At 46.3% G+C, this 573,481-nt stretch overlaps 2 protein-coding genes across 3 annotated transcripts in view; both read right to left on the reverse strand.

Moving 5' to 3' along the window:
* FBXW10B (F-box and WD repeat domain containing 10B) overlaps positions 1–48,064 on the reverse strand; it is a 322,682-nt gene extending 274,618 nt beyond the window's left edge. The window contains exons 1-4 of the mRNA XM_069654556.1: positions 47,262–48,064; positions 28,313–28,513; positions 2,172–2,363; positions 1,618–1,745 (exon numbers count right to left, since the gene is read on the reverse strand). Coding sequence (XP_069510657.1) covers positions 1,618–1,745; positions 2,172–2,363; positions 28,313–28,513; positions 47,262–47,802 — 1,062 coding nt within the window. The 5' untranslated portion in view covers positions 47,803–48,064. The remainder of the gene's footprint in view (positions 1–1,617; positions 1,746–2,171; positions 2,364–28,312; positions 28,514–47,261) is intronic.
* A 96,880-nt stretch (positions 48,065–144,944) lies between these two features.
* LOC138582867 (cytochrome P450 2B19-like) lies at positions 144,945–441,078 on the reverse strand. Of its 2 annotated transcripts, none has more exons than XM_069654557.1 (9): positions 440,831–441,078; positions 346,130–346,292; positions 330,804–330,953; positions 309,512–309,672; positions 308,717–308,893; positions 290,978–291,119; positions 220,261–220,448; positions 197,101–197,242; positions 144,945–146,853 (listed from the first exon to the last, which is right to left on the reverse strand). In XM_069654557.1, exons 1-9 carry the CDS (start codon positions 440,993–440,995, stop codon positions 146,672–146,674), a joined length of 1,470 nt encoding a protein of 489 aa, XP_069510658.1. In that variant the 5' UTR covers positions 440,996–441,078; the 3' UTR covers positions 144,945–146,671. The 2 variants fall into 2 exon arrangements, with proteins under 2 accessions (XP_069510658.1, XP_069510660.1); XM_069654559.1 differs by having other exon boundaries at positions 145,146–146,853; positions 309,512–309,651; positions 440,831–441,062.
* Between the last annotated feature and the right edge of the window lie 132,403 nt (positions 441,079–573,481).

A 573,481-nucleotide genomic window follows, 5' to 3' on the forward strand; every position in this document is an offset into this window, starting at 1 on the left:
AAAGAGATAGATATGTTTACAAAACATTAAAATGAGCAAAAGGTTCCTCTGATATGAAGGTTATAAGACACTGAATCCAATAATTATAGGTTTTCCTATTAGATTATAAAACGTTCAGTATTATGATTAGTAATTTTCTACTTATGAATTTGGTTTGAACTTTCTAAATAATATAAAAAGTAGGTTAATGTAATTATTATTGAAATTCCCATTGAATTACACTGTATATTCCATTACTCGTGTAGATTGGAAAATATGTGTTTTTCTAATTATATCAGTGTTTTTCACAAGTCTGTTATTTCTCCTGAACTGAAAGGATTATTTAAATGTGACTGAACAATGCAGGTCAAATGAGCGCAAAGGCACTGCAAACCTTGAGCAAAGACTTAATTGACATTCTACTGGAGTGGATATTCTATTACACACATACATGTGTTTAACAATTGATGATTCCAGGGACATATGCTGAATCCTTCTGCTTTTTCTTGCTATGAAATGTTTTGCTAATTGAGGACCAGGGGAATTACCTATGAATTTGGTGCAGAACCTCCTCTTCATTGCATTTCAGAAGAAGAGTTATCTAAAATCTTGATTGAAGACCTCACCCCCTGAATTACTGGAAAGACCAGCAACATCATTATAGAGTGCAACCAGCTCATTCGAGGCCACCCATGAAATTAGCAAAAACAACAACATTTACGAAAAGGAAAAGGCCAGTGAAGTGCTGCCCACTTGTGCTGCTATAGATATCACAAGGCATATTTGTAAAAAAGGGGACCCCCATATAATTCAAAAGACGCAACTTAAAAGCCATAAAAAAGTTGCTATTGTTTGAATGCAAGGAAAGGTGAGACATATAGCCGAGCCCACAATGCTAATGACAAGGTGAATGAAAAAGAAAAGAACAATGCATACAGAAATAATCATGTTATATGTTGACATGGAAAATGAAGACTTGTGAATTTCGGCAGACTGTATGCAGAAGCCAGCTTCAGAAACTGTGAACCTCTTAGCAATAATAATGAGAGTTGGCATGTCTCCATAGTGTCTGCCCTAGCTAGTAAAGAGCGCACTCGGATATCAAAGCGTGCAACAGCCAATGTAAATGCTGTCCTCAACCTTATCCACGTCACTGCTTTTATGTAATGTGAGAGAGACACTGCTGATCTGTTATGTCACGCGGGACTTGATGAGCGCACCTGTAATGCATGAAATTATACAACTGAAAGTTCGTTTCTGCCCACATTGGATTTAGCAAGGGTCTCAAATTCAGCCCAGTGAGCTCACCCTTCCCTTGTCCCAGGCCCCAGGCAGGGTCATGTTGACAACTTGGTCTTAGTGATAGCTTCCGCACTTGAATCAGAAGTGTATATTTTACCCAACTCAAAGGTACGCTTTACCAAACTCAGAGACAAAGTCTGGAGTAACTTTGTTGGGACTTGGACAGTGACAAGTGGGTTACACATGGCACTCTGTAGGCCACAGCTGTAAATATCTATAGTGGGTGTTTAAACCAGTGGGCTTGTGGTGAGTGGCCTACTCGCATCTACCTGCTGACAAATTAGGACATGTAGCAGCAGCCAGAGCAGTGGCTAATAGGAGTCTGGGCCGAAGTACCTGCAAGATCATAGCCTCATCCTGGATTGAACTTTGAACCTGTTTATCGCCCTTGACCTCTTCTGCCAAGTACCGCCAGTGCTGACTCACTTTGAAACAACACAGGAGAGATTTCGCATCCAGGAGTCCTGAATGAAACAAAACACAAGTTGTGTATTTATACCAGCATGCATGCATATCAAATAAGATAGCGTTTCAAATGGGAGAAACACTGATTTCACAACGGAGGTGCTAAAGATTAAGTCAACAAGAAAGAGAAAAAGGAGCACACATTTTGCTTTCCTTTCTAAATAAATGTATACATTTAGTTATTAATATATTAAGTTGAATAAGTATAAGGGGAACCAGGATGCAAATATAGCACAACTTAATAGTTGAAAACATTCATGAAAGGAGGGGGAGTATCTAGAGGACTTGGCAGGAGAAAGGGTGCATGAAGTGTGTATGCGTAATCGGCATGCATAGGCAAAACAAAGCGTTGGATAAGTGAGCTTGTGTGTGCAAAAGAGTTCTCTGCACTAGGCACTGGATGTTGAAACGTAGTAGGAACTCACCCAGGATGCGCTTGGATAGATGAACAGGGAGGCCGCGAATGAAGTCCTTGTGCTTGCTGACACCCGACAGGGACTGGAATGAGGTTGGAACGAGCATCAGGGCAGGGTCATCCAAGGAGGGCCCACTATCCACATTGGCCAACTTCTCTTGCGGGCCGGACCAGAAGTGCTCCTGCTGGGACCTGGAGATATCTGAGACAAAGCAGAATCATCAGCTAAACACTAATCCAGGTACAGGTTCACTATGAAGCGAGCATCACTAATAGATACCATTTCTGAATATATCCAGCATCTTCTGGCCCGCAGTCCTATGAATAAGCCCGCTGGCTCAGGGGGTTCCTTAGTACATTGGGACATTGCAAGCTACTCCAACAGAACGAGCACAACTGACCCCCACAGGCTCCACTGCTTGCCTGGACACCTCCACGCTCTGATGGATGTACCCACAAGTTTTTACCCCTGTTCTCTGCGCAGGGTCTGCAGGAAATTTTCGATTTTAGATTTAGAATGGTTTGATTGCCAATGTATTGAACATTTTAATTGCCCAGGTAGAGGAGAATTGATTAATTATGCAATGAGGTCCTGTTTTTCAGAGAGTCTTTACCTACATTTCTTTTGCCGAAAATGTGTTCAAACCCGTTAACACAATTTGAAAGCATGATTTCATTTTCTATGGTGAATGATATTTTCTGACTAGATGTAGCTTGCACAACATACATTTTCCACTTTTACCTGCAGCCTGGAAGATTTTGGCTTTAGAATCAGATGAATGACTGATCAAACTACTGGCCTGTGCACTAAATGGCAATATTTCACATTCGGATCCAGACTACCTGAAAATCTAGTTTACATCCGTGTAAAACTGGCCCGGCTGTTGTTTCGTCCCCGTCTGACTCAGATGCATGTGAAATCTTCACAACAAACGTGGGCACTTGGTATACCTTTGCTATGAAGTGGCTCGATTTCTAGTCCGATAAGAAACATATTAATAGAAAGACGATGGGAAACTTGCAGATGATAATGATAATGTTAGATTATCATACAATACGAACTGGTAAATGATCACTCAAAAGAAGACAAAGTGCACAGAGCATATAAATATGGATTCCATTAGGATATTTCTGATATGGGTTTTTTAATTTTGTTTTCATTTTCTGTGCAAAAGGATTTAAAGAGAACAATAGAATGGTGGATTCCTAGTGGATCTCTTTTACATTTATAGTTATATAGACTTTTGCTTGTAAATGGTTTTCCAGCAATATGATAACATGCCTACTCATTTTTGTGCATTGGAGAGAAATTGAACAGAAAAACAAAGCCTAAAATCACACATGTTTTGATAGGTTATTTATAATGCGCTCAATAGACAGAGGTTTCTAAGCGCGGACCTGGGGATCAAACCTTTGTTGCTCCGTGTCGTCTTGCTTCCAAGGCGAGCACGTTGCCCCTATGCTATCCTCCAGAGACTCTGGTGAGACACATGCTGTGAGATACAGAAGCTTTGCTAACTGTGGATAAGGTGAAAAAAGGAATTAGCAAGTTTTTAATTACTAAATTACAGCTGTACTAATTGTTGTAGGTAGCACCCTTTACTTGATTCGCAAATGAAGCAAACAGATGATACACAGCACATACACTTTTGAGTCCTTTCTTATGATGAAATATAGGACTCCTCCAGGTTCTTTCTTCAGATGGAATATATAAAGATATAGTGTTGTCTCTAAAGCATCTTTGCTTCATCATATTTATGCTCACCTTGAGGGTCAAATAAATTCCACCATTGCCACAGCGTGGGAAAACAACGTTTTTTTTTTTATCATAGAAGCAAGCAATCACTATGAAGATGAACGTGTGGTACTTCTCTTCTGCAATCCTGTAAATGAGGATTTTTAAAAATGACGTTTGAAAGAAAGTTTCAAGTTTCAGAAACTATTACATACTGAGTTTCCAATTCCCGTTTTCCGCAGAATGAACTCGATTTCTCCGCTGTAATCACAGTCAATTACTCCTGCCCCCACCTCCAGGCAATATTTATGGGTCAACCCTGATTTTGGAGCCAGTCTTCCATAGGTTCCCTCTAATAATTCTAGCTCCAGTCCAGTCTGAACCATGACTTGGTGTAATGGTGACTTCCTTGTCCCTATATAGGTTGTATCCCTCAGCTCTGGCTGTGATTCAGGGAGGAAACCAAGCAGAGTTGGTTATTCTCATCACCCTCAACATTTTGGATGGCGTTGGGAACTCTCTATCAGGATCTGGCGCATCCCACAATGACACCACCTGTCACAGATGGCACTGCGACTCTTGCAGATAGATCACGTTTTTAAATAAATATTGTGTGGGGACTAGGGCCGTCCCTCTCTCTCGCCTTCCAGGAAACTCTTCCTTAACCCAGGTGTCGGGGCCCCCTGGTGAGTTCTGCCAAGTAAAAAACCCTTTCTCTGTGTGTTCTTTTGCTTATATTAGCAGTGTTCTCCCTAAATGCAGGACATGTTAACTCCCTCATGGACTTCCTAAGTTTCCCTACTCTCACAAGAGGTTAGTGTTCTAGTGGGAGTTTGGATGGGCCTTGCACTTGCTCTGTGGTAATCAGGCTAGATCAGTCACGCACAAGTTACTCCACCCTCTAATCCTTCATCCCTCTGATGTTTCAATCATCCTTCTCCTCACCTCCTCCCTTTGATGTAACCACTCCTTCTATTCCACTGTTACATATCTTTCCACTACTACCCACCTTCCTCCCACTACTCCACTCTTCCTCCCATTACCCCACTTCTCCTCCCACTACTACACTCCCCTTTTCAACTACATAGACACCTAAATTCCACCCAGAACCAGTCCCTTCAAATTCACTCCTTACACGGACATTCTACTCACGTCACACAAACATGCACACTCAAATTTCAGAACTACCGTAACTCCTACACCAATACCTTACCTTCTCCAACAATCTTCATAGCAATCTGCCGCTTCTTCCTTACCCCTGCTGGTCTCTTGGTCGTCCCCCATCTCCACCTCCAACCTCACCTGATAAATCCACACTTCCTGATCCTCCTTTAAATCCCCCTTCATACTTTGGTATTGGTTCCGTTAGGGCAAGGGTTCCCTTGCCCTAACTGATCCAGGCTGCTCTACCCTCTCCAGGATGAGTATGTGTATGAAAATACTTTAAAACAGGGTCTAAGCCTTGCCTATTTTCTGTGCACAGATTTGCAACATGCTGTCCATAGCAGCGTTCCAAGTCCACAATGTTAGTTTATGATCCTGGTTTGTGATTGAAGAAGGATGGGCATGGGGTAAATGGTTTTAGTCCTTAGTTAATCCCTGGTGGTTTCGGGGGTCCGTTTTAGTGCATGGGACTGCACCGGTGCTTCCTGGTGATCCTGCTCCAGCTCTGACTGTCGTGCAAGCCTGCAGCATTCTCTGGTGGCTTACTCTCTCTCTCTCATTCGGCAGGCTGCTTTGTGCTGGCTCTATGGAGGGTTTCTATCATGTGGGTGGGTAGTTTCAGCTCTTTGGATGTTTTTGTACCATTTGACTGATGGTCTTAACTGGCGTCTGATCAGTGAGCTAAAAAGAAATACCGGCGAGCATTTTGGCAACGCGGCATGGCTTAAGATAAGGGTCTGCAGAGATACACAGGGGACCTTTCACTGCCAGCATCTACCTAAGGGGTAGGACTGGCTCTAGATGGCTCTGTGGTAGGTGTCCCTCTCCCGGCTCAAATGGGTTCCCATCCCTTCTTGACAAGGCCAGTTCACTCACCTCTGCTCTCACTGCCACTACCTCCACCTTACTCCATCCTCGAATCCTTTGTCCCTCTGATGTTTCACTCCACTCGGATGTTTCACTCCTTTCTGATGTTTCACTCCTCCCGTTCCTTGCCTTTGCACTTTGACGTAACCACTCCTCCCACTCCACTCTTCTATTTCTTCCCATTACTATCCCCCTTCCTCCCACAACTGCACTCCCCTTCTCACAACTACACTCCTCTGCCCACTGCCACACTCCTCCTCCCACTGCCACACTCCTCCTCCCACTACATGTCGCCTCCATCTACTCCCTCCTCCCCCACTACTACACTCCTCCCTTCAACTACACAGACACCTGTACTAATACCAGTCACTTCATATTCATTCCTTGCACTGACATCTACACACACCACACAAACACACACATACTCAATGTGCAGGACCACTTTCACCCCTACACCAATACCTCACCTCCTCCAACAATCCACTCCACAATCCACTGTTCCTTCCTTCTGCTGGTCTTTGGTACTTGCATGAATAAATATAAGGTATGACTACCTTTTTTTGGTGGAATTCCTCTAATCCCAGTGCCTCTCAAATTGCGTTTAATTTATCACAGACACTACTTTATTGCTATTTCAAGAGATAATGTCACCTTTGCGGGTGGACGGGAAATGACAAGTAGGATGCCTGCTGTTTCTTACCAGTGGGATGAATCAAAGATGATTCTCCCAGAAGCCCTGGCCAGGAACCCTTCTCATTTGGGCAGGGAAAGGCACACGCTTCCTGATCCCAACCCTGGGGATGGTGTTCTGTTGGAGTACCACATTAGAGGTGAATAGGGTAAGGAGAACTAGGAGAACCCCTTCACTAACTTCCCTAGAGACCCTACAATCGTAATGGCCTATTGTAGAATTGTAACATGTGAAGAAAAAGATAATTAGGACATTGGGGACTTCAAGTCCCACAATGCCCCATGTACTGGGACGTGGAAGAGGCACGCAGAGGCACTAAACTGCAAGATGCAGTCTAGTGGTTCTGATGACCCACACCTAAGCGGGACAGTTTAATATGAATAGAGAAGCAGCCAAGAAGAGCCAGTAACGAACCTTGTGATGAATCTCTCCGATGTTGAATTAAATCAGGATGAAATCAGTTTGCTAAATAAAGGATTATCATTTGCTCCTACGTCATACATGGAACCCATGCAAACACACAGATCTTTTCAAGTTTATACGTAAACTTAAACTTAAAAAAAATGTTGCTACCCAAATCACAACTGGCAAACAAAAAGTATACCAAGCAACAGAAAGTTAAGTTACAATAGAGGAACTAGGAAATATTCATCTCATAAGATCATTGCAAGAACCAGAATCCTTTCCAATTCATCAAACCATGCAAGAACTAACAATTACACCAATCAGCTTAATCAAGAAGGAATTGAGACCAACCTCCACATTTTTACCCCAATTTCCTACAGACAACATGATTGACGCTTTTTACAAATTAGTAACGAAAGACCTATATGAAATAGAAGACCGACAGAGAAAACTGGGGATAATGAGAAAACCGGAAAATCTGACAAATCTTGAGAAGAATGCTCTTAACAAACTGGAAAGAAGTCGTGCAATTGTTATCAAGGAGGCGGATAAGGGCGGAAATATAGTGATTATGAACCGTCCTGACTACATTAAGATGGCTCTTAACCATCTTAATACTCCTAATTGCTATGATAGACTATTAAAGAATCCTAAGGAGGAAATTATTCAGGATCTTGGAAATGCAATAGATGGATGGTACAGGCAAGGCCTCATAACTGATGAGGAGAAGAAATATCTCTTCATTCCAAACCGATTCTACCAGCTATTTATTTTCTCCCGAAAATATACAAACAATTTTCAACAATTCCAGAAGGCAGACCAATACTGAGCGGAATAGGCTGAGCCACGGAACACATTTCGGAATATATTGACAACCTATTAAGACCGAAAGTTACAAATGTACAAGCTTACTTGAAGGATTCAACCTCAGAAATAAACATTATTGAGATTATTCCATGGCATCCGACTTATTTACTGGCAACCTGGGATGTGAAGGCGCTTTACACGCCTATAAGCCACTACCTTGCATTAGATGCAATTGACCATACCTTTAAAAATAAATCAGCATCCTATCTGCCATTTGTCTGCATGCTCAAAGAAATGCTTATGGCTACTCTAGACAACAGCATCTTTATGTTCGACAATAGTTTTTACAAACAAAAACGCGGTGTAGCTATGGGAGTAAAATATGCACCGGCCTTAGCGAACCTAGTAATGGGCATGTTTGAAGATCTTAGGATTTACACAACCGAGACATTCAGCCAACATGTTGTAAAATGGACCAGGTACATTGACGATGTTTTTCTAATATGGCAAGGAACACCACAACAATTAGAGCTTTTTCGACAGGAAATAAATGCCAATGATTTGGGTATTGAGTTTACAGGAGAACACAGTAATACTGAAATTAACTTCTTAGACTTAACAATCTATGTATCAGGCAACAGTCTGCAGACTCGAACATATCGCAAGAGCACAGAAGTAAATTCTACATTACATGCCACCAGCTGTCATTATGCACCTGTTATTCGTAACATTCCCAAGGGCGAATATATTAGAGCTAGAAGGAACTGCTGTGAACAAACAGACTTTGAGAAGGAATGTGAAATTCTGTCTACTAGATTCAAAGCTAGGGGCTATCCGAGAACAAGCATCAAAACTGCTTACAAAAAAGTGCATCAAATGACAAGACTTCAAACACTCACACATCGTAACAAACCAGTTCAAGGCAAGGAGGTACAATTTATTACCACCTTTTGTACTAATAACCAGTTGATGAAAAAAACCCTCAGAAGACACTGGGGCCTGCTTAAATTGGACCCACATATTGGACCACAAATACAAGATTACCCTTCGATAGTGTATCGACGGGCGAGAACATTAAAACTGAGCCTTAGCCCATCACTATTACCTGACGATAAGGAGGAAACAAAAGCGAACTGGTTACAACCCAAATTAGGGTTCAGAAAATGTGGAACATGCACCATGTGTAGGCATGCGGTTTCCATGACTGACCATTTTGAGAACAAAGATGGCATCAAAATGAAAATACGTGAGCAGAATAACTGCCGTACAAAGTACGTGATCTATGCGATTATATGCACTTGCAGCAAAATCTACATAAGAAGCACGATCCGAGAAATACGCACGAGAATTCGTGAGCACTTGGCAGTGATTGGAAGTCAAGACAAAAATCTACCATTGGCGGAACACTGGCAGAGACATCATCAGATGGATTGCAAACAAGACATTAAATTCATTGGTCTAAGAAAGGTGTCCTTGGGATGCCGAGGTGGAAATCAAGAACTAATCGTATTTTAGATGTATTGAAACAGGTTTAAACACAGACAATGAGATGTCCAGTTTTAAGGAAAAAATTGTGTGCACCAAAATGGACCTATGCCACAATATGATTATATATGAGATTTTGACATGCATTTGATATATTTTATGTATCCTCAAAACTAATGTTACTATTGAATCATATGTCATTATTGTGTCTATATATAGGCAATTATTTTATGTATCTACTCGCATGAAATTTGATAATTGTTTAGATTTTCATGATATCAGGAATGTTCGGAAGAAAAATGGTAACTTTCAACTTATATTTGGTAACTAAATGTAAAACCAACACATATATAGCCAACTGATTGACTTAAATATTTCTTGAACACAATAGGAACTACAGCTCCCATAACGCTTTGCGAGAATCAGACACACATGACATCGCTATATGTTAAAAAAAAAGATATGTTTTATTTCCACATAAGTGAGAACAGGAGTACCTGTTTTTCAAACACATGTTCAAACCGCAATATTCAAAAGCAACACATACATAGCTAATAGATTGCCTCAAATATTTCTTGAATACAGTAGGAACTACAGCTCCCATGAGGCTTTGTGAGAATTAGACATACGTGACATTGCTATATAAAAACCAAAATATGTTTTATTTCCACACGTGCAAAAACAAGAGCACCCGTTTCCCAAATACATGTTCAAACCGAAATAGGAAAAAATGTGTCCATATAAATGCATTAGAAAATGAGAATGGAACTTTGAAAACAACACGATACAGATCTGTAAAGTCAAAGTATCCCAAAGTATGGCGGACGGCAGGAAGAATATGGAAAGCAAAGTAGGACAAACAGGATTGCCTTAGCAACAGAATACATACTCCCCATTTCGAATGAGGCGGACGCCTAGTAGGACACGACACTTGATGCCGGTACTGTGACTTTGCAGGTAAGCCCTAACAGAGCATGAGACCACCCATTGCCATTTCCTATCCGGATTTGATCCGCCAAAAAAGACGAGACGGTCAGAACGGGCCGCATTGTTTCTTGAATGACAAGTTATTTGTGAAATGAACCGCTGTTAGGAAGCACAAGGGTTTATGTGTGAAAGAAGGAAGCGGCCATAGCAGGCCCCTATTTTTTTACAAGATGCATTAGGCATGTAGAATATATAGTAAAATGAAATGAAAAGACTAGATTAAATTCAATGTTGCATTCTATTTTATATAGAATCGTAAAACAAAGCAAATGCATATATCGCCTAGTTTCAAATTTCTATCTATAGGAAAAAAGCAATGTTGTGAGCGCCAAGATGAGGGAACTAATATATTCCCAATACTATCTTTCTTTATCCGACTAGGACGTACATCGTCCATGAGTCTGACGGGACTCCTTATGCTCTACACACGTTATTAGTGAGACCATGAACACCAAAGATTGGTAAGCTCCATTTTAAACAACACTTGCACCTAATAGACAAATGGAACCTTAGAAGACAAATAGCACTAATTCCATTGTTATATTTTGTTGTTTTTCTCTCCTCTCGTGCTATTTATTATTTCTTTTTCCTTTCATTTTATTACCCTAGCCCCCCACACCCTCCTGTTTCTCTCTCCTTTCACCTCCTTCGGAATACTAAACTATTACATATGTATCAACCCTGCAACTGGACAATACTATGGTATGTGGTATTTTTGCTTTGCATTATGATATGTTTCAAAATAATGTCATTGAAAATTATTAATTTTTGTTTTTTTTATTTTTCTTTTAAATAATCATGTAAATTGGTTTTTCTTGATGAATGTGGATATTATTATTTTTGTATAGTAAGTTATTGCCCAGATTTGAGAAAGGCAAATGAGTGCCGAAACACGTGTCATCAACATGGGCTACAACCAAAAATAAAAAAGCATACGAAACAATGCTTTATATAAAAAAATCAAACTAAACTGGTCTCGAACAATATTTCTTGTGGCGCAGTAATGGATGCGTGTGGAATTTTCTAGTTTCACTTTAAACAAACGAAGTGGGGGAACTCTGGGTCTTCGTTTTCTACACACATCATTGCGACACGTTTAAGCTGTTATTTAAGGATAATAGTCGCGGAGGTTTAAGAGTGCGGTTAGAAAAGCTCCCCAAGTTTGTATACGTTTAATATGTAAGGCCCCCTCGGGTGCAGGCCATGAGAACCAGAAGGTGGGGTTGTAAAAACCACCTGTCGCAGTTGCAGCCACAGACGAAGGAAGAAAATGCAGCCGCCGGAGCCACTGCTACCTATGAAGTGGATTACTGTCCTGAGAGGGTCTCCAAGATTGAAGAAGCTAATTGCAGTGGTTGCGTAGTGGGAAGCAGCGTTGCAGCAAGCTTTCCCCCTGGAGAGAGAAGCTCTTCGGTTTGCATGCACTGGTCTGCGGTCCCAGTGGCCAGCATGCACTGGTGTACAGTAGGCGCGAGGAAAACTCCTTTCCTGTTCAGCACAGCCTCGGGAAATCAGAAGCAGCTTGCAGTGCCGGAGGTTGGAGAGGAAACAGAACAAGCAGTTTACCATGGTTGGGTAATCCCTGTACGATCCGTAATCGACCGCTGGGTACTGATAATAATTAAGCAATATGACCCGAGCAGCGGGGGCATTACCTGAGTCGGTAATGCCCCTGCCGCGAGGGTCATATTGCTATTAGTACCCATGCCCGCAATATATGCCTGACCGGGGCCCTAAAAGCCATTTTTTCTTTCCCGAAACACTGCAGCGTTTTGGGACAGAAAAAAAAAACAACGACCAAGAAAATGGCCGCCAGGAAAGGGAAAACGGAATCCGTTTTGCCTTTCCATGGCGGCCATCGGAAGTGTTCCCAGCGCTCCCAGTTCCCGGAATAAAAAGAAGCAGAAGGTAAGTGGGGTTGAGAGGGTGGAAGGTAGGGAGGGAGGGAGGGAATACGTACCTGCTGATGGCCCCGCTCCGAGTCTCCACACTGCTGGAGCCTGCCATCGTCCCCCAGCAGGGACGCAGGAGCAAGAAGGTAAGTGGAGTGGAGAGGGCAGGGAGGACGGAGGTCGGGAGGGAGGAAAGGGGGAAAAAAGTTTACCCGAGTCCCCGGCGGGGGGCAAAGGCAGCCTCTCAGCCATGGGGAGGCTCGGAGCAGGGATGGCCCCACTTTGACCCTCCTCATTGACTGAGGGGCAGCCACGCCCCCGCCGAGGACAAGGCAGCTGGAATCCCGGCCGAGAATCGAAGGATTCTCGCCGGGTAAGGACCCGGCGAGAGCCAATCAGAATGCTTGTTGCATTCTGCTTGACTCTTGCTGGGTACTAATTATGAATATCGAACTAACGTTGGCATATTACGAACTTTGTACAAAGACCAGAACAGAAGGGTTACAATTAGTGCTATCGAAACCAACAATATTGCCGAAGTGAAGATTGGGCAATACTGAAGCAAGCTAACCATAACCATCACTGCCAAAGTAAAGAGAGAGCAATACCTCACAAAACATCTAAATCCCAGTGGCAAAATAACAAGACAACATTATTGCAGAGAGAATGCAACCATTATAGCCAGAGAGTGGAAGAGGCAATATTTAAGCCTGATATTAACAAGCATTGCCCAAGGCAAAGAGGGGCAAGTGTAATAAAGAACGTTTTCAGCAGTTATTTAATGTGATGCTGGAAAAACAACAGTTGCAGTAGAGAAGCCCTCCTGATAATGTCAAGGAGGAAAGAGGCATAACCTGCATTGTGAGTGGCAAATACAACAGTGGAACAAACAGCACCAATGTGTAACATGTTTTCCTAAAAGCAGTTGGGAATTTTGAAGTTGATAAAAGTCAAAGACGTTTCCAAAAAGGTCTGAAGTAAACATTACCACCAATTACTTGTAGTAGTGTTAGGAGCTTGTTGTTTTCATTGGTAGTCCTGGCAGGTTAGTGGACCAGGAAGAAATCATTGAGGTTCTGTGTTGTGGTTAAAGGTTGTTGAGAAAAAGAAGTGGCAAGACCACTGAAGTGTTTCATGAATGGTTGTGGAATCATCCTGACAAAACATTGTTGTTGACACATCGAAGTGTGTTGAACTCTTTGCAGCAAGTGGAAAGTGTTGCTGAATTATCTCCAGAGGAATTGTGAAAGTGTTTTGTTTTTTAAGAAGAAGTTATGTTGAACTCTTTGCTCCAATTGGAGAGATAAAGACTTGTCGTTTAGTTGAACTGTTAGTTAAAGTCCCACTGAAAGAATTTTGGAGCAAGAAGAACTTTATGATCAGAACTTGGTTACAAACAGAACTTTCTTATTTGAACTTTTGATTGCAAATCCTGTTTTGAATCTGGGGAAGGGGGTACAACCCAGGCTGCAAGGATACACAGTTACCATGTTTATTTTGATCATAACGGTTATTTTTGTTATATTTAAATTGCCATATATTCCCATTATTAGTTTGATGTATGCATAATTGTGAGGGACAGATTTATTTTGTTAGATTGTTTCCTTTAATTTATTGTGATAGACGGGTAAATACTCTTCAGGTTAGGGATAGTGAGGTGTTTGTCAAACTCTTTTGAGTTAATAAAATGGCATCTTGTGAAAAACCTTTACCAAGTTGTCCGCCTCTCATTTCTGCACCCTCAGACCAGTTAGGAGTTGTATTGTTTCTTTTATGGAAGGAAATGTTTGATCCATGGATTGAATCATATAATATCATACTGGTTAGGGTTTTTATTTCTTTTTGACACCATTTCAGCGCAATGCATGAGCGGATTAGCTGTATTCCTTGATCATTAGAGATAACTGAACATGTCTTATCTCATTACTGCAGATACAAGAACTTTGTGTTTATTTAAATATGTCGGATTCAGAACAACATAATAGTTTTATTGTCTCCCTGTTCCTGTGCTTTAAAAAATTGTGTTTATGGCCTACCAAGGCTGGCAGTGCAAAACATGTATTTCTTCGAACATGGTATTGCGAATATGAATGTGGTAACAAAAAAATAAAAAAATAAATACACACCTTTCTTTTCTTATTCATGGTAACACATATCAGTGCAATGGATACCCTATATTTAACCCCTTACGTTCATCCTGAATTACATAGGAAATCACATCAAGCCCCAACCATTCTTACACTTAAGAGGTTATTTTTCTCCACTACAAAATGACAGACTCCAATCACAACACTGGTGACCTTATGTACAATAAATTTAGATTACCATTGTAGAACACATCAAGAACTGTTGTTTTTATACAGAACATTTCCAGCAAGCAGCCAACAGGGGCTACATATTTGTTTACTTTGCTTTTACTGAATAACAAGGGCATCAGTACGAGGACAGTGATGAGGTGGTGATTGAATTACTACCACTTTATCCATTGTATTACCACAATGCTGCACTATGCGTTTTGGAGGTGAAGTGGAGGATCTACCTTCTGCCTTTTTATGATGGTCGATCCTCAAATTTACCCCCAGAAATCCCCAGAATTACTCTGGCGGAATTAGCCGAAAGCTAATTCGGAAAAAATCCCCATGGACCCTTATGGACTCACACGGCTTCCCGTTGTGAGAGCGGTCTCTGGGAGAGATGGATATTGCAAGCAAAGCAATAAAGGAACTGGGTGTTCCAGCTTAGTCGCATCACGATCCATTGGAAAGGGAATATTGGGTTCGATGGAAATGAAGATGTCCACCCTGATACCATCTAGGTGGTCAAATTGAGGAACATAACTAGCAAAATCCATGTGAAAGAGAGTGGGGCTCAAGATTGGTTCATAACAAAGAAAAACGTTTGATGCATGGCCTATCCCAAGGAGACAACGCCTAAATATCAACACAAAATGAAGGCCTCTTTCTAAATAATCTCTGCCTGCTAACCACGTTCTGTGATGGAAATGTGAAAACACACAAGAACAATAATGGTTGACTACTTGACAAATGAATTGCACATACCCCACGTCGAGTTATCTACAAACTTTGTTCTCTTTTATCTACATGTCCTGAAGAGGTGCACTTGTTGGAAATGTCTAAACTAACTAGTTGTCTGAAAATCAGAGTCGACACAATCATAGTTCTATCTCCACACAGGAGTGTGTTTTTCACACAAAAACATAGTGGCAATTGAGTATATTCTAAGCAATTTGAAAATATATACTACGTCTAGAATATGTGTTGATGCACTTGTTTGGATGACAAATACTGTCCAGCATCTCAAGGTCTATGGGATAGACCATTTGTTCTTATTTTTGAACAGACACTAGGCATTGCGTTGTTTGCACAAGTATGAATGGTATTGGTACGAATGGGGATGAAAGAGTATGAGATCAATGCATTGACATATGAGGTCACGGGTTGATGTGGTATTTTTTCTACAATCAGTTTTTCACTGCTGTTAATGATCGACTGTCTTTGTTAGTACACATTTTTTAGGATGATGATGGTTACATTATATAAATATGAAAAATCAGAAAATAATAAACATTTTTTTAAAATAATTTTTATTGAATATTCAAACAACCAAGACAAACCAAACTTGCAGTATATGCAATGACATTTCAAATATACATTCAACAATCACTTTAACTGCATCCCTTAACCCACCCCCGTTACAAGCCCATTTCTACTGCTGATCTATTCTTGCATCTTGCGATAGTGTTTGTTGCCGAGGATTCTGATGGGTCTTCCACTGACCCGAATAGTTCTGCTATCAGTAGTCTCCAGGCCATCAAGTTCTCAGCCTCCTCCTTCCCCCCCGACGCTGCTGGCCTCTTGCCATACCATGGTCTCCGCCTTCGCCCATTTCTGTAGATCCTTCCACCATACCTCCAAACGTGGTTTGTGGCACGTCTTCCATCCCATAGCAATTCTCCTTTTCGCAAGCACATATGCTAGAGCTTTCAGTTTACTCACATGCCCCAGTTTACGCGGCCCAGGGACCCCCCTAACAGGCAGACCCACACTGTGTGCACTGCAATCTTAATACCCTGTTCCGCAGGTTTATGTGCTACCTCTCCCCAGAAGCTCTCAATAATCGGGCATGACCAGAACATATCCACCATGCCCGCATTCTCCTCATCACATTTAGGTCATGTCTGCCGCCCTGCATTTTGAAATTTAGCAATTCTCTGGGGTGTCAAGTACGCCCTGTGCGTAACATATAGTTGCACCTGTTTAAGTCTTGCATTCCTTGAGACCTTCTTGTGATACCTCAAATGCCTAACGAAAACCCTCACTTGGTAGCAAGGTTAAGAAGAAGAGCTTAGCATAAGGAGGTCAGGGGTTTGGTTTTAAGGGTTATTGAGATACATAACATATTGTCAAGCAACAGATTGTCCATAGAGGTACATATAAAAACGTTCCCATTTATTCAGCACAGATGTTTTAATCTAGGACACTATAGGAAACAATGATCATCCTATATAATAAAAGGCAAGATGTATGTCTGTCCAAAGCCGCCCTGCCCGCTTCGGCTGTTATCACCACTAGAGGGAGCGGTTGCCTTACGCATCCAGCAATTAGACCTCAAGTTGATCTTCCAGGCGAACAAAATGTGTATTTCAACATACAGGGATACCACTTCAACAGCATATTTCAAGTTGCATATACTAAGAAGATATATAATTAAAAAAAAAAACATATACACAGAAATTAATTGGATAGCACACTATTTCTCTAACAAAATAAATTACTTTTTTCTCAATGCTCTTGTATTATGTATTATGTAATTAATTATTGTACTATTTCTTGGTATTTATTATTATAGCACTAATATTATGCGTTTTAAACTTTGACTTCAATTTACTTTATTTTATGATCTCATGTCAACTTCGAATCATGATGCACGTGAATTGTACTACTCTGACATTCCTCAACATCATATATTTGAGTCCAAAACCCGTAAGTGGAATCCAAGACAATTAGGAGCAGACAACAATTGGCCCTATGTACTATGTTGAACTTGCAATGGATTCTGAGATTTTATTTCAGATTACTATTCCTCGACGTAAAAGGAGCAAGATCCTTTACACATTTCTTTTTTCTGTTAACATAAATTATGTTAAAATATACCGCATAATATATTTACACTCTGAAAATGTCTTCCTTTACGCACATTAGCGCACGTACATGGGCTTTTCCACTAGTACATGTGTACAAACACAGATTGGTGTCAAATTGGGACACACCCCAAAATGTTGTCATTTCCGAAAGTGGGAAGGAAAGATGTTAAAACAAGTTATCACATGCCTTATAAAAAGATTTTAAGGCATCACCAGATCACAGTAACTAAAATTAGTAATTGCACCCCTACACCCCTAACCTAAGAACAAGTGTTCAACAGCATTCAAGTTAAGTAACCAAATGTTGCCTACTTTTGGTGCAGTTTTAAACGTCTTTCAGACTTCTCCCATAGGAAGTGTGATGAATCTGGTCAATTCCTCCCTTCTGCCTAGAAAGGAGCAAGCCCCTGTGAGGCTAGAGAGGTGAGCCTGCTCCACAAGACCCTTCCTATTGGTCTGGGCAAGTGAGACCTCACTGGGAGTGACTCCCTGCTCTGGGACAAGGAATCCAGTACGATAAGGATCTCCCTGACCGGACTACATTTTCTGCATTCATGGGACTTGTACAACCTACTTTTATTTCTGCTCCTGCTTGGACTACCCCAACACATTTCAAATCTGCCATCCTGTTTTCTTATGGCAATGTATTTCATCTGAACGCCAAAGACATGGAAGAAGGACACACCTTTGCTGTTCGTGATGCTGTACTTAAGCAGGAGAAGAACTTTGAATGGCGGGAAGGAAATCCTACACAGAGGCAAGCCCTCTGGAGAAGATGTCCTGAAGGGGCAAAGCCACACTGGGCTGCAGCGCCTGCTGTAGCATGGGGAGGGAGGCAAACGTTAGCTGGAAGCTGAAATGCTGGCATTTGTTCTGACCATGATGTCCAGGTTGGGAGAAGGAAGCGGAAACAGAAAATCTCGGATTTCTCTTGGCGGCGTGACCACGGAAAGGTTGTTGTGGGCTTGGAGCCCAGCAACTGACACCGATACCAGCTCGCTGGGGAAAGTGCGAATCCAAGAGCTCTATGCCTGAAGGACATCCGTTGCAGTGACCAGCAGCAACTGGAAGGCGAATGCTCCCATGGAAAGAGAACCGCTAAGGGCTAGGAATACTGCATATCCAGGTGGAAAGAGCCTAGTAGTTTGCTGGAACCTGAGAAACTCGAGCTGGCGGGTGCCCCATGACCCTCAGAACAAAAGATGTACGAATACTTCACATCCAGACTGGGAGAGCCAGGAAGGTTACGGGAGCCTACGAAACCCAAGAGGGCGAGCACCCCATGTGCCTCAGAAAGAAAGAGGCATGACTACTTTACATCTGGCCTGGGAGGGCCAGGAAGTATACGGGAACCTGAGAAACCCAAGCACCCCATGCGCCTCAGGACGAAAGAGGTACAAATATTTTACATACAGGCTGGGAGAGCCAGGAAGGTTACGAGAGCTGGAGAAAGCCGAGCAGGCTAGTACCCTGCGTGAACCAGAGTGAAAGATATATGAACATTGTGAGTCAAGGTTTGGAAAAACCGAAGGGATTACGGGAGCCTGAGAAATCCCGAGTGGGCAAGAGCTCTATGTGAATTATGTGAAGTGAGAGAATACAAGTATATTAGAATGCCATAGGATTTTGGGGAGTCCAGAGGCATAGAACTGTGATAAAGAGAACTGTGGCAAAAAGGCCCCGGAGAGGTCTTGCGGAAACCCTTGCTTTCCCGATGAAGAGGGAATCCCAAAGATGAACTTTCTATTTATATCATGAAAGTCTACGAGACAGATATGAACGTAGTTTTAGATTGATGCCAATGAACTTTGAACATTAAACAGAACATCCAAGGGATTGGGCCAGGCAGAAGCTGAAGGAAAGATGTAATTGCTTTGGCCTCTCTTTTAGTTAATCTTTTTCTAACTCGTAGAGTCAGGGTAGTTGGTTAGGATTTTGGACCAAGGACTGTTTTCTTTTGATGAGCATCATTAGTTTTAATTTTAGGTAGGGAAATTCCCTCAAAGAAATAGGGCCAGTTAGGAGTTCTTTTTTACTTTTAAATAAAGAGCTTAATAATATTTCAGTCAGTGGTCTGAGTCCTTCTTCTGGTTTGTCACATAATCAATGGGCCCAATAAGGTAATTGGTACTTTAAACAGTGACAACATTTACAAGTAGTGTACTTGCAAATGAGGGGCAGCTATCAATCCTGTAATATAGGAGGACCACAAACAGAAATCCTATGCCCAGTTTCCACCACCAAAGGCAAGAAGAGGATAGTTGTATAAAAGGATTTTACATCCAATGTTAGTGAATGGATATCAGGGGGGCGCCTTCAGAACACATACAGAAATCATCTCCCAATCTATGCAAAATCCAGGGTTGGGTCAACTGAGCCCCCCTATCAGGGAGACAAAAAATTCAAACTCTGCGTGCTTGTCAGATCAGGTAGAGTCCTGACCTCCTAAAAGGTTTTGGGATATATATGGGGGATGCATGCTGTCCCTTACACAGCTCAAGCTGGTTTCAAGCACACAAAGGCTGCTTCCCAGGCATAGGCCAGATTCCATGAAGAGAAATGGCCATATATGCCCATTTGCTAGACCTGCGCATTAGGCAGGAGATAAGCCAAAGACTAGGCTTAAACAACATGGCCAGCTATTTTAAGCACTGTAATTCATAAAAGGCTGTCATGTGATACAACATTAATCCTGCACAGGAGTGCTCTCAAGAAAGGGTCAAATAAAAAGGTACCACTACCACCAACCTGTCTGGGCTTCACCAAGAAATGCCCAGACAGTCAACAGAAAGAGTAACCTTGGTTCCCCAGAACTACTCTCCTAAATAGAGTTAGTAGTCCTACAGAAGTGCCTTAAATCGGAGACTGGTTCCCGCTGCAGTGGTAATCTTATATACTATACACCACAATATGAGGGCACTTCCAGGGAATAAAGTTACCTTCCCAACCTGTAACTGTCAATCTGTAACACAACTCGGGTGAGTAGCTGCACAATGTTTACATTAAAAAAAAATGTTTTAAAGAAGCAGCACCACAAAAAGGCTAACTTGCACTTGTGTGCACTCCAAGTCCATAGCCAGGTGATTGTGAAACCTATCTATAGGGGATAACAGTGGGAAATGTAAAAGTGGACACAGTGACACATCTGCCACTGTGTTAAAGACACGTTCTCAACAAAAACTAAATAGAATAAGCATACTTCTTGATCCTATAAAGCCTTTGGGAACCTAATTTGACTTTATTCCACTACCCAAGAGTGTGTGTAGGTTGGAAATGTTGTTTCTAAGATTTCTATGGCACAGTCAAATTGATTAAATTATGAATTTCCCTTAATATGCTGACCAGTTTCTGGAAATATATTATTTCTTGCATTCATCAGGATACAACACTTAAATAGATAATCTATGATTTTCCTGCCAAAAGACTATTACTTCAACACATAGGGTAAACCCAAAACCGATCAATAAAAAATCACTCCACAAGGGGTCAAAAATCAGTGCACCATTAGCAAGGAAAAACAAAGTTTTATTGTACACAAATTCGGTTGGGAGTGTCAGTCAATCCCATAGAACTGAAAACTGAAACCACTCTCAATTCGCCCATTTCAAATGACTTCTTTTATAATGGAAAACCGCACATTAGCATAAGCAAAACATATCAGACACGATATAATCCCACGTTCCCCATTGGCTAACACCTATACAAAAATCTAAACTTCCCCTATAGTGCATCGCCCTTTTGATCAAGCATATCTAAATACAACTCCTTGCAAAATGACCTAATTGTGCAGTCAGCAGAAAACACTGTGATGTGATTGGTTCATTATACTCAGATAAATCGTTGCAATACTGTACTCTCCTTATTGTTCAAAACATGATGTGCATATCCTCAAGAGGACCCAATCACAGAGATAGTGTAAATAATGAGGTCAACCCTGCCAGGGACTTCAATGGCTTCCTCATAAGACCACAGAATTCGGCACTCCCAAATGGCTTCTTTAACCTTGCAGCTATACTCTTTTGGCATCATCTCTAGTGACTCCCAGCTGAGAACAAGTTGCACCCCTAGAAGGCCTCTTACTCGCCCTCTCTTGGGAACTGGGTGCTTATAAAAAAACATAGTCGAGGCACCGTTCTTGGGAAAGAATTTCTTATATTTATTCACTCTATTTGTTTAAACACCTGCAGGTCAAATGGACCAGCCCCTTCTCAATGGGGGCAGTAGCATTCCAAAATCTGGCTCTACACCCTTGCAGTGCCCAATATTAGACCCTGTTCTTATAACATTCATCCTTCACAGATGCAGCACTAATCTAATTGTCTGAAACCAACATTCCATTACGAGCTCTGGTGCGCTGCTTAACCTGACACAATTAACTTGCTATCTGCACTATGTGTCTCTCTTCTTTCCTCAATCTTCACTGTCTGATCATTTGCTAGGGGGGGGATGCATAAACTCTAAATAAACAAAGCAAAAGCTCCAATGGCTGACCTAATTCTCTAACTACTGTAAGAAACCTCAAGGTGTCTCACTTACTAGTCCCCGGGGATCTTTCAGGTGGCCTGGACACGGCTATCGCTATTGGATCCAGTTCCTGGGGGTAGATCAGTGGGGGAGGATCGCCTGGATGAGGGGTCTTCAGGGAGTAGAAGTGGTACACCGACAGGTGAGACACGGTACCCCATTCCTTGTAACTCCTTTGCCCATCCTACCCTGTAGGATATTTAGTAGATCTAACCTCCCTCACTCCTCCTTCTCCGACACAAACACTTTCTTACGCAGAGAACGACGATGGGCTAACACCAAAGCCGTTTACCTGACATGTCCCACTACAAAGGTCAGGCAGAGTCAGGCAATTGACAGTAACCACGTACACCAGACGGCTCTTTACCTTCCCCACAGGGATAAAAGGCAGAGCACAAGGGCACACTAAGAGAAAGGCCGAATGCACAAGGAAACAGCTATACCGGACCGGCAGTTCAAGTGGAGGAGAAAGGCGGTGAGACGTGAAAGGATGACGATGAGGGAATTGCCTTTGCCATTTTCAATTCAGACCTCCGAAGCATCTCAAATGGAAATCATAAGACCAGGAGTTACAGCTGGTGTGTGGAGGAACAGATTTCAACAGTGCACAGGGGCCTCCCCCATTGATAGCACAGGCGTGGAGGCACGCTGGCTACCGTGGTACTGTTCTTGACTCCAGAAGCAAGACAAGTTAACGGGCTCAACACAGTCGGTCAGTCGGAGGAAGCGGATAGCAAACCGAACGGTGCTGAGCCCAAGATTGCAATTGGCAACATTTTATGAACGCAAGGAACTTGAGAAGAAAAAACGTGTGTGTAGTTGAACTTTTGGGAAAGCCCAGAAAAGAGCCAGCTTCAGAGTGGTCAGGCGCCGCAGGAGTGCTCATTCGAAGGACTCTCTCTGGCCCCTTTTGTTTTGTTTTGAAACAGCGAGTACCAGAAGGCCCTGGGAAAGGGCAGCATGAGGTGTCAGAGTGGTCCTACAAGGGTCACGTCAAATCGCTTGTACAATCGAAAGTCTCTGACACATGGCCGAGAGAAAGCTAGAGAAAGTGAACCCCACTTTTTAATAAGATTGTGAATATTGTGGAATAAGGCAAGTGTGAACCTGATAGAGGGATGCCTAAAGAAAGCTAGGAGAAGGGAACCCATGCTTTCTGATGAAAATGAGCAAATCATGAACTGTGTTAGAAATTCATGAACTGTCTTAAAGATGGCTATGTGAACGCGACGGAGGGATTCCAAGGGGAAGGCTACTAAGAGTGAATCCTGCATTGAGGTAAAGCAAAGTGAACTGTATATTTGGCAAATGTGAACCCGGCTGAGGGATGCCTGCGAGTTGGGGTGAAGGGTAATACACCCGTGAACATTGTGTTGACAACTGTTAACCCGGATGAGGGTTGCCCACAGTAATGGTTGTTTAAAAATACATTAAGGCTCTTGAATGTTACAAGCTGTATTTGAAAGGCTGTAGTGAACCCGATGGAGGGAGGCCCACTTTGCAAGGAGGATCCGAGCACGGCGCAGGGAGATCCTAGGGGCAAAGTGCATATGCCCAAGGTGCAAGAACACCGAAGAAACTTTTGTTTGTTGTTTTGATCTAGCAGGCCTTCAAAGGCAAGAGACTTTGAACAAAAGAGAATTGGCCCCTGAAGGTTCTGGTATCGTTGAAAGGAATTGCGAACCTCGTATTGAAGAGGCTCAGGAGTGTGCTCTGCTCAGGCGTTCCGCCTTGTCCCGTGCTTAAAACGTGGGGAAGAGAGACCCAGCCATACAATCCTGACTCATCATTTTGAGAATACTTCTTTCTTTTCTGGAGAACATTAACCCATACTCTTTTTGTAACTTAGTGTTAAGAATTGGCAATAGTTTTTTTTTTAGTATAGGCCCTTTTTATTTGACAAGACGCTACTAGGACTGCCTTATTATTATTTGATGTTTGTAGCTTGCTCCCATCTTAGCTTTAGGTGTAGATTAGGCATTTTTCTCACCCATGCATACAGTTTAAAAAAAACACCCTTGAACTGTGATCACTTTTGCCTGTATTTACTGTTGCCATTATGAGTTCCTTACACTACCAAAAGCTGCTATTCCGATCAAGGCCTAATCCAAAATGGCGGAAATCTTGCTCACAGGCAGCAAGCCCTCGATTTCCTACAACACAACCCGTACGCTACATTACTGCTAAAAATCAAAACATTCTAAACTCTCCTTGCCGCAACCAAAACACAATTTCAATTACTACCACTACTGCCTAAAAAACCATTGAACACGCCCTAGCTCTAACCTCTAAAATTATAAGCAACATTATTACATTTGTTGCTCCTTCTTTCATTGTGTAAGGCTATGTGATGTTCTCTAAAAGTGTGTCAACGCTAACTACAAATAACACGTGTGCAGAACAGCCAACCCAAATATACTGACACTAAAGGAACAGCTCTCTTTGCTAATATAATTTTTTACTCAGCCTAAATCTTGCTCTATGGATGCACCATTGCACTTGCATCCCAACAAACATCAGAAGTGAAAAGGAAATCAATTCAGCTCAACATTAGTTTCAAAGTTCAATTCAAATAGACTCCAGGATACTTAGTCTTGCATAGTATATTTGTCAACGAGGCAGATGTCTGCATCTGATTACAACAAGTTAGGCATTATCCGGCACTCATAAATTGGGATTAATCCCATAGCTTGGCGGCATCCTCATGGAGAACTCACTATTTACACTAAAGGACCAACCAGTGACACAAAATGAATTGAGTTATGCAAAACAGTGAGGTTAAAATAGACCATACCCTGAAGAATCAGATCAGGTCTTGAAACAGTCAGCAGATATGCTGGGGGTCCCCTTAAAGAAGATGGGAAAGCCACAAAAAGAAAAAAGATATTGTAAGAGGGATTAGTGGTACAGGTAATCAGAGCAGTGAATCTTGCAGGACAGGGTGAGTACAACCAAAGACAACCCAACTGAGGAGTAATAGCACAAGGGATCATCTCAGTTATCCCTCATTGTAAGAATGCACATGGCTTTACAAACCCAGTGAGGAACAGGTTGGATTAAGTCCTTGGCTGTATATATTACAATAATTAAATTAAATAATACAATAATTAAATTAGTGGTAAAATGGTGTGTTAGTGGTTTAGCTAGGGCTCGTTTTGGTATGTTATTTTATGCTTGTATTCTGGCTTCAGTTTTTTTGTATTTCTATTTTTAGTACTTGTATTTATTTATAAAGCACTCAATCCTAAATTCTGTACATAGGTAAATACAATCATAGTTATGATGACAAGGTAACAGAAAAACAGAATGGCAAGACGAAAAGGCAAAAGAAAACTATATAGACGAAATGTAAATGTAAACCAATAAAACTGTACAGATGATGGTCCAGCAAATGCATTCATTTGTAAGACAAATGGCCTTAAAAACACAAAAGGCTAAAAAAGCAGGATAATGGAGAGGTCCTTTGGAATTTGGATGGTCCATGAGGGAGGAAAGCATGCAATACAGCCAAATACATATGACGTTAACCACTGTCAATGTGAGGCAGTAAAGGTGTACCAGCAACAGGTAACCGAAGTTACTACAGCACAGAATAAAAGGTATTCGAAACTGGTCAGCCACTCCACTAAATGGCTACAGGTGAACAAAAGTCGCGCTCAGGTGGCTAAAAAACACAACCAGTAAACAAACTGACCAGTCAACTGCCTTCAATAATTATATGTCCCAAAGCACAGCAGCAACATAGAGACAAAAGCCACTCTGCTCAGCTCACCTAAACCACCAGTTTTGCTAGTTCCAAACAATCTTTCAGAATACAGAGCTAGAGTAGTTAACCAAATTTGAGAAGAAGACAGAATGAGGGTATTACCCAAATTGACCTTTTATAATTGACCTTTTGTCCTAATTGACCTAATGATAGTGGTCCTAATTGACCTTCTGCACAATTGACCTTTACCTTTATTTTATTTTATATATATGTGTGTGGGGTGGGTTTGGGGTAATAAATAATATAATGGGATTGGGTATGGGGTTGCGGGGATTTTGGATTGAGTGGGAGGTTGTGGGGGGATTCCCCCTGCATATATGTCCTAATGGACCTTCATTTCATGATCAATTGTGAAAAGGTCCATTCTTCCGCGATTAATTGTGAAAGAATGAGGCTTCAGGATTGCAGAAAGGACTCTGGCAAATAAGAAACACATGTTGCCAAAGAATCCCTGTCATACTCTAAGGGGCTTCTAGACAATGCAGGAACCCAGGAGGGATCGCCCGGTAGTGAGCTGGGAAGTATATCTAATTTAATGGATAGATACAGCTCCTTATTGATCTTTTCTTTGAATTCTACCCAGTGGATGAGCCAGATAAATATGGGACGAATATGGTGTGTTTGGGGATTTTCTCCAATCCTGTTTTCCACTGCTTACCACCTGGGACAATGATGGGTTGCCAGTGCTAGAGAGGCTGGAGATTGGGGAGGAATAGTACTTCCTGCAGTTGTCAATCACTGAACCTCACACCGACTTCCTCCACTTTTGAGAATCTGTTCAATAACCGAAAATGGGGGTCTCCATCTGATGTGTCTAGCTTTCTTCTCCCACTACCTATGCACTCAGCAGGATATTATTTGCAGCTCTCAGAAGGAGGGCACACTTCTCAGTCAATGTATACAGAGCTTTCTCATCATAAATTCAGCACTGCTCTGGATACAGGTGTTTCATTCAGACTCAACTAGAAAGCCCGATTTCAAGAGGTAAACCAGATCCGGCCGGTTTACTTGAGGAATCCTTGCTCTCTGTGTAGGCCCAAATATGGCCATCAAATGACCCACTGGGATTGCATATAATGGCAGCGAGCAAGAGAATTAGAGAGTGAGAGGTTAAGGATAAGAAGGGCTGTAACATATAAGCATAGCAGTTGATAGCACATGATGCAGATCCCACTTCTGTTATCATACATTCCCAAAGCATCATCAGCTACTCTTCCGTAATGTTGATTCCACTCTCGCCCTGATATTCGCAACCTCCAAATTCTGTTAGACGATTGATACTGGGCAAAAATATTTATATAAGTTATATGGCGTTCATGTGTTAATTCCATTGCACAATATCTGTTTGGCTGTTTGCGTGTTTATTTTCTTTTTTGGTTTGCTGGTGTTCTTTTATGGAGCATGTTCTGTATTTCTCACTGTTTCACACCCAGCAATTTAAGGATTCTTTCTTACCTTTAGCCCCTTTCATTCCCATGTTTTTCTAGCTCTCCTCCAGGAACCTCTCTTCCACTATCTGTTTTCCCTTTTATTTCTGTGGTGTTAAGACCTGATCCGGCTGGACGGATCGGGTGTTAAGACCATTAGCAGCCGGGTTACCAATTTGGCAACCCGGGGTGCTAACAAAAAAAGGTTAAAAAAAGGATTTCCTTCCTACAACGGGACCCACTAGGCATCCTGTTGTAGGAAGGAAAATCCTTTACGAACATGGCCACCATGGAAAGGGAAGCGTGGCTCCATACAGAGACCTTCTTCCCTCTCCATGGCGGCCCTTCTGTACAAAGAGGAAGGTGCGGCTGCGGCAGCAAGTATCGCAACCGCCGCAAAATATTTAAGTTAGGGGCGGGGCGGGATTACAAATTCAAAAGGGGACAGTCGTTGGGGGGAAGGTGGCTTGGAATGCGTGCTTACTCTGGCGGTTCAAGCCTGCGTTTCTAGCCAGCTGATTGGCTTGCTACCCCTGCCCGGGTGCTAATAGTATATATGACCCCTCTAATCTTCTTTTCTGGGTGGGAGAGCCTACATAGTCCTTTTTCCCTCTCTTCCCCGGGAATGACTTTCCTGCTTCACCATTATTAAAAAATGTTATATGACTGAAGGGTTAACAGCCCCAGATTTCCCTGACACACCCCTATTTTCTTTGTCCTTCGCATTTCCCTTACTGTCCCCACCCTCGTCCTCCCTTAGCTTTTGCCTTGCTGTACTAGAAATTTGCAAGGTTGCTTTCTTTACTAGGTGCAGCCCCTTTCATTACTCAATGCCTTTCTTTGCATGAATAATAAAGTTTACACTAGTTTGCAAGTCGTCAAATTTTGTTTTGGAAACGTGGATTCCAGGAGTGGGGTATTGGGAAGCAGATATAATGCAGATGGTTATATTACTGTTACTATTCAGATCACACTGTATTGCTGGATCCATCTTTCCCAATATATGATTACAAAAATAAAAATGGGAATGGTAGCAAGTAATAATAGCCATTTGATGTGAATTCTTAGATGGATACAACATTTTAACAGGGAGTGAAAACAGTAAGAGGTGGCACTTGAAATACTTAGTGCAGGGACAACCCGGGAGGATTCCAATATGGAGAAAGGAGAAAGAAACATGGATATTACAGAAGCAAAAAAGACAAAAGAAATGCTCCACACCAGACCTATGTTGTACCTGGAGAACGAATGACCTCCTTTCTGCTGACTTTCTCCTCTGCCGCCAAACCTGAAAGATGCTCCAAGACAGGGTCTGATGTTATCTCTTGATATTCGGGGCAGGCTTGCACGAGCATTTCCAGCTCCGGGTGTTCCTCCGTCCTGTAAGTGTAGTGAGACTCTGGGATTGAGACATTGTCATCTTCCGTGAACGGTTTCTCTGAAATCATGAAGTATGGTACTCTAGTAAATACAGGTAATTCTATTATCTTATTACACATTTCAAAAAAAGCACAGATACTCTGAACTCAAATAGTAGAATGTCTTATCACAGTTTGAAAAAATCTGCCACATTTTCATGGACCTACTCTGTACTACATTTACAACTGATGAAGCAACCGCTTATATTCATCCTTCTTCTGAGGCAGCTGCGACTGAAACTAAGGTAGTAGCTAGTCTGAGAGGCTGGCTGGTACCCCAGTAAAGCTAATAGGACTAGCTGAGTCACGTGGAAGGCGAGCCTGGCTGAATAATCAATGGCATTTTTAGTGACTTTGCAAAGTTATGATCCTAGTACGTCATTGCAATTGCATTCTCTGCCCCCTACCCGCCTCCCCTGCTCCCCACTGGCCACTCCTCACAAACAAATCAAAAATTCCCTCAATATCACTAAATACTCAAATAATCAATATTTATTTCATTGAGAGCATGTGTGCTGCTTCTGAAGCGATTCAAATGCACTTTGGCCAAAATTCAGAAAAGTCAGCTTGGAATGTGCAGTACTTGCCAATTTCCCCCAGAAAATAACAACATTCAACTTATGGTAAAAAGTATTTGAGAAAGAGGAACCATCCCATGTAGAAGAAAATCTGAATACTGGAATACAGGTAGGTGTTGGGTGTCTGGTCATGTTCCCTTGCATAGGTAGTGCAATCGAAATGTCAGGTCACTTGGACCATCATCGAGGAATAGATCCAGGTGGCTATATGAATGAAGGAATGAATGAATGAATGGAACTGATGGTGCAGCTCTGCAACCTGAATCGCCGTAAGGCAACTGAACGTGCTGTTTTTGTTAAAAATGTAAGCTATATTTCGCAGGTTTCTTTTAACATCTACATGAATGAAGCAAAATACACCCATCTATTTAGGCTGAATCTACCTGCCCAGATGTTCCTGCATGTCCCCCATTTAATGGATTGAGTCAGTGAACTGATAGAAAGTCATTTTTGTTTGTACCAGATCATAATTCGGACACAAAGTCATTGGGCCCTCTTTACCACGGGCCCATACATTACTGTTCATAAAGTTAACAAGGAAACAATGTCTGACAAGTTATCTTCTCTTTCTCTCAACCTCTAATTTGTCCTCTCTTTCTCCTACCCATGAAAAGCCTACCTTACTGAAAAGGGTGCTGGAGGAATGCTAACACTGTCTGAACGTACGCCGCTTGCTGTTTCTCCATACAGTAGTGCCTTGTAAAAGTATGCAGCACTGACCACGTAGCTTCTTGACAAATGTCTGTGATGGAGGCACCCGCTCACAACTGTCAGAGACTGCGTTGGTCCTCGTGGAATGAGCATAGGACAAATCGGCTAATGGTTTCCAACAGACCAATGGCAGAAGGATATTACTGATGAGCTCCATACAGAAATGCCCTGCTTAGAGTTTTTACTTTCTTAGTTGGGCCTTATGCTTGGTCCTGTTGATGTAGTATTTAATGGCCCTTTTACATCTAGAGAGTGCAGAGTTACCTCTGCCAGAAAAGTAGCCTTTTGGAAGAAGACCAGTAAAGCAATGGTAGCGTTCTTATGAAAGTCTGTTGAGATTTTGGGAATTAATCGTGGATTTGTCATAAGCAGAACCTTGCCCTTAAGATGCCATAGATACGGTTTGTTTACTGCTAGGACCTGTATTTCTGACACTCTTCTATCTGAAGCGATGGCCACAAAGAATGCCACCTTCCAAGAGACGTATTCGAGTTGGGTAGTAGCCAGCGGCTCAAACAGCTTCTTCATGACACTCGCCAAAACCGTATTGAGGCTCCAATCTGTTGGGGTTCTCCTTGTTGGTGGGAAAGCTCTGACCAGACCATTGAGAAAGTGTTTAACCACTCTGTTGCTAAATAACTGTAGGTCCTTTATCTTGCTGGTGTATCCCGCGATCGCCTCCAGGTGTACTCGTATGGATGCATGAGCTTGACCTTGTTTAGCTAAGTAAAGTAAATTGTAAATTGTAATTGTTTATTTGTACAGCACTTATACACAAGTGAAGTGCTTCAAAGCGCTTCAAGGAGGGAAGGGGACAAGGGAATACAGTAGTCATTCTTAGGCCTTGAAGTTTCCAAATGTTCTAACAAAAATGTACTAGCGTACTAGGCCTCTCAGTATTTCTCCTAGTGCAAGTGCATGAAAGTGCAACATGCGCAAACAGATAAGGGAGGGGAGATAAAGGGGGGACAAGACAGACCTTGCTAGGCCTGGTAAATTCAGGCCCTGCAAGTGTACAGACAGAGGTGTAAGGGAATGGCGAGAGGGAACAAGTGCATCCAGTCCAGTAGGGCCCAGGTTTAAGTGCAGAGAGTTAACCCATCTCATGGTGCGTATGCTGAAAGTGCAGCAGTGCTGTGCATAGTGCAGAGGCCCAGAGGCAAGTGCAAAGACTGGCGGAGGAGCATAGGACCTGTGAGGTTCTGGAGGTGACACAGGCGACCAATCAGCAAAGCTGAACAGAGTTAGGGAGAGATGTAGGAGTGTAGCTAGAGAGAGAAAGAGAAAGGAGGTTAGCAAGAGAGAGGGAGGGAGAAAGAAGAAGAGGAAGGTCTTGAGGAGTTTATGGAACATAAGGAGCTCCGGCTCAAGGCGGAGAGAGGCACCTGCAGAGGATGAAGATCTATCACATATCTCTGCTTGGAAAATGGCTCGCACGCAAAGAGTTGGAGGAGGCCGAGTGGAGGACTCTAGATGGAGAGTATTTAGGAAGAGAGCGTTGCAGATACTGTGTTGCAAGTAGATACGGAAGCAGCTGTTCCGGTTGCACCTGGAGTGGGTGGACACCCATTTTTTCCATGAAGCACAGAACCTTTTCCACTTGAGGTTATATGATTTATTAGTGGAAGATCGCTAGTTGTCCAAATTCTGCGATGTCAGGTGCCACGCTGTCAACTTTAGAGACGGCGGGTCGTGATGCAAGATTTTTCCATGGTCTTGTGATATGATGTCCAGGTGATCGCACAGTTGTATTGGTTGAACCGCCAAGAGTTGAAGCAGGACCAAGTACCACCTGTGGCATGGCCAGTTGGGAGTGATGAGGATCACACAGCAGGAATGCGCCCTAATCATTTGTATTACACAGCGTATGACTGGTAATGGAGGAAATGCATAGGCAAATATTTTACCCATGGGAAGGAGAACACATCCCCCAATGGCCCCTGCTGTGGAGTCCTGCTGGCAAATCATGTGCACTTTTGGTTGTGACTCGGGACCAGCAAACATCCCAAGGGAACGAGCACTTTTCAGGACTCGGTTCCTTACACAAAAGATCATGATGTCAAAGTAGGAGGAAAGGTCGTACTGGCTCCCCTCCTCTACTTTGAGAGTTCTCCTGGCAACTTGCTCGTTAGGGAACTGCTTAGCAAGTTGAACATGACAATTCCATGCACAGACAGAGGAATCGACTGTGCTATACCTGGCATGTGCTCCCTAAGGGCAATGCTAGTGATACATGCCGTGGTGAGTGGCGTGGCAGTGAGAGGTATCTCTTTCAACCCTGACATGTTTAATAATGGCATTAAAGTACTCACACGAGCTGTCCCTCAGATTACGAGAAAGTGCTGGGGAGAGCCCACTGCCTTAATGTTTTGACCTGTAGTACTCCCCGAGTTGGTTGCTGGCACAATACTATCATTAGACGCATAAGGGCTACTAGTGTTTGCAAAAAGGATTGTGGTGCTGGGTACTGACGCCCACGGGTGCCAATGGCGCACTGTGTTGTGCATGGATTCCAATATACCCCTAAGAGAACTGACTGATGGAGAACTCTTTGAGGACGACAAAAATGATGGGGAAATAATACTCGAGATTTGTATAACCTGTGAGATCACGGTGCAATACATGAAAGTTCAGAGCCCCATCATAGCTTTAGCCAGGCAGACATGCAGTACATCCCCACACATTTATGGACAACAAACCCACACGATGTAGGGATGCTGAAAGAAGTGACCCCTGTAAAAATCACAATCAAACCAGGGGCGGTGCTCCTGCAGGTTAATCAATACCCGCTGTTCAGGAAAGCAGAGGAGGGGTCAAGGAGACACTACAGGCCCTGTTACAACAAGGGATCATAGTACCCTCAACTTCACCATGCAATACATCCATATACCCCATTAAAAAGGCGAAAGGGGCAGTTGGAGGATGATCCAGGATCTCCACCCCCTTAATGACTTAGTACAGAAGGAGTTTCCACTTGTCCCCAAACCGGCATCCATCTTGTGCAGAATCCCCAAGGAAGCGTCCCATTTCACTGTAGTGGATTTGAAAAACATCTTCTTCCGAGTATCCCTTCACCCAGACTCCCAGTACCTCACAGCCTTTAACCTGGGTGGAAAGCACTACAAACACACTTGTTTGCCCCCACGGGTACTGTGAGAGCCCCAGCTTTTTCAACAGGATACTACATGAAGATTTAGGGAACATTCAAGTACCCAGCATGATAATTCAATACGTAGATGACCTACTGTACTGCAGCAACAGCGAACAGGGCTGTCAAAGGGACTCTATAGCATTACTGCAGATGCTAGCAAGGAAAGGGTACAAAGTGGACAAGGGAAAGCTCCAGTACTGCCAAATGGAGGTACTTTACGACAACTAATTTTCAAAGACGGAAAAAGAATCATCCCAGACAGCGGAGCAACAGTGCGTGCCACTCCAAACCACTCACAGTAAAAGACATGCACAAATTCCTAGGGTTGTGCAATTATTGCAGAGCTTGCTTTCTAGATGATTATGCAGCATACACAAGGCCTCTCCTACAAGGACTCAAGGAAGCACAAAAAGAGAACAACAAAATACAGTGGACCCCACAGACGATAACAAGTTTCAATTACGTAAAAGAAGTAATCTCAATAGCACCTGTCCTTGCCACCCCAGATTACACACAGGAGTTTTATATTTTCTCGCACTCAAATGGTACACTCATGACAGCAGTACTCAGGCAGAAGAGCACAATGGGCCATAAGCCACTAGCCAATTACAGTGGCACACTCGATTCTGTCATGCAGGGACAATTTGCATGCAAACAAACTCTTACAGCTGCAGCCTTTGCAATTGAAAAGAGCTCCACCATTGTCATGGGGTGTTCAGTAATGTTGTATGTGGAGCACTCACATTTTTGCGATTCTGGATCACTCAAAGTCCACACTCACCACACAGAGAGCATCAGCATACGAAATCATATAATCAAGCACCCACATCCATGTTGTAAGATGCAAGACAGCGAACCCAGCCACGTTCCTCACACAACCGAAGATTTGCAACACCATGACTGTGCACCTTATGAAGGGGAAGATGATGATATCCAAAAGCAAAAGATAACCCCCCTAGAAGATGGAGAGATCCTCTTCATTGATGGGTCAGCATAAATTGATCGAGAGACAGGTAAAAGATATGTTGGGGCCACAGTGGTGCACCTAGAGGAAGGAGAATATGAAACACTGGTAATGAGGAGGTTTCCCATACATTATTCCGCTCAAGCAGTCGAACAGGTAGCACTGATTGAAACCCTATGGGCCTCTAAAGGGGACCATCTACTCAGACTCTGCCTATGTCACCACACGGTGCACGCAGGTCTGTCGCATTAGAGAAGAAGGGGTTTTAGGTGAGCAAATGGCTCACCAGTGCAACATGCCACCCTGCTCAACACACAGATTTCTGCCCTCGCAGAAACCTCTGTGGTGGCGGTCGTTAAATATGCAGTACATACACACAATACTGATGGAATATCTTTAGGAAATGCAGCTGCCGACACAGCAGCAAAGTCTGCAGCATATTTCCCTGTGCCGACATATGCTGAATATGTTGTAACCACAGTAAACGCCAGGACAGATCTAGAGGCATACAGAGCTCTCCCTATCTTACAGATAATGAAGCTGCAGCAGAAGAACAGGACATGTGGCACAAAAGTGGGTGCGTGCAATCCCCCATGGTCCTCTTATGGAGACAACAAAGTACAGGAAAAGCAGTGATGCCTGTGAAATTATTACACACAGCTTTTGAGAAATTGCATTACCCGTATAATAGCTCTAAGCAAACATTGCAGCAGACATTCAAGAAGACTAGTTTTTCCCAATTTGCATGAACACCTCTCAACTATGGACATTCAATGTACTGCCTGCCAAATGTTTAGTACAGGAATGACCCTCAGAACATTGCGAGGAACTCTGCCCCGCCCCGTCTGTCCATTTCATGAGCTGCACATTGACTATGCAGACATGGGGGAACAATGTAATGGGGCACGATATTTGATTATGGTGGTGTGTCCGTTCTCAAGATGGGTTGAAGCTGGTCCATGTACCCACCTAGATATTGATATTGATATTTTATTTCTATCGCGCTCGTACACAAGTGTTTCAGAGTGCAACAAGGCAAGGGAGGGGGACAGGGGAGAACAAAACAGCGATCTTACTAGGCCCAGTGACATTGCAAACGCGCAAGTGCATGGGATAGGGGGAGGGGAAAAGTGCATGGAAGGGGGGAGAAGTGGAAAGTGCGCAGCAAAGGAGAAGCAGATAAATAACAATAAATAAATAATAAAGGCAACAAACCGTGGTAGTGCAGCCAGCAATTTGCAAGTGCTAGGTTTAAGTGCTAGGTTTAGGTTTAAAATGACAAGTATGCCACAAAATTCCTCATCAGAGAGGTCTTCCACCGCTGAGGAGTGTGTGACGTTTTAAGATCAGATAATGGCACCCATTTTTTCAATTAGCTTTTCAACGAAATAACCACACTTTTAGGGATCAAACATCACATGTGTTCAATTTACCACCCACAAGCAAACGGACTGGTAAAAAGAATAAATGGCTTTCTTAAGAGCAGACTCCCCAAGTTATGTAACACCCTAAAAAAGAACTTGGTGAATTGCCTGCCCTGCACTGTTTCATCTGTGCACACAGCCCAGTAAGGACCACCACATGTCCCCCCACGAAACAGTGACTAGCAGGCATATGCAGACACCTCTATCGCTTGTGAGGAGAGCATCAGATGCCAAAAGAGCAGCAGCAATCCTGGGCGAAGAATTTGAACAATATCTGTCCCAGCTGGCACATGCAATAAGATCTATCGCAAAACATATATCTCTGCCAAACACAGAAAATGCACAAACATCAACTGCCCCACAGACTGACACCACACCCATGCAACTACTGTTGCCGGGTGAATTGGTCTATGTCAGAAGCTTTGTGCGAAAATGGACAACCCCAGGTTCCATGGGCCTTACAAGGTCATGTTCTCCACCCCCCTCGCAATGAAGGTGAAGGGGTTGAGCTATTTGATACACCTCTCAGACATTTGCATGTCCTCACCCGTCTCGACACCAAGTGTTCATAATCAAGACAAGACTACTACCTCAGTTTGCGTAGCTTCTTGCTGATCATATGAGTGCATGCAAAACAGTTCAAAATACATGCATTGCTGCTAGAGCACCAGCTGTGTGAACTAAAGATCTCTCTCTATATCTGTCTCTCTCCTCCTTCCCTTCCCTTGTCTCCTGCCCACCTCGTTTTTCCCTCCCGTCCCCTTTTTTTACAAAACCACAGGCATACCAACGATGGAAATGACGACACCTAGATGTTGTTCAACTATACATAGACACAGTATTAGTAGTACCAGAATTTACAGTTATGATTGTGGCCTCCATTTTGTGGCCATTTTGTTTACAATAATGATGTTTTTATTAGGGATTTATTGAGGAACGTCTTTTATCTGGGCTGGCCATCTTAAAGAAGGCGGTGGGGGCACTTCGGGACATGGAACATGAGTATACCTTCCAACGTCACTGAATTAACTCCAATGAACATGAGTGTATCGTCCAATGTTACTGCATCTTCTTCCATACCAGCCACTGTAACCTCTACCCTTATATACTCAGTTGCAACCACACTGCATTCCAGCCCAAACATGAATCAAAGGATGAATGAAAGTGTAATATTTAATCCCACTGAACCAAACAACATAACAACAACCATACATAATATGACCCCGCAAATAGTAGCAGCTCCCATACAACTGTATGCACAGGCAAAATGTTTCAAATTCTAATACCAAATGAAAAAACTACTTTCTTAATGGAAGCAGTAATGTAAGTAGGACCAGCAGAATAAGTAAAGTTGAGAAAAGACACACGCTCCGTAAAAGCAGAAGTTAAAGAAAAGTGCGCCAGCATAAATATGATGCATACCATGGTTTAGGCCTAGATGCAGTTGAAGATATTCGTCGTGCTGAGCACTCGAACAGTTGGTACTCCGACATGAGTGTAATGGGAAGACGAGCTAAAAATGGGAGTTGCTACATCTGTTTCGTTATACGGCATGCATCTGGGGCACCGAAGGTTTTAGTACCGCAGGAAGCACCGATGATAGAGACACAATTCCTAATTCATCTTGCGCTATGTAGGACCCAGGCACGCAACATCCACCTAAAACTCGTTAATCCAGATACTTGAAAATGCAAAACTAGTTCCACCAACCCCAACTGTTTTAAAGAACCTTACTTGGTGATCAAAGGGGCAAAGTACACTAACAATAAATGGCAAGAAACAACTCTCACTTGTAAAGCGGAAGGACTTGTAGGGTTCCGAGAAAAATGAATAGCTCTCGCATAACGAGCATGTGCACAAGTATGGACAGAACACATCACCAAATTGACCTGGATCGCAGACATTGAAAAGCCGGTAAAAGTGCACCAAGAAGAAAGTTATGAACTATGTTTTTACAGTAAAGGAACTGTTTCTGTCGGATCAAATGAGGGTTGTAACAGAACAATCCTGACTCCGGACATCAGAAAGGGCACCGCAGCGCTGATGTACTATTACTGGATCTGCATCCAGCAAGCGCACTTATACGTCCCACCTTCTTGGAGGGGATATTGTTCGCTAGCTATGCTGTACTCTGCCCTGTTAGTAGTACCAGAAGAACACCTGAAAGAGGATCCCTTTCTGATGAAGTGTCCACAGTGCCCCCAAGAATCGAAGCCCAGCACACAATGCCACCACCAGACTTTCACATCCTCCCTGAGAAAGAGCCCTATGACCAGTTGCAAAGAAGAAAAAGATCCTCAAATTACATATCAACAGACTCATCTGAACTTCTTACGCAAATACCTGATGAATACAAGCTCTACAATTCCGAGGAGACATTTTTTGCATATCTAATACCCAGCATTCAGATGTGAGCCAATGCAAAATGGCTCCAGATTGTACGATGGGAGTTAATCCAGCTGGCGAACGATACTGAACAAGGGTTCAATACCATAAGAGTGGAGCTGAGGGCCCTTAGACTAATGGCAATGCAAAATAGGTGCGTCTTGGATCTCCCGACAGCCATGGAAGGCAGTGTTTGCAAAAAGATCGGGAGTTCATGTTGCAGATTTGTACCTTTCGAAGATGCTGAAAATGGGACATTGTCACACGTCATTGCAGCAGTGCATGAATTAGGGGTGAAGATGAAAAAAGAAGCTGGCGTTACAGAAGAAGACTGGTTCACAATGGCCTTCAGCTGGGTCCCATCATGGATTGGAACATTGGTGAAAATGATGGTGCCCATCATTGCGTTTGTCTTGGTGATTTTCTGCACGTGCCAATTGCGCCTCCGGTTGTTATGCCAAAGCAGTACCTAATAACACAATGATGATGGTTTCTATAGGTAATACTAAAATGCCTCGTGATACACAGGAAATAGAAATACAGACTGACCACCCCGTTCACCACATGGTCCCGATCCCTGTCAGAGATATAGTTGATAACCTATACCACTCAACAATTGTTCCTCCCCCTGACCCAGAGAATTACAAAGAAGTGTGGTTAGACTTGGCTGGAGGTGGGGGATGCATTTACATGACGTGTACACCTGAGCAATAAGTGCAAGCAGGGCAAAGCTTAAGACATGTGTGTAGGGCCTGGATGTCGATAAAAGGAACACCTGCATGGGATGAAGCAGAAAGGCGAGCCATTGAGTGTAAGTATCCAGTTGGAGAATGTGTTACTGTAGAAGTAACGAAAGGGGGTAATGTTGGGATGGAAATTAGTATATCCCACCCACCTAAGCACTTTCAGGTTAGGCAAATCCCCTGTGAAGTAGTGTAGTGTATAAAGGGGGAGAGAACCAAGCTATGGAACTGAGTGCCGAGGTAATATGGCGTGAACAACAGATGCATGGCATTAGGAGACACATAGAAAGAAACACCATTTTATAGTTTTGGCAAACACACAGGCTTGCTTCACCACGCTGCATTAGCCAAGCTCCATGGAAAGATTCATTAGGCCCAACATTATTAATGCAGAATGGATCCGCACCACCAGTTATCATGGAAGTCCACTTCCCCCATGTCCCTTCACTGTTGCAAACATTTAGTATAGTTCAGAGAAATTCGCCCTGCAAGAGCGTGAGACAACACCAGGCTCTGCGCAGTGTCCAATCATCCCAGTGAGCTTCCAGCAGGCCTCTAACCCCCACCCAGCCAGCCCAAAGCCAGCCGCACACCACTGACCCGACCCCCACACCCATGCATTCCAGGATAAGCGAGCGACCCCCCTGTCCGAGTGTAGACCAAGTGACCATAAAAGATCTATGCATGCATGACTGTTTGACCCCTCAGCATAAAATACATCCTTTGTAACACGAGGTACAGGAGGGATACATTATAGATCAAAACCCAGGTGGAGACCGTGGGTGTGAGAGGAGCTGTATCAACGAAACCCAGAATGTGTGGGTCAGTGTGACTGTATTTCATCCTCCATTCCCCCTGGCACCACTCCCCGAGCCGCCCATGTGCATGCCACAGTGATGTAGTAGTAGGCTTAGCATGTTAGTTTAGATGTAAAACTGTATTTGATGAGCAAACTGACCTTCACCAGACAACAAGATGGGCCCAGCTGACCCACGTGGAGTCTGACTGATGGCAGAAGAACCAACCAATTTTAGCTTGGCATCCCATATGGAGCAGGATTATGTATACTGCCCACCCAATGAATTGTGCTAATTTAGACCCTATACGTGATGTCATCTATGACAATATGGTCGCTCATAAAGCTCTGTCATGTATTTTGGAGTCAGAACATTCTCAATCAGCAGATTACTTTCCTGATATTTTGTATTCTGTACAATTAAACCTTGTTATCCTTGAAAGCTATCTCTTGGCCTATTAACCTGGAGGGTTGTATTTAATCTTCCGTGAGTATTGACAGGGACTTGCCTTTAGTATTCGCTTCCCAATCCCCCGTGACCCTCCACTCAGGTGATCCACCCTCACGACAGCCGTAATACTCATAGTAGTGTTATAATTGGCACATAGTTTAATCAGGGAAGATTCACACCTTTCAAGAGTGGTACGGTTGAGTGTGTGTATGTTTAGAAAATCTTGCATAATAAACGCAACACCTCTGCCTCTTCCCTCAGCGCGGTCTGTTCTGATCATTTTATAGCCAGGAGGAATAGCCAGCAGAGCTGCATGATTTGTAGTCTCTGATAACCAGGTTGAAGTTAAACAGGTGATGTCCAAATCATGTGTAATTATTAAATCAGCCACCTCAGTGGCGTGTTCGACTAATGATTGGGTGTTTAAGAGAGATCATTTTAATCTATCACAATTAATTTGATCTGTTTGCAAAGTAGGAACTATATTAGTGTCCATAGAAGGTGAAATGCCTACAGAGTATGGAGCAGTGGAAATAAGAGGCTCTAAAGATAGTGTTTTAGTAAGAGCAATGTGCTGCGTATGTGATTGAAGATCTATTATTGGTGTGTATGGCAGTTCTGAGAGGATCACGTTGCACAGCTCCTGCTGCACCTCTATCGCAGCAGGTATAATACCTTAAACCTTAACTTCTAAGGAAGTGGCACCAATAATATTATTAAATGTCATAGGACGGTTAGAGGTTAGATCATTATTTGCCATATTGTGAGCAATTATATTGGTATGGTGTTGCATGTACAAGGAGGACTAATCATGGATAAGTCATTACCCAAGTTTCATTTCGCTAGCTGTATTGCCTCGAGAAGGTGCATGATCGTAACAAGCCAAATACCGATGCAGCACAGTTTACTAAACACTGTCAATTAATGTACTTACTAGAGGTTGCAGCGAAAAAGGGTGAACACTCAAACACGGACCATCACAGACCGGCTCACCGCTGATGCGCCGCAGGAGCAAAATATGTAGCGGTGCAGAGTGCTGGGAAATGCAAGTCAGGAGGAACTACAGAAAAACGTTATGCAGACACTTAAAAAGATATTGCACTCTAACGGGGCTGTGGGCACACTCAATCTGTCTGACAGATAGTTTTAGCCATATTAAAACCGTATATTCACTAAAATCAGAATTTTATCCAAACATTTCTCTAAATACGAGAAAACACTGTTAGACAAAATATAAACACTAAAAGAAAGCTTGGAATGCATGTGTCTTGTGTGAATGCCCAATACCTGTACGGTCTGATCCTTCCGCTGTGCACTAAACCCAATGTGTGCAACTCAGTTGCGAATCCAACTTTGCTTCTGACTCTCAGCTTTCCTAGCACAGCAGCTGTAGTAAGCTTTGTTTCCTCCATCTATGTGTGGATACTTCCCTAACCCAGTCTCTGAAAAAAAGCTGACTGCTGTGTATTCTGGATAACATAACTGGGGTATGTGCTGTGGCATAAAGCACAGTCATCTAAGTATAGATTTGGCCAACAGTGATAGGTGTTTCTGAAATGTCTGTAACGGAGGAGGATGAAGCTTGTATGACTACACTCAAAGCTCTAAGTAGACACAGTTATGAGCCTGACCAGCTCTGCATGGTATGGCTTGGGACTGATAGAGAGGGGTATAGACATGGTTCTGCAATAAGCCATGCCATGTCCAGCCTCTAGGAGAATGGGTTCAGGTCAGTCTAGAGGAAGTCCAGATCACTTTACGCATACACACTACTCGTCCAAAGCATGCAGGTTTCTGGATAAATGGCACGATTATACGCAGGACAATTCACCTAGATACTTCCCTCAGGGAGGCACATTTTACCTGGATAACATTTCAGCACTGCGGAAAGCCCTGGAGAAGAAGGGGGCTGAGGTGCACCGGCAACAATGGGGTAGCTATTTAGACTGGTTCTCCGAGGCAACAAAGAGACAGGCAGAATCGCAAAATCAGAGCCCTGGAAGACACCCAGGAGAAACTACAAGAGCAAGTCAAAACACTAAAAGGGTGAAGACTAGCTGTTGACCAGCCTCTTTGCCTTTTAAGCTATGAGTCTTTGCTTTTGTCTATCTCCCTGTTGCGCCTGTGCATAACCCAAGATCCTAATTACTGTACTGTATCTCCATGGTGTGCTACTCAACTATAATACATTCACTCCTGTTCCTCCTGCTGTTCCTACTACTTACCTCTCTCTATGCGTTCTCCAATCATGCTACAACTTCCACCTTTCCTATCCCTTTTATAAAACTCACAACTCGAAACTCCCACTACTCCACCTCTCTTTCACCTCCTTCCAACAAAGCCAATAAGCTAACCATAACTCCTCAAACACCCACCCACCTCCCCGCTCTTCCTCTGAGACTCAACTTCTCTACTCTTCCTTACCTTATTAACTGAGCATTGCACTCTGGAATGCTCCGACTGTATGCAACAAAACATAATTTATCGCTGACTACTTTCACTCCAGCTCTCATCCACTAGACCTTTTTGCTATCACTGAAACCCGGATTTCTTCATCTGACTCTGCCACTCTGGCAGCCCTACATGACTCCAAACCATACTTCATTCTCTCTCCTCGACTGACTAGCAGAGATGGAGGGGTCGGACCTACTCTCTTCCTGTCTTAATGCCTCACAAATCTTCAATGCCACGTCCTCTCCTACCTCTTTTGAATTCACCATCTCTACTATTGCTCTGCCTCACTCAGTTCACATCATCTCCATCTATCACCCTCCTGGTGCCACTGGACCATTCTTTGATGATCCTGGGCAACTCCTTGATTCTCTTTCCACTAAACATCACTCTCTTAGGTCACTTTAACCTTTCCTCTCCAGCCACTCCTCAGAAATCTGAACTTCAGTCTTTTCTTAGTGACCATGCTCCCCACTCTATCCATAACATACCTACCCACACAGAGACTAAATCTTTGGACCCCTTATTCATCTCCACCTCTCTCTCAACCACTAATACTACTGTCACACCAGCCATATCTGATCACTCAATTGTTTCCACCACTATCGCCTATCCACACTCTGACCTTTCCTCGCCACTTGCTTCACCTATTACTAAAAGGAAAATGTACATATTCTGTCATTCCACCCTTTATCTCTGACCTTCAGTTCTCACTATCCTCCTTCACACCCGTAGCCTCTTCCAACAACATTCCACATTCCAATACCTACTACATGACTCACTCTCACTTCCCACTGCTTACTTTCACTCTCCCTTTTGAAGGGAACTTAGTGCGCTCCTAATTGTAAGTGTAACTATTGAATGATCACTGTTCTCAAAATGTTAAATGTCAGATTTGTGTGCTTTATCATAATTTTTGACAGCCGTAAAAAGTAAAGCAATGTTACTACCTTATTGCCCATGGACCAAGTTGTTTTCCCTGAGATATCATATTGTGTTCTACCGTTTAGCATGCATAAGGTGTGACTAGACATGAAATTCATCCATCTCAACACTGTATTTCATATTTGGACATGTCAATATTAACTGCAGATAAATTCCCTACTGTTTTCACATAATTATCCTTAGCCTCATCACAGTGTGCATTAAGATCGCCTGCTACAATAGGGATTACGTGTTAGGCCCCATGACAAGCCTAGTTAAATATTTCACCAATATAGCACATTATTTCCGTTGTGTATCGTCCTGAGGAGGGTTTTAAACTTTCAACAGCAACAGTTGCTCTTTGTTCACTAACGAAATTGGATAGCAATTATGTTACTGTGAATAATGTCCAGGATTATTTATTTTACCAAATATGTATAGGCTACACCAATTTTTAATCCACTAATGGACGACCAGCAGGTCCTTTTTTTGCCTTACTAGTAAAGGTGGTGTAACCATCAAAATAAATGTTTTGTGTGTTGGTAAACTTTCTTGGGTCATAAATATGTTCCAAACTTCTGACCAAGTAAGCCATTTTGTATTGCTGGTTAAATGCTTAAAAAGTTTTGTATTCCAGGATTTGATCTCTAACGTGTCAGGTCTTTTGTCGGGGTCCCTTTATCAAGGTTTGTTTAAGCAGTTGGTCGATGTCTCAACTTTTATTTTTTTGACACTGTACCTGTCCTTTCAAATCACTGTCCTACCATTCCCATTACACACTTAGGATTGCTGAATCACCAATTCCCTCATCTAAAGAACTTGTAAAATCGTTGGTGCCCAGAAACACTATTTTGTTGCATAGGCACCTAACAAATGCTCAATAAATAAATAAATACCCATTTTTAGAAAGTCTGGGCATATTGCATAATTTGATTTAACACAACCATTGATTTACAATGAACTTAAGACGTCATTGATCGACTCTACTGAAGTATTTCGACCCAATCCATATTGCTTGAGGTAGTAAATCTTAATGGTGGCACAATGCCAAATAAAGTCAATATAGAGGCTACATTTCATGGACCACTATTATGAGCTGGAAACAACTTGTGCACTATACGAACTGGAAAGTTGTTCGCTGGGTATTCATATGTGGTTTTTTAGGATATTCCCCATCCCTTTTCATTTCTGGATCACGTCCACCATGTTTCCTTTAATCTTTGGGGGTAAAAGACTGTGTAGAGTTCTTTTCAGAATCAATTACTGGATCACATCCTCTAAATTGCCTTTTGACTGCAGAAATCAAATCCAGCATAGAGTTCCTTTCACCCTTGCTTTCACAATTACATTCCTCTATGCCCTCTCTGAGTTATGATGCGGTTTGTTAATCATCATCTATGTTTCCATCCTCCCCGGTATTAGGTTGTTTTATGACCCAATCGTCCAAGTTATTAACGGAAATGTTTTCCCTCTTCGATTTCTTCTTCTTTTTGAGGTTGACTTCATCACTATTTTCAATGTAGGTAATGGAATATGTATGTGCCGTCTCTTGTAACTCATACTTAACCGCCTCTTTGACACTTTGACTTCTCGGCCCTGCATGTTTTAAATTATTTTAAACATTTTTGTTTCATATCATCCTGTTCATGACTTTCCGAGATAGGCGTGGGTTCAGAAGAGGGATGAACTAGCTGATTAGGTTGCAGTGAATTTGTTAAAAATATCTAATACAAAATGAACGTGTACTTTATTTGCACTGGTGCAAATTCAGTTATATATATAGCTTTGGTATACCATCGTTTCATCGACAGCCATTTTTATGACAGCCTTTTTTACGTGGACACTATTACGAACAAGTCATCGAAACATATCTTCAGTCCCCACTTGTTAGACAATCCTGGCTGCGCCTCTGGGTATATGCAAAATGTATGTGTGCATGCCCAATTGTACCATAATCCATAGAATTAAAGTCAGCAGCTGAGAATCTATCTGCATGTTAGCACCTATGTCCGAACAGGGTGCAAACTTAACCTCCTACGTTGAGCGTCTGAAAATGTCCTTTGAAATAAATGACGGGCCACATATTGGTTTATTTTCATTAAGCCGGGTGAAGAGTAGCTGTACACCAGCATACAAGGCTTTAATTAAAGGATTTAAAGGTTCACTTCTAAGGGGCATTTTTGAAGGCAGTGGGCCTCATTCAAGTCTAGCGGTTATCCGGCCGGTGCTAATGGCGGGTTGCTGCCGGACCTGCAAGATTTCCTGGTGCCTGGCTTGCCAGTAACACTGGGGGATTACAACCCCGGCGGTCCGGGAAGTCAGGCGCCAGTAAATTGTAAATCCCCATTACCATTTTTGGGAATGGGGACCACGGAAGCGGTTCTGTTAACAACAGTGCCGGTGCTTCCATGAAACTCTGCAGGCGGGACGGCACCCACCTGCAGAGTCATACTGTGCGGTCCGGTAACAACGGTGCTGGTACGCTTACCAGCACCGTTGTTGCCGGACCAGCACAATCATAATGAGGCCCAGTGTCTTACACTGTACTAGTAAGTTTCCTCTACATGTCATCAACCGAAGCATACATTTCCCCTATGAAACAGATTTAGGACGACAAATTGGAACTGATAAGATTGGTTTTCGTTCCAAGTGGTGCATTGGGGTGTACTGTCCACACAATCCTTTTACTAAAAAAAATATACTGCATATGGCTGCACCTGTATCATCTCAGTCATTAGAGGGAGGGACATCCCACCAAGTATTGGCCATCATGCCCTTTCCCCCGCTCACACACGATACTTTCGCGTCAATCTACAATTCACACATGAGAATGCCCACACTCCACTCAGCCTTTCCCACTTACCAAACGGAGTAAATGAGTATCGATGAGTGTGGATAAGAATATTTGTAATGTTTAATTGCCAGCATGTAAAGGTACACTTGTGTATACAATGCATTTACTATGTTGCTATCTTCGCAATCTTGACATACAAGGAAGTGAACTGAGTCGCAGAGGGTGCACGGTGTAACCTGATGGGCAAGATTGGGTCCAAGCAAGCACAGACCAGCTGTGAGCCACTTGTGTATGAACAATCTAGTAAGCTTTCTTTACATTCATTACAGGTCGATCTGTCTCAGGCTCCCAGCTAATACACTCAGAACCCTGGCCAGCAAGCACTCATCAACATTCTCCTGAGCTGCCATTCACTCCAAGCATCAACATTCTCTCAGCTTACATAGATGGCAAGCAGAACAGGACAACAATAATATTTCACAACAGTGCAATAATGTATCCGAAAATATCAGACTCCCTCAGTGTCAGTCCTTTTTCAAACAAACGAGTTGGGGGTAGATCTCTGTCTTCGTCTGGGGCCTCCCTCTGGAAGAGCCTCCTTGCCACTCTAAAACTTGAGGAGAACCATCTCTTGTTCCGGAAGCACCTCAAGACCTTCCTCTTTTCTTCTGCCTTCGCTCCCCCTCTCCCCTGCTGATCTGTTCTCTCTCAGCACCATGCACCTAGCCACCCTCTATCCTTCAGGCCCAGGTACCTGCTCACCCTGCCGCACTGCCTTCGGGCCACCCCTTGCACTGGGATCTGTATATGTACCCATACAGTCCCCCCCTCCTTTTTTCTTCCTGCACTTATTGGACCTACCCGGTCTGCTGCCTTAAACCCAGCACTTGCCACTTGCTGGCTGCACTACCACTGTTTGTTGCCTTTGTTATTTATTTATTATTATTTTTCTATTTCTCATTTGTTCTGCATTTTCCACTTCTCCCCCTTCCATGCACTTTTCCCCTTTTCCCTTTCCATGCACTTTTCCCCTCTCCCTCTCCCGTGCACTTGCGAGTTCTGAATGTCACTGGGCCTAGCAAGATCGTTTGTTTTGTTCTCCCCTGTCCCCCTCCCTTGGCTTGTCGTGCTCTGAAACACTTGTGTACGAGCACGATAGAAATACGATATCAATTCAATTCAAAATACACACAATGGGTGCCGTTTCCTAGTTCCACGGTCAAATATATTCACTAGAATCAAACACCAGCAATAATACCGTGGCAGCAAGAGGTACATAAATGACGTTAATGTCATTCTGAAGGGGCGAAAATACCCGAAAATGACTTCTTGGAGTTTCACCACAGAATTTCGAAAGTTAGGCAGTCATTTGGAGGGCCGGCGCGGGCGGTCTTACCTGAAGCCTTGGCCCGGTTGGCATGCACCTTCCGGGCCAGCAGCACCCGCATCAGGTTGGCTAGGATACAGAGCAGGTCGGGCTCGCAGAGTTGGAGCACGAGCAGCACATAGTTTGCCTTGGTCCAGTAGGAGCCGGCTCGGAACCAGTCCCAGGTATCGGACATAAAGCGCTCCAGGCGGCCTCGGTCGAGCGCTCGGTCGGAGCTGGCGCTTCCCGAGTCGCCCCGCAGGCTGGGGTTAATGCGAGACCGCGAGTACGTGAAGTCCTTGGCCAGGGTGGGCTGCAGCAGCTGCTCCGCGTAGGCCAGCAGGGCGGCGCTGTCCAGGCGCCGCAGCAGCCCGGCTGCGAAGCGCCTAAGCGACACCTCCCCGGCTCTCAGCATCCACTCCCGGGCTAGTGCCACCCTGCTGGACAGTACGCAGGCTTCGCACGCCTGGCAAAGTCCGAGCGGCGCCCCCGGGCCTCGACAGCGCAGGTCAGGTGCCGAGTTCAGCCGGAACTCCAGGCTCTCCGTGGCGCCCGCCGAATCGTTCCTCATAGCGGGAGGAGGCGCTATGCGAACCAGTACAGACTGGGAGAAGACTCATATGCCCAGACCAACGCCGCTGGGGGTCCAGCAGCGTGAGAGGGAGGATGGCACCATGGACAGTTCAGGCAATTTTGGATTTTGAGGGAAAAGTGGGGATTGCCTTCCATTAAGCGGCAGCATGAATAGTGGGCTCCTGTGTGAGCGCAGCCTACTTCAGTGCTATTAGAAGTCCAACAAGAGCATGCTTCTCGGCGCAGTAATAGCTCTGACTGCTTCTGTTAGTGGAACTCCGGCTTTATTGTATCTAACTCCTAGGAGACCGCAGATGCTACCACCAACAACATAAAAAACGCGCACTCTAACTGCGCGGAGGCAGTACCGTAAGTATTAGAATACGACCGTAATTAACTGCAGCTAAAATACAGTGGGCTTGTCCATACAGACCTTGCTACTGGTGAAAATGCATCGCAACCTGTTTCACAATTGTAATAGTTCACAACCTGTTGCACTACAGTGCCAGCTCATATGTTAAAGAGATCAGAGAAAAAGCGGTACCGGGAAATGATTTAAAGAGTAACCATTATTAAGCTATGGAAAAGATACAATTAAGAATTATAATTATAATTTTTTTTATGACACGCTTAATACCGGAGACCAGTTTCTAAGCACGAGACTGTGATTCGAACCCGTGCAAACGTTGCGCATGAGGTATCCTCCAGGCCTTAGCATATTCATTAGGAGCTTAATAGCTCAGTGAGATAACGTGCATGCTGCAGAGATTGACATGTTTGCAGATCGAAACCTTTTTTTTTTTTTAACATCAGAGCTGGGCTGTTGGGTACTCATTTCAACATGTTGGGGGGTGGGGTTAGAGTTGCCACCTGCCAGGAGTTCGTCCCGACTGACTGTATTTTTCAAACTTTGTCTTGTTTACATGAAAAACATCCGATTGCATCTGTCTCCTGGAGCAGCAGTTTCAGTTTCTGACTCTGAAGCCAAGGAAGTTTCAGCAGAAGCGACCTGCAGTCTTTTAAGGCGTGCCAACCAACGCTGAATGGGCCTCCTGCAGTGTTCCTTGGAGCTGTGATTTACAGCTCTGTAGGTCAGGTAAGGGCTGCAGTACCCAACAATTAATGGAAACGGGGCCATGTTGGCAAGTTCACCTTCAATGACACTTTCATGTGCAAAATACCAACTCTCCATACAAAGTGCTCATGTTGGGGCTGCCACCTTTCATGGGCCTTCTGCATTTTCAAGGCACGTTCATACAACAGGGCTCCCAAACTATTTGGTTTATTTGCCAAAGAAGAGGTCAGTTGTATATGTATAGAAATACATAAGCCTTGCTGCTTGTAAGAAAGTGCAAAAAAATTACTTTTTTTCAAAACTGCATTTTGTATGTACACTTTTGCAAAATGATATACTGGATGCCTGTTTTAAAAAGGAAATACGCAAGCAACGTTTATTAATTACACAACCAACCCACAGCACACTTCAGACACCCCCTTGTAGATCTGCATTTCCTTTGGGGGGAAGTGAATTTCAGAATGGTAAAAAAAAAAACGGAGCAAGATGTCTATAATATTGCTCTATGATATTCTTAACAAGTGTAACAATAAAGATAAAATGAGGAGATTTCATAACAAGCCATTTTCGGTGAAAGGCTGGGAGGAACGGCGAAAAGTCTGTCCCAAGTCAGAATCTAATCTCACCTCTCAAAATGAATATGCTTCTAGTGGAAAGCATTATCTGGAAGGATTTTATGATTGGCCTATGCCTCTAAAAGGTTGGTGGGGATTGAGAATAGTCAGATTAATATTAGATGTGCCTAAATCTGCTTTCTTGCTCCTATAAAATGAATTTGGTTGGGCAATAGTTTTTAAAAATGTCAGACCTTTCTGTTATTGGTCTGCACTTTTTAAAATGGTTGAAGAATCACTTTCACCTTTTCTCCTTGTGTATTGCTTTTTGAATGTTGACTTGGTGGGTCAACACGCCAACTGAGGTGGTCCATGTGAAACCTGCAGCTAGATCTCTGCTGCAGGTTCTTCACCCACTGAGCTATTAAAATAATCCAGGGACTCCCAGAGCTTAAACTAAAGCTCATAGGAAGTATTTTAGAGTTGCTTCAAAACTAATAACATTTTTAAAGAAATGAAATGATTCGTGTAATGCACATCTTCATGAAATCTGAACAGCTTGATGTAGACCTGCCTAACCTCTAGGATTGGCCTGGAGACTGTTTTTATTTCTCGAGACTTTCTCTGGGGAAACAGAAAGACCTACAGATTTCTGGTGTGCACAGCTGTCTCAGTGGGGGCAGGGGAAGAAAGCTATAAAGCTTGTATCCCCAACCGAGTAGCGAACCTGTCCAACGCACTCAGTGAGATTAATGTTGCTAACCCACACGTACAATGTGCGGTAAATTCCCTAAGTGGTGACGTGTTCTAAAATCCTAGCCTCATTTTTTAACTCGTGTGTGATCCTGGGCAGATCAACATATCCTTCTTTGCTGTATCTCTGGCACTTATAATGAGAACTACATAGGCTCTGCGTTTGAATCAAATAGAGGACGATTGAATATATAGACATTTAGATTGGCCCAGATGAAATGAAATACAAGTGATTGTAAGTAATCATTATTACTTTTTTTAAAAATAGTTATGAGTGTGTGTGTGTGTTATCATACCCACCCCTTTTTGACCCTGAGATAAGAGAATGGCAGAATTTCTAATAGGAGCAGTGTTAGGTGCACGCCGAAATAGCAGACATAATTGGATACATTTTTGTCAAAACCAGCTCAGCTTTTCATCGTTCCAAGGTAAATAAAATGGTACATCATTTTGTGAAATGTCATTTCAACCTTAAATCATTCGTTTTTATTTTTAGAATGCATATCGCTTTTTAAAAAAAATGAATATGGGTCCGTTTAAAAAAATGACTGCAAGCATGAGTTTTTCTTTTGCCTTACTATTGTACTACAGTATTTGACTCTGAAAGGGGTTTGTCAAAGGGGCGGGGCTTCTAAAATGTGGGCATAGCCCCAAGTCCAGTTTTTGCTGGAAACAAAGTTGCCAACTCTATTGGGGTCCCTCTCTTGACCCCAGCTGGAAAATCAGCCCGAGCCACTAACGGGGTGCTTAAAATTCAATGCACTCAAAAGAATGCAGTGGGTTGGCAGCAGGGGCACAACGAAACCTACATTTCTGTAGAGGGGGGCGGATGGAGGGGGGGGCGTTAACTGGTAATGGAACGGCCCACTTCAGAAAGAAACCTACATTTCTGGAGGGGGGTTTAACTGGTAATGGGACGGCCCATTTCCAAAACTGGGTAGGGCAAACTTGGAGGTTACGAACCTTCTGTTCAATACCAAGGGTTGTCTGGTGTGGGGGACCAAGCACTTTTAAACCACAGTATGTCAGTGAGAATGACCAAAGAATTGGATTTAAAGATAACATACACATTTTGTTGACTTCATAATTTTTATATCTAAGGCCTAGATATCCGATCAGGCATCAGCCTTTAAGCAAAAGCTTCCACCAGAGGACCAGGTGGTAGTACAGTGTGCCACAAATTCAACGTCCACATGAGATACAAGCCACATGTTTCTGTTCGTTATGCCATTATATTAATGTATTTCTTGGGTATTTATAGTGAGCCTATACAGCAAATGGTGTTTCAAAGCGCAACAAGACAAAAGAGGGTATTGGGGGACAGAGATGAAGAAAAACAAAAATGGTCCTACTAGGCCTTGTGTCATTCGGATCGTGCACATGCAGTAACAAGAAGTGCAGAGGGGAGTGCTGGTCAGAGCTGAATGCACTAATGTTAAGAAGCGAAAGGAAGCGCATGTCAGAGTGGCGAGTGCGCAATTGCTGGGGTGTGGGAGAGGAAAACTGGGGAAGAGGCCCCAACGGCTAGGCGAGTGCTAAGGGGAGGCCAGGTGGACAAGTGCCAAGGGAAAGCAGAGCTTGCAGGGGCAATAAAGTCCACATGCTCAGTGCGAGGACGGAGCTGGATGGACTCAAAAGGGGCGCAGGCCCAGCTAGGCTAGTGCAGGAGGAGGGAGCCCGGAAGGGCCAGTGCAGGTTAGGGGGTGGAGGGGTCAGGGGAGACCAAGTGCTGGGGCAGTCTGGTCAAGGAGGGCCTGATGCCCTGTAAGAATCAGAAGGAGCCAGGCAGCTAGTCAAAATGAGGCAGAGAGGGACATTAGCAGGGGAGAAAAGGAGGGTCTTGAGAATCTTCCAGGACTTAAGGAGATCCAGCTCAAGTCTGATAAGAGCAGGGAGGCCAATCCAGAGGGAGGCACCTGCAAAAGAAGAGATCTACCCCCCCACAATCTGCTTGGAAAACCGTCTGATCTGCAGAGCGATGAAGCTAGACGACTGAAGGGCTCTAGCAGGCAGGTATTTAGGGAGAGAGAGAGTTGGATGCAGCGGGTCCCAGCCCCCAGAAAGCCTTGTGGATGATGCAGAGGGTCTTGAACGTGATCCTCGCAGCAACCGGGAGCCAGTGGAGAGATTTTAGGGATGGAGAGATGCAGTCCCTGGCCTTGAGGCCGAGGATAGGACTCTCACTCCTATACTCCTATTCTGGATTAGTTAAAGGGCGCGAAGGGGGGATTTAGGCAGATTGAGGATGAGGCTGTTACAGTAGTCCAGCCTAGAGAGGACCAGAGCTCTGGGGACATTCAGTTTCTGGGGAAAGGTGAGGAAAGGGAGAATGCCTCTGAGGCGGTGCAGCTGGAAGTTGGCGTTCTTGGCAAGGTCCATGATGTGAGGAGAGAAGGAGCGAGAGTAGTCGAATATGACACCAAGGTTTTTTGCCTCACAAGAGGGTGAGGGGAGGGGGCCATTGAGGGCAGCCAGATAATAGGGGGCAAGGAGGGAGCTAGGGTCCCAAAGAGAAAGATCACAGTCTTACTGGCATTAAGGAAGAAATCGTTAGCAGCACACCATGCCCGAATAGCAGTCAGACAGTCAGGAATAAGAGAAGAAGAGGAGGCGGCAGTGCAGGGAGCTTGAAGGAGAGCTGCATGTCGTCCGCATAACACTGGAAGTGAAGAGAGAAGGCAGAGATCAAATTGGCTATAGGGGGCAAGGTTGATGTTTAAGAGCCACAACAAGAGGATAGAGCTCCGAGGGACGCCGCAGGTGGAGAGTGGGATGGAGGAATGAAAAGGGCCCAGTTGAACCTCAGTCACAGAGGAAGGAGGTCAACCAGTCCAGTGCCAGGTGTGTGAGGCAAAGGGTATCTGAGACTGGTCATGGATACAGAAAAGCCCAAAAGAATTGAAGACCTGACGGCACCAGCAAAGGCAACCTGTAGCTGTGACAGATTACCATCTGGCAAGAGTGTAGAAGCTCTGGCTTTTTTGATTTGTATTAATTTAATTAAATTATGTGTGTAATTCCATCTCTGAAAGGGTAATCGGCTGATCAGATTCCCCTTTCATAAGCTCCATGCTAAAAGGTCCAGGTCAGCTGTGGAAGGGGTACGTGTATTCTACCCAGACAGGCTGGTGATTGCCTCTATTTGTTCCTGTGTAAAGGCAGTTAAAGGAATGGTTTGGTCAAACATTTTTATTGCCCCTACGGGTCGGCCATGTGTTTTTAAGCCCAAGTCACTCGATTTTAGAAAAATCTCCTGTGGACCTTACCCGAGTTTTCATCCATTAAATGCATGCGAAAACAGGCACCAGGGAGCTGCCATTTTGTGATAATCCTATAATTTCCCCCATCGCCCTGGCTGACCTGCTTTTGCGGCACTAATTTATATCCCCCGCCCCTGAGCCTGTCATCAGCAGACGTGCACCGCCCATTTCACAACGCCAAAGCACGTCTCGTGTCAACATTCGCTGCGCTTCAGCTAATGACGTGTCGCCATGGAAATGGCAGGACGCCTATTTCCTCAATAAGTATAAACAGACTATTTCACAACGCACAACAGCAGATTTTCGATTCCATTCCTCTCTCTGTGCTACTTTGAGTATTCTGTGACTCGTTTCTGTGCTCTGGTCAGCAACCTTCGTTGCTTGTAGCCCGTGTGAACAGATACCAGTACCACCGCTATCAATTATTTTAGTTTGTGCAACACACAATGGATACAATAATGCCCTATATGTACAAGCCCGAGTATACCGAGGAGGAACTACTGGAAAGGTAAACACGCGAAAACGATGGGTCTTCGGACGGCAGTTGGGAGGACGATTCAACAGCTGAAGAGCCTGGACCTAGTCGCATGGACGGTGTTTCCACCTGGTGCACATGCAATCGGTGCGAGCTAATGCCAACCGAGGAGGAGCACTGCTGCTGCTGTGAAAACTCGGGATGCGTGGCCTACATTTCGGAAGGCGAGCCACGACCGCAATGCCTCACCGAGCTACCAGACTTCAGGGCAGCCTGCCTCACACGGTCCGTGTTGAGGATAATGATGGTGCTTTTGCACAAACTTCGCGCAACTGTTCTTCCTCGTAATCCGAGTAACGAGTAAGTATACTCTGCTTGTCATGCCACTCCTATTTCATGGTCTTCTACTATATCCAAAATTACATCTACATATCATTGTAACGCATGAAAGTCGTTCAATCGTGTGCAGTGTCTAGATAGCATTTGTCCGAGCAGAATGCCATTAGTTACAAGAATTGTCATTGACAATAAACGTTTATTAAACTTATCTTGGTCATTTAAAAACAGTTTGTTTCATTCCTTTTCATAGGTGGTACAGTCTGGTGGCCTATCGTTCCTTTACATGGTGGCTTCACGGGAGGCTTGGACACCGCGTTCGAAGAGTGATACCCGCATGTGCCGTTCATGCCATAAGAGAAACGTTCCCGAGTGACAGCGGTCAGTACAGGGGATTTTCTCTCGCTGTGCTGCAACCTGAACTGTACAATGTGTAAAGTTTGTATTTTTGTGTCATCAAAATAAGCTACAAAATAAAACACCACATATATTTTAACAACGGTTGTTTCGATTTTTTAAATCAATCAAGTGTGTCTCCATTCAAGGATGGACGTCAGATATCTGTGCTCGGAATGGGTGAAGTTCAGGTCGCTGTGAAGCGGGGTGGTCACTATCTAAGCTAACATAATATATTATCAATAATGCATGCACTAAATAATACTTGTTCAAAGTCTTTCAGTCAGTTATGTCTCTATAAAAGTCACACATATATCAATACTATCAATTAACATTGGATTATACAGGCCTTAGGTCAAGGTTCTTGACCACTATAATACACTGTTTGAAGTGTGGGTCTGTGCTCACAAGAATCTCCGATATGTGGCATTTGTTATTGATAGGCAACGATATACTGCAGTAGGGGTCTAATGTTAGTTGGGGATTTGCTAGGTGGGCATCATGGCGTGGTCAGTGGTCTGGCACATGAAGAGAATACCTTGCAGGGACACAGGGTCAGAATGGCAGTAACTTTCCACTGGCGAGGGTGCGTGGGCAAGGACACGTTTGTGGAGATGAACGAGCCATGTGCTTGGTTCAGGCCGGTTCACATGCAGGACCGTGATCTCAGAGAGTGATGTGTTACATTTATTAGCTGTTGCAAATACCTCTGGAGTTTTCCAGTCAGAGTGGGAAAGAGGCTGTGGGCCATGTGCTCTGCGCGTTGTACTATCGCAGTGAGGCCTGGTCACCAAAATGGAGTGGAAAGGGGGTACAAAAATGGATGCCCCGTGTCCTGCTCAGTGTTCCCATCTACGCGAATGTCATGCAAAGTTAACATCACATAAGGGCAAGGGACGGGCGCAAACAGCCAAGGTGCCAAACAGCATGTACACTTCAAAAGGTATCCCACGCCCAGGGGCCATCGCTCACATGGCCTCCTCAGACCCCGTGTCTCCAGGCAGGCCTCCCCTGAGGCAGGCCGCCCCCCTGCAATCCACATAAGTGTGTCTCCATTCAGCAGTCTTCCTGTGCCTTATCTGCACGCCCCAGGCCCATCCATCCCACCCCCTCTATCAAAGGCGGTTCGCACCCGGGGATGAGCGCTGGCATGGGGGGCTGTGATGGGCGCAAACGGCCAAGGTGCCAAACAGCATGTACACTTCAAAAGGTATCCACGCCCAGGGGCCATCGCTCACATGGCCTCCTCAGACCCTGTGTCTCCAGGCAGGCCTCCCCTCAGGCAGGCCGCCCCCCCCTGCAATCCACATAAGTGTGGCTCCATTCAGCAGTCTTCCTGTGCCTTATCTGCATGCCCCAAGCCCATCCATCCCACCCCCTCTATCAAAGGCGGTTCACATCCGGGGATGAGCGCTGGCATGGGGGGCTGTGACGGGCGCAAACGGCCAAAGTGCCAAACAGCATGTACACTTCAAAAGGTATCCCACACCCAGGGGCCATCGCTCATATGGCCTCCTCAGACCCTGAGTCCCTGAGGCAGTCCGCCCCCCTGCAATAAACATAATACCACGACATACACATGTCATTCCTTCACAAACACACCCCTGTTTCTAATACTTTATAAACCACTTGATATGTCTCATGAGAACTTCTTTGTGCTTTGCAAGTCAACTCCTGAACCTTCTACCTGAGAAGCACTGAGATCTATGCTAATCTGCTCGTCGCCGTGCTATCTGTGACTGCTTCGAGCAAACTCATCCGTGTGCTACCTGTGGCCATCTACCTGTTCTCCTGCAACATACTGCTCGGCCTGCTGAATCCAACTGTTTGTTGGTCAAGGTAAGGCCATGTATCCTAGTCATATTTCGGTCATTTTTACATTTCAATCTATTTGCTATTACAGTACCCAATAGAGCTATGGTCATTGGTCTCATTGCTATTGACATCGAATTGCATCCTTCTGGGGTCCAGTCTATAATGTAAGCATGGTTCCTTTTCGTGCAAGACAAAACAGACATTTCTGTAACTTATGCAAATACTAAGCCGCACATGATGAACTGGTATAGTTCCGGCGACCAAAACAAACCTTGCATTGAGCATGGTATGGTTCATTTACTTTTTTTATGACATTTTTATTCATCAAGGTTTTATAATAATCTTGATATTTACTTTTCAGAATTTTCAACATTGCCTGCCTGTTCGATTAGCGGTTGCCCTTCGAAGACCCATGCTAAATCTTAAGGCACTACAATGCATGTATTCCCGAAAACTGTTGATCGAATAAGAGAATGGGTCAGACATTGCAGATATCCACTGGATGAGCTGGAAAGTAGAGTCCAACAAGTCTTTGAGGACAAGAGGGGTGATCAATACCGCATCTGCAGCCAGCACTTTCCCTCGAACATGTCCACCACATCTTGGGTAACAAAGAAGAATAAACGGCGATCGACACTAAAATTGCTCGCAAACGCTATTCCCACTCTATTCACCCACAATCCGCCACTGGTAAGTCAAGTGTCAGTTTTTAGCTTTAGGCCTTGCGGTAGTGTGTAGGTAGCCGAATGGATTCATTGATATTTTAGGTGTTGTTTCCAATTTGTAATACTTTCGACATTGATATGAGTGTATAGCTTTTTGAATAATGAAATTTATCAATATATTATTTTTAAATTTCATAACCCAAAAACAAAATCTATATATGGGCACAGGGAACTGTGCTATATTGCGCATTACTCAAGTATTCTGTCTCCTTACATGGCAATTTTAAATATTGGCATTTCATTATCAAAGAATAATTTTCCTTTACAACTTCTTGACTATCCCTTGAATCTGAAGCAAGAACATTCTACTTCCGTCACGTGCTCGCAGTTATCAACCACTTCTAGCGCGTATCAGGTAATCATACTTGGCTATTCCGCTACAGACTTGTTTTATGCATGTCAAGTAATAGTTTGTATGTATCGTGTGATTATTTTACCAATTGTTTGGTTAGTGCTTTCCAATTGATATACACCTTAGTTGTCGTCCCTTGGTGTTTGTTTTCAGTTATAATTAGTGTTATCCATACTAATGCAAGTACTGTCTTTCACGGAGATGCTGAAGCCTCCACCACATTGACAACAGCCCTAGATGTTCTTCAGCAGCCCGAGGTATGGATACTGACAGCTCAACTGATTGTGATCATCAGGACTGGAACACTTGTCGTTTGATTGTTCTACACCATGTTTCATTTGTGGTTAGCCGTTGATATGTACCTGTGCGGTCGACCCCAAGCGTGTGTTGTGTTTTCAATATTGTAATCCTTACTAATGCAAATACTATGTTTCAGGCAGTTGTTGAATCGTCAACCCACGCACTTGATGCGGAGCCCGACATTCAAGTAATTCCGGTGGAAGCGGGATCATGCGGATACGAATCGGCGCAACAGCTTTCGGAAGTGCGCACCACGTTGACAACAGCTCTAGATATTCTTCAGCAGCATGAGGTATGGATACTGACAGCTCCATCGAGCATGATCATATAACGTGATTCCATTTGCTATACTTTCTTCCCTATTAACGCAAGTACTGTGTTTCAGGGAGATGATGGAGCTTCCACTACAATCACAAGATCCCATTTAGATGATGCAGATGTAAAGAAATCGTAGAAATAAGTCGATTAAATCTGATCATTTTAAAATATTCCTTGATTCTTTTAGACAATGCAACATTTGTGGTTATCTCTTTATGTGTACCTGTGCCATCGACCCCAAGTGTGTGTTATGTTTACGATATTGAAAACCATACTAACGCAAGTACTGTGTTTCAGGGAGTTGCTGATGCCTCCTCTTCAATACAATCATTCGTGGCAGTCCATGTAGAGCCAGAGGTATGGATACTGACATCTCCATCGAACTAGGTCATCAGAGCTCGAATACTTGTCGTTTGATTGTTCCACACAATGTTTAAATCGTGTTTGGCTATTGAGATGTACATGTGTGTCCGTCCTCACGTACGTTTTATGCTAACAATATTTTGATACACAGTAATGAAAATACTATGTTTCAGGGAGTCGATGGAGCCTCATTCCGTGCTGTCTATGCGGATACAGAAAATATAGTTGTTGCAGCCCAAGAGGAAGGGGAGACATGCTGATACGTATCGGAGCAACAGCGTGCAGATGTTGAAGGTCGAAAAAGTTGCAAAGAAAAGAAACAAAAATAAGGTTAGTTACAAACAGTTCATAACTTTAGAAATTATTTTGTGCTGGGGACTATTTTATGTTTTTTTCCAGTCAATTGTACTATACTTTATCTTGTGTCTAAACTGAACATCCCTTTTCCAATCTGTCCTCTAGTTACCCGTGGGTCTACGAACTATACACAGACAGTGAAGCGAATGAGAGATGTTGCTTGCCAGACCATTTACACTATGGAGGAACTATTAATTCAGACGCGGTATGTTGAGACTCGGGATGCTCATGTCCAATGGCCAGAACATGAAATGAATGTGTCCGGAGAATCCAGCAAAGTTGTATTGGACCATTGCTACAGTACGACCGCACCGCCGCAACAACATGATACTGGATGTGTGATCGGAGAGATGTGGACGGCATGAAAGGGAAGAGGCGAGAGGAGGGACCACATGAGAGAGAGCACCCGGTCGAAGGAAGGCCACCTGAGAGGGGGTACCAACCAGCCAAGCTGCGAGGTCGGGAGAGCACAGTCCAGATAATTAACAGTCTTGGGACCCCGGAAGACAGCATTAAGAGAGACATGGATGAAAGGACTACGGCTGACACCGCTTACATGAGTATAGGATACGTGGAAAGAGTTTGTTTCAGCGAACTGAAAAACCAGAACGGAGGCGATTGGGCCGTCCTTCCCGGACAACCGCTGGCTTACCGGGGCGGGGTTCCGCTCCGAGTGCAGCATAGACTGTGGCAAGCCGAACGCCTTCACAGGCAGAAGCCGGCTTCCCACACGGATACTTTCACAACACGGTCAAGGCCGTATCCAGTGACACGGAAGGCAGAGACCTGCTTCCGAGTTCACCGCCAACACTCGCCTTCAGAAAGCGTCACAGAGACCTCGAGGGTGCCAGACCTCTTCAAGACGGGGGTTCCTCGCGGGGACCCGGACTTGGCGGGCCAGGCAGGCAATCCTCCTTCAAACCAAGAGAAAGGGGGCGGGGCTTACGGGGATATTTATAGAGAACCAAGCCAAGTCTATGCTGATTGGCTACCTAGACCCCAACCCCTATATAAGGTAAAACCAAAGATGGACTGGGTGTCTCCTTGCCATTCTCTTCTAGGACTTCGAGAGAGAGAGAGCTGTGCCTGAGACACTGTGGGCTTACGAGGACTAGCTGCAAGGTCGAGAAGCCACATCCATATTCCAAGAAAAAGAAGAAGCATTCTTGAACTTTTTGTTCCTTTTTTTAGTTCCTGTATCCTGAATAAAGGTTTTACTTAAGTTCCACTCCTGGCTGCCTGTCCCTCATTCACAGGATGTATTGAAGATAGCTCTGAAGTAGTCGCAGATCAATTCACACAATCTACACCCGCCAAAAAATTGCCACCAAAAAAGCTGTCAACATTGTTGTGTTCTCCCATCAATGTTGAGGTAGCAGATGTTGAAATGACAGAGAATGAACCAGCAGCAGCATTCACCGACGCATCAGAACTTGATAGCAGCGATATTTCTTTCAAATGTGGTGATATGTCCTCAACATCACAGGCCGAAACAACTTTGACGCAGGATGACAGTCTAATGAAAGAGGGCAAATACATAGTATTCGACAGTTGTTTGATGGATATTATAAGTATACTGAAATGTGGGCATTCCATCAGAGGGAAAGTATGTGGGAAGCCATTGATTCATGTGACTCGTCAAAAACAAGGCAGTAACGTCACAATACATGCCGCCTGTAGATTACATCATACGTTCTCATGGTCTGCACAACCGATGCTGGGGAAACTGCCAGCAGGCAATCTACTGTGTGCAGCTGCATCACTTTTTAGTGGCTCCAGTTTTAGAAAATTAGAATCTTTCTTTCAGTTTGTGGGACTCCATTTCATTTAAAAAACACAGTGCTACAAATACCAACATGATTATCTGTTTCCAGCCATTAGTGATGCTTGGAAAATTGAACAATTGTCTCTAGCAAGTACATTTGAAGGCAAACATTTCAGGGCAGCTGGCGATGGACAGTGCGACAGCCCTGGATTTTCTGCCTAGTACTGCAACTACCACTTTCAGGACATGGATAGTAAGAAAATTGTGAGTTTGGTGGTCGTGCAGGTAACACAATGTACATCCTGAGTGGCCATGGAGAAACTAGGATTTATAAAATCAATGGAATATCTACAATCGAGGGGAATGCACATCGACCTCATAGCCACGGACAGACACGTTTCAATTGCCAAGACAATGAGAGAGCAGTTCCCACATATTAAACATCAATTTGACGTATGGCATCTTGCTAAATCAATTAATAAGAAAATCTCGGCTGCAGGGGAAAAAAAAGGTTTGGAAAGTATTTCAGAGTGGTCCCAGTCTATCAGCAGCCATCTTTGGTGGAGCTCCAAAACTTGTGCAGGGTCAGTGGAAATACTACTTGAAAAATGGCGGTCACTGATGCACCACTGTACCAATGTGCACCACTGGTCAGAAAACATACATTTCCACCAATGTGAACATGGCCCTTTATCCCCAGTGGAGGCAAGAAAGAAGAAGTGGTTCAATCCATCTTCACCGACACACAAAGCCATTGAGAAGATTGTTTTCGATAAAACTCTATCAAGAGATTTGAGGGGACTGACATAATTCTGTCACACAGGAGGTTTGGAGGTGTTCCACAATATGTGCCTAAAGTACAGGCCTAAGCGCTTGCATTTCAGCATACAGGGCATGAGACATAGGACTCTACTTGCCGTCTTGGCCCATAATGAGAATCTCGGCTGTGAACAATCTAGGACTAAGGGTAATGTAAGGATGCCTCGCTACACTAAGGCCTTTTCAAAAAGAAGTAAGCAATGGGTGATCAAACCAGTCTATGAGGGAATGGAGTTCGACTTTGTCAAACGCCTTATTGTTGCTGTATAAGAGAAGCACAGATATGGAATTTTTAATGTTTCTGTGCAGAGCACTGATCCATTGCCACCCAACATTGCCACTATGCCATGTCCACCCAAAGGAGAGGTGGTTGTGAAGTACAAATCCTGGTTTAAATAATTGTAATACGATTGTCTTTTTGTAAATAAATTTTATTGTACAGTGTGCATACAAAGTATGCTAACCCTAACCCCTACCTTCACCATCCTGGGTGCCGAACTACCTGGGTGTCACCTTTGAATTCTCCCTCTATTCACCTCATATTGCTGACCTTGTCTATATGTGTATGTATATATTTTTGTTGATGTAACTAATTTTCGCAATCTCTTATAAATGCTGGGCACTGTTAGACGAGGGGAGGCTTGCGCATTGCAAATAATAAAACAAACAAACAATAAATCTCACTTTGAACTCAACTCCTCGGATACTTTATACTTTCCCTGACCTTCCCCAAAAAATTAAAAGTCTCAATAGTTATGGTTCTTTGGGGCTTCAAAGCTCGCAGACAACGAGGACAAAATTGGGACCTTAGAACGCGCCAAGCGAGCCTTTGCAGATGGGAGAGAAGCCAGTTCGCATTTGCACATTGAGGCGCACTACATAGATGGATTCGAAACTTCAAGTTCTCACAGTTGGCTTTACTACGTGATGTTGCAAAGAAAGAATGTATGCTCATTTCTAGTGAAGGTCAGCGGCTTTGATTTTCAGCTTGCACCCTGAAGAGGCCCACAACTCGCACTGGCAGTATAAGGGTCTATTGTTTTTTGACCTTGAGAGACAGGGACCATGCAGAAAGAACTTCATTTGAAGGGGGGGTTAGGGGGTGCAATAACGTAAGAGACGATAAGGCAGAAAATTCTTAAACGAGACCGAGTTTCATGTTAGATCAGTATACGAAAAATCGTTGTCAAGAGCATAGTGGGATTTACGGATTGCATTACGCAGCGACACAATGGAAATTGCAAATATAATGTAAGTAACTCTTTAGACGCTTTCATACCAGAATGAAGAATTAATGAATGGATGCATGAATAAATTAATGAATGAAAAGCTTTGAAAAGGTTTGTGGGATCATCCTTGTAGTGGGCACATGGGCATGCAGGTCCACATTCCACACGCATGTAGACAAAAAGTCGTTTCTCATTGTGTACTAACCTCGTTTTATTTTGTTAGTTTTCGCATTGATTTTAGAGCCGAATATACTCCATTGCACTATCCTTGAAAGCAAATAGTTTCAGCTCGGCCGTAATAAATAAAATGAATAATATTAATAAAGATGGGCTGGCGAGACTAATTATAAATTTTATGTTTTCAAAATAGGTATTTCCTTCCCTTTTGCCCCTGCCACCAGTTTCAGACACCGGCAGATGGTTTCTTCAGCCGCCATCTGCAGCTTAATGTAAACAACTGCACCATTCTGATGATCTTATGGGACGATCGCCAAGGGCCCATATGCCCTTACGCGGTACTACCGGCTAGAAGCAACATATCAACCTTTACGCTGGCCTAGTGCCTACTTGATGGAACAGCCTTGCGGTTCAACGTGCGACAAAAGTGCTTCTTTGAACGAAAACCAACACCCTGTGTACCATAAAGGAACAGCGCGTGACTCACGCTAAAATTTTACGGATTTGCGGATAGAGATAAAAGAAAATAAATGACTTTCGGAGTTCATATGGCAATTGCAGAATATTCTATAAACATTTAATGTCAAATAAATGTACTTTACCAAATTTACTGTGTTGCTGTTTGATTTTAAAGTACAGTTTCATATTCCGAATTGTGGCACGCTGTGTTGTGAGCTGATCTGTGTTGGTTTCCGGGTTCTGTGTGAAGTCGTGTAGAAGACGACTGGGCGCGTTTGCAGCACAGTAACGTCACGGAGAGAGGCGTGGAATAGGAATGTTTTGATAATGTCAGGCTCAGGGGCGGGGGATATGCTTTAGTGCCGCAAAAGCAGGTCAGCCAGGGCGATGGGGGAAATGATAGGATTATCACAAAATGGCAGCTCCCTGGTGCCTGCTTTCGCGTGCGTTTAATGGACGAAAACTCGGGTAAGGTCCATAGGAACATTTTCTAAAATCGAGCGACTTAGGCTTAAAAACACTTGGCCGACCCGTAGGGGCAATAAAACGTTTTGACCGAACCATTCCTTCAACACCCTTTTCCACGGACAGCCACTTCATAGGTGGCGGCCTAAGAACAGTATTCGAAGGGCACACCCATTCACAAAAGGCTTGGCCGGCCGCCAGGGTGCTGCATATCTAAAGGCCTTAGATAAGAGACGCAAGTAAAGTTGAACTGCTGATGAGTGATTGAACTTTAAAAGCAAGATACCATACTTGACAGAGTGGTCCGGCACTGTGTGGGTGCTCAATCAAAGGTCTCGATTCAGAAAATACGACAGAGGGAACCCTTACCCCGGCAGAAGACATAGCCATCCTGACAGCCATCGTGGCCCAGCTGGCCACCCATCAGATTCAGGCTAAAGCTCGCGCTCAAGAGAATTTAACTAAATTGTTTGAATTACAGGCAAGACCCCTACTACCTCAAGGGATACTACAACCATACCAAGAGGGCGAAGACCTAGGGAATTTCTTTTTGAATTTCGAGCGATTAGCTGAGCAATTAGGATGGAAAGAAAATCTTTTTTTAAAAAAAAAATGGCGTCTGCTGAAAGGTGAGCTACAGACCTCCTACCAGCTACTTAACGTTGCCCAGAGGGCTACCTTCTTATCAACAAAAGAGAGGCTTCGAAAAAGAGTAGGGCAAATCTGTAACTTCTATTGGCAAAAATTAAGGTCCATTAGAGTCAACCCCGGGGAATCCTCCCTTGAATTAGGAGAACAAATAAAAAATACAATCGCCCTGTGAATTAACAACAAAACAATGGAAGAATTGGTAGAAATTATTTGTCTAGCGCAATTCTCCAATTCTTTACCACCCGTAAGTCAGGTACTACAACTGAATTCGATCTACCCTAATCATGGCTATTGAGACTACCCAAAACCACTTGGATGCAATCAAACACTTCCACTCGATAAATCGAAGTGAAGAGCGGAAGGATCACAAACTTATTCACCGCTCCCAACCCCAGGTGCTAGATAGAGGGGGGAGGATCCTATAAATACAAGGAATGGATAGCAAAATAAATAATGGAACTTTAAAGAACTCACCAAAGGGGTAGAGAGGAAAGTAAAAGAGAAGATCCTAAAGAAATCAAACCCTCTCCTCCTATCTGCTTTTCGTGTAGAGAAATTGGCCATCTGGCCAAAAACTGTCCTAAAAATCTAAAAGAAGAACCAACAGAAATAGGCTGTCAAAAGGGGAAGAGTGGGAAGAACCCAAAGAAGATCTGGAAACCTTTACTATATGTTTGTGTCAATCTTCCGCTGACTTTATGTATGAAAAGGCAATGGTAAATGGAAAATAAGTAAAGGCATTAATCAACTCAGGTAGCAAACAGACCGCTATAAGAGACGATTTGGTTACAACAACATACCTCGAGAATGCAACCCTAGTTAACATGTGTACACAGGAATAACGAAAATACCCCAAAATACATGTGCACATAAACATCAAGGGAGAGTCATATTTGGTATTGTCTGCCATCATTCCTGGGCTCCCCAAAGAAGTCATTGTGGGAAGGGACTTCCCTTCATTCTCCACTCTCTTGAAGGAACTTTCAACTCCCCATAGGGAATTTATATCCCAAGACATTTGGCATGCAAACTGTTACTCCCAAACCTTTTCTGTGTGGGAGTGGACGGAGAAAGAACCCCTTGAGCCTACCATTCACCAAAAGCCATCCACGAAATATGGAGAGCACCTAATTCCAGAGTCAAGCCCTCGATGCCAGGTTATGGGATGCATTCGGGAAACAAATGTGAAAATCTCACCTCTACCAGAACGGAGGAAAAGAAACCCGTCGACTATGCGAGAGTCCTTGGATATATTTCCCTCTTGTTCTATCCAGGATCTTCAAATCGAAGAACCTAGGAAAGGACCAAGTATATCCACCTCACATAGGGGAAGGGTATGTGAGAAACCAGAAGGTGTCTCACCCACTAGCCTACCAGGTAGGATATTTAGGAACTCTACCCCCCACCTTTTACAACACAAACACTTTCACTTGGACAGCCGCTATGAGAGAAAACAGACTAACACCCGAGCAGTATACCTGATGTGTCCCAATATAATGGTTAGGCGAGGTCAGGCAATTACTGACCCTCACACACACAAACACGTGACTTCCATTAAGCTTACCACATGGATAAAAGGCGGGGCACGAGAGCACATTCTGAGTGAGGCAAATGTGAAAAACCTGAAGGTGTCTCACCCGCTAGTCCCTGGGGATCTGTTGTCCAGGAGGCCAGTACACGGCCATCACTATTGGACCTGGTTCCTGGGAGTGGACCAGTGCCGGAGGATCACATGGATGGGGTCTTCGGATAGTGGAGGTGGGACGCTGGATGGCGAGATGCAGTATCCCCTTCCCTGTAACACCTCAACCCCATACTACCCAGTAGGATACTTGGGAATTGAGCCCCCCCCCCTTTTCCAACACAAACACTTTCCCACGGACAACTCACTGTAAAAGAAAACATACTAACACCCCAGCCGTATACCTGACGTTTCCCACTACAATGGTCAGGCAGGGTCAGGCAATTACTGATCATCACACACACATCTGACTTCCATCACACCTCCCCACACAGATAAAAGGCAGAGCAAGAAAGCACACTCTGAGCAAGGCAAAGCGCATGAGGAAGCAGCAGTTCCGAGATGGCAGTTTAATACAAGGCGGAAGACGGCAAGACCGAAGAGGATTGCAAGGAGGGAATTGCCCTTGACCCTTTCCCCGAAAGCCTGTATCTTTCATGAGCCTTCGAGAATAGGAAACGTAAGACCTGGAATCAAAGGTGAAAACTCTTGCATTGAGTGTTAGAAGTACTCGGGGCTCTCCCGCGTCGGCAGTCAAGGCAGAAATAATTGATTGCTGCTGTGGTACTGTCCTTGGCTCCTACAACATAGCAACACCAGTGAAGTCAGCACAGCCAGTGAGTCTAGGAGACTGATACCAAACCGGTCTATGTGTAAACCAAGGTTGCATGCAGAAACATTGTATAAAGATTATTGAAGAAAACAGTGCATGAAACGTGTGTGGCGAGAAATGCAAATATAATCAAAACAGCCGATAAGTGATGGAACTTTGAAGCTAAGATACGATACCATAGACGGAGTGGTCCGGCACCATGTGGGTGCTCATTTGAAAGTCTCTGTTAGGTATCCAAGGAAAAGGTGAAATGTTAAAAACAAGAGGAATTGAGAAATTGAAGTGTTCCTGCAATGAGTCAAACCAAACTCTGCGCACATTCAAAAGCCCGGCTGAGGTGTTGAACCGCGAGTCGCCCCAGAAAAGAATATACTACGAACATTTTGTCAAAGGGATCTGAGCCCGGATGAGGGGGATGTAAGGTGACAAACATTGTGGAAAAGGGATCTGAGCCCAGCTGAGGTGGCTCCAGGGTGAATGGTGAATCACCTGAAGTGAATACTTGTGCAAATCGAAGGAGGAAAAGGACTTGTTGTTTGGTTAATCGTATCAGGCCCTCTGAGTGAAGAGACATTTAAAAATCAAGGAGACTTGTGCATTCAAAGGTTGCAATGCCTATGATTTGAACTGTATCCTCATGCTAAAGAAGCCAAATACTGTGCTACGCTTGAGTGAACCACCTTGTTCAGCTGAAAATGTGGGGAAGGGAGGCATACGGCCTGAACAACATGACATATCATTTTGAACACTTCTTTCTTTTCATAACATTGTTTGCCACACTATTTGTATTTAGAGATAAGGATTGGCAATGTTTTTTTTTAGTATAGGCCTTTTAATTTTGACAAAGACACCACTAGGACTGCGTTATTATTGTTTGATGGTCATAGCTTACTCCCATTGGTAGATTAAGGCTTAGATAGGCGTTTATCAAACCCTCTTTGAAGTTCAATAAACACCCATGTACTGTGGTCACTTGTGTCTGTTTGACTGTTGATGCCAAGGCTTCCTTACACAAAGCACACGAGGAAACAGCAGTTTTGCGATGGCAGCTGAGCGAGACAAGAAAGACAGCAGACCAAAACAATAGGGGATCGGAACGAGGGAAGTTCCCTTGACCTTTTTGACAAGGAACTGTTACTTTCCAGAAACCTCGAGAATAGAAAGTGCAAGACCAGGAAATCAGGCTGAAGGATCCTGCATTGTGTGTCGGGGATACCCGTGGCCCTCCAGCATCAATAATCAAGGTGGGGAGAAGTGCCAGCCTCCGTGGTACCGTTCTTGGCTCCAAGAACAAAGCAGCCAGTGAGTGGGGAGACCGATACAAGACCGGTCTGTAGTTGTCACGATCTGAGGTCCACAATGATTATAGTACCTCTGTCCCCAAGAACCAGTCAGAGAAGAGCAATCAACTCGCTGACCGATTATTGATTATATGTGGTTAGCAGGAACAGGAAACACTGGGTCCCGGATGACTGTAAGGGAGAGAGAAGGGTTAGCATGCAGGTACAAGGAAAATACTATAGGCACCAAAATGGTAGACAGAAAGAACACCTACCCTAGGGATATTCAGTGACAGCTTGAAACCTAAGTGTTCCTCTGAAGGAGTGGAGACCAAGGTAGTAGGGTCCTCAGAGATGGGAAGTACCACCTAGGAGGTAATACTGGGTGAGATAGGAAACAAGGCAGTCCAGTAGCAATCCAGAGGCCTTGAACAGATCAAATGAGGCAGTCCATAATAACCAAATCCAGAGGGCAAAACCAAAGGCTGTCCAAGAAGCAATCCAAAGGTCTATTTCAGTTCCAGTATACAGAGTTCCAAGGGACGAATCCAATATGAAGGTCCAGAAGCAAAACAAGGTCAAGAATCCAGGAAATCCAAAAACAGGAGTACGAGGAGCACAGAAACGCTACTAGCCGAAGGAACAGCTGAGAAGCACTGACTGAGAGGGCTGGAGCATGCTTATAGGGTTCTTCCGAGTCACATGACTGTCCTCCTGGTCACGTGACCGCTAATCGGTTCACACGACCTTCTCTTGCGAGGCGCCATGCCCAATGAGCTCCTATGATGACTGAAAGAGCTTCTGCATACCAGCAGACACCAGGGTAAACACCAGCGTGATTGGGGAAGCAGGCGCCAAGGACGCCATGGCATAGTCATGCTCGAGGATGCCGGGCGGGCACAGGAGCGGATGTGAACCGCGATCAGCGCTGCCGCCGAGACACTGCCGAACCAGGTGATTGGGAGGAGTTCCAGGGTCCAGGCTGTTTCAAGGAATTCATGACAGAGTTGAAGCCAAGGTTGCAAGAAGCAACATTGTATGGTGAGTGCTCTAACGAACATTGTTAAAATGCGTGTGATAAGAGACACAAGTAAAGTTGAACTGCTGATGAGTGATTGAACTTTAAAAGCAAGATACAATACCTTTGACAGAGTGGTCCGGCATCACGTGGGTGCTCAATCGAAGGTCTCTGTAAGGTATCCAGCTGAGAAGTGGCAAAAGAGAAAGTGAGGAATAGGTTATATCAAGAAGAGAACAAGTAATTGTGGATCGAAGAGGTCCTCTGATGGGTCGGGAAAAAATCCTCCGCACAGTCAAAGGTCTTCGATTTTTACTAAGCAGAGAACATTTGGAAAAGTAGATAAATTTGGTCCGAGCCCGGTGAAGGGAGACCAATTGAAGGTTTGGTAAATCACTGAGAAGAAAAGAACTTTAATGTTTGTCGAGTTGCATTAGGCCCTCTGAAATAAGAGACTTTGAATGGCAAAGAGTCTTTGGCACAGAAGGCCCTGATGTTAAGGTTTTGAACTGCATCCACATGTTAGTTAAGCCAGAGAGTGTGCTAAGCTTGAGTGTGCCACCTTGTCCTGGGCTGAAAACGCCGGGAAGGGAAGCCAAAGCTTGAATATCCCGAGATATCATTTCTTGAACATTTTTCTGTTGCATAAAATTGTTTCCCACACTATTTGTATTTAGAAGTAAGGATTGGCAATAGGTTTATTAGTATAGGCCCTTTTATTTTGACAGACTCAAATAGGACTGCATTATTATTTAATGTTCATAGCTTGCTCCCATCTTTAGATTTAGGATTAGATAGGTGTTTTTCAAGTCCAATTGAAGTTCAATAAACACCCTTGAACTGTGAAAACCTGTGTTACTGTATAATACCATGCCTTCCTTACAGCTCTCTCCTTCCTTGGACCACCGCCTCATGTGCTAATCTGATTGCCGCCTGCACGCACTAGTTGATAAGAGTCATTGCCTCGGCTTGAACTTCTTTATTGCATCTGCCGCTTTCACACCGCCACTCGAAATGCTAGCATCTTCGGTGTCAATCGCCAGTCAAACCGACCCTTGTGGTACATCGAGCCATGATCATTGAACGCTGCATCGTCCCGCTGGAGTCGAACTGTGTATCCTGCCTCCAGTATCTTTGCTGTCCAGCTGACTGTCAAACTGACCCTGGGGCCTTACGATCCGCATCTCCTCAAGGGCTTCATCAAACTGATCCAGTGGAACCACATTCCAGTCTATAGAATCATTGCAATGAAACCAACTAACAAACCAACTCTGTGGCACTTATAATTCGCCTGTTTCAAACGTTTATTTCAAAACGCAAGCCCCGCTTCAAACCCAGCTCTATTCTTTATAACAGCGTGACTGCTGTTCCCAAACTGCTGTACTGCCCCTTCAAACCAGTTTGCTGAAGCAATGCACGTTGTTACCTCAGCTGCTCATTGCTGTATCGACTGTCTTTGTACTGCCTCTTTGAACCGCAAGCATCTTCGCTGCAGACAGTCATCAGCAGTCGGCCAGACCCTGGAGGAGTCTTTGCACTACAATGTTCGAACACCGCACTCAAACAGTTTGACTCAAACTACAAATCCAGTCGCCAGCCTCTTCACTTTTGAACACCTCCTGATTCACACCGATTTAGAACTGCAACAAACTTCAGCTCAACCCCATCTCAATGCATGCTCCGCATCTGGAACAACCCAGCTTAAACAGCCAAACCAGATGTGAACTGCTGGAACAGTACCAACACGTCCGGTCTGATACTGTCGAACCGCCAAGAACCCTAAGAAGGTACTATTGACTATTACCTGCACCCTTGTCCAGTTTTGGACCCTAGAGGCTGGTTAGGGCAATACTTCCTTTTTGTATCCAAGAAATATTGTGGTTTTCACTTGCCTTACACCACTGATTCAGTGCTGCATCGTATTATCTTTGCTTATTATCTGTTATTTCCTCAGGGGTGGGTTTTGTGTAGTGGTTTTCTATTCTGTTGTTTTACAGATGGTATGTTTTATTAAAGCATATGAACCTTGGTTGGACATTCCCTTTATTTTTGGACTGTTATGCTTTGCTGTTCGGATTAATTGTAAGGCAAGACCTCCAGACAATAAAAAACACTCCTCTAGTGAAAAGGGCTTGGTGCACCACTTTGCAAGGAAAACAAAAAGTATTTTGTATAAAAAAAGGAAAAAAAAGGTATCAGAAGTTCCGGCAGACAAAGAGCTCACTGCTAGTTCAACGTAAGTACAAGGTTTTTAGGGAAAGAAATCATCACTCATGACATGAACAATATACAGTGTTATTCCCTCACCCTTATTGGCTACTACCTATATATATACTACTAGTCCCATGACCGATTGGCCACATCCTATTCTACCTCAACCCTCTAACACGTGCTTCCCCTAGTCTGTCACCTTGTTTTCCAGCTTCTAGATTGGCAAATTACCTGGAATATTACCCGCCCCACCGGCCTAGTTACGTGGTGTGCACCTGGTCATGAGCATGAGCTCAGTGGACAACTCCAAGTTAAAAATGGGCCTTTGAAATAATAGTGCGCTTTTCTTCATAACAGATACGCAGGCTCCCCAGTCATACCTCCCCAGCTTTGGACTAGATTTGTTGGCATCACCTCTTGCTCTTCGTATCACAAATCACAATGTTCTGCTCCTCGCTACCCCTCAGTTGCCCACCCGTGGTACACCACCTTGCTTTCTCAAGGACCGCATTAATCAGCCCAATTCTGATGTATTTACGTACTCTATTTCCAGCCGCCTGGCAGTTAAAAAAGGACAGCCATTGTCCTGGGGGTGCTAGTACCCTAAATCTAAACCAAGCATTTTGGCAGCTTGAGACCTCTAACTTGGCTCCCATGGATTTGTCCTTCGGGATGGGCGCAGCCCAACCAACACACGTTTGCATTCCAATCGTGTTCCACCTGCCTAAAGCCTGATACAATTAAACAATGCCGCTATTCTTAGCTTCACTCCAGGGGGCTTTGGAAGGGGAACATTATTCAAACTCTTCATTATGCCTTGCTACTACACCTCCAACAGGGAAAACAAAATGCTAGGCCTCACTTCCAATATGGCTATGCTTCAGTATTTCCTGCACCCCGGCCCTGTGTCTACATCGTCATCATTACACATTATATTTCACTAATGCTACAAAATATCACCTGTGCCCTATACCTGGGCCTACCCAAGCCTCTATCTACTTTATGAATAGATTTATTTGTGCCAACTGTGCTCCCCACCCCCCGCAGTTGCACACCTTTCTCATGCGCTAATAGATTAATCATCATCCCTAGGCACCCATACCTTGCACACATGACGTAAACTTCCCCCATATTGAGCATATTTTTCTGGGGTACAGGTAAGGTAAAGAGAATTGCTATCCCCAGCTAAGTCGACCCAGTGCTCCACATAATTTTTCGGGTCTGAAGGGCGAAGTTAATTTCCCCAGAGGATCTATACAATGCCCATCTGCACTGTCTGTTTGTGTATACTGGTGTTTTGTGATAGAAGGAGTTCCACCTGCCTGCATCGGTACCATCATCATGGTACTGTTTGGAATATTCTTGATGCAACATCAAAGCCCATATGGCGTTTGCAGAAAATTAGCAGTAGAAAAACTATGACAGGAATCAATATTTTCACCGGTAGTCCTAGCTAAGTTGGGGCCATGGATAACATGATGTCGAACCAATCATCAAGGTCCACTCCCTCTTCTGTCTCCATTTTTCTCTACGGCTTGTATAGGGCCCCTATTATGTGGGACAAAGACCCATTGTCTGCATCATTTGGTGGGATATATACGGGCAACATGACAACCCTTTTTTTTTCACAGAACCCCCCTTCCAAGGCCATCAAAAAGTGCAAGATATACCTATTCTAAAGGGTCATCAGCCATATTGCTTGCAGCTTGCTCTTTATCAAATTCAGACCCTGCTCTGTATTGTTTGTCAACTGGATCATTTCCCACCGTACTATCTGCAACCATTTGGCATTGGCAACACCCTGGATACCTGGCACCAAAATGGAGGCAAATAACGTTTCTGTCTTCATATAGAGGCGATATTTGTTTGGGCTTGCTTTAAAAAGTTTGGAAGATTCCTGGGACAGCTAAGTAGATCATTTCTGGTGGCTTCTTCTGATTGAGCATGTCTTTCGCCTCGCTTGCGGGGGTTGGGATGACTCTGGTCTTGGCATTTTTATATGAGACAAGTATGCATCAGGAACCGCTAAGACAGCTGAATAGAGGGTAGTTAGTGAGCAAGTGCCTCTCCATGATAGCGGGAGATGCATATAGTGGTGTTGGCCGCAAACCCAGAATTTGTCCATTAGAGCAGCTGTTCCTTTGCTAAGATCAGGGTTGAATACTGTTTTGTTGCACTTGCGGTTAGTTCCCACAGGAATGGTGGCAGTTGCTTGAAAGCAAAACGCATATTCTGCTACTGTCTGTACCCTGACTGGAGTCTCTTTTGCTTTAATCCATGTTAACTTTGACACGTATGTTCCCCATATGGCAATACAGTTCTTGCTCACGTTCCATATTACTTGTTCATCAAATCCTGCCAAACCTCCTGCTGCTGACTCCCATTTGTTGGCCACAAACAGTACTACTCCTTCCATCTTTAGCAATGGGCGTGTCTTGCACCGTGGGTCCTTTTCTTTCATTGCACATTCTCTATCATCTCTGTCCATCAGTACAACCTGTACTTCATGCCCTTGGAACATGCTTCATACCCGACACAGTGCTAAATGGACTAAACACTGTGCTATCAGAGGTGGCATCTCTTGAGGTATTGCCGGCTTGGGCGCCCCTGAGGTATGAGGGAACAAACATAACAGCTCCCATTTGACCTCTCATTCCCCACTGAGTACATGTGACTACCATATATTACTGAATTCTGGATGGTGCACGTCAGCCACTGTATCCAACATTGCCCCTTTGTATTGGGCATATTCCCTATCTTTTTCAGCCTCCCGGCTTACGGGTTGTTTTATGAACCAAGTATTGCTGTCTATTATTCTATTTCTTTTCATAGAAACTATATCAAAATATCACCTCCAGAATTCCGACTGCCAAAAATTCTGACTTTTTTCTTTTTTTCTCTGATCCCCCTTACACCACATATATATGTGGGGATATGGGATATAATACAAATATGGGGTGCTGCAGGGGGTCTCCCCCCGCATATGTATGTAGTGTAAAGCAGGTTGAAGAAAACCTTTTTTCTTTTTTAAAGCCGCCATTTCGGCCGTCATTCTTCTGAGGGTTGCAACAATCACACAGATCCCTTTTCCTATGGCCAATATCATTTTGAAACATTTAAGAAAGTTTGATTTGTAGCAAGACTAAGCTCAACCTTGGCGACATCCATTTTTTTGTTAAAGTAAATGTTTCTTGTTACTCAAAATGCAAAGTTATCAGCATGAGTTTTTCCCATAAATTTGTGTGGCTACTACACAAGCTAAATGCATTAATTGATTGATATGCGAAAAATGTCACTCCAATGCGCCAACTCCTTCAATGATTAAATGGAAAATCTCTGTTTGGTGAGTCAAATCAAATTTATTGACATAGTATTATTTTCACACTGATCAAATTGTAGCTTTAAACTCTTTTTCCAGAGTCAAATTGTGTTTATTTTCTCAACACGTGTTTCCCCATTGCCAATTGCAATGGTTCATCAGTAGAAAAAGAAATGATTGTGGTCTGTAGAAAATAGAGAAGGGAAAGAAAAAAGAAAAAAAGGAAACAGATATGAAGTTAACGTTTCCCCTATCCTTTTTGTCAAAGTTAGTAAGAACCAAATACTTTATAATTGTGATTAATCAAATCATGTTGAAGTTTGCTGACTCACCCTATTTGTGTGTCTGTTTATAATTAATTTCCTTGAACCAGTATCCTTACCCAGGAAAGTGTAAATTAGTCAAGTAATTTCTGATAAACAAAGCTTGATTGGATAACCAGTTTCTTATGACTATGGGAAAGAGGAAAAAACAAAAGAAAAAGAAAAAAATTAAGAATAAATTATTTGGTTTGTGGAACTAGGGAAAAAAACACTTTTGAAACATTCTGTGCACACACTCTACCCTCCCCGTTTATATGTCCCCACATATAAACTTACCCAAAGTATATACACAATACCCTTTAACAAAACCTAAAGTTATATACACTATTGACACTATTACACAACATTTATGGTGTGAAACCTGCAGAGAACGAGAAGGAGACAACCATGCAGTGATCACAGTATTCATTGTGCTTCTTTCCACTAGAACTAATGTGTTACACAAATGAATAAACACATCCCTGAAAAAAGAGCACATTCTATACTTTAAATGCTTGCTTTTAAAACATCAATTGCTGGCAATCGTACTTAAACAGTTATATCGTTATTCTGGAAGTTGCTGTGGACCTGGCAAAGGTGGAGCTGTATGAGGTGCCTTCCGGACATCAGAAAGGTGAACCCAATACTGCAACTCCTTTACCTTGATGGTGAATGGTGTTGCATATACAACAGTGTAGGGCCCGTTAAATTTTGGTTGGCTAACGCTAGAAGAAGTTCCTCTTGTAGATGATGTCTCCAGGAAGGAGCTGTAGGGGTGATAATATTACATTCTTGGGCACCATGCCGTCCTCCAATTCTTCTCTTTTTGGTGTGATTTGATAAGAGCGATCTTATATGCATCTGGTTAACTGACGCAAACACCCTGTGAACTTCTCCCCCAGAATACTCTCAGACCTGTGAGCATCCGATAGACTACATGTAGGTGAAAGTGATGTGTGAATTCTCCTCCCTGTCACAATTTCATGAGGCGAAAGGTGATGATCATTGCAGGGTTGCGTTCTCAAACTGAACAAGGCCAGGGGCACGCAGTGGGCCCAGTTCTTGTTGAGGGTCATACATAATTTGGACTTCCCCTTGAAAAGTGTGTTCATTCGTTCAACAATCCAGTTGGCTTGAGGATGGTAATTGGAGCACATCTTATGCAGAGTTCCTAACAATTCAGCTATCTCTTTGAATAGCTCAATGAAGAAGTGAGTGCCATTATCAGATTTAAGTACTTTATACACTCACCAGTGGGGGAACACTTCTTGAACTAGAAATGTTTGCGCTGATTTAGCCTCTAGATGTGCGCCTGTCTCAACCCACTGAGAGAGCGGGCACACAATAACAATGAGGCATCTGTAGGTGTTGCATCTTTCCCCCATATCAGCAAAATCTATATGGAGCTCACAAAACAGTCTACTGGGGCGATGTAATGTGCCACGCTGCATCCTTAATGTTTGCCCCGTGTTAAACATGTGGCATGCAGTACAATTAGCTACAAAAACATTCAGTAATTCTTGCAGGTTCAGAACAAACCCATCCTCCTGAATGTCTGTGGCAATATGCTGATTAGACACGTGCGCTGGATGATGCAGTTGCTCAAAAGCAACCATTACCAACTCTTTGGGCATTACTACTTTACCTGTGATGACATGTCTCCAGATAAGACCGTTATGCAATTGCATGCATCCCCATTTTTGCCATTATTCTTTCTCTTCCTGGGGTGCCTGTCCCTGTAGTTCAATCATCTGAGTGACTGGTACAGCAGTATATGCACTTGTAAACTTGCTACTCTTTAGGCCGCAATGCCGGCACTGGGAGATCAGCTGCTGTTTTGGCTGCCTGATCTGCCACCTCGTTGCTGAGGGAAACTGGGTCTGTGTTGTTGGTATGGGCAGCTCACTTGACCACTGCGACAAGTGTGGGCCGCGAGAGGGCATGAATCAGTCTGTATAGTAGTGCTGCAGGTTGCACGGGGGACCAGTCAGCCCTGCGAAACCCTCTCCTTTTCCATCGAGATAATCCTGAGTGCACATTGGTTGTGGCACACGCTGAATCAGAGTATATTGTATGTGATGAAAGTTTTTCAACAAATGTCATTTTATTATAGTAAAAGATTGGATAAACACCTCACTATCCCTACCCTGACAAGGATTTCCCTGCCTAAAGTAAACTGAAGGAAAACACCCTAACTTTCTGGTGCACTAATAGATTTTTCTTAGCCTGAACCGTTTAGCCGTGTATGGGGGCTGTACGTGCACCCAAACACTATTGAATCACTTTCATACCTCTCTCATAACCTTCCAGACGCCCCCGTTACCATAAAAGGCAAAGCAGCAGTGGCAGAGCCAGGTGTGGGGGGCAAAAGGGGCACTTGCCCCCCCTGGCTCCTCCCTGGTGCCCGGTGGTGCACCCTTTCGGCTCCCGCTCAGCCTGGGCTGCCATGCCATTAATTTGAATTCGGGGCTGGCCACGCACGCACACTCGCACGGCACACTGTCTGGTGCTGCAGGCAGCTCTGAGCTGAGCTGCTGGGCCCAGCCCCTCCTCCCTTCGCTTGCCTCTGTCAGCCAGCCTGATGATTGATCCAGTCCATTTGGCAAAACGGATGGAATCATTATCTTGCAGCAGCAGTAAATGTAAAATGTAACATTGATTGATGTTAGGATGGAAGGTCGGGTGCCATTGCTGGCCGGCAGCCCCAGGCACAGACAGGTGCCATAATTTCCTGCATGATTTCAAACCATAGCAGGAACAACAGTACAGGCATGGGAAAACTACCGTCAGCTCGGCAACTGTAATTAGGTCCCATGTGCCATGTGTTTAATCTCAATAGTGCACTACAATGGTAAAGCTCAAACAAGATTATTTTAGGCTCACGTTGTAATGCAAGGATTTGTAGGTTTCTATCTGGTGTGGGGGACAAATAAAGCTTCAAAAACATACTCTTTAATTTTGCTCATGTTACTATTACGATAGAATGTCATGTAGTTTGGTTTGTTATATCACTTACTGTCAAAAGCAGCAGCAATAACGCTTTTTGCAAAAAATCCAGGGGGAGACAACTTTATTTGAAAAACAGAAGAATTTGGTTTTGTTTACAACATTCTTTGCCCACGTTGCTGTTGCATATTTCTTTAATCAAAACTGTACTTGGGACACACACAATGTGTGTGGCTAGGTAGATCTGATGATCTACAAAAAGGGCAAGACTCAATCACTCCCCAAGCTTGGCTAAAAATTCAGGACCTAAAATAGAAACTTTAAATGTGTCAGTCAGTCATCGCTCTCTGTGTGCATAGTCTCGGAGCGTATATTATGCCTCAGTCAGCTTCTTGATATATGACGGAGGGACCAAGGGTACTGGAGGACTTAGCCTGTGTCAAGTGTAGTTGTACCAGTAGGTTTTCATGTTGTCGCTCCCCAGCTGTGCCCAGTGGTGACCCGACTCTGAAGTAAGGGGGCTGATCAGCTGATGCATTGCCTGCAGGGCAGGTAGCCAGCCTGGTGTCATTGCTTATGCAATGAAAATCACACTATGGTGGCTGGTGCATCAGGTGCGATAATCCACAGCGTTGCATGCATTTCCTGCAGGGCTAGCCTGCTCGCCTCATGCAATGAAACTATGCCACTATGGTGTGATAAAATTACACATTGCCACGCATTAGTCTACTCTAGTTTCAATTTCCCCCTCCCACGGGCAGGCCCAACCCAAGCCAGACTATCTGGGGCCAGGACTGACTCAGCCAGAGCACATTTGCTACACATGTAGCAAACATCCGTGACTAGCCCAGAAAGAAGTGCGTGCCTTCGTTGTAGTCGACGTCAACCGGTCCACGCACACACTTCAGTCAGCCAGCCAGAGTCAGCCTCTGCCTCCTGCCGCTCCTGGACATGGGACATGTGCACGTTGTTCACTTCAGACACACACACACACAGTGTCTGACTGCTGCTGGTGCTGGCCTGCTGCTGTTCCCCCACACGCCCCCTAACTGGCATGCTGCTGCCCCCTTGCTGGAGTTTGAAGTGGACCCATACTGGTGTCAACACTCGAGTTCTGTATGCCTTGTCCTACATTTCAAGTAGTATTTTGACGTATAGCCAAATGGCCCTTGTCCCACGGATATTTTGATGTCCTGGATTTTGCACCAAAAGCACTATGCAGACATGGGATTCCATTGTTCCCAGTACAGGCTTTCAAGTACAAGCTTGCAAAGTTCTTCTGCTGACTAAGTAGTCACTAGCCAAGCCAGGGATGAATGAACATGACTCTTTGACAATGGGATCAATTGGTAGCTATGCTTTGTTTGTCATGAGCTTTCCAATTGATACATTGGCGGCTTTGAGTATCCCTTTATTTCCCAGCCCCCCCCTTACACCTCCCACCTTTTTCGATTCATGGTGGGGTTGAGGCGCACACTGTGTTATGCAGCATGTGGCTGTCGCCTATTCTCTCTCACTGGCGTATTGTAGGGAGGCTGACTGCCTCCCCATGCGGGCAGCTGCAATAATGCAAATGGCAATTCATTCCTTTTTGTGGAAGACTGTTTGAATGGTACCCAAGGGGGAGGTTTTTGATAAACTGTGATGCAAATTTTGCATTTTAAAGAATATTCAGTAATACTTGTCAAAACTACTAGCCACAGGGTGAAATAACTTATCAAACTGGCCCACAAATAAGTGCCCTCACTTTAACCCTAAAAACTGGTTCACACTGACATTGTGCGTTTTTTGGTGCAGGCATTGCCCTAATGCCCTATAGGCCACTCCATTGCAACCAAATGCAAAAAAAAAAATCCATTGCAGTCTATGGTTTTATATCGTTTGGCCTGGTTACCACCAGCACGGTACGGCATATTGGTTGCTTGCAAATGTTTGTTGAATTGTTCTGTTTTGCCTTGTGATGGATCTGATTCAGATCTTTAGATTTCATTGTAAAATTCAAATTACATTTTCATTGGACGTTGCCTCCATAACAAACGTGTTGTGTGTAGCTGATAATAGATGTGGCTTGTAGAAGTGTAAGGTTTTATAAATTAAATATACCAGTTTTGCCTTGAATTTTAAGCATTCCAATTAGCAGTTTGCATTGCAGACAGTGAAGGAGAAAAATAATGCTGAAACATACAAATTAAAGCAATTGTTTTAATTTATAATTGAAAACCAAATAAATACTGCAAAATACAGATGTAATGCACGAAATAATGTACCTCCCTATGAACAGTTCCTAGTTATACCTGGAACATTAACGAAACGGTAGTGACCCCGGTTCCCCAACGCCTCTCTGACCCAACCACCGTGGCACCACCCTGAGGAGCACTTTGCATCCCCTGGCACCAAAAGCTGACGCCGCCACTGCAAAGGAGATATATCCAACTGTGCACGTTTTACCTTTATGATTGACTTTTAGCTCCTACTCATCCTTATATTTGCGGTATCACTACATATTATTCCCCCCAAAAATATCTCTGTATATATGGTCGTTTCGAACGGCCATAGGTGATATTTTTGGGGGGATCATTTTTGGGGTTTCTGGGAGCAGGGGTTGCGGGGGTGTCCCCCGCAGGTTCCATGCATTAATTTTGCCGATATTTTTGTATGCCGATATTTTTGCTGGGATATTAACACATGGAACCATATTTGCTGGGAAGAATCCAAAAGGGCACAGTGTGTGTGTGCTGTACATTTCATTACTAATGCAGAGGAAATCAGAATAAGAAGGCGACTAGGTGAGAAAAGCCCTGGTGGATAATGAAGAGCCCCGGGAAGTGACGGCCTGAAAAATGCATTTTAACATGATGTCTAGCGTCCTAAATTAAAGGTTTGTGTTACTGTGTCAGAAGACTGCAAACAGGGGCCAGCTGCCCCCCTGCCACAGGAACAACTAAAAGGCCCTGACAAAGTCACTTTTTGTCTAGTTCGTGTTACATATAGAACCATAGTTCTATCAAATTTCATAAAGATAAATGGAGCGGGTAATTTTAGTATATGTTTACAATAATTGTAAGTAGCTGATTGGGTTAAACTATTTACAGACCAGGAATGCGAGTACCCCGCAGGTCAAAGGGTTGAAACCCATTGAGATCATCAGGCCCAGCGTCAGGGCCTTTCAATTTTTCAAATGAAATGCATTACCATACAGTGGGGGATGAGGGGACCTACAGAACTCAGTGAATTTTTAGCAACTGCGTGAATGGAATCCAGTCATTTGTATCTGTCTGCTCCGTTTTATGCTTTACATCCAAATGGCACAAATAGCAGCTAATACCTGTACACCAGAACCATTGGGTTTTCGAGTTAGTACCCAATTAGTTTCATCGCACACGAGGCTTGGAATCAGTTCCTTCTTAGCGTCGAGGAAGACGTAGTGTCCCTCGAGGGGACTACGGGGCTTATGATGAAACCTCAGAGCTGTCTAAGGCAATTCCCCAGACTGCCCAGCTCAGCTGAGGTCCTGGAGGCTACAAGGAAATCGAAGTTAAATCAGCCACCAGGGGATGTGGAACGGTCTGGCCTGGCTTTTCAGTGACATCGCCTAGCAACAGTGTCCTCAACCAAATACTTCCTGCAGCATGTTGGGTACATGGCAGTGCTCACAGAGAGAGGGAAGTGGAGGGAGATTCTACAACAAAGATTCCACTTTAGCCTAGAAAATAGACAATGGGCCTCATTACGAGGTTGGAGGGAGCCATGGAGCTAATAGCTCCATGGCTGCCTCCAAAACCCTTCCGACTCCGCCCTGGTGAATGGAGCAATTACCGGTCCATTCCGAGGTCGGAGGGACCAGTAATTCCCCATTCACCAGGGCCATTCCCCATTCCCATTTGAGCCCCCATAGGGCTCAATGGGAATGGGGAAGGCGCTAATAACGGTACTGCAAATTGCGGTACCGTTATTAGCTCTAGAGTCCCTTTGCGGGTCCCGTCCTTAACTCCTGCAAAAACCAGGCGTTAAGGAAGGACCCGCAAAGGGAACTCGTAGTAGGGAGGTAAGGGAATACCGGCACCGATGCCCTTACCGGTGCCAGTAATCCCTTACCTCCCACCTCGTAATGAGGCCCAAATGTATTTTGTGCTTTATCACAACGCAACCCTTCACTGTTTAAAGTTCTGGACCACACTCTGCTTTTACTTTATTGTTTGAAGAGCAGACCTAGTCGAGAGCGGCGGAGCACTGTGCAGGGTGTGGGTAGCTAGAGTTTGGGCTGGCATCTTTGACCAGAAGAGTATTACTGTGATTTGCAGTCTGTGCGTCGTTATGAGCGTTCACTTGCTCAGGTGTTGTTGAAAAGCCACATTTTGAGAGATTTGTGAAACTGGAGAATTGTGAGAGCATTCCGTGTACAGGGATCTAGTTCCAGAGGGTGGATGCAAGAGAAGCTTGGACGCATAACTAGTGTTGGATAGTTCCCCAATCACAGACCAGCCCACAGCCTCTTGTGGAAAAGTCCTGGTTACATTATTATACACTATATGCAGGCCCCAGAAAGTCTTCTTCTGTGCTCCAATGAGACCACCTTCAGGCCATCTTAACCCACTTCAGCTGAGGCCCAACTGACTCTCTCAGAACACTCACACAAATCATGCACTCAAAAGTCTCCTGAGCGGTCATTCATTCGGCATGCTCCAATATACCACCAGCATCCATGGATGGCCAGGAGTCCAACCACATGGTTGCAAACCAAGCAACAAACAGAGGTTGAAGTGGGAGGGAACTAAAGGTTCCACCAGTGATCCCTTACTTTCTGTCACTGGGCACCATTCCAGGACATTGGGGAAAGGTGTTTTCTGATTAATATTTTTAATTGTCACCTACCAGGGGTTCGAACCTGGGACCTGCTAGTAACAACATAGTATCTTACTGAGCCATCTAATCCACTAGATTGCTTTTTAATATTTGAATAGATTGAAAGGGGCATAACCCCAAGCACCACACAGCCCTGCTGGGCACTGATCTGCAGGTGTCCTCCGCAATTAAGCATGCATTGCTGCAGGCATAGCTGCCTGTACAGCTAATGGGAGGATTGGGTGTGTGGCTATAGTCCTGGGCATGTCCATTAGGTTGTGTGAATAGTGGGTGATTGGAAAGGGCAGGGTGCTTAAAGCGTCATGCTGTGGTGGACAATGACTGAGAATAATGGTGGTCATTTAAATGCATTTCCTTTCGCTTTTGTCTTCAGTCTTGATAATGTTGTAAGGTTGTGGGGTGGAGGAAAGGCAGTATCCAGGTATGGGGTTTGAATTAAAGGGGAGTGAGCATGGGATCAGTGGGGAGCAAGGGGAGAAGAGGGCAGTGCAGAGGGGGACATCGTTACACTACTTTTAACACTTTGACTCCTGTATACAACCACATTTTTGTCATAAGCCAAACTCAACAATTGATGTTATTGTTAAGCCAGCGAGTGGTACAGTAATGCTGGGTGAAACTGAATTGAGTCCACGCTACGAGAGGTTCCTGGAGAACTAAAGCACCAAACCTCTATAATAGGGAGCAAATGTACATTTGGCAGGCCAGGGGTCAAGTCCTAAAAATTAAAGTGGGGGGGGACTCATCAACAAACACAATGGGATGTGAGGTCACCAGAAATGATCATATCAAGATGAAATATGCACATTTCATTAAATTGGCTTTGCATAACCACCCAAATTGCACAGGACGAATGGCATTTGCCTTTCATAAAATCAAGACACACACACAAATCCAAGAGAGGATATTTTCTTCTAATAGTGTTTTTGAAAACGTTAAGAGGTGTTTTAAACTCCAAGAACCAATGCATTTGTTTTCCCTGGGACTTGCAGTACCAAAATGAGACATTTCACTTTAGTTGTTTGGTATTTTTCATCAGGTTATGTAGTGCAGTGGTGAATTGTCCTGCTTACAAACCTGACAACTGCGTTTATAATTCGTAAATTCAAATAGGACATTCAATGTTTCTCATTTTACCTGGGGGGACTGAGTCCCCCCTCTGAAAAAGTGAGTGGACTCCGTCCCCCCGACTTGAGCCCTGTGGCAGGCACAGGAAGGTAATCAGGAACAAGGGGCCTCTTCCAACTGCATGGATGCTCGCACATACCTACCAATATGCTGACTCTCTCCTCTGCAACATAAAACAATATAATGCGGCTATCCCCAGAACTAATTTCGGCCTAGCTGCACACATAATTATACCCCACCATACACAACTCAACGATCTTTAGAATGCAGCTACATCCCGAGAAGAAAATCAGCCTAGCTGCACGCATAATCTCACAAACTAGCACCACCTCTGCTAGAATGCAGCTATCCCAAGACAATTCAGGCGTGGTGAACACAATATTACTGGTTTCACACAACCTTTACACTACTCCTAGCACTAGAATGCAGCTACCCACCAGGGAATTCGGTCAAGTTGCACAAATACTGAGTGCACACACATACTACTTACTAGCCTACTTTCTCCACCGACTGGGCTACGGTCCCCGAGGACGGTCAACCCACAACACGTTGAGATCATGCCAATGGCAATAGGTGCTATACAAGTGCCCAATAAGATAACAATGCATAAACATACTGTTCTTGAAAACAGCTTCCTACAAGTAGCACGAACTGGAAGGGGCCTTTAGAAGCAAACATTGCAATAAATCGTGATAGGGATGCTCCTTTCATGTATGTGCATGCCATGCAGTCCGGCATTCTTTCCTTGGAATATGGGGCTGGCTGAATTTCTCATGAGAGCTCTGAATATCTTCACTTATCTTTCTTTTTTCAGAGCGCTGGGCAGTGTGATCATTTTGCAAGCACCACTCTTTACTGTACAGGAAGTGATCTTAACCTACCCAGAGGTCCTCCCTAGCCTCACCACAAGCATCCATTGGCCCTGCATATGCATGAGCTTAACACTGGGGAATGTTCATGTTGCTCTGTAACCTAACCAGTGCTGTAGATGGAAGACATTTACTGTGGGAACTCAGTCTATGGAGCTAGGGATTTGCCTTGAGCAATACGGGAAGCAACTGAGGGGCAGACGTAAGGTGGGGTCATGGAAGGCCAGCCTCGAGACCGCACAAAACAAAGGACTTTTTAACCAGTCTGCTTGACAGATCGAAAAACCAATTTCAGCCTGGTTAAGCCCACCATTGTTGAGTTGGTCTATGTTTCACCTCAAGGCAAAGGAATGAAGCTGGCTGAATGCTGCCTCAATCCAAAGTGTTCACAGAATGGGACTGGGGAAACTGCACTGGCCACACGCTTCCCTGTATGAAAGCCATTTGTAGGTTACACCAACATCCTGCCACCAGCGGCGACATTGTCCATTTCCCTTCCTGCCCACTTAGACTGCCACTATGTCTATGCCCCCGAGACTGATGGAGGGCAGCACAGTTTTTAGAACTATATACCCCAAAGCAAAATACTAAAATTCCCTGGACCCTTACAGAGTATACGTCATCCAAATATTATAAATTCAATGCAATAGAAATTCAAATAGGTTTATGAGCTTCATGTTCTGTTCATTCATTAAGGAACGCTCTCCTAGATTGCACTGTAGTCAAAGCTTTCACTGCTGCTCAGTGGTGGCAGGTGAGCACAGGAGAGCCTTAGGAGCACGGGACACTCCTGCTTTGTTCAGTGCGGGCGCTGGAAAACTAAGCGATGCAGTTTTCCCCAATTCCCAGAGAAGAAGAAGCCAGAAACCTGAGAGCAGTGAGTTCACTATTGGGTTGTGACCCCGGAGCGCTCCAAAACCACCCGCTGGCTCAAAGCAGGGATTTTGAATATCAAACTCATATAAAAGAAGTCAAGTGGCAAAAATCTCACTATGAAGCATGTCGAACTGGTGTAAAACATAAAGATGATTCTTTTGAATACCCAGAGAATGTGAAGTGGCGAAAGTGGAAGAATAAAAGTTTGGCAAGCAGACCAGCCGAATGCTACTGTGAATTTAAATGCCAGAACCTCTACCATCAACACACGCGGGTAATCTTATTATATCAGACATAAACAACCATTGTCAAAGCCAAGAGGGAACATCTAAGATACCAGTTGGTAGTAAACCCTATTGTCAGAGGAAGAGAGAGGCAATAAAGGGGACTGACCTAATAAGTGTTGTTTAAGCCAACAAAGAGCAGAAGTGAGAAGAAGCCATTATAATAACCTGTTTAATGAAATAAGGGGAAAACAAGAGTGGCGGGAAGGCTGCCTTTCTGACCCACAGTACATCAAAGGAGAGGCACATAACCTGCATAGCATGTGGTAAACAAAGGTATGAAGCAAAATAGCACCAATGTGTTTTCTGTTTTTCCCAAAGAAGTAGTTCAAATTATTGTTGAATCAACGTTAAAAGGGCAAACCAGAGTGGTAGGTCGGCTGCCCTTAAGACCAGAGGTGTACATAATGAGAGGAGCATAACCTGCAGTGCATGTGGCAAATAAAAGTATTAACCAAACAGCAGCAATGTGTTTTCTGTTTTCCCCAACAAAGTGTTTTTGATCCAATTATAAAAACCTTCTGAGTGTATGAAGATAAACACTACCACAAGAGTACTTCAAGAAGTAGTAGTAGATTTACTAGTCCTGGCAGGGGAATACACCAGCACAAGAGAACCGGTGATAGAGGCCTGGCAGGTGAGTGGACCAGGCAGAAATTGTTGAAGTACTGTGGTGTGTTTAAAAGTCTTGAAGCAGTAGTGGCGGAACTATTAAAATATTTTGTTGAACTGTTACAGAGGCATCCTGACCAATTACTAACACTGAAACAAGTGTTTTATGAACGTTTGCAGAATCCTTTAACACTGTTATACAAGTGTTGTGAAAGCTTTTGCATAATTATCCTGACAAAGACGTTTTGGTTGAACCTAAGAAATCATGGAAGTATTCTTAGTTTTGGAGAAGAAATTATTTTGAGCTCTTTGTCACAAGTGGAAAGAAGAAAACCTTTGTGGATTTATTTGAAATGTTGGTTGAATTCAAACTAGAGCTTTTGTTGTCAAGTTGGAACCAAAAGAACTGGAGTTGAGCTTTGGACCAAGACAGGATTTCCTTATCTTTTTGGAACTGTTAAACAGAATCCTGCTTGCATCTGGGGAAGGGGAGACATTTACCAGATTGTGAACATAATTGTTATTTATTACATTTATAGCAGCGCACAAAGTCCATCTAGGCACTAGTTACAATTACAAGAGGTTACAAGTTGCATGTTATGAATTACAAGATGGCATGATTATATTTTCAGAGTTGAGTTTATAGTTTTGAACTGCAATGGAACATATGCATCTATTTTTGAGGGTGTGTGTCTAATATGTGGACCAGGCATTTTTACTTGTTTGTACTAGATTTGCAGATGGTCGTCTTCTCCATTATGCAAGTCACTTTAAGCAACTTCCTATTCTTGACCCTCCTTTTCAACCCAATAAAGGAGGACTTTATTCTAGAGAGTAGGGTCATAGGTGGGAATGAATGCTCGTGTGTCGACAGTTGGGGGCGTGGATCGTGCAGGGAGCCCCCAGCACTCCAAGGAATCATTTGGCTGGCGTTACCTGGAGTATTCATCTACTTTGTCAATTGTCTGCATTAAGACAAGATCACGTTCATCCGATGTCATCCTGTTTAAGCATATCCTGTGTGCCAGGTGCTTCTGCGACTGACGCAGGTGAGATTTCCGTCTCCACCTCAGTCGTTTGGCCTTCGACCTGCAAGCCAACTGCCTGGACAGTGTATTTTCTTGCAGTTTTGTACAGCTTCACAAACTCCAAATGCATCTTCACGAGACACCCATAGCGGTCCAGGTTCTATGAGACCTCAGTGTGCATGTTTTTTCCGAAGCATAGCCGCCTATTTTCTGATATCAGCATCCATCATAGAGACTCTACCCATTGCAACAGCATGGTACAGCAAGTCGTGATCTCCATACCGGCTTGGAACAATGGCCCCATTTTTGTCCACCAAGTGAAACTGTCCCTTGTATGCAGTTTCTTTCCCTTTCAATTGATCCTTGACTTTTGTGGTGCATTATTTCCTCACCTTGTCCTGCTTCCTTACAGTCTACTCAGCCGGAGGGTGATGACCATGGTGCTGGGGTCCTTGCTGGGGTAGTGCTTGGTGCAATGAGTCTTCTGATTCTCGTCCACCATGATTACCTTGACGCCTTTCCTCTCCAGAAGTTTATTCTTGGTGATAATGATCAGGTCCACCTCTGTGTAGTGGCGTAACAAGATCTGGGGACCCCCCTGAGAGCCACGCTGAGGGGGCCCCCCCATCAACTCGGCAACAAATCGCAAGTCGCGCCACACACTGGCCCGGCCTAGAATACCACGCTTGCGCAATACGCACAAACTTGTTGCTGAAGGGGTATGCCACACACTGCACTCTGAGAAAGATATAAATATGTGTTTTAATGCAATATACAACACACTTTCTGAGAAAAATTGGCTAAAAAGCCACAGTGTTTGCTATTGTGGTGTAGGGTAACACCAATCCAATACATGCAAGTCACCAACAGTGCACATGAACATTAATGCTTTGCTATTAAAAATGCCATGCCACAGTGAAAACATGTCCAACTGGCTGCACAATGTAGACCAGTGTAGACACATTATAACATTACAGTAAAGCATGCCAGGCTGTATTAAGACATACCTAGGCTGGTTGCACCAAAATGCCAGTCGAAGTATTGAGACTCATCAAGAAGCAAGCACACATTCATGCCTGCATCTAACAACACAGCCAAACTCTTTAAAATCTGCAAGGAACTGGCCAATCCTTTTGTGGTTTCTACCTCTCCTGTTCCCTCAACAGGCCCTCTGTATGTTGGCCTCTCGCTTCTCTGCTAACACTCAGGACATCCTGTCCACTATTTCCTCTTTCTCTCCCTCTTCCTCTCTCGGCCCCCTTTGGCCATCTGGCCATCTCTCCCTCTCCTCCTCCTTTCTCCTCTTTCTCTCGAACACCGGACGAGGTTTCTGGACAAGTCCCATCTATGGAAGTGTCATCGAAACAGGTGCTCGCCTGCTCCTCCAGAACCATCAAGGACCACATTGACACCCTTGATCCAGCCTTGGCCAATTTCTGTAATCATTCTTTTGCCACTGGAACTTTCCCCTCTCCCAAACTCTTGGAAAAGGTGTCCAACTGCCAGCTTACTCTCCACACTGAATCTGTTGGTTGTCTCCATGACCATCAGTCTGGCTTAAGAGCTGCCAGAGGCATGGAAACTGCTCTCCTAAACACCTGTGAAGATCTGATCTCTAACCTTGATTCCAGCATTCCTTCTGTCCTCATCCTCCAGGAACTTTCCTCTGCTTTCGACACGGTCAACCACGCCATCCTGATCAATTGACTCCATGAGAACCTGGGCATCCTGGATCAGGCCCTGGAGTGGCTGACCTCCTTCTCCTTGGACTGCCCCTCCCAGGTCCAACTTGGTCCTTTCACTCCGCCACCTCTCTCTACATGTGGCGTTCTCCAGGGCTCTATCCTCTCAGCTGGTTTTTCAACCTAACTTGGCCCCTTTGGCCCACCTGATCTCTACCTTCTCCTCTAACTTACAGGGTTATACGGATGACATCCAGCTTTCCTTCAGGCTCCCCTCAGCCTACTCTCCTCCATCGCTCATTCCTAGTGTCATCTTCAACTCCACTCTCTCTTTCTCTCCTCACATCTCGGACATCGCCAAGAAGTCCCACTACCAGCTGCACCTCCTCAACTGGACTCTTCCCTTTCTTACTTTCCCCCAGAACCTCACTGTCTCCAGAGCTCTGGTTCTCTCTAGGCTGCACTACTGCAACAGGCACTTTCTCAATCTGCCTTCCTCTACTCTCCGCACTCTGCAACTCATACAAAACAGTACTGCAAGACTTATCATTGGCCTCAAGCCCAGGGATCGTATCTCTCCAGCCATGAAATCTCTCCACTGGCTCTTGGTGGCTGCAAGGATCAAGTTCAAGACCCTTTGCATTGTCCACAAGGCTTTCTGGCGGTGGGATCTGCAGTACATCCAACGCTCTCTTCCAAAATACCTTCCTTCTCGAGCCTTCAGGGTTAGATGCTTCTCCAGGCAGAGAGTGGGGGGTGTAGATCCTTCTCCCCTGCAGGTGCCTCCCTCTGGAATGGCCTCTCTGCCCCTCCCAAACTTGAGCCGGACCACCTGAAGTTCTGGAAGCAGCTCAAAATGTTCCTCTTCTCCTCTGCTTTCTCTCTTTCCCTCCCCTGCTGACATACCTGTCCGCGATACCAACTGGTTGCTTGGCTACCCTCAGTCTCACTGAGTCCAGGATGTTTCTTGATCAGTCACCCTTGCACTGCCTCTGGGCCTACCACGCAGTTAGGGGCTGTAACTGCAACCCTACAGTCCCTTGTTCTCCTTGCACTACCCAGCGCCGCGCTGCCCTGGCTGCACTTAGTCAGAGCATTGCTGCCCTGTTTTCCCCTCCCCTCTCCCTTGCACTCCCCCCCCCCTCCCTTTCCCCTTGCACGTCTCGTTCTCACACTTGCACAATCTGATTGACACAAGGCTTAGTGAGATCATTTGTCTTGTCCTCCCTCTGTTTCCTTCCCTTGTCTTGTGCCTAAAAACACTTGTGTGCAGGTGCGTATCATATAATTTTTTCACAGATGCCCAGAAAAATATACAGTGCCACAGTAAGAAACGGCTAGACTGGCAGAACCCAAATGCCAGTCTAGCCAGGTAATTACACTTAGCAGGACTGCTTTATCAGAAATGCCCAGTTATAAAAATTCATACCAAACTGAAGAATGACTAGACTGGCTGCACCAAAATGCCTCTCTAGCCACTAATACCACCTATCATGCCTGCTTAGCATGGACATGTACGACCATTATGATTTATTGCACAACCCCACCCCCCACACACATCCCTTCTCCCTCCCATTCCCTACACCAACCTCCAAAATCAGCTCATTGGCCCACAATTACCACCACGTCCCTCTTTCTTGTCCCAGTGCTTACGTATGAGGCTCCTTGCCTCACTGGTAAGTACTGGGATGAGAAAGAGTGGGACTAGGAGTAATTAATTTTACATGTAGCTAAATTAGGCATTACCTTCATGTACTCTACCTTATCCCAATACTTGTGTATGAGGCATATTGCCTCATACACAAGTACTGTCCTATACACCAGTACTGGGATGAGGAAGAATAGGGCGAGGTGGAATGAAGATTACCAATCATTAATCAAGGCATTAAACACAAGTAGTGGTGCAACACCATTGAGCTGACTGGGCTTCAGCGACCCCCCCACCCCCACTGAAATTGTGGGCCATGTTGACTTGACCTGGCTGACCTACAGAGCAGTTGCCGGACAGAAAAGGACAGAGATGTTAAACGGCACCTGGGTTTCGCTGTTAACAATGGCGCGGCCCAGCAATTACTAATGTACAGAATTTATTTCACTGTTGGTACCTGCATTCAAATGCTCAATTTTCTAAGCAATGGGAATTGTGATGTGGGTTTAGTACATGCATGCCAGGGGAGTGGTTGGAAGGGTAGAGAGGGAAGAGGAGACCAGTCATTCTCACAGCAGTCCATAAGTGGGTGCTTTCAGACTTAAAGGAGAGAGTGAACTGCTTGTAACATTGAAGCTGCACTAGCATAGTCTCATTAAAATGCGTAAAGAAGTTAGGTGCCCCCACACAAATATGTTTGCTCCTCCCCACCACCCGTGAAGTTAGCGCCTCACTGAAGGGTTAGCCCCCTGAAATGTAGGTTTTGTATTTCCCCTGAACACAACCACACACACCATTCACCATATATACACATGCACACCCAGCCATCCACATATTTAAGAGTGCACTCTTTCACCATACAGGCACACACATGCAGCCACCCATACATTTAAGTATGCACCCTTCTACCATACCGGCACACCCATACATTTAAGTGTGCATCCTTTCACCATACACGCACACCCAGCCACCCATACATTTGTGTGCACCATACACTCACACAGGCAGCCACCTATACATTTAAGTGTGGACACTTTCACCATACAGGCACACCCAGGCAGCCACCGATACATTTAAGTGTGCATCCTTTCACCGTACACTTACAAACGCATACCCAGCCACCCATACATTTGTGTGCACCCTTTCACCATACCCTCACACAGACAGTCACATATACATTTAAGTGTGGACACTTTCACCATACAGGCACAGCCAGGCAGCCACCGATACATTTAAGTGTGCATCCTTTCACCGTACACTTACAAACGCATACCCAGCCACCCATACATTTGTGTGCACTCTTTCACCATACACTCACACACTTCACAAAGTGGTCTGCTTCTATTTTTTGACCCCTGGCAGTGCACATGGCTTAAATATAAATCTTTGACAACAGGTCAATCCCTTCATTTTTTGTTAACGAGGAGCTTGTATCAAAACAGGGATTTAACATATAACGCTACAAACGCCACAAGCTACCCCCTCCACCTTTTTCACAATTACATAGCTTATGAATCAATATGCAGCCAACACTTCAATAACTGAATAGGACTGTCCCACACTTATATGAAAATATAAAAATCACAATGTATTCTTTTTAACCAAGAGAGGTCTCATCTTGCAATTTCTCATCTAATAGAATAACTCACAAGCCATATATATTCAACATTTAAACGTGCAATAGTGTAAAGCAGGGATATTTTAAAGTGTCATTTGTGCAAATCCAGTAAAATTTCAATTAATTTGTATTCATGCTAGCACATGATCACACAGGGATCGTGGTGGTTTTCTCAACAGTAGTGAGTTTTAAGTTTTTGAAGAGAAACGGTTTTTGAACAAACTGCATCCTACAACAGCAGCATTCTACATCCTACCAAAAATACACAAATATAATGTCCACCAACCAGACAGACCAATTGTTTTCGCAATAGGTTCCATATTAGAGCCCATGTCAAAATACACCGATTTTTTTTCTGAGACCTTTCGTAGCAAAAATAAGATCTTACACAAGAGACACCAGTGAATGAATACCAACTCTTGCTGATTTCAGTATAGAACAGCAGGACATCTTAGTAAGTCTAGACATAGAAGTGCTTTATACAAGTAAACTCCAGAATGTCAGTATTGAGGTTGTGAGGCTATATTTAGACACACAACCTGACTCAGAGGGGATAGTGCCCACGGAATTCATCCTCGAGTGCATCCAGTTGGCACTTACCGAGAATATACTCTTGTTTGGAGAGAAGATGTATCAACAAGTGCATGGAACGAGGATGGGTGCGATATTTGCGCCGGATATCACAAATCTATACATGGATCATTTTGCATCGAGCCAACTGTATGGTGACCAGAACCCTTTTGCAATACACATAAAACACTGGCATCGATATATTGATGATATTTTGCTAATTTAGACAAGCACCATCGAAGAACTAGATTAGTTTAAGAATGTCTAAATAATTGTGATCCTTTCATCAAATATACCATGATGTGCGACATGCAAGCTGTGGCCTTTTTAGACCCGACCATAAGCAAAATTGACAATAGCATGATAGACACATTACACCGTAAACCAACAGATAAAAATACCCTCCTACATTTCAGCAGCTATCACCCATTGAATCGGAAAACAAAACTACCATATGGTCAGTTTTTGAAGATCAGAAAAAATTGCTCTTCTATAGGCTAGTTCAATTATCACTCGGATTGAGGCACATCTAAAACAAAGAGGCTACCGATGGAGAGCGATAAGAGATGCTAGAAAGAGAACAAAAAATACTCATCAGGATATTTGCCTCACAAAATGCAATATACCAGCCGACAAAAGGATTACACGTGTTACCACATTTAGTCCTATAAGTAATGCCCTGAAAAAAGTGATTCTAAAAAACTGGGCCATTATCCAGTATTTTGATTTTCACCCAAGCAAAGCACATTTTGCTTTCAAGAAATCGCAAAACTTGAAACAGATGTTCCACACGTATGATTACAAACAACCCAAAAACCCGACAGTAGCAAGCCTATAGGGTTTGGCACCTGTTGTGGGCCACCGTAAGTGCGGACAATACTCAATGTGTGGACTGACTGTCTCGGGAGGATAACTCAGGGGCAACGTGTTCGCCTTGGAAGCAAGACGATATGGAGCAACGCAGGTTCGATCCCCGGGTCCGCGCTTAGAAACCTCTGGATATTAAGCATGTTATAAATAATCAATCATATCATAACATGAAAAATGTCATTCTCAACGGTATTACATGGGAGAAGAGAGAATTTACAAACTGTAAAACCACATGGGCAGTGTATGGACTCAAGTGGCCATTTGGCCTCCTGTATATTGGGAAAACAAAAAGAGAAATAAGGCCAGAAAAAAACGATGGTGGAACATTTCTCCAAAGAGAAACAGACACACAGGCCCTCATTACGACCCTGGCGGAAATCGAAAAACGATGGCGGAAATGCAATACCGCCATCGAATAGCGCTCGGTGCGACTATGACCCGTCACCGCAAAGTACGAAGCCATTAGCGACACCGTAGTGAACGCCAACGCTAACTGCACCAAGCACGCGCGCGCGCGCCATGCCAAACCGCAAACACCACCATGGTGCAACGGTACGCCAATTCCGACCCTAGCGGACATGCACCTAACGCCATCAGGCATGGCGTAATGTACCATTCCGCCATGGCGAGAAGTACGGCATCGCGAATCAACCGTAAACGGCCCCACTGAGTGCCTGTACACCGCTCCCTGCCCACAAAGTACAACTCCCCGTAGGTGCAATGAAGCCACAATGCAACCATTGAAATGTACAAGTCACCCATGCATGCCAACGAACAAAAGAAACACAACAGGGGCCAATGGGAGCTGCAGGGCACAGATGGCACGAATACAGAAGCCATCCCAATGGACATGACCACAGTCCCCCACCAAGAAACGCACGCAAACACAGGCACCTGTGACCAGCAATATTCCGAAAATCACATCATTCCACCAGTCCACCTGGCTGACCGGCATCTGTTACACAAAACCCAATCCCCCGCCCCTGAGCATGACAACATTCAAACTGTCATATTGGCAGCCCCCATCCCTGACCTCACTGGGCTTCGTAGGCAAACGCGCCCAGTACAGTACCACGCAACTAAACCCCGAAGCCGGAACCCGATGCAGATCTCCTCACAATACATCGCCCCCCAAATTGGCATATGCCACATCACTTGCAAAGAAAAACGCTACACGGGCCAAATCCGAATAGAAATTTAATGCACATCAAAATCACCAAGCCCATACAGCCATCAGGCCATGAACTCCAAAACACCAATCACCATTGTGGGCTGCTTCCGCAAGAAATGACCAGCCACTACCTGTGTGTCGCCCTGTTCCCCCATGGTACACAGAGCCACAATCACGTACGAAAAGGCAACATGGAAGCGCACAGAACCGCAGGCCCGTCCCAATGGGGAGGCACTAGTCCAGCTGAAAGGCCGAAATGTTGCTCCGAGCCACCAGTACTGCGTAAGGGCATGTGGCCCATTGGCGATCGTCCCATAAGATCATAATGCTGCTCCACTGATTAACACGAAGCAGCAGGTGTCGGGAGTAAAATCCATCTGCAGGAGTGGCATACAGATGGCAGTGGCAAAAGGGGAGGAGATACCTGTCAACCAAAAGAAAAGAAAAAGAACAGAATGGCCATCAGAACTACATTCCAACTACTCACTTCAATGATCACACGAAATCCACAGCCATATGCATGCTAGCCCAACCAAAAGGATCATCACCACCCCAAAACCACTTGCGACTCATAACCATCTATATCGAGGTGCAAACACCATCACAAACGAGTGTACCTGTGCATGCGTCTGTCAAAACAGATTCCATCAGATGGGAATGTTAACGTGCATGGACACAAGTGTCTGAGGGCGCCTCGAGACAGGGAGGGCTCAACAAGGCCAGATGGACGATGGTCCCACAATGGCAGCCCTGCATCACATAGCGTAGGGGAGGCGGATAGATCCCAAGAAGCCCTGTACATGGCAAACTCTGTATCAAATCACCTGCCCATGCATCCATCCATCATTCCCTCATCCCGGGATCAAAATGTCTGATTAATTACTCACATAACATTAGAAACATCCATTGAGTCCGTGCGTTATGCAGCCTGCTAAATCCACAGTGCCCCAGCCCGTAATTCCAGTGTTGTGAAGTAACATGTTTTTGGGAACGGACGGCCTCATCGCCCACGTAGCTATTGCGCATCCCAAACTATTCATATCAATCATTGCTCCCTCGCCATGGGCCCTGTCTCAAGGACATAGAACAATAGAACGTTACATTTGCAGTCAGACCTGTGGGCATCTCCTCGCCGCTAGCTGGAAACCGAAAGCGCCGCCCCTCGAATTCCTCATTTGCAACATCACGTCGAAAAGGCATCTGTGGCCGTTTGAAATCACTAATTATTCCATCGAGTGCGGCTGTGTGTGAAAATGGCAACTGCCTTCACCCACGAATGGGACGCCCCGCCCGTCGTTGAACCTCGGTGCAGTGATGCATGAGGGTCCACCGTTACTCGAGTACTACGTTCCACTGACCCCTCACAAGTCAGTTCGCGACTGCACAGATAGTATGTGAAACAATGGGACCACAGCAGAATGAACATATCAACCAATCTTACACGGCCATCGGGTACAAATACATGATTGCAATAGCAAGATACAATTCCCCGAATTGCAGCGTTGTGCGCGGGACGTGCTCGGCCAAAGGGGAGAGCAGTTTGCACAGGTGGAATCAATCACCACAGGTGGAGGCCATACAGCCTGAAAACACATAAATTGCACAGCCAGTCTCCTCCCACAACCACACCCACTCCGAAATGCTACCGGCAGGACTCGCGATATTGGCCCTGGGGGACCTGATAGCACTGCAAGCGCTCCGACTCCAAGAAGAAGACGAACACCAACTACAACCAGCCGCACGGAGGAGACGCAGGAGGAGGAGGAGGCCAAGGCAGGGCCAGCAAGGGCTGCCAGCACAGCCACTACCACCACGCAGGCAGCCCGCAATCCCACGCCTCCGAGCACATCCGTTCAACCTCACTGATGAGCAGATCCACACCCTCTACCGTCTGGACCGGGACACCATAACCGCCATTGTGGACATGACACAGGCTGACCTTGTCAGCATGATAGATAGCCCAACCGCCATCCCACCCCTACTGAAGGTGGTGTCTGTACTCCACTTCCTGGCCACAGGCACCTACCAGCACACAGTCGGACAGTTGCATGGCATTTCTCAGCCACTGTTCTCACGGACACTATTGCAAGTGCTCGATGCCCTCCTGAAGCACGCAGACGACTACATCTCTCTACCACGCTCGGAGCAGGAAATAACCAACACAAAAGTGGGATTCCATGCACTTGCCGGCATACCGGGTTGCATTGGTGCCATCGACTGCACCCATGTTGAATTGGTCGTCCCACATGCCATGGAGGCCCAGTACCGCAACCGAAAACAATTTCATTCCCTGAATGTACAGATGGTGTGTGACTCCAACAGGATCATTACACATTGTTGTGCCCGATTCCCTGGATCAACCCATGATTCGATGGTCCTGAGGAACTCTACAATACCACGCTACATGGAGCGACACGCAGGGAACAGATCCTGGCTACTCGGTGAGTCTCATTACATGCATGATGATGTGGGGTATGTGAATTGGCATTGACCTGCCAGGAAGGGGGGGGGGGTGTGTGTACGTATCAATGGCATTCCACATCATACGTTTCTCGTCCACATACAGGTGATGCTGGATATCCACTGAAGAGATGGCTCCTCACACCAGTCCGGAACCCACGGGACCAGCATGAGGAGGACTACAACCATGCCCACTCACGTACCCGTGTAGTCATTGAACAGGCATTCGGCCTACTGAAGACCCGTTTCCGCTGCCTCAGCAGGTCTGGCGGGGCACTCCTGTACCGCCATGAGAAGGTTGCAAAGATGGTGATGGCATGTGTCATGCTCCACAACATGTGCGTACGTAGAAATGTGCCCATGCCCCCTGACGCAGAACTGCAAGCACCTGATGATGGTCATGATGAGGGTGGGGATGTGGCAGCACCTCATGGAGTCTGCGAGGCACCGGAGGCCCGTGACATTCGTCAGCATCTCATTGATGTATGCTTCTAGCACTCACGCCTGGTGGCTGATACATGGACACGGGACTCGTGGCACTGTGTGTGTCTGGGACATGCACAATATGGACTGTACGCCTATGATGGCCTAGTACACAAAGATCAATGTCCACACATCTCATTGGTTGATCGTGCATTGTTTATGGCATATGTGATATCATGTTGAACACCCTATCGACCCGCCACCCAAGTGAGCCCAACACACCCCCTCCACCCTCCTACCTCCCCCCCGAACACCAGTGTCCAAAGATGCTCATTGTCAGTGGCCAGACGCTATTGCAAGCCCCCTCTCCGGGTATCAGGGGCACCCCTGCCTGTGGAGCGCAGGTTCCTCCCAGATCTACGTTGGGGGCTGCCCTGGACGGAACTTGCAACGGATGATGTGTCTGCCTGCTCACGTCCATGCATGTCCCTAAGGGTTTGCGAGAGCTCAGTGAGCACACGGCGCACTGCGGCAAGTTCGGCACATACGTCTTTGGACGTCGCATGCAGTTCCCCCCTCAGGCTCTCGGTGCTTCTCTCCATTTGGACTCTCAGGCTCTCGGTGCTACTCTCCATTTGGACTCTCAGGCTCTCGGTGCTACTCTCCATTTGGACTCTCAGGCTCTCGGTGCTACTCTCCATTTGTGCCCTTAGCGTCTCTGTACCTCTCTCCATTTCTGCCCTAAGTGTCTCAGTTGATGTTTCTATGTCTGCCTTAGTGCCCCCACATTCATCGGCATGGTCCTTGAGGAGTGTGGCCAGTTGCTGCTGTTGTTCGATCAACTGGTCGAGGGACTGTTGCCTCTGCTGGGCCATGGCCATTTGCGGGGGTGTCACAGAGGGGCTGTTGTCCTCATGTTGCCTTGCCACAGGGCTTGTGGGGGATGGCCAGTCGTCGTCTGGTGGGTGCCCCTGCGTGGTATCCTCATGTTGTACGGGATGGAACAGACAGGGGGATTGGGACAGGTCATGGATGGATCTGACTTCGGCATCCCCGTTTTCTGTGTCCGAGCATGCTGCCATCAATGGGGTGTCACCTATGGTGCTGCTGCCACCAGAGGCAGTGCCTTCTGTGGCATCCATTGGGGGGACCTGTGGTGGTGGTGTTGTGGGCATGCTGGCTGCTGGGGTGCCTGTTGATGTTCCCTCCTCTGTGCTGCCACCTGATTTGTGCTGCTGCCGTGTCTTGATGCGTGCAGCTGAGGTGGAGGGTCTCTGGCCGTTGGTCTTGGCCCTCTTTGCAGGTGTGCTGGTAGGGGTGTCCTGTAGCTCGTCGTTTGGATCGGACCCTGTGGTGGAGTAAAGGAGGGCGAGGGTTATTGATGGGTCTGTGGGAATTGGAATGGCATTGTATCACATGCATTGGGGTGGTACCTGAGGGTGATTTGGGTCGGGGCCTTGGAGGTGCTTTGATTTGTGTGTGGAGTGAGGGTGCAGTTGTCTGGCAGCCTGCAGTTAGGGTGTGCCTGCTGCACGTGTAGTGCGTGTATTAGGGGTTTTTAATTATTTATGTATTTATTGTGGGTTTTAACGTGCGCTTGCAGGCCGATGTGTGTGGACGTTCTCCTGGACATGTGTTTCTGTTGCACTATGTGGACGCATGGTACTTCACATGGATGGACTGTGTGGATTTGGCATTGTTTTATCTGGCCCACCTACCTGAATCTTCGGATGTCTGCACTCCTTTCTCCATCCCTCCGACTCCCTCTATGCTCTCCATTCCGATGGTGGAGGCACAGATTTCTTCCCAGGGGGTCAACTTGATGGGTGATTCAGGACCTCCCCCGGTGGCTGTGGCAATGTTGCGGTTGGCAGAGAGTATGCTGCGGACGCGTATCCGCAGGTCGTCCCATCGCTTGCGGCATTGCTGTGGGGTGCGGGGTGCGGTCCCCACCGCACTTACCCGCTGTGCCACCAGAGCCCATATGGCCTTCTTGTTTGCAAGTGCCGTTCTGGTCATTTGCGTGGAGAAGACGACGGCAGCATTCTCCTGGAGGGTCTCTGTTAGCACGGTGAGTTCCTCACGGGAGAAGTGGACCTGCCGCTTGCGGTCGCACGCTTTCTTCGCTGCTTTTCCCATTTTTCTTGGTTTCGCTAGGGTGGTTGACGGGTTGGGGTGTGTTTCAGGGTAGTGATTTTAGTGGTTGTGTGGTTTTAGTGTATTTATAGGTGTACGCCGGGATGTTTCCCGTTCCGGGCCCATGTTTTAACTTCCGTTTCCGTATATTTCCGGCCACCGTACTTTCCGGTAGGCGCACACTGCGGTGACCGCTAAGAGGGGTGGCGGTATTGCACCTAGGGCGCCGTACGGCGGCGGTGTGGGCCGTTTTGGGGTCATTTCCGCCATCGCGGACTTTGCACTTCCGCCATGCCGTGGTGCTCGTGCCCGATGGGTCGGAATGGGCCGCACTTTGCTCCTTCGTGCAATGGCGGAAACGCTATTTACGCTGTGGCGCTCCGGTCAGTCGCTTTCCGCCAGGGTCGTAATGAGGGCCACAGTCATATTTTGGTTCATTATACAGATGGTAAAACCACTACCACAAGGCAGATCTAGCTTTGCGAAAACTTGAGCAGAAATGGATACAGTGTTTAGGTTCGGTAAGATCAGGTTTTAACACAAGTATAGAATAGGGGTGTTATTCTAATAAATATCCAGGTGCACCCAGAGATAAGATGCATTAACATCAATAGTCCAGGTATTTGTGGTGATAGATCATCTGAACATGCTGACGGAGTGATCTAGCCAAAAAGTAGACTGGCCGGAACTTAGTAACACAGCAACAGTGGGTACTTTTACATACTCAACCTAACACGGTGGTGCAGCATTTTGTTGCACCCTGTCTATCCCTTTATATAAGGAGAAATACAGTATAATAATAGACTATGAAACGTAAGCAGCACACAAATCAGGTGTGCACATCTGATGCTTTAACAGCAAAGATATACATTTAGGGCCCGATTCATGGAATAAATCTTTGCCGAAAACGGGGCACATGCGTGCAAAACGCCTGCAAGCACCCGTTTTCCAGTTCATGGAACACATTGCGTGTGGTTTACCTGAGACCTGCGTTGAATCTGTGAGGGTCCAACACGTCAGTGCGATGTCACGAAAGCCTTGCGCGAGACGCACACACCTAAAAAGGTGGTGGAACACGTGGAATGGGGAACAACAAGCGTAAATGTGGGCGTTATGTGGGAAGTATCACAGTAAAATACACGCACCGCCCACATGTGTGCTAATAACACGTATTCGTGGAATTGAACAGGGCTCTTCTGCGTGCGGGAAAAGACACGCTAATACAGAAACATGTCCGCCAAGCGAAAGCAGGCATAAGCATCACCACGCACCTAAAACAATGCATAAAAAGCGCAAGTGAATACAAACGCGCATATACAGCTACGATGAATGTACCATCCCTCGCAGCAGTCATCGTGGGACACCACAGGAGGAGGAGGAGGATGATAGCCAGGCCCCGTGTTTTTTTTACCCAGGACAAGCCTTTTTGGGGATGTCCGATGACCAGGTCTATTGCAGGTATAGGCTTCCACCTCATATCATCCTAGACTTGGTCACTGAGTGGGAGGATGACCTCACACCACCCACCCTGTGCTCCCAAGCACTGAGCCCCTTGGAAAAGGGGCTCAATATACTGCATTTTTTGGCCACTGGGTCATTTCAGCGGACAAGTGCCATAGTTGGTGGTGTTTCACAGCCCAAGCAGTCACGCTGCCTACACAGAGTGTTGGTAATAATGACTGCACGCCCCTCAGTCTGCAGGCACAAATACATGCCCAGGACACCCGCAGAAAGGCAGGCCATGGTCCAGTACTTTTATGGGGTGGCACACTTCCCCAAAGTGCTTGGTGCCATTGATTGCGCCCATGTGGCCCTATGTCCACCTAGGGCCACAGAGCACATCTATTGGAATCACAAGCACTGGCATTCCATCAACGTGCACGTTGTATGTGATGCCAAGGGAATCATCACCTCTGTATATGCCAACTATCCAGGGTCCACCCATGATAGTTTCATATTCAGAATGTCACCCTTACAGCGGGACCTGGAAGCTAGGAGGCATGGCAACACATGGCTCATTGGTGAGTATAAATGCCTGTGCACATGCATGCATGTTAGACACAGACAAATAGATGAAGCCAACTAATGACAACCATTTCCACCTCCCCAGGGGACAGTGCCTACCCTCTGAGCAGCTACATGATGACACCAATACGGAACCCCACCACACCACCCCAGCTAAGATACCATGCAGCCCATATTGCAACTAGGGCCATAGTGGAGCGTACATTCGGTTTGCTAAAGTCACGCTTCCACTCCCTTGATCACTCCGTTAGACAGCTACAATATGCACCACCAGTAATGTGCAGGATCAATGTGGCAGCATGTGTCCTGCACAACATTGCAACATGGCACAGCGTACCGGCGAACATTGTGGTGCACCCACATCCCCAACCACATGCACGCCAAATGCGCATGGGAGCGGAAAGGGTACATGGCGAGGCAGCCCGTACCCACCTTGTGGCGCAATTTTTCACCTAAAATCCCACCCCAGCGGAGTGAACACAGCCCCGGCACATTCAACGTGACAATCGATGATGACAAAGGGACAATCAACTCTCCCAACTTTACCTCCCTGAGAATGTGTCCTTGGAAGTACTACATTGTGTGCATCCCTAGCTACTTAAACTAACCCAATCCCGTGTGAACAAAAGGCACACATTGAAGATGCAGGATGCCACCAACCCCATGGAAAACAGCACATCTAAATCCTGGTTTGTCACCTAAACCCTCCCAAACGTCATGTCACCCGGTTGCCACACCATGCCATGGCATGCAAAGTAAAAAGTGACTAATAAATGGCCAACACAATGCTCCTGTCACAAAGTGCAGGTCGACAAATGGAACTAGGTCAGAAATAACTCACTCTGACACATCAAAATGAATCGTACACAGGAACATCCATCTTCCAGCATAACATATCATAAACACAGGACCCAACAGTGATAATGTCAGACAGTGACCAATCACAATAGCACAAGTGCCTGGAAGCAACAAAGCTACCACAAGGAGCCCTTCTATCTTGAGTGTGCTAGCTAAAGGGGGCAGGGTAACGCATACAGTAGGAAGGGCATAAATAATGGAGACAGTCAAGGTAATACATGAAGATGTAACATGAAAAAAGGCACATTAACCAATGTCCAAAGATAAAGGTATGCTAACCATGCACTGGACAAACAATCATGAATCCCCACTAGGGGTGTATAAACAGGTTGGACTTCAGGCCGGCCACAGAACTGATGGAAGGCCAATGTCTCTATGTAAGTTACTTTCACACGCTGCCCTCCTTGCAAGCCCATGGAAATGGAAGCAGGAAGGGCATATGTGCCTGGACCCTAAGGCACAAACAAGGAGTGTACCAACACGAGACAAGCCAGTATGGGCCCAGCTGGAACACACGGTGGGTGCCTTTGGATGCCACACAAAGCAACACACCATCGCATGAATGCACAATAGACAAAAAAAATTTTAAAAAATTTAAAAATGGCCATGGACCACCAGCTGGCACCCAGCTGGCACCCATGAGGGAGTAGGTGCAGGGTGCACCTCAACGCCCACATGTGTGGATGTTGAGAAGAAAAAAAAACCTCCATGGGTTCATGACCTGCACGGTTAGCATAGAGTGGGAGAGCTGTTGATGTTGTCATCACCCTCTGGTGTGACATTAGGGGGTGTGCATGGTAAAGGAGGCTGACCACATATAGCCCTGGTCTGCTCCTCAATGGCAGTGAGCATGCGGGCCCGAAAGGTTTGATTCTGCATCATGATGGCCAGGAGATCCACATGCAGCACCTCACGTGATGCATGGAGTTCCGCCTGCAAGAGGTCACGGGATGCACGGATCTCTGCCCACAAGACCTCACGGGTTGCACAGAGTTCTACAGAGATGTTGTGCATCACCTGCTCCATCTGCTGTTCTGCCAATCTACTGTGGGCCAACTCGAGTCCAGCCAGAGTAGATCTGAGGGCGGTATTCTCTTCCCTCAGGGCAGCCTTGTGGGCCTCAGCCTCAGCAGCTATGGCTGTGCGCAGAGCCCCCAGTTCAGCCTGTGGGTCCTGTCCAGCCTGTGTGAGCGGCATGTGGACTCTAATGCCTGCTGCTGGAGCTCCATCTGTCTTTCCGGGGGAGCATGGAATTGGCCACCCTATCCATGCCCTGTGCCAACATCTCACATGATGCCCCTATTGCTGTGCAATAGTATACATGGATTGCACCCACACAGTATTTCCGGATGGCACATGGCCACCATGCTGCTGGACCCCACACCTGCCGGACCCAAGGATACCTGGCCCTTGCTGCGCTGGCGCTGCCTGTGGCTGCAGGACTGCATTTGTCCCTTGATCAGCTGCCGCAGGAACAGCAGCCAATACTGTGGAGCGTGACCCTGCAGCTGTAACCACCACAGATGGACATACCAACATTGACTGGCCCCATGAGGGTCTACCCCTCCTGCAGGTGTTTGGGACAGAACAGCATCCATAGCAGAATCACTCACCTGCGACAGCAATTAGGGTTCCATGTCCGATTCAGCACCAGAGGCTTAGGCGTCCTCAGAGGCGGACTCAGAGACACCCCTGTCTTGGATGGTCTGTAGCACCAATTGATTCTCATGGGCTACGACACCACGTCCTCCACTGGTGCCTGCTTGGGGCTAAGTATACATTTCCTCCTCCACCATCTCCTCCTCCTCCTCGACTTCTTCCTCCACTGCATCCAGTGCCTCATCACCTGCAGAAATGGAAAAAAGAGACATGAATACACATGTTAATAGCATAGGCCACACGCATAGGCATTACAATGTTGTTAGCCAACACATGAACCTGCGATGTCACACATGACAAAAACTCAGGCATGCATGCAGTGTCAATGAAATGGAAGGGGAACCTGAAAGCAGACATGGGTGTGTGTCAAAGTACAAAAAAACACATGTACTGCATGGAGCATAGCACCTGCATCACACACAAACTTGTCACTGGTATAGTCCTTCCACAAAGATGACTGATTCCAATAAACAGATGGCACGTATCATAGCCATGCCAGAACGGTCATGCAGCCTCAGATGGAAGTTGAACACTACTGTCCATGAGCCATGTACAATGCAGGTCAGACCGTGTTGTAGCCCACAGTGTGGGCAGGTGGCAAGTGCATTGTCTCAGTCATCTGGGACTACAGCAGAGGAGAGGAGGTCAGAAAGCCCAACACATGAGGAAGCATCAGAAGTGCCTCCAGACCCGGAGAAGCTACACTTCCAGTTACATAGAGGCAGGGAGGCTGTACCAGAGGGAGGGCCCAGCTCAACACAGACGAGAACCACAAACTCATTTCCATGAGGAGCAACTAACCCTGAGGAGGCATTAAAGGGATGATGAAAGACCATCAGAAGGAAGTAAATACTTGAGATGGAGTAGAAGGAATTGCTGGCCCAGGACCCATAGGGACTTGCTGAGAATGCACAGGGTTCAGGAATGAACACTCATAGCCACTGTGAGGCTGTGCCATCATGACAGTCCTAGGCAGATACCTTGCACCAAGCCCAAAAGACTTTCCACACAGTCCAGGTCGGGCAGAGTTGCAGAGGGAAGAGTGTAGAATCTCAGAAATCCTGGTAAAGCCCATTGCAGTAGTCCAACATAGGAATTAGCAGTCCTCTGGAGACAGTGAGCTGCTGGGGGATGGAGAGGAAACGAAGAATGCCTCTGAGGAGGAGCAGCTTGCAGGGTGACCTCACAGAGACGTTAGTCATGTAATGATAGAAGACGAGTGATGAGTGGAATATCATCACAGGCTATACACGACCACAGGTTGGAGCAAGAATAGGGCCAAGAGAGGCTGGACAGAGAGTGTCATGGAAGGAGGGAGCAGGTGTGGTGATGAGGATGATTGCCTCTGTGTGCAGCACATGGTTTGTATGCAGTCTGCATGACAAGCACGTATCAGTCCAACATCAGATGGGTCACACATGGCAGTCATGTCAATGTAGCCTGAACTGGCAGACAATCATAACACATCACCCAAGCAAAATACACATGGCCTGGACACACATGCATCACCACTCATCGGACATTGGCTCATACATTGGCAGGTCTCTCATGCCTTGGACCTGCTCCACTGCAATGAAATCACTAGCGATCTCCTCATGTCCAGTGAGTTCATCATCGTCTGGTGCTGACCTACAACCAGTCACCTGAATAGAGGCAAACTTGGCAGCCAGCTTGTCTTTTGTTCGGCACCGTAGGTCATTCCAGTGCTTCACGACATCACCAGTTGTGCGCCTGTCATGGCCCAAGGTGCTAATACAAAGCGAGGCACTGCCAGTGGGCCATACGCTGAGCAGGCGTATGTGTGCTCCCTGCCTGCACCAGCATGTCATGGCCGTGATCCAACACGTAGTCCACGAGCGTGTCCAGTTCCTCATTACAAAAACTGCTCTTTCTCGATGTGTGGGATTCCTGTGCCGTGTCTGGGGTCCCAGCATGTACCACTGGAGCACGCTTCTGCCTCTTGCGAGGTAGTGCAGACCCCGAGTGGCTTGTACTGCTCTGGTCAGTAGGGGTTTGAGTACAGGTGGACTGGCCTATGGAACCAGGCACTGATGTTAGTACAGAAGGTCGGCTTGCAGGTATTGGTAGCTGGGTGCTGTTGCCAGGACCATGCACCACATGTGACCTGGCCTTCGGGACATGGAAATCGGTCATTGAGTCACCCTGTGCCTGGGCTGCGAGCACTACAGTCTGGGCTGGCTGACCCTGAGCCTGGGTGGTGGTAGCCGCAGCTACCCCTGCAGCTTCCACACCCTGGCTGCTCTGGGCAGCAGATGGCACAGATTGTCCGAGACCATGGGTGCTGGGGATGTCTGCAGCAGCTGCATCTCCCAGCCCTGGTTGGGTTGGGGGCGGGGGGTAATAGCTATCCCTGAATGGGCCTGGACACCTTACCCACGTGGACCACCTTGGCCAGCTTGACCACCCTGGCCATGTTGCCTACCTTGGCCAGCTTGACCACCCTGACCACGTCGCCCACCTTGGCCAGCTTGACCACCCTGACCACGTCGCCCACCTTGGCCAGCTTGACTTCCCGGGTCACGTCACCCACTTTGGCCAGCTTGACCACCCTGGCCACGTTGCCACCTTGGCCATGACACCCACCTTGGCAGGTTGCCCAACTTTGCCTCCCTTCCCTCTTGTTGCCCTCCCAGTCATGGCACTGATGGACTAGCGCAATTGGAGGTGCAGCCAACAATTGTCCTGGGCAATTTGAGTGAGGGGGCAGGGTACATGATGGAAAACGTACCACTGTGCTCCAGCAAGGCTCTATGTGACCCCTGGGGAAAAAATAACGGGTCACGCAACACTCATCCACCGCAAAAACAAAAATCAATGTGTACGCAACCCCTCGGCCATGTGCAAGTAAAAAACATCCTGCAGCACACTGTGGCACCCAGCAACACAAAAAATGCATACGCGAGGAACACGTAGGCTACTATAACCTCTAAAATGGGGTACTCAACACACAGGGGCAACCACAGTGGGAAAAATGCATTCACGACTCACTGTCTGCCTTGTAGTAAGAAAAAAAGAAATCACACGGGTGTGCGTGAAGGAAACTCCACCTCCAAAACAAGAAGTACACACTGCCACAGCATGTGAACCCACAAAAATATGAAATTCACACGTCCGTCCCCACCAAAAGCATGTACATTGCACTGTCGTCCTACGCGCACCTTTATCCCATACTGAACGGCAACACCCAACGTCCAGCGTGCGTCACGTAACTTATGCGCTTAGGGCCTTTCCTCGGATTACACGCTTACGCGCTATTTCCGCATGTGTGGAGTCACTCTGTTTCCGGCTGGCCACGCTAAAGAACACGGAAGACCCAAGCTTCTGCCTACAAGGCCATTTACCTGCCTCCAACTGCCCTGAGCTGCCTCCTACAGCCATCTGCTGCTGCCAGCCCACTCTGTGTGCCTGCTGCCCACGTGCACTGCATTCTGGTGCCTGCCCATCAGCCATTGTCAGTGATCCTGTTGCTGTGACCACCTCTGCTGATCCAGAAGACTCCCGACTGCCATACCAGCGCTCCACAGCCCAGCCCCAGGACCACCTTTCCCACCCACACCTGCCTCGGGGGGTGCCATGTCTGAACCACACCATCAGAGGCAAGTGGCAACCCCCGGCTGCGAGACAGAGGGCTGTCAGCTTCAGTACCAATGAAGTTGACATCCTGGTAGAGCAAGTCCTGGGGATTTATGATGCCCTCTTCCATGGACCATTGCGACTCGACAAGGAAGGACGGAGGAAGATCTGGGTGGACATCATGGGTGCCATCAACGCGGAGGGGGTGGCACCCCGCGACTACCGACATGTCCATAAGCGCTGGGAGGACTACAGGTCCAGGACCCTCAATAAGACCCGGTGCCTCCTCCAGCCTGGGGCTGTCCGAGTGGGGTGCCGGGGCCGGATGACCACCGATGAAGAGGGTCCTGGAGTGCATCGACCCAGCGCTGCACACGCAGGTCTTGGAGTTGGGCTCCATCCGGAGTCGACTGGTAAGTGTCCATGTCTTCTTGTCCACCATAGTGCATGTGCATGTACACGTGTGGTTGGTGTGTGCACCCTGCTGTTATGTTTGGCATGCCTTCTGTACAGATGTCCGTGTGCATGTCCCAGGCACTGCTGCATGTGAGTTCATTGATGCATGTGCAACATCAATGGTGTCTGTGTGGTAATGCGCGATGAGCACGTGTGTCACAAAGTGCACATGTTTGCATCCCTGTGTGTGGATTGTGTCATGCCAGAAGTGTGACACATGTGTGCATTGGGCAACATCATCGACATGCATGGTGTACATGTGTATGAGTGTGTGAGTGGCAAACACTCCAGGATGTCTGTGAGTCTGCTTTTGCATGTGTGATTGCCTCATACTGCCAATTTGACCTCAAGTGCCCTCTGACGTGATGGATCCATGACCTGATTCATGACTGTCAAATGATGTGTGTGAGTGAGGTGTGTATGTGCCATGATGCGTGTGAGGTGCATGCACAATTCGGATGTGCTGGCAGTGCCTTGTCCAAGGATGTGAATGTCTGGTGTGAATGACAGACATGATTGTGCATGTGTGTGAATGGCACTTCCCTGTGTGTAGTGGACAGTGATGATGGTTGTGACCTTTGACAGTGGCAATTATGTACTTTTGCATTGTGCCAAGCACCCATATGGCCAGTACCCTGATGTATGTGTTCTATGTTTCCCTATCTACAGTGACGATGGTAGAAGAGGGCGGAGACGGCACTGAGGAGCCTGGCAGCCGGGATGCCTCCAGTAGGCGTAGACACAGGGTACAGTCATCCTCCCAGGGGCCGTCATCTTCCAGGAGTGAGGAGACTGGGTCCGCGACAATGGCTGCAGCTGCTGAGGGGAGACCCAAGAGCGCAAATTTGGTCATGGGCTCCTCGGCAGTGGGAGGGACAGGTGAGACCGCACAGGGGCAATCCGATTCATAAGACAGTGGGGAGTCATCCAGGTTGGTGGTGGTGGAGGAGGAGGAGGAGGACCAGGCCACAGCAGCCCAGCCTATGGGGCACAGCGGGAGTGATGAGGTAGGTGTGACTGCTGCAGTCCAGGGTCAGGTGCCAGAGGCAGTGCAGGTAGCCGCGGAGGCGCCCGTGCCTAATCCTGTCCCTGGTACTGTGACATCAGCAGTATGCACCTGCAGGCATGCCCCATGCTGTACCCGTCCACAGGTGGAGGGGGTATCCACAGATACGGATCTCCCACTACGTGCGGATGAGGCAATTCGTGACAGGGTGGAACCGTTGCTAGCCGGTATTGCGAGGCGTACAGCCAGCATTCGTGATGAGGTGTAGGCTTCCAATCGGGGGCCTGCATATCAACACGATGAGGTCTGTCGCCTCATAAACTGGCTAGCTCCGTTCCTGGTCAAGAATTTCCTACATGTGCTGGCCACTGCTGCAACCCCCTCCTCCTCTTCCTCCTCAGTGCGCCAGTCGTCCTCCCTGCCGTCTTCCGGCCCTGATACCACCAGGGCCCCCTGTGAACCTGTCCTAACCCCAGCGGCCAGCCTGATGGAGACCACATCCCTGCCACAGTCGGGAGTCGAAGGAGGATCAGCACGGGTCGTCACCCCAGCAACAGGACCAATGGCAATGGAGGAAGTACAGGCAACAAGCAGCATGGCACGTGCAAGACAGCCCCGGGGGTTGTCATCATCCTGGAGGCTATCCCGGAAGCGCAGGCACCAGACTTTTCGGCGGCGGCAGGCTCGACGTAAGAGGCGTCAGGACTCGGGGCTCTCAACATCAGAGAGGCAGGTATCGGCCATCGGGCAGGAGGGCAACGTGGACCTTACAACAAGGATGTCTTCCGTGTTGGAGCAAATGGGCCAGCAGATCGGAGCAGAGCGGCAGCGGGCACAGGGGGCATGACTCACCATCTCCAGGGCAGAGAACATCCTGCATCGGGCAGAGAGGCAGGCCAAGTTCCTCGAGGTGTCTCGCAGGGAGTTTGAGAGGAGCACGATGGAGTCCCTGCAGGCCCTCGAGGGAGAGCACAAACCCGCCTCAGGGAAATTGACGCATAGTTCGATGATGCCGTGGGGGAAATGGTGAGTCATAGGACTAGCCCGCTGCCTATGTATATAGTTCTTTAGGGGTAGGTTTATTTTTTTATTTTTAGTTCCTAGGCTTTGCTCCACATCTTGTATATAGGTATTTTTTATAGTACTTTTAGGATGTTCTGGCATTTTTTGGGATCATGGACCTGGGATCTTTGTATATAGTTAGAAAAGTTAATTTTTAAATTACATTTTTTTTTCACCATGGAGCAATGGTTTCATTATAGTTTGGGTTTACAATTTCAGATGCAACAATGGATATGGACCAGACTTGAGTTTTTCATTTTTTGCACTCACATTGTTTTTCATCTTCGATGTACTTTTATTTTCATTTTTAATAATGATGATTTCACTGTTTTTATTTTGATGTTTGACATTTTAATACATGTTCATGGATACATTTGTACACGTTTGAATCCAAGTGGTGTCTGCTCTCAATGGTTTGGTGCATGTTTCAATCTTCCATGACTGCATTACGTGTCCCTGCTGTTGAGCAATGTTGTTTGTTTGTTTTATTATTTATAATGCGCGAACGTACCCGGGGGCATCGGGGCGCAGCCTTTACAAGAATTTTCAAAGCTTGGTTACAGTACATAAAGAATATACAAAATACAAGAATAAAATACACCAATCTTATATACATGGCAACAGTGAATTCAGCAGGCCGTTATTTACATAAAACAAGAAGGCGCACATAGTTAGAGAGTGTGCGGGTGGTGCTCGGCACTTTGTTGTCTTAATGGGCCTCCAATTTCAGCCAAGTGACTACCTTGGAACAGAAATTCTGATAGGGCAGGTCCACTCTGAGGTTTGGAGGCAGGGAATTCCACAGTGTGGCTGCTTTTACCTGGAAGCTGTTGCCCCCTATAGTGGCGCGTTTGTAGTGGAGAACAACTAAACGGTCTTTGTAAGCTGTTCTGACGGGTTTTATGGAAGACAATCTGTTAATCAGGTAGGTTGGTGCAGCATTGTTAAGATACTTGTGGGTGAGTCATGCTGTTTTTAGGAGAATTTTATCTCTGTTGGAGAGCCAGTTGTTCTGTTGGCTAAGTTTTGTGATGTGTTCTCTTCTGGAGATGCCCAGAGCGGCTCTGAGAGTGTTATTCTGGAGGGTTTGCAGTTTTATGGTGGTGGCCTTGGAGGATCCCAGGTAAAGCGCGTTACAGTAATGTAGGCGAGACAATATGAGGGCTCTGGCGAGTGTCAGGCAACTACTGTCTGACAGGAAAGGTTTACCTGTGCGGATTAATTTGCACGTATAGGCCGTGGAAGATGCAAGAGAGCTCACTTGTTTTTTGAAGGAGAAGTTGGCGTCTAGGTAGAATCCCAGTGTTTTGCCCTCCTGACCGACTTTGATGTTGTTCCAGTCAATCATGAAGGAATTGTAGAGCGGGCCAAGTTTCTTTAGGCTGAAACTGGTACCTATGATGATGAGTTCTGTTTTATCATCATTCAGGCATAGTCCATGCTTGGCCATCCATGCCTGGATGATGATGTACACCCTATTTAGCAAGGCCAAATCCTTTCCATAATCTCCAGAAAGCGGAAGGAGGATCTGGGTATCATCTGCATAGTTAGTGTAGGTGATACCGAGATGATCCAAATCATCAAAAAGGGGCTTGGTAAATATGTTGTATAGTGTAGGGGAGACACAGGAGCCCTGAGGTACGCCACAGGAGATGGGTATGGGGTCAGCTGCCGCTGTGGGAGAGAAGACCCTCATGGTTCTACCGTTAAGGAAGGATCTGATCCAGGTGATGGCCTCAGTGGTGAAGTGAGCTGAGGTGTGGAGGTGTGAGCATAGGACAGAATGATCGACCAGATCGAAAGCTGCAGATAAGTCGAGGAGGAGGAGTAGGGATAGCCTGCCCAACATCTCTAAGCGTGTCGATCTGCGCTTTCAAGTCGGTTTCGGTCCCGTGTTGGGGATGGAACCCGGATTCTATGTCAAGACGGAGGCGAGCATTAAGCTTTCTCTTCTCTTTAATTTACTCTCCAGCAGTTTCAACAAATAGATCATATTTCGTGAAAACAACATTTTTTTTTATTTTTATTTTTTCAAAAAACTTCAAGTCCCATCATTCCCTCTTCTTTTCCTGCTCTCCAGATAAGTACACGTTATTACCAGAGCTCCGTGAATTGTATATTTCTAGAAGTAGGATTGCAGTTTAATGTTTATGACGAGATCTAAAGTTATGGGGTTCATTGGGGGACCCAGCGAGAGCGCAGTGTGCGGAGTAAAAGTAATTTGTATTCACTGAGGAGAATCGGAGGCCCCGTGCCGCACTACCCGGCACATCAGGGGCCTGCCGATCCCCTCATTTAAGTCCACAGCGCGTCTCAGCGCGGACGAGCGCGAGCGGCCCCCACCCTTGGGGGGTGGAGCAAGCGGCACGAGCGAGAAACTTTTGCTTTCCCGCTCGCGCTAGGCATAGAATAGCCCCCACCCTTGTGTGGGTGGAGCGGCCATCCATGCCTGGATGATGATGTACACCCTATTTAGCAAGGCCAAATCCTTTCCATAATCTCCAGAAAGCGGAAGGAGGATCTGGGTATCACGCACAGAAGCTTGCACTCCCAAGGGGAGAGGGCCCCCTCCTTTGCGAGGGAGGAGCGCTGCTCCCGAGCGATTAAGCCAGTAAGAGCGCGAGTGCTCGGCTTGAGAAGCCCCCCCGCCCTTGGGGGGCAGAGCCAATTCACACGGCATGGAGAAATCTTCAATTTGAAGGGATTTCGCCGCGCAGTGTGTTACAGAGCGTTAATAAGCTCAGTGGATTAATGTTACGTGGCTGACACGAATATTGTCTCATAAGGCATATAGCTTCACACACAGGGCAGAGAGCCTAGCCCTAAAGAACCCTGCATAGCAAGAAATAGTGCAGGCAGTTGCAGCCTCATAGAGTGGAGCAGTGGACGTGCCCCTACACCTGGAAAGGTATTTGAAAGGCACCTATACAGCACAACTATGTCTAACTTTGAGTGGAGTGATGAGGAGCAAGAGGTGATCTATCCAGAGGATTTAGCCTACAGCTTTAAGGAAGTGCTGGGAGACTCGCTCACAGAGGCAGTAGCGCAGGGTGCGAGACCCCTGCAAGACAGGCTACACACCATAGAATTACACCTGAGCACAAATGGTAAATGCACCGAAGATAGCACGTCCACCAGGGTCGCAGCAAAGGACCCCAAGGGGTGTACCAAGGCCCGGAAGAGCAAGGACTCTTCTGACCCCCTGGGCCAAACTGAGGGGGCAAGTAATGAGGCCCCGGAGGCTTTAGACGCTTTTAGTAAACTAAGAGAAGCGTTCATAAATAAATCGCAGGTGCCGAGCCTCGAGACCCCCTACCCAGTGGAGGATAATATGGGCAACATAGAAGGATGTTTCCCCGAAGAGGAAATTCCAGAATCCCCTACCTCCTCACAAGAAGATGCAGACAACGAAGGAGACGAGAGCAGCCAACCTCCGCCGAGGAAGAGGCTCAGAAAGCTCAACAATTTAGAGGAGGAAGAGACCTCCGACATGTTTAATCCGGAAGATATCAGGAACCCAAGATCATCAGAATGGGTACCATCGCCAAGAGTGGCGAAATACATGATGCAGAGATTGCGAAAAGCGTTAGAGAAAGAGGTCAGGCAGATGATGAGGGCAGAATGCCCGAAACCGGAGTTACCAGGCAAGGTAGCAGAGGCTCCGGAGCTTGACCCGAAAATGTTATCATTTGTCTCAAAATCGAACAAGGATCCAAGAAAAGGCATTGATCGCTCTTGGAAAAGCTGTCAGGAGAAACTTCTTGACATTGCGGGACCATTAGCGAAGATCATGGATCTGGCCGAACGTGCGAAGGACACGGGGGGAGGAGTGGACCCGGGAGTCCTAGAAAACTGGGCCCAGAGGGCAGTGTGCCTTTTAGGCAATGCGAACTGCGCAATTTCTTATGAGCGCAGGAAAGGACTTCTACTTAAGATTGATCAGAAGTTAGGAGACCTATCATCCTATGAAGCGGGCGAAGCCGCTCATGGTCTTCTATTCGGAGAAACCTTCGGCAAAGAAATGGGGAAGTTTGTAGGAACATACACCTCCCTGGAAAAGGCCCAAGCATCCATGAAAAAGATTTTTCCGGGACACATTTTTGGAGGGACCGGTCGGTCTAGAGGCCGAGCGGCCGGTCGATACCAGGCATTCAGGAGGCCTCAAGGAAACAGAAGTAATTACTGGGAAAAACTGACAGCCAGACGCATTCTTCCCACCCAGGGGTCGCTTCCCGAGAGGAAGACGTGGCAGAGGACAAGGGAGAGGACACAACTTCCCCAGAGGTGAGAGTCCAAAATTATCCACCAGTTGGGGGGAGAACAGCAATATTCTGGGCGAACTGGCATGCGCTTTCCAGAAATGCCTGGGTTCTACAGACAGCAAAAGGCATGCACATCGAGTTTATAGAGACTCCCACTCAAAGTCAGGGACCACATCCTCTAACAAAAGCACAAATAGAGATAGATCTTTTACACGCAGAGCTACAGAAGTTAGCGGAGAAGCAGGCGATAGAGCCTTGCGAGACCTCTCCCAAATTTGTGAGCAACATGTTCTTAGTCCATCGAAAGGACAAAGTGAGGCCCGTAATAAACCTGAAAGACATGAACAGATGGGTAACGTACAACCATTTCAAAATGGAAGGAACTCATCATCTCAGAGACACACTCAGACAAGACGATTGGTTAGTGAGGATAGACCTCAAAGATGCTTATTTGACAATACCCGTTCAAAAAGATTTTTGTCCATTCCTAGCATTTTACTGGGGCGAGCAGTTATGGCAGTTTGCTACCATGCCGTTTGGCCTGGCGTCAGCACCGTGGGCTTTCACGAAGATTATGAAACCAGTAGCAGCAGCGATCAGGGAGAAGGGGAGCCATATGATTATATACCTAGACGATATCCTTCTGATGGCCGGCTTCAGGGAGACGCTCCGCTACCAGTCCAGCTGGGTAGTGAATCTCCTGACGTCACTGGGATTCCTAGTGAACCGAGAAAAATCGGAAATGAAACCAGCCAAGAGAATAGAATTTCTATGTTTCATTATAGACACCAGGTCAGCGACTATAGAACTTCTAAACAGGAAAATAAGAGACATAAAAAGGGAGATAAGAGCATGTCTCAGCAAAGCAGTCATATTGCTACGCACGATAGCACGAGTGGTGGGCCTCCTGGCAGCCTCCATACAAGCAATATTCCCAGGACCGCTACACTATTGAGCCCTACAAAGGCTAAAGATAAGACACCTGCAGCAGGGTCTGCAATATCAGCAGCTAGTCCACATCGACCAGGAAGCCAGAACAGAACTGGAGTGGTGGCTAGCAAACATGGAAGCATGGAACGGGAGAGCCATTTTCGGCGATCGTCCAGACCTGGTTATAGAGTCGGACGCCAGCAGAGCAGGCTGGGGAGCCCGTTGCAGAGACCTTCAGACAGGAGGGAAGTGGAGTTCGGAAGAACTCAAACTTCACATCAACTGTCTAGAATTACTAGCCGGATCATTTGCGATCAAGGCATTTACGAAAGGGAAAGTGAACTCCTGTATTCTGTTGAAAATGGACAAAATTTCAGCAGTAAAATACATCAATCACCTAGGAGGGACGAGATCCAAACTCCTAGCGGAAATAGCCAAAGATTTCTGGCACTCCTGCCTGGAATCAGGGATCTCGGTAGTAGCAGAATACCTGTCAGGATTACAGAATGTGATAGCAGACTGGAACTCCAGGTACCTTTCGGACTCAAGCGACTGGAAGCTGGACCGGCAGGTTTTCCGATAGCTGGAAGAACGTTGGGGTCCGGTCCATACAAATCTGTTTGCATCCAGACTGAACGCACAGAAGGAGAGGTTCTTCAGCTGGAGGTTAGACCCAGCAGCTGCTGGAGTGGTTGCTTTCCTGCAGGACTGGAGAGAACAGATTCTGTACGCTTTCCCGCCCTTCCTAATGCTGAGCAGAGTCCTGGCGGAAGCTCGCAGAGAAGCAGCGAATATGATATTAATAGTTCCAATATGGAAGTCACAAGTTTGGTTTCCAGCACTCATAGAAATGTTAGTAGACTTTCCGAGAAGGTTACCCCAAGGAGTGAGCCTGCTCACGGACCCAGTTGGGTCATTTCACCCTCTGAGAGTGAAGGGGACGCTGCCATTGATGGCGTGCAGGATAGCAGGGGACACTGGAACCTCCCAGGCATTTCGGCGCAGGCTGCAAGTCTCATCGCCGAGTCATGGGCACCGTCAACCAGAAGGAGTTACGACGCAGCTTGGAATAAGTGGTTGTCATGGTGCAGAAGGAGAGATATTCATCCCGTTTCTGCACCTTTAGTCGAAGTACTGAATTTTCTGGCAGAACTTCTGCAGGATGGCAAAGCATATAGAACCATAGGAGTCTACAGATCTGCGATTTCAGCATGTCATATACCCCCTGATGGTACACCAGTGGGGGAGAACATAGCAGTGATTAGACTCCTGAAAGGAATAAGATTTAGGAAACCGCCACAGCCTAAGTACAAAGTGCTATGGGACATATCAGTGGTGCTGAAACTGCTAGCAGACTGGCCTAGCAACAGATATCTGTCTCTAGAACAACTATCAGGGAAACTAGCCATGTTACTGTGTATGGTATCATGCAGGAGAGTGGCAGACGTGAAGGCACTGGAGATAGATAGAAAGACATATGGACCGGAAGGAGTAACTTTTAACCTGGCAAAGAGAACTAAAACGGATTCGTCTACAATCACATACCCATACATGCAGGACCATCCGAAATGGTGCGTGGCCTCATGTATTAAAGAGTACGAGAGTAGGACAGCGGAAATGAGACCAGTAGGAACTACCCAACTACTTATAGAGCGTAGAAAACCACACAAAGGCGTAGCATCAGCCACAATAGCGAGATGGATCAGAGACATCATGGGCCTAGAGGGCATTGATTTATCTACATTTGGAGCGCACTCAGTCAGAAAAAAGAAATGTTGTTTCCACGAAATATGATCTATTTGTTGAAACTGCTGGAGAGTAAATTAAAGAGAAGAGAAAGCTTAATGCTCGCCTCCTAGTCTTTAATAGAATCAAGAGCTCCCTGCGCTATTAGCAGGGGGAATCTTCATTGTCTAGATCCTAAGAGGTTATGTTCTTCTAGGTGTTACTGTATTTGTACATAGGCAACCTTATCCAGAATTTTTTTTAAGAAGGGAACAAACATATTAATGTGTGTGCAAACATACATGCATGTGTGAGCTTGCGATTACCATGCCATGGGGCATGTAATGGGGAGCAGGACCAATGGATGTTGAGGTGCATCGTGGGGTGGGATTTTAGTGGACATATGCTACATAATTGCATGGTGGACAAATGTGGGGGGGACATGAGTCGGGGCCTGCCTGCAGGTTGCCGTCACTGGTGGGGGTGGGGATATATGAGTCAGGGCCTGCCTGCAGGTTGCCGTCACTGGTGGGGGGACATGAGTCAGGGCCTCCCTGCAGGTTGCCATCACTGGTGGGGGTGGGGGGACATGAGTCGGGGCCTGCCTGCAGGTTGCCGTCACTGGTGGGGGTGGGGAGATATGAGTCAGGGCCTGCCTGCAGGTTGCCGTCACTGGTGGGGGGACATGAGTCAGGGCCTCCCTGCAGGTTGCCATCACTGGTGGGGGTGGGGGGACATGAGTCGGGTCCTGCCTGCAGGTTGCCGTCACTGGTAGGGGACATGAGTCAGGGCCTGCCTGCAGGTTGCCGTCACTGGTGGGGGTGGGGGGAACATGAGTCGGGGCCTGCCTGCAGGTTGCCGTCACTGGTGGGGGGATATGAGTGGGGGCCTGCCTGCAGGTTGCTGTCACTAGTGGGGGGGCATGAGTCGGGGCCTGCCTGCAGGGTCCCATGTGGGCTGCCTGTGGGGTATGGACATGGGTGTTGGGGGGGGTCCCATGTGGTGTGGGCTGCCTGAGGGGTATGGTCACGGGTGTTGGGGGGCCCTTGTGGTGTGGGTTACCTGAGGGGTATGGTCACGGGTGTTGGGGGGGCCCTTGTGGTGTGGGCTTCCTTACGGATATGGTCACAGGTGATGGGGAGGTCCCATGTGGTGTGGTCTGCCTACAGGAGTTGGTCACAGGTGTTGGGGGGGGTACCGTGTGGTGTGGGCTGCCTGCGGGGTATGGTCACAGGTGATGGGGGGGTCCCATGTGGAGTGGGCTGCCACAAGGGTATAGTCACATGTGTTGGGGTCGCCCTTGTGGTGTGGGCTGCCTGCAGGGTATGGTCACGGGTGGTGGGGGGGTCCCATGTGGCGGGGGCTGCCTGCGGGGTATGGTCCCATGTGGGATGCTTGCGGGGTACCGTCACGGGTGTTGGGGTGGGGTCCCATGTGGTGTGGGCTGCCTGCGGGGTATGGGCCCATGTGAGCTGCCTGCGGGTATGGTCACGGGTGTTGGGGGGGCCCTTGTGGTGTGGGCTGACTGCGGGGTATGGTCACGGGTGATGGGGGGGCCTTTGTGGTGTGGGCTGCCTGCGGGGTATGGTCACAGGTGATAGGGTGGTCCCATGTGGTGTGGGCTGCCTGCGGGGTGCGTTTGCGGCCGATGGCAGCACACGCTGCCCTTTCCACATGATTTGGCTGGTGCGAGCAGGGTACGCATGGCCCTTTCCACGCGATTTTGCTGGTGCAAGCAGGGTACGCGATTTCGCTGGAGTACGTGCAGCCCTTTCCACGCGATTTGGCTGGCGTGAGCAGGGTATGCGATTTCTCTGGGGTGTGGACAGGGTACGCGCGGGCCTTCCCACACGATTTGGCTGACGCTAGCGGGGTACGCGATTTTGCTGGGGTACGCGCAGCCCTTTCCACACAAATTCGCTGGGGTGTGGACGGGGTACGTGTAGGCCTTTCCACACGATTTGGTTGGGGTGTGGACGGGGTACGTGCAGGCCTTTCCACACGATTTGGTTGGTGCGAGCCTGGTACGAGATTTCTCTGGGGTACGTGCAGCCCTTTCCATGCGATTTGGCTGCTGCGAGCGGGGTACACAATTTCACTGGGGTGCTGATGGGGTAGGCGTGGCCTTTCCACACGTTTTGGCTGGTGCGAGCGGGGTGAGCGATTTTGCGGGGGTACACGCAGCCCTTTCCACACGTTTTGGCTGGAGCAAGCGGGGTATGCTCTGATTATTCACGTGATTACAATGGGGGGGTGGGAGTCTGTGTGCTGGGCCATGGATGGCTCGGGGCCTTGCGCCGTATTGGCCATTTCACTGGCTTTTTCATGCGCACAGGGCGGTGTTGGGGGGCGTTACTGGAACTGCTTGATGTTCATTGCGCCACGGGTACTGATGCCTCGGAAAATCCATGAATACTTGTTCCTTCGTGGCGCGCGGCGCTTGCGCTGCTTCTGCGCTCGATTTTATTAATCGGGCAGTTAAAATAGACCTACATCATGAGAGGATCAACATGTTATAACACCAGTAACACCCTCTGTGATACAACTCCGTCACTGAAGCCGAGGTCAGAGTATATAAAACTAACCTTGCAATATTCTATTGCACTTTGAAATGTTGCGAGTTATTTTATTAGATGAGTTGTTACAAGATGAGACATATTTGTCTTGGTTAAAAGAATACATTGTGGATTATTTTCATACAAGAGTGCGAGACTCGCATGCAGTTATTGAAGTGCTGGCTGCATATCGATTCATAATCTGCGTAATTGAGAAAGAATTAGGCGGGGTTAGCTCGTGACGTTTGTAGCGTATGCATATTAACCTTACACATATATCATCTTAACATTTAATGCAATCATTTGGCGTTAGAAATAAGTTCTCCCTTTGCACGGTAAACCCTCATGCGACTTTGATCCTAGGTTGTGTTGCTGAAGTGTTCTCGAACGCCGGCCCCACACCAAATTCCACCCAACTCCGGTCTGGAGGGTGCTCTGTGCGGTCCGTAAAGCTCTAAAAAAGCGTATAGGTGGCGCGGCGCCTCTACTTTCTTTCAATTATTGTAGTTGTGTAGCGTGCTGCAGTTAAATAGTCACTGGGATTGCGGCCTGTATTATGTGGCGCTTTGCTTTGCCGCACGGGCAACCACAGGAGAGGCGTCTAAGGTATCGGAAAGGGAAAGTTCAGCGTGAAAGGTGGAAAGTAGCCGAGCTGTCACCCTGAGGGCAAGAACCGGAGAGTTGTGCAGTGTAACCCGACGCCTTAACCATTTATCCCGGCACTCACAGGGCGGATCACATTCCCTGAGCTTTAACAGTTCACTGCCTCGTTCCACATCCATGGCGGGCACTGCAGGGAGTTCCGGCATTTGGTTTCTCGACGGGTCGTGACCTCCCCCCAACCCCCGCCGAAAGCCCCCGCGGGGAAAACAAATAGTATATGCAGCTGACCATGGTCATTATCCCTCTTATCATGTCTATGTCGATGGGGATTTCAGGGCGTGGCCTAGACCACCAGGAGCATAACAGTATGGTGGCAGTGAGAGGGGTGAGCTATGGGGGACATGAGATGAGCGGAGAAGGGGGGGATGGGGGAAGTGAGAAAAGAGGGGGATGGGGAAGCGAGAGGCGAGCCAGATGGGGAAGTGAGAGGTGAGGGGATGGGAAGTGAGAGGAGAGTGAGATGGGGAAGCCAGATGAGGAGGTGTGGGGATGGGAAGTCAGAGGAGCAGGAGATGGGGGAAGTCAGAGGAGAGGGAGATGGGGAAGTGAGGAAGTGAGAGGAGAGGGGAATTTAGGAAGTGAAGGGAGAGTGAGATGGAGGAGTGAGAGAAGAGGGAGAAGGGGAAGCGAGAGCAGAGGGAGATGGGGGCAGTGAGATGGGTGGGAGATGGGAAAGTGAGTGGCATGGGAGATGTGGAAGTGAGAGGCGCGGGAGAAGCAGACGAAGGAGTAGATGAAGAAGGGGAAGTGTGAGGAGAGGGAGATGTGGAAGTGAGAAGGGGGAAGTGAGATGAGAGGGAGATGGGGGAGCAAGAGGAGAGCCGGATGGGGAAGTGAGAGGTGATGGAGATGGAGGGGGGGGGGTTGAGGTGATGATGGGGTGAGCTGAGGGGCGTGGGGAAGTGAGAGGGGAGGGGGATGGGGAACTGAGAGGAGAGGGGGATGGTGGCAATGAGAGGGGTAGGAGATGGGGAAGTGAGATGAGGGGAAGTGAGATGTGAAGAGAGGGAGATGGGGTGGATCAAGGAGAGCCAGATGGGGAAGTGAGAGGTGAGTGAGATGGGGGACGTGAGAAGCAAGGCCGATAGGTGAGGTGAGGTAAGGGGGATGTAAAAGTGAGAGGAGAGGTAGATGGGGGAAGTGAGTATTACAGGCTTGTCCTGCTCCCCACAATACCAGTGCTCATCCAGCTCCCCCACAACACCTCAGGCATTCCAGGCACTCGGCCCTTGGACACCAACAATACACAGGAAACCAGAAGTAGAGAGAAATGGGCTGTAAAGCAAAACACACCAGTGCATTGGAGGGCTGTGTATTGTTTCTGCCCCTCCCCTCCCCCATGCAATCATTCATCCTTATATACAAACCGAGTGGTTAAATCCATTCTCCACCCATGAAATGGTACATATAATAACAAAAAGGTCAATTTTAGAGAAAAGTAGGAAGGAAGCCTGCAGTTGGAAATGCACTGTTATTGTCAATTCTGCAAGGCAGCCTCTGGCAGCCTTGGGCTTTGAGCCAGCAGCGTCATTGTTGTGTGCATTCTCAGCAGGGGCCTGAACTGGCCATGGCAACCTGAGGCATCACGCATTACACAGCGCAGCTCTGCAACCTTGCTTGGCATGGGTGTTCAGCGGTTAAGCCAGTCTGTAGGCCAGTCTCATTGCCTCAAAGAAACCAAAAGAAAACGCAGTATCTGAGTTGGTAACAGGGAAGAGAGGGAGATAAGAGAGGGAGATGGGGGCGTGAGATGAGAGGGAGTTGGGGGAAGTGAGGGATATGGGGAAGTGAGATGAGAAGGAGATGAGGGAAGGAAAAAGGACACAGGTAGTGTTATATATTGTGTTTGTGTCAGTGGGTTTGGACACAGTTCTAGAAAGGATTGTGACTAAGGTGATCATCCATTGCAATTTAACACATTTCAGTACAGCACACATTAGTGGGGGATGTAGGAAATGAGGGTGAAATATTGCAAACAGGTTTTCCTGGTGACCTCATTACTGCGAAATTCAGGCGCGTAAGTACAGGGTTAAAGGCCATTGTTAAGGTTTTATATAATTCAGTTCCTTGTATCAGGGACCTAATTGAAGGAGGGGAAGGTGTGCACTTTTATTTTACCCTACCCCTGTCTTAATCTGATACGTTTAAGAATTAGGCAGTTCTGTGGTCAAGCACATTTGGGATTAAACTCCAAAATAAGCTCTCCCGTTAAGGTAGAACTTTATAGATTGTGCAAACGGATTTTTCCATGAATTCCTTCAGAGGAGACTTTAACGGGGTTTGGGGCCCTGCTTAATTCCAAAGCAGACTATGCCAATGGCCTTTTGACAACAGGTTTACCAGATTAATCAACTACAAAAGGCACAAAAGGCAGCCGTTAACCTAGATTTGGTATAGTTGATAACCATCAGCATATTTTATACTCGCTACCAGGATAGACTTCAAGATCCTGTGTACAATGTTCAAGTGTCTGCCCGGTTTAGCCCCACTATATCTGCCTGAAAATAAACTGCTATACACTTCTATTAGAGCACTACGGTGCTCAAATCTGAACCTCTTCATTATCCCCCCTCCATATTTATATATGGGGCTGGCAGGAGATTCTCCTTGGTTGGACTGATGCTTTGGAATGCTGCACCAACTCAATTACATACTATGGGGGTGATTACGAGTTTGGAGGCAGCCATGGCGCTATTAGCGCTGCCTCCAAACCTGGGTTCGGTCTGACTGAATGGGGATTTACCGGGACATTCCGACCTACGCGGACCCGGTAAGTCCCCATTCAGTTAACCATTTCCCATTCCCATTTGAGCCCCCATAGGGCCAAATGGGAATGCGGAAGGCGGTAATAACAGGCCCGCAATTAGCTCCAATGTCCCTTCACGGGTCCCACAGAGAACGGCTGATCAGACCAGCCATTCCTGCTGGGACCCGCTAAAGGACCTCGGAATAGGGCGGTAAGGGTTTACCGGCATCCTTAACGGTGTCGGTAAACCCTTTCCACCCAACTCGTAATGTCCCCATATGTCTGAATCTCCGCCCTTTCCGAAAAGAGTTAAACACGTATCTTTTCTGGTAAATCTCTATTGATCGCCATTCACAGGCCATTAGATTTTGATGTTTTCTCTAGCTGTGCCTACATGTGGTAGGCAATGCCCAGTGCTCATTATGAATACTTCAAATAAAATCACTGCATTCCATATTAATTGACTAGAGATGCTCATGACCAATTCCTCTCTGAAATCTATGGCTTAGACCTCCAGTAGTCACCATTGATTATGAGATGGAGGGCTACTCGTCTCCAATTCTCTGTGGTCGCCTGGACGTCAAAGGCTATAAGCGTGCAAAATCTAGTGTTAAGTTAATCTGAGTATCCAAATTCTTAGGTTAAGCAGGATGAAGAGCACTTACACTATTTGGTAGATCATTTGGGTTGGAAAGACTATGTCAAAGGTCATTCTCAGGGGTGCAGTCTTGTGGTCCATGTAGGAAATGGCTGAAGAGGACATGCTGTCAGTAAACATATACTCGACTACATAGGTCTAATTCCATTAAGGGGCTAGCCCGCGGGATGGCTCCAAGCAAAAGAAGAATGTCACATGTCGATATATTTACCCAGGGATTAATGGAAACTATCAAAGAGGAGGCTGACTAACTACGTAGATGAGGAGACATTTGTTCAGGAGAACAGTGCTCCATCCAGTCCCCTTACTTTCACACCTCAGGTGACCAGCCCACACCTGCTAGGTTCCTATTTGGTGCTCTGACAGAAGATGGCCCGGGGCAGTAAATACAGAGTTACTTGACTCGGTGCAAAATGCAGTTTACGAAGAGCAGGAGGAAATGTGTGCAGTTGGTGGCCACTTCCAGCGGTAGCCAGGCAGCTGGTTGCTGGAGTAGAGCTGCCTGACCCCTTGAATTGGATGTCCCAGGCCCAAGTTACCCCGCCTCCAGCTTGGGAAATATAGGCTCACAGGAAGCTACGGGTCAGCGTCTATGCAGTACAGCCCATGACAGAGTGTTCTGCTGGGCTCCTACCCGTGGAAGAGCAGAACAACCTACATTGGGAAAGTTCTGCTGCTTGCCTGGCTGGACCAGGATTGGAGAGACTTTGCTGGTCTGGCCGTGCACCTTGTGGGGGCTCTGGCATCACCACTGATTATGTGGGATGCTGGCACAACAACATCATTGCTCCGGCTTCCTGGAACGATGGGACTGCAGATGGAACTGGACACCCCATCCTCCGATGGCCACCTCCGTTGGCCCAAGCACACACTCCTGAGGGCCAGATGCCCTGGCCTTTGTGAGCATTTACCAGTAAGCAACTTCCAAACACCACAGTCGTAACAAGGCAATGCCAGTTGCCTACCTCACTGGAACCCCACAAGGAACCCAACACAGCACGCTGCCTCCATTCCATCTCACCCCCCGCCCCCTCCTTCATCAGGGAAACTGAAGGTTCCTGGATGACCTGCAGCTCTTGCCGCCTGGGACATCTCCTGCTTTGTTGTCACAGGATGGATCACGTGACTGCACACAGTACTTACTGCTTCCTTTTGCCCCGATCTCATTCCATCCTGGCCCCTCTGCTCTTGACTTGCAGCTCCTGCCACTTGGCACGTCCCCCTGCTTCACCTTTTAGACACTACTACCCAACAGCCAGCATGCCCACGTGACCACAGTACTTACTAGGGCACCTTGAGCTAAGCGAGACCCCTATACGGGCATTGTCCCTCCCAGTTTGCCCCTGTTCGTGCCTGGAGCACACCTACTGCCATTTCTTGTTTCTTGTCCTCTCTCAAGCTGGCTTATTTGTTCTAGTTTCTACTGCTCAACTACACTCATATCTATTCGAATGACAAGTCAGCAGCTCCTCCTTTTCTGTGCGCTCATATTTCCCCTACGTTCCATTACTCATCCCTTGTTCTCTTATCTCTTCTTTTGAAGCTAATGACTTTCTCCATACCTGTTCGCATGGACCCCTACCAATCCCACTCCTTGTAATCGTAAACCAACCAACCTTGTATACCCTAACATCTCTATCTCCCCCTCTTTCCTCTCGCTCCATTTGTAATAAATCACATGCTACCGTGGACCTGTTTTTTCACTTTACCTTCATTTCCTCTGCATCTGTAACGCTCACCTGATTCTCGCAGAGGCGCCGGTCTTGACTGGGCGACTACCGTATCTTCAAAGGTGATGTGCAGCACCCGGTTGGCTCTTTGGGCTGGACCTCTGTGCCCTGTATGCCTGACGTGCAGAGTAAGATGTCTGCAGATAGAAAATACGGGGTTAATGAACTGGGGTTATTGGGGTGTCCCTATCTCTTTCCTCTTCTCCTCTCCTGTAGACCCCCACAGGTTAACGCTCTCACCTTAGGTAAGTGAATGCCGAGCTCTCCATCTGCCTCGGGGCAGGGTGCTGTAACCAGTTTCTTCACTGGATAGGTAGCGCAGGCCTCTTGACTTCAGAGCACTGCTGTCCGTCGTTTACTGCACGAACGGTAAGTTTCGAGCAACTCAAATGTCTTTAAAGTCTTTAATAATGATGTCTCTTGTTTTGCAGGGTTCCGGCGATGGCGGATGACGGGCTGAAGTGAGTTGAAGATGGAGCCCGTGTGATGAATAGAAGCGCCTGGAAGCACGTAAGTAAGCGCTTGTTGCCAGCTTCACGATGCGCTCTAACTGTCTCTTTATTTTGCAGGTACAAGTTCGGAGCGGCTGCAGGGTGCCGGGATACCCACTGGGTTAGATGTGGAAAGGAGTAATGGCACGTGAGTATTAAAGTTCCCCAATGTCTTTAAACGCACCTTGTTTTGTCTTTCAGATGCGGGATGCAGCGCCGACGGCCTCCGGAGCGTGCGAAGAGTTGGTAAGCTTTTGTCTTTCACATGCCGGAATGCAGTGTGAAGACCTCCGGAGCGCACGAAGAGTAGGTAAGCCTTTGCCTTTCAGATGCCGGAATGCTAACCTGTTCTTTCTTGTCTTTATAGGTGTTGCTGAAGACTGGATTCAGGATGGTAAGCCTTTTTCCTTAGGCCCAGGACCGGATGCAGAAGACACGATGAGCGTTCTGCTGCAGAGGGTGCAGAATAACGCAAAGCAAGATTCATCCACCGGGTGTGGTTTAAATAGCCTCCTGTAGTGCTTAGGTGTCTCCTTCCACAGCCACGCCTAAGTAAGAAAAGAGTTCCTGGTAAGAAAAGAGTTCCTGCCTTCCAGAAGAGTTCCAGTGTTCTGAATCTAGGGAGTGGCTCCAGCCCCACCCAACAGGAAAAGTAGTTCCAAACAGAAGAGGATCAGAGGCTCAACTGGCAGGCAAGTAAGCAGCATGGTCTGCTGCAGGTAAGTCCACCCAAGCATTATGAGCCCGGCGCTTCCAGCGCTGGGACTGGGCACATTTATGAGCCTGGTGCCACTGGCGCCAGGACTGGGTCCAAAAGGTCCCAATTGGGACTGGTTGGCACTCGGAACCTGGGTTATGGATCTGCTTCCAAGGGAGTTGGGAAAACCCTGACCTTTTGGAAGCAGAGATCATGACAGCATCACAGAAATCTGGATCGCATCCTTTATCACAAGTACCCCTGCCGTTATTTCTTCCTCCGTGTATATACTGAAGGGGTATTACTGTCCTTCTGCTCTCTATATGGTTGGGACAGAGGTACAGAGCACCCCAGCCAAGGCTCTCAATTGGTAACGCTGGACAAGCAGCCAGGCTTAAGCCCTCAGGAGGTGATGCAGGCTGGTTCTTTTTTTTTTTAACTTTGTCTATTTTAAATCAAGGCAGGTTGACAAATACATAGCATATTAAGCAAAAACATAGGCGTGTTGTACCCCAGACATTTTCTCACAAGTCTCTTCCCCCCACCTCCCATTCCCCCGGCCAAGTCCCACCTTCCCAGGCCGTCTGCCTTGTGTGCCATTGTCTATGTGTCAGGTTCGGGGTTTTCCAGGTCCTTCAGAGTCCACCGAGCTTTAATGGGTTTGTAGGTCAGGGCGGGGAAACGCAGGTCATACTCTAAAACTGGGGCCCAGATGTTCTGGAATCGGTGGAGGACTCCTGCTCTTGCTGCCGTCACCTTTTCTGCGATCAGTATGTCCCAGAGCTTTGTCCACCACTGGGCCATAAGGGGTCCTTCTGTGGACTTCCAAGAGCGGGCCAGCACCGTTTTCCCGGCCAGCAAGCATTGGGTCAGTAACTTTGCCCTCTTTCCAGCGCGTGGGTAGATACCGGGCACCGGCACTCCCAAAAGGACTGGCTCTGGTTCCAGCAGAATCGCTGGTCCGGTGATTTCTGCGATAGTTCCCAGGCATAGTTTCCAGAACTGCTGGATCTTCGGACATGTCCACCACATGTGGAAGAATGAGCCGGGTGACCGCATCCTCTCCAGCAAGAGTGGTCCAATTGGGGATTCATGTGATGGAATCTAAGGGGAGGTGGTAGTACCACCATAGCATAATTTTGTATGCACATTCCCTGTTAGTGATGCAGGTGGACGAGGTATGTGTTCGGGGCCAGATGTCCCTCCAGGTCTGGTCTTCTATCGGGTGTCCTAAGTCCGCCTCCCACTGGGCCATGCAGTGAGTCCTCGTGCTTAGAAAGTCGCCCAAGAAGCGCCTGTATAGGGTGGACACTCTCCTCCGAGCCGGAAGGTCCTTGAGTGTCAGTTCCAGGGCGGTGGAGGGGGGCGCGTTGTCGCCTGCAAGGTTTGGGGGTGTGAGCACCAGTGGCGCAATTGGCTATAGGTAAATCTGCCCCTTTCCTGGAGTTGGAACTTTATTTTACATTGCTCAAATGTGAGGGGTACCTCTCCCTCATATAGCTGGTCTATAGTCTCCAGGCCGCCCCTTATCCAGGTTTGGAAATTGTGGGGGTTTGCTCCAGGTGAGAAGGCCGGGTTGTGGAAGATCGGGGATTGAGGGCTTAGACCTCTCGGCACTCCCTTTCGTTTCAGGGCCCAGTCCCAGGAGCTTAGAGTATGTTTACTTGCCAGGAGGAGGTCTCCCCAGTGCGTTCTGAGAGGGGGTGGGATGTGTGGCAGGAATCGTAGGGGTAAAGGCACTTGTGCCTGCTCCAGTTCTACCCATCTAGGGCGGTTTGTGACCGTTTGCCATGTGTGGATCTGTGCTAGTTGGGCCGCCACTCTGTAGGCCTGTAGGTCTGGGACCCCTAGCCCTCCCAATTTGGAGCTCCCCAGAAGTGTCTTGAGGGGGATTCGCGCCTTCTTACCTCTCCAGATAAATTTCAGCATCTTCCTCTGTAGGTCTGGAAGGGTTGGGGCGGGGTTTGCCACTGGGAGGGAGGCACAGGCGTAGAGGAACCTCGGGAGGAGGTTCATCTTAAAAGCTGTTATGCATCCCAGTAACAAAATCTCTTGGGTCACCCAATGTTTTAAGTCGCCTTCCAGTTCTTTAAACAACCGGGGAAAGTTAGCTTTATATGTGTCTTTCGGGTCTGCCGGGATGTAGACCCCCAGGTATGAGATCGCCTTCTTTTCCCACTTGATTGGGCATATTTTGGCTAGAGGTTCCTGTTCTCCCAGAGTGAGGCCGATGCTTAAGGCCGTTGATTTAGTGAAGTTTACTGAGAAGCCGGACACCTCACTGTAGCTAGCTATTTCTCCCAGTGTATGGGGACAAGGGACAAGCGAGCCTCCGAGATCATGAGCAGAACATCATCGGTGTATAGGGCAATTGTGTGTTGTGAAGGGCCGCCTTGCGGGCCTTTGATCTGCTCATTTTGCCTAATTCTCTGGACAAAGGGCTCCATGGTGAGTGCGAAGAGAAGAGGTGACAATGGGCAGCCCTGCCTAGTTCCACATGACAGGGGGATCAGAGCCGAGCTGTATCCGTTCATCCTTAGGAGGGTCTTCGGTCCCTTATAATTGGCCAGGACCATTGTTTGGAAGGCTGTTCCGAAACCAAAGGCCCCCAGAGTATGTTTCAAGAAAGCCCAGTCCACCCTGTCAAATGCCTTGGCCGCATCCAGGGCCATTAGAAACAGTTTCTGGGAGTTCCGGGAGGCGAGGTCCACCAAGTTTAGGGTTCTCCGGATGTTATCAACTGCTGCCCGGTGTAGGATGAAGCCTGCCTGATCTGGCTGAATGATCTTCGGTAGGACGCAGCCCAGACGATTCGCCAAGATTTTCGAGTATAGGTTCGCGTCTATGTTTAGTAGTGCGATTGGTCTATATGAGGCCAGGTCTCTTGGATCTTTCCCTGGCTTGGGCAGGAGGATGGTAGTTGATTCCTGCATAGAGGGGTTTACCGAGCCTGTCTCCCTGAAGGAGTTGAAGAGTGTTACCAGGGGAGGAGTCAGCTGGGGTCTGAATAGTTTATAGAACCTGGCCGAGAAACGTCCGGGCCCGGAGCCTGTGTCTTGAGTGACTTAATGGCATCTTCTATCTCTTCCCCTGTAATGGGTGCCTCCAATTTTTCACGTGCTATGTCAGGGAGTTGGGGCAGTGCTGCCTTTTGCAAGTGATACATTTGCTGCGGTAAGATCCGTGGGGTAGCTGTCATGACCTGGGTGAGGTGGTCCACTGCTAGTTGTTTTTTGAGTTCTGAGTATTGAATGACCCCGTTGGGGTCACGCAGGCCAGCGATCGTGTTAGTTTGCCGCAGTTTGGCCATTTTGGCCACCAGGATTTTATTTGCCTTGTTCTTTTCATAGTATGATTGTTTGGCCTTAGCCAGGAGCAGTGCTGTTTGTTCCACATAGTGAGCTTCCAACTTCTTTCTTGCTGTGCGTATGGCTCGCTGTGTCCTGGGGGACCAGCCCTTTTTCTTGTGGACCTCCTCCGCCGCCCTAAACTCCTCTTCTAAGGTTATCCGGGTCTGCCGCCTGTTCCGGTGATAGGCTGCTCCTTGGGCAATCAAGGTGCCTCTGATCACTGCCTTCATAGCGTCCCAATTGTTCGCTACCGAGGTGTCTGAAGCTTGATTTTCTTCGAAGAAATCTCTGATTGCCCTTGCGATCTTGTCCCTGGTTGCCATGTCATTGAGAATTGGGTCATATAAAGTCCATCTACGTAGGTTGCTGGGTTTAGGGTTCTGTGCCCGAATCTCCAGGACTACCGGGGCATGGTCAGCGAGGGCTCTTGTGCCAATGGACACCTCCTTGACGAAGGCCAGGGTTTGAGGGGAGGTCAGGAGGAGGTCAATCCTTGAAAACGTTCGGTGGACGTATGAATAAAAGGAATAGTCTGTTTCGGTTGGGTGGAGCACCCGCCAGGCGTCTACCACCTCCATGGATCTGAACAGCTGGAGGAGGCTTCGCGCCTGGGTGAAGTCGCTCGGGGTCGGGGGTGAGATTTGTCTCTTGTGGGGGCTGGCACCTTATTAAAATCTCCTCCGATTATCGTTTGGCCTTCCACGAAGCACGACAGCGAGGAGCCCAGGGAATTATAGAAATTCGATTGGCTAGAGTTGGGAGCGTATACCGAGACGAAGGTGTACAGATCTCCCAGTAGGAGGCATTTGACTGCTACGAATCGGCCTTCTGGGCATGTTTTCGTTTCTAGTATTTGTGGGTTAAGATCCTTCCTGAAGAGGATCGCTGTGCCTCCTTTCTTGGTTCCTCCTGAGGCAAAGAATTGGAGTGGGAATAAACGAGAGCGGAGTCGGCTAGCGTCCGCAGATAACAGGTGGGTCTCCTGGAGCATGGCTACCGCAGCTTCCTCATCTTGGAGTTTTAATAGGACCGCCTTTTGTTTATTGGGAGAGTGCAGCCCATTGACATTTAGAGAGAGGAGTCTTAGGGTTTGGTAGTCTGGTGCCAGGTCACTCCCCGTCATTTGCATTGGGGGGGGGGGTCGAAAAAGGGTGGGTCAACCGCCATTTCCGGTGTGAGCTAGGGGTCTGTCATCCTGCACCTGAGGTTTTAAAACGCACCTCCAACGGGAGGTCGTAACTTTAACTAGAGAGTGGGCCGACATTGTGTGTGCGGACGCACCCTTGGCCAACTGGGCCAACTAGTAACTCGAAGGTTGTGTACTGTAGGTTTCCAAGGACCTCGGGGTGAAACTGTCCTTGCCGTGGGTATGAGCCGTGGGCATGGCCCGCCACCACCGTCGTTGTGCTTCGTTTATTTAGCGATGAGCTGGTAGTTCCTTATTTGGGGGAAGTTGGAGGGTCCGAGGCCACTGTAGAGTAAGTTCGTGAGACGTAGGTCCGCCTCTGGTTACCTTCTCCTATTGTTCCGCTGTATCTTGGACCATGAGGAGTGCCTGGGCTTCGGGGGGGGGGGCTCGTAGTCTCCAGCCGCCTCTGGATTCGGTGAGGAGGCCTCCCTGGGTGGGGTTGGGTGCGTAATTTTATTTGCGTCTTCTATGTGACTAATTCGTCGTATAGTGCCTTTGAATGAGAATGGCAGCGCTGTTGGGAATAGCCACCTATATCGCACTTGTTGATCCTGGAGGAAGAGTGCCAGGGGTCATAGAGCTCTTCTTTTCTGAAGGGTGAGTAAGGAGAGTTCTTGATAAATCTGAAGCGGTGTGCCCTGAAAGGAGAGCTTGTCTCCTGTACGGCTAATCGCTGAGATGGCCTATTTGGTCGTTAAGGAATGGACTCTGGTAATGACATCGGGGGGAGGTCTGGGTCCAACCCTGGCGTGGGCGCAGTCTGTGGGTTCGGTCTAATAAGAGCTGGGATTTGTCTAGATCTGGGAGTAAAGCTTGGAAGAAGTTCCCAATGTATTCCGGTAGTTTTTTTTTTTTAATCGGGGATGGAGGACGGAACGCCTCGGATCCGGAGGTTGTTACGACGCGCCCTGTTTTCCAGGTCCTCTTGTTTGAACTCTAAGATCTCATGTTTGTCTTGTAGGGCATGAATGGAACACTGGATTTCCCCTAGGGCGGTCGTGTGATCTTGTGAACGTTCCTCGATCTCCCCTAGCCTCTGCTCCACCTCCGTTACTCTCTGGTCTGTCTGTTCTACCTTGGTAGTGAGTTCCGATAGGCAGGAGTGAAATTTTGATTTAATGTCTGCCATGAATGCCACTAGGTCCCCTCTGTTAGCTGGGGCATCTTTTTCCTCTTGCTGTTTTTGTGGAGTGAGTTTAGGGGGGTCTTGCTTCTTGCTTTTGTCTGATGCGGTGAACATAGTGGCTATGTCCGAGCCTTTGCTGGCTTTTGTTTGTCTGGACATGGTGGCCATGCAGGGGGCCAGATCCGGGGGGGGTCGAGGGGTATTCCAGGGGGCACTTGGTTTGGTGAGTCAGATCCGGCGTGGTCTTGGCTATTGCTGGGCCGGTCGGTAATGCACCTCCAAGGATAGATATCGTGGGGCCGAGGGTCAGCTCTGTTGCACCCAGCCAGAATGGCCTGCTGAGTGGGTGTGTGGGCCGGGGCACCCCAGGAAGCTTGCGGGGGAAGGGGGGGGATCATGTTTGGTTGGGCCTCAGCTGGTAGAGCCGGCTGTGTGGCACATTGGGCCGGATGAGCGTGGGTTCGTTGTGGTTTGTTATGGGCGTGTGCTGGCAATCCTCTGTGGACTTCTGCAATGGGGAAGGATCCTGCGGGTATGATGATGGTCTGTGCCAGTGGGGCCGGTTCCTGCGATATTAATGGTAGTCTTCAGAGGCAGGGGGGGTCCGTAAGTGTGGCTGGTGCGCCTTGGCAATGGGAGCAGTGTGGGTCTCCAGCGGGGGCACCCGGCAGATTGGGGGGAGCTGGGGCTGTTGTAGGTGTTGGTAGCCCCCGCCCAAGATGCAGGCTATGTCCGGCCCACTGCGCCTGGTTATTTTAGTGGGGTTGCCCACGCCTCACGAGGCTCTTGAGGCCATGGGCAGGCTGTGGGCCAGGAGAGAGCGGGGAGGTTTCCTTCAAGGCCTCTCACCCCCGATGTTGCAATGCTTGCTCCCCTCCTGGGGTACTCCGGAGTCAAGTGCCGGGAGTAGCGCCCATGCTTTTCCGTGGGGCGGGTTGAAAAAAAGGGGGGGGGAACACCCACCTCGTTGGTGCTGTTCCGAAGGAATGTGGGCACCCACACCAGGGCCTCCGCCGAGACGGGCTCACAAGCCGATGAAGTCCAGTGAGCCTGGGGATCGAGGGGGGGGGAGGGGTTATGAGGCCAGCCGCTTCGTATGGCTCTCTCCTGCCGGTGTCCAGATCCTGTGTGGGGCCTGGCCTCCCGTGGTTGTAGGCGTTATGCGACCCGAGCAGGAGCGGAGGCTGGATTCTCCACGAGGGCCACTCCCCCACTCTGGGTCGTTAAGCGCCGCTTGGCTGTCTGGTCCGGGGACACCTGATGGCGGTCTGCTCCTCTGCGCTCCAGCGCGCCTCCCTCGTAGGGCTTCAGGTCAGTTCGGGGAAAGAGGTGGGAGGAGGGAGCCATCCGCCCCGTGTCTTCCGTACACGCTGGGGTCCGGAACCTGAGCGGAGCCCGACGGGAGCCCCCACCGCGGCTATAGCTGGTGTGTGCGCCGGGCGGGGTCCGAAGCGGGGCTGCTTGATGCCGACAGGTCCGGGGGTGTTGAGGCAGTGGCGGCGTTGGACAGCAGTCCACTCCTCCTCCTCGGCCCCCACAGCGCTCGCACTCCCGAGCTCCTATACGGCCGCCATCTTGCTTCTCCCGGCTGACGCTGGGTGCCAGCTTCAGTGGCTGATTTCGGGCCCAACGCTCCTGCGTTAGATAGTCATCTTCGAGCTAGACGTGCTCTAGCAGTTCCGATTGCCTTGGATGGGATCGGTTGTCCGTTGGGCTCAAAGTAACCGCCTAATTTTAACGGCGGCGGCGGGTATCCCACGGGCGGCTTCAAGGGAGCGACCACATAGATGGCGCTCCAAGCCACGCCCCCCTGCAGGCTGGTTCTTAAGTACAGTGATTCCCCAAGCCCCCACAAAGGAATGTACACACACAATGTTAAGTGATAACACAGCTCTTTACTACCATTGTCAAGGATGGCACTCTATTAAGAGTGGCACAGGACACCCAGGAAAGGTTTGGGTGGTTGTGCCAAAGTAAAGTGGACAGATAAGTACACACACAGCTGAAAGAAAGGAGAACGAAGAGTAGGCAAGTGTACTAAGGAAAAAGGTACAGAATGGATTCCCTCTTGGGGTGTATGCGGATATAGGAAAAGAGTATTCCACGAACCTTAGGAAAACTCTAGCCTTCTGCACAGTTTGCTATAACACAGGCCCATCCTGTTTGCTCATGGCTTGGAACAACAGCTATGGGAGTCTTTAACGTAGAAACTAGACAAGGGAAGGGGCAGAGGTTGCCTGACGGAAACCAACAGACAAGCTCTGTACAAGGGGTCTATAAATAGTACAAGAGAAGACACTAACAGATAAATCCAGGGACAAGGAAGTCGAATAGCAAACTAGCAGAAGGAAATGAAGTGAAAGCTGTATAACAGGATTGGATAGGGAGAAAGAACTGAGGGTTGAAAACAAAGAAGAAAGCAAGGGAGCAGCAATCAGGAAACAGGGGAACTGCAATAACTGAAAGTAAATAATGAAGGTAAACTGATGTGGATAGCAGAGGACGGTAGGGTACAAGGTAGAAAGCTCATAAAAGCAGGGAAGCAATGGGCAAGCCCAAAAGGAGCAGGGCTGTAAGGAAGGAAGATCCGAGGGAAAGGGTTTAGGGCAGCGGAGTGAAGCAGGCTGCACGGCAAGGATCCCAGAAGTGCTGGGCAGCAAGGAGAGAGCCCAGAGGAGTAGGGCCGCTGACTGTAAAAGGCTGCAGGAGGACTGTAGAAGGCTGCTAGACTGGAAGCCCAGCGGACGAAGATTGTAGGTTGAAGGCAGTGGAGCATGATCTGCTGTAAGGCAGGAGCCTGGGAGGCAATGGCGGAAGGTAGCAACCAAGCGTGATCGGCTGCAAGGCAGGAGCCTGGAAGGCAATGGCGGAAGGTAGCAGCGGTGCCTGATCGGCTGCTTGGCTGGAGCCTGGAAGGCAAGGACGGAAGGTAGCAGCGGAGCGTGATCGGCTGCAAGGCTGAATCCTGGAAGGCAAGGACGGAAGGTAGCAGCGGAGCATGATCGGCTGCTAGGCTGGATCCTGGAAGGCAAGGACGGAAGGTAGCAGTGGAGCGTGATCGGCTGCAAGGCTGGATTCTGGAAGGCAAGGACGGAAGGTAGCAGCGGAGCTTGATCGGCTGCAAGGCTGGATCCTGGAAGGCAAGGACGGAAGGTAGCAGCGGAGAGTGATCGGCTGCTATGCAGAGGAACCGCATACAAAGATGTGTAGCTCGAAGCAAAAAGGTGCTGGAAGGACTCTTAATGCAAGAGATTGAGCCCCTGCAGGCAGCAGCTTTTATACTACCCAGCCCAGCACAGAGGCAGGCTAATTGGTCGCACCTGGATCAGTACACCTGCAAACAATCTGCCTTCTCCCTCTCTGTTCCTGAGCTGGTGGGAGCAGCGCTGATTCCTAGGGCTTCTGCGGATTGTAGTTCTGATGATGGCCAATAGGAATAGCCAGGAATAGATGGTTATAGCCAGGTGCATTGTGGTAAGTGAAGTTTGTTGGAAATAATAGAAACGTATCAAAGACTCGAAAATGGGGAATAAGGTCCATATTGATCGCCAATGTATGCGCCCATGGCGCAGGCATGACAACCATCATGATTTACATAAATAAGGGTCAAGTAAATCCACACATATAATTAATAACACTTTGTACTTTGTCAATTCTATTCAAATAATGGCAACATGATATAAACTATGTGGTACCACAAAAAAAACCTACATTCATAAAAAATGCACCAACTGCTGACAGTCTTTAAAAAAAAACATGTGAATGACCAAGCATGGGGTGACTGCAAAGATTACGGAAGAAAGGCCGGTTTGTGTCAGAACATAGGCAGTATACTTTCTGTAGACTTAAATAATAGTGTAGACTTAATGTGGGAAGATCACCGCTACCTGGGGAACCTGTAAAGGAAAAGTCAAGGTGTACTTTATCTTGTCTATTACAGTCCAGGCCAAATAAGTGCAATAATGCTCTGTTTTCGTTTTCTATGTTCCACCACCCGAAAGAAGTTCCTGACATGCCACAGGAGAACAGGATCCACATCGAATCTGGGATCCCTTGATGATTTCTGAGGCTGAAAGACACTCTTCTTGTTACAGTACTTCTGGTACCTTGGCATGCAGAGTGGCTCAGTTTCTTGGCTTTACTCGATAGGACCCCTGAAGGATGGATCCCCTCTGCAAGAAGGATTCACTGGGATGCTGAGGCGAAGAGAAAATTAGGCATCAGACAGTGTCGGAAAGGCAGAACTTTGCGGTGGTCTCAGTTGGTGGGTCGTTACTCCGGCTGTGGATGTCCCACCACACTGCTTGCTGTGGACTACAAAAATGCCTGGCTCAAGAAGAGAAGACCCAGGGGGACCTTGGATGCCTTTTGGTGGTGATGGGGGTAGTGGCAGAGGTAAGAGTTGGGTTTCAGGATTTTGCGGTTCACTGTCTTTTGGATTGGCAGTGCTGCAGCCGCAGCACGGACGTCTGGATGGCTTCTGGAGATCTGGACCCGACCACTAGATTGTACCATGGACCCTCACCAAGGCTGGACCCTCGGGACGTCTTATTTGGATTTTGGTGGCTGGAAAACTACCAGCGGATCTTCGTCTGCAGACCGCGAACTGGAATCTTCTTTGGTGGGAAAAAGTGGTCAATGGCATGTTAGGGATGTGCCTTGAAGGATTCTCTGATCAGGTAGAACCTTTGCAGTTCTGGGTGTCAAGCAGCACTATGCCTGGGTACCCCCTCTTCTGGGAGGTAGACCGAAATCTGCCTTCGAGCAGTCACAGACCTTGGGCGACACAACTGGACTTCTTCGACTCAAGATGACCAATCACTCCTCTTCTGGACTCACGAAGACCACTTCTCCGGATGGCAGGCACACAGGACTGGCTTACAGGGTACTTCTGATGAAGAGTAGCAGGTGCACAATATGCTAGTTTATTTCTTTTATATAGCGCCTATACACAATGTGTTTCAAAGCCCTTCAAGGCAAGGGAGGGAACAAGGGAAAATAGAATGACATTCTTAGAGGCCATGAACAGTATGGATGTGAAATTAACTATTGTACTCGGCCTGATGAAATTTCAGATAGTGCAAGGTAAGACATAGATAAGGAAGGGAAGGGGAGAGTGTGAAGGAAATTTAAACAGACATGCGACTACCATACTAAGCCTGACAACATTTCTGGTAGAGCCAGAGAAAACAAAAGGTGAGGGAGAGGGGTGCAGAAAGGGAGGGGAGGAACAAAACAAGCAACTATTGTACTAGGCCTGTCAACATTTCAGATAGTGCTGGGGGAGTGAGGGGCAAGTAAGTGGTGGGGAGAGAAGACAGATGAGGTTGCTATCATACTAGGTCCAGGTACAATTCTGATACAGTAAGTGCATAGAAGTAAGTAAGGGGAGGAGGGGAGGAGATAGGAAAAGGGAGAAAGGGAGAGGAGAGAACAGAGAGTAAACAGTCAAAAAGAGTGGAGAAGCAAGAGGGGAGAGCAAATACAATTGCAGAAGTCAGTAGTAACACATAATGTTGCAAGCCTGGATACAAGATGAAGATGGGAACAGCATAATTCAGGGCCACCATGAGAAAGGACGACACATCGTGACTCAATGAAGTCCATAAATGTCAAATCCAGCATTGGCCACAAGACGGTGATGGTGAAACCAGAATGTGACTCCTGCAGAAGTAGGCTGGAGGGGGTGAGGGGAAGCAGGGTAGAAGAATAAAGCAAAACAGGCAACACCTGTGTGCGAGAAGGGGGGGCACAAAGGAACATCACAGGGGGACCAGAGGGTTGGGGATGGCCTGTGGGGACAGAGGGAGTAAACACATATTGGTGCATGCTTACCTGCTGTCTGAGCAGGGGTTCGGGCCCTGGATCCCCCTGGTTCGAAGAGGTCCAAACAGGAATTGCCCTTTTCTTTCTTTGCCCTTCGGTTCGGACGCCTGGGCTTGAGATACTATTGATATAAGAGTTAAGATCAGGAAGGAAGAGGCAGGGCTAAGAAGGTGGGTGGTGCTTAGGCCAGGTGACCAAGATCCACTTGCACCTGTTCCCCCGTCTGCAAAGCAAAAGGGACTGGAGGGTGCCTTAAGTAGGGAAAAAGAGCGGCAACCAGGAAGGCACCAGGTGGGCGGGGCTTGCTAAGTGGGGGAAAACAGCGGCAAATAGGAAGGCACCAGGTGGGCAGGCCTTAGGCCGGGTGACCAAGATCCGCTTGCACCTGTTGCCCATCTGCAAAGGAAAAGAGGCTGGAGGGCTCCTCAAGTAGGGAAAAAGAGCGGCAACCAGGAAGGGACCAGGTGGGCGGGGCTTGCTAAGTGGGGGAAAAGAGCAGCAACCAGGAAGGCACCAGGTGGGCAGGGCTTAGGCAGGTGACCAAGAGCCAATTGTACCTGCTCCCCTTCTGATAGTCCCTCCTAGCTCAGGAAGAGGTCTCCTATCCAGGTCCTCTCTTGGATCCGTCCTTGGAAGAACACGTAAAGTTTCGGATTTCATGAAGAAAATGCCTAACGGACTTCTTCTTCCATCTGGGTTTCCAGGGAACAGCTTCTTCTTGCTTCAGCTTCAATCTCAGCTTCTGAACAAATTGGTGAGTGAGAGGTCCCTAGTTATACACATTTGTTCCCCATTCACTCAGGCTGAGCCAGGCTCAGGCAGCCAATCATTCATGAGTGCATTCATGCAGGCAGCCAGCCAATCAGGCCACAGGCATTTTGACCATTTACTCTACCCAGACACCCATAACACAACGTGGATTGGAGTAAGCACCCAGCTTTTCAGAACACTACACCGATTCCTATGGCAGGACCTTGGTGTCCCAAAAATCGAAGACACCAAGAGCCACTGCCAAATCAGCATGTAGCTGCCACCAGCCCATACCCTGCTCCGTGGGTAACACACAGATGCCCAAAAACACAAAATGGGGTACAAGGTTGTACCCACACCCATGGGTGCCATAAGGGTATCCCATGGGTGTTCACTAAAAGGAAGAATGAAGAGCTGCACTGCCAGAGGTCCAGGCTGGACCTCAGTGGCAAAATACACACACAGAGAAGTGGTAGGACAATGACAAGGAGGCCCTGTCCCTCCAAAAGGCATGTCCAGCATCTCACACTCACACACATATTTCTAATACACACTGCCAACGCGATAAAGGTGCAGGCGCTGGTATTCTCCATCCATCCTCTGGTCTCCGGTTACACCCTTACATCAACTACATTATTTTTGTCCTCTGAATATCACCTCTTTCTCTAAACCGCTTTCCCTCTCACTTCCTTTTTTCATTTTTTTATGAAGACCTCGACTCTGTGCCTTTCTACTTCTTAGCAACTTTAATCTTCATCTTTCCTCAAACTACTCCTTCGGCCCTCTACTTTCCCTTCTTGACTCCTATCAACTCACTCAAATGTCCACCGTGCCCTCATCATACCTCCGGATCATCTTGACTTAATCCTTTCATCTTTCTCACCAGAGACTGTGGTTTCCACTTTTCTGTATATTTGTCTGATCACTCTTTGCTTTCATTCTGCCCTATCCTTCATGCTACTCTGCCCCTTACCCCTAACCCCATTGCATTCTCTCTTCATGACCTGTGTTCTTTCAAAGCCTTTTCTTTTCTTATAGAACTCAGCTTCATTCTCCCATCCATTGACCCTTACTCTACTTACACACCGGATCAGAATACTGATATCTTCCATGCTAATCTCTTATCTACTCTCGACTCTCAATATCCTTTTTGCCCCTCATCTCCTTCACATTGACCTCAGATCTTCTCTATGGAAGGCCGAATTAAAGTGGAAAAAAATCCAACTCCACTACTGATTTACACCCTCTCTTCTCTGCATTCCTCCCATGACATTCTTCTACTCGATGCCAGAAAATGCAATTTTTCAACTTTGACTGCTACCCTCTCCCATTATCCACACCGACTTTCAATTTCTTTCACATTTCCTTTGTCCAAAGCTCTTTGATCCCATTATTTATCCTTATCTTCTATCATATTTTACCAGTCTCTTTAATTTCTCTATTTCTCCAGCACCTTGTACCCTCCTCTTTAAAGAATGCTATTGTTATTCCAATTTTGAAAAGAAATGTTCTTTAGACCGTACTTCATGTGCGAAATACCACCTTTCCTTTATTTCCTAACTATTGGAAAGGATCGCCTATTCCCAAGTCTCCTCTAAATCTTCACTCCCCAATCTATTGAAACCCCAAAAAAAGGGATTTTAAAAAATCAGCAGAGTGCCACGTTCCAGTCCCAGGAGCAGTTTCTTTTCAGCAAGGAGTTTTGCCTCCAATTTATTTATTTATTGCCACATTACTTCAATGGTCATATTTCTCAATAAGGTGTGTGGACATGATACATTGAATACCATCATTCGTTTAGAAAGGAAAAAGAAGTTCATCTTAGCCTGTTGACCATAGTGAATACCCATATAGGCCTGAATGTTGGCGTAGATACAGACTATATACACTCAGTGTGTACACTGTGATAGATGAGTGCTAAGACATCATTGCTGTTTATCAAGTTGTAACTTCAGTGACAGAATCACCATACTTTACATTGTACCTGTATTATAATCCAGCAGACGTTGAGTTCATGTCTGTTTTACGTGTAGTGGTGTCATGACACTGCTACTCGAAAGTCACAGTGATGGTTGCTCATCAAGATGCTTGGTTCAGTCCATTCGTTTCCCATTGATATAACATTAGTTTTGCAAAATGTTACATTTCAAACCATCCTCCATCTTGGAAACACCTACGACCAAAGCCGTTCATCCACTGTGTTTTTCTATTTGTATTTTTGAGATTCTGCCCAATTATGTCTAACCTAGTGGCATAGTCACATTTTAACCATTTTACCATTGTCATCCATCTGCAAGTACATTTCAAATGCGTGTATGATGCCAAGGGTGTTTTAGCTATCGTTACTTGATGAGTGAGTGTTTAGAAAACCTGAGTTCAGGGCATCTTGTGTTTACAGGGCTGGGTGACAAGATTACAAATGACAGATTGATTAACAGGAGTCCTAAATGCCCTCAAGTATTCTGAAATGAAAGAGATGGTAGGACAGGCAGTTGAGGGGCTACAAACCCTTCCCTGATAGTTCATTTGGGACAGCTTGGGGGGACACCCAACTAAGCTTGGGGAAGTTGGTAGTCGAAAGGCATTCCAAGTGCAGATTCAGCCACAGATAGCACCTAGTTGCATGCCTCAAACAGCCCTGCACACTTGCCTCCACATTTCCTTCAGCAACTTTACCAAAAACCACCCAGAAGATAATACAGTGGACCAACGAGCCACAAGGCAAATTGCACACACCACGCAATAATGCGCCCATGCACAAGCCAAGTGGCAGCCTACTCATGCCTGCAGCATTTGGGTAGTGTTGGGGGTCCACAGAGATGAATGGGGTGGTAGGACAGATCAACATGTATGTTTCTCCTCCTCTTCTACTGTATTTCCCGGTGAGCAAAATCAGCTGTGACCACCTCCACTCTTCCCCCCTCTTGCGCGATCCTCCTTGACTCTTCAATATTTACGTTTCCCCTCTTGCTCACCGATCTCCTCTTTATCCCCTAATTTCCAGTGTTATGTCGATGACACACAGATTTCCTTCAAACTTCCTTCTACTTCCCCCTTCTTCCGCCTCTCTCATTCCCTACTGTCTGTCCGCCATTCAGGCATGGTGTGCAGCAAACTATCTCTGTCTCAATGCCAGTAAGATGGAGATCCTGATCATTGGGACACCTGTACCCTCTTTTCCCCCTACCCTCTGGTCACCCTCTTCGGGCCCTCTACCACCACCAAGTTGTGAGGCCAAACACCTTGGGGTAATCTTCGAATCCGCTCTCCCCTTCACCCTTCACATCATGGACCTTACCAAAAAGTCCAATTTCCAGCTCCACCTTCTCAGAGGCATCCTTCCTTTTCTCACCTTCCCCCAGAAGCTTAATGTCTCCAGAGCTCTGGTCCTCTCCAGACAGGACTACTGCAACAGCCTCTTTCTCAATCTCCCTCTCCTCCCTTCGCCCCCGCCAGCTAATCCAGAATAGGGCTACAAAGCTAATCCTTGGCCTCAAGCCCAGAGACTGCATCTCTCCAGCCCTAAAATCTCTCCACTGGCTTGTGGTAGCTGCAAGGATCAAATTCAAGACCTGCTGCATTATCCACAAGGCCTTCTGGGGCCTGGGACCACGTTATCTCCGACTTTCCCTCCCTAAATACTCCCTACTAGAGCACTACACTCTTCTAATTCCAACTCTGTCTAACACTTCTCCAAGCAGAAGTGGGCGGGGGGGAGGGGGTCTCTCTCCTCGGCTGGCGCCAACCCCTGGAACAGCCTCCCTACCCCTCTGAGCCAGATCTCCTAAAGTTCCGGAAACTACTCAAAACTCTGCTCTTCTCTACCTCTTTTCCTTTCTTCCTTCCTTGCTAATCATCCCACTGCTGCTGTGACCGGTGGCCTGATTCTCATGAACCACACAGGAGCTCATGCCCTCCCTACCAGTCAATACCAGCATTCCTGCCCCTCACTGAACTGTCCTGTCTGGTGGCTCCACATACCACCCTTGAGAGTTGCCTGTTCTAGCACTTAGCCTGAGGTTCTCCTCCTGGCTCCCCTTAGCACTTCCCTCATGGGCCCTCCTCAAGCACTTGTCCACTCCTCTGCTCCCCCTTCAACACCCCCTCTGCACTTCACTTCAATACACTTGCACGGTCGAATGCCACAAGGCCAAGCAGGACCACTATTGTATATCTATTACTGTTGTTTGTGCCACTTATTATTTACAGTTCCCTTCCAAAGTTAGCCTTGTGGTGCTTTGAAACACAATTCTGTTGTATAAAGTGCCTTACAAATGCTCAATAAAATAAATCTCATTAGTACCCGGCGACGGCTCAATCAGAATGAAACAAGCATTCTGATTGGCCCTTGCCGGGGCATTACCCGACCGGGAACCCATCGGCCATTGTTCCCGGCGGGTGCGTGGCAGCCCCTCAGCCAATGAGAAGGCTTGAAGCGGGGATATCCCGCTCTGAGCCTCCACAAGGCTGAGAAGCTGCCTTCGCCCCCGCCGGGGACTCAGGTATGTGATTTCTTTTTCCTTTCCTCCCACCTCCCCACCCCACCCCACTTACCTTCTGCCTCCTTTGTCCACGGCGGGCGGCATGGCAACCTCCAGCCAGGCAGAGGCTCGGAGCGGGGCCATCCCTGCTCCGAGCCTCCACATGGCTGGAGGCTGCCTTCGTCCCCTGCCAGGGATTCAGGTACATCTATTTATTTTTTCTTTGCCTTTCCCTCCCTCACTTCTCCCGCCCTCCGAACCCCACTCTGTCGTCTTGCGGGAGCAAACACGCTGGGAACACTTTTGTTCCTTGCGCGTCCGCTCCCGATGGCCGGCATGGAAAGGGTTAACGGACTCCGTTTTCCTTTCCCGGTGGCCATTTTCTTGGTCAGATCTTGCGGGCTGGGATACTAATAGCAATATGCCCCTCGAGGTGGAAGCATTACAGAGTCAGTTTATGCCCTGGGGCCTTCGTTATAACTATGGGCCCCGGGGCATTACCTAACTCGGTAATGCCGCCGCCGCTCGGGGCAAGTTGCTTAATTAATGCCCACAGGAAGTCATTTAAAGCACAACCCATGGTTGATGCCTAAAAGATTAACTTTTGCAAACAAAAACAACTTTCTTTTTCTGAACCTGACCATTTGATGGCAGGATTATACACAACACATGTCTCTATATTATATCTAGCTACAAAACCATAGTCTAAACGTTTGTTGATGGCCTTCAATTAAATACTTTCATGAATTCAAGCATTGGGGTGAAAGGTAAAGCTGAAGCGAGCGCCTCAACAGCAGTAGCTCCCATGATTCAGTCCGAATTGAGAGCCAAGCACTAAGGGGTTTTCTACATACCGATCAAGCCCAATTTGCCACAAATCTAAACTTTAAAACACACTCATTCTTACCTATTTCGCTGCTTCTTTGTAACACAGAACTGAAGATTTTGGGTGTTCACGCTTTTTCAGTGACTTGGTAATGTCCTTGATGTTTTGTTTAGCAATTTAACTTTTATTCATTACACTCATTTGAAGACACTGCAATTTCTTTTCTTACAAATATTAAAAAAAACTAACATTTCTACAATTCTATTGCAATTAAATCATGGCAATCTTTTTAAATGGCAATAAAAATGTGGTCTTAAAGTAGCAGTCTATTTCAAATTATATAAGAAATTTAAAATGCTTTTACACTCTATCCTAAGAGCTTTAATGAGAAATGTTGGTTTTCAAAAATATTTCCACATTATTTTATTTTTATTGTTTAAAGCGTGGATCTAGCTTAAGAGCTGCAGAACGCTGTAAATAGTGTGGGTAACCAGCATTTGGGCTTCCATTTTTAAACAGTAGCGCAGTACTGCGAGGTCTGTGCGTTGGTACGTGTGTCCATTGGAACTATCCATTAGATAACAAATGTAGCACAAAACAGAATGCATTGACCAGATGCGTTGAAGCCCCAGTCAGTATTGGAAAGTATGTCACTATTGGTTTAGGAGAAGGCAGTTTCACTTATTCAAAACTCCATATTATGAGGGTAATTTCTGTATATACCCCATCCTCGCGCTCTCTCCTCAATGCACAATAAGTAGCACAATACTGCAACAACAGTCAAATGAAGTGCAAATGAATATGAAACATGACTTAATTTGATACATTTAGTAATGTTTAAAGGTGGGTTGAAATCCCCAGGTTTAGTTGAAAGTACTCTCAACACTAATATAGTGTGATGTGGGGTGATGTTAGTGGCGCGTCACTGGTGATTACAGTGATGATCTTAAATGATCCTTAGAAACAAGCATGTGCCATTCTCTTTCGATGTGTAGGTTGTGATACCCATACAATGAGAATTTGATATAGAGTAAGAACTTTGCACGACATACCCTACCACATTTTAGCTCCTGAGGATTGTCCAGCATATTGCAGCAGGGGCAGAAACATGTTGAGCTAGATATAAAGAACATTGTATTACTACATAACTGTATATCAGAATACATATGGTCATTTGACTGGGGGGTGTCCGTTTTTTGGAGGCGGTCCGTTGGAATTGATACTGCATCTTTGTATAGCGGTTGTTTATTTGCACACTGTTTGTATATGTGTAGATTTAAATATGTATATTGGGTATTAATTAATGTTTACTTTTAAAAACAGTGTAAACCAAATTTGTTCATGACCAAGTGTTTACATACCTATGTGGATGACACATTATGTTGACTGAGGAGTATATGGATTGTGTACCTTCCTTTTATATGTAATACGTTGAAATCCTACATTTCACTATGTCAATACATGACATCATATATTTCAATTATGAGCAATAGTGTAGGATATAGTGAAACAAGAGATGGTCAGGCACAATAAGTTCTACCCACGCACACAATAAAACAAATTTAGCAAGAAGTTTGATAAACTGGGAAATTGGGATAGACCATTAACTCTGAAAGGTCGCTAGAGCTGGGGCAGTTTTAGCAACATCTGGAGGGAGCCAGATACATGACTGAATCTGCAACAGCCCAAAAGCCTTTTGGATGAAAGACCTGCCAAATATGCTTGCAATCCCCCATTGGGCTATTTTACCTTTGATGTGTAAACACGGTTTCCATTCTTCAGGCCCCAAACAGAATGTTACACATTGCATTGCCCTTTGGCATGAATGACACTTTTCCAGTGTGGGGGATGAGTGGAGGGGAGTGTGTGGTTGTCACAAAATTGCTCCATTTATTGGACCCTATCCAGGGCACACACAGTGAATGGCTTGGGTGCCCGAGTGCCTCCCCCGGCCAGTTCGATCTTGCCGCTTTCCCCCTCCGGAACGTTGAGGGAGAAGTTCTGCAGCATGGTGACGAAGAAAATGAAGATTTCCTTCCGGGCGAGGGACTCCCCAATACACGATCGCTTTCCTGAAAAGAAACAGACATGCCCTTTAATGGTAGGAGGCCACATCACAATGCAGCCAAATTAGCATGTTCAACACATGTTGATGAAAGTGATGTGCTCACTTACTTTCTCTGGGATTCTCAGATCATTGAGGCAAAGATGCCTCACCCCCCCCCCCAACCACTTTGGCATGTATAAGACTTCTTCAATGGATATTTCTGATTTATAACAATTTAGTGATCGATATAAACAGACGCACACCGGACTGAATGATGTAGGTTTGGACACAAGGTTGTTGTTGTGCATAAATGGGCGCTTTGAAAAATTTCTCAGGGGATTACAGGGCATTCAAAAAAAACACGTGTTCTTGAAAATGAATAGGTTAATTGTTGTAATGTGACCTGGATAGAATCAATTGATGTCACATTTAGATTTCGGGTTTATTGTTCTATTGAGGTCAAGCATTCTTGTTTACTTTCAGAGGATTCCATTGTAGTCAGTTAGAGAGTTTCTGTGTGGTCTCTGGATGCCCTGGTCCTGCTGGGGGTCTTTATACCATATGACTTTATAAATAAATGACATTATAGATGACCGGGTGTGTTGCAGCCTACATCCTAACATTGGCAACGAGGTTAAAAGAAGCGGACCCCCAGCAGCACTGAAGCCGCTCCGCTCTGCAACAGGCGTAGTAGCGGCCAACGTGGATTGGGCAGTTTGTGGCCCAGACATACTCCAAGGTCAGAAGTAAGTGGGTCCCTGCCCCTCGTCCCAAAACCCTTCGTTACATGTTTTAGCAGCCGTGGAAGACTTGTGAAGGGAGCCGCGGCTGCTGAAGATCCAGCCTGAGCCTGTGCTTCCAAGTACCGGGCCTTACCGTATTTAGCACTGCAGAGGCGTACTCAAATTAGTACGAAAACGAACAGTTAAGAGTGCAGTGCTGTATGCGTCACCTAGCAAAGGGGCCAGACATAGGAGTCAAGACGTTGTAAGGAGAAGGGAAAAGAAGAGGAAAGGGCACAGTCAAAAGGCCAAAAAGAGGGACACATTTAATAAAAAAGAAGGTCAGAAGTCACAGCACTATTTAGCGTGAAGCTTAATTAAGGAGAAGCAGATTTCAAGAATACAGAGCACAAGTTCAAAGTGTCAAGGTACACAGAACAGAAAGAGATTATATATATATAGGGAGCAGAGACATTAAGTCCAGAATAGGCATCCAGAAGAAGGGCAGTGCCTCACCAGCATTATATATGTATTGAATATTATCTTGCAAAGCGAGAAAATGCACAAAGACTGTTAATTGTGTTTGGTCCACCAAGGTCAAATAAACCACTGTCAGTTGTGGTGAAGTAGTAAAGAGTCAACCAAAATGGCTATGCCGGGTATAGCCGGCCCCCATCTTCATGCCCACTCCGGGTCCAGTGAAAATACTGTGGGCTCAGTGGCGTAAAGGTTTCATGCATTATGTTAAAGCGGCTGGTGGCAATTCATACTCCAATGAGAGAAAACTTGCCTTGTTATTACACTTCTTGGGGTATGAGGGGAAAAGGATTTTTGAAACTCTTCCACAGCCAACCGGAGATGGGAGTGGTGATGCAATGAATGAATTTGATGCCGCTCTTCTCAAGTTGGATTTACACTTCAATCCCAAGACAAGCACGATATTAGAACGCTTTAATTATGTATGCGAGTCCAGGATCAAGGGGAGTCAGTGGAAGAATACGTGACGACGCTACAGCATTTGGAATTGTCATGTACATTTCAGGGGTCATTCAATGAGCATATAAGGGACCAATTTATGACCCATTGCAATTCGATGACCCATTGCAATTCGAATAAAATTTGTGAAGAGTTATGGTTGAGGGATGAACCCACCCTTGATGAGGTATTGGATATAGCAAGATGGGTGGAGCATTCCTTGGTGTGTGCGGCAAAACTCGCGAGGAAAGAAACCAACGAGACAAAGGAAGCGAAAGTGGAAATATTGAATGTTGTTGACTCCAAGGGTAAGAAAAAAGGGAAGGACAGACAAGCAACACGTGGAGTTATGGAAGACAAAAAGAGACAAGGAACTTATCAGTATGTAGAGAAAAGGGAGGAAGACCTTTATCGATGTGCGAGCAGCAGTCATTTCGCGGCATCGGTAGTGTGTCCCGGGCGAAGAGCTATTTGTGCCAGATGCAAGAGAAAGGGACATTTCGCAAACTGTTGTAAGAACTATCAGATGGGTCAGTTTAAATCAAAGAAGGGTATTATATGTCAACAAAGAAGATGAGGCGAGATAGTCTGATGAAGATGTGACATTACCCTTGCAGAATATTACTGTCAACACTATAAATGTGGTGTGGAATAATGAGGATAAGTGGGTGTTCACAGCTACGAGTACAATGTGGTGATTGGGTGGGGGTCAAGAAAGGTGTGGTTAAGAGAAAGGGAAACTCCTTATATTCCGAACCAGTGAAAGTGGTTGCTGTTTTGAAGGGAGCAGTACGGGTGATGGGTGGTCAGGTTTGGAATAAGGATAGAATTGCGATGGTGAGAAGGAGTGGTATTTTGATGTGATTTTGTTGGAGTAATGTGTTATCACTTTGACATTCGCCGTTGTTTGTGGGTATGCATATATGAAAGGGTGGAGATGTGTTTTAATGTGACTTGGATAGAATCAATTGATGTCACATTTAGATTTATGATTTATTGTTCTATTGAGGTCAAGCATTCTTGTTTACTTTCAGAGGATTCAATTGTGGTCAGTTAGAGAGTTTCTGTGTTGTCTCTGGATGCCCTGGTCCTGCTGGGGGTCTTTATACCATATGACTTTATAAATAAACATCATTATAGACAACCGAGTGTGTTGTAGCCTACATCTTAACAGTTATGGATTGGAAAGTGTGGGTATTCAGATGTACTTGAGCTCCCCCACTTGTGGGTTGTGATGCAGTATAAAGTAGGGCAACAAAGGTCTGCTTCATTCGGCAGTCAGTATCATTTCTTTCCCTCGAAAATTCGAGCACATTACCCCATTGTATTCCCTTCAACAGTCTCCCATTTCACTTTCGTGCACTTTTCTGCTGCATTACTTTACATATAAAGCCACAGTCATGGGTCAGCCCACCTACCTGGCCTCCAAATTACAGAATTCTGGTGGGTCACATCCACACCAAGTCGGGATGTGACTACACTAACAGTCCTATATATTTCATGCACTCTCAATATGGCCACTTTGTGGCTACAAATTGTGCATGGAATTTCCCACTTCCTGCTCGTCCCCTGCCCTCCTTGTTAGGCTTTCTTTGAAGGCTCTTAAGACTCACTTATTTTCTCTGCCTTTTCCTTAAAAATGTTTTCGATGAATGTTCCTTATAGTTAATGATGCATTACAGCCCTGCTGAAGCAGGCTATAACTGGTGTTACTGGCACACTAGAGTTATGGGTCCAAGGTGAAGCCAAGTGTGCATATCGAGCGTAAGGGACGAGAACACCTGCTGCAGCACTCCCTCCCACTGTTATATAATAATGGCACAACAATATGGCAAAGATGACAAAAACAGTTTAGAAACAAAGAAAACAGAAAGATGCTCAGAATCCTGCAATGAGCATTATGGTTTTGGAATGTTGATCGTTGAAGCAAACTGTTGGGAGACAAACATGCATATTACAGTGCTTTAGACCTTCGACAGACTCATTGTTTATAATGGCTCGCCAAAATTTCAATGTTATAAGTTTGTTTTGGATTGTTTTCATGCAAAGTGCTCAGTTTTATATTGCATATTTATTTTAAGATATACAGCACAACGTCACCATTGGGTTAGGTTGCAGTGTATACATTTTATAAATAAATAAAAACACAAATGTAGCGGGATAGGATTTAAAGTGCCCCCACAAAGCCCAGGTGCATAATTGATTCTGTGGTAGTGGGGAGGGGTGTGGAAAGGACGTCAATTGCTGGGAGTATAAACCGTGTTGTAAATTAAAGAGAAAAGGACTCTGGGAACAAGAGCTACAGTTTGGTCTCTGTAAGGCCCTTACTTGTAGCGGGCTACTCTAATGGGAACAAAGATTTAAAGGGTTTGTGATGGCCAACTCCGTTAGCGGAGCCTGACCCTTAAATTAGACATGTCCACCCAATGGCTTCAACTGACATTTATTCTTACAGCATTCTCCTGACCTCTTGATCACTCTCGGCTGTCCTCAACTTGTGCATCTCGTGTGGTATTCTTGTGCGTAGGGAGCATCCACGCATTCATTCTGCAGGGCATATCCCTGTGGAGCTATGTGGAGTGTTTCGAAAGTCATGCAAGAGCTGATAACCGTCGGCTCTATAGGTTTGCGCATAATGTTTGCCACTCTTACTGCTCTCTTGATGTTCACCATGAAACGTTCCACAGCCCATTTGCATGAGGCCACAACAGGGTAATTCTCCTGTGGGGGAATCCCATGTAATTTGGAAAGTCACTGAAATCATGGACTGTGAATGGGGGCCATCGACTTTACCACCTATGAGATCCCATATGTTGAGAAAATCACATCTACTGCAGGTATTACTGAAGTGGCTGTGGTGGACTGCAGGATTTGGATCTCCGGGTATCTGGAGCACGCATCGAATACTGCCAAGATGTAAATGACTGACTGGAGGAGGCAGAAAAAATCTAATCCTACTTCCTCCCAGACTTGATCTGGTAACTGAGTCATTTGCAGGGGTTCCAGGAACGTGTCGTGATCTCAATGGCCAATGAGGGTAAGCCGGCTCAGAACCGCCAACAACCGTGGACCGAAGACAGAAAAACCTTTCTCCCAAGAGCGCGGCCTGCAGGGTAGTAAAAGTACCTGCCAGACCAGGGGCTTGAGCGAAAAGTCAAGGAGCAGCAACAGTGCTAGAGGGAAGAAAAACAATAGCACAGCATAAATACCAAAATACACCGGTCCAACACTCTGCAACTCCCCCAAGTGACCCCACTCTTACCTGCTGTGTTGGAAGATATTGCGGTGAACCTACGTGTCTTGTGAGTAGAAGTTGCAGTAAAGAAGAACCAAGTTCCAAGAAGGCGTGTTCCCAGTGCAGATGTCCCAGAAAGCCTAACCCGAACGGCACGAGGGCGCGTCTAAGAAGTCCAAATATAAATCCACGTGTAGTAGAAGCCAGGAAGTCCAAATGGGCTGCCGAGTAGTGACCCAGAAGAAAAAGCAGCAGAGCGTCCAAGGGTCACCTCAGTTCCTTGTGGCAGCAGGCGGGTAACCAGTGGAGAGTACAGCAGAGCGTCCTAAGGTTACCGTTTGATGTTATATGCCACAGTTGAATCAGTCGGCGTGGAGGGTAGCAGATCGTCCAGCGGAAGGAAAGAAGAGTACACCAAGGTAAGTGAGAACAGAGACTCTTTGTCTGAACGCAGTGGTGATTCCCAAACAGGTGCCGTAGACAAGTCTTGAAGGGGGAGAAAGGAAAGGAGGGAAGGACTGCACACAAGGCGAGTGGAATTCAGGTAGGAATCGTGTTGAAATAGGTGAGTAAAAGTTAAAGCATAAACAGCAAGGAAGCAGGTACTAGAGTATCTTGATGCAATGAGCAAAATCCCCGGAGGGGGGCAAGCAGTAAAGCGGTGTCAGGTTGAAGTCCAGAGGTTCGGTAACCAAGGATGTCAGCCAGAGGGAAAGGGGAACCAGGCGTCAGAAATCAAACAGGGAACAGACGTAAATCAATCCTTAAGCAATTCCAAAAAAATCGAAATACCAGGAGTTCAAGAGTAAGTGCGACTTAACAAGACAAGAGTAACTCAGTTAAGGAGCACCGAAGGAGCGTTTCTCGCTGTTACAAGTAGTGTTCGTGGCTGGAGGCCGGGAGGTACGTCGCTTCCGTATCAAGTGACCGTGTACAGGTAGGGAATACTGGATGCTGTAGTTCTTTTGCGCTTTCCGTTGTAACAAGCGCCATGGCAGTCTCAATTTGTGTTTGTCCCCACGGCTATGCGAGGAAAACAAACACCGGGGCATGACAGAACGTGTGGGGTTGCAGGCTGAGACAGGTATGGCAGGATTGGAGTGTGCTCTCCATTATGCTGGCCACACCTGGGAACCACATCTTTTGCCTTAACATTCTTTTGGTACATAAGATTTCACTGTGGCCCTCATGAGTTACATCCATTACCTGCTGGACTATCCTGTTCATTTTTAGAGTGATGCTGGAAAGGGAAATAGAGAGCTCATCTTTCAGTCTAGTTGGTGTTCTCAGGAGTTTTGTTTCTTTCGCTGCATTGGAGCACACTGCCTGAAGGGCTAGTAGGCCCGCCTCTATCTTTCATCTTGTATTTGTACTTCATTCCGTTGGCCCCTTCCTGTTGCACTGTGGGCGCTTTGAAACACAATTGACTTGATGTATAAATGCCTTACAAATGCACAATAAAATAAGAAATAAAAAAATGTTGCCACTGTTGTCATCTCCCATTCCGAATGCAGGACGCAATGAGTTCTAGTGTTGTGTCTTCTACAGTCCTTCATGTGAGGTTCTCCAGTGAATCTTATGTGACCAGGCATGGTGTACGATGTAACTGACGTACTCTTCCACCCAATCACTAGCCGTCTGTGAGCACACTAGCGAGACAAGAAGTCTGCTTGGTTAGCTTCCTTTCCTGGCTTGTGGAGGATGTTAAACATGTATTCTTGCAGGCTGAGGCTCGATCGGGCAATGCTGGGCGGCATCTGGGCCGTTGGTTTTCCATAGATGGTGATGAGTGCCTGATGGTCCATAATGATGGTGAAAGACATGCCATAGAGAAAAAGATGAACATGTTTGCATGCTCACACGACCAAGGCTTTCTTTCTCTGCCTTGGATTAGTGGTCTGCCTCTTAGACTTTTACTGGCGTACAACACTCTTCTTCTTGGGTAGTGGTCGCTTCCAGAGTGTTGGGCCAAGATAGCCGCTAACCTTACAGGGCTTGCGTCCACTGTCACTTCGGTGTGCAGGTTGGGGTTGAAGTACGACATGCACACGGCTGATGCAATTTCCCTCCTGGTTTTGCCAAACGCCTCTTGGCATGTCGGTACCCACGTGAACTTGAGGTCTTTTTTTGTTAAGTTCCTTAGCAGGGAGCTGATGGAGGCGAACTCAGGAAGGTATTGTGTGCAGTAGCTTGCTACTCCTAGGAATGAGTGGAATTGTGTCACGTTTGATGGGCGTGGGGGCTTCTGTCAGGGCCTTTATTTTGTCTGGGCAGGTTCTATTCCTTTTTCCCAAAAAATGTGGTCAAAGAATTTCAATGCGGATTTGCTGAACACACATTTCTCTTTGTTAAGTGTCAAGTTAGCATTTTCTACAGCTTTGCATACTCTCATCAGGGTGGCATCATTAGTTTCCATTGACCTGCCATATATGAGGATGTCAGCACTGTAGTTTATGCAGTGGTATGTAACCAATAACCTTTCTGATTTCGTCCTGGAAAACGTCCACTGCTTGGGATATACAGTCAGTCTTCTCTCTGTGCATGTACGAAGTGGTGAATGCTACTGGCATCATAGGCATAAATGTCTACTTGAGCTTTCTTAAGGCGAGGTGTCGGCTCCACGTTCTCGAATTCTTCTTGCGGCATAACATTTACTGTGACCCCAGAGTCTATCAAGAAGTTAAATCAAATTTTTTGAATTGGGAGCGGTAGTGAAGGGCTGTGTGCCATGACATGACTCCCAACTTCCACCTAGAGGGGTGAGGGCAGGAGCCCTCCCAGCCCCCCAGCCCAGCAGAGGACCCGAGGAGGATCCGAGGAGGAAAGAGGATCCAGGAAGCGAGCGTGCCATCGGAACAGGGCCTGCCTGACCCCGTCCCCACAAGTGCCTGACTCGCTTATGCCGGGCGCATCGCGGCACGAAATCGAGGCTAAACCTCGATTTCACTCGAAGGAACCGCCGGCAGGCGGATCGCCGGCCAATCCAAAGGCCATTCTAAGGCCTGTTGTGTGCCTGTTAGGAGCCAGGGGCCACAAACTCTGCCCGTGCTGCTCCAGACGCCTGAGAGGGCAGGAGCCCCTCACTGTGCACCCGATGCACCTCTGCTATCCTGCCGACCTACATCAACACGGTCTGCTGGAGCAGCCGTGCATCATCTGTAGCCCTCCTTCTGCCCATTGCAGGTGAGCCTGAAGCCCACCGGCGGTGCGCTCCACCCCGCGCATCCGCCTAGCAGGCACCCGATCCTAAGATGGCCGCCGCCATCATTATTTATCGCGTTGCCTAGCAACACGTTCATTTGGCCCAGAAGGCTCGAGGAAGGCCCCTTCCTGTTTGACCCTGTTCGCCTCTGGAGCCGTGGAACCAGTACTCTTTACCTGCATTGTCTGGACTCAACCCACTGTGAGTAAAGCATAATACCCTTAGTCGCCTAGTCTACCCACGGTCCTCATGGGAATGTCTACTGCTTATTGCTAGCATAAACACACAAATTTGGCGAATTCACTCTTGCTAACTTTTGTTGCTCATGTGTATGGTGCGATTGCTACCGCTCTTATGCGCCATATCGCGCTGCACTTCATTAATGCCGTTGCAACCGTGTTGTGCCCTTTGGTCGCTCATAGACCACAGCAATTGTGTTGTGCCCTTTGGTCGCTCTTAGACCACAGCAATTGTGTTGTGCCCTTTGGTCGCTCATAGACCACAGTAATTGTGCTGTGCCCTTTGGTCGCTCATAGACCACAGTAATTGTGCTGTACCCTTGGTCGCTCATAGACCACAGTAATTGTGCTGTGCCCTTTGGTCGCTCATAGACCACAGTAATTGTGCTGTACCCTTGGTCGCTCATAGACCACAGTAATTGTGCTGTGCCCTCTGGTCGCTCATAGACCACAGTAATTGTGTTGTGCCCTCTGGTCGCTTTTAGACCACAGTAATTGTGTTGTGCCCTTTGGTCGCTCATAGCCCACAGTAATTGTGCTGTGCCCTTTGGTCGCTCATAGACCACAGTAATTGTGTTGTGCCCTTTGGTCGCTCATAGACCACAGTAATTGTATTGTGCCCTTTGGTCGCTCATAGACCACAGTAATTGTGTCGTGCCCTTTGGTCGCTCATAGACCACAGTAATTGTGTTGTGCCCTCTGGTCGCTCATAGACCACAGTAATTGTGCTGTGCCCTTTGGTCGCTCATAGACCACAGTAATTGTGTTGTGCCCTTTGGTCGCTCATAGACCACAGTAATTGTGTTGTGCCCTCTGGTCGCTCTTAGACCACAGTAATTGTGTTGTGCCCTTTGGTCGCTCAACACAGCAGACTTAGCAGCTACTCTGCCTGCACACTACCCAAAACTAGAACTCTAGCCGTCCATCTAGATACAGGACTCTCACACATTATACAATGCTCCTTATACTATCCTATCTAGTATACCTGGCCTCCTCACTCGCCCTACTGGAACGACTCATCATGTCGCCTCTTATAGCAACCACAATACAACAATCCACCATACAATGTAACATAGCCGACAGAAACCTAAGACTACGAGCAAGACTACCCAGAATCTTTGATCCGCTCATCAAATACGAAACTAACACCATTCGAGCCAAAAAGGAACCCACTCGCAAACCTTTCACCCACAACTACATTAAGCACAACAATTACCAAACAAACAAAGAAACAAATGCCACTCCTAATGCAGCAATAAATACTGTTACACACCCTAACCGCACACCTAAACTTAAAGGAGCCTTAATAAACGCTAGATCCTTAGTCGCCCATGCCATAGAAATATCTGAAGTCATCTCGACAGAAGACTACGACTTCCTAGCCATTACAGAAACTTGGCTGCATGAGGCATCAGGCCCAGCACTATCCCTAGCTGTGCCCAACAATTATACTATCCTCAGAACGGATAGGTGCGGAGCTCGAGGTGGCGGACTAGCCATCATCGTCAAAACTATACTTGGGATGAGACTCACCCCCTCACCAACCATTGAATCTTGTGAGATAATGACTACCAAGACATCAACAGCTAACTCTCAAACTCTTAACCTTCACTTGATATACAGACCTCCAGGTCCTATCAAGAATTTCATAGAAGACTTAACTACCATCCTATCAGAAAACCTCAAAGATACTACTCAATCAATACTACTAGGTGACCTCAATATTGGCTTCAATGACATCAACGACTCACAAGCCACAGCAGCATCCAACACCCTAACAGAACTGGGATACACCCAAAGAGTGTTTGAGCCCACCCATATCAAAGGGAGAACCCTTGATTGGATTGCTGACCACAACTGCAATATATCTACTCTCACCATCTCACCCCAAATCTGGTCAGATCACCATCTTATCTCATTCTCCTTGGACACCGTCACCCCTAAACTGCAACAACTGTGTGCACCACCCGCACTTACCAGAAACAAAAAAAACATGACACTAGACAAACTACTCCCTGGCATCATGCCCACCTTGGACGCTTTACCTGATAACCTTAACCCTAACAGCCTAGTGGAAGAATTTAACAACATCATGAACAAAACCCTTGATGACATCGCACCACTCAAGCTCAGAAACAGCAAACCACAGAGCCACCTGAACAACTGGTTCACCCCTCTCCTAAAAAATCTGAGATTAGAAAAAAGGAAATGGGAAAATACGTGGAAAATTAGCCCCACTCCAGAAAATAAACTAAAACTAGTTAATATCTCCTCTCATTATAAAAAAGAAATCATCTTAGCTAAACAAGAGACCTACAATAACAGAATTACACAAGCTAAATCAAGCACAAAAGAACTGTTCGCCATACTCAGAGAACTGGAAAACCCAATAACACCTCAAGATAACTGTCTTAAAGACAAAAAGTGGTGCTCTGAAATCCAGCAAGCTCTCTCTAACAAAGTCCGAAACCTTCAAAAGAAAATAGAACTAAAACGCGAGACCTTAGCATCCAATATATTACCGCCTACTAAGACACTTGCTAACTTCAAACCCACTACGCAATTCCACTTCTCCAAAGTCTCCATACTAGAAGTAGAAAAAGTAATACTCGGCCTAAAACCGTCCAACTGCAAAGGAGACCCATGTCCAGCACAACTCATCAAAGATGCCGCACGAGATCTAGCACCATTTATCACTAAGTTAATTAATGCCTCCTTTACCACAGGCATTATCCCCAGTAACTTAAAAGAGTCTTGGGTGCTCCCACTCTTAAAAAAGGCTACTTTAGACCCCACTATACCCACCAATTATAGACCCATCACTACGGTACCGTTCCTTTTGAAGATACTGGACAAGGTGGCATATATCCAAATCCAGAATTTCCTGGAACAAAACCAACTATTAGGCTCCCGACAATCTGGCTCCGCCCTCTTCACGGCACAGAAACTGCACTGATTGACCTTAAAGCCCAAATAGACAAAGTACGAGATTCTGGAAAACCAGCACTCCTCCTGCTACTAGACCTATCGGCCGCTTTTGATTTAGTGGACCATAAAGTCCTATGTAACCACCTAGATTCAGCAGCACACTTCTCCACTGAGGCCATAGCATGGATACAATCCTTCCTTAGTGACCGCACCATGAGGGTTTTCTCACCTACAGCAGCTGCAGACCCCATCCCTATTACCTGCGGTGTGCCACAGGGATCGTGCGTTTCACCAACGCTATATAACATATTCACTAAGCCCCTGTTTGATGATTTGGACCATCTGGGTATCACGTATACTAACTACGCTGACGATACCCAGATCCTCCTCCCACTCACGGGGGCTTACGAAAAAGATCTAGCACTGGTGAACAAAATATACAGCATCGTTCAGGCATGGATGGCAACCCACGGCTTATGCCTGAACGATGATAAAACTGAGCTTCTCATCCTAGGCACCACACCCCTCATCAATAAACTAAGCACAAATTACTCTTCCTTTATCATAGATGGGAACTGCATACAAGTTGCTAAAGAAGTTAAAACATTAGGGATCTACCTTGATTCTACCTTATCATTTTCCAAACAGGTAAATTCCCTAGCTTCCTCAACAGCCTACACATGTAAGCTCATTAGAGCAGGAAAACAATTCCTATCCCAGCACAGTTGTTTAACACTAGCCAGAGCCCTTATCATCTCTAAACTAGATTATTGTAACGCACTGTACATAGGAGCCACTAAATCCATCATCAACAAAATCCAGATACAGCAAAACAAGGCCCTCCGAGCGGCTTTGGACATCCCCAGGAGAGAACACATTACAGAAACAAGAAGGAAACACAAATGGCTCTCCACCCATGAGAAAATCAAACTTAAAACTGCATCTCTCACATACAAATCTCTACACAACAAAGCCCCTCAATACCTTAAGGACAGATTCACCAGATCACACTCCACAAGACAAACCAGACTTGCCTACACCAATCGCCTCCAAGTACCTCGCTTTAAACTGACCACCATAGGCGGAGCTAGCTTCCCAGTCAAAGCTGCTCAATTGTGGAACGAATTACCCACTACCGCGAGGCTAGAACATTCTCCTTCCAAATTCAGGCAAATTGTAATTAACTGGCTGACGACAGCTATTGCTAATTGAAATTATGATAATGCTCACGCCTGTTTTGCTACACAGCATCTATACCATATGATTGTAAACTTGTATTGTAAACCTGCATCTGTAACTTGTAATTATCTGTAACATGTAACTGCAACCTGTAATTTATGCTCTAAGCTGTACATCTTCTTACTTCCTGCGCCCTTATACCCCAGGGTCCGGTGCGCATAATAAATACCAAACAAACAAACAAACAAACAAACAGTCAGGTTGCCATGGGCATATAGGTATACTCGTCTCCTTTCCGAGCGCGACATGATTTCTGACTCACTCGTCAACAGTGTCATTTTGCGCAGATTGTGGATGCACCATCGTCCTTTCTGTAGCTTGCCCAGTCGAGGGGAGCACTTTGCCTGGTGCGGTGTCTTTCACGTGTGTGGTATTTCTATCTGACTGATGGTGACACTCAACTCTTGAGCATCTCGACAGGGACATGGTTCTGTGGGACCTGTGCTCCTTATGACTTGTCCTGGGTGTTCTGGGAGCGCAGCAAGAGGATCTGAAATGATTCTCAGCCTCTGCGTGCTGAGCACTCCTGTCCAATTGCTGGGCAACCGCCCTAGTGTGGGATGTCATATCCTCAACGGAAGCATTGGTGCCTTTCGCTCTTCTCTCTCGTCAGCATAGGCTGCGTCCTGATTTTGTGTAGCGATTCTTCTTTAATTGTGGTCACATGCGTGATTTGTAACCTTTAAGGGGTGGGGAGGGGTTTTAGCAGCAGTTTCTTCTTGAAAGTAACTGCTTCACACCCTGTAATGATTTGTGATTTTTATCGCCTACTCATTCGTGCATAAGTGGAAATAGCAGTGTTTCACTTTTGCCCTTACCCATGTCACAAAATTGTCCATGGGTTCTCCCTGTAGCTGCCTGGTGGTGTGGAATACGTAACGTTCATAGTCTACTTTCCTATAAATAGGAAAGTGTTCTCTCAAAATGCGTTTTAGCTGTTATGTGTATTCAACGTCTTTTCGGGCACTTCGAATATAATGTCACCTCTGGGCCTGTCAGCGTCAGAAGCCCTTTCACACGCTTATCGTGGTGTCCACGCGCATCTAAATATAAGTCAACTGGATCATCTGGGCCTCAGGTTGATGGAATCCGTCATGTCGAAAGGAAGTAGATGATATAGGAAAGGATTCTCTCACTTGTGCTAGCGCTGCTGGGGCTGAATCACGTGCCTGGGCCATTAGCGCGCTGGGCTGGATCTTATGCTTGGTCCACCATCTCCCTGTCCTGATGTGCACTTGTGGTCCATGCAAGTCACCACCCTTTGTAGGTACACTTTTTCACACACGTTTCATCTGTGTGAACACTGGCCACTGGCCTCTAGCCTTTGATTTCCTGACTCCCCGTCAGTCTTGGGCCTTCTGGCAGACTGGTCAGCACGTGCCACCATATCTGTACCCTAAGCATCATTTTTGCGGCTAGTGTTTCTGGCCCAGTGTGTTCCTCCTACTTGCCGACTACCTCCATTTGTTATAGAGGCGGCAGTGGTGCATTATTCTGCCTGCACGTAGCATGCTCGCCTTCTTCACTTGGGTGGCTGCGCATGATTGCTCCAGCGATCAGCGCTGTGTGCACTTGCTTGGTGGCACGGCAGGCCGATGTGTGGAAGCCGCTCACCGGAGTAGTCCGTCTTCTCAGGCAAGAGGCCTCTACACCACGCCCTCTACACCACCTCTTGCTGGCACCCGTGATATCAGCTATGGATGGCTGTGTGTGCAGGAGGAAGTCGAGAGGCAGCGTCGTGCTGGGCATGCACAGTCTGGCTCCTTTATCTCTGCTGGCGGGCCCGACCCTTAAATGAGACACATCCACCAAATGTCGAGGTATGACATCAACTGCTGTTTATTCTTACAGCACATTACCTCTTCCACTTCGATTTCCTCTCCCAGCCTGTGTGCCCCGTGGGCCAGTGTCATGTGATGCCTAAGTTGCCGACATTACAGGGTTCAGTACACACTGCTCTTAGCAACCAATGATGGCAGTATTATAGGAACAGCCACTAATAGCAGCAGACTTTCCAGTTCCGGTATCCCTCCCTGCAACGTGTGGCAGGTCCAACAAAATTTCATAAGGTTGTCCGTACCTCAGATGTCAAGCTCTCAGGGACACTATGGCTAAGAAAACTTGCTGACGAGTTATATGACGAGTTATAGACAATCCCAGAATTCAGTGGGTTTCAATACTTCAATGGCTGTTAGGACTTTCAAACCGATTCTCGATGGGCAAGAGCTCCCATTGCCCACTTTCAAAGTCAATTTTCAGTGTGCAGACTTGCAGCCTTTCTCGGGACTCAGAAGGGATATAGGTCGCATTTAGCCAGGACATTGGGGGTAGGGAATGTATTGCCACTAACCATACTAAAAATACACCTTCTCAAACTCTGAGCTAAACACAAACATACCTCTACAGCACCACAAGCCGCACTCACTTCACAATACCATGGCCACCACGAAACAAACCATACACAATCTTACCCAACACCACATGGAGACTACCAACCGAAAAACACACCTACGCTCGATGACCGGTTTCTCTGAACTGAAGCTGCCAACGGCACAGCACTCTCGCTCTTTTTCCTGCTTAGTCCTAACAACCTTCCCCCACCCTCCTTGCATTACAGATCCTCCAGAGCGCCAAGCGACTATGCAGGTGGTAACAGTGCGCAGTACAAGAACCTTTAACATTACATAACACACTGAAGTTGGTGCTCATTTTTTTTTTCACAATGCTCACTCTAAACTTGTAACCATGAACCATATATATACACAATTCAGACCACATTAGAATGTTCAAGTGTTACAACAATCACTCCAACAGGGCCTAAGGTTTGTCCTTATGCGGGCTCAAAAGTCCCAACAGAGCCCACATTTTCAAAGAGGAGACTCTGGGTCTCTAGGTAACGATTCATGTGACAAATTAAAATATAATACCTGGGTTCACCCGGAAAGCCCCTAGCTGCCCATATTGCATATTGGCTTCCTGATTGTCAATTTTGGCTTTAGGTCACGGAACACACTTCCTAGTGGTTTGTGGACCTAGAAATGAACAACCAAATTGGCTAGCTGAAAATCAGCAAATCTGAAAGAAATTCAACTCTCCAAACCAATCAAATGGCAACCAGACACACCCATGCATTCTAGAAGGCTTTTACACACACAGGAAATTGATCCACATTACAGTAGATAGGTATCTGCCTGTCAGAACTGCTTTCAGGCCGACTACAGCCCCAGTCCTTGGATACAAGCATCTAGATGGTCACCTCCCCCACACACCAATAGGAACAAGGGCTAGTGATGGGACCTCTCAGCTCCGAGAGGGAAACAAAGGCAATCTCTATTTTGAGGAATGGAGGTGAGAGTAAAATGGATTACGCAGGTAAAACATCCACCAGCAGCCGGGCCACAGGACTAACAGAGATGGGATGTCTTCTCTATGGAACACCTTTGGGGTACCTTTGCCTTGGGAGATACAAGGACGTAACACACAGAGTCGCACCCTCAGACAGGCTTTGGATTAAGCCTGGCTGATATGGAAATAAAGCCAAAGAGAGTAGGCTGGGAGGTCCGGGTGTATCCCCCAGATGCAAGAAAAAAGGGAGAGAATGCCTTTAGGAGATGAACTCAACATAGCAATACTTTCTGAGCGGTCTCTCTTTGCTCAGTTATGGGGTGACAATGGACAGCTTTTCCTTAGAGTATTGTTGCTCGCCATGGCATTATCTGAGGCAATGAGGACTGAATGCCTGCCAAAGCACATTTTCGCAAAGGTCTTGCACAATGCAATGCACAGTAATCAACATCTGCTAATTTCGAAGTCTCGGCATGCAGTGATTTTAGAAAAGGAGCTTCACAATGAGAATTCTGCCGAGGAAACACTGCATAGTAGGCACATATGACGCATAGTGAAATACACTGTAGGTTAAGCATGTCAGCTTAAAGTCAATCTAGTGCTGTAATGGAAGCTCAACATTTCTGGCTCCCACAACAAGCCTTTGTAGCAGGGGGTTCGTACTACGCACCTTGTTGTGAGACAGATGTAGGTGGGCACACAACATACATATTATGCCTTAACTTCTAACTTGACCAGTTTCTTACCCGTCTCCAAACCCTGCTTACTTGGGTTCAAGATCACCCTAGTGAGCTCTGCTGTGATGTGGAGAAGGGATCGAAAGGCAAAGGTTAGGACAGGATTTCCCCCAAATAACCCACCAGGGGAAAGACACTAGGCTAGAATAATTGGTACACAAATGGACTGTTTAATTAGCTTATACTTGTTCTTCCAGTACATCGCAAGGGTTTCTATATTTCTATAAAAATGGGAAAATATAAGACTATATAAAAACACTATTTACCTAAACCTTTGCATATCTAAAAGACACCTTTCAAAACTATAAAAAAAGAGCATATTAAAACCAGTTCTTTTAAAAATATATAGGCCCTCATTACGACCTCGGCGGTAACCATGCCGCTATTGGCGGCATGGCTGCCGCCGAAATCGCATCCGGGTCCACAGAATGAGGAATTACCGGACCATTCCGAGTTCGGAAGGCCCGGTAATTCCTCCCTCCAAGGACCCGGACCCTCCCCATTTCCATTTCAGCCCCCATAGGGCTGAATGGGAGAGGGAGCAAACAACGGGCCATTACGAGTTGGCCTGTTGTTTGCTCCCTCTCGGGACCCGAGAAGCAAGCCTGGTTTGACCAGGCATTACTTACCGGGTCCCGCGAGGGGACCTCGTAATGAGGCAGTACAGGGTTAACGGCGCCGGCACCTTTTACGGCGCCGTTAACCCCATACCGCCAGGGTCGTAATGAGGCCCATAGTTTTTAAAAAATAAAATATATAGGGCCTCATTACGAGAATGGAGGTAGCCATGGAGCTATTAGCGCCATGGCTGCCTCTGTTCCGGGCTCCATTACCGGCTTCCTGCAATGGGGACTTACCGGGTTACTCCGACATAGGAGGACCCGGTAATTCCTATTTGCAGGAACCCATCCCCAATTCCATTTGAGCCCCAATAGGGCTCAATGGGAATGGGGAGGGAGGTAATAACGGGCAGATTGCATCTGGCCCGTTATTGCCTCCCTCTTCCCCTCGCAGGACCTGGAAAGCACGCCTGGTTTTACCAGGCGTGTGATCCGGGTCCCTCGATGGGAAGCTCGCAATCGGCGCTCCCGGAATGAAGGGGGAACAGTCCCGTACAGGCTCCCTTCATTACGGGAGCACCAGCCTTATAATGAGGCCCATAGTCTTTAAAAAAATATATACAAAGTCCATACACTGCAGTGTACAAATGTATATATTTTTCCTTACTTCAGAGACCACCTTGTCAGGCAGTCTCAAGGTACTTGCTGCTGTTCTTTCTTGATGTTCTTCTGTTGGGGACGATGGTTTTCTGACGAGCAGTTCTTATACATACGGAGTCAGCACGTAGCAGCGGGTGAGGGGCCCAAAGTCTTTTTTGGCTGTGCTGCATATGCTAGGAGCAGCTCAGCAGGTGCAGGCAGTGTGGAGGAGTCCCTTATTTTAAATTGAGCAGGTTGCATGTCAGATGCAGCCCGGTGTTGACTGCAGCATTGGGGGGGCCCACAACACTTCTAAACCTGAGCCAGGTGTGACCCTGGGAGTTCAGGTGGGCTGCCCGTCAGGGGCGGTCACTTTAAGTTTATATGCAGACCAGTAGGACTGTAATGTTGGGAGGTCTCCGCTGAGGGGAGCAGCAGTATATTGGATGGCTCAGCAGTGATGATGTTGGGCGCTCCCCTGCCTATCAGGAGAGCGTCTTTCTAGAGTCCCAGGCAGTGGCAGTGAATATGGCATGGAGCGCCTAACACTACTATTTTTAGAAGGATGAAACCGTTGTGTTCCCTGGAGCTCTACTCATGCTGTTCAAAGTTTTTTTTTTTTTTAGAGTAAAGGATGTGTGGGGGTCCTTTACTCGATTTGTTTCCTTTTTCGGATCCCCGTGTGGCTTCTCGCATGTGGGAATGCGTTTTGATTTATTCGTTTTTTTATATTCCCCACAGCAGGGTTGGGGGAGATTACATGGTTGTCGCATGGACAGTTGCTTTCAGAGGGCACAGAGTCATGATAGGCAGTCCAGCCCAAACAGGGTTCCCAGAATTCATATAAGACAAAGCAAGCAGCAAGTCAGATGAAGGATTAAATGGGTTTTAGAGCAGAAAGCGAATACAGCTGAAAGTGATAACACTTAGCAATCTGCTGGCTATGCAGGTTCATCCAGCACAATTCAAGGATTTGGTCATGGTGGACAAGTTGGAACAATTACCATCCTCATTCAGCTACTGAGTCCACACTTGGAGCAGCAACCTACAGTGCGAGCCAGCAAAAAAAGTTACAAGGTCCTGGAGGAGGTGAATATAGTGAGCTTTCCCATGTTTGAACATGACAGGGAGATGGGCTCTGTGCTTATTGTGAGTGCCCAATCTCCCATTGAAAAAAAGGCAAAACAATACAGCAATTATCATAGGAAATAGAAAAGGGATGATATTTTTTTTGCAGTGGACGAGCAGATTGGAGCACGGCAGCTTGAAGGAGGACACTGAGGAATGAAGTGAAGTTGGATTTGGGGGTTTATGTATAATATGGAATTAAGGAAAAAGGTTTGACCCCCAGTCCGTAGGATCAAAAAAAGATTTTACTTGAGGCACAAATTAACCATACTGGTTTTTTTAACAATGTCTGCTGCATAACAATAACAAATGCAGTAAACCTACTGATTTTTATGTTACACAGCAAGGAACAAGTTACTTACCTGTAACTATTGTTCTCCAGCATGGGTCTGGCATGGATTCTCATGGTCATTCCACGTCGTCAGGCAGGGATTCCTCTAAACCAATCACTGTCCTCTGGGTCATACTGCTCCCATTCAATAACAGTCCTCCCCTTAAGTGTCAGTATGAACAAGAAGAGCCGCAGATGGGTCAGAGGGAGGGTTTGCATGTGAATCCATGCTGGAGAACAATAGTTACAGGTAAGTAACTTGTTCCTTCTCCAGCATGGGCTCTGGCATGGATTCACATGCTAATGAATAACTAATACATAGCAGTACAGCATTACACCACCACAGGAGGTGGCACCGCTCAACCGAAGCAATTAACTCTTACCTCTGGAACAGACTCTCAAGCGAACAGGTTGCACAGCACTGCTTGGCCGACTCTGGACTCCTCCCTGGAATCCCTGTCGATGCAGTAGCACTTAGTGAAGGAATGCGTGGACCTCCACATAGCAGCTCTGCAGATGTCCAGCAGGGGCACACCAGACAGAAACTCCGTTGTCGCAGCGATCGCTCTGGTGGAATGGTCTCTGGGACAGCGTTCGATTCGGCAACCGATGACAGCGTGTGATACAACTGAGATGCAGCCAGAGAGCCACCTTGAGATGGAAGCATTGGACAAGGCCGTCCCATGCTTCTCAGGACCAAAGTTCACAAACAGTTGAGAGGTCTTCCGAAAAATCTTTGTGTCACGTAGAACTTCAGGGCACGAGCAATGTCCAGTGAGTGCAAGGCCCTTTCAGCCAGAGACAAAGGCTTCTAGAAAACTCGGGTAACACCAAAGGCTTGTTGAGGTGGAATTCGATGGAACCTTCGGCTTGAAAGAGGGGGGCATCTGCAGCACCACCCTCAATTCGTATATGGCTGCTTGCAGGATAGCGGCTAGATCTCACCCATTCTCCTGGCAGAGATGGCCACAAGGAAAGACGTTTTCCACGAGAGGAACTGGAGAAAGGCCTGATGCACAGGCTCGAAGGTAGCCCCCATGAGCCTAGTCAGCACCACGTTGAGGTCCCACGCCGGGGCAGGAGCCTTCACTGGTGGGAAAGATCGAAACAGTCCTTTGAGGAAATCCTTGACGGGTCGATGAGACCAAAGTGAAAATATTCCTGTAGACCTGGCATAGCGGGAGAGGGGCGATCTTCTATGACCGGCACCACGTAGCGAAACGCTTCCACTTGTGACCTTAGCACTTAAGAGTTGACGGTGACCTGGCCTTGGCAAGGACCTCCCTCCATTCCGCCGGCACATCATATCCTAGGCTGCAGGAGCCAAGCCGTCAGGTTCAGCGATCCCGGGTTGAGGTGTAGGATTGCGCCTCCTTCTCTGGTGAGAAGATCCGAAACTACTGGCAGCCTGACCAGAGGTGACACAGACCAGTTCCGGTCAGGGCACCAAATCACCCCGGCATGGCCGAGGCAGATGTGCATCATCCTGCATCTGTACTGTTTGAGTGTGTTGAGTCGTACCAGGAGAGGCAACAGAGGGACGCCTACAGAAACAGGCCTTCCCATGAAAAGGAGAACGTGTCCCCCAGGCTCCGCAGTTGGTGGAACCTGCTGGCAAACCTCTGGCATTTGGAGTCTGCGGCTGTCACCAACAGATCGATCAGGGGCCTGCTCCACTGATGCGGTCCACCTGGTCCTGCCGAAGGTCCCACTCTTGGCAGAAGCGCAGTTCCCTGCTGAGGGACTCTGCAATGGTGTCCTTGACTGCCGCCAGATGAAGAGGAATGAGGAACATCTCTTGTCCGATGGCCCAGTGCCACAAGTCTGTGCCTCCTTGGAGAGAGCTGGGGACCGAGTGACCCACTGCTTCCTGATGTAGAACATAGTGGTGGTGTTGTCCATCAAGATCCTCACCACTTTGCCCTTCATAGAAGGAAGGAATGACTTGAGGGCCCAGTACACTGCCCGTAGCAACAGTATGTTGATGTGGAGATCCTTCTCCTCCAGCAACCACAGGCCTCTGGCACGCAGACGTCCAGTGTGGGCTCTCCAGCCTTCCATGGAACCATCCGGGGTGACCGTTTCCTGGTATGGAGGGTTTTGAAACCCTGTGCCCCAGGCGATGTTGGAGTGGATGCCCCACCACCTTATCGCCCGACAAAACTCCTCGCCGAGCACAATCTTGTCTGCAAAGCTTCCAGACACCTGTATCCAGCAACTTCTGAAACGGTCACATCTGTTACCTGCAGTTGCCGGTCTTATTGACAACAGTCATTGCACCTTCCCCCACATTACCGCTACTCTGTTCTCCGAGGGCGATGCTAGGCAGGAGTCTGTATTGAGTCTGGCTCCTAGGAACAGACCTTTCTGCGATGGTGTCAAGCAGGACTTTGGATAATTCATCGAGAACCCCAGATCCGTCAGCAGCTGGACGGTCGTCTGTGTGTCCAACGGCTTTCTCTCACAAGCTGGCGCTGATGAGCCAGTCATCGAGGTACAGGTACACGTGTATCCCCCATAGATGCAGATGACCCACCACCGGTGCCAGGCACTTCGTAAACACCTTGGGTGCCAACTTCAAGCCGAAAGGAAGAGCCTTGAACTGACAGTGCCATCTTTCCCCTATGAAGCGTAGAAACTTTAGTGTTTTCTTGTGAATGGGGACGTGGAAGCGTCCTCCAGGTCCAGCAACATCAAGAAGTCTCCTTCTTCCAGTTGGCTGAGCAAGTGCTGCAACATGACCCTCCTGAATTTCTGGGACTTGAGGTACTTGTTCAGACGTCAAAGGTCTAGAATAGACCTCCAGCCCCCAGCTTTTCTTTTGGCAGAAAAGTATCTGGTATAGACTCCGGAGCCCCAGAGTAATTGGGAACGCCCCTTTTCGCAGCATGGCCTGTACCTCCTACAAGAGCTGAGGGATGTGCTGCTCCTGCCAGGCCACCGGAGGGATCCACAGACATCTGTGCTAAAACTCTCAAGGTATGTCCTTGGGCAAAAGCACATATGTAATCACAAAGCAATTACACCACCAGCTACCTGCCTTCTCCACATAAAGGTTGTATACTAGCACCCTCCCAGGTGCTATTAAGTGCTTGCCAAGTTGTCACACAGCTATATGTATTCACGTAGGCAAGGTGTCAAAAAACGCAAGACATATTTTAATAAATGTAACACATAACAAGTCATAAAAATGCGCACAGATAAACGCTGTACATGAAACAGCACTACTTATAGCAAAAGAGACATATACATCGATTTAAAACAAACATCTGTTGTTGCAAGAAAACCAATAACTGCTATTTCCAGTCAAAAGTGATGTGGCGTTAGTAACATTGGTGATCATTGATAGCCATGTATCTATCACTACAAAGCATGGGGGGCAAAAGCATCCAGCACCCAACTGTCAGTGGTGATCTTTTCCCACAAATTCCATCAGCCGGTGTATGGGAAGACTGGTCCAGGAGACCCCCCCTCCCCTGCCTCTTCTCCCCCAGTGAGGTTCATGGTTCATCAATTGTCCTCCCTGCCACCAGGGCCCAGGTGGTGGGTGGGGCACTGGCTGAAGACATTGACCAAACCTGCTCAATTTAGCTAGGCCCTGGAAGCCATTTTGTCTAAGAAAAATGGCTTGAGCCCTGTGCACCGCAACGCGGCCTCCACCCATGAAGAGTGTCACTTATCCCTGTGGCCACAGCTCCCTGGCAGATCCGCTAAGAGCCCGTTCCCACGAACAGACGGACATGAGCTAGTGTTAGATACCAACACTAACATTTCACCTTCTGAAGTGTATCGTTGTTTCCAGCATGACCTGGCCAGCAGGGCCTGGGTGGAAAAGAACTGTACAATGGTCCCCTGACAAAAGCAAAGTCCCCAAATACTAATGAGCAAACCACCTGTGATGAAAGCGTTCTCTCCACAACCTCTCTGACTAAAAAACCTGTAAAATACATGAAAATGGCATAATGGGTGCTCATATGACATTGGGGATGAAGCACCCACATCCCTGTAGTTATGCGCAAATGGTAAATGCGTCCCGGTGGTTTTTTATGTTATGTGTGTTATCGAGAAGACTGCACCCCACGGTCCCGCGCCAAAACTGAACTAATGCTGCTAGAGTACAAAGGAAGACAAATGCAACCATATTGAGGGCTCATGTAAGGGGTGCACGAAAATGCACCATATGTGTGTCCAAGCCCACTATGTGCCACTGCCGCCAGTCTCAGTGGCGGGTTGTTCCTGCGTGCTCCACCAACCTTACTACTACCTCACTTACCGTGTATGTATAAGCATATAACAAAATGTTGTAGTTGTTAAAAACGTAGTGTACAAGTAATGTGCTCAAATTGGCCATATGGATGGCACCAGCAATGTCAAAAACGTGAGCTTTGGAAAGACTCAATGAGTATTGTATATTATGTGAATGTTTATGTCTCTTCCACCTAAAGTCTGCAAAACACGAGGAAAATACCTTTGTGAGCACACACAAGGCCTTCCCCCTTCTTCCCAGTGAAGCCGGCCAGACGAAAAAGCAGAGGCCTGTGCTGCCCTGCTCCACCTCCCCTAACTCGGCTGGAGCCGCTTCAAGCATTCACATTCCCCCGCAGCACCCAAGGCCACGGCCTGCCACCTGAATTATTTACAACCCAGCAGTAAACCCTGGCCTTAAAACACAGATCCAAAGGCACCCTTTCTTAGGCTCCACGACCCACCGGCTCACCTTAGGTTAATGGCCCCTGTAAAATTAGGACACCCAATATTATGGCAACATTACAGGAACACATCCATAATGACTTCTAACAAGACATGATAACACGGACCGCCTGTCCCATGCCCCGAGACCCAACCCCACGACCTCTGATACCCGGTCAACAGGACGATGGTAACCATGTATTGATGAATCGCCAACAGACCCCACTCTAGATGCATTCCTCCTGTGTTGCGTTAACCTGTAGAATAACCTATTGGAAGATTTACAAGGGAAGATAATAATGCAATGTTGAATGACTGCGGTGTGCGTGGCCCTAGGGCAGAAAGTCAGGAAAGACATTCATCTCTGACACTGATCACGGTTGGCACAACAACACCGCCCGGATGAGCCCAGCTGACCTGCCAGGCCCAGCCCAACCCACAAGGGTAACCAGTGACGTCCTCCAGTCGCGGCAAACCACATCGCAGCAGCACCTATAGCTAGTCGTCGCCACCCAATCCCCACAAACTTGTGCCCCCTATAGCATGTAGGTTCTTATGACGTTTTTTTGTAAATATATACGCCTGTCTTTGCTATTGTCAGACAGAGTGCTCTCGGAGTTTGCAGAGTTCTTTGCATGCCCTATTTTGATTGATAAACTCCCATTTAAGCTCACCCGCACTTTGTCCTGGCCTTATTCCCATCCTGGGAGAGTCCATTATTGTCTCTCATTGTGGGGAGGATCGTGCTATCTGGGGACGCTTGCCTTCACAGGCCTCCCACCGGGGTACACGGGTGGGAGCCTGAAAACCTGGCTGGTTCAGGCCTGCTTTGGCACCGGTGCCCTGCCTTGCGGGTGATGGTGGCGCTGGCCTCCTCCACTGTAGGCCTGGAAATGGCCTCTGTAGGCTTCCTGAGTCGTGGATCTCGAAGTTTGGCGGTACAACTACGAGAAACCTTTTGACGCCCTGCTCGACTTTCCTCTGGAGGAGCAAAAGGAACCGAGCTGCTGCTGGAGCGTGCCCAGGGAACGAGCCATCTCTGTATCCACCTTGATGGCCTGCAGGGACTCTACGACCTTCCCAAAATGGTTATCTCCATTGAACAGCATGTCCAGTACTCTTATCTGGACCTCCTGGCAGCAATTTGGCCTTCAACCAGCCTTGACGGCGAAGGCAGATGCTGTTCCCCATTTGCTGGAACCCTGTGTCAGCAATGTCCAATGCCAGTGTGATGGCGTGATCAGATACAACCTCTCCCTCCTGGAAGAGGGCGATCACTTCCATCCTCTTGTCGTCGGGGAGGATTTCTGGAATCGGAGCCCAGCTTGTACCACAGCACCCTGTTATACCTGGCCAGGATCGCCAGTGTGTTGGCCGCCTTTATGGTGGACGTTGCAGTGAAAATGACCTTCCTTCCCATAGCATCCATATTCTTCCCCTCGCTGTCCGTAGATCGCTTCTTCGCGGCCGCCGAAACCACTGAATCCGGTGATGGTTGCGACCTCAGGCACTTGGGCGTGGATTCCGGCACCGGGTACTCCTTCTCCAGCCTATCCCGTTTGGCTGGAGCTGTGCAAGTGTTCTACAAGAGGGACATGCCCTCCCCCCACAAGTCATCCAGAAGGGGTAAAGCCATGATGGTCTTCCTCTTGGCCTTGCACCTCTGGTACAGGAAACCCTCCTTTGTTTCTTCTGGCACAAGCTAGAAGATCTCGGAGGCTTTGGTTACCATGGAATTGAATGGCCCCACCTCATCCGGTGGGGACGCCCTCGGCTGCGGAGATCCACCGCCCACTGTGATCATATCATCGTCTTAGTCTGTTGTCACCGTTCCCGTACCGTCCCTGTGTCCGGGCCCACCGGGGGTGGGGGGGGGGGGTGAAAGGTGCCTGGCACGGATGTGGAGTCTGAAACAGGGGAATCGTATTGCGCTTCCTCTTCCTTGCCAGAGGCTGATTGGGGGGCTTGGGGCCATAGAAACCGGGCACTGCGGCATCCTCTTCTGGATCTCTGACACCAAAATGTGAAGGGTCGACAGGATGTCCAGAAATACATCCCTCAGCTGAGCGTGCATGATCGGAACACTAGGCTTCGCGCCATCGCCGGCGTTGCCGTCGTCATCCTCCTCCACATCCTCGTGGACCGTGTGTAAGGACTCCAAGTCCTCGTCATCTGGAGGAAAATTCCATGGTCTGCGGCTGGTCTAGGACCTCCTTGGACCCCTCCCCCCTTTTTCCACCCTGAGGGTTCGGAGCCGGGCTTTGCGACAGCATCCTCTTCTCCGGCGTGCCAGCAGGCTTTGCCAAAGTCACTGCGGTGGCTTCTCACCCCGGAGGCAGGGACACCTTCGGCACTGTGGGGGTTACCTTTGCGGGGCCAGCCCCTTTTGCCTTCGCGAAAGCAGCTGACACCAGCCCTATCATCGACAAAGGGCAGGTCGGCAATCTTCTCCTCCGTCCCTGGCTTCTCAGGCAGCTTATCCAGGTTGGACGATTTCCTTTTCGAGGAGGAGCTCGATCTCTGGCTGGCGATGGAGGTGGATGGTAATGTCATTTGCGCCCTGGCCATCGCGGGACCAGCTTGCGCAGCGACCCCAATAGAACCGGACTTGTGATTGGTTTAGAAATACAGTTTCTAAGTGAAAGCTAAACAGTTTTTTCTTTTAACCAGGATTCCCGGACTGACTACGGAGAATGAGCATGTTACTCCATGCCAGACCCCATGCTGGAGAAACATATTACTGATGCATGTCTAATTCAATCTTGGTTGCTAATGATGGACTGCTGACTATTTGCATCTCTATTTTGGTTGCTAGTGGTTAACACTAGCAGCCCCATGCTCTATGTTCCACCCCAGCTGCCCTTAGATCTCGTACTCCTCTCACACCCCATCACAACACCATGTATCATTCGCCCCCATCTACAGTTAATTCTTACTATCTCCATCTTTCGCTGCCTACCTTCCCATTCAGACTTTTTACTCTCCTTTGGGTTCACTGCTATGAAACGCCTCCCACCATTCTCTATTTATCTAACAACACCCGGAACTCCAACTTTTACGATGTCTACCTTCTCTTTGATTGAAGTTCCTGTACTACGCCACAGAGTCTTTAACTTTCCCAAAATGTCCACACCAATAAAAAAAAAAGAATTACTCTACTTGTCAATTATGGACAGAGGTTAAGGAGCAATCAAATTGCTCTTCCCAAGGTAACTCTCTTGACATTATCCTGCCACTTACCATATCTAATAGCACTATTGACCCCTGATCGCTCACTCTTTGAATTCCATATTACTATCTTTTCCCCATTATCCCCCTCCCAAATTCTCAATCTCCAAATTTAAATTCAAACCCAACTCCTCGGCCCTCACCTAGATGAAGACAGGCACACTGGCTGTCAGCTCCCACTATGATAACCACTATTCCTTGTGTACCTTCACTTACTCTGCCCCTCATCCCCAAACCAGGATCACCCCTCAGATCTGTCTGGAGGCCGTGGGGAATTGGATGCGTAATAAATGGCTTAAATTGAACAGCGACACAACTGAGGTATTGGTGGTGGGCCCTCATTCTGCTTCTTTTTGGACCCTCTTCTTTCTGGTCTCGATCCTTAGAATTCTTTGCCTTCTCTTGTTCCTGTAGTTATCTGCCTTAGTCTCAATGGAACCATAAGTTAGTGCAGTATATCAGTGGGGCTATTTTCAATTAAAAATGCTCTGCAATGTCCTCCCTTTTATTCCAGTGCAGCTTCGCGCTCCTCTGGTTTCTGTCCTTGTTGCGTCTTTATTACTGGCTCAACCTGGTTGTCTGTTGCAAAGCCTTCAAGTTCTTCAGATTTGAGCATCGTGTGTGGCTACCTTGACGCCACGTTGTGCTCATATTTCACATGTGCTGCAGAAACTACATTGGTTCCGATTAGCCCAGCGCATTAAATTTAAAGCTTTGTGCTTAGTGCACCGGTCTGGGCTTAGTATCTCCAGGTGAAATTTCATCCATATGTCCCTGATCAAGCAGTGCGCTCTGCGGATGCCTGCCTTGTCCCCGTCCATAGGTTTAAGTGTAGTCGGATGAGTGGACATTCTTTTTCGGTTGTAGTCGCTTCACTGTGGAATTCTTTGCATTGCTGTCTTCGGGCTACACCCAACCATCTCTTTTCATCAGGCTTTGAAAGCGTTTGTTTTAGTAGCCCTTTCCCATTGTCCTGCTGAGTAGCGCCAAGATGCCTTCTCTGGTGAATGTTGCACTTAATAAATAATCATAATAATCATAAAATAACTGATCCACCTCAAGAAAGACATGATCTGACATTTTATTTGCATCGCACTTATACACAAGTGTTTCAGAGCGCGACGAGGCAAGGGAGTGGAACATGGGAGGAAAAAACAACCACCTTACTAGGCCCAGTGAAATTGAGAAAGCCCAAGTGTAGGGGAGAGGAAAGAGGGGAAAGTGCAAAGGAGAGGGGAGACGTGGAAATTGCTGAGCATGAAATGCTTCCTATGCAAGTGATGCAATGACCATAGCCCCCCTCCTTATCTTATCTGTAAGGATGCCCCCTCTATTTCTGCTATTAAGGCCTTAGGCTCTCTGGGGATGGAAGCGAAGAGTAGTAATGATAGTAGTGAAGTAGGATGATTTAGCAAAATCTCCACATTCTTGAATAATCTCCTCTATACTCTCTGCTAATTGCGGTTCTGAATACTTCTCCACCAAGGTCTCCATGATCTGTAACACTCACCACCATGCTCTGTCATAACATGCTTCTTTCTCCCGATACTTCCTCCATTAAACTGGCATACATCCTTAGGACAGCTAACACCCCCTTACACCACCTTGCCATGCAGACTATCAAGGAGCTTGCACCGCTCACCCGTGCCTATATCTCTTCCGACTTAATTTCCTCCTTTCTAATGGGATGGGATCTTTCCTACCTGCTTCAAGGTAGCTAGTACCTTACTGATCCATTCTCAAGAAGCCTTCAGCCGACCGCAATAATACTAACCAACTACCCGTTTCCTTCCACACTGTTCTAAAATCCTGGAGAAGCTCATATTTAACAAGCTCACCACCTTCCTTGATACTAGCAACCTGCGCAGTTCCCTCCAATTCACATTCCGCAGCTGACATTCCCACAGGGATCCATCCTCTCATTCTTCTCAACCTTTACATTGAACCGCTCTGAGCTCTCCTGGCTCACACAACATACATATCAACCAATATGCAGATGACACAGCTCTACTCCAGCATCGCCCCCATTGAAGACATCCACAGGCTCAAGATCTGGCTTACATTGATTCAGCCCTTGATGTCCAGTGCTGACCTAAAGCTCAGTACCTCCAAGATCGAATTCATACTGAAAACCCTGACATTCAGACCTAGCGCTCTGCAATGAACCGGAACAGTTTCACACCTGAACAGGCCACATACACCAAGTCACATCACTCAGGAATGCGGAGAGGGTAGGAGCCCTTTCCCTACATTCTCGGCGGATATCAGAGCTGCCGCGACCCCTTCCACGTGCTGCAGGAGCAGCTGGCTCATTCTGTGCATCCTGTGCACCAACCATGAGGAAGGTGAGCACGTCCATGCTAAGAAGCCACATATCGCCCTTGATCCCGCCACAGAGTTCCATTGATTCGGAACATTTCCTGCCATCTTTTTGATTTAATATTTGAGGCTGCCTGATTGTAAAATGGCTGCCTGCTCCCTCACAGCACTTGGTCGAGGCTTTTGGTGCATTGCTAGGCAATGCCTCTAGCATTTGAATCCAGCATATCCACCGGTCGACAGAAGCCAGTCTGTTACGGCGAAGGCCTGCAGAGGATAAGGCCCTGTTTGCACCTGTTCGCGCATTGGAGCGCATGGCGGTACCGGCACCACCCCATTTAGGCGTCCCGTAAGGTAGGCTCCCCACAACTTTTCACACCCCACCCTGACCATCTAACTGTCTACAAGCGCCCTTCCTCATTTCTCTGGCGATTACCTTCCAGAGCTGGCCAGCATTACTTGCGCAACCAATGCTCACCATTCCACCATTGTGACCACAATGACACCAACTATTTAATTGAATGTGAATATAAGACTACACCCAATGTTCCTGTGGTCCCACCTCGAAACTCGCCCACCATAGTGCAATACGGTTTACTCAATGCTTCTACGTGCCTCTTTCAACTTAGCTTCGCATTCATCTGTCGATGTGAGACTACCGCCTGACCTATGTAGCGTGTGCTTCCCTAGTACTTTTCTGCGTTCAACCCACATTCCGTGCACTGCTTTATGGCCAGCATACCTGTGTTGCCTATACACCTAGCATAATTGTGTTGCCTATACACCTAGCCCACTGCATAACTGTGCTGCCTGCACCTAGCCCATTGCATTACTGTGTTGCCTGTACCTAGCCCACATTGCATAACTGTGTTGCCTGTACCTTGCCCACATTGCACAACTGTGTTGCCTAGCCCACTGCAGACCTGTGTTGCCCAGTATTCCAGCTCATGCCTACATCCAGCTAAGTTTCCGACACCAGCTTACCTGAGCTCCCGAGTATCACGCTGCATTCAGCCCACTACTTCATCCTTAGCATATTTGTGATGCCCTGCTCATCTGTGTTCCCGCGCCTCGTAACTATTGAACCCCTAGCCAGCCCACGTATTACCTATATGGCTTCCCTACGGAGAGTTACGCTCACCATGGCGACCCTCTTACCACTATTTCATTCCATATCTCCCACTAAATTCCTAACAGCCTTACAGCCCGTACATCCAAGCTCTACAGCTATCCTGCAAACAGCCTCTATCACCAATATAGATTCTATCTGCCCGGCTGAATGGATCAATCGCTTCGCCTTACCACCCACACCCTTGATTCCATGCCTGCTAAGCTTGAGAAACACAAGATTAGGCTCTCGCTTTCCCTGCAGTAAGATGTCTCATAGAGCACCTGCCTCTCTCGACTACAACAGGACCCTTAGTTCTCAAACTACAACCCCTCCTTCTGTGCAGACTCACCCTTGCAAAATTGTCTGCCCTCCTGCAGTCCTACTCGGGAAGCCGCATTCACCGACATTCCAACCCACAAAGGAGCCCTCATCAATGCACGCTCCCTGGTTGCCCATGCACTCGACATTGTCGACCTCATCACATCCAACAATCTGGACTTCCTTGATGTAATAGAAACCTGGCTACACCCTGCGGCAAGACCTTCCCTATCTCTAGCCATCCCTGACAACTATACAATCATCAGTTCGGACAGAGGCTCTGGTAAAGGTGGGGGAGTGGCCTTCATAGCCAAATCCCACCTGAACCTCAGATAATTTCCAAACCTAGGTCTAACTTCAGCGGAACTCCTTTCATTGAAAAAACCCGCTCTCTGACACCCGCACCCTCCTATTTCACCTCATCTAGGTGCCATCTCCTCCTTTGAGGAAGACATTACCCACCTCCTAACGCAAAATACTAAACCGGGTTCGCAAATCATTCTTCTGGGAGGCCTCAATTTAGGGCTGCATGACGCTAATGCCACCACATTGGATAACGTCATCATACAACTTGGGATTAAACAGCGTATTAACGAACCTACCCATTCCAAAAGGTAGAAAGTTGGATTGGCTGTCTGACCTTAACTGCTCTACCACTATCCTCAACAATGTACCTTGTGCATGGTTAGACCACCATTGCATCACCTTTTCTATATTGAAAGGCACTCTTACTATCACCCAGGCTGCCCTCTCTCCACAATCCTTGTCCAGGAACAAACAATATAATGCTAGACATCATTCTACCTCTGCTACAACCCATCACTGGTCTTCCCCACAGTTCAAACTTGGACCCTTCTTCTTTGGTTGACCTGTACAACAGTACCATAGAACAAGCCCTAAATCAAATTGCACCACTGAAATTGAGAAAGGCTAAACCGGCTGGCCATTTAAACAAATGGTTTACCACCGAACTAAAAGCATTACGCAATGTTAAAAGATCAACGGAAGCCAATTGAAGAAAATCCCTACCAACAAGGAAAGGTTTTCTTCTACGGCGGCTACTTACAAAGCTGCCATCACCAACACTAAAAGAGAGACCTACAACACTAGGATTCAGAACGCTTAATCTGGCACTAAAGAGCTCTTCTCTATCCTAAGAGAACTGGAGTCTCCAGCAGCTATCACATAGGACTGCATTAAAGACAAAGCCTGGTGTGCTAACATCCAGAAAGCTTCATCAGCCTTACTTCAAAACAAAATTGATACAAAACAAAAGAAGAATAACCTCGCTCCCATCACCCATTCAGGCAAACTGCTTACATCACAACAGCTCTCCTGCCCTCCTTTCCACTTCTCATAATATAATCTCGGGCCTCAAACCTTGTAACTGTCAGGGAGACACTTGCGGTACCCTTATCACTGCCTTGATTAACTTGTCCTTTAAAAACAGCGTAGTCCCCAACAACCTTAAACAGGCATGGGTCATGCCTCTCCTCAAAAAACCCAACCTAGACCCAAACATACCCACAAATTACAGACCCATAATGGTCCCACCCCTCTTAAAGATAATAGAGTAGCCTATCTCGAAATTCAAAAATATTTAGAAGACAACAACCTTCTCGGCTTGCGTCAGTCCGTTTCAGACCCAGGCATGGAACGGAAACAGCCCTCCTAGATTTGAAGATCCAAATGGACGAAGCCGGAGACAATGGCAATCTGGTCATCCTGCTCCAGGTTTATCAGCAGCGTTTGACCTTGTTGACCATTAAATCTTGACTGAACATCTCTCTACCGCCGCAGCATTTTCACCGAATGCCGCCAGTTGGATCCAATCCTTCCTTACAAATAGAAGGACTTGCACCTACTGCGGCTGCTGAGCCAGTACCCATCCACTGCGGAGTCCCAAGGTTCCAGTGTGTTCACCTACGCTTTATAAGCTTTTTACTAAGCTCCTTTTTGATCATCTTGATAACCTGGATGTTACCTACACAAATTATGCAGATGACACTCAGGTCCTCATCACACTCACTGGTTGCTATGAGAGAGATTCTGAAAAGCTTAACGAAATCTATCTTGAAATACAGGCCTGGATGGCTACACACAGCCTCTGCTTAAATGACGTCAAGACAGAACTTTTGATCGTCGACACCCAAGCCCGTTTTAACAAACTCGACCACTGGTACAAATCCTTTAACATTGATGGCAATATCATCAAGTCACCAAAGAGGTTAAATTCCACCCTCTCCTCAAAAAACAAGTAAATTCCACAGCCTCCACCGCTGCACCCTTTCTGTCCACAAACAGTTGCCAGGGCCTTGATCTTGTCAAAACTGGATTATTGTAACACCCTATTCCTAAACTCTACGGAGAACAATCTGAATAGATTACAAGTTCTCCAGAACAACGCTCTTCGTTGTGCCTTGAACATACCAAGCTCTAGTCATATCTCGGCCACCAGGCGAGACTTACACTGGTTACCACTACACGACAGAATTAAACTTTGCACGCTTGTCATTCCACACAAAGACCCGGCTAACATACAGGCGAGGGTGCCAAGACATGCAGCATTTCTAGCGGACATGGGGTAGCCTGAATAGCTACAGAGGAGACTACATTTCAACACGTATTTCAGTATGGCTGAGTGGTCCTATTATACGATGGCTTTTCAGTCCACGATCGCACTATCCGTTATGGGAACTGTAATTTTGCTTTTCCCACTAAGTTGGATAAACAAATCTCTAAATGCAAAATGCTATTGGCTGAAAAGCAAAACACGGCCACTTGCCACTCAAGACTGCATAGAAAGGAGGTGGGGCTTCATGTGCTATGCACACAAAGAATGGGGCACATTGAGATGTCTGTAAAATGTGCAGTGTTATGTTCACACAAAATCACTGGATTGCATCATTACTTGAGAGGCATTTGTCTTGTTGCACATTTTGGGAGAAGAGTGAAGTTCCACCAAAAAAAGCCACTTTTTCAAAATGTTGAAACCCATAGAAAGCTATCTGAAGCTTTTTTAATTATTTATTTTGTGTTCTGTTAACCGATCCACTGCAAGGCGTGGTGTTTTAAAATGCAGATGGACCACCACACAGAGACAATTATCACTTCCCGGAAGAGCTCATGGACCTGTCCGAGGAGTGATATGGGCTATGTTTTTATCTCAATTTACTGAATATTTCCTGATTCCAGTTTTTTTGAGTTTCTGGACTTGGAAATATTCAAAAAGTGCTTAACTGAAGCACTGCACAGAGTGCTACAAGAGCTCTGGCTCTCATCACTTCTTTTTAAAGGAAACATGTGATATTCGTTAGTGTATAGCACAGACCAAACCTTTCCTAAATATCATGCCTGATCATGAACGTTTTCATTCTGCGTGCACATGGTTGATGTGTGGGTGTCCACTTGCTTGCATTTACTGGAGCTGTGGCATGACGGGCACTTGACTCATCGTAATACATTTTAGTGACAATATTTGACCGGTTTCCATTTTGAAATACTTATATTTGCCTGGGAAACATTTCATATTCTAAAATTTAGGGTAATGCAATGGTTACAAAGGCTGTGGCAAGCATCACTGCTATTAAGAAAGAGAACACTTGATATTTCTTGTCAATGTATCGTAGTGAACATATATTTCCAAAGGAGAACACATTGTGTGTATATCAGCCACTTAAATCTAACACTTAACCCTATGCAACCCATTATGTGTAAACACGTAAGGCCGATATGATAGCATGCATATAGTTTGTATTTATTTAGAGTTACTCGCTTTTAATATGCCACCATCTATTGGTTGGTCTGGAGTATTACAAGTTATTTACTTGCCAGGAAAAAGGGGCATCAATAAGGGCGTCCCTCTCACTCTACCCCTATCCTATATGTATAGGTACCAATGAAACTTCATGCGTCCACTACCGCACATTTACTTTTCTGATATGATGTGAGCAGTGCAATCAAAGGAATCAGTGAGTGTTTGTACTTGGGTGTGCATGTGACTGTAAACTGACAAGCCACAGAAAGACCATTACTGGGTAAGTAACTCTTCTAGAGATTGTGAATCCCTTTAGAAGTGCATGCTACAGTACCTGAAGATAATGGGTGAACTGAAGAACAGTTGAAAATAAAAGTACAGCGTTTCACACCTGCAAGTCTGGTAGTGCTTGTGTGTCTACACAATGCTGTTGAGTGAACATGCGTACTGAACTCTGCAAATGTTCCTTCACAGACAATTTGCACAGCAGTCTCTCAATGGATACGGATGTTGCACTAGTAATTATTCTTGAGTGAGCTTTAGGAGTGAAGGAAGGGGTGTGTGTACTAGTGTATAGCAGAAACGTACAGAGCGTACAGAGCGTCCAAATTAATCTTGCAATGGTAGTTTGAGTTGCTGGGTATCCCTCTCGTCTAGTCGTAAAACAAAGAACTGACCGATTCTGTGCAGTGACTGATTTATCCAAACAGAATAGGACTGCCCTGTTGTGCATGTACAGTGCTCTCTATCCTTTAGTGTGTCGGTCCTGGAAGACATTTTGTAACTCTATGGACTGATTAGCATGAAATTGTGAAATGCTATTTTGAGAAAAACAGGGATGAGCCCTTAGTGCCACCTTATTTTTATGCATTGCAACAAAAAGTGCATCTGCCGGGAGTGCTTGGAGTTCGTTCACTCTTTTGTATTGATGTGATTGCTATGAAGAAAGCCACTTTGAAGTCCTTTAGAGATGCCTTATGTACAGACTCAAATGGGGGTCCAATAAGCCTATACAGGGCCATGCTTAGATCCCAAGCTTGTGTTGGATGCACCACTTGTAGTACACATTGGACTACTCCCATGAGGGATTTGATTGCTTGTATTTTCAAAGACACTATTCTGCAAGGTTGTTCATACTGCCAGAGCGACTAAATGCACCTTACTGTAGATCAATCTGGAGTCTAAAGGGTAAAGAAGGTAGGTGGCGATGTCTGTAGGTAAGCACTCATTAGGTTTCATCAGCTTCTTTTGCACAGAGTACGTAACAAACCTTTTCCACATATTAAAATAGTAGTGTCTTGTGGATGGTTTTGTGGCTTCACAATGCATGCCAATCCAACATTGAAGCAGTTTTTAGTGACCAAACTCTAGGACTTCAGGAGCCAAGCTGTCAAGTTGATAGGTTGTGGGTTTGGATTAGTTACCTGTTAATACAGTTGTGTCAACAGGCTGTGTACAGGGTGCAATTTGATTGGTGGCTGAAACTACATGTGTAGGAAGGGAGGATGCCACACCCCATATGCCCAATTTGGAGCAGTGAGGATAAGCATCCGAATTTGTGAATCACCTTGTGTAGAAGGGGAAACAGGGTTGAAAAGTGCAAGCAAATATCCCTGACCAGTTCATACACAGACACTGTTGAGGGACCCTGCCTATGGGTATCTGGAAAATTAGTCCATAGACGGTTGTCCCCAGCATTTGAAGATGTGTTTCAGCGTGTGGTGTTGAGTTCTCCACTCATGTTCCTGAACCAGTGCTGTCTGCTAGAAAATTCTGCACACCTGGATCGGTTGGGCTTGAATGAAAACTTGTTTTTTGTATGCACCAATTCCAAATCTGCTGTGTGAGTAATGACACTGTTTTCCAGTGCGTTCAGCTGATTTATGTAAAGCATGGCTGTTGTACTGTCTGTGTTAATTGGAAAGCTGTAAGGATAAGGGGGAAGGGGAGACAGCAGGTAATTGTCACTTATTATATTCACCTTTGGTCACTCCGTGTACAGGCCCCACTGACATGGACTATCTCCCCATCCTTTTCACCCCTCGGGTGGTGATCTGTGATGGCTCCCAGTCCAAGGCTGGCGTATGCCACAAACACTTTGTGGTGGAGTAGCATTTGGAAACCATGGAGAGCTTAAAGGATAGTTCCGGGACTTTTTTTTTATTGTTCCTATGGTTCGGCCATGTGTTTTTAAGCATAAATCGGTAGATCGTAGAAAACTTTCCTATGGACCTTACCCGACTTTTCGTCCATTAACGCACTCGAAAACAGCCGCCATTTTATGATAATCCTATCATTTCCCCCCATCGCCCTGGCTCACCTGCTTTTGCGGTACTAAATCAAATCCCCCGCCCCTGAGCCTGACATCAGCAGACGCGTACCGCCCATTTCCCAACGCCAAAGCACGTTTCGTGTCAACAATCGCTGCGCCTCAGCTAATGAAGTGTCGCCATGGAAATGGCAGGACGCCTCTTTCCTCTATAAGTATAAACACACCGTTTCACAACACACAGCAGCAGATTTTCGATTCCATTCCTCTCTCTGTGTTACTTTGAGTATTCTGTGACTCGTTTCTGTGCTCTGGTCAGCTACCTTCGCCGCTTCTAGGCCTTGTGAACACCTGTACCATCTCTGTAAATTATTTTACTTTCTTTACCACACAATGGCTACAATAATGCCTTATATGTACGAGCCCGAGTACACCGAGGAAGAACTACTGGAAAGGCAAGCACGCGAAAACGATGGGGATTCGGACGGCAGTTGGGAGGACCAGTCAACGGATGAAGAGCCTGGACCATGTCGCATGGACGGCGTCTCCACCTGGTGCACGTGCAATCGGTGCGAGCTAATGCCAACTGAGGAGGAGAACTGCTGCTGCCGTGAAAATTCCGGGTGCTTGGCCTACATTTCGGAAGGCGAGCCAAGTCCGCAATGCATCACCGAGCTGCCAGAGTTCAGGGAAGCCTGCCTCTCACGGACCGTGTTGAGGATGATGATGGTGCTTATGCACGAACTTCGCGGCACTGTTCGTCCGCGTAATCCGAGTAACGAGTAAGTATACTCTGGTTGTGATGTCAGTGATGCCACTACTATGTCATGGTCGTCTCCCACATATAAAATTACATCTACATATCATTCGAATGCATGTAAATTGGTTCCATATTGTGCATTTTCTAGATAGAATTTTTTTCAAAGCAGAATGACATTTTTTACCTGAATCGACAGTGATAAGAAAGTTTTGTCATTTTAATACAGTTTGCATCTTTCATTTTCACAGGTGGTACAGGCTGGTGGCCTATCGTTGCTTCACTTGGTGGCTTCACGGGAGGCTCGGACACCGCGTTCGGAGAGTAATACCTGCCTGTGCGGTACTTGCCATTAGACAACATTTCCCCAGCGACAGTGGACAATACCGCGGATTTTCCCTGGATGTGCTGCAACCGGAACTTTACAATGTGTAATGTTTATTATTTATGTTCAATTGAAATTAAGATCTAAAATAAAACCCAACATATATTTTAACAATGGTTGTTTTGATTTTTTAAATGAATCTAGTGTGTCTCCATTGAATAGTCTTCCTGTGCCTTGTCTTGTCACACCACATGTCTCCGGCCAGCATCCTCCCTCACGCAGGCCGCCCAATAAATCATCCTTTTGGGCACCGGGTACAGAGATGACCCCCTCTGGCCCGTGCCGCCTTGCCACCACAGGCCAGCCTGCTGCTGACTAACTGCCTAGGCATCCAGGGTCTCCAGGGTGAACTGCACCCATATATTCTCCTGGGAGGGTGAGGTATTTATAAACTCACCCCCTGCCTTCCATGTACTAGATCCTGCAGCCTGCCTCTTACATGCAGTTAGATGGCCTCTCCTTGGTGAGGCCCTGCGGCAAACGAGTCAGTTCGCACCGGGGTACTTGCGCTGGCAAGTGGAGCTGTCAGGGAGCGATAAAGGCCAAGAGGTGCCAAAGACCATGTACACTTCAAAGTGGTCTATAGAGCATGGGTTGTTGTTCCCATGTCTACCTCCAGACCCAGTGTCTCCTGCCAAGCATCCCCCCTCACGCTGGACGCCCCCCTGCAATCCACATAAGTGTGTCTCCATTCACAAGTCTTCCTGTGTCTTGTCTGCACGACCACCGCCCCAATCCACCCCCCGCCCTATCAAAGGCAGTTCGCACCGGGGTACTTGCGCTGGCAAGTGGAGCCGTCAGGGAGCGATAAAGGCCAAGAGGTGCCAAAGACCATGTACACTTAAAAGTGGTCTATAGAGCATGGGTTGTTGTTCCCATGTCTACCTCCAGACCCCGTGTCTCCTGCCAAGCACCCCCCCTCACGCTGGACGCCCCCCTGCAAACCGCATAATGCCACGACATATACACGTCATTCATTCACAAACACACCCCAGTTTCGAAACCTTTATAACCCACTTCATATTTCTAATGAGCACTTCTTTGCGCTTTGCTAGTCAACCCGTGAAGGTGCTGGTTATCTGCTCTTCGTCTCTGTGAACTTCCGTGACCACTTCGAGGAAACTCCTCAGTTTGCAACCTGTGAACTGCTCCCTGTTCTACGACAAGAAACTACTCTGATCCCTGAGTTTAACTGTTTGTTCGTCAAGGTAAGGCCATGTACCATAATCATTTTGCGTCCAATTTCTTTTCGTTCAAGACAGTACATGCAAGGAACTAGTCACATGTTCTGAGTTTACATTGGTATTCATAGAGAATTGTTGATCTTTACTTTTCAGAACTTTCCACAATGCCTGCCCGTTCCATTGGCGGTTGCCCTTCGAAGACCCATAATAAATCTGAAGGTACTATAATGCATGTTTTCCCTAAGACAATAGATCAGATAAGAGAATGGGTCCGATATTGCGGATATCCACCGTCTGAGCTTGAAAGTAGAGTCCTAGAAGTCTTTGCGGACAAGAGGGGTGATCGATACCGCATCTGCAGCAGGCACTTTACCTCTGACATGTACTCCACATCATTGCTAATAAAGAAGAACACACCGCGAGCGAGGCGAAAATTGCTCTCAACCGCTATTCCCACTCTATTCGTCCACATCCCTCCACTGGTGAGTCAAGTTTACGTATTTATCTCTCGGCCTTGCGGTAGTGTGTAGCATTAGCTAACAATAATTTCCCCATTTATGTATCCACTCAATATGAAGGCGGAAGATTCTCCACCCGTGTCGTTATTGCAGTCATCAGCCACTTCAAGTACCTATCGGGTAATCTTACTTGGCTATTCTGCCACTGACTTGTTTTAGGCATGTAAATCAATAGTTTTAATTTATCGTGTAATTATTTTACCTAATGGTACACCCTTGTACTCGTCCTCTAATCTTTGTTTTCAGTTATAATTATTGTTATCCAAAATAATGCAAGTATTGTCTTTCAGGGAGATGCTGAGGAGTCCAACGTATTGACGACTACCGTTGATGTCACTCAGATGCTCGAGGTACGTTTCCGGACAGTTCCATCGATGGAGATCACCAGATCTTGCATTCTTGTAGCGTGATTGTTACACACAATGTTTCTTTCGTTTTTAGCCATTGATATGTCCGTCTGTCGTCGGCCTCCTATGTGTCTTCTTTTTTCAATATTGTGTTCATTACTAATGAAAGTCCTATGTTTCAGGGAGTCGATGGAGCATTAGTCCAAGAAGAAGGGGGAGCATGCAGTTACGGGTCGGCGCAACAGCTTGCAGAAGTGTGCACCGCAGTTACATCGTCCCTTGATGTTCTTATGCATTTCGAGGTATGGATACTGACAGTTCGATCAAGCGAAATCATATGACGTGATTACATCCGCTATACTTCCTTCTTTATTAACGCAAGTACTATGTTTCAGGGAGATGACGGAGCTTCTTCTACAAGAACATCACCCCTAGTAGTTGATGCAGATCTCTGGGTGGTGACACTTCCAACGATCGAGCAAATCGAATCATATTTACATATCCATTATTTATTTTAGACAACTGATCATTTGTGCAGGTCTATTTAGATGAGCCGTTGACGCCTGCACAAAGTTTCTGTTCTTTTTATCAAAATAGAAAACCATACTAATGCAATTACTGTGTTTCAGGGAGTCACTGAAGCATCATCTTCAATAATATCATCAATGGAAGTCTATGAGGAGCCCGAGGTATGGATCTTGACAGTTCCATCTAACTAGATCAACTATGCGTGAATAATTGTCGTTTGAATGTTCTACACAAAGCGTTCATTTGTGTTTTGCTATTGAGATGTACGTGGGTATTGGTCCCCAAGTACATTTTGTGTTTTCGATATTATACATACTAATGAAAGTTCTATGTTTCAGGGAGTCGATGGAGCGTCAGTGCGTGACGGATGTGCTTATCATGAAAATATAGTCGTTGCAGCGCAAGAGGAAGTGGAGACATGCACACACGAGTCGGAGCAACAGCGTCCTGATGTTGAAGTTCGAGGCAAGAAAGTTTCAAAGAAAAGAAAGCAAAAGAAGGTTAGTGTCCTGGTCACTATATTATGTTGTTTTTCACTGTTAATAGTTCAATACTGTAAGTTGTGTTTAAACTGAACATCCCTTTTCCAATCTGTCCTCTAGTTGCGAGTGGGTGTATGAACTAGATCTACACAGACAGTGAAGCGAACGAGAGATGTTGCTTGTCAAACCTTTTGGCAGGGACTTGAGACTGGAGATGCATCGTGCCAATGGGAAGAATATGAAGTGATTGACAACGGAGCTATACCACATCCAGCCATTGATAGTGAATGTCCTCCTGGTAGTTCGGATGCAGTCGGAGATCAATTCACAGAATCCACACCCGCAAAAGCTAAGACCGCGAGAAAGTTGAAGAAATTGTCTTATTCACCCATCGCTGGAGAAGGAACAGATGTTGCAATGGAAGGGAATGAAGTGGATTACAATGAAACACCATCAATATCACTGAACATAGCGGAAGACGATATCAGAGATTCTACCTTTTAATGTGAGTGACATGTCCTCAACGTTACAGGCTGAACCAGCTGGGATGCAGAGTGACAGTATAAGGAAAGAGGCCAAATTCATTGTATTCGATAGTTGTTTGATTGATATTATTCGGTTGAAATGCGGGCATTCGGTAGGTGGGGAAGTATGTGGGGAGCCATTGATTAATGTGACTCGTGCAATTCGAGGCACTAACCTTAAAATACATGCCACCTGTACAAAATATCATCCTTTCTCATGGTCTGCACAACCCATGCTGGGGCAACTGCCAGCAGGCAATCTACTTTGTGCAGCGGCTGCACTTTTTAGTGGTTCAAGTTTTAAAAAGTTAGAGTCTTTCTTTCAGTTTGTGGGAATCCATTTCATTGCGAAAACTCAGTTCTACAAATACCAAACCGATTATCTATTTCCAGCCATTAGCGAAGCTTGGAGAATGGAAAAAATGTCTATTGATAGTACATTCGCGGGCAAACGGATCAGGCTAGCCGGTGATGGACAGTGCGACAGCCCAGGATTTTCAGCCAAGTACTGCACCTACCACTTTCAGGACATGGAAAGTAAGAAAATTGTGAGTTCGGTGGTCGTGCAGGTGTCACAAAGTACATCCTCAGTGGCCATGGTGAAAGTTGGCTTTGTAGCATCATTGCAAGAACTACAATCGCGGGGAATGGTGATCGACCTGATAGCCACGGACAGACCCGTTTCAATTGCCAAGACAATGAGAGAAGAGTACAAAAATATAAATCACCAATTTGACGTTTGGCATCTTGCAAAAACAATCAATAAAAAAATGTCAGCTGCAGGTAAAAAAAAAGAAATGCAAGGTATTTCACAGTGGTCCAAGTCAATCAGCAACCATCTTTGGTGGAGCTCAAAAACACGTGGAGGGTCGTTGAAAATTCTACTGGAAAAATGGCGGTCATTAATGCTACACTGTACCAACGTTCACCGTTGGAACACAAACCAACATTTCCACAATTGTGAACATGGCCATTTGTCCACAGAGGAGGCACGGAAGAAGAAGTGGTTGATTCCTTCATCACCCACTCACAAAGCCATTGAAAAGATTGTATTTGATAAAACTATAACAAGAGATTTGAGGGGACTCACGGAATTCTGCCACATGGGAGATTTGGAGGTGTTCCACAATATGTGCCTAAAGTACAGACCAAAACGATTGCATTTTGGCATGGATGGCATGATAAATCGGACTCTTCTAGCGGTCTTGGCACATAACCATAATGTTGGCCGTCAACAAAGTAGGACGACCGGAACTTTAGGGACGCTTCGCTACAATACGGCCTTCACTAAAAGAAGTAAACAATGGGTGATCAAACCAGTGTTTGAGGATATGCAATATGAGTTTATTGAGAGACTTATTGTTGACGTCCTAGATAGGCACATAAATGGAGTTGTGAACGAACCTGTGCAGGGGACAACTGCATTGCCACCCAACATTGCCTCTGTTCCATGTCCACCTAAAGAGGAGCTCATTGAGAAATATACATCACGGTTTAAATGATTGTAATTTGATTGTCTGTTCTCTCGAGTCTCCTCATGTCGCAGGCCCATTGAATATGTGTATCTATGTAATGTGTAAATAAAAGTGATTGCTCAGTGTACATGCAATGTGTCTATCCAACCTTGTTCATTTGCGCATTAAATTAAACCAAACAGTATTATAAATAATTTTTCAAAAAATATAGAATGTCTCCGTATTTATGGTTCTCTGGGGCTGCAAAGCACGCAGACAAAATGCAAAGATGGAGTGTAAATTTCAAGTCCTGTGAGATGGCCTTACACTGAATGTAGCTAACTAGGAATGTGTGCTCGTTCAAAGTGAAGGTCAGCTGCTTTGATTTTTTGCTCGGGTGCCGGAATGGCCCACGACTCAGTATAAGGTTCTATTGTTATTTGACCTTGACAGGCCGGGACCATCCCGAAAGACTTCTTTTTGGGGGTGTGGGGCAATAACGTAAGAAACGATAATGAATATAATTTCAGAAACGAAAGCCATTTCATGTTCGTTCATTAGAAGAAATAACGTCGGCATAGAAGGAGTGGTATTTCGGGGCTGCCCTACGCACAGACACAATGGAAAATGCAAATATAATGTAAGTAACTCTTTAGATGAGTTTATACCGCAATTTAATTACTATACAGTAGCTTTAAAGACGGGTTAAGTTGTACTTGTTCGTTCTATGTGGCATATTGTTTTGTACCGCGCACTATCTTGGGGAGAACCATCTCCTTTTACGGAAGCACCTCAAAACCTTCCTCTTTGCTTCTGCTTTCTCTCTCCCTCTCCCCTGCTACAACTGGTCCACTGTCTGCGACCTCGGTCCTGGGCCCTTCCACTCTCCACCTGCACTGCCTCCCTGTCAACCCCTGCACTGGGGGACTGTCTCAGTATCCTACAGCCCTCCCTTGACGTATAATACCCAGTTGCACTGTCCTAGCTATGAAATAATTTCCTGACCTAATATATAAAATGAATAATTTTAATAAAGATCTGATGGTGAGACTAATTTCATTTTTTATGTTTTTCAAACAGGTACATCATCCATTATTGTCTGTGTCACGAGTACCAGACACCGGCGGATGGCTTTTTTAACCGCCAGCTGCTTCTCCGCGTGAACAACGTTACCACCCTGACCATTTTATGGGACGATCGCCAAGTACAAGTATGCCCTTACGCGGTACTAACGGCTAGATGCAACATACAGACCGTTGTGGTGGCCTAGTGCCTCGTTGTTGGAACAGCCATGCGATTATCAGTGCGACCGAAGAGCTTATTTTATCGTAAACCAACACCCTGTGTACTGCACACGAACATCGCTTGCCTCAAGACGAACTATTTTGGATCGAGAGCAAATAAAAATGCAAATCGCTGAATATTCTCTAAACCTTTGATGTCCAATAAATGTACTTTGCCAAATGTACAATCTTGCCGTTTGCTTTTAAACCACAGTTTCATATTCCGAATTGTGGCGCTGTATTGTGAGATGATCTAAGGCCCTGTGTACAGCAAAGGAACATCGTGTGCCTCGAAACGAACTTTTTGGAACGTGAGCAAATAAAAATGCAAATCGCTGAATATTCTCAAAACATTTGATGTCAAATAAATGTACTTTACCAAATTTACAATCTTGCGGTTTAATTTAAAAGTACAGTTTCATATTCCCAATTGTGGCGCGCTGTGTTGTGTGAGCTCATCTGTGTTGATTTCCTGGTTCTGTGTGGAGTCGTGTAGAAGACGCCTGGGCGCGTTTGCCTACGCAGCACAGTCACGTCACGGATAGAGGCGGGAAATATGAATGTTTTGATCAAGTCTGTTTCAGGGGCGGGGGATTTGATTTAGTGCCGCAAAAGCAGGTGAGCCAGGGCGATGGGGGGAAATGATAGGATTATCATAAAATGGCGGCTGTTTTCGAGTGCGTTAATGGACGAAAAGTCGGGTAAGGTCCATAGGAAAGTTTTCTACGATCTACCGATTTTTGCTTAAAAACACATGGCCGAACCATAGGAACAATAAAAAAAAAGTCCCGGAACACTCCTTTAATTGATTGCCAGCCATGGAACATTTATGTTAAGGGATGCCTGTTGAAGTGTCCAACTGCCTTGCACTGAAAGTGGGTGGCAGTGACCCCCCTCTTACCAACATTGATGATGCACCGGTCATTCTTGTCAAATGCACTGGTGGGTTCACAAAAGGAATTCCTTTAAAAGGAATGTGAAAGACCACCCGTTAAAAGATTTGACCACCTTTTGAGAAACAACCACTAGATTATCCCAGTTGCACGTTTGTTGTGAGCATCGACTTGCAAGCCACGCCCGAAGAGGGTGAATGTCTAGACCTGCAAATGGAAGGAGGTAAAACAAGACTGCCATCATTCCTGTTAGCCACATTACTGTGGTACGATTAATGGCTTTTTAGCGTGATAAAAAAGGAATCTGCACCAGAAGTGCCTTTGCGTTTTCTGTGTGAAGCAGATACACCACCGCCTCTTGTATTGAGAAGACAGGGTTCTGGCATGAATGATGAAGATGGAGGATTATTTAAGCAGCATTGTGAGGCGCTTTCTTAGTTATTTATAATCCACTAGCCTAGAAATGGGTAAACGTGAGTCCCTCGCCTTTGAAAGTGCACTGCCACCACTTCTAACACAAGGAGCTGATGCAGTCGCAGAAAAAAAGGACCTTGAGCTGGAGATATCATTTACCCACCTTGAACTTGAGATACCGCTGATGACCTTGCAAAATGGAAACATTAAAGCATCTAATGTGACCCATACAGATACAACAAACCAGCGCACAAAGCCTTATATAACAAGAAAATCTACACTTCACAGACACACCCGAACACAACAAACATTCTCATAGAAAACAACCCAGGCATTGGGCTTTACCCATACGGATACAAAAAGCCAGTTCATGCAATCAACCATCCGCAAGCCAGCACACACAGATGCCAGTTTCTCCTGGTTCTGGACTTATCCTATCACCCTACCCTCACTAACCAACCCGTCCTCTTTCTTTCAGAGCCATGTGAGCGCCGGGAGAGTGCCCCTGGGTGGAAGCAGTGCACAGTATTAATCAACATAACATGTCCTCTGTCACTATGTAATCCCCTTGTTTAGACAGAGGAACCACCTACTGCAGTGTGGTCACCCTGAATTTGTGTGCCCGGACAAAGATTTTCTGGCCGCAGATCTGAGACTGGACTCATTGTTAGGTCTTTTATAGAATTAGAAAATACAGAGTAAATGAGCGGGTTTTACTTTTGACTGGATACTTCATCAATGGCTCCATTCAGCAATCTAGTGCCCACTTCTACTCCTAGAATTTCCAGGTGATATTTTGACAATTTTCAATAGCATGTAGGCAGATTTTGCGGTGTTATTTATTCCGTAATCTGCCTTCACCGTGCTCAACATGTTGTGATCCTCTCCCATGTGTGTGTAAAGGATGTTATCCTTTCCCCCCACCACGGTAACATAGGAGAGGACCTAAACTGGGGAAAGTAAAGCCGATTTGAAGAGGTAGAACCCCTGGTGTTCCTCTTCCTTGACCCTTAACTCAATGTTGGGATCTGTTTTAAGCTATGTAGGAGCTGTACCGACTCCCTTTGGTGCGATGGCCGCAGTCTCCAAAAGATGGTTGGAGCAATTGTGAGGCAGCAAAAGTGTATCCTTGTTGGCCACAAAAAGGATAGTGGCCATAAGAGGTCCCACACCATTGGTACAGACTGCGGGAAATTTGAGCCAAGGTTTTTAATGCATCATATTCTATCTCTTCTGGAAAGTTGTAATGATTCCGTAGAGAAAGCAAAGTAAGGAATCTTCGAGAGGCTTATCGATAAGTATAGCTTGTGGTTCTGGCCGAAAGCCTGTACCCCTTACCCATGTATGTGTTTTGACAACCACTGCCCCTGCCGCCTGATTGCCGTTGGTTTCTGCTGAATCTAGCATGATCTTTTATTAGGGCATCAGTGGAAAGCTGGCCCTCCTGAACTATAGACAAGTACACTTCAGTCATCGCAATTTGCTCTATTACAGCAGGCCAGTAATGCTGTGGTATTAGCCACCCATATTCCCTAGGCCATAGAGAGATTGTCATTTTAAGACCAAAAGCAGAATTTGTTTGCCTTCTTTTTTGGAGTCAGGGAAAGGACATACCCAGAATTAGTTACGCATGCTTACACTTTTATTCAATCCTCATTTTCATTGTCTTTATCAAGGCTAACTTTAATACAGAAGAGGAGTGCGTCTTAACTAAATTGAGCAGGGGGATGAACTAGGCAACAGGTTTATGCTTCAACAAAGTGTCCTCTATGGAGTCAATGTGTTCCTCTGCCTCCTGAGTTCTTATAGTGAAACTAGCTACAGCCAACGTTACAATGGTTATTAGTAACCGGTGAGGGCGCAATCAGAATGAAAGAGCCATTCCGATTGGTCCTCGCTGAGTCATTACACGTCCGGGAATCCCTATGTCGTGATTCCACGGCCTTTGTCCCTGGCGGGGAGCGTGGCAGCCCCTCAGCCAATGAGGATGCTCGAAGCGGGCCATCCCCGCTCTGAGCCTCCCCACGGCTGAGAGGCTTTCTTCGCCCCCCACCGGGGACTCAGGTAAAACTTTGGCTTTTTTTCCCCCTGCCTCCCTCCTCCCACCTCTCTGCCCTTCCCACCCTACTTACCTTCTATCCTTTGTCCCCGGTGGGGGACAATGGCAGCCTCCTGACGTGTGGAGATTCGGAGCGGGGCGTTTCAGGACCAAAAAAAAAAAAAGCTTTTAGTGCCCCGGTCACGCAGTTTTTGCAGGCCGGGGTACTAATAGCTATACGCCCCTCACAGCGGGGGCATTACTGACTCTGGTAATGCCCCAAGGCCTTCGTTAAGGCCCTCGCTTCACTCTGGCCTATAACTATGGGGCCCGGGGCATTACCTGAGTCGGTAATGCCCCCGCCGCTCGGGGCATATTGCTTAATTACAGGTTCTATATCTTCACGGGGGTCAGTGGGGTAATCTAGCATCTCATTCTCCTCTTGTTCCGCTTCCTCCTACTAATCTGGAAAAATGAAAAGGGGCAATAGTAGGAAGTTGGGGCATGCTTTCTAATCTATCCTGTATCAGCAATTCTGGTCATATTAATAACACACATCCCACCCCCCATTTGGACGCAGGAGGCATTTAAGGATTCTCCCTTGGGATCTCTGTTTTTTCCTCATACTCTACCTCATTTAAAAATCTTTCCTCTTCCTACTTTTCAGAGGAAGTGAATTCTAGCAGCCCCTTTCTCTGTAAAGTTGAGGATAGTGGTTGGCTTGGTTGAGTTTTCGGTGTCACATGCCGGCATCAAGGAGGTAATTGTCTCGATGTGCAAAGTGTAGGGTTTAACATGTGTCAAATACCTATTTTGCACTCCCTGAAAAAGAGATGGTTTTGATGAGGGATCATCCGTGTCGGGGTCTCTGGCAGTGTGTGAGGCCTTTGAAGTAGGTGTACTATAGGCTGAGTGCACTTTGGGATTATACCACAGAGAGCTTGGACCAATCAGTGGTTGTTTGCTTCGACCGCAGATCCTGAGATCTCACAGCTTATTTTGTGTCAAGGCACTGGAGAGTTTGGATTGTGTTCTAGTTTTCGGTTTAGCTTGTGCAGCAGTCTTGTGGACCCCAAAATGGATGATCTTAGGCTGGCTAGGAGCGGGCCCTCTGAAGCTGGGTGGACAAATGCAAGGTGGTTCCTGTTCTATCCTCTTAAGAAGGTGGCTTGTGGATGTAGTCTGCTTTCCTCAGCCTCAGTTCTTATAAACCTCACTGGAGGCAGAAGTCTAAGTGTGTTCAGCGGTCTTGCCTCCATAGCACAGGCCTCGCAGCATTTGACCTTGTTTATTTTTTTTAGGGGTTTAAGTTTCTTGCACACCAAACACTTTTTCCCCGATGTGGTCCCCTGCAAGGCAACAATTACAGACCCTGTGTGTATCCTTCCAAGAGAACTTCGACTTACAGCCAAAACTGTCTTCTCAATTTGAAGTGCACCCCCAGCCTACAAATTCAAGTGTCAGGTGATGTGATGGTCTTCTCTGTGTTCTTGAAAACCCAAGCACTGATCCCCACTCTTCCTACTGCAATGGCGGATGGTGGGTGAATATTGGGAGTCTGGACGCTGATCAGCATGGATTTTCTGGATACACTATTTGAAGTCAACTGGAGTGGAGTTATTGATAGGTGTTTGTCATAGCCGTCAGCGCCGTGGAATGTATGAAGCTGAATTGAGTTCTCCAGTCTCAGTCACCCACAATATGGCAGAAGAACAATCTGAGGACATTGACGCGTGAAGCATTATGGATGCCTCTACAGGTAGGATAGGGATACTATGATGGGAACGCACCTGTCAATGCCCTTTTTACTTTGGAAGAATACAACTTAATACTATGGAGCAACGACGAGATGGCGGCCTATGCAATGCATGCAAGTCTAAGCTATCCACAAGTCTCAGAACAAGATTTACAGGAACAAGGTAGCATCAGTATGCAATCTAAACACAGCACTTTATGGGTATGCAAATAAGACCCAAAATGATTTCTGAAGCATGCCCAATAGGTGCTGGTCAGATTTAAAAAAAATGGGAATAAGTGTAGAAAGCAACAAAAGATGAGCTTAATTTGGCAGGCATTTTGAAGTGTAAGCATTTTGAATTCTCTTTAATGGCAAACCTACAAAATCAAGCATTGGTTACGCTAATTTCTCTAGCTTTGCAAATGTAAAGGGTAATTTCTTTTGTCCTTTTGGGTTGTTACAATAAAATGGACCCATTAAATTAACAAAGCTAGGCCTTTTCGCTTTGCCCATGCTTGTTCTATATAGGCGTCCCTGCTCTGATGCTTGTTGTAAACTGCAAGTACAAACTAGAATTGCTCATATGTATATGTTATGATTTGTTATCTCTGATTAAACACAGTTGGTGTTGCCCAGAATATACAGCATATCATGGACTTGCTTGGACCATATTAAGAAAGTGGCTGCATCAAGATTGTATGTAGCCTAAGAACAAGAATAGGTACTGTGATCTAAGAAAAATAAAAGGTACTGTACCTGCTCCAAAGGGGATGAAGGCGTCATTCTTTTTAAACTTCCCATTTTCGTCAAGGAAGCGATCTGGGTTGAATAGCTTGGGGTCATCCCAATACCTCTTGTCTGTCAGGGAGGAGTGCAGGAAGGTAATCACCTGAGTGCCCTGCAGAGAGAAACAAAATAATGAGACTGAAATTCCCCATGGCGTTACACACGTCTGCCATATACCAGTAAAAATTGTACTTTCATTTTTTACAACATAAACCTGAAAAAGGGAATAAGCAGACAGTTGTAATAAAGAATCCTGGATGATTTCATAAACTACAGCTGGCAAATCCTGTAGATTTTGCAGGCGCTTCAAGGTAAAGTGACCAACAACTGATCCTCTTTCACTTGGCCTCCAACTGGAATATAAATCATACTGTGGCTGCTTCTTCCCAATCTAGCATGTGCATATGAGGAAGAACTTTTTATTTAGTTTGGGTCCTTGTTGATGGAACAGCTCCTTTGACTGAGCCATGCAGGACAACACACATTTAGTTATCAAGCATGCCATGTCGTTTTAGGAGCATATTTGGTTTGTAACCTCTTTCTGAAGGGTGATGCAGGCTTGTGGGCGTGTGCACCATACACACACGTACAAGTTGCTGCTGTGGTCAGAAAGGTGGCTCTGTGGTAGGATGTGGAAACCTCCTTGAGAGGCAAGGTCATTTGGGTGTTGGTGAGGAGAGATAGAGTGACATCTGGGGTGGCATGGCAGCTAATGATGTGGTTCTTGATTAAACCTCAACGCCGCCAAATGAGAGATGGCAGTGCAGTAAACACTATGCCTCATCACGAGTTTGGCGCTAACCCTTAAATGTGGCGGTAACTCTATTACTGCCGCATTTAAGGGTCCCCCAGCTCTGAGCAGTAATAGCGCCGAACATTCACCATTGGGCCCAATGGGGAATGGGAAATTCCCGAATGGGCCCAATGGGCACTTATCGTTCCGCCAAACCCGTGATCCGGCGCTAATAGCGCCGGGGGGGTTGGCGGTAGGGTGGTTGGCGGTACGGCTAATAAACCTGACGGAAGTACCGCCAGGGTTAGCGCTTAACTTGTGATGAGGCCATGTCTGAAACGGAGGTAGACACTGCCATCATACTGTTGATTGTGTCATATGGAGTGGCCGTTTGAAGGGGTGGGCAGTGGGGGCGGGGCTCTACTTTGCAGAGGCATTGTTACAACTGAAAGATGTAGCATGGGTGAGGCAGAGGCTTGTGATGAGTGGGGCCTCCATGGGAGTGCCACTGTCAGTATTGGCATGCAGGACTGGGAAACCACAGCAGGTGCACTGAAAAGAAGGCGGCAGGTGTGTCAGAAAGAATGGACAAAGTCAGAGGGCTTAATATGCCCCATGGCACCAGGGCCAAGGACCGGCCCAAGGTCAGCATGGTGGTAGGCGATGGGAGGTCCAATAACAATGAGGGCTAACAAAAAACAAATAAAAAAATAAATAAAAAAAGAGCCGGCCAAGGCTGCAGCAAGAACAAAGGGCAAAGGAAGGCCTAATCAGGTGCTGGCATAAGCCAATGGGCATGGAAGAGCACTGGAGTGGTGAATCCTGGTGCAGCATGTGGATCGCAGTGAAGATGGGGCTGGTGCACCACCAAGCAGTTTTTAGAAGAAAGATGGGTGGCCATTAGAAGACCAGAAAGAAGGGAACTGGGACTGGGTTCCGGCAGAAGAATAGAAGTCAGGAAGCATGGTTGTCTTCCAGGTCTAATAAAGCAAGGAGGGACTGCTAGGGCACTACCCCTGTTGGTAAGAGGAAGCTGTGCATGCGTTGCCTGAATGGCAGAAAAAGGATATAGTTGCGGCAAGGAATAGGATGCATGGAGAGAGAGGATTGGATGTGACTGCAGCCCGGAGAAGGATGCAGACTGAGGATGGACTCAAGAAATGGGGTTAACAGTTTTGTATTTACATATAAAAAGTATCAACCAAGAAATCAAGTTAACAAACTTGAGTCTGAGGCAGAACCACAGGTCTCTGACCCACAGACGGACCATCGGCCATACATAGTAGGCATTCCTTGTCACAAAGGACATATTGAAGATCTGCTCCAGCTTGCCCATAATAACACTGTACGTCCTGCAGCCATGCCATGTACGGCTGCATCCAAGGACCCACCACTCGTCACTCATGATGATAGTATACTTTATTGTCTACTGAATGCATGCTCGATTCCAGCCCATGCCCTTGATTTATATGAGCTATGTGCTGATGTGGGCTTCGATCTCAGTTGCATTCCAGAGACCTAGCTGCGGGACACATCAGATCCTATTCCGATTATGGCATTTTGCACATGGACAGAAACTCTACCCACCCAGGTGGAGGTTTAGCTGTTTTTCAAACAACAATGTCATGCGCTTTGTATACCTTTCAACATGAGGCATTGCTTGTATGCGTTATCCTGTCGCCCACTCAAACTGAATGTGCTGGTGGTCTACCGGCCGCCTACTCAGCATGGAGCATTCTGCTCCTCGTTTCTAGACCTTGCGGCTGATCCTAGACACTGGCTCCCTAATCTGGACACTGGCTCCCTGATCTGATGATCCTAGGCTTTTTAATCTTCTGTCTCCAAACATTGCGCCTGGTAGGACTGATAGTTTCTTGCAATCAATGAATGATCTAGATCTTCTGCAACACATCTCAGGCCCCGCTCACATGCAGGGCAACAGGCTAGATCTTGCCTTCTCGGCCCCCACACTGATCACTACCTTTCCCTACTGTAAGGTTTTGTGAACAGACCATTTGTGTTTCCATTTGCCATTAAATGCTCTGTCCCTCCTGTTCGTATGCCTCAACCTAAGCAGAGATGGACTGCTATCTGCCCTAGTGTCATCTCAGCTAAAATGGTCTCACTTTGTGATAAGGAAAATACTAAATTTTTCTCAACTATCATCAGCTTTTCGTATCACTGCTGATCTTTTGGCTCCACAAAAGCCCTCCAAGTCCCATGCACAATCATCTGAGCATGGTTTCCCCCCATTTGGCTGCAAGCCAAGAGGAAATGGTAGACTGACTACTCCCCACCCCTGCTAGAACTATGTTTCGAAATGCTACTTGTACCCATCAGCAGGCCATAGTAGAAGGTAAACGGTCCTACTTTTCTGGCCAAATTACACACGCTCTTAACCGACCTAGAGGACCCTTCAGGATTGTTAAGTATCAGTTGCACCCTCTCTTCCTAGCAGCACTCCTCCTACCCAGTCCTTGCGCGATTAACTATCAATGTTTTTGGGGACATATTCAATCTCATTCGCCAAACTATATCGACATCTTCGGCCAGCTCGTATGCGGTTAGCTCTGCTCAAATAGCAGTCTCTGCCAATCCACTTTATGGTCTATTTTCCCAATGCCTGCACGTACGGCATAATCCAAGCTACACTGATGCTTACGTCCACTTTCCCTTTGGACCCTATCCCTCTTACTGTTTTGAAACAGGTGTTACCCGACATTGCATCCTTTGTCACCTCGGCTGTCCATCAAAAGGTTTCACTTGTCCCTTTATTGCCATCTAGTTATCATCCTATTTCTCTGCTTTCCTACTTGATGAAGCTATTGGAATCTATAGGACACACCTATGCTTAGCTCGTTCCTGGAAAGCTCTACTTTTTTCAACCCATTCCATTCAGGCTTCAGGCCTGCCAGGGGCACTGAATCAGTTCTGGTATCGGTCATGGACGATCTTGGGAGGCTGGCTGATCTAGGTCGAGGAGGCATACTGATTTTATTAGACCCCTCGGCTGCTTTTGACACCATAAATAACACCATCTTGCTTCGCAGCCTGACCATGGATGGCATTTCCGGCACAGTGCTGGACTGGTTTGGGTCTTTTGTGGTCGATTGTTCACAAACTCTCTCTCTTCGTCCTTTCACCTCTTTCCCTTGTGCGTGCACTTGTGTACCCAAGGGATCTGCAGTTTCACCAATTCTTTTCAATATATACGTTCAGCCTCTTGCTCACCTTATTCAGTCATTTGGTCTGCATTGTTGTATGTACACAGATCATAGTTCCCCTCAAACTGGACAATCCCTCTGTGGCGGTCAATCTTAATAGCTACCTAAAGTCTATTGGGGACTGGATGTTCCAGAATTGGCTTAAACTGAATGGTGAAAAAACAGGTTTTGATTATCAGCTCTACGTCTACGCCTTCCCTCTGGATGCCGGACTGCTGGCCCCGGTCCCTAGGTCATTCCCGCAGCCAGCGTCAGTAGTAAAGAATCTGATGTCAAAATATCTGCCTCCCTTTCTATGGAGGCACAGGTTCGTTCAGTCTGTGAGCAAGGCCACTTCAAACTCAGAGTTCTGCGTAAGTGGTCCCATTTCTGCCTACTCCTTTATGGGCACCAGTGGTGGCTTCGCTGATTTTGAGCACACTGGACTACTACAATGCACTTATCTGCCTCAGCCAGCTTATCTATTTGATGGACTGCAGGTTCTGCAAAACACTGCGGCACGGGCCATCATTGGGCTTTCCTCCTGGGACCATGTGTCAGAACTGCAAAGCCTCCACTGACTCCCGGTGGAAAGTTGAATTGAGTTTAAGGCTAAATGGCTAGTTCACAGTGGTTTTAATAGCCAAGCCGCTTATTATCTGCAGCAAATATTCTGTCTCTATGTGCCTGCTGGCCGCTGCGCTCTTCTTTGGACTTCCTGATCTTCGAGCCTAGAGTCCGCCGAGCTAGGATGGACAGCCAAGCCTTTTCCGTCACAGCTGCACAAATATGGAACAAGCTTCCTTTCAATCTCCGAAAAATCACAGATCATCTGACCTTTCATCGTCATCTCAAAACCTTATTCCAGTAATCTCTGAATTGCTTTTTACTCTGTTTCTCACTGGATCTCCATAGCGCCATGATGTCCCTGGGTGTAAGCTGCGCTATATAAAACTGCTTTACATAACATTTGCTGCTCCTTGCTGATTGGCTAGGTGCAGCTTTCCTGTGTCCCGTACCCACGGCTTCCTAGTACCAAGATTCCTCAAAAAGGACACATCAACTTGTTAGAATCCCTGTGTGATTCACCACTAAGTTATCACCACCAGCTACAAGTACAACTCACATTCTGCCCTAGGGTTGAAGTTGGAGCAAGGAGCTTCCACTTTCACTCTATGCCACAGGCTCCCTCTCCATCTTCAAGATTTCACATCTGATCAGTCCATGAGCTCCCTCCCTGGGTCTCGTGCCTTCTCCCACTTTTTCCACCAACTTTGAGCCAACCTGGCTTCCTCGTTTTTTCCGGCTCTTGCCACTGCTTCCTCCAAATGTACCCCCTCCTCCATGGTATCACCACCTTCTCCAGCTAGCAATGTATCCAGGGACAGCTGGGAGGGCGGTCTGGGCTGTGTTGGGCATACAACAAATTATCGGATTTACACACTGTGTGGTGTGCAAACACTGAAATGCATAGAATGCATAGGCAAACACCCCTTCGTTCAGCGCTATGGTGACGGTGCTGTGGCAGAGAATGCAGGATGCAATTATCATACAAAAGGTGGTACTAGGAGGACATTTTGGGGGAAAAACTTGCACTCAAGTTAGACTTTGGAGTTTACAGGTTTGGGTGGACCTTTATTTTGATTGGGTCTGTTAGAAGATGAGTTTTAGATTGGGTTTTGGATCCTGTAGACAGAGCCAAGGAAAGGAAGTTGGACACAATTTATTAACACAGAATATTGGGGGGTAGCAGCTAGAAATCTGCTTAAAGAAACAGAGGAGGGGAGGATGGCTGGCCCATCTGCATGGGATTCCCATACAACATTCGAAGATTTATCCTTTTGAACATTGCTCCCTAAAGGTGAGGGAGAGGGTCCACCAAATCCACCTTCTCTCATAAGCTGGAGGTGTGGTAGTAAATAATTGTATGTTCCAGGAGGATTGTTCAGTGTCTTACTTGTGCTTTGATTGGTGAGTGTGTTTGCTGCATGAAGAGTGACGGCAAAATGAAACATACCATCCTGAATTTACTCTTGCAGGGTGCAAAGAGATTTATATAGTTACTGGGTCACCCCTACAATTTAAATGTACAAGGAATTCAATTTGGAGGTTGGATGTATGATCTGATATGGCACTTATAGTGCACCTGTACACAAGTGTTTATAGGCGCGAGTGTGTGGGCATGAGATCCCCATAGGATTGTTGGTGACACGCAGTGTTTGACTGTTTCAGTACTCTTCTATACCGGGTATTAAAAATTAGCAGAAGACTAAACATACAATAGGGAAACCCAGACAAGAAGCAAGATAAACAAACATAAATACCTCTGACATAAGGACACTGAGGAAAAACATGGTGATTGAGTACTCCGCCATTACCCCGACAAGGAAACCAAACCCTCAAAACAGAGGGAAACCGAGAAATAAAAGAACAATGCTACTGCTGATGAATGCAGGTATACAAGAAATCTCATAATGTAAAGTCGACTTTCATTCTAGAGAAACGCACACAAGGAATTGACTCGGATGAAGGAAGGAACCCCGGTAACCAGGTTTGACCCATTGCAAGTCTCTGTGAAATCCATTGAAAAGCAACTTAATCTGGTACAGTCCGAAGCAGAGGACTTGGGGAAAGAACGAGAAAGAATACAATTCAGATACTAGGGATTGCATGGTCGACCAAAACAAGCAACATGGAATTTTACCTAAACAACCTTCTATGAGATGTACTCAACGGGGTGCATCATTCCCCCTCTTCCTAATCGAACAGTCCCATCAGGGATTGGATAAGGATACCCTGCGCCCCAAGTTCAGCGCATAGCTTGGTTGTAGCCCACTTTCCAAATTACCAGGACAGAGCTGAAATATTCTGTAGGGCATAGGAGAAGGGTGAACTGCACCATCAACTCCCATATACATTTGCCCAGACTTCATGGCCTCAGTTCAGATGGCAAGGAAAACCTTTCATGACTAAAAAGAATAGTCTGAACTCAAACTTACTGTATTCCATGTTGTACCTGACTACTCTGTGGCGTGTCAATAAAGTCAAATCACACTTGTATACAACTATGGACCAAGTAGCAGAGTACGTAGACTCCAGACAGTAGGGACAAGAACCTAGAGGCAGACAAGCGCGTCATAAACAAGCCCAGTTACACCAGAGACCTGTGAACACAGATATTTCCACTAATTTGGAAACTGAAGATGGCCCACAAATATCCCAACTGGGGAACTGGATGACCGACAGACAGGATGTTTGAAATCGAAACTGCAAACAGACATCTACAAAAAGCTTTCATCTACACCACTCAAGATTCCCTCAAAAAAGCACAAAGTGTTGCCTACACCACTCATAGAACTGACAATCCCATTTGAAACACTGATTAAATCAAGAAAAGTCACTGGTTGGGGTTCCAATTCAAAATGAGTAATCTGGGACCCAGCCGAGTCACGTAACAGGTTGCTTCTGGGCTCCAGAACATTTTGCCCTTAGCGAAGAACTTATGGGGGGTTTGGGGTGGGCAAGCTATTTCATTATAAAACAGCCCAAACCCCTAGCACCTCGTTTTGGTAGCACCAGGTAAGCGGTAATCCACTTTGTTTCCACCCCTCTGTGCATTATTTAGTTCAAGTCCCTACTGTGTAACATCCCTATTTATCCTCCCCTTATATGATTTTGCAACTTCCTACAGCATCACAATCTCAGTTGTGGCCCAAGCTCTGAGGTGCATGCGAGGTGGGGGAAGTGCTGCTTGGTGCATACTGACACTGAAATGTCATGAGTTTGAATGTTTAGCAACAACATTTGAGGTCTGTTTATGTTAAAATCATTTGTTTAAGCAGCACACATTTTCCATGCCCCCATAGAGACACAGGTAAAGGGGGTGGGGTAGCAATGATAATGCGAAATTCACTACATATGTTTGCGTCTACTCTTACAGGCCAAGGCTGCGAAACACTTCACTTGAAACATTGCCCTACCGACACTAATTGTGTGAACTTCGTCCACATCTACAGACCACCTTCTCTTACGCCTGACTTCAATGAGCAGCTCAATCTACTTAAAAGTCCCAACTCATCTACACTTGTCCTAGGCGATCTCAATCGCTGGCAGTCGATCCCAAGGATAAATAAGCGATAAACCTAGAGAAGGCTCTAATCGATCTTGATTTCCAAGTAAAAAACTCTGAAGCCACAATGGACAATGGTCACCAGCTAGACTGGATCAATGTGTACAATCTAACCACCAATAACTACACCACCACTCCGTGTATCTGGTCTGACCACAACAAAATATCCTTCACACTGACCTTGCCCATTCCTCTCGAGAAAACTCCCAATGAACCCAAGAAAACGATATTTAGAAATTTCAAGAAAATTGAAAGGGTACACAATATCCTAGCAGACATCAGCGAGGACAATACTTGTGAGAAAATCATATCTAAATATGAACAACATACCACATCTCTCATTGACCAAATAGCTCCTCTCCGCCCTAAACTAGTTAGACCTAATACAAACCATCAGAAATGGTGTACCTCAGATTTAGCGGCTCAAAAAATTGAAAAAAGACAGCTCAAAGCCAGATGGCTAAAAAAACAAAAAAAAACCAAATAAATTGACCATTAGCAACAAGGACAGCTGGAAGGAACGCGAGAGAGCCTACAAAAAGAACCGTGTAGAAGTTAAAAAGAATTACATTAACACACAAATTCAGAATGCCTCCAATGCCCCAGCCAAACTGTTCGAGATACTGAAATCGATCGACAAGCCCGAATCGTTGACTCTGGCTTTTGTTCCATCGCAAGTAGAATGTGAAAACACGCAAGCCGCATTCTGTAATAAGATCACTAAAGCAAGAGAAGTAATAGCGAGCGCCCAACTTAACAAAGCTAAATACCAACAACCACTCATGAAAAAGAAATTACAACGACAGACATGCTTAACACCCTGTCATCGAAACCTTCATCATGCGCAGAAAACATACTGCCTTCGAAAATCATTCTCGAAAATGCCGACATTTTTACACCTGTACTAACTAGAATGGTAAATACTTCTTTCCAGACCAAATGGTACCCAAGAATATAAAAAAGGTGCCCGTCTTTGGGACGAAATAAAGACTAAGATGGCCGGTGGGGGAGTGGGTGCTGGATGTGGGGTCGGCTTGGGCATGCATGCTCGGGATTTTTCCCAGGCCACGCAATCTAAAGCACATAAGCAAGATGAAGGACCTGGCTTACATCCTGGCCAAGCGTAGGATCGCAATGGGCTGGAAGGCGGCCCACAGACCCAGGGTGGAGACATGGTGGGCGGACCTCCAGAGATGGGCAGAAGCAGAATCAGTAGTATGGTTTGAAGCCGTTACTAGGGGGGGTTTGAAGCCGTTACCAGGGGGGGGTGAGGAGGAAGTGGGCCCCCTGATAGCCTGTCGACAATTAGTGACCTCTATGGTAAACCCCCACCAGGTTAACTATGAAACAGAAGACTCAGACGAGTCTACAAGCACTGCGATTCATGAAAACGCTCCTGTAGATGACACGGCTCACGTTTATGGGGTGGGTGGGGAGCGGATGGAAAATAACACTGTATAATGTGACGGTTTGATATTGATTATGTACGTCCCGAAAAGCTGTATTGTTTGTTGGTTTTGTTTAAAATAATAAAAATAAATAAAAAATAAAAAAAAAGGTGCCCTTCACCCCACTGGTCAAAAAGCCCAAACTAGACCAACGAGAATCAGGAAACTTGAGACCCATAACTAACAGTAATTTCATTCTAAAAGTTATGGACAAAGTCGCAACTGCTCATGTAGAGACCAATGAAATATTACCCCACCAACAATCAGGTTTCCGTGCTGCAGGTTTTAGACAACATCAATGCCTTTTTCACGAACTATGCGGACGACACTCAGCTAGTAGTGGAACTGAGCGGAGACCACGTAAAAGACAATAAAATGGTAAAGGAACTCTACAACATCATCGAACAATGGAGGACATAACTGGATGTGTTTGAATGGGAAAAAAACGAGTTGATGTTTTTTGGGTACAAACAAACCAGGGCTAAACTATCATCCAGCTAGGATTCCTTTATGATAAAAGAGTCCAACATCCAAGTAGTGACTAGCGTAAAAACCCTAGGCATGACTCTAGAAGCCTCCCTGAGCTCAGATGCTCAAGCCTCCTACGTCAGCAAACATTTCTCATACTAAAGACTGCTAAAAGCCATCAGACCTGTTCTGAGTGAATCAAACTGTGCTACCATTGCCAGAGCGACCATCCTGTCTAGACTGGACTATGGCAATGCCTTACTAATAGGGGCCAGTAAACAATGCCTGACAAAATTCCAGCATATTCAGAACCACGCTGTTCGGATAATTAAGCAGAAGGCTAAAACCGACCATATAAGTGAAGCACGAAAGGATCTACACCGGCTTAGCGTTGAACACCGTGTAATTTTTATATCTATGACACTTACACATAAGTGCCTATATGGTAAAGCTCTGGCGTACCTGAAGTCCAAGATCGTGGGCTACACCCCAAACCCGCACACTCAGATCTGATCACAATTACTCTTCATAGGAAAACAAATGGGTTAAGCAAAGCCTTTCCCAACCGGTCAGCTCAGCAATGGAATAAATTGCCATTGAACTTGAGAGCGGAATCCAACCTCCTCAGATTCCGAAAGCAATTAAAAACCTTCCTATTCAAATGAACCAGACATCCCTGAGCAGTACTTAACCTCTTCTGTGTCTTGGCATTCCAAGCGTCTCGTGATCTCTTCCTTTTAGTCAACATGTTATGTGTAGGTCAATGTCTTTATGTGGCGCCCCGATGCCTGCAGGCTTTCGGCACCTTACAAATAAATAAAATAAATTAAATTGGGCCTGAAACCACCAATGCCCCATGAACTTGTCACACCACAGGGGCACCACCACTGTGCAACACCAGATACGGAGTTAGATACTGGGATGTGAGAAGACGCATGATCTTAAATCCTGGGCGTCCCCTCCCCACATCCACAACATGCTATTGTTAAGTTAAGTGTACCCCCTGATCGCTACTGGTCTAACTCGCATTAAAGCCCATAAGATCCTATTTGAGCTCCAGAGGCAAACTGGTGCAATATGCACGTTTCAGGAGACCCATCACTCTCTCAAATACTTTGGCCATAGGTAGGCAGTTGTTTGCTGCCCTGGAGGATTCCAATGCCTCAGATACTTATTCAGTCTACACTTGCAGAAACCCTGAGATCCAACTGCAGGGGAAAAATGCAATCCTAGTGGACAACTATGCCCCAAATCGTGGAGGAAGCACCTTCGGTTGCAATGCAATCCTAGTGAACTATGCCCCAAATCATAGAGGAAGTACCTTCCATTGCAAATTCACCCACCATTTCAAAAGCATGGCACAATCAACTTTGATATGGGCAGAGGACTTCAACATGTTCATTACCCCTATACCAGGTAGAACCAATGTGGTGGGGGGTGAAACTAGACACAAAAAAGGCGTATGAAACACTCAAATATATAGCTGAAGAACTGGACCTAGTAGATGTCTGGAGAACACAACACAGGGGAACTAGGCAGCAATCATTCTGTAAGACTACCCGTGGATCCGACAGCCATATCGGCGTGTTGCTTGTTCCAATAAAGGGTAATTAGAACTCACAAGAAGGATAGCACATATATCGCACATATTTGTCAGAGTATGCCTCAGTCATAGTTCCATTTGACTATGGACACAAAATCACAGATAATTTGTGGTGTGTGAACTTAACTATTAGGGGATGTGATGGGTGCAACAGCTCTGTTTAAACATGGGCAGGTTAATGAAGGAAAACCTCTCCAATAATCTATGGGGATACACTGAAGGTTCGAGGACACAAGATCCTCCTACCTTAAACATGCTCAGGGGGGGGGTAATCTGGCCTGGCTAACACAAACACCAATGACAAAGGAAACTAAGAACAGTAAAGAGAGAGGATCAGACAAAAGTTTACTATAGACACGAGAAAACAAAACAAACCATCAAATTACATAGTTGAAAGTAACCCAATGTTCATTCACCTAACATACTATGAGCAAGGAAACAAAGTCAGGAAATTGTTAGTCCATCAACTAAGAAAAGAAACGAAATACCATGGACTGAAGATGCTGGCCGAAAACTCAGATCAAACAAACACGAACAATATCTCACATTTTTTTGCCAGATATTATAGGGATTTCTACTATGTAAATAAACGCTGTTTTGCCCATCCTCTACAGAATGTGGGAGAGAATTCCAGTGGAAAGTGGTGTCCAGATGTATTATCAATCCTTCTGTAATCAGCAAATGGAAGGAGCCACAGGCTGGGAATTAGTGGAGAGGCTATCAAGGGATTGGACCCCATGGGCGCACCCAAAACTACACACACACGAAGCCCCAAATCTCATCTGAACTTTATGAAATAATAATTGTTGTAATTATTGTACTATTTGATTGCATCCATCTCTGCACTTTTACACTTTAGTGCCTTATCTGTGAAAAGCACATCAAATAGGTGCCGTTTGAGAATGGCAACGCATAAAGCTGAAAGTGGTGCTTCTCCCGAATTAGTTCCCCCAAAAAAAGAAAACAAAAAAAAAGCCCATCTGTATTTTGGCGCCTCTTAAAGATGTTAATATCTTCGAAGAAAAGCACATTATTAAGCTTTACCCCTTTGATTACATTCAGTTTCCAAATGGAGGACGTACATTATCCCTATGATAAATATGATAAATATATCCGATGAACTGCGGCAGTGGCATACAATAAATATATTATTACAATGGGGCTGAAATCAGCCGGTCTTTAATTGGGATGTGGATGATCAAAAAATTGGTAACATTCTAGCCATGGAAAAAGTTACTTATGGTGTACGGTTTAGACAGATGGGAGGGGATTCCATCTATGGGTACAACAACTCACTGTCTTCAATACCCGTGTTTAAACCAGACCACTATAAATCTAAATTATTGTAATGAAGGACAGACCAAACACCTGAAACACAAGATCAGAAAGGTTACACACAAGATATACACCAAAGAAATAGATATTCCATGATTTGGGGGTGGGCTTGGAGACATGAGAAAACAAATGGGGATTGCGGGGGGAATGGAACCGACAGTAAGACAGAACTATGCTATGATATGGTTTTGTATGTGTTTCCGCACAACTTTGGTTCTCAAAATGGAAGCTGTAGAAAAAAGTTTTTAAAAAAAGGTAAAAGAAAAAAAGAAAAAACACCAACAGCCAAAAATGCGAAATTTGCCATTGGAAAAATAACTGTATAACCATATTGTCGATCAAGGAGAGCGGAGATTGTAGGGGTGTCCCCCGCTCTGCTTGCTGGACAATATGGTACTTAAGGAGTTGCGTGGTGTCCCCGACTTCCATTAAAAGGAGAGCGGGAGACAGTTTAAAAAAAATGTTTTAAAAAAAAGGACCCTGCAGCGGACAGTTCCGCCTCTCAATGGTGAGGCAGAACTCGCGTCACAGGGGGAGGGTTGCAATGAAGGAGTAAAGGTAAGATGGGAGTTGGCGGTAAGTATGGATGTATTGGGGTTAGGGTGGCGGAGGGAGGGGGGTTGTTATGTTTGTGACTATTTCATTTACGAAATGTTCATAATCGAAATAATCACATACATCCCTGCAACATTGGTTCTATACACTGGAAGAACAACATGGGGGAAGTTACTATGTAGGACTTATTAATCTGACAGATCATACTGTATGCAATTGTATCTACAAGGCTAAAGATATAGTCATGTGCACAAATATGTGAAATGGACAAATATCTGGAAATACGCTCATCTACAGACAATCTTTAATGATTCTCCATGATCTATATTGCATTGTACAACCAGTGGTATCAAAAAGTAAATGAACATGTTGATGCAAGCTGTATTTCTGCATGGTAAAAGGTAGGGTTTTTGGCATAGGAACTATGCAGCACGCCTGAAGTATATAAAAGTTGCCTTAATTGAAGTAGGTCATTACAGGTAAGTAGAAAGCAGGAAAAAGATAAGCGACTCTTAGTACTACCCAACTATGCATTTTCTCCCACTTTAGAAAATGTCACCTCTGGATCGCCCACATAAATACATTGGGCACATCGTACATTTAGATTCTGTCACGTAGTGTCATATTAAGCATCTCCTTTCCTATAATAATGAAACGAGGAATACAAGTTTAGCCAACTACTATTTCAACGCTAAAACGGAAGTATAACCATCTTCAGTATCCCCCAAATGAATTCTTAACATTCAGAAATCCACATAAGACTGTGGCCGCCAGCACAAATAAACAGTCCTAACATTCCTAAATCAATACCCACACATTCTCTCTCTTAGAACAATAATTATAAGAAACAGACTCACAAAAGATCACACTCATGACAAACGTCAACTGCAAGAGAGCAGATGTATTTAAGCTTGTAGACATGAGTTAATTCTGCCCATCTCTACCTGGAAAAACAGTTTTAGTAACAGAAGCCAATGCGCTTCATAGAAAGCATGTCAAGTAAACCAGGCCTGGAATACTTTCCTAACCATTGGAGAGAGCATAGGTACATCAACATAACACAAGGAATGCTGCAAACTGCAAAGTAACCATAATTATTGTTGTGCGAAACAGACAGTAACAGGACAAACAAATTAACTTGCTTGACGCTTGTATATCAAAAGCATGGTCTTTAGGCCCATTTGCTTAATCAAGAAACATTCACCCACTCGTAACCATGGATAACTCCAGTCCTCCACAAATGGAAGAATACAATATATAAAAAAATATTCCTCACTATCACACTGCACATAAAGGAACGTCCCACTTTATTAGTACGACATTGTACATTCAACGAATGAAAACCTTTGTAAAACCACTGATATTGCATAAAGACCAAACCCAGGTATGCGATTACATGGCGTAATTTATTTACAGTGAAAAATTGTACAAGAAAAAAAAATTATGGACAGGAAATGTACTGTCGGTTGAGGGATTTTGAGGAAAAATCCCATAACCCTGCTTCTATCCAGCTTTGTGCATGATGGACTGTTGCAAGAATTTGGTTATGTTCATTTAGGATTTTATTGACAAAAGACCATCACCTGTGTTGATATCAGCAAACTATTAAGAACCAGGAGGAAGATAGAGGTGTGGTATAGGGAAAGGAGGGGGGGGGAGGGGCCGTGGCAATCTGGTATTAACCACTTTGTTGATAAGTGACGTAGGTGGGCGGGCCAGTTTGCACACTAATAATGTGTCAAGCCTGCAGCCATGGCACTCACCAACAGGCTATGAGGTCTGGGTCCCCACAATGTTCAGAGTGACGCCAGGGAGCTAATACAGAGGATTTGTCACTGTAAACGAAACCCAAGGCCGATTCCCTTAAACAAACTGGTTCTGAAAAACGGATCTGTGCTGCTCCTTTTTACATGTTAGGCAGATGGCTCAGTGTAGTGTGACGAAACAAAGGGTATTTGTCCCTTCTCCCCACCGGGGAGCCACCCCTCAGAATCTAGGGATGTGAACCTGCTCTGCAAGACTCTCCCTAGGATTCTGGCCAAGCGGCATCTCTCTGGGAGAGACTCCCCTCTAGGAGACAAGGACTCCCTAAACCCACAGCATGGTGGCAAACATCGAACCATCTGCTACAAAGACTAATGTAAGACCTGCATATTTGTCTGAAGGTACTGCTAGAATCAACCAGCCCAGGGAAAGACAGGAGAATATATCTTTGAGAGAAGGCGCATACTTAACTACGAGTGAAGTAATATGGAGAAACAGGGAGTATCCTACGAAGGGGAAGCCCCCTTACATGAGTACGCCCTGGAGTGGCGGTCCCGAGATGCGTCGCAGGGCCTGAGAATTTTTAAGAGTTGCAGATTGCCGGAGTGAGACGCCAAAGACCTGGCCTACCAAACTATGGAGGAGCTGTTGTGAAACAGGAAAGCAGAGTCCTGTTTCCGGTGGTGGCGATGCCACATCCATATCGTGGTGGGCAGGACACTCAACTAAACATGCCAAGACCATCAGAGAAGGCAAGTTGGAGCATGAATGCTTCCTAATGGAAACCCCTGTAGATGGCAGAAGAGAAAAGGAGAACCGGAGACCAACGGAAACACAGAACTAGAAGGCAAATGGAAACGCAAGCAGCTTCCCAACGTCAACCTCTGTCTATGGCAGAAGGAAAGCTGAGAATGGGAGTGCAAAGAAAGTGAATAAGGAGAAAGTTAGTATTGAAGAGGATCACCCGAGCTAATGTCAGGTCCTGCAATGTTCCCTGACATACAGAGGTAACAGGGAGAACGGGAGAAGTGGGCCACCAGGTCAGCTGAACAAGAGTAGAGAAATTCGTCCCAGTAAAAGTTATGTAATATAAACCTGTGTAATTGGAACAGTGTAAAGCTAATGAAGAAGAGATTGAACAACCCTGTGTGGGAAGTCTATGAAGACTCAAAACCAAGAACAGATAAAGGAAGGAAGCAACTATATGATCACCAAGGTAAATAAAATGGGAGAATCTGTGGCATAATATCTTATAATAAAGAAAGACTGACAAGGCTATCAAGTGAGTAAGATCAATATAAAAAGACCCCAGAAAAGGAGAAATACCAAGTGGGAATAAACCACAGCCAAGCTAACCATTCTTGGATGAATAGATTAGGAGGTCTAAAACCTACAACGATAATGTGAGAAAGGATCACTAGGAAAGTTGTCAAAGATACAGCACTAAAGAAAGGACACCACCAAAGACTGTTATAGAAGAGCTACAAGAGTTATTCCAAGGGATAAAGAGGGATTACAGGAAATCATACTATACAAGCAACACAAAGAATAGGGACATTAATATAAAGAGACTGTCAGAAGATATTGGCACACCAGGAGAATCAGGCCAATCTCCTTGTTTTGTTTAAGTTAGTTATCTTAGTGGTAGGGTCAGGTACAACTAGATTCGGACTGAGGACTTTGGGACTTCCTGATGACAGCCAAGCACCTTTAGATAGGTAGTAATCGCTCTAGAAATAGGGACGGATAGGCCTTTTTCCTTTAATCTGTATAAAGGTGATTTAGAATGTCCTTTAAGAGGACAATGACTTCTTCTGACTGTGAGAAACCTGAAGGTGTCTCGCTTACTAGTCCCAAGGGGTCTGTCGTCCAGGTGGCCAGGACACGGCCATCACTATTGGATCCAGTTCCCGGGGGGTGGACCAGTGCAGGAGGGTCACCTGGATGAGGGGTCTTCGGGGAGTGGAAGTGGGATACCAACGGGTGAGACGTGGTACTCCCTTTCGTATAACACCTTTTCCCCATCCAACCTCATAGGATGCTCCGAAGTTCTACCCCCCCCTTTTCCAACACAAACACTTTCCTATACCGAGACAGACAACGGACCAACACCCGGGCCGTTTACATGACATGTCCCAACACAAGAGTCAGGCAGAGTCAGGCAATTAACCAGAACGATGCACACCTTACTGCACTTTCCCTTTCCCACAGGGCTAAAAGGTGGAGCACGAAAGCACACTTCGAGCAAGGCTGTATGCACGAGGAAGCAGCTATTCCAGACCGGCAGTTCAAGAGGAGGAGAAAGGCGGGGAGATTTGAAAGGATGACCAGGAGGGAAGTGCCCTTGCCCTCTTCAACCCAGACCCGCAAAGCCTCTGTGAAAGCAAACTTAAGACCCGGAGCAACAGCTGGCGAGTGGCGTATGATTATGATATGGAATTTATAATGCGCCTATACACAAGAGTTTCAAGGTGCGACGAAGCGAAGGAAGGGAACAAAGGCAGGACAGACAACAATCCTACTAGGCCAGGTATCATTCAAATCGCGCAAGTGCGTGGGAGGGGGGCCAAGGGACAGTGCAGCACATGGGAATATTTAACCATAAGTAACGGCCAGCAAGTGGCAAGTGCAAGGATAAGTGCAGACAACAGGTGACACAGCAGGTGTCAAGGGCTGATAGGGGACTGTGGGGATACAGAACAGTCCCCAAGTGCAGGGATTGCCAGGCGGGCAGTGCAGGTGTGTGACGCTGGCAGAGGACAGACCTGGGCCCGAGATCAGAGGGTGTCCAGGAAGCCAGTGCAGTTCCAGTTACAGCCAGGAGGTCAGCAGAGGAGAGGAGGTGAAAAAGCAGAAGCAAAGAGAAAGGTTTTGAGGTGCTTCTAGAACCGGATATGCTACTCCTCGAAGTTAAAGGGAGGCAGTGAGGCTGTGCCAGAGGGAGGCACCAACCAAAGAAAGAGATCTACCCCAACTCGTTGCTTGGAGAAGCGACTGACCCTGAGGGAGTTGGAGGCGGATGAGCGAAGAGCTCGAGAAGGAAGATATTTTGGAAGAGAGAGTTGAAGGTATTGAGGCCCCAGGCACCAGAAGGCCTTGTGGACGATGCAGAGGGTTTTGAACTTAATACTCGCAGCCACTGGGAGACAGATTTCAGTCCTGGAGAGATACGATCCCTGGGCTTGAGGCCAAGGACAAGTCTCGCAGTCCTGTTCTGGATGAGTTGCAGAGGGCGGAGAGTAGAAGCAGGCAGATTTAGAAAGAGGCTGTTGCAATAGTCTAGCCTAGAGAGAACCACAGCTCTGGAGACAGTGAGCTTCTGGGGGAAGGAGAGGAAATGAAGAATACCTCTGAGGAGGTGCAGTTGGTAGTGGGACTTCTTAGAGATGTCAGAGATGTGTGGAGAGAAAGAGTGTGGAGTACGTGGAACCCTCCCGCACTGATTGCCAGGGCGGGGAGAAACGGTTCTCATTGCAGTACTGTTCTGGACTCCAGCGACAAAAGGAAACTCCAACAAGTTCAAACCAGGTGGTGAGTCAGAAGCAAGTGATAGCGAACCAGACTGTGTGGAGCCCCAAGTTGCAGTGGCAACATTGTATATGCAGAAATAAGATAATGGACAAAGTTCTTTTGTGAATAAAGTTGGAAACAAGTTGGCCCGGCGCCACGTGGGTGCTCATTTGAAGGACTCTATATGGTATTCATCACCTGAAAGAAATGGAAGGTATTGAACTGAGAACTGTTTTTGTAACAAAACTACAAAGACCAAAGGGCCTTAAAGGGAGGCCGTGTGTAGTGTCAAAGTGGTCATACGAGGGCCAAGTAAAATCCCTCATACAGTCGAAAGTCTTTGACACATGTTGAACACCAAGGGAGTTGTGATAGTTGGCAAACGTGAACCCGAATGAGGGATGCCTACGAACTAGGGTGACCAGTAACACCCCGAGAAGGCCTGACTGGGGTCTAGAGAGAAAACCTGACTGGGGCTTCAGAAAAAGCTTGACTGGGTGCTGAGACCCAGACTTAGGAAAGAAGAGAACCTGAGGGGTCTAGTGAAACTGTGGCAAGTGTGAACCCGACAGAGGGATGCCGAAAGAAAGCTCTGGGAATGGAACCCCGCTTTTCTGATGAGTTGCTAGAATCATGAACTGTGTTAGAAAGGCTATGTGAACCCGACTGAGGGATGCCTGTGGATCAGGGTGAACCATGATACACCCTGTGAACATTGTGACAACAAATGTCAACCCGGCTGAGGAATGTCCACAATAAAGGATTGTGTAAACAGGAAACAAAAATTACAATTGCATAGGTCCAAGTTAAACTTTGCTCAGAAAATACTCCTACTCCTTGTCACCCTCTGCATATATAAAGGAAAGAATCACTTTTTCCTACTCTGTTTGTGAAACCAATATAGTTTATATATATATATATATATATATATATATATATATATATATATATATATATAGAGAGAGAGAGAGAGAGTTGTGTAAATCAACATAAAATGAACATTTAAGAGATATGACATCAAACGGTGCTTAACCGAACATACAGACACAAATATTTACAACACACGGAGCCAAACATTTTTTGGCACAACTGCCAATTTGTGTGTGTAAGACAAACTTGATCAATCGTGGTTTGTCAAAGAATTCACATATTGTAGTATACTCATAAATCATTCAACATTGTAACATCACATAGAAAAGTTAAAGACAAAAGTGCTTTTTGTATTAAGCAGTGTCAATGCACTGTGATTGGGGGTAGTGCGTCTAAACCGAGGTGTTTCTGCGGTTTAGGTGGGCTTGATGTGCCTCATAGTGTACACGGCCTTCATCAGGACGAGAAGCTGTATAGTATGATGTCTGTGCTATGGGTAAAATAATTCCACAGGCACTGTTATGGCGATCCGCTAGCCTCGGAGACAGATCTCTATGTAATCCTCTCAGTGGAGGTCAATGTCTATATATTGAAAAACTCTGAAACAGGCTGACAATATATAGACATTGACCTCCACTGAGAGGATTACATAGAGATCTGTCTCCGAGGCTAGCGGATCGCCATAACAGTGCCTGTGGAATTATTTTACCCATAGCACAGACATCATACTATACAGCTTCTCGTCCTGATGAAGGCCGTGTACACTATGAGGCACATCAAGCCCACCTAAACGGCAGAAACACCTCGGTTTAGACGCACTACCCCCAATCACAGTGCATTGACACTGCTTAATACAAAAAGCACTTTTGTCTTTAACTTTTCTATGTGAAGTTACAATGTTGAATGATTTATGAGTATACTACAATATGTGAATTCTTTGACAAACCACGATTGATCAAGTTTGTTTTACACACACAAATTGGCAGTTGTGCCAAAAAATGTTTGGCTCGGTGTGTTGTAAATATTTTTGTCTGTATGTTCGGTTAAGCACTGTTTGATGTCATCTCTTAAAGGTTCATTTTATGTTGATTTACACAACTCTAGATATATAAAAAACGAGATTGGTTTCACAGAGTACGAAAAAGTGATTCTTTTCTTTATATATGCAGAGGGTGACAAGGAGTAGGAGTCTTTTCTGAGCAAAGTTTAACTTGGTCCAATTCAACTGTAATTTTTGTTTCCTAAACAACCCTCCTGGGTAGAATAGGCTCCCAACCAGGAGCCCAATTGTTGAACCCGATTGTGTAAACAGACATTGAGATTCTTGAATATTGCAAGTTCCTGAGATTGTGAGTGAAAGGCTGGAGTGAACCCGACTGAGGGAGACCAAAGTTGCAAGACAGATCGGACCCAGCTGAGGGGGATCCAACGGTGAAGAAAAGTCACCCAACGTGAAGATTATTGAAAAGGAACTTTTGTTTTTGTTCATTATTTATGGTTCAGCAGGCCTTCAAAGGCAAGAGACTTTACCCCAGAAGGTCCTGGCATTGTTGAAAGGACCTGTAACTATGTGCTGGCGAGGCCCGCAAGTGTGCTGTGCTGAAAGGTCCTCACTTGTCCCGTGCTAAAAACGTGGGGAAGGGAGACCCGGTTAGAACATCCTGACTCATCATTTGGGACCACTTCTTTCTTTTCTTGTGAACATTATCCAACACACTCTTTGAAATTAGCTGGAATGATTGGCAATAGGTTTTTTTAGTATAGGCCCTTTTATTTGACAAGACACCACTAGGCCTGCCTTATTAAGATTTGATGATTGTAGCTTTAGCCCATCTTAGATTTAGGTTTAGATTAGGCGTTTTTCCAACCCATTTATAGTGTTTAATAAACACCCTTGAACTGTGATAGTGTCTGTCTTTACTATTGCCACCATGAGTTCCTTACATGACCCACCACAGTAGGGAGAATCAAAGAACAATGGACATAGTTTCAAGTTTAAGTGAGAGGCATCAGAAAAATGCATCATTTTAGTTATGATTTCAACCTCTTTCTTGGTACCACGACAAGGAAGAACCTGTGGGGATGCAGTTAATTGCCTGCTCACCTGAGAGATAGCGCGGGACTCATTGGGCCTTTGGTAAAAATCCAGTCTTTGGGTGGAATGCCAATTCAAATGAAAACAGAAGGTGCAGAATGCACACATTTAAAATAGAATATAATTTCTAAAAGTGAAAAGATGCCCAAATGTTTCAAATGCATCATCCTGTTAACCAGGGATCACAGACGGTTACAGAAATTTTAAAATGATATATGGCACACTCATGCAGTTTTCCTACTATACATCACATGAAGGAAATTAGCCACCACTTGTTCGGAGTCTTTTTTTGTAATGTTTTATTTCTCCAACAACTATCAGATTATTATACAAATCTTAATAATGTATTATAGTGTAAATTGAAAAGCAGTGATTCCTTCTTGTTGGTTGTAATACAATTGGCGTTTAATTCAGACTGGTATTGTGCTTACTTAAAGTTGACCTCAATTTCAACTCAGAGCTCACAAGCCCTCCCACCATTGGGAGTCCGTCAGGGGATAGTCTTCTAAACACAAAGTGACATACGAGAAAATAGAATTTGTGGAGTACCGGCTGAGCACAATGGAGAGACAGAAACAACATAAAGGCAGGATAATAGCCTTGAAAAACTAAAATGACCATTTGTTGTGCAAGTCAACCGGCTCAACGATGTTGAAATCTGGCAACATGAAACTGCAATGATATGTAGACTTTTGTAAAATCACAAAAGAGTTAGAGTGCCTTTGCCCGCTATCCACCCCAATCAGTAAGCCATATCTTGGTATCAATTTATCAACACTACAATGTTGCATCGCATACAGAGGGAATGGTAGGTAGCACAAGACGTCTGCTTGGGTAGGACGGAATCCACTCTTTTAAAGTTCCCTCACTCGAGTCCTCTTTTCTGCAATGGGTATGTGTGTTGCTCTATATTTTGCTCAACTGCTCCTTTGTAACCTACATACTTTTTTTTATACAGTACAAAGTCCAAGTTTAGTAATCACACTAATATGAATCACTGTAAATATGGTCTTTTAAGTCTTGCCTGTCTGTTTATTACTGAGGGCTGCAGTTGTGGCAAGTCAGCATCCTGGGAACTAGAATAGGTCATCATGTTACCCAAGGGTGGCTCCATTGTCGGATTCAGGCAGCAGCTTTGCATGACATCTCTTAATCTACCGCTATCCAAATCCACCTCTATCCAATCAACAGTCTCACCTAATTCAAAATGTCATGGTTGTCCCTTTGTTATAGAGAGTCCCTTAATCAATTTGAGACAACAAAAAAAAACTGCAGCAGTAGAACAAAGCTTCTCATTTGCATCCATGCGTCTGGTAAAAGTGGTTCCTATGCTACCATCCCTACATTGAGTACCGAGTACAGCATTGCAGTTTTCCTGTTGGTTATTTAGCCTAGCAGCCTGGATTACTTTTCTTACCTTGGGGATGATGTACCCTTTGAATTTGATATCATGAAGTGCTTCGTGAGGAAGGCCGTTTGGAATGATGCTGCCAAATCTCTGGACTTCACTGAGGAAGGCCTCAGTGTAGGGCATCTGGAGACGATCCTCCATGGAGGGACATCGCTGGGATCCTAAGACTTCATCTATTTCTTTCTGCATTTTTTCTGTAAAAAAAAAAGAAAAACGAAAATGGAGGTATATTGTTGCGGTCAAAAGCTTAAGGAAATGTATCATGCTGGTTGGTAATATTGGGTCATGCATTCTACTCTCATCCCTTCAAGTACAATCATCTATCTGATGGGAGGTCACCAAACAAACATTTAACCATAGCCCTTGCTTGGTGTCTCAAGTAAATCTTCTCTTTATGCGTTTATATAAGGATCTTAAAGTTGTTCCAGTAATTTCTGTTTTGGCAGAGCGATTATACAGGACCATTCCTGTAGAGAGAAATTGGAGTATTTTCTATGCATCAAAGGGTTCTGTCTTTATTTAGCGTTTTTTCTCTCATTGCTTTTCAGGTGCAGATCTTTATAGCGAATGCACATCCTGCCCATATGTTCATGTGGGGCTCCTGCACTATGCTGTGGCTTTACTGGGAAGGGGCATTTCCCCCTTACCCCATCCCTCCTCCACCATCTGTTGAAGGAGGGGTCCACCCCATTAAACCGATTATCGCCTCTACCCCTCCCCATTGTTTGTTGTTGCATCTCCCTCTCAAACCTCCTCCAGTGCCTCGCATTACCCTTTTCCTTCTGCCTTCCAGCCCCTCCCAGTCCCTTCCCTTCCCTTCTCTTCTCTTCCCTGACCCCGCTGAGGTAGCCTCAGGAACGTATCCTCAGCAGAGTAGCTTTATACTGAAAGCTAACCTAACCTGGAAGTGTCTTAAAGGTCACCCACTTATCCCTATCGAACTGGCTTTTTGGGGTGGAGGAATCCTTCATGCAGATCTTTTGGGGCACTGGTACTTACGTTGCAAGCTGAAAGTGTTGTTCCCAGTTTCTCAGTGCTGTGAGATGGCCTAAATTTGGCACAAGGTGCCATTCAAGCAACAACTGTGTCAGACCTGTATGGCATCCATCATGTAACACACGCAGCCTTCTGTATGAGCTGTGAAGCTACACTCTCAGACAATATATTGTCAGAATATCAGACTAGTTCCCCTTCTTTGAGTGGCAGGCTTGCGTCATATCCCAGAATGTGTCCACAGAATCATAGCAGCCCACCTTACTCTTTTATTCTCAACCTACATTGACCTTAAACACTGTGTGACAAATCTGCGGATGTTGTTCCTTCTTTCCTAGGGGGGAGACATTTCCCATGGGGCCAGGGCTGGGCGTTCACAGTACAATAGTCACCCTGGGGTGGTGCAGGGGAGGATCACATGGAAGAGGAAGCCCCTTATGGGATTAGGGACGACCATCCCCTGTGAACACGGTACACTTCCTATTAGTTAGACCCTCCCTCTTCGCCCTTGCCTAACTCCCCTTCCCTCTGCAACTGGTGCAAATATCTTTTACTGTAAAGGCAGCCAACCAAGAATATTAGATCTGACTGAAGCACCAGACAACATAATGTGCTTTCCATATAGTTCCAATGCAAGTACTGTGAAGATGGCCAGGAGATGAAGATCACCCCAGAGAAGCGGAGTGAACGCTTTAGTCTTTCACAGCATTTCAATGGTTAAAGGCAATACAAAACGGCAATACAAAATAGTGGTCGGAAAGCAAGATGGGGAGAGCCATCCCCTGGAGGAAGAAACCCAGGAGACATCAACCTCATTAGCATGGAATCGCAGGACGAGACGCTTTGCACAGAGGCTAATGGGAGCACAAAGGTAGTTCAGGATGGAGAGCTACCTTGACCGCTGCCGAAGAAACCCTCTTGACATTCAACAGACCGGTGAGCTGCTGGAAGCAAGAACCGCAGCCCTAGAAGGAACCATCACTGACTAGCAGAGATAACTGAACACAGCTGGAGATGGAAAGCACAGTCTGAGAACGAAGGAGTAACCAGAACAGCCTCTGCGGACCCAAGGGAGCACCCAAACACTACCGGAGCCTCACTGTGGAGCACCCCCCCTCAGATGATGCAAACCACACAAACAGGTAAGCAGGCAGACGAGAGGTGCTAGAGGTCTGGGAGGAATCGGGGAAGAACTACAGATTGCAAGACGAGAGCGACTGGGTCCCGGGAATAACAGAGAGAAAGGAACAAGTATACGCTTGGCAGGAGAGTAAACCAAACAGGCCAGAAACATGATTGCTAGTCTGGGTTCTGCACCCATATGAGATCCCGAGAAGAAGAGGGTCTGGGACCGTGAGAGAAACAGACAGTTCAGAAGGACATACATGCTTGGCGAGAGTTAACCAAGCTATTGTGAAACCGCATTGTGAGTGTGGGACCTGCACCCATATGAGAGCCAGAGAATAAGAGGGCCTGGGACTCAGAGCAAAAGAGAAAGAAGCAACCATATGCTGGGCATGAGAGTACACCAAGCTGGTATAATTCATCCTTGCAAGTCTGAAGGTCTAAAAGTAAACCAAACTGCTTTCAAGAAAGTACAGGGTCTGGGACCCAAGAAGAGGAAGAGTAGTTTAACAGTGACTATCCATTATAATTTCCTGGGATATGTTTGGCAGCAGAGTAAACCAGACAAACCTGTGAACAAAGGGTTGTTCACCGGAAAGTGGAAAACTTCTGTTGGGTATCTAAAGTAAAGGAAACTACATAAGGAGGAGACTAGACCCTATCTTACCAAGTAGGACAAGAAGAAATCCAGGGGAAAGGAGCTAATTCATAATCATTGGAATTCTACATTGTGGAAAAGGAACATTTGTTTTGCTTGTCAACCCGAACCATTGGAAACTTTCTGTTGATAAGAACTGTCTAGTGTTAGGGTCAGAAGCAGGGTTTTTGGACAAGACAGTGATGGTCTATTTATTTGATATCAGGACATTTTCATTAGATTTCTTTGAGGCAAGGAAACCCTTTTAGCTTTGGGGATAGAGAGGTCATTTTTCCAACCCTTTTATTGGTTAATAAAAAGTTAATAACCAAAAGCTATGTCACCTTTGTGTCTGAGCCTTACTTCTGCACCCTTACAACAGTTCTGCACCCTTACAACAGTCTATTCTAAACTGGGCCAAATCTCGCTTCTCGGCTTGGCAGTCTCCAATTACTATTATGGTGTTTGCCCCGTGGAAAAACGTAAAAAGGTAATCCTGAGGGAATAAAGCCACCATGATATAACTAGGCAGCTGTAGCACATCTCAAGGCCATCATGCAGTAAAACACCACGTTATATTAACTACCAATCGCTTCTCCAAGTGCTTCACGTGGCAAATAACCCTATGGCAAACATTCTTGCAACAGACCTTGTTTCTGCAATCCAGATCTTTGATACACTAATGGATGCATGCAAGCTCTGTCATAATACTCCTTTTCCTTCTCAACATCATTGCATCCCCGAAGTCTGCGGCCTTTCCCCTGTTTTCCCATATTATCTTCTCAACACGCATTTTCCTCTACAGGCTAAGGTCTGGATATCCCGAGCAGGATCACAATACAACAAACGCCCTGAGACTACTATGATAGTGATTTGGCACAGTGTAAAGGTCTTGTAACATTACTAAACATAATAACCACTCCATTCACTCAATCAATAGCTTTATTTCAGGTGAACACCCATAAACGTACAAAAAAATAATATCACAAGTTAGTAAATCACTCAAAGATAAAACGATTTCAAATGATAAAATATGAAACAGCAAATATGATTCCATAATATTCATATTTCAGACTTACAATTCATATTTTCAGGCATTTTGAGCTCCAGAACCAATCATTACTAATAGAACGAGCCACTACAAACACACCTATTGGATGCATTGATGTCTTACACAACACAACGGCTTCAACATTTATTCTTATACAGTACCTATTAAATATTGCTACCAGCCATTCATTTCCAATCTCTGTTTCGGGAACACACAGAACATGATTTTCAGACTCCATAACTGTTGGGCAAAAAGGTTAACATCTGCCAGAATTCAGACAGCATACCTGTGAAGTGTGCCACTGCAAACATATTCAGTCTGAATTTGAGATAGAGCTATTTGTCTAGGAGGAAGCATTTCATCTCAATATGGTTCAGCTGAAAATGAGACCTCATGCCAGATAACCAGCAAATCTGTTTAGTTTTTTAGATCTTTCCAATTACATTTCCAATTGGAAAAACACTAGTCTATACTTGATCTCTTGGCATTGAAATCAAAACACCTGGACTCTTGCGATAGGTCAGATAGCCCATAGATTCTAAAATATATTTTTCATGACTGTACCATCTCCATTATCTGCTACCTCGTGAGAGGATAGCATCCCATGATATTCCTTACACAATCTAGGCTCTTTAGAAGTATGCGTAAGTAGTCAGAGAAAAACAGGTTTAAAAGCAATTTCATAATTAAATGGTTTACATCCAAGTTCTAAAAACAATGCAACTGAGGTGTGGGGGGAGACAACATTTTACTTTATGAATCTTTCCTCTACCTTGGAAAGATTGTCCAGTGCGCTGAAAACCCCATATTTCACTGCCCTACAAGGTAGATTAAACAGCCTGCGACTTCATAGTCACAGAAATGAGGGAAAAAAGATACCAACAAAAAACACAAGTGCAATCAGAAAAATCACAATTTATATGGGAAGGTAGCTGCATGGCCATACAATCCAAAAAGTTTCTCTAATATTCGGACCCACTAACGTGATCAAGAAAGATGGCTCCAAATCCTTGAAACCTTTCAGAATGAAGGACCTAATACAACCATGAAGCCTGTGTTAAAGTCCCATGTTGGGGGATTTGTGATGCGACTGGGGTGACCCTGGGTGCTGGGTGACACCACACGCTCCATGATGCAGGTTCAGGAGGAGGTACATGGATGATCCCACCCCAGGCTTTACAGTCCATCACCAGACTCAGAGCTACCATGGGACAGAATGGCAAACGGCCCCAAATCTGCCACACCCAGATGCCCTCAATTGGGCCAGGATTGAGGGCATCTGGATCCAAATTGATTAAGAGCCTGGTATGGAACGAGCACATTGGACAGAAAATGGAATCCATGTAGAAAGAAAGCAGGAAGAGGATTCCAGAGGCTTCAGCAGACTCCTAGAGGCAAGGAACCCCCACTTGAACCTTCACCTCCACACAAAAATGTAGAGGGTACGCAAAATCTTGCAGTCAATCTCCCTCAAACTAGCTGTGGAGAAATAGTATAATTTGGAAAAGCCCTGCGAGGGCAGGTTCCTAGTGAGAATGAGAAATGCCTTTCTAGAACATGTAAAGCTTTCCAAGGTCTTGCCTGTGAATTCATGGTCACAATTCCTCACAGACAGACCTATGAATCTGAATTGTTTTCTCCAAAGAAAGCAACTTATGAAGTTCACCGATTGCACAGGCACCCACAAAACAGAACCTCTGGAGTTTCTGGAAGCCAGTATAGAGCGTACAAACAGCACTCCTCGCACTGTATATACATTAATTAAAATCCAGGTCTACCCTTTTTATATTAATAGTAGGGAAATAAAGAGTCCTAAGGACCCTTTCGTCCCCTGCATACCACTGTACTGAAAAACAGTCAAAATGTACACAGAGTATTTTGTTTACTTTGTAGATCAGGAAGATCGAAACGTTCTGGAATACGGATTACATTTTGCCCCTGAGAAAGGGGAATTCCAAAATGTGTAGCGCTCTAATTTTGACATTGTATAATTTAAATACTAATGTGTTTTTCTAAATCTTTGCGTTGATAATTTATTTCAAATATACCTTGGATACTGTATGTACATTTTGACTGTTTTTCAGTAGTGTGGTGTGCAGGTGAGGCAAGGTTCCTTATTCCTTAGGACGCTTTCTTTCCCTACTATCTATTATCTACCTTGTGCCAGGGTCGCGTTACTCTCCCCCGCACAATAAATTTGAATAAATATTAGATTTAGTTAACCTAGATACACCTGACTATGAGCTGTGCATACTCAGTGCCAATTTTTCTCTTTACCCATTTTATATTAATAACCTAGTTCAAGCAGGTAGTCTTACCAATCCAAGGAGCCACCTAGATTCATAACCACTCTAGAGTAGCTTTCCTTCCCAGTCTTCCTTCTGGCTATCATGACAAACTGTAACTAAAAGTACTAAAGAATAAAGCCAAAACAACAAACTAATCAGTCCTCTTTCCTCATTCATCCACATAGTGGCCCCATGCATCACCTAACCTTCCTCAAGTGTTGTCCTTCTCAAATGAAATCTATACCCGAACTGGTGAAAATCACCATGTTCTGTTTTTATGGCCTAAAATGGCCAAATTACATTCTATGGGACGTCACGCTGTGATGTCATCTATGTGTATACATAGTACAATTCACTGTGCAACGTTATAATCTCCTGAACTTTATGGGACCTTCAATATATTGTCCTAATACCAAATCATTAGACATTGAAGAGGAATATCCCTCATCTTTAGCTTAGTCCTCAGACTGGTAAAGAAAACTTTATATGTCACGTGATGATTCTTTTAGCAACGTCACTATATAATCCACTTGCCTGTACCGGAATACATTTTCTAACAATCCAAACCACCAATTATGATCAAGTACAATACATGTGTAAGATATATTCAATGATTTCCAGAATATGCACCGTACAATATTACACACCGTTAGGGTGTAACCTACACAATTCATGTAAATCTCTTACTTTCTTAAATATTTGCACTAGAATCACCAAAGTTTATTTTCATCATAGCATAGTTCATATAATGAACACTTTCTTACAGCATCATTTAAATCTCAATGCAAATCTGAGAAATTCAGAGTTGTAACACATTAACTCACACTCCAGCACACTACCATATGTTAGTATGTCATCACCATAAGTCAATTCTGCTTGCACAGAAGTTCAGTAAAGGAATGGTGTCAAATCCTATTCCATTCCATACTTTTGGGTCTAACGCTTCTAGTTCCCTAATCCAAAATATCTCCCTTCTCAGTAGCAACGTTCTCAAATCACCTCCTCTTAATGGTAATTGGACTTGTTCTAAGATAACAAATTGTAAAATTAGCTTGCTAAAGAGATTTGCTATTGGTGATTTCTCATTCTTTTTTCTTCTACTGGATTTATGTTCAGTCCATCACTTTTGCCTTTCTTGTTGTCATTCCAATTTAAAATATATGGCATTGGCAGCAGATTCCGTAAATATCTTTTGAATCACAAGTAGATGTGTGTTGCATATTGATGGGTTTACCTGTATATGGAAGATTTAATTTAATTCCCTATAGAATATTATTGCAGTGTTGGCAATGTCCGCATGGCTGCATGCTTTTAACTTTATTCCCCATCATAATCTCCCTCTTTAATTTCTGCTTGTACCAAAGTTTTCTGTGGTTCTTGTAATTTGTATCTTTTACAGCCAATAGTGTGTTTCTGTCCATCCACTATACATTTTGGATTGGGATCTCAAGCTGTTCCTTATAGTATTTTTGTGACAGATATGTATTCTTCATTCCCAAACTCTGTCTAAAGTCTTCCTCTTCAGAAATAATTCTCATGTATTGCACAAATGGACTAAATCGAATTCTTTCAAATTTATTGCGGATGAATACTATTCAGCAATAAAAAACTATTTCTACCCGTCAGTTTCAAATAGATAGTAGTTTTCAATGTATTCCCACATTTATAAATCTTAACATGCAGAAATGTAATTCTTTCTTTGCTTTAACAGGTTGTAAATTGAATCCTTGGGTGTAGAAAATCAACATAAGTGGAAAACTCAAGCAGTTTTGTCTCTGTTCCCATCTAAATTCCAAAAATGTCATCAATAAATCTTAAATATTCTTTTAGATGACACTACCACTGCAAATGTTTCCAAATATGTATAGTTTCAAAATGTAATAAAAAGGTGTTAGCATAAACTGGTTCCATTTCTGACCCCATTATCGTTCCTAAAATTGATCCCCATAAAGAAAAGTTATTCATCAAGAAAATCTTCAATAAACAGCAAATAATTTACTTGCTTGACATTGATCATTCTGTAACAGTAACCATTCCTTTTCCTCCAAACCTCTTTCATACAAACTTGCCACATCCATCGCAAACAATACGTCCTCATCCCAATTTACACTGATGTTCTGTAATCTCCTCAGAAAATGTCCTGTATCGTTCACATAGGTTACGCTAATGTGTATGAACGGTTGGATCACTGTTGTCAATATATTGTGCCAAAGGTTTAAACAAACTATCAGTCACCACCACAATGGCATGCCCAGGAGGTTTTTCCAAGTGGTTATGAATCTTTGGCAAGATATAGAAGATCGGTGTAATGTCATATTTCTTGTTCAAGAGCACATCAGTGTTATGAGTAATCCAATTATTCTCTTTGGTAATAGTCCCTCAATCACTTTTTGTGTGTTAAAAGTAGAATCATAAGAAGATATCACCATAATATATATATATATATATATGTATATATATATATATACATACACACATATATATACATACACATATATATACACACACACACACACACACACACACATCTTGGTCACTCAGTCGTCATGCCACCTCATACATGTAATCATTCAGATTCACACACAAAAATACCAAACCCGTATCTGCTGGTTTATTGTTCTGCCACAATCTATGAATCACATTTGTTTCCATTCTGGTTAAAATGACCATCTCATCTGTTTAAATGTTACCTTCTGCAGTTCCCACTGTACTGATTTCTGGAACCATTCAAAAGTGGCATCCTGAACTGATGATAAAAATTATTTGGTTTCATCTCCAAACATCCACATTCCTTTTCTAGTATTGTTTCATCATCTTCCATTGTATCAAAAAAAGAACCTCAATTTCATTTTCCTAATAATTTAGAAAAAATAATTTCTTCTTTCAATAACATACTAGACTACTGTGGGACAAATGTTAAAACCTTTTGTAGAGTTTGTTTCTCAAAATGTGTATTTATATTTAGAAATATGGATAGCTAAATTGGAAGCTAAATATGGAAGAGAAAAAGGGCACCACATGCCTCTGTGGGGATTTTCTTCTTTCCGCATTGTGTACTTCTCTATATTCTAAAAAAGTCACTTGATTACTTGTAGATTGTTCTCCATTTGTTGAGGTGCAGTCACCTAGCTGTTCAAGAATATCGGCTCCTTTGTTATTTTCTACAGAAACTATACTGAATGTTTCAGACAAGGTACTCTCTAATGTAGATTCCTCATTTCTTTGAAGCGTTTTGCTGTACTCTTTGAAGCCAGTTTGCTGCTGGAAATATTCTTGCCAAGAGTAGACTATATCAAGTTCATAATCTAAAAGTAGCTCTCCAAAATGGCCTAATCTTCTTAAGTTCTTTTTTTTATACTAGTCTAACTTAATATTGATATTTTATAAAGTATGTTTAAAATCTTTTTGACTGACGAGTTTGGCTAGATTATCCTTTAACACCCTAATCTCATTATCTATTTTTTTGCAATGACTAAGATCATTCTTCTACTGTCAGAATTATAAAATCAAGTGAATATTTATTCAGAATCAATCTTGACTTTTTCAGAAATTCTGGTTTCTCTTTTCACAGGGTCTATTCTAGTTAGATCTTCAGACCTGTTGGTATGCTCTCTGTCCTATGATAGTTTACCAATGTAAAGGCATGTAGCTTCCGATTTATTTACCTGCGGATCAACCTCTCTAATTGTCTAATAATCTCTTCTGGTTTTTCAGTGTCACTAACTCCTCCTTCTGTCATTTTAATCAGATTCAAGATCCTCCTTGCTTCTTCCTCAGAGAAGACTAATGTTTCAGCTCTGTTTGATATTACACTATCAATTTTAGAAAATGACATACTATTTAAATAGGTGCTACTACCACCAAAGCCTAGCCCAATACAAAAGAAAAAACAATAAATGGTGCACTCAAAGTTTTTAACTGAAATTATAATGAAGTAAATTGGTTTAAATTATCTGTAAATAACCTTCAGGTGCGTATGGGAAGTATCAATCGGGCCCAAGTGATACCAAAACTACTAACCATCACCATTCCTCTTTCTGTCATGATGCCTACCCCCGGACTTCCGGATCAAGCCCATCAGTCCAGAGGGCAGACATCCAGCCCCTTATTGGAACCCACAAAGCCTCGGTAAGGGGCTCTATGGATTCAGTCCTGGCGCTGTAGGCGCCAGGCTCATATATGGAATCAGTCCTGGCGCCATAGGCGTTAGGCTCATACAGTCAAACTTACCTACTAAGGACTACTTTTCTTCAGGGACTATTTTTTACTTGGGTGTGGTGCTTGGAACTATTTACCTGGGACTACTTTGGAAGCTATTTAAACCACGCCTGAAGAGCAGAACATGCTTCGCGTTATTCTGCATTCAGCAGCGTAACGCTCACCGTGCCTACAGCCAGCATCCTGTTACCTGCCACGCCCGCTCCGCGTCCGGACCGCATCCTGGGAAGAAGGGAAGAAGAAAAAAGGATAGAGCAAGAACCTACCTTCTAATCTTCATCGGCTCCTGAATCCACCGCATCCCTGCACAAGGAAAATGACTTTGAAAAAATAAACACGTCGCACCGCTACGAGCTGCGCCGCGCCATACTTACCAGTCTTCACAGCATCTACATGAGCCGGCGCAGCTTACATCTCTTCGTAGCTGCATTCTCGGCACCTAGAGGAAGACAAGAAAAAACAAGGTGAGCCGAGAGCAAACAGACAATCTTGGTTACCGCCAGGCACTTACTTGATTTGCCGCCCGAGGTATAATTCTTCGGCATCCAGCATCATCTTACACCGCACCTGTAAAAGGACAAAAGCACTTTGTTAGAGACATTTAGCATCATTATTTTCTACCGGACAGTGCTGGGTAATACAGACTCTTACCTTAGCGCGACCTGCTGCCAATCAGGAGAATTCCTTTTGGACCAAGCTGCAAGATAAATAAAAGGAAAAGGGAAATGAGTGAATAGCAGACATTGGAACTCTAAAGACTATATAATTACGGCTCCCCGCCACATTCCCCAGAGCCCTATTTCGTCTGGAACTCACCCTATTCCTTCGATCCAGTGGAGTAAATGGCATTCTACGCGCCCCTGCAATCAGCGCAGGATGGAGAGCTCATCATTTCAAGCACTAAGGTGAGGACATAAAGGGAATATCAGAGGTGTTCAGTGGGAACGAATTGGGTGCAGGTATCCTCGCAATCCACGGATGGCTAACTCCCTTCTATTGTTTTCAGGAAACTACTCTTACGGGTCAAGCAAACAGAACTAGGAGGGCCAGTCCGTCAGCCATCTCTGCCCTACGAGTCACGCTGGTGGAGAACACTGCTGTTCAGTCCCGTTCAACGCCCCTGCGGGAACCAGGTGAGCGTAACACTTTCATACCAAAAGAGGATCCCAATCGCACTCCTAACGGGTGATATACCCAGCCAATATTATTCTGATTCTTATCGCTCTTACCTAAAATGAATACAAACCTTGTAAGGAATTTCCTGACCTGGCAAGGCAGGAAAAAAGGCCAAATAATAATATGGACAAAGGAGGAAGTGAAAAATGTGTGGCATGGCCATTTTAGGGCTCTAGCCATGTTTAGTAGCTATACGTGGTAAATGCGAATGTGCACATTAAAAATAATGCAAACATTGTAAAAATGTATCTGCTGCCACCTCCTTGTTTTTGGGCACATTTAAAAAGTAACCAAAATCCCATGTGTAAAAGGCTATGGTAATACAAATGTATCCCATTACACTGCACTGTATGGGGCTGTGTGTAATAAAAAGTACACAAATTAGAAAGGGAACAGTTTCCCAGTACTGATCAGTTTCCCCATAAGAATGAGCAAAAAGCAAGGGAAGTGAAGATGACAAATTTACTTCCCTTCAAAAAGTCAGAACAAGTTTAAAAACAGAGCAAAAAGAAGGTGTTCATAGGAATTATGGAGGTAAAATTGCAAAAAAGAGAACACTTTTCCTAACAGATAATGGGGGTAAGGAAGGTGTTTGTGTAGTAAGAAGGGAGGAGGGCAGTAGTCAGTGAATAAGTGCAGTCGTGGAAAGAGGAGTACAGTTGTGGGAGGAGGCGAGTAATGGGGGAGTAGTGACAGATGGGAAGAAGTGAAGAGGATTGGGAGATATAATTACACCACAGGGTGGAGCTGAGGAGTGAAACATCGTAGAGAAGAATTGGCAGGAGTAAGTCGGAGCGAGCGATAGTAAGAGTAGAAGAGAAGACGTGAGTGGGCGTTAATGATGAAGCCTAAATATCACAGAACAAGCGCACAGTACTGTCCAAGCACCCATTAGAAAACTAACCTTTTGCTAGACATGGGGCAGTTAGGCAAGAAAAGATCATAGACCAAACAAGTTACCATTAAGTAGAAGGTGTTATGGATGCCTATGCAAGAGAAGAGGTTTATGGGCAGATGAGAGAGAGTGGTGGCCCAAGGCCCCACACATAAAAATAAAAACCTTTAAACTGTCTCAATAAAAACCCTTAAACTGTCTCAAACACAGTGTTTTCTGTGACACATGGTGTTAGAGAAGTGGGATTCGCCAGACCGTGATACAGACGTCGAACAAAACCAAGGGAACACAGAAGAGTGAACAGAAACCAGAGATTCTTGGGTAACCAGAGGTACAGAACTTTGGGACTGAAGTTTGGGGTAGGGCTAGAATTCATAAATCTGCATATAATGCCAGAGGAAGAAGAGGACTCATAGGGAGAGGCAGAGGGAACCATCCTATTGGTACTCACTAACCCATCACCTTTCTGGTTTTAGTTTGTTCTTCTATGTGAGAAGGTGTTACGCTCACCTTGTCTATGCGGAGGCGTTGTGACATGGTTGCATCCCTCCCAGGAGTTAGGTCACCCCCATCAGGTCTCTCCCCCTGCAGATAAGCTGTGGGCGGTGGCAATTGGTGGCACTGCTCCTGCGTGGATATGAAAAAACGTGAGTGCGCCGATTGGTGACTGTTGTACCTCTCAAACCCTTCTACCCAAGGTGCGATTTTTGTGGGCATGCACCGGCCCTTAAGGCTCACCTGTTAATTATTGATGATGAGCTCTACGTCCTGCTACTTCTGGCAAGGGCGCTTGTTGATGGGATCTAGTTCCTTCCCTGATCCCTGGCAAGTAATAATCCAGTCCAGCTGTGACTATACTTCCCCTGGTTGGTTATAAGTGTCTCTCAATGTCTCTTGTCTTTTCCCCTTTGTTTTCTGTCTTGGTATTATTGCCCTCAATATTGTTGTTAATTCCTGAATAATGTTTTTCTATTTTGTTTTCTTCCCAATAGATGGAAATGCGGGCCAAAAGCAGCTGTGGAGGCGCAGAACGTGGCCGGGAGGAAGATGGATGAAACCGCAATGTCCGACAACAGGTGAGTGATGGTTTATGGATAAGCGCAAGGTTCAGTTGTAGCAAGACCTTAAACTTAATGTCTTAAGTGTCTAACCTTGCCTTTCGTTTTTGCTTGCAGGTGCTGCGGTCGCGGGTGGAGCGCGTTGTGCTACTGTGTCAAGACGAAGATTTCAGCACCCGGAAGATTTGAAGATGTGCTGCGGTACCAAGATAAAGATTTCAGCGTCCCGGAAGGTTTGAAGGTGAGCTGCGGTGCCAACGAAGACAGGCACAGATGAGAGCAGGTTCCCCAGGAGGTAAGTATGGAGGCAGGAAGCAGGATTTCCAAAGGTAAGTTTTAATCCCAGGGGGCGGTGAGCATTACGCTGCATAGAAGTGCAGAATAACGCAAAACATCTGCCTCGGGGATCGGAGCAGTTTATATAGCTGCGATTGTGGGCATGCCCACTAGGCCTGGCTTGCCTGCCACACCCTGCCACTCCCAGAGAGTCAGCACGTGCAAGGCAACCCAATAGCAGCAGCCCCACCCAACAGTACACGTGGGGCTGCTTTAGTGATGGAAGTTCGCAAGTCAAATACACTTTGCACACGAAATGAGGTGCTATGTTCACAATAAAAGTATTCTTGACCCAAATAAATGTTCTTGCTGATTGTTTTTCATGAGCCTGGCACCTTCTGTGTCCATCCGGGCCCCCCGGTATGTGGCCCTGTAATGTTTGCATCCTTGGCCCGATGACCATGACAGCACTCCACCCTCAAGGCCCCTCTCAAGGGTGGTCCTCCTCCTGGTCCTGGCTTGTGGGATTATTGTGATAGAATTGCCCGATTAAACGTGGAGCATGGACGTGTTCACTGGGTTCCCATGTTCGGTCTTGAGGTCCGTAACCTTTCCAGTCGATAAGGTAATACAATTTGGACCAAACCACCTTGGAGTCCAGGACAGATTTAACGTCATACTCTGGTTCTCCATCTAGTAATTTGGGCTCTGGTGGAGGACTAATGCATGTATCCGGTTTCATTGGTTTGAGGAGAAATACATGAACTACTGTGTGAATCTTCATGTGAGATGGTAACTCCAATTTCATGGTCGCAGGGTTGATTATTGCTTTGAAACTATACGGGCCCAAATAACTGGGGCGGAAGGCCTTTGGTCCTTTCAACGGTATGTATCTGGATGCCAACCAAACCTTATACCCAACCTGGTAATCGGGAGCTTCAGCAAACAGTTTTTGTCTTTCTTTGGCCCTAGTCAAGTGTTCTGTCGCTGCCTCAAGAACCTGAGTGATGTTTTATGCAAGGTTTTTATTGCTGGCATTTCCAAAGTATCGAGTGGATCAAACACTGATGTCCACGGATGTCTTCCGTGCACAGTATAGAATGGGGTTTGCGCAGTACTCGTGTGAACAGAGTTGTTGTATACATACTCGGTTACCCAGAGTATGTTTTTCCAGGAGTCTTCGGAGTGCTGTAGCATACACCTTAAATACTGCTCTAACGTCTGATTAGTTTGTTCAGTTTGCCATCAGTTTGAGGTCGATGGCTTGTGGACAACTGGAGGTCAATTTTGGCAATTGTACAACACCTTCTCCAAAAGGCGGAAACAAATTGAGTTCCACGATCCGATATTAACATTTATGGAAATCCATGCAAACGGACAATTTGTTCTACGAACACAGTGGCGAGAGTCGATGCAGTTGGAACGCCCTTCAAAGGGATGAAATGGGCCATTTTGGAGAATAAATCCACAATGACTAAGATGGTGTTGTAACCATTGCAGGGAGGAAGATCCATGATAAAGTCCATTGATGGAGTATGCCAAGGTGCTGGCGGTACCATCAAGGGACGTAGTAAACCAGCAGGGTTTTGCTTCAGAGATGGGTGTTGTGCGCAGACACCACAGGTTGCAATAAACTGGGCAATATCTTTTCTCCCAGTTGGCCACCAGATGTTTTGCTTTATCTTAGCCTGCGTTTTGTCTATTCCTGGATGTCCTTCCACTAACGAATCATGAAAGTTTGTGATGATTTGATTGTGCAGTTTCTTGTCCTGGATATATAAGCGTCTTTGAAAATATGGTATATTGTTTTCAATGGTGTACCGGTGTCCCTTTAAAAGCCATTCCTGTTGTGTTGACTGATTCATCTGGGACTGAAAACTGTTTAAGTCATCTACACACGTGGTGGCAGCAATCTTGGTTTGGATTTGTTCTTGGGAATGATGGCCATGGGATCAGATGTGTAAAAGCCTCTTTCTTCACTCATGCATGATAGTGCGTCTGCCTTTCCATTCCGTACTCCAGGTCTATAGGTGATAATAAAGTTGTATTCTGCAAAAAAGAGCGCTCAGCGAAGTTGACGTGAGGATTGTGCTTTGGCAGTCTTCAAGTATTGTAAGTTACGGTGGTCCGTGATGACGGTGACTGTGTGTCTTGCCCCAAGAAGATGGTGTCTCCATGCCTTGAATGCTGCTTTAGTTGCCATTAATTCTTTATCTGTGATCGCGGAGTTCAATTTGGGGGCAGAAACTTTGCAGGATCAAAATGCGACGGGATGTAACTGTCCTGTTTCCGGGTCGCGTTGGGACAATACTGCTCCCATTGCTATGTTTGAAGCGTCTGTTTCAACCATGTATGGCAGCTCTGGTCGAGGGTGTTGAAGAACTGGTGCTGTGGTAAATGCTAGCTTCAACTTCCGAAAGGCTTCTTCAGCTTCTGTGGACCAATGGAATTTCTTGTTCTTTCTCAGCTGGAGGTAATTGGGTGTACAATTTGTGAGAACCCAGGTATAAATCGACGACAGAAATTAGCAAATCCGAGCACACTTTGTACTCCTTTCGTGGATGTTGGTGAGGGCCATTGGAGATTGCGTCCACCTTTCGTGTGTCCATATGTACGCCCTGAGGTGTGAGCATGAAACCGAGAAATTCGGCCTTGGTCACACAGAAGTAACATTTTTCCAGCTTGGCATACAACTGGTGTTGTTGAAGCTTCTCCAAGACTGCCCGGACATGACCAACATGTTCTTCCTTGGAATTTGAGTAGATGAGAATGTCATCTATGTAGACAAGTGCGCAAATGTCCAATAGCTCACCGAGTAAGTCATTCATAAAGAATAGGAACGCCGCAGGGGCATAACATAACCCGAAGGGCATGACCTGGTATTCGAAGAGGCCATACTTCGTGTGAAAGGCCGTCTTCCACTCGTCTCCTTTTTTGACTCTCACACGATGGTATGCCCCTCGCAAATCCAACTTTGTGTAAATCGGAGTGTGAGTTCTGGTATAAGTGGTAAGGGGTATCAGTTTTTTACTGTGATCCGATTGATTGCTCTGTAGTCAATACAGGTTCTTAAGTCACCCTCCTTTTTAGGCACGAAGAAGAGGGGCGAAGAAGCAGGGGACTTGGATGGGCGGATCAAACCGTTTGCTAGATACTGATCCAGGCAAGTTCTGAGATGTTGGTTTTCCTGCTCTGTTAGAGCATAAATCCGGCTGCAGGGAATGGGCTCTGGGCACGAGGTCTATTTGGCAATCATAGGGTCTATGTGGTGGCAAAATGTTTGCTTGCTCTTTTTGGAAGACATCCTGGTAATTCATATATTCAAGTGGTAAAGAGCCAATCGAGGCATAGCACGATTCCCTTCTTTGGTTTCAGGTTGACGACGTCTTTGTTGTAACAGGTGTCGGCACAGACTTTTTTTTATTTTTTCTTTTTTTTTTTAAAGTATTTTTTGGGCATTTGTACAAATACATATGTTTGGGTAGTCAACAAATAATAACATAACAAATGAACAGACAGTTAACCAACACAGTCTTCGTAGTGCGATATATTGTTCTTGACAATGTAGGTGAGGAGGGGGGCCGGTATCCAGCATTTCAAAAGTCACGAGGGGTTGAGTTTCAGGGGTTTTCATTCCTGGGATAATTCTCAGTCAAATCGCTGATATGGGTGTGTTCTCAGGGGGGGTCTATGGTCCACGGCGTACTGTATGTCGCGCAGCAGGGCCTTCCATGATTCTAGGGTGTTGTTGGCATTATCGCCGCCTGAGTTGGTTCCATCTTGCCAGGCTCTGGTCTCAGCTTCTGTCCATCTTTCCAGGTCTTTAAGCCATCGTTCATGTCTCGGGCCCCCTGGTGATTTCCATGCCATCGCTATGGATCTTTTTGCAAGAATGCAGGCTAAGTCCATTAGTTTGACCAGGTGCTTGTATTTGCTCAGTTTGGGATGAGCTCCATTCATATCTTGTTAGCCCCGCATTTGTGCAGGTGCTTTTCACCATGGACCAGAATTTCGCAGTTTTGATGCAATTCCAGAACATGTGGATCATGTAAGTATTGTCATTTCCGCACCAGGGGCACTCCGGAGATGCTGGTTTATTGAAAGTGGAAACTCTTAGTGGGGTCATGTACGTTCTATATAAAACGTTTAGTCGGACTTGTTTTGAATCTAGTGTTCTTGACACCTCTTTGGGGTATAGCAATATTCGCTCCCATTCAATATCGGATAGTGTGATTTCCAATTCGGCTTCCCATTTTTTGCCTCAGCGATGCGCTTTTCGGATTGGATCTGTCGTTCAGTTTGTTGTATAAGCGGGAGACCGGTTTCCAGCCGTCTGCTAGGTCATACATTTCTTGGAGGAGGGGATCTGGAGCGGGTTCTTCTGGCCAGACAGTCCATTGTGTTCTGGCCGTCTTCTTAAGGCGGTGGTACCACAGAAATTGGCCACTCGTGATTCCTTAGCTTGTAGCGATTCAAGTTCTCTGAATATGCCTTCTTCGAACATGTCTCTCCATGTGTAAATTCCGTCTCTTTCCCATTTTCTGGCTGTAGCAAGGTCCGTTTGGGTTTTGCAGGCGTCCACCAGGATGGGAGTATTGGGATTGTCGGGGTGTTTCAGTTGTCGAGGAAGCCATTTTTAGCCCATATCTGCCTGCCCAGGGTAACAATCATGGGGACTTCGGATTATTTCTTCATCGGATTCCAAAGCATTTTTTTGGGGAATGTGCAGCTAGATAGTACCTTTGGAGGTCTGGTAGTCTTATCCCTCCTTCCTTGTAAGGGAGCGTAAGTGTGGGTAAGGAGAGCTTGTGTCTGGACGACCCCCATATGAAGTCCTTGATTAAAGATTCCAGTTTTCTGAAGAAAGGAGGTCTGATGTAGTAGCAGATGTTCACAAAGTAGTATAAAAATCGGGGGAGAACTATCATTTTGACTATTGCTGCTCTGCCCATCACTGCGAGCGGTAGCTTTGACCAAAAGTTCATGGATTTGCGAAGGCCTCTTACTGCTTTTTCCGTGTTATATTTATGCGTGATTGCAGGGGTGTGACTCACGTCAACTCCTAGGTACCTAAACCTCTCCAGTTGCCATTATATCCAACGTCTGGTAAATCGGACTTGTCCAAGTTCCTGAGTCTAGCCAGTAGGAACGCACAGGATTTTAGCTTGCTCAATGTTATCCCGGAGTATCGAGCGTAATTATCTAGGATGTCTAACGCAACTTGTGCATTAAGCTGAGGGTCTTTCAGGTACAGGAGAATGTTGTCCGCGTACAAAGATATTATTAAGTTATCACTGCCCAGCCTGATGCCCGCGTCGAAGTGCTGTTTCCTGAAGTAGGCGGCTACTGGTTCCAGGCCTAGAATGTATAACATCGGGGACAGCAGGCATCCCTGTCTAGTGCCCCACTGTATCGCCCCAAGCTTTGGACACCGTTTCTCCGGTCTTCACTCTCGCTACCAGTGAGTTGTACAACACCTCGACCCATCTCACAAAGCCCTCACCAAAGCCGAACTCCCTTAACACCTCGAACAGCCATTCCCAGTAGATGGAATCGAAGGCTTTTCTGGCATCTAGCGATAGCACCACTAGATCTTCGTCTCTATCATAGGTCTCTGCCATGATGTGCTGGAGTCTCCTCATGTTTGCTGTGGTTTGCGTCCTGGAACGAAACCGTTCTGGTCCTCATGGATCAGGGTTCCCACCACCCTCTTGGCCAGGATCGTGGTCAGGATCTTGCAGTCGTAGGTTAGCATTGCAATTTGGCGGTATGAGTCACAGTTGTCACTAGGTTTGTTGGGCCTAAGAATATGGATGATAATTGTTTCTTTCATGGAGTTGGGTAGGATTCCATTTTCGTATGCCTCCATATACACCTCATGTAGTATCGGGGTGAGGGTCGCTCCATATGCTTTATAAAATTCTGGCGGAAGTCCGTCACTCCCAGGGGCCTTGCATGTAGCTTGTGATCTGATTGCTTCCGTCACGTCTTCTGAAGTGATTTACGCGTCCAATAGCTCTCTTTGGTATTCCGTCAATCTTGGGAGCTCAATCTCCTCCAGGGTAGCTCTTATGTCCTCCACCGGTGTTTTAGTGTCATGTGCGTACAGTTTAGAGTAGAAATCGACAAATGCGCAGTTGATATCCTGTTGCGTCCTGTGGGTTGTCCCCCTTTCATCTGTTATCTCAGTTGGGAGTTGTCTTGGGAACTTGCGTTTACATAGCCAGGCCAACATTCTACCAGGCTTGTCTGCTTCTTTGTGTGCCTTAGCTATATAAGTCGTGTAGTCGAATTTAGACAGTCTATTCCAGGCAGAAAAACATTCTTCCCAGGTTCTTTTTAGTTCTGTCTCAGTGTCCGGTGTGGCGTCGATTTCAGACTCCAGGTGTGTAATCTTGTTTTCCAGATCCTCCAGTTCCGATTTCAGATGTCTACGGATGCCACCTGCTCCGGATATGACCTCTCCCCGTGTCACTACTTTCATGGCTTCCCATAGCGTGCTCCAACATGTCACTGAGCCTTTGTTGATGTCTAGATAGTCTTCCAGCTTGGTACCAAGTTCCTCCTTAAATGCATGGTCAGTGAGTGCTGCCGGTGACATTCTCCACAACGGGATCGGTGGTCTGGGTCCTCCGAGTGTCCATTGCATAACCAGCGGAGAGTGGTCTGATATAGTTCTGCCTAGATACATTGTGGATTCCACCTGTTGAGCCAGTTCACGGTCTATGAGCAGATAGTCAATCCTCGTGTCGACCTTGTGTGGGGCTGAGTAATAGGAATAGGTCCTCTCGGTGCGGTGTTGTTCCCTCAGATGTCCACTAGGTCGAGTTGTTCTATTGTGGTGTTTAGCACATTGGTTGCGGTGTTATTTAGGTGGAGGGGGGGGGGTCCAATCTGTCCATAACTCCGTTCCTGATACAATTGAAATCGCCTCCCCGTATAAATGCTCCCTCTCTACGGAGAATCATTTTGGTACTTAACATTTTGAGGTGTGAAGGAATTCCGTGTTGTGGTAAGTATGAGTTTACCAGGCATACTGTAGTGCATTCGATAGTTCCCCACATTATTAGGTATCTGCCCTATTTATCGGCTTCGTAGTCCAGTAGCTGGAAGGGCACGGTCGAGTTTACCCACATGAATACTCCTCTGGCGAACTTGGAGTAAGGTGCCCCTCTTCCGGTCCTTCCCCATCTGATAGTTTGCTGTGGATTCTTCCGTGAGATGGGTCTCTTGAAGCATTGCTATCGAGACCTTTTTCCTGCGCAGGTAAGAGTGGATCCGATTCCTTCTCAGATATGTGCCCATTCCCCTCACATGCCACATCAACACCCTTAGTTGGAATGCCATTGCGTTGGTACTTTGGTCTTTTCATTCTGGTCACCCCAGATTTCACGGGGCGGCCACTGCCTCAGGTGGTAAGGTTATTTGCCTGGGTTCCGGCGTTCTCTCATCTCCGGTCCCCGAGGCCTTCTGGTCCCATGCCACTCCCTCCTTGGCGTTTTGAAGACTGTAATTAACAGAACGGTTAACAAAACTTGAACTGGTGTGCACAGAAACTACATGTTGCTTCTGGTGCTCAGGCGCTCTCGTACCGTCTGGACCCATTCGGGCGTCAGGCACGAGTGAGGTCGGTCAGGCAACTGGCCTGTCCTGAACTGTTCGTGGGGGTAGGACTCTGTGCCTGGCGTGGGCCAAGCGAGGGCCGTATCTATGTAGCTAACTGTTGTGTGGTTTACCTTCTCGGTGTTTATTTGCCTTATGTCTGCGTTGGCTTTGTGAGTCATGGATCCTTCCATGTCTCAAGCGCCGACGAAGGTGATTCTTCAGCTTTCTGTGGGTTGGGTGTCTTTGCCTTCCGCTAGGTTGTTGTCTTCCAGCCGCATGTTGGCGGCTGCTGGGGATTCCAAAAAATAAAAAAAAAGAAATAATTTTTTTTTTTTTTTTTTTAAATCCCCCTGCCCGTGTAGATCACCTTCAGTCTGGAGGGGTATAACAGCATATATTTCAGATTTAGTTGCCTGAGCCGTGCTTTAAATCGGCACAAATGAGTTCCTCTCTCGCTGGACCTTCTGGGTGTAATCGGGGTAGATGGCTATTTTGGAGTTCCCAAGTTCAATGGGTCCCTCTTCTCTAGAGTGCCGCAGGATGGTTTCTCTGTCCTGGAAATTGAGTATTTTAGCGATTATAGGGCGAGGATGTGAGCCCGGTGGGGGTAGTTTTTGTAGGGATCTATGCGCCCTCTCAACCTAGAATGTTTGTGTTAGCCTTTCAGCATGAACCTCTTGCTGTATCCAGGACTCTAAGTAGGCCGTCGTGTTCGAGCCTTCGCTTCCTTCCGGGAGCCCAAGTATTCTGACGTTGCTACATCTGGCCTGGCCCTCGGCCTCCTCGGCTTTGGCCTCAGGTACGGCCACCTTTCTTTCCAGATCCACCACCATAGCTTTCAATTCTGTTGCGTCATCTGACGTTTCTTTTATGGTTGTCTCGGCAGTCGTCACTTTCGGTTAAGTTGCAGGCATCCTGGCGCATGAGTTGAATTTTGGATTTAAACTCCCCGATTCTGGAGTCTATGAATGTCCGTAGAGATGCGATAGCTTCCAGCACCTGGGCTTGATTTTCGGAGGAATCGGCCACTTTTTCCTGTGCAGATTCAGAGGTGGAAGGACGTGGTTGCGGAAGGGATTTCGTTTTGGTGGATACGTATGTGTCCATGGTACCCGTTTTCCCCTTATTTCTGGCAGCCATGGTGAGGGGTGTGCAGGGGTGCTGCTCGATCCAATCCAGGGGTGGCAGCGTCAGCTTCCGGCGCTTACCCGGAGGGTAGTCCAGGCTAGTCCACAGTGTGTGGGTCCCAGCACCCACTGTGCTTTTTGCAGATTGTTTCAGGAATCGGCTAGGAGATAGTGGATGAGGGCTCCCCTGCAAAGACTGCACCGGCCTGGTGAAGTAGTGTTCAGGCTCTTGGGGGAGCTTTTGTAATTCCAGGGGCGGAAGTGTCAGCACACGGTGCTGATCTGGAGGGTAGTCCAGGCCAGTCCACAGTGTGTGCGGACTGTTTTCGTGAGTCCCAGCACCCACTGTGCTTTATGCAGGTTGCTACCAGGGATCAGCTAGGAGATAGTGGATGAGGGCTCCTCTGCAAAGATCGCACTGGCCTGGTGAAACCAGTGTTCAATTTCTTGGGGAAGCATTTGTAATCACGGCGGTGGCGTGTCGCTATAATCCCATATGCTGGTAGTGTTTGATGGTTTTGTGCCCCCTCCCGCTGTTCTCCTCACCTCTGGTTCTCCGTTGCAGGAGGCGGGCAAGTGCCGGGAATGCGTGGCAGGCGGGCGCCCCTGCACTCACAGGGTCCGTGTGTCTCCTCCCGGCGTCGCTCCCGGTTTTCCACCCCCGTGCAGGCCGCCCCCCAGCCACTTTGGAGGTCGGAGTCAGGGGCCCGGACCCAGTAACCCCGTGTGGGAGCACCTTCTTGTCCCCCCGGCTGGCCGCTCCACCCACGCGGCAGGACCGGAGCTTCGTTGTCGCGGCGTCGTGAGGCAGTCCGCTGACGACTAGCGCAGTGTCGAGGTAAAACGAGCCCGGGTGGGGAGATGGGCTCCTCTCTGGTCACGGCTCGCCCAGAAGCGGGCACCAGTTTGTGGACCGGCGCCGCTGTAGAGGCGATCGATGTTTCTTTCAGCGCCGGTTTCAACAGGCGGCTGCCATCTTGGGTCCCACCGGCGGTAGGGGGGGACCTATGCGAGGGGGAATTTTATGGGTCTGGAGGCCCGAACCCAGATAAAAACTGCAGGATCTTGTCGGGGGCTGGTTCCCCTTCACTCGGAACCGGTTCTCTTTGTCTCAGGTGTAATTTCGGACAGGCGAAAGGATCCAGATGCAGCGTCTCGGCCGGAGCACAGCGACTCAGCCTCTACTAGCCATAAGCTCCAGGCCATGCCTTCGGCACAGTCTTGAGGAAAGGTCAGAACTCGTTTTCACCAGACGATCCTAGGATTATGGGTCTGCAGCCAAGGCAATCCCAATATCATCTGGAACTGAGGAGCACCGATGAGATCAAAGGTAATGTCCTCTTGATGCCCGTCCTGCAACAGAAGCTTGACTTTCTTGGTGTATTCTGTCACCATGCCGGATGATAGCCGAGAACCATCCACTTCAGTGACGTTTTCCGATCTCTGCTTTTGTTGGAGAGGAAGGCCTATTTGGATAGCCAGATCTTGGTCAATGTAGTTTCTCACCACTCCACTGTCAATGTATGCCTCCAAGGCATGTATCTTTGATGGTTGCTTGTGATTCAAGAGTACCGGAAGGACTAGATGTGAGGTCTGCACAGATTCCTTTTTCTCGCTCACAAGTGGACCCCTACGCTTGCCGGGCATTGGAGTTTCCCTGAGTCCTGTACTTCATTGTTTTTGTCCGTTGCTCCAAGTATTTTCCTGGGTGGTTTTACCGGGCATTCACGGCGGAAGTGACCTGCTTTACCACAATATAAGCAAAGCTGTTGCTGTCTTCTTTTTTCTCTTTCCGCCTTGGTAAGAGTACTCTGTAACCCACCGATTTGCATTGGTTCCGACTGTTCGTGTGATTTGGTCTGGTTCACACGGGGTCGCACATAAACTGACCTACCCTCTTTTCTGGCTTGATCCATTTGCCTATTCTGCAACCTATGATTGAGTTGCACTAGGTCTATGTAGCCCGCGCACCCTGTGGCGTGGAAGAGTATGCTATCCCCGGCAAGGAAACCTGTCCTGCTTGTGCCCGTAGCATCTGTCTCACCAAGTCATCAGTTCTTTCTCGAGTTAGAATAAAATCCCTCCTTAATGCACCGTTTTTCTGCCTTGAAGCATGTATTTCAGGGCGTAATTCCCCCATTAATTGGGCCAATAGATCAGTCTCTGAAGTTTCCATAACGCCCAGGCAGAGAATTGTAGAGGCTTTGCGTTCTGTTACGCTCATCTGGTCTCTGCTGAGGCGTTGGGGCATGGTCGCAGCCATCCCAGGAGTTAGATCACCCCCGTCGGGTCTCTCTCCCTGCGGATAAGCTGTGGGCGGCGACAATTGGTGGCACTGCTCCTGCGTGGAAATGAGAAAACATGAGGGCGTTGATCGTTGATTGTTGTACCTCTCAAACCCTTCTACCCAAGGTGCGATTTTATGTGGGCATGTACTGGCCCATAAGGCTCACCTGTTAATTATTGATGATGAGCTCTCCGTCCTGCTACTTCTGCCAGGGGCGCTTGTTGATGGGATCTAGTTCCTTCACTGATCCCTGGCAAGTAATAGTCCAGTCCAGCTGCGACTATACTTCCCCTGGTTGGTGTTAAGTGTCTCTCAATGTCTCTTGTCTTTTCCCCTTTCTGTTTTCTGTCTTGGTATTATTGCTCTCAATATTGTTGTTCATTCCTGAATAACTTTTTTTCTTCCCAATAGATGGAAATGCGGCCCAAAAGCAGCTGTGGAGGCGCGCAACTCGGCCGGGAGGAAGATGGATGAAACCGCAATGTCCAACAACAGGTGAGTGATGGTTTAAGGACAAGCGCCACCTTAAACTTAATGTCTGTTAAGTGTCTAACCATGCCTTTCGTTTTTACTTGCAGGTGCTGCAGTCGCGGGTGGAGTGAGTCGTGCTGCGGTGTCAAGATGAAGATTTCAGCATCCTGGAAGATTTGAAGATGAGCTGCGGTACCAAGATGAAGATTTCAGCGTCCCGGAAGATTTGGAGAGGAGCTGCGCTACCAAGATGAAGATGTCAGCGTTCCAGAAGATTTGAAGATGAGCTGCGGTGCCAACGAAGACATGCACAGGTGAGAGCAAGTTCCCAAGGTGGTAGGTATGGAGGCAGGAAGCAGGATTTCCAAAGGTAAGTTTTAATCCAAGGCGGCAGTGAGTGTTATGCTGCATGGAAGTGCAGAATAATGCAAAGTGTCTGCCTCGGGGATCGGAGCAGCTTATATAGCTCCGATCGTGGGCACGCCCACTAGGCCTGGCTTTCCTGCCACACCCTGCCACTCCCAGAGAGTCAGCACGTGCAAGGCAACCCAATAGCAACAGTCCCACCCAAGAGTACACAAAGGGCTGCTTTAGTGAAGGAAGTTCCCATGTCAAATATGCTTTACACCCGAAATGAGGTGCTATGTTCACAATAAAAGTATTTTTGACCCAAATAAATGTTCTTGCTTATTGTTTTTCATGAGCCTAGTGCCAAAGGCGCAGGACTGTGTCCATCCGGGCCCCCCGTGTATATGGCCCTGTAATGTTTGCATCCTTGGCCCGATGACCATGACAGAGGGTATGCCCAGACGTGGGTCCCTTGCCCGCTGCGCCATAGGGAACTATGCTGCACCTCACTAAGGAGGCCCAACAAGGCCACAACATGTCCGGGGCTGCTTGTGTTTCCGTGCAGAAGGGACCTGGCCTAGCAGTTCGGGCAGGGCTGTTCCCTTTGGTGGCAGTACCTGTCTGGTTTGTATATGGCTGGACCCTTTTGCAATGGCACAGACAGGCAAAAAAAACAGTGGTGTGGAATGTTGCCCAGAGCAATGCCAGTGGTTCAGATTAATTTTAAACCTTCCACCCATCACGTTTTTGGTTTTGGCTTTGCAAGGCCTGACATGAAACGTTGCCCTTTAGCAGCAAGGAATACTTCATTGTTGAGGAAAACATCAGCCAAACTAGCATCAGAACAAGAAAGTTTACATGTATCCACAGAAGACTGACGATCATAACAGCCAAGATTTACACTGGTGGACAGAAAGTGTTGCTAATAAATGGTGTGTTGCGACCTTGTAAACTGCATGTTCTGAGCCATGCAGCTAAGCACATTAAGTAGTTGTTGACAGGGTGAGATGAATTATCACCCATGTCACGCAGCTAAGAACAAATATTATACCAAGTATAAGTGCCTACTCACAGTTAACGTTGTGGCTACAACAACTCAATGTGATGAAAGTATTTAAGCCATTTGCATTCATAAGGAAAGTGCATAATGTTCAGTTTGTTTAAATACATTGGTCTTAAAGAGAGTGTATTTAATTATGAAGTCATTCATGAATGCCTTTATAATTACATGCTGCATAAGGTGCCATACCCTATCAATTCACATGGGTCTCAGAGTTTTATAATTAAGAGCATGTCAGGGCTCTGATATTTGTCAGGACTGAAAATCAGCTAGTCACTGCCCTTTAAACACCAATAAGAAAGGGTGATTGTGCCTATAACGGTTCTACGTTATTTTGTCGACCACTTTTTCATCGTGGGACTTTTCATCGCCGACCCTTTCTTTGCCAACATTTTTTTTCAAAAATGTATTTATGGGGGGCTGCACCCACCCCAAACCCCCCCTTACTTAAATAATCATACCCCAACCCGCACAAACACCCCCCCCCCTAAAACAAATTCAAAAAAAGAAAAAATTTGGCGATGAAAGGGTCGGCGATGAAATGTCCCTCGTTGAAAAATACTTCAACGAAATGTGTGTCACCCCTATAACTACAGCAGCTGAAGAGCATGTACACACATTTCCAGACTTCGAGAGACTTACCATCTCTAGCAGCAACATGACAGTAGCCAGTAGTGTCAAGACACTAGGCGTTATCTTGGATGCTGAACTATGAAGCCATAGGTCACTCATATTCGGGCCACCGGCGGTTACATTACTAAACATGTTTACTACATTCGTCCATACATATCCCTCAGCAATAGATCCGTGCTTGCTACTGCCTTGGTGAATTCACGTCCGGACTACTGAAACAGCCTTTTGCTAGGCGTCTCTCAAGCCAACATCAAGGCACTTCAAGTCATGCAGAATGGTGCTGTCCAGGCTGTACATGGGCTATCCCAGAGAGATCAGGTCACCAAGTCTAAGAGGGAGGGTCATTAGTTGCCCATTAAACACTGGGTTATGCATAAAGTTATTTCCCTGACCTACAAGTGTCAGAACAAGGAGGCACTTACCTGGCAGACCACCTCACAGCTATCCAGCCGAACTAGAATTTACGGTGCCAAGATTTGCACAGGTTGTGCAACCCAGGTTCAAGCTCACCCGATTTGGTGGAATCATCTTTGACGTCCAAGCCCCCTTAGCCTGCAATAAGCTTTCGCTGGACCAGAGATAAGGAATTTAAGAAACTGACTGAGTCCCACTTGTTCAACCTAAAACCATGTTGAACATGTTCTCCACCCGGCCCCCCTTCTTTCTCCTGGCAGCCTCAGCTGCTTTCGGTTATCCGTCTTCTTGTTGTTTTTAGGCGAATGGCTGTACCCGAGTGGCACAATATCCCAAGAGTGGGTTGGGGAGCAGTTTCTGCCTGACTGCTTTGTCGCTGTATGGACCCAGTGGTCTGTGCCGCTCCGCTAGTTTATTCTCCTCTCGGCCATGTGCTGCGAGCTGCCAGCACCATTTTGTGGGCTTCAGGGGCTCCCCTTCAACCGGCCACCGCAGTGTCTTGCCGGGTCTGATTTTCGTCTGATTTCTCGTAGGGTGTGAGGGGAAGGGTTTGTTCTCTGATGATAGGGTTTTGTTATAAGCATCTTGGCTTATTTCTGCCGCAACAGGATGAAATGTAGGATCACAGACAGGAGCTCAGCAGGGCTGCTTCCTCACGCCATGCACGCTGGCCACGCCCCCCATGGGCAGTTAGTACAATGATGGCAATGTCTGGCAAATACATATTTCCCATATCTACACAAAAGCCAAACTGTTGGCATTGCCATTGCTTGTTAAAAACTATTGTCAAATGTGCATCTGTGTGCTGCATACACAGCGTAGTTATTGATCAGCAACAGAATAGGTTTTAGTACCCATTTGGACAGCGATATATAAACACAGGTCCTCCCCTAAGCCCCCCTCCTCCACAAGCCACATCGGACTACATCAGGGCTGTGCAGGACACGCGAGGGATCACGTGGCCGCCACCATCAAGGAATGGACTACACCTTACCAGGAAGACAATGCTGACACGCTGTAGCTGGGGGCTGCCCAAGGCCCATATCTATCACAGAATAAGCTGCACAGGATCTCCCCTGCCCCCCTCCTCCACAGGCTGTGCCTGACTTCATCAGGGTCGTGCAGGACACATGAGGGATCACAAAATCAACTCTGCCCATATCTTCCACTCTTGAGGGCGTCCCATCCCAAGAGTGACCCTCTAAGCATACTGTCCTTCTCGGTTTGCCCCGTTTGCAGCAGGACGCATCCTGTGTTACTTTATTTGCTTGGAACATTGACCTATGCTATCATGCTTTTTATTCCCCTTATTCTTGCCTTCTTTTTTTCTTCTCTCCTCTTCATGAACATTAATGTTCATATTACTACTCACTCTAAACAATATCGATCGTCCTCTGCCTCTCACTTGTAACTGACCTATCCTCCTGTTTCTGACTCGCCCTCCCGTTTTAATCTCAGTTTATTTAATACTAGCTCTATTGTTTCTAAAACTGATCTCCTTCTTGACCTCTTTATTTCCTTTCAACTTGAATTTGTTTGCATCACAGAGACTTAGTCCATTTGACACTGCTACTGCGGCCACTCTAACTACCTGCAGTTCATTTTCTTCAACCTCCGCCCAAGACCCAAACAACACCCTCAACAAATGTCTCATGGACATATACACATGGACGACAAACAAGCTCAATCGAAATCAGACGAAAACAGAAATAACGATCTCCCCTCCAGAAGTCAATGCAACACAAACATAGCTGAGCTGGCCATCATGCATGGGAACCCAACCAGAGACATCAGTGAATCCTCAGACAATAGACTTTCTCTAGGATCACAATGTAACACAATAACAAAAATAAAAAAGGTTCTCCTGCGACTAATAAGAGGGAGATTTCCTTACCTCAACGTTCCACACAGAACCCTGCAAAAAACTACAACGCATTCAAAATACTGCAGCAAGATTACTCCTGAGACTAAACAGAAGAGACTACGTCACTCCAGACATGAGATGTCTATACTGGCTAATGAAAACACATTCATTTTAAAGCCATCGGCATCACCACTACATGGACAAGGAGTGGAATTTCTCCAAGTTAAAATTAACTAATAGCAACCAGGAAGAAACCTAAGATTGAGCCAAACTATGGAACTCTGTACCGAAGGAAATAAGAATGGAAGACAACCTAACTTTCAGAAAACAACTGAAAACCTGGCTATTCAACTCACAGAGACAAGCATAAAAATGTGCAATATCACAAACCATACTCTGGGATCAAAGCAAATATGGGTCACTACAGATCGAAGAACCAACAATAAAACAATCACACACCCATAGCCATACAGAAACTAACTAAGCACCCCACCTACTCTGACACCTGCATGCCTCTCAGGACTACACACGACCAAAAGGGTCAGCAAAATTACACACAAAATCACACAAACCCACCACTAACCACACCAAACAGTTGCAAACAAAAAACAACCCAGACACTGGACGCTACCCGTCCGGGCACAACAAGCCCAGTGCACACAACAAAGCACACCCGGAGAGCTGACACACAGACATGTTCTCCTGGTTCTGAAAGCATCAATAGAACATGTAGGGGAGGCATGGTATCACAAGTCTTGACCATCAAATGATAAACAAAACAATCCCAGTAGAATCCGTCAAATCAAAATGGCCTATGCCAATAAAAACCTAATGCCTGCCTTATCTCATGTACAAAAAGTGTATAAAAGGCAAAATGTATCCAAAGGAAAAATCAGTGTTCCAATTAATAAAAGGTAGCTGAATCAGCTTGCATCTCCACGTTAGACCACGCAGAGTAAAGTGGTCCTTGTAGACAGGATGACATACTCTGGCTCGGGTTCTCAATACCATAACAGTTCCAAAAGGTGGATTGAGGCCAGCATGGCCGTCCACGTTTAAAGCACTCTTTCCACTTCAAAATAATGTTTCAACCAAATAAAGTTCACATAGGTTCCCCTCTGTCAGGCCCAGACCTCTTCAAAACAGTTCACATGGGTTCCCCTCTGTCGGGCTCAGACCCCTTCACAAACAGTTCATGTGGGTTCCCCTCTGTCGAACCCAGACCTCTCAGAAAACAGTTACCGTAGATGCCCCTCTGTTGGGCTCAGACCTAACGCCAGTCCCCCTTTGCTGGGATCAGACCTTTCACAAGCAAGTTGAATACTTGCAAGGGGGCTCCCTTCCCCATGCTTATTACACTTAGTGTCTCCCTCAATTTGGTTCAGAACGCTTTTGGGTATCGAAGACTTTTGAATGTGCCTGGCTTTCTTTACAGACCTCTGCAGAACGACTTCGACTTCACTTCACTGTTAAGCTTTTTAAACTCCCTGTCTCTCTGGGTTAATTCTCATTTCACTTTTGCAGTTCATTCACGGTTATTGCTACAAACACTACCTTTCACAGAGGCTTTCGAGCGGGCTTCTTCCTTTTTGCCGGACCACCCAGTAATGCTGATTTCACAGCTGTCCTTACTTCAAAAGTTCATTCACAGGTCTGCCTTTCTTCGCGTCACATGCAGCTTTCACTTGCGATACAATGTTGCTACTTAGTTTCAACACACACTGATCTCTCAGGATGCTTTCCAACTCACCAGCTGTGTGGGTTTGTCTCTTGGTCTTACGATTTCCCATTCACAAGTCAAGGTTAGTACCATAGGTTTGGCCTCACCTCCACAATTCTGCCGTTCACCCGGGAGCGTCGCTGGTGTCCTTGAAACACAATGCAGTCTTCACTTGCGGGATCTAGCCTTCTCCATGTGCCTTTCGCGTCCTGTCGGAGGCAACAACCTCCGCTAGGGAACTGTTGGGGTTTTTGACCCGCTACTCTCATCCCTTGGTCAGTTGATCTGCTCAAGTAGGTTTGCCTTCGTCCAAGAAGTCATGCACTTACTCGTCTTACGCCTTGCTCAGAGTGCCTGACTTCCCCTGACCCAATTAACGGGACATGTCCAGTTCGATGTATGAGAGTTAGTCTTGTTACTCTCAGTCACCCTCTTTCTCAGCCCAGTGTTTGTGTAAGAAGGGGTACGAGGGAGTTTGGACCTCGGAATATCCCAAAAAATAGGACAGGGTAGATGAACACAAAAAGGGGGGAATACTGCGTCTCACCCTCGGCTGCCTCACCCTGCTCCCCGAAGACCCCTAACCCAGGTGATCCTCCCACACTGGTCCACCTTCAGGGTCTGGCTCCAAAGGAGATGGCCGTGCCCTGGCCACCTGAGAGAACGAGATCCCCGGGTATTAGCGCGTGAGACACCCTCTGGTTTTTCACATACCCTTGCCCTATGCGATGTAGCCGCATCCGTTTCACAAAGACACTGAGAAAGGAAATAGACGTTACACTGTTCTTTACCTTTTTGGTGTTCCACAGTGAAACAGTAAGGTTGTAGGTCTAAGAACCATTGCATGACTAGAGGGTTAGAGTCTTTTTGTTGACTTATCCATACTAAAGGTGAGTGGTCGGTGACAAGTGTGAACTTCCTCCCTAAAAGATAGTATCTTAGATGGACAATTGTCCATTTGATGGCAAGGGCTCCAATTCCAATACAGAGTAATTCCTTTCACGTGGGAAGAGTTTATGACTAGTGAATAGGATGGGGTGTTCTACTCCATCGCATATTTGTGATAAAACTGCTCCCAATCATGTGAGAGAGACATCAGTTTGTAACAAATGCTTTGGAATAGTCTACTACTTTTAGGATTGGGTTAGGACACAAGGTTTGTTTTAGTTTATTGTAAAATCAATCGTCATCATCATTCCAATGAATCTTCTGGTGTATAGCATTTCTTAGCTTGCCTGTTAATGTGGCTGTTCTATCTGAAAATTGTGGGATAAACCTACGGAAATAACCAATTAATCCTAGGAATACACCGAGGTCTCTCTTGGCCTTTGGTGTGGGGGCATCTAGGACGACTTTCTCTTTTTCTTGTTGGGGCTCGTGTAAAGAAGGCACGGTATCAACAGTAAGGCAGACAAGTGCCCACAGTTCAAGGGTGTTTACTGAACTTTAGCAAAGGTGTGATAAACGCAATCTACGGATGGGAGCAAGCTAGGACCATCAAATATTAATGATGCAGTCCTAGTGGAGTCATGTCAAAATAAAAGGGCCTATACTAAAAAAAAAAGAAAAAAAAGAAAAAAAACTATAGGCAATTCTTATCACTAATTTACAAATAATGTGGGGTAGTGTTCATGAAAAAGAAAGGAGTGTTCACAAAAAATCAGGCTGTTTAGGCTGTTGGCCTCCCTTCCCCAGGTTTTCAGCACGGGGCAAAGCGGTTTACTCGAGCAAAGCACACACTCTGGCTTCTGCAGCACGAGGATACAGTTCCATTACCATTATAAGGACCCTCTGTGTCCAAGTCTCTTTACTTCTTAAAAAGTCTCTTGATTCAGAGGGCATAATGAACAAAAACAAAAAAAAAGATGCAAAAGTTCTTTTTCTTTTACAAATATTCAATCTGGGCAGATCCCTTTTAAAAACAAAAGTTCAACATTGGATCCCCATCTTCTTGGCTCTGATGTCCTTATTACAATGTTCAGAGAATATTCTTTCTCGGGTGACTCACGGTTCACCTTGGATCCCCCCTCAGCCGGGCTCAGATCCTTTTCTTTTACCCAATTAGTCTCCCTGAGCTGGGCTCGGACCAATTGCAGTTCCTTTGACATTAAACCATCGAAGACGTTCGAATGTTGAAAGGTTTATATTGTTCCGTTGCAGGACCACTTCAATCTCAAGATTGCCTTTTCTCACACTTAGCATTCAGTTGGATACCTAACAGACTTTCGAATGAGCACCCACGTGGCAGGTACAGGACTACTCTGTCTACGGTATCTTTTCTTGGCCTCAAGAAGTGTATATTTTTGTGTGTGTGTGTATATATATATAATAGTTTCATTGTTTTAGTTGTTAATACAACTTCTTCAATAGATCCAATATTCAATGACATTTGTAAATAAAACATCATTAACAAGTATTAAATGTTCGCATACATTTGGCACAAGTTTCATTATTAGGACAATTATGGTTAGGGTTAAAATCAGTAGATAATATTAACAGTTAAAAACAGCAAGAATGAGCAATAAAACCTTTTGAGCATAAACACAATGATTTGAGCATTCATATATCATGCTTAAAAACGATAAAACAGGATTCTGTCACATTATGGATTGATTAATTTAAAACAGAATCATTACATAAGTATAGTGCTAGTAAACATTTAACTGTCGACATATTTAGTGACACCTTAGTTGCATTTAAAATATTTAGCCACATTTGATCTTTCGACATAATCCTAAATTCTCCAAGATGTTTAAAAAAGTGTCCTTAATTGTGATAAAGCGATACATTGAACTAAAAGATGTTGTAGTGACTATGTTCAATCATGTTACAGAATCTGCATGTTGTATCTAGATTCAGGGATTTGTTGTAGTGAGCTACTTGGGTCTTAGTGGGCCATAACTTTAAAGAAAGCCTTAGAATTGATTGGGCATATTTTGGATCCAGAAATGTCAGATATAATGGCATCTCATGAAGAGGTTTGCGTAGAAAGGCACCCAATTGAAATGATGAGAATGAGTTACACATTTCCCATGTTTTAGTTTGGCTTTATCAGAAAATTCAAGTAATAGTTCTACGGTAATGTCTGCATCATTTAAAATAGTGCAGTAAACTTCCCATGATTGTAATGGGTTGTTCTTTATAGTGCGTGGAATATACCTTAAAGTTGGTAGCAAGGTATTTTTGATAGTCATACTGCAGGTGCACATTGTTATTTATACAGCGCGCCACACCCTAGGGTATCTGGGCACTTACAAGACAACCTAGGGTATATAAGTACATATGAACGGACATTGATACAGAGTAGAATGTCGACAGGTAGTAAGAACAATTAAAATAACAGTTAAATACAGTGGCTACAGGAACAGAAACTAGGCGTGCATAGATGCATTTGTCAGTGAGAGGGTGATACAGAAAGCAGTTACAGGCGTAATGGTTCCAGTAAGGGGCCAGTGGCATCTAGACTATAAACTCAAGCATTGTATGAAGCCATTTTTTGGTATTGGATCTGAAGCGGTGTAGGTTGAGGTCAGTACGTAGGTTGAGTGAGAGCATTCCATGCCAAAGCGGCTTGTACCGGGAAACTGGTACCTCGGTTCTTTTTAGGTTGAAGCAAGGCAAGATAATGCAAAAGGAGTTAGCTGATCTCGTAGGTCTAGATGATGTGTTTAGAGCGATCTTGTCTATCAAGTATTTGGGGGCAGCATTATGAAGACATTTGTAGGAGATGGAAACAAGTTTAAATTAGATTCTATCCTGGATAGAGAGCAAATTGTGGCTTCTTGTTTCGGAGATGTGGTCCCTTCTTGGGGTGCCCAAGGCAGTTCTTCGTGCATTATTTTGCAGGGTTTGGAGTTTGTTCAGGACTTTATTTGCTCCTGCACAGAGAGCATTGCAGTAATCGAGTTTGGACAAGATTAGTGCTCGTGCCAAGATGATGCGACTATTAGTAGAAAGATAGTTTTTACATGCATGAATATGTTTGTAAGTAAAGGCGGTCGCTGTTGCAGTGGCGTTAGCTTCTTTCTTTAAGGTTCAAGGCAGAATCGAGGTGGAAGCCTAAGGTCTTAGTTTCCTTGGCTGTAATGATCAAGTTACCGTCAATATTGAACGAGGTGTATTTAGGGTTACGTTTTTTTTAGATAAATGTGGGCGCCTAGTATGAGAATATCAGTCTTTTCATTATTCAGGCACAAGCCATGGGTGGCCATTGGGGGTGTCACGGTATTAGTTTTATGGTGGTACAATAACCTTCTTGCCAAATGACAGTATATCATGGTTATCTCAGTATAGCAGGTGGAGTTAACTTATATTTTCTTAAAAGGTCATACATTGTCAGATTTATCTCCACAAACAAAACCAGGCACCCAGGACCAGAAATTGGCTTTTCAACATACTTTCCACTGAAATGCCCCCCTTGCTTTCACCAAACACCAACGCACGTGTGGAGAGGAGTAGGGGTGGGGTGAGGGGGTTGCTGCTGCGACTGGCAAAGCAAACTGAATAACTTTTCTTAAGTGGTCATTTAGGCTTTTAGCTCCACCACTGGCTACTGGTGAAGATGAACATGTTTGCCATCTTGATAATCTGCATGCCACATATCAATGGAGGCTGATGGTAGTATGCACGCTCTCTCTTTACGTTACAGCCTTTAGTTTACTTGCGGGCTAAAAGGTGTTCAGTAATCATGGACATGTTACACTTTGGTATGGCAGGGAATACCCGCAGAGATGAGTGAATTTTGCAGTGTGATTTATATGTAAATTTAATGATAGAACCAGGGAAATCCCCCATTGTCATGTGTTTATAAAACATTATCCATTATAAATATATAAACCACAAAGCCACCAACCCAAAGTAAATCCTTTTCCTTCTTGGCACTGTATTTATTCTTCATATTGCTAACATGGTGAGTTTGTGTCAGGCACGTGTGGTTTACAAAATGGCATTAGTAACTGCTCCGACTGAAACTACTTGTACCAACAAAAAAAAAATCTTTTTTTACATTGCCTTTTTGAATTTGAAGTTCTTTAACTTACCATTAAGTCAATTCTTTTTAGTTAACTTGCAAGTATGCAGGCCAGATTTTCCAGCTGTATCAAGGTAGCATTTTGAAACTTGTCTTTGCACATATTTAGCTGATCCTCCAGGAATCTAAAGTGGCTGCCGAATTGGTCTTTCATGGCGCTCGTTGATCGCCTTGAATTAAAGAGTGATTAGTGGAAGTGTTACAATGCACATTTTGAGCAACAACTTGCTGCTCAGTCACAGGTCAGCGCTTTGAAAATAGGTCTCGACTTGCATTTTTTTTGGAACCACATGGCATGGGCATCATGACCCCTCGCAGCGACAAAAAGTTTGTTTTGACAACTCTTTTCTCCCTTTAATGGGATAAAGTTAATTGTGCGGTCTGAAAGCCCATGTCATTGTGTTTCTTTTGTCAAAATGTCATAGTCAACACAGACCAACTGAAAGGTTGCATAGTGATCTAATCACTATAGCTTGTTCACCATATGCCTGGTGTATTATGAAGGTCTGATGTCGGAGTCCCCACTTACCATGTAATCCTAAAGGGACAGCGTTAAGTGGGCGCTGTTGATTTCTTTCTTGATGCTTGCAATACATGTTCATTCATCTTAAAGATAGTGGCAAAAAAAAGAACTCTGAAAATGACAAAGATAAAATATATATCGGCACAAATATGGCCTAGACCACCACCTCGCCAGAGCCCCATCAGTACCATTTTCCACAGGTCTGAGTGCATTAGGACCCTTGTGATGCGAGTTGAGAGGGAGGAATGCTTTCATCGGTGGTGTCACAAATTGAGAATGGACATAAGAAATATTTCACCCCCATTGCTCTGGATACTTCAAATTGAATGTAGAATCTGTCCTTCCTGCTCGGGTCCAGTGCCATATACAGAAGGCGGGATCAAGCGAAGCAACAACTCTAGTGCCAATGTGCAAATCTACACAGAGGACAGTGGGGGGGGCAGTTTATTTCCTAGCAGAAAGCACTGCTAGGCCCAGTGTTTACACAGACTACAGCCGGGTCGGACTGAGGCATAAAATTGTCTCTGGAACCAACATAAAAGTGGCCCATAGTTGCAAATGGGAATTCATTCCTTTTGGAACACTGTTTGAATAGTACCCAAGGGGGGGATTTTTGATAAAAATGTGATGCAAATTGTACATTTAAAAGAATATTTATTTAGCAACAGTGGTCAAAACTATTAGCCGGATAGTGAAGTCACTCATCAAACTGGCCCACTTTGGCCAAAAAGAAAAAAAAGAGCCCACCTTTACCCATACAACTGGCCCACACAAGCATTTCGCGTTTTTGGTTCGGCCATGGGCCTATTGCCCTAAAGGCAAGTCCATGCCTGGTCTACAGAGCTAAAATAGTTTGTGGACATGCATCAGAAGGGCATCCAGTGCATTACCCTCTTTGAATTCTGGCATGTGTAGTTCCCCATCTTTCAAATTGCTGCGAAAACTACAAATCCCAGAATTGTAAGCTAAAACAGAACTGAATGGCTATCTGATCCATGACCATGAGAAACTTAAGTTCCTTGAATCTAAACCTTGGGGAGAGTAATTTGAAATGCATGACTTCACTGGCCATCCTTTTTGTTTTACAATTTGCACAGCCAGAGTAGGGGCTGCTCCAATGTGCGTTTGCTCAGTGCAGTAGGACCTTCACTTACTGAACTAATGGCACATGATGCCGGGCCAGGCTGAATCTATACATTTCTGCTCCTGCTGGCAGAGTGGTTGCTAAGCAAAGTACTCCTGGCTCCACTGTTTTGCGAGTCACTGAACATTTTATTACATACAAACAAAGGGAAAAATAAAATGCTCACTTCATTTCAGGCCCTCAGCTCACCCTCGTGATGTCCCCGTCATCTGGCTAATTGCAAATTGAAAATTGGGACAATCACCATAGAAGATCTGACCTGTAGCGCGGACCAGCAGGACTGTGAAAACGTTTCAAATCTGTATGCTGCCTTTCAAATAAATGCCTGAAACAAAATAACTTTGTCCTAGTTTGCCCATGAAATCCAGGTCTGGCGGAGACTATGAACTGGAGTCTTCGGTATGCTTACAGAGCTAGTCAGTCAGCTCATTGTTACCAGCTTTGCATGGGGAACACAAAGGTTCAGGCACTGGGCAGCTTTCAACACAATTTGCACAAAGTCGTCTGATCTTTGACCTGACTCCACTGATCACAGAAAAAGAGCGGTCACAGCAGCAAAGCTGCATTTACTAAAGTGGCCTCACTTTCTCTATGCTCTTGTCTGCCAAACAAGGCCCCCTTGGAAGACCGGACATCCAACAGTGCAAGACCAGGACTGCGTAGCACTTGCTTATTGCAGCCTTTCCAAACCAGATTGAAAAGCACACTTAACGGTATAAATGCTATACCGGTATAAACAACGTGACGGCTATTGTTAAATTAAGTTGTTCACGGTATCTTTAACGGTGTACCGTTACATCCCTAGTGGCCATCCATGCCTGAATGACAAGGTAGATTTTGTTTAGTAGGTCAATGTCAGTGTCGTAGTTGCCAGATAGTGGGATCAGTATCTGGGTATCATCTGCATAGTTGGTGTATGACACCCAGATGGTCAAGGATGTCGAATAGGGGTTTGGTAATGTTGGGTGTCCTGACCCACGTTTAAGCTATCATGCCACAACATTTGGTGCTGTGGGCTTAGAAAATTCAAGATGGCGGAAAACCCACATGTGCGCCGAAATCCAGGAAAGCTGCGCAGTTTGTGCGCACACCGAAATGGTTGCCTCACTTGCCACCCACCAGTGCGAGAACGAAAGGCCGGGTTGCCATGAGGGAAATGGGTTGCCAAAGGAAAAACAGTAGCGCCGGTTAGCTTCAAAGCGCTTTAAAATCACCATTGGACTACCCGCACAGTAGTCTGAAACCATTGGGAATGGCAATGCTGATTGCCAAATGCAACCTAGAATTGTTGGGAATTCATTTTCTTAAATCCCAAAAATGGGTGCAGTACCAGTACTCACCACTATCCAAAAGCCGGCAGTTTAAAACCACCCTGTGTTTCTCTGAAGGCAGGCTCAAACTGTCTATTTTAAACATTGCAACACATCTAAAAACTCACTGGACACCAGCAGACATTTGGTAGAATGGAGTGTTGTGTGCCTACAAAATCTGGGAAATGAAGAGCCCAAAACAATGCTTATAACAAAACTGCTATGGAGTCAGCAGTTTAAGTTGCACTGGATTTAAAGACACTAAAATCGAAAATGTTTAGATTAAATGAGTGACCTATGTTTGGTGTCACATGCCTTTGTAACTGTTTAAATGTCATAGTTTTAAACTTAGAATCAGCCTTCTAGCTGCATATGTGAAAATGTTTAGTTTTATTTGAATGCAGAAACTGGGGAACAGAAATGACAGCTTAAAGAGATTCCAATTTGCCTGGCAACTACCCCCATCAGGAGTGAAACTTGAGTCACAGCTGTGTTCCCAGGCCTAGCTGCCCTTTTGCTGCTCACACTAAGGATATGCCATCTATCTGATAATTGAATTACCTGTGCTCTGCAGGAGAGTGAACAATGCAACTCCCTTCACCCAGGCAGAGGGTTTACTGAGAGGATCATAAATGGCTTCCTCTTGAACAATGAGCCTCTCCTGACTCAGGCAAAGGTTTTATTACAGCAGTCGTAAAATGTAGCTTCCTCTTGGCAGAAGCTGGGAGGAGCACTGCCTGTGAGAGCAAGCTGGCTTGGCAGAACTGGATAAACCAGTATTTCTACCTTGTGCTGAGAGGAAACCACACCCCTTTGGAGCCAGAACATAACTTTAAAAAGATGGATCATTCATAGAGCGGACATGTGAAAAATGTATAAATGATACCATAATTCTTGTGATTTTTCTGCCCACAGTTTAAGAGGTTTTTCGACCCGGTGGCGTGTTCAGGGGGGTTTTAGCGGAAAAGAGGATATTACTCAAAATGTGTGCATGTGAAAAATCTGAAACTTCATCAGTTAATGTCCATACTCCCTGCGCACATGTATGTAAAGTTGGGTCAATGTCAGAAATTGAAAAATCAGTTAAAAAGTCAATTATGTGCCATTTCTGAATGCAAGCTCTTAGAAACAGCAGATTTGGACAGAGACATGGCTAAATTCAGCCACACCATGTATATGTAATTTCAAGCAACTGTGTAACTGTGAAATATGTCTTTTATTATCAAATATAGAATATGTGCAATCTGACAGAGGAGTGTCCTATCTGCAAGCCATAAAATGACATCACTCTGACACAACTTAGCTTCGCCAATCAAATGATAAATGGAAGTTTGACCAATTAGAAGCTGAGAGAGAGGTAGGGTCAGTGATGCTAGAACACACCCACATTCTAAACACATAAAAGCAGACAGACAGGACAGATAGGGACCTTCAATTCCATCTGCCGCTGGAAGCTCTGCCGGAAAAATCCATACTTACCTCCATCAAACCTCCAGAGAGCCAAACTAGAGACTTCAATCTATCCAGAACTAGAGACCCAGACCAGAGAACCAGAGAGAGCTGACCCAGATCACTGTGAAGTGCCGAGACCAGAGGCGAGTCTAAAATCTGACCAGATCCGTGGCGTGGCCCATTTCACTCAAGAATATAGTGTGAGTACCTAGAAAACTGTGCAGATCCAATCTCCTAGTTAAAATAATATAATTCAACCTATTTTAATCTAAGTAGAACTGTCTCCTAACTGTCACCTGTCATTTGTAAAGCTGTCACCTGTCATTTTAGCTGCAAAATCTGCCACTTGTCATTTTGAGCTTTTAAAATTTGCAAAACCAAAAACGACCCCTATTAAATCGGTCATAACTCTGTAAACGTTTGGGCTAGAGACTGACTTGGCTTTCCTATGAACCTAGAACCGCATTCCTACCCCTTATAGTTTTACCGCAATCGCGGAACACGCATTCGCGAATTTTACCGCGATTTGCAAATTTCTTCACATGTAAAAACTGCTGCTGCTTGCCTTCCATTTGCCAGAAATTCGTTTAACCTGCTAACTATCCCTGCATCATTGCTAGTGTGAGCCTGGACTAATATTAACTAGATACCACTCACCCTGAACCTCTGAAAGGGAATTAAAAGCATTTCCAGCATATTTCTCATCCTTTGCTAGCACATATCAAAGCATTTTGCCTGTGTTTTCAAAACTCCTATCTGTTTTCTGTAGTGTAAGCTTGCTGGGGTGAACTGAATTACATTGAATTGCATTTCTGAGAATTGTGTGCCTTCCTTCCACTTCCTTGCATTGCATAAAAGGGGAGAGGGGATTGCCAGAGAAAAGTGATTACATTGTTTTGTTGAAATCATATTGAGTATTTTCTGTACTGCATTTCATTCCACATTGCATCCATTTGAAACCATAAAAGTATTGTTGCTACCTTATCCATTTCATGTCAACTCCTTAGTGATTATCAAGAAGCGTGTTAGTGCCAGATTCTCCGTTGTTAATATTTATCATATTAGATTAAGTGTGATATTCAATTATTAATTTATTATAAAGTGTGATCCATATATCTATTGTTAAATTATCAAATAAACCTTTTAACTTGCAAAACAGAACTACTTCTTGGCTCAGTGGGGTCAGGAGGATTCCAAGAGAGGGGTGTTATATAGGGGTAGTCATCCAGAACGCATGAACTGGACATAAAGATATATCAATAAGGGTTTTCATTCAGTATTCTAGACTAGGCGTTAACTTAGCTGTAGTGCTGAATTGAATCCTCTTACAGTAAACACATTGGCCCTCATTACGACCCTGGCGGAAATCAACTGACATGACCGCCATAGCGTAAATAGCGTTTCCGCCACTGCACGATGGAGGAAAGTGCGGCTAATTCTGACCCATCGGGCACGAGCATTACTCCATGGCGGAAGTGCAAAGTCCGCGATGGCGGAAATGACCCCAAAACGCCCCTTACCGCCGTCGTACGTCGCCCTAGGTGCGATTCCGCCACCCATATTAGCGGTCACCGTAATGAGCGGCCAGCGCAAAATACGGTGACCGTAAATATACAGAAACGGAAGTAAAAACATGGGGCCGGAACGGGAAACAGCACGCCGTACACCTATAAAATCAGAATCCCAACACAACCATTAAAAATCCGACCCTGAGACACATCCCAACCCGTTAGCCACCCCAGTTAAAAAAATAAATATGGGAAAAGTTGCTAAAAAAGCGTGCGACCGCAAGCGGCAGGTCCACTTCTCCCACGAGGAACTCAACGTGCTCACAGAGACCCTCCAGGAGAACGCTGCCGTCGTCTTCTCGACGCAAATGACCAGGACGGCACTTGCCAACAAGAAGGCCATATGGGCGCTGGTGGCACAGTGGGTAAGTGCGGTGGGGACCGCACCCCGCAACCCACAGCAATGCAGAAAGCGATGGGACGACCTACGGATACGCGTCCGGAGCATACTCTCTGCCAACCGGAACATTGCCACAGCTACCGGGGGAGGATCGGAATCACCCATCAAGTTGACCCCCTGGGAAGAAATCTGTGCCTCCACCATTGGAATGGAGAGCATAGAGGGAGTCGGAGGGATGGAGAAAGGAGTGCAGACATCAGAAGAATCAGGTAGGTGGCCCAAATAAAACTATGCCAAATCCACAATTACCAACCATGTGAAGTACCATGTGTCCCCATAGTGCACTAGAAACACATGTCCAGGAGAACGACCACATACATTGCCATGACAGTGCCCCTTAAAAGTCAGATTAAATAAATAAATATTTAAAAATCCAAAAAACACACTCTACATGTGCAGCATGCACACCCTAACTGCAGACTGCAAAACAACTGCATCCCCAATGCACACAAAAATGAGACCACCTCCAAGGCCCTGACCCAAATCACCCCCAGGTACCACCCCAATGCATGTGATACAATTGCCATTACAATTACCACTGACCCATGAATAACGCTCGCCCTCCTTTACTCCACCACAGGGTCAGATTCCAACGACGAGCTTCAGGACACCCCTACCAGCACACCTGCAAAGAGGGCCAAGACCAACGGCCAAAGACCCTCCACCTCATCTGCACGGAGCAAGATACGGCAGCAGCACAAATCGAGTGGCAGCACACTGGAGGGGACATCAACAGGCACCCCAGCAGCCAGCATGTCCACATCAGCAGCACCACAGGTCCCCCCAATGGATGCCACAGAAGGCACTGCTTCTGGTGGCAGCAGCACCATAGGTGACACTGCTTTCATGCCAGCATGCTCCGACACAGAAAACGGTGCTGTAGATGTAGGATCCATCCATGACCTGTCCCAATCCCCCTGTATGTTTCATCCCATACACCATGAGGACACCACGCAGGGGCACCCACAAGACGACGACTGGCCAACCCCCACAAGGCCTGTTGCAAGGCAACATGAGGCGTCCAGCCCCTCTGTGACACCACCGCAAAATGGGCATGGCCCAGCAGAGGCAACAGTCCCTCGAACAGATGATAGTGCAACAGCAGCAAATGGCCACGCTCCTCAAGGAGCATGCTGATGAATGTGGGGGTTCTAAGGCAGCCATTGAAACATCTACTGAGACACTTAGGGCAGAAATGGAGCGTAGTACAGAGACACTAAGGGCACAAATGGAGAGAAGCACCGAGAGCCTGAGGGGACAAATGGAGAGAAGCACCGAGAGCCTGAGGGGGGAACTGCATGCGACGTCCAAAGACGTATGTGGTGAACTTGCCGCTGTGCGCCGTGTGCTCACTGAGCTCTCACAAACCCTTAGGGACATGCATGGACGTGAGCAGGCAGAGACATCATCCGTTGCAAGTTCCGTCCAGGGCAGCCCCCAACGTAGATCTGGGAGGACCCGGCGCTCCACAGGCAGGGGTGCCCCTGACACCCGGAGAGGGGGCTTGCAATAGCGTCTGCCCACTGACGATGAGCGTCTTCGGACACTGGTGTTCGGGGGGGAGGTGGGAGGGTGTAGGGGGTGTGTTGGGCTTCATTGGGTGGCGGGTCGATTGGGTGTGTAATGTCATTTCACATATGCAATACAACTCTTCACAATCATCCAATGAGATGTGTGGACATTGATCATTGTGCACGAGGCCTATCTTTGCGTACAGTCCACATTGTGCATGTTCCAGACACACACAGTGCCACAAGTCCCGTGTCCATGTAACAGCCACCAGGCGTGAATGCTAGAAGCATGCATCTATGAGATTCTGACGTAATTCACGGGCCTCCTGTGCCTCGCGGACCCCTTGAGGTGCTGCCACATCCCCACCCTCATCATGACCATCTTCAGGTGCTAGCAGTTCTGCGTCGGGGGGCATGGCCACATTCCTACGTACGCACATGTTGTGTAGCATTACACATGCCATGACCATCTTTGCCACCTTCTCATGGCGGTACAGGAGTGCCCCGCCAGACCTGCTGAGGCAGCGGAAACGAGCCTTCAGTAGGCCGAATGCCTGTTCTATGACCACACGGGTACGTGAGTGGGCATGGTTGTAGTCCTCCTCATGCTGGTCCTGTGGGTTCCGGATTGGTGTGAGGAGCCATCTCTTCAGTGGATACCCGCAATCACCTGTATGTGGACAAGAAAGGATGTTTGTGGAATGTCATTGCTACGTACGCACCCCCCCCCCTTCCTGCCAGGTCATTCACACATCACCTACCCCACATACTCATGCATTAAATGAGACTCACCGAGTAGCCAGGATCGGCGCCCTGCGTGTCGCTCCATGTAGCGTGGTATTCTAGAGTTCCGCAAGACCATAGAATCATGTGTTGATCCTGGAAATCGGGCAGAACAATGTGTAAAGATCCTGTTGGAGTCACACACCATTTGTACATTGATAGAATGATATTGTTTCCGGTTGCGGTACTGGGCCTCCATGGCATGTGGGACAACCAATTCCACATGGGTGCAGTCGATGGCACCAATGCAACCCGGTATGCCGCCAAGTGCATGGAATCCCACTTTTGTGTTTGTAAGGTCCTGCTCCGAGCGTGGTAAAGTGATGTAGTCGTCTGAGTGCTTCAGGAGGGCATCAAGCACTTGGAATAGTGTCCGTGAGAATAGGGGCTGTGAAATGCCATGCAACTGCCCGACTGTGTGCTGGTAGGTGCCTGTGGCCAGGAAGTGGAGTACAGACACCACCTTCAGTAGGGGTGGGATGGCGGTTGGGCTATCTATCATGCTGACAAGGTCAGCGTGTGTCATGTCGACAATGGCGGTTATGGTGTCCCGGTCCAAACGGTAGAGGGTGTGGATCTGCTCAGCTGTGAGGTTGAACGGATTAGCTCGGAGGCGTGGGATTGCGGGCTGCCTGCGTGGTGGTAGTGGCTGTGCTGGTGGGGCTTGCTGGCCATGCCTTGCCCTCCTCCTCCTCCTCCTGCGTCTCCTCTGTGCGGCCGGTTGTTGTAGTAGTTGGCGTTCGTCTTCTTCTTGAAGTTGGAGTACTTGCAGTGCAATCAGGTCCCCCAGGCCCAACATCGCTAGTCCTGCTGGTAGCATTCTGGAGTGGGTGTGGTTGTGGGAGGGGTTTGGGTATGCAATTTATGTGTTTTCAGGCTGTATAGCCTTCACCTGTGGGGATTCATTCCACCTGTGTCAGCTGCAATGCCTTTCGTGCGAGCACGTCCCGCACACGACGCTGCAATTCGACGCATGGCATCTTGCATTTGCATTTATGTTCTTAATCCCGAAGGCTGTGGAATATTGGTTTATATGTTGATTCTGATATGGTCCCATTGTTGCACATACGATATTTGCATTCGCGAGCAGACTTGTGAAGGGTCAGTGGAATGTAGTGCTCGATCAACGGTGGACCCTCATGCAGCACTGTACCGAGGTTCACCGACGGCGGGGAGTCCCATCAGTGATTGAGGCCAGTTACCATTTTCACACACAGCCGCACTGCATAGATGTATTTGTGAATACAAGCGTTCACAGATGCCTTTTCAACGTGATGTTGCAAATTAGGAATTCGAAGGACAGCGCTTTCGGTTTTCAACTAGCGGCGTGGAGACGCCCACAGGTCTGACTGGAAATGTAACGTTCTATTGTTGAATGTCCTTGGGACAGGGCCCATGACGGGAATGCAATGATTGATATGATTTGAATGGGATGCGCTATAGCGTAGTGGACGATAAGGCAGGACGTTCCCAAATACATGTGACTTCACTACACAAGGAATCCGGGCAGGAGCACAGTGGATTTTGAAGGCTGCATTACGCACAGACTCAATGGAAATTTCGAATGTTATGTGAGTGAATATTCAGGCGTTTTCATTACGGGATGAGGGAATGATGAATGGATGCATGGGAAGATGTTTTAATTGGGAGTCGGCCATGTACATGGCTATTTGGAATGTATCCCCTTCCCCTGCGCTATGTGATGCAAGGCTGCCATAGTGGGACCATCGTCTGTCTGCCCTTGTTGAACCCTCCCTGTCTCGACGCGCCTTCAATCACTTGTGTCTATGCACGTTGATGATCCCATCTGATGGATCCTGTTCTGACAGGCGCATGCACACAGACACTCGTTTGAAATAGTGTATTCACCTCGATTTGTGTCGTAATGATTCGCAAGTGATTTTTGGGTGCAATTGATCCTTATGAGTGGGCTAGCATGCATATGGTTGTAGGTTTGGTGTGTTGAATGTAGTGAGTAATACATATGGAGTTCGGATGCCCATACTATCTTTTTTTTCATTTGGGTGACAGGTATCTCCTCCCCTTCTGCCGCTGCCATCTGTATGCCACTCCTGCAGATGGCTTCTACAGTCGACACCTGCAGCTTCGAGTTAATCAGTGGAGCACCATTACGATCTTATGGGACGATCGCCAATGGCCCACATGCCCTTACGCAGTACTAGTGGCTAGGTGCAGCATACCTAGCTTCCAGCTGGACTAGTGCCTACTTCATGGGACGGGCCTGCGGTCCTAGGCGCTTCCATGTTGCCTTTTTGGACGTGGATGTAGCCCCTGTGTGCCATGGAGGTACAGGGCGTCACACATGGGGAAGCTGGTCATTTATTGCGGATGCAGCCCACAGTAATGCTGATCATTTGTGAGTTTATGCTCAAATGGCTGTATGGGCTTGGTGATTTTGATGTGCATTAAATTTATATTCAGATATTAACCGTGTAGCGTTATTCTTTGCTAGTAATGTGGCATATTCCGATTTGTGGCGCGATGTATTGTGAGGTGTTCTGCATTGGGTTCCGGCTTCTGGGTACAGTTGTGTGGTACGTGCTTATGCTGATGGTTGGTTTGACTACTGGCATGTGTCCAGGGCTGGTGCAGTCTCCCTCAGGTTACTGCTTTGACTGTTGGTTTACACTGGTGGCAAGCGATGGGGGACTGTTGTTGTTTTGTGTCATTGAATTTTCAGTTCATTTTGATGTACTTGCACCTTCAGATGCCTGTGCTGCATCAGTACGGCAATGGTGTGTTGCCAATTGGGGATGGCCACTCACAGGGCACTTGGGGCCCCTGCATGCATTTGTTCGTTGGCATGCATGGGTGACTTGTACATTTCACTGGTTGCATGGTGTGACTGCATTGCGCCTACGAGGAGTTGTGCAATGTGGCCAGGGAGTGGAGTACAGGCACTCAGTAGGGCCATTACGGTTGGTTCGCGATGCCATAGTTCTCGCCATGGCGGAATGGTACTTTCCGCCATGCTTGATGGCGTTAGGTGAATATCCGCTGGGGTCAGCATTCGCGTACCGTTGCGCCATGGCGGATATTGCGGTTTTGCACGGCGCGCGTGCGCGTACTTGGTGCAGTTAGCGTTGGCGTTCATTACGGTGTCACTAATCGCATCGTACTTTACGGTGACGGGTCATAATCGCAACGGGCGGTATTCGATGGCGGTATTACATTTACGCCATCGTTTTTCGTATTCCGCCAGGGTCGTAATGAGGGCCATTGTATAATGTGGGAGAAATGCAGGAACCTTGTGGAACTCCGCAGGTGATGGGAATGGGGTCAGCTACATCCGACAGAGAGAATACGCTCATCATTCTGTTGTTTAAGAATGATTTAATCCAAGCTGTAGCCTCCGGGAGGATAACATTTGCTATGCAACTATTGCCGACGGTGAGATCAGACCCAGTTCATATCTAATAATCGCAATTCGTGTGCTCATCGGGAGGGATACAATTATTTGCCAGTAGATCCCATCAAGTAAGTTCCATTGTGGACAATTAGCTGGTAGTTTGGATTGAGCTCCCTAAGTAATCACTGGAATAATTTATATTCTCGAAGGTTTGTACGAGAATTTTCCATACCTGTTCGGAATGGCTTTTCCTTGGACTGTTAGGAGTTTCATCCTCGATTTTAGTTCAAGTTTGTACGGTAAATCAGAAGTGTGCGTATTAACATTCAAGCCAACATATTTATACTGATTGACTTGAACAAGGGAATCTTTTGCTAGAGTAGAGTTAAATTTGTTTTTATGCTTGACATTTTATGATGGAAAACCATAACTTTGATGTTTGTGCATTTATAGTTTGGCGATTCTTATGGGCGTATTTGTCTAGAGCTGTAAGTTTCCTTTGCAAGCCTATCGGTGTTCTATCAAGTAAAACAAGATCGTCAGCGTATAAAAGCCACGGTCTCTCTTAAACCAAGTTTTGGTGGAAATTAACTAACAGTTTGTTTCGAAGACCATTGACATCCTTTATATAAAAGTTGAATAAAATAGCAGCTAAAATACAGCCTTGTTTCAGTCATGAGTTGGTTGGAATTGTGTTTGTAAGAAGGCCATCGTTTGTGAGTTTTACTTTTATAGGAGGTATCAGTATAAAATTGGCGAATTACGTAAAAAATATACATAGGAAAATTTGCATTAATATGTGTTTCCCATAAAATATCACGAGACACAGATTCAAAAGCTTGTTTAAAATCAATAAATGCTAAAAAAAAACGTGTTGCTTAGATGATATTGTATGTTTTTTGATGGCAGCTAAAACAGTTAGATTTAGAAAAGTCCCAGTTTCTTTGATGAATCCGGATTGATGCTCATCAAAAAGTTTGATAGAGTTCATCCACAGGGTATGGTCTCGAAGAATAAGTCTTGCAAAGATCTTCCCTGCAATATCTTAAAGAGCAATGGGTGTGTAGTTTGTTGTGTCGTTACGATTTCTTTTCTTAAATATGGGAATTATAATTGATTCTTTCCATGACGGAGGAATCAGACATGTTCTAATTACATTATTGTAAATAATCTCTAGGATGACAGCCCACTCTGTTGGATGAGCTTTAAGGGCAATGTTTGTTAATGAATCTGGACCCTGTGTCTGGATGAACTTTATTTATAAGAATCCATAAGGTACTTATCTTAAATTATATGTGAATACTTAATCAGCTCCAGTGAATAGAAACACAATTGTATACCACCTATGCATCCTAAAACAGCATTGATTCTAATGCACAAAATGTTGGTTGTTTTCTTTCCTTTTGTTTCCTCTCATCATGACTCCTTCTCCAACAGGCAAATATTACATCTACAGTATTTGATTTTTTCTTTACTTTCCAAGTCATACTGTTAATGTATTCGGGGGCCTTTTTTGCCTTTGCAATCATGCATTTGATTGACATATAACAATGTGGATTCATGCATCTTTATGTACCAAATGTCTGTGCCATTAACATGGCCGGTTATATTGTGTCGGTTTGCCTTACCCAAACTCACCCTTGTATGTCTGCTTCTACCACCTCACCCGTTTTACTTGAATTGTATATTATGTATCATTTGGTTCAATTTATTTGTTTCATGTGAAATGACCTCACTAATTGTCATGTAATCAGCCACAGAGGAAGAGCATGGATACGCTCGAAACACGTGTCAGGCTGCAAATGTCCAATTAAATACTTCTGCAATTCAAGCAATTTGTAATAATTTACTTTTAGCGCAAAGAGACCGGAATGTGTTTATACTTGAACAAGAAGTTCCGCTCAACTAGGTAGGAACTTGGGGGATGGGTGTCATCTGGTGTAGTGCCATTAAGCATAATGAAATTAAGGTCATCTACTTGTTAGCTCTAGTAGAACATTGTTTTGTATTAGTTATTATACAATTGGTATTGAGATCTTCTGCTCTCAAGGTTGTTCCAATTAAATGATCAAGAAGAATGAGATCCAGCATAGTTTCAATATGGGTTAAAAACAGATCCTCATTAATGGCAGCCGGATTCCAGTATACATTTAGAAGTGCTGTGTGGGGGAACAGTGGATGAAGAGGGTTTGTTAATGATAGCCTTACTAATTGTATCCCTGGGAAAGGAGAAGCCCAGTTGTCAAGTTGTCAAGTTGGATTTGTGAGTGACGTTTAATCGCTACTAGTAGACCAGCTTCCGGACGCCCTTTGGCAGATTTTATTGCAGGCACCCAGGCAATTTGGAAGTCTGGCCATACTGGTTCGATAGAAACCGAGTTTCTTGGAAAAGGAGGATGTCATATACAGTTAGGGTTTTGGAGGGGAGTAAATGGAAAAACCCTCTTGTGTTCCAAACTGCCATGGTGCACGAGTTAGCCTGTTGCTTAAAATAGATCCAATGATTATCAGGTCGATTATTGTTCAGAATGGCTTTGGAGAGCCATGTCCATTTAGATTTAGGATGGGGTGATGGATTTGGCTTAGGTTGTACTTGATGTGCCGGGGGATTTCTATTGCAATTGCATTTACAACAGGTGTGTAAAGTGCGAGATACATATTCATTATTGAAGTAATCTTGTGTCGGATGTTGGTGATATTGTCAATTACCATTATTTTTTATGTGTGATGGATTTATTTGCTGATTTGATGGATCCACTTTTACCGGAATTGGTTGTTTCTGCACTCGGAGGTGAAATACACAAGTTATCAAATTTTCTTTAATTTGCCATATTAAATGTTTTACAATTTGCGATGGAATAGTTAGCTCTATTGTATTGAACTTTGATGCATCAGTAAAACCAATGGATTTGATGTCGTCAGAACAAATACGTTCTAGATCTACAATAGAGTGAAAAGCTGTAAGTAGGGTGGTTTTATTAGGGAAGGCGTCTGTTTGGAGTCTAACCTTGTTAAAATGAGATTGCCAGACTCCAGAAGAGAGGTTTGGGTGGGGCAGGGAACGACGGGGTCTGGGATAGATGTTTGGTTTGACCTTCCTTGAATCGTGATAGATGGATGCACTGGACTTTTGGAGTGAGTCAGATCTTCTTTGGGTCTAATCCGGTTGGACTCTGAAGGAAGGTTTGCTATTATTGCATGAGCTCTTTTAATGTTCTAAAGTTTGGAAAGTCAACATCTAAGTTGACACATCTTATTTGTCGAGTTTTGTTTGCTAGAGCTTGCCGATAATGTAAACTTTGATGTATGATGTCTACCTGTGGAGGGGAAGAGACAGAGTAAACAGAGAGATTCATAAGATCAACATTGGTGATTGCTACATTCGTTAGATCATCATTCGCAGGTGTTGGCTCAACAATGTTAACATTTACATTTGACAGAATAGTGCAGGTTACCTTGAGTTGCTGCCAATAGACTCAACGGAGGGAGAGCAGGATCATGCGAATGTAGGGGCGGGTGCAGATCCAAATGAATCTCTTCGGGGGATTAACAGCAGACTCATTGGATTGGCAAATATTGTTGGGTAGGGCTAGCCCATAAATGCATTTCTTTGATTTTTGTTTGGATCTTTTTATTTTGCGCAGGTTGATTTATCAGTTTCTTTTGCATTTGTGTGATAGCCGTGCAATTTTGCTTTTTAGTCTCTTTCCCTGATTATTTTGCTGGAAAACCTCAAAGATAGGCACCTCAGTAGTGTCAACTTCCATGATCTCTAGGTTATCAATGTGTGACTCAGAGATCCGGGTGACATTTTGGTGAAGGAATTGGTGAAGTAAATGATTCTGCTGCATCGATAGGAGGAGATAAGTTGCTCTCCGTCTGGGCTGTTGGCAGGTTCAAGTTAGCTTGACAGGATGAGGCTGGGCCCATATGAGAATTGAGGGGAGCAAAGTTCGTAGCATTGGACTGGCGCATTACTTCCCACGCAATCCACTCAATTTTTGCTACTAAAACTGTACAATGGTATTATGATCTACAAACGCATTTTCCATGGATTCATAAAGTGTTGCTAGTGATAGTACACTTATATTATGAGCAGAAAGAGTAGCATCTATTGTTAAGTTGGTAGGGGGCGGAAAACCAAAAGATGGTCTTGGCGTCGGTTTGGATAATGACACAATAGATGTGGTTTCAGAGAAGGATGAGTTTTTCATTTCAAGAGCTTCTTCGTTGGTGTATAGAATGGGGGAGTTTGATAGTCATGCAGATGGAAGGTTTGAATTTAGCACAAGCTGCTTGGTACAGCAGGTATTTGTGGAAGGAGGAGCTTGCGTGGAGTAGAATCGACCGGGTGAGAGTCGGCATTCTATATTTGTGTCTAGCTGTTTGTGAGAGCTGCCTTTGCTCCAAGACAAAATTGTCTTATGTCTGGCCCCCCGATCTGAACACGCTTATGGTTATGCGCACGCGGTGGAAGTCTGATGGCGGTGACTGCAGAGAGAGTAGTCTGCAGTCTTGGTTGTTTACCAAGTAACAATGCAGCTTGTTCAGGCATGGCGTTCGTCAGGAGATAGGTCGCCATGGTAGCAGTTAGCAGAATTGAAGCTAGTAAATGGGGTCAGAAGTATGTGAGTGACTGAATGGGGCAGAGGAGAAGGCACACGGCGCAGCAGACAGCTGACAACAATTGCCTGTGCAATCACTGATGTGCGCGCACATTCCTGGCTTTGTAGTGAGTCACAAAAGAAAGGGGCGTGGCTCAATCTAAGAAGAAAAGAAAAGCAGAACTAGCCATGATATTTATAAATGAGTATGTCCAATGGGCTGGTATACAATGTCTATATACCAGGAAGCTAGTACACAGTGAATGAAGTTGGAAGAAGGGTTGATGATATGTCGTAGCAACGCGTTGTAAGAGGATACAGCAAGCAGGGGTTCCAGCAGCTGCAGTTGACAGCAGTCGCCTGTGCACTCCCCGACGCGCGCACGTAATGCATGTGTGTTCCTGGATTTGTAGAGAGTCACAAATGAAAGGGGCGTGCCTCAATCAGGAAGCTAGTCCACAGTGAATGAGGTTGGAAGAAGGGTTGACTATATGTCGGTGCAACACATTATAGGAGGATGAGGGGAGCAGGGGTTCCAGCAGGTATAGCTGCCAGCACTCACATGTGCACTCCCCGAGTTCAGTTACTCCTTTTGTTTCCAATTACATTTGCGTCGCTCGTCACATACGTCTCACACACTGTTTAGATATCTGCATACAATGTTGCTGCTTGCAACCTTGGTTCAAAACACAGGCTGGTTCAAAACACAGGCTGGTTTGGTATCAGTCTCTCCGACTCACTGGCTGTGCTGTCTTTACTGATGCTGCTTTGTTGTAGGAGCCAAGGTCAGTAGCACGGCAGCAATCGTTCCTCTCGCCTTGGTTATCCACGTGGGAGAGCCCCAGGCACCTCCGAAACACCTAGCAGGTTTGATCAGCTTTAGTTCCTGGTCTTAGGTTTCCTACTTTACAAGGTTCACGAAAGTAAAAATCTTTAAAGGTCAAGGGCACTTCCCTCCTTGAAACCCTCTCTGGTCTTGCCATCTTTCTCCTTGTATTAAATTGCCATCTTGGAACTGCGGTTTCCTCATGTGTTTTGCCTCGCTCGGAGTGTGCTTTTGTGCTCCAACTTTTATCTGTGTGGGGAAGTGTGATGAAGTCAGGTGTGTGTAATGGTCAGTAATTGTATGACCTTGCTTGGGACATGTCAGGTATACGGCTCTGGTGTTAGTCTGTCGCTCACTGTGAGCTGTCCGTGAGAAAGGGTTTGTGTCGGAAAAGGTGGGTGGGCCAAGTTCCTACATATCCTACCTGGCAAGATGGGGCAAAGGTGTTACAATGAACAGGATACCGCGTCTCACCATCCGGTGTCCCACTTCCTCTCCCCGAAGACCCCTCATCCAGGTTATCCTCCTGCACTGGTCCACCTCCAGGAACTGGATCCAAAAGCGATGGCCGTGTCCTGGCCAAGTCGATGACAGATCTCTGGGGACTAGAGGGTGAGACAACTTACACTGCCATTCCCTACAAGGAAACCTAGGTATTTCACAGCCGATGGAGCCAGCTTACATTTGGATGGATTAGCAGTTAAGCCAGCCTCTCTGATGGTTCTCAGAATAGTAGACAGATGACAAAGTTAGTCTTCCCAAACCTTACTATAAATGACTGTCGTCAATATAGGCCCCACAGAAATCGGAGTATGCCTGAAATATCCTGTCCATAAGTCATTGGAAAGTGGCTGGGGCCCCATGCAGTCCAAAAAGAAGGACTTTGAACTGGAATAGTCCCATTGGTGTCGGGAAAACTGTCTTTTCCTTATCAGGTCCATGTACAGGGACCTGCCGATACCCCTTGCCTAAATCTAGGGTTGACAGGAAGGACTCATCAATGCATGGCATAGGATAGCATCAAAGGGGGAGATGGCGTTAACCTGCCTGTAGTCTATGCAAGAATGATCGTATTTAGTTACCAACACAGTAGCAGAGGACCATGAACTTAAAGAGGGCTCAATAATGCTTGACTTAAAAAAAAAGTTTCACTTCCTCAACTGCTATTTGTTTTCATGCTTCTGGCAGTCCATATGGTTTCAAATGGACCACTTTTCCCTTTGGAGTTCTGATATAATGATAAGAACCAAGTACTCTCCCTGTCTTCTCACAGAATACATCGGGGAATGCCATAATAAGATTGTTCAAATCTTCTGGTTTCTGTTTAGATAGTTTTTGGGGAATACATTCAGAGTTGTCCATCTCCTTGCATACCAAACAAGACAATATAGAGGAGGTGGCAGAACAAGGATTTTCTTTTCACTCTTTTAGGAGATTTACATGCTAGAGATGGGTCTTTTGCTTTCTATCAGGTTATTTTAAAGGTACAGGTTCCTGTTTGCTCTAGCACCTCACGGGGCCCATGCCACTTTGAGACAAGTTTATTTTCAGAGGTAGGTAAGAGGACCAATAACTTCTTTCTTACTGAAAAAGATCTTAAATTCACTTTCTTGTCATAGGTGGACTTTTGTTGGGCTTGAGCTTTCTCCATGCGAGTGTGGACTAGACTCAGGATGAGTTTGATGTGCTATCGCAATAGGGTAACGGTCTGTGAGAGAGGAATGGGTTCCTCTTTTCTCTCTTCCCAAGTATCCCGGAGCGCATGTCTAAGATATTTCTTGGCTTTCTACCGTAGAGCAGTTCAAAAACGGTGAATCCGGTAGAGGCCTGAGGGGTCTTTCCTACTGCAAATTGGGACCATGGGATCATGCAATCCCAGTCCTTCCGATCCTCATCTGCCAATTTTCTCAAAATCATTTTAAGGGATACCAAATCATATCAGATCATGCATTTGCTTCTTATACATTATTTGGTTTTAGAGAATTTGCAGCCTTGCTTATTTGTTTTACACATGATGTAACAGTTTCATTTTACAAAAGTCCACAACAAAGTGTAGCATGCTGACATCGCTCTCCTTCTTGAAGACTTTGACCTCAACGTCCTCGCCCTCACCGAGACATGGTTCAATGCCAGCTCTATCACTGCTTTTGGCACACTTCATGAGGGCTAGAAAATCCTCTCCAAACCCAGACGCAACCGGCCTGGAGGTGGAGTGGCCCTGATTTTCCCCGAGTGGGTCCCCACTTCTATCATTTCTACTCAATCCTACCCCTCTTTTGAATACCTTGTATGTAGGCTTGGGGTCTCTCCTACTTTCTCACTCACTCTCGCTACCATCTACAGGCCCCCCCTGCCCTATCAGTCTCTTCCTCTCTGAATGGGATGGCGTCACCTCCTCTCTCTTGACCACTTCTTCCAAACGCCTCCTCTGAGACTTCAACATCCATCTTGACTCTCCTGACTCTGCCACCTCATGGTTCAGTGACCTCTGTGACTCTCTCTCTCACTATTCCTCCTTCCGGTCCGACCCACTCTGTCGGACACACCTTGGATGCATTAATCTTTGGAGGCATCCCTCTCTCTAACCCGGTCACTGTCCCCTTTGCCTGGTCTGACCACTCTCCTCCCATTTGGGGCCCCTCGGCCCACTGTCGGAGCACCTCCCAGCACTGCCAAACTCCTTTGCCATTATTCGACCGATGAAGCGAGTGTCAGTCACTGCTTTTGCTTCCACTTTCATACCCACTCCCACCCCTGCCTCTCCCTCTGACTCTGTCCTTGCTAACTGCACCTCTCTATTAACACCCTCAACATCCTTGGCCTGGTCATGAGGATCCGCCTGAAACCTGCCTCCAAGTGCAATAGCTGGTATCACTGCAATCTAGGTTCCCAGAAACATAAGTGTAGAATTGCTGAACAGAAGTGGTAGACCTCAGGCTCATCTTCTGACAAACTGGCATGTTGCCTGCTCCAAAGGCAATATCTCCGCTCCAAGAAAAGGGCCGGCATCTAAGCCCACATCTCGGGGCCACTAACACGGCTAAACCTTCTCCATCACCTCCAACTCAACTCCTGCTCTCCTGCCTCCCTTGGATACCCCGATCCATCCACCCCCGCACTCTCCTCCCTCCTGCCCATAACACCTGAGGAGGTCTCTAAATCTGTCCAGTCTATGATGGTCTAATCCAGACAGGCTCTAGAACCATTAAAGACAACATCTCACTCGCCCCGGCTCTTGCAGATTTCTGCAACCAATCCTTTGCCTCTTTCCTTTTATGCCCAAGCACTCCCTTGTGCACCCTCTCCCAAAAAGCTGTCTATTGATCCTTCCTGCCTGACTATCACCCCAGCTCCACCACCCCCTTCCTGGTTAAACCCCCCCGCCCCACCCAATTGATCCTTCATACTGAACTTGTTGGTTCACTCCATGACCACCAATCTGGATCCTGGGCATCCAGAGGGACAAGACCTGCTCTCCTGAACACCTGTGAAGACATGCTCGCAAATCTTGACTAACTCTCCTGCTGTCGCCCTCCACCTCCTCGATATCTCTCTGCCTTTTTACACGGTCAACCATTCTATCCTCATAAAACGACTGATACCCTCGGCATCACGGAACAGGCACTGGATTGGCTGACCACTTCTTCACAAACCATCCTTCCCAGTTGCAGCTGGATCCTTTTACCTCCACCGCTTCACTCTCCACCTGTGGCATCCCCCAAGGCTCTATGCTTTTGCCATGGCTCTTCAATATCTATCTCGCCCCTCTTGCTCACCTCATCTCCACCTTCTCTCCTAATTTCCAGTGTTATGCCAACTACACTTTCGTTCAAACTTCCCTCTACTATCTCCTCCTCCCTCATCCCAGATTGTTGGACCGCTATCCAGGCATGGTGTTTGGCTAACGACCACTGTCTTAATGCCAGTCTTATTGGGAAACCTGCGCCCTGTTTCCCTCCTGCCCTCCTTGGGCCCTCCAACTTCACCATCCTGCAAGGGCATAAACATTGAGGTAATCTTCGACTCCTCTCTCTACTTTACCCCTCACATCCTGGATCTTGTCAAGAAGGCCCTCTTCCAGCTTCACCTCCTCAGAGGCATTCTCCCATTTATCACCTTTACCAAAAAGCTCAATGTTTCTAGAGACCTGGTCCTCTCTAGGCTGAACTACTTCCTCAATCTCCCCCTTCAGCCAATCCAGAATAGGGCTGCCAGACTTATCCTTGGCCTCAAGACCAGGGATCGGATCTATCCAGCCCCAAGATCTCTCTACTGGCACCCGGTGGCTGCAAGGATCACATTGAAGACCCTCTGCATTATCCACAAGACTTTCCGGAGCTTGGAACCAAGCTATCTCCAACTCTCTCCCTCTAAATACCTCCCTGCTATAGCTCTGCGCTCCTCTAACTCCAACTCCCTGCTTGTCAAACGTTATCCAAGCAGAAAGCAGGGGGAAGGTCTCTCTTTGGCTGGTGCCTCTCTTGGAACAGCCTCTCTGCTTCTCTCAGACTTGAGCCAGACAGCCTTAAGTTCCAGTAACCCCTCAAACCTCTGCTTTTCTCTACCTCTTTCCCTCCTCTACTAATCACCCCACTTCCGTCGACACTGGCGGCTTGGACCTTCATGCATCTCACAGATTATCAGGCCCCTGTCCAGTCGACACCAGCACCTGCTCCCCCCTTCACTCAGCAACTTCTTCCCCCTCCGCCAGCACTGCCCATGTGGGTCCCTGACTATGCGGCTGTGCACTCCACCTGTGGATTCCTCTGCCTTGCCCTGAGCCAGTGGCCTCCCATATAGGATCATTTTTTATTTTATTCACTCCCTTTTTTCCCTCCCCACATTGTCTTGTGGCGCCTGGAAACACTATTTTGTTGTATAAGCGCCTCACAAATGCTTAATAACTAAATAAATGTTGTTAGCACCACCTCTGCAAACTGTCTCTCCCACACAGTACGTTCATAGAACAAAAAACACCTGAACATGGTATGAGGAGGAACACTTCTTATTCCTGGTCTCGTCGTCCAAACAAACTCCTTTGCAATGCGCACTCTTTCTTTCCCTCCCCCACCCACCGTCGCATCCCTTTCAAATGAGCTCCTCAACACCTGCCTCCACATAACGATGTGAACGGCCAGCGGACATCGGCACAACATTACAACCTCCCCACTTTTTAAACTCCTTGGTAGTTCTCACCCAATCTCTTCAATGAGTCTGCTTGGCTGACTCCTCATGCGCTGGGGCTGCTGTAGTCATGGTATTTTCCACCCTGGGGGATCTCGCATACAGTGTTTCTCTCCCATCACTCTCCAATGTCTGAATTATATTCTTCTAGCTCACAGTCGCTCCGAACACTTTTCTTCCAGTCACTTACTTCTACCTTCTTGAAATGCAAGGAGTTTCTGGTCACCTGGTGCTCTACATTTTCTACATTCTCTACAACTCTCCTTCTGGATGACAGCAGGCGGATCAGCATGAAAAACTGCGATCTACTTGTTTATCTTAGGTTGACAAACCAATACCATGCCGCCCACCATAATGCCGGAATCCTCTGCATGCCTTCTGGAATCTGCATACCCTTTCATCTTCTCTTTTTCTGTTCCATCTTTTTTCCTCATGTTTTCTTTCATCTTCCGTGAAGCCTTCATTGAGCTTGGGGACGTATGGTATCCAGGTCCTTATATTTCCCTGTGCCCTGTGGTGGGATGGAGCATGCTTCGTTAATCCCTCAGTAACTGATTGGGGACTTGTTCAAGTGGCTTGTTTGTAAGATGTGCAATTTGAAACACTCCCTTTAGATCACCCATTAACCTCTCCACTGTCCTATTTGATGGTGGACAAAATGGCGTGACCCAGTGGTGCTGGAGAATCCGAAGTATTCTGCTAACTAAGAACTCATGGTGGTAACAATAAAGACAGACAAGTGCTCACAGTTCAAGGGTCTTTATTTAACCGTATATGCAGGTTGGAAAAATGCCTAATCTAAACCTAAATCTAAGATGGGCGCAAGCTACGGCCATCAAATAACAACAAGGCAGTCCTAGTGGCATCTTGTCAAATAAAAGGGCCTATACTAAAAAACAAAAAACGATTGCCAATCCTTGCAACTAAATACAAAAAGGGTGTGGGATGGTGGGGTCTTCCTTCCCCACGTGTTGAGCAAGGGACAAGGCGGGACTTATGGGCATAGCACACTCTTGAGCTTTCCCAGCATTAGATGAAAGTTCCATTCTCAAGTATCAGGACCTTCGATGGTCAAGTCTCTTTTCTACAAAAAGTCTCTTGCCTCCGAGGACCTGATGTACTCAGAAATAACAAAAGTTCTGTTCCAATGTACGTTGGGTGAGGACTTCACCCATTGGTCCCCCTCTTCCAGGCTCAGATCCTTCTCATAGGTTTGCATTCCTCCGTTGGGTTCACTACGGCATTCACTTGTAATTGGGTGATTGCTTTTCACCCCTGGATCCCCCTCTTCCAGACTCAGATCCACAAAAAGTCCCTTGCGATATCAGGAACTTCAGTAGTCAGATCCTTCACTTCTGAGGGCCTGGTATTTTACAAATTAGAAACAAAAGTTCCCTTCTGATTGTATCTGGGTGAGGAGTCTTCACCCCTGTCCCCCATCTTTCGGGCTCAGACCCCTCTTGACTATCAGCCCCCATCCGTCGGGTTCACTCTGACTTGTATCCAAAAGATTTCTCTGTTGCAGTCACGTGTCGGTGGGGTGATGGCTTTTCACCCCTGGATCCCCCTCTTCCGGGTTAAGACCTGTCTCGACGGTTTACCTCCCTCTGTCGGGTTCACCACAGCTTTTCACAAAACGCTTCCACCCGTTACATTCAGAAGTCTTAATGCCTTTTTAAACAACCCACTGTGGACATCACTCCATCGGGTTCACTCTTGTCAATCAAACAGTTCCTTCTCTTTTCTCACTAAGTGGGATTCATCTTCCTTAGTTTTCCAATGGTTTTTTGATCAAAGACTTTTGAATGTACAGAGGATTTTGCTAGACCTCTGTATGAACACTTTGACCATGTCCTTGCGTCTCTCCTAAGGCCTTCTCGTATCGGTAGTTTCAACAAAATGTGGGATCAACCAGAGTCTCTCGGGTGAGCACCCACATGTTGCCGGACCCCTCTGCAGCTGGTTGTCCTATGATGTTAACAGTTCTTTGAACTTCCCTTATTTTGCCACTTTGCGACTTTCGTTCAACACAGTTCGGTTTCTTATTTGGTTTCCTCGATTCACCGGCTGTGATGAAGCGCTTGGCTGTTCTTGTATCCGGCGTCAAGGACAGTACCACATTAGCAGGCATCCCTCTCTCTCTGTCCTGCTTATCAGCGTAGGCATGCTCCGTTTACCGTTGACACGTTGGCTATTGTTTGAGGTCTTACAATTACTTGTGCAGAGGCTTCGTAGGTCTGGGTAGGAAAGGGCAGGATCGCTTCACTCCTTGTCATCCTCTTGATTCTCGCCACCGTTCTCCTCCTCTTGAACTGCCGTGTTTGGATAGCTGTCTCGTCATGCTGTATGCCTTGCGCGTTGTGTGCTCTAGTGCTCCATCTTTTATCCCTGTGGGGAAGGGAAAGGGCCGTCAGGTGTGTGTGATTCTGGTCAATTGCCTGACTTTGCCTGACCCTCGTTTTGGCTCTGGTGTTAGTCCGTTGTCTTTTGTGATGTGCGAAAGTGTGTCGGAAAAGGGGGTGGGGGTACAGTGTTTCCTACGTGGTAGGATGGGGAAAAGGGGTTATAAGAAGGGGGATACCACATCTCACCCGTCGGCGTTACACTTCCACTCCCAGAGAACCCCTCCCATCCAGGTGATCCTCCCTCACTAGTCCACCACCAGGAACTGGATCCAATAGCGATGGCCGTCACATGGCCACCTGGAAGACAGATCCCCCCAGGGATTAGTAAGTGAGACACCTTCAGATTTCTCACATAACACCCTGAAGTCCTGACTCGTAAATAAGAGCCCACTGTCAGACTTGATGGTCTGTGGGATGCCATATGCTGTGAACATTGTATCCAGTGTGGGTACGACATGGGAGGCTAATGTGGATGCCACTACCTGCACTTCAAGGAACAGAGCATTCATATATGGCCACCAGCAGAAAACCCCTTGCATTGGTGCGAAGAAGTTGATGGCCGTCTTTTCCCATACTCTGTCCCGTAGTTGAGTCACCTGCAGAGGTTCTTGACGCGTTTGTGGTGAAATTAAACAGCAGGTGGGACATTGTTTGAGATTTTCCTCTACCTGTGCATGCAGTTGTTGGAACCAGAACTTCTTTCTCAATATGCGTTTTGTTGACCATATGCCCTTCATGTGCCAATTGCACAACCTGGTGTCTCAGGGCCTTTGAGTAATAGTCCATCTTTAGATGGGGCTAATTCTTTCTTGACCAAAGGCAAATTCTTAACGCAATTTGAATGGCGGGTGACTCATCTCCCCCAGCCCCTATCTTCATGGAATGTTTCCAGCTCCCTGTTTGGAGACAGTCAGCTATGATGCGGAATGCCGGATCATGTTCCACCTCTTGCCTTAACAGTAGCATGTCCACCCCTTTTGACATAGCATGGTGTACCACGTAGTAATTGGTCAGCGACTGATAGATCAGAGCTTGCCGATTTCAGGGGATGTGTCAGTCAGTCAGATTTTCTTCCTTTGCAGGACCATGGATTATATTGAGTGCATGGTCTTGTAGCCCGAGGACCCACATGAGTATTCTGAGGCATCCTTGCCTGGGGTGTCAATGCCTTTTGGCCAATTATGATGGTGAACAGTTTCCTGTACAGAAATAGATGAAGTGTTTGCATGCCCACACCGCCACCAGCCCTTTTTCAGCTTGCGAGTATGCTTGCCCTGTAAGCGATATGCTCCTGCTGGCAAAAGAAACTATATGTCTGTGGAGAAATGGGGTCAACTTGTGCAAGGATGGCTCTTAAACCCACTAAGCTGGCGTCCACCGTCGGTTCAGTGTCGCGATCAATATTAAAATATGCCATATATTCTGCTGCCGAGATCCTCTTGCAAATTATGTAAAATGCTGTCTGGCATTCCCTGTACCACAGGAAAGTGACGTGATGTCTCCTAAGAGCACTTAAGGGAGAAATTACTATCACACCTTTTGTATATACCTTGTGCAGTAGCTGGCTAGGCCTAGGAAGGAGCGCAGCTCGGACATTTGTGGGCTGGGGTGTCTGATTCAAGTTTGCCACTTTCTCAGGATCGGGTGTATTGGGCGGAGAACATGTGACCAGTGTGCATTTTTTAAATTAGCATTTCTCTTTGAGCGTTAGGTTTGCTGCTTCTTGAGCCATGCAGACTCATGCTAAGGTGTTTGTCATGTTTTCCCTGTTTGTGCTGAATACCAGAATGTTGTTGCTGTAGTTAATAAAGTTTGGTATGTACTTGACAACATTGTGAATTGTATCTTGAAAGCTCTCAGCCGCGGATGACACCCCAAAGCTGAGATGTTTATACCGGTATAGTCCCAAGTGTATTACAATGGTGGTAATATATCGGGACTCCGGGTCTAGCTCCAACGGATGATAGCCTTCGTTGAGGTCTAGTGTTGAGAACACTTTCGCCCCATTTAGTAGCTGTATCCTGTCCGTGAAGCAAGGGACTTGGTGTTGCTCCCTTAAGATGGCTCGTTTGAGGCATCTCATGTCCACGCACAGCCAGAAGGAGTCAGACATATTTTTGGGTACAGATACAATGGGGAATACTCATGTGGTGGGCCCCCGAGGCCGGTTCTACGATGCCATGCTCGAGTAGTTTGTATAACTCGTCCTCTACCTGTCTCTGTGCCCCGATAGTGTTCAGCCACCGGTTTGATATTTTGGTCGGTGTGCAGTTGTATTTACTTGTTCCTCAATTTTCCCAGACTTTGAACAACAATGGCAATAATTGTTCCATCCTTTCTACGGTGTCTGTGTACTTGTGTGCCATCAGTTTATATTGCATGTGTAGCAAACCCATGTCTAGTCCTGATTAAAAGCTTAAAATGCAGCCACTTGCAGCCATTGCTTCTAGCACGTGCATCTGTAGCTTCCTTGATTGTGTTCTGATGATCTGGTCAATTCATCCCTTCTCCCCAAGGGGGAGCCATTCCGTGTGAGGCTGGCGAGGAAAGCCCACTCCTCAAAACCCTCTCTAACGGTCTGAGCAAGTGACACCTCACAGGGAGCAACCCCACATTTAGGATAAGGACTTCTGGTCCGAGCAAGACCTCCCGGAACAGACCACCCGGTCAACCTTTATGAGAGCAGAAAGAACTATTGTTGAGGAGGACTTACCACCAGCTAACAGTGACACTTCTTTGTGTTTTTCCAAAGGCAATAGGGATTTTTGTTTGGAAGATGCCATTGATGAAGATCCCACCCTTTATTACTACAACATAGTAATTAAACCCAGAAAGAACTGGGAACTGAGAGCGATCTCATATGTTGGGAGGAGACAAAGTCCCATTCAGAGACGAGGCTCTGCCGAAGAGATGTTGTTTAGAGGCAGAGCAATGCCAGAATGCTGAGCCGGCTCTGGTGTGGATAGCAAACTGATAGCGAACAGAAAGCGAGCCGAACATCCCCTTCGACCGGTCAGCCAAGGTAGAAGGGAGAAGCAGAGACTGGGAAGCCCTTGTTTACTCTGGTGTTGCTACCACAAGTCGAGAGTGGTAGGCTGGGGACCTGGCAACTGATGCAGAAACCGGATCACTGGAGAGGAAATTAATCCCCAACCTCCATATTATATAGACGTCTATTGTCAAGGGAACAATTGCAAGAGAAAGCAACGTTTCCACAGAGAAAGTACCCTTGACGGAAAATGGATACAGTGAAGCAAAGTTCAGAGAATCCGAGGTCACGGGAGCCTGAGAATCCTGAATGAGCAAACAGCCGGTACATAGCTGGCAGAAGAAGGCTCGCACAATCTGAGTTGAGAGAACCTCCAAGGCTTTGGGAGCCTACTGTCCAGAGAAGCAGTATGAGGGAAGTGAACTCTCCTACCAAGAAAATACAGTTGAGGGGTACAGACATTTTTAATGTTAAGTGGCAGAGAAGCTCCAAAGTCACGGGAACCTGAAAATCCCTACAGAGCAGACAGCCTGTAACTGGGGAACAAAAGTATAAACATTATGAATCAAGAAAACACATGGGTAAGAGAACCGGGAGGCTCAAAGGAGTAAGAACTCACAGAGAAAAAGTGTACGAGAAACAGAACTTCACATTTCGGTTGGGACAGGGAAATGTACTCTTGTCCTAGAATTGGAACAGTGGACAAGCAGACAAAAGCCTGAAAGGTCGAACAGGGCCGGGCCCTGTGTTAACCAAGCTGATATGAATATAAACCTTATACTTCCACGTTGGGGAAACCAACTAACATATATAAAAAAATAAGGTATTTAAAGGGGACAAGAAGCCTGTACTTTCAAGTAAAGTTGAAAGAAGAATACCTTGTATCCCAAACCAGGGCAGCGGAAGAGGTTGTAAGACACTGATTAACCTGAAGAACAGATACATCCAAGCCAACCAAAGGAGAAACACTTTGCATCCACCCAGATTAGATGGTGTGGTCACACGAAGCCAAGTAACCAAAGTGAACCAATATCGTATCACGAGCGAATGTCAAGCAAGGGGCAAGTCTCTCAGAGAACTACAAGACTTTGGAGAGATCGAGAGCCTCAGACTCGGTCTCATGAAAGTTGTGATAGACATTTTAATGAACTTTATTTTGTTAACCCAGGCCTAGAGGCAACACCAAATCTATTTTGGAACTTGTTCTTGGAACTTTGAAAGACTTGTAAGGTTGGGCCAAGCAGAAGTCTAACCTCAAGACGATTTCATGGTCTCCACTTTTCCGTTTAATTTCATAAATGGTTGGGCGAGGTAGAAATTTGATGAAGGGCTTCTTAATTTTATAGGGATCCTTAGTTATAGTTTGATAGGCAGGGATTCTCCTTCATTGAAATAGGGCAACGTAGGTGTTTTTTTTATAAAAACCCATTTTAAAAAAGGCATCAAGTTGTCAGACGACTCATTCTGGTACACCACAGTGGTATCAAATGATCCCTTGCATGGCAGCAGTGTTGTGGACCCATAAGGGTATATGGCCACTTCTAGAGGCCATAGAGTGGGAGCTTGGGGAATGCTCTTGTAAATCTCCTCACTGATCTCATTTACTGTGACCCCCGTGTCTACCGGGAATTCTCCTTGTAAGTTAACAACTTGCAGTCACAATTTTGGACTGATCCATCGCTTGCAGATTCCCTAACACATAAATGTAACATTTGCGTCTCCGATCTTCTGGAGAGGAACTCGACTGACCGAAAGAGAACGCTCAACCAAGTATTGCACATGTTGCCTTGCTCTTCTGGGTTGGCTTGTCAACGATGGATGGACCATTCTTCTTTCTAGTGGTCGTTGGGTTTTCCGGGGACCTCTCTTCCCTTCTGAGGCTCTGTCAGCTGTTCTGGTACCCTCCCGCAGGCAAGATGATGATGGTGCTGTTGATCTCCCTTTGATCCTCCTGTGGGGTGGTCCTGGCATGACCACTTTCTGGCTGTCTGACATACTGCCTTGAAGTGGCTTTCCACCCCACAGGCCGAACAATGGTGGCCCATTGCAGGGCATGTCCCTTTTTGGGACATTCATATCCGCACCTGATGCAGAATTGTAGAGTGGAGACACAGATTTTATACACTGTGGCTGGGAGTGACAGGTGCATTTTTAGCTTGTTCACGATTTCCACCTGGGGTTCCACAGCCATTTCTGAGAGAGCCAGCATAAGGATTTCCTCCAGCGATCAGGGTTTTTGTAGTAGATTCTTTCTGAGGTTTGTGGATTCACACCCTGAGATGATTTGAGACTGTGGCGTTTCGTCATTGGAATGGTTATGAAATTCACAGTGCTTCCGTCGCACTCTTAACATCACAAACGCATCATCGTTTTCCCCCTTGGTTTGCATCGTGGTGCTTAACATGTGCCTTTCATAGTTGACATTAGTGTGCGGCATGAAATAGTCTGTTCATTCAGGTGTCAACTGTGTGTTCCGGTAGTTCATATATTAAGTCTCTGTGGCTGATCCTGGTCGTCGAGAGGACCCAGTGAGTCCACATATACCTCAAAGTCTCTTATCCATCTGGCCCACCTAGGCCCCGTGTTGCCCATCTCTGCCAGATCAAAGGCCCCCGGGAGTTGCAAGGACAAGGACTCTGGAGCCTAGTCTGACATCACGTGACTTGGGCTTGCTATGAAACCCTGTTATGGTTAGGTGTGTGTTCCCTCATGGACTTCATATCAGTCTCTGCTTCATGGGCCTCCTGGATTGTGCGAGCATGTGCATGAGCCCTTCCCAGGCTGCACTTACTTGCCCCTATGTTCACCATCGTGCCACACAGGCCTCACAGTGCTTTCAGCCTCTTGATTCCTGGTCTCTGCTTCACAGGCCTCCTGACTCCTTATCCCGGTCCTTGGCGGGGGACCATTCCTTGTGAGGAAGCAATCACCCTCGTCACCATTTTTATGTTGTTAGCAGGACCTACGCCAACATACATATTATTTGGTTCTAGAGCATTTGCAGCTTTGCTTAATAGTTTTACACATAACGTTTAATTTGACAAAAGTTCCGCTGACTTTCGCACACAGTGCCGTCCTTAGAACAAGAAGGATGCAGACACGGTACGAGGAGGAGCATTTCTTTATTCCTTGTCTGCTCGTCTAAACTGAAACTCCCTCATCCATGCCCACCCTTCCTGTCCCTCTCACTCCCTCCGTCACACCCCTTTCCTGTTGCCTCCTCAACACCCGCCTCCACATAACACGGTGGACGGCCAGCAGACATTGGCACAATATTACAACAGTTACAAAAAAATTGCAGTATGTGGGATTTTGTGAAATGTTGGGTGGGGAGGTGGCATTCCTCAGAGTGCAGCATTCCCCTACTTGGTTACTTAGGCAAAGCTACACAGCAGGGTAGAGCCCCATCCATGTTACATCCACTGTACACTAGTGTTCTCTGCCAGGCCAGGAGGAAAAGTGGATAGGATTTATAGCAGGATGAAGTATTCACAGTTTGTCTTTCATGAACAGCTAACAATTGAACAAGATCAGAACACACTGGGAACAGAGTTAGCATGTCATAACATGACAACAGTTATGGAACTTTTTCTACGCCTACATCTTCATTTTCTCTGCATAACTGAAACTTGGATTCTCCCACATAACACAACTGTTGCTGCTTCTCTTACTACTTCTCCATCGTCTTTTGCACATGTCCCTCATGGCAATGGACGCAACAACAGCGTTGGCTTACTCTACAGTCCTAAATGCTCATCTATTCCATCACCTGTGCCCTTACCAGAATATTCCACATTTGAATTTATATATAAAATTCACTGCTCCTCATGCCATTTCTCTGCTCCTTGTGCCATTTCTCTTCTCATTATCTATCACATCCTACAAAGTCCTACACCTCTTGTTGTGCTCAGAGACTTTAATCTTCATCTTTCCTCTAGTCCTCTAACATCCCCCTTCTTATCAATACCTGACTCTCACCTACTCTCCCCATTTCCCACTCCTCCTACTCATACCTCTAGTTCTACCCTTGACTTGATCTTCACCTCATAGTTTACTGCCTCCTCCAAATCTACTCTCCCCATCTACCTTTCAGATCACACCCTAATCTCAGCTTCTTTGCTCCCACCTACTCCCTCGAGTACCTCGTCCCTCTCCTCCACTAAGACGTTCTACAGGCGTGACCTACACAATTTTAACACCTTGCTCTTCCATGATACCTGCATACACTCTCTACCTTCTCTCACACACTTCCCCTCCCTCTCTGCAGATGAAGCTGCGTCCACTCTCTCTTCATGTATCACATCTAGCCTTGATCAACTTTACTCCCTTTCTTCCTTTCGGCCCACTTGCAAACCTGCCCAACCCTGGCTCTCTCCTCATCTCTATTCTATGTGCCGCCTCCTTCGCTGCCTTGAAAGGTGCTGGCGCAAACACTGTTCTACTAACCAGGAAACCTATTTCTCTCATCACGTCCTATACAACAACCTTATTAAGGCTGCCAAACGTACCTACTTCTCTGACCTTCTTCACAGTCAATCCACTCATCCTCGACGTCTCTTCCAAACCCCATCCCAACTTCTCTCTCCTCCAACACCTGACCCATCCTTTAACTCATCCCCATCAGCATAAGACCATGCCAGTTTTTTCTCTTCCAAAGTACACTTCATACGACAGGACATAGTATCTTCACCTTCCTATAACTACTTCCCTTATCCTTTCTTAACCCCTCCAGCACTGTCTCTACCTTTCCTCCTGTAACAGCCACTGAGATGGCTCTCCTCCTGGCCAAAGTTCACCCTTCAGCAGCCCCTACTGACCCCACCCCCTCTTCACTTATCCCCAAACCCTTACCACCTCTGATAACCTTTCTCACCTCCTTCTTTAACATTTGTCTCGCCACCTCTACCTTTCCTTCTGCCTTTAAACATGCAATTATCATATCTATCCTAAAGAAACCTACAGCTAATCCCCTTCCTACTTCTAATTTTCATCCTATATCCCTCTTACCTTTTCTATCATAACTCCTTGAGCACCTTGTTTATTCACAAATCTCATCATTCGTGTCTAGCCTCTCTCTCCTTCCTCAGACTCAGTCTGGTTTCCGCCCCCACTATTCAACTGAAACAGCCCTTACCTACGTACTCAATTCTCTTCTCACTGCTCGCTACTCCAAACACTCATCTATTCTTATTTTACTTGATCTGTCTGCTGCCTTTGACACTGTAGATCATTCTTTGCTCCTGTACCTTCACTTCCCCCTTGGTCTGCGCAGATCTGCTCTATCATGGTTTTCATCCTACCTATCAAACCGTACCTTTGCTGCTTTTGGGCGGCAACACTTCTCACGTTCCTTTAGTACATGGCTTTCCGCAAGGTTCAGTACTTGGTCCCTTTCCATTTTCCTTATATACTTCCTTTCTTGCCCCCATTATCTCATCCTTTGGAGTGTCACACCACTTCTACGCTGACGACACCCAGCTCTTTCTATCCTTCTCGTCCTTCTCCTCAGAAATTCATCAGACTCACTCCTCCTGCATCATCGCCATCAAGTTTTGGAAGACATCTCGCTTCCTCACTCTCAATGGCGAAAAAATGGAGGTCCTATTCTCTCCCGCAAACACTCATCTCCCAAACTCCTCCCTCTTCCATCTCTTTTCCTCCCTCCTGTCTCTCAATCTTTCCCTCTGCCCTCAATCTTGGCATTTACTTTGACTCTAATCTCTCCTTTGACCACCACATCTCCTTTACATCATGCGCCTGTCGATTTCATCTCTACAACATTTGCAAAGTCTGCCCCTTTCTCACTTTACACGCTACAAAACTCATCTCCTCACTAGTCTTCTCCCGACAATTCTCTTCTTTGGTCTTCCTCACTCACACCTTCCTCCACTTAAATCTATCATTTTTCAATTCACTCTGTCTTACTAATCTTTTTAGACTCAAAGTCCCACGTCCCCCTTGTGCCTAATCCAGTTTTTGCTCGTTCCAGCTCCCAGCCACTCTTCACTGGAACATGCTTCCCCTGTCTCTTCGCTCCATTACTTCTTATCCTCTGTTCCGTTCATCTCTAAAAACCCACCTGCTACAGTCCTCCAATTTATTTAATCTGCCTTGAATATCGATTCATTTACTCTTACAAACGCTAATTGATTGTTACTGTTTAGGAACAATGATTGACTGATTACTCCCAGGAATGCTAATTGATTGTTACTATTTATGAACACAGTTAGAATGTTACTATTTATGAATGCCGATTTGCATTCTGATTCATTATATTGTTGACTGTCCTACGTAAAGCGCTTTGGACAAAAGCTCTATATGAAACACAATAAATCCAAATCCAAATGATACAATGGCTTAACGTTCTGTGGCCCCTTACCTTGCATATCTGGATATTCCAATGCAAATGTTACTGCCCAGCGAATAGTGGATGCTGTGGTTTCTGTCCCTGCGATAAATAGGTTAAAGGTTGTACAGACCAGGCTCTCCAGGGTGAAATGGCTGTTGAGGTTTTTTGCTTCCTGGGGAAGGAACAACATGCATTAATTGGGATATTGAACAAGTGTATTCACTTATATAATGTTCCATTGGTTATTAGAAGATTATGCTCTGCCAGTTCTCACAGTTTATCTTCCACTTTGTTCAAGAAGAATGTACTATATTGACACCATTTGCAACCAACTTGAATCCTCCTTTTTTCACCTACGGCTTCTCCCTTCCATTCAGTGGTAAGCAGTGACTGGACCTTACATTGAAAACATTACCACGTGAAAGCCAGTGCAAAAAAACAAATATTAGTTTTATGTGACGAGTCAGTTTGCCTCAGATTCATAACCTTAAAGTTTGCATTCAATAGCAGTGCTTTGCTGCAATTAGGTTTCAATAAACTACACCGAAGTGAGACTCAGAATTAGAATTCCCATACTAGACATGGGTAATAAAACATCTCAGGTCCTTAGAGACAAGAGACTTAAAGAACCTGCAGAGATAGTCAAATGCTTGTGAGGTCAAGGATCAGAGAAAAACCTAAAATCACAATAGGGGCTGCAACTTGCAGCACTCCAGATAGTTCTGGTCTAAGACCCCCATGATCCCTCACCAACAGACTATGATAGCTACGGATAATGGGAGTTGTAGTGCAAAATATCAGAAGAGCCAAACGTTGCAGACCCCTATCAGATCTTTGTGAATGGCAACATTTGATTTTGACTTCATGCTCTTAATGTGTATGGAGCAAGAGGGAAGCCAGCCACCAGGAGCTCTGTGTTCAATGTGCTCTTTATAGACATCTCTGCTGAGATATTATGCAGAGAATCGAACAAGTTACATACCTGCAACTCTTGTTCTCCAGCATGGGTCTTGCATGGATTCACATGGTCATGAATATTCCCCGTTGTCAGGCTGGGAGTCCTCAGTAAAAATGAAAGCAGATTGCTTCAAGCTAAAACTGCTAGTCTCCTCTATAGCCTATCAGTGACCTTTGGGTCATACTGCCTCCAGCCAATGACACTCTTCCACCAGGGCTGGAGCTTACGAGGACATTGGTAGCTCATTTAAAGTGGCAGTATGAACCAAGAAGAGCCAGAGAGGGGAAGGAAGGAGGGTTTGCATGTGAATCCATGCAAGATCCATGCTAGAGAACAAGAGTTACAGATGAGTAACTTTCCTTCTCCAGCATGGGGTCTTGTATGGATTCACATGCTCATGAATATGATTACACAGCAGTTAATCACAACCACGGGGGCGGCAAGGCTCTCAGAAGCAAAAACACTTACCCTTGGAACAGCTTCATCTCAAACAAACAGGTTCCATAGCACCGGTTGGCCGACCCGGGTCTCCTCCCTGGAATCCCTGTCGACACAGTAGAATCTTGTGAAGGTTTGGCTAGACCTCCACGTAGAAGCCCTGCAGATGTCGAGCAGGGGAACACCAATGTGAACACCAGAGAGAAACGCTGTTGTCACTGCAATGGCTCTGGTGGAGTGGGCTCTGGGCCGGCCTGATCGAAGTCTGTTGGGCCGAAAACGGCAATGCATGATACAGCCAGAGATCAACCTGGAGATGGAAGCCTTAAACAGGGACTGCCCATGTCCCACAGGTCCAAAATTGATGAAAAGCTGAGACGTTTTTTGAAATTCCTTCATGCACGCAACGTTCGGGCACATGCAAAATCCAGCAAATGCAATGCGTTTTCGGCAGGCAAAGAAGGATTTGCAAAGAAAACTGGTAGAATCGAAGGCTTGTTGAGATGAAAGTCCGACTGAACCTTTGGCATGAAAGAAGGATAAGTTCTCAGAACCACTTTAGGACAAATACAGAAGCTTCCAGCAGAGGGCCTGTATATCCCCGACCGGCCTGCCTGAAGTGATGGCTACCAGGAAGCCAGACTTATACGACCGAAAATTCAAAGTGACACGATGCATTGGTTCAAACGGAGGCCCCATCAGTTTAGACAGTTTAGGTGGCTAAGTGAACCTTGATAAGACACATGGGCAGCCTCGGACAGCGAGAGCAGGTACGGGTAGTGCTGCGGTTGGCACCACACTGTAATTTGTGCTTGTAGCAAGTCAACATAGAGGGGACCCTGGCGTGGGCCAGGATCTTCTTGCATTCCACAGGCAGCAAATGGTATCCAAATTCTAATGCTGCAGGAGCCAGGGCGTAAGGCTCAGCAAAGCAGGGTCATGGTGCAGGAGTGGCCCTCCTTTCTCTGGACAGAAGGACAGGAAGTGGAGGCAGTTTGTTGGCCGGGGTCACCGACAGATGGCGAAGGTCTGAGTACCAGATCTGCATCAGCCACACTGATGCAATGAGGATCATCTTGCAGTGGCAATGTCAGAGTGTGTTGATGACACGTAGCAACAACCGCCTTGGAGGGAAAGCATACAGGAAGAGGCGCCCCCATGGAAACGAGAAGGCATCCCCCAGGCTGCTCGGCTAAGGTTATTTTCTAGCAAACCTCTGACACTTGGAGTTGGCAGCCAGCGCAAAGACGTCGATCTGAGGGAGACCCCACGTGTCGAAGAGACGCAACACTTGTTGAAACTGCCATTTGTGGCAGGACCACACTCCCTGCTGAGAGAGTCTGCAATGGTGTTCTTGACGCCTGCCAGGTGAAATGGGACAAGAAACACGTATTGAAGAATGGCCTAGCGCCATAGGGGCTGTGCTTCCAGAGAGCACGGGGAGTGCGCCCTGCCTGGTTTCCTGATGTAAAACATGGTGGTGGTGGTGGCCATAAAGATCTGCACCACTATTCCCACATACTGAGGTTGAAAAGACTTGAGGGTCCCAGAGACCGCTCAGAGTTCCAGGACATTTATGTGCAACTCCATTTCCCCCGGGAGCCAGACGCCTTTGGCATGAAAATGTCCTGTGTGGTCTCCCCAACCCTCCAGAGAGGCATTGGTTGTGACTGTAGCCAGATATGGAGAGATGTGAAAAGGAGCACCCTGAGAGAGGTGTGGACAAACTGATCACCATTGCAGGGTTTGACGGAATGCCTGATTGTGGGCAATCTTGCCAGTCAATATGCCAGTGACTTGCTGTCACCTGGCATCCAGAAATTCTTGAAGGGGTCTAAACTGATCCATTGGATGCAGGAAGACATCATCCCCAGCAGGGACTTGATGGAGCAGACTGTTTTAACGGATGCTGTCGACAGCCGCTGGACCTTTGTCAGGATGGCCTATACCCGTTCAACAGGCACAAAACTGCTGAGTCGGCCACCTAGGAACAGTGCGTTCCGAGATGGTACTACACAGGACTTCGGATAGTTGATTGAGAATCCTAGCCAAGTCAGAAGTTGGATAGTCTCCGCTGTGTGCTGGGTTGACAGTGCAGGACCGGATGAGCCAATCGTCCAAGTAACGGTAGATGTGGATTCCTCTGCAGTGCAAGAGTGCTGCCACTAGGGACAAGCATTTGGTGAACACGAAGTGAGTAGGGCACTAGAATAAGCCGATCACTGCACTGATCCTGGATAAATATAGTAGATCCTGCTGCCGGTGCGAGATTCTTAAAAAACAGTGCCCTTCCGTCTTGGCAAGGTTAGACTGGGTTGCATTGCAATGGTGTGTGTGTGGTGACAATAGTGAGTAACAAAGTGTACATCAGTTAAGGTTGAGTGAGTTGAATTCAGACATTTGAGAATTTTTTTACAGGTTAGTTGGAGGTGACATGGTTGGAAACACAGATATAATAGTGACAATTGTTGAGTAGCATCAAGGAAAAGAAGAAAAAGAAAAGTAGAGTTAGTTGTTGAGGGTATGGATACCGAGCCGTGTGTGGCCATGGAAGTTGTTTCATTTAGGTATGGTTCCTTACTGTGTGTTTATTTCAAGAATGTGTTTTGGTAGTGAGCTCTGGCATAAGGCTCTTTTTGAGTAGGGCATGGGTACAGGCCGAATTGCAGTGTAGTGGGGGTTCTAATTAAGAACTGCCTAAACGTATGCTAATGTGGTGCGCCTGTGGGCGAACCAAACAGTGCAGTGCCTGTAAAGGGGTTGGTGGCTAGTTGGCCAATTGAATGTGCCATCCAGTGGGAAGTTGTGTTGGATAAGGAGTGGCGGTAGGTGGGGAAAGGGAAAGCCCGGGGCCACCGTGGCTATGTGGCTAGTTTAGACAAAGGCAGATCGATTAGGTCAAGCGAGCGCTGATTAAGGTTGGCGCATAATGCTGTTGTCTATCCATAACGCGGGTGTAATGTATCCTATATCTGGCATTGCACCCCTGACCTTGCTTGTGAAGCAACAAGGTGAAGGCAATAGGAGTGGAATAAATGCAGGCTGCGAGGTGCGTTATATCAGCTGGGGTAGCCTGACGCCTGCAATTAAATTAGCAAAATAAACAGCAGTGCTAGAAGAATAGCTGCGTGGCTCCTGTCTGGGCTAAATGTTTGCTAGGGCACAGGGGAATTGATAAGGGCTTGGGCATTTGGGAAATCTCCTAAAGCTGATGATTTACCTGAAGGCCTGCAGGCATCTGCATATAGATGGGCCATCACAGCGATCTTTCGATGCTAGGCGCCATCTTTGTTTGCAGTTTAAATAGTCAGTAAGGTCACTCATGACTGTCAGTCAAAAGCTCACTTATGATTCGTTCAGATTTTTGCCTGGTAGAAACAAAACGAACTAGGTGCAGCATTCTAGTCTTTAACATGGTTACAGCTAAGTGTAATTGAGAGTTGAGGTAGGGTGAAGAACCTAGTTTTAAGGTCAAAAGTGGTAATTCTGGGCATAAAGTATGTAGAAAATAATAATGGAGCTCCACTTGTGGTGCCAACAGAGAAAACAGATACTTGAGATAGGCAGAGAACCAGTGGCTGTCAGTAGGCAGGCACAGAATGCCTGCATCTGATACAAATGTAAAACATGCACATGTGCATGAGCATGTGTATAGAGAAGGCACATAGTTGAAAGCCACTGGGTCATGTGTGCAGTAAAGTAGGTGGCACAGCAGCCCTTGTGAGATCGGTGGAACCAGGCCAATACCCTGTGGGTAGGGTTGGGGCTGGATGTGTGATACCTGTGTGGGTAGTGGAGGGCCAGGGAGGCCTGGCTGTTGGCCGGAGGAGGGCCAAAAGCTGAGGGGTTCAAGTTTGTCGTGAAACACAATGTGTTGCCCAAGTGCAGCAATGAGGTGCCAGTGATGACAGTAAATGGTAAATATATATGCCATAATAAGGGATGGCCGGCCTCCAGGAGGGTGGATGGTGTAATCCTGTCTGTAGGAAGGTCGGTAGAGGTGGTTGTGGAGAGTGTCGAGTAGATAAAAGGGGGAGAGGTGCCAGAGTGTGAAAATGGAAGAGCATAGTTCACAAGAAAACATTCATTTCGTGTTCAGTATTTAGACCCTTGCTAACATATCTATAGGTGTGTCATGCGCCCGTTCTATCGGTGCATGTGGGACCAGTCGAGGCGGGTCTGCCATTAATGCGTGCCGTCACATTCCTTGCACTCAGTATCATCGGTCTAGTTGTTTCTAAGATGGCCGCCGCCGGGAGCTCAAAGACCTCCTCCTCCTGACACAAGCCGCGTTGCAACTTCTTTGGGTTCTCTCCTTTGGTTGCTGCGCTCTAATTTGCTTCGGTTTTGGTAAGCCCGCTCTTCTTTGTCCCCTCGGACCCCGGCTTCTCTGCCTGCTCGCCTCTTCTTTCCTGAGGATCTTTTCCCTCTGGCGGCTGCCACAGCGGTTTCTGGGCTCTGCTTCGCTTTGCTCCTGGCGAGTTTCCCAGCCCGTGCCCCTCTTCCCTGCTCTTCTTCTCCCTCCTCGCTGTGACTTTCTCCTCTGTGCCCTCTGATGCTTCGTTACCTCCTCACCTTCCCGGCAAGGGACAGTCTCCCATACTGTCCTCTCCTTTGGCTTTACTGGACCCTTCTCTGGATCAGACAGTTTTCCTCGTTGTCTCTATGTGTGTAATGGATCTGAAGTCATTCACATCCTGGAAGCACACCAACTCTTCCCCAGACGGACTCCCCAGGGTTTTTATGCCCATCATAGGCGTTTTCCTCTTCTGGCTGCTGCGTGACCGGAGCCACTGGTCTTCGGGTTCTTCCACAGACCAGAGTGGCATCGTCCTGCAGTAGGTCACATCTTCACAAAAAGAAAACCGACTTCAAGTACAGAGGGAGAAAGAAGCCACCTGTAGAGGAAACCTGCAGCTCAGGTGAGGAGTTGGTCTTGGGTTCAGAGCATAGCAGTAATTCTGATAATGTGCATATTAGTCTTGCTTCTCATTATAGTCTGAGCTCACTTTCTCCTCTTGTATCACCAATGAATTGAATGTCTCTTTTGTCCAGCTGGTGCCTCTCTTGCCAGTGTGCGGCCAGTGGGTATCTTTCATCCTGGGAGCTTGCAAGGCTGAGATGTTCGTGGATTCTAGTACTCAGTTACAACCCAATGTATATAAACTTGCCAACAAATACATTTTGATTTGCAGTTAATGAATTGTTCAATCCGGTGACAATGGGTGCCATTGAAGTCAATTGACCTGGCATTTAGTGCATGTGGGCACATAGAGCAAGGGCCACATTTGTGAGGCAGTGAGACAGTTTTGGCTTGCCAGTTGTATTGGCTCCATGGATGATGGGCTAAGGATTGTCCTTGGAGTAGGTGCCTTTGTGAAAGAGAATTGTGGTATTGCTGAGATCCATTCATGGATGTCTTCCTCAATTGCTAATAGGGGCCAGTGTTTACTTGGGATCCTCTGCAATTTGTAGCTGTCTTGGCTGAACTGGGTTACATATCTTATTGTCTCTCCCCTGAGTTTGTTCTTCACTTTGGGGGTAAGTAGTGCGTCCTTGGTAAGGGAAGTGTCGGCTTTTATTGAAGTTTCAATGATCTTGTCTGGGTATCCTCTGTTGGTGAATCTTTCTTTGAGAAGTTTGCACTCTCCTTGGTATCCAGAGTCATTGCTGCAATTTCTTTCTGTGCAAATGAATTCCCCCCTGGGTATGTTCTGCATGATGGTCTTTCTGTGGCAGCTTGTAGCGGATATAACAGAGTTGACCTCTGATGGTTTTCTGTAAGTTGTGGTGTGCAAACCCTCGGCGTTAATTGTGATTCCGATGTCTCGAAAAAACCGGTGTCATAGCTCCAATTGCCAGTCAGCTGGATAACAAAAGCATTTGTGTTTAGGTATTCTCAGAAACTAGAGAGCTGATCTGGTGTGCCCGACCAGATGATGAGTAAATCGTCAATGTACTGTTACCATTTGTAGATGTGGCAATTGCAGTCTGGGTTGGCAAATGCAAACACATGTTCATAATGATTCATGAAATGATTGGCCACTGGAGGTGCATAGGTCGCACCCATTGCAATGCCTTTATTTATTTATTATTTATTTATTTATTTGTATAAATACCGTTGAACAAGAAGACATAAGTGTAGTCTATGGCTTTTATAGGAAGCGTGTGATCGATTTTATATCTAATGTCGCCAGTAGGTCTATGGATTGCCACTCAATGCTTTAGGATGGTTTGCATTGTGTCCCTGAGGTATGTAGGAATCAGGCATGCAGGGGTTGCATGCACAGGAGACCTGGGTGGACACTGTCTTGGCGCCTTTGGCGCCAGGCTCATGAACAAAAGTAAACAAGAACATCCATTTAACACCAAAAAGCTTTTATTATGGATATAGCACTTCAGATGCATTAACCTTGACCATTACATCTATTAAGCACTTCAGATTAATTAATCTTTAACATTCGATCCATTAAGCACTTTGCATTAACCTTGAACATTCCATCCATTAAGCAGCCCCAAGTGTATTCTTGGTTGTGGTTGCTAATGAATTCACAGCTATATAAAGCTGCCCTGATCCTCAAGACAGACGTTTACCGTCGCCTGAGGTCAGACCTGCTTACCTTTGAAGACCCTGCTTTCTGGACATCCTGCTTCCTGCCAGCATACTTACCAACTGGGGGAAGCTGTTCTTACCTGTACATCTCTTCGGCGAACCGAGCATTCATCTTTACACTTTCCAGAACGCCGAAATCTTCATCTTGGCACCGCAGCACGAGACGCTCCATCGTTGACAGCAGCACCTGCAAGGAAAAACAGAAGACAAGGTTAGACATCGAAAAAACAGTCAGTTTAAGGTAGCGCTTCACCATACTTTGTGCTTTTCCTTAAACCATCACTTATCTGCTGTCAAACGTTGTGGTAGCATCAATCTTCCATCCGGCCACGTCTCACAGCTGCATTGAGGCCGCATTTCCATCTAAGGGAAGAAAACAGAAGAGAGACAGAGGGCATAAGGAGCAACATATAAAGACATTAAACCGATCAAACAGAAGCACAAGAGCTCAAGAGACACTTACCAATCATAAGGAGAAGCATAGTCGCTGCTGGACTGGACTAATCCGTATCAGGGATCAGTGAAGGAAATAGATCCCATTCAACGCGCCACTGCCAAAAGTAGCAGGGCGGAGAGCTTACCTTCCATAATTCACAGGTGAGCTTTATGGGCCGGCGTACGCTCACAGAAACCGTACTTTGGGGAGAAGGGTTCGAGAGGTACAATAATCACAGATTGGCGCACTCATACACTCTTATCTCCACGCAGGAGCAATATCACCACGTACCACCGCTCACCGCTTTTCTACCAAGGGAGAGGCCTGAAAGGCGGTGAGTCAAGTTCAGGGAGGGCTGCAACCGTGCCCCAACGCCTCTGCAGAGACCAGGTGAGCATAACAGTACCTCTGCATCTATGACATTGGTAATGTACTTCAAGATGGGTTCTGTCACCTTTCCAATGCCACTTAGGATTGGTCTACCCTATGGGATGAGCATGAATGTTTTGTGCACTTTAGGCAAGCATTAAATGGTCGGCATGTGTGGGTGGTCGGTTATTAAAAATGTGTGTTCATTATCTGTTCCTCGTTTGTGCCATTTGTTATTTAGATCTTTGGCTTGTGTTACAATTGTAGTGGTGTGGTTGGATGCCATTGTTTCATAACAACTTCATATTTCCTGATAAGACCCCTTACAAATGGCGGCTCTGTTAAAGCTCACATTTCAGCGATCTGAGCCAATCCAGAAGCTGATAACAAGATCTCTATAATAATTCAATCATTTCATGACGGACCCCGGACTCCAGAAGCAAGACTCGCTGTGATCCCTCAGGACCTTGTTTCATGTCCCAGACTAGACCCGGTGTTATCCGTGTCTCGTTCAACGTCAAAACCCGTCTCAAGAGTACAGGTATTTGAAACACAGCCTCAGCTGTTCAGGAAGCGGATCAAAGCCCCGGCTGTCTACAAACAATTTGCTGCATTCCCCGCACGTGGAATGACTCCCCACCTTACGGAACACTCTGTGCAGCCGCTTCAGCTTTTTAGGTAATTAGATTCTTTGCCGATATTTCTCGTAACAGTTTATATCTTGACGGCATAAACAATTTACCCAGTAATCCTGTAATCATTGTAAGCATTTCCTTCCCTATGTTCCCAGATAGCTGTATGAGCTGGATCTAACTTCACACAGTCTATAACTAACCGGCACCAGCATACCCTACCCCCCCCCCATCCCCTGGGTAAATTTCTTGAAGGAGATTCATTGAGGAGTGCGTTACAATCCCCACCACCCCCCTCCTTTTAGCCATTACTACAACTATTGGATTTTCCGGTATATTGCCATTGCAATTTTGCACGCAGTCCCCCAATTATAACGGGTTGATCACCCAGTTCAGGTAATTCTACAATTCAGGGGAACGAGGGTGGTGGTGGGGGTTGAGTAACCTGCATTTACACTCCATCTTTTCATACCCCACCTTTACTCAAGCTCTTCTGCCTCGAAGATCTGCTTGCCTGAAACCTTCCAGCACTCTAGATTTTTGTTAACATCTTGCAGGGAAGGGGGAAGAGGCCCTTACATTTATTGAAGGTCGGGCCTCCTTTTTTTTTCCTTGCCCTAGTGTGCTCTCGCCATGGTTCCCAAAGGCCAGTACTCCGAACTAACACTGGGCCTAATTACCACTGAGATACCACCAAATGTATTTACTGTTACAAGTGGTGGTAGGCCGTGTTAGTCCCCATTTATTGGAGTCCATACGACTCCATGGGGATTTATGTGGAATTACAGTTGTGGAAATTCTGCCGATTTTGCTGTTTTTTGGCTGTAAAGCGGAGGATTTACCTCCAGCATTATGCTGGAAGTTTTTCGTCCAACTTGTCCAAACCCGCAGTTCAGCAGTGTGGTAATGTGGAGGTAATACAGTGGTAACAGATTTACCACTGCATTACCACTGTTTTTGGCAACATAGTCAATCTCGTAATGGGAATTCTAATTCAACAGTCAAAGTGTCTAATAAAAAATGAATAGGAAACATTTATCATGGTGGTGCCAAGGACCAACAGGACAATATGAAGGAACATTTTCTTTTGAAAAATGTAACCATTTTTGTTAAGTTAAATAATAATTTCCCTTAGTTTGCCACCCTTCATTGCGGTTACATACTGAGTTTGTACTAGCAATGACCACATAAACTGAGCAAGGATATGAATGAACTTGGGGTCGGAGGAAAGAAAGCTTACACTCTATAGAAGCAGCAAACAGGGACAAAAAGGAGACCATTCCACATTTGGTGGTAGAAGGTTAAATATCGGAAGTAATTTGGAGGAGAGAGGGATATCTGTTTATAATTAGAAAAGGATCCATTATAATTTTACTAATATTCCATTGCAATAAATGGAAATCATTTATATACAAAGAACACTTCCATGTCCAAGCATTTCTTGGGAAGGTAGGCCAGAGCTCAAACATGTAGGAGGAAGGGTGTTGGGGAGAATTTTCAGAAATGTGCTAATTCCTCTCTACTTTAGAGACCCCCAGCTCTTTTGCTGGACTCTATGACTTTACATGTTTTACCTGGAGAGAGTGAGATCCTTTTTTCCCCCCACTATCTCATGTATTTTTAATGTGATTTGAACTCCGTTTCTTTTGATTGTGGAGTCTGACAAACTCCATAGGCATCATCTTTTACATTGTGTCACACAGCACCTTCAGTGCAGTGACACAGGGAAGTCTTTTAGATTTCCCAAGGTTTAAATACTTTCTCTTGGATAAACTACTGTTTCCAAGAGCAGTGAAGTGTAACAGACTACTTATATTGTACATTTTCAAGACCCAGCAGACACTATCTTACAATAAGGTGCTGGAGGGGTTACTTAGTATCCCCTTCATCTAGCTTCTCATGTAACATTTTTATGTTGCCCTTTCCTCGATGAATGGCTGTAGCAGTGGTTTACTTTTAACTACCGTGGTGTGCATTTACCGCAGGCTGCGTTCGCAGCTGCAGTAAAGCACCCAATGGTGCCATTTTTGTTAAAATGGCCCGGTCGTCTTTTTTTGCGATTTGTTTGTGCAAAGGGGCTTTTTGAGATTTACTTTGCGAGCCAAACCAGGTTCGGTCCCTTTGTTCGTTTTGCCTTTGGCGGGATTCACGAGTGAAGCCTGCCTCTGGCTCCAGGGTGTCTGGCAGGGGCAGGAAGCGAGGGAGGTGCCCGAAACTCCCTGTGCTTAGTCTCCTAGGAGACAGGAATGCACTCTTAGGCAATTGGCCAGCTGGCTGTCCGGCAAGGGCAGCCACCCTGCTGGGTGACTGACCGCTATGCTGGAATTAATGGGAGAAACCTGCATAAAAGGCTAGGCTTTTTGGCTTGGAAGGCCGAGTTGACCACTGGATGAAGGAATCTGAAGAACTTGAAGAGGACGCTTGCTGCAACTCCTGGACCGTTGGTTTGCCCGGTGAAGCCCTGCTGCTGTGCTGAAACTCCAATTTCCTTTTAACTTGAGAAGCCCTGCAAGGAAAACGTCTTCCCTTGAGTTGGTTGGACCAATCAACTCCAAAGTGAGCCACCTGGACATCCTCTTGGAGCTGGTTGATATTCCACTGCAGGTGCTGCTGGAACCGAATAGCCAGGGAGAGGAACACCAGATTGTGTGCGTTGCCTTTAAGTTGGCCAAGAGCACCAGGAAGATTCTCCGGACTCCCAGGAAGCAAAACTGACCAAGCCAGAGCCACCCCAACAGAGTGCTGGACCCCAGATGCAAGGAAGCCATCTCGATAGCCAAGAGTCTGCGGTGTTGCTATTTGCTTAAACCCGAGGAGCTGAAACCGTAAACTGCCACTGAATAGAAGTTGGTCCTTTTCTGTCGCCGACCGTCCCGTTGCAGTGCAGGAGTCCTCCAGACGTCCTCCCTCTTGTCCCCACGACTGAGGCCGAGGAACACGGGATCTACAGAGCAGCACAGGAACAGAAGCCATCCCAAAGCCCTTTTCTTCTAACTGAAAGGTACTGTACAGTCTAAGAGAACTTACCTCTTGTTGTAACCTTACCTGTTCTCTGCGGAGACTTGTCTTGGTTGCCCTGTAGAGTTGCTAACAGCTTCTTTACTTCACAAGCCTATTCAGCTTTTGGCCCTGCTAAGATTTCTTCTTTTCTACAAAGAATTCTAAAACATTGTGCAAGACTTTTACTTAACTGCAAGAAGTGCTTCAGCTCACCTAGAATTTTGCCCAATTGACTTTGGTCTAACCTGGCTCCCTGAATGACGCTTCTTCGCTCTGACATTGTGTTTTGTCTTCTTTCCAGGAAGGGGTTAACTAACTTTGCATTGGGGGTGTACCAAAAGTACTTACCTGCTTCAGAATGTGTGATAATAACCCCTTTTCTTTGACATATTCCTAATTCTGTTTCTTAATGCAAACAGTGGTATATTAATGTCCACAGTGTCCTAGTTACTAAAGTCACCCGAGGGTGTAGAAAGTGTCTGTGTGCCATCCCACAAGGAAATTTACTGATTTTGAAATATTAAGAGTGTGCATTTTTGGAGTGTATTTGTGTGTTACTATTATATTGCCCCTTCTGAATAAGGCTTACTCAAACCGACTGTTAAATAAATTAATAATTGTATAATCAAGAAACCTTGTGTGTAAGCGTTTATTTGAATACTTGTCACTGTGAATCTGTGTGTAACGCCCCTTTAGCTCACATTGGCCCCTCTTGAGATAAGCCTGGGTGCTCAAGACGCTACCAACCTGTGTAGTACAGACTTATACCAAATGTTGGGTTCCTATTGCCAGGAGGTCAGGGTTGTTGTAGTGCACCCAAAAGGACATGCATACAATCTTGCCTAAAAAAGGGTATTCAATCAAACCAGATACATTGGGCAAATGTAGATAGGAGGGGTCTTGTGAGTAACAAGAAAGAGCCAAGTGCTAGAATGGGCACAAGATTAAAAAAGGAAAGTGGAGAGAGTTATACCAAACATACCAAGTACATTGAGGGCTCGCTGTACCCTTTGCAAATGGATTTACTCACTGTTAATAGATCTGTGTTTTGTGTTGCTTTGTCATGATATGATGATACTGTTCTTAGTCATGTTATTTTAGGAAATAGTAATAAACTAGGTCACAAGTTTTTGCAAAGCTTACCTACTAGAACAGCAAGATCATCGTCAGAAAAGGAACTACAAGCAACTCATGCACAGAAATAAAACAGATGCCAGACAACCAGGATCAGAAGGCCTGGAACCTTGAAAGAAGATCTCTCCAGAAATTCAATAGGAACTTAACTTCATACTCTTGAAAAGAATTTATCCCACCAATTCCTCAAAGACGTTTTTCAGGGTCGAGTTACCCAAAACGAAAATTATCTTTCAGTGTGAAAAAATTGAAGCCCAATTTCAGCCATTTAACAAACACCAGAAAAGTGGGTTTTTCTTACGAGGACGAGCCAATAGTTTTCAATAAGACTAAGTTGACTAGAATTAATACAGGTCTATTGCTCGAAAAAAAGCTTTAAGCCAATTTGAACCACATTGACCCATTAGTTTAAAATGAGTCGGACAGATTCGAGCCATGTATCAGTGGAATCAGAAATGTTCAAACTCAACTTAATTTCACTCATGAGCCATCTTTTTCGGAGGCTCGAATGTCTCAAGCCGATTGTATTGTTTGAACCAGCATTGAACACAAGGATATTGAGGCTCGCCCAACACTATCAAGAATCCATTGACTGATTTTAAATTGTTTGGCTCCTACCACGCATGCTGCTGTGCTGTGTTCAGGAATAAACGGGGGCGGCCTCCAACAAGAACTCTGCGCCACCTTTAAGCAGGCAGCAGGCTGCCGTATGTATCCGTGCTACCAGGAGACATGGGTTTAGTATTCCTAGTGCTCTCCTCTTGGGTTTGCCTTAGGTGGTGGGCTTGTCAAATGAAATCCATCCTTTTGTTTTTACTAGATAATGACATGGCACCGATGGCTCTGCACACTTGATTGACCTGGGTGTGTCTTAACCTTCTGGACCACAATCAACATATTACAATGTTTTCAAAAAAGTTCAGAGAAAGACTGTTCTATTCGTTAAACTGTACGAGCGTTGCAAAGTGACATTTTATGCCCACCACTGGGCCTAGCATTTGTTCCTGATGCTTACAAGGAATGGTCTGCGCCTTTCCGTTGATGATCCCAAAGTAGAGGTTAGAGTTAAAATATTTCATTTACGACAAGGGTGGTATTAAATGGTGACGTGCTCTGAAAGTCCAATTGGTGAATAGGGCCTGAAGTCTAACCTTCCAGAAGGCATTGGGAATGAGAACATTTGACTCTCAGAAATCCAGAACTACTCTTACAGTTCTTTTGTATAGGTCAGTGAATTCAAATTGCAGGATGCAAGTTTTCTCTGAGGATTCACTCTAGGACCTCAGCGGACAATACTATTTGTATGCCATTTAACAAATGTCTTTGGCTGCTCCGAATCCAGCATGCATCAATCCTTGGTAAAGTCAGTCCCCTGTGCACTCTAGGAACGCTGACCTCCAGTTCCAGCAGGAGGTGTTTACTTTAGGTTAATTTTTCTCAAGGTGTTCTTGAACTCTGACCACAAGTTTAATAATGCAGCTTTGCTCTTTGCAGTGGACTTGGAATATGCATTGTTATTTCATGACAACCCTTTCTCAATAGCTTCCTCAATTCGGGGTCTGGTCGACAACGTTATTTTTCGGTGCCATTTCTTTTTCTTCAAAATGACGTGCATCTGCAAAACCTGGTTCCCGCCATTTCATCAGGAACCCTCGTCGCAGCTCTGCTGGGTCTCCCACAATTTACAATGTGGTGTCTATCACATATCAAGAGATCAATGGAAGATTCGAACCAAATACAGTGCAATTAGGACTTTTGTACCAAAACACAGATTGGCGTAAGGCCAGTGGGGTCAAACAAGTAGTGGTTATAACAGAAGCATGGGCACGTCTCAATATTAAAGTGCAGAGGTTCAAGCATGACACAATCAATTGAGCGAGAAAAAGAAAATCTTAGTCCAACAGGTCTGTGATCCCGAGTCTAGATTCCCAAATCTATAACAGATCAGGGTGTATCGCCATATGCAGATTCACAGAACAGCACTCACGATTCTTGGAAGCAGTTCAGGGTCCTTCTTTCATAGTCTGCTCGAAGGTTGGTACAGCGAACAGCAACGAACACCATAACTCATGATGCCTTAGGGCGCTGCCATTGTAAAACAATTTCTTACTTGTCTGTCCTGGGTGAATTGTCTGGCTGCAGCGATTGCCGACATGCCACAGCCAAGGGCAGTATATGCAAATTCAGGGACTGGTGTCGCAGGAGGGTGTCGCTGGCTTGGGACTCTCAGGAGGGCCATCCCAGGCTCAGGTCTCTCGGGCGGAACACAACAGGATCCCAATATATATATTGCACACTATGTCACATCTTTACTGAGGATCCAGGTCAAAAATCGAAAATCTCCCTGAACCAAAATACCTTCCTTTTCAAAGCCACTAGTGACCACCACCAGTTATGTTCACGGTTTTAGAACCCAGATTATGGAATAATCCTTTATTTAAAAATAAAAGTTACAAAATCTCACATTATCAATCTGAAAATCTAATCAAAACTGTCTCTTGAAACATCATGAACTGCACTACCCACAACAAGCACTGCGTGGTTACATTCATAAAGAGGGCACGCAAGTGTTCTCACTCGATCTATGGATCAGTGAATCATCCAGCTGTAACATTTCTTGTTGAGGTGCCTCTTTTTAGAAACATTATGCGTGATACAGGATAGTGAACACATTGGGCCAGGAGGCTAGATCAAGGGCAATGCATTTGTCTCGGAAGCAAGACTACGCAGCGTCTCTCTGGTTCCTATCCCGGTCCTTGACGGTCTCTGGCATGAAGCGGGATCTAAAAGCTCAGTTTTCTATTTTTATTGGTAGCTCATGAAATCCTGATGAAATTCTTTTGCCCTTTATATTTTCCAGTACTAGTCTCTCTCCAGTAGACAGCATCTAGGAGATAAAATAACTGAATTGTGTGGATTACTGAATATGGCGGATTAACATAGTACAGGTGCAGCGTAATGAACCAGCATTGCTTTGTGATGAAAAGGGAGAAGACAATGATTTTTCCAGAATGTGTGCATTCGGGTTAATGGGGGACGCCTGGATTTCTAACTGATCAATACAGGGAAGAAAGTGATGGGAAAGAGAAGTTGGGGGAAAGGGTGCTCAATGTACATGGTAAGCAAAAAGGAGGCACACAATCAAAAAATTACAGGTGAAACAGGTCAGGATTAATATGTGAAAGCAACCAGCAGGAAAAGAGGAAAGCGCCACCGTGTGGATTGAAGGTTATCCATTAGGAATGTCAAACAGCACTGACAAATATGACACTAATGTTGAAAAGTACGAACATCCTGCTACCTTGGACATATGCCATGTGGCCAACAGCCATTTCTATCCTGTGGACAAGCTTGTTAGTTAGACATCAGTATGCAGTACTTCAGACGGGTGGATCGAGGGATGGCTTTTTCAATGGCGGTCTTGCAGAAACATGCTTCATGGTGCATCCACCTTGATGGGATCGATTGTGATTTTAATGAGGTATTTAAAATATCATATTTGATTGCACAGCACTATTGTAGGCAGAATGTTAAGATCGGATGATCATACATGTCCCTAATACGTCCTTTCAAGTATTATAGGTGAGAATATTAAGGGAAACGTTGTATATTATTTGGTTGTTATAAAGGTAGTTCTTGCTCAAAAAGGGCTTGCGATGGGCTTGAAAAAGGCGTTTAACAGAGAGCTTCAATACAAATCTCACATTGGGCTTCATCATAATCTCTGCAAGATTTCCACCACTGGGTTTTCAACTTCTTTTCAGTTTGATGACATTTAATTTGGATGGACTCAATGGGGAAGGCCAGGCCTGAACTTTCCCAAAACTATATTATTTAAAAAGATGTTCAGAGCTGCTCAGATGCTATTGTGAGCGAGGAAAGTTAGGGAGTCGACATACTTCAGTTTATAGGCGCAGTGCATCCTTTGAGGAAAAGGCTCCAACTCATGCTCCAACCAAGGGCCAATAATATCAAGAACGACGCTGTTCACATTTTCATATATACACACAGTGGTAAATGGCAAAATAAAACCAACATTGTTTCAATTATTTTACAGACAGGCAACTTCTGGGACAGCCTACTTCACAAGACATGAACCATCATACAGCACAACAGATCCATTCATGGGCAATGTTCGTTTCTCTTTCCCAGATGATTATACTAACAGGCCACAGACCTTCATACTCACCCCATCCATCTTGTTCAGAAATGAGTCAATAAAGTCGCGGGGGCAGTTAGGGTCCCGACTGGCAATGTGATTCTCAATCAGACCATCCAAAAAGACCTTCAAATTCCTTCCGTTTTCAAATATTTTGTTATGTTCCCCTGGAAGCCACTTCATAAGGCCAGGGAATGTGTTGTACATCTGTGGAAGAAAGTGTGTAATTGAAAAACAGAGAAATGGGACGCCTATAGTGTGATGTTACTGCCAAAAACTATTGCCAGCTTGTGGTTCTCCATAGTTTCACAAGCTTGCTTGAAAAGCAATGAAACACGCTTTCTCAGACTAACTTTCGATTGTCTCTGCTCTCCTGCAGAGTGTGAGAAGGCCAATTAGTCCCAAAGACGAATGAATGGCATTTCCCCAAGGCAGACAATTACGTTGATGGTCAGGGATACATTTTTAATACAATTCGAGACACAATTAGGATCCCTCAGGGGGCAAACTGGCATTTGACGAAATTAGCAACTTACCTGTTGCCACCACAGGCTAGTAAGGCTCAGGCATAGGAGTCACCTGATATGACTGACCCAGTCCTATCCCTTCTGGACGTTCACAGCGCCAAACCTACTAAGAATAATTACATTTTTCTGAGTTTGCCGGCCCACATTTGGCACCATTACACAGCTACCCACACCACAACCTTTAAACACAAGAACCTGGGTCAAATAGCAACTAGTGACTTAAGTGGCTAACTACCGAGTCACCCATTCAGACTGAACCCTACATTCGGAGAGCAATTTTAAAAATTCAGCCACCAACCTGAAAGCCACGTTTTCCCAGAAAGGCAATATTCTCATTCACCATTCTTAGCAGAGTCAAGAAGATTTCATCCTCTGTATTGAAGCGGTCTCCAAATACGATGGAGCAGATGACATTTGACACTGCTGCTGTGATCCTTTCTGCTGGATTGAAGGGGTTTCCTTAGCAGGAGGCAGTAGGGGAAAAAAAAAAAAACGAACAACGTAGAGTTACAGGTTTTCAAGGGCATTCTTCAGAGAGTGAAACCCACTTTGAGACAGATTCAAAAACAGTGGACTGTTCAAGGAGATGATCAGAGAGTAGACTCAACAGAGCAAGAGTAGTGAAGAGCCTATGGATTTGACAGGCAGCCAAGACTGGTTAAGTTAATCACCCGTTCATTACACCAAATAGAGTCTTGAATAAAATGAGCAGCCTTTAAGAACTACCCAAGCACTCTACTTTATTCACACCTGATCTCTTCCACTACCACCATTAACCTGTCCTTTCCCACTTTTACAGTACCAAGCAAAAAGGGGTCGCACAAACGGCAGAAATTGCGCTATTTCACATTACTAGGCTGGGATTTCTGAATTTAGGAACAGTGGCGAGTTGCTGGTGATTTAGTAAGTAAACCCCAAAACCTTGATGAATTCTACAAAGAGAGCACAGCTAGTTGGATTCATAGAAAGACAGTGATAACACAAAGGCTATTTGATTTGATAATCTGAGCACATGCCAAGTGCTTGCTCTCCAAAATTCAAGCATTTGTGGGACTAGACTGCTCCCCCCCCCCCCAAGGGAATGATCATAGGTGAGGTTTGTGCCCACATGTCCAAAACAAAGGCTACTGCAGCCAATCAGAAATGGTAAGCTACAACTTGAGATCCTTTATATTTTAGCATTAATACTCAGTCTTTGGACTCTTACGCCAACATTACGAACATGGGCACTACTAAATGTCAAGTTCCTATTTTGAGCCAGAATACCTGTATACATCTGCAATCGACATCAAAGAGCCTGTCCCAAGCTCATGGAAACAAACTGCTCTACCGCTGCAAACCTTTGCATGCTGTTGGGACCCTGAATGCTCCGTTACGGACACAGTCCCGAGACTCTGCTGCTCGAATGATGCTACTGAAACAGAGCAAATGTACAGGAGGCATGCTCCCTCCTGGGGGGTGGTAGTAGTCCTAGATGCTGTGCTCTTTGTGAGTCTTTGCCCTCATTTTCTGCCCAAGAATACTCCTTCTCGTTAGTAGGAACAAAGTTCCTGCCCTCCCCGTTTAAATTGGTGTCAGGTTGGTCTAGCCACTTGCTGAAACCCTGTGCTGAAACCTTTGATGCAGACAGGGCATGCTGCCTTGTCCTTGCTACCCCCAAGGCTCTGGTCCTTCTATTGGGAGCGAGCCTTTTGGTGCTAATGCACGGAATATTGAGCCTTCTCTACAGAGCTATAAACAACCTTTGTCAAAAGAGATACTTGCTTTGGTTATATACGGTCTACATGTGATCAGATTCTAAATAAACTTTGAATGATTGGGATAATTCGAGAACAGGTTTCCATGCTGTTCTCTATGTTCCAAACACTCTCTTTTCTAGGCTGTAACTGGCCACCAGATAAGGTAAGAGGGTACTCACATTACAAGACAAACAGACTCTGCACATGCAACCATTGATTCCGTCAGTGAAAGAAACATTAATCTCTGGTGTGTACCACTTTTCTGTATACGTTATAGCATGTTTTTAAAATAAATACATCCCCCTTCTTTGAAATATTGCTGTGACTAATCGTGGGATTCAGTCACATCTCCCAAGGGGGAAGCCTTTCCTTGTGAAGCTAGGGAGGCGAGTCCGCTACACGATCACCTCCCTAGTGGTAGAGGCAAGTGGGACCTCATGGGAGGGGATAACGACTCCAGTTCCGATGAGGAACACCCTTTCCACCTCAATCAGCAACACACCAATGTCAATCTTGTTGAAGGAAGACGAGAATAATCCATATACATGTTACTGTGAAGTTCTGTCTGAAGCCAAGTACCTGCCTTGTACTGAGAGGAAGAAACCCAATGAAGTCATAATTAATATGGCTCGGACAGAGAATGACTTCCCTGAGATGCTGGGGCATCCCAGAGGAGAGTCAAAAGTGGGAGGAGAAAGAACAAGGTTCATAGAAGCCCAGGAATTTTAAAACTGTGTCAGCAGCTGTTAGGCAGAACCCTGTGCAGTTCCCTTAGGGACCACTGCAAAAAGTTTAAGACTACAGGTGTTGGCAGTAAACCCAATTGGTAGCAGTCTGTACCACCCAGATTTACCTGGTAGCTGTGGCTGAGCAGTCAGACCTCTCTCAAGAAGAGTTAGACAGTATATAGAGTATACACATTAGGTACAAAAATACAGTAGCACAAGCAAACACTGACCAGAGCTTTGGTATAAAAGTATACAATTATTTAAAAACACACTTGTACAAAAATACACTGGCACTAATATGTCAAGCAAGTTCAAACACAGTCACTAGAAATATATACACCTCCCTGATTAATTATTCGACAAGTCTTAGGAAAAGAACACCACTTATTATCAAAGACAGGTGAGCGCTTAACCAAGATGGCACTCCAAAAATTGTTTAAAAAGGGAGAGAAAAGGCAGAATTAGGAAAGCACACAATACCAACACTTTCTAAAGAACCACAACAAGTCAAGAAAGGCAGGGTCTACTGTAGAGCAAAAAGTTCATAGACCAGGCCCACTCTTGGAGAGAGGAAGGCGGAATGTGCCCAAGATCACACAGTTGAAGTACACTTTAAAAGTCTTTGCAGATAGTTCAAAAAGGAGTTAGATCAGTTCAGAAAAGTTAGTTAACAGGTCTGAGGTCACCCCAGGATAGAGAGTCAAGGATTTACGGGACACCTTGAAGAGTCTGTTGCAAGGGAGACCAGGCGTGACACAGTACCTGAAATGGTGAGAAAGCTCCAGCGGGGGCAGTTGTTCCTGGAAGCGGGTTCAAGTCGGTGTTTCGTCCAGGGGAAGAGAAGATCTCGACGTGGAGGAAAGCTGGAGGTCGTTGCACTGCCAGGGAAGAAACCAGCCGCAGAGTTTCCCGATTAAAAGGTACGATCCTTTTATTCGCGGTAGTGGTGAAGCGTGGCTATCCGGCCGCCGGGGTGCTTGCCACGGGCGATTCGACCACGAGACGATCCAGGAGGTGAAAAAGAGGCTAACTGGTTAACCCCACCAGCTCAAAGGAAGAAGACTCTCCTGGATGAAGATCTTCTGTGTCATTGGGAAGTGGTGAGACGGTTCAGCAGGGCTCTACCGGTGGTGTCGTCGTTGCCGGCTTTTCCCTCTTTGGATTCTTTAGGTCCTGTGGCGACTTCTGAAGTTCCAGTCCCCAAAGCCCTGCTTTTATGCAGAAAACCCCCATTCACCAGTGCTAGCTGTCAATCAAACATGCTAAGTGGTGAGCCGGGCGGCTCACCACTGGGCCAATCACACAGGAGTGCGACTTGAGTTACCAAGGCAACTCAGTCCAGGATGCCTATTCCCCCCCCCTCCCACACATCCTGTAGACCCAGACAGAGTGGCACCACTTTTGGAGGCTTCTGTGCAGAAGCCCGCCAAAAGTGGAACAAAGGGCTCGACTTGGGTTGGAGTTACAGAGGCGAACACAAACGCCATTTTAAAACCGAGTCCTGGCAAAAAGACCCAACCGGGGAATAAATATTAAATAAATAACCCGGCGGTATCTTTAACATTGCACCAAAAAAGTGGTGCGTTTAAAATGAATGGGAAAATCCCATAGTAAATATTCTTAAGGAATATTTCGCGTGGTAACCACTGCCACCAGCCAGAAACTCAGGGGGGACTGCACAGTGCCCCCTTGAAAACAGACTGAGGGGTAATCTAATTCACCCTTTCCAGTACTTCCACAATATGATGGTTTGTACTGGTTCTGTTCACAAATTTGGACCAATAAAGCCAATGGTGACTTTACATGCCCTGGGAGACAGTCAGTATCAGGGTATGGAGTCTATGTTTGCTGGTCACTATGACACCCCTGTGTTACTGCACTGAGGGTGCTGTGTAACACACATACCAAAAACACATGAAGCCCTATGGAGTAAAAAGACCCCATAGCCCATAAAACACATACAAAGTCAAAAGGATATCTCAAATCATGCCTAAGAGTGGGAGAAAAAGAGTCTCACTCTTAGCAGGAGAAAAAAAAAATAAACCCCAAAAATCCAGCAAAGCTGCTGGGGGACTCACTAGGTTTGGGAAATTAGCCTTAACAGAGAATTCTCCAGCAGCAGCTCCATGAAAGAAGGAGTGATGGCGATACGACTTCCAAGGAGGAAAGGAAGCATAAGCTTTAAAGCTGCCTGATGCGTACCACGAAACAGACAGGCTCTGGAGAGCCAGCCAGACCATTCTGGGTCATTGAAAAAAGACATCCAGACAAGACGTGGAGAGAGAGAAACTCACTACATACAGCCAAGGCAGCAAAGCCGACAGATCGAAGCAAGGTTCCAGGAGGGAACTACAAGGAAGTAATGGTGTTAGAAGGCAAGAGAGAATACCTCACAGACGCTGAGACCACATATATACTGAGGAGAGAGCCTGAAGAATTAAACACAGAGAAAGATGTTGTCCTGACAGAAAGAAGAGAAGCAAGCTCGAAGGAAACTGGAGACCCAGTGGCGCAACCCCATGGTTCATGCAGCCAAAGGGGAGAGTGGGAGACACAGGAAAGACCCTGGGAATAACAAACGGAGTACTCCTGCTCGCCTTAGTGAGACCCAATCGCATAAGAAGTGATAGTGATCACAGGGACACTCTTACTCGTCCTCGTGAAACCCAAGGGTGTAAGAAGAGTAATAAGGATTACGGGATCCATCATACTCGTCCCAATAAGAAAGCAAGTGACCAAGAGAGGAAGAATTATTACTGCGATCTTCATAATCTTTTCAGTGGAAAGCAAATAAGAACTGTCGCAATAAGAAGATTGGTTACAATTCTCAAGAAATAAGCTGGAAATTGGAGAAAGAGAAACTGATTCAATACATGGGAGGCCAGTCAGAAGGGTCTGTCAACCTCAGGAGTAGGGGAAGCCAGGAAGTTGGAAAAGTCTCTTAAGCAAAATGGACGCAAGAATGCAACTTTAGTTGTTTAGTATTAGAGGTATGATTAGATCAGTTTAGTTTTGGATGAAGAACAAACTTTAACTTTGGACTTCACTACTGACAATGAACAGCCTAGTTAGTTGTGTAAGTTAGGGAACCCATAGTTTAGGAAAAGTGAGGCATTTTCTTATCTTTTTCAAGATTTTCTGCCTGGCCCAATTTATAGTTGGTTTGTTCTTGGGTTTCAAAGTTCCATTTTCCACCACCACAGGATATTGTTACCAGTCTTTGTATCAAGTTAGGGTTTCACTTTCTCCCATTAACAAAGCAAAGTGTCCATTCCACCAGGATTTCTTGTAAAAAAAGAAACACTTCCTCCTTCGAGGTGCTGGGTTTTTCCCCCCCCAAAGTGCTGTGATCCTCATAGAGGTTACCTTCTTTTACCCAAGATGTTTCAGATAGGGGGGCTGTCCAACCTATCCCAACAGGGCTCTGTATCTTCTGTTGCGTTCTCAGCCTTAATTCAAAGTGTTGATACCTCTTTCTCAATCCCCCTTTTCATAGGGTAGTTGTACACTCTGGTTTCTTAGGCTCCCGTAACCTTGATTGCTTTCCCAGCTGTTAATCAAAATGTTTGTGATTTTCTTAATCCCCCTTTCATATGATATTTGCACACTGGGTTTCTCAGGCTCCCGTAACCTCGACGACTTTCCCCACAGCTAATGGTCTATGTAGCTAAGTGTGCAGAGCTCTGGGACTCAGGCTCCCTCATTTGGTTTGGTCTGGTCTTGCCGACTGTTACCGGCCTACTGGCCCACCGTAGCTCTGTTAAGATGGTCCGGAGAACCCCAGTTTAAGCAGAAAGGAGTGTCGGGAACTCTCGCAGTCAATAACGGAAACGATCAAGGTCAAAGGCAAAACCCACTTTATTAACAATCCAACGTAAAGCAAGGACAGCATACAAGCATCAAATCTTGTGACTCTCGAAGGTTCTAATACAAAACAGATTATAAACCAAACTAACGTCACTAATGTCGTCATACTACAATCTTGGTTACAAAAACCTATGAGGTAAAAGGATTTGCTGGGGAACTGACTTTTATATGCATAGTCTCTGGAGGATAGCTCAGGGGCAATGCGCTCATCTTGGAAGCAAGACGACGCAGAGCAACACACGTTCACCCCCCAGGTCCGCGCTTAGAAACCTCTGGGTATTAAGTGAGTTATAAATAACCAATTATAATAATTATAATAATAAATGGGCTAGTCTTCTAAATTGGATATTACATTTGTGATGACTCCACCTGAGGCCCCCTCCAAATGGATCATGGTGAATACATGTCATCTGTAGGATATAAGATTGGTTAATACGACACATAATGGTTGGCGCAAAATTGAGGGTCCCTATTGGTTACCATTATACTGACCAACCTTGGACAACTGATAGGTCGCAAAGACATGAGCCTTATGGGATTAGGGGGGGGAAGAGCGGCCCAGGCACTGCTTTCCTTTTAATAAAAAATATTTTAAAAAAGATACTATCCCTTATTCCTAAGCCCATGAGCCAGAGTGACTTGTTTGTAGTTAACCTTGTTAGGCACCTCATGTCTGGTAATATGCGTGAGGAGTCAAGGCAGGTGTCCCATCTGTGTCCGGTGCTAATGAATGGATGTTCTTTAACCTGGGTCATGTGTGACAAGACCACATCTGGAATTATTTTGACCTACATTTACAGGGATTTAAGCTAATTTTAAAGTGTCATGGTTTTCACTACCACTAGGGACCTGCTTGCTCCATTCCCTATGAAGTCTTTAGTGTATAATTATTCTGAACCTGGCCTTCAAAGACCAGTTGTTCTTTAATTAATCTTAGGAAAATAGGTCTGGTGCCTTGGGAATTATCTCTTGTTCTCCGAGCTGTCCGGACTCTCCTTAATTTGTCAGTAACCTTGGCTTGGGTTGCATAGCTACTATCTGTGCCTTGCACAGGTCTGTATTTCTGCGAATTCAGCAGTACATTTTTGTGAAGTCTTGAGGCCTTGCATTCACTTAAATGCGTGCTGCGGCCTCCATTTTGGAAAAGTTGGCTGCTCATTACGGTCTTGTTTCTATACTAGTAAGATATATGCGTGGGCAGATCCAGGTTGAATTCAGTTTATACATTGCTTGTGTTAATATTCTTCATGTCTAAATGAATGCAATCAATATTCTTCGTGCATAAATGCATATTTGACGTAGTGTCAATTCTTCAAGTTTAGTGCATATTTGCTTCATGTCCATTGCATGCACGTCATTCTCGCCATCTTTAGTGACATTAGGTCCATTTCCTGCTGTACCTGCCTGGGATAAGGGCGGTATGGTCGCATTAGTGAGGTATTGGGGTGGGGGAGGGGGTGTAACTATGAATGATGTATTCATCTACCTGTCACTAGCTCATTCATGGTCATACCACCATATGAGATGACATCAGTCAAGTAGAACGCCTCCCTCAGGCATTCAGCTCGTGGTTTGCTCGCCTTCCTCGCTGCCCCTGGCTCAATGGCCCAGCTTGGCCCCATCCCTATAGGAACGATGCAGAGGCTCACCTCTGCGTAGCGTTTCCCTTTCCTATGTAGGAGTTTCCCCTCTTATACACGTCACAGGAATAAACAGAATGGTGTCCTTAGCGAACCATGGTGGTCAGGCTGTGTTCAGCATTGTCTGTATCCAATCTATGTACAGAATGATCTTTGTGGACTATAGTTATGGCAGGAGATGGTCTTTTCCACATTCATATATGGAGTTGGTTTGGAGTGGGAGTACTACTCTGGAATGTGAGTCCTTGTCCCCAAGAAGGGAGTCACTCCCAGTGAGGTCCCACCTGTCCAGACCCCTAGGGATGGTCTTGCATAGCAGGCCCCCCTCCCTAGGCTCAAAGGGGGTGGGATCCACTATAAGGAGAAGGGACAAATTGTCCAGATTCGGCACATACCCCTCCCATTAAATGAGAGGCTCCTCCTTGATTAGGAAGAGGGAAACTACTTTAAAAAATTCATTTGACCTTGTTCTTTCCCCTTTTCGTTCTTCGACCGACAAACAATATGGCTGTAATCCAATACCATCCTCAGGACTCCAGCATTAGAATCTTTGGGGAGAGCAGTCAGTCACAAGTCAGAATCTTCTTCCAGAAAGATAATACCGTAAGTTTAGGATTGCCCATTTGATGGCTCAGGCTTCAAGTTCTACGGTCGCATAGGCCTGTTCTCTGGGGAACAATTTCCAACTTGTATATATGATGGGATGTTCCAAGTCATAATGTTCTTGGGACAGCATGACTCCCATTCCGACCTTACAAGCATCTGTATGCAGGATACATTTGCGTATTGATATCAGGCATTTTCTTGGCATAGGATTTATTTGAGGCCTTTAAAGCTTTGTTGATCTTCATCCTCCCAAACAAGCTTTTGTGGACAGGAGTTCTGCTCGTCAGTAAGAGTGGCGGCTATGGTGGAATCATTTGGTATTAACCTTCTGTAGTAGCTGGTTAATCCAAGGAAAGCATGCAGTTCTCCTTTGTATTTTGGTACAGGTGTTTGTACCGCCTTGACCTTTTCGGTTTGGGCTTGGATCAGTCTGCTTCCCACAAAATAACCTAGACAATATACAGCTGACTTGGCCAGGTGGAATATCTGAGTTGGCTGTTAAACCCACGCGCCAGAGGGCTCTTATGGATGTCAGCTAAATAAGCTCTGGAGAAGCTGGAATAAGGTCTCAAGATTTTGTCCATCAATCGTTGGAATGTGACAGGAGTGCTGTGCAACCCAAAAGGCAGTTCCTTAAATTGGAAAAGCCCTTGAGGGGTGTAAAAGGTATATTCCTCCCTGCTCCTTCCCTTCCCCCCTCATCTGTGGGATTCAGGGGTACCTTCCAATAACCTTTGGAGATGTATTTGGAGATGTATTTGGAGGGCCAAAGCTTCTCAATGAGCCCGTCAATTCTGGGCATAGGGTAATTGCCGATGGTGGAGTTGGAATTTAATGTTCTGAAATATATACAAAATCTCCAAGACTTGTTTGGCAACTACGACAATGGGAGATGACCAATAACTGAGCATTCCATGATATTAGCCTTGTGCATCTCCTGGAGTTTGGTCTCAATAATTTCCCTCCTTGCCTCTGGAATTATGCAAGACTTCAGGTTTACCATCTGCCCAGCCACGGACCGGATAAAATGAAATATTTTGCACTCCGCCGGGTTGTTCTGGAATTTGGTCTAAAAGGTTTTGGAGGTCTTCACGTTAGGAAAGTGGCAGATAGTTACGGATTAGTTATGGATTAGCTGTTGGTTGAGGTCTGGATTTAACTTTGGACTGCCTGGGAAATGGGTAGGATGGCTTCTTCCCTTTCCTCCCAGGTCTCCCTCAACATATCTAATATTTCTTGAGGCTCTCTCCCATACAGGAATTGAAATGGTGAATAGCTTAGAGACGCCTGAGGGGTTTTCCAGACCACAAATGGTGCCCATGGAATCAAAACAACATAGTTTATGCCATCTGTGTCTACCAAATTGTGGAGAATCCTTTGCAGGGTTTGATTAAACCTCTCCACAAGTCCATCCATTTGGGGATGATAAACATAGGTTCAAAGGGTTTTGATTTTTAGCATCTCTTCTTTCATGATCTTTGACATAAAAAAGTTGTAGCCTGGTCGGTAAGGATTTCTTTGGGGAACCTTACACTTAATAGAAAAGAATGGAGATGTTTCAGGATCTGTTGACTCGTGTTGTTCTGGAGAGTAAAGGCCTCAGGATATCGGGTGGCGTAGTCAACGATCACTAATATATATTTGCTCTCCAGTTTTGATAGTTCTATATCCATGGCTATTCTAGAGAAGGGGATGTCAATAATGAGAATTGGTTGTAACGGAGCCGGGTAAACTGGAGTGGCTTGCTGTCTTCTGCCAGATTTCGCATGCAGCGACATCATTCTTCACATTAGCAAACGCAGCAGGCCAGTAGAACAGAGGCACCACTTTGTTTTGAATCTTCCCTATTCCCTGATGGCAGCTGTCAAATGGGAGTAGGCAAGCTCCAACACTACCATTCAATGACTTTGAGGAACCACTAGTCAGTGATGTCCATCTTTTCCCATGTCTACTCAGTGCAGCAGGCTCTTCCTCATAACGAAGAAGGAACCAGCTTGGCTACGACCCTGCTGCTCCAAGGTTACCCTTGCAAAGGTCGTGGTCGTTCCTTTGAGCAATAGCAAGATCCGCTAACAGGGCCATTTCCCCCATGTCTCCCCTCTCAGGTTGCTCTCTATTGAGACAACTTCTCCAAAGCCCAATGATTCCCTCTTGGTTTTGACTAGTGTTTCTGTTTTCTGGGTTACTGGCTTTCTCAAGGATTCACAGAGATATGGCCTTCCCTTCCTTAACTAAAGAGTAACCTTAACCTTCCCCTAAAATGAGAATCTATTACCCCAGCAGCAACATGTGGGCCATATCGCCAACCTAATCCAGATTTACTTGCAAGTCTGATAGAAGTTCCTGGTGGTGGGAAAAGACATACGCCCTGGGGGCTTTGGCTTTTTCCAATGGTCTTTGTGAAGAGGAGGGGTCCCCAATTTATATGAACTGGCCTATATCCAGCTTCTGACAGAAGAAGGACTTGACAATTAGAGGTAATTCTCAAGAAGTTTTATTAAAATAAAAGAATCAAAGTAGACTGCTATCAGGGAATTTCCCTACATAGCAAAGCAAAAGCTAAGGGTGCGCTTTAAAGAACAAAATAAAGTTGTTCAGTCTGTATCAGATCCCTCCAACTGGCCCTAACACTTTAGAAAACACATCTAACTAAAAGGGAAATGGGAGGCGTTGTACAATAACCTCAACTGGGCATCTGCCTGGTCTAATTTATTTGATTTGTTCTTGGGTTTAAATGTTCTTGTGATCCTCATACAGGTTATTTTCTTTTACCCAAGATGTTTCAGATAGGGCAGCTGTACACCCTTTCCTATCAGAGTTATGTACCTTCTGTTGCTTTCGCAGCCTTAATTCAAAGTGTTCTGGTCTCTTTCTCAATCCCCCATTCCTAGGGTAGTTGCACACTCCGGTTTCTCAGGCTCCTGTAACCTTGAAAGATTCCTCAGCCTCTACTCACAACATTCGTGGTATGCTCTGCATCGAGTTTCTCAGGCTCCTGTAAGTAACCTCATCAGCTTTCCCCATGGCTACCTGCCTATGTAGCTACAGTCCGATATGTGCGGAGCTCGGGCTACCTCATTCGATCAGTTTTAGCATCCGTTACCAGCCTACTGGCCCATCACAGCTCGTTCATGGTCATGCCAACATGAGACGTAGGCCTTCCCCTCTCCGACCTCGGTTCCTCGGTTAGGTAGAACGCCAACCCTCAGGCGTTCGGCTCACTGCTCGCTTGCCCTCGTCACTGCCACTGGCTCCATCCCTCCAGGATGGCAAAGATGCAGGGGCTCACCTCTGTGTAGTGGTTCCCTTTGCTCTCTAGGAGTTTCCTCTCTTATACACCTCACAGGAATAAACAGAACAGTGTCCTTCTCGACCATGGCATTAAAGCCGAGTTCAGCATTGCCTGTAGCCAATATAATGTAAAGAATGATCTTTGTGTAATATAGGGCCCACTTGCCCAGACTGCTAGGGAGGGTATTGCATAGTCGGCTCACCTCCCCAGCCTCAAAGGGGTGGCTCCGCTCTGGGGAGAAGGGACGAATTCTCCATATACATACTCAGGCTGACATAACAAAAAGGTAGATAGGTATGTTGGCAGGCAACCAAAGCAAGACCTGCAGAGCGAGGAAAGAAAACGGATGACCCAGTCCAGGAGAACAAGGAGAAGAATGCAGGCAGGAGTAAGGAAGGAAGAGGAATTACCTGGAAGTGAAAGGATGGAAAAGCAGAAGTAGTCAGACAACAAGGGGCAGGAACTCCATAGAACAGAAGACAGAGACAAGGCAAATCAATAGGGAACAAGCACGACCAGAGTGTTGAGACGTGCCAAGCCGAACCGGACTGGCGACTTTATTGGGTTGCAGTGAGAATTAATCCTTGTTCATGGGACGCTTTGCCATGTGCTTGTCCTGTGCTGCGTATTGCAGGATAGATTGCGACGCCAGGAGAGTGGAGCACGGTTGCCACAGAATGCCAGTACTGCATACTGCCTCACCGCAGGTGCCAGCAGCGACTATCAACAAACAGCCAGGCCCAACGCAAGGCTTGCCCACCACATGCGGTCTCGGAGCAAGGTCCACAGGGATGGGGCCTGACAAGTTGTCTAGTGCTTGGATTGTGACACATTGCACCAGACTCGTTCCAGTTCTATGCTCGCTCCACTGCCTTAAAAACCTGAACCTTTTTGGAGTATATGTATCAACTACAAGATGAATAATTATACAAAATAAAAACAATTAAAGATTACGTGTAGCATCCTTTTTTTTAGCACTAAATGTTTGCCTGGTGTGTGCTAACATTTAAATAACATCCAACATAATGTCACGCGCTGCCGCCTTCCGTGGACCCAGTGGTCCAGATTGCGGCTTGCAGGCCGCCATTGAATTGACCGTCACGTTTCTCCAACGTTGACGGCAGCGGTCTAGCGTTGCGGCAACAGCGGAGAGGGAGGCTTATTAGCCACGCCCTCCCTGTTTACTGTGCGTTGCAACCCGCTTCGGTCAGCCTCCCTGCGGCTGCTCTCTCTCGGTTGCTACAACGCTAGTTCATCTCTGTTCCTGTGCTTTCTCTCTGGGTACTGCCTCCTCGAGGCACCGCTACAAAATACTTTCTCTCTCTCTGGGGTCTCTACCCCGCCTCTTTCCCTCGCTCTGTTCCCGTACTTCCGCGCTTGGTTTCCAACCTCTTTCCCCGTTTGCTCTCCGGAGCTTTTGGTTGGTTCCCTTACCTGGTGTCAACACTCCGCTGGCTCCTGGCCCTGTCCACGGCATCCTTGGAGTCCGCATTCCGCTCTACATCCTCCAGAACGGACATCAGCTACTTCTTACCTACAGTTGGGGTTTTTTGTGCCCTGCGGGCTTTTTCCCCCTTCTCGTCCCTTTCGAGAGAGGGGCCACAGGCGGTGCTAGTTAACAGCATAGCACTGTGGCTTCCTTCCGGGAGAGAGACTCTTACCCAGAAAAAAAAGAGAAGAAGAAGAAGCAGAAGCAGGATTATCGAGCCCGCCGACCGCAGATTTCTTCAGTTCTGGACTGTCAGGTGAGGAGGAGGAGGAAAAGGGAAAGTCGGAGATGTGGGAGGTTCAGCCCCAGGGGGCTGACAGTTTGCAACGCCAAGATCCCATGATGGCTACCACTGAACAATTGCAAGAGGTGGTGACCGCGGTACAAAGCCTCTCAGCAGAGGTACAGAACCTTTCTGTAGAGGTACAGACTTTGAGGACTGAAAACAATGTGCTGAAACAACTAATAACTGCCCGGGAACCCAGATCGGTAGATTTGCCACCCATGGCTTTACCTTCAGGGAAGTACGACGGCACACCCAAGAAATTAAAAGAATTTTTGGAGGCTTGCAGCATCCATTTTGCATTTCGGCCCAACACTTTTCCCACCGGTCATGCCCGGGTGGGCTTCATGATTTCCAATATGGCCAGAAATGCCTTAGCCTGGGCCACCCCGTTAGTGGTGGGGGCCGATCCGGTACTGCAAGATTATGAGGCCTTTATTGCAAGGCTGAAACAGAACTTTGAGAGGCCCAAACTAACCTTTCAGCAGGTGAGGATCTGTTAGATGTGCGCCAAGGCCAGACAGACGTACTCACTTACATTTCCATCTTCAATCGACTGGCCATTGAAGCTGGATGGCAAGAGCAAGCTCAGTTGGTCATATTCCGAAGGGGTCTACGAGAAGACATTAAGGACGAATTAGCCAGATCTCCTCGACCAGCCTCTTTCCCCGAATTGTTGGCAGCAGCCGTCCAGATCGAGCATAGGCTTCATGAGCGAAGACTGAAAAGACGGAAGAATCGTAACCCGACTTTCTCTACAAGTTTTCCTCCTTCCTCCACCACAGCTCCTCCATGCCCAGATGAACCGATGCAGATCGGTACTACTCGTCCTTCATTGTCCTTGGAAGAAAGGAAGAGACGGAGAGATTTGAAGTTATGTGCATATTGTGGTTCTGACCAACATCAGATAAAGAACTGCACAGAGATTCCATCCCGAAAGTCGGGAAACGAGAACCCTCGGTCCTAGGAGGGACGGGAATCCGAGGGAATTTTGCCAGTCCCTATGTGTCCTTATCCGTGGGTCCCGCTAATCAGTTGGAGGATTCACGACTCATGGTGCTCAAAGTACTACTAATGATTGATCAACAGAAGATTGATGCCTTGGCCCTATTGGACTGCGGGGCAGCCGGCAATTTTGTAGATACCATTTGGGCAGACAAGGTTGGCCTACGCAGAATCAACCGGAAAGAAGACCAGAAGGTGGAAGGAGTGGACGGTAGTCCACTTAGCTCTGGACCCATCACGCAGACCACCGAATACTTACAGATGCCCATTCAACAGCATTCTGAATCAATTCAGTTTGACATTATTCGCGCTGCACATTTTCCTCTCATCTTAGGGATCACATGGTTACGCAAACATAACCCCTAAATCAACTGGTCTACTAACAGTATCAGTTTTGATTCAGGGTTTTGTCAAAAGGCATGTTTAAAAGACCTACTTTTTATGGAGGCCACGGCACATACTGCCCTGCCAGTAAGCACGATTGGTGTACACTCCCTTCCATTGGACCTCTCATCCTATGAGACGGTATTTGCAGAAAGGAACGTCCTTGAATTACCTCCACACAGGCCGGAGGACTGTTCAATTGATCTTCTCCCCAATGCTTTAGTCCCCTTTGGTCGAATGTTCTCATTATCTCAATCTGAAAAGAAGGCTCTCAGATCCTACCTGGATGATAATTTGCAAAACGGACTTATCCGCCCGTCAAAATCCCCAGCGGGAGCCCCATTGTTCTTTATTCCGAAAAAAGATTCCCTAGATCTTCGACCATGTATTGACTATCGAGGATTAAATAAAGTTACCATCAGGGATCGCTATCCCATGCCCCTCATCACAGACATTTTGGAGGCAGTCCAAGGAGCCAAGATCTTCACCAAATTGGACCTTCGCAGTGCTTACCATCTCTTACGGATCCATGCTGGTGACGAGTGGAAAACGGCTTTCCGTACTCCATTTGGATTATTGGAGTACCATGTGATGCCGTTTGGGCTGGTCAACGCACCTGCAGTTTTTCAGAGGTTCATGGACCGGATATTCTCAGATCTCATGTTTGTGTCTGTTATGGTCTATTTGGATGATATCTTGATATTTTCAAAGGACCCCCGAGTCAACAGAACTACTCTGTGATCGAGCGAGAGCTTCTGGCCATGAAACTGGCATGTGAAGAATGGAGGCATCTACTACAAGGAGGTAGTTGTCCATTCACCATCCGCACCGACCACAAAAATCTGCAGGCGCTCCAGAACATGGATTGTGTCAATTCTCGCCAGGCCCGATGGGCACATTTCTTTGCCCAGTATGATTTTCGGATTACCTATATCCCTGGTTCCCAGAATCTACTAGCAGACGCATTATCCCGGAAGGAGGTGTCGGAAGGTTCCAGACTTCAGCCACCAGAAAGACTCTTTCACAGGAATCGGGTGTTCATCCAGGCGGCCAGTTTCCTCCAGCAAGTTAAAGAAGCTACCGTTCTGTCTGAACACAGTGAAGTAAAGGAAAGATTCACGGAAAAAGACGGACTGTTGTTTCACAATCATCGACTCTTCATACCCTGATCCGCCCTCCAACATCAGGTTGTGAAGTGGTGCCATGATCACAAGACGGCCGGCCATAGAGGACAATCCAACACGGTGCAACTGATTAAGAGATATTTCTATTGGCCAGGGATTCAAGCTGAGGTCAAGAAATTTATACAATCCTGCAACATCTGTAATAGCAGTAAATATCGTACCACCAAACCTTTGGGTTTACTCGAACAGGGTTCAGTACCCCTGCGTCCGTGGAGCCATATCTCCACTGATTTCATAGTGGACTTGCCGGTTTCTCAAGCCTGTACCTGCATCATGGTGACCATCGATTCCATGTCCAAACTGGCACATTTCTCTCCTCTTCCGGGATTGCCCACTGCGGCTGAGATGGCTAGTGTGTTTCTTAGGGATATATTTCGTCTCCACGGCCTCCCTGATAAGATCACTTCTGACAGAGGCAGCCAATACATCTCTAAGTTCTGGTCAGCGTTGTGTCAGCAGTTGGGCATCGAAAGGGCACTCTCCTCGGGTTTCCACCCACAGACCAATGGGCAGACAGAGCGATTGAACGGCACTCTCGAACAGTACTTACGTTGCTACGTCAATCAGGAACAAGACAATTGGGTGTCGCTCCTTCCGACGGCGGAATTTGCATATAACAATTCTCGGCACTCTGCCTCTGGTCTCACTCCATTTTTTTGTACTTATGGGACTCATCCCCGCTCCATATTTCCCAGTGTCTCTCTTACTTGCAATCTCCCTGCAGTGGAGGACACGTTGTCCATAATACGGGAGGCCCACAGGACAGCCAGACGCAGTCTGCTGGAAAGCCTAATAGCTTACAAGACTCAAGCTGATCGTCACCGATTGGGGGTGCCAGAGTGGAAGGTGGGCACCAGGGTATGGCTTGCTACCAAGTTTCTACCCCGGTGGACCCGACCGTCTAAACTTTCCCCCCGCTTCATTGGTCCTTATCCAATTGTGGCCAAGATCAACCCTGTTGCCTTCCGTTTGAAATTGCCCCCTTGCCTACATCGAGTGCACCCTGTTTTTCACTCCTCCCTCCTTCATGAAGCTGGTCAGGGCTCGTCTGTTAGATCCCTTCCATTACGGGCTCCGCCACAGGTTGATGTAGACTACGAGGTGTCCCAAATCTGTGATTCTCGCTATAGGCGGGGTCGCCTGGAATATCTGGTGCATTGGGAAGGGTATTCTAGAGCTGAGGATTCCTGGGAACCCATTTCACATCTCAAAGCCCCGGTTTTGCTCAGGAGGTTCCATAGGGCGCACCCTGGCAAACCGGGGGGGTGGAGTATTGGGGGGGGAATACTGTCACGCGCCGCCGCCTTCCGTGGACCCTGTGGTCCAGATTGCGGCTTGCAGGCCGCCATTGAATTGACCGTCACGTTTCTCCGACGTTGACGGCAGCGGTCTAGCGTTGCGGCAACAGCGGACAGGGAGGCTTATTAGCCACGCCCTCCCTGTTCACTGTGTGTTGCAACCCGCTTCGGTCAGCCTCCCTGCGGCTGCTCTCTCTCGGTTGCTACAACGCTAGTTTATCTCTTTTCCTGTGCTTTCTCTCTGGGTACTGCCTCCTCTAGGCACCGCTACGAAATACTTTCTCTCTCTCTGCGGTCTCTACCCCGCCTCTTTCCCTCGCTCTGTTCCCGTGCTCTCCGGAGCTTTTGGTTGGTTCCCTTACCTGGTGTCAACACTCCGCTGGCTCCTGGCCCTGTCCACGGCATCCTTGGAGTCCGCATTCAGCTCTACATCCTCCAGGACGGACATCAGCTACTGCTTACCTACAGTTGGGGTTTTTTGTGCCCTGCGGGCTTTTTCCCCTTCTCGTCCCTTTCGGGAGAGGGGCCACAGGCGGTGCTAGTTAACAGCATAGCACTGTGGCTTCCTTCCGGGAGAGACACTCTTACTCAGGAAAAAAAAAAGAGAAGAATAAGAAGCAGGATTATCGAGCCCGCCGACCGCAGATTTCTTCAGTTCTGGACTATTTGTCAGGTGAGGAGGAGGAGGAAGAGGGAAAGTCGGAGTTGTGGGAGGTTCAGCCCCAGGGGGCTGACACATAATGGCACATTCATGTTGCTCTTGTCAACTCTCTAGCATTACATGTGATCCGAGTGGGTGGGGTTACACTATATGATAGTAAGAGGGTCGCGGGGGTGAGGGGCGATCAGATGCTTAGGAGCAATGTTGGCAGAAGTAGGAAGTCCCCTATGTTGACCTCGGGGGTTCCACCACACTTACAAAGTCTTGCGCATGTCAGAAATGGTTGTGCCGAAAAGGAGACCGTTTTTCAAATGAGGGGCTATCGAGTGGTAGTTTCTACATATGTCATAAGACTAACTAGTTAGGATCTAGTGAGCCCTACAGAGCAGCAGTGCATGAGACACATACTCCCTAAAAACTAGCAAATTCTAACGGCAAAGAAACGGGGAGTAAAAATACTCCTACAAAAAACGGTAAACTCCTTACACTAAGGACCTGACCAGTGCTTCCACCTACACATTTTCATAGACATGTTCTCGGGCCAAGGTCCACCCCCTCCACCCCATCCTCCCCAAGTGCAGGGGATGACTCCCTGGCAACCCCTGCACTTGGGGACTGTTTTATGTATCCCTGCAGTCCCCCACCAGCACTTGACACCTGATGTCTGCATTTACCCTTGCACTTGCCACCAGCTGGCCATACTTCCTATGTTTTATTTATTCTACTATCCCATGTACTGTACTGTCCCCACCCCCCTCCCACCTGCACTTTTCCCCTTCCCCTGCACTTGCGTGATCTGAATGACACTTGGCCTAGTAGGATTGTTGTCCGTCTTCCCTCTGTTACCCCTCCCTTGCCACGTCGCACCTTGAAACACTTGTTTATAGGCGCATTATAAATGCCAAATCATATCTTATCATGTTAGGAATAGTGGTAGCATCAGAGCAGTGCTACAGAAAGTGGCTCCAACAGTAGATATGACATTGAATTTAAGTGTAAAAATACAGAATTTAAATTTGCATGAATTACAACATTCACATAAATTGTTGGTTTCGTCATGTTTTTTGGCTCTGTATGTAGAACAGTTTAGAATGTTTGTTTGCCTTGAAAAACAGTAGATATTATGTATGTTTGTTTCATTCATATTAGTCCTTTTATATTCTCACTTGTGAATTGCTATGCTATTTTGCACCACATATACAGCACAGTGAGGTTTCATTTTTTTAATGCATTTTGTAGGCAAATGCCCCAATAAATATCTTAGTTTTGTATTGTATTCAAGCAGCTTTGAGTGAGGCTCCCGAGGAGGATTACAAAAAATGACACTGGTTTTAAAGTGCAAGCATAGGTTCACCCACTTGAGAGCTCCCCAGATTTCAAATGGAAATTACTTTATGTAAACAAATATTTTAATCCGAATTCGAAAAACTAGGGTGCAAAAAGAACCACATCAACTCTTTTTGTGGAGCTGGCTAAACAGGTGTTGAGGGTCTGGAAGACACGGAAGAAGCCGATGGTGGAGGACTGGATTTTAGATGTTAGAATTGTATCCAGACTTGAGAAAACGATGTATTGTAAACAAAACAAGGAACCCTTTATGAGGAAATGTGGGGGAGCTTTATTGACCTTTATGGATGGTGCTAGATTAGGTTCTGGAGTGGAGTGCATTGGTCTATTACATTAATATATGGGGAGGGGTTTTGTGTTGTCTAAGTGGTTGTTTCGTGTGGTCTTACTTGTTTGTTGTCATTTGTTTGATACATCTGGCTTTGTTTTAGGTTAGTCCTAAATTTCATATGTTGGAATACAGAGTTATGGTTTGGAATTGTGTTTTATTTTGTTTTCCACTGTTATGTATTTTTCAATTCAATGACCTAGGATGTTAATTCTGTTGTTTATTGTAACTTTTTGAAAATGAGAAATAAAGAGTTTAAAAAAATAATAATAAATCTTGGTTTCTGCTTCCCACTTAACAGCATTGGCGTGATCCACCAATGCTTACAGATAGGAATTTTAGGTGAAAGAAGGTTACCCCCATTTTGAAAAGCTGTAAATAAAATAGTTTTTAGCGAGTAAAAACATATTTCTAATTCCCGACGGGCATATTTTAAGCAAGTACACATATTCTATATTTTTTTGAAAGTTATTTAAAAAACCTTTAGCCAAACATTCGTTGAAGCTAACAATACACAAAAACATTAGTCCCAGGCAGCACTATAGCCGAGATCCTTTTTGTGGACTGTCCCACTTAGGAACAAGTCATCCGAGCAGCCCAAGTGGCAAAGAGCCCTGCACAAGCTGACCCATTACTCCCTCATCTGCTTTGTTGGGAGAATTGCCCTGAATGTATGAAGTACAATAAGCATCTAGGCTGCTCGTGTGGAGTCATGCATCCACCATGCAGTATGCGCCTTATAGCAACCTAGAAGAGGAATGGTGCACAAAGCACATGGAGGGGGACAGACACCGATAGAATATGTGCCACCAAAAAGGAGGAGGGTAGAGAAAAGCAGGATGTTTGACGTTGGAATGAATTTGGCAAAAACATTTTTTTTTTTTTTTAAATAGCACAAAGTTATAAAATGTGTGGAAATATGGAAAGATGTATGTACCAGGAAGCCATCAGAGGTCTTCTCAAGTGATAAAGGGGCAATGTTATGTGGTAGAGGGGACATTTTACTTGTGCAACAGGTTGTCTCTCCCCAGGTGGTGACAGAGTAGGGTCTTCCATTCCTCCCAGCTCCAAAACGAAGCATTTGTCAATTCTGACCATGCAGTGGTTCAGGGCTCTCAAAATGGAATAGTGTTGTTAAGGCAGCCTGGGGCATGGTTCTATTGGTTATAATTTAAGTGTGAAGAGTGTAGCTGTTTAAAACCTTATTTGAGAAATCATGCCAGAAGGAGCACGATTGCACTGCACACGTATATGTTTTGGCCAGTTTCCTTTGCAAGTCCCTGATCGATTTTGGGCTTGTGCATCTGCAGAGAAGTGTAGATTCACATATAACACGGGAGTGTTTGAAAAAGCTATGTGCCTTCAACCTTTTTCTGGAAGGATCGGTTTTATGGGCAAAGAAGGTCCTATATACCAGTCCTGAAATCCATATGTGGTACACATGCTATCACAGACTTTATTTACAGTGCATGGAAACAGCACTTGTAATGTACGAAGGGGGAAGGCATGATGTATTAATGTGTCCTGTGTGAGTGAGGTAGGGAAGATGAGTACTTTGAGGTTTTCTCTTTTGTGTGTTTGTTGCACATGTTTAAATCTGATTAATATCATGTTGACTTATTTCAGTTAAACCAATAGAACATGTTACTTTATTGGATATATGATTAATTTAAGAAGATGGTTGATTAGTTGGAAGAAATGGTCTAACAAACTGACAGATGTATGCAATTGGTAGGAACCTTTTTTGCTTTTGAAGAACTCCACGAGAAACCTGGCCTCCTCAGTCACCCGTTCTTCGATGCTGCGCTTCCCCATTCCGAAGGTCCGCAACGTGGTGAGCGAAAACTTGCGCTGCTGCTGCCAGTGCTCCCCATTGGAAAAGACTAAACCTGGAAAGAGTCCAAAAGGGAAAAAATTAGGCTGGACGCATATTGGGAAGACAAAAAAAAAAGAGAAGACAAAAGGTTGGTCACAATAAGAGGATAAACTAGACAAAAGACAAAGGCTTAGGGAAAGGAAATCTTAAGTAAAAACAGAGAGGGAACAACAAGCAATGATGAGGCAAGTGGGGTGATCATCACATTCATAAACGGCAGATTCTTCAGTATATTAAACCCGGATCCTGAAAGATTTTTGAATAAAAATCTAGACATCAGGGTTAAAACACAATACATTTTTCCCAAATCATATTGCATTTGTAATCATTGAAAAATGCTCAGAAATATTTTCAAAGTATCCCTAAAATCATGGAAAAATTGCCTCTTCCAGATATCAATAACAACGTAAAGTTGAATTTGTAACTCAATATGGCAAGGAAAGGTCACCAAGATGTGATCACGCAAGGGACATTCTGGAGAGGAGGATCCATTTGATGTCATGCTTAGCTAGAAATCTACTATAGGGGTTTGATGGGCGGGTTAGGTTTAGAGTTGGAGCACTGAAGAAGCGTGTTGAATATCTTGTTGAAGCGTGATCCAGATCACTCTTGTCTGGGTAAGGAATGATTTTCCAGAGTTGTATGAAATTCAGAGGAACAAGACAAAGGCCCGAACTGGATTTTAAGTAGTGGTGGGTTGTCTATACAAGACGTTTTGAAGCGAGAATGGCCATTACCTGGAACTAGTAAAAGGATGTGATGCTTGGGGCAAAGTCGCTGGTGCAGTGGAGACTTCAGCAGAGCCTTACAGCAAAGATTTGGAAAGGCTGTAATTTGCCGGCTTAGATCCTGGGGAAACTGTGTTGCAGTAGTTTATTGCTATAATCCATGAAATGGAGGAGATGGGATAGGAGGTTTTCATGTGATTCACACTTCGAGGTTTTGGTTTTAAAAATATTGTTGATTTCAGTGTGTAATTATGTAGATGTTGCTCATAGAGGCTACTCTTGTAAAGGACTTTGAATACTGTACTAAGGTTTTTGGGCCATAAGCAGGAGCAGCTCTGGGGACAGTCTGCCTATCACATAGGTTCTGCCGTTAGTTAAGATACTCAGCCAGATTTAGTATATCGATTTACAGATCTTTTGAAAAATTAGAGGGAATGATGGGCAGTCCACCAACACTACATTCAGACAAACACAAGAGGCACAGCCTGCCCGGTGGACGCAGGACGATAATTGGGGTTTTGATGGCATTAGTCTAGGAATTGAATTTAAACCAGTGACAAGGCTGCTCAGAAGTCTTATATGTGGTGGTATGTTTTTCCTAAAAAACACATCTACATACAGAGTAATAGAGTGCTATAAATTGTGCCAAAGGTTTACAGAATTGGGGGATGGAGAGGTGGACTCCATAGGTGACTTTCCAACTTATTTTGGTCACAAGTCTAAACATTTTTTTACATTTTTGGAACTGCCAAGACTCCCAGAAACAGAAAGCTTTCCAGGAAGTTAACACAGTGCTTATGTTGAGACTGCCATGAATATGATGCAGGCCATTCAGTGGATTGTCAGGCAGGCATATGCAGCAGGTGTAGCTCCCTGAAAGTGAGAGATGTGCTAGTAATTTCTGATGACAGTAATCAATCTAGCGGCAGTATGTTGGACCGTCTGGATTGGTATGAAGGCTGAAGAAGGGACACTGGACATGAGCATGTTCCGTCATCCAGATGCAACGGCACTAGTGACTGGAAAGTAGTCCCGGAAGTCTGCAGGTCATGGCAAAACATTTTTATGCATAGTAGTAATTGTTGACACCAGGCCTTTGGTTGGTTTTTGGTAATGTGCTGTTAGAATGAGAGATAGCAGCTGATGGAAGTTTCAGCACAAACCCTTCAAGGTGCATGCTACTTGGCGATAAAAATTGGTTGTTTTGTTGGATTACTGATGAGCACCAATATGTTTTGGTGGTGGGGTTGAGATGTGTGTATGTGCTCATCATCCATGATAGAGATGAGTGCACCGTTTTAGCCACGAGAGAACTTCAATGCACCGACCTATAAAAATAGCAGTGTTTTGTCACAGTATGTGTGTACCATTATGTCTGGCTCCATAAGGAGCGACAGGGCTGTCACAACGTTTGGTGAGGCCCGCTTATAATTTTTTGCACTGGGCCAGCGTTGCCGCCGCAAACAGGAGATGCAAGAAATCTCCCATTGAGTTTGTGTGGAGCAACCCAAATATGGTTCATTATTATGACAGCAAATCAACTACAGCAAAGTTATGTTACTGTACTGAAGACAAGTTCCCTCCAGAATAACAGTTTTGCCATATGCATAAATATATGTAGGATGGCATGGCGGCGGGTGGTGTGTGACGCCAGCTTTAGGGAGGAGCGCCATGCCCCTTTGTGTGCATTAAAACACACATCATACACAGTGACAGGTAGATGATGTTCAGTGGCAGCTAAGTAATTTTTGAACTGGAGAAGCTTAAATGTGTGCACCAAATATGTGGGACTGACAGAGCACAGTGAGGGAGCCCAAACAAGGGGTGCTTGAGAAGGTTTCCTGCCTCCAAAATTGTTTTGAAGCAAATTAAAATGGTTTATAAATTAGGGTGAAAAGCCATAGTTTGCAATTGGTTTTGTATGGTAGCCCACGGACAAACCCAGTAGATGTAAGTCACGAAACATGCACAGGAGCATTTTCCATCCATTGCATTTAATGCTGCCTTTGCCCACATCATGTGCCAGTATGAAAACATGTTTATGCTGGCTGTTCCCATACATGTCAATGCAGGCTGCATCAATATATTTTATTTATTTATTTGGCATGTGTAAAGCGCGCCGAACCGAAAGGCATCTGGGCCAGCATTACCATATAAGGACTCACAGCCAGTAAAAAGAAACAAAAAAACATGCCACGGAAGGTATATACAGACCAGCTGTGCACCACGAGTGTTATTGCTGGCTAGACTGGCCAATATTCAATGTAGGCCAGTCTAGCCACCTGATAACACTTATGTTTTCTTTACCTAGGCCTGGCTGAAGAGGAGTTGGGGCCCATTTCAACATGACGGTTGGGGGCCCCCATTGCTTAGAGCGGAAAACAGTCTCAGGCCACCGTTGGGTGCATACATTATAATGGAGGCAAAGAAAAACAGCCAGGAGTTAAAAGCCACCAATTATCACAAGACGGCCAGCCAGCAGGGAGCTGAAACACTAAATGCCCACTGAAAATCTTAAAATCCCTTTGTCAGTAGTTGGCTGATGTGGGGGAACCAAGGTTAAAAGGCAATGTGGAGATAATTCTGTGTACCTCAGGGAAGTGACCGCTGAAAGGGCTCCAGCAAACGCAGCTGTAAAACGAGCATTTGAAAGCGCTAATTTTAAGCCCAGAATGAAAGGAATATAGAAAGGAAGATATTGCCATGTTAGAAGACTGCTGACTGGCAACATGGGGGAATTTGTTGGAGTCCCCCGGAGCCACTTTCAACTGAAAGAGCTGAAAGGCCTGGCAAGACAGCCAGCTAGCAGGGAGCTGAAACACTAAATGCCCACTGAAAATCTTTAAATCCTACTTTGTCAGCAAGTGGGTGATGAGGAGGAACTGGTGTCAAAAGGCAACAAGGTGATAACACTTCTATGTACCCCAGGGAAGTGAAGGCTGGAAGGGGTCCATCAATTGCATCTTGATGCATCTAGATATGCTATTTGTTTCATTTCCACTATAGGAATGCCTAAAAGTGAGACTTCTAGGCTCCGAGTGGTGGTTTTCAGCTGGCATCGGACCATCTGTGCATGTGGCGGATCCACATAATTGTACATTTTATGAGAAAAGTGAATCTAATGATCTTACAGTCGATAAACTGAAAGAGATGTTAAATGCGAGCAAAATCTAATAGATACCAACCCAATGTATTTGAAAAACAGAAGGCCGCATTAGCGTTATCATAGCTCTCAACTCGCATGCCTTTTCAGGGTGTCACCCTCCTTACAGTCATCTGCCTCACTAGCCAAGCCCTCTATATGCCCATTCACTTCATTGCGCTCTCACCCCGTCCAAGAAAAAGAAATCTGGTGTTTTCACCCACCTTGGTAAGGTTGAGTGCTATGTAACTATCAGCTGGAAGTTTGGGACAACGAATATGCCCATCTATCTTTGTGTTGCATTCTGGGACTTATATTTTACACGCTGATGGTGCTGACCACACACACGGGTTGCCATTGATTCACCCAGGGCTCAAGTTGAGGGTACATGCGGGTGGACGGAGTCCGCCGACTTTCATAAGAGAGTGGACTCGCCCCTCCCAACCCCCCCATCTAAAATGATAAACATTGAATGTCCTCTTTGAAAGTCCTCCCCAGGTTTGCAGGCCGGACACTTCACTACTGCACTGTATAACCTGACAAAAAATAACAAACAACTAAAGGTGAAATGTCCCATTTCAGTCCTGCAAACTCCAGGGAAAACATTTGTGTTGGTTTTGGAGTTTAAAACGTGCACACCTTTTAACATTTTCAAAAACACTATTAGATGAAAATATCCTCTTTTTTTTGTTGCGTGTGTTGTTTTGGTGAAAGGCAAATCCATTCATCCTGTGCAATTTGAGTGGTTATGCAAAGCCAATTTAATGAAATGTGCATATTTCAGCTTCATACGTTAATTTACGGCGACACATCCCATTGCGTTTGTTAATGAGCGCTCCCCCCCTCTTTAATTTTTAGGACTTGACCCCTGGATTCACCAAATTCGGACACCTTACCTGCTGCTGCAGCCTATAGGCCGCTGCAGGCGCTGCTGTGATCACCCAAGGACCCCTGCACCAGGCCACAACGAAATCCAACACAAGTGCTGCGCAAGCGCTGGAGTCCAGGCACTGAAGCAATTTCACTTAACTACTTCATCTCTGACTCCAACGCCTGCGTCGTCTGCAAAATGCGAGGTTTGCAAACCACGTGGAATGATGCTGGGACGGGGCACCGGCAAACTGTTACATTGTACAGTGCCTCCGGCGTCACCTGCCCAGTGCCCACTATATCCCCCTGTGCGTCATGGCCCTCCCTGCCCCACCCCCATCATGCTGTGTGCTCGTGTAACTTTTTTTTTTTTTAATTCTTTTTTTTTTCAAACCTAATGACACCTCGCAGCTCCCAAGATGAAATGTCATCCAGGCGGCCGCGAGGTCCCACTGAGCGCGAGGCCTGCGGCAGTTTGCCCCCCCCCCAGAATCCCCCTCGTGACAGCCCCGAGTAGCGATACTAGAGGCTGAAGTACATGTTACAAATAACTGGTGACAGGATGGATCCTCTGCACTTACCCGACCAATTCAGTGCTCCAAATTTCCCCATCCAAACAAGCTTTTGTCCGACAGGTATCACCAATGGCTCAAAGAAGACTACAATGTTCTGAGATGGTTCAAGGGTTTGTAGAGGGATCAATGGGCTCCAACGTCATCCCTCTTCTCTCCACTTGAAAAGCACCTCCATTATCCAAGCGTTCCTAACCCCAAGTTAGTAAACTCTAGTTAGGTATCGCTACTGTCCTGTTTAAGAGCTAAATTGTACTAGAAGGGAAGATGCATGCCTTTCTATCTTACCTCATCAGGGACTTCCTAACTGTCCCTACTCTATACAGTGGTTAGTATTCTAAAAGGGCCTGAGATTGCGCCTCACTAACACACTGCCTCGACTCGGATTTTGTTCTTTCTTGCCGAGTTACCCCTTTCTCCTCTCCTCCTTTTACTCCACCCATCTCTACTCCATCGTTTAACTTTGTGCCGAGGTCTCTCGCTCCTTCTAAGCCTCGCATTCACAGTATGATCTTCCTACTTCCTCCATGCTGCAACTCCCTGCCCCACGCTACTGCAACTCTCCCCCACACTGCAACTCCCTCTTCCAGACTGCAACTCCCAATTCACCCCAACTTCTAATCAGAAACCCTTCTTTCGCTCACACATAGACTTCCCATACACTCAACTCTTTCTCTCCAAGCCACGCTTTCCTAGTTGATGTGTGCCCTTATTTTTGAGACTGTTAATAAAACCAAATGTTTATATGGTTGCATTTTTCCACTGACTGGAATTGGGCATTTACACGAGGGCACTGCACAAGGGGGTGCTGTTGAAGCTATGCAGTCTTAGCATTGTGACATTGTTGTGGGATTTGCTTTTCGTTCATAGGTTTGCTGCTCAGTGGATAGAGTGCTTGCTGTTCTATGAGCTCTTGTGAGTACAATGGAGCAAGTGGTTTGGTTGGTTCATGCTTGGTGTTTTAATTTGCATGGAGATCTGAGAGAACAATCAAAGTGATTAAAAGGGGCAAGGCAGGAGTAGATTTCATGTTTGGGCATATGGTAGCCATCAGGGAGTAGAGACTTTGGGGCGTATTTGTGGGAAGTCCCTGAAGGAACAGGGGGTGGGTTAGTGGCATAATCCAACCAGACCGTGGGGTAAGTCATTCACTGTACAGGGTTTGGCATTCAGTGAGGACATGACCAGATGAAACGGGTGGAGAATGTGATGTACTGTTTGATGTCCATCGTGCCAATGAAGCCCAGAGGGGCTTTCTAGTGTATTTGCCATCAGTAGTTTCAGGAAAGAGGAGTTGTTGATCAATGCAGATGATGTTAAGTTATTGATATCCTCCAGGAAACCTGAGGCCATACCTGGGGGACTCTAGAGAAGATGAAAAGCTGTGGTTTGCACAGGGGTGAAGAGAAAGTGGTAGGTGAGCCATTCCAAAGAGAGGAGAGTGGTGGCTTTCTGCAAGGTTTAGGGCCAGGTTGTATTGTGAATTACTGCAAGGACACTGCCAGCTTTACCGACTCTATATGTTGGAAGCTGTATCCTGATGGAGCAAGGATATGAAATATACAATCATGTGGGCTGAACCAAGACTTAATAAAAATGCTGTCTTAAGTCCAGGTTGATGTTAAGGTCTGCAATGTCAGTAGCATGTATGATGGCACATGAAAGCTAAGAGTGCTTTACTGAAATATAAGTTGGCAATCTTTTTGGCCAAGACGGATTTTCTGGGTAAAAAATTGCAAACTGCCAGTAATCAACCAAGGGTACTGTTTTCTATCATATTTAGGTTTTGTAATCCAAACTGCAAAAATGCGGTGCCTGACTTCTTGGCACACGCAAATCTTGTCAATTCTTTTTTTATAGATAAGATTGAGCGGATAAGGGCAGATATTGAGAAGGCAGCTCCCATAAATCCATCTGTATATGCGAGTAATCAACCAGTAACTGAGCTAAGTGATTTACAAAATCAGATGTCACCATCTATTTTTGACTTTCATCTAGTTACTGATGAAGACATCTTTCAACTTATTAGGACTCTTAAACTCTCTCTCCCCTGCCAGTTTATGCAGCTAACAAGATTGGCACATGACCTTAGCCTATTTATCACCACCTTTGTTAATAAATCTTTGTCAAGTGGGATTGTTCTAGAGAGTTTAAAGCTCTCTATTGTATTGCCTTTGCTGAAAAAGCCATCACTGTATGTGGAGATTCTACAAAATTATCGTGCCATTGTAGGACTACCATGGCCAGCCAAAATTCTCAAAAAAGGTTGTTACCAACCAGCTCCAGGATTTTTTTGAACGGGAATTACTATTGGACAAGTTCCAATCTGGATTCCGACCAAAATATGGAACTGAGACTGCCCTCCTGGTAGTACAGGATGAATTGTTAAAGGCCGCAGACCAAAGGGAACTTACACTTTTGGTAATGTTGGACTTGTCTGCGGCCTTTGACACAGTAAATCAGGATATTCTCCTAGAAAGACTGCACGAGGTAGGAAGAGTCTCTGATTCGGCACTAAACTGGTTTAGGTCTTTCTTGACCAACTGTCAACAGTGTGAGACTGGGGGATTGCCTTTCAAACCTCATTAAATTGAACTGTGGGGTCCCACAGGGATCCTCCCTTTCTCCACTGTTGTTCGATTTATACATGTGGCCTCTTTTTGAAATATTGCAACGCTACGGGTTGGATTTCCACTCATATGCGGACAACACCCAGATTTTGGTATGAATTGCTAACTTTGACGAAGCTCTTAGTAGTTTAGGGCAATGTTTCAAAGAAGGAAGAGACTGGATGTCAAAGACTTATTTGCAGCTTAATGCTGCCAAAACCAAACTCGTGTTGTTCGGACCCAACCACTTGCTGAATGCAGCCAAGAAACAGCACACTCTGACACTTTTGGGCAAAAGTCTAAAATTTGTATCTTGCTGTGTCAAGTGCTCCCCTACATACCTAAAGAGGATCATGCATCCGTGGTGGGGTCACTAACCAGTGCCCACCTAGAGTACTGTAATAGTCAATTGTCTGGTGTTCCTTTCAAATAGCTTCAGCGGCTTCAGAAAGCACAAAATGCAGCTGTTAGATTAATAATCAAGTTAAGAAAAACTGCTCATGTGTCTTCATTTCGCTGTGAATTACACTGGCTTTCAATTGAGGACCGTGTTAAGTTTAAGATAGCCTGCATTGTTTTCAAATGTGTAAATGGCATTGCCCCTTTGTACGAGAGAGCTAATTCAGTCACATCATCCAAGGAGACATCTACGCTCCAACGACAGCCACCTTCTGGTCATTCCTCACTCAGGCTGAAAGTCTCGAGGTGTCTTTGGTCCCAGGCTGTGGAACTCCCTGCCATTGGAGCTAAGGACAATGAGTTCACTTCTTCAATTTCGCCGAGCACGGAAAACTTTCCTATTTAGGTAGACGGCCCTGTGTATTCTGGGGGCCCGGTCTGGATCCATCTTTAACTTCTACCACTTCTTCTGATTTCATCTGTGCCGTTATACGGTTAATTTCGTTTGGTGCGCATTACAAATACTCAAATACAAAAAAATACAAAATGGTGGTCAAAAGAATCAATAGGAGGTTATGGTAACAGTGGGTATGGTGGGCCTGACCGCGGCAAGGCAGTTCAAGGATAGTATCAAGCACTGGGATGAGGGAGGTTGGGATGAAAAGACAAACAGTGGGGTGTTAGCTATGGCCTTCAGACCAACATGGATGGAGATTCCCAGCCCAACAAGACCCAAACTGGTGTCACCTTTACCAACTTCTCCCTCAGTTGAGGACCGTCTTGTGTGTCCAGCATTTGAGGGCAAAGTCTTAGTCACATGATGTATGGCAGACCAGTCGTAGTGCAGGTGACCAGCATGGACATTCTATGACAGAAATAATCCAAAGTAAAATCAGGAAAATGGAATGGCTGTGCAGGCAGCATGAGCGGAGACCTTTTGAAGAAACAATGACAGCAAGAGGAGGGAAAGAGATTGCACACAATGTGAGAAAAAGGGCCAGAGTTATGGAAAGGGTGGGTGTTAAGGAGATTTTTGCACAATCGTCTGGCAAGGGCTGTGTAACCACATAACCCAAAGCTGAAACGGTGATTCCCACCAAAAGGAAAGCCCAGCCTCTCTAAAGTGGTAGCTGAAGCGGATCAGTCATGGCAACTCAACGGACGGAAGAGGGCTGGTAGGGAAGTATATGTATTCCACAGAGTTCACCAAAGAAAACACCCACACTGATATACTGAAAAATATACAAATTACTATCAAATTACACATATAATCTCAGACTTATAATAATTATTATATGATACACATAGCAAAAACACTGCATTTATAAAACAGTAATCGCCAGTCCTAACCCACCCCTACACCATCATCTAAGTTCATCATCTGGTTAGAGACACTGTACATACATGCTGTGGTGGGGAAGAAAAGGGGACCCTGGACAGAGTAGATTTGTACATTTCACATGATCCTATCCTATGTTACAACACTAAACACAGTCACAGTAATCCTAAACCTCTAGGACATTTGATCCTACATCTCAGTATTCAGAGGGAGTAAAAGGGGGCGGGAGGACTCTAAAACACAAAGCCAGAGGATTCGAAAGGTTAGAACACAGATTCTAGAACCAGCTAATTTCACTTCTAGAAAAAGTAGTAATACTTTTCAGTCATACTTTTCTTTTAAAAGGGCGTGCTACATAATCAGTAGTGCTAGGCAAGACTAAAGATACATGTAAAAATGAAGTACTAGCTCAAATAATAATTTTTGGTTTTGAAAGCCGTAGACCAAAAGGTCCAATGGCAGGTAAGTAGCTGTAGGTTCTAGGGTTTCCCATAAGAATTAACTTACAAAGTCAATAAGCACAGGGGAAGAGGATGGTAAGTAACAATTGGTGAAGAGAAGACAGCAGCCAACCCTATGGGACATTAGAGTAGCACCTCTCAAAGAGCTCCAATGCCAGGTTTGAGACTCAGTTTGTATTGGTCTTAATCCTTCTTGGCTGCATCTCTTCCTAACAGGACCTGCAGATCTCTTCAACCGCAGGCCGCAGGGCAACGCATAGGGTGAGCATCTCGAATTACCCACCAACCCAGGGTCCAGAGGCAAGCTCACAGTAGTGGCTCCCAAAATGACGGTTTAGGAAATCTGCAATTACCCATTGAGTAAAGCTATTTTTTAGAGGTGCATTTTACAGGATTTGGACCCCAGACCAATGAGGACCAGACAGCCACAAAGAATAAACCTCAGTCTTCCCAAGAGAGGGACCCACCAGCCAGAAGTTAAAACAATGCACAGATACCTCGGCGAATGAGCTCTGCCAATCAGATTTCAATGGTTTAGAGGACAAAGAAGGGCAGCTATTGGGCAGAACAGATCCAACGAAGAAGACAGTGAAGGTGACCCAGGGTAGCCCAAACAAACAAGGTGGGACATTGGTGTTCCAATACCATTCTGGGTGACGGCAGCTACCTATTCCACGTGGACGACCAAGGCGGTATAAAAAAAGGAAATTTGCAGTAAAAGAGGCACCAAATCCTTGCAGCAGGTAAGTAAACTTGCAGACTTTTCAGGATTATTCTGACAGTACTGAGCCATGGTCTGGGTCTCCCTTAGAAAAATCAATGCACTAAGGATGGCCAAAAGCTATCCCTCCAATCACACATTAGGACACCCAACAACATTTTTAGGGCCAACCAATCAGAATAGCTCCCGAATTTGCGAAAGTACTCAAGTTTGCCCACATAGGTTGTGCAATCGCCTGTCTGAAGCCAAAAAATGGTCCAACACTGTCCAATCCAAAATAGAGGGTGCAAGGCAGACCTCAAAGAGAGCGCGTGGATGCACAAAGTAAATGTTAGCCCCTCTGTTTGGTTTACCCCAAAAAGATCACCCAAAAACAAAATCGTCAAGAGTAGGACCCAAAAACATACACCAATGACTACCAATACGGAACACTGGGCTACTAATACAATAAACAGTAAATCAGCTTAAAACCCTGGTGAAGCCAAAACTCAATTACAGCTGGCACCAGCCTACATCAGAAAATCAATGTAGAGTTATGTAATCCCTGCAGAGTCAAAATGGGGTGCTTAACAACGACCCTGCGCTAGGTGGCTTATGGACTACAAGACCATATACTTCGGTATAAGGCCCTCTGATGACAAAAAGAGGTTGGATATCCTAAATCCAAAGGAGACCAAAGCAAAATGCTTAGCGGTCCCCTAAAAGGGACAGCAGACGGAACTCTGCACTAAAGGTTGGGTACAATGTGAGAGCTCCCATGAGGTTCAGTTGCCCTCTAATTTGTAGAAGGAAGAAAAAAATTGGATAGACAACGGACTGGCTTCTGCTACTTGAGTCATCCTTGAAAGCTATATATTGCAAACATTGTGAAGAGGTCCAGAAGGACCTAGAAAGCCTTTTCCCCTTTTTATGCAATATGGGTTGGTTCTTCCCCGATATGGTCAGTCTCTAGGTAGGCACACATAAATGGGGATCACTTTTCTCAAGTATTTTGGAAAAGCTAGTATATTGGAAAAGTTGCAGCAATTAGCAAAATCTGTTATGAAATCTTTTTTCATAGAGATGAGACTATAGGTGTATAAGTGCATATGGGGGTCGGAGGGAATCCTTTAAAAGTGGTTAAGAGATTGTAATGGATAACAAGTATGGTTCAGAGGGAGGATGCTAGAACTGTGGTCAGATTATCAAAACAGAAGAGTATGGCTGGAAGGTTTTGAATGAATCATAACTTCAAGCTTTGCTCGGGGCAACAGTACAGAATATCATTTTATTTTGGTCTGCCAAGCCATTACAGAAGGGGAAGACCACATGCAAATCATGCTTGTTCCCACCCTAAAAGGGGCAGTCCTTCCCAAACTAATAGGTGAAGTCACTTCTGTACAAGACCACAAGCAACCCCAGACATCTTTAAGCCTCCTTGTGCATAGCCAGAAAGTTGTAGACTCTAGACATGGCAAACTTGAGACCCACATCTTGGCATACCCTTCCCACGCTGAACCCACATCTCAGCATTTCTTTCCCACGCAGACGTGGGGGGTTATTTTAGCAAAATAGAAGGGCGATGCTTGATGATTTGATTAAATCATACCTTCAGCATGAGTGGACGGGTAGGCCCATATGTGGATTTGAGCCTACTCTCAATAAAGGATGTGACCTAGCAATTTCGGTTGAATTGCCCCACTTGTGTTGGGTCCTAGCCCGATTTGCATATGGTACCCCCACCTTTAGAAATAGCATAGCAGACAAACAAGTTATGTAGGGTGGCCCAGGGCAATGCTCGCGGTTATGATCGATTGAAAACCTTTCAGTCATCACCCTTTATTTTGACAAGATTGTCAGTTTTTCTCCATAGTAGCCCTGCAATTTACTTGCAACACGCATCAAACGCAATCATAAACATTTGTATTGTTTGCCAGTTGATTTGCAAGGATTTACGCCAATAACCTCTGATGCTCAAAGATCTCAATAGGTTTAATATATCCACCGAGTTTACTCTTTGGCTGAGATGTACAAAAACAATTATTCGGGCACATATTCACTAGAGAATTCCATGTGCGCAGCCTATGGAAGATGTATGTGTACAGGGTGAAGGTAGAGAAGAGGACCTCCGGGAGCAAGAAGAGGCATGGCTGAAGTCAAAAAATTGAAAATGTGTGTGCATAATAATACTTTATATCTATCAATACATGGCATCAATATTCACAGCTTTCAAAAGGCATTTGATGATAGGGATAGGGGAAAATTGGAAAAAGCCATTGACCGAGCACGGGGACGGGTCAGTACACACGTGTACCTGTGAGACCGGATTAAGCCTCATCTAGGCTGACCCAGGTTATTTATTCCTGTGGGTCGTGCAAATGCTGGCGCCGCTTTTGCTGTGGCTGCGTTATTTTGCCAATTGAGTGCAATGGAAGGACTGGAGGGCAGGTCTGAATAAAACAGATCCTGTCTTGAGAGTATCAACACATATCTGTTCTATCTTGTCTTCCGCGTGTACATCTTTTTCAATGGGCTTGAAATGTAAAATATATGCCTTTTTATTTAAATTGTCCACAAAACCTGGTTGTAATGACTGCCTTCAAGTAAAAGTCCAATTGGAAAATCTTGTTTAACTTACATTTGTTTATTTCCATTTGAAAAGCTCAGGTAAGCCACATCAATGTAGGTGAGGTGTGTTTGAAGCGAGTCAGTAAAAACAAGGTTCTTTCCCCAATGGAAATATGCAATTGGCAATAGTGTTCTAAGAAATTCATGCTACTGCAGCAGAAGTCCTGCCGACCAGCAAACAGATGTGCTGTTTTTACATGTGTGATTGGGAGTGCTCGGTGGATATGCCCTGACAGGCCGGAAGTATTCTCCCGGAATTGGGAGCAATGTCTAAATTACTTGACCGATCAAGGATTCCCTACATTGGGCAAATCTATTGGACGATTCTGTCTAAGTAAGGCGATTGGATGTTTGCCTGTATGACAATGCCTCCTAACCCTTCCCCCAAAAGCAACTCGGATTATACATTTTCAAATCTTAGCATTGTGTATATATGCTTAGCTAGAGGTGTGGAGCACTTCACTGTCCACTGGAATGCCAAAAATTCATCCGCACCGAAAACTGCAAAGGGACAAAGCCACAAACAGCACTTAGCACCTTGAGGGGAGAGTCCCCATCTCAGGTTGCTGCCTTAATCTTAGTCTATCAGGGCCCTGCCACATCTGGACATAGTCCTTGCGGAATAGAACGCTCCATGTGCCTGTCCATACTTGTGAAGGTTTGGTGCTACGCTGCACCTGGTATCACCCCCAGAGTCAGAGCACCAGAACGCTCCACTCGTCCTCACCATTATCGGAGAGTAGTAACACTTCCAATCAGACTTGACGTTAGGTTCTAGAGTTTGAGGTCAGGTTGTGTTGTCTACAGAAGATCTGCGTTACCTTTGGAAAAGTTGTCTACTGTCCCTCTTAATCACATTACTTTGGAACAATGGACTATGGCCCTCATCCACATAATTATTATTTTTTTTTAGCTTAGATCTGCCAAGCTTGGTCAGGAGAAGAAATAATGAACTGATATTTTCTTGAAAGGATGAGGAGACGGGAAGAGATTTCAGCATTTTAAATCAATGTCTTCAATTGTTTTATTATTAGGTATCCCTACAAAATATCCCCACAAAAAATAACGTGGTACATATATATGGCTGTTTGTCTCGCCATAGGCAATATTTTTGGGGGGGGATAATTTGTAGGAGTGGGGTTGCAGGGGTGTCCCCTGCAGGGTCCATGGGTCAATATCACCGCAAAAATATGGCGATATTTTTGAATAGCAATATTTTTGCGGGGATCTTAACACATGGAACCGTTTTATTAATGGTTAGAGGTTTTCTATTCTAAGGTCTTTGATGTTCCAGTTTTGCTTAGGTATAATCGTGCAATTTCTTTCTGTACATAAAAGAGTGGATATTTTATAATATCCTTTGAAAAGATTTACTTGTTGCGATTTCATCTTTATGAGATGCTGTAATCTGCCCATTCATCTTTTAAAAAGTACAGTCCGAGTGCTCAGTTTAGCTACCAAACTGAGCCAGGTGTTCCTGTAGACTTCCTCCAGTGTGACGTTATATGTGAAAGTGGGATGAGGCAAGAGGGGACAGCTTTAGACCTTCCCAATCCTCCCTGGGACTTGCACACTGTCTGGACTTATCCCAGCACTACTGTTTTTCAGAGGAACCCATCTACTGCGAATTAGCCAGATTTTCCAAACGCCCTATCGGCCCCTCATCTTTGTAGAAGTATTTCACATGCACAGACTCGCTGGGATGCCTGTAGGTGAGCAGACGAACATCACAGGACCTCACCTTTTCTGTGGAAAATCCGGTCAAAGACAGGAAGTATGGCTCTACCGCTGAAGTCATCCGCTTGACCCAGTAGTGCATCCTTCAGCACGTTGTACCCAAACAAGACTACGACTGGCTTGGGGCCCAGGTAAACGGTGTAGACATCGCCATATTTCTGGCCAAGCTGAAAATTAAACATAGGAGTCAGAAAACTTTGCAAAACAGTACAGCTGGTGTTTCACAAATACAAACATTATCGTGCGTCTCCGGAAGGATTGGCATCTCCCACTTTTCTTTTAAAACATATTCAGAGAGGTGCACTTACAGGAAACCATTAGATACCAGGTTCGCGCATTCATAGTATTATAGAATGCGGGTGTAAGGGGTTGTGTGGAGACCTTCGTCGCACTAAACCAATGGGTGCAAAGTAAGGTCTTGTGCATTCAGAAATGGGTGTTTACTCATTACCAAGGTGGACTCTACTTAGGCCCAGTAGATAATTCTATGTGCAGGTCTCTTTAAAGAAAGCAGGAGGTTGTGGGATCTGGAGGAGTGTCAAGGTGGTAATTGAGGGGCCGTGAAACGCTCAATGTTTCCCAGCCATGGGGTGGCAGATTATTAGTGCCCCATGTTAGGTAAGATTTTCATAGCAATGACAAATCTTCCTGACCTGAGGCAACCCCAGAACATTTTGATTTTACTGGTGGATTATTTTTCCTTTTACCTCCGAGTTGGGAACATTTTTTCGACACTCCTAGAATATTTTACTCTTTTTATGGGTGTAATTTTTAAGACTCTCCATAGTGTTTTTTAAAAGTTCACCTCTTTGACAAAGTTTTGGCAATACTTGCCTATTGTTGATGGGTTTCACCTAGGGGGTCCCTTTTTCTGGCTAACCTTGCGAGAACTACAGCTCTCAAGGGTAGAAAGGATCTTTGGATCCCTTTTACATTTTATTAGGCGAGACCAGCACCCCCCACCTTATGTGGAGTGCTGGGGAGATACCGAGTATCCCCTTCCTCATTTTAAATATAAAAAGTATGTTACAATGACAAACTTACCTTTAATGGCTGGTGGCAGTGAACCTTTTTATTAATTCAGTGCATCTTTACAGCAGGCCGTTTGCACAGCCCCGATAAAAAGGCACCAATGGGGGCTCATTTTACCAAAACATGGCCCTGGTCTTCTTTTTTTCCATTTCAGTGTTCTTTTTCCTTTCTTGTTCCTTCCCCTGACCTCCAGGGTGGGCAATTCCTTTGTGTGATTGTTCTCTTCGGCGGTAATCCTGTGGATTCCCCGCCAAGGCTCCGGAGTGTCTGAAGGCAGGAAGCGAGGGAGGTGTCCAGAACTCTGCAGCCCTTTGTCTGGGACTATCCAGTTCAAACTGGAAGGCTGGCTGTCCTAAAAGGACAACCAGCCCACCCCACCCCGCCAAGTTTGAATGTTGCATGGATGTTTGATTGGCTGGGTTCCTGCATAAAAATCTGATCCTGGAAGCTGAAGATTTAGTTGACCACTAGAACCAAAACCGAAGAGGAAGATGAAAAAAAGTAGCGGAGATGATATCCAGCGATTGGAGAGCCTGCTGTGTAACTGGAACCTGCTATAGCCCTTCCTTCCTTCTAAACAACATGGGGACACCGAAAATGACAGCCCTGACCCAGAGCCTAGCGAGACCCACCAGACTGAAGAAGACCTGCATTTTGCCATCCCACGCTGTGCTGTAACATTGCAGGGCTGCAATAACCCAAATACCTGGGACCTTGAGCCATTATGCAGTGCATGGTCTTCCGAATTTCGAATCTCGCTTAAACTTCGTGGGTATCCTGCTGGATCTCCAGAGACACGATTACATTCCGAAAAGTCCCCTCAGAGTGCTGGACCTTGCAAACAACGAGAATCCGACCAGATATATTCTGTCTTCTTTAGTGCTCCTGAAAAAGGCACCAAATCCACAGAGTCGCATCCAGCCATGAGGAAAACCTTGCCTAGAGCCTTCCCCGTGATCCTGGCTGCAAAAGTTCTTCCAGTGTCCTGTCTTCTTAATGAAGGAACTAAACGTCTGGGTTTTTGGCTACCGATCCTGAAGTTCTCCTGCTGCTTAATCTTCTTCTGTGCTGTGGTACTGTGCTGACTTGGGTATTTACTTACCTTAAGTCTCTTGTGATTCCTGTGTAGGTTTGGGTTGTTCTCTGTGATTGGGAGGCCTCTCCTCCAGTTCACCCAGGCCAGTGCTGGAATCCTCCTACGGTGTCTTCTGCGAAGCCCCTAGACCCTCAACTAACTCTAAATGTAAAGTATGTACTTGTTCTAACGGTCTTCGCTAGGAACTCTATCATTTGCTACTTAAGAACCGATCCTGACCTGCCTGTTGGACACTAGATGCTAGTGACCCCCCCTTCTGCCACTGAGAACACTCATGCTCCAAAAATAAGGGAAAGACTTATAAGGATTGGGCTTTTTTTCCTAGAAAAGAGAAGTGTTTAAAAGTGACTTACTTGCAAACAAATTTGGTTGGTAACTAGCTCTGAGAGTGAACAGTTACAAAAGTTATTACTTACCTTAGAAATGTTCTGCCATTCTGAAAAGTACATGTAAGGTTATTTTACATACCTCAGTAAAGTTCATCCATTCTGAAAAGTATATGTAATATCTTTCTTTCCATAGAAACTGTTTTGCCATTCTGATAGAAAGTAGATGCAAGGTTATTTTACTCACCTGTAATTTAGCTGGGCCTCTTTCCCAAAAGTAATGTTGGCCGCACAATTTCTTTCAGAAAATTGCTGTTAGCCTGTCCAGAATAAGTCTGCATTAGGTTTACCTACCTAGAAAAACTGAGAGTCATTCATAAAGTGTAACACTGGGTTTGCTCTCCCTGGTCTGTTTTAGACAGACACAAAAATAATCTGAGGTTTATACCTGCCTTGGTGTGTAGATTTTACTTGAGGTAGACGTTTGCTGTGTTACAAGAGTTATTGCTCATCTCAATCTGTGTTTTCCAGATCTCAAAAGCACCTGTAATAGAATATTACATACTTAGGTTTTACTCAACTAGTATCACTGTGGGTTGTCACAAAATAAGTTATAGGTTTTTACTGTACCTAGAATATGTGTTCCACTATTCACAAAAAGTATATTTCCCAGTTGGTCTACTAAGTGATTTCTTGCTGACCGTCACGGTTAAACTGTTAGGGTCTATTATCCTTATATTACTGAAAATAATCTAAAAAGTAACTATTGGTTTGACTTCCCTAGAACTCCTGTTAGATGTTCCAAATTAGGTTATATACTTTGGTTTGTGTACCTTCAACCATAGTGTTGTGTTTTTCTATAATGTGCTTATACGATCTGTAATAGTACTCGTTTCCCCCAAAATGTATCTGGGCCTACTTGTATTTAAATAAACTATTTATTTATTTTTACAATAGTGTTTCCGTGTTTCTTTGGATCACTTGTATTGTAATATCTTTGTACTGATTCTACAGCCCTCTCTACCTCCTAAAATAAGCCTGGCTGTTCCGTCTACGCTACCCTGAACTGATATATGACAGCCTTATACTAAGAATGCAGTCTTTTACTGCCCCAGGACAGTTTTTCTAAAGTCCACCTAAGGGCTTAGTAAAATCATTCAACTAACACCTCTCATCTCTGGGTGGACCACATGGGAGTGAACAGAAGGGTCGAGTTTATCTGCTGGGTCTTCTTCCATGGTAGGGGCTGTGTGCAGTCAGTGAATGCCTCCCATCCCGCGCTCACCTGGCTATCCTCCAATGTAAGGTTGGGGCTGTGCAGCATACAACACCCGTCCACCCTGCCTTACAGAGGAAGGTCATGATGGAGGGTGGGTCCTTCAGGTGCAACTGCAAAGGTTAGTGCAAAAAGTGGGGTGCAAAAAAGTTGGGGCAGAAATGGGGTGAGGTGGTAACTATAGCCGTACCCACTCTACAGTAACTGACCTTATAGCAGCATAGGTAAATGTAACGATTTCTTATGCACTCCAAGGTGTCGGACAGAATGCACTAGCCCTTTCAATTAGCCTGCTTGCAAACATGTCACCATAAGCAGATTTATACAAAATACCCCATACACTAGAGGGTTACAATAGGGAAGGAGTAATCCTTTTCTGATTTTGGTAGAACCAGGTCCACCCACATGCCTTTTTGGGGGTAAACAAAGCCGGCCATCATCAGTAAGGCCTAGGAGTCAAGGCTGATACTTGTCCCAAGCCTGTCCAAACCGTACACGCCGTCAACAAGACCCCCTGCCCGGGCTGCCTTTGCCATCTCCATCCATGTAACAAAGGGTTTGATCCAGACACTGGAACCTGGCAACCAGATACGAACATGGATGCCTCCCACATTTATGCAGTGACTACTCCTGCAAGACACTAACTGCACCATGCACCCCCATCGACCACTGGAAGTACAGGAGTTTCCATACAGCTTCCGGGTACAGGGAGACCGTCATAATTAAGGCCCCAGAAGAAGATTGAGAATAAATACCAATCGAAACGCCAGTATCCCCCGTGGTGCCCCATTGCAAGACCACCTTCGAGGAACCCACAGAACTATCTTTATTCTTTAAACAGATGTCGGACCAGTCTCTCGGTCTTGGACCAGCCGTGGCTGGCCACCATTATTAAAACTATTTCTACATAGAAATGACAACAACCGATCCAGGCTAAAATATGCAAAAGAATTGAATTGCAAAATATAATACTGGACAGCATTGTAACTAAAAGGTTATGTTTCATTATGAAGTAATATGACATATACCTCTATTCCATGCTTTTGCTAAACATAAGGTGTTTCTGCATATTAGTTACGCAGACTTGTGATAAGTTGCCTCAGAAAACTGTTAAAACCCTTCTTATTGCTATAACACAGTTCCTTACCAAGTTTTTGACTGAAATTATGTGACGTTAAAACTCTGATGCTTGACTGTGCTTTCCATGCTTTACTCTTTTTCTATATCTTTTATTCTAATTGAATGTTTATTTTTACAAAAAGTTACAAGAAAAAGCCACTTAAGAAATAAAATAAGGCTACCTTCTAAAAACCAGATATTGTTAATGGTTGTTTTCTCATCCTATGCTCGGGATCTCTGTACCTCTGCATGGGGCTTTTAGGAAGGTTGAATCATTCGCTGCCTTAAATTCTGCGCAGCACACAGTACTCAGGGAGGACAGGAACACCCAATGTGTACATACTTTGTTCATTTAGCCCACTATATCCTGTCCGTCTCTTAGGGCTTTCCCTCCAGTTATAAATTTTTTTGGGGGTAAACAGCAACCTGCGATGATACTTCACGTAAGCCCATCGGGCCGAGTAAAGGTTTCTAAATTATTAATTATGCTAATCTGCTGGTTCGTCATGACCTCAAAGGCAGCAAAGGCAGCAAAGCGGATTAACTGTAGGCTGTATTTAATTAAGAAAAGTGTTCAGAGCCCTTTTCTCTTACAGTGTGAGGTTCGAATATTGTTGGGGCATGCATTCCATCCACCAGCAGTTTTAACACTGAAAATCACCCAGTGTGTCTTGTGAAACCTAGACAAAACCCAATTTCTTCTAAAGGAGTGCCTCCCCCCAGTCAGCCCCCCCCGACCACCCCCGTGGTATTTTGAGCGCACATCGGAGCACATGGTGGACGATTTATTTTGTCAGACATTTGTGAAGCACTCGCCTGCCATGGGTGTAGCCGGACCTCTTTCCAGGGGCCCTAAAGGGGACCTCGCGATGTAGTGAGTGTCCCCGCAGCAGATTCAGTAAAGGGCTGAATGGACAATCGTAGTCCCTCTTGCTTATATTTTGTAAACTTAGTCTGCTGCCTGCGCAGGTCACAGTTGTTACTCTGTCTGCTCTTTTAGATTTTTAAAAACGCACAGGGGATCCTTTTCGGTGGGGGAGTCCCCTTCATGCTATTTGCGTTTTTTTTTACAAAATGTCCCCCACAGCGTTTTCATACTTTGGAAAATCGGCAGGTATGTGTGCATGTCACTGTAAACGTCGTTTGGGCGAAATGCAAACTTTGCAAAGAGGCAAGAAGAGAAAAGTTACAAACATTGTTATACAAGTCAGCACCTTTACTACAATAAAGAGGGGTCGATACGAAAGAAGGCTAATCATAACTAGTATTGCCAAAAGCAATTTAATTATAAACACCTTTAACAAAGCAAAGAGGTGGAAATACAAAAGCAAACTAATCATTGCCAGTATTGCCAGAAACCAGCTAATTACAAACACCAAAGCCAAAGTAAAGGAGGAGCAATACCAAAGCAAACTAATCAGAACCAGCATTGCCAAAGTAAAAAAGGGGGCAAAAATGTGCAAAACGTACAATTCATGTTGGCTGAATAACAAGCGAATATTGTCAAAGGAACATTCTAACTGTTGCCAGAATAAGGAAGATGCAATAGTCAAACAAAACAACAAGTATTGTCCAAGCCAAACAAAAGCAACATTGTCAACAGTTTACTGAAGTGCAAGTGGGAAAATAGAAGTGGCAGGAAAGTGGCCCTCCTAATATAAAGTGTTCAGGTGGAGTGAAACATAACCTGCATTGCCTGTGGCAAAATCAAGAGGGGAATGAATAACCTCCATGTGTAGCATGTTTTCATGAAAAACTTTGTGAATGTTGATGTTGTTGAAAGTTAAAGACTTGGATGTAGTGTTAGGAGCTTTTGTCCTGGCAGGTGAGCATACCAGGATAGGAAACTGTTAGTGGTAGTCCTGGCAGGTTAGTGGACCAGGAAGAAATTATCGAAGTATTGCATTGTGGTAGAAGGTTTTGTGACAAAGTGGCATGAGTCACTAAACGGGTTTCGTGAATTGTTGTGAAACCATCCTAACAAATGTTGTTGCTGATACAGAAGAATTGTAGAAATGTTTAGTTTTTCAAGACAGAAGTTGGTTTGAACTTTTGCCATTTATTTATTTTATTACATTTGTTAATGCGCCCAAACCCGGAGGTATCTCGGCATAGGTTACAGGTTACTTGCTGGTTGCATATTAGAAGGAATACTTAAACATTAGAGGACAAGATAAGGGGAAAACAAATCAGCTTAGCAGAGCATACATTGGTACAATACAATGGAGAAGGTAGTCCGCAACATAAGTCATGGTAGCAGTTTAATGTGACAGGAATATATACAACAGATAAAAAACAGTCGTGAGGGTGTGTATTAGGCCGGTGTTAGACTTTTGTTAGTAGATTTTGTTTACGATAATTGTGTCATGATCTTTATTTCCTATGATTGGGATAGGTATTTACTGGTCATCCGCAAAACTGGTGTATATTACTCCCATGTCGTCCAAAGCTGCAAAGAGCAGCTTAGTGTAAGCATTGTATAATGTAGGAGAGAGACAGGATCCTTGTGATACACCCAGTGGGATATGTATAGGGTCAGCTGCCTCTTCATCTATAGCTACCCTGGAGGTTTGTTCTGATAGGAATGATTTGATCCAGGCAGTTACATTTTGTGAGAAGAACAAGTTACTTTCTTACCTGGTAACGTTCTTTCGATAGGATGGTCCGACGACGTATTCCATATCTATGACATGTAATCACCACAGCTGTGCTGCTTCAGAAACTTTTTTCGGCGTCTGCGTCCTGCGTCGATGACGTCGATGCGCCGTCGTCGAGGGCCTCCTCCGACATCTGACATCATCCGATGTGATAAGTAGGACGCACGACGCCCGTAGCCTCAGTTGTAGTTTTTTCCCCCAGAACGTGTGACACTAGTCAACTGCCAGTCAGACACAAAGCCTTGCGGAACGTAAGCTGCAATCGCAAAAGAAATTCTGCAGCGGGGAAGGGAGGGCGGGAGCGATATGGAATACGTCGTCGGACCATCCCATCGAAAGAACGTTACCAGGTAAGAAAGTAACTTGTTCTTCGAGGGGATTGGGTCCTCCGACGTATTCCATATCTATGACAGGCTCCCAAAGCAGTACCAGAGAAAGGAGGAGGGAAAGAATTTAGAATCAAAATTTAGAATAGCCAATCAAATAGCAGAGCAAAGGACCGCCTTGCCAAAGGCCAGATCCTGTGCTCGGATGGAATCGAGGGAATAGTGACGTACAAATGTATGTACTGAAGCCCAGGTGGCTGCATCACAGATGTTGCGAATAGGAACACCCCTCTGCAGGGCAGTAGACGCAGCCATACCCCTGGTAGAATGGGCCCGCAAGCCAGCCGGTGGGTCCTTACCCGCCAAGCGGTAGCACTCCGAGATGGCCAAAATAATCCAGCGAGACAAAGTGTGTTTCGTCACAGCTTGCCCCAAACGCTTTCCAGCGTAACCAATAAAGAGTTGATCGTCCACTCTAACCCGGGACATGCGTGAAACATAAAAGCTTAAAGCTCTCCTAGGATCAAGCCTATGGAGCCTCTCCTCTTCCTTACCAGGATGCGGAGGAGGATAGAATGCCGGAAGAACAACCTTCTGGGCCAAATGAAATTCCGTCACTACCTTTGGAAGAAAAGAAGGACGAACTCTAAGGACAACCCTGTCCTTGTGAAATACAGTGAAGGGTGGCTTAACTGAAAGTGCCTGTAACTCACTCACTCTGCGAGCGGAAGTAACCGCAACTAAAAACACAGTTTTCAGAGTTAACAGCCTCAAAGGGCAAGAATGTAAAGGCTCAAACGGAGCACCCATAAGAAACTTAAGAACAAGGTTTAAATCCCAACCGGGCACCAGGAAAGGTGACGGAGGGAACACATTAGTGAGCCCTTTCAGAAACTGTGAAATTAAAGGGATTTTAAAGTAAGAACACTCTTCAGACGAGCGCTTAAAGATGGACAGCGCCGCCAGGTAACCTTTAATGGTACCCACTTGCAAGCCCCTGTGGGCCAAAGAAAGTAAAAAGGACAGAACCATGGGGATGTCACATGCAAAAGGATCCACATTCTGAACTCTGCACCAGTCGCAGAACTTACGGCAACGGTACAGAGACTTTGTTGCTGGCCTTCGGGCCGAAAGCAACACCTCCATCACGTCTTCAGGGAGGTCCCAATCCCTATACCTCAACCTTTCAGAAGCCAAGCGTGAAGGTTGAGGGATCGGACCTCTGGATGGAGAACCTGACCTCCCTCCCGTGAGAGCAGATCGTCTCGGTAGGGAAGACGACGCGGAGGGCAGATGGACAAGTCGAGAAGGTCCGGGTACCACGTCCTCCGAGCCCACGCCGGAGCAATGAGGATCATCCGGGAACCGAACTTCCGTAACCTCTGCAGCACTTGCGGGATAACGGGGACTGGAGGAAACGCGTACAGCAGCGGGAATGACCACTCCACCACGAACGCGTCTCCTAAGGCTCCTTTTGGAGGAAATTCCCGCGAGCAAAACTCGCACTTCCGGTTGACACTGGAGGCGAAGAGATCCACTTGAGGGGTCCCCCAAAGGGCGAAGATCTCCAGGAGAATCTCCTGAGCCAACTCCCACTCGTGAGAGATCGTGATCTGCCTGCTCAGAGCGTCCGCCGTCACGTTTTCGTCTCCGGCCAGATGAACTGCCGAGATCGAAACTTCCTGCTGGATGGCCCAGAACTCGAGCTGCATCGCCTCCCTGCACAGAGGAAGTGACCCTGCCCCCCCCTTTTTGTTGAGGTAGTGCATGGCCACTGTGTTGTCCGTCAGGATCAGGACACTCTTTCCTCGCACAGTCGGCAGAAAAGCCTTCAGGGCTAGCCTGACGGCCCTCAGCTCCAACAGATTGATATGGAGTCTGGACTCCGACGGAGACCAACGACCGCTGACTGTCAGCCCGTTGGCATGAGCTCCCCAACCCGTGAGGGATGCATCCGTCACGATCGTCACCTCCGGCCAGGGAAGCCAAAATGGAGCCCCCGTCATCAAGTTGCCTTCGACGGCCCACCACAGAAGGTCCCAGGCGACCGAGGGCGGCACCTGAACCGGGTCCGACATCCTGCCGGAGGACTGCAACCATTGCGTCTTGAGCGCCCACTGCAAAGATCTCATCCGCAGGCGAGCCTCTGGCACCAGAAGAATGCAGGATGCCATGAGGCCGAGCAACCTCAAGAACTCGAACGCTGGGAGCGTCTGGGCATGCTGAAACATGTGCACCATCTGCTGAATGTGAAGAGCCCTCACCTGGGGAGGAAAACACTGCCCCAGGGAAGTGTCGAGCACTGCTCCGATGTACTGGAGCCGCTGTGTTGGCGTCAAATGGGACTTCTTTAAATTGAGGGAGAAGCCCAGCCTGTGAAGGGAGTGGCAGGTGACGGACAGATGATCCAGGACTTGCTCGGGAGAGCTCCCCCTGATCAACCAATCGTCCAGGTAGGGGTAGATGTGAATCCCCCCTTGCCTGAGATGCGCTGCCACCACCACCATGAGCTTGGTGAAAACCCTCGGGGCCGAGGTCAATCCGAACGGCAGGACCCGAAACTGAAAGTGCGAGTCGCCAACCGCGAACCTCAGGTACTTCTTGTGCTTGGGATGGATCGGCACATGGAAGTAAGCATCCTTGAGGTCGAGTGACACCAACCAGTCCTGAAGCTGAAGGGCCTGGAGGACTTGAGAGAGAGTAACCATCTTGAACTTGTCCTTCCTGAGGAGTTTGTTCAAACCGCGCAAGTCCATGATGGGTCTCAATCCCCCGTCTTTCTTCGAAATCAAAAAATAAGGGGAATACCATCCCTTGTTCCTCTCCGCTACAGGCACCAGTTCTATGGCGCCTTTCTCCAGCAGGGCTTGAATTTCCTGCGCAAGGAGCGGATCCGGACTCTGCAAGGAGAGGTTGCCCGGTGGATTGTCGCGAGGCCTGTGCCGAAAGGGAAGACAGTAGCCGTGGGTTATGATCTCCAGAACCCACACATCTGAAGTAATGGCTTGCCACTCTACAAGATGCTGCACCAGCCTTCCCCCAACCGGCGAACCATGGGACATGGCCTCATGACTGAATGGGAGCGGCTGCAGCGTTACCTGAGGGCAAAGAGGCAACTGCCCAAGCGGCCTTGGCACCACGGGTACCCTGTCGTCCACCTCTGGTACCCCTGCGTTGGCCTCTGTGACTGCCAGATCCTGTCGCTTTACTGAAGGAGTAATAGCGAAAGGAACCACCCCTCCACTGCTGTCCCCTAAGACGAAAAGGCGGAGGTTGGCGAACTGCAGCGCCCAACGACTTCGCTGCAGCTTTTGAGGTCTGCAACCTCTCAAGGCTCTCGTCAGCCTTGCTGCCAAAAAGGTGTTCACCGTCAAAGGGCATGTTGAGGAGCCGGGACTGCACATCAGGAGCAAACCCCGACTTCAGCAACCAGGCAAACCTGCGTATTACAGTGCTCGCCGCCATGGACCTACTGACGCATTCAGCTAAATCCAAACCCGACTGAACGGACTCACACATGGCATCCTTACCATCCTGGACCATAGCAAGGAAACCATCCCGTTCATCCCCTTCGGGAATATGTTCAGCCGCTAATGCAACACAGTTTCACAGAGTGTGTGTGAAACGAGACAAGGCACAAATGGAGTTGGCCGCCTGAAGCGCCATACCACCAGAAGAAAACACTTTCATCGCCCAGCCATCCAAACGTTTGTCGTCCCTATCAGGAGGGATGGTAGGGTACGACGCCTGCTTTGCCGGGGCCGTGGCCGCCTGCACCACCAAACTCTCCGGAGTGGGGTGCCTGGTCAAGTAGCAGGGGTCGCTACTGGCTGGACGGTATTTTCGCGACAAGGATCTGCCCACCGCCGGGAGACTCTCCAGAGCAGTCCAAGCCGCCGCCACCCTTCTCTGTAAAGCCATATGGAACGGCAGTACCGGATCAGTTGGGGGACCAACATCAAGGATGTCCGTCAGATCATCCTGCACAAACTCCCCTGGGGGAGCAGACCATCCCAAGTACTCAGAAACCCTAGCCATAAGGCGCCGGTACGAGGAATCGGCATGAGAGCCAGGCTCAGGCCTACAAAACTCCACCTCCGAAAAGGTGTCCATTCCACTGGCATCATGCAGTGACTGTCTCAAATCGTCAAACTGACTATGGCCCGAGACAATTTCATCTGGAACCTGACTAGGAACCAGGCCATCAGAATCCTCATCCGCCTCTGAAATATAGTCCAGGTGGCGAAAAGAAGGCACCCGAGAGTGCTTGCTCTTAACCAGAGCCTTCCTAGGGGGTTCTCCCGTGCCACGGGGTACCTCCGACACGAAAGGCGTCGAGCGAATCGGCGCCGGCGTCGAGAGAACCGGCATCGGCGCCGAGAGGATCGGCGTCGAGGAAATCGGCGTTGACGTCAGATGCAGCGCATCCAGCATCGGCGGCGTCGACACAGCCCTCGAAGCCGGAGCCCCGAGCGTGTCCCTCGACGACCTGAGCGTCGACGGCTTCAACGACTTCCTTGGAGCCGGAGCCTCGAGAAAGCCTGTCGACGCCTTCGACGCCTCAGACATCGATGTCTTCCTCGAAGACCTCACAGGTGCATGCGGTCTCGAACGCGTCGAGGACCGGGACCTGGAACGGGTACGTCGAGAACGAGTCTCCTTGTCCGAACGGGACCACTCCCGTGACACGTGCCGACCACTCTTGCGAGCGGTGTCTCTCGACCTCTCACGACCGACCCCACTCAGGGGCGCGGACGGCTTAGTACCCTGCGACTCAAGAATCGCCAGCATTTTCTTCCCGAAGGAAGCCCATTCCTCCGGCGTCGCACGGCTGGTGGGGTAAGCAACGTGCCGGGCAGAGTCCTCCGAAGAGGACCTGGAAGACGACCGGGGTCGGCGCTTCTGAGAATGCCTCGAAGAGGCTGAGGAGTGGCGAGACCGACTCCTAGAAGGAGACCCACGAGACTTCCGACGATGACGCGGAGAGTCACCCCTCGAATCATCCGTCGAAAGCCCCGCAGACTTCGACTTCCTGGGCTTGGACACCCGACCTACCGACAACTTCTTCTTACGTTCGCGTAAGGCTTTGGACGTGAGCGACCGGCAGTCGATACAGTCATCCGTGTCGTGGGCCTCCCCGAGGCACCAGAGGCAGGCGTCGTGTGAGTCCGTCACCGACATCTTGGACCCACACTCCCCGCACTTCTTGAAATCCGGACGCGGGGTCGAAGACGAAGTAGAAGACATCTTCACACGAAGGATTTTCACAAAACGAACAGGTTCGAAGAACCGAGAAGAACAGAACTCCAAAGAGTCAAGGCGTTAACCGAGATTCACGAAGCAACACGTTCACAGAAAAAACAGAACTGAGGCTACGGGCGTTGTGCGTCCTACTTATCACATCGGATGACGTCGGAGGAGGCCCTCGACGACGGCGCATCAACGTCATCGACGCAGGACGCCGACAAAAGTTTCCGAAGCAGCACAGCTGTGGTGATTACATGTCATAGATATGGAATACGTCGGAGGACCCAAACCCCTCGAAGTGAAAATTGTTGGAGAGGGCTAGGCATAGTTTATCTTGGTCGACCAAATCAAATGCCGCCTAGAGGTCAAGTAATAGCAAGATGCAAAGTTTGCTTGAGTCTCGGAGAGCATCCATCTGATTTTTTAAATCGAGAAGAGCTGTCTCTTAGCTATAAGCGAAAAGACAAAAGACTTGTCATCTAATTGAACTATTGGTTAAAGTCTAAGTGGAAGAAATCTGGAGTAAGAAGACCTTTACGATCCAAACTTGGTTACAAAAAGGAACTTGCTTGTTTAAACTTTTGAGTGAAAAACCCCCTTTGAATCTGGGGAAGGGGAACCGGCCCAGGTTACAAGGTTATACAACTGTTGGGTCGAAGGTGAACTTAACTGTTATTTCTGTTATATCTGAATTGCCATATAATTCCTTTCAGGAGGAGTTTGATGTATGTTTAAGTGTGAGGGACAGATTCATTTTGTTAGAGTGTTTCCTTAAGTTTATTTTGATAGGCAGTTAAATCCTCGTTAGGTTAGACATAGTGAGGTGTTTATCCAACCTTTTACAGTTAAAGAAATTGCTTCTTGTGAAGAACCTTTACCAAGTTGTCCGTCTCACATTTCTGATCCCTCACCGATCATCCTGAACTTCTGGACTGTGACAAACCTATTGGTTGGTTGAAGATAGAGGTCTGGTGGCATTGTCAAGTGCTTCCTGGGAACAAGGAAATTAACCATATAGATGCCAGTGTTCCCTTCAGTCGAGGGACTTCCACTACAGACCAGTTTTAAAGCAGAGTCACCACCACTACCTCTAGAAGCAGGTGGTGCTTGGGCAGCGAATGTGTCATCTTTGGTGATATTCTGTACATCATTGTGTGGAACTCCATGCAGTAAACGTTGCCCATACTTCGAAGGACATAATAGATCAGTGGGTACTTCACACCATATGGAAAGTGTTTGATTCTCCTCCTTACTGCCAAGACATGGGAGGCAACTTTGTAAATAAATCCTGCTTGGGTACTGCTCTGCATTTGGTGGGGGCACTCCATGAAGAATCATGTCCTCTTTTTGACTGCCTGTACTGGCCCTGGTAGGATTGGAATCATTGTAATCCTCACTGCGGCTGGACCCAGGACCCCTAGGTGACTTTAACAACCTGGTGAAATTGAGACCTTTGACCCTGGTAGTCCCATGCAGAGGCACAGGAACCTCCAAAAGGGACACCTGGTACTGTTACTTGCCCTAAGGATGTCACAGTGGCATGCTCTCTTTTCCACCCATTTCACCTTTTTCAATGTCCCGTCCACATCATTGCTGAATAAAGGTTCTCCATCTAGGGGCTAGTTAAAAAACAATGCCTGTGTTTTTGCCTAAAAGAAGTAACAGAGCCAAGAATACCTTTATAGAGGATGGTGGCATGTGGTGCATAGCGCCTATGGTTTCTGCAATGACTAGGCTGTTTTGATTCCAGTATTGGAGGAATGCTGGCCAGCTCTACCAATAATTTGAGCTTTGACTCGAATATGCCCTTTAGATCATGCATGGCATTTGGAGCGGTCATATTTATTAAGGAGCTAGTTACATACCTGCAATTCTTTCTCTCCAGCATGTGTCTTACATGGAATCACATGCTCATGAATATCCCCCCGCCCCCATCATCAGGCTGGGAATCTCCAGTAATATTAAAGCAGTTTCGCTTTAAAAGCTAAAATTGCTTGTCGCTTCTGTAGCCTATTGCTGCCCGGATAATGACATTTGTCTTCCTAAGCTACACACCTGGGGGCCATCTTCAGATTTGGTCGCACATGTAAAGTGGCAGTAGGAACCAAGAAGAGCCAGAGAGGGGAAGGAGCTAGGGTTTGCATGCAAATCCATGCAAGACCCTTGTTGGAGAACAAGAGTTACAGGTAACTAACAAGTTCCCTCTTCAGCATGGGATCTTACATGGATTCATATGCTCATAAATACGACTGCAAAACCGTACATATACACAACCATGGAAGGTGGCAAGGATCCCAGAAGCAATACACTTACCCCTGGAACAGACTCACATTATGCCAACAGCTTGCAAAGCACTGCTTGTCTGACCAAGGACTCTTTCCTGGAATCCCTGTCGACACAGTAGAATCTTGTGAAGGGTTGGGGTAGACCTCCATGTAGCAGCAGATGTCAAGCAGGGGAACACCAAAGAATAACAGTATTTGCTGTGATGATTCTGGTGGAATGGGCTCTCAGCCGGCCTAGTAGCGGTCTGTTGGCCAGACGGTGGCAATGTGTGATACAGCCACAGAGCCACCTGGAGATGGAAGCCTTAGACATGGCCTTTCCATGTCCCACAGTTCCAAAATTGAGGAAAAGCTGAGAAATCCTTCAAAACTCCTTCGTGCATGCAACATAGAACTTCAAGGCATGCACAACTTCCAGCGAATGCAAAGATCTTTCAGCAGGAGAAGAAGGGTTTGCAAAGAACACTGGTAGAACCAAAGGCTCGTTTAGATGAAAGTCTGATGGGACCTTTGGCATGAATGAAGGTGGAGTTCGCAGAACCACTTGGCTGAATGGAATGACAAATAGGGAGGCTTACAGTAGGGTGCCTGTATTTCACCAACCTGCATGGCCAAGGTGATAGCCACCAGGAAGGAGGCCTTGCATGACAAATTTCAAGGAGGCCCAATGCAAAGTTTCAAACAGAGGCTCCATCAATTTCAACAATGCCACATTTAGCTCCCACGCAGGAGCCTTCACCAGTGAGGAACTGCTTAATGAGCCTGTGCGACCACAGGGATAGCTTGCCTGGATGTACCGGTATACGGCGGCCAGGTGGACCTTGATAGATGCATGGGCAAGGCCAGACTTGGCAAGCTAGAACAAGTACAGAAGAAGCTGTGGTGCGGTCACGCGCAGCATAAATATATCCTGTGGCTGGCACCTAGCAGAAGCGTTTTAGAGGGAGCCCTGGCTAGAATGTTCTGCATTCCAAAGGCAGCGATTAGTGTCCAAATTCTAGGGCTGCAGTAGCCAGGCCGTGAGGCTCAGAGATTCTGGTTCATGGTTCAGGATTGACCCTCCTTCTCTGGAGAGCATGTCTGGACGTGGAGGCAGTTTGATGGCTGGAACCACTGACAGATGGAGAAGTGGTTAATACCAGATCTGCCTGGGCAACACCGGTGCAATGAGGATCATCCTACAGTGGCAGCGTCTTGAGTGGAACCGGAGGGAATGAATACAAGGAGAGGCCCTCCCAAGGGAATGAGAAGGCGTCCCCCAGACTTCTTTACTGAGGATACCAGTGGCAAACTTTGTTTGAAACTTGGTGTTGATAGCTGTAGCAAAGAGGTTGATTTGAGGGGGACCCCACTTGTTGAAGAGACACCTGTGCATGCAGCAGCTCCCATTCATGGTAGGACCACAGCTCGCTGCTCAGAGAGTCCGCAATGGTGTTCGGAACACCTGCCAGGTGAAGAGGGACGAGAATCATCTGTTGAGCAATGGCCCAGTCCTACAGATTCTGTGCCTCCTCAGGATTGGCCCATTGATAATATCAATGACATTTAAATAGAGGTTATTGACTACTGTTTAAATGCCTCGAACAGAGAGATAGTTTTGGTATCCCTTCCACTACAACAATACTGTCCAAATGGCCTCACTTTATTAGTACAGCGCCTAGCCCCTTGGATCAGGTGAAAAAGGTAGGTGTCATTTTTATACCAAAAACTCTCAAACTGAAAAAGACTCTCACCCAGAAAGGCTGCCCCAGATCCTTAGGAAAAGTGGCCCCTACTTAATGCAGCAAAAGAAAAATAAATAATACCAAGGTCACCGGATCGCCAAACCTCACATGCCTAGATTATTGCACATAGTCTCCACGTATGTAAAAATCAACCTAGTCAACTGCAACGCATCCAAATTAAGATACAAGACTTATTCTTTGAATTAAACACTAGGACGACCTTTGACCATGTCTCAAAACCCTAAATTGGTTCTCCATTATGAGAAAACACAAAAAGTCAACTGCATAACTTTCCAAATCCTTTATAACAATATTCCATAATAGATGAACCTGCCCATAACAAATCTGCTGGTACATATTAGTTTAAGTTGACCACAGGATAGCCCAACAGGACACGGGTATAAGGACCGAAACACAGAAGGAGAATCCGAGCAGTGCTCGGCCAGAAACTCAGGAACAACGTCCCTTCACAACTAAAGAGAGAACACAACCTCAGTTTCTAAGGGAAAGTTAAACCATGTCTCTTTGAATAAGATATCCAATGTAAAATTCTGCACACTGTGGTAGGTCAGAATCAGGAAACGGACAAGTTGGCATTGTCATGGTCTATATTTTTCCAACAAAAACCTAAGCTGTCCCTGTGTCTAAGATTCTTGGTCCTACTCCATAAAGGAAATATCAAAAGGGTGATCATCAGTAGGTCTTTACAAAACCAATAAAGTCCTGGGTCCAGAATCTTATACTTAACCTGAACTCTGTCCCTACCACTATCACCAAAACAAAAAACCCAACAAAAGATACACTTGGGTCTCTACGCCCTCTTAATTGAGTGGTGTTTGGTTTCTGATCGCCCCACCTGGTAATGTCTTTAATGTGACTCCTTGCCACAGGTGCACAGTTTAAAACAGAATGTTTGTTTATTCATTTGTAATGCACGCCAGACCCAAGGATATGAGGGCGCAGAAGATACAAGAATACTTTCAGTTTAGGGTTACATAGTTATATACATACAATAAATGTATCATTATACAATTTAACAATAATATACAACATCAACAGGGCATTTATCATTATCATTTACAGTTCAAGATAACGAGTCATAGTAAAAAGAGGGTAGCTGGGGTGTATTACTGGTCATTTTCTTTGAGTCACTTGGTGCAGTTATGCCTGAAGTTCAGATAGGTTTGGTCTGCCCTCAAGGAGTGGGTTAGGGAGTTCCAGAGCTGTGCAGCTTTGACTGGGAAACTACTCCCACCGACCTTAGTCAATTTGAACGTTGGTACCATCAGACAATTTGTGTTTGCCGTTCTAATGGGCCGGCTGGAGGATTTTCTAGTGAATCTCCCTATTAGAAAGTGGGGCTCAGCGTTATTTAGGCATTTGTGTGTTAGCAGGGCAGATTTTAGCACGATTTTGTCACTGTTAGAAAGACAGTAGTTCATCTGTCTCCTCGCCTTTGAGATGTGCTCTTTTCTAGTTATGCCCAATGCTGCTCTAAGGGCATTTTCTGGAGGATCTGAATTTTGCTGATAGTGTACTTATTGGCTCCAATGTATAGGGAGTTACAATAGTCCAATTTGGAGAAGATTAAAGCTCTGGCCAGAGTGGTACAGCTATTGTTAGATAGGAAAGGTTTACTGGCTCCGATTAGCTTGCATGTCTATGCAGAGGCAGAGGCCATGGAATTAACCTGTTTGGTAAAGGAGAGTGTCGAGTCTTGGTAAAGGAGAGGGTCGAGTCTAGGTAAAAACCTAACGTTTTTACTTCTTTAATATCGATGGCAACACTATTAATGTTGCTAAAGGAGGTGTATTTGTAGCCCAGTTTATTAAGGTTGGAGACCGATCGGAGAATGATGAGCTCAGTTTTGTTATCATTCAGGCATAGACCGTGGACAGCCATCCATGCCTGGATGATGAGGTAGATTATATTTACCAAGGCCAAATCCTTGTTGTAATCCCCTGTAAATGGTGTGAGAATCTGGGTATCATATGCATAGTTAGTGTAGGTGATACCAAGAAGGTCCAGATGATTGAAAAGGGGCTTAGTAAATATATTGTACATGGTGGGTGAGACACAGGAGCCCTGTGGCTCTCCACAAGTAATAGGGATAGGGTCTGCTGCTGCTGATGGCGAAAAGACTCTCAATCCTTTCTGAGCAACAGGACCATGAATCCAGACTATGGCCTCCTGAGAGAAGTGGGTGTAACTCTCACCGGGGATCCAAGGGGACGTCACTCAGCCTGTTTTGACCTCTTACGACCTCAAACCCTTCCCTGGAGTCTACTCGACTGGAGACTGGGCCTTGTTTTCTTGGAAAGTGTGCTCTCTGTCCTGCTTTCAGTGCAGGGGCGCGTTGATGGATGCAGGCTCGTTGCTGCCTAGTTACTTCACTGGCAAGAGTTCGACAGGTAAGTATAATGAGTCTTTTGAACAGTTCTCCAACTTCGTTCCTTTCCTTCCTTAGATGATTGCGACGTCCGGGGATGGCGACGTGCTGCTGAGATGAGTAGCGCTGAAGGTGAGTGAGAGCGCGATGCGACCCTTTCGTATTTGTATTGAACAGAGTTCTTTTTCCTGTGTCTTTTAGGTGCTGCAATGTTTTCAGTGTGGATGCCGGTTATGAAGAAGAAATGCAGTGAGTAAGCGCGGTATGCGGCGCTTCTAGATGTTTCCACGCTAACCTGGAGTGTCTTTTCCCTCTTGCAGATGGATGGGAAGTTCCGGAGACAGAGTTCCCCAAGAGCAGCTGGGATTCAGGTAAGCGTTTGAAGCTCGTACAGTCTTTAAAAATAAGCGAAGATTTGCAGAATGCTTACTAATGCCTTTTTTCTGTTCTTTTCCCTTTTCCTTAAGAAGCGGCATGCTGGGATGGGAATGACACCGCTGAAGATGCTTGCAGAACAGAAGAAGCGATGAATGATGGGCAGAAGCGCGGCAAGGCAAGGCAGTTCCTAACTGTGTTCTTATTCTTGCAGGAGCTGAGCGCAGAAGAAAGATGCAGGCCTCCTGGAGACCGATCTGAACAGAGTTAGTGTCACGCTGCAGGTGCAGAAAACACAAAGCATATTTCTCAGCCTGGGCGTGGCTTAAATAGTCTCTGGGTATCCCAGGTGTCTCTGGGCTGAACTACACCCAAAAGACTAGACTGCACATGCAGTTCTGGGAACCGAAATATGTGGGGGCATCCATCTTGTCCCCATCAATGCACTACAAGTCCAATCCCCAATGTTATCCTATGGGAGTGAGTGAGTCGGGTGCCACAAGCGCCAAGTCTGACTCCAAGTGGGTCTTTGGAGGGATGGAGAGGCCCTTGAGGGCCATGTAGGTGATCGTGGCCTGGCTCCAGCCTGACATCTTGGAGGGCTGGGGACATGAGGGGCAGGAATCATGACAGTGGGCTGCTGAGTCAAGGTGATTGCATAGGACCTTGTGGTCCACCAAGTCGAACGCAGCCGAGAGATCAAGAAGGAGTAGTAAGGCTGATTTCCCCTTGTCCCTAAGCTCGTCAATCTGGGCCGTAAGATCCATCAGTGCCGTTTCGGTGCCATGTTGAGGCCTGCAACCTGATTGGCAGACTCCTAGGAGCTGGTTGGGCTCCAAATACTCCTGTATCTGGAGATAGGCCACACTGTCTAGAATTTTAAGTAGAAATGGCAAAGTAGTAATAGGTCTATAGTTGGTGGGTATAGTTGTATCTAATGAATTTTTTTTGAGGAGCGGGAGTACCCAAGACTAGGGATGGTGCCAGTAGAGAATGATGCATTGATTAGCTTAGATATGAAGGGTGCTAGGTCTCTGGTCGCATCTTTAATGATTTGGGGAGTGCATTGATCTCCCTGACAGTTTGAAGATTTGAGAGAGAGAATGATTTTTTTCAACCTCGAGAATGGAGACTTTAGCCAAACTAAAGCGTTGTGGTGGTTTATGGTGAGGCGTGGGGATGCTAATAGGTGTGATTATATTAGGTAGGTTTCCTTTATTTTTACAATCTTATCCTGCCGGGTGGTTACTTTGTTAGATAGGGCCTTCTGTATATTGGAGCACCAGACTTTGTCCTTTACACAGTTTGGCACAGGGATCGGGGCTTCAAGCTCTTTGAGGATTACAAATAGTTCCTTTGCGCTTAAATTAGCTTGCAGTATCCTATTGTTGTACGGTTCCTGTACATTTCCTGCTTGGTAAGTATTTCTTTGTTATAGAAAGATGAGATATTGATGAGGTTGGTTCTGTTTTCATCTGAGGGCGACTGCCTCCAAATAACTTCGCATTTTCTTTTTTCCATTTTCAAGGTTTTGAGGCGTGGGGTGAACCAAAAGTTAAGGTAAACCTAAAGCACACCTGTTCTCATTTTAGAGGGGCAATGGAGTCTAAGGCTTCAGTCATAATTTTATTGTATGCGTTAACTAAAGTAGTAGGATCAATGGTATCTGGTAATGTGTCATGGGTTGGTAATATTCAGGGTAGGAGTTTAGCTGCTGTGATGTTCTTTTTATTCCTCGTTAGAGTGGGAGGGGTAGAGAGATTGTTTTTGATTGTGAGAATTTTAGCTGCTGGAGTGAATACTACAAGATAGTGGTCTGTCCATAACTGTGGAATTATGGCAGTGATGGAGGCATTGCAGTTGTAATCTGCCACCCAATCAAGTGTTCCTTTGTCACATGTAGGAAGTGTCACTCTTTGAATGAGGCTGAGTTCAGTAAGAACATTGGCAATTGCTGCCGCTTGCTGGTCTTTGGGATCATTGAATCCCAGATTGAGATCCTCTAGCAAGAGTACTTGCAAGGTGTTTTTTAGATTGTCGGATAGAAGGGTGGAGATGTCCTCCTCAAATGCACCAATGGGGCCTGGATGTCTGCATATTAGATGAATGGTGAGCGTATGGGAATCAGAGACTAGTCTCAAGGCTAGATTAGATTTAGCTATGAGAGCTATGCCTCCTCCGCGAGCCTCGATTCTGTCTGCTATAAGAATTGTATAGTTAGGTACTACGAGCATGAGGGCAGGGCCTGCTGCTGCATGTAGTTATGATTCTGTAAAGGCTAGAAAGCCGTAATTTTCTACCTGAATTAGGTCGGCTATCTCTGTGGCATGGGCCACTAGGGATCTAGCATTTATTAAGGCCCCCTGAAGGTCAGGAACCAGGTTGCTTGTCATTAGGTCGGGTGACGTATAGTTGTTTGCTTCATCATGCGATATCGCAATGTGGGGTTTACTCTGCTGATATTTTTTATGGGTGAAACTGTACGTTTTGGGTATGGATAGAGTGGTGGGACTGTTTTATTTGGTTATGGATGTTTGTTTGTTGTGTGGACATTTTCTCCTAAGGCCTGTATTAGTAATTGAGCTGGCAGGTGGTTCAAATAATTTGGTCAGTCTGGAGCGGAGTCTGATGTTTCTAGAGGATATGTGGCAAGGTATATTAGTTTTGGGTAGATCCTGGGTAAGGTTAGCATTAGGTGACGGTGGTCATTGGCCCAGATTGCTAAGTGACTGTGGGGTGGCTGTCATGTTACCTGTTATGGTAGAGTCCAGAACGGGTGGGGGTAGCAGGGCCTGTAATATTTGGCAATGGACCTAGTGCTAGTATGGCCCACAGTGAGACTAGATGTGGGATAGTAGCATGCATAGTGTACTTGTGTAATGCCCTCTAGTAGAGTAGGCTAGTTCGGGTTTTAACAAGGCAGTGTGAAATTAGTACAAGTTTAGTTTAACAGGCAATGTGCAGTCATGCATTGTCTTTGGGAATATGCTAGTGTCATTTGCTACCAAGGAGGAGAGGTATGCAGACTAGTTATGTGTGCTAGCAGAAAGGATAGAAAGCAGTCAGGAACTAGTTCAGCAGTCAGGAACTAGTTCAGTATTAGCAAGGCGGAGTATGGTAGAGCACAGTCTAATAGGAAGGGCTAACAGGAAGCACTATTAGTTGAGACCATGAAATGAAGTTCTCCTGCCTGTAATTATGAGGATTGTAGTGCGATTTCTTTGCAGGTGACTCATTGCCTTGGTAACTGGAACTTTCCCGTCTCCACTTGTCATTGTCTGGGTGCATCATCTGTTCTCCTCTGGCTGCGGTGATCAGGTCAGCCTTTTCATGTACCCAAAGTCGGTCTCTCCTTCCTCATTCACTTTAGAGGCCTATAACTTCCATATTGTTCCTTATGGCTTCTCCATGTTAGTGGCAGTCAAGCATGTGCAAGCTAGATATATGAATATTTTGCGTCTTGCAGTTTCAGCTTTGGTGAAAGATACGAATATATAGAAATACGTATGTGTGTCCATCCTCTACCTGAGTGAGTAATAAGCATGTGTTTCATGTCTATATGCAATCAACTAGTGCATGTTCGTGTAACTTCCTGAATGGATGACTATATGCTTCATGTATAAGTGCGGCTATGTCGTGAATGTCGGTGATGACGCCATAGATTTCTGGTTTTGCATTCAGTCAACTTGATCAATCGATGTCCTTTCCATATCGTCGATTGGGTATGGTCTGAATGGCTGTCTGAGAGAGTAACGTTTCTCACACCTGCGATACATCGAATAGTGCGGCGAAGGGCCTGAGAGTGAGGCACATCTGTCGTGTCTCTGCCTTCATGGAGAGTCGTGTGGAGGCCATTAGAGGTATGGTTTTTCTCACCCAGCCCTGGGGTCGGGTCTCTTTTACCCCTTGCGGCCCAATTTCTCGCACACCTCCTTGCAGAGTTTAGTGGCTTTTACTCCACCTTGGGGTATGGCTTTGTTCACCCCAACTTGGGGTCTGGTCCCTCGCGCCCCACACTTGGGGTCTGGTCCATCGCACCCCACACTTGGGGTCTGGTTGTTCTCACACAGTCTTGAGTATGGTTTAATTCACCCCAGCTTTGATTCTTGTTTCTGACACCCCATTTTGGGGTATAGTTTCATTCACCCCTGCCTTGGGGTATGGTTTCATTCACCCTCGCCTTGGGGTTTGGTTTCATTCATTGGGGTATGATTTTCTTCACCCAAGAGTCTTGCTTCTCACCCAGCATTGGGTTTTGGTGGTTCTCATCCCACCTTGGGTATGGTTTTGTTCTCGCTGCCTTATGGTATTGCTTCCCTCACCCTGCCTTGGAGATTGATTTTGTTCACCCAGCTTTGGGGCATTTCTCCCTTTACCCCCACGTTGGGGTCTGGTTGGGCCTTGCCTCCCTTTTCCCGGTTTCCCAGAGCCACCGTGTACCCCTTATTTTGTCAGGGGACTATTAACAGCCTTCCGATTTACATGCAAGAGGAACTGGGCCCTGGAAATCCCCTGCATCAAGAAAGGAAGACCCAGCCATAAGATAAAGTTCAACTGTCTTTATTGCGCATTCAAATGACAGGGTTTGCAGCATGAACAATGTAACATTCTCCACTCGCTCTCAGTGTCAAGGCGGTTGCCAGCTGGTTTTCTTCACAAATGAAGTCACAAAATGCAGTTACATCGCAAAAACCTAACAGGGGGAAGGATTGGTTAATGAAGCAAATTACATATAGCTACGATAATGGATTAGTAAACTTATTGGATAAACCTTATCTGGTGGCTTCTCCTGAGACCACCTCAGAAAGTATCAAATGTAGAGTTACAAGTTAATGAAAGGTGGTTGGCCAATGCATCATAGTGTAAGCTTAGTGTGAATGTTGAACAGGAATTGGACAAAAAGACTCTTCTCATCCTTGGAGCCTTGGACAGACACCAGGCCAAGTGCAACAACTCAAGGTAGTGTGTGCGACCCGGAAAGTACTGCATGTTTCCATCAAGTTACCTTCTTCCGCGATCTCATACGCCATAAGACAGAAAATTTGCCTTTGAACCTGTGTTACATTTGTATCCCAATGCCTTCAGTACTATGGGAATAGGCATCCCTATCTAACTCTAATGAATAGGCGCCGTCTGGTAGGTTCAAGTCACGCGTGTAGGGACCACAAAATGGAGCATCACTGCCTGTAATTATGAGGATTTCAGCTTGGCGTTGTTGCAGGTGCTCAATCCCCCTGCTTATTTGGAAACGTTCCTTCTCTCTGTGGTGTGACCATCTGTGCACAGTGATTGCACTGGAAGCCTGTCCTGCTAGCCTCAACTGGGTCAGCCTGTCGGCTTTCTCTGCATCTCGATGCTTCTCCAATTCATTCCAATGTGCCTGTGGCTTCCATCTTGATTTGCATGGCAAACTGTTCATATGTATTCTCGTGCGTCTTGTGGTTTCGTGCATATCCTTCGCGTCTACCTGCGATGAACTAAAATGTGTGCGTAACTTCATGCATGGATGCTTATGTACTTCATGTCTAACGTATCTAGGTCATGAGGTCAGTTGTGATGTCATCTGCTCCTTGTAGTTGCGATCAGTCGACTTGCTCTATTGATTGCAGGCTAGTCTCTTCTGTAATATCAGATATGGTCTGAAAAATGTCTCTAACACCTACTATACATCAGCGATGAAGGAGAGGAGGGGGCTACAAGCGAGGTACATCTCACGTTTCTCTGCCGATGGGCTGAGAGTGGGATGGGTGTAGTGAGGGCTAGGTTTAGGTCCCCCGCTTCAATTTTATTGCAGGGCTCCTCAGGAGAATTGGGGAGTACAGCCCTGGCATAGCGGTCCCCTCTGCATTTTGGTTCTTCGCTTCAGGTGGAGTTTGCGTCTTTCCCCTGTGGACTCTGTGGTGCTTCTTCCTCAACGCGCAAGTTGTTGGTAGCTTGCACCTCATACAGATTCTCTCTGCCGGGTGTTCCCGGTTTCTCATCTGGAGGGGCTGTCCATGTTCCATGTGCTCGGCCTCGGTCAGGTCCTCCGCACCCGTCTTATGCTCTTCTCTTCCTGCCACACCTCCCAGATAGCGGATCCCAACATCTCCAGCTCTGTGCATGTCTCTCCTTGTTCTACAGTGGAGTGGCTCTTTATCCTTCTGTTAGGAGTTGAAACTTCTCACAGCCTTCTCCATCCTTATCCTGTGCACACAGAGGTTCAGAAATCAAACAAACCATCCTTATAGGAAGTTTCAAGGCACTGTATTTTAACAACCACTTAGCCAACCAAAATATTGGAATCTTGCGATCTTGGGATAACTTCTATCATTTTCTAGAGTCCTCCTGTCCTCGGGGATAGAGGGGCACCTCCAGTGTAATCCCACTTGCGCTGTGCCCTAGGGGGTGTGAAGCTTAGTCAGTGTTCCTCCCTCATCCCAAAGGGGGGTGGCTCCCCCTTGAGGAGAGGGGACGAACTCCATGGTTTTGTCACTACACACATGAACAGACTATGCTTTCCCACTCATCACTCTTACTTATATCACACTTGCATGTACATACTAACACTTCTGCCCTACAGCTGCACTTAGCCATTGCCTTTTAACCTCAAATCTGCCCACCATACCCTTGTGAAAGATTACCTGAAGTACATAGGTCTATCAGATTACGATGTATTGTAAATGTATACCCCCACAGACACCAGACCCCTGAGGATATAATGAAAACATCATCCACATTTTGAAATCTATACTGTGGGAGAAACCTGAGGGTATTGTCACTCCTATTCCAATGGATCCTCTGCACGGGAGGCCAGGGAAAGGCCATCACTTTCGAATCCCAACTGTGGGGGTGGACAAGCGAGGGAGGATCACCTGGGTGGAGGGTCCTTGGGGACTAGGAGTGGGGGCAGGGGGGCATGGGCGAGAGGTGGTATCCCTTTTTCCTAATAAAAACCCACCAAATCCTTCTATGGTATTGTAAACCAGCATCCCTTATTTTGTCTCAGTCATGCCATTCTAGTACTGGTACAAGGAAGAGATGGGTAGGAGGCATACACACCAACATACAACCACACCACTTTGGTACTGATTCAAGGAAGAGAGCCTCAGAGGAATGCCACTACAAAGATCAGGCATGTCACACTAATAAGCCCAATTATAGTCAGGCAATTGAAAGAGAGGATTTACACCTGCAGCTCATTCACGCAGCACAGGTGTATAAAAGGTGGGAATCCTAAAGAACAGAGAGGAGGGAGAGAAAGGCGAGGCACTGTTGTGAGCCACTGGATGCAGAGCTGCCATGTGACGAGGGTCGGAATACCAGGGACTGCAGAGGCTGATGATCCAAACTGGGACCGGGTGAGAACAGGAGCTCTCTGGCGTAACTGCAAGGCAAGAGAAGGTGGCATGCTGAGGGGCCGGCCTTCTGATAAAAAAAACAGAGTGCTCATTCTCCCGTGGTGCTGTGAGAGAGCGGGAGTGTATGGGGCAGAAGAGGGAACCCTGGAGGCAACAGAGTTGAACAGAGTCCCGTGCAGTATGCGAGTAGCCTGCAAAGGAAGCCGCTGAGTTTCAGAGACCAGTAAACCTGGTGTGAAACTGACAACGAGCAATGTGAAGGAACCAGCGATTGTGCAAGTATACAATGTAGCGGAGCAGTCGCATGGGTCTTGAAAGAAGCGAAACACGTTCTCGAAAGTCTCCGTCTGAACGGTTTAATTAATTGACAATAACATGAATTGTAAAGGGACTACGCACCTTGAGAAAAGGAAGGGGGCAGTCAGGTTCCAAAATAGACATTTCAATGGTGTAACTAAATAAAATCAATGGTGTAAATAAATAAAAAGAAACCTTATCACTCAACCTTATAAAACCTACAAACCCATTTTGAACATTGAACTAAATTAAAATGAAGCAGATGGCTCCTTTTTCCAAATACTGGATTGAATATACGTCTACCACCAGAAGGTGAAAACCAGAAATTGGGAATCTTTTGAGCCTATTAAAACTGTGAATTATTCTGAACCTAGGGAAGGGAACCCCAGCCTTTCTACAGTGAATTGAACGATTTTTAACTTGGGAATAAGGGAAACGTGGTGCTTCTATTGTGAACTTCCTTTAACCTAGAGAAAGGAACCCTGGGTCCTGATTCAAACTATTTTCCCTACGAACTATAATTTTGAGACTGTTACAAAACTACTTTAACACAAAGTTCTGCCCCTTCCACAAGTGTAAACACTGTTTTCCTGCGGTTGCTGTTAGCCCTACACATTGTATAAAGTTAGTTGTGAGGGCAAGTAGGTTTTTGACATAGACAGATTCTTCAGTTGAACTCTTCATCATTCTTCAATGGATCCGAAACCTGCCACGGATGTACTGTGGAGAGGCCACCACGTGCGCACCTTCAGGCGTACATCGGCTTCCCCACTGCTTTCTCTGTCACACTCCCGATGTCTTTGCTAAGCTCTTCCTATTCTGCTGGCTCTTGTCGGCTCTGTGGCTGCACTCTGCACTGTCCCTCCAGGCCATAGATCCATCAGTGGATTGCCTCCGGCATATTGCTCTCCCCTCTTCCATAGCCAGTTCCTTCCTTTTACATATTGTCTCATGGGAAACTGGCCTTGTCATTCCCATTCATGGTTGGTCTTCTGTACAACATTACCTGTAGACAATCAATATGAATCCACATTTGTCCCCTAGTGAGTCACTCACAGTGAGAACCTACTTCGCCCTGTGAATTTAGCTAAAACCTAGCTAAAATCTATGAGTGATAGTATGAATGTTTAGCAAATGGGTAGAAGCGTTCCCCTGAAAAGACAATACTGCATTAAGTACAGCTACAATACTCAAAGGAGTATTGACCCCGATTTGGACTGCCTGTCTGGAGCGACAATGGTGTGCATTTTGTTAATACCACAATGGAAATAGTGTGTAAAGAATTAGGCATACATACAGAAACAATTCCATGCAATTTATCATCCCCAATCACCGGGATTGGTGTAGAGAACAAGCACCACTTTGAAGAATAAACTATCCAAGACATGTGTCAGCAGTGCCCTAGGATGGCTAGACACTCCTACTAGCATTATTCTCCATGAGAACTGTTATGCACTCAGGTGTTGGATTGTCTCCTTACGAAGTAGTTATGGGCCGCCCAGCAAACCTATGGGGCGTGCCAAATCCAAAAGATACTGAAACATTTGCGATATCCGCTTTTAATTGACTACTGTTTTAGTGAACTAAAAACCTGTCCATTCTCCGCAAACAGGTTGCTGATGGTCTACCACCACCATTAAAGGTGCCAGGAAATGGCACCCAGAGAGGCGATTGGGCCTTTACAAAGAACAAAGAACTTTCAGCGAGCATCAGGACTGCAGCCCAAGTGGAAAAGGCCAGCGCAGGTATTGCCCGCCACTCAGACGGCTGTGAAATGTCATGTCCGCGAGCATTGGGTCCACCCTGATTATTATTTTTTTATAACGTGCTTAATACCGAAGAGATTTATAAGCGCAGATCCGGGATTCAAACCCATGTTGCACTGCGTCATCTTGCTTCCAAGATAGAGCGCGTTGCCACTGTACTATACTACCCATGTCTTCACATATAAAGCGAGCACCATCTTCTCTGTTACCCTCACCATTGCCTGCCGTGTCCGGTGCTGAAAGCACCCCTTCTGCTGAGATATTTGACACATTGTTGCCGCTAGCCCCAAACAATTTGCTGGAACAGTAAAGGGTTAAGGTACAATCTACGACCAAGCAAACTATAAGGAATCCCTTTCCGTGAAGAACAACTGCCAGGCAGTCAAAAATGACAACTTTAATGGACTACTTAAAGATGCAGTAGCACAAAGAGACCCCAACAAGCAATTAAGCTCCATGAAACCTGTCTTGTTGGAATTTCATTTTGCTGTTTTGTTTTGCTCCATACACCAGATATGCAAAACCATAAGTGTATGTCTTTCACCCCAGAGAGGGTCTGTGCATCTCTATGCTTTGGTCAGAGATTTTTTTTTTTTTTAAATGTATTGTTCCAAGGGGTTCATATAAGCAGTACTGTTAGGAAAGATTGTGTGTTAGGTGGGTGGTTATTTGTGGAAGATTATATAGTGCAATCCTCGTTTGGTACAGTAATCAGTGTCCCAATGCAACCCAGTCTCCGATTCAGCAGTATCATAGAGAAAAATACTTTTGTTTCGGTATTACACCACACTCACTAGATCATGAATGGTAGTAATTGTTATATGTGCCTCCATTATCCTGCATATATTGATGAAGGACTCCAGTTACTGCAATTTCCACTACCCTTTTTGACTTCCTGTTAAGCCTTGCATATTGCTATTGTTCGCAGAGAGCTGGGTAGCATTGTTGCTGCATTCAGCAGTACCCAGGGAGCTAGTAGGAGTCTGCCCTATTTGTACGAGTTATTCTATGTAGACCTCTTAAAAGTGGTGGCTGATGGGAATGTTCTCAAGTGAATGGACATTCTCCCTTCTCGGATGTGCTCTCTACTAAATGGCAGAAGTGGTCATATATTATGTCTGACACCGCTAGGTCTAATGAGAAAATAGACGTCTGTGTCCTCATCTCTTCACATCTGCAACTATGCCGTACTCGGTAGGGTTTGTATTTCTTGCTATGGTAGTACATAACTTGGGTGCAGTATTAATTGCAACTTAATCTTTTATATACCCTCTAGCTCACAATCATTTCCCTTATACATAGGAGACTGTTTATTTAGTTCGCAAATTAATTGAGCGCATACCCGTAGTTGACCTTGGTGCGGCCAATGTCATTTGGGTTTTGTTCTGGCCGTTTCCGTCTTGCTAGGGACTGTCCCCGTCTCCTCTCGCTGGAAAAGAAGTGCCACAAGGAGACTGTTTCCCGGGTGATGGGGGACCTTCTCAAAGCTTTTGACCCTTGGTATGGTCCAGGAGTAAATTCTCAAGACAAATGCCAACTAGTGAGACTGCTTGAAGCCACTATAGAAGAAACCACAAGTGCCCATGATATTATTACTATAGAACTGCAAACTGTATGTTTAGTGGCTCTCCAGGATAGAATTGTACTAGATATGAGCCTGGCTGAGGAAGGGGGGGAGGGGGGTGGTCATTGTCAGGTCATAGGGTCCAGTTGTTCTTTCACACCCGACTCCTCCTCTGTATGTCAAGCGATAGAAGCCTTCAGAGCATCACCGACTAAGCTCACATCACTACTGACACATTGTATATAGGGGGTTCCCTGTGGTCTGTGTTCACTTCTTTTGGTTTGTATTTGCTATCCATTCTCATGGTAGTATTAGTGATACTATTTTGTGTATGTCTATGGATTAACTACCTTCCTGAAAAGTGTCAGACAATAACTGTGTCCCTCAAACCGTCAGCCACTTCTGTTGCAAACGCAAATGCTTTTATGATGCAGGAAAACACCATTAAGATCATAGATATTACTGACTGCACTATTTTGCCACTCACTTATGTGCATAGTTGAGGTTTCCTTAGTTCCAATAGGTGGCTAAAGTACTGATGTTCAAAGGGCCGTTTGTGAATCTAGCTTGAGCATATGTGTCATTACTTAAATGAACAAACAGTTCTTTCAGTGTGTCGCTGGAAAGACAGGAATACATTTGGTGGGCTAATTCTGTTGGCCTAGCTTGCCGACACACATTCCAATCTGTGAAGCGACAAACCAGGTGGTTGACTGACAACCGTATGTTAAGAATATGTCTTGTGTGTATTATGTTCACTGTGCTCCATTTTATAGTAACCATATGTCATGTAATCATGCTGGTCAATGTGTATGAATATGAAGAATTTGGGATGAGAAAGCAGAGGTACGAACAAAGCCTTTGCTGTCGTTTTGCCCTCTGCTTAAGCGCATTCTGAATGAATAAACCGTTGATTGCCAAAATAGCGCTGTGACGGTATCTCATTCTTGGCGTTTGTCCACGAGCAGTCATGAATGGATTATTTCCCACACCCTGACCACTAGGGAGGGTCTCATTAGCAGGCTCACCTCTCTAGCCTCAAAGGGGGTGGCTTCCCCTGGGGAGAAGGGATGAACACCCTAGATTCACCACACTTGTAATGTTCTACCAGAAGCTATAAAGTGGGTTTAAGCCCTACAAAATGTAAATTAATTAAATATTCTAGATAAGGTAGGGCACATGGGTCTTAAAAATCACCACAAGTGCCATAGTTACAACGCCGGCAGGGGGTCCAAATCTGTAAAAGCTTTGTTTGGGACCTTTAGTCCACTTAAGGCCCTACTTAGTCGATTTTCGGTTGGCAGCATCTTGATGGTCTACTAGGTGATTTCCAATGGTTTGAATTGGACACCATGAGCTGGCTTGGCTTGGCTTGAAAAAGTAGGAGGTTCTGTTCCAGTGTCTTGAGGAAACAAGTCAGCTTGAAGAGGCTCTCTCCCAGATAAACTTGTGTCTGGACTGGCAATCCCAATTGCTCAAAAGTGCAATGCGAGGAGTTGTGGCACAGGAGGGCTACAGGACACTTTAGCTGATCAAAGGCAATTCGGCTCGCCTACATTGTGGCTCAAAGTGTCAAGAATCATAAATGCTGTTGTGCTGGGCACCAGAACTGCAAGAGTATTACCCTTAGAACTTACAATGTTGTTGGTCCTGTTATATCAGTTCCCTTGAAAGGTCTAGGCTCTAGATCCACTCTTCCCAGCCAGAGAAGGATGCCAAAGTCTTGCATGAGGCTTTACACAAAACAGGACAGCGAGCTTCCTGGGTACCAGTATTTTGCTTCGGCAGGCAGATCCTGAACTTCCTGCAGAGCAGCTCTCTTGTTTTTTGAGTTGGCAGAGGAAATAGTTGTGAACTCTTTTGGAAATGCCCATCTTCAACCTTGGCAGGGCCCTCATAACTGGGTAAATGCCAATAGATTCAAAGCTAATTTCTTCGACGATGATTCAACAGAATTTAATTGGGACACTTTTGACAGGGGATTGGTCAATTTACAAGACGCTCGTTAGTGTCCTCTCCTTTGCTGTGCTAGTCCCAGAGGTCGGAGTCCATAGGACATCAGGAGTCAGGAGTAACAAGGAAGTGGTGTCATAAGACATCAGATAAATACTTGTGCGTCACATGCCATTCTCTACACTAGGCTTCCAGCCCTCCCCCATCTCCGACAGATCAAACAGTCTCCTTTACAATTGACTTCTAGAGTCCCACCTACCCTCTGTAAGAAGGCTTCCTTTTAAATGCACATTGCCCAGCCCTATGCAGAAAGGCCACCTTTCACATTGGGGTGAAGTGTCAAGATACTCACTCAAGGCACAAAGCCTTTCCCCAAAGCAGCTGGACTAGTTTCAGACACTTTTTTCAAAGGGAAGGAGTCAGCAGTAGCCAAGCACTTTCATGTTCTCAGCCAGTGCCTGGAAGGCAACATTATTTAGATAAAAATATTTTAGTAGCGAATTTCAGATTGGCAAACTCATTTCCTAGTAACCACTATATACTTCAACACAGCCACCAATTTATCAGAAAATGCAATTCTGCCACCAGCTATATTGTTAATTGCAACAACATGCATGTTTATTTTGAAAATGAGTCCAATTTTCTTCATTTCCGAAAAGGTCAACGCGAATTTGGTCATAGTTTAGTTTCTCTGCAAAATACAGTTAAATCTTTTCGAGCAAAGCTTCCTCGAGTTGTTCAGAATGTACCCAATTTTGAAGCTGCTAGCAGAAGTCTAGCAGGCATGTCAAACAAAAATGGGATACAACAACTTGCATGTTAGGAAAATGGCTGCTAAACGCTGCTGCCAAATCTTTTATTTAGTTTTAAGAGACTGCAAATCCGTACCATACTTATCAACCCATAAGCTAAATATAAGTCCTTCATAAATAATTGCTTGAATACTAGAGGTGAGGGGAGGGGCTATCAGTATGAAGGAAGAATTGCAATTTTTCGAGGTTCCAATGACATGCTAAGGATGCGAAATTTTGCACCCAAAGTTGAAACCAGACAACCAACTGTATCAACATCCTTCTGCTGTATTGGCCATCTAAGGACATGCCTGATTTTAAACGAAGAATGAATGCAGCTTTTAAAGCCTTTAAATAAGTCAGGCAGTGCAACCCTGATTCTAGGCAATTTTAATCCCCGGTATCAGGACAAAACTGACCGTGAATCAGTCCTAGAACACAATCTCACGAGTACAGAATGTACTATATTTAATTCCGAGCCTACACACTCAAAAAGGCAAAATTACTGATTGGGCAGCCTGTAGAAACTTCCAAGCTGAGCTTGTTCATACAAAACCTTCCCTTTGGTATTCTTACAATTCAAACATACCGAACGCAACTGCATGAAAATAAACCTGCTCCATCTAAGAAAATCCTAATAACAAAGAAAATTACTACATCAGACTTGAACAAATGGATTACCATGGTAATGGAGTATACCTCGGATGATGGCAAACCTGAGTTGTAGTAAAAACCTTTGAATTTTTAATGAACAAAATGCTAGATTAGATTGCACCATTAAGAACCTCCGTAGTAAGAGGAAAAAAAAAATTGACCAAAATGATTGGTTCACTAAGGAACTGAAGGAGATTAAAAAAAAATAAACAGGCTGAACTTCTCTGGTTAAAAACAAACTGATCAGAAGGAACATAAGAAAACCTACAATTGTGCTATATATGAAGCAAAGAAAAAGGTCTGAAAATCAAATGGCGAGAGCAAACAGCAGGGTTAAGCAACTATTTAATATATTAAAGAAAATAGAAAAACAAAGACAACAACCTTGTTCCTTCATACCATGCAAAGAGAACTGCATCCGAGTTCAAAAGGCTTTAGCGGATAAAGTTAGGTGCCCCGGATAAAGTTAGGAGCCCTACTTTGGATGATTCTTTTATCATCTCCACCTCATTCAGGGCTTCCATTGGGACATGTGATCTAACTAGAACTACAGAGGAAGAAGAGCAGACTTTTGTGTTCAGAACTATACATATGGCGAAATTGATGGAAATGACAAGCAGCATGCATCCATTTTAGGAGACATTACCTCATCAAATAGAATTCTGACAAATGGAAATAGTTTCGGTCCTTTTCTCATTCGTTTATTTTCAACATGAGGATGATCCGAAAAATATTTTGAAAGTCACTGTAACCCCTATTATTAAAAAAGCAGACAGAAATCCCAATGAAATTTCAAACCTGCAACCAATTACTAATACACCCTTTCTCCTAACAATACTAGATAAAATGGCAACAGACAATTTCAGGATTTTTTAGCCCGTAACAAAATCCTTCATTCAAAACAATCAGGTTTCAGAGCACATGATAGCACAGAAAGTGCACTACTAGACCTGCAATTGGGCATGCTGGATATTGTAGATACGGGCAGATGTGGCCTGTTGGTTTTATTTTGAGCCATCAGCGGCCTTTGATTTGCTGGACTATGATATTCACCTGGCTGCATATAGAAAGTGGGAAAATGCTCATCTAAAGCAATTCTTTGCCTGACTCTTTGGGGAGACGCCTCCTCATAATATACCCCAATAACCTTTGGAGCCCTCAAGGATCATCACCTGCCTTGTTTAATCTTTATATCAAACCCCTCTGAATTGTTGAAGGATATGAATATAAATTATGCTGATAGTCAGCTTTTGTTGAAACTGGAGGGTTAATTATGAGCAGGACACTATTAAAATGAATGCTACTTTTAAAATAGTAGTGCATGACAAAGCACTGAATGTTTAAAATTATGCCAAAACAGAGCTGCTACTCTTTGGTACAACACACATGAGATCTAATTTAGACTCTAGATATGTACATTTCCTTTTGGGTGGATGTGACACCGAAACACAAAGGATTAAACCCTAGTTACATACCTGGATTGTGCTGTTAGCACGGAAGACCAAGTCAATGGGATTGTACACAACACACACTATCACTTGAAGCTTCTAAGGAAAATCAGACCATTAATTTCGGATAAAAGTTGTGAAACATTGGCAAGAGCCACTATCTTATCAAGAGTTGATAACTGTAATGCCCTGTTGGGCGGTGCATCTAAGGAAGACATGAACGCACTCCAAGTAGTCCAAAATGATGCCATTCTCAACAGAAAACAAGTGCCTCGAGGGGGATATATTACAGCTTATCGAAAATCTTTTCATTGGCTACCAATCAGGGCCAGAATACAATTTAAGATGGTTGTTTTAGTATACAATGCAGTCTATGGCGCAGGACCGGATTACTTGAAAAAGAGAATAATACTCTATCAGCCAAATAAAATGCTGCACTCTAGTAACACTGTCACTGAATTGCCCATGCCCAAAAAGGATGAAAGCTAATGGTGAATCATTCCCATATACTGCATCCCTTGCTTGGAATGCTCTCCCTCCAAGCCTGCACCTTGAAAGAAATCTACTATCCTTTTGGAAGAGTGTGAACACACACTTGTTTGAATAAGCAAATGACAATCTCCTCTCTTTTTGCCCCACTATCAGCTGATGTCTTGTGCTTTACGTTCTGTCTTGAGTGTTTTTGTTCACACTGTGATGCTTATTGGGTTTTTGGCGTGTAATACAATAAAATGATTAATAAGGTAAGTGGAGCATCACTATAGCCAGTATGAGGTTATTTCCTTAGCGCCAAATGAGTTTTTAAAAGGAAACTAAACATGGAAAACTGTATGTTAGTAACTGCCACACCGTTTCTGCATTTGCACATGTAAGCACATGATACTTGCAACTGAAAATGTTTGCCAATTCACATTCCACTTGCTGGTGTGCAAGCAGAGTATGCAAAGCAGAAGTACACTTGTTTTCACTATATGAATGGCAGCGATTTATTTATATTTATTGTTGTGCCAACCGGGAAACATAATGCTTCATACCACTTTCAAAGCAAAGCTGTAAAACAATGAAGGTGCTGATCTTAAAATGCTTAGGAGGCATTCCGATCAGCAAAGGGACAAAAAACAATAAGAGTAATTTGATGTGAAACAGCATAAGTGCAACGCACAGCTCTGCTAGTGAAGGAGAAGAGTGAAATGGAAACCAACAATAAGTGTAAAAAGAAAATACAATAGAAAAATAATGCAATGTCAGTGGAATGAATCATACAGTGTGAACAGATACAGGGAATTTCGTCAGGGTTCTAGTTGGCAAGTCAGGATAAAGCCAACAGTAAGACAGCTCAGCAGTCTAGAAAAAAAGGCTTCGCTGAATTGCAAGGTCTTTACTTTTTTCCAGAACTGAAAATAGTTTTCCACAGGTGTGATGATTAATGGAAGATCTTTAGAGAGTAAGCTTCCTGCAGTATGGATGTTTCTAGTGTTCAAGTTCTTTTATTTAGTTTGGGCTATTAGGTGGCGCTGAAAGTGCTACCTTTAAGCCAAACCTATTGTCATTAATAACAGCTTCAAATATGGGCGTAGAATGAGGGACTGCAATGATTTTCCAATGGAGATCACATTCGAGGAGTGATACACAGTTCTAATCCCTCCCATTCTGTGCCCCTAGCCAATGTAATCATGATGGCTAATCCTACCCATTCCGGTCCATCTCGGAACTCTGATCTTCCATGGAGGCAGTCAAGGTCTCTAAGCAAGCTCTCTGGAAACAGGCCAAAAAAAACTACCGTCCATCTTTGAATGCACTCATGTGCATCATCTCCACACTGCCCCTGTGTCGCTTGTCTTGAGCTCTGTTAGATTGTCCACGGTTTATTGTGTTTGGTTTAAATGAAACATATGAATCATTCAAAAAGAAAATATTACCTTTAAAAATATCAGTACTAAACAGTTCATACAGCCTTTCACTTGCATGGATGGCCCACTAGCTCAGCCATATCTACTCAATAAAAAGGACTCTATACGGCCACACGCATGCCTGTAGTCGGGTAAGTAAGGTTCCATTTAGCGCAGCCAGTGGGCCCTGGACATGCTTGTGATCATGTGAAGAAAGGTTGCACAATTCCATGCATCAGGAAGAGTGCCAGCACTGTGAACCAACGAGAGAGCAAAGGGGCGGGAGTGCTAGCACAGGAAGCAAACAAAGGGGAGGTGGATCCCAAGAAGATGGGGAGGCCTTGATCTCCACTCTTGCCTTCCTTTGCTGCTGTGGTAGAAGCTGTTCAGGTCCAGTCTGTGTAGAATGACTGGGAAGTGGCTGCTGAGGCGTTGTGAGTCGCATGTCCTGCAGTGGGTCACATGTCTTGTAAAAGAGCGACCGAGTGGAGATGGCGGCATACATGGCAGAGCTCAGCCCTTTCCCTCGGGAGTCAACCTTCAGGTAAGAGGGAGCGGTAGCCTGGGCTGGGGACGACAGCATAAAAAAACAGTACACCTTCTTACACTAGCACAGAAAGCCCAGTATCCATCAACTGCACAGAAAGAGTGGCAAGGTCCACTGAGCAAACTTCCACAACTGCACAGAGATAACACTGTTTAAAGGGCCTACGAAGCGGGTGGGGTCACACAACCCAGACAGCGTCAAGCAAAGTGACAGCACAGGGTCTTGCTTCACGCCGATTCAGGGGTAGGAAAAGAGAATTGGGGGGGGGGATTTATTTTCACTGGATGGATCCATAGGCAGCGAGGCAGACATCAAAGATGCAAGCAAGGCAAAACATTGCAAAGTAAATCATTTGTTTGTAATAAAGCTCATTTTCGCAGCCTTCACGCCGCAGAGTGGGGGAAGCGGGCACACATGTTCAAAGAGTAAAATGTCTTGGGTTTCAGCCCCAGGCAAGACGGGCGGGCATTGACGCACATTGGTCCCACGCTTAAACATTCAGCATAAAAATATCAATATCTGGTACTGGAACGCTTGATTTATTTTTTGTTTTAATGAAGCGTTTGGTTCCCCGGATTTCGAAGCTGCTCCGACACCCCTGCCTTATATGGCCATTAGCAAAACGTAGGGCACTTTCCACCAGCAGGTAAACAATTCACTAGAAATGCTGTCTAGAGGTCTGGGGAAGCAGAGGTGCAGTTAAATAATAATTTAGCATTTTATATAGCGCTATGAACCCTCGGGTATCTGAGCACTGCTTATTATTATCCACGGTACTGCAGGTGGTGCTCATTTATCGACCTCGAAGGATGAGTTTAGCCCTGCCGGATTCGAACCTGCAACACCAGGCTCTGCGCGAGCCCTCTACACGCTGTGCTATCGGACAGGCAGTTATTTCATTTACAGCTGCCTGGGCAATTCCATTTTCCAGCTTACACAGCCTTGTGATCTTTTTACAAACAAGGGGATATTTGTGTCCTCTGTATGTACAATATTATTATGCACATTTCAAACAACAATGTCATTGTTTTACATGCATACTAACGTGCTTGACATTACGGAATTATCTCTGTGCCCTTCACCACGACTGAGACGTTTTATTCTTCTATTGAGGAGTGATCAATTACTGGTACTGGCTATTAGCGGAATTATGAGCAACCTGATCAAACCAGATCGCTACTGCCGACTCTGCATGAATAGATCTGCCACTGAAACCGTTAAACACGTTCTAACTAGATGCCCTTCCATGCAAAAAACTTACATAATATTCTATGGAGACTTTGTCCACCGTATGGATCATATCAGCAGCAAAGACTTTTGGCTGAGGGCGCTGAATGCAACTGGTATGAAACTCTATATGGCACTATAGAACGTGTGGTTGATAGTGGAGAAACTACTGGACATATCTATATAGTGCCTGGGATAGTAGAGAAGCTGTTGAACATATCTATATAGAAGTTTCCTTCCCCTAACTAATGATGGGACTACATTTGGTACTGTATGTCTAAGCGTCTACATCTGCAGTTAATCTGCAAGAATGTTATAGCTGTAATACAAATCTGATGTAAATGTACTGTATACAGGTGAAGTAAGTACAATGTTACGCCATGTCGAAACATCAGGGTGATGACATTTTAAATGTATTCTCCATTTTGCTATAAGGTGAATATGACATTTATGATTACTGTAATTTTATCATTAATTTTTTGACCAACTATGATACTTCATGTCCTTTTCGGTTTTTGTTCCTATGAATATGCTGTATGAACCTATAATAGTATTTTACTTTTGTAATTTGATTTATGTTATGTGAAAAGCTTATGTTAAGCTATAACACATTAAAATAATATTATATTATTATTACGGAATTATTAAGGAAACTGTATAGCATTTTGTTTTCAAACCATACATGAACTTGAAATTAAATATATAAAATAAAATATACGGTCTGCATATATGAATATTGATTAGATTATTCAAGATCATAATACGGATACTAATTAGAAGTATCCATCTATTCATTTTAATAATAATCCCATAAAATGACCTGGGTCGGGGAAGAATACATTAACTTGTGTCCGCTTGTTTGACCTGTTTTGATATCTGTGTTTGGCTGAGACTAGGCGTTTAGCATATAAAAGCACTATATCGTCGCATTCGAGAGCCTCATAATGTGAGAAATTAATATTGCAAGAAAGTCCAGCTGCAGTGGGTTCCAACCAGATGTTGTCCTGGGGTATCGAGCCCCTGGGAGTGGCGCTGTACTAGGGGCTTTTTGTCCAATCTGCTTGGGAGTGCACAGACATCCAGAGAGCTGCTTATTGACGGACCTCCATCCCCAGCCTCCTGAAGTGTCCCGGAAGATTAGGCGCCCGACAATTGTTCCACTTGAGAGCTGAATAAATTGCCCTCCACGGTTTGTTCAGCGTCAATACCAATTTCTATAGATCTGCTCAGTGCGCCTACACACCCGGGAGGGCAAGGTAGCCAGACATTCGGGTCATCCAATGAAAGACAGTTTAATGTCCGCCCTCAACACTGTTCTGCAAAGCTTCGTCGGCGGTGACAGAAGCAACAGAATCGCAAACACGCCATGTGTATTATTTAAACAGTTGTCACTCCTGTCCCTAGCAACAATCACTATACCTGCTTTGTCCCTTTTTGGTTCAAGGTCATGAAGAACAAACCAGGGCTTAGACACGGTCCATTAATGATATGATATATGATATCATATTTGTATCGCGCTCGTACACAAGTGTTTCAGAGCGTGACAAGGCAAGGGAGGGGAACAGGGGAGAACAAAACAACGATCTTACTAGGCCCTGTGACATGAGAACGTGCAAGTGCATGGGAAAGACGATTGTCAAATATTGTGGTTCCTTGGGCCAACCCATTAAAGTCCATTCATAGACTATCTGAAAGTCTGTAGAGACATCTCGATCGGTATCTCGTAAAGACAGCTGAGGCTGATCTACAAAGAGTTTTTCAATGGGGAAATCCCATTGAAAATACGTGATGTGGGACACAAAGTGTTTAGTTGTTTATTTGCCCACCCATTAAATGGGTATGCTAAACCCTATTGCCCATCCCACCCACCCTTTTCCTAACCCTACCCGCCCAAAACACCTCCTCGTGGGAAGTCTTTGAGCTCGCTTTAATCCAGCCTTACCATCAAACGTGCACAAAGTGCCTGCCAGTGTTTTTTCAAAGTGGCCATGGCAGAGTTAATGGCTTAATTTGGATTTGTAAACCCGCTATTTGTGTAATAAAACAAGGTCTGCTTCAGCCACCCAATTTATGAAAACTGCGTGCCCTTCTCTGGAGTCTGTTACAAACATTGCCAAACACCAATAGTTTTGGCTACTGAAAAGTATTAGGCGTTTGGCAGGCAACAAAAGCCTAAACTATTGACATTGGCAATGGTTCTTTTAAAAAAAAAATGTTTTAGGGAAGTGCTTACAGACAGCAGGGAGTGTTCAGAATGCAAGGTCTAGTCAACATCTCAAGATCTTGTACCAGAGAAAGATGCGAAACTGGTTGTCAAAGCCACTCTGCAAGACACTGATAACTTTCAATTGACTGCATGTATGCTAACACGTGATGGGGTCAAAAGGTTTAAGGCCAGGAGGCAGTATAGCCACTTTGAACCAGCGTTTTCAGGTTATACAAAGCAGATAATGAGAGACACCCTGCAGGACACTATTGCAATGATCAGGATGTGGCAGAACCACTGCAGTGGCCACTTGCAGTTCATGCCCAGAAAGGGGGTTAGGTGCCTCGAGACATGGAGCTGGAAATGTGACTTTTATGAGATGTGCAGGATATGTGGAACAAAGGCGTTACATATTCACATAGCTTGAAAACAGCAAATGGCAATCGTCCACAGCCCCAATGTCTCCCAATCTGCAAGCTGAAGTCACTGCCACTACAAATGCAGTCTTCAGTTGGAGTTCATTGATGTCTATGGTCTCCATCGGTTTGAACGTATGCGACCTTGTAGGGCTCTTAGCACCATGGTAAGGTCGTTAGAGGTGAATCTCCATGTGCTCAATGGGTCTAGGCATTCAGAGCTAGTTCCTTACTTTACATACTCAACCAAAGGGAAATCCAGTCAGCTCCTGGTGACAAATATTCACCTGTGCTTTTTGTCAAATGGTGCATATCACAAAAAGCACACTTCATAGTTGGTGCAATGATGCCACGCAAAGGTTATCCATGCACAGTAAATGTTTGCCATGTACTCCATACAACGTTTGTTTGCAGTAAATATCAAAGTAAAAGTTTCAAACATCTCTTTACTCACCAGCACGATCGAGTGCCATGCAAAAAAGGTAAATGCTCTTTCTTAAAATCTCCTCACCAATGCGAGTGAACTAGTTGATTTTGCAATGTAAAACCAGCCCTCTGGCTACCACAGCATCCGCTTACAGTTTATCCACATTTCCCAAAAGGCTTTCACTGTTGCCCGTCCTGCAGAGAACCTACCTTGAAGAAACTGGAGCTCCGACAAAACACTACACTCAGGAGACTGGTATGAGTATTTTTGAACACCAAACCACAAACTTCTCCAAGTGTCGGTTGTAAAGCCTCAAAGTAACTGGTCTCCTGGACGGTTGCATGGATACTGCAGCTGTCAGACCCCGATTTTGAATGCCTTGCCTCCCAATGTCCATAATGCTCTGCACACACAGTATCCCCCTGGATTACCCAGAGCAGAGAGTTATAAGGTGCCACACCCAAGATATCTATCGTTCCAGTGATAGGGGAAATCAGGATCTGAGGCCAAAAAAAGGACCCCTAAAACCACTTAAGACACGCAGCCTCACATTCCTAGCACCTGCCTGGGAATCAAAAGGTATTGGTGGGAATGTGTATGGAAGCCCTACTCAGCATATTATTTTCAGGGCATCCACCCCATGCTCTGAAAGTTGGGGCAAGGCAGGTGATCACACATTTCCTGGAAAATGACACATTTCCTAGAAAATGAAGCCAATCCAGGACCAGTGACCCGAGCCCTCATATTTTCCCGAGCATTCCTGGGAGTAAAGAAAATATGCCCGAAGGAAATATTCTGCCGACTCAGACCCCCTCTGTACTGTCGGAGGACTCTTCTCACCTCAGTTGCTAGACATCCCAGGAGCTTTGGCCTGCCTCCCAACCCCTTGGCAATTCATATAAGACATTGTTTGTTACAAGTATAACTGACTTCTCGTCAATCCTGGATAGAAATGTTTGCGGTTCCCTGGTCACTGCAGCCGGCTTTCTCCAATTTATGCTGTGTCTTGTGTCTGCCGCCTTCCATTTCTCGCGGTAAGAGGTCTTTCAGCATCACATCCCATCCTATGCTGTGGCATCGGCAATAATTGTGAATAGAGTGGGAGGTTCCAATGAGAAACTCTTCATTAGATGTTGCATATTTAAATCCAAGCAGGACCGACGATACGTCTGAGAAACCAATGGACGCAAGTACAACATCGCCCATAGGACAATAAATACGCATGTGGTCATATGGCTCTGTGCTTGAAGCACCTGTAAGGCTATTTGTTCCTTTTTCAGCACAGTGCTGACTCAAGTACTTGGTCGCCTGTAAGAGGCACCATGCCTCTGGATGTTTTCAAACAATCCCCTATGAATATAGGTCATTTGAGGGATCTAATTGCGATTTCTCCCAGTTCAGGAGAAGGAGAGCCAGTGATTACAGCTTTCTGCATATTTTGGGTTCATGATATGATATGCCATATATAACGCGCCTATACACAATATACACAAGTGTTTCAAGGCGCGACGAGGCAAGGGAGGGGGAACACAGGGAAGACAGACAATGATCCTAGTAGGCCAGGTGTCATTCAGATCGCACAAGTGCATAGGAAGGGGAAGGAGGAGAGTGCCGGGGGTGAGGGGGAGAGGACAGTGCAGTACATGGGTTAAGAAAATAAATAAAACAATAAGTTAAAGTACGGTCAGCAGGTGGCAAGTGCCAGGGTAAGTGCAGACATCAGGCGCCAAGTGCTGGTAGTGGGACTGTAGGGATACAGAAAACAGTCCCCAAGTGCAGGGGTTGCCAGGAAGGCAGTGCAGGAGTGTGACTGGCGGGGGAGGGGACCTGGGCCCGAGATCAGAGGGTGGCCAGGTAACCAGTGCAGTTTCAGTGTCAGGGTTCGGCTAACTTTCTGATGTTGCACTGAGGAGCCAGTTATCTAGCTGGTTTAGGACGAATGTATCGAAAAATAAAAATGGTCGCAACGACCAAAAGTTCTAAAAATGCTACCACAAAAGGTTTGAATACAAAAAGTTTGAACCTTTGGTGGTAGCATTGTAAAAAATAAAAACAATGAAAATAAAATGGGGGCCGAGGGGGTGTCCCCCGTATCGCTCGCTCACTATACTTTATGGTATAGTGAGCGGGGGCTGCGGGGAAACCCCCAGACACCCCTGCAGCCATCCGTTAAAAAGAAAGAAAAAAAAAAACTGCAGCGCCAGTTCACGATCACGGAAATGAAAGGGAACTGGCGCCGCAGGAACCAGCGTGAAGATGAAGGTAAGTGGGGTTTGTTTATATTGGGGGTGAGGGTGTGGGTGGGGGTAGGGGGGGTGTTATGGGGTTGTTGTGTATGTGGGTGTGAGAATGTATGTGTGTTCGCATGAGAAAGGTGCAAACTTTTGGTAGTTTGCACCTTTCTCATGCAAAGTTTTGCCCGCAGTAGTTTCAGCCGCGGGCAAATCACTTAGATTCATCTAGCTAGCCGCACACTTTAGAGATTCTGCTAATAGGTACCTAGAAGCTAGCGTCCTGCAGGATGATGGTCTCAAAATAATCCCTCTTCAAGATAGAGCGTCTCCAAAAACATTAGTCTACCTCGAATAGTGCAATGGCATATTTTTTCAATTCCTGTTCCAAGCTGAATTAGCTGGACTGTAAACTAACAAAAAGCCTATCATGGCTCAAAATTGAAGGGAGCTCCCTGAAAGAGCCTGGTTACCTTGATGCCAAATGCAACCACATTTGGCGCTGCAAGCCAACTGATGCCAAACAAACATACTTATGAAGATGGGATAGCAATACTCCGGGGCGGATGGGGATGCAGAAGTTACTCAAACATCAATAATCAGAACGACTCAGGAAGTTTGCAAAGTGTTTCTGTTTTAATATCAATTATCTAAAACAGGGAGTTCAACGGACATCATCCAACGCCACACAGCTCTATCTCCAAATATTTCATAAAAAACAATCCTTTTATAATGAAAATTCGGCATCACTGATGTCATGTTAGGAGGCAAACTACAAAACGTATGAGTACATGTGGTTGGCTCTCAGTGAACGTCTACAAATATATTCTATAAAGCCATTGGTTATGATTGGGTACCCAAGTCAGGTGAGCATCAGAACCCACCACAATAACTGGTCATCATTGTCGTCAGTACATACACAATGATCAATTGGTTCTTTAAACTATAGGGCTCCTCATTACACGGCCCACTATGATTGGTTTGGCACCCTTGTACCCCTCTAAAATATTCGACACACTAGCATCACGCAGGCTGCCATCCCAGGTTCATGGAAGTGCGGTGTGATCATGCCTCCCCTCAAATTAACCCACTATCCATCAACACTCCTTCAGCCCATCAGACAATTAGCCTTTTGAACTCGGCCTTGTAACTGTTGACTTCGTCTGTCTTTTAGTTTTGGCACAGCCGACCCAGCGTATTTTGATCTCACCCATGTGACTTGAAGACCACTGAGTCTTTTGCAGCATTTAATTGTATTAAATGATGAACTGCAGAAACCTTCAGTGTTTTTTCAAGCTGCTCATTTCCTTGGTTCTGGGCTAGCCCCATCTTCTCCGAAACTTGCCATGCCATCAATTTCCAATTGCACCACTCATTTGAAAGTCTTTTTCTGGTTCATAGGGTTTCAGGCCTGCTAAAGTGCGTTTGTGGAATCATCCAGGTTATATACATCCCTATGTATATACATTGGCGCATCACCGCAATCTAATTCACTACATAGCAAGCTTTAGGAATTATTTTCCCTACTTGCGTTTTCAGCACTGTACACATGTAAACTGATTTACATATTTTTCAGCATTTCTGTAGCATGAGCACCTTCATCTCGAGCCCAAAATGTTGCTCATCTGTTCCTCGTCCTTTTAGAGAAGATCGTTACGTTCCTTTTCTCCATCCAACCTCTAGATACGTCAGCTCCTATTTTTTATGTCATCACCAGGCTCCTTTCTTTATTCAAATGCACATTCTTCCGGTACTTCATCCAAAAGAACACTATGTCTCTGTGCATTTAGGTAGGGTTTCCTTAATGGACATCTTGTCTCGAAGGTTCTCTGTGATATTGGGACACTGACTGGAACTGCAAATGTCATCTCTGCTTCCTAGCATATAGGCAACATAGGGGCGGAGCTTGGAGTGAGGATGTCTGACTGTACCTCTACAACTATGTGAAGTTAATTTTGCGAATTTGGGATGGCCTTAAATTAGAATTAGGACACCTATAACATTTAAAGCAAAAGGGGCAACGTTTGCTTACTATGTACTAGCTCCTACTTCCCCAATGGTAGCTCCTGCTTATTGGTTAATGCTGCATATGGATACTCAGGTGCTGCTTTTAGCACTTGCTTATCCAATCGTAATTTCCATCCCTGCCTTGCACTTACAAACCCGTGTACACCACACTCATTGCTCTGTTGAGTAACAGCCGCTTTATGCACGATTTCAGGGCTTCACTCTTGACTCGCCTTTTTTTTTTGGAGAGAGTTTTGAGCCCATTTGCAGATGGCAAGAGATACATTTTGTGCCCTCAGCATATAACAACATTTCTGAGAAAAGCAGTCTGTAGGCCTTTGAGAAATGCTGTAACTTGGCCCCCAGTGGATTCCTTTAAGCAACAGGATGTCAAGGACTTCTGATGTGGTGCGAGCCAAGTTTCCTGGGGCTTTGAGGAGACCTCTGCTTAGACTTTTGTCTGAACATGCCCTTGGATGTCCACATCGTCCCAAATTTGTATTTGGGTTGCAAGGTTTTACAGAACTTGCCTGCATGCTTATCGTCTTTGAAGACCTTACATACTCTTTCTTCCAGGTGTAGTCTGAATAGTGTACCTACTTCAAAAGGGAGCTTCATTGCTGTGTTTGTCCGCAACCCCTGAAGACATTTCCATCTGGAGACTGTTCCTCCCCTGGCCATCGCTGATGCGCTCACCCAGTCCATGCCAGATCTGACAGGAGTTCCACCTGTTGCTTCATATTCCCAGAATTGGTACACTTGATAGGATATGATAGGTTATTTATAACACGCTTAATACCCAGCGGTTTCTAAGCATGGACCCGGGGAAATCGAACCTGTGTTGCTCCGTGTCGTCTTGCTTCCAAGGCGAGCATGTTGCCCCTGAGCTACCCTACCGAGCCACCTCCTGAACCTAGCGGTTAACTACGTTATGGTATTTATTGTGCGAGCGGTGGCCCCCTGCATGCCTTTCCTTTATGGCTGAGTCCAACTTTCAGGTGGCGGTGTGCCATGCTGCTGCTTCCTCATTTGCCATCGACTGGCATCCCACTAGGAGGGAGTCAATCTGAAGTGATTCGGCATGGATGACTTTCACCTTTCAGAGGGTACAGTTTTTACATGACCCGTGGCAGACAAATGTGCTCAGGCTTCCTCCATTGCTTTAGGATATTGGCAGTGATCGAGGGTTATCCAATCTTAGCATTGTTTTGTTTTATGTTCTTATCTTCCAATTCCTTGAGGGCCCATTAGCATCCTTTGTATTAAAGCCTATGACTTCAGACACTGGATATAGTAGCCTGGAAGGTGCCTCCCGAACCAGGTATTTTCTTTTGGAGTTGCTATCCCCCCATGAGTGGAATATTATTTTGATAAGGAAGAGGAATCCCGGTTTTTTATTTTGTAACACTTCTTCATCCCGTTTTTTTTTTGGAAGACCTTCTCTTGGAGGAGCATTTTGTATGTCCCTCATACGCCCCTTCTTCCTCATATTGGAGAAAGATCAAGGTGTTCAGCAAAGACTGTACAAATCAGCACATTACTTTTTCTAAGCTCAGCTCACTTTCAGTGGTACGTGTGCTTTAGGCAGCTTGATGGCAATTAAGCAACAGTGTCACTAATCACTCCCCGCATTCGTGTATGCTAATCGCGCATGCCCAGAGCAGGATAGCTAGCCCGCTCGCCTATACCCAAGACGGCATTCGGAAGCATTCCCTTCACGCCTGGATAACAAAGCACCACTCATGTGCCCGCCACTGGAGTCCCTGTTCTAGGACTTGAGCACCAACTGTGTGAACAGCCACGTAAACCGTCAGTGACTTTCTGGTTGCAAGTGTCAAATGTTCGCAAATACTGCCATCCAGAATTAAAACCAAACAGCGAATATATATATATATAAATAGATCTCAACCGACATCCGGCCTGAGTGGTTGTCCGACTTGGGCCTGCTGTAGGTTACTCGGATTTCCCATGAAGTAGACCCGCTCTCCTGCATGACAATTTTTTGCTAAGCACAGCTCCATCTTACAGTCCAATTTTACCACGACTAAAAGTGTCGTAATGGCTTTGAAATGGATCCAATAAACCAGTTTAAGGTGTTCCGAGTAAACAATACAATTAAAAAACCTATACATATACATATACATATACATATATATATATATATATATAATTCCCGGGGAATTGCGTGGTATGCAGCCAAAGACGGATGCTGACATTTGCTTAACTCTAAGATTGGAAGCAGTTCAATGTATCGAGTTGGTGTAGTAAAATCATTATTAAACATATATATATATATATATATATATATATATATATATATAGTTTAATAATGAATTGGAACTCCTGTCAGATCTGGCATGGACTGGGTGAGCGCATCAGCGATGGCCATGGGAGCAACTGTCTCCAGATGGAAATGTCTTCAGGGGTTGCGGACAAACACAGCAATGAAGCTCCCTTTTGAAGTAGGTACACTATTCAGACTATACCTGGAAGAAAGAGTACGTAAGGTCTTCAAAGACGATAAGCATGCAGGCAAGTTCTGTAAAACCTTGCAACCCAAATACAAATTTGGGACGATGTGGACATCCAAGGGCATGTTCAGACAAAAGATATATATATATATATATATATATATATATATATATATATATATATATATATAGTTTAATAATGATTTTACTACACCAACTCGATACATTGAACTGCTTCCAATCTTAGAGTTAAGCAAATGTCTGCATCCGTCTTTGCCTGCATACCACGCAATTCCCCGGGGCAGATTCCAAGTAAAGTTCCACCTTTGACTTTTGAACCACAGGAGAATTTAAAAATTGCTTTTAATTTGTTATAATTGCGATCTATAAAAACAGCCGCGTGGGAGCAGAGTAACACAAAAGCCCTCTTTATAGAGAGGCCAAGAAATGCATTGGAATCTTGTACAGCACCATTGTGGAAAACACGGATTTAATCGTGAAAAACCGTGACGAGTTTAGAATGGTGCAGGGCTTGGAAAGGGACACTTGTGGGTGTAGCGCAGTAGTGAAGTGCGTGTATTCCTTCCATTGTTGAACCTCCATATTTGGGGGTGGGCAGAGGGAAGCGAGGGCAGAGACATTATAGGGCAAGTGGGACATTGCCCAAAGCAGAGCTCGGTTTTCTGCAGTCATGCGTGAGAAGTCCACTCGGTCCTGTTTTTGCTTGGAATTCTAGGACGTGTAGTTTTCCATATAAAACGTGAAAGAAAAAAAAAAACCTATGCGTCTAAGAATCCAAAGCATGAAAAGCAGATTGGATAGCCTTCTCTGCTTGCCACTGACACTAGAGAGCTGGGCAAAAAGGGGTGGAGCCGAGTCGAATGCCAGTCTATCATCTGACATTTAATTTTATTAGGATTTGTACTGCACAGCCCTACTACCATCACACAGCCCCAGCAGCATCACACAGCCCCAGCAGCATCCCTAACAGCATCGGCATGGTCTCCCGGTGCTCTAGCAGATCTGGAAGAAAGTGGGTGGGCTTGGTTAGTTGGGAAAGAGAGATTGGGGTGTTTTGTGTTGATGGTGGTGTTTTGTGTTGATGGTGCATATCACAAGTACCCTGGGGCGCTTAGTAACAGCTTGTTGGATGCATTGATTGGTTCGTGTTGAGAGAGGACACCTCATGCTTGTAGTGTGGGTGTTCGTTGGGAGGGGGTGTGAGTCTGCTGACGTAACAGGGGTAGAGTTGTATTGTTTGTGGTCAAACCAGAAGGTCTTTTAAAATCCATGTGTTGGCTAGTTTGAGGTAAATAGGGTGGGAAAAACGGATGGTTAATAGATCTTGTCAATGGCTGGTCCTGCAACATTTTTTTTATTGTGTGCAAGGGTACGAAGGAACGTACATTGTGGCGAGGGGCATTAAGCTACTTTGTAGTTGGGTGGTATCTTTTCCTGTGTTTTTGATGTTAAGAGAAAGATGAAGAGGTTCTCTTTCTCCAAGTACCATGAGTTGCATTAGAAGCCGTCAGGCGGGTGCCGGTACGGCATTTTCTTAGGGTGTATGGAAGTTGGTCGATTTGCGAGGTGCCATTTCTGGAGTTTGAGTTTGGGGTAATATCCATTGATTTACATGTTGAAAAACCAGGTTTTTAGATTTTTCCTGAATTTGGAGTGGTCCTGTAATGTACGCATTTCCTTTGGCACCGTATTCCAATGTTTAGCCATCATAGTGGAGAGGACAATTAGTGTGCCATTTCTGGATCTTAGTTTGAGTATTCACACCCGGGTAAGGGCATGCAGACAACCAAGAGGCTGGAAACGTGGGCAAGCACACACTGTGTACCACCCGCATTTCTCCAGCCACCTGAGGCCGTTTCCCCAGGAACCGCCATCTTGATTTTGGGGGCAACAGAGAGCCACTCCCTGTTGACTCCCCACCCTGTACCAAAAGGCATACCCCACCCTTCCCCCACCCCCACCCCCACTTACCTGCCGGACCAGAGATTTGTGCCTGGGTCCGGGCGCTCCTTCCTACCCACAAAAGAAGTAGAAACATTTACTGAGTCCCTTTTCTGTTTAATATGGTGGTGGCCATATTTTCTTTTTTTTTAAAAAAACATCAGTTGGGCTCATGCAACATGCACAGAGGCCAACTCCTGTAAAAAGAAAAGTGCACCTTAGATAAACCCTGGGATGCGAATAGCAATCACCCTTGCTTGGGTGGCGTGGAGGGGCCTACATGGCCGGTAACAACCCTGAGCCCCAATAAGGGGATGATTGCAATAGTCTAGCCTCTGTTTTGGATCCATTGTAGTTTCTCTGTGAGGTAGTTCGGCAGATCTAGAAATAAATTCTGTTGGCATAAATCGATTCTTAGAAGAACCAGGGAAATGACAGACATTCTGTGTGGTTAAGTCAGGCAGAGCATCATCCGCCTGTGGGCAATTTTTCATTGGTATGCGAAGATTCTTGATCACTTTAGATGTTCAAGGGCAATTCATTCCTGGAGGCCATGGTAAAGGTGCTTCAGGGGTGACGTGAGGCAAGGCAGGCATTTTTTTTTAGTTTTGTCAGGGTTGAGTTTTAGGTTGTCAGCCGTCGTCCACTCACTTATTTTGTGAGGCAGTTGCTGAGAGTGGTGCTAAAATTTACCTCACCAGGCATTTTGTACAGGACCTCGGTGCCCTCCACATAGCTGTAGCTGCGAGTGTAGCAAGTGAGCGGTTAGGTTTTGATGATCTTAATCAGTCAGCAATATAGATGTTGAAGAGTAACAGTGAGAGGCTTGATCTCTACAAGCTATGGTCTGTGGGTTCAAGCAGCTGAAAGTGGGAAGACCGGTCATTTCTGTCCTGTCTGTTGGGAAGGATATCATTAATTCTAAATGGGCGTTTGGAATTCACCACCTTCAAGTCATCTTATATATGTACTGTGGTAGATAGTGTGGAAGATGACCGAGATGTCAAAGTGTACAAGTGCTGAGGTAGTGTTTTCGTCCACATATTAGAGGTCCCCAGATGTGATTTTCATAAAATGTTTGATGTTGGCATTTTTAAATAAGTTTGGTAAAGTTCCTGCATCAAGTGAGCTGGTATTTCTTTGGCACTTACCTTCTTTTAGATATCTGAGGAGGCAGCAGTCCACCAGAGAGCTGGCATTGTAGCTCAGTTTCCCCACTTTCATTACATCTGGTTAAGATAATGGTTTAAATCTCATCATCAGAGGAATTGTGGGGTGGTTTTTGTATCCAGGGATTTGATTGTTGACAATGTTCCTTACTGTTTCATTGATGGCCAGTTGTAGATCTGCTACTTTATTTCTTTAGTGGTTGGTGATATCTTGGAGTTGGGGGGGTCGGGTCTGTTCTGAAGGTTGTGGGTTTTCTCATCTTTCTTTCTCTAGGAAAGGGACCTTGCCGACACGCTTTGTAGTGGCAGATCAGTTTGGTAGGTAAGAATGAGGAGACAGACCAATAGGTGCCATTTGTAAAGCTTTGCTTTCCAAATTATATAGGGAATGCCTACCTTTCCCTATTCTAAGAGTTTCCCTACTTAGCACAACTAAACAAGGGCGCTCGTCGTCTAGTCCAAATGAAACATGTGTCCTCCGTCTAGTCCGACTGACCCTACCACTAGCAACAAACACAGATACCAGGAGAATGACTTCTCCTAGACTGCTTTCCAGCAAAAAAAAAAAAAAAATAGTCTTCTATTTATCAAAATAAACTTCAGTTCTTTTCAAAGGGCCCCGGCCCCCACCCCCCGCACACACTGCCCTTCTGTCCCGTTTCCTTGGATTCTTCAGACTCTTTATGGAGTTTCTCTTGTGATTGTCAGACTAAGTATCTGTTCCAATTCATAGTCTTTCTTTCTCCTTTATTAGTCACACGCAGGTTTTTGGACCAACCATCCTTCTTTTGGCTGGCTTTCTCCTCACTGAAATATACAGGTAAAGTATCTGTTTTACTCTTGTTCCTTTTAGGGTATTGCCATTCACTGTAACATGGCTAAGGAGTCCCTGAATAAGTTTCACTCTTATAGTAATCTTGCCTTTTCACTGAGACGAGTTTGATTAATTCCTAAGTGTGCCTCATTCTTCTAGTCATCTCACCATTCACTGGGATCAGTATGAGGAGTTCACAAATAATTCTCACCATACATTTGTTTCCCTCATTGGGATGAATAGGATGAACCCTGGAGTGATTCTCTACCTTTCAATAGTTATACTTCACACTGGGATGAGGGCGCTTTCTCCAATTGCTATTTTCAGTTTGCTTCTGGCATATGATATCTCTGTCCTAAACACATACCCCCTGTTCCTCGATTTCCTGCTCTGCCGTTACCTGCTGTGTAAGGAATCTGCATCACCGGTTCAGTTTTCCCTCGTTCCTCCTTCCGCTCCATCAGAGCTTTCCTCTAGCTTTTCTCAAAACACTCTTCTGATATGCTTGTGTGTTCAAAGAGGTTATCGAAAATGAAAGGGCTCTTTACCCATTTACCCTCCAGGCCACCACCTTCCTGCTTATTTTCGCTACTTGGGTTCTCCTTCGGTAGACAGACCTCTTCAAGTCCGTCCTTAGCATCTCACCTCTCCAGTATGGCAACAGGAGGGCTCTTTTCAGGCCCTGGTCACACATCCCTTCTGGGGCTTTGATAAGCTTCCGCCAGTCTTTTGGTTGTCTGCACACTGCTGGTACGTATCCTCAGTAGCTGTTCCTCGACGTGTGGAACAATGTTGTCCCAGGTTTCCCAGCCCACTCGATGCAGCCGGTTTGAATCTCCCGGGTCTCACTTCCTCGTTCTCCTGGCCCTCCTCTTTTTATGATGCAGCGCTGGGGCTTCCTCTGCTTCTCAGGAAAGTCCTTCCTTTGTGTTTTCATCATAACACCTCTTGGTTTCAGTGTTTGCCAGATAAGCATCCTTAATGACTCCATTGTTCATACTCTTCACAGTACTACACGGATACATTTCCTCTGTCATTATATCACTATAACATATGTAAGAGGAGTCTAGGGTGTTGTGAAGTAATGATGTTACATTGGGTTTTGGAGGATAATGGGAAGGGAGGTGCTCAATGGAAAGGGAGTCCTTGTCCCAAAGAGGGGGGTCTCTCCCTTTGAGGACCCACTTAGCACCACCCCTAGGGGGAATGTTGTATAGTCGGCTCACCTACCTAGCCTCATAGGAAGTGACTGAATCCCTGAATTTGTCGCATAAGGTCTACGGGGATGGATCTGTGAAATATTACTTTGCAATCATCCAATAACCATGTTTCTGTTCTGAAGAGCATGTTGCTTCATACTTTGATAAGCATTTCCTAAATCTGTTTGGTTTCCCCTTTGTGGTCTTGCAGCTCAGGCCAGACTGCTGGTAGGACTAGGACATATTTGCATACGATGAAGGCTGTACACAACATGCCAGTGGTTATGACCAATATGATGCCTTACATCCATCAAATTTGCTTTCAGTTTGTCCCTCACTTACAGACTTTGAGATCAAGCTGCTCCACACCAAGCCCAACAAGTACAAAGCATTCCTGTTGCTTATGTTACCACGCAAAGGGGATGGCTTTGAATTTCTAAATGGACTGCTTCCATTGGTGTCAGGACAAGACTGGCTTGCCTTTTTATTTAATGGAGCTGATGGCTAAAATAATTATGGTGTGGGAGGGAGAGTGCTTACAGCATGCACTTAAGACTATAGCTACCCCCTGCCATCTGCCTTCTTCATCACTAACACCCACAACCCACCCGCTTTCCTTTACAGAGCCATGCACAGCAAGGCAACAGGTTTCACGCTTTCTTGCTGAGTATACTTAGGAAAAACAATAAAGGTCTAGATTCAAGGCTGTCGTCTTATTGAGCGACTTCTCCCGACAATATACCCATTCTATGCATTTAAAATGTGTTTATTGGCATTTCAAAAATCACAATACATCACAGTCCAGAATCGATTTATCTTAACGGAAGGAATGCCAAAGGATAAAAAAACAAAAAAGAAACAGTAAACAAACAACTAGGCTTGGATTCAAAGTACATTCTAACAGCAAATATAGTAGTGTGTGGGGGGGGGTCCCAGTGGATGCAGTAATAGGATGTGACAGGTCCCAAAACACATAGGATTTAGGCACGCAATATCTGTATATATTCAAGTAGTATAGCAATGGAACACTAGTATTAGATTCAGGGTGGTTTGTCATCCGAGGGATGAAACATTGTCAAAGGGAGTAGTTTCCAGGCTTCAAAGGCATAAGCTGAGAGACCCATTCTATAGATGATGCAAGTGTCTCTTCTAACTAGGCCCTTTGGAACTATGGTGTACCAGAATGCACAGATTTAGGGAGGCGTCACTTTTGTCATGTAGGTTTTATTAGACCTCACCAAATGTATCAATGTTTTGCTTCCCAAGAGAGCCAAGTTAAAAGATTGACTTTTCCTTTGGGGTGCTACTGGCCCAGCTATCCCTGCATTCAAGGAAAAAGATGTAAACCACCAGGGTTAAATTAGTTTGGAGCAAGTAGTAACTGACCCACTACACACTGCGCCTTCCAATCGCTGTACCTCCTGGGCTGTGATTCCAATGGAAGGATTCCGAGGTGCTGCTGCATGTCCCCTTCCCCATGGATAGCATGTGTCCTGGCAAGCATGCACTGTCCCTTAGCTGCGCACTGTTAAAGACTGGCAGGACCTCATGACCTGTAAAGCACAAGGGCAACAACTCTACTGCCCAGGGAGCTACCCCTCTGCACAGCGCTCCGGAGGATGGGTAGGAATACTGGTGGTGGGTGTGAAGAGGGACAGTCTGAATATGCCCTCCGTCCTGAAAGAAACCCCAACTGGAAGAAGCACCAAAGACAATATGACTGCAGATCGTACGAGGTCACACCAATCCCCACCGCTCCCACGATGGACAATTACCACGACAAATACCCTCTAAGCCGATCCTACAACCCAGGAGCAGTGCAGACCCTCCCCAAAGTGAACGAAGACACCAAAGAGTCACCCGGAGACAGCTACATGGACAGAATTGACTAAAGTGCTGAGAAAACATACCTGAAGTGTTTAGAGACACCATGACGACATATCTGCGTCAGACAAAGCACACGTGCCATCCGGCCATTAGGGACACTTGCACACCCAGCTACACGAAGAACACCTGCGTACAGTTCTATGAGCTAGAGGACAGTGACAAATACATACTGACTGCACATTTATTAATTTTTCATTATCTTGCAGTAGCAGCACAGAAACGCAAGAAGGTCACATGTGAATGCTTGCAGCTGCTTACATGCAGATAACCCCATGGAATGGCAGGAGCACACAAGGAACCTGATAGAACCATAATGCGCGAACCTATGGACACTATAGAAGGCACATACAGTAGAGGCCAGACCATGGCTTAGGAACCCATAGTAGGCCGCCACCGTCTTAGAAATCCTGAAGCCACGCAGTCTGTGCAAGCAGAATGCCGTGTCTGGAGCAGAGCAGCTGCCAAGGTGGCAATGTTGCAAGTGACATTCTTTACCCTGAACCGAAGTAACACCAACGGCAGAAGTGTCCAAATCCTCATAAAATACAGAATCATTTGGAGCTGCAGAGCTCACAAACGTGGTCTTCAACCACGTGATCTGGCCGAGCTGATGAGCCAAGATTTGGAGGCTGGGAAGAGCAACCGTCTCACGGACCAGACAATGGTCGCAACAAAGTAGTTACACTCGAGCTACAGTCACGCAATAGGAAAGGGAGCACTCTCACAGCAATGATGGTCCACACACACTTATGCCGCAGACACAAAGTTGCACATCACAGACAGATAGTTGCACATAGCACCATGAACAGATGCATCCCAAGCTGGGAATTGATTATATCCCAGGCTTGGGGGATCTCAGCTCAGCCAATCACAAATCATGACCCTAGGGGTGGGTAGCTGCGATCACTGACCAATCATGGGGTCCACACAAATTAGTAAGTAGCAATTTCCGGTGATAGTCCAGGCCTGACATCATCTTGTCCAATGACCTAACCTCTATATGGGCTCCTATAGGGGGACTACCACTCAAAATCGAACCCGGAGTGGAGTTTGGTTTTGTGGAGAAGGGCCCAGGGTGTGATGAAGTTGTGAAGCAATTCATCAGAAAAACTGGCTTGCGAGACAGAATTTGTTGAGATGTGCCTGGGTCGCCTCCATGCATGTGATCCCTAGGGTTTGTTGGCTGTAATAAACCCAGTTGGACTTGCTGCTTGTCTGGACCATTACGTTCTTTTGGGTTGGGAAGGAGTTAGGCCTTCCATGAGTTTACCATCCGAGGACTCCTAGCACATCACTCTGCACGCCTGGGAGTTCCCTCCTAACAAGTTGGTAGCAGAGGATGGTTTGTGGTGTCAGTCCGGCCAGAAGCTACCTCTTTCACCGCCGGACCTGAAGGGCTGCAGGACCTCTGCAGGAATTGCGAGACAACCGGATAAGCGCTAACGAGAAAGGTTGTCGGGAGCCGTTTTGTGAATTATTCCACTCACGATTGGCTGAGAGTCCAAGGAAGACCAGAAGGACAAGGCGAGCAGGTAATGGGAACCCATCAGCTGAACAACATCAACGAATGTGGAATGTAGTATTGGTCTGAACAATCAGCAACAAAGTGTGAGGGTGGGTTTAACAAGTGCGGGAGGAGGGAAGAATTGATTGTGATATATAGTAGTGATTAGTGCTCAGTGAATAGCATGAACACATGCATGCTAGTAAAGACCTAAGCAGAGGTAGAAGTCCCTTTTCTGTGTCTAGGGTTTGTTTGGTCTACAAAGTAAAAGGTTCTGGTGATGAAGCAGGACTATTGACTTGATAGGCTTGGACTTCAGAAGTATGTAAATGTGGTATCCCTATGAATTTGGCGTTTTAGTTTGAAGCATAGATGTCATTATCCCCGTAATGGTAAACTGGAGCTATCCTAGATTGTGGAAGGTGTACTATATGGTTAAGTCTCCGGGAGAGAGGCGTTTCACACATTTGGCGATGCAACGGGTGCAGTTAGTCACGAGAAATAAAAGGATACTCTGCCCTGGAGAGGCAGCAAGACAGCTGTAAGGTTTTGTGCGATTATTGTGGGTTTGTGCGGGGTTGAGGAAACGGGTCATTGTTCTGTGTGTACACAATTCTATACCTACCTGTATGAACTTTAGCTTGGTGACGTCACCCATAGGTCGGTGCATAAGACGGAGTGTTGCGACGGTGAGAAGCTAGCATTGTGGATTGGCAGAGAGGTAAACGAGTGGCGCTGCGCGGAAGGCGCATGCGCAGGATTGTGGTGGCGTGCTGGAGAACGTCAGCGCTGGTGAAGGAAGGGCTGTACGCAGAGTAAGTCATGTAAGGTGCAGAGCCACTGGGGCTTGAAGCAGTTGAAGGTGATAACCATTGCATTATAAATGTTCTCCATTTGACAGTGGCGTATCGAAACCCTTAGGTCAGATAAACAATTGATGAAGCATCCGATTTATAACGGCATAGTGGGGGGAGGAACACTAATACAACATATGTGTAAAACCCTGCCACGGTTTAAAGATAAGATCGTAAAGTATAGTATACAGTGGTGCAAAGGCACTGAAGTGAAAATAGCAAGACCATGGCCGCCTTAGGGCAGTTTCTCCAAGGATGTGCTGCAATCACTACTGCCACATTTACAGAGCACATATAAGGGGAAGAAACTAGCCAAACACATGTCCATATTTGAGCTTTGCTGTATGTTTCAGGAAGAAAGACCATGATGATGAACCAACAGGAGGTAAAGGAAGAGGGGGCGGACCCGTCCAGCAAATTACACTATAATTGGATAGGGAGAGACGAGATGAGGCGAATCAAAGTGAACGAGACAGCACAGTTGTGCTCAAGGAAGACTCGACAGGAATGGGCGCTGCACGCCTAGGGGTACGGGAGAGGGAGCACAAGTGTAAATGAACAGAAATCGATCTTAATGCAGCACTCCAACCTAATCACGTGGAAATTACACTTTTCAGAAGGGTTCTGTAGCAACATGGACGAAGGGTCAGAAAAGGAGGACAACCAAAGCGACGTGGAGAGAGGGATGCCCAGCAAACTATATCTCACAAGGTTGGGTGAAGGAACATCATGAGACTGTAGGTTACCAAACCAAAGGGAGGGAGGACAGCCCACAGAGAAGCAAACGCAACACACCACAAACGGGAATGGTGACACCACGCCATACCTTTATAGATTAAGAGACCTCCCGGGGGGTGCAGGAGAGACAAGGCCAGAATGGCACAATCCAGAAGACGACTGTCTAGAGCACATAACTTAATACAACAGACACCTACATTAGAAGGGACACCTGCATTAGAACTAATAGACTTGTACGCAGACTTTGAAGATGAAAGCGAGCCTATCCAGATTAGTGTATATTGTCTAACACCACAAGAAACAGCAGCAAATTCCCAGACACCCCTGCTAGAAAGAGGAGGGACAAGGCCACAATACGTGCCTTGGAAGCACACAGACAAGGAAAACATTAAATACAGACTGCCCTCACTAAGTGGGGGGATGGAAAATGGATATACGAGAGGGAGAAGCTAACAGCAGGGCACAGACTAGCAGTGGGTGACGTCAAGGTCGCCATATACGGTGACGCAGCCGATGACATTTGGAAGAGGGTGGGGTCCCCCGGAGTTACTATACAAAATATAGCCCATGACAGGCCACCATTCACCAATTACATAGCCGCAGCATGGTAAGCATTGACGACACAATATCCCGACACGTCAAACATAGGAGCTAATCACACAAGATGCGGGACTATGATGATCCTGTTAATCAAGAGATTCAAGAGCTTAGGTGTCCTGAAACTCGAGAGCCATGGGGCAAGACGATAGCAATCTTTTATCACATCTTGGTGCAGGGGTTACCAGAGCCTGTGCAGAACAATTTGAAAAAACTGATGGGAATGGAAGCAAAGGCCTGGCCCGAAATACAGCTCACCATTGTCCATCATTGTAGGTTAGGGTAGGAGAAAGCCAAATAAAAGGCAGAAGAGAGAAAAGCAGATGAGGCGAAGTTAGTGCAAAAGAAATTGTCAAAATATACACTGGAAGGGGCACTAATAACAAGCCCCATACAACAGACACAAGCACCGACAACACAGCCACAATTCTAACCAGAAATACCATATCACCCAATGCAACAAATATGCACCACCCATGGGAGGAGGGTACATGGGAAGGGGTGGGTATCAGCAAAATTACAGAGGGAGGGTACGTTTCCAAAGGGGGTGGGATTTCAGACCACAATCACACCAACCCTCAGGGGGGGGGAGGTTCTGCTGGGGTTATAACCAACAAGTGCCACAAGGAACAGGAGAGTTTGGGTGGGTCCCTTGGCAAGGAATGGAACCACTCCAGTGCTGGACCTGCGGGCAGCTAGGACACATCTCCAGCACATGCAGAAATAGGAGATGCAACACGGGTGGGGAGACCAGGGGCAGCAGGACTACCAAGGGGGACAGGACGGCTATTACCCCAAGACATGCAGCAACGAGGACAGTCATAGAACACACAACAGGCAGACACAGCCTCAGGCTGCACCCATAACACCACCCATGACAGCACCCCAACAACCAGCACCACAGATGACAGCACCACTACCCCAATATTTGCAAGTAGCACAACAGCTAACACAAATACAGGACCGTCACTCCCCAGAACCCATAGACACAATGGCAACAGTACCTGTCCAAAGAGTGGTAAGGGTCACCATAGTGGGGAACAAACCTTACACAGGCAACATATTGTCATTATACCCTCAATAGGACAGCCCACAAACTTGTGTCCCATCCTGTCAGTCACACCCAATCCTGTGGAGGAACCTCGCATAAGGGTGGCGACAGGTGACAAAACGTTTTCCTTTCTTGTTGACACTGGGGCGACTAGGTCATGTGTTCGAGAAGGGACATTTGCGTTGCCAGGCGATGCCATGAACACTCAAGGAGTCTCTGGGGCTCGAGAAGCAGTTCCTTTTACCGATAACATCTCCCTACTTATAGGAAATCACGACATATCTTTACCCTTGCTTTACTCCAAACAAGCACTTGTGAACATATTGGGAAGCAACATAATGAGCAGACTAAACATAACCATCTCATTCACAGACAAGGGCATAGTATGCTCCACACCAGGGATACACATGCTTACTGTAAGACATGCTTACTGTAAGACTTATTGTTCAAGTATATTGTGGGTAAACAGTACAGAGAGTGGTGCCATCAGACCCCGAGATGTTCCAGTATGGGACAGACATGGCCCTCACATGGATGCCAGGTATAGTAGGAAAGGTGTGGAGAATGCCAGGTGTGTACCTGTTCAGACCAGAGACCCACTGGATGAGAAGGAGGGAACAGTTGGGTCTAATGACATTGAGGGAGTTGGGGCAAGGGAGGATTGGATTGCAGAACATGCAACTGATGACCAAGGGCGAGCATGGGGGGGCCAATAATTGCAGTAGCAGAGGGATGCAGGATGACACAGGTGACAGATGAACTATTCTCAGAAGAGAAAGCAGAGACAGAGATGATGTTGGCAAGGAGTGTGAGGTTCTGGCTATACATCACATACAGAGGTTGCACAGAAAATGGCAGTGGACCTAGAAGCGCTGCCACCATTCTGGGAGGAAGATATGACCAAGGTACACGACAGCATATGGAACCACAAGTATCTACGATGTGGCGTGCATAAAAAGCATAAGGGGAGGTGAAAATCAAATGAAAACCTGGACTATAATACCACGGGTGACGCAATACCCCCTGACCAAACAAGCAGATGAGGGCATTTATGAAACTATTAACGCCCCCATTGAGAGAGGCATCCTAGTACCATCGAAATCTTCATGCAACACCGAAGTGTACCGCGTACGGAAAGGCAAGAGGGGGGGCAAAGTGTTTCATACAAGGTTTGCACCCTCCTAATCAAATTGTGGTAGCAGCAAACCCTGGAACAATCCTATATGGCATTCTGGCAGAAGCCACCTGCTTCATCAAGATCGATCTCAGAAATGCATTCTTCTCAGTACCACCACACCCAGACACACAAGATTTGACAAGCTTTATGTACTGCAACTAGAAGTGGAAACACCAGATTATCTTTACCACAAAAGGTACTGTGAGTCGCTGTCTATCTTTAACAGAGTAATACAGATGGATTCAGGGGGAACATCCAGACAGAAAGCACGGTCTTACAGTATGTAGAGTTCAGTACACATGCTCGCGGTACTAGCAGACAAAGGGTATTAGGTAGACAAAGCCAAACGCCAGTACTGTCAAAAGGAAAAACTGTACATGGGACAGCTAATTTCCAAGGACGGTAGGCACATTGCCCCAAAGAGAGCCCAGACAATACACAACACACCAGAGCCTAAAACAGTGAGGGAGCTGCAGCAGTTCCTTGGCCTGTGCAACTATTGCAGAGCATGGGCTTTTGACTACAGCACATACACAGGACCATTTCTAAATGCACTTAAGGAAGCACAGAGAGGAGCAAACCCACTAGTCGGGACACAAAAAATGACTGATGCATTCAATAAGCTGAAGGAAGCAATATGCACGGCCCCAGTGTTAGGGACCCAAGACTATAAAAAGGAATTCTGTTCTCACACACCGACGGTGTAGTAATGAAAGCAATACTGACACACAAAAGAAGCATGGGCCATAAGCCAATTGCTTACTACAGTGGACAACTTGACCCAGTGATGAAAGGACACTATCCATGAGAACAATCATTGGCTGCTGCAGCCTTCGAAGTGGAACGTGCCTCAACAATAACCATGGGGTGCACAACCACCCTTTACATGGAACATGCCCCATTTGCGATACTGCACAAGCCAAAGAGCACATTGACAACACAGAGAGCATCAGGTTATGAGATAATACTGTCAAAAGCAGTATTGAAGATACGATGCAGAACTATAAATTCAGCTTTATTCATGGCAGACATATCAACCAGGGAATTGGGCTCATGACTGCACCAAAAACAGAGAGATTCCCAGAGACACGCCAGTTGGAAAAGATGCACTTGAGGGGGGAGGAGAGATACTCTATATTGACGGGTCCTCAACTATTGATTTTGATGGGATAAGGAGAACTGGGACTGCTGTAGAAAGATTGAAGGAGGATTGGACAATTGAGGTAGTGGCGAGTGCTCGGGTACCTCCTCACTATTCAGCACAGGCAGCAGAACTGGTGGCACTCATACTGGCGCTATAAAACAGTGTAGACAAGAGGTTGACAATCTACTGAGACAGTGCCTATGTCAACTCAACTGTACATTCAGGATTGGCCAGATGGCTCAGAAGCGGTTACAGGAGGGCTGATGAAACTCCAGTGCAACATGCCCTATTGTTAGGAGAACTAACTGAAGTAATAACATACCCACAGGAGTTAGCTTTAGTGACATGCCAAGCACACACTAAGGGGGAGGACGCAATCTCAAGGGGAAATGAAGCAGCAGACTATGAGGCAAAGTGTGCATCATATTTTGGAGAGATGTGTGAATTGAAGGAGAAGCAAAATGACAGTAGGGGTGTGAGGCAGATGCTGTTAAAGATGGATACAATTACCTTCCTGAAACTCAGATAACGGAACTGCAGGGAGCTGCACCCAGGGATGAAGAGGAACTCTGGGTAAAGAGAGGATGTTCAATCTGCCATACAGACACCCTATGGCGACAAAACAACACAGGGAAAGTTGTCATGTCACTTGCGCTACTGAAAACAGCACTAACGCAGTTGCATCATCCTACACACACAGGAAAATAAGTTATTGCAGCACGCATTGGAGAATCATGGTTCTGTCCCAATCTAAATGACCATGTGGCAAATTTTATTAGTAACTGTTTGACGTGCCAGCAGTTCACTGTGGGGCATACACTGAAAGTTGAGGAGCCATACCTAGACTCGAAGGCCCATTTTTTCATCTCCAGGTTGGCTACGTGAACATGATCCAAGTATGTCAAGGATACTGCTACACGATAGTGGTGGTCTGCCCCTTTTTAAGAAGATAGAGGCTGGGCCCTGCTCCCATGCCGATGCCTCCGAGCTGCTATAATCTCGGTTCCGGGAGGTATTCCCAAGATGGGGCGTTTGTGAGGTCCTGAGGTCTGTCAACGGCTCTCACTTCACCAATGAAATGTTCCAACACATCACCACGCTGTTAGGAATAAAATAAACACACATTTCCATGTGCGTACCACATGCAAGCAAATGGGGGTGTGTGAACGCCTCAATGGTCTCCTGAAGGAGCAAAATGCAAAAAAAAAGCAAAGCACCAAGAAAAACTGGCTACATTGTCTGACCTTGGCACTATTTGAATTGTGCAACAAGCCAGGGTCCGACCACCATTTAACGCCCCACAAGGTGGTAAAAGGACAACGCATGCACCTCCCATTGGCTCCACCCACTAGAGCACTAAAGGACTGAGAATGCTGCGGATGTATTGAGTCAAGAGATGTTTGAGTATGTCACTTCACTGGTTTCTAGCGCTTCTTTTATCTCTCACCAGATGCAATGGACCCAGGGCAGGCCAGAAAACAACATACAAGGAGATACCAATGACCAAGAGCAGGAAACACACAAGGACCAAGCTGTGCGAATAGGAGACCTTGTCCTTCTAAAGAATTTCACTAGGCGCTGGAAGGCACCACGGTTTACCGGTCCTCACGTTGTCGTGGCAATTACTGACAGAGCAGTGAAGGTACAGGGGAAGACAGTCAGGAATCACCTGCAGCGCATCAAGCCCTACAAAGCATCGGCCTTGCCCAGAAGAATAACTGCAAAGATTGACAGGGCCAACGCTAAAACTACTGACGATCCACAAGAAAGCACAAGTGTCCCAAATACCCCTGAACTAGAGAGACTACTGGCCACCCTGGCGCGCACGAAATTCCCACAGCAACATTGGTGCAAATAGACCAATGAGAAGCACCATCCCCTTCCAGCAAAGGCCATTTAACCCCTGAAATGACATTATCCATTCTGTTGTCCAAACATACCCCCTTGAGAAGAACCAATTAGAACACAAGTGCACATTGACAGCAGTAACACAATTTGACATTCTCTTTTTCTGCACACGCAGGTCGTGCATGTTATAAAGTAGTAACACTGTTTTAACACTTCTCTTTTCTCACACATGCACTGTGCTGCAACTATGATATAAGTGTTAGAGAGGACTGTGACGTTACCTCCTATTGATCGCCCCAAAGCATTTTCCAATTAATTTGCCCATGCTATAAGGAGACCCCAACATTTTAGTGCACGTTCCCCTGAGATTGACTTCCTAGTATTCATAGAGTATTTGGCCCAGGCATACCCACAACACGAATACAGTGCATACCCCGTCCTGCCCACGTTATGAAACTCATCTACACAGAACATTTGGGAGGAGATATTTCCATGGGCACTCAGTTATTACTTAGTACGCAGAGCTTAAATATTACTTACAAATACTAATACGATAACGTCTTTTCTCACGATTTTCAGGGGGGCAACTTTATCATCTCATCAGCTGCTCAACAGCAGCTAAGTGGTTATGGTAAAAACAAGAAAGATTGTCACGATTGTTGTGTAGGTCCTATTATCCACTGGGCCCTTAGATTCTGCCTTCTGGCAGCGGTACTTTGCGTTGCATGTCACTGCTGTATCCCACACTAACATTTCCCTGACCCAAGCAGCGAGGACTACCATGTCAGGTGGAAGTGAAGACACTGCTGATAAGGTAAGACAGGGTAAGCGCAGTGTTGGCACAGACATGAAGGGAGTTGACACATATCTCACAGGCACAGTACACGTAACAAACAACATGTGGTACAAACATGTCCAAAATTGGCAGGGACACCACAGGGGAAGAGATGTTATGTCTGCTCGTTAATCCCCTATGCCACGAGTGCTTCCCGAACCTTTGTAGCAACAGAAATACCTGCAGCAACAGCACAATGTCTGATGCACCAAACACGAAGAAGATGCCAAGGGAGAACAGCCATATTAAGATGGATGTCTAAGGCGACCTTTCCATACAGAGACAATTATATTAAGATGTTACCTATGCTGAACAATTAATGGCAACTCAGTGAGGGGTTACCAACGTCTTAGAAATCCTGAAACCACGCAGAGTGTTGTGCAAGCAGAACTGCCGTGTCTGGAGCAGAGCAGCTGCCAAGGTTGCAATGTTGCAAGTGACTTTCTTTACCCTGAACTGAAGTAACACCAATGGCAGAAGAGCCTAATTCCTCATGAAATACATAATAATTCAGAGCTGGAGAGCTCACAAACGCGGTCTCCAACCACGTGATCCGGCCAAGCTGATGAGGAGCCAACACTTGGTGGTTGGGAAGAGCAACTGTCTCACGGATCAGACAATGGATGCAATTAAGTCATTACCCTCGGGCTACAGTTGTGCAATGGGAAAGGGAGCCCTCTCATGGCAATGATGGGCCACACACGGTTATGCCGCAGACACATAGCTGCAGCATCACAGGCACATAGTTGCACATAGCATCGTGACCAGGTGAATCCCGAGCTGGGAATTGATTTTATCTCAGCCAATCACAAATCATGACCCTAGGGGTGAGTAGGTGCGATCACTGATCAATCATGGGGTCTGCACACTGTAACGTAAGTAGCAATTTTCAGGGATAGTACGGCCCGACATCGTCTTGTCCAATGAACTAACCTCTATATGGGCTCCTAAGGGGGACTACCACTAATATCCAAACCAGAGTGGAGTTTGATTTTTTGGAGAAGGGCCCAGGGTGTGACGAAGGTGTGACGCAATTCATCATAAAAACTGGCCTGCAAGCCATAATTCGTTTAGATGTGCCTGGACTCGCCGCCGTGCATGTGATCCAAGTGGTTCGTTGGCTGTAATAAACGCAGTTCAACTTGCTGCTTTGTCTGGACCATTACATTCTTTTGGATTGGGAAGGAGTTAGGCCTTCCATGAGTTCAGCATCCACGGACTCCTAGCATGTCACTCTGCATGCCTGGTAGTTCCATCCTAACAAGTGGTCTCTGCTATTCAGCTCCCCACCACTAAAACTCTGGTTACTGGTTTGTCTGTTAACCTGTTGGCTCTTGGCCCCTCTCTACTATTTTGTCGTGCCTCAGGTCAAAATGTAATGATTTTTGTGAAGATCTGGTCTTTTGTAGTAGTCTTACTAAAGGTAGTAGGCCCGGACTTTGAGGTTTTGACCCAGTGTCACTCAAGCTATAATGCACCACAAACGTATTTTTTTTTTTTAATGTAAAAGCTTTAAGTTCTTGTATTAAGATTTAAACATGTGCACTAAATACCCACAGTTGAATCTATACAACTCTGCTAATAGATTAGTTACCGATAATGGTGGGTCCGTTTTACCACAGAGTTGACCTATGGACCTTCAGTCTTGGGAACTGCACTCTAATGGGCATAATTCAAATACAGAACATTCCAATTGCACCGACCATTTAAAAGGTCATACATGCAAAAAGCAATAGTCATGTTATAGTTTTCGCTCAATAAAAAAAAAAAATAATGTATGCCTAGTCAACAAATGTAACTCAATCTGCATAGTAAATATTAACTTGTCATTTTCTCACAGAATTTTAAGATACGCTTTATGGGTGTAAGATGGCGGCACGCACAAAATTGTTCACAACAAACATTTGCTGAGGAAATAGTCATGTTGTGACATTAACATTATAAGGATACGGATTAAAAGCAATGCACCTTATTTTGTGAAATACTTCAGTTATATGAAATAAACTGGACAAAACATAGTGCCTATTGGAAGCATGTGTTCAAGAGCTGTTGGGGGCTGGCACAAGAAGCACAGCAATGGGCAAAACATTATCTCTTCCTATGTGTGCTTTAAGAGTAGCCCAAAGAGGTGGAATGGATACACCAGGATGCACAGTCCTTTTCCACAATGCACTTTTATCAAAAACATCCACCTCAGGCATAGGTGAACAGATCCGATTACTGTGCGCTCCAGCCCATTTTATCAGTGGGTCTGATGAGGGGTTTTGTCCATTTTTGAAAGACACATGGAGTTAATGCAGGAAAGAAAATAAGGGCTTTGACAGAATTGTGAATAGTGGCGTCTGAATTAAAATAGTTTCGGGGTCTGCACAATGGCAGCTGAAGCCACTACAAAAAAAAAAAAAAAAAAAAAAAATCACCCTCAAATGAAAGGGTGAAAGCCCAGTAGTGAAAAGTAGACAACGACGTAAAGCAAATTAAGCTATCTTCAATTGTGCGAACTCAGGCTGACACAATGGTTCGCAGTTTACATTTTGCTGTGAAATAATCTCTACACAAAAAGCAAAGAACATAATTCCATGCTGAGTGAAACGTTGAACACTAAAATTGTATTCTGTATTGGAATGTGCAAAATTGGTGACTAGTGTCACCTGCATACTGCCTCCCTGGGCAACTAATACATCATGAGAGATTACACCAAACTGGTCCATTTGCAATATTAATCGCTTGTACATATTGGTTGGTGTACGTACGCACGCACGCACGCACACACACACACACACGCACACACACACACACACACACACACATTTTCAATGAATATGTGAGCAAAATGATAGATAATCTGAAAAACGAAATGTGAAAATGATCTTAAAATAATAGCACCGATGGATTAGTAATGTAGACACAGGAATATCCCTCCAGCAATCTTCAAAATCTAAAGCGGTTGCAATTTTCTCATGAATACTCTAGGTTACATGTCTGACAGGTTTCTAGTAAAGCTGGAGACTATGAATATTTAAGGCTGTCCAGGTTGAGTTGTGGATACTTCCACAGCGACTTTGCTTAGTGTCATAGAAAGACCCAAGACTCACAGACCATGGTCTACGCGTTTCACAATAGCAAAGCAAGAGGTCCACTTACATCTGCAGCACCATCACACTGAATGGTCCAAAGCAACTTCATAAAAGGGCCCGTTCTCAATCCAGAAACAGTTCTGCAGTCAACGGAAAGGCTGTGATGCACATGTTTGACTTCTAGGGTCTATGCAGAAATAGATATTTAAACTTTGAAGAGCTGCATCACCAGAGTGAAATTGTCAAATAATATCAGATCACCCCTAGGCAGAGAGAAGACCTCTACTGTCAGGACAAAGGGATGCCAGGATCACAAAAAACGGCTAAGGGAATTGTCAGCAAAGCATGCCTTTCACAGAGACAACACTGCATTCTTACTAGACATTGAGGACCTTATAATGAACTACAATCCAGGAAGCATGCTAGGAGACATCACTTTTTGTTCAAGGTAGTCCATAAAAACTTCTGATTCTAGAAGGATCTCAAAGAAAAGATAGGCTTAATTTAGATTATATGGATATCTGGAAATATTCAATCAGGACTATCTCTTCAAAAATGCTTCCAGAGCGTAATAGGTCTGAGCCTCCACTTGGGATTCTGGAGATCCAGCACTGGAAGACAATTACCATATTTGCTTGTTGAAACAAGATCATGCAACTTGAACAAAATACTAGTCTAAAATGGCTGCTTTGATATTGGGAATATAAGAAGCTCAATGAGATTCCAGCCAATCACAGACTCCTCTCATCAATAAAAATTACATCAGACCAATTGTCTTGTCATACAAGATATTCCCCTACAGGCACAACACAACCTTCCCTCACACAGTTCAGAAATGTCAGCCTGCTGGCTTTGCAGCAAGGGGTTCATAGGACATCAGGAAGACCATCCTAGGTCATGTGGGGGCACCAACATTTGCCAACACTTTTCTCTGAATGTGCAAAGTCGACACAGCAGGCGCCAAGTAGTTGTGAAAGAATGTCCATTCAACACTGATCCAAGTGTGAACTTTGTTCTTTGCTGAAGTGGGAAAGCACACTGCGTGCATTTACAATAACTTCAAAACCATGTGATATACTTGTTTAAGCAGGAAACCATTTATGTTATTAAATATTTTGTAGAGTGTGTTAGTTTTCGGACGTTACTACTGGACCCCTGAAATAATATGTTATGGTATTGGGCATTTGTACAGCGCCTTTTACCATTGGTCGGATTCCAAAGCGATGTGGGTGAACGCCATCGTGGACCGCAGTGCAGGTCAGTGGAGAGAGTAATGTAGTAAAACGTGCTTGGCTGCACTCAGTATGTGTGCAGCCAGTATGGAAAAAAGGGTTGTGTAGCTGCATACTAGTGCTAGGTGTGATACAGTGGTTGTGTGAGAGAAGTAGAATGTGTGCAGCAAGGCCAATGGACTTGGGTAGCTGCATTTTGGTGGCTCTGGAGTTTGTGAATGAGATTATGTGTGCAGCTAGGCCAAATTAATCTAGGGGATATAGCTGCATTCTATTGTTTGTTGGTGCAGAGGAAAGAGAGAGTGTCTGTGTGTGTGTCTGTGTGTGTGTGTCTGTGTGTCTGTGTGTCTGTGTGTCTGTGTGTCTGTGTGTCTGTGTGTCTGTGTGTCTGTGTGTCTGTGTGTCTGTGTGTCTGTGTGTCTGTGTCTGGTATCTCCCTTTAGTTCCGGGCTGTTAGGCAAAGGTCCTCCCGGTGTCTTGTTGGATGAAATTGGTTTGTCGAAGACAGGCGGGTGGTGACAAGTCCCTTCCTTAATCTAAGGCAGGCAATTTAGCATTTTGTACCAAGTTACAAAATTAAGGAAGCACATTGAAGACGTTAGTGTGTCTTCACAGGCTATGGTGTTGATAATGCATTGCAAAAAGGTATCTCCGCCGCGCCCCCCCCCCCCCCAACCCCCAATCCAGAGAAGCAATGGAAGTAAGCTGTAGGTAACGTAAATAAATGTTCTCCACATTAGACTGGTATATGACAATAGAGAGTAGTAAGAGTATAGTTGTACTCCAACGTGTGTGCGGAGCCAGAGAGACAATGGGCCTCATTATGAGTCTGGCGGTAGCCGTGCCGGTAAATACTGTCACGGCTGCTGCCGGAGTCACTTTTTTTCCGCCACCCAGCAATGGGGATTTACAGGGGCATTACAACCCCGGCGGTCACAGTAATTATTCATTGCTGGGCGCAGGAAAATATTAATCCCCATTGTCCCATTGGGCTCAATGGGAATGGGGAGGACGGATGCACCGGCACCAATCATGAATGTGCAAAGGTGAACAGATGGCTTAAAGACACAAGGACATAACATTTCTAATCTTGGTTATTTATTCTGCAAACAAATGCATTTTGGATATTGTAGACTCCATTAACTTAAAATAACCAATATGACGTTACCTCCCAATTTGTGAAGGGAAAGTGAAGGACTGAAAACATGTCCCACTTAAGTAGAGCCTTGCCAACCTCTAGAGCAGCAAGAGATGGGGGAACAGAAAATGCATACACTGGTGTTCAGAGCAGCAGCGTCTCCAGCCAGAGCAGAGAACCAGCATTTAGCAGAGCCCTCGGGATGGGCAATAGAAGAGTGATGCAGCCAGGAGGAAACTCGGCCCTGTGCAGAAGACTTCATCAGACTTAATCTAGAAACAGACTTTGCATAGCTGGAACCTGCCGGAGGGCTACAAAAGAGGGAGGGTCATACTGTGCCTTGCAGCACAACAAAGAGTAATAGTTTTCCTGAGCTGGACTTCCGCGCCCTCGGTGCCCAGATGATTCCCCATAGTGACTCGAGTACTTGCTGCTGAGGAACGAGGCTTGGAGAGAGTTGTTGAAAGTACCTTCCTCAAGCCCATACCTGGCCTTAGTTGAGATCAGCCACGTTGTTATTCACAAAGTCATTATAGGGTCCTGGCATCTTCCTTCCTTGCTTACAAATACTCTGCAAGATCTCTTTTTTTGTGCCATCATTTATTTTCGAATCAGTAAATGTTATAAAACTTGGCTTTAAACAAATAAGAGCCCTTTGGGAATCTTTCTGCAACCCGCCCAATGCACTCGCTTGTAGATAATTAGGGAAAGGGACAATGTACCACGGGTCCTGTAGGACTGATAGGGTAAGTCTCGAGACACCTGGCTCCCACCCCCTGCAAATGTGGGGGTTCTGGAGCACGAGTAGGGTGATCCTCGAGACAGCTTGATCCAACCCCCTGCAAGTGTGGAGTTCTCGAGCGCTGGTAGGGACAACCTCGAGACAGCTTGCTCCCACCCCCTGAAAATGTGGGGTTCTACAGCAGTGGTAGGGTGAACCTCGAGACACCTGGCTCCCACCCACTGCAAATGTGGGGTTCTAGAGCACTCGTAGGGTGAAACTCGAGACAGCTTGCTCCCAACCCCATGCAAATGTTGAAGCCTAATATATATTTATTGCATTATATAAAATGGTCAGTATTATTGCAATGGAGCAATAACAGTCTGTCTGTTATGCTCCCTTCCATCCCTCAGGCCCATAATAACCCATATACCCACAGCTGCGGGAGATACTGCTTAAATATTCACTTAAGACTGGCAAGTGGCAACTTGCTATTTACGGACGCCCAATGGAAGGGTGGGGGAGCAAGGGACACTGCATTTGTAAGACTAGGGTTTGTGATTATGAGGGGGAGAGTGGATGCACACTTTAACTGTCCATTAAAATAAATTTCAATGTGCCTTTTCAACACTGGACTGTCCCACCCCCGGAGGAACAAAGGGGAGTTCACTGAATGCAAAGGTTCCGTTACTGATTTGCACAGAGGGCAGTTGCAATATAATGTATAGCGAGGGTGTGGAAGGCGCTTCTGGACTGGGCTTGTTGCCATGGAGTCTGTTGGGCCTTTTCAGTCTAAGACCACCTCCTTGTGTGGGGTGGATTTACTTGTATCAGCTAGTAATTTGTTCCCGGGGAAAATTATTTTGTAAAATAGCAGCTTCATGTAAGCTGCAAATTTCACATTTGCTTTTTGTGTTGGCTTTTCATTGAGGAACAGGGCCCTCCAGGGCGGAGATTGTTGACGCTGCAGAAAAATCAGATATCGACTAATGCAGCACATTTTAGGGTTAATTGAGCAAATTGTCAATAATGTTAAGGCTGGTTTTATCCAAGAGGCAGGCTGCCTGGGGTGGAAGTTTGCTATGCCTTCTAGCTTGGAGGGTTATGGGAAAGTGGCCGGGGACTGAAAGAGATCGCTGTGTGAACAAGCACAAATGTAAAAATTATGATTCGGTTAATTGTATTTGGATAAGTGTCTAGTTACGACAGGCTACCCCTATGATTTATGACCACTCAAATCTATCTGCATTGAATTGAGCATTGGTCAAGGTGTAGCTCCTAGTTTCATGGCCCCAGCCCGGGGCGCTCAATTTTAAAATTACCCCGGGCCAGTAATGCGCCACACCGGAACCACCCCACCCTCCCAGACCAGCTGTTCTGGTGAGGTGCCGAGCAACCTGCGATTTAAGGGTGTTAGTGCAGGAGGTGGGCCACAATCCTGTGTTCCGGATATTAAATAGAGCACAGTACACCAGAGGGGGAGTTTTTTTTACCCTTGCAGGCAATCATTAAAAAGTATCATTATATAATAAAGCCATGCTTAACAGATTCTTCCCACCTCGGTTTGCTCCTTTCCTATTCCCTGTACCAAGTTTGGCTTTCTATATATGGGGTAAAAGTTACCTCTTCTAAGAAACCCCTCTTCCTGAGATCCTTGAGCAGGTTCCCCAAAGGCAGCACTCTGTGCTTTGTCTTACTTCACGACTTCCCACTCCCCCAATACAGGTTTCTTTTTCATTGCTTTAAATGACATTGGCAGCTGCAGTCTGCCCTTAATTTCACATTCCAGTCTCCACATGTCCGTCGTGCAATACTTGTAATGGGCCAAAGTACAGTACCTGTCCGATGGTCACTTATCTTTCTCATTCACCAATATGCACACCCCCCACTCTGCCATGGGTGGCTATCACTGGTTCACAAGGGACTTGTTAGGGGCCATGCTGATGGTTATAATATGCCCTACAGATAAGGTGTCTATCGGCCACTTTTACGCCCTAAAAATAGGCAAATATTCCCAGACAAAAAAAAAAATAGTTAACAACACGCAGCACCTTGTGCCCCTTCTTTCACCCACACAGATCCATGGATATGTTTGGACCTGTAGTGCACGTAGTACCACAGGAACAAACCACTATTATTACTGCCTTATCGGAAGAAGTAAACATGTATCTTTTAATGTATATGAATAATGATTACAAACAGATTCCTGTTTTACTGTTAAAAGACATTTTTCCTCGCTTGTAAAATACTCCCATTGGGAATTGTACTTATATTTTTACTCCTTAATAATCATTTTACTTTGAACATTAAAAAATAGGGAGTAAAATATTCCCACTTCAAAATCTTATCTGGTGCACTGTTATAATATGTTAGTTTCCTCCGTAGAGCCAGGGACTATTCTAATGGGTCAAGGGGTATTCTTATGGGGTTGGTCGGAATCCTCCTTCTGTAACCGGACTGCAGAGGTTTTTTGTCAAATGTTGATTTTGGGGTATATGCACTTGGATCTTTGCCTTGCCAGGTCTTCGGCTTTTTGTTTAAAGAAAACAATGAATGCCATGCATTCTACTTTTGTCTGCATACTTAAAAGAAAATTCCCATTCACAGCAACACCTAGGTTGTCACCCATTTCTGGATTGGCAATTTTTCTCCATGGTTGCGATAGATTTATACCTTTTCATCGAGGAGGTGTTTTCGTCCAAATGGCAAGAATTGTATTTTGTCGGGTACACTTTTAGGTTAACTACGAGGGATGTTTTCTCCTTAAAAGTATCCGGCCTCTAGCATGCAAAACAACAAGCTGCATGCCATCATCAAACAACTAAGTGAAGGTGACCATTGCATGTATAACCCAGCAGGAAGATTAAAGACATCTCAAATTAGAGCGTGTCAGGTGTGCACTTTCCACCATTTCTCATCGTCACATAGCCGTCTGGTACTTATAAACCAAGCTTTAAGTGTCCCATAAGCAAGGTCCTTACAGGACACAACCCAAGAGCTTTCTTCCTGGTTATTATTGTACATCATGTAAGGAAGCAGCAGTGGGTTAGTCCCCACTGCCATTCCTCTATATTTTTTTGATATTTTCCAAAACAAAATAAAAATATTTCAACCCTCCAGCTCCACCCCTTGTGGAGACACAGCTACAAATGTTTAATAACAATCAATATGCACATAGAAATCACGATAAACCCTTTATACGTAGACTGGGGGTTGAAGGCCCCAGCTAACAAAAGAATATTAATTTCTAAAGGCAGGATTATAGCAAGTACCCCTGTACCAGCCTCCAACAGAAAGAAAACGAGGTTTAGTGAAGCACAGGCAGCATGAATGCCTGGGTAGAAGTGAACACTCCCTCCTGCAGAATAGGTAAAGAAATTGAAAATACACCTAAACCTAGGAGGTTCCCCTTCTAGCTCGCTTTCCCTCTACTCCTGCTAACCTCACCCACCTCTATGTAATTTCAGTATTTGCCAACATTTTTATTTCCATGCAGCTAATCCACTTACACCCAAGATTTAGCTGCCTAAATGTTTGATTGAATCACGCTGAAGTAAATTTTACTTCCTATATGGACCTCCGAGGCAGTTTGTAGTTTCCATAGATTTATTAGGTGGTCCTGTGGCCAGCATTGCCTGCGAGTTAGCAAAGCCCAAAGTTAGAAAGGTGACGTTTTACTCCAGAGACAGAATAGGGCTTGCAATGCAGAGGGGAATTGTGGGCACTTTTTCAAACCAAGGATATATGGCTGCATTATTTCAGACTTATTAAGCGTTCATCTATGAAAACCGATTGCAACCTAAAGTTACACATTTAAATTCTGGCAGGGTGAACTTGGCCCTACAGCCTTCAGAAGCTGATGAATTGAGTACCTTGAAGAGCCTCTTTCTCTTTCAAGTCAAACAATTATGGAACACAACTCCGCATAGAGGACTATCAGATTGAAAATGTATCAAAAACCTGACTGTACTAGACTATGAAATACAAACTAGCACCCTGTAAAGACAGGACCAAAGAACACTTTCCACTGCTAGCCACACCAGGCCGCGTTGTAAGACCCACCATAACCAGTTAGATGAACCAGCAGGGTCCTGCAACTCTCAGGGAATGGCTCATATAACGATTTTAACAACATAATATCCATCACTAATCTGGACACAAAACTGATCAGGGCACCACTCTCATAAACAGGACCAAAAAGAGACTAACCATTTTGGTTAGCCTCACCGATATGTGAAAAAACTCATGTACACAGACTTAAGCAAGAACACCTTGGATAGGCTCCCCAACCTTTTCACCGCAACCCACATAAGACTCTGAAACCACCCCACAGTCATCATAAAATGGAACCCAGAACAGAATGAATACATCATTACGATGGGTCAGAACAAAGCTTGAACTCTACCGATTCAGTATAACCCTAAAATGTTAATAGGTCTCCTCAGGAGCCCCAAAGCACTGCTGTTTCCCCAACATTTCAACATACTAGCTCCATTAAAACGCACACAACAATAACGCACACCGCAGATGTATGCTTGCATTACGTACATTTATCATTCGGTCATTTCTGTTGTGGTTATTTCTGCCGTGGTAAAACAAACCCAATTCACCATCCCAACCACCAGGGCCTTGGGGAGCAGTTCAAAGCTTATCACACAAGTTGCTATATTATTTTATTGAACATTTGTATGTTGCCTATACAGCAAAAAATATTCCAGGCACCACGAGACAAAAGAGGGGTGGGGAGGTAGAAAACAACAATAACGGTCCTACTAGGCCTTGTAACATTCGGATTGTGCAAATGTAGTAACAAAAAGTGCAGGGGGAGGGGACAGGTCAGGGTAAGGATGGGATAGGGAGAGGGTAGGAGGGAGAAGTGCAGGAGGGACAGGCCCAGGGGTTGGGGCGTGGGGGGTCAATAGTGCGAGGACATGGATGTACCAGACTCGGTAGGCTGGTCAGCAAAGGGAGCTTGAGGGCAAGTGCTGGTAAGAGGGGTGTGGGAGAAGACTGGTCGAAGGAAGGCCTGGCCTAATAAGACTCGTAGGGGAAACAGGCAACCAGTCATAGCAGCAGGGGGAGGCTAGCAAGGGAGGGGAAGAGAGAAGAATAAGGAGAACGTGAAGGTCTTGAGATGCTTCCGGAACTTAAGGAGGTCTGGCTCAAGTCGTAGAGGGGCAAGGAGGTGGATATCCAGAGGGAGGCTCCTGCCAAAGAAAGATAGAGCCCCCCACTCTCTACTTGGAGAAATGTCTGATCTGTAGAGAGTTGGAGCTAGAGTACTGATCAACCACCGAGAGCCCGTGGAGAGATTTTAGGGCTGGAGAGAGGTGGTGCCTGTGCTTGAGGCCAAGGATAAGTTTCACAGTGCTATTCTGGATTTGTTGAAGAGGGCGGGGGGGGGGGAAAGAGAAAGGTTAAGGAACAGGCTGTTGCAGTAATCCAACCTGGAGAGAACCAGAGCTCTGGAGACATTGAGTTTCGGGGGGGGGGGGGAGGTGAGGAAAGTGAGAATGCCTCCGAGGAGGTAAAGCTGAAAGTAGGCCTTCTTGGCAAGGTCAGCTATATGAGGTGAAAAGGAGAGAGGGGAGAAAAATAAATAAATAAATCACACCCAGGTTTTAATCCACACACAATGTGAGGGGACGGGGTCCAAGGAGGGTGTCACGAGAGCAGTACGGAAGGATGGGGCAGGAGTCCCAATGAGAAGAATCTCAGTCTTACCGGCGTTAAGGAAGAGATCGTCATCAGTACAACATGCCTGAATAGCAGTCAGACAGTCGGCAATGAGAGAGGAAGGAGAGGAGGAAGGGGACGGAAGCTTGAAGGAAAGCCAAAAATCCAAGGCTGGGGCGAGCTGACATTGGATACAAATCGTGTGGAAGTATGGAGCTCATGTTCAGAAGGCATGGATAAAAACAAAACGTCAGAGGTCGATTAGAAAAATAGTATTTTAATACACAAGAAAATCGATTTTGTGGTCTTCAGTCACGTGGGGAAAAGAAGTTGGACAATCATGATGGTCACACCTATGCTTGAGCGCAGAGCGTGCCTTCACTCCCCTGAATTCTCCAGAGCAAGGAACATTTCCAAGGACAAGTTAAAGTCCTAATTGACAGCAGACCCTGAGGTGATGATGGATGGATATATTAATTGTTGGGAAGCTATGGTTAAAACGAGCTCACCAGCACCTGGACGCACAGCATGAGTGCTGTTTTACGTAGGTGGGAAGGTACTAACAGAGCTTAGAAGCCAACCATTAATAGAGGACTGCATGATTTAGGGTAATATAGTTGTGTAGCCAATAAAACGTTGTGTATTTAGTGACATTCAAAGTGACGTGTTTAAGGAGAGGGTTAGTTGCCCCAACTGATGTCAAGAAGCCTCTCACATTATTCCACTGCCCTAGACAAGTATTGATTATATACTTAGATGATCCCATTAGACCCCATCACACTTGCCACTAGGTTTTTGTAGTTTTCCACGTAGTATGACATTAGTAATACGTGGGTTAACGTCACCTTTGACGATTCTCTGCTATATAAACAAGCTTTTTTATGAAATGCATTGAGTGAGAAGATTGAGCGGATGTCCGATGACGTCCGTTGTACTCAGTTATAGAAAATTGATATTAAAACAGTTATTCTTTTGCCAACTACCTGTGTCGTTTCGATTGAGGTTTGAATAATTTCTGCATTGCCCATCCATCTAAAGGGTATTGCTATCTCATCTTAAAGGGCTGGGAATTCCAGTTCAAAACAGAAAGGTGAGGGAGAGGGGGTGCAGAAAGGGAGAGGAGGAACAAAACAAGCACGATAGCGACTATCGTGCTAGGCCTGATGACATTTCAGATAGTGCTGAGGGGGCGGGGGACGAGACAGATGAGGTTGCTATCATTTTAGGTCCAGGGACAATTCTCATAGAGTAAGTGCATAGATGAAATTAAGTGGAGGAGATAGGAAAAGGGAGGAGGAGGAGAGAACAGAGTATGCAATCAAAAAGAGTGGAGAAGCAAGAGAGGAGAGGGAATACAATTGCAGAGGTCAGTAGTAACACAATGTTGTAAGCCAGGATACAAGATGAAGATACAGCACGATTCAGGGCCACCATGAGTACAAGATGCCAAGGAGGTCCAGCATGAGAATTGATAAAGGGTGGCACAGCATGACTCAATGATATCCATAAAAGTCAAATTCAGCATTGGGCACAATACAGTGATGGTGAAACCAGAATTTATCAGGACAGACTCCTGCAGAAGTAGGCTGGAGGGGGGGGAGCAAGCAAAACAGGCAACACCTGTGTGTGAGAAGGGTGGGGGGCACAAGAGAACATCACAGGGGGACCGGAGCGGGTGGGATGGCCTGTGGGGACAGAGGGGTTAAACACATGTTGGTGCATGCTTACCTGCTGTCTGAGCAGGGGGTCGGGCCCTGGGTCCTCCTGGTCCAAACAGGAAATGCCCCTTTCTTCGTCAGCCCTTCCCTTCAGATGCCCAGGTGAGAGACACCCTTGATCTAAGAGTTAAGAGCAGAAAGGAAGAGGCAGGGCTAAGAAGGTTAGTGGTGCTTAGGCCAGCTGACCTAGATCCACTTGCACCTGCTCCCCGCCTGCAAAGGAAAAGAGGCTAGAGGACTCCTTAAGTGGGGAAAAAGAGCAGCAACCAGGAAGGCACCAGGTGGGTGGGGTTTGCTAAGTGGGGAAAAAGAGCGGCAACCAGGAAGGCACCAGGTGGGTGGGGTTTGCTAAGTGGGGAAAAAGAGCGGCAACCAGGAAGGCGCCCAGTGGGCGGGGCTTAGGCCAGCTGACCTAGATCCACTTGCACCTGCAAAGGAAGAGAGGCTGGAGGGCTCCTTAAGTATTGAAAAAGAGCGGCAACCAGGAAGGCACCATGTGGGCGGGGCTTAGGCCAGGTGACCTAGATCCACTTTCACCTGCTCCCCATCTGCATGAAGAGACTATAGTCACGAATCACCCGCTGTAGTACCAGAGGGAGAAAGTTAGGTCCTGGGCTATGAGCCTCACCCTGAATTCACAGGGGATGGAGAGTGCCAGAGTACAGAGATGCCCAGAAGCAGCGCATACTTTCAGGCCAAGGATTGGAGCAGAGGGCAACAGACAGCAAGCAAAAATGTGCAGAACAGGTAGTTAGAGGCAGAGGGACTGCCAGCACTTCGGCCATGGCCAGACAAGACAGCCCGGGGTGTGCAGGGCCTTTGACCAGGGGGGCCAGCTTTGCCTGCCAGCTCTGTGGATTGGCTCCAACACAAGTGAAGCAGCCAATCGGAGATTAGGAGGGAGGGCATCGAAGCACACACACACACACACTCTAAAGAGATGGGGCAATGGTAGCAGTTAAACCTCTTACACTGGCAGAGATGATTTTATGAGAGCGGCCTGCGATCTAGGCACGCTCAGCGGATAGTGCTACATATTTAGCTCTATCACATACTGTGCTCTCCCAATGCCAGCTCCTGCGTTTTACCTTCTAGATAGAACACATAAGTGTCAATGCTACAAAAAATGTGGAACCATACCAGAACTCAATATATGTGTTACTACTTGCACACACACCAACATCACATGTTTAATACCCTCCTCCCTTTTAACCCCCCCCCCATTTTAGATTAGCAAAACCATACGCCCCAATGCCACCACAGATTTCAGAGATGCACCACACAAGACCACTTTATATTAGATTACTTCACTACTAATTTGGATAATTATAACACTTATAGACAGGTAAAGGAGGGATGAGCCCTGAAGCACTAGATGCAAGTGTGGTTATTTCTGTTAAACTTGAAATAATGGAGAAGGTCCAAGATTGAACAGTGTTACGGCTTATTTGTCAGCACCAAGCGGACATTTTAAGGAAGACTGTTGAACTGTCATGTTGGCGTAATATGTTAGAAGTTTGGCAGGGGTGCCACTCAAGGTGGTGCGGGTTGGATCTTGAAGGAACCTGATGAAAGGGAAGAGCGGGGGCGCATTGTTATGGAATGTTTCATTAATTTATTTTAAAGCTAGAGCAACAAATGATAAAACGTGTTAAATTAAAAATATTTTAAAAGTCTTGTAGGACAAAATGCTCCCGTTTTTAGGGCCTTTTGCCACTGTGACATTGATTCAAAACATGTTTCATGAATCTACTCTGAACTTGCCCAACGCCACCTTTTTAATCAGCTTGGTAAAATACATGTTATACTTAAACCAGTTTGGCCTGTTGCACCCTTATTATGTGTCACCACCCCCACCTTATTCTATTTGTACTCTGCTGGTTTGCCCCAACCGCCCCCCCCCCCCCCCCCTCCCGCTATATTGATTTTTATAGACGCCACTGGTAAGAGGCGACTTCTCTCTTGTGTTCGCAAAGAAGGTCCGTCAGTGGCTTCATGTAAAATGCAAGGACAGCAGAGAAACAGTCCTCTGTTTTTTTTCGATGCTTTAAATTACCGCTTTCAGAGAAGAACATTGAGAGGTTGCCATCTGGGAGGGAAGCAAACCACCCGAGGCTGTTAAGTGTGTTCAGAAACTAACGTGTATAGGGTTTTGTCCTTTTCTGAGTGCACCTGGGGTCAAGCTCGGACTACTTTCTCCATGATCGTGGCTGGACAGGTTAAGCTGCCATTTGGTCGGTAGTTGCTTGGCTTTCTTTATAGTGGAGGGTGTATTTAAGTGCCGTCTAGACACCGGGCCCGTCAGTGTGCTGATGATGAATGTTCTTGCGGTGCACCAGGTGTGCATTGTGGCATGAATGGCTGCCCATTCTTCAAAAAGTGCTCTCAGGCCTGGGCTCGATAGGCCTGGAGCCGTCAACCCATTTAGGCAGCCCTTACACGCCGAGCCGCGTGGTAAAAGGGTTGCCTGCAGGGGTCAGTGCTTCTGATCAATTAACAGTGGTAGCACCAAAATGTATGGTAGCAGCGCACCCACCTCCCCTTTTGCTTCTTAAATCAGAATCACAGACCGCAACAGGCATCCATTTTACTATGCTGCTTTGTTGAGTGGTAAGGCTGCCTGAGGAATTGGCGACTCTGATTAAGGCACAAAAGGAGAGAGAGGGGCGCACTGTCATCATACATTTTGGCGCAGATGAGACCTGTAGGAGAAATGCTTGCTGCCTGTGGGGGTGGGAGTCTGATTAAGAAGCAAAATTAGAGGTGGGTGCAGCAAAGGGTATGATAGAAATGTAGATTCTTCGGATTGGATCTCAGTGCCTGCCCAGGCTCAGAAAAAACAATTTCGAGCTTCCAAACTCCCACCCCCTCCTTGCTTACAACCCCCGCCCCCCCCGTCCTAGATTGCTCATCCCACTGAAAGCACCGGGAGCAGGTGAAAAATGGAGGCCTCGTCTGCAAAGGATGGGTTGACCTGCACAGGACCGGTGTGGAGGCGCTTCAGGAACATTTGTTGCAATCTTAGGGAATTAACGGTTTCCTCTCACAAAAGGAAAAATGCGCCATACAAATTCTGAAAATAGACCATAAACCGGATCGATTTTGCCCTGATTCGATAAAGGTGCTTTAACACGGTAATCCCAAAGTGCAATCACTGTGTGTTATGAATAAATAATTACAAGTTGGTTTTTCAATCACAAGAAATTTTGTGGCGCATTTTTCCTTTGTGAAAACCCTTCATTCCCTGTTCTAAAAAGAGGTAGGGGTCTTTGCCTCGTTTTCCCCTCATACCCATGCAACACCTGAGAAATTAGAACCTGAATTGGGGCGCATGACCCAAGAAAGCTGGCACGGACTAAACCCCAAACTTTTTGCTTGTTGTAATATTAGGTTTTTCTTTTTGTGGAAGGTCCTTCATCATTTCATCCATGAAGGAGGAGGATTGCGAAGTGACAAAATGCTGGTTGTGGGGACTCGTCGCATCCCTACATTTAAAGTGATAACAAATTACTACCATTTAACTCACTGGTACTCATTTTATCTATGGAAGTAAGAGGAAAGTCAAAGCTGTGTTGCCAGAAATCTAACCTCAGCATTGTTATGGACTGGACCGGTGGTCACACAGGCCAGCTGGATCAGTGCTAGGGCCACCAAGCACACCAGGATACTGCTGTGGTCACATATCACTAACTGTTGGGTTTCTGTGGTCATGCAGACTTACTTGGTTGGGCACCTGGATCAGTGCTGGGGGCACCCAACAAGGGCTTCAGTTGCTGTGGTCACACAGTGGGAGAAGGTTGCTGGGGGCACCCGGACTTCCTGATGTGGCCATGGCCACACGGCTGGGAAGTGGCCTGGTGGCACCCAGGTAGCGCACAGATCTGGGATCACCCAGATCGACAGAACCATGAACACATTGCATTAACCTGCAGGCCAGAAATGAGCCACAAGTGCCAGGCATGGAGTCTGCCACCATATTGACGCATGGGCCGGCTGAGGCTCCTATTGGGAGACAGTCATGACACACTCTTAAAGGGGACATTACCACACTACTGCTTTTTCATAACAAACTAAAAACACCACCAATACTTGGCCCACTTGTGAACCATGTGCAAACAAACACATACATTAAGACTGAGTCAGATACAAACATCAAAACACTCACAACTAGTATTAGACTTCTTTTTGCTTAGTTTGCGGGTGATGGTGGGAGTTGGGGAACTGCTGGTGGCACATGGGCTGTTCCAACATCCCCGGATGACATGCTGTGTTGGGAAGAACTCGGACTTGGAGAGCCGAACTCCCTCCTTCCCAGACACACGGAGTACTCAGTCAACAGCAAGTTCAAACTGTGGTTTATTACAGACAAAACCAACAGGGATCAGCACAGGGAAAAATGTAATCCGTGCACACTCACTGTTCCTCGACTCTTAGGCCAGTTTTACACTACTGTTACGTAGGGTGACGTCACAACCTAGGCCCTTCTCCAGAAAACCTATCAGGCTCCACGATTGGGTGTTCAGCACCTTGCCACCTATGGTGGACACTATCGATGTTATTATACTGGCCCTTGCATCTCAGGTGACTGGCCTGGTCCATCCCCTAGGTACTAACCATAACAATGTTGAAGTGTGGTGGGCTTACCATTGGTTATTGTCCATTGCTACCCACCACTAGGGTACTAAACTGTGATTGGCTAGAGCCGACGTCCCCATGCCTGCGATCTGTAAAGATTTTCAGCTCTCTGTGTACCCTTTCAAGGCAATAAGAATGACTGTGTGTCTACATTGTAACTTGTGTGTACTATCTTAGTCTATGAGAGTGCTCTGCTGCTCGGTGCAGCACTTGTCTCACATTGTAGCATATTTGTTGCGGTCTTATGTCTGGCAGCCTGAGACGGCTCTCTTTCCCACAGCTGGTCGCTGTCCATTGACTCCGTCACATGTTCAGAGACCACGGATTTGAGCTGTGTAGCTCTGAATGAGGAAGAATTATTTGCGTTTACTGCAGCTGGTGCTTTTGTTGTCTGGACTGGAATGTCATCCGTATCTCGTGGCCTTGGCTGTGGGTCCTTTCCCACACGTCTTACTCCTTGCCCAGAATGAACCGGCTCCGCTCGTCTCTGGCTTCGAAAGGCTTGTGGCCTACTGGAATTTTCCTAAACCATTACAATGCGGTTTCTACCGTGTCCATGCTATTCTACATTCTCCATAGATTAGTCACACTTGGTTCTGTCAGGTCCATAGGTGCTCCTGCATTTCCATTGGGTTATTTGCATTTAAGCATCTACAAGCTTTCTTCTTGCGGTTTCAAAATGCTACGTTTAGCTAATGGCAAAATAGTAAACGCAATGACAGTATGTATATGCGTCTATTCTCCAAACATAGAACTGCATAGTCGTGTTCTTCATGTATTCGAGTGCGTTTGTGTCCCGGAGTGCGGATGGCACGAGTGCTTCATGTCTAACGCTGCTATGTCGTGGTGTCTCTAACAACGTCAGCAACATGGCTTCTGAGTGCTTAGTCCAGGCTTTCAATAGAGGTTTCTTTGGTCACGACTTGTGGTTCATCAACCACACTGGGGTAAAGCCACACTGCACCTTGTCTGTAGGGCTGGGAGAGAGTGTATGGCTGGCATCTCAACACATTTGTCAATCATGGGACCACTGGGAATCGGTCCGAAATTGAATGGGTGGTTGCTGGCCGCCTTCCTTGTCATGAATTTCGTAGGAAGGGGCGGATGGGGTAGGCTTCCCCATCCCTCTCAGCTGGGTTACTGGGTCCATTTTAAGCATGCAGGTAATATGATGGATTATGGTTTCCAATACACATTTCTACTGAGTTCACTTTAAGCGTTACAGCCTACGCAGGGTCTCTTCACATTGAGAAACCACTTATTAGAGCAAGACGTATCTGAAATGAAAGACACTTAACTCGAGATCACCACAACAACAAAACTAACCGGAGAGCTTTCAGATGCAAGGAAACCAGCTAATGAAATGCATTCATAGATTCTCCAGCTACGCAGGACATTGTAATCCTGTACTGACAGAAGACGTCCTGTGGACATAGCTGAAAGATTCTGCACAATCACAGGTGCATCAGTGGGATGTACTTTAAATGCTTGGAGCATTAGAGCTTCCAATGCAGGGCTTGAAATACACACTCACTTTTCATGTGCTAGCTAGCAAGCATAAAAAAAACCATACACTGTAATTGCATAAAAACATTTTCTGTGTATATGAAGCAAGCAGATATGTTGGTCTTAAGAAGACAAAGGGTTACATTAAGATTATGAACTGGACTAGGGTATTTAAGCTTGCACAAGGATTCTGCTAGAAGGTTTATTTTGGAGTGGAAAGCCCTAAAAAGATCAAAGGGGATGTGTCTAGGTTTCAAACCACAGTGCATGACATTCCCTCATTTGTTACTTACTGAATTACCGAATACAAAACTGTTACAGTAAGATTGTGGGTTTGTTTCTTTTTTTTTAACCAATTTATTCAAAACAAACCGGCAAAGAGAAAATTAACAATTTACACACATAAACCTAAAACTCTCTGAATTTAAAACACAGCGTATAATTAAAACCCACCCCCAACAATAAACTACGATTTAATGATCACATCCAACATTGAGGAAGGGTAGAAAAAGAAAAGGAGAAAGAGAAGAAAAAAAACCCAATCAAGTTAAATAATATACATTGTACTAGTTCACAGCATTTAAATATCAGTACTTACAGTACATAAAAGCCAACATTACCATTTCCCACAGATTTGAACAGCTTTTGTTTCTTATGCAGTACTGATTCATAGTAAATGCATATCTAGACATTCTTTGGAAGAGTGGAGTTAATTTCCACGGCAACTAGAGTTCAAATGCACCACAGGAGGACAGAAGATTTAAAAGCAAACATAGTGAGAAGACACCAGCCAGCATGTGTTCGTGAACATGCCAACAAATCGTTGCTGCTGTGCTAGGGCTCTGCCAAGTACAAAAGATTACAGCGTCTTGCCCTGGGGTTCAAGTCAAGAGTACACGCGGGTGGCCGGAGTCCCCCCACTTTTTTCAGAAGTCCACCCACTTTTTTCTGAGGGCACCTTGATATGCTAATTTCTGGTAACACCACATTCAAGTGGTATGTTAATGAGTTCCCCTACTTCTTTTTTAATAGGTCTTGACCCCTGGGCCTCACAAACCCATAGACTGATGTTTCCTATATACCCAATGCTGGCAGCAGTAAAGTAGCTGAAAACATTTCTTTGATAAGACGTAGACTCATTGGAGGATACCTTACGATGACATTCTATCCGCAGCAGTAATGTGAAAGTAGAAACATGGTCCCTCTGAGCCCTTCTCAAATGCCAGTATCCTGTTGCTGCTGTCTTCAAATTCCAGGGTCTTGTCCCAGCAACAGGTCACCCTCCAATACATGCCCCTCCCGTGCTCACTTCTAGGCCATCCTCTGATTTCAGTTTCATAGCTGCGAGTTAAGGTGCCTCCTGCGGGGAATCCGGTCAGGATCCAGCGCACTATACCAGACCTGGAGTCAGAGGCTGTCCCAGGCCCCGCAAGTGGGTGCTAGAGGGACAGCCCACAGCAACAGAAGGCCCCCACAGTAGATGCTAGAACATACAAGTGCTACTTTGGCAGTTTTGCCTGGGCGGAGGCCTCTTACAATGGAACTTCTGGGACACCAACCTGTGAAGTGGAAGCGCCCATAAACCTTCAATCAAACTAGGGAAACCCCCTTCCCCCACTAAGCTGAATTGACAGTTGGTGGTAGCTGAAGAGAAGAAAAATGGTTCCAGTGAAGGACAAAGGGTGCCTATTTGTTTCAAAAGACTATTTTATTAAGGAACTTTTAAAGACGGTTATTTTTGCAACAGAAATTCGCAGAAATGTAATAATTTTGTGGGTTTTATGTTGTAGCCTTCTCTGCCACCTTGGGAACAGAAATGGCAGGAATTGGGTATTCCACGGAAAGTGTACCTGATGCCAATGTGAAAATCAATACGGATATGCCCAATGATAATCCACAAACATGTACAAAGTTATAGAATTTTAGCCCAAATATTTCACGCTAAAAATGATTAGAAGGGCGAAACAATGTCTCACAAACTGGAGATTTGGACTGGCATGTTCTGCATAAAATATGTAACGTGCTTATGTAATTTAACTGTACAAATGTGCAATTTATGGCAAAACTAGATTTTAGCTAAAGTAACTGTAGGAGGTTCTCGAAATTGTAAAACTTGCATCATAAACCTGACATCATGCCATTGAAACCTAACCAGCTGAGAGGAAGGCAGTAACTAACATCCCTAGCCAATCCAGTTGTTTAGAGGCATGCTTAGCTAAGCCTGCCCTACCATATAATTCTATGATGTCACCATGCTCTATAAAAAGGGTGGCTGACAGAACTCTGGACACACACTCCTGAATTTCCTGCGCCTGCGCTCCTGATCTTCTACATACATCTTGCAAGATTCCAGATCCCACTGCAATGCCAAAGCATAGCTGATTCCAGATTCCACTGCAAGGCCAAAGAATTGCTGACCATCCCAGCAAGGCCTCAATCCAGAAATCCCACTAAAAATCCCAATAACCGAAGGGAAAAGCTGTGGTATTCTTTTGGGAAGCATCCTGAGAACAGCCTGGCTTTTTGCCCACTAACTGCATGCCCGACAGGCCCAGCTGTTGTTCTGCTAGGAGAGTCTGCCACTACCTGGTGACCCGAGCCCTGGAGTCCAGAACCCGGTTGACTGTTCCTAATCCCAAATTTAAGAGCGGACTGAGTATTTCCCCCATCCCATAACACGTAGTCTATCCCATCTTGACTTTGTCTTTGTGCCACTCTCTAAGAAGCCCAATCCATACCCTGATAACTTGTATAGACTGTTCTAATTTTCTGTGCACCTTGTAACTCATTAATAATATTTGGAGTAATCTAAATTAATTCCCACATAGATCAGAACCCGGCGGGAAAAGTATGACGTTGCAAATCAATCTTGCAACGTACCGTGGCTTTCTTTAACAATATAGTCTAAATAATTTACTTTAAGTAAACTCTGCCTTTCATTTTTAAAACCGATTTTCTCTTTTGAACTGCTCTATTTTCCTAAAAACAAACCTCATTCTACCTTCCAAATCTCTCTCAATTCTATAGCCCTCCTTTCACTTCCGTATTGTCCCTGTGTAGTGCATCTATCACCCTGCCCAAAAACCGCATTACGATTCAGTGTTTCTCACACGTTTTGGCATTTAAAACTGCAAATAAGAGAAAATGCAACTTTTCCATGTCTGAATTCGGCTGCACTGGGTTTTCAATTTCAATCTGTTTTGTGAACTGTATGCTTTTGTGATACCTTACCTTAAGGTTGATAGTGCTTTAACATCCCTAATACTGTGATAAAACATGTATATCCTTAGTTAAACACACATAGAATTATTTGTCGAATTCTGAGTGTCATTTTAGGCTTGTGCAAAAGGGTTTGCCTCTTATTTTGTGAGGGAAGGTCGGATTTCAATTCCGTTTGCTGCCTCTTATCTCCGACTACCTGCTGCTTTTCTCTATCCACTCAGAATTCGATTATATGTGGGTTGAGGTAACATAGCAGGGGGAAAGCTTAACTTGGGTGTTAGCTATCCTAATTTTAAAAAAAGTACTCCTATTCAATTGTGCGTTGGACATCTTTTACTAGAAGGTTTACCAAGTGCATTGCTTCCATTTCCTTGTCATTATCATCGCATTAGTGATTACTGCCCAATAGTAAAATTTGTGTGATTTTTTTCTGAATTTGAAAAATAAATAAATATTGTATTTCACCAACCGCCCTGGTTCATGGTCTATTGTGACCCGGGGTATTTGTAAAAGGGGGTGTGAGATGGGTCGGGTAGCGGCTCAATTTGAATTCATTGAGATTAAAGAAAAGGCATTCCTTTTGAGCACCACATCCCAGAGCACCACATCCCAGGCTAAAACCAAGTGTCCTGGTCCAGTGCGTGACGCCCGATTGGAATCATTAACACTTGGTCTCATTGCTTATTATTATGTACAGGGGGTACAGAATGGGGGTCTCCCGGTATGAATGGAGCTCAGTGGCGGCCTCCTTTTTAGTGTTGCGGCATAAGAAGGCACCTAGCAGTTACCATTGCCGCTGCCGGAAGCAGTGCTCGACAGCCCCGAGACCTGGGGCCAGTCACGGGTTGCCTAGGTTGCGGTGTCCGGTCAAAGGTTCGAATCCAAAAGGATCAAATGCTATCGGGTCGAGTCAATAGGACCTAAAACAAAAGGGTCGATTTTTTTTTGTTTAATATATTTTTTTGGGGGTTTCTGTATAGGAAAAAAAAGTTCTTTTTAACCGCACAAAAAAAGGGGTTTGGAGGGGCACCCCCCCCAAAAAAAAAAAAAAAAAAAAAAAAAACCCTTTCGTTTTCGGTCCTTTTGATTTGACCCTATTGTATTTCCATCCTTTTGATTCCATCCTTTGACCTATAACCCTAGGTCGCTTCTTGCCACGCAGTGGTTCAAATGCTTCCATTTGCAATGCCGGGGACCAATCACAATCTCTGCATGCCACCACCACGACCCACAGAATTTATTTCTCATTCCATTCATGTCTTCTCTTTCCCCTCAAAACAAACTTCGACCACAGAGCGAGCATTTACCTTTCGTTATCCCTTTTCGTTATCCCTTTTCGCATATCACAGAGCCAAACACCGTCTGAGGCCCGGGCGAAAACACTCACCTCACACGGCGAGGTAGGGCTGCCACAGCACAGAGCCGCAGTGTTCACTTCCCCTTATTCTTCTAAGCTACCTTCACAGAGAGCTTTGCAGGAAGTTTTCGTTGCCATTCAGCTCTGATCAAGGAGCATACAGAAATCACCACCCAATTGGCCCGGGAAGAACCATTGTGACACCCAGCACCATATGGAGTGAAAATTCAGTTTGGAAAATATATATATGTATATATATATACACACACACACACACGCACACGCACACGTCCAATTTAGAAAGACCGCTTGGAGACCATTCCGGGTGGTCTTTCTAAATCAAAACGGTCATGGCCCTGCCGCACACGAGTGCCCGCAGGGGCTGACAGGTGTAGCCAGACAGATGAAGTTGCAGGCGCAAGGAACGTGTCTTTTCTGTGTTGTTTGTGTGTGAGAGACTGCGTGACTGTATGAAAGAGGAGGGGGGGGGGAAATGTGTTAAGCTGGAATGGGGTGGTGGGTGATGAAAGTGGGAAGTTTAGGGAGGTGCAACCCCGCACCCCTGATTTTCAGGAAATCCATCGGCATAGGGTAGGTTTGCCTTCATCGGGGGTGGGAGGGAGGAGTTTAGATGTAAAATGCCATATTTCAGCATTTTAAAGGCCCTACAAAATTGACTGCAAATAAAGAGGTATTTTTGTGTTCGGTCTTTAAACTCCAGATATATCACATAGAACCACCCAGCTCATGCTTCAGTTGCCAATGGCACCCGGACTGCCTGAGGTGGCCTTGGTCCCATGGCTGGACAGTGGCCAGGGGCCACCCAGATCTGCAGGGGGTCTGCAGTACCATGATCAAACAGTGTCAACCTGCAAGCCAGAAATGAGGCACGAGGCGGACGTTGCCCCATTTTATCTGATGCCGCTAATTTTATTAAGTTTGACTTTAAAGAAATGTACAGAAGTATTGTAATATAGTCACGTTCGAGTTTTATGCATGCCAGTTTAAATGCGCATAAATGTATTTTATAATTGGCTCTAGTCTGTCTGTGCTCTTGTGTTTTTTTATATTTACCTAATAAACTTTGAATCTCGGACGTGCCAGGCATGGAGTGCACGTGCTGGCTGAGTCTCCTTTATTGGTCCAATCTTAAAAGGGGACATTGCCATAAGCATGGTGTTAGGATTTTAGTGCCTCCCCGGCAAAGAAGCCTTTTGCCACTGCCCGTTCTCCTGGCAAGTGAACCACTTTTGCTACTTTCATGGCTAATTCAACACCTACTGGCTTGGATTGCTCTGCCGTGGGACTTGCTGTAACCTACTGTTTACATATCACTCTGTACAGCAGGCGCATTAGCCCAGTGAATCGCATTCTCTAGCAGTCCAAATGAGTCCCGATTTGACCTGAACTGGCCTGCTGCGACCTATACTCTAGTAGTACCTAACTGATCTCAACTTTGTATTCCATTCCTCACCCTCGTAGTTTATTGACTTTGACCGCTCCCCTTTGGCGACCTGCAACACTTTAAGCTTACAAGCAATTTCGAATCACGGTCCCCTGTGACCCGACTTGAAGGGTAAAGTAGGCGTACACCCGAGGAACCGGAAATATTGCTTGTCTCGGGTAGGACAAGCACGCCTCAGAAAGGTGAGCCTGTGCCGGCGTAGATGGAGGGGTAACAGACTGGCAAGCCCCCACTAAAAAAATAAAAAATAATAAACTGTGCTTCACTCGAACTACACATTCCTGAATGAGGCGGACTCGCAGCACCGTTTCAATTAAGATTTAAAGGTTGCATATTTCCAGTTTTTTGATACTTAACTTACTTCCTGTAATTAACAAAACACCTGGTCCTATTCTTCCTCGTCACTCATTACATGAAGTGAATTCCACCCCGACCACAAGACTCTCCTCCCCTCACATTCGTGTTTTGCTTTAAAAAATAAATTTAGAAAAATCAAACACTACACAACAGCATATTTGACACAGAAGAAAATCGTTCTCTGCAACTGACCCATGTGGTTGCAGATCGCTGCAAGTACATTTTCCAGAGAATGTACTCCCTGAAACGGCAACAAGACACACCCATTCTCCTCCGATAATGACTCCAAATACCCAGAGGAAGAGCCAGAGCGATGGTCGCTCAATCCATCCTGAGTATGATAGAAGCGGCTTATGCCCCTGACCAGACAGACCAGAAGCCATAAACAAGTGGAGGGATTTGTGAAAAGGAAGGTCCAAGTGCACAGCAGAATGTTTTTCCTGATATCCAACAGATCTAGCCAATTCTCCTCCATCATAGAAGGAAGAATTGTTGGCAAAACCACCTCCCTAGAAAGTTAAAACAATGAGAAAGCCTTTTGCCGGATCGCAAGAGTATTCCTTCTGGTTTCACAATACAGAAAAGGCTGCCCATGCCCATGGGCACCACGTTTCTCTATCCCCAGCGGATATGAATGGAAATAAAAAAGGACAAAAACCTTCAAAATACGCTGCATGCACGGCACAAACTGAGGAAGTTGCAGACCAGTGACTAAGGGGAGATCCCTGGTAATGGACATAGCTTGAGACTAGCAATGCAAAACTCATTTAAAAAAAAAACACAATAGGGCATGGGGTCCTAAAAGCAGGAGGCCACTAACTCTTGAGGTCATAAAAAAAAATAATAATCCATAAATAGAACTATCTATGCCACTGCAAGGGCAACCGTTTTAGGACAAGCTCCAATAGTTAGAAGATGCCGCAAGGAGGACTTCATGATTTACGTACCATCAAATCTCCATTACTGGAAACACCAGTCTCTGCTGCAGGCCTTGTTGTTTAACTTCAATAATGATTGCTAAGGGGTGGGTGAATGAGTGGAAATTCAAGATAAAAGGGGGGCAAGCTGCCATTTTTCAAGATGGATCCAACAATATTTTGAGTAGTAAGAGGGAACCAGCCTGGTTGAGGCTAACCAGGAGCTACAAAAATGACCTGCTGGCCCCACCTCTGAATTCTGGAATGCACCAAGCCTATCAAGGGAAGGAGGAGATTCTATTCTGGCCCAGGGAGAGAAATTACCAAACCCCCTGGCTCCTAAACCAAGGAGCATAAATGTGCCAGTACATAATGGCTGCCACGTGCAAAGGCGGCCAGGAACTGGTAGTAAGAACTTTCAACAAACATCTGCCTGAAGATCACCTGAGATGGAAGAAGCTCCTGAGATGGCAGAAAAATGCACATCTTCAGCTCCCCAGTATATTCAAAAAGACAACAAAAAACACAGGGGAGACCGGCAACCAAAAGAGGCCCTGCTAATCATTTTCAGAGTGGCCCCATATTATACATTTTGAGCAAGCCCAAACCCTTTTCCCCTGAAAATTTGGAAACAAAGACCCCTGGTGTGGAGGCCTACTGGGAACTCTCCAGAGTCCACCCCTCCTTCTCTGGTTAGAATGTGCATGGCCACAGCATATCCCTCCAAAGAAAGCAATAATACCCACGACGGACGGCTTTAATAGGCAGTATCTGCCTGACCAGGTAACATGCCGCCAAGCAAGTGGATTATAGCCAATAGCACCCTGGCATAACAATTGGCAGGTAACTGGAGGGCTGTAGAGGGTAAAGGCAGGCAGAGAAGGGGGTGGCAAGGAAGCACGCAGAACCACTTGGATGGGTCGATATACAGACCATCACCTGTGATGAATGATGTGGCACACAGCTAAAACAACTCCAGCAAGGCTGCGCAGGCATCGATGGGGTGTTTCTTTGAGCTTCTGTCACTTATGGTAGGGACCGGATCGTCAGACTCGGGAGTACACTTCATTTGAGGACAATAACACTATTGCTTCCATTAAACTAATCCATAAAGCTTTTCTCATTTCAACTTTTAAAAAAACACATTTCTGTACAAGCTTATTTGTGAAATGCATGCTACAAAGACATGAATATTGTTAAGTACAAGGTATGCATGCATACACGTTTGTAGAGGTAAGACCGCATAACGCAAGGACGCTTGGCCAGGGGACTCGGACTAATTTGGTGCGGTGGAGCAAGTTTGGGAAACGTATGGAGTTGGTGTATTATAGGAAAATGAGTGTTTCTCGGAGCACAATGATAAAATAACATTTCGCTTATGAGAATCTTAGAGGTCTAAACTACTAAAAAGGCACGCATTAAAGCATAGCTCTAAACTCACACGCTTGTGCGGGTGTCACCCGCCTTGTAAAGGGCTGACTCACCCACCAAGCCTCCTGCACGCTCATTTATTCCAATGGGCGTCTTGCAAAACAAATGGTTGAGAACCATGATTAAGGAACAGCAAGCACGAGCTCGTCCCTCTCCAACCTCTGCAGGATAAAAGGCAGAGTAGGCTCCGCTGAGATTCGAATCTGTTCCCTGCACGCAGATAACTAACAAATCATGAAATCGGGATCTTTATTTACCTTCTCTTGACCAGTAAACACCTGAGCTAACCCCTTTCTCTCTGTTACTTTGCCTGCCAGAGTTGGGTGCACTGAGACGGTAGCAACGTACTATGCAAGGTGTCAGGTAAAACACGGTACTGGAGTCTTACTTCCATGAGCGTTTCATAGGGCGCAGACTTGTCGATTTGATGCAGGTTGCCGAGAAGGGGCCATGGCGTGGGTCCGGGGGGAAGGTGCGGCTTCCTCTTCCAGGAGGAAGAAAGCACGATGATGAAGAGGAGGCCGAGCACCCCGGCGAGCAGCAGGGGCAGCATGGTCGCGCCGTGAATACAGACTTCCTAAGTCAGTGCTCGACCAGGAACACGGGCTGAGTATTTGACCGCGTCCGTCACGCCCCTCTCTGGAGACACTCCTTCGGCCTCGGGAAACGTGCCGCCCGCGGATGTTTCTCCGGTAGGGAATCGTTAGTGCGACCAAAGAGCTGCTGAAAACACAAGCGAATGGAAGCAAGCGGGGACAGATAAAGAGGACATGTAAGTGAAGTTTCCAAAAAGCCCTTGCGCTGTTTTAAACTTGGCTAATGTCCATTCCCAAGCACTTGCATCAACACCAGGAATGACTTCAGATGGCCATATACACAATTGGCATTCCTTTACTGGAAATGCCCAGGTACTCAAAATATTGTTAGCTTCCGGGCGGGTCGCACCAACTACCGGGATCACCCGGGATTACAGTCACGCTGCGTTCGCACAGCAGGTGGACTGCAGGGAGCGCCCTGTGGCATCCAGATCACTGGACCTGGATACCAGAGCTGGGGGCACCCAGCTGACAGCACCCTTGGCTCTGGGTGCCCTCAGGCTGGGGCTGCAACAATGGGCCGTGGTCACATGGCAGGACAAAGAGTATGATCACACAGAGACAGAGTTGCCACTTCCTGGGGCTCTGCTGCAGTGCCCCTCACATGCCAGCTGAGCTGCTTTTATTCAGAAGAGTCATGACAGTCATTGTTGCGTAGTAATACGCTGTTGGGCGCCTGCGTGAGCCAGAACGAGGCTCACGCATGCGCAGTGTTAATAAACACGGCACGTGCGGCAGTTCGCGCCGGGGACCTAAACCATCCACATGTCTCCGGCGTAGCTCCTTGGATGTATGCGCAGCGAGTGTGTGTGTGATTGCGTGGGCCCCCCCAACACCCCCACAATACTCAACACTGGCGACGAGGACGGCACGGGAGCCATCCTCCACTCCGGCAACGTTCTAGGAGAGGAACATTGACTCGCGTTCACACAAGTCCACGCGTATGGCCGGCGGCCATCTTGGTCAACATGTGAAAGGCAGTGGTAGCAGCCCGTGAGGGTGCTCGTGCGCCACTTGCACTTTTGCTTTGCCCAGCAGCAATTTTTGGAAATCCCACAGCCCTTACATCTACAGGACTGTGGCACAAGTGATCAGGAGGAAAAAAGGGTGCAGGAGGAACACCACAACACAAAGGGGACTCAGCACACCAGCCCAGCAGCCACAGAAGGTGTCCAGCAAGTACCGGTGAGTGCTATTCACCAAGATGGGGGAAGAGGATGACCAAGATGGTGCAATTGCCCCCATCCCACGCAGGATGAACAGCACGCTAAGCCCCATGCCTGAATTGGATACCACAGGCCCTCCATCTAAGCTGGGTCCAAAATGGCTCCTGTGGGTGAAACGGCTAGAAATGTTTTTCACGGCCGCGGGGGTCACGGAAGATGCAGAGAAGATCGCCATCATGGTATACTCGGCAGGGGTGGAGGTACACAAGATCTATGACTCGCTGACCATCCCTGTGGCCACCTATGTTGCAGTGAAACAAGCACTCAGGGATTACTTCCTCCCCATGGCAAACGTAAACTTTGACAGGTTTGTCATGGGCGCGGAGAAGCAGCGAGAAGATGAATCATTGGACAAGTTCTGTGCGCGACTCCGACACCTAGCAAGCTCCTGTAGATGGGGTAACGAAGAAGAGATGGTTCGTAACCAGTTGCTGCAAGGGTGCAGCTCTGGAAAACTGCGGAGGCAGGTTTTGAGAGAACCTGGGCTAACCCTACAACAAATCCTAGACATGGGGAGAGCGTATGAACTGGCTGATGCCAGGGGGACAAAGATGGACGCAGCTACTCATGCAAAGAAGGAGGAAGACGCTTTTGCAGTCGGTCGCTATGCACCAGGGAAGGCAAGATGGGCGCCAAGAGGTGGAGACCCACCCACAGGTCACAGCAATGCTCCATCAAGCCAATACTGCGGATATGACCTGCCACATGTAGGCGAGTGCCCCGCCAAATCAAGAACCTGCGGCAGATGTGGCACTCCAGGACACTATGCGAGAGTGTGCAGGGCAACAACACCAGTCGCAGCGTCAAGAGGTCCGGAGAGAGTTGGCAGAGGCACCTCTAGGAGGATACGGGGTGTGTCGTCCATTGAACAGGGCATGCAAGACTTGAACATCGCAGAAAAGGAAGAAGAGGACGAAATCTTCTTCATCTCCAGTATCGTCAAAGGCCTAGGGGAACGGCGTCAGCCCACGTGCACAGTGAACATTGGGGAAACACCCACACCGGTCCTGATAGACACTGGAGTGTCCGTCTGTGTGCTAGCGACTGAACATTACAACGCATTGCCTGGCCCACCAGGGTTGGCAGAGTCCACGGCACGCATATATGCTTTTGGTGGACACACTCCGCTCCCCATCCAGGGGGTATTCGTAGCACCAGTGACTCATGGGCAGACCAGAATCAAAGCAAGATTCTTTGTCACAAGTGTAAGCCCACACTCACTCCTAAGTTGCGCCGCCGCTGAAGTGCTAAACATTGTCCACTTCTCATTTGCGGTGTACTGCGCCGACCTGGAAAACCTACTGCAACGGTTCGAGACAATCTTCAATGGCATAGGAAAACTGAAAGCTGATCCAATACGCCTCCACATAGACGAGTCAGTGAGACCAACAGCTCTCAAACACCGCTGCATCCCGTTCCATCTGAGAGCACAGGTGGAGAAGGAGTTGCAGTCCATGATTGACCGAGACATCATCGAAAGGGTGGAAGGCCCCATCACTTGGGTCTCCCCAATCGTAGTGGCCCAGAAGCCTATACAGCCAGGCGCGGTGCGCATCTGCGTGGACATGAGGCTACCCAATGTAGCCATCAAGAGGGAACGCCACATCACCCCCACCTTAGATGATATCGTCGGGGAACTCCAGGGAGCAAAAATATTCTCAAAACTGGACCTATGATCTGGATATCACCAGTTAGAGTTACACCCCGAGTCCAGATACATTACGACCTTCACGACTCATGAGGGGTTATATCAATACAAGTGGCTCAGTTTTGGAGTCTCGTCCACGGCAGAAGTCTTCCAAAATGCCATCAGGGGGGCTCTGTCAGGACTCAAGGGAGTGATCAACATGTCGGACGACATCCTGGTCTTTGCCCGGTCGAAGGCAGAACATCTGAAGCGCCTAGAGAACACCCTGGAAAGGCTGCGCACTCTAGGTCTAACACTACACAAAGAAAAGTGCGAGTTTCTGAAAGACATGTTGGAGTTCTTTGGTTTCATTTTCCATGCTGGAGGGATTTCCCCTGATCCAGAGAAAGTGAAGGACATCCGTGAAGCCGCCCCACCGACATCTCCAGCGGAGATTAGAAGCTTCCTGGGGATGGTGAACTATTGCAGTCGCTTCATCCGTGACCTAGCCTCGCTATCGGAGCCCTTAAGAGCGCTCACCAGGAATGACGTTGCATGAAACTGGAGTGGAAAAGAGCAGCGGGCGTTCGATGACATTAAGAGCGCCCTATCCGGGCAAGAGACCATGGCTTATTTCAACTCGGACCGGGAGTCTGAAATTGTGGTCGACGCCAGCCCCGTGGGCCTGGGAGCAGTTCTTATGCAGGCGGACAATCAAGGAACCATGAAGCCCATCGCTTATGCCAGCAAAGCCCTCACCGAGACAGAGAGGAGATACTCTCAGATCGAGCGGGAGGCCTTGGCCATACTGTGGGGGTGCAAACACTTCCGCATTTACATTCTGGGGAAACCGGTTGTCGTGGTGACGGATCACAAGCCCCTAATCCCAATTCTATCAGGGACCTCGTCCAAACCACCACCTCGCATTGAACGATGGATGCTCTCACTAATGGAGAACGGGGTCAAACTACTGTACCGCCCAGGAACACTTAACCCGGCAGACTATCTGTCTCGCCACCCGGGCTCGGGGAGGCTCCGAGACTCCATTGAAGTGGCCGACTGCGTAGAGGCCGTACACCTGGCTGTCGAATCTGCGCTGCCCATTGCCCTGCCCCGCCAGGTAATTGCAGAGGAATCCAACATGGCCGAAACGTTCACCAAAATCAGGCAGGCGATAGCGAGTGGGGAGTGGTGTGAGGTCCTGCAAGACAACTCCAGGAGGGTCATAGGGGCTCAAAAGGACCTGCAAGCCCTCTGGAAGGTGCGGCACGAGTTGACGGTGGCGGATGACGGCCTCCTGCTGAGGGGTCACCAGATTGTGATCCCGAGAACAGTAGTTGACAAAGTCCTACATCTGGCCCATAATGGCCACCAGGGGATGGCCAAGATGAAAGCTCGCTTGAGATTAAAGGTCTGGTTCCCGGAGCTGGAAAGCAGAGTGGAGGAATTTGTGAAGAACTGCATTCCCTGCCAAGCTGCGAGTCCGGTGGAAAGAGGGCCGCCGATCCAAGCCATGGTAAGGAGCGACCAGCCATGGGGGACGGTACATGCCGATTTTGGGTCCGTCCACAGGCCGGGGAATGTACTTTCTGGTGGTGACCGATCAGTGGTCACGATACCCCGAAGTTGAGCTGGTCGAGTCCACTGCCAGCGAACACACCATCATGGCGTTGGAGAACATTTTTGCCACGCATGGGTTTCCAAGGGAGTTGTGCTCGGACAACGGTGCCCCGTTCAAAGGGCAGCAGTTTGCAACCTACTGTGAAGAAAGAGGGATAAAACATCGTAAGGTTACACCCCTCTGGGCAAGAGCAAATGGGGAGGTAGAGCGATTTATGCGAACGCTCAACAAGGTGTTCTGCATATCAATGAATGGAGGGGAAGATCTAAGACGTAACCTGTTCGAATTTCTCCGAGAGTACCGCTCGACCCCGCATCAGTCCACTGGAGTCGCCCCGGCGGAGGCGCTCTTCAAACGGGTGCCAAGAGGATTGTTACCAGAAATCGAAGGTCGACATCTGGGAGAGATCAATAACGAGCAGGTGCAAGCGGAGAGAGCCACTCAGAATGAAAGAGAGACCACCAGGAGGAGGCTCCCAGAGAAAGACATTGCCGTGGGTGACACCGTGCTAGTGCGAAACAGAAGGCCGGAAGGAAAGTTGTCACTACCATATGAGACGCAGCCACTCGGGGTGACGCACGTCAAAGGGTCTATGGTCACCGCCGCCAATGCACGAGGGACTGTCACCAGGAACGTGTCCTTCTTCAAGCGCATTGGAACTGCGAGTTCGGAGGAGACCGTCACACCCGACCCGGAGCAGAATGCCGAGTCAACACTGAGACACGATGAACCGCCCGAGACTCCAGGGACGCCCGATGTACCTCAGGATGAAGCACGCAGGTACCCGAGCCGGGCGGGGCTCAGGCCGCCGCAGAGGTTCCAAGACTTCCTTATGGACCCTGCTTCGTAATCCCTGATACACTAACAGTTCAAGTTGTATTTGAGCACTGTTAATTCTATGTTTGTTCATGTTTTCTGTTTCGGGGGGAAAAGGAGGGATGTTGCATAGTAATACGCTGTTGGGCGCATGCATGAGCCAGAACGAGGCTCACGCATGCGCAGTGTTAATAAACACGGCCCATGCGGCAGTTCGCGCCGGGGACCTAAACCATCCACACGTCTCCGGCGTAGCTCCTTGGATGTATGCGGAGCGAGTGTGTGTGTGATTGCGTGGGCCCCCCCAACACTCCCACAATACTCAACAGTCATGACTCACTTTCTTAAAGGGGCAAGGCACCCGCAGTTAAATGGGCCACACACAACACTCCTCCTTTATTATAACAAAACCCAAAACACACCTAAAACAAATGACCCCCTAACGGGGTCCTCAACTGTGCTGCATTCCAGTCCGCACACTACTCCAATCAACTACAAAACCACCGCAAACTGTGGTGCAGTCCAGTCCACGCACCCACTGGAGGTCCAGTGACCGATGTTGGGATCAAAAGATACCTGGATCAAACTGTCCTCCCTGGGCCATCACACACCAGTCCCCTGGCTTCTGCTGAAGGTACCCGTGACCGCTTGAGCTGCTGCAGGAAAGGAAGAACACATTCCAATCATCCTCATCCTCCGCATAGTCATATGGCCCCCTCATGTGGTCCTCTGCCACGTGGACCACAGCTGTTTTGGGGGCTTCCTTCCGTTGGCCTCCTTTCACACACTTCCGGCTGGTGGCCAGGCCATACTGGCCGTGTTGGGGCTGGGCACACCCGTGCGACATGATCCTCTCTTCCGCACCTTCCGCACGTATGTCCTCTGGCCGGGCACTCCTGCGCGTGCATAAGGTCCCATCCACACTGGTGGCATATTGTGGCACCTGACTCTCCGTGGCCACTTCCCTCTTCTCGTTGCCCTACCTCCTTGCCATTTGCCCACGGCCGACACCTCCTCCAACTTAACCCGTTGCAAGGGGGCTTCCAACTTGAGCTGCTGCCTGGAGAGGTCCATAGCCGAGGCACTCACCTCCGCCAGCTCCTGGGCACGGCCCAGCTCTAGTATTCGGTCAAGGCCAAGCCCTGGCTCCCTGAGGACCTGTTTCTGCAGCTTAGCGGAGCTACAACCGTAGACAATCTGAGCCCTGATCTCGTCCTCCTCAAAGTTAGAGACAACGCAATGCCACTCAGCTTGCCAGGAAAGGCTCTCTCCTTCCTCTTGTCTCGCTCATCTCATCCTGAACCGTTCATAATCCCGGTTGATCATGGGCATAAAGTACTCGTTCAGTGCTGCAATGACTGCATCATATGATTGTTTCTGGGCCACAAGGTCTTGAACTGTCTTTGGACAGCCGGGCCAGCTGAATACAGGAGAGTTAGGCACTTAGCCCTGTCCTTCATCTCGACTGCCTCTAAATAAAGCTCGAGGTTCTCCACCCACACTGTCCAACGGGGTCCTAGAATGGCAGGTGCTCCCACCACATCAAATGGATACAGGGCGCAAGCTGGCAATTTTTTGGCGATATTCCCCTTCACTCGTGCTAACATCCAGAAGGCTCTTTCAGACAAAATAGCTCTCTTACAATCAAAAATGAACACAAAAAAAACAATCTGCCACCTAACTCGCATTCCTCCAAAGGAACCAGTGGCAAATTCCCACCATGTTCCCCCTTCCACTTCTCCCAAATCTCTGTCAAAGATGTGGAAAATATCATCCTAGGACTTAAACCCTCTAACTGTTAGGGTGACATATGCCCAGCAGCAATCACCAAGGACAGGGCTAGAGAATTAGCCCCATTTATCACCACCCTGATAAATGCATCATTCAAAAATTGCTCAGTACCCGACAACCTCAAGGAAGCTTAGGTAATGCCACTATTAAAACAGCCGAATCTACACCCTAACATACCCACAAATTACAAGCCCATCATTACGGTCCCATTTTTCTTAAAACTCCTGGACCGCGCAGCCTATATACAAATTCAAAGACACCTCGAGGACAACAACCTATTAGGCCTCCGGCAATCCGGATTTAGACCTAGGTTTGACACCGAAACAGCACTGTTAGATCTCAAGATCCAGATGAATGAGCTCAAAGACAGAGGCAAGCTTGCCATCCTCTTGCTCTTGGATCTTTCAGCTGCCTTCGACTTGGTAGACCATGAAATCTTGACCCAACACTTAACCTTAGCAGCCTTCTCATCTAATGCAGCCAGTTGGATGAAATCCTTCCTCTCTAATAGAACCACGAGGGTCTTCTCACCTACGGTCTCAGCACAACCTGTGCCCATCACCTATGGAGTCCTGCAGGGATCATGTGTATCGCCCACACTATACAATATATTCACAAAACTCCTATTGGACTGCCTTGACAATCTGGGTGTCACGTATACCAACTATGGGGATGACACCCAGATCCTGGTCACACTCACTGGTTGTTACACTCAAGACACTAAACTGATCAATGACATTTATCTAGAGATCCAAGCCTAGATGGCCACTCATAGCCTTTGTTTAAACTATGATGAAACTGAACTACTGATCATTGGATCCCAAACTCGTTTAAATAAATTAGACGCATACTATAAGTCCTTCAACATTGATGGTAATAACATTAAAGTCTCGAGGGAAGTCAAAACATTGGGTATATACCTTGACTCCACTCTGACATTAAATAAACAAGTCAACTCCTTAGCCTCCTCCACAGCATACACCAATAAACTGATCAATGCATGTAAGCCCTTCTTATCTACCACTGGCTGCACTACACTAGCAAGAGCACTCATTCTTTCTAAGCTTGACTATTGTAACACACTGTTCATCGGGACCTCCGGGCGGAATTTAAACAAACTCCAAGTTTTGCAAAACAATGCACTAAGATCGGCCCTAAATATCCCACGCTCCAGTCACATCTCTTCCTATAGAATAGAGGCTCAATGGCTACCCATTCGTGACAGAATTACATTCCGATCAGTTGTCATCACACATAAGTGCCTAGCCAACATGGCTCCCTCGACAGCCAAATTCTTGAGACACCAGACTAACAGACCCACCAGATCAAACTACCTCAACCAACTCACTATCCCCTAATTCATCCTAAAAACAGCAGGAGGCTCCAGCTTCCGAGTGCTTGCAGGAAAACGCTGGAACTCCCTCCCCTCTGACATTAGAACAGAGCCCACTTTCTGGACCTTCAGAGCCAAAACTAAAGCCCGGCTCCTCAGCTCAAACGACTCCTGAGCATAATTCCATCCTGGAGAACGCACACATCTAGATTGTGTGATTTACTTGGATCTGAACCTTGTAAATATATGTATAAATGACAACCCTGGCTTGCTTACTCTCTTGTTGCGTTCAGCCACTTGTTTGTATGCTTTTGTGATCTATGGCTCACTGCCTCCTTCTATATCTTTATCTATAAGGTGATTTGTAACACACCTCCAGTAGCTTTGTTTGTAAGGTAGGTGAACTTTAACACACCTCCTCCCTACTATGTGTGAGATGTGTATTTTTTTTGCTGTAACCATGTATCCTTGTACCTAAGTCAAAAGCGCCCAGATACCCTTGGGTGGGGTGCGCTATACAAGTAAATAAACTAAACTAAACTTTCCTCATCCCCCATGATGGTTGCCTGATGTACTGCAGTCTGTGCCCAATGCTGATGGGCATCTGGTGTGGACCAGATAGTGGGTTACCACTGAGGGTGCACAAGCACTCCTTGTGGAGCTGCTACCCTTCTGGGTTCCTTGGTCTCCCCACCAGTGACTCTATGGTGGGAGGACCCTGCTGCCCAGATCATGTGCCACAGTATATTTTCCTCTCTCTTTGGCACTCCTGTTGGGGAAATGTAGCTGACAGGCTGGGGTTGTTATGTCCTTTGCCCCTACTTGATGAGTGCAGTGCCTCCCTGGCCTTTCTTCTTGGTGGAAGGCGGATGAAATGCTGCGAAGGGTGGATTTTCCCTTTTTTACCCCACCTAATGACTTGCAGATCCTCATGCTCCGCGCGTGCCACCACACAATGCAGGCCCTGCCCACCGTCCTGATGTACTGGCGGGTTTGGGTACTGCAACTCCTTTGAGGGACCACTGTGTGAGCTCATAGCACTTGCTGCCGCGCGCCTTCTTTTCACTGCCGTAGGTCTGGGTGTTCACTGGCCATGCCCCCTCATCTCGCAGCGCCACAGGCCTCAGCTTTCCTTTGTTCCCGCTGCGGTCACTGGGCTCTGCCGCACACACACGCAGTCTCACTGTGCGGCTTCACTTTCCTTTGTCCCTCACTTTGCAGGGAGCGGGCACGTGAGGACACACTGCTCCTCCCGGCCTCCTCCTCCTTCCGGGAACGCAGGGAGTCGCCAGCTGACCTCGGCGCTTCACACTTCAACCGCTGCGGGCCCGGGACACTCCAGGCCATGCCCACTCTCTTTGTGCGGCCGATGCCACTCCCACACAGTCAACACCGCTTCTTCCTCCTCGCGGGCACCAAGCAGCCCGCTCTATAACAAAGGACGAGGCCCCGGACCACCTTGTTGCCAATGTGGCCACCTGCCCCTTGGCTTCCGGATGGGTCCCGGCAAGTACCAGAATCACCCGGCATTACAGTCATGCTGCGTTCACGCAGCAGGCGGACTGAAGGGAGCACCCTGTGGCATCCGGCCACCGGGCCTGGATACCGGAGCTGCGGGCACCAAGCTGACAGCAGCCTCGGCTGTGGGGGTACCCAGGCCGGGGCACACAGCAGGCCAAAGTCAAGGACCACACAGAGAGAGAGTTACCACTTCCTGGGGATCTGCTGCAATACCCCTCATATGCCAGCAGAGCCCCCTTTATTCAAAAGAGTCATGACAAAGTCATGACTCGGTTTCTTAAAGGGGCAATGCACCTGCGGTTAAATGGGCCACACACAACAGGCTCCTTAATTTGCATTTGATAACATCACTGGAAGTGACATCACAGGATTTGACATCACAAAATAACCACTACGTATGTAGGCATCAGTGAAAACATGGTAATCCGAGAGGAGATTTTCCAATAACTACACTAGCAAAGTTTAAAAGGTGCCCACCTTTTAAGCCCAGCAATTTATAATGAAATATTCCAAAGAAAACAAAATCCAAACATGAGACATGCTGGCCTCAAAAACACAGAACCGTGGTTGCGTCCACCCATTAAAAAAAGTGGCCAGACGCTGTCCACCCACATGCATCGACTTGTGCCCTGAAAATCAGTACAAGGCCAGAGCCAGAGAAAATATCCCATCCAGTCTCCAGAATGACAACCTTTTTTGTCACGTTCTTGATAAATATTCATGGCTCACTTGCATGCTTCATGTATAATGTGAGGAAAGTGCTACATTCTACTTAAACGTTTTTTGGCTTGATAAATATAAACATGTGCAAATAAGCCAAATAGCCAAAACAGTTTTGTGCAATATGTTTAATTATTCTGGAGGAAGGCACAGATTGTAGGCAGCTAACTGCTGCGTTGCATGTGCTTTCAAATTAAACAAAAGCCCATTTGCAGTTCTTAACACGACAATGGTCTCTTAAATGGGCCATCATTAGTAAATCGCACCCACAAGAACACACAAGAGACGAAGTGATAATTCCGGGTCAAGTGCCTCAACTGACGGATGCTCGGCAGTGACCCACCTTTAATGGTTGACACCATGTGACGTCTACGTCACACTTGCCCTTAAAGGGGCACACCATACTCTGCCTTTTTCATATTTCAAACAAACAACAAATCCAGAACGTACACATGTTTACCACAAAATATAGCAGTGTAACACAAACAACAGGATTAACAATACCATCAGATTAGCTGCACCAACGGGGTGCTATCAGCGATCAGGGGAGGTCTACTTCAAAGTCACCCAGGTGGCTGGGCAGCCTGCGACGCTCCAGGACAGGATATTGCCTCTCCCTTCCCGGGTCTCCGTCTGTGGAGTCGAGTCCCCCTCTTTGGTCAGTCGGGCTGTCCTCCTCACTGCTGGTCACTGGTCCCTCTCGGTTGGGCTCATCGCTGTCCAGGCTTGGCCACCTTGGCTTGAACTGGGCCGTTCGGTGCCTTTTAGGGCTCTACTCTGGGGAAGGCCCTTTCTTTCAGAAGAAACAGGAGTTGCACGTTACTATTGTGTGTCCATCAGATGCGGTCACCATTGCCCCTTCGTATCCATCAATTTGAGTGGTGTGGGCTCATGAGGAAGGGACAGCTTCCCTCTCACATTCCTTTTTCTCATCAACCCAAAGTCTCTTATTTATAGATGCTTGTGCTGCAAACCTCCTTCAGTCATTCTCTCGTTGGCCATTCTTCTGTCTTCTAGGACTGCATCATCATCTATGGACCCCCGAGGCTCATGGCGAGTGATCCGGCAGAAGGACTCCCGGGAACAGCTGGAACATTGATTCTGCAGGGCATACCACGGTAGAGCAATGAGGGGTCGTTCGGTACTCCGACAAGAACTGATATAGGGCTTGCTTCTCTCATTCTCCTTGCCCGTGGCCTATCCTGAGCACCTTATTCAGTGTCCGCATCAGTCTCTCTGCATCGCCATTCACCCTTGGCCACAACGGTGTGATCTTTCGGTGTGTGATGCCCAGGTTGCGCACGTATTCTGCGAATCCCCTTCTTTGGAACAGGGGCCCATTGTAGGAGCACACTTCCACTGGGAGGCCATGAGTGGCGAAAGCTCTCTCCAGCGCTGGTATTGCATCCTACAGGGACGTGGATCTGATTAACTTAACTTCAGGGTAACATGACCATTGGTCAACCAGGACTAGGAAGTGGTTGTCTCAGCAGGTGGATCCAAAGTCCATGTGCATTGCCCCCTATGCTATGCAACACTTATCCACTTACTCGATCCATGGCCTCCGCTGCTGTGGCAACACTGCTTTGCACCACACACAACTGCAGATGAAGTCTTCTACTCGCTCTTCCAGGCCCAGAAACCACACTTTCATTTGAAGGTGCGCCTGGGTGTCCTTTATGTGGCAGTTCCAGTGCCTTTTGGCTGGCTGGGATCACCATCTTCAAGCCGCTTAGCACGAGTCCATCTTCCATAAACGTGAGCTGAACACGCACTCTCCACATCTGCTGCAGGGCTTTACGTGCCTCCATCGTCCATCTGTGCAGCTTCTCAATCACTCTCTGCCACTCCCCTCTGGTCCCCGCGGCATGGAGTATCCTGACACACGCCCTCGGTGATGCCCTTCTAATGTCATCGATGAACATGGAGACAGGGGTCGCTGACCTTGCCAGAGTGTGTATATATTCTTCCAGTACCACCTCCTCCGCTCCCCTTTGTTCGGGTTGGGGTGCCGGGACAAATAGTCTGCTGCGTTGGTGTTCCCAGGGCGTAAGGTCAAATCAATGTCATACCCCTGTAGGGCGAGCAGCCACTTCTTGATCTTCACTGAGGGTTTTGAGGATTAACCTGTCATGATCGGTATCAGGGGCTTATGGTAGGTGATGACAGTTATGGGTTTGCCATAGATATACAGTTGAAAGTGTTAGCAGCCCCCCAGCACCGCCAGGGCTTCCTTTTCAATTTGAGAATACAGATGTTCGGTGGCTAAGAGAGCCCTACTCCGATATTTTGTCTGGAATGAACTACTATTAGCAACGCAATGGAACTGAATTTGAACTTTCTTAAATTCTCAAAATAATTTAATCTAAATGTTTTTGGATCTGAATTAGCTGAATTAATGTGTGAATGCCTGAAATTTAGGATGTTTTTTTTTATAAAAAATGAATTAATTAAAGATGTTCAATGATGATGTTTACACTCAAATCTAAAATAAAATAAAAATTATGATTTGATTTATTACCTTCTGCCTTTTTTCTACCAGTTGCTCTTGCTATCCTGGCACCATCATTTGTTTCATGACAGTTATGGATTTGCCATAGATATACAGTTGAAAGTGTTAGCAGCCCCCTAGCACCGCCAGGGCTTCCTGTTCAATTTGAGAATACAGCTGTTCTGTGGCTGAGAGAGCTTTACTCACAAATACCACGGTCGATCACAGCAAATGTTGTCAGTCTGCATTAGCACCACCCCAGGCCAAATGGGCTGGCATCCACATATATCTGATTTCTTTACCGGGTCGAAAAAACACCATTGTGTCTTTGGCTGTCAGGGCACCTTTGATTTCTTCGAATGCACTTTGTCCCAATGCAGTCCACCTCCACGCACACTCTTTCTTCGAGAGACTCTTGAGGGGTTCCAACAGGGTGGCCAAGTTCCGTATGAACCGGCCACAGTATGTGACCATCCCCAGGAAACTGTGCACTTTGGACACTTTGGCAGGGGCACTCACCTCATGTATGTCCTCCACTTTATTCTTTCTTTGTTTGCTTTTTTTGATGATTTTCTCTGTAACTGTACCTGTACCGAATCAACAATACTCAAAGCGCCCAGACACCTGAGGTGTCATGATGCCTACCCCCAGGCATCCGGACCAAGCCCATCAGCCCCAGGAGCAGGCATCTAGACATTTAGTAAAACCTCAGCAGCCCCTGCTAGGGGCTATCTGGGTTCAGTCCTGGCACCTTAGGCGCCAGACTCATAGTAGAAATCAGTCCTGGCGCCTAAGGCGCCAGGCTCATAGTCATTACTTACCTCAGGCAGACCATGCTGCAAATGACTCCAATCCAACATGAAGCCTGAAAGGGACTATCTTTCTACAGGGACTATTTTTTACTCGGGTGTGGTTCTAGGGACTTCTTACCTGGGACTACTTTTGAGGCTATTTAAACCACGCCCGACCAGCAACACACGCTTTGCGTTATTCTGCATCCAGCAGCGTAACGCTCACCGTGCCTGCAGCCTGCATCCAGTCTTCTGCCACGCCCGCCTCGAATTCGGAGCTCCTAAAACAAATAGGAAAGAAAGGGACAAGGTTAGAAAACGAACTTATTTCTATTCCACACCTGATTCTGGATCCATCTCGTCTCCAGACCTGTAAACAACATCATTTCTGCACGTGCCGCACCTCCAGCTGCAGCGCCGTGCCATACTCACCAGTCTTCACAGCATCCTTCGGGTCGGCGCTGCCTCCATCATTTCTTTGCCGAACTTTGGCACCTAGGAGACAAAAGAGAACCCCAAGGTGAGCCGAGGGAACCAACAAATATAATTCTTACCACCATAGACTTACCTGATTTACCACCGGAGGCATCCTTTTGTGACTCTCCATATTTTCACGTGCCGCATCTGTAAAGAGAGACAAAACAACACGTTTTCCACGTGCAACATTTACCGGACAGCGCTGGGTAATACAGACTCTTACCTGAGCGCCACCAGCTGCCACAAGAGCATCTTTTCACGAGCCAGCTGCAAAACAAGAAAGGAAGGGGGGAACAAGAGTGAACATCGGACATATTGAACTCTATGAACTTAATACTTACTGGTCCTCACCAGGAACTTCAGAGTCAATACTCTCCGGAACTCTCCCGAGCCTTCAAACCAGTGAAGTAACTGGAATCGACGCGCCCCTCCAAATCCACGCAGGATGGAGAGCTCATCTTTAAAGAATATAAGGTGAGATTGCTGTGAGGGCATTTCGGAGGTGATTAGTTGGGGAGGATTGTGGGGGTGCCATCACTTGAATCCACAAGTGGCTAAATCCATCTCTCCACTTGCAGGAGAATATTTCTACGGGTTAAGCAGACAAGATTAGGAGGGCAGATCCAGTCAGTCATCGCTGCACTACGCATCACGTGGGTGGAGACCGCAGCTTTTCGGGTCTGACCAACGCCCCTGTGGGAGCCAAGTGAGCGTAACAGAACGCGAAGCCTATCTACAAATCCCCACCCGGGCGTTATGGAAACCTCAGAAACCGACCAACTAGCCCTATTGTTAGGGGAACGTAGGGCAGAAGTGCACTCTGCGCGCCAAGAGACTAATGCTCTCAGGAGAGAACTGATTGTGTCAAAGGAGCGCACTGATGATCTTGCTAGACAATTACTGCAAAACCAAGCTGGGCCAACACCATTACCTGGATTCGGGGGGAATCCAACTCCTGTTTCATCGAGCAATCCTCTGCAAGTGGTTCTACCAGGGAGCATTCCTTTAGCTCCACCCAAACGTTTTGCTGGGGACCCAAAAAAGTTTGCCGTGTTTATGAACCAATGCCGCTTGCACTTTTTATGCAGACCTGGAGCTTTTCCGAGCGACCAAACCAAGGTAGCCTTTGTACTATCATATCTTAGTGGCAGCGCAGCGGATTGGTCAATTCCATTAGTTAACCAGGATGACCCTCTTCTTCGGGATTTTCAAGGTTTTCAATTGAGCATGGAAAGACTATTTGCCAGACATTCACAGGGACAGGCCCTGGATAACGAACTTTTATCATTACGACAAGGTAACCAGGATCTACTAACCTATATCGCCACTTTCAATAGGTTAGTGGGGGAAACCGGATGGCCAGAGGTAAAACGAATTACATTATTTCATCGTGGACTTCAGGGTGAACTCAAAGACGTTTTGGCCCAAGTTGTGAACCCACCTCAGGATTGTGCAGAATATATAGACTTAGTGGTCCAGTTAGACCACCGACTTCAGAATAGAAAGGCTGATCGAGCTTAGTTCGAGAATCAGGTATTGGTTAAACCCAATGTTACCCTCAAAGGAACAGATGTATCAGAACCGATGCAGATCGGGGGGGTCAAGGGACCCTTAACTCAAAAGGAAAGAGAAAGAAGATGGCAGATGCAATTGTGTCTGTACTGTGGGGCCTCAGGACATTTTCTACGGGATTGCCCTATAAAAACATCTAAAAGAGTAGTCGGAGTTGCTGATAAAAATCAAATAGAGCCTGATTCGGGAAACAAGCACGCCCGACAAGCGTAGAGGTACACTTGCCGAGCTTGAAGAAGGATACTCAGACCTCGCACTTCATCATACCAATGGTCCTTATAGATCCAACGCAGCCATCACGTTTGCACACAGTGAGGGCATACATTGATAGCGAGGCCATAAGAAACTATGTGGACCACAAGTTGGCTTCTAGGATGAATCTATCTCTCTGCAAAAAGACCACTTCGGATGTCATCACCAAAGTTGATGGAACTGAAATTGCCTCTGGGCCTGTAACTCATTCCACCACAGAGATGACACTATTGGGTCAGGATGGGCATCCAGAGACTATTGTGTTTGATTTAATCAAAGCCCTGCAGATCCAAATAATACTGGGGATACCTTGGTTGGAAACACATAATCCTTGTATTGATTGGCGAGAGAAGAGAATAACCTTCCCGGATTGTGCACATACTTGTTACCCGAAAAACCCTTGAACCAAGGCCTGGCCACAGTCACTACTCCAGTCGTGCAGTTACCTCAGGAATATCAAGAATTCCAGGATGTTTTCCAAAAGGAACAGGCAAACACCCTACCACCTCACAGATCATACGATTGTCAAATCGATCTCATACCCGGTGCATAACCTCCATGTAGTAGGATCTACGCCCTTACAGAACCCAAAAACCTTCACCTACGACAATACTTGGACCAATACCTTGCTAATGGCTTCATTCGTCCATCCAAGTCCCCTGCATCTTCAGCTTTGTTCTTCGTGCCTAAAAAGGAAGGTAACCTCAGAACGTGCATAGACTAACGTGCATTAAATCAGATCACGGTTAAGAACCGATACCCATTGCCTATGATCCCCGAATTACTAGACCAAGTAAAGGACGCTTGCATCTACACTAAATTAGATCTCCGAGGGGCATATCATCTGGTACGTGTAAAGAAAGGCGACGAATGGAAGACTGCTTTTCGCACTAAGTACGGGTTATTCGAATACCAGGTGATGCCCTTCGGGTTGTGCAATTCACAAGCAGCCTTCCAGTATTTTATGAACGATGTCCTTTGTGAACTCATTGACATCTGTGTTGTTGTATACATAGATGATATTCTAGTGTACTCCTCTTCAGAATCAGACCATGTGAAGCACGTTTGTGCAGTCCTTGAGAAACTACGCCAGCACAAGTTATTTGCAAAATTGGAAAAATGCGTTTTTCATGCTACAGAAGTTGAATTCCTTGGATTTATCCTGACTCCAAAAGGAGTCCGAATGGACTCTCGAAAGGTGGATGCAATCCTGAAGTGGCCATCACCCAGTTCAGTTAAAGGGGTACAAAGCATGCTCGGATTTGCTAATTTCTACCGCAGATTCATTCCGGATTTCTCACATCTTGTACACCCTATCATAGCACTTTTGTGAAAAAACAAACGCTTCTTGTGGACCGAAGAAGCTGAAAAGGCCTTCCTAGAGCTGAAAACGAAATTCATGTCTGCACATGTCTTAAAGCATCCACGCCCCGAACTTCCATACATAGTTGAAACTGATGCATCCAGTTTAGCCATGGGAGCTGTCCTGTCCCAGAAGGATCCTGAAACCGGTCAACTTCACCCAGTAGCATTTTGGTCTAGAAAGTTCTCGGCACCCGAGTTAAACTATGCTGTTACCGATAAAGAATTATTAGCCATCAAATCCGCCTTCAAGACTTGACGGCATTATCTTCTCGGTGCCAGGCATACCATTTCTTAATCACCGATCACCGAAACTTGCAGTATTTAAAAACAGCCAAGGCCCAATCGTCGCATCAACTTCGATGGGCATTGTTCTTTGCCGAGTTTGATTTCGTGATCACTTATCGACCAGGTTGTAAAAATGGCAAGGCAGATGCCTTATCCCGAATAGGGATGGGAGAAGCATATGCGAACCCGGAACCCTCTGCCTATAATTTCAGAACAAAGAATTCTTGTCATAACCACTCTACAGACACTAGAGGTTATTCAAGTAAAGATCCAACAACTCTTCGATCCAACAGCCCTGCAGGACTGGGTGAAGAAAGGGTCGGACTACTCAGTCATCAATGACCTACCTTATTATCAAGGGCGACTATTTCTACCACACAAGGAACTACAAGAACTAGTCATCTCCAATTATCATGACACACTGATGGAAGGACACCCAGGTATCGCAAAAACTGAAGCTAAAATTAAGAGACAATTCTGGTGGCCCACCTGGCGAAAAGACATAAAGTAATTTGTAATGTCTTGTGGCATTTGCGCCCAAAACAAAAGTCAGAAGAAAAAACCAGCTGGCCTCTTACAACCTTTGGATATTCCACCTACACCATGGCACACCTTATCGTTAGACTTTATTACAGATCTACCTCCATGTAATGGATTTAACACCATTCTAGTTACTGTGGATCTTTTTTCCAAGATGGCCCACTTTATTCCTCTAAAGGGTTTACCTTCTGCTTCAATTCTGGCCAAGGAGTTCCTCGAAAACATTGTTCGAATACACGGATTTCCTTCCGTATTGGTCTCTGACCGAGGTAGTCAATTCATTTCACATTTTTGGAAGAAATGTTGTCAACTGGCGCAAATCGACGTGAGGTTATCAACCAGTCGCCATCCCCAGACCGATGGTCAGACGGAGAGGACCAACCAGACCCTTGAACAGTACCTACGTTGCATGCTACACCAGACCGAAAGTAATTGGAAAGATATTTTATGGATTTCCGAGTATGCATACAATAACTCTGTACATTCTGGAACCGGACAAAGCCCCTTTTATACCATATATGGACATCACCCTTGAACCTCAGAACTAGATTCGCCTCAGCATTTAGAAATGCCTGCAGTTAGTCATTTGCATTCTACTATTACACAAGCCTTTAAAGAGGCAACAGAACATTTGAAACAAGCAAAAGAGAAATATAAGAAAAATGCTGATCAACATAGAAGTGAAACTCCACAATACCAGATTGGGGATCAAGTTTGGCTGGCTACAAAACACATACCTCTGAAGGGAACTCGGACTTTTAACCCTAGATATTTGGCACCTTACACTATTAAGGTCATTATCAACCCAGTAGCCGTCAAATTGGAATTACCCTCTAATATGCACATTCATCCTGTCTTTCATGTTTCACTTTTAAAACCAGTTCAACTAGGAACAAGATTAACCTAACCACCCGACCCCATCTTGATAGATGGAGAACCTGAATTCGAGGTAAAAAATATCCTGGACTTCAAGATGGTTAAATCAAAACTTTTTTATTTAATCGATTGGAAGGGCTACGGACCACAAGAAAGGTCATGGGAACCTAGTGACCGGGTCCATGCACCTCGGTTGGTGAAAAGATTCCATCGGAACTTCCCAGACAAATCAGGGCCCAGATGAAGAACAACTTTAGGAGGGGCCTTGGGGGGGGAGTGCTGTCATGATGCCTACCCCAAGGCATCCGGACCAAGCCCATCAGCCCCGGGAGCAGGCATCTAGACATTTAGTAAAACCTCAGCAGCCCCGGCTAGGGGCTATCTGGGTTTAGTCCTGGCGCCTTAGGCGCCAGGCTCATAGTAGAAATCAGTCCTGGCGCCTAAAGCGCGAGGCTCATAGTCATTACTTACCTCAGGCAGACCATGCTGCAAATGACTCCAATCCAACATGAAGCCTGAAAGGGACTATTTTTCTACAGGGACTATTTTTTACTCTGGTGTGGTTCTAGGGACATCTTACCTGGGACTACTTTTGAGGCTATTTAAACCACACCCGACCAGCAACACATGCTTTGCGTTATTCTGCATCTAGCATCGTAACGCTCACCGTGCCTGCAGCCTGCTTCCAGTCTTCTGCCACGCCCGCCTCAAATCCGGAGCTCCTAAAACAAAGAGGAAAGAAAGGGACAAGGTTAGAAAACAAACTTATTTCTATTCCACACCTGATTCTGGATCCATCTCGTCTAAGGACCTGTAAAGAGCATCATTTCTGCACGCGCCGCACCTCCAGCTGCAGCGCTACGCCATACTCACCAGTCTTCACAGCATCCTTCGGGTCGGCGCTGCCTCCATCATTTCTTTGTTGAACTTCGGCACCTAGGAGACAAAAGAAAACCCCAAGGTGAGCCGAGGGAACCAACAAATATAATTCTTACCACCATAGACTTACCTGATTTACCACCGGAGGCATCCTTTTGTGACTCTCCATATTTTCACGTGCGCATCTGTAAAGTGAGACAAAACAACACGTTTTCCACGTGCAGCATTTACCGGACAGCACTGGGTAATACAGACTCGTACCTGAGCGCCACCAGCTGCCACAAGAGCCTCTTTTCACGAGCCAGCTGCAAGACAAGAAAGGAAGGGGGGAACAAGAGTGAACATCAGACATATTGAACTCTATGAGCTTAATACTTACTGGTCCTCACCAGGAACCTCAGAGTCAATACTCTCCGGAACTCTCCCGAGCCTTCAAACCAGTGAAGTAACTGGAATCGACGCGCCCCTGCAAATCCACGCAGGATGGAGAGCTCATCTTTCAAGAATATAAGGTGAGATTGCTGTGAGGGCATTTCGGAGGTGATTAGTTGGGGAGGACTGTGGGGGTGCCATCACTTGAATCCACAAGTGGCTAAATCCATCTCTCCACTTGCAGGAGAATATTTCTACGGGTTAAGCAGACAAGATTAGGAGGGCAGATCCAGCCAGTCATTGCTGCACTACGCATCACGTGGGTGGAGACCGCAGCTGTCCGGGTCTGACCGACGCCCCTGTGGGAGCCAGGTGAGTGTAACAGAGCGCAGACACCTGAGGGCTAGGCGTGCACTATAAATAATAAACTAAACTAAACTAAACTTTCGCCGTATCGAGGGGGATGGCACTTTCCTGGAACACAAAACCAAAGAACTCTATTCTCCTCTGCATGAACACACATTTGTCCCGGGGCAACGTGAGACCGAGGCATTGGAATCACTGTAGGACATTCCCCAGTTTCTCCAGATGTTCCTGTTCTGAGGAGGCATAAACCATAATGTCGTTGCTAATGTTTATTTCACCTTTCAGGCCAGCTAGGACACCTCTGATCGTATTCTGCGGCCGATAAAATGCCGAATTTCAGGCTTTTGTATCTGTATAGTGCCTTGTGCATCTTGAATATAGTGACGTAGTGGGACTCGTGATACAGCACAAGCGGATGATATCCAGTCCTGGGGTCCAGCTATGAGAAGTAGCGCGCACCCTGTAGGTCTGCCAAGATGTCATCCACGGTCGGCGTTATATGTCTCTCGCGCCGAATGGCTCTATTCCGGAAGAGCATGTCCACGCAGATGCGTATGGAGTCGGGTTGTTTGGGCTTCCTTGCAATCACTATGGGGGAGACCCATGGGGTCGGCCCTTCCACTTCCTCAATGATGACATGTTCCACAAGGTTGTCCAGTTCTTCGTCCACCTGTACTGTGCTGTCAATATGTAACTGCACGGGGTCACCCACCAGCTTCCCAATACCTGTAAAGACACCCGCATACCAGGCTAGCAGGGTCCGAATGTCCTCCAAGTACACTTCTGCAGTGCTTTAGGAGTGGCATACCCAGGAGAGTCACATCACTCACTTTGTTGACAATAAAACAGGCCCAAAAAGACGTGTCTTCATGAGGAACACAGGCTAAGAATACACCTTCCAGTGGCAGTGGGTGCTTCCCTCCAAATGTGAAAATATGCACATTTGTCTCACTCAGTGGTGGCGCATTATTCAGTTGCATTTAGTGTTCTTCGGCCATGACGCTCACCGATGCCTCAATCAATACGGGGACTGGCGAGTCACATATGCAAACCACGCACCTGGGCTGGCACAGCATCAACATTTGCAGTATGGACATGCTCAAGATGAAAAACATGTCTTACTCTTGCTCCTCCTGCTCGTCGTCTTCTGGTGGGGGTTGTTCCAAATGGGCCACCTTGTGTGCTGACCTCTGGGCTATCTGCCTCGGGGGGCGCCTGCCCCCGAGTGTGTCGAAGGTGCCGGCACCGGGTAGACGCACGCAATGTGGTTGGCTACTCCACAGCTGCCAAACACATGACCCTTCGCAGGACAGTCCCTGGTCTGGCACAGGTCATAATCACAGTTCGACATGGGGTAGTCTCCTCGACCTTTTCCTCTTTCCAGCTTCACTGCTAGTGCTAGTCTCCTCTCTGAAACTGACGCTGTCCTATGGCAAATGCGTCTTCTACTTTGACGGCCTTCATCGCCGAGCACATCTTGTTGGCTCTGATATCCGCCAATTCCTAGGAACGCACCAGGTGATCCCTGGCTCGCGCAATATGTGGCATCTCATTTTGTCAGAGGAGCAGCCTTGCAGAAGCTGCTGCCGAATCTCGTGCTCCACATCAGGCCAGGCACACACCACCAACAAGCGTCATAGTCTGCTGTGAAAAGCGTCGAGAAATTCCCCCTCCTTTTGTGTCGAAGTCCTCACGAGGAACCTTTTGTAGTCCACATTCATCATGGGTGCAACGTTTTTGTGGAGTGCCGCCCTAGGGGCATCAAACGAGTTGTCCGTAGGCTGTGGCGTCTCAAATATGTTATGGACACTCAGGCCAGCCGAGTAAAGCATGATCAACTTCATTGTCTCGTCATCGGTCTCACCTGTGTCCTTTATGAACATATCCAGTCTTTTCACCCACGCAGTCCATTTGGGTCCCAGGGACGATGGGGCCCCAGCAATGTTGAACTCCTGCAGGGGCGCAAGGTGCATAGATGGGCTTGGCACTCTAGCCACTGCGGGCGCTCTTTCATCATCCCCTATCCTTGTACTGTGGTGGCCAACAGTTCAGGTGCATGGGGTGTCAGGACCTGTACTGGTGCACCCGCAAAGGGCAGGGTCCCCCGGGAGCACAAGCACTCCCTCAGGAGCTGCAACCTTGTGGCACCTCACACTCCCAACCACCTGGGGGGTGGTAGTTCATCTGGGCACACACGCACTCCTCCCTGGAGCTGCAACCCAGGATCTGTCCACTAGGCGAAAGACAAGGGATCTGGCAGCACTTGGTGCTGTGTTGGGACTCCAGAGATAGAGGATTCTTCAGCATGTGGTGCTGTGCTGGGACTTGAGACGTCCCTCACCCTGGCTCCTCGTGCCATGTTGCACACGTGGTCTGATTGAAAAGAAAAAAAAAACCTCTTTTTTATTTTGCTCCGGAGGTCAGATCGGGGCACAGCTCTGCCCCCAAGGACTATGCCGGTTCTCGATCACCGCCAACGGCCCGGGAGAGACTGTGTTCACCCAGCGAGGGAGCGCGCATGATGCAGGTCGGCAGCAGGGGCTTCTTCAGAACGCTGGGGAAACTTCAGGCACGCACATGGTGTATAGCCTCCTTGTCACCAATGTTATATGGTGTGTAGGCCCCGTCCAGGTGAGGCCACGCGGCAGCAAGAACACACATGGAGACAAAGTGATTGTTCCGGGTACCATGCCTTAACTGGCGCATGCGTGTCAGGGACCCACCTTTAATGGTCAACACCATGTTACCTCTACATCACACTCGCCTTTAAAGGGGCACACCATATGCAGCACTGGTCATTGGGCAGAATTTTGCCGGGTCCGAGATGTGGAAAAATATGTCTCCCTGGATCCCTAATTGGGTTTGCATCTGGGCTTCAAAGCTAAATCTGAATCATACAATCAAAGAATAACCAAACCCAGCTCCAAAACCAGAGAAATATTCTCTATTTTCAAAGAACTCCCCACTCCCGAGTCCAGCCCTGACAAAATCACCAAGGATGAAGCTTGGTGCACAGGCATCCAGACAGCCCTCCTAAACAAAGTCAAAACGCTTCAAGACAAAATTGCAGCCCAACGTAAAGCACTCAATACCTCCGCCACACCTCCCTCTCTCCCCCCTCACAACCCTCACCCGCAAATACCTCTCTTTGCCTTCAGAGAAATCACAGAACTAGAAACCGCCGCCCTACTCAAAAACATCAAACCCTCCACATGCAAGGGAGACATATGCCCTCCCACTATCATCAAAGAGTGCTCACAAGCCCTCACCCCCATTATCACAGCCTTCATCAATGCCTCCTTCTCCTCAGGAACCATACCTCATTGCCTAAAAGAAGCCTAGGTTTGCCCACTCCTAAAAAAACCCTCGTTAGATCCCACCTCCCCCAGCAACTATCACCCCATCACAACCCTCCCCTTACTCCTCAAAATCCTTGATAAAGCAGCCCACAACCAAATTCAGCAATACATAGAGATCCATGCTATCCTAGGCGGAAGACAATCGGGCTTTCGCAAAGGCCATGGGACCGAAACTGCCCTACTAGATTTAAAAAATCAAATCACCAAAATAATGGACATAGGCAAACCTGCTCTCCTCCTGCTTCTCGACCTCTCCGCAGCATTTGACTTAGTGGACCATGGCATCCTCACATCTCACCTTTTCAATGCAGCCCACTTCTCCCACAAAGCAACCTCTTGGATCACCTCCTTTCTAGAAGGTCGAGCAATGAAGGTGTATTCTGACCAGGCCAATGCTCCTCCGACCACCATAAGATGTGGAGTCCCACAAGGGTCATGCACTGCACCGACTCTTTACAATCTCTTCACTAAACCCCTCTTCGACCTACTGGACTCCCTCAGCATAGCCTACATAAACTATGCCGATGACACACAAGTCCTCCTCCGACTCTCTGGAGATTATGCCCGAGACACAGAAGCCCTCCTTAACATTTACTCCACGATTCAAGCATGGATGGCGATCAATGGCCTCTGCCTTAACGGAGAGAAAACAGAGATCATCATACTGGCCCCCAGCGAAATCCTATCCAAGCTCAGCCAAGACTTCTCACACATAACCATCGACAACACCAACATACCTGTCTCCACGGCTGTGAAGACACTAGGAGTATACTTAGACGCTACTCTCTCCATGACAACACAAGTCAACGCCACCTCCTCCGCCTCCGCACTGACCACCTAACTCATCTTCGCCATAAAACCCTATCTTACCACTCCCAACTGCCTCTCCATCACTAGAGCCACCATAGGAGCCAGGCTAGACTATTGTAACGCCCTCTTAGCCGGCACTTCAACTAAAAATCTAAACAAGCTCCAAACAGTGCAAAACAATGCGCTCCGCGCTGCCCTGCACATCCCCAAATTCGACCATGTGTCGCAGGCCAGAAGAAATGCTCACTGGCTCCCAGTTAAAGAAAGAATTAACTTCAAAGTACTCTCCCTTACACACAACATCAATGCATCAATCACACCGCTCCCTCCTACCTAGCAGAAACCATCATCAGAAAATCTTCCCTTTGTCCCATTAGAACCCCCCATGACAACCAACTCCGAGTTCCCACCATAAGAAGAGCTAAAGCTGGAGGCTTTGGCTTCCCACACATTGCACCTAGGCTCTGGAACAACCTCCCGAACTCTCTCAGAGCGGAACCCTCGCTGCTTTCCTTTCGGAAATCCCTCAAAACCATGCTCTTCACATAATCACCTCCCACCTTCCCTTCCGACATGAACGACACATATCTTAAACGCCCTGATGTCTGCACTGCATATGTATGTTACAAAAAATATGATACTGTGAATTCTAAATGCCTTGTATACTGTAAATCTAAATGCCTTGTAAACGTATATATCTAAAACATGATACAGTAAATCAAAATGCCTGTAAATTAATAACCTTCCTACTGTAACCAGCCAAATGCATATATGTAACAGCGCCACTATGCCCACGGGCTGAGCGTGCGCTTTAAAAATACGAATAAATAAATAAATAAATAAATCTGCGAGGGAAGACTGCCTCGTTAATACACTGCTGTGCTTTAACGTCGGAGTGTCTGGCCCTCTGAGTGAAGCAAAGTTCTGGGTGTCTGTCAACACATGGGGCAGGTCTTCTGGCCCCTGCTGGGTTCTAGTTTGCTTAGTGTTAGAACAAATCTTGCAAAATTAACAAGTGATGCTATCTTTAAAGTGGGATTGCAGCCTCATCATTACCTCACTCTTCACTCTGGGGACATTGGACACACTTGCTCCTTTGCTTTTTCTTCCATTTTGTCCCTAATTTCTTTATTTTTTCTTGCTTTGACTTTTTGGATTTCACTTTATTGCTATTGTTTCTTCCCTGACTTTCTCTTTGTTTCTGAATCCTTTTTTCATCCATGTCACCTCTACCACCCTCCTTTTTTCTTTGACTTTCATCTACCGCCCACTCCTTCCCTCCCCATGATTCTGCTGCTGTCTCTGTCTCCATCTCTCTCTTTAGTGATGAATCAGCTCCCACCCTCTCCCAGGTCACATGTCCCTGGCTGTGTTAAACCAGGGGCCATTGATTCAACCTCTAAAAAGATAGCTTGGAATGTTAACACACTTGCTGTCGAACGCTGTGTGCAACCAGAGGGTCCAGCTGAGACTTGCAGGGAGGAATGGAAGAGAGAGAAACACAGAGAGAAGGAGGAGGAAAAGGTAGGTAAAGACATGGCGAGAAATTGGTAGAGTAGAGCCGGGAGGGAAGGTTCGGCAGAGAAAGAATGTGAGTAACTGGGTTTGGGAAGGGGCGAGCAAGGAAGAAAGAAGGATGGAACGTTCGGGGAGTAATGTGTGGAGAGAGAAGGAGGGCTGACAGAGAGAGAAAGAGACTGATGGAGTGTGATGGAAGGAGCAAAGGGAAGCAAAAAGAAGCATTTGGGGGATGAGAGAGGGAGGCGAAAAAGAAGGAGTAACAGGAAAAGATAGAGGGAGAGTGAGTAGGTGAATGGAGGATGGACGGATATTTGAAGGAGGAGTGAGATGGGTTGGGTTAAAGGAATTCAAGTGCAGAGGGGTGATGCAGGGATTGTGTAGATATGCAAAGTGGCCCTTCATGGTGCAGGACCTCCGCCCCCAGACAGTTACACGCAGACGCAAACCCTGAGAAACGAAAGGTGTAAATCAGGAAAACGATCAACATCCTTGCAGGGGCAGCAAGGTTCCAGTGAGGGATCTGCCTCCTTCCAGCCGGTGCAGCAGAACCACAGGCGCTCTGAATCACAAGGCCTCTCTAAGGCCCGCCTAATGGGGGTGAGAAAAAGCCATTTAATCATTAACTTCGACGGCCAGAAATACTTTTCAGCTTTTCAGGGACAGAGTCGGTGCCTTCAATGTGTTCAGCTGTAGTGAGCCAGAGCCTCGGGTCGCCCCTGAGAAGCTGTCCCATATCGCCAGTTTATGACATAGCAACATGCTCCTTTAATTTGGGAAATTGAATGTGTGCTTTGCAGCGCATATGGCACAGGCTGTCTTTGCTGGCCCCTTCAGGCCTTTACTTCCCTCAGGCTTCATGCACTATCCAGCAAACCTCATATCACCGTGTTGCATTTTTTACTCTGGTTTCCTCTACATTAGCACCCTGCTGTCAAAGAGTGATTAATAGCTTTTCAGTGGAAATTGAGAGTCTAAGAAACCCGCTGGCTGCCTGTCCATGATACTCTGCAGCTATTAACTTGTTGCTGCATTCTTTTGACTTAATTTTAATTTAGTTATTTTCATTTTAATTTAAGCATCCTACCGGTGCTTTGGGCAGTTTTACAATTGCTTTTATTCTTTTGTTGTATATATTCGGTAAAGTTGTCCAAGCTAGCAATGTGCTTTTACTTCAGATGCTACAGACAAGGATTATTTGTGGTATATTAGGTGTGACTGCCGGTTTAATGATGTCAGGCCAGAGGTTGGGTGGGTACAGATGGGGCAAATTACTTTGATTACTTGATTGACCTATAATGAGGTTGGGCAGAGTTCAACTCAGAATACTCAAGTTAAGCAACTATCGAAGAGAGATAAGGTCCACAAAAATCTCGAGATACAGACGACCAGAGCGAGCATAGGCATACAGACAGAAGAAACTAATGATTACACAAAGTATGCCCCTACTGACACCCCTCAAACTGATAAGGCCACAGACCAAATGGAAAAGAACAACAGCCCATTGCCAACTTTGGAACTAAGATACTAAGCACTCCAATTTTTCATTTGGGGGGAAAATAGATATCAAAGCAATTAGGTAACCAGAGTGGGCTTTTCAAAATATCATCAATGCTAAAATTGGCCCCAATCCTTCTACAAGGAAAGCGAAAACAGCAAGAGGCAGCGCCAGAGAGTGATAAAAAGACGTCACTTGGGGGCCTACTACTGGGGATTCAAGAAAATGGAAGGCCCACTGTGTCCCTCACATCATACCAGACAACCTTGTGAAAGAAAGAGAGACCAGCGAATTGCCCAAGGGGAGACAAGAGGAAGTGGAGACGGTCATAAACCAGGAAACAAGAACTAAACTTGAAGAAATGGCTCTGAACGACGTCCCAAGACTTTGGCTCAAGAGTATAACAAAAACATTGAACTATCAATCCTTGAATCGTGGTGCAATTCTGGCTCACCTAAAGAAAATTCCAGAACTATACCTGTTTTCTTCAGAGGATATATAGTCTGTTATATTCCCACTGGCCCATACAGTCCTTCTGGCAGAAGTGGGATTGAAATCTAGGACAGGTGCAAAAGCAATTTTGGCAGCCACCAAGGCCCTGCAAACACATGGCCTAGAGGTTCACACAGCCTTGCCCGAAAAAAAGAACCAGAGACATATATTGGGGACCACGCTCTAGGAGGTGATCGCAAATCGAGGAAGGGAAATAACATCATATGAATGCCCGACACAACAATAACTGATGTCAGCTGTAATCAAGAAAGTATGGTCCACCTTCCCTGAAATTCTAACTCAGGTTTTCCAGAAGCTAGGAGTGGGAACGGAATCCGTTTATTTGTAGGTGATGCCGATTTGTGAGTTGGAACACACAGAGTTCTAATTCCTTCAAAACAACAATTATGAACAAGAACATATTTGGGAAATATGACCTGATTTTCTTTCAAGAAACATGTCTAATACATTACTTTCAATTTGAGGGTTTCAAAATCTTACACCAGCAAGCATCATTCCAGGGGAGGGGGAGACCGTCAGGAGGTCTCACCATTGCCACCCAAACTCCACAATAGTGAAGTCAGAAATCATCTCTATCTCACAGAAGGGAATCCTAGCAGCAAAATTGGGCTTGCGATCCAATGATGGATTTAAAAAAATAATTGCCATAAACATATATTGGAACACCGCCTGCACCAATCTCACAATCTTTTTGGAGTTATTAGGAGATCTCCTGCCAAAGTTATGTTAGGTTATGTTAATTGGCATTTATATAGCGCTCTATATATCATTGGTATGATCTCAAAGCGCTGGTAGGTTGAACGCCCTCAGGGAAATGCAGTTCAGACCAGTAGAGAGAGGTGGTGTCTTAGGGTGCGTAGGTGTTAAAATGGATTTCTGAAACCTGACCTGGTTGGGCAGAGGTTCAGAAAATAAATGTGTTTATATTTTTGATATAACACCTGTCTGGGAGTAATTTGTAAGTGTCCTTGCTCTGTGTGCTCATTGAGGTCTTACAGTCACCCTCACCCCTCCTGAGACTTATTATTGACCGCCTGCCATAGCTACCTTGATTGGTCTGGCTTGTCCAGAGGTTACTCTGTTCCAAGAAACTAGGCTGGCCTACCTACAGTGCAGGTAGTCTTTAGGCCCCTTCAACATCAGCAACACACCTAACTAAGAGGCAGCCCAAACCCTAAGAAGAGAGGAGCCGTGTGCTCAATAGTACATGCAATGCAAGTGCACGTGGTTGTTCCAATGGGCAAAACAGGGTCTCTTCAGAGGTCTCTAGCAGCTCAGGAAGGTGGATGAGGTGGATGAGGTGATGAACAATGAGTTCCAACTATTCAGGGAGGACCTCCACTTGACGGCAGAGGCAGTTCCAGAGTGTGGGATGGAGCTGCTAGTTAGCACTAGCAGTGGAAAGGAGAGGGATCCTCAGGGGCCACTCATGCGTAAAAAGGGGCCCTGGCGCTGGGGGTCACCAGTTAGTGTTGGAAGTACTCACCGTTCCAGGTGCACTCAGACCCAAACTTCGCCAGTTCAGTCCACTTCGCTTGCAGGTTCGAACGCGACAAAAAGGACTTCTCTGCAGCTTTCAGTTCCTGAGATACAGTGAGGATTTCCAAACCGGACAGTGGCTATTTCCCCGCTCCGGGTGGATGAATCGACTGGTTTCACTGCAGCAGGCTTCAGGGGCAAAGGGTCACAAATGCAGCACACTTGCAAAGGTTGTTGCCGCGGCAGGGCAACACAGTAACTGCATATGCACCGGTCCTGGGCCACCCGTCTCACTTCAGACCTGGGAATGTCAAGTGTAATAAATTCAGTGTGAGGGTGCCGTGGACACAGAGCTAACAGCAGTGACAGAGCAAAGCAACTGGGTAAGCTGGTCAGTCCACTGGTTGGCCCAGGGATACTTCCGAAAAGCTTACTTGCAGGTTTTGATGAAGGTGCTGAGAATAGTTGATCCCACCATTCCAATGGGTCGAAGCGTCTTCGCAGACTTTCCAGGACGACCAGAGGCAGAGGGGTTCCACAGCACGACATCAGACTTAGGGTGCCAAACCTTCCAGCAGGTCACCAGTGGTTCCTTGACTCAGCTTCGTAGTTTCAGGATACTTGGATCCTATCCTTCGTTCAGTGAGAACTCCAGAGATCGGCATGGTATGGGTGTTTTCAGCCTCCTCTCATCCAAAGTTCTCTTTGCGACAAAACAGAGAGGACCCGATGGGAGATCTGCTCACAAACACACACACCATATGTGGACCAATCATGGACCACGGTGGTCCCAGTCATGCACAGCACTCCAGAATCTGTGGCACCCAGGATGTGTATTGGGGACAGACACCCCAGCCCACATCCTGGAGGAACACACACAACTCTCTCTTCCTAAATATCTGCCCTTTCGTGCTCTTCGCTCATCCGCCTCCAACTCCCTCAGGGTCAGCCGCTTCTCCAAGCAACGAGCTGGGGGTAGATCTCTCTCCTCGGCAGGGGCCTCCCTCTGGAACAACCTTCCTGCCTCCCTGAAACTTGAGGAGAACCATCTCCGGTTCTGGAAGCACCTCAAAACCTTCCTCTTTGCTTCTGCTTTCTCTCCCCCTCTCCCCTGCTCAATTCCTGACTGAAATTGCACTGAATCTGCAACTGGGCCACTCTCACCGATCTCGGCCCTTGGCCCAGCCACTCTCCCCTTGCACTGCCTCCCTGGCAACCCCTGCACTGCGGGACTGTCTTTGTATCCCTACAGCCCCCCTTCCCAGCACTTGTCTGCACTTACCTTGCACTTGCCACCAGTTGGCCCTTATTATTATTTATCTTTTTATTCTACTTCCCCTGTACTGCACTTTCCCCTCTCCCTTTCCCTTGCACTTTCCCCTTCCCCTCTACCCTTGCACTTGCGCGATCTGCATGACACCTGGCCTAGTAGGATCGTTGTCTGTCTTCCCTTGTTCCCTCCCCCTGCCTCGTCGCGCCTTGAAACACTTGTGTATAGGCACGTTACAAATAACATATCATATCATATCATAAGGCCTGTAGAAGCCTGTGAAAGCTTGGCATTTCGCGGGAAACTGCATGTCCAGATAAGGACTGACCCGGTCAACTCAACCTGGGGAAGGAAAAGCGGCAAGATGTCCAAAGGACAGGACAAAGAACCTCGTGGCATGGCCATTGTGGAGCCAGGCCACCTATTCGTGGCAAATGCGGTTAACACGGTTAACATGGCATGGCAGGAAAGGGTTACAAATAATGCGAAAAGATAGCTGCCACCAGCCCTGTCCATGACACATCTGCACATCTCACAAAAAGTCCACTGGGAGTATCTAGGGCCTTTGGAAAATGACTACAGACCCAGTACACTGTACTGGAAGGTAAATTGTGTACTTGTTACATGTTGCAGAAAACTTGCAACATGGGAAAAGGACTAAGGGAAACAAAGTCTCCCAGTGCTGACTGTCTTAAGGGCATGCCAGTTTCCCCTATAAAAAGTGAGCAAAAGCCCCGAGGAGTGCAGCTGAAGGCTGTGCTTCTCTGGCAAAGTCAGTCTATGGTGTCTAAACAGCAGCAAAAATGTTTGGGGGTGTACACATGGAGGGAAAATTATATACAATTATGAAATCTTTCCTAACAGTGGGTACACCAGTTATGTGTGCAGCTGATGTAATAGCTGTATGGTAGCTGTATCCTAGCATTAGGTGTGGTGTTGAAAATATTATTTGGAATGTGTGTAGTCTGGTGGGTGGACATCCGACTGGGATTGGCTGTGTTAGGCCTGAAGGACGCTTATGTGAGCAGCTAGGCCGGAATGTCATCGGATAGCTGTGTTTTATTAGGGTGTTGAGGTGTTCATGGGGTAGTGTTCGTATGTGAACAGCTAGGCCGAATTTGTCAGTGGTATAGGTGTGTTGTTCTAGTTGAGTGATGGTGTATAGTAGAGAGTAGGCGTAATGATGTGATATGATATGATGGTTCATCTTATTGACACACGGACACACAGTGACAGTGGGCTGGGCTAGTGGTGACAGGAGGCTGCATAAGGAAATATTGTTTCAGAATGGGGATGAGAAAGTAGAGTGCACATGATAAACGGGCACGGTGGGCACACATGATGACGAGAGGGTTGGGTAGTACATTGGGATACATAGCGACATTACGGGAACAGGATGGCAGGGAGCTCTGCGACGCATGGACACACAGGGATAAGGGGTGGGCTTAGATCGATAGGGGGCACATAGGGAAATACGATAACCGCATGGGGAGCAAGAAAACGGGGTACACAGAGACACGTGTACGACGGGCACATACAGGAACTAGAGGGTAGGTGTCATGACCACTGCCTCCAAGGTGTCAGACCTAGCCCAACATCCTTGGAAGCAGGGTCATGACCCTTATTCCAGGCACAAGCCGGCCCCCGTAGGGGCCTTTTGGACCTTGTCCTGGCGCCAGCGGCGCCAGGCTCATGCTCATAAAGGGACCCAGTCCCGGCACTGGAAGCGCCGGGCTCATATAAAAAGGATTGGTGCTTGGGTGGACTTACCTCCTGCAGACCATGCTGCTTTCCTACCTGCAGGATGAACTCTTCATCCAATCCTGCTGGGACTACTTTAACTGCTGGGTGGGGCCAGCACCACTCCCAAGAATTACATACTGGAACTCTTTTCTTACCTCTGAAAGCTGTGGAAGAAGACGCCTAAGCACTACTGAAGGCTATTTAAACCACACCCGATTGGTTTCACGTGCTTCGCGTTATTCTGCAATAGCAGCAGGACGCTCACCGTGTCGGCTCCAGCTGATCTTCTTCTTCGGCACCTGAAAACAGGAAAATCTTCAACTTACCTTCCTGAATCCAGCTCCAGCCTTCCGCGACATCTGAAAAGGAAAACGAGAACATTAGAGTAGCACGAGAAAGTACCAGAGCTGCTCTTACCACCTTCCGGCGCCTTCCAAGGCCTCGTGCCGCGATTCTTCGTTCTCCAGCCATCTGCAACTACAAAGAATACAGGTTAGCGATAACTCTGTGATATCTGCTTACCTGTGCCACGGTCTCCGCGAGCTCCGTTCAGCGCCATTTGTCCGCACCTGTAAAATACAAGAAGGACATTATTAGAGCTCAGGACTCCATTTCTACTCATGTGCCTTAAGTGGTGATACCTGTCCATCCTCCGGCACGATCCTCCGGCATCAGTCTTCATCGCCGACTGCACCGCGACCTGAAAGAAAGGGGAAAAAGACTTTTAAAAGTGCATTTAACTTCAGATGAACTTTTTGCTTGCCTGCAAAAACTCCGGACTTCTCCACTTACCGGATCAGCATACCGGACCTGCAATGAGGCAAGATTCTGAAAGGACAATAAAAAGACTCATATAAGGCACTCACCGTTCGTGCAGCTAACGACGGTCTTGCCTTCTGGACTCTACCTCCGCAATAAAAGGCTGAACTATCGTCCAGTGAAGTAACTGGCTACAGCGCCCCTGCACAGACGCAGGATGGAGAGCGCCGCTTTTACCTACCTAAGGTGAGCACGTGCGGCCTAGGAGAGTTGTAGGAGTGTCAGGAAGGGGAAAGGGCCGAAACCCCGTCAGGCAGACGTTAACCCCTGTTTCTTCTCTGCCCGCAGACATCTCACTCTCCAGATTAAGATCACAGTAAGGAGGGGGCCCTTCCAGGGAGTGCCAAAGACCTGCGAGTGACTTTGGAAGGTTCGGAGAACGCCCAGACCAGACCCGCGCCGCCGAGGGATTCAGGTGAGCGTTACAGAACGCGTAGCCTACCACAAATATCCCACCCAGGCGCAATGGAAACCTCGGATACAGACCAATTGGCCCGTTTGCTTGGGGAGCTGAGGGCCGAGGTACATGCATCTCGTCAAGAAACAAATGCCTTACGAAGGGAATTGATCGTTTCCAAAGAGCGAGCGGACGACCTGGCCAGGCAATTGCTACAAATTCAAGCTGGGCAAGCACCTTTGCCTACCTCGGGAGGGAATTATCCACTTACAACCTCAAGCAATCCGGTGCAGATTAATCTGCCAGGGAATGTGCCCCTGGCTCCACCAGAACGTTTCTCAGATGATCCTAAACGCTACGCAGTATTCATCAACCAATGCCGCTTGCACTTTTTGTGTAGACCCGCTGCATTCCCAACTGACCAAGCTAAAGTAGCGTTTGTACTTTCCTATCTTAGTGGCAATGCGGCTGATTGGTCCATTCCTTTAGTGACACAGGATGATCCGGTCCTCCAAAACTTCCAAGACTTTCAGGCCAGTATGGAAAAGTTGTTCACACGACACTCACAAGGGCAGGCCTTGGACAATGAACTCCTATCGCTAAGACAAGGTAACCAAGATCTCCTGGCGTACATAGCATCTTTTAACAGACTGGTGGTTGAAACCAGGTGGCCAGAAGACAAGAGGATCACGCTTTTCCACAGGGGGCTACGTGGAGAACTTAAAGATGTCTTAGCACAGGTGGTAAATCCTCCGCAAGAGTGCTCCGATTATATCGACCTAGTAGTTCAATTAGATCATCAACTACAGAACAGAAAGGCCGATCGCTCCAGATTTGAAACCCGGACGTTCTCAAAGACTCAAAACCCTGCTAAAGGAAATGATTCCGTGGAACCCATGCAGATAGGCATCGTGAAAGGACCTTTAACTCAAAAGGAACGAGAAAGGCGAAGACAGTTACAGCTGTGCCTCTACTGTGGGAAGTCTGGACACTTCCTTCGAGATTGTTCAGTGAAACCGGTCAAGAAAGCCTTGGGAGCTTCCGATAAGGATGCAAAACAACAAGAATCGGGAAACGACCTCGCCCGGCAAGCGTAGAGGTCCGCTTGCCGAGCGTAAAAACCAGTTCCTTGACCTTGCATTTCGTACTGCCCATGGTCCTCATAAGCCCCGACCAACCAAATCGTATGCATGCTATTAAGGCATTCATTGATAGCGGATCAATCGGTAACTACGTGGATCAAGATATGGCAGCTAGGATGAATCTTCCTTTATGTCCTAAATTGGTAAAAGATGTAATCACTACAGTGGATGGTACAGAAATAGTTTCCGGACCAGTCTCTCACACCACCGTGGAAGTGACGCTGCTCTGCCAGGACGGACATCGGGAAGGAATCGTGTTTGATGTAATCAAGGCCCCGCAGTTTCAAGTAATTCTAGGAGTTCCTTGGTTGGAAAAACACAATCCTCAGATCGACTGGCGAGCCAAGGTAATCCAGTTTCCAGAGTGCGCCCAAACTTGTTATTCTCGGCCCGACATCAGGCTGGCAGCCATCGCTTCCGAGAACCTCCAATTGCCTCCTGAATACCAAGAGTTTAGTGATGTCTTCCAGAAAGATCAGGCCAACACCTTGCCCCCGCACAGATCATACGACTGCCAGATAGACCTGATACCCGGATCCACTCCACCGTGCAGTAGAATATATGCTCTTACTGAGCCAGAAAATCTTCACCTCAGACAATACTTAGACCAGTACCTGGCTAACGGATTTATTCGTCCCTCAAAATCTCCAGCTTCTTCAGCTTTGTTCTTCGTCCCGAAAAAGGAAGGTGACCTGAGAACGTGTATAGATTACAGCGCCCTGAACCAGATTACAGTCAAAAACAGGTACCCGCTGCCTCTGATTCCCGAACTATTGGACCAAGTAAAAGGCGCCTGCATTTACACAAAACTGGATCTCAGAGGAGCTTACCACTTGGTACGAATCAGGGAGGGTGACGAATGGAAGACGGCCTTTCGCACAAAATACAGTTTATTCGAGTATCAAGTAATGCCTTTTGGACTATGTAATGCACCGGCCGCCTTCCAGTTCTTTATGAATGACGTTCTCCGAGAGCTTATTGATGTTTGTGTAGTCGTCTACATTGATGACATCCTGGCATACTCCTCCTCAGAAGCTGAACACCGACGACATGTCACCGCAGTTTTGCAGAGGCTTCGCCACCATCGTTTATTTGCTAAGTTGGAAAAGTGTACCTTTCATGTAAAGGAAGTCGAATTTTTGGGGTTCATTTTGTCACCCAACGGTGTTCACATGGACACAAGAAAAGTGGATACTATCACCAAATGGCCGTCTCCGACTTCGGTAAAAGGAGTACAGAGCATGTTGGGCTTCGCTAATTCTTACCGAAGGTTTATCCCCGAATTCTCTCGAATAGTCCAACCTATCACTGCTCTCCTAAAAAAGAACAAAAAATTCGAGTGGACTCCAGAGGCCGAACAAGCCTTCCAAGATTTGAAAGCCAAATTTATTTCTGCTCCAGTCCTGAAACATCCTCGTCCAGAACTTCCTTATATCGTCGAGACCGACGCATCTAGCCTTGCAATGGGGGCAGTTTTGTCACAAAGAGATCCTGAAACACACCAATTACACCCTGTGGCGTTTTGGTCCTGCAAATTTTCGGCCCCGGAAATCAACTACACAATCACAGACAAGGAACTTCTGGCAATCAAGTCCGCCTTTAAGGCCTGGCGGCATTATCTCCTAGGAGCCCGGCACACTGTCACTGTAATTACTGATCATCGTAACCTCCAATATTTGAAGTCAGCCAAGGCCCAATCTTCAAGACAACTCCGTTGGGCTTTATTTTTCGCGGAATTTGATTTTGTGATTATGTTTCGGCCGGGCGTCAAAAACGGAAAAGCTGATGCCCTTTCACGAATAGGCGTTAACGAACTCGCAGCTAATCCAGAACCAGTACCCATAATCCCCGAACAAAAGATTTTGGGAGTCATCAACACAATGTCTCTTGACGACATAAAAAGGAAGATCAAGCAAATAATAACTCCCGAAGATTCCTTGACTTGGCTGCAGAAAGGAAAGGATTTTACGATAGATCAAGATCTATTATACTTCCAAGGCAGACTTTATTTACCGTGTGATGACTTACAGAAACAGGTCATCACCTGCTATCATGATTCCTTAATAGAGGGACATCCGGGTGTAGCCAAAACCTCCGAAAAAATTAAAAGACATTTCTGGTGGCCGTCCTGGAGAAAGGATATCAAAGACTTTGTGGCCTCATGCGGCATCTGTGCACAAAACCAGAGCCAGAGAGAAAAACCAGCCGGGCTACTGCATCCGATAGACATTCCACCGTGCCCTTGGCACACCCTCTCAATGGATTTTATCACGGATTTACCCCCTTGTTCCGGATATAATACAATTCTAGTAATTGTTGATCTTTTTTCAAAGATGGCTCATTTTGTTCCACTGAAAGGATTACCCACAGCTTCCGTTCTAGCCCGAGAATTCCTTGAAAACATCGTTCGCTTGCACGGGTTCCCTTCAGTCCTAATCTCTGATCGAGGGAGCCAATTCATTTCCCATTTCTGGAGAAGTTGTTGTCGTCTTGCACAAATTGACGTGCGACTCTCTACCAGCCACCACCCTCAAACTGACGGGCAGACTGAGAGGACTAACCAAACTCTGGAACAGTATCTTCGTTGCATGTTACAACAATCAGAGGGTACTTGGAGGGACATTCTTTGGATTGCTGAATATGCGTACAACAACTCAATACATACCGGAACAGGTAAAACCCCTTTCTTCCTGTTGTATGGGGTTCACCCTCGGACCTCTAATTTAGATCCCCCTCATGATCTTGGAACACCCGCCGTGGACCATCTTCATGCGACCATAACTCAAACATTTAAGGAAGCCGTCGCACACCTTTAACGAGCCAAAGAATCTTATAAGAAAGGTGCTGATCAACATCGGAAAGAGGCCCCTCAGTACCAAGTAGGAGACCAAGTCTGGCTGTCTACTAAACATCTGTCTCTAAAAGGACGACGCACCTTCAATCCAAAGTACTTAGGACCCTACACGATCACGGCTGTGATAAATCCTGTGGCGGTTAAATTAGAATTGCCCACTCGAATGAAAATACATCCTGTTTTCCATGTTTCACTCCTGAAACCTATGCAACCCGGAACCCGTCTGACTAAACCTCCAGAGCCAATCCAAGTAGACGGAGAAAACGAATACGAGGTCCGGAACATCTTGGATTCTAAGTTTTTCAAGTCAAAACTGTATTACCTGATTGATTGGAAAGGGTATGGCCCCCAGGAGAGATCTTGGGAACCTTCAGAAAATGTCCATGCTTCTCGTCTAATCAGAAAATTTCATCGGACCTTCCCCAACAAACCAAAGCCTCCTGGGAAGACCAATTTGGGAGGGGCCTTGAGGGGGGGTGCTGTCATGACCACTGCCTCCAAGGTGTCAGACCTAGCCCAACATCCTTGGAAGCAGGGTCATGACCCTTATTCCAGGCACAAGCCGGCCCCCATAGGGGCCTTTTGGACCTTGTCCTGGCACCAGCGGCGCCAGGCTCATGCTCATAAAGGGACCCAGTCCCGGCACTGGAAGCGCCGGGCTCATATAAAAAGGATTGGTGCTTGGGTGGACTTACCTCCTGCAGACCATGCTGCTTTCCTACCTGCAGGATGAACTCTTCATCCAATCCTGCTGGGACTACTTTAACTGCTGGGTGGGGCCAGCACCACTCCCAAGAATTACATACTGGAACTCTTTTCTTACCTCTGAAAGCAGCAGGACGCTCACCGTGTCGGCTCCAGCTGATCTTCTTCTTCGGCACCTGAAAACAGGAAAATCTTCAACTTACCTTCCTGAATCCAGCTCCAGCCTTCCGCGACATCTGAAAAGGAAAACGAGAACATTAGAGTAGCACGAGAAAGTACCAGAGCTGCTCTTACCACCTTCCGGCGCCTTCCATGGCCTAGTGCCGCGATTCTTCGTTCTCCAGCCATCTGCAACTACAAAGAATACAGGTTAGCGATAACTCTGTGATATCTGCTTACCTGTGCCACGGTCTCCGCGAGCTCCGTTCAGCGCCATTTGTCCGCACCTGTAAAATACAAGAAGGACATTATTAGAGCTCAGGACTCCATTTCTACTCACGTGCCTTAAGTGGTGATACCTGTCCATCCTCCGGCACGATCCTCCGGCATCAGTCTTCATCGCCGACTGCACCGCGACCTGAAACAAAGGGGAAAAAGACTTTTAAAAGTGCATTTAACTTCAGATGAACTTTTTGCTTGCCTGCAAAAACTCCGGACTTCTCCACTTACCGGATCAGCATACCGGACCTGCAATGAGGCAAGATTCTGAAAGGACAATAAAAAGACTCATATAAGGCACTCACCGTTCGTGCAGCTAACGACGGTCTTGCCTTCTGGACTCTACCTCCGCAATAAAAGGCTGAACTATCGTCCAATGAAGTAACTGGCTACAGCGCCCCTGCACAGACGCAGGATGGAGAACGCCGCTTTTACCTACCTAAGGTGAGCACGTGCGGCCTAGGAGAGTTGTAGGAGTGTCAGGAAGGGGAAAGGGCCGAAACCCCGTCAGGCAGACGTTAACCCCTGTTTCTTCTCTGCCCGCAGACATCTCACTCTTCAGATTAAGATCACAGTAAGGAGGGGGCCCTTCCAGGGTGGTGCCAAAGACCTGCGAGTGACTTTGGAAGGTTCGGAGAACGCCCAGACCAGACCCGCGCCTCCGAGGGATTCAGGTGAGCGTTACAGTAGGGTAATTCTATTCTGTCTATTCAATTGATTCATCTAATCAATGCTTCCATCCATTTCTTCCATTTCTTCATCCGTTCATTCCGTCGATCCTTCTGTTTGTTTGATGCGTCAATCCAGTCATTCCATCTATCACTTCTATCAGAGCATCCATCCATTTCTTCCATATCTTCGTCCATTCATTCTATCTATTTGTTCCGTCCTTCCAATGCCATTCCATCTATCAATTCAATGTACATACATTCCATCAATCAAATCCATATACATACATTCCGTTCATTCTATGGTCATCCATGCCATCTGTTCCATCCATTTATTCCACGTGAATCTATGCCATCTATTCCATTCTTTCATTCCACATGCATCCATCCATTATAATCATGTTATTCATCCCATCTTTCTATCTCATCCCTACTATCAATTTCATTCCCTACTATCGATTCCATCCATTCCATCCATCCTATCCATTGCGTCTATTCCATTTCATCTACTCCATCCATTTACTGTATTCTGTCAATTGCGTCCATTCCATTTCATCCATTCCATCCATTTCATGTATTGTATACATTGTGTCCATTCCATCCATTCTATCCATTGCATCCAAAGTGAAGTTACAACATCCGGGGGTTCCAGTCCTCTTAGCAGGAGACCTCAATACACAATGTATCACCACTCCTTCTAGGGAGGGCAGGCCGAGAGCAAAAAGAGTAGCTGTAGTGAGCAGGAGATGGTTAGCCTTCCTCTCAGAATGGAACTTGAAGATGATTAATGGTACAACAGAGTGTGATGTACCACCTGCAGTGACCTGGAGACGTGGCAATTTCACCTCTACCATCATTACATGTTCCTCTCTCACCAGTTATGGGAAATATGCACAGGTTTCCTGGTTAAAGAAGGGGGAACAAGCGACCAGAACCATCTAGAGGCGGTAGTATCTTGGTATTCCTCTAGTAAGGTGCAATATCACCATCAGTTTCTATCCGTGAACAAAGGTAAAAATAGACTAGAAAAATACAGAAGAGACGGAATTTGCTTGTTTTTTCAAGACTTCTTATGGTCCCTAGATTGTCCCACCAGATTAAATAAACACAAGCAGACATTACATCAGCATACATTTGATGAGGAGACCTGGGAAAAAATAAAGAAATGCGTAACGTGCTGAGGGCCAGGAGCAATAAAATCCCAGACCCGGAAGCATACAAACAAAGAGCAAACAAAATCAAGAAAGCACAGAAAAACTGGGCCCGGGAACATCAAGATTTACGATTGCAAAAATATGGAGAGTTGATGCTTGAGGCATTGTGCAATAACTCAAATCATTTCTGGGCAATAGTGAACTCTGCTGAGACCCCTCAAATGAACGCTCAAAGCAATTTAGTACCAGAAATAGAATGGATAAACCATCTGAATTCCCACTTCCAAAAGCCATCAATAAAGTCCTACATTGAGATACCCATTGCAACCTGGGAGTTAGATTTTGCATAGATCGATATTGCTGTACTGATAAGACATCCTCCTCTCGTGCTGCTGGACCTACTGCTTAATTTATGTAAGCTTGTGGTCTGGGCTGTTAGCGCAGCTGCTTAGATAAATCTTTGAGAGGAGACTGTGTCCCCTGTCCTGGAAGAACTCCATCATCATCCCTATCTTCAGGAGGGGGATCAAACAGATTCGGTCAACTACCGCCCAATCCCACTCCTCGACGTGGAAAGTAAGCTATTTGAGGGACTTTTGTTGAGAGAGCTAGAGAAATGGGGCAAACAAAGAAACCTTCTACCCAAATTCCAAACAGGGTTCCGCAAAGGCCACTCCACAGCACTGAATGGCACAATACTAGCAACCCTTAGTGAAAAAATCCAGTCTCAAGCGGGGACTAGTACTCTACGGGGCATGGATTGATTTATCAAGATGTTTTGACCTGGTCAACAGGAAACTTCTTTGGGGAAAGCTAGAGAGTTGGGGATTACCAAAACCTCTGCTGGTGATGCTGCCCTCTCTCCCTCCATAAGGACACCACGGTGAGAGTCAAATTGGACAGCGTGGGGCTATTGTCAGAAAATGTGAAAGTCAAGAGGGGTGTTAGACAGGGATGCATGGTGGCACCCTTTCTATTTAACCTCTACTTAGTGGACATGGAAAGGGTGATGGAAGCAGAAGCATTGCAAGCCCAAAAATCGGCAGATGTCCATTGAGATGGTTGCCCTATGCTGACGATATTGTCCTCCTAGACAACACAGCAGTGGGCCTTCAGCATCTGTTGAACTCATTGGAAGCCTTTATTATAGAGAATGACCTGTTAATTAACCTGGGGAAGTTAGAAATAGTCGCCTTTAAAAGACAAGCCAGACAGGGAACCAGATTTAAGTGGATTCTGGGAGATCAAACCATCCCGGTGGTAGAGGAAGTGGTTTATTTGGGGTTCTCCCTATATGCATCTCTGAAGGTGGGACAAATCAATCTAGACTTTACTGAGAAGGCCACCTAATTGGCATCACAAATAAAAGGAATACTGGGAAAATATTGAAAATTCGCCATAATACCTGTGATTAAGTATTATATAGCTAAAGTGATCCCCATAATTTTATATGGGCTAGAAGCGAAACCCCTGGCCTGGGAAATGAATTGGCAGGGTCGCATATGGAAGAAGGTTCTCAGCCTCCCCCAGAGCCTCCCTATGGCCAGCCTGAGATACAAGCTAGTCTTAAGATCACTGAAATCACAGGCAGCATGGAAGCTAGTCTCCCTATCTCAACAGAATGTGGCCCCACACTTTAACTCACTCTATGAGGACTTAGAAGCCCACCTGAAACACTCTCCATAGATGCTCTTGTCTACTTTAAAGAAACTGGTACTCAGAGCACTGATCGAGAGAGACAGGGACATGGATACCCTCATAAGCAATCCAATGACGGTAAAACAGGTGCTGACACACGCTGATTGGATCCACACACTAGATGACATGCACAAGCTGGCACTAGCAAGCTCACTATCGCCATACGACAAGAAAATTGGGTTCTTGTCAAAGTATTTATGGAAGCTACCTGACTAGAAAGGAAGAAAGACTTTCCTAAGAGCCCAATTAAGTTTGATACACACTGGGGAGGTGTTATCTTGCTGGGGTCTGAGTGAGAAGCAAAACAACTCTGTACCATCTGTGAGGACCTGATGGAGTGCAGCGGCACCTGGGATGGAAGACTAAGGTGCTTTCTACAATTTGTAGAGAGTGAGGACAGACTGTCCTCATAGATGTTCTGGGATAGGCTCGTAGCTGGCCATGAAACATAGCTGACCATAAATGCAGTACGGGTCTTGCAGATTTGCCGGTTTATACTAAGTGAACATTGTCAATAGAAAAGATATACCACCTCAAATGATAGAGGGGAAAAATAAATGACAACATTTTACTTAATAGGCCGTTTTTACTAATATGTGTAATGGATCACTGTGATTTTATGAATGTGTATTCTTTTGTTTGAATATGTGAAAAAACGATTTTTTGAGGAAAAAAATAGAAAAGAAAATGGAGTTTTTTTTGTTAACTTATTTTGTGTTCTGATTTCCAAATTGATGTAAATTGCATGTGAAAAGTATAGCAGGGATCAAAACTGTATACTTGGGTTGTCCTATTGTATATGATTGCGTATATTTCATCCTTATCTAGTTTGCAAAGTATTACGTTTTAATAGGATTATAAATCATCAATATATTGTTTTTAATAGAGAAGTTTATTTTGCAGCAGCGCAGTTGAATGTATTCTCTATCATTTTGAAAATTGAATCGTTATGGCTACTGTTCAAATTATTTTGGGTGCAGAAATGGGTCTATTCTACCCCTACTGTGCTTTATATAGCAAACATGATTATAAGGTGGGCCTCTGGATGGCCATTCTGTCACCCATTTTGTTGACCCCATATCAAAGATTACTTGTGCTTCCCTTAAGTAAAGTAAAAAATCTTCAGAAGAGTGTTTACACAGTTTGTCGTTGTCTCTTTGGTGGAGGTAAAAATTGGAGGTAAAAATATGAAGCATTTTAACTCATAATACAGAAGTTATTACTGCATGTGATATTCCTATGTAATATCACCTTTTGGTAATTGTGGCAGGCCCACAATGAGGGGGCGATGAAAATAGGCAGTCTTTGTATATACCATCTCTTTTCACCATTATGGCTATACTCGGAATGAGGACCAAAGTGTACACTAGCCACTCAGATAGATGCTGTATTGAGATTTGGGAAGTATGAAATCTTGAAATAATTGTTCCTTTTTTTTATTGTAGCACATATTTTGTTTTAATACAAAAAAGGTAGCAGGCGCCCCTCTCGCGAAAGAACATATTTTGTTTTACCTTATTGAAGCTGCAATGCCAATCAGACATCAACACTGTTTGGTGCTTTGTTGGGAAGAGTTAGGTCTCATATAGACTCTTGCGCTCTGGGGAGGGGGAAATGAACATATTGCATCCTGGTAGTACTTCACACTCTAGGGTGGAACCCTGCCTGTTTACCTGAAATATTGCCATTTCTCAAAATGATTGTAGGACAAGAGGGGTAGGAACCAATGGACAACTGCATCTAGACACCAAAAACAGGATAGTATCAAATTGACTCTAATTGCTTTCAATGGATGGTTGGCTTTGTGAGTACTTAGACAGTGCACAAGTTTGAACGTATGTTGCTCCTAAACTCTTCCAAGTCTGTAATAAGAGAGAGTTTGTAGCCTCTCTCAAACAATTTGTGCTTTATGATAAAGTATTGTGTTTTTCTGGTGTTTTACTGTAATGGTTCCCAAAACCTAATTTTTATTGTTTTTGTAATATACATTTTATAGGGCGCAACTCGCCCAAAGGCCTCAGTGCACAGCAAGTCAGAGTAGCGAAGAGACGAGTCAAAACTAGGGAGACATTAATGAGAGAGAAGAGGTCTAATCATTTGAGTTAAAGAGAAACCTTTAAAGAGATATTTTAAAGGAGGATCATTCAGGACGGAGATGAAGGGAGGTAGGGAGGCGATTCCATAGAGGCAGGGGAAAGGAATCAAAACTAACGTCACCATAGCGTTCCAGCTTGTATCTAGGAGACTCAAGGTTATTAGTATTGCTGGAGCAAACAGAGCGGATGGTATATGAATACTTAATCCTCTTCTTAATATAAACTGAAGCTTTATCATTAAGGCATTTATGAGTGAGAATCATCACCTTATAGGTGATGTGATGTTTGAGGGGAAGCCAGTGCGTGTCTCAGTCACTTGCTTCATTCTGGAGCAACCACATGCAGCACGGACCTCGTTATTTTGGGCAACTTGAAGCATGTTCATGTTAAACTTAGATGTGCCTGCCAGCAGGCTGTTCCCGTAGTCAAGTTTAGAGTTGACCAGGGCGACTGCGAGGGTAGCAATGCAGTTAGAGTACGAAAGGTTAGCTATCATTGGAGAGGCTAGTTACGAGACAGCCGTAGGTGTAAATTTACGGTAGTTCCTTATGGACATTTCAAAACATGGATTAAGGCTAAGCTTAGCAAGTTTACCAGGCAAATCCAAGAAGAAGGAGATAAAACTGTGATCGGACCAAGGGCAAGTCAGGATGTTAAAATTGTTCAAGATTAGGTGATGAGAGAGAATTTAGAATATGTCCATCTTTACGGGTAGGGATCTTTATATGTCGTTGAAGGCCAATAGCTTGGAGGGTTTGGACAAGATTAATGGCTTGGTGATCATCGTGATGAGAGACCAAGAGGTTAAAATCACCAAGAACAATAACATAAGAAGTAGTTTTAATATGGTCTCCAAGTAACATGAAAAGCTGTTCCTCAAACAGTGGCAAGACCATAGGAGTGCAGTAGATAGTAAAGATGCAAATTGTAGTATTAGGATCAATAGTGATTTTTATCGGTGTGCTGGTATTCATCAGTAGGCAAGGAGTAGCATCTATATGAGATGAAAGTATTTTTAATAATGATAGCCGTGCCTCCACCCTGGCCGGAGTCCCGGTCTGTACGAAACAGCTGATAGCCAGTCAGGGTAGCGGCCATGGCAGAATGGTTAGTGACTTCTGAGAGCCAGGTCTGCATGAGACATGGTATGTCGAGTTCTTGTGTGCAAATAATATCAGAGACCACATCAGCAAACTTTTATAATTATTAGAAAAGGTTGAATTGGTTACTCCAAAGAAGAACCATAGTACAATTAAATACCTTATTCAGTGCAAGTCAGTCTGGTCTAAGAGGTCACAAAATGAAAGTATAAGTAGAGATGTAGACACAGAGATGGTGCTTTAATTATGGAAAAGGTTTTCTGTAAAGGTAAACTTAAAAAGGGACTGAGTGAAACACCAGGGGTGATGGTCATCATCAGACCACGCAGGTTAATGGACTGAATGGCTGGCACTCCTCACGTTCCAGGCATATTTATGTTTCTAAGTGGACATATATTCCAATCTAATAATTTCGAAGAGCTTAGGAGGGGAGGATGTTACAAGTGGTGGGCGTGCAAGCTGTGAACTCTTATCTTGTCTGCAGCACCTGGGGCTGTGGGCAGGAACACGCAGCTTCCTGGGTGCAGCTATCCATGGAGAGAGATAAGGTAGTTGAATAGCCTTAAAGGTGTATGCACTTTCTCCCATTGGCTTCATACCAACAGGTAAACATCAGTGATCAGCACACCCACTTCCTTATCTCAACCGTTGAGAGAACTTGGCATGTTCTTAGCTGGTCCACAAGGCCACAGCGCCTAACTCTCCCTATGAGATCGTTTTTTTTTTCTCCAATTATTTACAGAATCCTGTTCAAAAGTAGATCACCATTGCACATTCAGTTAAAATGTCCCACAATGGCAATTCAGCCAGGGAAGTAATTTGGGGGTTGCCAAGGGTATTAATTGCTATCCCTGGCTCCCCCCACGCTACCTCAACACCTGTCCATGCGACCCCTGGGCTACTGGACAAAGATGCAGTGCCAAAAGCACATATTTGTGTTGCACTTGAAAAAGGCGTTGTAATTTCTACTAAATGTGCCACAGCTTTTTTTACCTGGAATCTAGATCTTGTTAGCTGGGGAAATAACAGGGATGCAGGAAAAATCATGAAGCCACCATCACTAACATGTTGGCAGTTCTTTAGTGAAGGATGCTGAATGGTTGGGTTCAGAGGCAGGGCTGTCTGTGCAGCTCATACCCAGTACTGTAGTAACAGAAAGATTATGGGGACTAGGTCTAGCTAGCTGGGAGTGGGCAATAGCAGCCTGAGGTACCCAGTGACAGCACAGCATGAACGCAAATCCCATCAGTATTTCTCGTTGTCTGCTTTGCACATCCAGTGAGCAACATGGCCGGTGATGAGAGGGGTGTGCCCCATTGGCTTCTACCACCAATCCTGTCTGGGCACTGTCTGACCTGACTCAGATCTGCCAGACCTGTATCACAGGCACACAGTACATGGACGCAAGGTGAGATAATGAATGTATATGAAGTTGCCCTGTGCCTTTGAAGTAAACCTTCTGTTGCTTCCCCAAGCAAAAACAAACCTATATTTGGAAAGATAGCTCAGGGGCAATGCATTTGCTTTGGGAACAGGAGGATGCAGTGCAGCATGGGTTAATTTCCTGTTCCAGTGCTTAGAAGCTGGAGGAGGCTGGCAGTAAGCAAGACATGAAGGACCAAAGAAAATTATAAAACCACTGGCACAGCTCTGGGCAACCCTCCAAACCATCGTTTTTCTGGTTGGACTTGTGTTGGTCAGTTGCAGTTTCCAGTCTGTGGCCAGAATCCTGGCAGTCACTGGTTGTCTGCACTTTGGGATGTAAGCCTCTTCGAGATGCTCTGTCTGTTTACACTTTAGCCAGGGTGATGTACAATAGTCCAGGTTGTTGTTCTGAATGTCTGCTTACATTCACAGCAATTTGGTAATATGGGCCTGTGCACACTGATATTAATGTTACATATGGTGATCCATTCTTGTATGAAATGTGTATCATATGACAGTGATATTGTAACCGTATTTTTCTTAGTGTATTGAGGAACAATGCTATGGGGTGCCACTTCCTGTTTTGTCATGGGGTGAAAGGTCTTGTGCCGTCCCTTCTCGTGATGTCACTTGGGGGTGGGGTCAAATGGCATCACTTCCTGTGATGTCATCATAGGTCAAGAATCATGTGATGTCACTTCCAGTACCCGTGGTATTTGGTGAAATGACATCCCTGAATTGAGCTTGCTTGATTCTATTAATTGGCATACAGTTTTTATCAAGCTGAAATCACTCCTGGACTGTGCACCTTGTGGGTCAAGGCATGCGGCCTCCTTATAACATATTCCTCAGAGATGACTCTTTCATCTGCACCCCTCACCCATTACTAAGGTATATACCTACAGTGTCTTTCTGTGCCTTGAAAATGTGTTGAAATCCTCCAATAAATGTCTCGAGTGGATCTGGATGGTGTGTGGATCACCAATGGAAAGATATCTTGTTGCCACACTCTACTGAAGGAAATATCAAATGTTTTTAACGTGTCCTTTTTCAGGATCTTTGGCATGTCTCTTTCACAGGGGCATGTGAAATGATGCTGCTGACTGTGCATCCAAGAGACCCGGGTTCTAATCCCAGATTCCCCACTTACACTATATAAAAAAAAGTACATAGGATGCTATTTGTTATTTTTTTATGCTTTTATGCTACGCCCAAATAAAAAAAAATACATTAAAAAAAAGTAGAGGATTAGAAGGGAGTTGTCATGAATGTCATTAGTTACGATACACAGTTTGCTGCTAAATGTGAAAATCAGTGCAAATAAAACGACATACACTTGGACAAAAGATGCATGAGCAATGAACCCATGGACAATTTTCCGCCCATCTAGTACAAGATCCCTTCAAGGCAGTCCACACAAAAAAAAAAAACACTTTGAATTGTTAAAGGAATTAAATAATCTCGTGCTATTCAGTCTCAGAATGATAGCTGAAGCGCCATTATCCATGCACAAAAAAATGTTGATGTTACCCAGAATTTTTCTTTCTTTCTGTTATATCTATTTGTGAGACAGGACAAGTATTGTCCATGGGTTTTGTTATAAGTAGTTGGTTCACAACTCAGAATGAGGGTGCACTCACTCATCCCTCTACAAAGTTCAAGTCCTTTGTTTCCCTTAAACATGGTCAGGCTCCCTGCTGCTGTGCTCCCAATGACAGGCCCACTGGAGAACTCGCCCCTTTCCGATGGTCATACTTCTTACTCACTTCTACTTACTGGCTGAGATTTGTTAATGAACCTGAGATCATGAAGGCTGGTATGGGGGTGGAGGCACTGAGGGCCAGACCAATGAGTACCACGTCTGTCACAGACAGTCTTCCAGTGCTTGACGCTGACTCACTCTCAGTGAGACTCATTCCTATGTAGACTGGCTCCCAGTGGGTGAGAGAGGCTTACTGAAAGTGAGTGAGTGGGGCACACTTGCTCCCTACAAGGGTGTGATGCTCGCTTAGAGTGAGTGGTACTTCCTCCAGGAAGGAACCTGTCCATGTGTGTGTTTAGGGGAGCAAAGTGTAACAACAATCCATCTGCGAGGATGTGAATGCTTGAATAAAGTGCTCAGGTATGTGGTGTAGGAACTGGAATGTTAAGAAATGTGTGCATGTTTAATACAGATAGGGATAGAGATTCTACCAGAAACACTGTGTAGTAGGAACAATGCATAAAACAGATCCCTCCAGTTGTTGGGTGCTTTCCAGTGGCAGGGAATGTCTTATGGTGAAAGAACCGGGCTAGAGCGGAGAAACAATGATTCATTGCATTGGGACAACAAAGGCCAAGAGATACATGGTTGTGCATTATTCACAACTACGTGCAATATTTACAGTGATACACTAGTGTAGTGGAAGCAGAGGACCAATACAAGTGTGGAGTTTATGCCACATGACAGTGAGAACCAATTTTGATCCCTGGACTGTGCAAATGTTTTTGACTTCTGATTGGGCGGTTCCAGAGGACAAAAGGAATTCACACTGACTGGAGGCCGCACAGAGTGGACAGGGGACTGCTAGGTTAAGAAATGATTGAGAATGTGCAGAGTGCGAAGGATCATAGAGGGCGATGAAATTAGCCAGATAGTGGTGACCATCCTTGGATTCATTAATAGACCATGAGCCGTAATACCAAAACTTAGCACTGGTCCAAGTGTAAGATTGCACAATGTTAGCCCAAGTTAAAAATGCATTGGAAAAATGGTTCTATGTTATTGTATCGAAAATAATTTATCACATTTTCTTTTTATGAATGATCGATTTTACCGCAATGATATGTGGGGGGAGACCCCCTGCAGCCCGACTCCTTTAACCCTGCTACAGTATACATTTGCCTAAACCTACCCCCGTCCACATATATTTGGTGCAAAATCTGGTCCAAAAAATTAAATTCATTCTCCATCAATGAATTGTACTGCAGAAAAAACTCCTTGGAAAATACATCTTTCACACTTTAGCAATGCTGTTCTTAGTGCTAATTTCATGCAAAATAGCATTTTCATCAGTGCCGTTATGGATCGATGAGTAGAAATTTGAAAAGGGCTAGATTGTTCGTGAACAGTTATCATTCATGGCGGCGAGGGGCAGAGGTGAAGACCCAGAAAGAGGCTAGTACAACACTCTAGTCAATTGAGAACAAGAGTGGACATGAAGGTGGAATAAAAGGTGAGACAGGACGGTTTCTTTTCATATCTTCAGGAGGTTAATCTTAGAAGTTGTGGCAGTGGTGGCAATGTATGATGTATTTCCATAGCTTGACGTTGCTGTAAAAAAAAAGAAAACTCAATTTCTGCACGCATTGGGCGATGGCGTAAGGAGATCAGTGGAAAAGAATATGGTGGAGAGGGGGAAATTGATACAGGGTGGCAGATCACTTTGGTTTAAGACAAATTGAACAGGAAGCCGCAAAGTGCTATTCGATTGTAGATGCAAGGGAGGCAGTCAGATATGTGGGACTATTGCGCAGGGGCGAGGGAGGGGAGGAATCAGTGGACAATGGATAGTAGGAGAAACTGAAAGAGGAGATTTGATTTCCAAGCGAGCATGTACATAGTGTGAAATGAAGCAGACCAAGAACAGACCTTTGGGGGCTCCCACAAGATGGAGAAGGATTGTTCTGAAACTGTCTTTCCATCAGGTTCCAAATGAGAGGAATTAAAAAAAACGAAGTCCCTCTCACCTTTTCCAGCATAGTGTTCCGTAAAGTCTTTCATGTTGTTCCTGCTTCTTTTCTGATGTGTTGTGCAGCTGGAAATTAATTTTCCTGAGGTTGGGGTGAGTCCTGTGCTCTTATGGGGGTACTGGTGGTTCTTAGGATGGGGTGAAAGCTTGTGGCACCTTTGGGTGGTTGTGTGCCTTTTTGCCCTTTTGTTCGTATCTGGTGTGTGTATTATCTGCTGCTCCCAAGGCGTGAGTTGTGGTTCCAAAAGTGAAAATATAGAACCGTGGCCAGCAACTGTTTTGGGAGGCAATGGGAGACACAGAGTGGTTCAATTATTGACATCAGTGGCACACGGATGGGATTTCTCGTTGACTAGGGACCCCACAACTCCCACTTCACAAACCTGGGGCAGGGCTGGTTCTGACTTTTGTTTTAGCAAGCCTCCTGGGCCAGATTTATTAGAGTCGTTCTCCCACCACTTCGTAGGTGTATGATCCTGTCACATAGTGTTTCTGCTATGAAATCCTGAATAATGAGGATTGCTTAGGCTACATTGGTTTCCAGGCAATGAGTGATTCAAATGTACATATCCAATTCCAAGATTTTGACGGTGTGGGGGGAAGGACAGTGGGTGGCTTTTTTTTGTACAGTTATGAAAGTTGCAATTTTGTAGCAAGCAGGGAAGAACCTGTTGTGAGAGAAATGTAAAAGATGAGAGCTGGCGAGAGTGACACCTCCCGCCTGCAGAACTTTTAATCAGCCAGTCCGGAAAGAACGGTGGTGGCGGTTTTACCACCACCGTTCTTTCCGGACCGGCAGGGTCGTAATGAGGCCCTATGTGCCTGATGCCATATTGGGCGTCATAAATGTTTGGTGGTATCTCGGCAGTTAATCCCTGATATACCACCAAATGTAATTACCGTTATAACCACTTGGTCTTAGTGCCCATTTATGGAGTCTATAGGACTCCATGGGGATTTTGGCGGTATCACCAATGGTGGTAATACCATCAAAATGGACGCATTTTGCCAGTAAGGTAGCAGAATTACCTCCAGCATTTTGCTGGTGGTTTTTTCTCCACCTCACTGCCAAGCCTGTAATTCAGGGGGGTGGTAGAGTGGTGATAACTGAGTTAAAACCACATTACCATTGATTTTCCCGCACCACCAAACTCTTAATGAGGCCATTGTTTCTTCCTGTCATCATTGCTTATGCAACATTTTGGTGAGGAGCACAGGTGAGGATTCCATCACGAAAAGGATTTGAGGTGCTCTAGAGATCGCTGTATTAGGTCAGGAGAAGGTCTGTCAGAGAAAGCACTTCACAGTTGCATGTGAAATTGGAGAGGACTGCTCTCTGTTAGGAATAGTAAATCAACAGAACAAATAGGAAAACTCATGCACAGTGAAGACAAGCAGTTTTCTGATATTTTCCAGTTATGTGTGCATATTGACAACTCCTGCATCTTTACATTGTACATATGTCAATGTAATTCCAATAGCACTTACCTGTTTCAGTGATTTTCAGCAAAAGGGGCTAAGACTGTCCTCGTGTCTACCTTAATGTCTTGCGGACTCTAACTGCCTATATAGGGCATACTAGATAGAACTATCAACTACAAAATCTGTTCGAATTAAGAGAGGGGAGGTCTTTAGGGGTGGGGCAAGGCCTGTATAATAGAGGCCAGGTTTGGTAGATGAGTGTACGAGTTTGGAGAGAGTGTAGGCAAAGAGAAGGGGCATACCAGAGGTAAGGAGGAGATTATACTGGTTGGCTGAAGGAGAAGAGAGGGATTGCCAGAAAGGGGCAGAGGTGACGGGAAGAAGAAGAAAGAGGGTGGCTTGGGAGAAAGATGGTGGAAGTGAAGAACATCAGCGTAAGGAGTGTGACACCCATGAGGTTGGGGCAGGGAGTAAAGGATGAGGAACAACAGCTGTCACAGTTGGCCTTAAGAAACTCACAGATGTGAACAATAGTTCAAGGGTTTTTTATCATCAAAACTTTAATATCTTTGTTGTCAGGGGTCTGAGAGGGTATAGTAATTCAAGTAGGGGGTGTTCTGGCTGGCCCTTTAATCTCTGGGATCCCTCTACCCTAAACCAGCCCAATCCTCCCGGTCTTCCAAGGTCAGCATGAACACCAAGAATCAGTAACCGTTACTGTCTAAGGTAGACTCTCCACCATGGGAAGGCCTAAAAGACAAGGCCTTATCTAGCTTTCTCCCTCTGGGACCTCTGAAGGGTACCCTACTATAGTGTTCCTCCAAATGATGGTCTTAATGTTGCTAAATAATGATGGTACCTGTTTCAGCAAACACTCTGCAGTTCTAACTCAACTTATCACTCCATTTCACTCCTCTCCTTTCTCTTGCCTCCTTACTTTCTATTCTTTTCACCCCTCTCTGAGGAACCTGAGGATGTCCTCACTTCTTTTCCCCTGGTATCCTCTGCTCAGTTGTCCAAGGGAAGGCCATCGCTTTTGGATCATGACCCTCGGGGTGCATATACGAGGGAGGATCACCTGGATGGAGGGAACATGGGGGGTGGGGAGAGGACGTCTTAGAGTGAGACATGGTATCCCCCTTTTCCTTGTCACAGTGAACCCTATATTCCCCCTGCCTTTATAGGGTATTATCAGTGTTTGCCCTTTCTTCCACCTAAAATGTCCAACCGCCATTTCATCTTAATACTTGGACAAGGGGGAAACAACCGAGAGTTATGCATACTTCCATTCATTCACATCACTTTGATACTGAGACGAGGAAGAGAGCTTTGGAATAGTTCCATTGTAATAGCTGGGCATGTCCAGATAATAGGTTTCACCATTGTCGGACAATTAAAGTGAAGGACTTGCACCTGCAGACATTTAACAAGTCCCAGGTGTATAAGAATGGCGACCGTCCAGCAGAGGGGGACGGCCTGGAGAGAAGGACTTGGCTCGTAGAAGCGGAGCGGGCTGGAGAGGAACGGCACTGCGAAAGAGACACCAGTGCGAAAACTACCCGTGAGAGGCTTGAAAATCCTGCTGGACTCCCTGCCCGGTGTCCACAGCAATAGCTGTGGTACACTGAAGCCTCCTGAGCAGCGCAGGTCGCTGAGAGAGCAAGAGGTGCTCTCAGTAGCTCTCGCTGGAAAAGAGTGGAGCTACGTGCTACAGAGGAAAGCGAGATCTGCTGTGAGGAAAAGGTGTAGTGAATAGAAGCAAGGAAGCGGAAGAGAGAAGCCTGAAGGAGCAACCGTATACTGGTAAGTGTAAAGAAGAGAACACTCATACTGGGGAGCTCTGGGGGCTGGAAACAATCATGCGAGAATGCTGAACTAACTGAAAACTATTAGAAGTGCTATGGGAGCCCAAACCAAGGCATTTCCAATCCCAAACAAACTGCAAGATCTTGCAAGTACTTTTGTTTTTGAATACCGAACAAGGTGCAAGATATTAGAAGTACTTTTGAAAGTTGCAACAAGCATTATTGAATACCTAACTAACTAAAAGATATGATGAGCATATTTGAATGTAGCACAAGTGAAAGCAAGGTGGTGCAAAAGGGTAACCACCACAGAATTAGTTGTATGAAACACAAGTTGTGGCAAAAGTAATGACCAAGCCACAGGCACCCAAGGAACTACAGGTTAAAATTGAAACCCTGTGTTGGCAAAAGCCTGAAGAATCCAGAAGTATAACAAAGTGCATAGGGTTATTGGATGTGTGACCTGTGATGGGCGGGCTGTGTGGTCTGACAACTGCATCTAGACCAAGTGACCCCTACTTGGCAAGAGCCAAGCAAACCAAATGTAAACAAGCTTCTATGTTGCAAGAGTTGCTGAAGAAATGATAAATGCAGAAGCAGAACAACATATGTGAACTATGAAAAAGCCTGATTGACCAAGGATTTGAACTGATACTGCTTTGAAAGCTATAGGATTTTAACTGATTTTGGTTTTGGAAGTTGGACAAGCTGAATTCTTGGGGAAGGGAACCCAGAGACTTTGTGAACTGTGTTGAACTCTTGGGGAAGGGAACCCTGGGGCCTTTTGGAACTGTTGTGAACTTGGGGAAGGGGAAGCTGAGTATAAGTCAAGAGCTGGAAGAAGCTCAGAAGTTTATTTTGTAACACTATTTCTTTTGCTGCTGACGTCCCTAAACAGTGTATGTAATTAGTTGTGAGGGCAAGTATAGGTTTTGGACACAGTCAGACTTTTTATTTGTACATACTGACACAGATTTATACTGACACTGATTATCCTTAGTTTTCTCTATGTAGGGAAATCCCACCTTAGCATAGGTCAGGTTAGACCTTACTCCATCCTGACATTTAAATCAAATAAAGATTTTATTAGAAAGATGAATCTGTTGTCTGTGTCTTACATCATGATGCCTTCCCACATCCCACTGACTCACTTATCATCGTACCACCTTCTGCTCTCCATCTTCTATTGTAACCTCTTTCTCTCTCTGGTCTTACCCCCTCCTACTCTCCACGTTCCCCTCTCTTTCATTCCCTCTCTCCTCTTTTCTCTTCTCTCTGCCCTCTCTCTCACCTCCTACCCCTTCACCTCTTCTGCCCCCTTGATTGTCTTACACTCTGCTTCCTCCTATCTCTAACATGTATCTCCTCCAAGAGCCACTCTGTCTGCCCACCAACCTTTCCCTCTACACCTCCTGCCTCTCATTTCTCTACACTGCAACACCACTCTCATTAGAGTTCACCGCTCCTTCACACTTTCACTCTCTCCGGCACCCTCTGCACTCTCCCTCTACCCCTCTTCTACCTCGGGCACCCCCCTACTACCACTCACTCTCATCGCATCACAATCACAGCTTATGTTTCGATACTGGGTACAACTCTCACACACTACCTCACTGCGCTCCTGTCTGCCTCCTCCACAGATTCTATATCACTCCACCTTCCGTCCACTTTAGGGTCTCTCGTCCACCTGCACTCACCGAACACCCTTCATTCTGTGTCATTTCTCCTGGCCTTTTATACCTGTGATTCCCTTTTTCTGTCCTCCCCATCCTCGGTTGGTTCCCTGTTTCACATGACACTATGTTCCGATCTAAGGCTGTCTTTTTGTAGCACTGTACCCCTCATCTGGAATTTCCACAATGGTAAGTCCCTTATTGTTGGCAGGTGAGGTCCTGCCCATTATCGTCTGTATAAAGGTTCCATGTATCCACCATGGTAGGGAAACTTTATTACAGTCTTTATTACAGTCTGGTAAGTCCAGTAAACACCGTCAAATCACTTACACTTTAATAATGAATTTTTATAAACTTGTTTATTTATTTAGGCATTTATTAAGCGCGCCTAACTCAGGGGCATCTGGGTGCTGGGTTTCAGTGCCTATGTCTTCTTTTATCTATCCTATCCTCTCCCTTAAAACACATTACCTGTGCCCTATGCCTATCTATAACCCCATACCTGATAGGTCCCCATTTGGCCCAGGGTTATGTCTTCCCCCAGAGTTAGGTCACTCTAGTGCAATACTACAACAATATTTCCTAGCCCCTTCCCTTTTTAGTGTGTATTTAGTTTTTTTTCTTTTAACAATCTATGGTTTTGCCTCTGCTAGATGTGTTCCGACCCATTTACGTTGATGTGTGAAATGCTTCTCTTCTATGACAGGCCTTAGAATGTCAGAATCTGTATGGGGTCGTTGATTTTCTTCAGTGGCCTACTGGGCTTGCCGGGTGTGGCAATGCATGATGGCTCTGGTAGTTCTGAAATAAAGGAAAGAGAACTTGAGCCAGAATTCAGGGTGTATAGCATTGGGTGATTTAACCTGGTACCGTATTAGCAGTCAAGGCACATTCAGGGGTTTCAGGGACTGCGGTCCTTCCAACTCCCTCACCCCACCTCTGGGCTATAATTGGCTTCTGGTTATGCCCTGGTAGGCCCCCTGCCAAATGTCAGGTGGGGTCTTTGTCCCCCACTGACAGGGGCAAGCGTCTGACCCTGTCACACAGGATAAGGAGATGGTGGAAGACAAGGAGAGAGAAGTGGTTAAGGTACATCAAGAACAGTCGGTGATAGGAGTTCAGAGCAAGGAAGGAGGGCGTAGTGAACACAAGGAGAGAAAGAACCACAAAGAACCACAGGCATCAAGACCATTACAGAGGTGGGAGGAGGACAGCCAGATGGGGATGTTGGGGATTAGTCGGTGAGCGCCTGAGTTATAGTAAGAAGTGTCTTGCTTTGAGAACCTGGAATACCTTCCAAGGTCTGGGCAAAAACTTTGGGGGACTGCACTTGGTCCTCCCACCAGTGGATGCCCATTTTGAGTTCATCGGTGTGTGGCACATGGAAGAAAAATATACAAAGACAGTAAAGAGAAGACAATAATTACATAACTTGTAAAAAGGACGGTTGAGGGTAGCTAAAACACCTTAGACTGCGAGTTACCTGCCCTATGAAAGTGTTGATTACCGAAATTGACTTTCAGCATATTTGGTGCAAACCGAGGAGAAGCAATCCTAATATTTATTTGTGACTTGTTTCAACACCAGGAAGAAGCCATCCATTAATTTGTTTGCCACTTAGTTTTGTTCTTCAACAGAAGCAGAAGCCATCCTGTTATTTTTTCGTGTTGAACCCACCATCCCTTTATTTTTTATACTTAAAAAAACTGCTTTAAACTGCATATTGGGTCTTTGTGTCTCATTGATCCCCACTTTGCATCCTGACAAGCTCCATTTAACAGCCTAGCCATGGGATTAAAGGATTGGCTTTTTAATTTTGTATTCACATGTTTATTATTAATTGGAAAAGGAAACAATTCAATATCACAATACATTTTACATATACAAAAATACAATGAGCTCACAGTGGATGGAAGTGCAACTGTGCAGAAAATAGGTCACAGATCCAGGAATCTATCCCAGATATCATCAAACAAGTCTGTTTTCTTCTTTCTACATAAGATCACCCTTTCAAATTTAGACATATGCACCAAATCAGACATCCATTCCGAAACTCAGGGTGTTTGCACACTTTTCCAATTCCTCAACACAATTAAAGGAGTGACTTAGAGCTGTGAGGGGGGGTATTTGGAAAGGGAGAGGGTCACAGTACATCCCATAACCAGGATGCAGTCTGGTGTAAACATGAAACATGATGTGCCAAAACCTCTATAGCTGAGCAGCCTGTCCAATCTGTGCCAGAAGCACTGGCAACTGTGGCTAGTGGCCGGCTTCTGTTGCCAGGAATGAGCCAGCAAGTGGTTGGGGTGGTGTGCCACTCAAATTGCTACCCTTTGGGCAGAACCTGTACTGGAACATATTGCCTGCTGTAAGGAATCAGGAGTAAGACTCAGACACAAGGGCATTGTGTTGATTGCTATAAGCTTTAATTAACAGGAAAGAGGGTCGAAGAAAGACCGATCTCTCATTATCACTATGAGGGGTTTCCCCACCTCAATTAAACTAAAGGATGCCAATGTCAGACTGTTCAAAAGCAAAAGAGTTCTATGTCCTGTATCCGAAATCCTAACCTGACCCTTGCATTCTAAACCTAAGAGAGTGTGAAAAAGTGTTATAGTCTCTCAAATGGTTGAAGGGGATTCCTTCTACAGTTCCAACACAAAGTTCCAAAAGGGTGCAAAACGAAACAAAATAATCAAACTTCCACAAGTCTCAAGAGGGGATCCCTTCCCCCGAGGTTTCTCAGGATGCTTTACTACGCATTCCATTCTATTCTACTGGATTTTTGTATTGTGCCAGCATGCCCACCGGCCTCATGGCACTCACAAAGACTTACAAAAAAACAAGCAGAGTTGAAGAGGCTTGTTGTTCTCCAAGCTTATCAATCATCTCCCATATGAAACAAGTATCTCTTGCTTGGTACCTTCTTAAACTGTGCAATTGAAGGGACCAATCTAAGTGAGCTTGGCAAGGTGTTCCATGTGATGGGAGCACAAGAGTCAAAATTTGATCCTCCAATCCTTTTCAAGAGGATAACGTGGCTGGGTCAAAAGGTCACCCTTATTTGACCGCAAGGTGCACCTAATAGGTGTTCTCTTGATTCATGAATTAAGATAGGGTGGGCATCACTAGCCATGCATTTATATGGCAAGCTCGAAGCTTTAAAGTAGATTCTTGTTGAACGGGAATCCAATGCAGTTTTTGACGGGTCTGGGATATATGTGCCCTCCGGTCCGTACTACAGATGGTACGGACCGCCCTGTTCTGAATAACTTGAAGCTTTTTAATATTGGTTTGAGTAATTGAGACACACAGTGGTTCAATTATTGACATCAGTGGCACACGGATGGAATTTCTCGTGGACTAGGGACCCCACAACTCCCACTTCACAAACCTGGGGCAGGGCTGGTTCTGACTTTTGTTTTAGCAAGCCTCCTGGCCCAGATTTATTAGAGATGTTCTCCCACCCCTTCGTAGGTGTGTGATCCTGTCACATAGTGTTTCTGCTATGAAATCCTGAATAATGAGAATTGCTTAGGCTACATTGGTTTCCAGGCAATGAGTGATTCAAATGTACACATCCAATTCCAAGATTTTGACGGTGTGGGGGGAAGGACAGTGGGTGGCTTTTTTTTGTACAGTTATGAAAGTTGCAATTTTGTAGCAAGCAGGGAAGAACCTGTTGTCAGAGAAATGTAAAAGATGAGAGCTGGCGAGAGTGACACCTCCCGCCTGCAGAACTTTTAATCAGCCAGTCCGGAAAGAACGGTGGTGGCGGTTTTACCACCACCGTTCTTTCCGGACCGGCAGGGTCGTAATGAGGCCCTATGTGCCTGATGCCATATTGGGCGTCATAAATGTTTGGTGGTATCTCGGCAGTTAATCCCTGATATACCACCAAATGTAATTACCGTTATAACCACTTGGTCTGATGGTATTTCCGCCTGATTACAATTGGCAGTCTTAGTGCCCATTTATGGAGTCTATAGGACTCCATGGGGATTTTGGCGGTATCACCAATGGTGGTAATACCATCTAAATGGAAGCATTTTGCCAGTAAGGTAGCAGAATTACCTCCAGCATTTTGCTGGTGGTTTTTTCTCCACCTCACTGCCAAGCCTGTAATTCAGGGGGGTGGTAGAGTGGTGATAACTGAGTTAAAACCACATTACCATTGATTTTCCCGCACCACCAAACTCTTAATGAGGCCATTGTTTCTTCCTGTCATCATTGCTTATGCAACATTTTGGTGAGGAGCACAGGTGAGGATTCCATCATGAAAAGGATTTGAGGTGCTCTAGAGATCGCTGCATTAGGTCAGGAGAAGGTCTGTCAGAAAGCACTTCACAGTTGCATGTGAAATTGGAGAGGACTGCTCTCTGTTAGGAATAGTAAATCAGCAGAACAAACAGGAAAACTCATGCACAGTGAAGACAAGCAGTTTTCTGATATTTTCCAGTTATGTGTGCATATTGACAACTCCTGCATCTTTACATTGTACATATGTCAATGTAATTCCAATAGCACTTACCTGTTTCAGTGATTTTCAGCAAAAGGGGCTAAGACTGTCCTCGTGTCTACCTTAATGTCTTGCAGACTCTAACTGCCTAAATAGGGCATACTAGATAGAACTATCAACTACAAAATCTGTTTGAATTAAGAGAGGGGAGGTCTTGAGGGGTGGGTCAAGGCCTGTATAATAGAGGCCAGGTTTGGTAGATGAGTGTACGAGTTTGGAGAGAGTGTAGGCAAAGAGAAGGGGCATACCAGAGGTAAGGAGGAGATTATATTGGTTGGCTGAAGGAGAAGAGAGGGATTGACAGAAAGGGGCAGAGGTGACGGGAAGAAGAAGAAAGAGGGTGGCTTGGGAGAAAGATGGTGGAAGGGAAGAACATCAGCGTAAGGAGTGTGACACCCATGAGGTTGGGGCAGGGAGTAAAGGATGAGGAACAACAGCTGTCACAGTTGGCCTTAAGAAACTCACAGATGTGAACAATAGTTCAAGGTTTTTTTTATCATCAAATCTTTAATATCTTTGTTGTCAGGGGTCTGAGACGGTATAGTAATTCAAGTAGGGGGTGTTCTGGCTGGCCCTTTAATCTCTGGGATCCCTCTACCCTAAACCAGCCCAATCCTCCCGGTCTTCCAAGGTCAGCATGAACACCAAGAATCAGTAACCACTACTGTCTAAGGTAGACTCTCCACCATGGGAAGGCCTAAAAGACAAGGCCTTATCTAGCTTTCTCCCTCTGGGACCTCTGAAGGGTACCGTACTATAGTGTTCCTCCAAATGATGGTCTTAATGTTGCTAAAGAATGATGGTATCTGTTTCAGCAAACACTCTGCAGTTCTAACTCAACTTATCACTCCATTTCACTCCTCTCCTTTCTCTTGCCTCCTTACTTTCTATTCTTTTCACCCCTCTCTGAGGAACCTGAGGATGTCCTTACTTCTTTTCCCCTGGTATCCTCTGCTCAGTTGTCCAAGGGAAGGCCATCGCTTTTGGATCATGACCCTCGGGGTGCATATACGAGGGAGGATCACCTGGGTGGAGGGAACTTGGGGAGTGGGGAGAGGACGTCTTAGAGTGAGACATGGTATCACCCTTTTCCTTGTCACAGTGAACCCTATATTCCCCCTGCCTTTATAGGGTATTATCAGTGTTTGCCCCTTTCTTCCACCTAAAATGTCCAACCGCCATTTCATCTTAATACTTGGACAAGGAGGAAACAACCGGGAGTTATGCACACTTCCATTCATTCACATCACTTTGATACTGAGACGAGGAAGAGAGCTTTGGAATAGTTCCATTGTAATAGCTGGGCATGTCCAGATAATAGGTTTCACTATTGTCGGACAATTAAAGTGAAGGACTTGCACCTGCAGACATTTAACAAGTCCCAGGTGTATAAGAATGGCGACCGTCCAGCAGAGGGGGACGGCCTGGAGAGAAGGACTTGGCTCGTAGAAGCGGAGCGGGCTGGAGAGGAACGGCACTGCGAAAGAGACACCAGTGCGAAAACTACCCGTGAGAGGCTTGAAAATCCTGCTGGACTCCCTGCCCGATGTCCACAGCAATAGCTGTGGTACACTGAAGCCTCCTGAGCAGCGCAGGTCGCTGAGAGAGCAAGAGGTGCTCTCAGTAGCTCCCGCTGGAGAAGAGCGGAGCTATGTGCTACAGAGGAAAGCGAGATCTGCTGTGAGGAAAAGGTGTAGTGAATAGAAGCAAGGAAGCCGAAGAGAGAAGCCTGAAGGAGCAACCGTATACTGGTAAGTGTAAAGAAGAGAACACTCATACCGGGGAGCTCTGGGGGCTGGAAACAATCATGCGAGAATGCTGAACTAACTGAAAACTATTAGAAGTGCTATGGGAGCCCAAACCAAGGTATTTTCAATCCCAAACAAACTGCAAGATCTTGCAAGTACTTTTGTTTTTGAATACCGAACAAGGTGCAAGATATTAGAAGTACTTTTGAAAGTTGCAACAAGCATTATTGAATACCTAACTAACTAAAAGATATGATGAGCATATTTGAATGTAGCACAAGTGAAAGCAAGGTGGTGCAAAAGGGTAACCACCACAGAATGAGTTGTACGAAACACAAGTTGTGGCAAAAGTAATGACCAAGCCACAGGCACCCAAGAAACTACAGGTTAAAATTGAAACCCTGTGTTGGCAAAAGCCTGAAGAATCCAGAAGTACAACAAAGTGCATAGGGTTATTGGTTGTGTGACCTGTGATGGGCGGGCTGTGTGGTCTGACAACTGCATCTAGACCAAGTGACCCCTACTTGGCAAGAGCCAAGCAAACCAAATGTAAACAAGCTTCTATGTTGCAAGAGTTGCTGAAGAAATGATAAATGCAGAAGCAGAACAACATATGTGAACTATGAAAAAGCCTGATTGACCAAGGATTTGAACTGATACTGCTTTGAAAGCTATAGGATTTTAACTGATTTTGGTTTTGGAAGTTGGACAAGCTGAATTCTTGGGGAAGGGAACCCAGAGACTTTGTGAACTGTGTTGAACTCTTGGGGAAGGGAACCCTGGGGCCTTTTGGAACTGTTGTGAACTTGGGGAAGGGGAAGCTGAGTATAAGTCAAGAGCTGGAAGAAGCTCAGAAGTTTATTTTGTAACACTATTTCTTTTGCTGCTGACGTCCCTAAACAGTGTATGTAATTAGTTGTGAGGGCAAGTATAGGTTTTGGACACAGGCAGACTTTTTATTTGTACATACTGACACAGATTTATACTGACACTGATTATCCTTAGTTTTCTCTATGTAGGGAAATCCCACCTTAGCATAGGTCAGGTTAGACCTTACTCCATCCTGACATTTAAATCAAATAAAGATTTTATTAGAAAGATGAATCTGTTGTCTGTGTCTTACATCATGATGCCTTCCCACATCCCACTGACTCACTTATCTTCCTACCACCTTCTGCTCTCCACTTTCTATTCTAACCTCTTTCTCTCTCTGGTCTTACCCCCTCCTACTCTCCATGTTCCCCTCTCTTTCATTCCCTCTCTCCTCTTTTCTCTTCTCTCTGCCCTCTCTCTCACCTCCTACCCCTTCACCTCTTCTACCCCTCAATTGTCTTACACTCTGCTTCCTCCTATCTCTAACATGTATCTCCTCCAAGAGCCACTCTGTCTGCCCACCAACCTTTCCCTCTACACCTCCTGCCTCTCTTTTCTCTACACTGCAACACCACTCTCACTAGAGTTCACCGCTCCTTCACACTTCCACTCTCTCCTGCACCCTCTACACTCTCCCTCTACCCCTCTTCTACCTCGGGCCCCCCCCTACTACCACTCACTCTCATCGCATCACAATCACAGCTTATGTTTCGATACTGGGTACAACTCTCACACACTACATCACTGCGCTCCTGTCTGCCTCCTCCACAGATTCTATATCACTCCACCTTCCGTCCACTTCAGGGTCTCTCGTCCACCTGCACTCACCGAACACCCTTCATTCTGTGTCATTTCTCCTGGCCTTTTATACCTGTGATTCCCTTTTTCTGTCCTCCCCATCCTCGGTTGGTTCCCTGTTTCACATGACACTATGATCCGATCTAAGGCAGTCTTTTTGTAGCACTGTATGTGTTCTGGCCATGGCGTTTCAATCCCTCATCTGGAATTTCCACAATGGTAAGTCCCTTATTGTTGGCAGGGTAGGTCCTGCCCATTATCGTCTGTATAAAGGTTCCATGTATCCACCATGGTAGGGAAACTTTATTACAGTCAGGTAAATCCAGTAAACACCGTCAAATCACTTACACTTTAATAATGAATTTTTATAAACTTGTTTATATATTTAGGCATTTATTAAGCACGCCTAACTCAGGGGCATCTGGGTGCTGGGTTTCAGTGCCTATGTCTTCTTTTATCTATCCTATCCTCTCCCTTAAAACACATTACCTGTGCCCTATGCCTATCTATAACCCCATACCTGATAGGTCCCCATTTGGCCCAGGGTTATGTCTTCCCCCAGAGTTAGGTCACTCTAGTGCAATACTACAACAATATTTCCTAGACCCTTCCCTTTTTAGTGTGTATTTAGTTTTTTTTGTTTTAACAATCTATGGTTTTCCCTCTGCTAGATGTGTTCCGACCCATTTACGTTGTTGTGTGAAATGCTTCTCTTCTATGACAGGCCTTAGAATGTCAGAATCTGTATGGGGTCGTTGATTTTCTTCAGTGGCCTACTGGGCTTGCTGGGTGTGGCAATGCATGATGGCTCTGGTAGTTCTGAAATAAAGGAAAGAGAACTTGAGCCAGAATTCAGGGTGTATAGCATTGGGTGATTTAACCTGGTACCGTATTAGCAGTCAAGGCACATTCAGGGGTTTCAGGGACTGCGGTCCTTCCAACTCCCTCACCCCACCTCTGGGCTATAATTGGCTTCTGGTTATGCCCTGGTAGGCCCCCTGCCAAATGTCAGGTGGGGTCTTTGTCCCCCACTGACAGGGGCAAGCGTCTGACCCTGTCACACAGGATAAGGAGATGGTGGAAGACAAGGAGAGAGAAGTGGTTAAGGTACATCAAGAACAGTCGGTGATAGGAGTTCAGAGCAAGGAAGGAGGGCGTAGTGAACACAAGGAAAGAAAGAACCACAAAGAACCACAGGCATCAAGACCATTACAGAGGTGGGAGGAGGACAGCCAGATGGGGATGTTGGGGATTAGTCGGTGAGCGCCTGAGTTATAGTAAGAAGTGTCTTGCTTTGAGAACCTGGCATACCTTCCAAAGTCTGGGCAAAAACTTTGGGGGACTGCATTTGGTGACTCTCACCCTCCCACCAGTGGATGCCCATTTTGAGTTCATCGGTGTGTGGCACATGGAAGAAAAATATACAAAGACAGTAAAGAGAAGACAATAATTACATAACTTGTAAAAAGGACGGTTGAGGGTAGCTAAAACACCTTAGACTGCGAGTTACCTGCCCTATGAAAGTGTTGATTACCGAAATTGACTTTCAGCATATTTGGTGCAAACCGAGGAGAAGCAATCCTAATATTTATTTGTGACTTGTTTCAACACCAAGAAGAAGCCATCCATTAATTTGTTTGCCACTTAGTTTTGTTTTTCAACAGAAGCAGAAGCCATCCTGTTATTTTTTCGTGTTGAACCCACCATCCCTTTATTTTTTATACTTAAAAAAACTGCTTTAAACTGCATATTGGGTCTTTGTGTCTCATTGATCCCCACTTTGCATCCTGACAAGCTCCATTTAACAGCCTAGCCATGGGATTAAAGGATTGGCTTTTTAATTTTGTATTTACATGTTTATTATTAATTGGAAAAGGAAACAATTCAATATCACAATACATTTTACATATACAAAAATACAATGAGCTCACAGTGGATGGAAGTGCAACTGTGCAGAAAATAGGTCACAGATCCAGGAATCTATCCCAGATATCATCAAACAAGTCTGTTTTCTTCTTTCTACATAAGATCACCCTTTCAAATTTAGACATCTGCACCAAATCAGACATCCATTCCGAAACTCAGGGTGTTTGCACACTTTTCCAATTCCTCAACACAATTGAAGGAGTGGCTTAGAGCTGTGAGGGGGGGTATTTGGAAAGGGAGAGGGTCACAGTACATCCCATAACCAGGATGCAGTCTGGTGTAAACATGAAACATGATGTGCCAAAACCTCTATAGCTGAGCAGCCTGTCCAATCTGTGCCAGAAGCACTGGCAACTGTGGCTAGTGGCCGGCTTCTGTTGCCAGGAATGAGCCAGCAAGTGGTTGGGGTGGTGTGCCACTCAAATTGCTACCCTTTGGGCAGAACCTGTACTGGAACATATTGCCTGCTGTAAGGAATCAGGAGTAAGACTCAGACACAAGGGCATTGTGCTGATTGCTATAAACTTTAATTAACAGGAAAGAGGGTCGAAGAAAGACCGATCTCTCATTATCACTATGAGGGGTTTCCCCACCTCAATGAAACTAAAGGATGCCAATGTCAGACTGTTCAAAAGCAAAAGAGTTCTATGTCCTGTATCCGAAATCCTAACCTGACCCTTGCATTCTAAACCTAAGAGAGTGTGAAAAAGTGTTATAGTCTCTCAAATGGTTGAAGGGGATTCCTTCTACAGTTCCAACACAAAGTTCCAAAAGGGTGCAAAACAAAACAAAATAATCAAACTTCCACAAGTCTCAAGAGGGGATCCCTTCCCCCGAGGTTTCTCAGGATGCTTTACTACGCATTCCATTCTATTCTACTTGATTTTTGTATTGTGCCAGCATGCCCACCGGCCTCATGGCACTCACAAAGACTTACAAAAAAACAAGCAGAGTTGAAGAGGCTTGTTGTTCTCCAAGCTTATCAATCATCTCCCATATCAAACAAGTATCTCTTGCTTGGTACCTTCTTAAACTGTGCAATTGAAGGGACCAATCTAAGTGAGCTTGGCAAGGTGTTCCATGTGATGGGAGCACAAGAGTCAAAATTTGATCCTCCAATCCTTTTCAAGAGGATAACGTGGCTGGGTTAAAAGGTCAACCTTATTTGACCGCAAGGTGCACCTAATAGGTGTTCTCTTGATTCATGAATTAAGATAGGGTGGGCATCACTAGCCATGCATTTATATGGCATGCTCGAAGCTTTAAAGTGGATTCTTGTTGAACGGGAATCCAATGCAGTTTTTGACGGGTCTGGGATATATGTGCCCTCCGGTCCGTACTACAGATGGTACGGACCGCCCTGTTCTGAATAGCTTGAAGCTTTTTAATATTGGTTTGAGTTGTCCCAAACAAAAGACTAATACAATAGTCTAATTTTGTATTTATCGTGGCGGCTGCAATTAGTGCTCTATTTTTTATGATAAGTAAGGGTGAATTTGTTAAAGAAAATGTGTCATATAAGCGAAAGAAGGACTCCAATATGAACATGTTTTTTTAAATTTTATTGGGGACCAAAATAAACCCCCAGGGTTTTTACATGTACTGAGAACCCGGATCATATTACCTTCAATTATGAATGCACTATATTGGGAGTCAAGTTTTTTCAATTTAGCATCAGAACCCAGGATCAAAATCTCTGTCTTTTTATCATTAAGAGCAAGTGAATTCCTAGCCATCCATATTTTGATGGTACCAAAGACCTCCATTACCCTTTCCAGATCTTCACTTTACGATCCTGATAACTCCAGGACGATCTGGGTGTCATCGGCATAATTTGCAAACTTTACACCCAGGCCATCCATGAGATCACACAGTGGTCTAGAGTAAACATTGTACAACAAAGGTGACAAGCAGGAGCCCTGTGGAACACCACAATTGAGTGGAACCTGCTGTGATTGGTATTCATCCCTGGCCACACTCGCCATCCTTGTACCAAGGAAAGATTTGAACCAATTTGCGGTTTGATTTGAACATTTGCCTATATCAACCAACCTGTCCGCCACCCTTATCTGTGATTTGGCCTATATTAGACTCAAATCAAGTAGCACGGTCTCCGTACCATGCTTTGTTTGAAAGCCTGATTGTCCGATAGCTAGAATTCCCTGTTGTTCAACAAAACTCTGATACTGATTGCAAGCAACTTTATCAATGGCCTTCAATAAATAAGGAACATTCTTTATGGGTCTAGCACTAGCAGAGTCATTAGGATCAAGATTGTCCTGTTTTAACAAGAGAGATATCCATGCCTCTTTCATCCACACTGCAACATAACCTTCCTTAAAAAAACGGTTTACGAAAGCCGTAAACCAGGGGACGAAAGATGGTAAGGACTCTTTAAAAAATCATGCAGGAAAAACATCTCCTTTGCAAGAGGTGGGTTTCATCGTATGCACTATCTCGAAGACCTCACTTTCCGAGACTTGTTGAAAGGCAAATGTGCAAACGTCAAAGATTGGTTCTACATTAGGTTCAGTATTCTTAGTTTCTGATTCTGGTAACTTATTAATGCAATCTACAATGCATGTTCGATGCTGATTTATTTTCTGAGTAAACCCATCATGTATTTTTTGACACCATCATACTCAGAAGGTGTTCCCCTTTTTTGCGGAGTTCCTTTGGCATTTTACATCTTCAAAATAATATGGTCCAAGGGAGGTGCTTCTCTTCCCCTCAGCTCCTTAGAATTTACAAACTCAATTCCTTTCCTTAGGATAATTTACAAACACATTCAGGCCGATTCATGGAATAATTAGCGCGGCGCAAGTGGGCAAAAACGTGCGAATCGCAGTGGAATAGCGAAAATCGCAGTGCAATTGCGAAAATCGCACGAAAAGCAGCGCATGTCGATTCATGGAAGGCCGTGCGCGAGAAAACCAGCGGATGTGCGATAAAAAAGTGCGCGGCGCACGTTGGCGCACAGGCCATCTAACAGCGTGCGCCAGGTCACAGCGAAAATCGCACAGGCCACAGCGAAATTCGCACATAGCGCGGTGCACGCAACAAAAGTAGGCGGAACACGGGCGTAACACTCGGAATGGGGAACAACTTGCCAAAACGTGGGCGTCACGGGGGAAGTACAGGGCACAAGTGCGCGGAACGCCCACACGCTCGCCTACAACACGTATTCATGGAATAGAATAGTGCAAAAAAGCGCACGCTCAAACCAGCGCACAGGCACAAACACGACCGCCACAAGAAAGCAGGCGGTAGCGTTTCTGCGGCTGTAAGAAATGTGCGCCAAAAGGTGCGCCAACAAATAGCACCTATATACTGCCATGATGAATGTCCCATACTGTGGCCCTCCAGGAAAAATGACGTGCAAAGGGGTACCCACAAACACGGACACCCGCTGACTAAAAATACGTGTGCGTGTATACCGGGGTGCGCGGGAAGTCTAACACGCGATTTCAGCAGGGTACGTGCATCACAGGGGTTCGCGTGAAGTTATTCACGCGATCGGGCCTGGGGCAGCGGGCTACGTGTATTACAGGGGTTCGCGTGAAGTTCCTCACGCGATCGGGCCTGGGGGAGCGGGCTACGTGTATTTCAGGGGTTCGCGTGAAGTCTCACACGCGATCGGGTCTGGGGGAGCGGGCTACGTGTATTTCAGGGGTGCGCGTGAAGTTCCACACGCGAATAGCCTGGGCGCGTGTATTCCAGGGGTGCGCGGGAAGTTCCACACGCGAATAGCCTGGGGGCGCGTGTATTCCAGGGGTGCGAGTGAAGTTCCACACGCGAATAGCCTGGGCGCGTGTATTTCAGGGGTGCGCGGGAAGTTCCACACGCGAATAGCCTGGGCGCGTGTATTTCAGGGGTGCGCGGGAAGTTCCACACGCGAATAGCCTGGGGGCGCGTGTATTCCAGGGGTGCGAGTGAAGTTCCACACGCGAATAGCCTGGGCGCGTGTATTTCAGGGGTGCGCGGGAAGTTCCACACGCAAATAGCCAGGGCGCGTGTATTTCAGGGGTGCGCGGGAAGTCCCACACGCGAATAGCCTGGGGGCGCGTGTATTTCAGGGGTGCGCGGGAAGTTCCACACGCGAATAGCCTGGGGGCGCGTGTATTTCAGGGGTGCGCGGGAAGTTCCACACGCGAATAGCCTGGGGGCGCGTGTATTTCAGGGGTGCGCGGGAAGTTCCACACGCGAATAGCCTGGGCGCGTGTATTTCAGGGGTGCGCGTGAAGTACCACACGCGAATAGCCTGGGGGCGCGTGTATTTCAGGGGTGCGCGGGAAGTCCCACACGCGAATAGCCTGGGCGCGTGTATTTCAGGGGTGCGCGGGAAGTTCCACATGTGATTTGACAGTGTGGGTCCTCCCAGGTGTACCCTGTACACCCTCCACGGCCCCTGCAGGCAGCCCACACCACAGGGGACTACCCTGCATCCCTGGTCATGTCCCGCAGGCAGCCCACCCACCATGGGCATGCCCCCCAGCAAAGGCACATGTCTCCTTGAACTAATGAACACCAACTCATGTCCCCTTGCACCCCCACCCCCCAGCAGTGCAGGGGCAGCCTCCAACAGGCCCCCACTCATGTCTCCCACCACCCCCAGCCACCAGGGGCACCCTCCACCAGGCCCCCACTCATGTCACCCACCACCCCCAGCCACCAGGGGCACCCTCCACCAGGCCCCCACTCATGTCTCCCACCACCCCCACCCCCCAGCACTGTGGGGCACCTGCCAGCAGGCCCCCACCCATGTCCAACTCATGTCTCCCACCACCCCCACCCCCCAGCCACCAGGGGCACCCTCCACCAGGCCCCCACTCATGTCACCCACCACCCCCACCCCCCAGCCACCAGGGGCACCCTCCACCAGGCCCCCACTCATGTCTCCCACCACCCCCACCCCCCAGCACTGTGGGGCACCTGCCAGCAGGCCCCCACTCATGTCTCCCACCACCCCCACCCCCCAGCCACCAGGGGCACCCTCCACCAGGCCCCCACTCATGTCTCCCACCACCCCCACCCCCCAGCCACCAGGGGCACCCTCCACCAGGCCCCCACTCATGTCTCCCACCACCCCCACCCCCCAGCCACCAGGGGCACCCTCCACCAGGCCCCCACTCATGTCTCCCACCACCCCCACCCCCCAGCACTGTGGGGCACCTGCCAGCAGGCCCCCACTCATGTCTCCCACCACCCCCACCCCCCAGCCACCAGGGGCACCCTCCACCAGGTCCCACTCATGTCTCCCACCACCCCCACCCCCCAGCCACCAGGGGCACCCTCCACCAGGCCCCCACTCATGTCTCCCACCACCCCCACCCCCCAGCCACCAGGGGCACCCTCCACCAGGCCCCCACTCATGTCACCCACCACCCCCACCCCCCAGCCACCAGGGGCACCCTCCACCAGGCCCCCACTCATGTCTCCCACCACCCCCACCCCCCAGCACTGTGGGGCACCTGCCAGCAGGCCCCCACTCATGTCTCCCACCACCCCCACCCCCCAGCCACCAGGGGCACCCTCCACCAGGCCCCCACTCATGTCTCCCACCACCCCCACCCCCCAGCCACCAGGGGCACCCTCCACCAGGCCCCCACTCATGTCTCCCACCACCCCCACCCCCCAGCCACCAGGGGCACCCTCCACCAGGCCCCCACTCATGTCTCCCACCACCCCCACCACCCAGCCACCAGGGGCACCCTCCACCAGGCCCCCACTCATGTCACCCACCACCCCCACCCCCCAGCCACCAGGGGCACCCTCCACCAGGCCCCCACTCATGTCTCCCACCACCCCCACCCCCCAGCCACCAGGGGCACCCTCCACCAGGCCCCCACTCATGTCTCCCACCACCACCACCCCCACACCCCAGCCACCAGGGGCACCCTCCACCAGGCCCCCACTCATGTCTCCCACCACCCCCACCCCCCAGCCACCAGGGGCACCCTCCACCAGGCCCCCACTCATGTCTCCCACCACCCCCACCCCCCAGCCACCAGGGGCACCCTCCACCAGGCCCCCACTCATGTCTCCCACCACCCCCACACCCCAGCACTGTGGGGCACCTGCCAGCAGGCCCCCACCCATGTCCAACTCATGTCTCCCACCACCTCCACCCCCCAGCCACCAGGGGCACCCTCCACCAGGCCCCCACTCATGTCACCCACCACCCCCACCCCCCAGCCACCAGGGGCACCCTCCACCAGGCCCCCACTCATGTCTCCCACCACCCCCACCCCCCAGCCACCAGGGGCACCCTCCACCAGTCCCCCACTCATGTCTCCCACCACCCCCACCCCCCAGCCACCAGGGGCACCCTCCACCAGGCCCCCACTCATGTCTCCCACCACCCCCACACCCCAGCACTGTGGGGCACCTGCCAGCAGGCCCCCACCCATGTCCAACTCATGTCTCCCACCACCCCCACCCCCCAGCCACCAGGGGCACCCTCCACCAGGCCCCCACTCATGTCTCCCACCACCCCCACCCCCCAGCCACCAGGGGCACCCTCCACCAGGCCCCCACTCATGTCACCCACCACCCCCAGCCACCAGGGGCACCCTCCACCAGGCCCCCACTCATGTCACCCACCACCCCCACCCCCCAGCCACCAGGGGCACCCTCCACCAGGCCCCCACTCATGTCTCCCACCACCCCCACACCCCAGCCACCAGGGGCACCCTCCACCAGACCCCCACTCATGTCTCCCACCACCCCCACCCCCCAGCCACCAGGGGCACCCTCCACCAGGCCCCCACTCATGTCTCCCACCACCCCCACCCCCCAGCCACCAGGGGCACCCTCCACCAGGCCCCCACTCATGTCTCCCACCACCCCCACACCCCAGCACTGTGGGGCACCTGCCAGCAGGCCCCCACCCATGTCCAACTCATGTCTCCCACCACCCCCACCCCCCAGCCACCAGGGGCACCCTCCACCAGGCCCCCACTCATGTCACTCACCACCCCCACCCCCCAGCCACCAGGGGCACCCTCCACCAGGCCCCCACTCATGTCTCCCACCACCCCCACACCCCAGCACTGTGGGGCACCTGCCAGCAGGCCCCCACCCATGTCCAACTCATGTCTCCCACCACCCCCACCCCCCAGCCACCAGGGGCACCCTCCACCAGGCCCCCACTCATGTCACCCACCACCCCCATCCCCCAGCCACCAGGGGCACCCTCCACCAGGCCCCCACTCATGTCTCCCACCACCCCCACCCCCCAGCCACCAGGGGCACCCTCCACCAGGCCCCCACTCATGTCACCCACCACCCCCACCCCCCAGCCACCAGGGGCACCCTCCACCAGGCCCCCACTCATGTCACCCACCACCCCCACCCCCCAGCCACCAGGGGCACCCTCCACCAGGCCCCCACTCATGTCTCCCACCACCCCCACACCCCAGCCACCAGGGGCACCCTCCACCAGGCCCCCACTCATGTCTCCCACCACCCCCACCCCCCAGCCACCAGGGGCACCCTCCACCAGGCCCCCACTCATGTCTCCCACCACCCCCACCCCCCAGCCACCAGGGGCACCCTCCACCAGGCCCCCACTCATGTCTCCCACCACCCCCACACCCCAGCACTGTGGGGCACCTGCCAGCAGGCCCCCACCCATGTCCAACCATGTCTCCCACCACCCCCACCCCCCAGCCACCAGGGGCACCCTCCACCAGGCCCCCACTCATGTCACCCACCACCCCCAGCCACCAGGGGCACCCTCCACCAGGCCCCCACTCATGTCTCCCACCACCCCCACCCCCCAGCCACCAGGGGCACCCTCCACCAGGCCCCCACTCATGTCTCCCACCACCCCCACACCCCAGCACTGTGGGGCACCTGCCAGCAGGCCCCCACCCATGTCCAACTCATGTCTCCCACCACCCCCACCCCCCAGCCACCAGGGGCACCCTCCACCAGGCCCCCACTCATGTCACCCACCACCCCCACCCCCCAGCCACCAGGGGCACCCTCCACCAGGCCCCCACTCATGTCTCCCACCACCCCCACACCCCAGCACTGTGGGGCACCTGCCAGCAGGCCCCCACCCATGTCCAACTCATGTCTCCCACCACCCCCAGCCACCAGGGGCACCCTCCACCAGGCCCCCACTCATGTCACCCACCACCCCCACCCCCCAGCCACCAGGGGCACCCTCCACCAGGCCCCCACTCATGTCTCCCACCACCCCCACCCCCCAGCCACCAGGGGCACCCTCCACCAGGCCCCCACTCATGTCACCCACCACCCCCACCCCCCAGCCACCAGGGGCACCCTCCACCAGGCCCCCACTCATGTCACCCACCACCCCCACCCCCCAGCCACCAGGGGCACCCTCCACCAGGCCCCCACTCATGTCTCCCACCACCCCCACACCCCAGCCACCAGGGGCACCCTCCACCAGGCCCCCACTCATGTCTCCCACCACCCCCACCCCCCAGCCACCAGGGGCACCCTCCACCAGGCCCCCACTCATGTCTCCCACCACCCCCACCCCCCAGCCACCAGGGGCACCCTCCACCAGGCCCCCACTCATGTCTCCCACCACCCCCACACCCCAGCACTGTGGGGCACCTGCCAGCAGGCCCCCACCCATGTCCAACTCATGTCTCCCACCACCCCCACCCCCTAGCCACCAGGGGCACCCTCCACCAGGCCCCCACTCATGTCACCCACCACCCCCACCCCCCAGCCACCAGGGGCACCCTCCACCAGGCCCCCACTCATGTCACCCACCACCCCCACCCCCCAGCACTGTGGGGCACCTGCCAGCAGGCCCCCACCCATGTCCAATCCATGCCCCCCTGCACCTGGGTCCCAACATTCCACAATCATGTCCGTAATGCCCATCCTCCCCTGCCAAAAGGCCCAACCAACTATCACACCCACCCACATATCAAAGGCAATTACATGTTACACCCCCAATTTAAATAATGCAATTGAACACATGTCTGTCACACACAATGGCTGCAAGTGAATGACAAAACACCCAACATGACATGCCTGAAAGCAATGAGATGATACGACACATTGAAGAATAAAAAAAATAATGTATTGAACAGCAAGTAGAATGGAAATGAAATAAGAAAAAACACAAAGGAAATCAAACAAAACAAGATGAATGTCCAGGAAAATAATCTGAAAAATAAAAATAAGCCAACGAAGAACCATGAAGAAGATCATCCTGGGTCCATGAGCCCAACCAAATTAAACCTAACTATGACTACTAACTAAAAACTGAACTATATACAAAAAAGTGGTGCATTTTCCAATCGCTACCAAAAAAAATCAAAAAAACAAAGGAAACCTAACCCTAACTATACAACTATATACAAAGGCAGCGGGCTATTCGGACGGCTCACTGGTTGTTGTCATGGGCCAGGGCATCATCGAACTCCTGGTCAATGGCTTGGAGGCGGGCATGTTCCCTGGCCCCGAGGTCCCGCAGGGATAACGCAGTGTCAAGCTCAAACTCCCTGCGAAGACCCTCGAGGCACTCAGCCCGCCTCAGCGCCCTCCGCATGGAGTCCTCCGCCCTGACCATCGTGAGCCGTTCCTCCTCTGCCCGCTGCCGCTCCGCACCTATCCGCTGGCACAACCGCTCCCACACGGAAGCCACTCCCATTCCAGGGTTCTCCTGCCCTCCGGCCGATGCCTGCACCCCTGATGTTGATGGCCCCGAGCCATGATGCCTCCCACGTTGAGCCTGCTGCTGCCTCCGACGCAACTGCCTGTGCCAGCACGACGGCATCCAGGCTGATGGAAACCACCGACACCGTCGTGCACGTGCCCTGCCCGATGATGCCGTCACATCCTCCATCTGCTGGGGTCCAGTTGCTCTGGTGTCCACCCCTGCTGGATCACTGACTCCCGACTGTGGCAGGGATGGGATCCCCACCGAGCTGGCTGCATTGGTCGGGGCAGGTCCACAGGGGGCCCTGGTGTCATCTGGGCTGGAAGACGGCAAGGAGAACGACTGGTGGATAGCCTGCACAGAGGAGGAGAGGGCCGCCACATTGGCCAACACATGCAGGAAACCCCCGAACATGGCCGATCCCAATTGGGCCACGTCGGCACGGTGCACTTCGTGATGCCGTGCGTGCTCCTCCCGGGAAGCACGCACGGCATCACGAATCACAGCCGTGCGCATCGCGACCCCAATCAGGACCTTCTCCGCACGGCCAGGGATTCCCACGTCCGCAGGTGGAGGGGAGTCAGGTGACATGGACATCCCCTCTACCTGCGGACAGGCCTGGGACGGGGCATCCCTGCTGGTGCATGGTGGTGCACTCACAGGGTCAGGGACAGCGACATGCACAGGCCCCTCCACGGTGACCTGTGCTGCCTCCTGCCCCTGGCCCTGGACTGCACCACTTGCACCAGCAGGGATGCCCCCACCAGGCCCCATGTGTGCCCCAGTGGCGGCCTCCTCCTCCTCTGTGCAAACCACCAACCTGGATGGCTCCTCACCGTCTCCCACCGTAGCAGGCCCCTGTGGGGGCTCACCCACCCCTTCCGCTGCAGCCGTGGGGGCATCCCCGCCGCCTTGCTCCACAGCGCCGTCTCCGCCCTCCTCTTCACTAGCCGCTGCGTAGAGGGAGACAAAGAACACAAGCATCAGGGCACTGTACAATGGTCCCCTAGACAGGAAGCAATAGCAGATGAGCACCACTGTCAAAGTACACTTCCATCATGTCCCTCCACAACACATGGGTCAGTCCAGGCAAAACACACACAGTAACAGGCATGGTGCATGCCATGGACATTTCCATGCATGTCCAATGGACTCTTGGAACATTCAATGATATGTAACTCACATGCATCATGGCTCATGCCTATCACATGCACACACTTCACCTCAGTCACATCCATCTGGCCCCAAACACACCAAACACAGCGGATACAAGGGTAATTTGGCTGCTTTACTGAATCTGTGCATTGTCACACACATGTGACATGCATCCATGGCATGCACAAGTCACAGACACGCAGGTCAGGCACACAGACATGGCTACCATATATGTACCTGCATCAGCACCCATCCCTCACCCCCACCCATGTCCAGGTACAGAGACTGGCATGCTCTCATGTTCTGAATCTGCATAGGGCTCCCCATGCGGCATTTCAACACATGCAACAACCATGTGGGTCACACATCACTGGTCGCACATGCATTACCATGATGTCCCTGCACACATACATGCATACATGGCCTATGGCACACATACAGGCAAGTATCATAGAACCAGCACACCGCAACATGCCCTGTCTCACACAGTAATGCATGGACACTTACCGCTCAACTCCAGACGGGCCTCCCTCTCAAGGATCTGGGCGTGGAGCGCTGGGCGTACGCGTTCCAGGACCCTCATCTGGATGGAACTCATGCGGCCCCGGCCCCCCTCCACGAGGCGCCGGGCCTTCACAAGGGTCCTGGACCTCAAGTCCTCCCAGCGCTTCTTGATCTTCAGGACGTTGCGGGTTGCCACCCCCTCCGCGTTGATGGCAACCACACAGTCGGCCCAGATCCTCTGCCGTCCTTCCTTGCTGGCGCGGGACGATCCAAAGAGGGCATCATACTGCCCCAGGACATGCTCCACCAGGACACCAACTTCGGTGACAGTGAAGCTGGTGCCCCTCTGCCCCTCTGGCCTGGGGTTGCCACTGGTGCCAGATGTGGAAGTGCCCGACATGGCAACCCCAGAGGCAGGTGTGGGTGGGCAACTGGGTCCTGGGGCTGGGCTGTGGAGCGATGTAATCCCAGTCGGGAGTCTTCAGTTCCAGCAGGGGTGGACACAGCAACTGGACCCCTGCAGATGGCTGATGTGCAGGCACCAAATGGCAGGGCACGGTGGCAGCAGGCAGGCAGGCAGGCAGCAGATGGCACGTGGGAGGCTGCTCGGGGCACGGGGGGCAGTAACTCGGCCTTCTGGGCAGGAGCGTGGTCTTCCGTGTGTTTTCGCGTGGCCAGCTTGATACGGAGTGATTTGGCACGTGAAAATCCTGCACGTCAGCGTGAAATCCGAGGAAAGGCCCTTAGCGCGTAAGCGCGTCAGCACGCATACGCGATTCTATTGGACCAGAGTCCCTCAGCGCGTAAGCGCGTCTGTGACGTGACCCGCACGGGTGTTCCCCACTCAGCACGTGATGAAGGGGCACACGTGGAGATACTGCACGTCAGAGTGTCATCGCGTGTAATTGGACAAAAGTGCGCGTACACGCGATTGGCCTATGTACGTGTATTTAATGGGTGCGCGGGCACTTACACACGCAAGTACGTCAGCGAACCTGTATCCCGTGGTGCGTGTGAATTTCCACACGCTATTGGACTGGGAACTGGATTCCAGGGGTGCGCGGGTCACACGCTGTATCCCGTGGTGCGTGTGAATTTCCACACGCTATTGGACTGGGAACTGGATTCCAGGGGTGCGCGGGTCACACGCTCGCCTAGAACACGCGCAAAGCATACATTTGCGGACCTTAACAATAACAAGCTCAGACGCCAGGATGAACATACCGTTCCTAGCAGCAGTGGCAGTGGGCTACCAAAGGAGGAGGAGGAGGATAGTCAGGGCCAGAATATTCACCCCCAGAACCAGCCTTTTCGGGATGCCTGATGACCAGGTGTATGGGAGGTACAGGTTTCCACCACACATTATACTGGACCTGGTGAGTGAGTGGGAGGATGACCTCACATCACCCACCCTGTGCTCCCAAGCACTCAGCCCCCTGGAGAAGGTCCTCAATGTACTGCACTTCTTAGCCACTGGATCATTTCAGCAGACAAGTGCCATAGTGGGTGGGGTGTCACAGGCCACCCAGTCACGCTGCCTACACCAGGTCTTGAACATCATCACTGCACGCCCATCAGTCCGCAGGCACATATACCTGCCCAGAACACCTGCAGAAAGGCATGCTGCCGCCCTGGATGTTTACGCTGTGGCACGATTCCCCAAAGTGCTAGGTGCCATCGACTGCACCCATGTGGCTCTACGTCCCCCCAGGGCATCTGAGCACATCTATAGGAACCGCAAGCACTGGCATTCCATCAACGTGCAGGTAGCATGTAATGCCAAGGGAATCATCACCTCAGTATATGCCAACTATCCCGGCTCTACCCACGACAGCTTCATTTACCGAATGTCCACCCTAAGCCGGGACCTAGAAGCTAGGCGGCATGGCGATACATGGCTGCTTGGTGAGTATGTATGCCACTGCACATGCATGCATGTTGGATACTGAGCAAGGTCACAACCCCACCAATGATACCAATCACCACCTCCACAGGGGACAGTGCCTACCCTCTCAGCCCCCACATGATGACGCCAATTCGTAACCCCACCACGCCACCCCAGGTAAGATATAACACAGCCCACATTACAACCAGGGGCATAGTGGAGCGCACATTCGGAGTGCTAAAGTCACGCTTTCGCTCCCTTGACCGGGCATCAGCCTGTGCCGGACGAGCACTCTTCCTCTTCCGCTTGGAAGGTGGTGGTGATCCTGAGTGTCCTGCGCCGCTCTGGACACTAGGGGCAGGAGCCCTGGTGGACTCTGTATCAGGAGTGTGGGATTGCACACTCAGCATGGGAGTTGGTGCAGGCATTAGCTCTAGTGTGATGGTGTCAGGGGGAATGTCAGCAGCATGGACTAGGACCGACACTGTCCTGGCTGGGTGTGTGAGGGCTGGGGTGGATGGAGCCGCAGCTGCCCCTGCAGCCTCTCCGCCCTGCCTCCTTGGTGCAGCAGATGACCTTGCTGCCCCAGATCCACGTGGCATGATGGCATCAACATTCACCAGCGCACGTGTCGTAGCCCTGCTGACCTGGAAGTCAGCCATGGAGTCAGCCAGGTCTGGTGCCACAATGGGCTGGTCCAACAAGGGCTGAGCATGGATGGTGTCAGCCACATCAGCCTCAATGGGAGGGGGGGGGGGATTATGGGTGCCCGTGACTGGTCCTCCACACATGGGGGGACAGGCTCACCCTGCAAGTTACGACCACGTCCCCTACCGGATCCACCACGGCCACCACTTGTGGCTCTTCCACCTTTGCCACCCTTACGGAATCCTCGCCTCCCAGCCGTGGCACTGATGTTAATGTGCGTATGGGAGTGGATGTAGACTATTGTCCTGGGCAATTGGGGGTCAAAGGGGTTGGGTACCAGATGGTAATTGTACCCTAGTGCTCTAGCAATGCTGAATGTAACCCCTGGGGAAAGATGACGGGTCACGCAACGCACAGGAGGCCCAAAAAAGGGAGATGACGTGCACGCAACCCCTCCTAGACCACGTGTGCAGAAAGAAAAACCTGCACTACGCTGTGGCACCCAGAAACACAAGAATGAACGTATGCGTGTCACACGCAGCCTAGAATGACCTCTGAAGGGGTAGGCTACACACGGGGCTAGCACAGATGTTAGATACGTGCGTGACTCGCCGTCTGCCAGGTAAACGAGCGTGTAAAATGAGCACGTTTGGTTGGCAACACCCCCGCCAAAAGAAGATTTGTCCGCTGTCTGAGGAGACAGGACAACAGTAGAAGGGAACACTGTTTGAGGGAACAGGCCCAGGTAAACCAGTAAAAGAGAAAAAGCTGTCAAAGGTAACAGGGAATACAAACTAGAAACGCCGTGAAGTAAATCGCGTGTGAAACGACAAGAAGTACAGAATTCACCCACTCGCTCTCCACGAAAAGCACGTACAAGGAAAACGTGTTCTACACATACCTTTTATACAGGCCCACACGTCCAGCGTCACTTACGCGGCGTGTACGCGCTAGGGCCATTTCCACCTATTACATGCTTTGTCACTTCTGCGTGTAGGGCCATTTCCACCAATCACACGCTTTGTCACTTCTGCGTGTAGGGCCATTTCCACCAATCACACGCGATTACACTCTGACGTGCAGTCTTTCCACGTGTGCTCTGTCATCACGTGCTGTGTGGGAAACACCTGTGCGGGTCACGTCACAGACGCGCTTACGCGCTGAGGGCCTTTCCTCAGTTTTCACGCTGACGTGCAGGATTTTCACGTGCAAAATCACTCCGTACCAAGCTGGCCACGCGTACGCACACGGAATACCACGCTCCTGCCCGGAAGGCCGAACTACTGCCCCCCAGAGCCCGAGCACGCTCCCACCTGCTGCTGCCTGACTGCCTGCTGCCCCTGCACTGCTGGGGGGTGGGGATGATAGGGGACATGAGTGGGGGCCTGGTGGAGGGTGCCCCTGGTGGCTGGGGGGTGGGGGTGCAGGGGGCATGAGTGGGGGCCTGGTGGAGGCTGCCCCTGCACTGCGCGGGGGTGGGGGTGGTGGGAGACATGAGTGGGGGCCTGGTGGAGGCTGCCCCTGGTGGCTGGGGAGTGGGGGTGGTGGGAGACATGAGTGGGGGCCTGGTGGAGGCTGCCCCTGGTGGCTGGGGGGTGGTGGGAGACATGAGTGGGGGCCTGGTGTAGGCTGCCCCTGCACTGCTGGGGGGTGGGGGTGGTGGGAGACATGAGTGGGGGCTTGGTGAAGGCTGCCCCTGGTGGCTGGGGGTGAGGGTGGTGGGAGACATGAGTTGGACATGAGTGGGGGCTTGGTTGAGGCTGCCCCTGGTGGCTGGGGGGTGGGGGTGGTGGTAGACATGGGTGGGGGCCTGGTGGAAGCTGCCCCTGGTGGCTGGGTGGTGGGGGTGGTGGGAGACATGAGTGGGGGCTTGGTGAAGGCTGCCCCTGGCGGCTGGGGGTGAGGGTGGTGGGAGACATGAGTTGGACATGAGTGGGGGCTTGGTTGAGGCTGCCCCTGGTGGCTGAGGGGTGGGGGTGGTGGTAGACATGGGTGGGGGCCTGGTGGAGGCTGCCCCTGGTGGCTGGGTGGTGGGGGTGGTGGGAGACATGAGTGGGGGCCTGGTGGAGGCTGCCCCTGCACTGGTGGGGGTGGTGGTAGACATGAGTGGGGGCCTGGTGGAGGCTGCCCCTGCACTGCTGGGGGGTGGGGGTGGTGGGAGACATGAGTGGGGGCCTGGTGGAGGGTGCCCCTGGTGGCTGGGGGGTGGGGGTGGTGGGAGACATGAGTGGGGGCCTGGTGGAGGGTGCCCCGGGTGGCTGGGGGGTGGGGGTGGTGGGAGACATGAGTGGGGGCCTGGTGGAGGGTGCCCCTGGTGGCTGGGGGGTGGGGGTGGTGGGTGACATGAGTGGGGGCCTGGTGGAGGGTGCCCCTGGTGGCTGGGGGGTGGGGGTGGTGGGAGACATGAGTTGGACATGGGTGGGGGCCTGCTGGCAGGTGCCCCACAGTGCTGGGGTGTGGGGGTGGTGGGAGACATGAGTGGGGGCCTGGTGGAGGGTGCCCCTGGTGGCTGGGGGGTGGGGGTGGTGGGTGACATGAGTGGGGGCCTGGTGGAGGGTGCCCCTGGTGGCTGGGGGGTGGGGGTGGTGGGAGACATGAGTTGGACATGGGTGGGGGCCTGCTGGCAGGTGCCCCACAGTGCTGGGGTGTGGGGGTGGTGGGAGACATGAGTGGGGGCCTGGTGGAGGGTGCCCCTGGTGACTGGGGGGTGGGGGTGGTGGGTGACATGAGTGGGGGCCTGGTGGAGGGTGCCCCTGGTGGCTGGGGGGTGGGGGTGGTGGGAGACATGAGTTGGACATGGGTGGGGGCCTGCTGGCAGGTGCCCCACAGTGCTGGGGTGTGGGGGTGGTGGGAGACATGAGTGGGGGCCTGGTGGAGGGTGCCCCTGGTGACTGGGGGGGTGGGGGTGGTGGGAGACATGGGTGGGGGCCTGGTGGAGGGTGCCCCTGGTGACTGGGGGGGTGGGGGTGGTGGGAGACATGGGTGGGGGCCTGGTGGAGGGTGCCCCTGGTGACTGGGGGGGTGGGGGTGGTGGGAGACATGAGTGGGGGCCTGGTGGAGGGTGCCCCTGGTGACTGGGGGGGTGGGGGTGGTGGGAGACATGGGTGGGGGCCTGGTGGAGGGTGCCCCTGGTGACTGGGGGGGTGGGGGTGGTGGGAGACATGAGTGGGGGCCTGGTGGAGGGTGCCCCTGGTGACTGGGGGGGTGGGGGTGATAGGGGACATGAGTGGGGGCCTGGTGGGGGCTGCCCCTGCACTGCTGGGGGGTGGGGGTGGTGGGAGACATGAGTGGGGGCCTGGTGGAGGGTGCCCCTGGTGACTGGGGGGGTGGGGGTGATAGGGGACATGAGTGGGGGCCTGGTGGGGGCTGCCCCTGCACTGCTGGGGGGTGGGGGTGGTGGGAGACATGAGCAGGTGTGCAGGGTAGTCCCCTGTTTTGTGGGCTGCCTGCAGGGGCCGTGGAGGGTGTACAGGGAACACCTGTGAGGACCCACCCAGCCTAATCGCGTGTGTAACTTCCCACGCACCCCTGTAATACACGTACCAAGCCAAATCGCGTGTGAGAATTCCCGCGCACCCCTGAAATACACGTACCCTGCTGAAATCGCGTGTAAAACTTCCCGCGCACCCCTGAAATGCATGCGCCCAGGCTATTCGCGTGTGGAACTTCCCGCGCACCCCTGAAATACACGCGCCCAGGCTATTCGCGTGTGGAACTTCCCGCGCACCCCTGAAATACACGCGCCCAGGCTATTCGCGTGTGGAACTTCCCGCGCACCCCTGAAATACACGCGCCCAGGCTATTCGCGTGTGGAACTTCCCGCGCACCCCTGAAATACACGCGCCCAGGCTATTCGCGAGTGGAACTTCCCGCGCACCCCTGGAATACACGTAGCACGCTGGGAGACATGAGTGGGGGCCTGGTGGAGGGTGCCCCTGCACTGCTGGGGGGTGGGGGTGGGGTGGTATACATGGATGGGGGCCTGGTGGAGGCTGCCCCTGGTGACTGGGGGGGTGGGGGCGGTGGGAGACATGGGTGGGGGCCTGGTGGAGGGTGCCCCTGGTGACTGGGGGGGGTGGGGGTGATAGGGGACATGAGTGGGGGACTGGTGGGGGCTGCCCCTGCACTGCTGGGGGGTGGGGGTGATGGGAGACATGAGTGGGGGCCTGGTGGAGGGTGCCCCTGGTGGCGGGGGGGTGGGGGTGATAGGGGACATGAGTGGGTGCCTGGTGGAGGCTGCCCCTGCACTGCTGGGGGGTGGGGGTGGTGGGAGACATGAGTGGGGGCCTGGTGGAGGGTGCCCCTGGTGGCGGGGGGGTGGGGGTGATAGGGGACATGAGTGGGTGCCTGGTGGAGGCTGCCCCTGCACTGCTGGGGGTGTGGGTGGTGGGAGACATGAGTGGGGGCCTGGTGGAGGGTGCCCCTGGTGACTGGGGGGGTGGGGGTGGTGGGAGACATGAGTGGGGGCCTGGTGGAGGGTGCCCCTGGTGACTGGGGGGGTGGGGGTGGTGGGAGACATGGGTGGGGGCCTGGTGGAGGGTGCCCCTGGTGACTGGGGGGGTGGGGGTGGTGGGAGACATGAGTGGGGGCCTGGTGGAGGGTGCCCCTGGTGACTGGGGGGGTGGGGGTGATAGGGGACATGAGTGGGGGCCTGGTGGGGGCTGCCCCTGCACTGCTGGGGGGTGGGGGTGGTGGGAGACATGAGTGGGGGCCTGGTGGAGGGTGCCCCTGGTGACTGGGGGGGTGGGGGTGATAGGGGACATAAGTGGGGGCCTGGTGGGGGCTGCCCCTGCACTGCTGGGGGGTGGGGGGGGTGGGAGACATGAGCAGGTGTGCAGGGTAGTCCCCTGTTTTGTGGGCTGCCTGCAGGGGCCGTGGAGGGTGTACAGGGAACACCTGTGAGGACCCACCCAGCCTAATCGCGTGTGTAACTTCCCACGCACCCCTGTAATACACGTACCAAGCCAAATCGCGTGTGAGAATTCCCGCGCACCCCTGAAATACACGTACCCTGCTGAAATCGCGTGTAAAACTTCCCGCGCACCCCTGAAATGCATGCGCCCAGGCTATTCGCGTGTGGAACTTCCCGCGCACCCCTGAAATACACGCGCCCAGGCTATTCGCGTGTGGAACTTCCCGCGCACCCCTGAAATGCACGCGCCCAGGCTATTCGCGTGTGGAACTTCCCGCGCACCCCTGAAATACACGCGCCCAGGCTATTCGCGAGTGGAACTTCCCGCGCACCACTGGAATACACGTAGCACGCTGGGAGACATGAGTGGGGGCCTGGTGGAGGCTGCCCCTGCACTGCTGGGGGGTGGGGGTGATAGGGGACATGAGTGTGGGCCTGGTGGAGGATGCCCCTGCACTGCTGGGGGGTGGGGGTGGTGGGTGACATGGGTTGGGGCCTGCTGGAAGGTGCCCCACAGTGCTGGGGTGTGGGGGTGGTGGGAGACATGAGTCGGGCATGAGTGGGGGCCTGGTGGAGGCTGCCCCTGGTGGCTGGGGGGTGGGGGTGGTGGGAGACATGAGTGGGGGCCTGGTGGAGGCTGCCCCTGCACTGCTGGGGGGTGGGGGTGGTAGGAGACATGGGTGGGGGCCTGGTGGTGGGTGCCCCTGGTGGCTGGGGGGTGGGGGTGCAGGGGGACATGAGCAGGTGTGCAGGGTAGTCCCCTGTTTTGTGGGCTGCCTGCAGGGGCCGTGGAGGGTGTACAGGGAACACCTGTGAGGACCCACCCAGCCTAATCGCGTGTGATAATTCCCACGCACCCCTGTAATACACGTACCCAGCAAAATGGCGTGTGATAATTCCCACGCAACCCTGTAATTCACGTACCCTGCCAAATCGCGTGTGATAATTCCCGCGTACCCCTGTATTACACGTGCCCTGGCTAATCGCATGTAAGACTTCCCGCGTACCCCTGTAATACACGTTCCCTGGACAATCGCGTGTTGAACTTCCCGCGTACCCCTGTAATACACGTTCCCTGGACAATCGCGTGTTGAACTTCCCGCGTACCCCTGTAATACACGTTCCCTGGACTATCGCGTGTTGAACTTCCCGCGCACCCCTGAAATACACGTACCCTGGCACCCTGGCTAATCGCGTGTATAACTTCACGCGTACCCCTGATATGCACGTTACCCGCTTTGCGTTCCTTGTTTGGCAGCCCTGTAAACTGGTCCAGGGTTAGCGCAGCCCTTTGCGATGATTTAGCGATTTTGATGGCTTTTCCTTGCGCGAGGGCGTTCTTGGGGGCGTTACTGGCGCTGCTGCAGGGTCGCTGCGATACTCTGCGCCACGGCTGGTTTGGGAGCCTAAAATCCATGAATACGCTGTGCGCGGAAATCGGTTTTAGCGCACGTGCCTGGCGCAGACAATCGCACGCGGACACTCTGCGCCAGCCGCTTGCGACACTTTTCTGCAAAATTCTATGAATTACCCTGTAAGTCTTTCTTTAGGATTCTATAGTTCTATAATCATGGGAATATGTTTCCCTTCCCCTGGGTTTCCCAGCCCCAAGGTATTCTCTGTCTCTCTCTGACTGTCGAATTTATTCCAAGTTCTCGCTCAAGGGGGTATGGCTCCCTTGCCCTAGAGTATGTACAAGTTTAAGCCATCACTTTCCCTATTCCCAATTCTAACAGTACAGTTCACATTGGCTGGTGTACTCTCCTACCATGCTTTGAAGACTTTAACTTTGCCCATTCACTTTTCTCCTATGCTTGATATATTCTCCTGCCATGCCATGTTTGTATATCTGCACCAAAGAGGTATGAGTCTTCCCTTGTACTTTCACACTTCTCTCATGCCTAGTATACTCTCTTGCCAGGGCTTTCACTTCAGGTTGCACCAAAAGGGTATGGGTCTTCCCTTGTGCCTTTAAAATGCTCACCTTTTATTTGGGTGTAGGTCCAAGGCTCGCATTTCACAACTTTCACTTTGTACTTTCACCTTTCTCCTATGCCTGGTATAATCTTCTGCCATGGCTTCTTTGTATATCTACACCAAAGGGGTATGAGTCTTCCCTCATGTTCTCATATTTCTCCCATGCCTGGTATACTCTTTTAGCAGGGCTTTCAAAGCAGATTGCACCAAAGGGGTATGAGTCTTCTCTTGTGCCTTTCAAATGTTCACTTTGAATTTGGGTGCGGGCCGCAGACTCGCAATCTCGTTACCTAGTGTTCTCTCCTGCCAGGGCTTTTACAACATACACTTTTATCTGCAGATCCCAGACTCGCAACTCATTGCCTGGTATACTCCCCTGCCAGATCTTCATCAAGATATGTCAGTTTCGCTCAATTATCCTTGGGGGTCTTGAACCCCTCTTCACTGGTTTCCCATCTTAATACTTTCAGCGTTCCCTTGGTTGGCGTTTTCGTGCTGCACGGTTTACGATAGGAAGTGCCCCAGTATCCCATTTCCCATGCTTGGACTCACCAGTTTCTTGTGGCAGCTTCAGCATTCTCTGTGGTCCGGGAAGCCTCTACTTGCTGATTGCTTGCTGTCAGCTCTTCGGTACCTGCTTCACCGTGGCCTCCTTCTCGCAGCTTCTCCTGCTGCAGGCTCTTGGGCAGCGTACCTTCCTTCCAGCTTCTTGCGGCGGCGCTGACAGCCTCTGGCCTGTTCACTGCTCCGGTTGTAATCTGCTTCATTCCCTGACCTGCGTCGGGTAAAGTGGATCTGCTTCCCCTCGATCTCGATCTTCTTTGCAGTGCCAGGCAGGCTTTTGAATGTCCTATCACTTATTGGATACTTCCAGCAACTAGAGCGTTTCTCTCGTTCAATGCTCTGCATTACTCCTGTGATCTTTCTCGTCTCAGTCTTTCCATAAGGAGAATGTAAAAAAGCCTCATAGTCAGTACTGAGTGTGGGAACGGGTTCTATGCCGCAGTATGCAATAGAGGTTGGGGATTTAAATAGTGAGTGTCATAGCCTGAGTGGAAAGAGGGATACCAGGTTCCTGCCAGTGTGTCGCCTTCCCTCCCATGGTGGTGGTCTCCACAATATAGTCCTCCCTCAGGCAGCCTCCCCCCAGGGTCAGGATCAGGTAGCAGCTGCCTTTCTCTGGCCATGTGGGCAGAGAGTTCCCCCCGAGAGGGAGTGGTGACATCAGTAGATTCACCACACTGCAATGCATCGTGTCTGTAAGCTGGTGAAGTGCTTGATAACTCAGTGATGGTGGCCAACATGATGAGGCACATGAATTCCCACCCTCCTTCTCTTCTGTAGGTCGCTGTGTAGTTGGATAGGAAAGAGGCAGTAATGGCGGAAGGATTGGCCTCACAGGGTGACCCCCTGCCCACAATAGTGTCAGCAGGTAGCGGGAGATTTGGAGAACTTTAGTAGGTGACAGAACACTAAGGGATGGCTTCTTAACTTTAGTTGGTGGCTGAGCCTTGTGAGAGAGCTAAATAATTTTAATGGGTGACTGTGTCCTCCGATAGAGACTGCAGAACCTTAGTGGGTGTCTATATCCCGTGAGAGAGCCTGAGAACTTTAGTGGGTGGCTGCACGCAGTGAACAAGTGAATCTCCTTGGATCTAACTAACTCTAGGTTCTATAAAAGTACTAATTATATTATCCTTAGTCTTCAAAAAGGGCCTCGCTAATCAGTTCATGTGAATTTCATATAACATGATACATATATGCTTTTATGATTTAATTAATCATAAGCATCACCCAGGTATTATGTGTAAAACCTGCTGTTCAAATATTGTTATAAGTGCATCAATGGCTTCCTTTACCGCAAAAATAAACTAATACATATCAATGTATAGGCTTGAATTCTGGCATGGCTGATTTTCTTTCATCTTTATGCTATCAATAAAATGAATACCGTTTTGTTGGATAATATTAACATGCATTTCTTTAAAATGCGGTGAAGCTACCAGATGAGTCCATGTTTTTTCAAGTAAAACGGCTTAACACCACATATCACAGAAGCAAACAGTGGAAAAATGAAAGCCTGCTGCTGGGTGTTCCAGATAAAGACATCAGTTGGCCTTAAAATATGTGAAGCTATTGGTGCTCAGTTATGTACTGACATTTCTCCACCGGCTGTAGCGTGTGAACGTGTGAATGGTTTGCAATGCAATAGGCGCATCTGGTCTCAGAGCACAAACCCACCATAGTTAGACATCTAAATTCCAAGAGAATAAATCTAAATCGCAAAGTCAACCCCCTTTCTTTTTGAAAGTGCCTAGTTTATTTCCAAAATGTCCGCTTGTTGGACAATTAAGAAGAGTTGTATCTTTTGTAACATTTCAAATCTTTTGTCACACGGGCAAGCTGCATGCCCTTGTAAAACAGGACTATTGGCAGGTGATCTTACTACACTTTTCAATGTGTTGTGTGTCTTAAAAGTACAGCAGTAAAACTCAGGGGATTTTAGTTGTGCTCTCATCACTTTGAATTCTAGTGCAATGTAATTGGACATTTGGTTGGACTATGTCTTAAATAGTTAAAGGCATGACACAGCCTATAATATTTCAATCCTTGGCCTGGTCCGTGGGAGAATACCATGATAAAATAAATATTTTCCATTTTATTGCAGGTGGGCCTGTCCTAGGCACACGTGTTTAATGTTCTGGCCCGCCCTGGAAAGATATCCCAGCTACACCACTCCACTTCTCCCTGCCCCTGGCTTGTTTGGGTGCTGCTGACATGGTGTCCCAATGTGTCATTCATATGCTGACTAGCATGGCCACCACCTCCCTGAATCAATGCTGCTTTCTCGGACCAAAATCACAAAATCTTCCCACAAACTGCCCTCAGGGATTTTGTTCTCCTTCGACTTCTTGTCCCAGGTGTCCTTTGTTGCTATAAGTATCATCCACTCACCACAAAAGACAGACACTACCTGTGTATCACACAATTCCTTGACTATGTGCTGCTTCCTCCAACAACATGAGGTGAGTGTGACTCCACAAGCTGCCCTCTGGGACTCACTGTTTCATGTCTCCTCCCTGTCGGTGGGGGATTTCTGTACTGGTGGATCCCCTGGAGGTTGCTGCACCAGGTAGACCTAAACTCCTGGTTGCCCATACATGGCTGTTGTGCAAAACGAGGCACGCCCAGTACGTGATGTGGAAATTCCAATGGAGGAACACACACAGAGGATTGAATTAAGAGGAGAATGCCATTATGATATAGATGATAGCAGGCTGCAGCAATTTACAACACTCTGGGGAGTGCTATGGTTTGAATATGATGATTCTTCTTGATGGAGCTCACTTGTGTGTTTGCCTTTAATTGTCTTCTGGTCCTCTGCCTCTATGTTACTCCTTAACACTGTTTTTGTCCTTCATAGCCCATTCTCCTGTTTCCTGTCTCTCCTCACTGGCTGGACCTCTTGTGCTCTGTACAATGCTTTTCTTCCATGACTACCTGCTGTGAGTATTGTTACTTTACAAACCGCATGGCTCTTCTCCACAGCAGAAGAATAGTGCCTTACCCCTGTGCACACGGAGTGACCAATATCTCCCATCTGATTGGAGGGACTGCCTGCATTATGGATTGTGTATGGATATTGATTTTGACTGTGTATTATAAGATCTTGAATTGTATACGGACTAAGCGTGTGAATTGAACGCACACTTGCTCTCTCAAAGGATTTTCACGATTACTATTTTGTACTGTTGCGCTCCTTTATTTCCTTCCTCATGTTGTGGGCGTAGTGTCGGGCTTGGAATGCTATATGCAATGCTAGCCATAGAATGAAGTCTAGTGGTGGAACCCTGGATTCCCTCAGGGTTGCATGGGTCACAGTGATTCAGGATGGGAGACACAGCTGAGATGAGGATGTCATCTATGGTCAGGCTCTCGGTTACTGTTGTTTTTGTCACCTCTCATGCATTGTGAGACTGGCATATGGACTCGGGACCTAAAGAGGGGTAGGGTCCTGAGTAGGTATTCTGCATTATACTGTGGTTAGGCATGGTACTGTTGCTATACGTATTGGTGGCTTAGTGTATATCAGTTAGAGAACTTACTGCTGTACCTTTAGTTCTTTCAGCCTGTGGGTTCATGTCGTGAACCAATCACTCCCACATCTCTGCTTACCTCTCTCATTGGTATGTAACTAGATGCTGGTTGAGGGGGAGGTTGTAGTGACCTCGGTTACCACTGATACCTGGCCCCTCCTCCTCCTAATCCCAGGTGTCACTCAATGGAAAGTGACTCATCCACTCACTTCTAAAGGTCACTGACTGGTTGATCACCCACCACCCTGCATGTCTGCGGCTTCCTTGCACGAAAATGATGTGGGCATGGCTCTCCAGCAAGCATCCCTCATGGGATACCCTCCCGCATACCCTACTCCCCTTGCTCCTCATAAGTGTGAAGTACGAGCTGGATGCAGACTTTTTAAATTATTATTATTATTATTATTATTATAATTATTATTATTATTATTATTTTTGTATTTACACATCACTTGGTTTTAATTAAACCTTAGATGCAAACATGTACAAAACATAAAATCATGAAACACATAAAAATCATCATCATCCTCAAAGGCCCATTCTCCAACCAAGGGGTTAAAAAGAAAGGAAGGAGAAAAAGAAAGAAGGAAAAGAAGAAGAAGGAGAAAAGTAAGCCTAGGGCTGGTTTCGTCCCACAGCTAGGCTTTTAGTGTCCTCCAAAGCATTGAGATTCTTCTAACCAGCTGAAAGGAAAATGAGGGCCTAAACGCACACACTACTACAAATGCTAAAGAAGCCTTCTGGCTTTTGTTTTATTTCAGAATTTACATGACGGCAATATTTACCGCATGGAATGGATTATACCACTCTATAGTGTTTGACTGAGAAGACACAGACTCTGGCAACACTGAACCGGGATTTCTATCAATCATCCCAACAAAGGCTAGACACACCAGGAGTCCCTGAATTAGTAAGTAGCCTTCCGCCGTAATTATTCTTGTGGCTAAGGATAGGTTGCTATTGGTGTCTAGTCAAATGGTCGACAGTCAAATGGTCGACAGTCAAAAGGTTGACACAATTTGGTCAACAGGTCAAATGATCACATTTTTTTTTAGTTATATATATTTTTTTAGGTTTTCGTTTAGGGAAAAAAGTGGTTTTAAGCAAAAAAAGGGGGTTGGGGGGGACCCCCCCAAAAAATAAGAAAGTGAAAAAAAAAAATGTCTTCGATCATTTCACCTGTCGACCTTTTGGTGTCGACCTTTTGGTGTCGACCATTTGTCCTGTCGACCATTTAGATTCGATCATTTGTCCTACAACCGTTGCTATTATTCATTAAATAAAATTTCACAGCTTAAAACAGGCCATGTGTCTGTTTGTTTGTTTCATTTTCTGTAGGATAGGGCACAGTGTGCCATTTCTACAAAACTGAACCTGTATGGGGATTAATTCCACTACAACGGCATCACCACTCGAAATATTAGCGGAGGTGAGCTTGATTGGGTAACAACTGGAAGTGTTATTCTGTATTCCATTGGCTGTACAATCAATCAAGATGGCAAAGATATTGGAACAAAGCGTAATTAGTGTAATATTGTGTTTATAGATCACGGGACTCACCCTATCCATCATAGAGGCAATGTGCATTTGTCAGTTGTCCTCCGTCCTGAGGAAGGTTGGCTACACGATCGGGGCAAGATACTCTGCACCCACAGTGAACTACAAATGAAACACATGTCGACAGACAGATATCTCCTATAACTATATGGCGGGACACATCTGTAAAACAAATGAGTTTAATCTTGAAATTGTGTTTTGTATTATGTTGTGGTGATAATAGACACCTATGTTAAGTATAGTTGTTGGTATGAATGTGGTATGCATGAGTTATGAATGAAGCTTGAGTGGGAACAAAAGTTGTGTGAGTTTTTTTCTGTGATCTATAATATGAATTGCTTGTGACTAAAAAATGAAATAAATATCATGTATTGGTAAAAAAAAAACAGTTTTGACTATATGCATACGGATCCAGTTTTGTTTTTGATGCATCTTGTTCTGCAGCCTTTACAAGACTCCAGCTGCATAGTCACTCTGGGACGTTACTTCATTCCTAGAGATTTCTTCATTTCCTTTGGCTCGGGAGCCTCACTCAAAGCTGCTTGAATACAATACAAAACTAAGATATGTATTGGGGCATTTGCCTACAAAATGCATTAAAAAAATAAAACATCACTGTGCTGTATATGTGGTGCAAAATAGCATAGCAATTCACAAGTGAGAATATAAAAGCACTAATATGAATGAAACACACAGATTTATAAACTGTTCTACATACAGACCCAAAAAACTTGACAAGACCAACAATTTAGGCACTGATTACAGCCCAGAGGGAATCAGACCCTTAAATCAGATGCATATGTGTGTGAAAAGATACTACTGCAAAGGACAACCAACATTTAAAACTGATCTTTAGTTCTCTAAAAGTCAAATAGGCCTCATTACAAGTTTGGCGGTATTCCAGTGGTAAATCTGCTGAAATACTGCCAAATTGGAATTACTGTTACAGCCATTTGGTCCCGCATATTCACTGTGGGATTACAAGTGGTGGTAGGCGGTGTAATGCCCAATTTTCTGAAGTCCATATAGGACCCCATACTGATTTCAGCAGAATTATCACTGGCAGTAAGTCCCACAAATTTGCCATTTTTGGGCTGTAAAGTGGAGGATTTACCTCCTGCAAAATGCTCCACATTAGCAGCAGAGTTGTAGTATGGCGGTGCAGTAATGTGTCAGTAATACAGTAGTAGCTGAGTTATCACGGCATTACCACAGTACTCGTAATGAGGCCCAATATGCCTTCAAAATATTTTTTGTGATTTTGCATAATTGCTGGAACATGGACTGTATCAGCATGGCAGCACTACTCTACATTTTTCTAAAAGACAATATGCATTAATTGTATAAATGTTTTTCAGACCGCACCCGTTTTTAGATTTACTGGCGCTTGGAATTTACCAGCATTCATGCTGGCAAGGAATGCCACATATTTTGAATTTCAGTACGGCTCTCTTATAACCTTAATTAGACAATATAATGCTACTTTAATGAAATTAATGCAGCTTAAATTTAAAAAGCACTGCCTCTGAGAAAACATATTGAAACAGGCCTGCAGCAAAATACAGCTCATATTACCACGTTGCTTATATTGTCAAACCTAAAACATGGCGGGTAGAGGTTGTTCAGACACTTGAAGGCATAATAATAAATTGCATTTTGAAAAAGCGATGACCGTATGGGTTCCCACTGAGCGCCTCTACATATTACATCTCTCTTGTCTCTGTTTTCAGCTCACTGGATTTAACTCCCTTCTCTCTTGAGATTCACTCCTGGCAGGGCTGAGAACTGTGACGAATCCCATTCCCATAGGGAACTCCCTATACAAAATGTATTTTCTGCATATATGTGAGTTAATAGAGAGGGCAACACCTCTCAGTGTTTGGCACTAGGTAATGCTGAATACACTACCTGTTAGATCACCTGTCGTGAAGAACACACCCCTTCTAAGGAATGTAGGATGAATAATGGGCCAAGGACCCTGGAATGTAGGAGGAGAATGTCTGTGGCAAGAGGACTCCCTGACGTGAGAGTATGCATCAGGTGAGGAGCTGCACAGAGCTGCGGAGCCGCCGGCTCTGCCGAAGTAAGAGAACACCAGAGGGGATGCAATACGTCTCTGGAAGAGACACACATCGCCGGAGGAAGCAAGGCCGCTCAGAGCCAAGGAGACCGGTTGGTGCGACCATGTGTCTGACCGTGTAGGTCCAGAGCCCGTCAAAAGACGTCAAGTCCCAAGCTGACGGTGCACAAAACCCTCCGCTCTCAAGTAGAGAGCCAGAGCGGAACATGAGTGAGGCGAGGCCCGCAAACGGGGATGACTGCTCACTTCCAATAGCGAGGACAGGACAGCAAAGCAGGATGCTACTGCCGCTAACATTACGGCCCCTATCCCGGAGGACCGCCACGCCACAGGTACGTGGGTTGTCAAGGTGAACGGGGTAGAGAAAGAGAAGCAAAGTTACGAGAATAAAGGAAACATGACCCTAACCTCAACAGAGGGTCCCAGAGAACTGAAGAGCGAGAGAGAGACCAAGCAGATAAGGGGTGGTGAGAGCCGGATAATCCAGAACGACTCACCTCCTGGAAGGGTCACATGGATCATAGAGAAATGAAGAGAGCCAGAACCCCAGAAGGGTCCCACAAACTCTGTTGAACTCAAAAGAATAGTGGGTCAGGATACCCCAATCGACCTACAGGGGAAGCACCCACAGCATGATCAGGACATTACACAGGGACATAAATCCTAGAAACAGGTCGAAATACACAGATAACTGACCAGTGAGAGAGAACAGAAGCAGACAAAGGGTGGTGGGGGCTTTAGAAGCCAGAACAACTCCCCACCCAAAAGGGTCACAGGGACCCAAGAGAACCAGAGAGTCAGAAATCCAGAAGCGTCACAAGAACACTGCTGACCACAATAGAATAGTGGGTCAGGAGACCCCAATCGACCTAAAGGGGAAGCACTAACAGAACATGTGGGAAATAACACAGAGGACCTTGAAACTGGTCAAAGTGTGAAAAGAGCTGACATGTTGGTGGAAAGGGAAATATTCCTCCACATAAAGGAAGATTGGTTTTGTTGTAAATTCATGACCTTGAGGGTAATACATTCTTTGGGAATCATTAAAGAGCAATGTGATAAGACTAACAAGAACTGTTTTACCTTGAAAGGAACTATGTTTAAATGCATTATCAAATCAAGATCCACGAGGGAGTCCTGGAAAGACTGAAGAGCCTCTTTGTAGAACAGAGAGTGAAAGGCACTCTCCATCTTTCTGTTACAATTTTGATAAGTGGTAGGGTCAGTATAGTGGATATGTTTGGACCAAGGACTATTTTTGTTTTGGACTGTAGGCAAGCACCTTAGTTAAATTTATATAGGAAGGGAAAACCACTTTTAGTAATATGGGCAGTAAGGCATTGTTCTTTTAATTTAAATAAAACGATGTGTACCAATGGCTTCTGGCCCATGTCCTTCTTCTAGCTTGCCACAGACCCCATGGCATCATATTGGTCTGCAGATTGCCTCTACGACTCAGCAGATTACTTGCAGAGTTGTGTCCTTGGGATGTCCTCAGAGAAAAACTCTCCTAATCTGCACTGGAGCTTGTCTTGTAGTTGACAATGGAGATCTTGCTGCCACTGGAACTTCTTCATATAGTGTCACATTTAAGTAAGGTAAATTATACCTCACCACAGTCAGAAGCTAGGCCACCAGGATAGGGGAGGGTGGGAACTCTGCAGCACACTCCATGAAGCTCAAATCTCTGGTAACAAGACCATGGCTGCCGTGTCTGGGCTTTGGGGCATAGTCAGGCAATAGACTGAATCACATAGACTTTCCTTTTCTGGGTGCCTCCCCCCTAAGGGTTGCTTCTCCATTTGGTGTTGTGAAAAGGAGTCCACATTCACTTGAAGCATCCTCACTCAATGTTGGACCAAAAATTATAAATGCTGCAGAATTAGAAACCAAACATTATCTGGGTCTTGGTGACTTTATGCTTTGGCAACCATGTGAGTGGCACATGATATGATATGATATTTTATTTGTATCGTGCTCCTACACATCATGTGTTTCAGAGCGTGACAAGGCAAGGGAGGGGAACAGTGGAGAACACAACAACGATCTTACTAGGCCCAGTGACATTGAGAGCACGCAAGTGCATGGGAAAGGGAAAGGGGAAAAGTGCATGGAAGAGGGAGAGTGGAGAGTGCGGGGCAGAAGAGAAACAGATAAATAAATATAAATAAAAATAAATAGCTATATAATTGAGGCAATAAACAGTGGTAGTGCAACCAGCAAGTGGCAAGTGCTGTGTTTACGGCAGCAGAATGGGTAAGTCTGATAAGTGCATACAAAGAAGAAATGGGGTGGTGGGGGACTGTATGGGTACAGATACAGACCCCAGGGCAAGGGGTGGCCAGGAGGAAGAGCAGGAGGGTGGCAGGGTGAGCAGATACCTGGGCCCAAGGGACAGAGGGTGGCCTGGTGCACAGTGCCAAGAGAACAGATCAGCAGGGGAGAAGGGGAGCGAAGGCAGAAGCAAAGAGGAGAGTCTTGAGGTGCTTCCGGAACCGGAGATGGATCTCCTCACATTTTAGAGTGGCAGGGAGGCTATTCCAGAGGGAGGCCCCAGTCGAGGACAGAGATCTACCCCCTGCTTGTTTATTTGAAAACGACTGACCCTGACGGAGTTAAAGGTAGAGGAGCGAAGAGTTCGCGAGGGGAGGTATTTGCAGAGGGATAGCTGAAGACATTTTGGACCCAGGCCCCACTAAACCTTGTGGATAATGCAGAGGGTTTTGAATGTAATCCTTGCATCCATTGGGAGCCAATGGAGAGATTTCAGAGCTGGAGAGATGCGATCCCAGGGCTTGAGGCCAAGGACAAGTCTTGCAGTCCTGTTCTGGATTAGTTCCAGAGGGCAGAGAGTAGAGGCAGGTAGTTTTAGAAAGAGGCTGTTACAATAATCCAACCTAGAGAGAACCAGGGCTTGGGAGACAGTGAGCTTCTGGGGAAGGAGAGGAAAGGCAGAGTACCTCTGAGGAGGTGCAGTAGGAAGTTTGAATTTTTAGAGACCTCAGAGATGTGGGCAGAGAAGGAAAGTGTGGATTCAAAGATGACCCCGAGGTTCTTAGCCTCACAGGTAGGGGTAGGAGGAGGGCCAAGGGAGGCTGGCCAGTGAGTGAGGGGAAAGGATGGTGAAGGTGTGCCGATGAGAAGGATCTCTGTCTTGCTGGCATTCAGACAATGATCATTGGCGGCACACCAATCTTGAATGGCAGTAAGGCAATCAGAGATGAGAGAGGGAGAAGAGGTGGCCGAGGGCAGCCTGAAAATGAGTTGTGTCGTCAGCATAGCACTGGAAATTTGAGCAGAAAATGGCAATGCAGTGGGCAAGAGTTGCCAGGTTTGGTTAAAAAGCTAGGGCGAGAGGTTAGACCCCTGGGGAACACCACAGGTAGAGAGGAAGATAGATGATAGGAAGGTCCCAAGTTGGACATGGGAGGGTTGATCAGAGAGGAAAGAGGTTAGCCAGGCCAGAGCCTGATCAGTGATACCCAGGTTATCACGGCAATGGTTGAGCAGGATGGTATGGTTGACTGTGTCAAAGGCATAAGAGATATCGAGTAGGATGAGGACAGAGGGAACGTTGGAGTCAAGGTTGGAGAGCAGATCTTCACGGATGTTCAGGAGAGCAGTTTCTGTAATTCTGGTAGCTCTGAAGCCAGACTGATGGTCATGGAGACAGCCAACAGAATCGGAATGAATGTTAAACTGAGAGATGGCCAGCTTTTCCAGGAGTTTGCCCAGAAAGGGATTAATGGAAATTGGACGATAGTTAGCAGGACAGGAAGGATCAGATGTGGGCTTCTTGAGAAGGGGATACACAAGGGAGTGCTTCAGAGGGGAGGGCATGATCCTGAGGCAAAGGAGTGGTTGCAAAAATCGGCAAGGGCCGGAGTGAGGGTGTCAATGTGGTCCTTGATGGTTTTAGAGGAACAGGGATGAACCTGTTTTGACGAGGCTTTCATAGATAAGACTTGTCTAGTGACCTCATCAGAGGAGAAAAGAGGAAAGGACGAGAAGGAGGGTGGAGAGGTGGTGAAGGGGGGTGTCAGCTAGCACATGGTCTGGTAACAGTCTTAATCTATGCTGCTAAAATACTACTTTAAGTCTTCTAGGGCCAATTTGATTCCTAAAAACTCTAATTCTATCACTGGATAGTTCGTCTGATGGGGAAGAAGTGTGTGGCAGATGTACACTTTTCAGCTGTTCTATCCCTTTGATCGCCTGCAAGAGGGTGGCTCCTAGCCAGTGCTATATGATTACATCCCATAAAGGAGGGATATGCAATGTGCACTCATACACTTTTTCATTAAATACACCTGTTCTTCCAATTTAATTTATTTCACAAACAAATGTTCACTGCATACCGTATATTGGAAAGAAAATGCTAATTTCCAACATTTGTAAGATGCACTCTTCTAAAGATTTCTACTCCATCATGTCGTATATCATAATTTTCAAAAGATGACATTCCAAAATCGCGCAGAAATGCACATACAGCTTTTTTCACATTAAGTGTTGCTTTTTCTTCTTGTGGATGAAACAGCTTGGATCATTTCCACACTTGTCTCTGTAATTCATGAAAAAATAACCATTGTTTGTGGAAAAAGTTTAACCAGACTTTTAAAAGAATTTTTCATGGCAAACTGCAAAGATACACCAGTACTTGCCCTAATCTATTACCTCCACAATGCACTATAATCAGTTTTGGATGTTTCACATGCACCCTATCTTCACACATGGGTAATATTTGATTCCATTTCATGCCACAAACACATACCATACCACTTCCAAATATTCAAAGCCAAGTTAATGTAAGATGCCAACCTGCTCTGCAAATATCTGCAGCCAATTAACCTATTATTCTCTTTTTATCCAAATAGTCTTCTTGTTGAGCTCCATGCTTTCAGCAATTGAAACAAGAAACTAAGCACTTGCTGTCCTGTGCTCCTCTGCAGTTCTGCTTCTCCTACACAAAGAGAAAGTCTGATTGGTTGAGCCTCCCATCATCCGCGGAGGACATCCACGGTCCCCACAGTCCTCTTTCCTTGCAGGGCATGGTAAAAGGGCCTGGATGGCACGTGCAGTCCGTTCACAAACAGTCGTGTATGTCCTCCGATATCGGTGCACAGGACTACTGTTTTGTAGCAGTTTATTACGTGGTCAGACTCAATGCAGGAAGTCCCCCCCCCCCAAAGCAAGATGGCGCACAATAAAGCACTGTTTATTCAAGTTCACTTTAGTGAGGCCTCTAACCCATCTCACACCCAACCCCAGCAAATACCCTCTGTCACAAATGGACTAGGAACCAGGCCACTGTGTAGTAATAATATATATTTATTAATGTATTGAATCAAGGTTTCACAAACAGACTAACATCAGCCACCAATGCTGTGGCAACATCCAATATTGCAACCATAAGTCAATTCTTCAACATTTGAAACATGCAATCACAATTTACAACAGATTGAATTTCAATTTAACCAATGAAAAACCTTGGCAATACAATAGAAAATCTGCAACAATGACTTAATTTGAGACAATACTTTTCTCCAAGCAACCCCCCCTCAAGGTCTCAATTAAATATGAACCCTTTGATTGAAAGGCAAGGTGCAAGAAGTGTGAGCAGAATGGAAATAAATGTGTTGCTGCTGATTCAAAAAGGCACTGTTTGGGAAAGGAATTCAATGGGAAAAATTGTTTCAGGCTTGTTATTTAAAAGGTAAGTTTACGAAAGAGGAACTCCAGTGAAAAACGTTTTTCTACTCACTTGAAAATAAAAGGCAGGACTTGACAAATTGAGGTCAGAGAAAAATTATAACAAAACATTTTGTGTTTTGTACACCCAGACAGATGAGGTGCAAAACTTTGTAATTCTGTTTTAAAAGGAATAGGGAATTTCGTTTTTTTGCACCCTCCACATTGACTTGAAAGGTGGTGTTTTGTGGATAAATTCCTTTTGGGATTATGGACACCCACCCACCCCCTTTCTATGCAGTAGTCAAGGATTTCAGAAACAGTCAACCAAGTCTTTATGGGCTATACCAGCTGCAACACACTGGGCATGAGCTATTGTTAGTTTCAAATTCTAACAACCCCCATCCCAAGATTTTCTGTATGGGAATTAATTGATTTACTTTAATCAAATGTGCTAAGGGTCTACACAGTTTTTCCCGCCTCCCCACACTTTAATGGAAAGGTTTAAGGATGACTTCTCCCAACACCATGCAATTTCAACAGAGAGGGTGGTTTTCTATGGGGGAATACGTTTGAGTTAATACATTGTGCAAAGGGCCTACCCAGTTTCACCCCCTCCTTGACCCACCAATGCAAAGGGATAAAGGCAGGTGACTCCCCACACAACTGATGGCTTTGGGATATCTATTTACATGGGAGGCTTTGGTCAGGGAAAACAACCAGGCTCCTCTGAGGACAGCACAGGTCTGGTCAAGAGCTTTCACTCAAAGATTTCTTCCTGCACCCAGACTCCTTCGGCTCCCCTGGTTTGGGTCCCAGCTAGCCTCCTATGTCCCAGCCACTGTTTCCAATGCAAGGGTTTAGGACTCTCTGCTAGTTCCTCACAAGAGTCCAGCAGCAGCTCTCTCCCGTAATAATTCACAAAAAGCCCAGTTCTGATGCAAACCTGTGCTTTTCTAGGGCTAGTGACACAGCAACCTTGTCATAATTCTTGCAGTCAGGATTGGCTAGCATGTTCCCTTTGTCGGGGGGAAATTCTGCCGGGGTCGGCCGGGCCGTCCGCAGACCTCCGGGCAGGGAGGCCCCAACTCCTCCCGTATATCCCAGATGAGATAGAGTATGAGACACACACAAGGAGCAAGGTGACTCTGCTGTTTATTTATACAAAACGGCAGGGATGGGTCAAGGAGCGTACGCGTTCGTCCTGACACACACAATCGTGGGGCTCGCAGGCCCTTTTTACTGCATTATGACGCGCTACTTGCGTCACTTCAAAAAGTTAGCAAAAACCTATCGCCACTCTTAATTGGTTGCTCGAGTGGTAGGGTTAGTATAGTACACATATAGAGAATGATATTAGTGGACAAGGTGTAGTCAGGTGGTATATCTGGGTTGTCCCTACAATTAGATACATAAGAATTGTTACATGAAGACTCCTGAGGATTGGCTAATGTTACTGACGTCTGAGATAAGAGCCCCATGTTCTGATTGGTGCACCCGTGAGCTTCCCAGCCTGGGACCACCGTTGTTCCCAGCTCTCGGTGTACCTGTGATTGCAACAACGTTTCAATATGGGTACGTGCAGACAATGTGAGGATTTATTCATAGGTGGAAGGCTGACCGCTCCCACTGTAGCAGATGTCCATTGAGCCTTTCAAGTGTATTGGCCTGTGTCTCGTAGCGAGGGACCCAGACGCCTTTTTTCTCCTGGGCTTTGGCATCTCGTCAGGTTCGGCTTGGTCACGTGGGGAGGGACCGTGAAAGAGGCAGAATTCTGCACAATTAATATTGCTTTTTCTACTGCGCGTCTGGTTTAATTTGCCGGCGTGACTTGAACGTTGGTGCGCGGAGTGCGAGGTTGCAACATCGTGCCTTTGATGATTTGTTCTTGGACTGTGAGTTTGCAACATTACGACCTTGGCTGGTTGCTCCACTGGGTTCTTTCTGCAGGATCAGCAACCTGACTCGTGCTTTGTTAATGTCCACGGGAGCTCTTGGTTGAGGCCTACTTGGGCCTGGTGCATAATTAGTCCGTTTGGTGCATAGGTGCTTTTAGGTTATAATAGCATATATTTCCATGACCAGTATCGTGTTTCCATTATACCTCTATGGCTTGGGAAAGGCTTCTCTTTGGTTGTTTTACTGCCTTGGATTGTTGTGTATCCCACTCCCACTTGACCTCCGCATTTAATAAATGGACCAAGGGTTGCGTGACCTCTGGGTAGTTTTCAATGAACTTGCTACTGTAATCAGTGTGTCCAAGAAGGCTTCTTAGTTCTTGCAGAGTAGTATGGTCTTTCAATTTCAATAATGCTTCCACCTTTTTCGCCTGGGGATTGAGACCCTCAGGGGTGCTTTCATGCCCTAAGAAGTTCACGTGGGACAGTTTTGCTTTGGCTTTCTGAAACTGGGTCAGAACATAGCGTATTTCAGCTATGTGTTCCTATACAGTTGAGCTCTTGATTAAGACATCATCAACAAAGGTTTGGTTTCCCCTTTCGCCCCCTTTTCAGACATGGCCGTATATAGGAAGATATTAAATTAATTGCCGGAGTTTATGTATCCAAAGAGGGTTTCAAATCCACGTGTATTGCTGCCCTCGAAGGTAAAGTCAAGCTTGTACTGGTCTTCCCTACTCACATTTACGGTCCAGTAACCTTTGGTCAGGTCAATAGCGGTATACACCTTTGACCCCTGGATCTGGGCCAGGCCCTGATCGATGTAGGGAAGGGGCCATCTTTGAAATGTGGACACATTTATTTAACTCCCTAAGGTCTGTGCAAAGTCTCCATTGGCCATTGAGTTTGAGATTCCCCTTACCGGGTTGTTAAAGGTACTGTTGGCTGGACGAATTATCCCACCGTGAGTCACGCCATAGACACGAGAGGCAAACGGTATTGCTTCACAAATACTGGAGACACCTCAGGGTGCGTAGGTATGGAGGTTGAATGTATCTCTGTGCGTCCACAGTCATAAGAATCTACTGCAAAGATATTAAGATACTCGGTCTTACAGGCATCAGCAAGACTGATTTGTTCTTTGACCATCTGCTTAAAGCCTGGAAAGACCTTGGGTTTGGCAATTTTGGCGGTATCCTCCAGCTGGGTGAGAGATCTCTTGTTATGATGTTGACCTGGACATGCGATTTCAAGGATGGGATGTAGTCACTGTTGACTCAGAATACCACCTCATCCTTCATGATGTCACAGGTCACCTCTTGCCCACCATAAGAGCAGGAAGAGTACACCAAGATATTGCCCTCCCTCCCCCTTGCCTGGTGACAATCTTTGCCGGAGGGATGTAGTTGTTAAAATAGTAATAGTTGTTTAGAATTTGTCCAATGATCTCATTACCTAAATAAATAGAATAATGTTGGGCATCAGCTGCCATACCAATAAAGGTGTCCGCGCCCAAAGTAATAGTTCTAGGGTCGCTGTTATCCAGCAATATTCAAATGCTGTCATGTTCTAGGTCAACTAGAGGTGTCGGATGTAAATACAAACCTTGCTGTTGGACACCTGTATCAATCTGAATTATCACCTCCATGTTTTTGAGGTTCTGTCCTGGCTTAATTTTTAGGGGAATTGTAAATTGTCGCACCTGTCCTGGGATGGTAACCTCTTCTCCCACTTGAACTTCAACCGCATACAGCAGCAATTGAGCCGACCAAAATGCTTTCTCATTGTTGTCAAAGCCTATGGGGTTACCCCCCAGTCAGGACCCGACTTTATTATTAATTAGTCCATATTAATTGCAGATCGGTTGAGCATGTCACTGCCTAAGTATAAGGCAGACGAGGCATCTCTCACAGCCCAACAATTAGGTTCTATGCTTTTGTCACCAATGGAAATGTTGAGCATACACCTGCTAGGCAGGAGATGTTTGGAATTTGGAGTTTCCAGGCCCATTTCCCAGTTATCAATCAATTTATACGTGGGGATGGTCTGATCTTTTGGGAGTTTCCTGAATAATGCTTCGCTGATGAAGCTTCTTCCGTTATTCAAGCATACTCGAGAACAGGCTCCTTCCCTTCATTTAACTGAATGGGGACAAACAGCTGTTCACCCTTTCTCTTGATGTCAATCAAACTTTGAGCTCGATTTCCATCATCTTTTATCATGGGATTTGGGTTTCCTTCAGATTGTGGATTGGTATAAAATTTCAGAGTATTTCCTTCCAGTGTGGAATGCCACTTAAAACTGGGAGGGAGGTTAATTTTCAAAAATGGAGAAGGCTTCCCATCACTAGTTTGTTTTACAGAGATGACAGTGATGTCTGGGACTTGGTTGTTCCTAAAGTAGAATTCTATTTTGTCGGACCATTGTTCAATCATGTGGCATGCGCCATTCAAGCTCACAGATTTGGTGCTTTGTTTATATTTGACTGGCCGGTTAGTCTGAGTCCGGAGGACCTTGTTCACACAATCAGGGGTGATAACCTCTGAAGGAGGTCATTCCCCAGTAGAAAAGTGGTGCCCTCTGGAGTGACAGCTATCGCCAGGTGTTTCACCCTATGTTGCCCAATTTTGATCTCCAGATATGCAGTCCTATTTTAAATTATGTCATTTTAATTCTGAAAAGTAAGTGTTTGTATTCGTGACGCATAGAAAGTGCTTGGCTTCACTTTAGATTTCTGGATCACAGTCTCATGTTGCATAAATAATGTACACACTGCTATCTGTCTCTTTAAGTAGAAAGTCTAGCATTCCACGTATTTAGGAAAACAGGATTTTCAGCCACATATGTCTTTTACCATGCATTTAGCACATCCAGCACTTTAAAGTTTTCAGGCACATTTTCCTTCACTTGAGCGCCTGTTAATTTTGGTAAAGTTGAAAGAGGCCCATTTCTGTTCATGTCCTAGGCCTTAAGTCAGAAAAAGAAGTATTTTGGGACTGGCCTGCATTTTCCAATGGATAGCACCAGTCAGCTCCACTCTTAAATACTGTCCTGGCCTGTTCTTTTTATTTCTGACATTCAGTGGCTATATATTACCCCAGACTTCTTCCCTTTTTACCTTTACCTCTGCAGCACTCCCTGATTGACTGCATTCAAACAGTCACAGACCCATCCACCAATCACAAAATCCTACATCTCATCCTCTCACCTTAGTTCCTCAGTTCAGATGTATCTTTCAACTCGGAGTGCATTTGTGCCGTGATTCAGAGCCTGCTCTATGACAGCCTACTGTACGCTTGTTTACAGATTCCTATTTCCAGGATCTACAATATCTACATTTCAGAATCTACATTTAAGAAGACATACTACACGTATGTTTTAATTTCCAACAGTATTATTTTATACCACCTTTTTTATAATATGACTTCAAGAATAACTGGTTTTCTGTGCCACAAAACATGCTTCACTGCAGCACCTATCCCAATAGTGCTTTAGTGCTTTTAAAAGTACTTCTGTCGGCATAGTGACTGCTACATGTTGTGAGGGGTCAGTAACTGTTTTTAGATCCTTCAAAATATGCCAATTTATTTAAAGAAAATATATAAAAACGCCTCACTGTCCCTACTCTGCTGAGGAATTCCCTGCCTAGTCTAAAAGATAAGGGAACACTGCCTAATACAGAATAACGGTCCCTCACTCTAAACAACAAACACATAAAGAAAAGATATGGCAATTCAACATGACATGAACATTACTGACATTTCCTATAGTCCCTTCTAATGTCCTGGGAGATTTCCCTTCCCCACGATTTATAGTCTCTTAATGAAAATGTTGAACCATAAGAAAGAAAATGTCTCAGCTCTTGGTGATTTTTAAAGTCAAAGCAAAAGTTAATTAACACATGTTTCCACTGGCAACAAATTTTCTTCTTGGGATAAGGTTATCCAATTTCCACTTCTAAGACAATAGCCACAATGGTAATCCTGACCACAATGCTTTTGTCAATCCCACCTGAAGATTTGCCACAGTTCAAAGAAAAATACAATGTCCACACTGTTAATGCCACACAGTTCCTGGTTAACAGTTAGGACTTCTTGAATTATTGTTTCGACAGTCAAAACGGTATATTTGTCAGGATGCTACTTCGAATTCTATTATACTTCTATCTACTTGCTTCACTATGAGAACAGTCACCTTTGTCCCACAGTATTTCACCTTGATTTTGACAACTGCAAAGTAGCATCTACTGACAACCAGATATACCTGCTTAGTTTTAATTCTTTGGGCTTCTGCCACACCTTCTATGACTTATAGACAGAGTTTGACAAGATAGATTTTTAAAGTACTTCAGCCTCCTCAGGTAGGCAAGGCACTCTTTCTTTGAATAGCTTTCTTCAAAGGGGCAGCCTCTTAGCCTCTCTTGTCTGTTGGAGTGGATGACAAGCTGATACTGCGCACCTTTACTTACATCTATTCACCTATTGTTCTATGGTCTGTTATGGCAGAAAATGTGACCTTGAGCTACACGAAACAATAACTTTCTGAGGTCATTAGTGACCCGTCACTCTTTGACCACCCCACAGGCAATAACCAAATGGTTTCAAAGTCTAACACGAGTGACAAACTTCGAAAATTGAAAAAGAAGAACTTCAGGGCGGAGCTTCATGGGCACTTTTTACGTGAATACTTAAAGGCCAACATCATACCGACAGGCCTGATTGTGAGTAATGAACCCTATTTATTCTTAGGGGATAAGGAATATACTACAGACTTTAGCCAGATAGCCACGAAGTACAGTCATGAACTAATGGTGTTAACTATCACTACAGCCCAGAGAATAAGTTCAGGGATACAAAGAGATCTGGATCAAGAGGAAGAAGCATTTTTATCCAATACGTTATTAACTAACGCACACAACCAACTGCAAGATATTAATACACTTTTCTATTACTTTAAATCGGCCACAATAACCAAAAAGACTAAAAAATTTGCCAGGGATATTCAGGAATTCAAATTAGAACAAATGTATCCATATACCTCAGACAACTACTTGGAAACCATTAACAAACAAGGTTCTCCATTCACACAACAGAGAACCTTTGTAAGGAGAAGGTAGGTCACATTCTCAGATTCAAGTAGTGACCCAGCCTCAGAAGATACTACCAGGTACAATCAACAACCCACCTTTCGAAGCTATTTACCTCCCCCCTCCCCCTTTTTAGGCATAGGCGGGTTTGGAGGAGACAAATGGGGACTTCCACCATGGAAACAACCATACGGAACAGGGAGGAGATGAATGAGATCCAGACGCTTCTTCCAATGAGGAACAACCTCCAGACTATGCCTATATTTAACCTCTCCAAGATAGAACTCTCAGCCGCTCAGGTGTCCATTCAGTACAAAGGACTTTTGTTTGTACCAGCTCAACAGATGGATTGGTTAGATACAGAGATGCAAATTAATAGATTCTTGGGAACTTTACGACTCCGAACTTTCTTTAAGGAACACCCAGATCAAATAAAGGAAACAGATTGAAGTCTGCATATACCATCCACCTTCACCCCACTGCATAATCAAATTCTCTGAGATACAATCACATTTCAAAAGTGTATTTTGAGAGATCTCAATATGCTTAAGCACAAAAAAAATGACTCCTAAATACAACGCATCCAAAGAGGAAAGGGAAGCTCTCTGCACTTTGTCAGAAGATCCCAATTTAGCCAGCAAATAAAGGGGGAGCGATAGTAATTATGACTGCTATCCAATACCAAGTGATGGTCTATGCCTTACTACATGACACAGACAGCTACACTATACTTAGAAAAGATGCCACCAAGGATCTACAACAAAGCATCTCTGAAACAGTAGACTTTGGACACCAATGAGGTTGGATCACAGATAAGGAATCAGAGTTCCTCAAGAGCTCTCAGGGAGGCATCCTACTGTCTAAGCTTTACCTAAAATACACAAAGACCCTGTGAATCTCCCTCTTAGACCTATAGAGCCTAATTCACAGAGCGTTTTCCTATGGGATTGCACCATTATAAAATGTTTCTATGCATCAGGCACATTGTATCTGGATGCGGCACCATTCCGGAACCCTTATGCAAATTCTTTGATACCTTCTTAAAGCCACGAGTGTCCTGACTGAAAGACACAATTCATACTATACAAACATTTGAGCAACAAGACTTTGATCCCACATCTCAATTACTCGTCACCATGGGCATAGCATCTTTAAACACGAGTATTCCACAAGATCAAGCTATTAAATTAATACAGGAACACCTGAATGTATATAATCTACAGCCACGGTCCCTCAGAATATTTTTGTAGAAATTATGACATTAGCCCTATGTCAATAAACAGTTCTACTTACAGACTAAAGGAACCATGATGGGGGCAGCATTTGCCCCAAGTTTGGCTATTCTATTCATTGCCAAATATGAGTCTGACTATGTTTTCTCCAATCAGAATCCATTCAAGGAACAGCTTAAATGCTGGAAGAGGTACATTGACGATGTGGTATTTATTTGGGATGACTCTGAAGAAAAACCTAAACTATTTCTTACCTGGATCAACAAATGTGATACTAATATTCAATTCATGATAGCCATTCAGAAATCCATTTTTTAAACCTTGTGATCAGACACCAACATGGAAAACTGGATTGCAGTCTTTACCACAAAACGGGCTACATTTACTGACAGAGAAGCACTTCTGAGTCCTCAGAACCACAAATAGAATGAGAACAACCAACAAATGACATGTGTTCTTACACATGAAAATCATTCATTCCAAGTTCAAAAATGGATAAGTAAATACTGGCCATTGGCAGAACTGAATTTACCCGGAGAACCGTTACCACGTTTTGCTTTTAAATGGGCCAAGAATTTGGGGGATCATTTGGTCCACTCGCAATTCAGCAGAGAGGCCCCTCAAACAGGCCTATGGAATTTACGTGTTATCACAGGACGCTTTCCATGTGGGGATTGCGTTGCCTCCAAATTCACGAAGAAAATGCAAACATTCACCATAGGTGAGAGGGAGTGGACATTTGGCAATCTGACCAACTATAAAACCAACCAAATAGTCTACTGTATAGAATATTCTTGTGGACTTTGCTACATGGGACAAACCTGAGGCCTGTTCATATTTGAATCTCAGATCACAGATCGAAGATTCGCTGTAGAAATGCCACAGCACCCCTGGTAAATCACTATATCAAATTTCAACATTCACCCAGTGACATACTACGGTGGGTACTCGACACAGTCAAAGAAACACCCAACATGCAGAGAAGCCTACTGTAAATGGAAGTCCACTGGATCCATCTGCTTGATTTCTACAACAATGGACTTAACGAGGAATTTCAATCCTTCATCTAGTGTTAACCCACTTGCTTCGTTCACAGCAGGCGTGCAGTCTATACTGATCACTGCACCTCCACAATCGCATGCACAATGAGGGACAGCATTCTATGCATTTTGAGTAGTTTTTATATTACTGTGCCACCGCCCAGGCCCTCTCCGATAAGAAGCTCCCCAGTAAGTGGGAGCACAAGAGTCTCCATGAGAAACACATACACTATACCTTACTGCATATTACTGATGCTACTAACCCTTCTTTTGCTACCCTCTCTTAAAATGATTGCCACCTGTCACTTTCCAACACAAGGTTTTGCAACATCAAACAAGCACTATGTGCCCTGGAGATGCGTAATGCTCATCGTACTCCGGGCTGTATTTTACATGATGTAATTTTCCTGGTTACTCTACCAGGATAGGGCATCAATTTGGTGTCCAGTTTTAACTTGTCCATCATAGTTCACGGCATCACAAGCCATTTATGACTTCTTTGTATACTTTCTCTCAATCAGATCTCGGCACACTACTACCCCTCTCCCTCCTTTCTCCTCCCTTCTCTGCTCCCCCGTGACTAAGTACAGAATTGGATGGATTTCAGCAAGTCCGTTTGTCTCCCGCACGTGGGGACTCATCTAGCAACCTTTACTGTACGATATTTACGATGTAATGTGGGCAGCCTGCGTATTGAGTGACACAGCACGCTGCACAAACTTAATTATTTCTATGCTCACCAGCAGTTTTATATGTCCCATTTGGCAGCAGTCAGATGGGACACATCATCTGAAGGATGGAAGGACGACCTGTATCCGAAAAAACATTATGGGTTACCATGGCAACAATGTGATGACGTAATCGTGTTGCATTCTGGCTGGTGAGCCACACCCATCCTCTGCATTGCCATAACTATGGCTAGTGCATCGGACTTGGTTTGCAGTTTGCAACCGAGTTTGGCGAGCCGATTCCTCCCCGATCTCTATGCTGGAGAACCAGCAGACAACATAAGTCCACCCTCCAAGCTGCCCTGGTTTGAGAAGTACATCTCTGTTTAAACATTATTTTCATACTGCGCTCTGTAACATCTATAGGCCTTGCACTCACTTTTTTCAGATTTGCAGCTAACTTTGTACTTCAACACCAGGATACACTCCACATATAGAGATTTCTGATCGCATGTTGAGCAGGAGGAGTCCATATATTACAAGTAGCAAGGTAGGGTGAGCTTCCCCCACTTATATGTAGACATTTAGTTTGTCGTTGACCCATGACAGCACTCATGCATGACATCCCTACCTAACTCGGGCTCATTGGTTCCAGCATTAATCTTTTGCATTTCCTTAAGTTCCTTGTTTCGTTGCTCAGTTACCCTGAACTAATTAGATACTCAGCATGGTAAATGTCTTTGTAGCCACTCCCATCGATCCTGTGGGACCGTATTAATAGGGAGACCACGCTATGGACAATGCCTAGGCACTTTCATATTTTTCATTTTACACACCTGTATGCATGCAGGCTATAAGAAGTTATTCACTGCTGGCAGGCCGGCCCCCTCATTTTTGCCCTTCTATAAAGAAGATAGAGAACAAAGTCCATCTCCCTTCAGTCCTGAATGTTATATGCTTTTCTGACCCCTCCTCCAGGTCCATGATCCCTGACCTGTATGTTAACAGGGGTCCAGATGCTCATATGCTCATTGTTAATACATTTCCATCACGAGTGCAGTACCAGCTCCCCTGCCCTTTTGGCCAACAGGATAGGAGAAGGTTTATGGAGCTTCCCCTCCCCTTTATAGGGTAAGTGACACAGGGTGCCCAACGGGTAACTTCTAGAGTGACACAGATATGCTATTATATGTCCCTTTCCGGTCCCTCCAACAGTTTTGTGAAATGTAACACACATTGGCAGACCCTTTTGTCAACTTTTCTATATGGTGTTGAGAATTAGGGACTGTTGGTGAGACTTAGGAAATCACACCCCACCTTTTCAGGTGTTTTTACATGCCCAGGTTTCTGTCCCTTGGCCCTCTACTATGTGTATTTTGCCATAATGGACATCACACGTCTGTTTCAAATATTTTGATGGAATTAATATTTCCCTTTTTGGAAAACATCCACTACCATTGCAAATGTTGTTGTATTGTTTAATGTCATTCTAGAACTATACCAAGCAGGATATCAGGTTCAGATACCCATGGATACTACATTTATTGATTTATATAAAATAATTAGAATTCCAGTGGTGGGATCACATGTTGTGTGCATCTTTTGTCTTAACTGCTACAGCAGTAACCTGGGTTTGCCTTCAAGACCCTTTATTCTCTGGTTTTGGTAGTCAAAATAGTTGGTAGAAGCATCCAGTTCCTCTTTCCCAGCTTTACCTTTCTCCCAGCTATAAGTCCAAACAATCAGAAGCCTTGGTGCCACTCTCTTAGCTTCAAGTAATACTTGCACACTTGCATCTCAGGCCTTTTTATTGTTAGTTACTTCACCATGCAGCTGGATTGCTGTGAATTCTGGAAAAGGTTCATTTTAGCAATTAGTATGGGTTCTCTCTTGGCTTGGGGCAATGCTTATTCTCTTTTTCAGTCATTTATAGTCTTTAAACATCTTTTAAATGAAAGGTATGTTAATGTTATACAAAGTATACAATTCAGTCTTTTGGTAGAAACTACAATTAGGTATACATGACCACTCTTTGTTGTAGTTTTCAAGCTTTAAAGATGCATATGTAATTGTATTCCCGTAGAAGCAAAGGATAGAGTTCAGGCCTCCTTAGGGAATCATAATGAGGCACACACGACCATTCTTTAATGCAGTTTTCCCACCGTGAAGATTGTATGTTTGTTATCGTCACAGTTCAACATTCTGAAATGGTCTTTGCAGCGTTCCCTGTCCTTAATTAGAGGCACACGACCCCTCTCTCAACAGTAATAATCTTCATTTAGTGCAACAATGGGTTTTAACAGCGTTGGCTGCCTACGCGAGTAAGAAGCTCTTCACTTTATACGCGTGTGTTACAATTCCATTGTTCAAAAGACTTTTAATGCTATGATTACCTTCTACTCACTTAGAAGTCTTACACAAGTATCAAATACAGTTACCAGCAAGGCTCACGCAATATTTTAGAAAGCTGTACTTCACTCACCGGCTTCTGAAACACCTGCTCTGCTGGTCACACTGTTTCTTGACTTCTGCTACAACTTCGCTGCTTCTGACTCGCTGGGGTCCCACACCCTTCTCCTGAAAACGCGTCTCTGGTCTGGGCACACAATTTGGGATTCTCCTCTGCGCCTCTGCTCCCGAGACTCTCGGCTTGACAATTGCTTCTGGCCTCAGTTTCTGGCATGCCAACAACTCAGCAACCATGGCAATCAGGCTCACATGGGGGAAACTGTTTCTCCTGCACATCTTCCGCTGCACGACCTCTGCACTTCAGAGTTTGGGAGGACAGGACTCTCTCAGAACATGCAGGTGAAATCTGCCGTCTCCACTTTCTGGCATCCCTCTTGTTCTCCTTTCTGCTTAGTTTGCCAACCTCGTACCTTTCTTCTGCTTCCACTGCTACAGCCTGTACACCAGCTAATGTTCCACTCCTTCACTCTTTCTGCACCTGAGGGGGCCTTTTATGCCTCCCACGTCCCTTTCAGGTGTGGGCTGTTGGGTTGGACTGCTGCATCTGCGTGCCTCTTCAGCCCTCTTCCTATTCTCAGTCCGTTTGGAATTCTGGGACTTATGGTTCCCTTCAATAAAGTTAGTTATTTCTACCTTTAACTTCACTTCAACTATAACTGGTGTCTGTGCTGCAAAACATGCTTCTCTGCAGCACCTATCCCAATAGTTAATGAGTGCGTTTAAAAGTACTTCTGCTTGCATAGTGACTTACATGTGCTGCTACTTATATCACTGCACAATTCCATAGTTAAAAATACCTCAATTACCAAGCAGGAGTAGACCATATAAAACAAATAATAACACCTTTTTTTAATGACCTGCCTTCTGTCAAAACGATAGCAGATCTTCATATTACACTGTATTATACAAGCTTGCCTTTAACTTGACTTCAATTACAATTGCTTTTTGTTGCTGCAAAACACGCTTCACTTCAGCACCTATTCCAATGTTTCATTTCTGCTTGCATGGTCACTGCTACATGTTCTACACATGAAAGCAGTGAACAATTGCATAATTAAAAATACCTCAATTAACAAGCTGGAGTACAAACAATTATGAAATCTATTTTAAAAATGACCTGCCTTCTGTCAGAATTGTAGTACACCTTCCTATTACAACACATTATGCAACCTTCACTTTAACTTCACTTCAACTATAAGTGATTTTCAATGCTACAAAACATGCCTCACTGCAACAGATTTCACAATAGTTTATTAGTGCATTTAAAATTACTTCTGCTTCCATAGTGAATGCCATGTCCTACTACTTATAGCAGTGTACACTTTTCCGAATTGACAACAGTCTTTCTTTTACATTTCCAGGAAAGATTACCAAAGAAACCTACTCAAGAAAGCAAACTTTTCCATTTATAAAAGGTAAGTATATTAATGTGGCATGTATGTCGTAATCATTTTAATAATATAACCATACTGTGAATTATCATAAACTGTCCACTGTGGTGGGTCAGAAGAAGGAATCGGACACACTGAGGGCCTTCTGAATTATCTTTAATGAAATTATAGAATTAATGTCTATCTTTCCCTATTGTTAGAGGGAACATCTGCCTATCTAAAGGAACTAAAGGTGCTTGTCAGTTGTCAGGAAGTCCAAAGTAAAAATGTCCTCTGTTCACTCTACCTGACCCTACCACTTTATATAACTAAATTAAATAGGTCAATAGAATGTCTTTCTTCCCCTGATAGTCTCTTTATATTCTCTTTATATACAAAGTTCTCCTTGGTACAGATATTGCTTAACATAATCTTCTTGGATAGTCTCTTTGACCAACTCTTGTAGCTCTTCCAAAATACTTTGGGGTTTTGTGCTTTCTATGGTACTGTACTTAGAAGATCTTCTTTCAGATATATTTTCCCACTCTTGTCTAAACTTACAGACTCTTTCCAGTATTTTAATTCATGCTTTCTGTGAGGGGGTCAGCAATGTGAGGCGGACAATTTGGTAGAGGTTTTTCACAAAATGCCATTTTATTACCTCAAAAGGGTTTGACACATGCTTCACTGGCCCTACTCTGACAAGTATTTCCTTGCCTATGAAAATAAACTAAAGGAAACACTCTAACAAAAGGAATCTGTCTGTCATACTTATACATGCAAAAACCCTTGGCTCTTGCATCTGATCTCGGCGGCTCCTCCACGCTGGTTTTGCACTGTACGGTGAGTCTCACCTGGATCACTTGGTGGGCTTCCTGCCTGCCAAAGGATGTCGGATATCCCAGCCTTCAGGTAACTTTAGCCTTTTTTCTTCGCCTTTTCAGAAATCAGATTCCTTCTCCAGGTGTCTGGGTCTGCATTACGTCCTCTCTGCACAGCATCGCTTCCCAGGTCGATGCTTCTCTTGGGCAGGACTGCCCCTGACGAAAGTCCTTCATCAGCTTTTATGGTTTGTCAGCTTTTGAATCTTGTATAGCTAGTATGTTTGTCTTGGTTCCACGTAGGGCTCTTCATTGTCCTGCTCTTCTTCATGTCAGTACTTGTGGAGCTAACTACTCCCATACTTTCCTCACTCTTCCTCATCACAGTACTGTCTATCTTATAAACGAGGCTACTATGCATGAAGTAACTAACAGAAGAAAGAGGAGACATAGAGGATGGGGGCGTTTGAGCTCTATCCATGTTGTATATTGTGTGATGAAGGGCAGAATGGTGGTTGTCCTACTTCGTTCTCCCTTGATAATCTTCCCTTTTCCCACAGAGGGGTCCCCTCCTATGGGATCCTCCTGCTGAGTACCACCCTTTGGGGGATTATTGGGCAACAGGCTCACCTCTCTGCCCCATCAGAAGGGTCCCCCTGTGGTGGAAAAATGATGACATCAAGGGATTCATCACAGGAGACTCTACCAGTGAGGTGTCACTTGCCTGTGCCCCAAGGGAGGGTTTTACGATGCAGGCTCACCTTCCTACACTCAAAGGGGCAGGCTCCCCCTTTGTAAGAAGGGATGAATACCTGCGATTCATCACACCACCAATACTATACTCTATATTTCCCACTTCCTCATTCTATTGCAGCAATTAGACTCTTTTCCATTACATCACACCACTCTTCCTGATCCTTTACCCCACCACTCTGCAACCTAAAACACTATAAACATTGTAACACATAACACCCATCAAGTATACATACTTCTTCCACAAACCACTTTCCAAATTACAATCGAGAACATTTACCCAAAAACCCACAGTTCTACAGCCTCTCCACAAATCTTTTCTACCACACCTCGTATCACCAATACATCTCTCTGCCTCATGTTACTTCCAAAATTAAATGTATATAATTTCTGCAACAGCGTTCCTCCTCATCCCAGTACCCATTATTAATCTATATCATTATGCTTACACCACTCTCCCTCATGTGATGTCACTAACAACAATGCATTAATTGATGCATTTCCCCCTTCCTTATGTTAGTGAAATCACACTATTTTCCATTATCCCCACATCACTCTTCCTCATACCACTGCACCAGAGATCTACAACCTCTTACTCTACAAATATTTTATAACACAGCTTCCATTATCTAGACATAACTCTTCCACATCTTACTTTACAAATTTAATCTATATTATTACTCCAACACCCCACTTTCTAATCCCTTTACTCAACATTAATCTATATCATTATGCTTATTCACTCTCCCTCAGGTGACTTCAATAGCAATGCATCCATTGCTGTTTCTCCCTTACCCATACCATTACTGAAAACACAATGTTGCATTATCCCTGCATACATCTTATTCATAGCATTACACGAGAGGTCTACAACCTCGTACTCTACAAATATTTTAGTTTACAGCTCCCATTATCAATACATTCCTCTTCCACATCCCACTTCGCAATTATAATCTATATTATTACTCCAACACCCCATTTCCTCATCACAATACCCATTATTAATCCATATCATTATCATCTCAGTAAAATAACAGAAATCCAAATTATTACCTACACATTCATCTTCATCATCATATTACTCTTTAGAAATCCATATCTCTTTCTTTAAATCCATATGCCTTATTCCACTCTTTAATATTAACACATATCTTTTACCATACAACCCTTCTACAATATTAAAGTACACACTTTCTTTTGCCCAACAGATACAATAGAATGCCTACTAAAACTCAGCTCTATAGAAAACAAAGAAAAGATTGCACAAATAAAAAGAAGGGAAAGTCATATACTCGCCCTCCACTAAAACAAATTATAGAAAATGTACAAGCAAGAGAACTCTGCTCTTTCGAAGTACAACAACATTCACCGCTAACAAATGTATTGCTCCTGCGTCAAAAAAGAAAAGTAACCAGATACAACTGAAAATTAACCTCAGGCTATTTCTAGCAATGTCAATGTAGTTAAAATAAAACATTAAAAAATCAGTTTGAAGAAAATGGTCTGATGCAGAGTTCTTAGCAATCTCATAAAAAGATCTGACAAGTCACGTTGCTCACTTCAAAATAACCAAAGAAAACAGATTCTTAAAGCATTGATTGATAGCGCATTCAAACTAAAAAAAACTCTGAATAAACCTCTAAACATGCACAATGAGAACATACATAACTTTTCTAACTTTCATGCAGGTGAATGGTTTCACACCAGTAGCACAGAACCGTACTTCAATGAAGAAGCATGCAAATCAACAACAGACACATGCCAACAAACATAGATATTACGGAAAAACCTATGAAATAGAAGGAGACACCATTACGGCAAAAGAAACCTTAATTTAAAAATCTTCCTCATCAAACATCCAACCAAATGTTCCTTATGTCCACAGAGGTCGTCTACTGTACAAATTAACGTGCAGCTCAATATGCAATGTGCACCAGCAGTCGTTTAAATGTTTACAACAAATCCTCAATCGATATGTTAGTAAAAGTAGAATCAAAATAGTACAAAACATGTAATCCTGTCCAGTGCACAGCCACACTAGACTACAAGGACATTCATTAGCCTGCATTTCAGGAACGGCTTGTGAAAACCCCTTCCATCACATAATAATGTTAGCAATACACCATTCTACAATGCACAACCTTGTGCATAGATTGTACAATGCTAAAGGTCCCACTCTAGAATTAGGAAAACTCAATGAAAATCTCCTAAATGGAATACCACAAGAAGTGCTCAGACAAATATAACACAGTAAATATGCTGTAACTGGAGAAGAATTGCAAAACACAGTTAACTTGCAAAACCTTTCAAACACGAACCTTCTTACAAACCAAAAGAAAATAGCAACATTTGAAAACACATCTGCAGAAATTCCAGACAAAGTATGTGTTTTTTGTCTCAGAACGTTCTTTAAGAAAAGTAAAACATTGTAGATATGTCTTACAAGATAGAAGACAATGGGGAATCACAATCATTCTATTTGGCCTCGTATCTAACAGAAGAAAATAAAATAAAACATAACTGATGCTTTAAGAGTCAGAGAATGTTTTCACAATTCATGTGCTTGTATGATATAGCCCACAAACTATGCATACAAAAATAATGTTATGCCAAATGAGACAATTGGCAAATACACAGTATTAAATTGTGAAAGAAGTCTAGTAAGACTTTCAAAACCCAAACTACTTTTCCATGTAAAATTATCATTTAAATCTGCAGTGCATGGCCCTATTGCAACTATTCAAACTTCAGAGAAAAGAGGAAGAATTGTTAGGTGACTGTGACACATTTGAAGCTGCATTCAAGGCAAATGAAAGCAGTACAACAAATGTCAATTTTAAACATAGAGACACTCCTGAAGCAAGACAACCATCTCTTAGAGGAAGCCAAGAACCACTTGGAGAACCACTCATTCAAAATAATGCAGAAATTACATTGAATGAAATAGAAAACATCATGTATCAATCCAAGTAATCTAACCAATATTTATCAATGCTCAAATCACAGATTAATTATGAACAACTCACCATTTACCTAGAAGCCACTGAGGAAATTGAACATGGATTGAAACATGAAAATAATACTTGAAGTTGTAAACATTACAAACCTTTGCTCTTGTATGTTAGTGGTGAAGGTGGTTCTGGCAAAACCTTCTCAATTAAAACAATCAAAACAATTTTGAAGACAAAACAAGTAACCTTTCACCTGTGGCAACAGCCTCCACAGGTCTAGCTGCTTACAACATAGAAGGTGTAACTTTACACCGACTAATCTTCCTTAAAAGTGAAATACCCAAACAAATTAGAATATTACAAACTGTCAGCAAAAGCTGCAAGTGCACAGAATTTTATGACAAATGAAAGTTCTAGTAGAATAAATAAGCATGGTTTCCAACATAATGCTTGCTTTAATTCAGTTAAGAATACAGGATATGAAGAACTGTTTGGGGGAAAACATGCCATTGTCTTTGGGGCCCTCTTACAGTTAACACCATATTTAAAACATTAGGCTACAAAGAACGCTGTAATATACTCGGCTGCATAGGCAATGTCGTTACAGAGAACTTGCACAAAACATGCGCCGGTCTGCAGTTCCAACATATGCTCAATTTTATTTTTAAAAAGCACTAGGATTGGTGTGCTTAGTGAAGACGCAAAGTCATCATTTGACAGTAGATAGTAAACGAGCTGCATGGACAAAACACATCTGCCCCTGATGTAATGGAACAATTAACGCAACAAAAACAACAATGCATGTGTTTAATACCAACCCTTGCAGATTGTGGCCAATTTAATGAAACAATGCTGAAACAAGAGATGTAACTCATAGTCCACATCAGCTGCACAGACAAACTAGAATTGCATGGCAAGACACTCCCAACAGCACACTAAATAACCTAGAAAATCCTATCTCAAACACAGTTGAATTGGATAAACTATTCTCACCCGGGTAAGGGTACTCAGCCAATGAGGTCGGTGGAACAGCGGGAAGAATACTCATTCTCTGCCCGCTTTTTCCAGCCACCCGAGGCAATTCCCCGGGTGTCACCATCTGTATTGCTCTTCCCCAAAAAGTGCACGGAACAACCATAAATCACCAATGCAATTATCTAGCAAATACTTTAAACCATAAACAGACAGACACAATAACTCACAGCCACGCACTCTTTAGAAGATAAGCAGCTATTTACGGCTATTTATTCAAAGATTACAAGTACATAGAAATAACTCATAAAAATAATAAGGACATAGATCACAGAAGAAGTAAAGAAGTCAAAAAGAAATACAACACCGTGAGCGTAACAGGATTCCTCATCTCGTCCAGAAGCGGCTGGAAGACCACGGGAACAGCCAGGCCGAGAGTACCACAGCTCACAGGAAGGCCGGACGTAAGCGTCCTTCTCCGGCTAAAGTCTCACCTGACCACCTCCGGGTTTCCGCATATGTACACACTCCACAAAGGGGAGTTAATTCTTGAACATTCTGGAAATTGCACTTGCGCAGTTGAGGAACAGCCGTCGGTTGCCAGCTGGGTCAATCGAGAGCTCCCCCCAAGAAGCGCAGTGCCTCCCTTCTCTAAAAACACGCTCCACAGAGAACAGTAGCAAGCCATAACAACGTTAGCTTTCCCAGCAGAAATGGCCTTGACCGCATACCAGGTTTGGAAAAGCATGTTTGTCTCAGCACTGTGAATCTAACACTCAGCAAAATGTGTGCAGCGTTTCACTGCGGTATGAAATAAATATCCAACATGGCTCCGAGCGCTCCCAGAATGCATTGCGCACCCACGCCATTTTGGATCAAGCATAAATCAAGCATAACAATTCCACCCTTTGGATATTTATCTTCCATATCCCGGTGGAACAGGAACCGGTCTCTGAATCCTATGAAATGTTAAGACTAAATTAGGAATTAATTGAATGCAACAACAACAAGCAATTATAATAGACAATATAATAAACATGCAAGCAAAAATGTAACGTAGTGTACCCCCAATATCAGGTATCCATGAAAATAACCAATCCCACCAATTTCTATTACGATCTTGAGACACTTGAGAAATGAGATCCCTCAAACCTCGAATATGACTTTCAATAGATCGTGAGTTGTCACTTAAATTGAAACAACACATACCTTCAAAGGCATTACACCCTAAATTATGTTTTAGCAATAGGTAATCAACAGCAGCTCTGTTCTGCAAAGTTGCTTTTCTAATAACTTGACTATCAAGGAGTAATTCCTCTAAAGCCTGCGAAGTATGATTAAGACTTTTAACTACTAAACACGCTAATTTCATCAAAGATTTGTAACCTCCAGCAGCTAAACCCCAAACACCCACTAATGAAAGGGTTAATGCTAGAACCTCAGCTTCTGATAACAAATGTACATGTGAATCAAGGTCAGGAGATAGCCCTACAGATTCGAAAGTTGACCTTTTACCTCGAGTTATCGCTGAGTGTAAAGGAAACATCATTAGTCCTAATCGAGTTAAAGCACATGGACCTGCAGAAATGTTAGCTGGAATATAAGTATATGTAATGTTACCACATGAAAAGAGCCATCCTGTTGGAAGTTTCACATGATTCAAATGACTGGCAGTTATCACTGTATGATTGCAGGACATAGTATTATTTACACTGGTGCATTTGCGTGACATTCGCGAACATAGTCGCCTCTCGAACATGGTATTATTGTACTGATTGGTCAACTCTATTTGTCGGCATCTGCCAATTTCTTGTGCTTTGCACGTCATAATGTAACACACATCACCTTGAGTTATATTGTAAGTAATAACCCGTGTCAAATTTTTCCAATTCCTGTCAGTCTCTTGGCAGAACCAACAGTACTCGTAAACTGAAAAAGATTGTCTAATATCTGAGTCTTGAACTAAAGAATCATTATGTGTGACGCCGAAGATATGCTTTAAAACCGGAACAGGCGTCGGCTCCGCTACTAAACACATAGTCAATAAAGCTTCAGCATTGGGCACATCAGTAAGACAAAAGTGTGATATGTTCAGTACTTGCTGTGCCAGATATATCCACATATTCTCTTCTTGGGTAATCATAGGGGAGTGTTTTCGCCTCCCTACGATCGCGTCTGGCATGACTGGCATCAAGGTTGTTTTCACCGGCTCCTGATGTGTTTGTCGCATTTCACGAATCCATGTCTTCGGTCTGGCGGGCTTTTCGGCACTGGCATAGGGCTGCTTGGGGACAACATTATTCATCACTATCAGTATCCCCTTGATCACTGGCACAGATGTGACATTTTTCGGTTGTAACAGCAGATTGTTTAACTCGCCCAAATGGAGTCCATTTAGTGCCACAGTTACACAACCAGACAACCAGACCCAGGATCTACAAAGCAAACACAGAAAAGAGATATCAGTGTTGCACATCACTCTCTCAGGTAACATTTGTCTGCGGGTACATTTTGCCATTTCTTTCTACCAGGCTCAATAACTAAAACAACTTGATCTTTGCCTGATGCAATGACATCTGCGGTACTGGTGGGCCACTTGGCTTTTCCACCCACACCTTTGCACCCGGTACCATACTGTCTGAAGAGCCAAAACCGTGATCCCCACGGGTAGTTAACACTGTAGGAGGCTCCCCTTTCTTGATCATGGACAAATAATGGGAATGACTATCAACTGGGCCACTCGATCACCCTTGTGTATTGATAACAATTGATCCCCACTATTCATTAGGATGACTTTAATCTTGCCTTGGTAATCAGCATCAATTACCCCTCCCAACACTTGAACTCCCCTCAATGCTCGGCCAGATCTAGGGCAATCCATCCCATATGCTCCGGGGGAATCTATACTCCAATCCCTGTTTCAATTACAACTATTCCTCTTGGATCTAATCTTATTTCTTCATTAGAATGTAAGTCTACCCCTGCTGACTCTGGAGTTGCTTGATAGAGAGCTTAAGAACCTGGAGTAATTTCCCAGTATAATAGTGTTTCTTTGACTGAATTGGGCTGAACCTGCAAAGTTGGAGTCATTAGTCTCATCAAAGGAGTTTCATGTTCATACACAGGCCTATTGTTTAACACTTGCACCGCATCAAACATACGATCACGCCAGCCTGCCAAACTGCCATCTTCAGATTTGCGCAACTGTTCTTTCAGTAACCCATTCATTCGTTCAATTAGCCCTGCCGCAGCTGAATGGTAGGGCACGTGATAGATCCACTCAATGCTCTTTTCCTGACAAAATTCTTGCATTAATTTGCCTTTGAAATATGACCCATTGTCACTTTGAATCTGCAAAGGCACTCCATAATGTAATATGATCTGATCTAACAACCTGATGGTGTTCAATTGGGTTGCACGTTTGCACGGCAAAACCATCAAATATCCCGAGTAGGTATCCACAATAGTGCATGCATACTGACTACCTTTGCTGATTGGCATAGGACCGATATAATCAATGTGCCAAATTTGACCTGGTAATTTTCCTCTTCTCAATGTGCCTCGAACAATTTGAGGGATCGGTCTATGTAATTGGTGTTGGCACACGGGACATTGCAAAATAATGGTTTTCACTACTTCTAAAGGAAGACTGATGCCTCGAGCTTGTTCCCACCTGATAGTAGCCTTTTCTCCAAGGTGCCCACATTTCTGATGGGCCCATTTGGCCAAACCCTCCATATCGTCTTCCCGGGCCTCTGCATCCACTGAGGAAATCTTGGTGTGTTCATCTGCAACAGAATTAAACCAACGTTCTAATGAATCTGTGGCACAATGCGCGTCCACATGATATACAGTGACTTCACTTTGTAACAACATTTCGGCAATATCCTGCCACAGTTCCTTTCCTCACAACTCTTTTGAATGAATCTTCCATCCATTCTTTTGCCAAGTTGGCAACCACATTGCCAATCCATTCGCCACTGACCATGAATCTGTGTACACATAACATTGACCAGGGGTCTCTTGTTTCAACGCTTGGTAAACCTCGTAAAGTTCTGCAAACTGACTGCTCCTCCCTTTCCCAGTCATTGTCAACATCTTTTTTGTTTTGGGATTGTATGACACTGCTTTCCAGTACCGCTCAGTTCCCACGTATCGGGCTGAACCATCCGTGAACCAAGCATGCTCTGTTTGCTCCATGGTCAAATCGCTGTACGGTACTCCCCATTTCACGGGAGACTCACGTTTTTCAGGCACCTCCGGTGGTATGTAATCTGAGGGCGGTATGTTGGCTACTTGCTCATGTAATTTTGCCACTCCACCCTTTCCTGATTTGGCTATGTCTTGAATATACCATTTCCACTTAATTATGCTGGCTTCTTGAGCATGTCCTATACGATGCATTTTAAGAGAGCTCAGTACCCACTGCATGATTGGTATTTCAGGTCTCATAAATACATCATGACCCACCGTCATCTGCTCAGTATCAACAAGAGCCCAATAACATGCCAGCAATTGCTTCTCAAACGGAGTATACGAGTTACCAGCATCGGGCAACTTACGACTCCAAAACCCTAATGGCACATGTTTCCTGTCTTGTTTCTGCCACACACTCCAGTTAGCATAATTGTCTTGCACAGACACATTTAATTCCACTTCGCCTTCCTTCAAGGGCCATAAATCAAGCACCTGCTGCACCGTGTCTTTAGCCATCTCAAAGGCTTTCTGCTGTTCTTCCCCCCACTGAAACTCATATTTCTTTCGTGTCACCTTGTAGAGGGGGGCCAATATCTGCCCTAAACATGGAATGTGCTGTCTCCAAAAGCCAAATAGTCCTATAAACTGCTGAGCTTGCTTTTTGCTCGTTGGAGTGGTGAATTCAAGTATTTTCTGTCGAGCTTTTGGCACCATTTCTCGATGTCCATGATGCCACTGAATCCCTAGAAATATCACTGTTTCAGCTGGACCTTGAATTTTACTCGGATTGATCTCCCACCCTTCCTTTTTTAATCCTTCCATAAGGATATCTAGCTGACTTTGCACACTGTTTTCATCCTTGCCTTGGATCAAAATATCATCAATGTAATGAGAGATTTGTATGTCAGGTTTACACGGTATCTTGTCTAAGTGCTCTGCCACCAGCAGGTGACAGATAGTCAGGCTGTGCATGTACCCCATGGGTAGTCACGTGAAAGTGTACTGACGTCCACCCCACGTAAATGCAAACTGTTCTTGACACTCATCAGCAATTGGCACGGAGAAAAATGCATTAGCTAAATCGATCACTGCATACCAAGTCCCCTCAAACTTTTGGACATTTTCAATCAATGTAATAGCATCTGGCACTGCGGGCACTAAGGGAGGAGTATGTTTATTCAACTCCCTGTAATCCACCGTCATCCTCCACGACCCATCTCCCTTTTTAATAGGCCAGAGCGGATTGTTCCATCAGGTGGTAATAGGGCGTAATACACCCGCCTCCACATACTCTTTAATGGTGTCTGAGATTTCCTTGTGCCCCCCAGGAATGCAGTATTGTTTCATTGCTACCCGCTTGGTTGCCACTGGCACTTGCACTGGGGGCATCTTCATTTTGTCTACAGTAACGGGTGTACAAATCAATGCACTCACCCCAAACTGATACGTTTTACTGCCAAGTCCCAAGGTTAGCCCTTCCAAAATGTCAAAGCCAATTATATATTCAGGTATCGGGACAATCAACACTTGGTATTTCTGCCTCTTTAAATTGCCTATTTTCATTCCCACTCGCGTTTGCACTGCGGGGGTCTCCTTTCCCCCTAAACCTGTAATTGTAAACTGTTTGCCTTTAAGTCGTGTCGGATTACCATGAATCAAAGAGGCCTCCGCCCCGGTGTCTATCAATGCTCGCACCCCTTGTGTATTTCCTGGCCCCAAAAAAATCTTAACATCAACATGAGGACGCCTATCCACTTTTATGCAGGCCGACGCTGCCGGAGCTTGGCCGAAGCCCTAGTCAAACTTCGAATGAGTGTGACTCAACTCCGCCTCTAGCATCGCACTCACCACCTTTCTCAAATCAGCATATGTCGGCTGGTACGGGGAAGGTGTCCCCATAGACCCTTCGTCTTGTTCTTCCGCAGGGGGAGCAGAAGGTGAAGTGTCCCCCTGTGGCGTGGTGACTACTTGTTTCTTAACCTGTTTATAGCGCTCTTTGGCTGCAAGTCCTCGTTTTTTTGTACAATTCATACATTACTTTGGTTTCAATGCCATCAATTTCCTCGTGTGGCACACCATCTTTTAACAAAGCCAAAAACATGTCTTTTTGGGACACTCGGGAGTCTCTGCTATCTTGCCGCCTGCCTTCAGTTCTTCTATCACTACACCCGTCTCTCTCTCGTGGCTTGTTATCGCTCTTATCCCACTCTCCCAAATCTGCAAGTTGCCGTATGGCATCTGCTACCTCATCAGTAGCCTTACCCGTCATACCTACAAGCAAAGTCATAATGACACTTTTGTATGCGGGTGGCGCAGTTCTAATCACCATGTTTCGAGTTGAAACTGAGAGCGGCACGGCTCCCATGTGATCAGGCGCATCTATGTGAATCGCCTCTTTCATAGCATGCTCTCTGACTTTTTGAATTGCTTCTCTCAACGTATACCACTTCGTTTCTTCACTGGGCCAATCTGTGGTAATAGGGTATTTACGGTTACGTGCTTGGGCTACCAGGTGCAACAAAGACACCTGTGTATCTTGACCATTTGCGCGGTCCTGCTCTTAAGACCTCCTGTACATTGGTGTCAATTGACAGGGGTAAAAAACGCGGTGAATCCATAGAATCTACCAACAATCCTGCAGCACCCCCATCTAGTAATCTCACCATCCATGTCAATAAAGCTTCCCCTGATTTTTGCCTCAAATGGGTAATAATTTCCCCAACCTCCTGTTGTGTGTAATCCTCCAGCGTGGTTAAATCCACCTTTCCGCCAGCAGGATTCTGCGGGTGTGGTCCGGCTCGCCGTCTTCTAACAGGCTTCGCCGCCACTGTTTTCTGTTTCGCCTCTGGTTTGGGGTCAGACTCATCTGCGGAACTACTTTCTAGACTGGTCGAATCAAAAATATCACCATCCCATTTATCCGGATCCCAGTCTACGCCAGCGGTAGCAATTACAGTTGCCACCTTTCTTTTGTTGACCCCTCCCCGTCTTTTCCTATACTTATACCGGGCTACTCGTACTGCTGCCTTCTAGGCCACCACCTGATATGTGTTGGCCTTATCTTTAAACAGTTTCATTTGAATCTGCTGCATTAACGCAGTCTGCCGTTCTGCAGCTAGCTCTCTCTCTAATCGCAAAACCTCATTTTTCATTTCCACCTTCATTTGATGTATTTTCCTATAAGCATGCAAAAGAACCCAACCTCGCCTACCTAATGCCGCACATTCTTTGCCACGTTCTACTGGAACTTGTTGCAAGCATGCAATTACATCAGTCGGATTTGCATCTTCCAATCCTTGATCCCAAGTTTCATTTAAACTGGCACCACATGCCCATGCCTGAGCCAACTTATCATATGGACTCTTAGTCCAACCTGGGATAACAATATCAGAACAGTCACCGCCAGCGGTAACGTTCTTCTTCTTGAACAAACTACTCATTAGCGCAAACAAAGCAAAACCTTGTTGAACCTATATATTTATTTCTCCACACTACAATCACTCCCACAGGCACTCAAACACTTACAAAAGAGAGAAAAAAAAACTTCACTATTCAAAAACTTCACTCACACGACAACCAAATCCTATCTACGTTTCAACAGATTCTTGGACACTCGGAACAATATATCTCGAGCATCCTGTTTGTGACGCCAAAAATGTATTGCTCTTCCCCAAAAAGTGCATGGAACAACCATAAATCACCAATGCAATTATAGAGCAAATACTTTAAACCATAAACAGACAGACACAATAACTCACAGCCACGCACTCTTTAGAAGATAATCAGCACTTTACGGCTATTTATTCAAAGATTACAAGTACATAGAAATAACTCATAAAAATGATAAGTACATAGATCACAGAAGAAGTAAAGAAGTCAAAAAGAAATACATCACTGTGAGCGTAACAGGATCCTCATCTCATCCAGAAGCGGCTGGAAGACCCCGGGAACAGCCAGGCCGAGAGTACCACAGCTCACAGGAAGGCCGGATGTAAGTGTCCTTCTCCGGCTGAAGTCTCACCTGACCACCTCCGGGTTTCCGCATATATAAACACTCCACAAAGGTGTCATGATGCCTACCTCCAAGGAGCCAGGCCCAGCCCAGCAACCCCAGAGGCAAACATCATTTTCCCCAAGGACGTCTCAGCGGGCCCAAGTTGGGGCCTTTTGGACGCAGTCCTGGCGCCTTTGGCGCCAGGCTCATTCTGGACCCCAGTCCTGGCGCCTTAGGTGCCAGGCTCATAAAGCAAGACATGTGTGTAAGTGTTTTAATGTGCACTTACCTGAAGCAGACCATGCTGCTACATCCAGGCCCTCTTGAGGACTGAATGGGACTACTTTATCTTTTGGACTACTTTATCACTCGGGTGTGGTCTGAGGAAGAATACATACCTGAGTGGAAGGATACATACCTGGAACTACTTTACAGGCTATTTAAACCACACCCGAAGAGCAGCACATGCTTCGCGTTGTTCTGCATCTAGCAGCTGGACGCTCACTGTGTTTGCTCCTGCATTCGGACTTCTGCCACGCCTGCCAGCATCCTGATCACCTACAAAGGAAGAGAAAGAGAGAATAGGAGAAGGAAAAGACTTTACCTGCAAGATCCGCATTCCGGAGTCAGCTCGCCGACGATCCTGCAAAGGAAGACACTTAATTTAAAAGCACATCGCATCGACCGCCGCAGCGCCGCATTCCACTCACCTTCACAGGGCGCCTCCATGTTTAGCAGCGATCACCCGGATTCGCAGCCACGCTTCCACGCCTAGGGAAAAAAAGACAAGAGCAAAGGTGAGAGAGAGAAGGGAATGAGGAAACCTAAACCTCCATGTTAAGACTTACCTGTTGGGTCATTCCCTCTTCATTTCGGGTCCGCGCCGCATCCAGGCGTTTCCGGACCCCGGCCCCTATGGGGAAAAAGACATTAGCGTCAATGAGCGAATGAAAAGACATTACCCAAAAACGCTCATCAAGACTTACCTGATTTCTACAGGGATTGCACCTCGCATCTCGGGTCGGTGCCTTTTCCCCAGCATTCCGTACCCCGGCCCCCATGGGGAAAAAGACATTGACATTAGCATATTGATGCAAGGACAAAAGGGGAACCTTTCAAGGAACTTACCTGGAAACCAAGCAAGTTTGGTTCTCATAAAACCAAGAATCCAGTGAAGTAACTGGATACCAACGCGCCCCTGCATCAGAAGCAGGAAGGAGAGCTCGCCCTTCAAGACCCTAAGGTGAGACGCCACGGGAAGCACAGAAGGGTTTCGAGGAGGGTGAGAGGGGAAAGGGGGAGGCTGGTAGCATTCCCCGCAGACAGTTAATCCCTTATTCTCGCCTACAGAAGGATACTTTTGCAAGCCGGACAAGCAGGAGTTGGGAGTCCGGTCCAGTCCATCTTCTGAGCCCCGCGCAACACCTTAGAAGAGGTCACAGCAGCATGATCCTGGCCAGCGCCTCCGTGGGAGTCAGGTGAGCGTAACAGAACGTGAAGCCTACCCACAATTTCCCACCCGGGTGCTATGGAGACTTCTGAGACAGACCAGCTGGCCCAGCTGTTGGGGGAATTAATGGCAGAGGTACACTCAGCTCGCCAAGAGACTAATGCCCTCAAAAGAGAACTCATTCTCTCCAAGAACAAACTGATGACCTGGCCAAACGATTGCTACAGAGTCAGGCTGGACAAATTCCTTTACCTAGTCCCGGGGGAATTTCCACTTCGTTGGGTTTGTGTAACCCTGTTCAGATCAATCTGCCGGGATCCATGCCTTTAGCACCGCCTGAACGTTTTGCGGGGGACCCAAAGAAATATGCCATTTTTATGAACCAATGTCGCTTACATTTTATATGCAGACCAGGAGCCTTCCCTGATGATAGGACCAAAGTGGCCTTCGTGTTATCGTACCTAAGTGGCTGTGCTGCCGATTGGTCTGTTCCCTTGGTGAACCAGAACGATCCAATTCTCCAGGATTTTCAGGGCTTTCAGGCCAGCATGGAAAGGTTGTTCGCTTGACACTCGCAGGGACAGGCCCTTGACAACGAACTGCTATCTCTACGACAAGGTAGTCAAGATCTTTTGTCTTATATAGCCTCCTTTAACAGACTGGTGGTGGAAACCGGATGGCCTGAAAATAAAAGGATCACTTTATTTCACCGGGGTCTGCGCGGAGAGCTAAAAGACATTCTGGCCCAAGTAGTGAATCCACCCCAGGGCTGCGCAGAATATATTGACTTTGTGGTACAACTGGATCACAGACTTCAGAATAGGAAAGCAGATCGGTCCAAGTTTGAAACCCGAGTACCGATCAGAACCCTCGTAAACCCCAGGAATACCGAAGCTTCGGAACCTATGCAAATAGGGGGAGTTAAGGGGCCGTTAACTCAGGAGGAACGCGAGAGAAGGCGACAAAAGCAACTATGCCTCTATTGCGGGGCTTCCGGTCACTTTCTTCGTGATTGTCCGGTAAAACCACCTAGGAAGGTGGTTGGTGCCTCTGACAACAACTTAATGGAACCTGTTTCGGGAAACGACCTGGCTCGACAAGCGTAGAGGTCCGCTTGCCGAGCTTGAAAACGAACTCTCTGACCTCGCATTTTGTCTTGCCAATGGTGCTCGTGGATCCAAAAAAGCCCCAACGGTTGCATGCCATCAAAGCATACGTCGACAGCGGAGCTATCGGAAACTACGTGGACCGCGAATTGGCCTCCAGGATGAACCTTCCTCTGCATCCAAAAATAAACCAGGATGTCATTACTACGGTTGATGGTACCGAAATAGCCTCTGGGCCGGTAACGCATTCCACCACAGAAGTGACACTTGTGAGTCAGGATGGACATCGGGAAGCAATAGTGTTTGATATAATCAAAGCTCCACAATTTCAAGTAATCCTCGGAATTCCTTGGTTAGAAACACACAATCCTCGAATAGACTGGCGAGCAAAGAGAATAACTTTTAGCGATTTTTGGTCCCACTTGTTATCCTAGAAATCCAGCTATTGGTTTAGCCACAGTAACCCCCGCCACTGTTCAACTACCGGCAGAATACCTTGAATACCAGGATGTTTTTCAGAAAGAACAGGCTAACACGCTACCCCCTCATCGTTCTTACGATTGCCAGATCGATCTAGTTCCCAATGCTCAACCGCCGTGTAGTAGGATTTACGCTCTCACTGAACCTGAAAACCAGCATTTGCGTCAGTATTTGGATCAGTACCTTGCCAATGGCTTTATTCGCCCATCAAAGTCCCCGGTCTCTTCCGCTTTGTTCTTCGTGCCTAAAAAAGAAGTAGACCTTAGAACTTGTATTGACTACCGCGCTTTAAATCAGATAACGATAAAGAATCGTTATCCCCTGCCTCTGATCCCTGAACTTCTTGATCAAGTAAAAGATGCTCGTATATACACCAAGTTAGATCTCCGGGGAGCTTATCACCTAGTGCGAATAAAAGAAGGTGACGAGTGGAAGACAGCTTTCCGCACCAAATACGGGCTCAGGTTATGCCCTTCGGTTTGTGCAACGCGCCTGCAGCTTTTCAATTCTTCATGAACGATGTTCTGCGAGAACTTATCGATGTTTGTGTCATCGTATACATCGACGACATCCTGGTGTACTCATCTTCTGAGTCAGATCATCGAAAACATGTTCGAGCAGTTCTAGAGAAATTGCGCCAGCACAAACTATTTGCCAAGCTGGAAAAGTGTGTCTTTCATACCACTGAGGTTGAATTCCTCGGATTTGTTCTGACTCCTAAAGGAATTCGAATGGATTCACGAAAGGTGGACGCCTTCCTCAAATGGCCATCTCCCGGTTCAGTGAAAGGGGTTCAGAGTATGCTTGGCTTTGCCAACTTCTATCGAAGATTCATCCCGGAGTTTTCACGAATAGTCCAACCCATTACTGCTCTTTTACGTAAGAATAAACATTTTGAATGGACTCCAGAGGCCGAACAAGCCTTTCAAGACCTAAAGACCAAATTCACTTCCGCACCTGTGTTGAAGCACCCGCGTCCTGATCTCCCGTATATTGTTGAAACTGACGCATCCAGTTTAGCCATGGGAGCTGTCCTGTCGCAAAGGGATCCGAAAACTAACCAGCTACACCCTGTAGCCTTTTGGTCCAGGAAATTCTCAGCTCCTGAAATTAATTACGCAATTACCGACAAAGAGTTACTGGCCATTAAATCTGCTTTTAAGGCTTGGCGTCATTACCTCCTTGGTGCAAGACACACCATCACTGTAATTACGGATCACAGAAATTTGCAGTATTTAAAGATGGCCAAAACCCAATCTTCACGACAACTCCGATGGGCTTTATTCTTTGCAGAATTTGATTTTATAATTACCCATCGCCCTGGCTGCAAGAATGGCAAAGCGGACGCCTTATCCCGTATTGGCATGGAAGAACCCAATTCGTGTTTAGAACCTGTGCCGATAATACCTGAACAAAGAATCTTAGGTTTGACTTCATTGCAAACCATCGAGGACGTTGAAACTCGAGTCAAACTACTTTTTGACCCTTCAGCCTTACTGGAATGGACTCAAAAGGGTCCCCACTTCACCGTTAAGGATAACTTACCGTACTTCCAAGAGCGGTTATTTCTGCCAAGTAAGGAATTGCAAGAACTAGTTATTGCTCATTATCATGAATCGTTAATGGAAGGACACCCTGGTATCGCTAAAACGGAAGAAAAGATCAAACGCCAATACTGGTGGCCTTCTTGGAGAAAAGA

The sequence above is a fragment of the Ambystoma mexicanum genome, chromosome 3q (assembly GCF_040938575.1).
Source record: "Ambystoma mexicanum isolate Mex_15411 chromosome 3q, UKY_AmexF1_1, whole genome shotgun sequence".
NCBI classification, from domain to species: Eukaryota; Metazoa; Chordata; class Amphibia; order Caudata; family Ambystomatidae; genus Ambystoma; species Ambystoma mexicanum.

What these genes read in the sequence shown, in the direction of transcription:
- LOC138582867 (XM_069654557.1), bottom strand. Translation starts at nt 440,995, where the DNA reads ATGCTGCCCCTGCTGCTCGCCGGGGTGCTCGGCCTCCTCTTCATCATC. An exon ending in CCTATGAAACGCTCATGGAA is followed by an intron (nt 346,293 to 440,830) that starts GTAAGACTCCAG and finishes TTTAATTTTCAG; the next exon opens with CTTGGCCAGAAATATGGCGA. An exon ending in TGGGAAAACGTGGCTTTCAG is followed by an intron (nt 308,894 to 309,511) that starts GTTGGTGGCTGA and finishes TTTCTTCCACAG; the next exon opens with ATGTACAACACATTCCCTGG.